Source organism: Salvia hispanica, chromosome 3, assembly GCF_029641045.1.
Source record: "Salvia hispanica isolate PSC_SH4W2 chromosome 3, Shi_PSC_v1, whole genome shotgun sequence".
NCBI lineage: Eukaryota > Viridiplantae > Streptophyta > Magnoliopsida > Lamiales > Lamiaceae > Salvia > Salvia hispanica.
In genome coordinates this window covers 38,863,334-39,364,229 of record NC_142694.1, presented here as the reverse complement: position 1 = coordinate 39,364,229, position 500,896 = coordinate 38,863,334, and the positions used below count along the sequence as shown (strand labels likewise).

Below are 500,896 nucleotides of genomic sequence, written 5' to 3'. Positions count from 1 at the left end.
CATCTACATAGATGATCAGACAAGTGATCTTTTCCCCTCTTTTCTTCAGAAACAAAGTATGATCAGAGTTGCTTTGTTTATACCCATACTTCTTCATTACTTCAGTAAATCTTCCAAACTATGCTCTAGGTGATTGCTTCAGCCCATACAACGTCTTCTTAAGTTTACATATTTTCCCTTCTCCAAAGTCTTCAGAAAAACCAGGTGGAGCCTCCATGTAGATCGGTTTTGGTAGTTCGCCGTGTAGGAAGGCATTGGTGACGTCAAACTGATGCAATGGCCACTCCTTGTTTGCTGCAATTGAGAACAAGACCCTGATTGTGCTCATCTTGGCCACTGGAGAGAACGTTTCAGCATAATCAACTCCATATGTCTGAGTATACCCTTTTGCTACCAACCTTGCTTTGTACCGTTCGATTGACCCATCTGGTCTTCTTTTGATGGTGAAGACCCACCTGCATCCTACTATTCGTGCCCCTTCTAGCTTTAGGCATACTTCCCATGTCCGGTTCTTCATTAGTGCATTAATCTCTACCAACATCGCCTTCCTCCAATGAGCTATCTTCATAGCTTCTTCAGCAGTTTGTGGTATCTCTTCTTCCTCATACAGAGCACTTGTGAATGCTCTAGCCATTTCTGTCAGATTGGCCTTGGCCAAATTTGCTACTGAATATCTTCTTTTAGTTCCTAACTTCACCGGACTGTATCTCTTGGGTGGAACCCCTCGAGTGATTCGTGAGGGAAGAATGTACCGACCAGTGTCACCATCAACCGCAATAATTTCATCTACACCAGAATCGTCAGAAGTAATAATTGTACTCTCAGGATCAGGTCTAGGGTTTACCTCAGATATCACTAGAGGAGAATTAGACTGAGACGTGGTTGACTGAGGAGGTTCTACAGTAGATATGACCGGCTCGGCGGTGGCACTAGCTTGTTCTGTTGGTTCCGCCTGCGAGTTACTTGGCTGAGGCACTGGCCAACTTTGGGGTCCACTAATACTCACATCCCTTAGACTACTCCCCCCTGTCCCCGAAGTTGGGTTTGATAAAAATATTCAAACTCTAGAAAATTACAGTTTATGGTAGTGATGATTTTCCTAGAAGATGGATCATAACACCGATATCCCTTTTGATTAATTCCATACCCAAGAAAGACACATTTGATGGCACATGCTGAAAATTTTGTTCTCTCGTGTTTTGGGACATGCACATAGACCGAACACCCAAAGACTTTAAGCGGAAGAGTGAGAGGTTCAGGAATTTTTGCCATTTTTGAAAGAACCTGAAGTGGTGTTTTCATGTCAAGAATTTTTTTAGGGAGACGGTTAACAAGATAAACTGAGGTAGCTACAGCTTCAGGCCAAAAAAATTTTGGGACATTTGAGTCAAAAAATAAGGCACGAGTTATTTCCAGAAGAATCCTATTTTTCCTTTCAGCTACCCCATTCTTTTCAGGTGTAAGGACATGTTGTTTGATGAACTAATCCATGTTCTTTAAAGAAATCACCCATGTCCTTATTGACAAATTCTCTACCATTATCTGACCTAAGGATTGAGATAGTTTTGTGAAATTGTGTTTGAATCATTTTAAAAAAGATGATAAATTTCTCAAAAACTTCAGATTTATTTTTTTAAAAATATACCCAAGTCATTCTAGTGCAGTCATCAACAAATATTAAAAAATATTTAAAACCATGATCACCGGTAATAGGCGCAGGGCCCCACACATCAGCATGAACTAGAGAAAAAATATCCTTAACACGTATATCACTGGATTTAAAAGATTGTCGATGATTTTTAGCCAAAAACACGACTCACAAGAAATGTCTTTAAATTGGGAAAATTTAGGAAAAAGCAATTTAAAATAACCAGCGGAAGGATGACCCATTCTTCGGTGTCACAACCAAGCTTCTCTATCGGCAGATCCGTGAGCAAGCATCGCAGCGCCACCTTGGTGAGCTTTCTCATCCACATAATAGAGGCCTTGACGCTCAGTGCCACGCCCAATTATCCTGCTCATCATGATATCCTGTAAAACACAGAAATTTGGGTGCATCAATAAAGTACAATTTAGCTCCTTGGTCACATGACTAATAGACATCAATTTGTGAGACAATTTGGGCACATAAAGACAGATTGAGAGTTTCAGATTTGGAGAAATTTTAATAGTTCCACTCCCATTTACAGACGTTAATTCCCCGTCAGCAGTCTGTATTTGGCTTTTAGTTGCTTCATTAAAATCAGAAAAATCACTCTTATCATAGGTCATTGTATCTGTAGCCCCACAATAAAAAATCCACCCACTTTCAGTATTCTTCTGCAAATTCTGGGCCATACATGCAATATGAATATTTTCCAAGGGTGCAAAGTAATTTGAACTTAAAAAGGATTTTTCTAAAAAACTGGGGTTGTTTTTCGGATTTTTCACATCAACAGGACTTAAATGTATATCAGTTTTGGCATGGGGTATAACACATAATTTCTCAGATTGGGGGGGGGGGGGGGGGCTGCAGGCAATATATGGGGTGACAAATGTGAATATTCAAAAGATTGGGTCTCTTTTAACAAATCAGAAGAGGGGTTAGGGTTCAAACCCCCTAACCCGTTACCTCCAATAGTTCCGCCGCCGCCTCCTCCTCGGAAATCAGCAAATGCAGCCTCCCCAACCACCGCTCCTCTCCCGTTCTCTCCTTGGCGTCCTCGAGCGTCGGCGGCCTCCTGGTTGCCCGCTCCGACCGCCGGGAATAGTCCGCCTCCACCATCGTGCATTCCAATTGTCAATTTTGCCTTGGCCTTTTGATTTTCATCCCACCACTCCGGGAATCCGACAAGAAGAAAGCACGATTCTTCGGTATGTTCGTGTTTTCCACAGTGAGAACACCAAAGTTTTGATTTGTCCTATTTAAAAGGGCGACGGCTGGTGTTCCGGTACGTTGTGGCGGTGGTCCACTCCGCTGCTGGTTTCGGGCTGCAAACCCGAGCCCTATGCTGCCCGATGATGATGTGGGTTCATTGGTTGCGCCGATGGGTTCGACGGTTGTTGCCGGCATGATTTTGAGCCGGGCGGCTTCCCTCTTTATCCAGCCATACGCGACCTCCGCTGAGGGCCACGTTGGTGCAGTATTGGGGTCACCGGAAGATGAAACAATGACCGGAATAGCACCGATGCACAAAGAGTTGCTTGTAGATGAAGACGGGGAGGAAGGGAGAGCACTTTGCATTAAATCATAATAATGAGATTACAATTAAGGAAATTACAATTCTTATAGTGACTCAAGTGTACGATCTAACAAACTTCACCTCCTCTAACTACATGTCATTCCTAATGTGCGCCGTGTGTGTGATTTCATCCCCTATGATCCTGCGGTTGCATGCACCCATGCACCGCTTTATTTATCTCGTCACCTTTCGCGCTTATTTCTCATATCAAATCTCCCTCCTCGAAATAAACCTTGCCCTCAAGGTTTAAAATGCGGAAACCGCTCCATCAACTCATGCAAAAACTCCCATAGCATCCTCCGGAAAAGAGTTTGCCCAATGGACCAACACCTGAGTGGCTGGACGATTTCCCCTCTTCACCAGCTTGCGGCCCAAAATCTTGACTGGTTCCAAGAATGTGGAGTTCCCCACAGAAGGAAGAGTCCCATGCAGCTTGTCAAGTGAGCCAATCTTCTTCTTAAGCTGCGATACATGAAAAACAGAGTGTATTTTGCACTCAGCCGGCAGCTGCAATTTGTACGCCACTGGGCCGAACTTATCGATCACCTTAAATGGCCCAAAGTAACGGGGACTAAGCTTTTGAAACTGACGATCACGGAGGGTGTTTTGGCGATAAGGTTGAAGCTTTAAATAGACCCAATCGCCCACCTTAAACTGCCTATCCGAGCGGTGTCGATCATGTTGTTGTTTCATGCGTTTCTGAGCACGCCCAAGATGATGCTTAAGCACCTCAAGCATAGCCTCACGAGCAACCAAGGTTTCATTCACATCGTGAACCGAAGAGTCACCCCGAAAATAAGGAATATGGACCGGTGGTGGATACCCATAGAGAGCCTCAAAGGGAGTAGTTTGAATGGCTGAATGAAACGATGTGTTATACCAAAATTCAGCTAGACTCAGCCATTTACTCCAGGTGGACGGCTGATCCCCACACATACATCTCAGATACGTCTCCAAACACCGATTGACCACCTCCGTTTGGCCGTCGGTTTGAGGATGATAAGCCGTAGACATATTCAGCTCCACACCTTGTAGTTTAAAAAAATCCGACCAAAATGCACTCAAAAAGACTCTGTCCCGATCACTTATAATAACCGAGGGCAAGCCGTGAAGCTTGAAAACATAGTCCAAGAAGGACTGAGCCACAGTCAGAGCTGTGAAAGGATGGGCGAGGCTCATAAAGTGAGCATACTTGGTGAGACGATCAACCACTACCAAGATCGCTGATTTAGCAGACCCTCGATAAAGTCCATGCTAATGTGAGACCAAACATCCTCGGGTAAGGGGAGGGGTTGTAGAAGCCCAGGGGAAGCGCTATGATCATATTTGAAGCGCTGACACACATCGCACTCCCTTATGTATTGGCGAATTTGTTTCTCCATATTAGGCCAATAGAATAGGGAAGAAAGACGTTTATAAGTAGCCAAAATACCCGAGTGGCCGCCCGTACTGGAGTCATGGAACAGACTTACTATTTTCAGCCTTAAACCTGCATCCTCACCAACCACTAATCTCCCTTTGCGGCGTAACTGATCAGCAATCCAGGAAAATTTGGAGTGCTTCGAAGGGTCCTGTTTAAGCTCCGAAATCAGAGAACGGAGAGTCGGATCAGAGGACCATGTGGCAACAACCAGCGGGTAAATATCAGTAGAAACAGAGGTGATAGCCATGCAGAAGATCTCCGAGGAATGCACCCGAGACAGAGCGTCAGCCACCAAATTCTCGGTGCCTTTCTTATAAGTAATTTCAAAGTCATATGCCATCAACTTCGAAAGCCAAGTTAACTGCCCGGGAGTAGAGAGTTTCTGATTCATCAAATGAGCCAGAGTCTTATGGTCCGTTCGAACCTCAAAAGGTTGATGGCTCACATAGTGACTCCAGTGAGTGACCGCGAACACCACAGCCAACAATTCTTTGTCGTAAACCGAGAGTAGTTTGTGCTTAGGGGAAAGGGACTTGCTGATGAACGCCAGGGGGTGCCCACCTTGCATTAACACTGCACCAATGCCATAACTAGAAGCATCGGTCTCAATAATGAACGGAAGGGAGAAATCCGGTAGAGCCAGCACCGGAGGTGTTAACATGGCCTTTTTAAGGCAGCAGAAGGCCTTTTCGGCCTCATCATCCCAAAGGAAGGCGTCCTTCCGTAACAGGTCAGTCAAAGGCTTACAAATCACCCCATAGTTACGGATGAACCGTCTATAGTACCCCATAAGGCCCAAGAACCCCCTCAATTTTGATACATCTGACGGAGAAGGCCATTCCTGCATAGCTCGCAGCTTTGCTGGATCCGTCGCCACACCTTCCACAGATATAATGTGACCCAAATATTCAATACGACTCTTAGCAAATTCACACTTAGAACGCTTAGCGAACAGAGAATGTTCTCGCAGCAACTCAAATACTTGTTTCAAATGAGAAAGATGAGATGCAAAGTCACGGCTATACACAAGTATATCGTCAAAGAAAACCAATACAAACTGCCGTAGGAAGGGTCTAAAAATATCATTCATAAGGCCTTGAAAAGTGGCCGGGGCGTTGGTGAGGCCAAAAGGCATCACGGCAAACTCATAATGGCCGTCATGAGTTTTAAAAGCCGTCTTGGGAATATCCTCCGGCTTCATTCTGATTTGATGATAACCCGCACGAAGGTCAATCTTAGAAAAAACAGAGGCACCGTGGAGCTCCTCAAGGAGTTCCTCAATTAAGGGAATCGGATACTTGTCCTTCACCGTGAGCTTATTAAGGCGCCTATAGTCGACACACATACGCCATGTGCCGTCCTTTTTCTTGACAAGCACGACAGGGGAAGAAAAGGGGCTTGAACTCGGCCTAATGAAACCCTGTTGCAGCAACTCCTTAACTTGTTTCTCAATGATATTCTTTTGCAAAGCTGTGTGACGGTAAGGGCGAGAGTTAACCGGGGCTGCTCCAGGAGTAAGAATGATCTGATGATTATGAGAACGGAGCGGTGGAAGACAAGTAGGCTCCTCAAACACCACGTTCTGGTCCTCCAAAAAAGAGTGAATGAAGGAAGGAACCTTCTGCTCCTCTTGAACAGAGCTCTCCAAAGCAAGCAGCTCTGACTGACCCTCCTCATTAAGCTGAATGCAGCAAAGTTGGATACCCTCTCCATGAGCTAGCAACTTATTCATTTCCTTATCCGAAACAGTGGAGACCCGGGGGAAATGTTGGCCACCCCTCAAAACATACCGTTTGCCATTCAACTTGAAATCCATGGTGAGGTGTTTGAAATCCCAATTAATCACCCCAAGAGTTTCCAACCATTGAACACCCAAAACCATATCACAATTGCCTAAGGGAAGGAGTAACACCTCAGTAGTAAGGGTAGTTCCCCTTAGAGACCACTTTAGATCCTTGCACATCGAAGCACATTCAAGCCGATTTCCATCGGCCACATCAACAAAAACCGACTTAATAGGAGTAAGACGAAGACCAAGCTTCTTAGCTAAATTCAAATCCAAGAAATTATGAGTACTTCCGGAATCAATAAGGATGTGAATAGTACGCTTACCAACACGTCCAGCGATACGCATCGTTTGAAAGCCACGAGAAGTCGATCCACTAATCGCATTAATAGAAATGAGGGGGCTATCCTCCTCCTCTGTTTCATCGCACCCCTCTGCCTCCTCCGCAGGTGGTTCCTCCTCACGGAAACCATCGTCCACCTCCATTACATACAGATACTTCCGAGCACATCTGTGGGTCCTATCGAACTTCTCATCACACCCAAAACAAATGTTCCTAGCCCTCCGATCAGCCACCTCCTCCGGAGTCAGCACCCGTTTACTCTTAAAAACAGGTGTAGTAGGGGTGGGCAGCAAGGAAGGTCTGCGAGAATCACTGCCCGATCCTTGAGAATTGAATCGCTTAGGGCCCGAAGGGAAGCCCTCCTTAACTGGAGCAGATAGATCCTGAAGGCGCGCTAATGCATACGCGTGAACAAGCGTCTGTGGCATGAAGAGGCGAACCGTCTTCTGGACGTAGGGTCGGAGGCCGTTGACAAAGTGACTGATAGCGTAGGCTTCGGAGATTGAAACACGACCCAGCAGCAATTCGAAGCGATCGTGGTACTCAGCGAATGAACCCGTTTGCTTCAGAGCAAGGAGCTCGGACATCGGATCGCCCAAAAGGTGATCGTCGAAACGTCCCTCTAAGGCTTGAAGAAACAGAGGCCATGGGGTAGCCGTGGGCACCTCTTGATACTTCCCCCAATTGTGAAACCATTGCAGAGCACGGCCCTCCAAGTTGATAATCGCCAGCCTGACCTTCGCATCCTCCGGCGTAAGATCCACCGCGAAGAAATGGTCACAACGTAAGATCCACCCAGTCAGATCCTCGCCGGAAAAGATCGGGAAACCCACTTTCGACTGCCTTGTTGCAAAATACTGTTGGGGCCTCGCCTGAAAACCACCTCCGCCCCCCTGATGCGCCACACCACCACCACCCGTGGCCATGAAACGGGCCATGATCTCATTCTGCTGAACCTGAAGAGCCAGGAACTCCTCCCTCAGCTCCCGCAGCGTCAGATCGCGCGCGGAGTCTGATAGATCGCGGGCTTTGTCAAGCTCCTCACGCCGACGATCGGCGTCGGAAAGCTTGGTAGTCAGATCTGTCAGAGCAGCAGTCAGCATCTCCTCGAGACGGCGGTTGTCGCCGGAGCGTGTTTCCACCATAGGATCGATGAAGCTGATACCACTTGGTGCAGTATTGGGGTCACCGGAAGATGAAACAATGACCGGAATAGCACCGATGCACAAAGAGTTGCTTGTAGATGAAGACGGGGAGGAAGGGAGAGCACTTTGCATTAAATCATAATAATGAGATTACAATTAAGGAAATTACAATTCTTATAGTGACTCAAGTGTACGATCTAACAAACTTCACCTCCTCTAACTACATTTCATTCCTAATGTGCGCCGTGTGTGTGATTTCATCCCCTATGATCCTGCGGTTGCATGCACCCATGCACCGCTTTATTTATCTCGTCACCTTTCGCGCTTATTTCTCGTATCACACGGTCGGTCTTTGAGGACCTCACGCTTAACCTGGTCGTATTTTGGGTTGAGGCCGGTCAGAAATTTGAACAATCGTCGTGTTTCACTGTAGCGCCGGAATTGTCCCACCCCTTTGTCACAACACGTGACCGGTTGCTCTTGGCATCGATCTACATCAATCCATGTACCATGTAAGTGACGCCAATTTGTCTCAAGGCTTTGTTCCCCTTGTTTGATGTTCCCTGCTTTCTCTTCCAGGTCAAAGAGGGTTTAGGGTTTAGGGTTTAGGGTAAGGATCAAACGTGCTCTCGAACGTCACGGCTAAGCTCTCCCACAGTGCTTGTGCAGTTTGATGGTGGGCAAAATCGATAACAATATCAGTTTCGATATTGTCCAATATCCACGAGAAGACGATTAAGTCTGTCTCTTCCCACTCCGTGTAATCCGCCGCCCCTGGTTTGGATGGTGGTGGATTGCCGTTGATGTGCCGGAGTACCCTCCTACTCCCAATCTGGATCTTCATTAGTCGTGCCCATAACGGATAATTAGTTCCGTTGAGCTTTACAGCAACAGTAACAGTCTTGCTTACTGAGAGTTTGGGTTTGGTTTCGGTTTCTTCTTCTGCCATGTTTTAATTCGACAGGGAAGGGTATTTGTTTGGGCTATGATGAGTTTTTTTCTGAGCCTTCATATGATGCCATGTTGAAAAGTTTAATTCTCATTCAACTTGTTTTGTTCTATGGTTTACACTTTACACGCTTCTAAATAGGCTTAGGAGTACAACAATTAAGGAAAAGATTTACCCTAATTGTGATTGCCTATTACACGGTAAGAATCAATCATAGTATCAATCTCATATCTCCTTATTTTATTTCCCTCTAATTTGATCTCCTTTTTATTTCTTTCCAACCTAACAGATTCAGATTCGAACTAAATAGAATAAAGCTAAGTGACCATATTATGTACAACCATAGATTGGTTCGATTAAGAAAAAAAACGGTTTATTTTTAAATTACCAGTTCAATAGAAACTATATTTACTTTTCTATCCCTAATTAAAACTGCCGCCTAATTTTGTTCTCCCCAAAAATTACGCCTGTTTTTCAATTTTTCCCTCCCATTTTGCTACTCCATTTCCTTGATTACTTCAAAAACTTTCCATATCTACCTATAATTTTAGGATTCAACTAAATTAAATATTGCGTGTCCTTTTATTTATTTTTATATGATATGTATGTTTAGTTATCAAATCATTAATTAAGCTTACCTTTTATTCTATCTATATAAGCATGGTTTTATTATCTGACGTATTTTAGTATTTATAATATACAGAGAATTTCTTTTTTTAAATCTATATGTTATGTATATTAGTTTAATACGCACATCCAATTAAATGTATTATTTTTCTTGTTTAATAAGTTTATATATATTATGTAATATATTTTTTATTTAAAAATTCAAATACTTTAAAGTTTAGTTAGATTCATAAGTTAAAATGCTTATGAATTTTAATTATTATGTAATATACTACTAGTATACTATTTATTTATGTTATTGTCTAATATTTTAATTTTTACATACACATGATATCTAATGTGATAAATATTAAATATAAACATAAAACATATAGTATATAATAAAAAAAAAGGAAAAAAAAAACATACTTATACATACAAGAATTTATAAACTGAAATGCTTACCCATTTTAATTATCATATCCTTTATTATATTTTTTATGTTTTTGTTTAATATTTTATTTTTTACATAAACATAATATTTAATGTGATAAAATATTAAATATAAATATAATACATATAGTATAATATAAAAGAAACTATGCTTATAGATAAAGAAGAACAAAAAAAGATTGATTAAATGACATGCAACATTATTTGCATTCAATATTATTTTTTTTGATCTACAAATGAAATCTTAAATGTATTGCAAAATTCAACTAATAATTTATTATCATCTTACATTGTTTGAATTTTAACTTAATATAGAATTCTAATGAAATTATTGTTTATTTAAATATATAGTATATATTTTAATTTACTTGAGTCTAGATCAAACATCGAATTATTCTCATTAAATAGTTTTGTCTGTAAAAGAGATCCTATTATTACATTAGTGTTTGATTAAATATTTTTTTTATTACTGCAAAATCAATGAATTAATTAGTGAATTAAGAGCAATACTAATGACGTTAGTCTTGATTGAGATCTAATGTTGCAAAATAGATAGATCAGTTAGTGATTTGATCAAATGTTTTGTTAATGTGCTTGGGATTTCATGTTGAAAAGTTCAACTAGTGAATTATTTTCATTCAACCTTTTGACCGAATAGAGATATTATAGCAAATTATTATTTGATTAAATATTTTTTGAATTTACTTGGGTTTTATCATCACAAAAAATAAATAAATCACGCATTGAATTATTCTTATTTAACTAGTTTGTTTGTAAAAGTAATTTTATAACATTAATGTTTGATCAAATAAATATTAATGTTGCTTGAGATTTTTAATTTTGTAAAAAAAATAGATTAAGTTGTAAATTATTCTCATCCAACTATTTAGTTTGTAAGAAAAAATACTTATGGCACCCGTCTCTATTTAGATTTAGTGTTGCAAAATATATAGATCAATTAGATGCAATATTTCAAAATTCACCTAAGATTTATTCTTATCCAATCTTTTTTACTTATGGCATTATTATTTAATTAAATAATTTATTTAATTTACTTGAAGTTCTAATTAATATATCAATAAAAAAATGGAAATAAATCAAATAATGAATTATTCTCATTTAACCATAATTTCTATAAAATAAATCCTCTGATATAAAATAGTTCTTATAAAATGGTTGAGACTTGAGATATATTGTTGCAGAGTAAGTAGATCAATAAGGGGCCGTTTGGTAGCTATGTTTCGCCTAGATAAGAGATTAATCTGGGTTTATTTGTGTGTTTGGTAGTTATGTTACCAAACATAGTAGCCCGTGTTTTATTTTCGGCCCGCACAAAGCCCACTGAAAATCTTATGTTTTAGTCATATTTGTAACTACCTAAAATCCTATGTTATTTATCATGGAAGCCTAGTTAAGTTAGCAAAATACAATTTTACCCATCAAAATTTCTAACCCATCAATTTTACTTAGTTGTTGTATTGAAGGACGTCATTTTCCTATTAAATCATATTAAGAATTTTGTTGATGTCAATTTGTTGTTCTAATTATATTACTTTGTTATTTTATTTACATTATATTATATTATAATATTCTCATTATATTACTTTATGTTCTCATTATATTACTTTACATTAAATCGTATTATATTCTCATTATATTACTTTATTTACATTATATTATATTATACTTATAATTACGTAATACTTGGAGGCAATTGCTTTTGTTTTGAACATAAATATACGATGTTGTTCAATCCACAAACGCTTTAAACTTCAAAAAAAGTGAACATATAAAATTTGGTACTTGATAAAATATTTTCATATAGAATTTGTCCAAAATAATAATTGATTATTCATAAAATTTGTCCAAAATTATTAATGCTCACAAAAATAGAATACCAAAATAAATATAAGTTTTTTGATATAAAGATGCTAATTTTTGTAAGGAGTTTAGCTTGAAAAGATGTTAATTTTAAACAAAACGATTTTATAGGAATAATTAGGGTAAAATGATGATAGTTTAGTAATTAACTTAAACTAATGAGGATAATTTTGACAATCATAATTTTAATCCTTACTTGTGACTTATTGTACCAAACACTATAATAAGATAACTCACAATTATCTTAATCTACCAAACACCCAATATATGTAAATTAACTAATCGAAACTATGATTACTATCATAATGGTATCATGTCTAGTCGAAACATGACATAGCTACCAAACGAGCCCTTAGTGAATTAATCCCATCCAATCATTTGGTTTGTTACATAAATAGTACTCATATTAGTCTTGATTCAGATCTTAAAGTGCAAAATAGATGGGTCTAGTAATTTGATTAAATGATTTTTTAATGTGCTCGAGATCTAATATTGTAAAATTCAATTAGTGATCTAATATCTTTTTCTTTTCTTATTTTTTTACAAATTTTATATTCTTGTTTAAACACTCAACATAATACTCATTTCGTCCCAAAAGAATATGCACTTTGGGTTCGACACGAGTTTTAATGCAAAACTGGTTTAGTAAGAAAGAGGTAGAGATAAAAAGTAAATAAAGTATTATTAGTGAGAATGATTCTCACCTCATTAGAGAGAAAATAATTTTCAAATTAGAAAGTACATATTTTTAGGGACAGACTAAAAAAGAAAAAATTCATATTCTTGTAGAATAGAGGAGAGAGTATAATTTTAATTAAATCAATAACTTAACATACTTTAATTATTACATCACATATTAATTTTAGAATAAGTTAGATTAAACTTTAGTATTTAAAGAAAATAAGTGTTTTAGAAAATAAAATTAAAATATTAACAAAAAAGTAAAAGTGTCAGATAAAATAAATTACAAAACAAAAAAGATATATACTTGATGATATTGTAATTGGATTTATGAGTATTTTATAAATTTATAAAGTGTTCCATAGTAAAAATAATTATATCATAAAAAATAAAATAAATCTATATAGTATAAAAATTAAGATAATATTAAAAATGCAAAGAAATAAATATGTTGCATATTGAATTTTTTTAAGCTCACAAATCTAGTTGAACTTTAAAATATATTTGAGTGTGTTTAAATTAAAAAAATGTTCCAAAATGAAAATAGTATTATATAAAGAAAATACGTATGCATAGTACAAAAATTAAGATACCACTAAAAATGAAAAGAAATAAACACGTTCCAAATTTCCTGGCTTATTGAATTGTTTAAAACTTGTCTATTGAAGACTTACTCCACTCTTTATTGGAACTATGAAGTGTAATTAATGCATAGCTTTTATTCAAATTTGAAAATTTAGAAGAGAGGGAATTCTTATTTCTAATTTAGTCAAACGAAAACAAAGAGAGGGTTAGTGTCACGCCCGCATTTTCTAAGGATATCACACACGGTTGATCGCGACTAGGGGAGGATTAAAGAAGCGGGAAAGAAAGGGGGAAACACACACTTTTGACCAAAATGTTTTAAATAATTGAAATAACTTAGAAAACAACATAGTATCATTTCAACAAAGTACAAACTTCTAAAGAAATAAAGACTAGAAAGTAAACAATTTTGAAAAGAGTTAGACTCTCAATGCTAAAAGAATTTTAAAGAAAAGACACATTACAGAAGCGTTCAAGACACGGAAAATGCCGAGTATGAAGACACGACATATCCAACGATACTAAACAAGTCATAAATAATCCATGAATTCTGCTCAACATCCTCCACGCCCGTCGTCGCTCAATCTGCACATTAAGAAAAAAACAAATATGCAGGGCTGAGTACTTGATGCACTCAGTGGACACATGCCAAATCAGTTTGTCAAGCCATAACGAGTGATCTTGGGGGTTTTAGAAAGAACCCAAGTCACTAAAATATATTTCACAAGTTTGGTTGCAACCGTTTTCCATCCACATTCACCATCACCATATCTGAACATACATGACAAGGAACGTGGCCACGAACCAAGTCACTAGACCGGCTAACTCCAAAGAGATAGCACACGATCTACTGGGTGTACACTAGTCCGAGCAGGGTTTGCGGCCCTACTGGGACCCGAATTCGATTAAACATACATGGCATAGCCACTTCAGATAGGTTCATTCATACACAAAACATGGCAAGACAAACAATTTTCACTTCCTTTCACATAAAAATAGTATTTTGGACATAGTCCTTATTTAAAACGAAAGCCCACCTCACAAGCTTAGCTCCTCCACAAACTTCCTGTCTCAACCTCAACAACGTGCACAATTTCACCATTTTCGAAAAAACATGATATGCAAAATTAGATTTTGCAAGATAAATTTAACTTAAATCAATGCATGCATCCTACTTTTGTTGTGTGTGTTCAAAACATCCTCTAACTTTTCGTCGAAATAATATAAAGTAATCATATTTTTTTCCGATTTAGCTAATCGCCAAGGAAACTGCCCAACACTATTTAATTAGACCCAAACTTAACCAATACTGAATCGGCCCAAATCAAATAATTAAGATAGCCCAACTAAAAGAAGTGGTCTAAATCATGATACTCACAAAAGAGAAGAAAAATAATTGTACTCCCAGTCACTACACCATACGTGTATATATATATTTTCCAACCCAAAATACACATATATCAATCCCCACTTTAAGAATTGAACTGAAAAGAAATTACCTTTACGGAATTGAGGAAAAACTGCACTGAGATTGTGAAACGGCGTTGATAAAAATGCAGTTGTGGGGAGAGATATATAATGTAGAGATTTGATTTTGTTTGTTGGAGAGATTTTAGGGAGTGGAGGTTTTGGTGAAGAGGAAAACGTGTAGAATAGAATTAGAAGAAGGATTTATTTTTGACTGGGTATTTGACTGTAGGAACTAAATAGGGATTTTGAATAAATGGCTATATTAAAAGTATCCCAATTGAATTAGGATAAATGGCATAGGAGAGAATATGAGAGAATAATAATAATAGACAAAAGTGATAAGGCCCAAAATATATAAGATTTTAGTATATTAATTAAATTGTGGTGTTTCATTATTTTAGTACTTGGGTGTTATTCCAAGTACATAGACAGACGCACAATTTTACACCGATGACTCTCACATCAAACTCATCGATTATTTTCACCACACAATTAATCAATGACCAAAACAAGCATCCACTATTTCCATTCCCAACTAATCAAAACAAAGACAGTATTTTAATCAAGGTCTATCACTCGCTCTTTCTCAAAATAAAACTCAACGTGAAAAGGTACCGAAAAGACGGGGTGTTACAGTTAGTAAAGTCTTTTAAATTTATCCACCGACTATAATTAATATTTTAATTTACTAATATAAGTGGTTGACCATATTGTGATTATTTAGCATCACTCAACCAAATAATAATATATTTGAATGCAACTTTATTCATTTTATTATAGCGATAAGATTAATTAATAATAATTACTCCACGATATGCGCAGTTGCGAAGAAGGTTGAAAGTTGAAACACTCATGTTTTCTCACGTGACACAATTGAAGTTGACTTTGGACTTTCAATAAAGGGAAATGCTACGTGGCCACATTATGGCCGGCCATAAATCTGGTTTAATAGAAAAAAACCGATCTAATAATAACTTCAGGTTTAATTCTAATTTCTATGACATTTACATCCTTGTACAATAAATTATCATTTTAATCCTTTTTTTTTCTGTAATTCCTTCTCCTGCCAACCTCTCTAAGAAAAGGCACTTTTTTTCACTTTCCTTCCCTTTCCCTGTCACGAAAATTGGCAACTTTAAGAAATCTCGGGCTGGTGCAACAATAGCGAGGGAGATTGTAGTTGTGACATGACATTTTTTCACTTTGATTTTTTGGGTCTTCTATGAAAATTATAAAACGATTTTGAAAAAAGTTCATGTGGAACTATCAATTGTTACATTTTATTTAGTTTCTGTAAAAATTTTGGATAGATTTATGGTAGGATAAGAAGAAGAGAGAAGAGATATGTATTGGTATGTGCATAATAAATGTCCAATTTCTGCTAGTGCCTGCAGCCTGGTGCTCAACTTCTTCGTTCATCTCCCGTGGATCCTAAGTTGCATCAAAGCACATGTATTTTTTTGTCAAACTTTTGAACATAGGAAATGAAGAAAAAAAAAAGCTCAACAATCCGCAAGCTTATACTCCCTCATTCCACGAAAAATATAGCACATTTGCTATTGTTGGTTGTCCATGAAATATAGGGCACATTCAAAAAATGAAAGTTTTCAACAATTTCTCTCTTACTTTTTTTTTCTTCTCTCATACTAATAATATGGATTCCCACATTCCACTAACACTACTTCTCTTTTATTTTTTTTCCCTTTTCTTTTACTTTAACAATTCTATATTAAAATCCATTTCATTCACAAAGCCGTTTCATTCACAAAGTGTCATATTTTCCGTTTAAATAATTCGATTAAAATCCCCAATTTGATATAAGCTCAAAGATCAGTTAAAGTCAATTACTCAGTTAAATCTAAATTTTTGTTACATTAATCTTATCATTCGGTTAATTGGTTTTATTGAATAAAACATCAAACTAGATATGCAATTGTATCAATTGGATATAAGATAAATTGAATAAAATTATCAAATTATCCACAGTTAATCAATTGGTTGTAAGATTTAGTTGAGTCATTAAATTAAAATCCCAAATTTAACCTAGGATCAAAGTTAATTCAAATTATTAATTGTGTCAAATTAATTTCTCAGTAGATTGAGTTATTGAATTGTGCATAACATAAATTACAAAGTCAAGTACTCGGTCGTTAAATCTAAAATTTGATTTGATTGGTTTAATTGAATGAATATCAAACTAGATATCCAATGGATACTTATCCAATGGAATCAATGGAATCAAGTAGTATAAATTATTCTTAATTAGTCAATTGAATATAATACTTAGTTAAATCAATCTATTATAGTTTTAAATCCCACTTTTAAACTAGGATCAAAGATAAATTAAACTCATCAATTGTATCACAATAATCCAATATTCTGTTGAGTTATAGAATTGAGTACAAGTTAAATTGGATACTTAGTTAAATCATTCTATTATACCCCCTCAGTCCCATTAACCGCCTTTCATTTTTTGTTTGTCCCAATTAAAATGACTACTTTCCAATTATGGAAATAACCTCCTCTCTTCTCATTAAAATATTCACTACCTTTTTTCCCTCTATTTTATTTCACTTAACAACACTTCATAAAATCTCGTGCCACTCAAGAATGTGGCTATCTTGAATGGGACGGAAGGAGTAATTTTAAATCCCACTTTTAAACTAGGATCAAAGATCAATTAAACTCATTAATTGTATCACAATAATCTAAAGTCTAAAACTTTGTTGCATTAGTCTCAACAATCATTGACTTGGTTTAATTGAATCATAGATCAAACTAGGTATCTAATTGCATCAGTTGTAACTTGTAGTACATAACATAAATAAATAGAATTAAATATCAAATTATCCTCAATTGTTCAATTAAACATTAGAGTTAGTCATTCGATTAAAATCCAAAATTTAAGTCTAAAATCAGTTAAATTGTTCAATTTTAATTATTTAAATTCCCCAAATATCTAGTTTTATTTCATAACAATCAAAGTTTTAAATTAATTCATAATATCTCAATTGAATCAAATATCAATTATAATATCAAACTTTTAATTCAAGACAGAGTTCATCAATTCAATCTTATGAGGTTGGTTACACGTCCAATTTTAGTCCCCGTGAATTTACGACTAATTCCTTCTTTTGGTAGGTGTGGATTTATAGTAATAAATCATTAAGTATTTAAAATTGTGAATTATAGCTATAAAAAAAATACTCCTAATTACAATTAGGAATCCAAAACTTAGAATATTATTTTTATTTTCTATTGTTTTAGTTTATCATTTTCATTGTTAATTTTACTTTCTATTGTTATTTGTTAAGTTTCATAATTATATATATTTTGAATTAATAAAAATTTCTGTAATTTTATAATTTAATTTCATTATTATTTATTAATAGTATCACAAAAATTTATTAAGAGGAGAAAATACGGTCAAAATTAAAATGATATTATAATTAGTCATGCTATTGTACACGAGAGCTTACTTTCATGGAATAAATTTCGCTAAAAATATTATAATACACTTTCGAGTATATAATCAAATGACATTATTCGATTGGGCTTTAAAAAAAAACTCAATTGATCATTGTCTGCTTTGATTCAAATTCCAATTAGAGGCTATTAAATACGAGTAGTTATTAATGTAACTTTATTTCAAATTTTGAAATATGCAAATTCCCTCTCGTCTGAAAACTTGAGGTGAGAATTAATAAGCAAAGATAAGGCAAAGGATATATAAGTAATATCAAGTCATCCACTAACTATAACTAATATTTTGTTTTTTAAATTAGACTGAAATTTACTAAATTATTCTCGTATGGCTGGCCATAATGTGGTCATTTAGCATCACTCTTCAATAAATGTATCCATATAATCTAGGAGGTAAAAGTTTGGCTCACAATTTTGAAATTTTGATTACTGTGGGGATTAAATTGATTCACAAATAGCAGTACAAGTAATAAATAATATGCGGGTGTATTTTACTAGGAGTTTGAGATTCCTTAATAATGTTTCATAAATCATAAGCCACCTCAATTATATTTATATATATATACTATTCTTTAATACTCATTTCATCTGTCATTAACGGTCTTATTTTAACAAATTCTTTAATACTCATTGATGTTTTAAATATTTCCTTCGTCCCACAAGAATATACAATTTTGATTGGGCACAGATTTTAATACACAATTGATAAAGTATGATAGAAGTAGAAGAAAAAATAATTAAAGTATTGTTAGTGGAAAACGAGTCACCTCTGAGAGAGAAAAGAGTTTCCAAATTTAAAAATTGCATATTTCTTGTGGGACGGACTAAAAAAAAAATAGTGCATGTTCTTGTGGGATGCAAGGAATATGAGCGTAATGAGTTAGATGAATGGTGGGATTCATATACTTAGAATGGAAAAAGGTAAATGAGACTTTGAATCACATCCTTAAATGGCGAAATGGGATATTATTTCAGGAACGGATGGAGTAATTACTATTATTCACATTATTAATTTTTTATCCGTTCTTTTACTCTTTCATTTCAAAGTGAATTACAAATCTATGACCAACAGATTGCAATATAGTTGACAACGCAGAGTTGTAGCACGAATTCAAATCCCACCGCTCGTTGAGATATTTTTTTATTTTAATTCATAAAGCAGGACTAGTAGAATAAACCCTAAAAAAGCAGCAGGGTTGGTGCACGTGTAGTAAAAAAAATCTACCGCGTCCGACTCCTTCATTTTAGTATAGATCGACATAGGAAATAACGTGCCAAAAATTTGTCGTTGTGTGTGTATTTAATCGTGATTTATGCATGTAGTATAACTCATTAGAAAAATCAATGTCACGTGTCCGTACAAAACTCATGCATTGAGGATGAGGCTTTGGCGGAAGTCGTGAGAAATTTAAATGCCACGTAATCAACGGTCGGTGGGAATAGTATATACGACTGCCACATAAACCAACTAAATGAAAATGGAACGAAATCACCTAATTGCACTTAAAAGCGAAACAAAAGAAAAGAGATAAAAAGTTTGTAGCATTATTTTCAAGAGAAACATAATAATAAAAAGGTAGGCCCGTATATTATTAAGCGTTTAAACTTTAAAGGGTTTTCACTATGACCTAATTCAAAATTCAAATTAGATGAAAACCCTTATTCTGTTGTATGAAAACCCTGATTTTCAGCGACTACGAAGCGAGAGGCCGAGAAAGAGTAGGTTACTTGAGTTAGAGATTTTCAGTGACTACGAAGCTTCACGGAGAAGAGGCAGCGGCGGAATGGTGTGTATATCACCGTTACAAACAACTCGGGCGGTGAGAAATCCGCGATTGGGGGAGGGGAATTGCAGTGGAAAGCACGATAAAGATAGATGCGTCAATGTACGGGTCATTGTGCGGTGCAGGTTAGAAATTAATTTAGTTCATTAATAGTTTAGTTGTAACGTTGTTTCTTTTGTAATTTGTGTTTTATTGATAGGCCTTTGAGTGAGGATGATGAGGCTAGATTCCATACACCTATGGTGATTTCTTGCAATGACAGCAGAAGTGAAGTTTGTTTGGTTCAGAGTATTGCAAATAAGCAAATTCAAAGGACTTTCCTATTTGACAAGGTATGGCCCTACATTTGCTTTGTTTTCTTTTTCTTTTATTTGCAAATATGCAAATTGAATGGACTTTCCTATTTGACAAGGTATGACTCTATGTTTGCTTTGTTTTCTTTTTTTTATTGAAAACCTAATTTGCTCAATTTACTACAAGAAAGACTAGAGAGAATTGAAGACATAAGAAAGACTAGAGAGAATTGAAGACATAAGAAAGACTAGAGAGAGTTGAAGACATATATATGAGAAATGCAACACACAGTGATTCTTGAGAAGGGAAACAGAAGAAGACCATTGGTGCCGGCTGGATTAGTTAGTCAGTTGATAGCTAGTTTACATCACGTGTATAGTGTAGGTAGTATATATAAGTCTCAGCTCATACTTTGTATTCATTCGATCCATTTTGTGTTAATAAATAAAATCTCTCTTTCTATTTGTTTCTGTAGTTTAGTATGGAGTATATATGTGTTGATGTTCAGTAGTTTCCAAATTTTCCATAGCTGCAGTTAAAATTTGCTCTAGTTTCCCTAGTTGTCTGTGATGAATACTATGATACTTGTATTAAAATTAGGTCTTTGGTTCATCATCCCAACAAAAGGATTTATACGATCAAGCAGTACGCCCCATAGTATTTGAAGTTCTGGAAGGCTACACTTCCACCATCTTTGCCTACGGGCAAACTGGAACTGGGAAAACCTACACTATGGAGGGTGGCTCAAGAAAAAAGGTTTGATATGGAGTCTTTAAACTTTAGTGTCCCTCTATGCTGCAATCTTTAACAAAATGGTTTGTTGATTAGACTCTTCTCATTGCAGAATGGTAATATCCCAAGTGATGCAGGGGTTATTCCAAGAGCCATTAGACAAATATTTGACATCTTAGAAGCTAAAAATGCTGAGTACAGCTTAAAGGTCACATTCTTAGAACTTTACAACGAGGAAATAACAGATCTTTTGGCGCCAGAAGAATGTTCGAAATTCATACAAGACAAGTCAAAGAAACCAATAGCCCTCTTGAAGGATGGAAAAGGGGGAATTTTTGTTAGGGGATTGGAAGAGGAGACTGTGACAACAGCTGATGAAATATATAAGATCTTGGAGAAAGGTTCTGCCAAGAGGAGAACATCACATACCATTCTCAACAAACAGAGCAGCCGTTCTCACTCTGTATTTTCTATCACTCTTCATATCAAGGAGTGTACTCCAGAAGGAGAGGAGATGATCAAATGTGGGAAGCTAAACATAGTTGACCTGGCTGGCTCAGAAAATATTTCACGTTCCGGTGCAAGGGAGGTTAGAAATCTGTGCTAAGGCTTTTTCTCTCTTGGCTTTTTCTGAATGAACTAACCAACCAACTTGATACAAAATTTAAGTTGGAAGCATAATGCAATTATTTTTCATTACAATATGATCAAAATGTTTTTGAATATAGTATATTTTATTTTCTTTACCAGGGAAGAGCAAGAGAAGCAGGTGAGATAAACAAAAGCTTGCTGACACTTGGTCGAGTCATAAATGCCTTGGTTGAACGTTCTGCTCATATACCCTACAGGTAGATAATTGTGTAAATATCATACTTAACATAAGATTCATCATCTAAAATGTCTCATGAAATATCAGAGATAGCAAGTTAACGAGGTTGCTGAAAGATGATTTGGGAGGTGAAACAAAGACCTGTATAATTGCTATGATATCACCTTCCACCCACTGTTTAGAAGAGACACTCAGTTCATTAGATTATGCTCATCTTGCCAAAAACATAAAGAAAAAACCAGAGGTTAGTAGTAGTCTTTACATAATAAACTATGTGCACTTAAGTGATTCCAAAGTCATCATCTAAACGAAATTAATTGTTAATAATTACAGGTCAATCAGAAGATGGTTAAGTCCGTCCTGATCAAGGATTTCTACTTTGAAATTGATCGACTAAAACAAGGTCGTTCGTTGCCCTCCAGCTATCTACTTTATTGAGTTCTATGACATTTTTCCTAACAAATATTTTTGTGTTGTTTAGAGGTGCATGTTACAAGAGAAAATAATGAAATCTATGTACCAAAAGATCGTTTTCTCCAGGATGAGGCTGAGAAAAAGGTTTAGTGTGGAGTATTATTAAACTTAGTAAATTTTTCTTGGAAGTTATAAGAGAAATATACCCTGAATTTTGCATACATTATGCCAAACATTTCAGGTGATGTTAGAGAATATCAAACATATGGAAATCGATAGAGGGAACAAGCACTTGGCCTCCGAGAGGAACTGGAAACTGCTGAATCAGATGTCTCTAATCTGTTCGCCGAAATTGGTCAGAATACTTACATCAAAACTCCCAAGTATATTGTCTCAGATCAAATATTGTTTATTTATAATGTCGTTTATGTTCCATAGAGGGCTCAACAGTTTGATATCTTACATAAGGCGGTAGCATCTGCCACCACGCAGCAAGAACATCACCTTAAAGCAATGGAAGAAGATATGCATCTGTTTGTATCTTCAAAGATAGAGGTATGGTGCATACATGCACAAGGACTTGTGGTTTATGAAATGGTTAGATACTGAATTTATTAACTCTCTCAACTTTTGTACTAATAGGCTGCTGAACAACTTCAAGATCATCTAGTGATATTGAAAACCAAGTATGGCTCGGGAATCAAGAGTTTAGGAGATTTAGCTGGAGAACTTGATGGTAACTCTCAATCGGTAATTGGTGACATGAATACCGAAGTTTCCAAGCATTCTTCAGATCTTGAAAAGGTTTGTGTTAATCAATTACCATGGTTTATTTAAAACTTGGTTTTCTGATTTTCATGTAGGAAGGACTAGAGATAGTTTTATACAGGAATATGTGAAGGTTTTCCATAGCTGCAGCTAAAATTCGCTCTAGCTTCCCTAGTTGTTGGTGTTGATACTATGATATTTGTATTATATTTAGGTCTTTGGTCCATCATCCCAGCAAAAGGATTTGTACGTTCAAACAGTGTGTCATGGATTTGTATTTGATGTTCTGGATGCCTACACTTCTACCATCTTTGCCTACGGGCAAACTAGACCTGGGGAGACCTACACTACTGAGGCTGGGTCTAGAAAAAAGGTTTGATATTGAGTCTTTGAACTTTAGTACGCTCCCATCTTTAGCAAAATGGTTTGTTGATTAAACTCTTCTCATTGCAGAATGGTGATATCCCAAGCAATGTTGGGGTTATTCCAAGAGCCATTAGACTAATTTTTGACATCTCAGAAGCTCAAAATGCTAAGTACAGCCTGAAGGTCACATTCTTAGAACTTTACAATGTGGAAATAACAGATGTTTTGGTGCCGGAAGAATTTTCGAAATTCATAGAAGACAAATCAAAGAAACCAATAGCTCTCTTGGGGGATGGGAAAGGGGGAATTTTTCTTAGGGGATTGGAAGATGAGATTGTGACAACAGCTGATGAAATATATAAGATCTTAGGGAAAGGTTCTGCCAAGAGGAGAACAACAGAGACCCTTCTGAACAAACAGAGCAGCCCTTCTCACTCTGTATTTTCTATCACTATTCATATCAAGGAGTGTACTCCAGAAGCAGAGGAGATTATCAAATGTGGGATGCTAAACTTAGTCAACTTGGTTGGCTCAGAAAGTATTTCACATTCCAGTGCAAGAGTGGTTAGAAATCTGTGCTAAGTCTTTTCTCTTGGCCTTTTCTGAATGCACTCACCAACCAACTTGATACTCCCTCCGTCCCAAGATAAGTGACCACAAACTTTTCGACACAAGATTTAAGGAAATGGGGTTATGTTAGTAAAGTGAAATGTGAATAAAGTAAGAGAGTTAATAAAGTAGAGAGAAAAAGTAAGAGAGAGGGTACCAAAAAAGGAAATGAGTCACTTATCTTGGGACGTCCCAAAAAGGAATATGAGTCATTTATCTTTGGACGGAGGGAGTACTAATTTAAGTTGGAAGCATAATGCAATCAATTTTCATTACAATATGATAAAAATGTTTTGAATATAGTATATTTTCTTTTCTTACTAGGGAAGAGCACGGGAAGCTGGTGTGATAAACAAAAGCTTGCTGACAATTGGTCGAGTCATAAATTCCTTTGTTGAACATTCTGCTCAAATACCCTACAGGTAGATAATTGTGTGAATATCATACTTAACATAAGATTCGTCATCTAAAATGTCTCTTGAAATATCAGAGATAGCAAGTTAACGAGGTTGCTGAAAGATTATTTGGGAGGGGAAACAAAGACCTGTATAATCGTAATACTCATCTTCTCTCATATTAGCAAGGCCAGTTACGAGAATGTCTCCAAGAAGTGGATACATAGTTTTTTATTTTAATTTTGTAGTGTTCTTATTCTATTGATGTTGTGAGTCTTCCTTTTGTAAGAATGTTATGTTGCATAGTTTGTTGATCACTCCGACGACAGTGTTTGAGAGCATTTGCATAGTCTTACATAGTCGATTTGATAGCTATTGTTTTAACTGTGGGAGATCCATGCAGGTGATCCAGTCTTAGTTCTTACTTAGATTTTATACAACACTATGTTCTTTTGGTCAAGTGTCTCAATTTTTTATACTTATTATGCTACTGGTGTATGCTGATCTTCTCTGCTATACTTGTTATTAGACATACGCAGTTCAAAGTCTCTATTTAAAATGGAATTTGTATAACATGAATTATTTTATGATTGAGATCATTATATCTTGCATTTTCCATTCGTCAGGCCTGAGCAGGTCGAGGAGCCCGATCCAGAAGCTATTCCTAAGGCTGTGGGTTCTTTACCCACTGAAGAGAGTGTAGTTGATGGTATGTGTACTCTGAACTCTTTTTGGCATTTGAACAATGTTTCTGGCCAATGTTGTCAACTCCCCACATAGCCTAGGATCGGGCCAATTCAATGTTGTCAATTACTTTTGCAGATTCAGTCCACTCCCTAGCCTAGCCCAATCCTCGATTAGGTTCTATGTTTTGCATGAACCGCAATTTTATGTGCAACACTGATTCTGGCCCAACCATCTTAAGCTTTAAAAATTGAAGCTGGCTTTGTAAATGATACTGCTATTATACCTTCTTGTTGTTTTACCTTAGAGGCTTATATTTATGGTCGTATTTTATGAGTCTAAGATATCTTCCCTGTCAGCACCTCAGGAGATAGATGAGTATGATGACCTTGTCGGTCCAATTGATATATTGAAGCCTTTGGAGAAGTCTGGATTTTGGGAAGAGGTGGTAAGTGTCCTATCTTTGTCATTTGCCTATTACAACTATTAAAAAATAATTTAATGTGGCCTTTTATTCATACTTTTTGTATTATATTTTCAGAAAGCTTCAAAATGGTGTGAGAGGAAAGAGGCTGTGCTGAACAGACCGAACTTGCATCCACGAAAAAGATTGCTCCCGGTGATTTTTAAGAACTTTGTCGAACATTAAAGAAGGTATGCTAAAGTTTCCTTGACCACAAGTCTACAACTTAGTCTAGGTTTTTCTTGATTTCATCTAGAACATATTCTTGGTGTTAATATCGTGACCAAGTAATTGGTGTTACCTGCACCACATTTTTGAATTTTGCAGGTTATCACAGATGTACACATTAGTGTAGAAAAAAAAAGGAAAACAAAGAAAAAAAAGAAAAAAAAAGGAAAAAAAGAAAAAAAAGGAAAAAAAATTAAAGGAAAAGAAAAAGAAAAAGAAGAATGAAAAAAAGGGCAACCAAAAAGAAAAAAAACATTATGGTTGCAGTTGAAGCTATATAGGCACTGGGCAACCTTGCTATGGATCCTAGCACCCATTTCCGGAGAACCCATTTTTCGGCCCGTTGTCGCTTCTTATTGCCTCTACTACTGGTTAGTCCAGTTCTTTGTTATATTATTTTTTAAATTACAATGCCCCATAAAAGTGATAATAGATGTGTTTTAAATTGTACAAATGTCATATTTAGATTTTGCGATTATTTCCTATTCTAATTGGAATTGGAATAGAGCCGACAGCCGACAGCCCTTAGAGTTAATAAGATAAAATCTCAGTCCAGTCACTCCCTGAGTTTGTAAATGCATATGTGAGTTTTGATCATTGCTTAACATGAGCTTGATATTTGGTGACGATGTGTAGGAGAAATTGTAGGAGAAGAAACCTACTTCAACGGAGGCCGTTACCAAACTCTTCAGGCAATGCACAAGTCCGGATGCTTGAGTCTAACTGACACTGTTGAAGGCATGATCTTCCTTTATTTCAGTTCTGAATTGTTGTTTAACCTCTGCAATAATATCATTTCCTTGTGCTTAGAAGTAGTATCTTGTTTGCTTTCTAGCCTTTTCTCCTAAACTATCCGATTTTTAACTTTTTATTGTCTTCTATCATTTTGCAGTGTGTTCTAGGTTGACTTTTATTATTTTGGACATTTTAAGTGATTGCAGTTTCACAAATTTTCATGTATTTGCCTCAATCATTGACATCAAGATGCACAAGCCTCCTTGTGCTGCATTGTTGATCACATGCTATCTAAATGAAGTGTTCTCGGGCACTGGAATTACCAGTCATAAGTTGCATAATATATGAATGCGTTTTCCTATAGTTTCCGCTACCTACTTGGAAGTATGTTTTGAAATTACCACAAAATCACCTAATTCGGCTTACCTATTGTTTGAACCAATTGATTATATGCATGTTTGCTCGAGGAACAAAAGAAGATGTAGTGTTTATAATGTTTCGTTATGAGAGAGTTCTTTCTGCAGGTTTAATCCTACTGATTATTAGTTTTCTTGCAGATATGAAGGTGGCAGTGAAAAACATAGTTCGTCTTGTAAGATCGTTGGCGTTGAGCTGTGTTACATTTTGTATTGATGAAACAGTAACCAAGCGACCATACTTGAGGTTCACAAGGAATATGTTCCCACATGCATGGAGGTTAGTTAGTAGCGTAATGTGTTCTCTCAATCATGCATGATTATTTTTGATTTTTTAATCAATTACTTCTTTCACACCTGATATTGATATTTCTATCAATAATATGTCTCTGAATCATCATATTGTTCTAATTGAGTAGCTCCGTTGTAAATAACTTTATATCTCACTTCTAGATTTTTCTTAGCTTTATGTACATTGTTGCAAAAAGCATGAACTAATTTTTATGTTAAGCCACTATTCAAATTGTTTAATTTATCGTTGTACTATGATGGGTCCTTAGCAACTTTGTGTTCTCTAAATTGATCTTGTATGGATTATCAGTCCTTTAATGATGGAACACCTGTTGTGAGGAATGCAGTTTTCTCAGCTTTGGCGGTTATTTCCAAGGTAATTATTTCAATACTTTCCATCTACATCTCATTATTTTTAAATTTCCAAGTTAGCTGTTTTGACATCTATGTTATGTAGATGGTTGGTATGACACCTTTTGGAGAAGTCTCCAGAAAAATCTGGATGATGTCAGACAAAAGAAGTGTCTGAAATGATTGGGGGTTGACAGGGGATCCTTCTGCTCTTCCAAACTCAGGTTTTTGGCTTCTGATTTTGTTATATACTTAATATCTGATACTTTTTTATAGGAATATGTTTTAACCTTTGTCATTATAGGCTTAGATCAGGAGTACTTTGGATGTGTATAAGAGAAAAGTTGACCTGGCTGTGAAATCTAATGCCCACCTTCTTCAGACACTGGCAGATGCTAGAGTTGAACTCACCAATCTCTTATCAGCTTTTGGAGAAAAAGACTTATGTCAGAATTGTAAGTGATGGACCTCATGGTGTTCGATAATGTCATTTTCTTATAGCTCTAGATTTTATAGTAATGCGGTAATCATCTCAAGCGAGTGGCACATGTGTAAAATTATTCTTGCTGAAGAGTATCTCAATTAGTAAAATTTACAATGTTTGGTTTGTGTACTTTTTTGCAGCCTGACAAGACGTCAGGAACGAAGAAGGAACAGCTATTCTGATGTTCAATCTCAAATACAGAAGATATCTGTGGAGATTGCTGGAACTAGTGTCCAGGTTGAGAATATCTCAGTTGATGAGTCCAATCTATCCATGAAAAAATTAGATGAGTTTAATGCTCAGCCTCAAGATCTTCAAAAGAAAAAGGTGACTTCTTTTTTACATGCCGAGTTTGTTAAATGCTATCGGACTGTCTCTCTAAAGTCTAAACAGTGAATTGTTCTTGGCTTGTCTTTCTTGGTTTTCTAGAGTGACGGGCTGAACAAGGTTACTGACTTGTGAGCACAGTTCACGATGTTTGTGCTGTCCTTGGCATGGACTTCTTTACTACTGTCACCGAAGTGCATCTCAGTAAGAAAGCATCTGCAATGACACCCTAGCTGGGCTGGCGAGACTGTTTTAGCACTAAATGAAATAAAGAAGCAAAGATTGCAAGAGGTTTTTACTTTTGGATAATTTTTGATTTATACTTTGGATGATTTCTTATAATGGTGTACGCTGATCTTCCCTGCTGTACTTGTTATTTAACATATGCAGCTCTCAGTCTCTATTTAAAATGCAACTTGTATGAAATGAATTTTCTTATAATCGAGATCATTATATCTTGCATTTTCTGCTTACCAGGTCTGAGCAGTACAAGGAGCTCGAGCCAGGAGCTGTTCCAAAGGCTGTGGGTTCTGTACCCACTGAGGGGAGTGTAGCTGATGGTATGTGTACTCTGAGCTCATTGTTTGGCATTTGAAAAATGTTTCTTGCCGGTGTTGTCAACTCCCCACATAGCCTAAGATTGAGGCAATTCAATGCTGTCTCTTACTTTTGCAAAATCTGTCCACCCCTTGGCCTAGCTCAATCCTCGATTAGGTTCTAGGTTTTGCATGAACCGCAATTTTATGTGCAACATTGATTCTGGCCCAACCATTGGCATCTGTGTGGCTTATGTAATTTTTTTGCATGTGATGATATACTACATTCTTTGTAGATGTTAGTAAGAGGCTCTTAAGTGCTGACTTCAAAAAGCAAGTTGATGGAATTGAGTCTCTAGTGCTTTGTTGTCTTTGTGTGCTATACCTTTCCATGTGTTCCTCTTGCCAGATAAGTAGTCCGTTAAAATCCTTGCAACTTGTCGCAATCTTAACTGCTGAACGAGATGGTGACACCCTCAAAGCTGCATCAAATACTTTGGCTGAACTTAGTCAACTTGGTTGGCTCAGAAAATATTTCACGTTCCAGTGCAAGAGAGGTTAGAAATCTGTGATAAGTCTTTTCTCTTGGCCTTTTCTAAATGAACTCACGAGAAGCATAATGCAATCATTTTTCAGTACAATATGATAAAAATGTTTTGAATATAGTATATTTTATTTTCATGCATGAGAAGCCGGTGAGATAAACAAAAGCTTGCTGACACTTTGTCGAGTCATAAATGCCTCGGTTAAACATTCTGCTCATATACCCTACAGGTAGATAATTGTGTGAATATCATACTTAACATCAGATTCGTCATCTAAAATGTCTCGTGAAATATCAGAGATAGCAAGTTAATGAGGTTGCTGAAAGATTATTTGGGAGGGGAAACAAAGACCTGTATAATTGCTACGATATCACCTTCCACCCACGGTTTAGAAGAGACACTCAGTTCATTAGATTATGCTCATCGTGCCAAAAACATAAAGGAAAAACCAGAGGTTAGTAGTAGACTTTACATAATAAACTATGTGCACTTAAGTGATTCCAAAGTCATCATCTAAACGAACTTACTTGTTAATAATTACAGGTCAATCAGAAGATGGTTAAGTCCCTCCTGATCAAGGATTTCTACTTTGAAATTGGTCGACTAAAACAAGGTCGTTAGTTGTCCTGCAACTATCTACTTTATTGAGTGCTATGACTTTTTTCCTAACAAATATTTTTGTGTTGTTTAGAGGTACATATTATAAGAGAAAAGAATGAAATATTATATTTGTATTATATTTAGGTCTTTGGTCCATCATCCCAGCAAAAGGATTTGTACGATCAAGCAGTGTGTCCCATTGTATTTGATGTTCTGGATGCCTATACTTCTACCATCTTTGCCTACGGGCAAACTAGACCTGGGCAGGCCTATACTACGGAGGATGGGTCAAGAAAAAAGGTTTGATATTGAGTCTTTGAACTTTAGTACCCCCTATGCTTCCATCTTTAGTAAAATGGTATGCTGATTAAACTCTTCTCATTGCAGAATGGTGATATCCCAAGTGATGTTGGGGTTATTCCAAGAGCCATTAGACTAATTTTTGACATCTCAGAAGCTCAAAATGCTAAGCACAGCCTGAAGGTCACATTCTTAGAACTTTACAATGTGGAAATAACAGATGTTTTGGTGCCGGGTGAATGTTCGAAATTCATAAAAGACAAATCAAAGAATCCAGTAGCTCTCTTGGAGGATGGCAAAGGCGGAACTTTTGTTAGGGGATTTGAAGACGAGATTGTGTCAACAGCTGATGAAATATATAAGATCTTAGAGAAAGGTTTTACCAAGACGAGAACAGCAGAGACCCTTCTGAACAAACAGAGCAGCCGTTCTCACTCTGTATTATGTATCGCTATTCATATCAATGAGTGTGATCCAGAAGGAGAGGAGATGATCAAATGTGGGAAGCTAAAGTTAGTCGACCTGGCTGGATCAGAGAATATTTCACGTTCCGGTGCTAGAGAGGTTAGAAATCTGTGCTTAGACTTTTCTCTTGGCCTTTTCTGAATGGACTCACCAACCAACTTGATTCAAAATTTAAGTTGGAAGCCCAATTCAATTATTTTTCATTACAATACGATAAAAATGTTTTGAATATAGTATATTTCATTTTCTTTAGCATGGAAGAGCAAGGGAAGCCGGTGAGATAAACAAAAGTTTGCTGACTCTTGGTCGAGTCATTAATTCCTTAGTTTAATATTCTGATCATATACCCTACAGGTAGATAATTGTGTGAATATCATACTTTACATAAGTTTGTCATCTATGTATCATGAAATATCAGAGATAGCAAGTTAACGAGGTTGCTGAAAGATTCTTTGGCAGGGGAAACAAAGACATGTATAATTGCTACGATATCACCTTCCTCCCTCTGTTTAGAAGGGACACTCAGTACATTAGATTATGTTCATCTTGCCAAACACATTAAGAAAAAACCAGAGGTTAGTAGTAGTCTGTACATATTTAACTATGTGCACTTAAGTGATTCCAAAGTCATCATCTAAACAAACTTAATTGTTAATAATTACAGGTCAATCAGAAGATGGTTAAGTCCTTTCTGATCAAGGATTTCTACTTTCAAATTGATCGACTTGGTCGTTAGTTGCCCTCCAGCTATCTATTTATGAATTTGAGTTCTGTGACATTTTTCCTAACAAATATTTTTCTGTTGTTTAGATGTGCATATTACAAGAGTGAAGAATGAAATCTAGAGGTTTCTGATCTCTTTTAAGATTTCTTTATTGATATTGTGGGTTAGCCTTCATACAACTTTTTTAGAACTTTTGTCAGCTTTTGGGTTTGGGTAAGTGGTAACATACCATCAATGTTGACTTGTTTTGGCATCTGTGTGGCTTATGTAATTTTTTTGTATGTTATGATATGTTGCATTCTTTATAGATGCTAGTAAGTGACTTTGTTTATTTCTCAAACAGAATGATGTCATGCAATACTTTCGAGAGGATCTGCATCAGAGGCTCTTAAGTGCTTACTTTCAAAAAGCAAGTTGATGGCATTGAGATGTTTCAAAAGGTTCTTCCAACATAAATTCTAGGTTTGATTGTGTAACTTAAAATTTTCTTTTAACCTTTTGTTTGTTTATGATATACAGGCTCTTCCATCCATGGGAAGAGAGGTGATTGAAGTCTTAGATATAGTATTAAAGGTAAATTGGAATTTAGTAATTTGTCTGTTTTTTTTTGTCAGCATGCTCGAGTGCTTGTCTGTCTGAATTTATCATATGATACTTTTGAAAAAGAAATGAGTGGTAGCATATTTGATGAGTGTTCTCAAGACACTTGTTACTAGAACATTTGTTTATTCAGTTTGTTTGTGGAATAGCTAAAATTACAAATTGTTAATGATTCTCTGATGATGTTATAGTCAGTGAATATATATGTATTGAGAATTCTTATCTATCATATTTAGACTATCTCGGATCTTTTGACTCTTGATCTTCTGTAACTTCGATAAGCTTTGGATCTGTTGAGAAATGAGGGCTACACTATGACAAAAGCAGATGCAACAACTTTCTTCCTTACTTGGTTGAGAAGGTAATTGATGTGTTAATTGTCTATGTCATATGCTTTTCTTTGTTGTTAAGAGTTTTCTGTCTGTACGTCTATTGCAAATGATTCTAGTTGTTTTGAATTGGATTGGAATGTAATATCTCAACCAGTATCCAATGTCTTATCATCTTTCACAGACTGGAATGAAGCATTGGGAATCATAGAATATGGTTCTCCTGAACAGGTATATAATTAAATACCTATGCGTGATGTGTCAAAAATGTACTAGTTATTAAGACTGATTGGGGATAGGGTAAATATGAGGAACATTTTTCAATGGAATGCTTTTTCAAAAGATTAAGTATGTCCTTGAAATATCTGCTCAGATTTGTTCATCGATGCTTTTGAAAAAAGTTGTCCAAATAACCAAATAGTGTGATAATTTTTTTGAAAAAAGTGGTCCGAAGAACCAAATAGTGTGATAAATTTTAATATTAGATATGATGAATCAATAGTCTTTGAATCACATTTAATCTATTGGGGACATCTTAACTAGCTAACTATGTAAAAAAAATTGGATTTTAGTCTGAAAAGTTTGTACAATACAGAGGAATCGTATATACTGCCCTTTTTTAAAATCTAACAAGACTGCATTACTGAGTGGTTAATGCTGTTTAGTAATGTCTAAAAATGTTTAAAGAGTTGCTTCTGTTAAGACCTTTGCATAACCTTCATAATTTATATATTCACATGATCTCATACAATGATTTATTTTTCAAAATTGTATTAACACTTTTCTTATTGCTTGAATTAGAACTTTGTTTATCTATTTTTCTATTTTTTCTTCATAATGTTGTCTACTGACAATATCTATGATTCTATTTTGTTTATCCAATGTCATTTCTACATTTATTTGGGCAATTATAGCTTTTTTGAGAAACTCACTTTTTTTTTCCAACAGGCTGTTGAGGGATGAAAATTGTGTGCCATGAATTGGCACAAGCAATTGTTGACTCCGAGAGTAGCACAATGGATGACATAGTGAAAGAGGCTGATAAACTAGTTTCATGCCAGGCTAATAAGACAATTATTATGCTATTTTTGACATACCACTTCGGCATTGTTTCTACGAGATCCTCACAATTGTTATCATTTCTAGCAGGTTGCGAAGACTTTTGACTTCAGCCTCACTTGTGCCTCTTCATGATCTTGTAAATTTTCTTTGATGAGTCATGTCATGATATTGATTATTTTGGTGTTAATTGTGGTCTGACGTTGTTATTACTTTTGTTGCAAACTTTTCAGAATACGAGGCTTGCTTATACTCTTAAAGAGAGTACTCTTGATAGTCTCATCACAGATAAGTTACTATGGATTTTGGGTGATAGGGTTCCTTAGATGGCTTGCTCATATCTTGCATTTTCTATTCGTCAGGTTCGAGTAGGACAAAGAACACAAACCAGCTGTTTATGAGGCTATGGTATGTGTACTCTGAAGTAATGTCATTGTCAGATATTTAAAAAATGTTTTTGGCCAATGTTGTCAAGTCTCAATGTTGGCATTAGTGTATTTTGTTTATTGTGTGTGTAGTGTGTTTATAGTTCGTGCAGTATGTGTAGTGTGTTTATAGTTCGTGCATTGTGTATATTTGTGTATAGTGTGTGTCTATGTGTTTGTGTATGTGTATGTGTGTGTGTGTGTGTGTGTGTGTAAGTCTTTTGCAAATGATTCTCGTTGTTTTGAATTGTATTGAATTTTTTTTTTAAATATGTAATATATCAACCAGTATCCAATGTCTTATTAAATACCTATGCATGATGTGCCAAAATGTAGTTAATGGGGATAGGGTAAAGATGAGGAGTATTTTTCAATGGAATGATTTTTCAAAAGAAATAGGAATGTCTTTGAAATAGCGGCTCAGATTTGTTCATGGATGCTTTTGAAAAGAGTTGTCCAAAGAACCAAATTGTGTGAGAATTTTTTGAAAAAAGTGGTCCAAAGAACCAAATAGTGTGATAATTTTTTAATATTAGATATGGTGAATAAATAGTCTTTGAATCACATTTAATCTATTGGGTACGTCTTAACTAGCTAACTGTGTACATTACAAAGGAAGCATATGCACTGCCCTCTTTTTAAAATCTAACAAGACTGAGTGGTCAATGCTGTTTAGTAATATCTAAAAATGTTTATAGAATTGCTTCTGTTAAGACCTTTGCATAACCTTCATAATTTGTATATTCACATGATCTCACAAAATGAATTGTTTTTCAAAATTGTATTAGCACTTTTCTTATTGCTTGAATCAGAACTTTGTTTATCTATTTTTCTAATTTTTCGTCTAAATGTTGTCTACTGACAATACCTCCGATTCTGTTTTGTTTGTCCAATGTCATTTCTACATTTATTTGGGCAATTATAGCTTTCTTTTGAGAGACTTATTGTTTTTTTTTCCAGGCAGTTAGAGGAATGAAAGTTGTGTGCCATGAATTGGCACAAGCAATTGTTGACCCCGAGGGCAGCACAATGGATGACATAGTAGTAGATGCTGATAGACTAGTTTCATGCCGGGCTAATAAGACAATTATTATGCTATTTTTGACATACCACTTCGGCATTGTTTCCATGAGATCCTCACAATTGTTGTCTTTTCTAGCAGGCTGCAAAGAATTTTGACTCCAGCCTCACTCGTGCTTCTTCATGATCTTGCAAATATGTCCTGAACCCTAAACCATAAACCCTATATACTCTAATGCAAGTAAGTTTTTATTGCTTTTGTTGAGTCATGTCATGATATTGATGATTATTTGGGTGTTAATGAGGTCTGAAGATGTTATTACTTTTGTTGCAGACTTTTTAGGTCAGAACAAGAGGCTTGTTTGTGCACTTAAAGAGAATACTCTTGATAGTCTCATCACAGATAAGCTAAGCTACTATGGCTTTTGGATTATAGGGTTCCTTAGATGGCTTACTTATATCTTGCATTTTCTATTCGTCAGGTTCGAGCAGGACAAAGACCACAAACCAGCTGTTTATGAGGCTATGGTATGTGTACTCTGAAGTCATGTCATTGTCTGATATTTAAAAAATGTTTCTGGCCAATGTTGTCAAGTCTCAATGTTGGCATTTTTAGACATTTTTATAGAGTGTGTATTTTGTTTATCGTGTGTGTATTTTGTTTATAGTTCGTGCAGTATGTGTTGTGTGTTTATAGTTCGTGCATTGTGTATATTTGTGTATAGTGTGTGTGTGTGTATGTGTATGTGTGTGTATGTAAGTCTATTGCAAATGATTCTGGTTGTTTTGACTTGAATTGAATATTTTTTAAATATGTACTATCTTAACCAGTATCCAATGTTTGATTAAATACCTATGCATGATGTGCCAAAATGTAGTTATTAAGTCTGATTGGGGATAGGGTAAAGATGAGGAGTATTTTTCAATGAAATGCTTTTTCAAAAGATTAGGTATGTCCTTGAGATAGCTGCCCAGATTTGTTCCTCGATGCTTTTGAAAAGAGTTGTCCAAAGAACCAAATTGTGATAATTTTTTTGAAAAAAGTGGTCCAAAGAACCAAATAGTGTGATAATTTTTTATTATTAGATATGGTGAATAAATAGTCTTTGAATCACATTTAATCTATTGGTTACACATTAACTAGCTAATTGTGTAAATAACTTTTGGATTTTAGTTTGAAAGTTTGTACATTACAAAGGAAGCATATGCACTGCCCTCTTTTTAAAATCTAACAAGACTGAGTGGTCAATGCTGTTTAGTAATATCTAAAAATGTTTATAGAATTGCTTCTGTTAAGACCTTTGCATAACCTTCATAATTTGTATATTCACATGATCTCACAAAATGAATTGTTTTTCAAAATTGTATTAGCACTTTTCTTATTGCTTGAATCAGAACTTTGTTTATCTATTTTTCTAATTTTTCGTCTTAATGTTGTCTACTGACAATACCTCCGATTCTGTTTTGTTTGTCCAATGTCATTTCTACATTTATTTGGGCAATTATAGCTTTCTTTTGAGAGACTTATTGTTTTTTTTTCCAGACGGTTAGAGGAATGAAAGTTGTGTGCCATGAATTGGCACAAGCAATTGTTGACCCCGAGGGCAGCACAATGGATGACATAGTAGTAGATGCTGATAGACTAGTTTCATGCCGGGCTAATAAGACAATTATTATGCTATTTTTGACATACCACTTCAGCATTGTTTCCATGAGATCCTCACAATTGTTATCATTTCTAGCAGGTTGCGAAGAATTTTGACTTCAGCCTCTTCATGATCTTGTAAATATGTCCTGAACCCTATATACTCCAATGCAAGTAAGTTGTTATTGCTTTTGTTGAGTCATGTTGATATTGATGATTGTTGGGGTGTTAAATCAGGTTTGAAGTTGTTATCACTTTTGTTGCAGACTTTTCGAAACAACTTTTGTTGCTGCCATTTCAGAACAAGAGGCTTGCTTATGCACTTAAAGAGAGTACTCTTGATAGTCTCATCACAGATAAGTTACTGTGGCTTTTTGGATGATAGGGTTCCATATATGACTTGCTAATATCTTGCATTTTCTATTCGTCAGGTTTGAGGAGGCAGAAGCTGTTTATGAGGCTATGGTATGTGTACTCTGAATTCTGTCATTGTGTGATATTTAAAAAATGATATTTAAAATATGTTTCCGGCCAATGTTGTCAAGTCTCAATGTTGGCATTTTTAGACATTTTTATAGTGTGTATTTTGTTTAGGGTTCGTTCGCTTTTCCATATAGCATTTGTCATGTAAAAATACTTGATAAGAATTAGGGGAGTTTTGTATCAGACGTGGCCCACTAACATGTTGCAAAAATGGCGTTCGGTTATGGTCAAATCATTCTGTTTTGGGCCTCCACTATGGTCGGAAATGAAGCACAAGCTCTCACTCATATGATAAATTCCCAATTCTACCCTTCAGTCTCTAAATGACGGGATGAGCAACAAAGGGGTGGGATGAGCGAAAAAAGGGGTGGTTCATTTTGGCGCTTCCGAACGTGTACACCTGTTCATTTGAGGACCGGTTGAACCTCCGGCTGGAACGAGTACACCGGCGGATTCTCGTCGACACGCCGAAACCAAATGGACTATGTACGCACAATAGCATACCAAATAATCAGAAAAAAAAGATGGAGGAGATCATTAATCGAACAATATTGTTCCGAACCTTACTGTTGATTGATGGAATGGAGGTCGCCGGTCGTGAACGTTGTGTGCTGGGCGCCATCTGTCACCGAAATTAGGGCTGGAGTTGCCTCGTTTCAAAATGAGACGATTTGAGGTGATTCTAAATTCACAGGGACAAATTAGTCTTTCTCTTCAACAACTCATCCGATTCTGGCCTCATTAGAATTTTATATCACCAAATTTGGAAGAAAAGTAACAGCTCATTTATGAAGCAAACAGTGCGGGCCAATGGGTTTTGCTTGGGCTTTCAAGTATTCATGCATGGAAACCGAACGGTGGTTATTGGGTAGTTTTGAGGGCTTATATGGCCATTACAGGGAAAGCGAACGGACCCTTATAGTGTGTGTAATATTGTGCGTTTGCGTTGTGCGTTGTGCGTTGTGCGTTGTGCGTCAAGTCTCAATGTTGGCATTTTTAGACATTTTTATAGTGTGTATTTTGTTTATAGTGTGTGTAATATTGTGCGTTTGCGTTGTGCGTTGTGCGTTGTGCGTTGTGTGTTGTTCGTTGTGCGTGTACTTTATGTAAAGTCTTTGTGTACATTGTGTTTATTTTGTGTATAGTGAGTGTATTTAGCTCGTTTGTTTTGATATGTGTTTATTTTGTGATGTTTGTATATGTGGGTGTAATGTTTGTATTTTTTGTATAGTGTGTGTAGAGTATGTGCATAGGTTGTATTTTGTGTTGCGTATAATGTGTTTATGGTGTGAGCTATGTTTGTATTTTTTTTTACATTCATATTTTGTATATAGTGGGGTGTAAAGTAGTGTGTGCAATGTGTGATTTCTGCATAGTGTGTGCAATACGGAATTTGTGTATATTGTGTATATTGCGTATATACTTTTTGTATAGTGAATGTGTTTTGTTTATTTGTTTCGTCTATAGTGTATACAGTTCGTTTGTTTTGTGACTAGTATGTGCAGTGTATGTTTATATTTTGTGTATGTATTATGCGAAGTGAGTGTATGTGCAGTGCTTGTATTTTGTGCATAATGTGTATTTTCTGTACGTGTATATTTTGTTTATAGTGAGTGTCGAGTAGTATGTGAAATTTTGTGCCCAGATTCGGTAATTTGTGTATAGTGTGCGTATTTTGTGTATATCGTGCGTAATGTATGTATTGTATATTATGTGCAATATTGTGTGTGTATAGTATGTATTCCATGTGTAAAGTGTGTGTTTATATTGTGTATTATGTACCATATTTGAAGTGTGTATATTTTGTGTTGAGTGTATATGTGGGTATAATGCTTGTATTCCAGTGCGTGTATTTTGTGCGTAATGTGTTTATAATGTGTGCTATGTGTGTATTTTAAAGTACTATGTATATTTTCATTATAGATTATGCTTTGTATAGTGTGTATATTTTGTTTACAGTATGTGCATCATTATAGGTTATGCTTTGTATAGTGTGTATATTTTGTTTACAGTATGTGCAATGTATGTATTCCGTGAGTATAGTGGGTATTTTTTGTATGCTTTGCGTATTTTGGGTATAGTGTCGGTATTTTGTGTATAGATAGTGCATAATGTATGTGTTGTATATTATGTGCAATAATGTGTGTGTATTGTGTATTGTATATTATGTGCAATAGTGTGTGTAATGCGTGTTTTGTGCATAGTGTGTGTAATGCGTGTTTTATGCATAGTGTGTGTAATACGTAATTTGTGCATATTGTGTATATTGCGTGTATACTTTTTGTAGAGTGAATGTGTTTTGTTTGTTTGTTTCGTGGATAGTGTATATAGTTCGTTTGTTTTGTGATTAGTATGTGCACTGTGTGTTTATATTTTGTGTATGTATTATGTGATGTGAGTGTATGTGTACGGCTTGTATTTTGTGCATAATGTGTGCTATATGTATTTTCCGTACGTGTATATTTTGTTTTTAGTGAGTGTAGAGTAGTATGTGAAATGTGTGTATTTCGTGAGTATAGTGGGTAAATTTTGTATACTTTTTGTATTTTGGGCTTAGTGTCGGTATTTTGTGTAAAGTGTGCGTAGTGTATATATTTCCTAATGTATCTGTTGTATATGATGTGCAATATTGTGGGTGTATAGTGTGTGTTTATATTGTGTACTATGTACCATTTGAAGTGTGTTTGTTTTGTGTTGTGTGTAAATGTGGGTGTAATGCTTGTATTTGTGTACAACGTGTATTTTGTGCATAAAGTGTTTATAATGTGTGCTATGTGTGTATTTTAAACTACTATGTACATTTTCAAATGTTATGCTTTGTATAACGTGCATATTATTTTTACAGTGAGTGTAGGGTAGTATGTGCAATGTGTGATTGTGTTAGTATATTGGGTATTTTTTCTATGATTTGCGTATTTTGGGCATGGTGTCGATATTTTGTATATATAGTGCGTAATGTATGTGTATTGTTTATGTGATGGGAGTGTATGTGTAGTGTTGGTGTTTTATGCATAATTGTTGCACAATGTGCATACTGTGTTCATAGTGTGTGTGCTATATGTGTATTTTCTGTACGTGTATATTTTGTTTATAGTAGTATGTGCAATGTGTATTCAGTGAGTATAGTGGGTATCTTTGGGCATAGTGTGCATATTTTGTGTAAAGTGTGCGTAATGTATGTGTTGTATATTATGTACGTGTAAAGTGTGTGTTTATATTTTGTATTATGTACAATATTTGAAGTGTGTATGTTTTGTGTTGTGTGTATATTCGTGCATGTAGTGCTCATATTGTGTATTTTGTGTGTATTTTGGGTTGTACTGAATGTATTTTAAATTTAGTATATTTTGATTTACAATGTGTGTATAGTGTGCGTATTTTGTGTATAGTGTGTGTAGAGTGGTATTTGTAGGGTGTGTATATGCGGATGCAATGCTTGTATTTTGTGCATAATGTGTTTATGGTGTGGCCTATGTGTGTATTTTTTGTATGTGTACATTATTTTTATACGGTGTGCCATGTGTTTATTTTGTGTATAGTGTATTTAGTCGTTTGTTTTGATGTGTATTTTGTGTTGTTTGTATGTGTGGGTGTAATGCTTGTATTTTTTGTATAGAGGGTGTAGAGTAGGTGTTGTGTATAATGTGTTTATGGTGTGAGTTGTATGTATGTTTTTTACATTTGTATTTTTTGTGTATAGTGGGGTGTAAAGTAGTATGTGCAATGTGTGTTTTCTGCATAGTGTGTGTAATGCGTAAGTTGGGCATATTGTGTATATTTCATGTATATATTTTTTATAGTGAATGTGTTTAGTTTGTTTCTTTTGTGTATAGTGTATATAGTGCGTTTGTTTTGTGATAAGTATGTGCAATGTGTGTTTATATTTTGTGTATGTATTATGTAATGTGAGTGTATGTGCAGTGCTTGTGTTTTGTGCATAATGTGTTTATAGTGTGTGCTATTTGCGTTTTTTTCGTAAGTGTATATTTTGTTTATAATGATTGTAGGGTAGTATGTAAAATGTGTGTATTCCGTGAGTATAGTGGGTAAATTTTGTATACTTTTTGTATTTTGGGCCAAGTGTCGGTATTTTGTATTTTGTGTAAAGTGTGCGTATTTTGTGTATATAGTTCGTAATGTATGTGTTGTATATGATGTGCAATATTGTGTGTGTATTGTGCGTATACTATGTGTAAAGTGTGCGTATTTTGTGTATATAGTTCGTAATGTATGTGTTGTATATGATGTGGCGTATGTGTGTATGTTTTGTATGTGTACATTGTGTTTATACGGTGTGCCATGTGTGTATTTTGTGTATAGTGTATTTAGCCCTTTGGTTTTGATATGCGTGTATTTTGTGTTGTTTGTATTTGTGGGTTTAATGCTTGTATTTTTTGTATAGTGTGTGTAGAGTAGTATGTGCACAGTGTGTATTTTGTGTTGCGTATAATGTGTTTATTGTGTGAGTTGTGTATTTTTTGTACTTGTATATTTTGTGTATAGTGGGGTGTATAGTAGTATTTGCAATGTGTGTTTTGTGCATAGTGTGTGTAATGCGTAATTTGTGCATATTGTGTATATTGCGTGTATACTTTTTGTAGAGTAAATGTGTTTTGTTTGTTTGTTTCGTGGATAGTGTATATAGTTCGTTTGTTTTGTGATTAGTATGTGCACTGTGTGTTTATATTTTGTGTATGTATTATGTGATGTGAGTGTATGTGTACGGCTTGTATTTTGTGCATAATGTGTGCTATATGTATTTTCCGTACGTGTATATTTTGTTTTTAGTGAGTGTAGAGTAGTATGTGAAATGTGTATATTTCGTGAGTATAGTGGGTAAATTTTGTATACTTTTTGTATTTTGGGCTTAGTGTCGGTATTTTGTGTAAAGTGTGCGTAGTGTATATATTTCCTAATGTATCTGTTGTATATAATGTGCAATATTGTGGGTGTATCGTGTGTATACTATGTGTAAAGTGTGTGTTTATATTGTGTACTATGTACCATTTGAAGTGTGTTTGTTTTGTGTTGTGTGTAAATGTGGGTGTAATGCTTGTATTTGGGCATAATGTGCATATTTTGTGTAAAGTGTGCGGAATATATGTGTTGTATATTATGTACGTGTAAAGTGTGTGTTTATATTTTGTATTATGTACAATATTTGAAGTGTGTATGTTTTGTGTTGTTGTATATTCGTGCATGTAGTGCTCATATTGTATATTTTGTGTGTATTTTGGGTATAATGTGTTTGAAGTACTATCTATATTTAGGTTATGTTCTGTATAAAGTGTGTATTTTGGGTTGTACTGAATGTATTTTAAATTTAGTGTATTTTGATTTACAATGTTGTGTATAAAGTGTGTATTTTGGGTTGTACTGTGTGTAGTGACTGTATTTTGATTTACAATGTGTGCATAGTGTGCGTATTTTGTGTATAGTGTATTTAGCCCGTTTGTTTTGATATGTGTATTCGTGTGTGCCCTCTTCGTGGCAACCGCCGTGAGACGTGGTGTTGGCCGCCACACACTAAGCGAAAAACGACGTCTTCTGGCAGTCCGCTGCGGCCCGCCCTTGGCCCTGTTTTTTGGCGCCACTCGTTAATTTTTTTTTAAAGAACTGAAAAATAAAACCGAAGGAAATTAAAGAAAAGTACACAATTGGGTTGCCTCCTAACAAGCGCCTTTGTTTATAGTTGTAGGTTGAACAACTATAGTTGTCACTGTCATTGATGGTGATCTCGCCCCGACCTACGTCATTCAAAGTTTTGGAAGTGGCTAGAACTGCCTGAGATTAGAGGGACATTATTATATACCTTTATATCAAGAACAATAAAGTCGGCAGTAAAAACGAAATCATCTACCTTCACCAAGAAATCGTCAATCATGCCCACTGTTTTGATGGTCCTTAAACTTACATCAGTGTTTTGAGAGGCCTAATGTTGAGTTTCTTGTAGTATTTCAGCAGCATGAGATTAATGTTATCCCCTAGATCACAAAGGGCTTTGTCAACCTTCCCTTCTCCAATCCTACACCCAATGATGAACTACCTCGGGTCTCCTTGCTTCACTGCCCTCTCTCTTTGGATGATCTCGCTGCAATGAAGTGGTAACTTAAGGTCGGCCTATGTTGGTTTCTTCTTGTTCATCACTGCCTCCCTAAGTAACTTCGCATGCTTGGGTATTTCTTGCAACGATTCAACAAGAGGGATGTTAGTATGGATCTTACAAAACATGTTAAGGAAATGCTTGAATTGTTCTTCAAGCTTGAATTTTTTCTTCGGCTGTAAGGGAGTACAATCCCGTTGTGCCGCACAAGCTCTTGTTACGTGGATGATTCTGCCTGGTCAGTAGCGGCCCGCCGCGGAGTCTGCGGCGGTCCGTCGGCAGTCGGGCAGACTGCATTATGTGGCCCAGTGGCGGTCCGCTGCGGATAGAGATAACCAAGGTTTTCGGTTTAGGTTCAGGTTCCAAAATTCTGAAATTGTGTCGGAACCGTCTGTTCTGGGCAGGCGGTTCCACACGACGAAAAACTGCCGGAAAACCGTGAAATCGAGCCAAAATCGCTGGAAACCGGCGGTTCAAAACCGTGAAACACCGTTTGAAAATCAGCAGTTCGAAAATGGAATCGGAACCGCCTGTTTCCGATCCGAAATCGAAACCAAAATAGTGAAATAGGCTCATGGTTCAATTCCGGTTCCACATTTTCTAAAATCGGAACCGGCAGTTCTGAAATGGAGCGTACGGCAGTTCGCTAGGTGTTGGGCAGACTCCAAATTTTTGTTTTGCCCCCCACTTCTTTTTTATATCATCTACTTGTGCTGCTGCCTTTGCCTTTTCCTCGTCAAATTTCTTTTGGACCTGCTCCATTTGAGTATTGATATTTGTGATGGCAGTTGAAATTGTACTTATCCCTTGCTCGAGATTGTTTAATCTCGCCTTAACAACTCCAATCTTGGTGTCATTGATCTTCCTATCTTGTGCGATCATCTCCAATATTTTCATAATAACTTGGTCATACTTCTATTTGGGGGGCTCAACTACTCCTCCTTTGCTAACATTAAATTCTGCAGAGGTTGCAAGAAATTATTATTAGAATACGAAAGGTTAGGATGAAGATGGTTCCCATTATAATTATTGAAATTACTGCCTCCTGGTTAGAGCGATAATTGTTATAAGATTTGTGGGACCTCCTATTTGCATGTAGTTGACATCTTCCACTTTGGGGGTTGGAATATCGGGCTTGGCAACTACAATGATGGAGGTTGGTGGAACCGGATCCTCTTTCCTCTACGTGTCCATTTAGTTCACCCTCACCTTGAGTTCGGCCAACTCCTTTGCTAAGGAGTTCTCTTCGGCCACTTCTATAGAGTTGTGTCTTTCTTTCTACCATCCCCATTGTTGGTGGCGAACTCCTCAATCACCGCCATGGCATCCGTCCTGTCTTCCTCAAAAAGCCTTCATTCGCCCATGAATTCAACATCACCGCTAGACGTTGGTCTAGACTTTCTGACTTGTCTGTGGCGGTCGCCACACTTTCTCCGATGGTCGCCGAACGTGACTTCGTTCCATGCATAGAATTTCCGAGGCGGACCGCTGCAGAATGATGGTCGCCGAGCGCCGGCGGTCGCTGCCTGAAACTCCAGATTTTCAGATTTCGCGTTTTGACTCCCTTTTCCGACTCAAATATGCAAATTTCTCACAAAACACGTTAAAATACAAAAATAGATAAAATATGCAAATAACGGACATGTAACGTGACTTTGACATAAAAAACGATCAAATAATGACATTAAAATAGTGCAAAATCCGAGCGTATCAATGGCACTGCCAGGTGATGCCTGAAGGATGAAGATGGAGGAGCCTATCTCTAACGGTACTTTGATGTTGGATAAAGAGAGAACCCTCTCTCTATACATATGTCACAGTTAACAATATTCTATATACACTACTCTCTCTATTTTTCAATATGTGGTATTTATAGATCTTGTAATTTTTTATATTCTTTTTTGAATGCCTTATATCAATGGGATTATTTCTAAATCAATCCAACAATATATGCTAAAATTATATTTATTCTGTCGACCAATAAGTGTCCAATTTTGTCATTTTCGTCTATTCCACTAATTTTATTTCATTTACATTTTACTATAAAACTAATTGAACTCGCTTTCTCACCTTCCAACTACCTTTTCCCCTCATTTTCTACTACATTTCTTAAAATTTGTGTCACACCTCATTCGAAAATAGTTTTCAAAATTAGAAAATGTATATTTTTGTGGGATGGACTAAAAAAAAGAGTGTATATTCTTGTGGGACGAAGGGAGTAATTAATATAAATTGCAGTCAATTATTTTATGATAAGAGCAATGTGTAAAATATCACTAACTTTGATATTAAATGCATGTTTGACAATCTGCCAAACATTAGGCATGAAGTAAATTTTATAGATTGTTGGCGTTGGTTTATCGTTTGGTGTAATTGCATATCATATTATCAGTGCATATTAGAATTCATTAATTTCACAATTAAATAGTAACGTTTTGCCATTCCTCACGTGCTATACTAAGTACTATTAGCATTTTTTCGGATAATTGTAACGATCATAAGGGCATTTATCATCACATGGAACAGATCAAGCAACTCATCATACGGAGCAGATCAAGTCACACATAAGCCTCCAAACCTAACAAGAGGGGTGGCTTAGTAACACATAGCAAAGCATAACAGATTAGTACTAGCAACTCATCATAGGGAGCAAATTAAGTCACACATAAGCCTCCTAACCTAACAAGAGGGGTGGCTTACTAACACATAGCAAAGCATCACATGGAACAGATCAATAACATTTCTGAATTAGCATCAGCTCAATATCAAAAGCACAAATCAATAGCAGCAACATAAATAGCATCATCTCAATTAGCAACACATGAGCAACAACAATCATAGGGCAAATGCAAAAAGCCTCCAACCCAACAATCATCCACACCAACACCCACAGCCTCTCACCCAACCTAGAACCACAACCTCCAACTCAAGCAAAAAATCACAGCCTCCAACCCATGAAACAACCGCAGCCTCCACACCCAACAAACAAGCATAGACTCCAACCCAACAAACAAGCATAGCCTCCAACCCAGCCTTCAACCCAACAAACAAGCATAGCCTCAAACCCAATGTGGAATAGGTGGTGCCTCAGCCTTAAAAGTACATACCAAACATAAATAACTAGATATGATATAGAGCCACAATGTGGAATAGGTGGTGCCTCAGCCTTCAGTGATTCGGCTTTGTGCTAGTAACTAATACGAGCAAGCAAAATGGGTAGTAAGAAAGATACCGTAGTATCCGACTCCTTGCACCGAGTGGTGCGCACAAAAGAATCAGGAGGAGAAGCAATAGGGCAATGAAAGATGTACTCATGGCAAGCACAGTGATTTGGAGCCATCTGAGTTTGCTAAGAACTATGGTAACTCCAGCTGTGAAAGCCATAGACATCATGATCAGAGCAACACCAAGCAACGGTACCGCAATGTAGAGGGCAGAGAAAACTAAGGTAATATCACCTAACTGGGCCCATATGAGAGTTGTGACAGCAAGGATTGAAGTATACATGGCTATAGTGTCGCAGAAAACAAAAACGTGGAATACCGTGTCTTTCCACATCGCTGCCATGCCCAATTCATTGCTAGTTTCAGAGCTAATGTAGCCACCGGGCATGGTGAAACCAGCTGCAAAAGTTACTGTGGCGACCAGAGTTGCCATAACCAGGAAAGTGTTTACTCTTTCCTTAAAGACATTCAAGTTGACATTCACCTTTCTATCTGAATCTGAATTTTGAGGAACAGATGCAGCATGTAGAGCAGCCAAAGTCAAATGCTGAAACCCACACAGAGATATCAATATATTAGGATTGTATTCTTTGCAAAAAGATGGGGAAATATATGTATTCCTTTGTTTTCCATCAATGAAAACACATTGTGAGATAGTTAACTAACTGTACATACATACCTTTGCAAAAGATAGTTTATGTTTCCTTTTTTCATAAAAAACATCAAGAGCTGTCATTTCCTTGTTGTTAACCGCCTTAGTTTCGACCCTCTGGTCCCAGGTTAAGGCACTGACTATCTTAGCATGATCATTCCTGGTGGCAATATGCAGGGGCGTGTCTCCGGATTTATCCTTCATGTTTACGAGGGAGTCGAGATTTGGATTGTTGAGAACATAATGGAACACATTATATCTTCCACTCCGAGCAGCAATATGTAAAATATTACAACCAGACATGTCAAGCAGCTCCTCAGCTTGGGTGGGATACTGAAGCAAAGCGTGAATGATGTCAACATGGCCTTCAAGTGCTGCCAAATGAATAGGCAGTTCACCTCTTTTGTCTCTTCTAGTTGCATTGCTCTTACATTTTTGTAGCAGGTAATGTGTTGCTTCTAGGTTACCCAAATATGCAGCAAAATGAAGCGGTTTTCTTCCATTACTGTCGCTCATTAGGATTAATTTTGGCCCCGCCTTGATTATGGCTTCTAAAACAACTGATGCATGAAAAAAAAAACACAATGAGTGTTACCATTTTCCAGTGAATAAAGGCCAAAACTGATCTGAACATATGCCAATTATTGCATACCTATTTCCTCCCTCTCAATTGCTTCTTGAAAGGGTGATTTATTCTCGAAAAGCAGATTTAGGCGGCTCTCATCCGTGCACTAAGCAAGAATAGAAGAGACGCATTCCACAAGACCAGCTTTAGCCGCCAAATAAATGGCAGATTCTCCATGCTTGTTTAGGTGATATGATAGCTCAGGCTCTTGCTGGATCAAAAAACTAGCAATTGATTTTTGATCTTGATGCAAGGCTGTGTTTCCCATACCATCCTCTGCTATCAGTAGATTACGCTTCTCTGTGTCGTTACGAGAGACATCTCCCACAAGGGCTCTTACAATAGCTTCATCTCCACCTTTTGCTGCGAGATGCAACAGTCTCTCCGTTGAAATTCTTGGCAAAGATGAGAGATGGTTTCACATTGGCTATGAATTTCACTATATCTAGGTTTCTATGTTTGGCTGCAACATGAAGAAATGTGTTTTGAATAGGGGCTCAACCAAGATAAAATATCACATTCAGGATCTGTATTGAAAATTGTTTTGAACTGGTGGAGATCACCACTTATGGTTGCTACATATAACTCAGATTCCTTGTCCATCTTTGCAGTCCTAAGCTCATCTTCTTTACAGCATCGATTAACCAAAGATTTTATCTTTCTTCGATTAAATAAGGATTTTATCTTTCTCCGGTTCTGGGTCATCATCTTCAAATCATCAGACATCACGCTTTGGGGTACATTGAGAGCCTATTCCAAGAAATGCAAAAAATCCCAAGTCAAAATTATGAAATATAGGGATGTGATAAAAAAATATCTCAACTTCTGTGTATCAAAAATATCAATATAATGGCATAAGTATATCAACACATCCTAATAACTATCTCAACTATGTGTATTAAAAATATCACAACATAATGACATGAGTATATCAACCCATGTGTAAATTATAATAAAAACTAATTTTTATATCCAAGCTAAGCCAACTAGAATTATAAATTACAGTGTTTGCTATTTTCACAATTATCACATCTATCTCTTTTCGGTGAAATACAAGAAAATGTAGCAACCAATTTTAATTAAATCATCATTCATATAATCACTCTTCTCTGCATTATTCTCTCTCTTACTTGACTATTTCTCTATTTCAACAATTTATTTGTAAAACGAATGCTCAAAAGTATCTGGGACTGCTAAAGCGGGACGGAGGGAGTATCACCCTAAGGAGAATAGAAGTTAACATTCCTAACATAGTTTAATAATTTATTTCGCCAGAATTAAGTTTTTTTAAACTGTGAAACGGACCAGAATTTGTTCTTTTTTCGTGATTTATTTGACAATTTATATTATACGGAGTATCATTTTTTTATGGTAAATGGAGTGACAAATTTTACAATTAAATTTACTAATAGTACAACATATTCAGAAAGTAATATTATCAACATTTACATAAATATACTTCATTCAATTATATATATATTTCAAAATAATCAAAGATAGCAAAGTACATTGCCTAAAAATAAATAAATATTCCAAAATAATCAAAGATAGCAAAGTAAATTACATAAAAATGAGTAATATTGGAGAAGATACAATAGAAAACTTTAGAAATGATACAATAGAAAACTTTAGAAATAAAAGGGAATAATTTGAAACAGAAATACCTGTTCAATTTTGCGATGGAGGGAGTATGAGCTTACTCCTGGTTCGTGTGAGTTCATGCTTGAATCCGACCTATGCCATTCATGTTCAACCTCTGCTTTGATTTTATCTGAAGATTCCTCCTCGTCGACCAGATTCTCGTTCTGCTTCGACAAGCTTTTCATCTTTTGCTCTTCTTTTTCGTTTCGCATGAAAGAAGAAGATGAAACTCGATCGATGAAGCAGAATATATTTAAAGTGCAAGGACTGGACTGAGAAATATAAGAGTAAACAGAATTTTAAGTAATAAAATAGGCAACCGATGAAGAGATAAGAATAGTCATGACTACGGAACTAACCATAAAAGAAAAGATGATTGAATTTCATCGTGACATAATTTTCGGGTTTATAAAGAAGCATGAGTGTATCTTTGAAAATTAATGTTTATTTGAAATAAACATTAATTTAAAGGCCATGCAGCGTATAAGAGAAAAAAGGAGTGTTGCCAAAACTGTTTATAATAATACTGAAAGTGGATGGACTGAAAAGCTTGTGCTTGCTTCAAATATATAAGAACCAAAATTTCCAAGAAACTCTCGTTAAAACTTTAGAATTGATCATGGCGTTTGATCCTTTTATTTTCCTAAATTTGCAAAGATATCATTTGAAGTCATTTTTCCCTTTTTTTTTACCCCTCAGTCTTAAAAGGGCATAAATATTTTTCTTTTCCTTCTTTTTATTGTCGTCACTTTTTGTATTTAGAAAATCTCTTATGTTGTCATTGTAGAACGTTCATGAAAAATAGTGATGCAGAAACGTACGAGAATGACAGATAAAGAACTCATTTCAAAACTCAAAAGTTTCCCTCAAATTATTACTCTTGCATTCCTAATTATTATTTTTTATTCTATCTTTTATTTTACCAATTTCTTATTATAATTGCATGTTTATATTTTTTGGTATTAAATTTATACTCCCTCCGTCCCACAAAAGATGTCACACTTTCCTTTTTAGTTTATCCCACAAAAGATGTCATATTTTCATTTTTGAAAAAAGTTCTTTCTTACATGAATATAAAATAATATTTTCTCTCTCCATTTAACACACAAAATAAAACCTCCTAAAATCTCGTGCCGTCCCACAAGTGTGACATCTTTTGTGGGACGGAGGGAGTAATAAAATATGAATTGAATGATCTGCAAAAATGTAAAAACAAGATAAAATACTACCTCCATCCCCGATTAGGAGTCACAATTTGACCGGGTACGGATTTTAAGAAATGTAAAGAAAAGTTGGTTGAAAAAATTAGTGGAATGTGAGATTCATTTTTTCATATTGGTTTTATAATAAAATGTGACTGAATTGAGTTAGTGGAATGTGAGACCTACTTACTATTTATGGTAAAAATAAAATATGACTCTTAATTGGGGACGAACCGAAATGGAAAAGTGTGACTCTTAATTGGGGACGGATGAAGTATATAATAGCGGACGTACCCAAAAAGAAGTATTTGCATGGAACATTTAACTTTGACTGGAGAAGTGTGTATGATTTGGAATGTTGAGTCACTATTATTATTATACGAGTCAAAGTGTAGCCATTGCACTGTTTTGAACACCTTTTTTTTTATTGGGAAGAATAACTCATTTTGACCCATTGTCGGATATAAAGATGAAATGAACTCACATTGTCGAATAAAAAAAAGACAAGAAAAAGAAAAGGGAAGGAGCTATTTGAACTTTTGCATTCATTTAGAATTTAGAAATTACAAATCAAATCTAGTTTCACTATTATAAGTTAGAGTGCAGGACGAATCATTTCTGAATAATTGTAATCAATTATAGGGCCCGATCGGCGGCCCATTTAAGGCCGAGCAAGGGCCAATGATCTAATTCGTTGTAAATATTTTCTAGCCCAATTAATTCTAAAAGCCCACATATACACATCCAAGTTTAGCCTATTAGTCAGTTATTTGGCCATTCAGCTTTCTTGTCTTTTAAGGTGCATATGTGTTTAATACATATTACATGAATTTTAAATAAAATTTGTAAAATATGAGAAAGAAAGACGAATAAGAGTCTCCACAATAGAAAAGACTATGACCAAGCTCAAGCCACAAAAACTTGTCCAGAGTCACCAAAATACTTGTCCACCCTAATAGTGGACAATTCCAAGCCACAAATCCAATTATTTTTTAATTCTTGGTATATTTTAATTTAATTAGAATAAAAATTATCGGACTATAATAATTAGAAAAAAACGCATAATTTAATAAAAAATTATTAAAACCAAATCTTCGTTGTATTATAGAAAGGGGAATAGAGATAATTGAAAAGAGTGGAGATTGGAATGAGGCGAAAAAATTGAGAGGAATTGGTATATTTATAGGAAATAAATAAGAAAAAATAAAAACTTGGGCAGAGTTGCGGCTCTCGGCCGCCACAATAAGACGCCGCGGCCTGCGCCCAATATCCCTATCCGCGCCGACTAGGTGGCGCGCCCACATGTCCTCTAACCCCGCCGCAGCCCAGCCAAGCCCCTAATCGGGAGCCACGGCTCCCTATTATGGACATTCTAATAATTGAAATAGTGATATTTCAAAATCTAATAGTAGAAGGTAAGGTAATGAAACTCACTTTATCAATAGTGTAACGTGCAGTGAAATAAGTTTCTAAAAATAGCAGTTTCATTAATTTTGTATTCCTCATTTTCCACCAAGCATAAAATTACCGAGGACAAAGCATGAGGTGATAAGTATTACTACCATTTAGTATATGAGTGGCAATGGAATATGATGCGATATTATTTACTCCAAAAAATGGGGAAATTCTACAGTGTTGATCATCATCACAGCTAAAAATCTCTTCGGCGCTGCTCATCTGACTCAACCAAGCAAAGTAATCGAACATAGTAATTCTGCAACCAAAAACCAAAACATTACTATTTAATTACACGTATTGTACCTGTATATTTTGGTAACCAAAATAAAAAATAAAAAATACAAGTATTTACCTAAATGCGTGACACTTTTTCCTTTCATAAGGATCCAACGAGAAGGCTAGGCCTGCCTTGAGGAATTTCTTCACAAACACAATCATTAAACGTTAGATTACGAATGCATACCACTGATGCAGATTGGAGTTTGACGATCACCTTGAATATCTCATTCGCTGCAGCAGCATTGTCTCCTCTGTCGTAAGGGACGGGGCAGTGTGGCTTGAGCCTAAAGCATTGCTGAGCATCTAACAGAGCATTAATGCTTTTATGTGTGCGTGCTTCCCACATGCTTCGCGTCGATACCCATGTGGCGTTAGATGGATCAAGATGAGAAGCCTACGCATCACATATAGTATTACCTACGAAACATGGCTGCCAACTCATGAGGTAAAAGACAGGTTTACCATTCTATAATGAAAGATTGCTCGGTAGTAATTCTTATTGCCCGCATCAAGCAACCCTCCGAAGTCTATTACACTTAAGCGCTTTGTCAATTTCTCCTGACTCTGCAAGATATGTGATGAGAGATCAAAGTGTTGTTGAGTTGTGACACAATGAAAAAGTAGTTTCAGACCATTTTTTTATATTCTTCAGAATGAGTGTACTCGATTATGCCATCAACAGTCCAATTCGGATAATGTGCAAGCTGTTCAGTCACTGGAAACAAAACCTCCACAGCTGCACGATCATGCACCAAAGCAGCTTCCTCAATCGGTCTATGTATATCCTGAAAGTCGTCATTAACTATGCAAATAAGTGTCCTGCTGATAACATCAGGATGAAGCAACAAGATCCAAAGAAGGTAGTAATAAACCAAGGGAAACATAGAAATTAACTTTGTCAGACGAATTTGGATCTCCTTTAGCTTTAATCAAATACTCAAGAAATTTTGTGTCTCCTTCTTTTGCAGCATATTGCATAGGACTTAATCCAGCGACATAAAAATTTGGGTCTGCTTTACCCTGCAAAGAGATTTCCATTTGATTAAATCCACTAAACATGATGGAATCATTTATCACAAAAAAAAAACATACTTCAATCCCTAACAGAATTAGACAAGATAGGCATTTCCATTCACCAAACATACCTCAAGCAGCAATTTCAGGCATTCAAATGAAAGAGACTTGACTGCACATACAAGAGGGGTGTCCACAACTGCACAAGAAAAATTTGGCTGCAAAATGGAAAGCAGCAAAGAGATTGATCTCACAAGATTATATATTCATAAGTTAATACAGTAGCCAAAAGATCATATCAGTGTCTTTGGCTAATAATGATTTAAGAATATTTCTCAAACCCCAAGTGAAAGTTATTACAAGAAACAAAACAAACAATGACTTAAACAAGATTATCAACCTATAATACTATTAAAAAATTAAGTTCTCATGCATGGGTCATAAGAATACGATACAATAATGAGAATGGTGGTTAAGTTATTTTCGTCTAAATAAAAGCATATTGGTCATATAAATTTGAAACAATTTCAATCTAAAAAAAACGATAATGTTAGGAAAGAGGATGTTGTCACAATTATTAATAACATTTTTAATTAACATCTAAGCATTGTACATAAATTATTTATTTTGTCCTACTAAAAATTTTTTAATAAAAAATTGAATTATAAAATACTACTGTATATTTTTTTATTAAAAAACATTGACTATATAGAATTTCTTAATAGTATATTATGTTACATTTATATGTAGCCGGAGAAATTAAATGAAATTAAATATAAATAATAGATGAACAAATTAAAGAATATAATTTTTTAAAATAGAGGAAAGCTTTATTAAATATCATAAAATGTATCTAAACATTTATTGAGAATAAATGAAAATAAATTACAAGGGATTGAAATGCGTCCATGGAAGGATTTGAATATTAGTAGTACATCTCATCTTCGGGTGGGTTCTAATGCTATAGAAACCACCTGCGTTATTCATCTACTCGTTCAATTTCACAATATGTATGTTATATTCTTATGTATAGTATAAATAATAAAATTGGAGGGGGGATCATGCCCTCCTAACCTAACGTGGCTTCGCCCGATAATTAACCATTTAACTTTATTTATACAGACAACAAGAAGAATACTCCAATGAGGTGGGACTCATTCTTTACTTTTTAGTACATCCCACAAAAATATGCATTTTTCAATTTTATAAACATTTTTTCTCTCCAATGAGGTGAGACTCATTCTCCATTAACAATACTTTAATTACTTTTTCTCTCTACCTCTCTCTTACTTTACCAATTTTGCATTAAAACTTGTGTCGAACCCAAAGTGCATATTCTTTGGGATGACGAGAGTAATAGCTAAGGATACTTTTTTATTATATTATAGACCCTAAATTTTTTTTTTCCAAAATATATCACCCTATTATTGATTAGCCAAATAAAGATAAGAAAGCAAATAAGAACGTCACTGAATTAAGTTTAGGACACTTTAAAAAAGCGCTCAACAAATAAAATTTGGAGACACTAAAAAACATCCCTAAGTGCAAATTAGAGATACTATTAGAAAGTGTATCTAAATGCAACTAAGATAGTACATTATTAGAGCATCCACAATAGATGCCCGATCTCACGCCCGAAGACGACCGAGAGTTCGGTCGCGCCCCATCTCTGGCCTGATCCATCGGGCGTGAGATCGGGCGCCCATTGCAGGCCGATGCCTGAGCCCGAGCCCGATCATTTTCCATTTTTTTTTATTTTAAATTATTTAAATCCTAATTAAACCACTATAAACACTCCATTTTTCTTCACTTTTCACACACCAAATCTTTCACTTTCTCTTCTCTATTCTCTCAATATTCACACTTTCAACAATGGATCCGAGTCAATTCCCAAACCCCCCGTAATGTCGACGACGATATGCCCATGTTTGGCGGCGGTGGCGGCGGCGGCGGCGGCGGTGGCGGTGACGCCCGATGGCCCGTCCACGAAGACTACCGGGTTGAGACGCCTGGATCTGTAGGATCCACTTTCGTCTCGGACTCTGAGTTCGATCCGTTCTTCGGCACTGATGAGCATCGGGTCGAGGAAATGGAGCCTAGTTGTGGGCAACCTCCTGCCCCTACGCCGCCGCCACCAAGGAGGAGGAAGAAGATGGCGCGGAAAGAAAAGGCGCCATTGGTCCCAGTCCCACGAGCTTAACAAAGAGTACGCAACAGGGCGTACTGACTACGAGTTGGAGGAGTACCTGAAGGTGGCTCAGTGTGGGTCGATATATCGGAGGATTCAATATCCTCCAACAAATCACGGGGATGGGTGGCATTGGTAAGACCACTCTTGCCATGAATCTATTTCAGAATGCACTTGTTAAGGAGCGCTTTAATAAGCGTGTTTGGACTACAATCTCTCAAACTTATAATATTAGTGAAACACTTAGATAAGTTCTTTTTCGAGCAAGTGGAGTTGATTCAAGTAGTGATCTGAGTGAGAATGAGTTGGGACAAAAATTATACCAGTTTCTGTTCGGTAGGAGATATCTCGTAATAATGGATGATATGTGGAGCATAAAGGCGTGGGAGAAGATAAAAAATTTCTTTCCTGATAACCAAAATGGGAGTCGAATAATCGTAACAACTAGGCTGTCTGACTTGAGTTCTCAATTGAACGAGTCTTGTATAGTTGGCATGAAATTTTTAGATGAGGCTAGTAGTTGGGAACTACTCCCTCCGTCCCAAGGAAGATGACCCCTTCCTTGGGCGGCACGAGATTTTATGCAATTAATTTGTGTGTTAAGATGAGAGAGTAAAGTAAGAGAGAGAGAATAAAGTAGAGATAAAAGGTGTTTCCATTTTAAGTAATGAGTCATCTTGGTTGGGACAAACCAAAAAGGTCAGTGAGTCATCTTCAATGGGACGGAGGGAGTATTTTGTAAGACTGTGTTCGGGAAAGAAAGTTGTCCAATTGAGTTGGAGAAGATTGGAAAGAATATTGTAGCAAATTATAAAGGACTTTCTTTGTCAATTGCTACAATAGGAGGTCTTTTGGCACAATCTGAATGCACAAAAGAATGTTGGGAGCGTAGAGCAAAATTTGAATTCAATTGTTATTAACACTAATGATGGATTTTGCTTGAAAATATTGAGGATGAGCTATATCTATCTGCCAAACTACTTAAAGCTTATGGGTGTTTTCGATGAAGATTACAGTATCCGTGTGTCAATGCTCGAGCAGCTATGGGTTTCTGAAGGATTTTTAAAACCACGGAGTGGAAAATGTTTGGAAACACTTGCACGAGAGTATCTTAATGAATTGGTTGATCGAAATCTCGTTTTAGTTGATGAGTTGGGGTCTATAGGAAATGTTAAATATTGTAAAATTCATGATTTGTTGAGAGATTTGTGTATAAAAGAAGCTGAAAAGGAAAGATTTTACCATGTCGTAAGAGATGATCCTCCGGCCAGTATTAGAGAACGTCGAGTCGTTCTTAAAACTGCAGGGTTGTTAAGATCTTTGTCACATACTCGTTCCATAATATGTCAGTATGCCAAAATTACAAGTGAGGATGAGAAAGTTAAAGTTATGTTGTCTCGCGATCTTAGATTGTTGAGGACATTCAGGGCATGTGATTTTGTGTGGTATTTCCTAGAAAATATGTTTGAATTGGTGAACTCACGGTACCTTGCTATCAATGTTCTTGATGAGTCCAAATTCTCTAGTTCAATTGATCTCCTTTTGGAATCTGCAGACATTGATTACATATTCATCTTCTCACATTGATTATATATTCATCTTCTCCAGTCGATCGTCAAGTACCAAATGAAATTTGGAAACTGCATCAACTTCGGCATCTTGAATTTATAGGGCGCGAATTGAATCTCCCGAATCCTCCTAGTGACGATAGTGACATTGTCATTATGGAGAATCTGTAGACACTCAAAGGACTTAGGCTTTGCTTTTGAATGAGGAGGTGGCTAAAAGAATTCCCAATATGAAGAAATTGCGTTTAACATACTGTTCGTATCAAATGGAGGGAGAAAATTTTCCTAATTTGGGGTTCAAAGCCCATATCTAGCATTCTGTCTGCCTCATCCAACACCAAATATGAAATTTGATGGAGATAAACTCCAAAAGATCATTCAATCGACCACAATATCAACACCTCTGTCGTCTAAGTCTTTAATATGAGGCCCTTTTGGTGCACCCGTCATATACACACTGTTATTAGATAAAGAAATGGCAGCTGACTCAGCATGAAGCAGATAAACTCGGGAAATGATATCAAATGTTTGGCTGAAAATTTCAAACGACCTAACGAATAAAATAAGTTAATAAAATTTTAGTAATTGAAATGTCATACATAAATGAGTACATGGTTACACTAAAGGATCCTAAATTTTATTGTGTACATGTGTGGGCATATCAATTAAATACCAGCCCACTTCATAAATTTTGGAGTCACTGTGAAGAGGCCCGACTCATCTTTTCTTTCTTGCACATGGCAGCCCAATATAATATATCCCAACTCCATACGTGGATTCCTCAAATTCTTGCCAAATCACTTCACCGCCTTAAAATCTCCAACAAAATGCCATCTTTCATGCATATGTATATACTCTCGTTCCCACACACACAAAAAAAAGAACAATCCAATTACTTGATTCAATTTCAAAAGACGATTTGAGAGAGTTAAGAGTTAGAAAGGTAGTTTTTCAACAACAGCAGGTAACTACAACTCTTAGCCCTTTTCTATATTTCTTTTCTTGCCCAACTTTATGAAAAACACAAACCTCACATAATTATATATTGAACCTCCAGTGGTAAAGTAACTATTGAAAGAATAGGGCCAAATAATGTTTTGAGTGAGCACTTTGGGCTGAAGGAGTAAAATATTTGGGGTGGGCTGGAACTAAATAAAGACTGATTGGATTAATTAATTACTTGCTGTAGTTATCAATTAGTTCTCGAAAGATTAAATAATTTGCTAATTGATTCTTTTTCCAAATTTAAGTATTGAAATAGATAGCGCGCTTAATTAAATTCCTAAGATGTAATTAATTGCGACTTTCGCCATGAGTGTAATGGGGTCGAGGGTGTAGGATTTTGGGGACGCGCGACATCATGCGATGCATAAATTGAAAGAAAAAGTAAGTACTTAGCACAGTTATAATTTAATACTCTAAAAGAATTTTATAACGTCCCTAAGAAAGAACGAAGAACAAAACGAAAACACATGTAAGGATGCATGCATTCTAAGTAGACGTTTTCTATGAGTCTGATTAAGTATATTTTATTGTTTTCAAAAGGTTATATTGAAGAGCAAGTTATAGTCATAGTATGGAAATCCGAGTTTAGGATTTTAAACGCACGAGGTGAATTTTTCTATCCTATGTACTAATGTGGATAAAATGTCAAATATTTTGAGATGATACTTAGTTATGCAAATAATGTTGTCTTGCAATAAATAATTTGTTTTATGTGTATGAAGCCTATCTATTTGGTTGGAACTAAAGAATCGAATTTGGGTCCGAGTAAGGATGGTGTTCCTACTCGGATTAGTGTACACAGATGACCGTGGAAGGTGGCCACCTTTCACGGCACAAAGATGATGTAGTGAAGGCCGTTGGGAGGTGGCCACCTCCCCGGCTGGAGAAAGATGTAGGTGACTGTGGGAGAGCACCATGTCCACGGCACTTGGTGTTCAGATATGGCAGAAATACGGGAAAAACTTAAACTGATCAGTCGAACTTTAGCTCAAAGAGAATTTAGTAAGCTCAGACCTTTTAAAAGAAAACTCTTGTGTATTACTATGATGGCATGACAATATTTTAAATATATATGTGTATATTTCGGCAATTTGTTCACCGAGTATCTTTGTACTCAACCCTGCATATATTTCTAAATGTGCATGTTGAGCAGTGATGGTGGTGAATGCTGAGGTAGAGTTTATGATTTTCTTCTTATTTTAAGTAGAGGCCTCCAGAGGTGTATGTTTCCATACATGTGACCGTGTTCATTCTGCTGCATACTAAGGTTCTAGATAACATAGACTGTTCTCCTATACTATAATAATTATTTATTGAAAATCAAGATTTCCATTCAAGTTCTAGTGATTAAGAGTTAGTTTGAAATTGTTTCCCACTTCATTTCTAGAATATTCAGTCATTGGTTATCCTCTTTTCGTTCCCCTCTTCTTATTTTCCACCCCTAGTCACAGTTTCCCGGCTTTGCTATCCATGGCAAAGTATGGTCGTGACATTTAAAAAGAAAATAATTAAAGTATTGTTGGTAGTGTAATCTATGATGAAAAAGTTTTCAGAAATAGAAATTGACTAATTTTAAGAGACCTACCAAAATAACAAAAGTAGACTATTTTTTGTGACTTATGAAATATATTAGTTGTAACATCCCGGATTTTAGAACCCTAAATTTTGAGCCCTAGAATTAATTTTGATGACGGGGCATCGAGAATGCTTTTATTTCGTGAGTTGATATGGTCAATTTGAGTTAGGGTTTGTGTTGAAAGTTTGAAAAGTCAAACCTATTTGATTTAATGATGTGGCATGTGATTTATGTATTTGTGAGATTATGTGGTAAATTAATTGTTTAAGGGTGAGTAAGAATATTAGAGAAATTTCCATAAATACTTGTCACCCTAATTCTTGTGATTTTCGAACCCTAGACCCCTTGGAGAAAGAATTTCTATTTTTCCGGAATTTATTTAATCCTTGGGATAATTATCCAAATTAAATTCCAAGAGCCAATTATTTCCTTGTTTAGAGATGGAAAAATCGAGCCCCTTATTTTTCTAGTGATTTTCGAAAATCACTATTTTTGGGAAGGAATGAATTGTTTTATTTTATTTGATTCCTTACTTGATTTCCTTCCATACCTAGAATTTAATTATTCTACCAAATCTTTCCATACTTCAAGAGATCTTGCCTTATTTTATTTTAGTCAATATTCAAAAATCCATGCCTTATTTAAAAGGCTAGAAATCGCCCCTTACCTTGCTCATGGAGAATTTTCCTTATTTTTATTTTGCTCCATAATATTTTATTCTACTTGGAAAATATACCAAAACAAAACCATGGCTAATTACCTAGCCTAATTTTCGAAAATTAGGAGATATTGCCATCTTCTATTTTTGTTAATTCTTCTTCCCTACTTCACAATATTATTTCATTTAATTATTTAATTGGGAGAATGAGATCTTACCAAATATTCTATTCTAATTACCTAAAGATCTTGTTGAGCACTATAAATAAGAGAAACACCCCAACCCTAGACCCCAAATTTTCGGCCCCCTCACCCCCATACACTCTCTCAATTTTTCTTCTACATTACTCCATTAATCCTTCATCCTTTGAGAAGAAATTGAAGTTTAATCCAAGAACTTTGAAGAATCAAGGCTAATACTTGTTTTCTACCGATTGTTTTTCGCTAAAGAGGTATTTTGTTTAAGAGTTATGTTGTTCTTCTTCTACCTCTTCTTTTTCTTCTTCCAACCGATTAATCGGTCTTCTTGAAACCTCATGCATCTTAGTTGAGTGAAAGAGGGATAAAAAGGGATGTGAGAACATGTGTATGTGTGTGTGCCGTGTGTGTGTGTGTGGCGTGTGTGTGTGTGTTGTGGTGTTGTGTAGTGTGTGTTTGATGGTTAGATAATCTTGTGTGATAAACATGATCTTGATTATTTAGTAATGCTTAGATAAATCGTTGGGAAGAGGGAAGAGTAATAAGACATGCATGAGTAAGACTAGTATTGAACCTAATTTGTGATATGTGCCTATGTGATTAAAAGGTGAAACTTTGGTTGCGAAGCCGGATAACGGAAAAGCGAAACTACTTGAAAACTAAGCAATCGAGGTGGGCTTTACTCTTAAAACTCTCTTTTATTTTGTCAAAACGATATTCGGTGTTATAAGGGTGGTTTAACTGTTATGCCATACCTATGTTTGTTTTTATGTGATATCTGATCTGCTTATACGAATTCGGGTCTGAGTATGGGCCGCAAACCCTACCAGGCTGTGTACACGATGGGATCGAGAGCCGTCCTTGCTAGTCGGCCGGTCTCGTGGGCGAAAAGTGTGGCCACACTTTCGTCGCACCATGGAATGATTGTTAATGTGATGAGAAAATGGGAGGTTATTTTGACTGGCCAGTCTATGAAAATATATTTTGTGATACTCGTGATATTCTTTTATAACTGCTTAAAAACTCGAGTTCACTTGGTAAGGGTGGCATAACTTATAAAATGTTTTGGCAACGAGCTCACTGAGTATTTCAAAATACTCAGCCCTGCATGTGTTTTCCTTATGTGCAGGTTGAATGATGACGAGTGGTGGCGGGTGTTGAGCAGCTTAATTAATTAATGAGGATATGTTGAACTCTAAGTGTAGTTGTGTCACCATACATAGCTATGCTTTTCTCTTGGTCGTTTTCCGCTGAATTTTTGATACACTTTAGAATTTCTCTTTGGAATATTTGCATCTTGCCTTCGGTTTGAAGCCTTAGTCTTTTCTTGTGATTTTGTCTTGGATACTATGTCGTACTCTTAAGGTTTTGATTCTCATTTATGATATCTATCTTCTTTTGAACTTTTAGGTTAAGTTGTTGCATTAAATACTCTGATATCTCTTTCATTTCTTTTGGTCAATACTCTTTAAATGGAACCCTAGCCTATGTTTACTTCTTTGGAGTCGATTTTGGGTAGCAGCTGCCGCATTTATTGTACCCTAGGAGGGCGGGCTGTTACATTAGTGGTGGAATTTTAAAGACTTACAAGATTCCACTTGAACTTTCGATCCATTGATTGGAGGGAAAACATCTTACGAAATAAATTGTGTTTCATCATCATCCGGTCAACCCTCACGGTCCGCGAACGGGAGTGCAAGGAGAGGATGCTTCGTTCAATATTTCTTAGCACATTCCACGCCGGGGAGCACGCCTTTAATGGATGAAGTTCAAAAAAATGTTAGGTGAATCCCAGATGATAATATTAGAATTAAATTAATATTATAAAATGTTAGGTGAAGCATTATCATTTTCTAGCATTATCATGTGCAGACATAATTAAAGTAACTTTAACCTATAAATATAATGCTAGCCACACTTTGTTCGCATATCAATAGTTGGACTAGTAATTAAAGGCACTTTAACCTATATTAGTGTGTATCCGACAAATATAGCATCTTTTTTTTTATTTTAAGAACGCTCCACACGCGTTCTTCGTCCAATACATTGGTTGTCTTTCTAAACATTAGCTTAGTTTCATTCACTTGTTAATCATGGCTGCTTATGGAGCTCTGGTTTCTCTTATGCATATCATAGATACCCTCGAGAAACATCCTTCTCCTCCCATTTCTATCAACGAAATACAAGTTCAATCCCTCACTCAAAACATTACTTTCTTGCAGGATTTTCTTGATTGCTATATTTCCCCTTTTGCTGATAGCCACGAAGCTGATCCATTGGAGCGTCGCATTGCTGATGCAGTTTACGCAGCTGAGGATGTTATCGAATCCCATATCGTGGATCAAATTCACAGTGGATCCACAATCGTTGCAGATCATAACTTCTATCACAATCTACAGAAACTGATTGAAGAAATGGATCTGATCAACAAAGAGGTGAAGTGCATTGCAGTTGAAGCTCGGACCAAGCAGAAGCCCGTTGCTGCCTTGTCGGCGTCTTCTCCCACTGAGAAAGAAAGCGTGATCGTGGGCTCTGACGAAGTGTTTCTTGAAGTTTTGGATAAGCTCACCAATGATCAACTCTACCGCCAAATCATCCCCATCCGGGGATGGGTGGCATTGGTAAGACCACTCTGGCCATGAATCTATTTGAGAATGCACTTGTTAAGGAGCGTTTTGATATTCGTGCTTGGACTACAATTTCTCAAACATATAATGTTAGAGAAACACTTAGAGAAGTTCTTTTTCGATCTAGTGGAGAATCAAGTAGTGATCTGAGTGAGAATGAGCTGGGACAAAAATTATACCAATTTTTGTTCGGTAGAAGGTATCTCATAATTATGGATGATATGTGGAGCATAGAGGCGTGGGAGAAGATAAAAAATTTCTGTCCTGATAACCAAAATGGGAGTCGAATAATCGTAACAACTAGGCTGTCAGACTTGAGTTCTCAGTTGAACGAGTCTTGTATAATTGGCATGAAATTTCTTGATGAGGCCAGTAGTTGGGATTTATTTTGTAAGATAGTGTTCAAGAAAGAAAGTTGTCCAATTGAGTTGGAGAATATTGGAAAGAATATTGTAGCAAATTGTAAAGGACTTCCTTTATCAATTACTACAATAGGAGGTCTTTTGGCAAAATCTGAGTGCACAAAAGAATGTTGGGAGCGTATAGAGCAAAATTTAAATTCAATTGTTATTAACACTAACGATGGATTTTGCTTGAAAATATTGAGGATGAGTTATATCTATCTGCCGAACTATTTAAAGCCATGCTTTTTGTATATGGGTGTTTTCAAGGAAGATTACCGTATTCGTGTGTCAATGCTTGAAAAGTTATGGATTTCTGAAGGATTTTTAAAACCAAGGAGTGGAAAATGTTTGGAAACACTTGCACAAGAGTATTTTAAGGAATTTGTTGATAGAAATCTTGTTTTAGTTGATGAATTGGGGTCTATAGGAAACATTAAGTATTGTAAAATTCATGATTTGTTGAGAGATTTGTGTTTGAAAGAAGCTGAAAAGGAAAGATTTTACCATGTCATAAGAGATGATCCTCCGGCCAGTATTAGCGTGCGTCGAGTCGTTCTTAAAACTGCAAGGTTGTTAGGATCTTTGTCACATACTCGTTCCATAATATATGATTACGACAAAGCATTACCTGAGGATGGCAAAGTTCTACCGTCTCAAGAACTTGGATTGTTGAGGACATTCAAAGCACGTCTTTCTGATAGTTATTTCCTAGAAAATGTGTTTGAATTGGTGAACTCACGGTACCTTGTTACCCATGTTCACCATGAGTCCAAATTCTCTAGTTCTATTGATCTACTTTGGAATCTACAGACATTGATTATTTATTCATATTATTGGAAAGATCGTCATGTACCAAATGAAATTTGGAAACTGCATCAACTTCGGCATCTTGAATTTGTGGTGAACGAATTGATTCTCCCGAATCCTCCTAGTGACGATAGTGACATTGTCATTATGGAGAATCTGCAAACACTCAAAGGAGTTAAGGATTTGTTATTGAATGAGGAGGTGGTTAAAAGAATTCCCAATGTGAAGAAATTGCATTTAACATACACTTGGTATCAAAAGGAGGGAGAAAACTGTCTAAGCTATCTTCAATGCTTCAGTAAATTGGAAAGCTTATGCTGCCGCACCTTTCGTCGATGTGGTGACTTTTTGCTGAGGATTAATTTCCCCAACTCTATCAGAAAGTTGGTTGTTTGTATCCTTAGCAGCACGGTGTTTGGCATGAAGTTGGAAGACATCTTCCCTAAAATCGGTTCATTACCTCTTCTTGAGAAACTTGTATTAAAATATGGTTTCTTCAAAACAGGCAAGTGGGAAACAATTGAAGGCCAGTTCAAGAAGCTCAAGTTTCTTAACTTGGTGGGTTGTAGAGGTCTAGAAAATTGGATTGTGTCAGACAGCTCCCACTTTCCACTTCTCGAGAAGCTTATTCTCTATAATTTATCCGAACTCGAGGAAATCTCATCTGAAGTTGGAGAAATAGCAACGCTGAAATCGATTTCATTGTATATATGCAGTGAAGCAGCTGTGGCATCAGCGAAAAAGATAGTAGAAGAACGTGAGGATCTATATGGAGAGAAATTAGACCTTCATGTGGAGTAGAATGCAATTTGGTAAACATTGGAGTGCAAGGCCGAGCTAGCTCAGAATGTATTAGAGTTGTAATTTTTAAGAACAAGCATTGTGTTTCTTACTTATGCTCTACTGTAAGAGCATGCATTGTGCTTCCATGTAATTTGTTTTCAATCTTTTTTCATTTGATAAATATTGGATTTGCATATGAGGTCTTATTTCTGTCAGTGTTGTTGCTTGCTCTCACTGTGGTCTTGTCTAAAAGGGGGAGGATACACAGCATCAGGCCGAAACAGAGGCACTACTCGTGCATGGTGAGCATGCTGTCTCGAGCAGGGCGTCTTCGTGAGGCGGAAGAGTTCTTAGTGAGCATGCCGTGCCAACCTGAGGCGAACGCGTGGTCTGAGAGGCTCTCAAAGGTTGCGGAGTATGTCCTGATGTCGAATAGCTATGCCTCGAGGTGGGCGATGGGTCGATGCGATGAACCGGAAAGGGATCAAGAAGAGTGGGGGTTGCAGTTGGATGGAGCTGAGAAATTGAGTGCATCTGTTTTATTCACAGGATAAATGGAAAGAAATGAAAGATGTTGAATACTGAAAGAGAAAAATATTTTTGAATATCCCTTTTGTGACTCCCTCCATCCCCATTAATTGACACCAATTTCCTTTTTCATTCGTCCCCAACTAATTGGCACCCTTACTTTTTTCCTATTTTTGGTAACGACTCCACATTCCACTCACATGTGATTATAAAATTGATATATAAAAGTAGAACTCACATTACATCAACTTTTTCCATACACTTTCCACTATATTTTTTAAAACATGTGCCAAGTCAACCGGTGCCAATTAGTGCGGGGCGGAGGGGGTACATATATTTAGAGAAGTATTGAGCTAATAATATTTGTGAATCACGAAGTTGTACACAGATATTAGTGTGAATTTCAACCTCGTTTTTTAATTAAAAAAAAAAAAAAGGATTTAGGAGCAAGGTTGGCTGCTGATAGATTTGTATCTGAAAATTCCTTATAGTTGAGACTATAATATACTGTAGTTTTAGATGTTATTCTAGAATAAGTCATACAGTGCACTTTATTGGGGCGGACCTGAGGCACGGCTGAGGGAATGGCGGTGGACCGGTGGTGAGTGAGACGGTGCACGTCGAAAGCCACGTACGGTCCACATGGTAGGCAAACTGTTGTTGATTTTGATTCTCTACTTTTTTCCCTTTGTCTATATGAATACAAGTCTGGCCTATTTGTGGTTTGATTGTTGAGAGTGTTTGTCGTGTGTAATTAAAAGCCGAGGCATCAAGTAAGAAATAGAGAGTTATACTTCAAATTCAATCCAGTTTTCTGGAGTGGGATTATGTGGCCTTAATGCCGAACCAAGTAAGCGTCGTGTTCTCGAGTCAGACCTGCAACGATTTTTGCCCAAGTAACACAGTGCATCCCGACCGGGCTTCGTACTTCTTTAAGGATAACACAATGCACTTGGATACAAAACATAATATACTTGTCCTGTCTATCAGGAGGGAGAGTCATTACGTCCACTTAATCCGACATCACGTCCTGAAGAGCCAGAGCCCCACAGGCGCCTCCCTCTTTCCATCCCACCACCACGTGATGCCATTTCAGCAGGGACATTTTGATTAGCTCCTTCCAGAATTTTGACAAGATCGGAAGCATGTCTTGCATCCTCATCACCGAAACAAGTGTAAGCCTCTCCAGTGGCACCACTTCTTCCAATTCTGTGCACATGATCCTCAACTCCATTCGGAAAGTCATAGTTTACTACCACCCTGTAACAAACATCTGTGATTGCAAATTTTAATAATGTTGTGTCCAGTAGAATCACACAATCTTATGTATTGGAGTGTAGAATTTAATAAATCGAATTTTCTTCCGGAACTAACAAAATCGAATGCAGATAAGTAAACAAAGCCCATCCCGTCTGCCTCATCCAACACCAAATATGAAATTTGATGGAGATAAACTCCAAAAGATCATTCAGTCGACCACAATATCAACACCTCTGTCGTCTAAGTCTTTAATCTGAGGCCCTTTTGGTGCACCTCCATATACACACTGTTATGAAATAAACAAATGGCAGCTGATTCAGCATGAAGCAGATAAATGAGGAAAAATCACAACATTCACATATACAATCAATGAAGAAAACCCAAAAGGAAAACAGAATCTCAGGCCAACAGAAAAGTCCTCTGTCAATGTGAAAAGGAAATGACTTCTAAAAAGATATCCAACAAGAAATGAAACAATAAAAATGGTGGAAAAGGAAGAGGATGAAGGTGTTATGATTTAGATAAATGCTTGGAACCTATGGACTTTCTATAAAACAATGAAGACAACCCAAGGCAACTTTCACCAAAGCAAAAATCTGATGGCTCCACAAAACTAACAATACAAGAACTAGAATTGCATACATTAACATTCAATCTAAGCCCGGCAATAGATTAAAATGCAACCACAAGGGATTTTGGATAAATCTTCAAAAGTTGAAGAGGAATGCTCACAATGGAGTCTTTAGTGTTTACAAAATGTTCAAAGCTGAGAATGAAGAAACCATAAAAGGAGTATTTATACTAAAACAAAGGAAAGAGAAAATAGTCTTCAAAAGCTTTTAAAAAATGACATTTTCGGACAAAATGCCCGGCCGGGAATTTTGGGCCTTGCCCGGGCGTTTCCTCTGTCGCCGGGCGTTTTTCTTGCCCGGCCGGGCAATTTTCGCCCGGCCACGGTTAGTTCCTCGGCAGCTCTGCGCGACTTTCGTCAAACGGCCATATCTCTCTCATCCGAACTCCGTTTGGGGGGTGTGAGGTACCCACGCGAAGGTATTTCGACGATGAAGACGATGGTGGTCTTGGATCAGCATTTGGACACCGTCTTAGTAGGCAGATTGGCGTTTGAACAGACCCCCAGTTCCGATTTGGTGCGGGGTCGAGCCGAATTTGGTGTATTGCTCTCGAGACACTCGGGTCTTCCTTCTGGGCCTCCTCTTTGAGTCTTAAGCTTGTTATGAACAGACCTAAGGACTCTAGCATCTTCCTACTCATCTTCCTCGTCCTCTTTTGGTGTACGTCCTTGAGCGGGCTCGATGCATGATGCGTGTTGGTTGGGTTCGCATCATCCCCATCTTCTTGGGAAGGATTTGACCTCAAATCCGGCTCATCTCTTGCAAACTCAAAAGGGCTCAAGTCGGACACATTGAATGTGGGGTGCACCTTGAATTCGCCCGGCAACTCGATGATATAGGCATTGTTGTTGATCCTCTCCTTGACTCGGAATGGGCCACCTCCGCGTGCCGCAAGCTTGGACTTCACCTTGTCCGAGAAACGGATCGCCCGAAAGTTAACCCACACCATGTCCCCCGGGTTGAAGACCACTTCTTTCCGCCCCTTGTTGGCCATCCTCGCATTGTGCTCATTCCTTTTGCTAATGTTCTCTTGGACCTTGACATGGAGGTCCTTCACAAATTGCGCCTTTTGGGCACCATCTACATCACAAACAAAAGAAGAAGGCAAAGCCGACACCGCTAGGTCCATCATGGTTAGCGGGTTAAATCCATAAACAATTTCAAATGGAGAATGACCGGTAGTAGAGTGCATGGTCCGGTTGTAAGCAAACTCGGCAATGGGTAGGCAAGGTTCCCATGTCTTCCTATTCTCACTAACCAAAGCCCTAAGTAAAGCCCCTAGGGTGCGATTCACCACCTCGGTTTTCCCATCGGTTTGAGGGTGCGCCGTGGTAGAGAATAAAAGTTTGGTTCCTAGTTTAGTCCAAAGAGTCTTCCAAAAGTAGCTTAGGAACTTGACATCCCTATCACTCACTATAGTTTGGGGAACCCCATGGATCCTCACCACCTCCCTAAAGAAGAGACCGGCTATGTGTTTAGCATCATTGTTCTTCCTACATGGAATAAAATGAGCCATCTTGAAAAACCTATCCACTACCACAAAGATACTATCATTCCGGGCTTGAGAAGGAGGTAGACCGAGCACAAAGTCCATAGAAAAATCTATCCAAGGGTGGGAAGGGGTAGGGAGTGGGGTATAGAGGCCATAATTGTTGCTCTTAGACTTAGCTTGTCTACACTCAATGCACCCTCCCACAAAACGCCGCACATCTCTCTTCATTTTTGGCCAATAAAAATGCTCAATTAAGATATCATAGGTCTTAGCTACCCCAAAATGGCCCATTAATCCCCCAAGGTGGGACTCCCTCACAAGCACTTCCCTCCAAGATCCTTTGGGAATGCACAATCTATTCCCCTTAAACAAGTAACCCTCATGCTTATAAAATTGCTCAAATGATCCCTTTTCACACACAACAAAGATAGATGCAAAATCATTATCATGCTCATAAAGCTCCTTAAGATGATCAAAAGCAAAGAATTTGGAAACACAAATAGTAAGCATGCTATTTCTCAACACAAGGGCGTCACTATCATAAATACCACTTTCAAGAAGAAGTAAGGATGGCTTACGAGATAAGGCATCGGCGACCACATTTTCCTTCCCCTTTTTGTACCGGATGACATATGGGAAAGTCTCCAAGAAGGCACTCCACTTGGCGTGTCTCTTGTCTAACTTGTGTTGACCACCCAAGAATTTGATGGACTCGTGGTCCGTGTGGATGACAAACTCCCTATGCATCAAAAAGTGTTGCCAATTTTCCAAACACCTCACAATAGCATAAAGCTCTTTATCATAAGTGGGATAGTTCAAATGAGTTTGATTGAGTTTTTCCGAAAAATATGCAATAGGTTTCCCTTCTTGCATCAACACTCCCCCAATCCCTACTCCACTAGCATCACATTCAAGCTCAAAAGTTTTATCAAAATTGGGTAATGCAAGTAAAGGTGCATGTGTGAGGTCGTGCTTTAAAGTATTAAAAGCATGCTCTTGTTCCTCTCCCCATTTAAAAACAACATTCTTTTTTTACAAGATAGTTCAAAGGGGCGGCTTTGGTTGAGAAGTCCCTCACGAACCTTCTATAGAAACTAGCAAGGCCGTGAAAAGAGCGTATCTCACTAAAATTCCTAGGTTTGGGCCACTCTTTTACGACCCTAACTTTTTCGTCATCCACCTTGACACCATCCCTCCCCATAACAAATCCAAGAAAAATAACTTCATCAACACAAAACACACACTTAGGCAATTTAGCATACAACTTGTGTTCTCTCTAAAGCAAAAGTGTTTGCCTAAGATGCCTAGCATGCTCTTCAACATTTGGGCTATATATCAAGATATCATCAAAATAAACCACAACAAATTTTCCTATCAAAGGTCTAAGCACATGGTTCATCAACCTCATAAAAGTAGAAGGAGCATTAGTTAGACCAAAGGGCATAACTAACCACTCATACAACCCAAATTTAGTTTTGAAAGCCGTTTTCCATTCATCACATTCCTTCATCCTAATTTGATGATATCCACTAGCAAGATCAATTTTTGAGAAACAAGTAGCACCACACAAATCCTCAAGCATGTCATCAAGCCTAGGTATGGGATGCCTATACTTAATGGTGATTTTATTGATGGCCCTACAATCAACACACATTCTCCAAGAGCCATCCTTTTTAGGCACAAGTATAACCGGCACGGCACATGGAGAGAGAGATTCACGGACCAAACCTTTGGCAAGGAGCTCCTCGACTTGCCTTTGCAATTCCTTGGTCTCGTTCGGATTGGCTTTGTAGGCAGCTCGATTTGGTAAAGAAGAACCCGGCAAGAAATCCATTTGATGCTCAATTCCCCGAATTGGAGGAAGCTCGTTGGGGAGCTCACTTGGAAACACATCCTCGAACTCCTGCAAAATAACTTTAACAATATCCGAGACAAGCTCAAGGTTAGTGTTAGTCAAGCAAATCCGCCTTGGAATGGCGAGTAGTAATGGAGAGTGGCTTTGAAGTGCCCACCCAAGTTCGGATTTAGTGGCTAGGAGACACTCTTTTCTCTCACGGGGTTTTTGGGTGTCACTCTTGTTGGATTTGGATTTACTCTCACCACCCCCACACTCACTTGGCTTTTTTCTTTCACTCTCATGCCTTTTTTCTTTCTCTCGCTCTCTACTCAAGTGTTTATGGGCTTCTATGATGTCAATAGGGGACAAGGGCTTTAAACGGATCCTCTTCCCATGGGACACATAAGAGTATTCATTTGTGTACCCGTCCTTTGACACCTTTTTGTCATATTCCCAAGGCCTACTAAGAAGTAAGTGGCAAGCGGACATGGGAATAACATCACAAAGTACCTTCTCCTCAAATTCCCCAATCTTCAATGGTACTTGGACTTGGGCCGATACCTTGAGATCCCCACTTTCACCCAACCATTGGAGTCGGTATGGGTTTGGGTGCCTCGTCACCGGCAATTGCAACTTTGCAACCAACCTTTCGCTCACCACGTTGGTGCAACTTCCTCCGTTAATAATCACAAGACAAGTTTTGAATTGAACTTTACACTTCATATGGAAGATATTGGAACGTTGCTCTACACTTTCATCTTGCTTTGGTTGGGCACTTAACGTGCGGAGGACCACAAGATTGGTCACCCTTTCGGTCAACTCGTCTTCACTAGAGAACCCAATATTTGTGTTTGGGCAAGACTCACCCCCTTCTTCCTCATCCGCCTCATCTTCATCCTCACTATAGATTTGGCCGTCCGCCCCAATTACCATAACTCGTTGATTGATGCATTCCCTAGCATAGTGGCCAAATCCCTTACATTTGAAGCATTGAGTTCTTCTTTCACCGGTCTGTGGGGTCCCTTTGGTCGGTGGAGGGGCCGTTAGTGCTTTCATTGGAGTTTTTGGCAAAGTGCTAGGAGTGGTGGGTGCCTCTCCCTTCCTTTGAGGTCGCCTTCCCCTTGCTCACGGATTTCTCCTTGCCTTGCCGCTCAAACGTCTCGGCGAACCCGAGAACCTCATCCATGGTCAAACCTCTCATGGCTTCAACTTGGACCTTGTGCTTCAGGTGCACATTAAGCCCGTGGATGAAGCGGTCTTGGGTAACCTCTTCGCTCTCCTCGATCCCAACTCTCCCCTTGAGTGCTATCAACTCATAATAGTACTCCATGACACTCTTACTCCCTTGCTTCAAGTCTTGTAGCTCTCCCCTCAACTTATGATAGTAGGATCGAGGCACGAATGTACTCCTCATTAGATCGTTCAACTCGACCCATGTTCTCATCTCCCCTCGTCCTGCGGCCCTTCTTTGCCTCATAAGGTCCGACAACCAAGTGTTGGCATGTCCTCGAAACGCGGTAATAGCTAACTTAACCTTATCCACCTCCGAGTAGTTGTGAAGGGAGAAAATCTTGTCTACTTGAGACTCCCATTCTAGGTAGGTATCGGGCTCAAACTTTCCATGGAACTCAGGAATAGTGTGCTTGAAGTTCTTTGAAGGGTCATCATATCTTGGCCCCTCTCCTTCGTACTCTTCACGATGGTTTCTTCTAGGCACTCCATTGAATCTATGGTTACCACGGCCTCCTCCTCTTCCATTTTGGTTCCGGAAAGGCCTCCGTCTCCAATATTCTTCGTCGGTATATTCGTGATGACTCGGATAATGAGAATACCCGGCTTCACTCTCTCCTGTAAGACTTCGGTAACTTCCATTCCCCGCCCCGGCTCGGTGTGTAAGTGGTAATGAGGTGGAGTGGTGTTCCACCCTATCCCGCAATATAGCCACATCCTCATGTAGGACGGTGAATTCCCCTTGCACGGCGTTGATGTCGCCTTGCATCTCATTCACTCTCCGATCAACTCCATCCACCTTATCCAAGAGCATTGTGAGTAGCTCCTTTATAGATCCCTCGGATGACGACGCAAGGACCGGCACATCATCTCCTATAGGCGAGTTTTGCCTAGAGGCTCCATTTCTAGTGGTCGGTGGCATGTTGAGTACCTACAAAACAAATTTTGCAAAGACTAGGGACAAGTCCCTTTTGTTAGTAACACAAAAAACGCACACACCCGAGAATGGAGGTTCTAGTGAGGAGCTCACTTCCCACAATGTAAATCCCCTTTTTCCCAAAACTCACGCCCAATGTCACTCGGAAGGCTTAGAAATTTTGGGGGCTAGGATACTCTCCCTCACTTGCTCTCAAGATGTTAATCCACAAGGGTCGCACAATTTAACAAACAAGATATGCAACTAGCCAACTAATTACTAGTTCTAGAAGCCACAAGATATAGTGAAAGCAAGGTGCTAAGCCAATAAGACAATTCAACAAACACTTTGTGTGCTCGATTTCAACCCACAATAATAGACCAAGCAATTGATGTAATATTGGCCTAAGACTTTGTAACAAACAAATTGATACACCCAATGACTAAAGCCCAAAGGTAGAACTTGAGATATCTCTTCTCTTTTTTTTCTTTTTTTTTCTTTTTTTTTTCTTTTTTTTTTCTAACAATTACAAGAACAAGAACCAATGGCTCTTGATACCAAATAATGTGAATCTTAGGGATTCAAGACACGTATGTTTGCCCCGGACTTGCTCTTGTAAATATTTCAACAACCCAACAAACCCAACAAGAAATGAAACAATAAAAATGATGGAAAAGGAAGAGGATGAAGGTGTTATGATTTAGATAAATGCTTGGAACCTATGGACCTTCTACAAAACAATGAAGACAACCCAAGGCAACTTTCACCAAAGCAAAAATCTAATGGCTCCACAAAACTAGCAACACAAGAACTAGAATTGCATACCTTAACATTCAATCTAAGCCCGGCAATAGATTAAAATGCAACCACAAGGGATTTTGGATAAATCTTCAAAAGTTGAAGAGGAATGCTCACAATGGAGTCTTTAGTGTTTACAAAATGTTCAAAGCTGAGAATGAAGAAACCCTAAAAGGAGTATTTATACTAAAACAAAGGAAAGAGAAAATAGTCTTCAAAAGCTTTAAAAAATGACATTTTCGGACAAAATACCCGGCCGGGCATTTTGGGCCTTTCCCGGGCGTTTCGTCTGTCGCCGGGCGTTTTTCTTGCCCGGACGGGCGATTTTCGCCCGGTCACGGTTAGTTCCTCGGCAGCTCTGCGCGACTTTCGTCAAACGGCCATATCTCTCTCATCTGAACTCCGTTTGGGGTGTGTGAGTTACCCACGCGAAGGTATTTCGACGATGAAGACGATGGTGGTCTTGGATCAGCATTTGGACACCGTCTTAGTAGGCAGATTGGCGTTTGAACAGACCCCCAGTTCCGATTTGGTGCGGGGTCGAGCCGAATTTGGTGTATTGCTCTCGAGACACTCGGGTCTTCCTTCTGGGCCTCCTCTTTGAGTCTTAAGCTTGTTATGAACAGACCTAAGGACTCTAGCATCTTCCTACTCATCTTCCTCGTCCTCTTTTGGTGTACGTCCTTGAGCGGGCTCGATGCATGATGCGTGTCGGTTGGGTTCGCATCATACAATCAATGAAGAAAATCCAAAAGGAAAACAGAATCTCAGGCCAACAGAAAAGTCCTCTGTCAATGTGAAAAGGAAATGACTTCTATAAAGATATGCAGAAATAGAATACAAGAAATAGTGTACTACCGTGCAAGATATCCTAGATGATTTCCCAAACTTGACTGCTTCATCTTGTATCTGCGTTGCCAACTCTCTTGTTGGCGATAGCACCAAGATAGTTGGACCCATTTTAGGATTATTGCGCTTTTCTTTCAGATGAATAAATCCAGGGATTAAGTAACCCAAAGTCTTCCCCGATCCTGTCTTGGCAATGGCTACTATATCACGACCTTGACCTGGATTGGAGTTGGAGCAGAGAAACCAGCTTGCTTGTTAACTCTTTAACAGAATCCAAATTCATCTTTGAACTCGTGACTTCAAAGTCATCACAGTTTCGCACTACAACGTTAGTTAATTGAAGTTAATTTTAAATTTTGAAAATAATACTAGTATAAGAGAAAATATTGATTATGGCATCATAAAGACCGCAACAACACGCTTAAGACAAATAAATACGTAGTACACTACTGTGGATGGCCAAGGCTAACCACGCACCACCACTGGGTTCTTGCATGCATATATAGTGACAGGCGCAGAAAATTATTTTGATAGGGTAATAAAAATTCTATGCTCGTAGTTTCAAGATAATAACTTTCTTATAGTATTTCATTATGATGTAGGGGCTCTTACACTACGACACATAAAATATCAAAATAATCAACCACATTTATACTAAAAAAAGTAGTTTTGCAATTACTTAAGCCCCTCATTTGATGTGTGTGTGTGTGTTCCTGATACAGAGGGGCCTTCGGGTGGGTCTGAGCAGAGTCGCATCTGCGTGGAGGATGAAGATGAAGACGAGGTGCAGGTTCCGGAGGTGGATTGTGAAACGGTGGAACGAGGTAGGGCCGCGTCAAGGGAGGAAGACAAGCGCCGGAGGTCAAGGAGAACGGCAGGACCGCCTATCAGATTTGGAGATTACGTCTCCAAATAAGGCGTGGAGTAGTCTAGGATCTTTTATTACTTTTCTTATTATTTTAGTTATTGTTTTTGGCATTTATTATTATTTTATTGAACAATTGAGTCGAGCAAATTATAAGCTCCGTTCCGGGTTTTCTTTGTTGGTTCTTTCCCGGGCCGTAAGTCGAATCAACCCTAGGGTCCTTAGATTATAAATAGGCGCTAAATTCAATAAAGAAGTATCAAGAATTCGCCTACTTTCTTTCTGTCATTTATCGCTTTCTGCAAACCCTAGTTGTCGACGGGATTCCGCCTCCCGGACTTCTACTATCAACTTCCGGCATCACGTTAGGAGGATTACACCTAACAATTTGGTGCTTTCACTGAACTCATAGACGTCGTTACTACTGATGTCGGACGTTCGGAGGGCTTGGTGATCAGGTCGATGATTTCGCCGAGCATGGTGGGCGCATCATCAGGATCGAACGCTCAGGGACCGAATTCGGTGTCAACGATGTTCGAACATATTTTGGCCTCTATGGCACGGTTTGAGACGAGGATGGATGATTTTGATCGCCGGCTGGTGCCACCGCGTGCGGAATCAACGCAAAGCTTAGGTTTACCGTCTCACTGGTTTACCGATTCTCTCCCCCGTTCGATGCCTGGTGCCCTCGCTACTCAGTCGGTTCTCACAAGTATTCCGACCACTAATGGATTTCGCTCGTGGGACCAGCTCGGATTGGTTCCTGATTTGAGCAGGGGGGTGACTGCAATAGGGTCTATTACGACGCCTATGCCTATATCGGGCCAATTTGGAGGGAGAGGCAGTAGTTCGCAGCCGGGTCTGGGCCCGCTTACCCCGTGGGACCCTCCGGGAGGCCACCAGGGACCGAATTCAGCGACAAATAGACAACAGACGTCTTGGGATAACCCGTTGTGGAATAATAATGGAGGACATCGGGCGTGAGAGGAACCGCGCGATGTGAAGATGAAACCACCGCGTTTCAACGGCACGGATGCAGTCAATTGGATCGCCCGTATTCAATATTATTTTGATCACCTGAGGATGCCCGAGGCGTATCGGCTGCATTATGTAGTTATGTTGTTTGAACACCAAGCAGCGGAGTGGGTGTTCAACTACCGTGCCAGTAACCCGGTGGTGCTTTGGACTGATTTTTTGGAGGACGTACGACGTCGTTTTGATCCTCAGTGTTTTGAGGATTATCTAGGATTAATCGCAAAGTTGGTACAGACAGGGACCCTGGCCGATTACAACGCTACCTTTGAGTCTATGAGGAACCGGATTCCTAATGTCCCAGAATCTACATTCCTGCCTATTTATATCGCCGGGCTTCAGCAACCAGTTCGGAAACAAGTCAAGCATCAACACCCTAGATCGGTGGCGGCAGCGATGGCCCTCGCAATCGAATTTGACAGCAGCGCGGAGTCACCCCCTGTTCAGGCAGGTTCTCAGCGGCGAAATTGGCCTCCCCGAGAGCAGCGAAACCCGACTCCGGCGTCGTCTCAGCCACAGCATCCTGCCCAACCCTCAACCAGACCAGTTTACGCACGTGGCCCGGAGTATGCAAAGTTGCCTTCAGGCTGACGGTGGCTGAACGGGCAGATCGAACGAGACGAGGTTTGTGTGTTTATTGCTAGGAGAAGTGGGTACCGAATCATGCTTGCAAACGACCTTTTTTGGCATATATGGGTGGGGATATGGAGGAGGATGTTGACGAACCTATTACTCCAGAGGAGCAGCCAGACGCGGAGGTGATCACGGCTGACCTTTCTCACATCTACGCATTGGAGGGGAGACAACGGCCAGAGGCGATGGAGTTATAGGGTACGATTGGGGCCGAGCCGGTGGTCATTCTGGTAGACACGGGGAGCTCTCATGATTTTTTGCATCCCAACGTGGCGCAGCGGCTGTCGCTTCCACTGACCGCGATTAGGCCTTTTCGGGTGTATGTTGGGAACGGTGCCTCTTTGGTGTGTTCGCACGCTAGTTTACAGACGCGGGTGGTGATCCAATCGCATGTGTTTTTGATAGATCTTCATATACTGCCGGTTCATGGACCGGAGGTGATACTCGGGTTGGCATGGCTAAGATCGATGAGACGCGTCACCAGTGACTTTGTGGAAGGGACACTGGAGTTTGTCCGTAATGGGATTCCTATTTGCTTGAAGGTTTCGTCTCCCATTGCTCAGCAAGTGACCCTCAAAACCGTCGCGGCCTTGTTATCCTTAAGAGGTGAGGTGGACATGTTCGAATTGGTGGCAATCCCCAAAGTGGCGGAGATGGGGTCAGATTCGGAGTCGCCGCAGTTTCCGCAGGACCTCGATCCCATGGTGCTGGCTGTTTTGGGATCTCATGAGGGGGTTTTTCGCACTCCAGTTGGTATGCCGCCGCCCCGCCCGTTCGATCATCGCATTCATTTGCTGCCGAATTCGAAACCGGTTAATGTGCGGCCATACCGTTACCCCTACTTTCAAAGAATGAGATCGAGTGGCAGGTGAAGGAGATGTTGGCAGCGGGCGTTATCTGACCAAGTCAGAGCCCGTTCTCGTCGCCGGTATTACTCATTAGGAAGAAGGATGGTACGTTCAGGTTCTGCATCGACTACAGGGCCTTGAATACGGCCATGGTACCCGATCATTTCCCTATTCCCACCTCGGACGAGTTATTTGATGAACTAGGATCAGCGCGTTTTTTCACAAAGCTTGACTTGCGCTCCGGGTACCATCAGATTCGAATGCACACGGATGACGTCTTCAAGACTGCCTTTAGGACGCACGACGGGCATTTTGAGTTCATGGTGATGCCTTTTGGCCTTACAAATGCTCCCTCCACGTTCCAAGCAGCCATGAACGCGATTTTCAGACCCTTATTGCGCGTTTTTGTTATCGTCTTTTTTGACGACATCCTGATCTACAGTCCGACCCTCCAGTCCCACGTGCGACACTTGCATGAGGTCCTTACAATTTTGAAGGCTAATCAGTTCTTTGTGAAGATGTCCAAATGTGTTTTCTGCAGCACAACGGTTGAATATTTGGGGCATTTGATTTCCGAGGGCCAATTGAAGGCTGATCCAGAAAAGATCGCCGCAATGGTCAAGTGGCCTGTTCCGACGTCTGTTAAACAGTTGCGAGGTTTCTTGGGCCTCACGGGCTATTATCGGCGGTTCATTGCTAATTATGCGACTATCGCCGGCCCTTTAACTGAACTACTCAAGAAGGAGGCGTTTGCTTGGTCTCCCACGGCAGAAGATAGTTTTGGGGCGCTAAAGGCGGCAATGACTTCAGCCCCTGTGCTGTGTTTGCCCGATTTTTCCAAGGTCTTCTGCATTGAGACAGATGCGTCAGACTTTGGTGTGGGGGCAGTACTTCTTCAGGATGGCCACCCGTTAGCTTACTTCAGCAAGAAATTGGGCCCACGCCGAAAGGTGTCTTCTACATATCATAAGGAATTGTACGCGATCGTGGAAGCAGTGCAAAAGTGGCGCCAATACTTGTTGGGTCGCGAATTTGTGATCTGGAGCGATCAAAAGAGCTTGAAGGAACTTCTCCAACAGATTATTCAAACTCCGGACCAACAATTCTACGCAAGAAAATTAATGGGGTACAAGTTTCGTATCGAGTACAAAACAGGGGCGTCCAACCGCGTGGCGGATGCGTTATCGCGTCGAGATATGGAACCTGATGCAAAGGCGGCAGACGGGGAACAGGCTGACACCGACCTATTGGAGCTGGTGGCGCACCCGGTGCCTGATATCCTTGAAATCCTATTAAAGGAGGCCGATGTGTTGGACGATCTACTGGAGATTCGAACGTCGATCAAGGAGGGCAAGGCAGGGGCGCGCCTCTCGTTTGTTGGGGGTTTAATTTATCGGGGGCGCAGGATTTATGTCGGCGAGAAGTCAGCGGCAAAGTTGCCTCTGTTATATGAACACCATTCCACCCCACAGGCTGGTCACCCGGGTGTTGAGAGGACTTTCCGCTGGATTGCGGCGCAATTCTATTGGAAACACTTGCGAAGAGAGGTTCAGCGGTATGTAGAGGCGTGTGTCGATTGTCAGACGACGAAGTATTCGACCCAAAAGCCTGCGGGGTTGCTGCAGCCGCTGCCTATTCCTTCTCAAGTTTGGGAAGACGTGTCGATGGACTTTGTGATGTGCCTACCTCAATCTCGGGGTTTTACTACTATTATGGTGGTGGTTGATAGGTTGAGCAAATATGCGCATTTCGCGCCATTGCCCCCACATTTCAACGCCTTGCGGGTGGGGAATCTCTTCATTGAGACCGTGGTTAAGCATCATGGGCTTCCAAAGACTTTGGTCTCGGACAGAGACTCGGTATTTTTAAATGATGTGTGGGAGGAGATGCTTCGCTTGAGCGGCACGAAATTGCATTTCACGACAGCTTATCACCCTCAATCGGATGGACAGACGGAGGTGCGGAATCGGGGGCTGGAACAGTATTTGCGCTCGTTCGTTGCAGATAAACCAAACAAGTGGGTGAATTTCTTACCGTGGGCGGAGTTGGCCTTGAACTGTTTTTATCACGAAGGTCTGGGGACTTCGCCGTTCAAGGCTCTGTATGGTCGCGATCCCCCGCCATTGGTGGCAGCTGAGCCTTCAAGGACGACTCCTGGGGACGTCGCCGCTTTGATTCGCCAACGTGGTGAGTTAATTGTGACTTTGCGTGGGAACTTGGAGAGGGCCCAACAGCGTATGCGGGTTGCCGCTAACAAACATCGTCGCCACGTGGAGTTCATGGTGGGCGATAGAGTGCTTTTAAAGTTGCAGCAGTATCGGCAGTATTCGGTTGCAAAGCCTCTGTCGTCAAAGTTGGCGCGTAGGTTCTTTGGGCCGTATGAGGTGCTGGAGCGTATTGGGCAGGTGGCTTATCGCCTTCAGTTACCGGAGGGTAGCCGCGTTCATAATGTGTTTCACGTGAGTTTGCTACGCCCGTTCGTGCAGGGGGCTTCGCCTGAGACGTTTGCTCTGCCGCCTCTGTTTGCTCGTGGCCGCCCGGTTTCGAGACCCTTGAGGTGGGTGAGCAGCAGGACGGTATGGCGCGATGGGGAGCGGTTGGAGGAGGCCTTGCTGCAGTGGGAGGATGATGGAGGCGTGAACCCGACGTGGGAGCCGCTGCCAGTGGTTAGGCGTCGCTTTTCGGACTTAATCCTTGAGGACAAGGATGCTCTTATCCGGGGGGGAGTTGATACAGAGGGGCCTTCGGGTGGGTCTGAGCAGAGTCGCATCTGCGTGGAGGATGAAGATGAAGACGAGGTGCAGGTTCCGGAGGTGGATTGTGAAACGGTGGAGCGAGGTAGGGCCGCGTCAAGGGAGGAAGACAAGCGCCGGAGGTCAAGGAGAACGGCAGGACCGCCTATCAGATTTGGAGATTACGTCTCCAAATAAGGCGTGGAGTAGTCTAGGATCTTTTATTACTTTTCTTATTATTTTAGTTATTGTTTTTGGCATTTATTATTATTTTATTGAACAATTGAGTCGAGCAAATTATAAGCTCCGTTCCGGGTTTTCTTTGTTGGTTCTTTCCCGGGCCGTAAGTCGAATCAACCCTAGGGTCCTTAGATTATAAATAGGCGCTAAATTCAATAAAGAAGTATCAAGAATTCGCCTACTTTCTTTCTGTCATTTATCGCTTTCTGCAAACCCTAGTTGTCGACGGGATTCCGCCTCCCGGGACTTCTACTATCAACTTCCGGCATCACGTTAGGAGGATTACACCTAACAGTTCCCGCCGGAGGATAGGTGTACTACAAAATAAAGCTGAAGACAAGTAGACAACCATCACTTTAATTCTATATCTATATTTCCACAACAATAACTAAAAGAATAACAACAATAGTGACTTACTTTTTCCTCTCGTGACATAAACAGCATGTATTCCTATCTTTTTCCTTTCGTGACATACACAGCATTACAATTTACAGTGACACATCCATAATTTTGAGTTTAGAATTTGTAGTGGTAGCTAAGTTTAGTTAAACTAAACCCCCAACAAAATAAGGCTTAAAGAAGAAACAAAGGCTGAGCCTGCTGTAAGGGACACTTTATTTAAGAAATTCATAAACTTTTAATAATATATAATATGGTTTGTGATCAAGATAAAACTAATTTTAAACACAAAATGCAGAACTAAATAAAAATAGTTCATTATAAGTCACCATTAAATTCATTTTTACAAATTCTAATCTTAAATAACCTAGTACTTTTTTAGAATGTTTAGTTCATTTTAAAATTCAAATTTACTATAATAAACTAAAATAATTTTACAACGCACTATGTGTTCTTTAATAATGACCTATTTTTATTTGGTTATACGTTGTATGTTTAAAATGTGTTCTGCCTTTAATTCAAATTCTATACTCCATAATATTGCTCAAAAAAAGAGGAAGTAAAGTTGTATCCCTCGTTCTATCTTGGATATCCCATTGTTGCATTAGATTGTGCGCGCCAACCACTTATGCAATCATGCAGTTTCCGATAGATTCAACCACAACTAACTTAGCATATCTGTAACAGCCCGCCCTCCTAGGGTACAATAAATGCGGCGGCTGCTACCCAAAACCAACTCTAAAGAAGTAAACATAGGCTAGGGTTTCATTTAAAGAGTGTTGACCAAAAGAATTGAAAGAGATATCAGAGTATTAAATGCAACAACTTAACCTAGAAGATTAAAGGAAGAAAGATATCATAAGTGGCGATCAAAATCTCTTAAGAGCACGGCTCAATATCCAAGACGAAGTCACAAGAAAAGACTAAGGCCTCAAACCGAAGGCAAGATGCAATTATTCCGAAAAGAAATTTTAACGTGTATCAAAAATTCAACGGAAAACGACCAAGAGAAAGTATAGCTATGTATGAAGACACAACTACGCTTGAAGTTCAACATATCCTTTTTAATTCATTAATCTGCTCAACACCCGCCACCACTCGTCGTCATTCAACCTGCACATAAGGAAAACACATGCAGGGCTGAGTATTTTGAAATACTCAGTGAGCTCGTTGCCAAAACATTTTATAAGTTATGCCACCCTTACCAAGTGAACTCGAGTTTTAAGTAGTTACAAAAGAATATCACGAGTATCACAAAATATATTTTCATAGACTGGCCAGTCAAAATAACCTCCCATTTTCTCATCAATTAACAATCATTCCATGGTGCGACGAAAGTGTGGCCACACTTTTCGCCCACGAGACCGGCCGACTAGCAAGGACGGCTCTCGATCCCATCGTGTACACAGCCTGGTAGGGCTTGCGGCCCATACTCAGACCCGAATTCGTATAAGCATATCCAACAATCACATTAAAACAAACATAGGCATGGCATAACAGTTAAACCACCCTTATAACACCAAACAACATTTTGACAAAATAAAAGAGAGTTTTAAGAGTAAAGCCCACCTTGATTGCTTAGTTTTCAAGTAGATTTGCTTTTCCTTTATCCGGCTTCGCAACCAAAGTTTCACCTTTTAATCACATAGGCACATATCACAAATTAGGTTCAACACCACTCTTACTCATGCATGTCTCATTACTTTTTCCCTCTTCCCAACGATTTATCTTATCATTACTAATTAATCAAGATCATGTTTATCACACCATATTATTTAACTATCAAGCACACACTACACCACACAACAACACACACACACGCGGTACACACACACACACGCCATACACACACTCGGCACACACACACACACGTTCCCACATCCCCTTTTATCCCTCTTTCACTCAACCAAGATGCATGAGGGTTCAAGAAGACCGATTAATCGGTTCGAAGAAGAAAAGAAGAGGTAGAAGAAGAACAAACATAACTCTTAATCGAAAATACCTTTTTAGCGAAAAACAATCGGTAGAAAACAAGTATTAGCCTTGATTCTTCAAAGTTCTTGGATTAAACTTCAATTTCTTCTCAAAGGGTGAAGGATTAATGGAGTAATGTAGAAGAAATATTGAGAGAGTGTATGGGGGTGAGGGGGCCGAAAATATGGGGGCTAGGGTTGGGGTTTTTGGTTCTTATTTATAGAGTCCAATGAGATCTTTAGGTAATAAGAATAGAATATTTGGTGAGATCTTTTGCCTTATAAATAAATAGAATAAAATAATATGGTGAAGTAGGGAAGAAGAATTAACAAAAATAGAAGATGGCAATATCTCCTATTTTTTCGAAAATTAGGCTAGGTAATTAGCCATGGTTTTGTTTTTGGTATATTTTCCAAGTAGAATAAAATATCATGGAGTAGAATAAAAATAAAAATTCTCCCTCTTGCATTGAAAATAGGCGTGTACTATGCCTCATAAATAAGGTATGGATTTTTGACTAATAACTAAAATAAGGTATGGTAAGGTTCTCTTGAAATATGGAAAGATTTGGTAGAATAATTAAATTCTAGGTATGGAAGGAAATCAATTAAGGAACCAAATAAAATAAAACAATTCCTTCCTTCCCAAATATAGTGATTTTCGAAAATCACTAGAAGAATAAGGGGCTCGATTTTTCCAAGGATTAAATAAATTCCGGAGAAATAGAAATTCTTCCCCCAAGGGGTCTAGGGTTCGAAAATTATAAGAATTAGGGTGACAAGTATTTATGGAAATTTTCTCTAATATTCTCACTCACCCATAAACAATTAAATTGCCACATAGCCTCATATCTTAATATATCACATGCCACATCATTAAATTAAATAGTTTGACTTTTCAAACTTTCACACAAACCCTAACTCAAATCGATCATATCAACTCGCGAAATAAAAGCATTCTCGATGCCACGTCATCAAAAATAAATTCTAGGGCTCAAAATTTAGGGTTCTAAAATCTGGAATGTTACAATATCATTTTTCACTCACCGAGAATTGGTTTTGAAAACAAGTTATGATTATCTAATAACAACGTCAGAAAATCCCCAACCATTTTATTTACACAGAATTAAATATAAAGTATACAACCATCAAACTTTTTAAGAAACTAACTACGAGCTCAAAACCACCAAATTAATTATGACCCGTTAGCTTAAAACCAATTTTTCCAACATAAAATACATATTGATTGTTGTAATATCCATTCGGTCAATAAATGAAATTCTCTTGAAACATTTTTCCCTCATTTTATTCCTAGAAGAAGCCATATTTTCAAGAGAGCAAAGTAACAAATTTTTTTTATTATGAAAATAATACAGAGAAAATATATTTGCATAAGATGTCAAAACATAAAGGCCAAAGCCTTGGAACACGAGACTGTTTTAGAATTGGATATGTATGCATATAATTTTATATTTATGTACAAAAATAAATATGATAGGTGTGATTAATGTGATGGAGCATTGTAAAGGAAAATTTGTAGTACAAAATAAAGCTGAAGACAACCAGCACTCTAATTATATTCTTTTTCTTTATATCCACAACAACAATTAAAAGAAAAGAAAGGAATAATGGTGACTTTCTTGTTCCTTTCGTGATGGTGACTGTATTATTGTGGCGTATCTAGGATTTTAAGTTTAGAATTTATCGCGTCACTATACGATGAAAAGAGCTTGAAGATTGAGAGGAATCGTAATAGCCAAGTTCTTCTTCCCCTCACTGATCAATGTATCTCCTGGTGTTTATTGTGCAACTCTTTATATCAAATATAGGAGTAGGAATGTGATCAAATGAAAACTCTAAATATTGTACAAACTCAAAACTATGATCTGGACCATTGAAAAATGTCAAAAATAGATCACAAAAAAGCATCAACAGGAAAATGTCAACAGAATTTCAACAGTAGTCAATGATTGATGTTGTGTTGATATTGTGTTGACATTAAAATCTTAAAATTTTACACTGTGTTGATATTGTATTGAAACTGTGTTGAAACTGTGTTGAGGAGTTTTGAGTTTGTATAATATATAAGTTTGCATTTTATCACCACCCTATGCTATAATATTTATTTTTTCTCTCATATTTATTCACCTTAAACTAATATTCCGTTTGTTTACGAATTCAAAACATAATTGGTAAAATAAGAGAGAAAAAAATGCAGAGAAAGTAGTATTAATGAATAATGAGTTCATACTATTAGTGCTAACATATTTTCTAAGTTATAAATTATACTCCATCCATCCATGAAAAATAGTGTTATTTGTGCATGACAAGAATTTTTATAATAAATTGATAAAGTAAGAAAGAAAAAGAAAAAATGAGTAAAGTATGAGAGACAAATAAAAAGTGAGTAAAATATGAAAGAGAAATAGATGATAGGTACAAGCTGTAAATAAGTAGAAATAAGTGTAATGGTAATGATTTAAGAGGAATTTTCTATATTTGAAATGGGACTATTTTTTAGTACATTTCAAAATGAAAAAAAATGAGACAATTTTCATATACATATAGAGACTAAAAATGAAAAAAATAGTAATATCCGGTACATATTTTCAACGAATGAAGGGAGTGCTATATATATTACAACTATTTTCCCTTTCACTATCAAAATTATTGGGTGTGGACGGAGGGAGTATATAATTATATCTAAAAAATTAGAGCATAGTACCGTCGACTACAACATCAATTTTATATTGTCCATTTTGTGTCTAGCTTGTCTGCACGGATTTATTTTTGAAACTATATACCATTTCCAACTTCTCTTTGTAATCCGATGTGGGCTAGGTTTGCACATTCTGCAGTTTCTACATGTATAATTCGCTTTGTTGTGTTATGCAGTTATGTGAGAAGCCAGCCAGCACTTTAATTATATTCTGCATCTTTATTCCAAAACAATGATAAAAAAAAAAAAAAAAAAAAAGGAATATATAACAGTGTGTCAATTCTAGTCCATAAATTAGAGATTTGTAGTAACACTGAAAAGAGCACAAGTCATTCCTCCTCTATCTCCCACTTAGCACAATGTCATCGAGAGATAGATTATACCGGGAAGTTAACAGAAACAATTGGGAGGAAGTGATCAGAGCATACAAAGAAAGCGAAGAATTGCATACCTTCAGAATGGGCAACTCCTGCGACACCGCGCTGCACATAGCCATCTCTAACGGCGAGGCGTCCATCGCGAAAGCGCTCGTCGATATCGTCTACCAAACAAAAGGAGCCCTCTGGGCGTACAACAAACGCGGCGACATGCCTCTTCACCTTGCTGCCCATCTCGGCAACGCTGACTTGTGCCATTGCATCGTCGCCGCCCTCCACGGCCGGAAGGAGTCGTTTTATGCCCTGCACTCGCTTTGTGTAGGTGATGAAGGGTACCGTTATTGCAGGGGAAGAGACGGAGACACTATTCTGCATGCCTGCCTCGAAGGGGGGTATTTTCGTCTCTTTCCATCTCATTTTTCCATTTCTTCAAAATTACTACTCCATTCGTCTCAACTAAGTTGAGTCGTATTCCTTTTTTGACTAAAAACAAAACATCCAATCACTATTACATTATTCTATTACCTACTTTACCGTCTCTTTATCTTTCATACTTTATTCATCTCTCCTATTTTTCGACATAACTTTTTAATCTTCGTGTCCAAAAGTTATGTCTCAACTTAGTTGGGACGGAGGGATTACTATCATTAGCCCTTATTAAAAATATGGAACATTTAATAAGGTACTCCATTCGTCCCGCTTAAGATGACACGTTTTTCTTTTTAGTTTGTCCCAACTAAGATGACACATTTCCTTTTTTAGAAATTTTCTCTCTCCGATTAATACACTCAACCACTTTTTCTCACTCATATTAAAATATTCATATTTCTTTATCTCTCTACTTTAATATTTACACTCACCTTTTCTCTCTCCAATTAAACATTTTAACCAATAATTTCTAAAACCCCGTGCCGGCTAAGCAATGTGTCATCTTAGCCGGGACAGAGGGAGTACTAACTTTTATGTTAATCTAATCATCTTAGAGCACTCATCCCATTGTCGTGCGGGATAGCCCTATTGCGGCTTCAGCCATGGGACGGCTCCGGCAGGCACCAATGGGACGGAAGTTATAACGTACATCCAATCACGTGCCGGCACGTGGCACGAAACATTCAATATTGTAAACACTAAAATGCAATATATATGTGTAGGAGTTACAAATAGATTTCGGCATATTGCATTTTAGTTATAGACAGATTGCATTTTTTTTTGTTGAGTTCTATATTAAAGATATAGAGTGTTTAATTTGTATTTTATATATAGACAGATTATAGTTTATTTTGCATAGACAATTTATGTTAAAATGCAAAACTTAACAATATAAAATGCAATTTGCAGAAATCCATCTACAATTTCACAAATGTATATTGCATTTTTGTATTTACAACATTACATGTTTTGTGCCACGTGGCAGCACGGGATTGGATGTACGTTGTGACTCTAATTATGGATGCACCCTAATGCTCCCCTATAATTCACTGCAATTTATTTTTTAACTATTTAATAAATACCAATAATTAAAATAAATTAAATTGGAGGGTTGTTAGAAAAGCTGTGAAAAGGTGTTAGAAGAGAGAAGGTTGTGGGAGGACTCTTCCTACTGTGAATGCTTTTATGTTTCTCTTATTTTGTACCTGTGGAATTCATTTCTTTGAATCTTTTTGGTTGCAGATTTGGCTTATGATATTATGACAGTCTACAATAAGCTAGTTGCAGCTCGCAACAAGGACGGTGTGTCGCCGCTACATATTCTGGCGAACAAGCCATCTGCCTTTGAAAGTGGAAGCAAAATTAGAGGCATTGATAAACTCATCTATCATTGTGAGTCTTTAAATAATTTTTATTTATCAGGAAAGTAATATTGTTGGAGACTATAATTCTTATTTAAGGAAATACGATTCCTCTTAGACTATCTATATTCATTAATCAAATTCAATAAGTAGTTACATTAAAACTTTCTAGAGAGGTTAATAGACATACTAATAAAAATTAGTAATAAATACTATAATAATTTATTATAATTATAATTAAGTATGATTCATAATTCTAAAATTAGTTTAATATTCTCCTAATGAATATCAAATAATAATAATAATAATTTGTAATCACGTCAAACTTTTCTTGATAAGTTATTAATTAAAAACATTATAGCAATAAAAAAGTATAATAATAAAACTATTACTATTATAATCAAGAAATTGAATTACTTTCACAGACAAAATCATGACAAACAAACGTGGCCATGGGCGCACAGTAAAATTTAGCACTGAAATCGTGAACCGAAAACTTTGTGGCTACCTTCATCGTACCGATTTTGAAGCATTTTTATTGCAACATTGGACAAAGAATGAGTTTGTTTTGATTTTATTTTTGTTTTGTTAATATAAGAACCTCTATTAACGGTAGCATGGTTTTTGAAAATTCCTTGTCAAAGGCATATTTGTTGATAAGGTGCCTCATTCGATGATGCCCAATCAAGCTGCGGCGGATCTTCAATACAAGGAAGATGCAAATTATCCAGAGAATTATCATACCTGCCTCGTAACCTTCAATCAACTGTGGAATATATTGCGAAGGCTATGTAAGTATATACTCTCCCCTTTTCTAAAAATAGAAACTTGGAAAATGGCTCGGGTTTAAATGCAATATTAGTAAAGTAAAATGGAGATGGAGTGAATGTGTACGTTATTTGTAGTGTTTTGTGGTATTGTGGGTCCATGCGTGAAATATTTTTGTGATACCGAACAGTTAATTTGAAATTATAAGGTTTAAACCTAAAGCTTTTTTTGTATTTTTTCGCAGTGAACAGTCACAGCAGCCAGAAACACGACGAAGAAAATATAGGCAATGACAAGAAAGCGAAGCTCGAAACTCCAAAAAACGGTTTTGTTGACAAACTAAGTGAGCATTCAGAACTAAATAGTAGTAGTATTACTTGTAGCCTTTATTTCGAAAAGTTGTATCCTGCTCAAAGAGGTTTCATTTCAATAAAATGGAAAAAATACATCAATTTTGATCAAACTTTGATTTGTAAAAAATTGTCCTACCTGTAACTGTGTAAGGGTTGAGTTTGCTACCTCCTCCTTTGTTTTCAGTGATTGTCTTGTGTGGAAGCAGGACTGCAAATGCAGAGCGACGCCAATATGAATGGGATAAAAAAGGTCAAATACTAACTTCTTTTTTCGTTAATAAATATCAATAATGGTTTCTCAATTACCCTCATAGTTGTGATGATTCAAACCCCCAATTTATTGATCGGAAGGAAAATGTCTTACCACCTAAGTTGTGTATCATTATCATTATCATGCATGCCAAACTAATTTGTGCATAAAACTTTACTTATTTTGCAAATAAATACGTACCCATCTTACACTAATTAAATCACGTTTAATATAGACACTAATAATATAGTAATACTGCCTCAATTAATGTCGACATGTACGTGTGTAGCATATTTTATATTTTTATATTGAACCTTAAATTTGTACAACTAAACTAAGTTAATTTCATTTGTTCTATCCGTAGAGGAATTAACCTAACGCGTGGCCAATGGACATGAAATCCTTCCCAAGACCTACGTCGTTTTTATTAACTTTGTCAAGTTAATATCCAAACCAATGCTGGCAATCCTTGGAATAGGTACGTTGTATTCACTCTATGAAATCAAAATCAAATAGTACAAATTTGATATTTTAAAAATATTTAAGGGGCTGTTCGGTACCATGGAACTGAGCCTACGGAATTTCCAATTCCAATGTTTGGTAGTACAAAGTATCCATTTGGATTTGAAATTGAATTAAAATTCAAAAAAATTCTAATTAATTCCATAATTTGAACTTCATATCCAAGGAATATGATCAAAACAAGAATGCATTTAAATCCAGAAATGCAGCCCAAGTCTTGGCCCTAGGATTAAATGATCTAATGGTCAATAATTAACCAAAAGCACGGAAGGTCATAATTAAGTAGTTTTAGGTCATATTATAATATTTGGGTTTAATGTCATTTTAAGATCATTTTAGGTCATGCTTTGTTAGCATGACCTAAAATTAAACAAAGTATGACCTAAAAATGTCCTACGTATGATTTGGTTCTGCATTTCTGTATTTAAATCTAGTTTTCATAAATCAAAACCCTCCAATCAAAAGTAGATAATTAGAATTCCAAATAGTTAAAGTACAAACAACACACACATACTACACATGCACTTCATATCAATTTTTTACATCATTATTACCGAACAAAATATTTAAAGTTGAATTACGGTTCCATAAAATTTTAATTCCAATTCTGTATACGAAGCGGAGCCTAAATGGATTTGGATTAGATCAAACTCCAACGAAACCTAACTAAGTTTTGAGTTGTGTGATTCCAATCTTATCAGGCTCAAAACGAGTGGCCGAGATTAAAGAGAAGAAGACAAGACATTTTTGGTCAATCCAAATTTTGGGGAAACTTGTAAATGGCGTCTCAAATCTAAGTCAATACGACGGAATGCGCCCCGCCAATAAAAAACCCGCCATTGGTTATAGTGAAGAGAATCTATATGACGACGACGACGACGCCAACGACATCTGCGAAATTGCTGCCACCTCTGATGCAGAGGTGGCGACGCCCATCCTCGACGCGGCCAAGAACGGGATAGTCGAGATGGTGGAGGGGATTTTGGCGCGGGTTCCGGTGGCGATCCACGACAAGAATGTTGAAGGTAAGAATGTGGTTTTGATTGCAGTGCAGTATCGGCAGCCACACGTGTACAAGTTCTTGGTTGATTGGGACAAAATGAGAGATACGATCCTTTTGGAAACTGATAAGAAGGGCAATAGCGCATTGCACCTTGCTGCTATGGCTGGTGAGTATAAGCCATGGCTCGTTCCTGCTCATGCAATGGGAGCTCAAGTGGTATCAGGTATATACCATACTAGCTTTAAGGTTAAATGAACAAAAAAAACCATGAAATTTGGTAAAATTGTGGTCTATCTCGTAACTTTAAAAACGGTCAATTATATCATAACTTTGACTTTCTTTTCAATTGTCTCATATTCTATGATTTGGGGAAAATTATGCACTCTCTCCGTCCCAAGATAAACAAGTTGTATTTCTTTTTGAGATGTCTCGTAAGTGAGTCATTTCTATTTTAGCAAAAAATCATCTCTTACTTTATTCTCCGCCTATTTTATTACCTCTTCACTCCTCTATTTTTCTCTCTCAAGCTTTACTCTCTCCACTTTAACTATTTAAATATTAATTCCTTAAATCTCATGCCCAAAAGAAGTGTTTCGCTTATCTTGGGACAAAGGGACTATCTATGATTTTGGCAAACGAAAAATATTATGCGAACTAAACATTTGGTTATTTAAATGACGTCGTTTATTACATTTAGTCAATTATGTCTTTAATTTTTACACATACACGCATTACACGTAGCATGATGAAATTTTTTGTTATGAGACAATTGAGAAAAATATCAAAGTTATGACATAATTGGCCATTTTTTATAGTTACAGATAAATCGGAATTTGACCAAACTTCATATATTTTTTTCGAATTTACCCTAGTTTAAAATGCTCTCTTTACACTAATGTGATGTGAGATAATTGTTATATTCATTTGTTTCATTTACCAACACTCTTCCTCAAACCTTAGAAGGATTGAATTTTTTTTTTATGATTGGATTGACCCAGTCTTCCATCATAAACCAAATTCTTTTAGCCTAGATATATTGATGGTCCTTTCTTTTTTCTTTCTTTTTTTATAGTCTAACCGGTTAGACTTATATGGTGATTTCAGTTTTATCTAAATAGTTTCTTCCATTTGTTTGTTGAATCTCAATTGGGTGCAGTTTGTGAAGAAGTCGATGCCAGATCGCCCCGCTCGGAACGGGTCGAAAACCCCGAGGGAAATATTCTACCAGACCCACGACGGCCTCGCCAAGGAGGCCGGCAAGTGGCTCACCAGCACCTCCCAGTCCTGCTCCGTGGTGGCGAGCCTCATCGCCACGGTGGCCTTCTCCACCTCCGCCACAGTCCCGGGCGGAGGTGGCACCCCAAACTGGGAAAACGAGATGGCCTTCAGCATCTTCTCCATCTCCTCCCTCCTCGCCCTCTGCTTCTCGGTGACCTCCTTGATCATGTTCCTCGCCATCCTGACTTCTAAATTCCAGCAGAAAGACTTCGGCACGAACCTGCCGAGGAAACTGCTGGTCGGGCTGACGTCGCTCTTCGCCTCCATAGGTTCGATGCTGCTGTCTTTCTGCGCCTGCAATTTCTTGATCCTCAAGAATAAAGTGCATTACCCTGCTTTCCCGTTTTATCTCGTGGCCTGCTTGCCGGTGATATTGTTCGCCGTTAATCACTTCCCGTGGTACTTTGATCTCCTTTGGATTACAGCTAGGTCTGTACCCCAGCGAAGTCCAAAGTGATAGTATATACTACCTATGAACTATTCCATACTTTCTTTTCTATATACTCCTAGTTTGTAATAAATGTCATCGACTGACTTGTGATCTTATATTTGTTGGAATTGATGTAATACGTGGAATAATTAATTTACTCCCTTCATCCCAAGAAAGATGATCCCTTACCTAGAACTGCCCAAAGTATACCAAACCGGCGGTTAAAACCAAAACCGTGAGAATTTACTCGAATCGAAACTGTCGAGTTTTGAACCATGGTTCGATTCAGGTTCAAAACAATTCGAACCGAAACTGTGCCGGAACCGCCGGTTCTGGGCGGTTTCAAACCGGATACGCGAAAAACTGCTGAAAAACCGTGAAACTAAGCCGGAACCGCAAAAGGCCGACAGGTCGGAACCGTGAAAAATCGTAAAAAACCATCGAAAAACCGCCGGTTCAAAACCGAAACCAAAACCGCCGGCTCGGAACCGAACCAAAACCGCCGATTTTGGAACCGGAACTGTAACCGCGAAACACCCTCGCGGTTCAGGTCCGGTTCGGCAATTTCCAAAATCGGAACTGGCGGTTCCGGAACCGTGGGCACCTGTACCCTTACCCCTTTCTTGGACGGTACAGGATTTGATGTAACTTTAATTTTTGTGTTAAGTAGAGCGAATAATATAAAAGAGAGTGAATTTTGGAGAGTAAATTGGACTCATAGATGCAAATTTATAAATTAACACATGATATTTTATAAATATACCTAATAATGAATAGAATGGTGAGAAAATACACGAATGCATGAGAAGGAAAGATATAGTTACTATTATAAAATGTAAAATATGTCCTTATTCAATCAATCCAACAACAAGAGTCGACTTTGTGAATGTAAAGGAAGAGATAACGATTTCAAACTTTAGGAAGAAGATAAAAATCTAGATATATTTTATTGCATGAAAAAATTATTTAGAGTATAATCTTATTATGTTACTCCCTTGGTCTTGTAAAAGACATCTCCCAACAAATCAATATACCATTAATCAATCAACATATTTATAGTATATTCTGATTCTACAATTAATTATTGCATCTATCCCAAGGAAGATAACTAGGCCTGCTTAACCGGTTCTCCGGTTCTCGGGTACCCGGTACCGGAACCGGAACCGGAACCGGTCGGGTAATTGAGGAACTGGGAACCGGAAAAACCGGTTCCGGTTCCGGTTCTTATGCTTTTGAAAATTCCGGTTCCGGTTCTACCCGGAACCGACCGATTCTTACACGGAACCGAATAATATATCAATTTTAGATATTATAAAATTTAAATATAAATTAAAATAATAAACTAAGCATATTTCATTTGTTTTATTATTCATAAAATATTTTTGATTATCCTATTAGCAAAAGTGATTACTGCCTTTCAAAAAGAAAGTATTACTTTTTGTGATCAATCTTCAATTTTTCGCACCTTTTATTAGATCAAAATTATTTGTTGATTCGCTCCTATTATGATAACTCAAAAATAATTGAAATTTTTAAAAAATAACTCATAATTAATTAAGATTTTTTTATTATAAAAAATCAAGTTTAAAGTGAATGATTAAATGTATTAATATATCGATTTTTTTCTAAAATCAAAATAGAGTAATTAAGATTTTGGTCTTTTGAATATTATTGCCTTAATAGAATATTGGTTTCGTATTTTGTCGTGTATAGATTGTAATTTTTAGTGTTAGATTTTTTTAGTAATTTATTAAATTATTGTTTTAAGTATTTAATATTGGTTGATGCATATTGTTATCTTGTTGATTTGCATTTTTTGTATTTTTTGTGTTTATTTGGACTTTTAGGTATTAATTATTTTAGGTATTTATTGAATTATAGTTTTTAGGTATTGGAATATTGGATTATGAATATTGTTATTTTGATGATTTGTATTTATTTGAATTTTTCGGTATTAATTGTTATATTTCTATATGTTGAATTATTTAAAAAAAATTAAAATTGAAACTACAAATCGGTTCCGGTTCCGAACCGGAACCGACCGGTTCTTATCCGGCCGGTTCGAAACCGAAACCGGCCGGATCCGATTCCGGTTCCGGTTCCCAAATTTATGATAATTTGTAACCGGGTACCTGGTCAACCGGACCGGGTAGAACCGGAACCAGCCGAATAAGCAGGCCTAAAGATAACTTTGGACGACACAAGATTTTATGTAATTTTATTTTGTGTGTTAAGTAGAAAGAATAAAGTAAGAGAAAAGAATTAAAATTGAGATTAATTGATTTCTATTTTTAATAATAGATCATTTTGATTGAGATAAATTAAAAATGAAAATGAGTCATTTTCGATGTGAGAAAGGGTGTAATAATTAACATTACAACTTTTCCATTCATTGAAGTTGTACATTGTACAATTAAAGTATTATGATGAATGAAGTTGCGATTGGTATGTACAACACAAAAAAATTTAATTAAATACATAAAAAATCCTTGTTTGAATCACTTCTTGCCATCAAAGAGCTCCTCAATCGAATTCTCAACGTCCTCTCCTTGATACTTGACGTACTTTTCTGTCTGTCTCCCCGCCGTAAACACCTGGTTGTACCTCCCTAGAAACGATCGGTACGCCGGCACCACCATGTTCGATATCGAAACCCTAAGCTCCGACTGTAATTGCTCGTCGCAGACGACCCAGGTCGTCTGCGTCCGGCTTATCTCATCAAACATAGCATTAAAATTTTTGAATCTCTCCTTGAGCACCGGCTTCGACACCTTCCCATGGGACGTGAGGCCGTCCGGGTGGAGGTAGCTCAGCAGTTTCCCCCATGTCTCCCTCTGATACACCTTGTGGTACTGCCTCAGATCGGACGACTTCTTTCGGCTATACACGTCTCCGATTAGGCTACCTATCTCGTTCGAACCTCGTACCTTCTGCAAGACGTATCTCCCGTTGTTCATCAAGAAGATCGCGCCGAGGGCGTGGTCCTTGTAGAGCTTTGACTTTGCCTCCATGTTTTCGTCGAGGAGCTCCATGATCTTGATCATGTGCGCCGCGAACGGGGAGGAGTTTGAGCCAGAGCCAGAGCCAGACTCCTCCCTGTGGTGGTGCTCCTTGAAAATGTGCTCTAGGGTTTCCTTATACTCGCAGGCGAGTTTGATGTAATTCATTGTGTATCGTGTAAGAGGGTGGATGGCACCGCCTGGGACGGGCGTCTTGCCGGCGTCCGTCCGGATGGAGGTCTCCAGCTCTGAGAACATGGAGGTGATGGCCTCCCCGAGGCGGCATCTGATGATGCTGCTTTCGGTGTTGAGGTCATTGCGCCAGTCCTGTGGGACGTCCTCCCCGCCCAGGGCGGGGATGACGTCCCGTAGGGCCTCGTACATGTCGAGGAACTTGAAGAGCTTCTCTGAGGAGCTCTTTGTGAGCGCGACAGCCCCTGCAAAGTTTAGGACTGCCGCGCTCACACACTGTGTCAGTGCAAGGTGGAGGTGTCCTGACATGGCAGGGCGTTCTGGGAAGACTGCCCTTGTCAGGCTCCCCTCGCTCGCCAAGAGCGAGGGGCAGTGCTTGAATATCCTGATCCACGAGATGATTTCTGTCTCTAGAGTCTCCCATTGCATCTTGTGCACGTCGTCGATGCTATGCTTCTCGAACCCTAGCTTGTGGAGGGCCGCATCGAGGGCGACCCGCCGCGCGACGAAATAGGCCTCGCGGCACTCCGTGTCATACTCGGTCACCGTCATCAGCTTCGACAGCCTTATCAAGTTGGAGAGAACCTCGTCTTCGTATCCCGGGAAGTTATTATCTTCCTTGGAAGGAGGTGGCGCCTGCTGCTCAGGCGCCACCTCCTCCTCTGACGGGGGCACGACAGCGACTTCCCCTGCCGTGCCCTCGCCTCCATTTTGTGGAGGATTGGAGTCAGGGAACCTGTGCTCATCCAGAAGGTCCTTGAACTCCTCCTCCACGTAGGACATCGCCTGCTCGATCACGGCGCTGATGCGGTTGATCGAGCGGGCGATGTTGGGCTGCGCGGAGTACGCCAAGAGGGCCGTGGAGAGGGAGGAGAGGCGCGTGATGGCGTCGAGGAACGACGCCGACTCCTCCTCCGGCACAGAGCCCCATTTGACGCTCTCGTCGGAGGAGTCGTAATCGGCGACTCTGGCCTCCACCATGAGCGAAAACTGCTTCACAAAATTGGGTACATCTTGCGGTAGAGATGATTCGCCACCGCCGTCTTCTGGTTTCGGAGCAGACAACGTGGCGAGATATCCATCGACTTCTTGAGAGAGCTTGTCGATGTTGAGAGCGGAAGGAGGCGGCGGTGGATCTTCTTCTCCTTCTTTAGCTTCTGATTCAACCGCCGCCGCCGCCCCTTCGCCGCCCTCCTTGTTCTCTTCATCGGCTGTTTTCGCCGGCTTTTCTTCGTCTGTGGATTTTGATTCTGCGCCGTTGATTTCAGCTTTGCCTTCTTCGCTGTCGTTTTCAGGCTTAGGATTGTCGGAATCCATGGCGGTTTGTCGGTGAATTGGAAAGGCTTGTCAGATTTGCCAAGTTTCAATGGATCGGTATGAAAGAGTGATCCTTCAAGCAGTAATTTTCGATTATTTTTTTAATTTTTGCGTGGGTATTTGGGAAGTTTCGGAAAACAGAAATGGTGGTTATGGCAGTTAGATTTGGCAGAGCTAAAGGAGGAGGAAATGTGGACAGAGAAAATGGTGGAAATATTGCTTTGGAGAGGGAGAGGGAGATGGTAATGCTATTTTAGGGAGTATTATAAAATATAATCACACTCCACATACCAATTTTACCATTATTATCACCACCATCTTTGCATGAAATATATTTGGGAAATTGTTTTTATTTATATAAATTTATCATTGGTTGAAAATTTTGAAATTTGAAAATGTAGTTATCAATTACTTACGATTTAAGATGATGGCAAATTGGCGATTTTAATATATACTATTTGTCTTCAATTCACATCTAAATGAGTTAAATTCAGTTAAAAAAATTAATGAAAACAAAAGGTCTCACCGGGATTCGAACCCAGGTCGCTGGATTCAAAGTCCAGAGTGCTAACCACTACACCATGAAACCAATTCATGATCATGATAACAGTATTTATTGATTGTATCGATAGATCTTTGTGTCCAAACTCCAAGTTTTGGCGTGCATTTCCTGCATTTTGGCCTTCCCGAGAGGGTGTGCGCAAAGGGGCATGCGACGCTGTGGAGAACGAGCCGCTGAAAAGTGTCGCAGTTGCAGCTCTTGCGCTATATTGTTTTTATTATGTATCGATAGTACATAAAGAAGGCGATAGCTTGTTGGGAGAAGAAATGTCTTTCTTGCTTATTATAAATATTGTTTTTGAAGTGAGCATCTAGTTGTTGATGCACTAAAATGTTATGCAGAAGTTTGAGAGTATATATCAAAGTAAAAGCTTACTACACACATTCATGATCTATAGAGAATCAACTCAAGAAAAATCATTTTTGTCAATTTAATTTGGAAAACACTTCATTAATTAATAAGTTTGAGGGTTGAAGATCTGTAGAGCATAGTTTTCGGGACAAAAGATAAAACAAGGGTTAATTTTATTATAGATAGTGTACTAGAAATGAAAGGAAGTAAAATGCTACTATAAATCAACATTGTTTTGAGTATCACCAACACATAACGTTTTTTTATGTAGATATAACATTTGAAAACTAAGAATTTCGACCATAATTCATGAGTGACTAAATTTGACTACTTAATTAAAAATTTCTATCTTCAAAATTGAATTTTTACATTATAGTGAAAGAGAGAATTGGAATTGGAATTGGAATTGGAATAAACTTAGAAAATATAAATCAATGTTGGGAGTAGAACTTCTTCATAAATAAAAATCCCGACTTTGAATGCAATGAAACTCAATGCGCCGTAAATAAATTAATCCTCAAATTCGAAAGGAAAATTGGTCTCTAAAACCATGAACTTTGCCTAAAATTTGGTATTTTCCATGAACTTTGAAATTGGTATATAATATCACGAACTTTGCATTTTGTTTGGTATTTCCCGAACTCACTCAAATAAGATATTTTCATCAAAATCTTATTTAACATAGGCAACCGTGATATGTTTTATAATATTTGAAACCACTTTTTAAGTTCATAACATGTAGCATAAAAAGTCACGTTGAAAACCACGTTGATTTAATTGTGTCAAGTATGATAAAAGCCTCGTAAGTTAGTCAAATATAGTAATAAACATGTCGTGGGAAATACCAAACAAAATGCAAAGTTTGTGATATTATATACCAATTTCAAAGTTCATGAGAAATACCAAATTTTAGGCAAAGTTCATGGTTTTAGAGACCAATTTCCCAATTCCAAAATGAAAATTTATTATTTTTGTAACTAGCGATTGGACTTGGGACCCACTGGCCAACTCAGCAGGCTCCAAGACAGTTCGGCGTTCCTGTATAGTGGCTCAAAAAGGAAGAAAAGAAAAAGGCAAAGAAAGTAGAAACAGGAAATATCAATTCCCATTTCCCCAAACACGCCCTTTTTCCATTCTCGCCGGGATTCTGCTCAGTTTAGTGTTGAAAACTGTTTATGGTGAGAATTAGTGGGAATTTGAGAGACAAGGCAGGACACTGAGGTCACAAAATGTATGTGGTTCCTCCCCCAAAAGAGTCCGGATCCGAAACCGGGTCGGGCGAGGTCCGGATATACCAGGCTTGGAAAGGAAGCAATGTGAGTTTTGATTATTTTCTTTTGATTAATTATATGTGTGTTGTGTTGTGGGATTGTTTGTTTCTGCTGATTTGGGCTTTCTGATTGATTCTTCTTTGTAAATTAGGGATGAGGGCATGTTTATTTGAGTTTAGTTTTTGCAGGGTTTTATTTGGGGGTTTTAGGGTAATGTTTGTGTTTTTCTTGCTGTATTGGTATTGAGGGAATTAGCAATCATGGAGAGTTTGATTTTAGGTGTTAAGTGTGCTAGCTCATCAAAGATTGGAGATGCTGCTGTGTATTAACTAAGTGCAGCGCGTTTAAGATGTAAAAGGACTTGGCTTTATGGATCAGTAATCACGGGTTTGGGTGTTTGATTTAGGTGTTTATTGTGGTAGCTCATTCATGATTCGGCTTGCTGCCTTGTGTTATCTAAGTGCGGCGTGTTTAAGATGTAAAAAGACTTGGCTTTATGGATCAGTAGTTGCGGTTTTGGATGTTTGATTTAGGTGTTTATTGTGCTAGCTCATTGGTGATTTCGGCTTGCTGCCTTGTATTTTCTAAGTTCAGCGCGTTTAAGATGCAAAAAGACTTGGTTTTATAGATAATTAGTTGTGGTTTTGGATGTTTGATTTAGGTGTTTATTGGGCGCTTATTGATGATTTGACATGCTGCCTTGTATTATCTAAGTGCAGCTAGTTTGAGATGTAAAAAGACTTGGCTATATTTGCAATGAGGGAATTAGCAATTGGGGAGAGTTTGATTTTAGGTTTTAACTGTGCTAGCTCATCAAAGATTCGACATGCTTCCTTGTATTATCTATGTTCACCGCATAAATATGTTATGGTAGTTCTTTTAATTTTCGAGCTTTTATTCTTGATGTTATGGTAGTTTTTTTTTTCGGGTTTTAGGTACCCTTGAGAGCCTTATTTAGGATTTGAGCGTTTATTAGTTTTTGTCAGTGTAAGGCCACTTATTAGTAAATTGAGAATTAGATGCCATTTAGTCCCGTAATTGCTGATAAGCTTTGTTTTCTATATTTGCATGATGTTAGGTGTGTTGTGAAGCTCAATAAACACACGGACTTATGCAATTGATTAACACTATGATTCATGACTCAGTGTTGCGTTGTTTCTTTTAGATTCTGCAGTGATGATCTGTTGTTGCTGAATGTTTCATCATTTGCTTTTCTATCGCAGAAATTCTTCCTTCAAGGAAGGTTTGTTTTTGGGCCGGATGTAAGATCACTGGCTCTCACTATATTCCTGATCGTAGCTCCCGTCTCTATTTTTTGTGTATTTGTTGCTCACAAGCTTATGGATGACTCCTTCGATAACTGGGGAGGATATGTTATGACAATCGCCATTGTTTTGACATCATGTGTACGTCCCCTCTCTCTCTCTCGCACACCCCCTCATCGTAGACATGTTTGTCAACAGTGGTAAATGACATTGTTATATAGTATTACTCGACTTTTCTCAAGTTCGTTTAAAGCCAACATCGTTTGAGAATCTCGAATCACTGCAGTAGTCACCTTTATTAGTTATTCTTCTTGTTTGGACTTTGATTTTAACCACGTTTTTCGCTCATTTACATGATGGTTTATTTCGTCGGTCGAGCTTTTCATGCCAAAGTGTTCAAATTTCAGGATTTGATGCTTCTCCTGCTGACCTCCGGAAGAGATCCAGGTATAATTCCCAGAAATGCCCATCCGCCCGAGCCTGAGGGTTGTGACGATAATAACACTGGAGGCTCTCAAACTCCACAGCTACGTTTGCCTCGTATTAAAGAAGTAGAAGTGAATGGCACCACAGTGAAGATTAAGTACTGTGACACCTGCATGTTATACAGACCTCCCCGTTGCTCCCACTGTTCGATATGCAATAACTGTGTCGAACGATTCGATCACCACTGCCCTTGGGTTGGACAGTGCATAGGACTGGTAAGTTAATTGCTTTGGTACATACTGCATACTTTAAGGGTTATTGGTCGATAATATCACGAATTATGCCCGAATTCCGGTTTTCCCCACAAACTTAAAATTTGGTCCTAGAAGTCATGAACTTTGATTGTGTTTTGGGATTTCCCTTGACGAAATCAAATAATATGTGGCTTGCCGGATAATCTAGGTGGACTAATTGGACCGGTATAACGATGTCGCTTTAAATAGATGTAACCGATGCCATTTCACGAATCACGCAAACATTGCTATTAAACCTTTGACCAAATATAATTAGGCTTCATATCTAAAAATTTTCTTGTTCCTAGATGAAATTAAGGGTTGAGTGTTCAGTATCCAAGTTTGTTAGTCATCTTCACCGAATTTCTTCCTCTTCTTAGATTATATTAGATTCGATTCAATAAATGTCACATATGAATCGGTAAAGGCCATGCATGATTCGATTTTTGCTGGAATCATCAATCTTGAGAAATTCCAAACATGATGAAAGTTCGTGATTTTTACGTTCCCCGGAATTTGACCACAGTTCGTGATATTAGTGACCGATAGCCTTTTTCTTTATAGTGGACACTAACGTTGACCTACGCTATAAGGTTCTTGCAAGTAATTCTTGTCTTTACGTTAAGCTTTGCCTGAAATTGCTATGTGTTTATGAATTTGGTTCGACTTCGAGAACTCCTGCACGTATATATTCTGAAGTTTACACTCTTTTTCTGCAGAGAAACTACCGGTTTTTCTTCATGTTTGTCTTCACTACCACACTACTATGTGGATACGTTTTCGGCTTCTGCTGGTTTTACATCAAAAGGATCATGATTAAAGACGATATATCTATCTGGCGAGCAATGATCAAAACCCCCGCCTCCATAGCTCTTATCATCTACACGTTTATCGCAGTTTGGTTCGTTGGCGGCCTTATGACGTTCCATCTCTACCTGATCTGCACAAATCAGGTGTGAAAATTCGTATTTTAATATTTTTTTGTGCAGGCATAAATATGCATCTTCGTTTGCAGACTACGTACGAGAACTTCAGATATAGATACGACCGTCGTGCCAATCCCTACAACAAAGGGTTGGTGCTGAACTTCATTGAGACACTCTGTGGCTCGATACCTCCATCAAGGAACGATTTTAGAGCCAAGGTGCCGAGGGAAGCTGCTCTACCCGCTCGGTCCGTGGCTGGTGGTTTTGACAGTCCTAACACGGGGAAAGGTGTGGACGACATCGAGATGGGGAGGAAGGGCGTGTGGGGGGATATTGGGTCGGTTTTAGATCAACACGAAGGCGAACTCAGTGGCAACGATGGGTTAAGCAGAAAAAGTGGCGGATTAGGCGAAATGCATCCGGAGACGAGGAGTGGAGTGGACGAGGGTGGTGGAGGCCGGGGTGGAATGCACTCGAGCTGGGGGAGAAGGGGTGGGAACTGGGAGAGGTCTCCCGAGATCCTTGCTTTGGCTTCTAGAATGGCGGAGACGAACCCGGGTGTTGGGAGCGGGAGCATCGCTGCGACGACGCAGCCGACTTAGGCAAGATTATGACATTGTTGGGACAAACCATTTTCTGATGGTGGTTGTGTGAGAATGGCTGTTGTTTAAGGTGGAGTGGTGTTTGTTTGTAGTGTATTCAAGTTTGTTTGCAATCTCTCTTTCAACTTCATTTGTAGTATTAACCATCCTATCATGTACAGAGTTCTATTCCAACTTATTTGAGTCGAATTTCTTACTTCGTTTGATGTAGTTAACTCATTGTTTTTTGCTACAAAAATCATACACTCTCTTTCTTATGTTATTTGCTTTAATCATTTTAGTCTATCTTCAGTTATCTATTTTATTCGTTACTCCACAATTTATTAGTGATTCATTTAAAGTATGTTCCTTTTGTTAGTTAGACATGTGACTATCTATATGTTAGGACGGTGTGTAATATATCTTATCAAAAATAATGAATGAGACTTTTCTACAAAAGTTGGTAAAGTAATTACATTTTGATATTAATAACAAAGTTGGCTTGAAAGTTCTTAATGGTAAAAAAATGCTTCACCTATATATATCATACCTATATACCTATAATAGAGTGGGGAATTTATTCCTAACTTCACGTTAATATGGGGCCTTAGTCACAAAAGGGAAATGCCATATTAAGACACATGCAAGTGAGGATGTGAGGATGAATCCACAATGTAATGTTATTGTAGTGGTTTTCTAATTTTATTTTATTTTTTTTATAATTTCGTGACATTTTCGGAGATCAAAACCTGATATTATACGTATTAGTATCATGGAGCCTCCATCAAGAGCTTTAGATATCGAACTCTAAAAGTTTGAGTTACTTATCTATAGAATTATTCAGTGATTTAACGTTATGTTGCATTTAAAATAAAAAATTTATGTAATTTTCAACAATAAAATTAAAAACCAAAATTTGGATATAATTAATGTATTTAAGCGTATCTAACCCATATATATTTTATTGATAAGAAGATACGACTAATTTTTTTTAGCATGTATAATTAAGCATTAAGATAATTCATTTCGAAGATTCTCAATTCTTATTGAAGCTAAGTCAAGAATTGATTAATTGTATTCCCATGCAAAAATCTTCGGCTTAATTAAATTCCCATCAACAGTTTCAACTTTCAACATATGGAAGAAAACTTTAATAAATGGGAGAACAAAGAAATGATTAAATAAGAGAAGTTTGACCATCTTTTAGGAGGGCAAACTAGTCAATAAAGCAATCATTGTATTTTCTCTTTTTTTAGCAGGACTACTCCATAGTCCCTTAGTTAGATAATCAGTCTCGTTTTTCTATTTTAATCCAATCAGCATTGACCGATAGAAATACGATCTTTATCACAGGCACTGAGTTCAATATCTCCCACGATATTTATCGACAATCAGTAAAAAGTCTGAATCTTCTTGGGCAAAATCGCAGAAAAATACAACGGTATAACACTACAATATTTAACGATATCTATTTTGACGATCAATATTTCCGTTTTTTTCATTTTGGTCCAATCAGCATGAGCTCTAGAGTGGGAGTACAGCCCTATCCACAAGCACCAAGTATGGTATTTCTCGAGGCTGTTTATAAGCAACCAACAAAAATTTCGTATTTTCTAGATGAAGATCACTAGAAAATACTCCCTCCGTCCCATAAAAGTTGAGTCGTATTCTTTTTCAGTCCGTCCCAACAAAGTTGAGTCATTTCTTTTTTAACTAAAGATAAAACATCTAATCACTCTTATTTTATTCCATCATTTACTTTACTCTCTCTTATCTTTCCTACTTTTTTCATCTCTCCTATTTATTTAATATAAATTCTTAATCTCCGTGCCCAAAAGTTTTGTCTCAACTTTTATGGGACGGAGGGAGTACAACGATATGAAATCAGTCACACTTTGTTACTACCATCTTCGCATGCACCGAGTCCAAGTGTAGGAAGACAGTCGCAAATTTGCAAATCTCCATCTATCCTATGTTCGTGTTTAGTTAAACTCGAAAATGAATCGCCTTACCAATTAAATTCGCCAATTCTCCATCTATCCTATGTTCGTGTTTATTCACGGCTAAAATTACCAAAAAGGACATGGAAGAAGAGACGTCTGTCAGTCTCCATTGCTAATTTTATTTACTTATTATAATAAGACTGTTTGTAACAGAAGCAGAAGAGCTGAATTTGCTTCCCACTTCTCCATCTCTCTCTCTAAATTATACACACTTTTCCCCCTTTCCTCTTCGCATAATATATTGCTGTTTGATCGATTGATTGATGTTGTTGTTGAAAAATTCCGGTTAGTCTCGTCGGATTTCATAGTTGTAGAGAGTGAAATTACTGCAGCTGGCTCTGACGGAGATGAAATCGCCTCTGGGGAAGCTGAGAAGATTGGGGCTGAGCAAGGGCGAGCCGGAGGAGGATTGGGATCACCATATCTCGGTGCATATAGATGGCTTAGCTCAAGCAGCAAAGGTGCAATCTAATTATTGCCCCCTTTGGTTTTTCCGCTTTTGATTGAGCTTTGAATTTGGCTCTGGTTGTAGTGAATCGAGTAGATTACCCCTCAATTCAGTCGTTACACCTCGTCGGAATTCAGATCCTAGGTCAATTTTGTGCATAGTTATGGTGCATTGCTTTTGATGCCAATGCTGACGACTTACTCCACTAATTTCTGTGGTTTGCTGATAAAATCTTACTTATTAGCTCTGATATATGTGTGAATAGTTGGCGTGGTGTTTGAAAAAGACGAGTGGAACTGAATTCATGTGTTTAGGATTTTTTTTGTTTTGCTTGATTTTAGAAAACTCGACTTAAGATTCAGCTTAGTTGCTATGAGTGAAGCGGCAAGCTTGTGAAGAAATTGTTGATAGTTCTTGGTGCTACTGCTTTTTGAGTTTTTATCATAATTGGAGTAGCTTCTCACCGTGTATGGGGAATTATGTACGTGTTTCGAGCTAAGTAGGCTGTATTTGCTGTGTTTTGTTCGCAGGATATGAAGGATATGAGAGCATGCTATGATGGCTTACTTTCTGCTGCAGCTGCTTCGGCAAATAGTGCTTATGGTACAATTTTTTTAATATGTTTATTTTGTAGCTCACATCCTTCTCTTTTGGATGGAAAGGATGGATTTTGCTTTGAATTGTGTTGTTATCTTGCTTGATAGTTGTCCTTTTTCTTTTGAAGTTTCAAAAACTTATGGATATAGTATCTAATCATTCGGACTGTTATCATTCAATTTAGAACATACTGTATATACTTACAGTATGTTAGTAGAACAAACATCTATGAATAATTTGTCCTTTTTAAAGCTTGTCTTACATGTGACAATGAACATATTATCCTACAGAGTTCTCAGAGTCGTTGATAGAGATGGGAAATTGTCTATTGGACAAAACTGCAATGCATGATGATGGAGAAAGAGGTGAGTGCCAGTGGCTTCAACTTATAGGCATTTCTTTGTTATTTATTGAATGAAATGTGAGTTATGATGTTTTTCACTTGGCTTTCTTTATATGGCTCGAAAAGATGAATGGATACATTAAACAAGAATATACTATGATATTTAATGATGTTATGCACAAGAACTGAGAGATAGATTAAGTCCAAGATATGCTGCTTGGTGCAAAAACCAATTGGATGTATAAGTGGCTTACTTCTGTAGCTTGTACATTTGTAGTCTTAAATTTTCTAGAGTTAATTTTGCAATTTTACTGATCATAATTGTAAACCAATTGAGTTTATTAGTTATGTTTGAATTCAATTGATTCAAGTACATCTTGAGCTTCCAATGGCTTATCATTTCTCATAAATTGTGACATTTTTTATTAACAAGAGTATAAGAAAATTATGAAATGTTGCTTTGCTTTTGATCTTGTGTTCTCTCAGTTTCTTTAACTCTAAATTTTGTTTCTTTCTGTAATTTTTTTATCAAAGCATTTTCCTTTTGCTTTTGGTGTGAATATAATTGGATGCTGCAAAATGTTGGGAAAACAAAGTAACTTTCTACAAGATTTTCTGTGATTGTGCAGGAGATGCAATATCATTGCTGGGAAGAGTGCAGCTTGAACTTCAGAAACTTGTTGATAGATATGTTAGTATTTGTTGTTATCAATCTCTTCCAATACTTATAAACCAAAGAATGTTAAGTTAACTCATCAATTCCTGTATTTCAGCGGTCTCATATTATCATGACAATTACACATCCATCAGAATCTCTCCTGAGTGAGCTACAGAAAGTGGAGGTCCAAGCACTATCCTACTTATTTTTATACCTATATTTGTGAATATTTTTATCCTATTATTCCAGGTAATTAACTATTCTTCATTGCTGCAGGAGATGAAATTGCAGTGTGACGAGAAAAGGTTTTTGCTCATTCCCTGCAGCTTTTTGCCAGATATTCTTCACCATTTTATGTTCTTATGCTTGCACGTATGAATCACAGAGAGATCTTCGAGTACATGTTGGGACAATTTAGAGAAAAAAGAAAATCACGACATGCGAAGGGGGAAACTTTTACATCAGAGCAATTGAAGGCGGTTTGTGATGAATATGATGAGGTTTCAAGGCTGTGCATTTTTCGTGTAGAATCATTGAAGCAAGGGCAGTCCCGGAGTCTTTTAACACAGGCAGCTCGCCACCATGCAGCACAGGTTTTTGTATTTTTATTGTTTTTTATTTTTATTAAGTCTTCAATTGTTACCCCCCAGAATTTTCATGTATGTTTGTTTTCGGCTTTTTTTGAAACCAGTTAAACTTTTTCCGGAAAGGACTCAAATCTCTTGAAGCTGTAGAGCCTCATGTTAGAAATATTGCAGAAAAGCAGCACATTGACTATGAGTTAAGTGAATTGAATGATGTGGACAGTTTTCAGACTAATGATGATGGAGAATTAAGTTTTGACTATAGCCTAAACAGGAAAGAGCCTGAAAATACTACCACGTCCAGGAATTCAATGGAGGTGAGCTTTTCAATGATCAAATTGTTAAACGTGTGTTTTTGTGTCTGAATTATCCTGTTACACTGAATTTGCAGCTAGATCAGATTGGTGTATCAAGTTCCCAAACATCACAAATAAAAAATCTTGAGATGCAGATAAGCTTTGGCAGAAACCAAGGGGATGTATACTTTAGCGAAAAACGTAGAGCAGGTACTCATTCTGCCCCATTATATGCTGAGAAGTTTGACCCTGCTGAAAGAATTAGAGAAATGAGGAATTCTGCACAGAAATATAGTAGACATGTTCTTCCCACTCCTGATAATGCAAAGAGTTCGACGAATAGCTCTACATCCCTGTCTGGCACCATAAGCTCTGGTGGGAGCTCAAAAAATCTGTGGCATTCGTCTCCACTGGACATTGAGAAGCAGAAGAAAATCGTAGAGAACCATATATCTGCACACAAGCTTCCAAAATCTCAGGTGCTAGCTGATGATAACAGCAACAAGAAGCATTTTCTCCCTCTACCCCCTTCTGTCCCGCAGTTGGACACACGGAGTGGATCTGATAGCCAAAAGATAAAAAGGCAAGCCTTTTCTGGCCCGATAGTCAGCAAATCATCTAACAAGCAGCCACTCGTACCCACCAGTGGACCTATCAGCTCTACTGAAGTTTCTGGATTACATGGTTCTGTTTCTGGTCTTCCACCACCCCCGTTGACTCTGCCTCAGAATGCTCCACCTCTGCCCGCATCTTCTCCCAAAATAAGTGAGCTTCACGAGCTCCCTCGACCCCCTGAACCTTTCGGCTCCAAGGCCATGCATTCTGCTGGGGCTATCGGACACTCAGCTCCATTAGTCAGTAGAAATCGAGAAACTTCTCCTACAAATAGGAACAGATACGTGTCATCAAAAGAAGGGTCTCCACTTCCTCTCCCGCAACTAACTGTCTCCAGAAGTTTCTCTATACCCTCTAGTAGTGAGAGAGCAACAGCATTTCATCCAGGCAAGACAGAAAATGTTCCTTCTCCCCCGTTAACGCCCCTATCCTTATCAACCATGAAGTCGCCAAACTCTGGTCGGATCAGAGGTATAAAAGTGAATGATTTTTTTAACAGTTATGTCTTCTACTATTATATACTATGACTACATCATCCGTATGCAGAACTCTCGAGTTTCACTTGTCAATCACGCATTTGAAATTACGTTATGAGATGAATACCCATCTGAATCCAAATCTAAAATTTTTGTCGATGCAGGTGGCAGCTGAAGTAACCTGCACCGGTCCACCAGCAGTTGCAGTTTTCTGGAGTTAACGTCTTACGGTATTTTACCCGCGTCTTTGCTGGGTGAAAGTTTGTATATATAATGTTGTGTTTACGTTGTTCTTACATTCGATTCGATCAATAACGTTTACTCCATCTGCGGCTTGAGTTTACTTTTGATTTTATTGATTGTCATACAGTTTATAATGGCATTATTATTTAGAGGGTATTTGGCTAACATAACTTATTTTAGGAGCTTACTCTGTCCGTCGGTGAATACCCGTCCTATTTTGACTTGGATTATGAGTTTAAAAAATGTAAAGGAAAGTGATAAAATAGAGTGTAAATCATATTATTAATAAGTCCTCTTTTGACTTGGATTCTTGAGTTTAAAAAATGTAAAGGAAAGTGATGAAATAGAGTGTAAATCATATTATTAATATAGGCTTTGAATCTATATATAGCATTTAATATGCGATAAATTAATAAAACATGAAAGAAATTGCAACACTTCTTCTTTTATTTATATTACTCCTTGATCATAAATTGGAGTAGTTTTCTTTCTCTAATATTGAAATTATTATATAAATTTATTATTTATTAAATCACAAAAATATAGGTATAAGTTGGTTATTCTATGGCCAATAAATTGACTTAATTGAAGTTGGCGTGCAAAAGCAGTACATAAATTCAAATTCCAATGTCCCACTTTTTTTTTACTTTTTATTTATTATTTTCATATGTTAATATTTGAAAATTAAAACCTTTGGCGTCACACGTTTTGAAGAAACGTTTACTAGAAAGGTACATAGAAAAGCGTCTTACTTGAAGAAGCGTTTTACTTGAAAGTAAATACTATAGAAAATGAAATTTTACTAGTAGCAGATCTTTCACTTTTACTGCGGCGGAGTGAACCCCAGCCCAAAATCAATCTCGGCCGCCGCCGCCGCCGCCCCCTCGGCCTCTGCATCTCAGGTTCTCTTCTTTTTATCTCTATGCTGCCATATATACACAGAATCGCATTTTCTGTAAATTTCTACTGTCGATGATGTTTGCATTTACTCCCTCAGAGTGATGCTTGAATTAAATCCGCTAATTAAAAAATTAATTTATCGGCTAATATTATTAATATATGTAGAATCCTAACATATTGATATCGCTTTTGTATGGTTTTAGTGGTGAAAATGAAGATCGGTTTACTTTTGCGGCAATTGTGTTTGCCGGAGTGAATTTGGAGCTTTTTGGCGTCCGCCTAGCAATGACGAAGTCTGCAACGTTTTAGCCATGTTTAGTTCAGTGATGGCTGCCGCATGGGCTTTACTGGCTCACTTAGATGATAGCAAGTTAGCCGACGATGCTGATGATTGCTTTGCCCTTAACGCTTATAGCTGTCACGCTTGGACTTTCCATAGCTGCTAGGATGAGTTTTGGATGGGTACCGATCGCTGTGCTTGGCATGGGGATGTTTTTCGCACTCTTGTTGTGCTTGCTATCGTGTATCACGCTAGATGGAGTCGCATGCCATCGATTATGCTCGGTCGTACCGGTTAGGTACATCAACATTGGCACTCTGTTATATCTGTGTAGTTCAGTTTGATTTTGTTATGTAAAACCACTAATTAGGATGTTATGCAGTGGAGTAGTTAATTTGATATTGTTATGTAAAAAAACTACTAATTAGGATGTTATATAATAGTTTAAAACTGTCTTGATTGCTTGCCATTGAAATCCATTTTGCATATGCTTTATGCAATTTATGTTAACTTAATGTAGAGGATTGTGTGCTTATATGCTAATTTATCTGTTTCAGCTATGATAACTCTATCTCTAGCTTAAAATATTGCTTTGTTTCCTGTTTAATTAAGTCCTCATTTGAGAAAACACTCTGGACAAAGTTTTCAACCTTCTTAAGTATTTGCACCATAGTTCTAGTTCTTGTTCATCCAAAGTTTAATCTCTTTCGGTGTTTAGTTTCCAATATAAAATAATATCAAGATATAATTTAGGATTGAGTTGTGAGATTGTTTTAGTCATAGGCGGTTAGCTATAACTAATTATCTCATGATTATCCATCTATTGAATTGTGGGATTGAATCTCATGAACCAAACACAACATATATAATCCGGATACAATCTTGCAAACCGAACACCCTCTTAATGTTAATATTTGTTCAAAACAATTATGCAGAGTGCGTTATATTGCTAACTATTTAAGTTGCTATCTCTGCTAACTCATCAATACAGTGTATTAAAAATGTCAACACGGTTACATCAACATGTCAACACATAATATCAACACATTATATTGAAGTTCAACAAAATTATGTGTTCACATTTTAATGTTATCGTGTTGAATTTTTAATACATTGTGTTGAAGAGTTAGCAAGTTAGCAACTTACGAAAGTTAACAAATGATCACACCCCTAGTGATTAATATTTTATGGCAAAATAACATTTTTGAATGCCAAAAGCCGGACCTATATAGGTTTAGCTATAAAAGTGCCATTTGATTACTCATTGCTACTATGTTTTTTTATAAACAATTGGTAGTATTGTTAGTTGGTTGTTAAACTAACAAAAAAAAAGGCTAGATTGTTTGAAAAATACTGTATTTAAATGTGTAATACCAGTACATTTTTTTGAACATTAATTATAGGAGTATAATTAATAAATAAATTAAAAATTAGACAGCAATGCAAAGTAACAAGTGTTGTGGGACCCCACATTGATACAGAGGAATAAAGTCATGCAGAGTTTGATTTCCAGAAATACAAGGTAGAGTGCAATGTCTGTCAAGAAAATGAGATGGTGTTCAGCTCCTGAAAGTAGTAAAGATTTGAACAAATCGAATATTAGTAGTACAAGATTGGAGAGAGAGAAAAATCAAGTGGTGTTTCTTCTACCCTAGCTAACCCAAAATCAAAATCAAAACCTCTCATCTCAAGCTCAAAGGTTTTTACTCTCTCTCCATGCTTTTCAAGCTCTGTTTGTTTCATTACCATTTTTCCTGTGACGATTTTTGTGAGTAGTAATCTGTTGTTTCTAGCGTGTTGCATTTCTGTTTTATCTCTCACAAATTTAGGAAATTTTTAAGCTTTCTGCCATTTGATATATGCAATTTCCTTCTCATTTTGTAACATTTTTTCTAACGGGGGCTTTTCTTCAACAATAGTTATAATAATTAATTGGGATTTGAGCAATTTTAGTTTCTAAATTGATTGTTTGTGTTATAATTTCATTTTGATGGTTTTGTGATTCCTCTTTTTTTTTTGCTGTGGCCTTTTGAGGTTTGGCTGAAAAGGGAACACTAGGTTTAGTTTTAGGTTTTAAAATGAATTTGAGACAAATCTGTGTTGTTTGTATTTATTATTTCAGAATGATGTAATTTGAGCTGAATCGGCTAGTTAAGAAATTAATTTATTGGCTAATTTTACTATTTAAGATGCTTGTGGTGAAAATATAGTATGTCATAGAGATGTTGATATAGTTTAGTGTTTAATTTGGGCAGTTGATCAGATTGAACGACGATGATGACATTGAACACTTCCTTCTTTGTGGCACTTGTGCTTGCTCAATCAACTCTTAAAGCCGCTTTAAACCCGCCTAGCAACGGCGAATTTGACACAGTGTCCCGGCTCTTTATCTGGTGCGACGTTTTATCCGCGGTTAGCTCACTCCTTGTTGCCGCATGTGTTGTGTGGGCTAAGTTAGGTGGTGGTCAGTTAGCCCACGATGCCCGCGAGTTTTCGGCAGCTTTCCTCGTGGTCGCTATGTTCATGATGTACATATCTTACATTCTAGCACTTCACATTAGGAGCCCCGAGGCTCTCCCGATCTTTGACGTTGGGATGTTTATGTTTTTCACCGGCGTGTTTGGTCTAATCATGCTCGTTGTGCTGTTTCGGACTAGATGGAGTCGGCTTGCATCCTTTGTACTTGGTCGTGCTTAGTTAGCTATGGATTCATTAATGAAGTGTAACTATTACACATTGTGAAACTTTGACACTATTTAGGATGGTATGAATTTAATCAGACATTTGTGATGTAAACACCAAGATATGTTATTGTCTCCTTACTAGACATGATTTTCTGAGATTGTTATGTAGTAAGTAGTTTCTAATTTATTACCTTATGTTCTTGATTTGCTTTAAAGAATGTACTCATTCATCAACCTAGTTTTTTTTTTGGTTTTTTTTTTTTTTTTGGTTTGACCACAGGTGTACCGAACCCACCTTCGGCGAAATCCGACTAATCCTGCTCGACCGGGTTTGCGGATTAAGGCCGAAAGTCTCCCAGCGGGCGGTGGAGTTTGAACTCGTGACCTCAAGGTCACCACAGCTCCGCACTGCCAACTGCGTAACAACCCGTTGGTAACCTAGTCATTGGTTTTATAAGAATTGCCTTTAGATTATTCAATTATAGTAAATAGTTAAAGCGCATGATGAATCAAATTTCATTTAAGGCCGCCCAATTATCTAATAGTTGGGAGGCCCGATTAATTGTAAAAAGCCCACTTATTGAAATCCAATTGTAGCTTATTAATCAATTTTTGTGAAACTATTCTCGATCTTATTTTGTTAAAAACTTATAAATATGTCAACATTTTATAAGGTGTTTCAAGCAAACAAACTCAATTAACATAAAGAAAAATTGACTCTCTCCCTGATTTTTGTTTTGATAAATAATAATTGTGTAATTTATATGTAGGACCAGTAGCTAGTAAATTATCTGTCTTGATTGCTTGCCATTGAAATTCATTTTGCGTATGGAATATGCATTTAGGATTGTGTGCTTAGAGCATCTCCGACCATTCCATTAAACTCAAACTCATTTTAGTGTAAATCTCACACTAAATATTGATTTTACTTCAACCATTTACATTAAACTCAAACTTAAAAGAATATTCTCTATATTATGCTTTTTTTACTCACAAAATTTGAAAAACTTTTAGGTATTGGTTTAGTGTAAACCTAAAGATAGGTATTTTTTTAAAAAAAACTAAAAATAGAATTGGTTTTTGAGTACTATTAGAGCTAAATACCTATCCCATTTTAGGTTTTAGTGTACCATTAGAGATGGTCTCATATACAAAATTATCTGTTTCAGCTATGATAACTCTATCTCTAGGTTAATATTGCTTTGTTTCCTGTTTAATTAAGTCCTCATCTGAGAAAACACTCTGGACAATCAATTCTCATAAATTGTGACATTTTTTTTTATCAACAACACATATAGTATCTTTTATTTATGATTTTTGCCATCTACTGTATTTGCTAAGTTAATAGTATAATACAGTAAACCGAAATATTCTTTGGCAATAGTATTATAATTGATCCAAGTAAGTTTATGATTTTAAAGATAGTTTTCTTTCTCTAATATTTATATTATTATATAGATTATAAATATATGGTTGATGGGATTGATCAATTGCTAACTAATTAGCAATTCCAAACTAAGACTAAATCTTAGTCATTAAATTAGAAGATCTAGTGGTTGAAATAATTTCACATAAATTATATTTTTAATTTAAAAAATTAATAAATAAAATTAAAGGGTAATAATGTCAATTCCCTCTCATTAAAATCATCTTAAAACTTTAAATTTGCGTAACTCTCTCGATTTAAATTATTTTTTCGCAAAAAATATATCAAATTAAAGATAATTTTATAAGAATTCCAACGAGATCTCAATTGCATATGTTCCGACGACTTTCGGATGATGAAATTTGATATTTTTTATTTTAGTTTTCGTAAATATTGATAACCAGATTTTTATTGATATTCTTATGTCATATTGTTTATATTTGTAATACACTATGTTGATATAAAAAACATTCACGAAAATTATCATATGATAACATAATGATGATATTACCCTTTTGTTGATATTTTGTCTACTATTTATTGAGAATCGTACGATTTAATCTCATCCACTCATTTTACAATCAAAGAATGAAGATTTAGTCTTGATTTTGGATTATGGTGTTACAAGTATTAGAATATGACTCATATACTCGAAGCTTATATAAGTATAAGTGATTAATATTTTATGGCGAAATAACATTTTTGAATAATAAAATACTCAAATGAAGCCAGAAGCCGGACCTATATAGGTTTAGCTATAAAAAGTGCCATTTGATTACTCATCAGTGACTATTTTTTGAAACAATTGGTAGTATTGTTAGTTGGGTGTTAAACTAACCAATAAAAGGCTAGATTGTTTGAAAAATACTGTATTTAAATGTGTAATACCAGTACATTTTTTTGAACATTAATTATAGGAGTAGAATTAATTAATTAAAAAATAGACAGCAATGTAAAGTAACAAGTCTTGTGGGGCCCACATATATTCATAGAGAGGAATAAAGTCTCATGCAGAGTTTGATTACCAGAAATACAAGGTAGAGTAGAATGTGTGTCAAGAAAATGAGATGGTGGTCACCTCCTGAAAGTAGTAAAGATTTCCAAGATGGAAGAACAAATCGAATCTGAATATGAGTACAAGATTGGAGAGAGAGAAAAAACAATCAAGTGGTGCTTCTTCTACCCTAGCTAAGGACAAAATCAAAATCAAAACCAAGCCGCCCTCTCATCTCAAGCTCAAAGGTTTTTGTGAGAAATCTCTCTCCATACTTCTGCATTTTAACACTGCCATTTGATATATACGTACGTATGCTATTTCCTTCTCGTTTTCTTACAATTTTTCCTATGATGTTTGGCTTGATAGTAATCTGTTGTTTCTAGCGTGTTGCATTTCGTTTATCTCTCACAAATTTAGGAAATTTTAAGCTTTCTGCCTTTTGATGTACGGAGTATGCAATTTCCTTCTCATTTTCTAAACATTTTTTTTCTAACTCAGGCCTTTCTTCAACGATAATTATAATAATTAATTGGGATTTGAGCAATTTTAGTTTCTAAATTGATTGTTTGTGTTAAATTTCATTTTGATGGTTTTGTGATTCCTCTTTTCTTTTTTGCTGTAGCCTTTTGAGGTTTGGCTGAAAAGGGAACACTAGGACTAGGTTTAGTTTTAGGTGTTAAAATGAATTTTAATGACATTTTTTTAACTCTTTCACTCCACATTCATATTTTCTGTAATTTTCTACAAATCTTTGTTATTTGTATTTATTATTTCTGAATGGGTTAAGAAATTAATTTATCAGCTATTATTATTATTTAAGATGCAATAGTATATTCATATGTTTTAGTGTTTAACTTGAAGTGTTGATCAGATGATGAGTACATTGAACTGTTTCCTGTTTGTGGCACTTACGCTTGCTCAAGCAACTTTTAGAGCTGCTTTGAACCCGCCTAGCAACGACGAACTTGTCATAGCGTCCCAGCTCTTTATCTGGTGCGACGTTCTATCCATGGTTAGCTGGCTCCTTGCTGCCGCATGTGTTATACGGGCTAAGTTAGGTGGTCCTGAGTTAGCCGACGATGTTTCACACTTGTTATTTACATTAGGTTTCCCGGGGAGATCATCATCTTTGTGGTTGGGATTGGGATGCTTTTCACCGGCATCGTGAGTCCGGTCGTGTGTGAATTGCTGTTTCGCCCTCGATGGACTCGGCTGCCATCCTTTCTGCTTGGTCGTGCTTACTTAGTTATAACTTATATGTACATTAATGAAGTGTAACTATATATTACACATTGTGACACTCTAATTATATCTACTTACTATTTAGGATGGTATGTGAATTGTGATGTAAAACCAAGATATGTTATTGTCACTATTTAGGATGCTATGTGATGTAAAACCAAGATATGTTATTGTCTTCTTGCTAGACATGATTCATATCTATTACTATATTCTATGAGATTGTTACTAATTTATTAACTTTTGTTCTTGATTTGCTTTAGAGAAGTGTACTCATTCATCAACCTAGTTATTGGTTTTATAAGAATTGCCTTAGTTAAAATGCATGATGAATCAAATTTCATTTAAGACCGACCAAGGCCCAATTATCTAATTAGTTGGGAGGCCCAATTAATTGCAAAAACCCCACATATTCAAATCCAATTGTAGCTTATCTATTATTGTTACCAACGGCTCACTTTGTCTCACTTTAGCAGTCTCATTGACTTTTCTGCCTTCTTTTTGTAAAAATAATAAAAAATAGTTAAAGAGCAGAAATGGTAAATTAAGAGAGAGAATAATATAGAGAAGAGTTTTATCTATATTATTGTCTCTCTTACTTTACCATTTCTCCACCTTAACTAATTTTTTATAATCTTTACAAAAAGATGGCAGAAAAGTCAATGAAACTGCTAAAGCAGGACGGATGGAGTAATAAATATGACAGCCTTTATAAGGTGTTTCAAGCAAACAAACACAATTAACATTAAGAAAAACTGATTTTCTTACTTATTTTGTTTTGCTGCCAGTCTTTCTTTCTTGAAAAAGAGAGTGGAAAAAAAGAATAAGATTTCAAATGAAATGAAAAGTATCTTTCAATAACATAGATTCTCTTCGTTCTATAAATTATTTCACTTCGGTGAGATTCATTTTTCACTAATTATATTTTTTTTATTTATCAATTTTTAAGTAAAGAAAATAAAATATATTATCAATTAGTAAAACATTTGCTTTCTTTTTCTTACTTCCATTTTCTTTAAGAGAAAATCTTTGTGGTAAAAACAAGTAGGGGTCCAGTTATTTTCACGGTAGAGCAAGGGAGACACAAAACACAATTATTACAATCTTTTTGTATCCATTACTATAAATATTTTATGGATATAAAAAGTACTTGTATTCCAAATTTAGTTAGTTCATCAAAATTAATTTCATAGCTATTTTCACCATATTTTCTTTGCTTTTTGTAGTTTATTTATTATATAATAGTATTAAAATATGTATCATCTATAAATAAGATTATTTTTTATATGCAATAAAGAGTATTTTATTCTGTTATATTTTAATATATCTTTCATTTGATAATATATATCACTCACATTTAATTATGAAATCTGCATAACACTATATACGATTCCAAATACAACGTTTATTATGATTATTCAATCACTCCATTAATAAATGTTAATACTAGTACTATTTTGTTTCTATAAACTTGATTGACTATAATAAATGTTAGTGTACTATTTTGTTTCTATAAACTTGATTGACTATAATATAAATCGAGTGCTAATGTCTTAATAAAATGTGTATATTTTTTTAAAGTAAGTCTTAAATAACTTTTTAAATAAAACATCACAATTAATTATAAACACACCTTTTTATGCAAATTTGCAGAAATAGAAAACGTTGCAACTGTTAATAGCTGGTGCTCTGCCGCGCTGTTTGCCCTCCGCCAAAATCATCTCATTTCTTCCGCGCCGCCGCCGCCGCCGCTCCCCTCGCCCTATACACCTCATCTCAGGTGCGTTTCCGATTAAAACTATGCAATTTCAGCTCAAACTGTTAAATCATGAAATGATAGTACAATGTTTGTTGTTTGCACCAATTTTTACGCAGCGCGTTTGTGTTAACCTGATTGATTCAATGCGATCGTACGATTTTTCTCCTTTTTAGGCGTTTTCGCGTTTTTCCGCTCGCTTTTCTCCGATAGCTCAGCTCATTCCGCTTTCGGAGAGATCTGTGTTGAATTCATTAGTCGAAATTTCTTCATTCAATTTGGCATGGCGGCGACATTGAATTTATGTAGCGATTTCTTCTGCAAGAGCAAAAATGCTTCGGGATTTCAGCCTATGGAGCTTCTTCGTAGGCAGCAATGTCTTCATTTCACGGCTCCTCCGTTGTCAGTGTCACCTTCGCTGCCTTCTGTTTCGGGTCACTGTATGTCTCTGAGATTGAGATGTGAGGGTGGTAGGGCTGATGTGCTTGAAAGGAGTGATACTCAGAGCCGCGGCTCTGATCAAGCTCCGAGCGAGAATGAGCTTACTTGCGTGATGAAGTTTGGCGGTTCGTCGGTCGCCTCAGCCGAGAGGATGAGAGAAGTGGCTGGCCTCATTCTCAGCTTTCCGGACGAGAGACCTGTCGTTGTTCTTTCTGCTATGGGGAAAACGACGAACAAGCTCTTATCGGTATTCGTTGAGCTGTGGTTTTTTCGGTATCTCCTTTTGTTAACTTGTTTTCTGATCATGAGGCTTGTGTTGCAGGCTGGAGAGAAGTCTGTCACTTGTGGTGTTTCGAATGTGTCTGATCTCGAAGAATTGGCCTTCATCAAAGAGTTGCATCTGAGGTTTTTTTGGCTTTATGTTTGCAAGTTTTCCATTTTTTATAGGAAATGGTTTTCTGAAAGAGTTCTGCTTCGTTGTATTCAGGACTGCGGATGAGCTAGGAGTGGAGAGCACAATTATATCTAGTGAGTGACACTTCTTCTTGAATCTTTGTTTTATAAAGCCACACCAATTGGTTTTATCGTATGAGCTGATAAAAAGCTGCTTGCTGGAAGGGGTATATTATATGTAGGACCAGTGGCTAGTAAATTTTCTGTCTTGATTTGCCATTATAATCCAATTTGCATATGGAATAGGAATACGCATTTTATGTTAGCTTAATGTAGTAGATCGCATGCTTATATGCATAATTAACTGTTTCAACTATGATAACTCTTATCTCTAGGTGAATATTGTGTTGGTTGTTGTTTAGTTAAGTCCTCATCTAGTCGTCTGAGAAATCACTCTGGACAGTTTTCATCTTTTTAAGTATTTGCGCCATAGTTCATGTTATTGACAGTTTAATCTCTTTATTGTTGATTTTTACTCAACAATTCTGCAGAACACCTTTTTGAGTTGGAACAGCTTTTGAATGGGATTGCTATGATGAAAGAGATGACACCAAGAACAAAAGACTACTTGGTTTCTTTTGGGGAATGCATGTCCACAAGGCTTTTTGCTGCCTATTTGAATAAAATAGGCGTAAAAGCTCGACAAGTATGCTTTCTTCATATCATTTAATAATTAATCATTATAGGAGTGTAATTGTCTGTACATATTTTATACAGAGAATAATATATTATGATTAAAGTCTCTGCCAGCACACCCTGTATAACTGCAATATTTACATCTTTTTTTTTGCAGTATGATGCCTTTGACATTGGTTTTATAACCACTGATGATTTCACGAATGCGGATATTTTGGAAGCAACTTATCCAGCTGTGGCAAAGAGATTGCGTGGGGATTGGATTAATGATTCTGCTATTCCTATTGTTACTGGCTTCCTTGGGAAGGTGGATCCCCGATGATCCTATATATATTTCATTTATTCATATGGTTACCGCGTACATTTATCAGTGAATTATGAGGGTATTTGGCCTTATTGTAGGGTTGGAGAAGTTGTGCAGTGACCACGCTAGGGAGAGGTGGTAGCGACTTAACTGCCACAACAATTGGGAAAGCTTTGGGTTTAAGAGAAATCCAGGTGTTTAACCATCATCAATTCTCATTTGTATTCTTTTTATGCTGCTTAAATTACTAAAGCCCTCTCACTTACATGGAAAGCGATTCACATTTTCAAACTCTTTTAATCTAATTCTTGGAGTTGTAACCATGGTATTAGATGTTGTAATCTCCCATGTCCGCTCTATTGTATGAACTACATTTATATGATGTTGTGAGGTTGACAATAATCAACTGTTCTATCCGTTTTAGGTGTGGAAAGATGTTGATGGCGTTCTCACATGTGATCCTAATATATATTCCCGCGCTGCACCTGTGCCCTATCTAACTTTCGATGAAGCTGCTGAACTTGCTTATTTTGGTGCCCAGGTATCGCTAACACTTCCAGAAATTATTTCTACTCGGGTCTCCTTTTATCATTCGTATGCTGTTCTACTAAGCCAAGTTTTTTTTTTGGTTTAAAGGTCCTCCATCCACAGTCCATGAGGCCTGCTAGGGAAGGTGGTATTCCTGTGCGAGTGAAGAACTCTTACAATCCAAAAGCTCCCGGAACCCTTATCACTAGATCAAGGGACATGAGTGAGGCTAGTTGCTTAATTGCGTTGAGAAACAGTTTTTTTCTAAAGAAGTAATGTTGTTCACATATTTTTCTCATGTATGTGCAGGCTGTACTTACTAGCATTGTCTTGAAAAGGAATGTTACAATGTTGGATATCGTGAGCACAAGAATGCTTGGCCAAGTTGGTTTTCTAGCTAAGGTAAGCAATGCCTAAGTTTATGTCAACATAGTTACAATCACCATTAGTTTTATCATTTCCTGTCGCACTTCACTTAATATTTACTTTGCGTAGGTTTTCGCAATTTTTGAGGATCTAGGCATATCCGTTGATGTTGTTGCCACTAGTGAAGTGAGCATTTCCTTGACGTTGGACCCTTCCAAGCTTTGGAGTAGAGAACTTATTCAGCAGGCAAGCGTATGATATCAGAACTTCATTTACCTAAATATTTCTTTTTTGGGCTAATTAGAATCAGTTTCCTATTTGTAGCTTACGAGTGTATGTTTTCCTAACTTGAAATTTTAATATTTGTCGAAAAAAGTTCTCAGCCTGCTTCTCATTTCTGACCAGGAATTAGACCATGTGGTGGGAGAACTAAAAAAAATTGCTGTTGTAAATCTTCTCCAGCACAGATCCATCATCTCTCTCATTGGAAATGTTCAGAGATCCTCACTGATAATCGAAAAGGTGCGCGCCTTATTCAAACCTCACTAACTTTGCTCATCCTCGAATATATGGAATGGTTTCTCTAAGCATAACTGACACCATGATAAACAAAGAATTGCTGCAACGTCCAAGATTCCCATGACGACTTCCATTTATCTCGTTCTTCTCTAGTTGTCTCACGCTATTATCTACCTTAAAGTGATTCATGTGTATTTCTACCTTAAACAACTGTAATTTGTACTCGTTGATTTCATTGTCAGAAAGCTTCCAGATTACTACATTGTAAACTTGATTCATGCTAATGATTTCTTAATGTGGGCAGGCGTTCCATGTCCTTCGGGGTAATGGAGTAAACGTTCAGATGATCTCTCAAGGTGCTTCGAAGGTGAATATATCGCTGATTGTAAACGACAGTGAAGCAGAACAATGTGTAAGGTCTCTTCACACAGCCTTCTTCGAGACTGATCTCTCTGGAGTTGTTTTCGAAAGTAAATCTCAAAATGGTTCGGCTTGAAGTCTCTGCAGCATCCATAGTCTTCTGAAAACGGCTAAATCGCCTTCCTAGTTAGAATTGTTATCAGATTGATAAGATTTTAATGTTAGATCATATGATTTGTTCGAATATTGCACTAGAGAGACTGCCTCTTTGTGCAAACGGTAAGCAATTTTGTACGACGGATATAATGCAAAAGTATAGTGTGTTTTTTCCAGATATCCTTTGGTTGATTGTTCTTGACTTCATAATTAATAATACTAGAGTAGGGATGTAATTGTACGTGAATAGAGCTATTCGAGATTCGACTTGAAAGAAGCTCGCTCAGAGCTCGATTTGATAGTAGATGAGCCAACCTTGAGAGTTAAAACATGAACCTACGATCGAGTTTGAAAATAGATTGATCAAGATTACATTTTGAATACATTTCAAAACTTTCACTAGTTATTTAACGAGTCTGAGCTTACTAACTCATAATAAACAAATATCAAATGCTCGCCTCAAGCTCGAATATAACAGTATGAGGCAGTTTGGTAAGGTAGATAACTCATCTATCTTGGAATTTTTTGACCTTAAATGTGTTTTTATCGTGTTTTGTCTTACCTATCAATTATACACGTCCAAGAGCTCAAGTTCAAACAACTAGACCATACCCCGAATTAAATTCAATTTTAATGGGTTTCATTTCTTTAACTTAAGTTTTTATGAAAAATAGGTGTGCGAATTAGTACTAAATTGGGATTATTTTATTTGTAGAATTTATTTTATAAAGCGTGCGAATTATATTAAGTTGGAGTATATTGTATTAGAACGAATGAAGAATCTTAATTTTGTACTAATAAGGACTGGGTCCCGACCTGCAGCCCGTCGCATTGGAGGGAGCAAAATCGCGGCCTGAGCCGCGTCTGATGACGCAGTAGCATCCCGAGGTCGCGCCCAAGTCCGGCCCGGCGTAGCGTTGGAGGAGCATGGGCCATGCCCCCAACAAGTACTGCCCGGCGTTGGAGGCCTTCCGATCGGATCGCAAGCCCCAACCTTTTTTTCTCTGAATTTTTTGTCTATTTATATCCCATTTTTTTTCGACTGAACAATGAATATTTCGTGTTTTAATTGTTTAACATATTTTATTTTACGAATAAAATATGTTGTAGTTGTGAATAGTGCAATTTAATAGCTGTGGCATACATGGGGTATGAATGGGACCTGCAGGGTTAGAGGACTGTGACCTGGGACTGAAATTTAGGGAAATAATGACGTGGGAGGACTTGGAGTCTAAATCCGGACCGGGGTCATAGATGCCCTAACCTTTGTTTATTAGAAATGCACGTACATCAAATTGTCTTCCCTTTTGTAAAAATATGAAAAAGGTACCTGTGCAAGGTTCAGGAAACGACCAAAGTAAATTTAAGATGCTCCATATAGTACTCCCTCCGTCCTCAAAGAATATGTACTTTGAATTCGACACAAGTTTTAATGCAAAATTAATAAACTAAGGGAGGGATAGACAGAAAAAAATAATTAAGTATTATTAGTGAAGAATGGGTCTCGCCTCATTAAAGATAAAAATTAAGTATCGTTAGTGAAGAATGGGTCTCACCTAAATTAAATATTGTTATTGAAGAATGGGTCTCACCTCATTAGAAATAAAAAGAGTTTTTAAATTTAGAAAGTGCATATTCTTGTCGAATTGACTAAAAAGGAAAGAGTGCATGTTCTTGTGAGACAGGGAGAGTATAATTTACTCTTTTTAAAATTATTATTTTTGTGTGCTTATTATCGTCACTCATATTTAATGTATAATTTAATATTGTCACTTATCTTTGGTAACACATAAAATAATTTATTTTGCAAAAAAATCTATAATAAAAATATTCAGTACTTTAATTAATATTACTGAACATATGCGGCAGATAAGAAAACAAATTTGTAAAATAGCACGGACACCAAAAATATGAGTACTACATCATTTTCTTGGTCCTGTCCTTTATAGTTTTCTTTACCTTCGTTCTTTAAATTCCTATCTTTTTCTAGTTAGTTTGTCCCCACTGCTTATACTGTGAACAGGTTAATCATTTTTAGTTAAATTTTGATTAATCTGAATAACAATATTTTATGAACCACCAAAAGATATCTTAGAGACTTCAGACTTGTACACTAACAAATGAGATCAATTGAAGCAAGGTATATTACACTTCAACAAAATGCTGATATAAATGTACTTTGCTCAATCACACTATATGTAATGCATTTCTCCTTAGGTGGACTCGTTAGATTTTACCCACAGATAAAAGCGAAGGCACAAACATACACAACCAACAAAAAAATGGGCTGGTTTGACTGTGATTCATAATCTCAATAGAAACCAATCAACTAGCCATGCACGCATACCAGTAATTAATCAGCTCTAGGAATATTAGTAAAGCCGCTTCCTACACTCGTCCGCACCGCAGTAGCACGCCATTTGGCGTACCGTCCCATCAGGGTCGAGCACGCTGTCAAGCTCGTAACCGTAATCATAAGTGAGTTCCTAAAAGAACAAGACAAATTGCACAAGTATCAGACATGTGCTCAACACCAATATCAAAGAAAAATATGCTAAGTGTGTTACGAGGAAATTTTCTTTTCAGCATGAAGATTATGAAATTCTAGTAGATATTTTAGTGCGTTAAGTGGAGAGAGAAAAATAGCAAAGATGGAAATGACTTTATAACGATGGAACTTTCAAAAAGGAAACACAACTCGATTAACGTTGCGCATAGTAAAGAAACATGCTTGACATAAAGATGAACTAAATCAAGTTTCCTAATTATACTATACAATTGAACTATTGTAGAGGGAAATGCGGAACTTATATGTCATTCCACACTTTCATATGCAATCGGTGTGAGATTAGTATCGGATTGTATTATAAACGGCTACATGAAGATGAAGTCATGAACAGAGAGGGTAAGATGGGGTAGAGAACAAACCTTCAAAGGTGGAATGTTGTCGGCAGCAATGAGCATCACCCTTGCAAGTTTGATATCATGGTGATTGCTCAGAACGCATTGGACAAACAAATTCGGCTGACAGCTGTGATTGATGAACCTGGCGAGATTGCCGGTATTTGCGGCATCAATGCAAAACGGCACACTTTCTGATGACTCTTCAATAATCTTTTTTAAGTGAGATGGCAAACTCACATCCCTTAGCCGACTCTGAAAAGTAAAAAGAAGAGTTTAGCTTTGACAAGAAACAGAGAAGAACAGAAAGGTCATGGAGAAGCTACAGAGTACTCTATCCGTCCCATTCAAGATGTTCCCTCTTGATTAAACAGAAGAAACTAAACAATACTCAATTAAAGAATGCATTGTGCACCTCTCGTCCGTTCAGACCCTTCATCGTTTGCAAGCAATCGATGTCAAAAACATAGCTGTTATCCGCAGCTGGGTCCAAATCAGCAGTTTTCCTGACCAGGCCTATGTACTCGCAAATCGGGGCACCAGAAGGAATGCTGTCCCAAGACCTGACACCCCAGCCCTTCTTTGGGGTACGGAATACCTGTAAATATAAACTCTAATAAGCAAACACACAAGAATATTGTCTTCGTCTATAAAGATAATGAGGATCAAAGACTCCTAATAGGCCAAACACACCTCCAGGCGGAATCTAAGCCCAGATTGGCTGGTCTTGTTTACACATTCAGGTCCACAACCACAATTTGGACCACATTCAAAAACAACATCTGCTGGTTCAACTAGTCTGGCAAGTGAAACAATAAGGTTCATCAAATAATTGATGCAAGAAGCACTATGAAAATCAGGAACAAAACAACTAGATGTTCTTGAAGTGGCTAATTTTTCTGATTATCAAGCATCATATTTCTGAGTAGGGTTTGTGCGGTATTGAAACTACTAAATTCCAATATCAGTCAGAATATCTATAGAGTACTTTTCTAGAGGGTTTTTACCTTCCACCGTTCTTGTGCACATATGGGAACTCACCGCCATTGAGTTTTGCACATGCACAAGTTCTTGGATCCGTGCAAGTTCCACGACAGCCACATCCTCTTGGAGCAATTGTAGGGATAGGTACATTCTTACTATATTTCAAGTTCTTGATGTAGACAAAATCTAGATTTGGATAACAAATAAATCAATAAACAAAAGTTCATAAATAATTAATAGGGAATTTTAGACAACAGATTATTGTAACTGCAAGGAAGGTTTTTAAAGGTGCTTAAGCCTAAAGGCATAAATCAAATAAACATATAAAAACTATAGCTGGTATTATAAAACATAGTAATTACCACATATAAGTAAAACATATCAAAACTATAACTAGGTATAAGTCTTTACAAGTCAAGTTGCTGGAGAGGCAAAGCTAGGGTCCTATAGAGTGGGGGGGAGCTAAAAATCAAAATAAGAAACATTTTAATGGTAGTTGCACGTTCACTAAGCACCAAATGTGATAATTATCAATGCCTCAGAAATAAAGTATTGAATGGTCATTCAGTATATATCTAGACCAGATCACATAACCGAACTAACCTTCTGTTCGAATGCAAGAATTATCAACCAAATTAGTGACAGGGATGCGGATTTTCTCAAGGCCTTGAGAAATATCTTCACATATCAACCTTTAAATAGAAGAGAATGAATTACATTTTACAATACAAACGATTAAATAATAGGGATGCGAGGTATTAAAAGTTCCCATATTAAGCAGTTATACCCTCTTATTTCTGATAAAGATTGAGGAATACGACCGCGAGTGAAATAAACCTGAGAACAAATGCAAAAAGTAAAGATATAAGCACTATGAGGGTGAAATTATATCACTGTCACTTATGCTTAAAACTAGGAAATAGTTTAGATGAATAATGCATAACGCAGAAGTCCTTAGGAATGTATATCTTTTGTGGCAGACACTAATGCTAAAAGAACCAACATGGAACTATTAACGCTGAAATCCTGAGGAATGTATATCTTCTGTGGCAGACACTAGCATTTGAAAACAAGTGCTAAAAGAACCACCTAGGAGCTATGTAGTGCAAAAATATCACAACAGGGCATAACTAATTTGGATATCTTTTAACTCACAAAGGAGACAGTTTGCAAGATAATTTAAATGGTTTGAGTTAGAAGTATAAAAACTTGCTATTATAAGGTTGATGATTTTTCCATGACAAAGATTCAGAAAAGATTTTTACCAATCATTAGATAAAATATCAACTTAAGCAAATAGATCTGGTTTAAGGTACAGTTTAAAAAACAAGCAACCAATCATACAGTGATAGTAAATATAAAAAGATGGTTCTAGTAGAAAAGTTTCCTCTCATTTCCCATATAACAGAAAACCTAGATTTTCTCTATATTCTTAATGTACACGGTAACATTACTTTAGGTAATGCTTTTACTGTATATGGTTATATAGAATAATACTCCCTCCGTTCCATAGTAATAGGGGCGTTTTTCCATTCCGTCCGTTCCATAGTAATAGAGTCATTTACCTTTTTAGTAAAAGTCAACACATTTTTCCACACCTACTTTACTCTCTCTTACTTTTTTCTATTTTCATCTCTCTACCTTTTTCATTTTCCACTTTATTCTCTCTTTACTTAACTCACCTAACCCAATTTTTCTTAATCTCCGTGCCGAAAAGTTTTGCCTCCATTACTATGGAACGGAGGGAGTACTTCTATATGAACATGCTTTTATGCATCATCAATGTTATTAAATATCAGCTATGGCGGCGCCGTGGCGCCATTGCATGGCGGGTTTCAAGAAAAACGCCATACTGATATGCTGCCATGGAACTTTTTAATGGCGACTGCCATTTGCCGCCACGAATGAGGCTGCCATGGCGGTGCCATGGCGCGATATGGCGTCATTTTTGGTTGGGCTGCCCCAAATCCTCAGCCCAATTAGCAAATAAGATGGCCCAAATTTATTTTACCCTCAAACCCGGCCCAAACCCGACCCAATTAGTAAAAAATTAGGGTTTTTGTTCTTAGAATCAGATTCCCTCCCAAAAAACACTAGCTGCGCCTTCTCTCCCAAAGAACCTAACACTTATACTAGGTGAAGGTGAAGGCAATGATATGGTTTTTGATGGAGACTCATTTGATTGGGATACCGTGTACGAGTCGTCAGACATTGGTGAGCCTAACACTTATACTAGGTCTAGGTCTAAGAAAAGAAACTTCTACCTCATCAAGTTCTAGGAAAGCCTCAAGAACCACATCCATATATCTAGAAAAGAAAAGAAACTTCTACCTCATTATGATGATGACTTTATATTTTAATGGTTGAACTAAGACTTATTATTATATGCATAATATATAATTGCTTATGACTTTATGCTTTATTAGCTGTTTTAGTAGTTGATATTTACATTTTTTATTATTTTTTAATTTTTTGAATTTATCTGTACATATATTACTAATATTTTATTAATTAATTTATCGACTGCCATATCCCGCTATAGCGCTACGCCATATCCCTGTGGCGGTTTTTTGGCTTACCGCCGTAAGCCGCCATACGCCATCCATAACATTGTTCATCATCAAAACATACTTATTTCCAAGATAACCACATACAGGTTCCTAGTTCCCAAACTTGCAAAAGTATTTATATGATATACTCCATTCGTCCGTCATTAGGAGTCCCGGTCACTTGTGCACACTCGTTTTGTAAAAATGATAATAATAGTTAATGTGGAGAAATGGTAAAGTAAGAGAGAGAATAACTTAGTTAAGACTCTTGTCAATATTATTCTCTCTCTTACTTTACCATTTCTCCACTTTAACAATTTATTATCATTTTTACAAAACGAGTGCGCAAAAGTGACTTAGACTCCTAATGGCGGACGGAGGGAGTAGTACTATTTGTCTTTCTATCTCTGTTCTGTCGGTAGTATAATAAAGTATACCTCCTTTGTCGTCAACGGTGGTTGCCCATCATCTCGTTTTAGACGAAATTTGTAAACCGTGAAGCCAGAGACCCCTTTCTCAGCCCAAAATTCAGTAACCTGCAAAGTAAATGGAATTAGGACTGCATGTATAAACTACAGGAGTGAAATACTTTCCTGACAAAAAATGGTTACCCTATACAAGCCATCATAAGTATAAACTTTCCCAACATAGCTGTCTTGACGTTTATGTCCACGGGTTACCCTGACAGGTGATCGCTGCTCTATACAATTCTGTGGAGAAACAAAAATTCAGAAATTAGTTATAGTAAAAGACAAAGAAGTCTCAGTTCAACAAAACTTCCATGCCTGAAGTGCCAAATTGCCCCTTTTCATTTCTTGGTCTGCAATTTGCCGTTTGTCTCCAAGCAAATTGTTTCCTCCTTGACCAGTGTAGACAATTTCCTCACAATTGTCAAAATCATCCTCATATTGGCCAGACAAAACAATAGATACAGCAAGTGGGAGCTTGTATCCATTCAGTCCCTGCAAATCCAAAGCAAGAAAGAAATTAGTCATGTCCCAGCTGTTGATCAAATGTAAGTGATCATTTATTTCATTTCATTTTATTTCTTGGGAGGGGTTTCATTTAGCATCATCCTGTAGCATGCTGATGACTGATGAGTAATGATGCAACATGCATGAAGAAAACAGATAGATCACCAAGACAACAGTTCAAAATCGAAAAGCAGTCTTGTTTTGGGGATGTGCAAGTGTGTAACAGATAGCAAACCAAGACAAAAGTTCAAATTCAAAATCATGATGTTGAAACTTCGACATACAAAACAACTAAAGCAGAGGAAATCAAACTAATTCTAAATAGGAAAAACATGAAACTAGCATAAAGTGAACAAAAGTAGGAAACTGTAAGCATATCTAATAAAACTAAAAAAGAAGCTGAGGTAACCTATATCAATTTAGAAAACTAACAACTACGTTAATCAGAACAACATACCACAATGGAAATAAATATAATACTCCCTCCGTTCTATAGTAATGGAGGCGTTTCTTTTTGGCACGGAGATTAAGAAAAATTGTGTTAGGTGAGTTAAGTAGGGAGAATAAAATGGAAAATGAAAAGGTAGAGGGATGAAGAGAGAAAAAAGTAAGACAGAATACAATAGGTGTGGAAAAATGTGTTGACTTTTACTAAAAAAGGAAGTGACTCTATTACTATGGAACGTACCAAAATGGCAAAATGACTCTATTACTATGGAACGTAGGGAGTATAAGAAGGAAATCACTTGTGAAACTTGTTCCTGGCACATAATCAATGGTCTGAACCAAAAAAAAATCATAGACCTAAAAGATCTGTTATTTGACTGATTTTTCAAGGTTACCCAACAAAAGTAAGCACATGGAGCATCTTTGGCATGGGTTTGGCTCAGAATTACCATTTTTTTTCCATTTTTTCGGGAAGTCTCAGCAGTACCCCCAATGAAATCAATTCCAGCCAACCAATGTTGGTGACAACCCACCACAACCATCTCAGCTCGTGAAAAAAATTGGTGACCAACTTCAATTCCTGTCATTGCACGACACATGAAAATTACCATCCAATCTACCAAATATATGTAACTTTTCCAGGTTTAACTGATTAGTGATTCAATCTTAGTTAGTAAACACTTTCAACTGCACAATATAATACTGAGCCCCTAGTGTACATCACTTTATCTAACAGTTATCACAGCAGAATATTTAAGAAAGCAGTATGATGAGCTAAATAATAGAGGTTAAGTTCCTAGAAGGTAGACATGTTCTCCATATAAAATTTTATGTCATAATAGTATAGGCACATATCAGTATAGAGTTCATCTTTCGTATGTTCTCAATATCAGAAGACTCTAATGATTGAAAATGCCTCTTGAGGATCTTAAAAGACCAATAAACGGTAGGACCAAAGTATGCAGGTGAGGTCAATTTTCTGCCAAAAATTAAATCCTAACGCTTTCAAGTCTTCATACTAAGTCCCTCTAATGTGGTTTGCCAATGTTGTGTATTTTTAGGCTATTACACCGACTCAGGTTACCAAAGCATGTACTCAAGTAAAATTTAGAGGTTTCTCTTGTCATTCAGAAATTGTAAAGGGATGGGATACAATTCAAAAGGGCATATCAAAAGATGTTACAATATAATGTGGATAATTGTTACGATGGCCATGACACCTTGAAGAGAAAATTTGTTAATGCCGTTAGAACTAGGTTGGCCTTACAATACAACAAGGAGGAAAAAAAGGCAAAACCCACTTCTTAATCATATGTAGTACTTTAAATATTCATTTTTGTACTCGTTAGATCTTAACAACAATTTCCTGAAAGCATTTATATGTCAATGCTAATGTATTATCAATATAAAACACAATTGAAGTTGTATTATGGGTGCAACTTCTATGATATTTCTAGGACAGCTTGTAGATACCAAGAAGTTATTGCACCAAGAAGGTCCACAATTCTCAATGCCACCAACCTGGAATGGAGCCAATAACCTTCTTAGGGAATAGAATTGCATTAGTATTCCTCATCTGCCATTCATCAAAGAAACAAGTGAAGACAATTTTCAATAGAAGTGACAAGATGAAGAAAATGGAAGCACTGCAATAAAGTCGAATGTTGACACGATGTATAATGCTATATGTCAGTGCAACAGAGGATAAATTGCCAAACAGTGAGATATATTCAATAAACATAGCATTTGACACTTCAAAATTGAACAAAAAGGTAAGAATAAGTCGTCAAACTACTAAAATGAAACCAGCATATTAGCTACCTAGAGAAAAGCAAAAAAAACATGGCTGACTACTTGCTCGAGTAAACTTGAAGCTGGAACCGGAAAAATTAGGGCATACCTCAGCAGTAGCCTTGAGATCTGGGCGCTTCTGAGCCTTTTTATCTCGATCTTCAGCTGTATTACCATTCTACACATGTTCCCAACCGCAAATCAGTAACATCAAACCGAATGAAAACGATTGCAACGAAAAAATAACAACACAATGCCAAAAATCACATCTCCATCAAATACGGATGGACTGCTCAGCATAATAGCGTGTGAAAATACGACATTAGGTGGAAACAGTAAACACATTGCGAACCTTGGATTTAGATTTTGAAACCTTTTTAGCCTTAAGATCAGCTTCACGCGTCGCGAACCTACTCTCTTCCGCCTACAAAATCCACACACGCAAACACTAAGCACGCCGAAAATGCTTCCATAATAAAACAACATGCACACCCTGAGCTACCTGGATGAAATTGAGATAGTATCTGTTGAATTTCCGAAGCGTTTCCCTGACTTTAGCGTAAGCGCTCTTCTCCACGGCGACAACGGCGGATTCGTCGCGGTTTCCGCCAACGGCGGCCGCTGCAGTGGACTCCTCCGCATTATCCGGCTTGATCTTCTTCTCCGCTCGTCCTGCTCTGGCGGAGGCAGCGGCAGTGCGTTTCTTCACAGCGGGAGGTGGAGAGTCTCTAGCTTCGCGAGTCTCCGCTCTCGCTCTAGTACTCCTGAGAGAATATCCGCTCTTACTGTGGCTGACTTCTTTGATTGTGAGATCTCCAGCCGGTTGTTTGTCAGTGGGCAGTAGCACCACCATTGCTGCTGCAGCTGCTGTGTTCTAGTGAGAGAAAGCAGGAAAAGATGGAGAGAGAAGTGGAGGGAATGTGAGCGTGGGATGGATGATTTATTTTTGGGGCAAAAATTTGAATTCTTTTGGAAGTCACAATTTCTCTCGGGTTGAGTAAATGATCTAGAAAAATGTGTAAATAAAGCAAGTAGTCTATTCACCTCCCAATTAACGGATAATTTGGAAATGTGATTGGACATCGTAATGACTAATGAATACTCTCTAAAATGTGTAAATAAAGCAAGTAGTCTATTCACCTCCCAATTAACGGATAATTTGGAAATGTGATTGGACATCGTAATGACTAATGAATACTCTCTGTCCCCGTCTAAGAGTAGCACTTTCCTATTTTAGTCCGTTTTCGATTAAAAATAGCACTATATTTTTATTATAAGTAGGTTTCATATTTCATTAACTCATTTCACTCATATTTTATTATAAAACTAATATAAAAAATATGATAAGTAGGTCTCATATTCCATTAAGTCACTTCACTCACATTTTATTACTCCACAAAACTAATGTAAAAAAAGTTGGTCGCACATTCCACTAACTTTTTCAACTAACTTTTCTTTACCTTTTCTAAAATTCGTGCCCAGTCAAAGTGCTACTCCTAATCAGAAAATGAGAGAGTATTTTAAAAATATATGTTTTCATGGAGAGTATTTAAAAAAAATACGAATTCAAAATGATATAGTAACATTTTTAAGTAGGACGTGTAGTAATGAATATTTTAAAAAATATTTGTTCATTAATAGTAGGAATTTCGTTTTTTCGTGTATTTTAAAAAAATATGAATTCAGAATGAAATAGTAGTAACACTTTATAGTAGGTGGGAAGAATTATGAGACTGTTTATTATTCATTGTAAGTTATATGAAATAACATTCTATTCTAGATAAAGTTAAATTTAAAAGTTTACATGTACTTATATGCTCGTGGCCCCACCATGTGCATAGCTCGGATCGGCCGGCGTATACATAACGCGAATCTAAATTTGACTTTAAATAAAATGTAAAAGTTCACAAGCACTTATATGCTTATGGCCCCACCATGTGCATAGCACGAATTGGCGTATACATAACGCGAATCTAAATTTGAGTTTAAGTAAAATTTAAAAGTTAAACAAGCACTTATACGCTCATGGCCCCACCATGTGCATAGCTCGAATCGGCGTATACATGACGCGAATCCAAATATGACTTATATATTTGTTTTCATGTAGAGTGTTTTAAAAAAAATACGAATTCAAAATGATATGGTAACATTTTTAAGTAGGACATCAGTAGTAATGAATATTTTAAAAAATATTTGTTCAATAATAGTAGGAATTTCGTTTTTTTGTGTATTTTAGAAAAATATGAATTCAGAATGAAATAGTAGTAACACTTTATAGTAGGTGGGAAGAATTATGAGACTGTTTATTATTCATTGTAAGTTATATGAAATAACATTCTATTCTAGATAAAGTTAAATTTAAAAGTTTACATGTACTTATATGCTCGTGGCCCCACCATGTGCATAGCTCGGATCGGCCGGCGTATACATAACGCGAATCTAAATTTGACTTTAAATAAAATGTAAAAGTTCACAAGCACTTATATGCTTATGGCCCCACCATGTGCATAGCACGAATTGGCGTATACATAACGCGAATCTAAATTTGAGTTTAAGTAAAATTTAAAAGTTAAACGAGCACTTATACGCTCATGGCCCCACCATGTGCATAGCTCGAATCGGCGTATACATGACGCGAATCCAAATATGACTTATATATTTGTTTTCATGTAGAGTGTTTTAAAAAAAATACGAATTCAAAATGATATGGTAACATTTTTAAGTAGGACATCAGTAGTAATAAATATTTTAAAAAATATTTGTTCAATAATAGTAGGAATTTCGTTTTTTTGTGTATTTTAGAAAAATATGAATTCAGAATGAAATAGCAGTAACACTTTATAGTAGGTGGGATGAATTATTAGAATATGAGACTGTTTATTATTTATTGTAAGTTAAATGAAATAACATTCTATTCTAGATAAAGTTAAATTTAAAAGTTCACATGTACTTATATGCTCGTGGCCCCACCATGTGCATAGCTCGGATCGGCCGGCGTATACATAACGCGAATCTAAATTTGACTTTAAATAAAATGTAAAAGTTCACAAGCACTTATATGCTTATGGCCCCACCATGTGCATAGCACGAATTGGCGTATACATAACGCGAATCTAAATTTGAGTTTAAGTAAAATTTAAAAGTTAAACGAGCACTTATACGCTCATGGCCCCACCATGTGCATAGCTCGAATTGGCGTATATATAACGCGAATCCAAATTTAACTTCTATATATGTTTTCATGTAGAGTATTTTAAAAAAATACGAATTCAAAATGATATAGTAACATTTTTAAGTAGGACATCAGTAGTAACGAATATTTAAAAAAAATATTTGTTCAATAATAGTAGGAATTTCGTTTTTTCGTGTATTTAAAAAAAATATGAATTCAGAATGAAATAGTAGTAACACTTTATAGTAGGTGGGAAGAATTATTAGAATGTGAGACTGTTTATTATTCATTGTAAGTTAGATGAAATAACATTCTATTCTAGATAAAGTTAAATTTAAAAATTTACATGTACTTATATGCTCGTGGCCCCACCATGTGCATAGCTCGGATCGGCCGGCGTATACATAACGCGAATCTAAATTTGACTTTAAATAAAATGTAAAAGTTCACAAGCACTTATACGCTTATGGCTCCACCATGTGCATAGCACGAATTGGCGTATACATAACGCGAATCTAAATTTGAGTTTAAGTAAAATTTAAAAGTTAAACGAGCACTTATACGCTCATGGCCCCACCATGTGCATAGCTCGAATCGGCGTATACATAACGCGAATCCAAAATTGACTTCTATATCTATATCGATATCTATACTAATATAAAAGGCGAGTTTTGGGCATAATTTTGAATATTTATCTATCTATACATATATAAAAGGCGAGTTTTGGGTCATTTTTGAAAATTTATGAATTCTGAGTATAGATTTGAATATATATAAATATAGGGTGTAAAAATGAAAATATTGATGTGAATTTAGTTTTCTAATAATGATAATAATTTATTTATTGTTTAAGCATGATTTAAACATAATAAGTCAATACCGTTACGACTCTATTTAAACAAAGGAGTTACTACCGTTACAAACATAAATTGATATGTTATTATTATAGTAGTACTTATAATTATCAAATTTGGTTGCTACTAACATTTTATGTTATAGATTCCAAAAGACTTTTATTGTTCAGGGTGGAAAATACTTGCGATTTTGACCAAATAATATACCATTACCACTACTAAAATTAATTTAGACATTAACTACAACTAAAACACAAATTAATGAGCCAACTATTTTATAAGTGACATAATTGCATGAGCCTTTACATGTTCAGTGTCCATTTGAATTCACTAAAAAATTAAATTTCTAATCATAAATGGATGAAATTGAAAGGTTTTAGAATAGCCCCCAAATTCATTTGTTTGGACTATATATACGATTTGATAGTTTATTATTCACCCACTTGATGCTTTATTTTCTGCAAAAGTTTTGAGTGGTTTTAGGTATTCTTCTAAATTTTTCAACGATATTATTTTTGCTTTTAATTTTAATATATATTTATACATTGCTATTGTGGCAAAAGTTCGTGTTCTCATCAAACAATTTTCTAATTTAGCATCAAATTTAAATATGTGTATTTATACTATTGTTATTTTTTGTTGAAAGTTCTTATATAGATGGAGGCAATCTGACCGGAGAAGATGACACCGGCAAGGGCGATGAAGTGCTGGAGATTATGACTGGAAAAGGTGAGGCTATTGGAGATAGAGACAAGCGGATAAAAAACGTTGGGATGGATACTGAAATTTCAGAAGAAAAGATGGAGACGAATTTATTCTTAATTAGTAAATTTTTTTTATTAATTCTAATTAGTTGGTCATATTATTTACAATTTTTTTTTATTGAATTTACTGAGCAATATATATTTTTATTTGGTTTCATGTATATTTATATAATGAATTTTCATTACATATTTTTATGCTTTTAGATTTCGTACGATGATATTGTTTATAATTTCATAAAATTATTTTACTGTGTAAAATAAGTTGAGGAAAAATAGAATGAATCGTGCAACGCACGTAGGTGATACTAGTATACTAATATAAAAGGCGTGTTTTGGACATAATTTTGAATATTTTTGTATTTTGGATATTAGTGCAATTACTTAAAATTTATAACAATATAATAATGATATGACTATCTAAACGGTTGGCTAATTGTGAGATGGTACTAATTAATAAGAGCCAATTAATTGTGAAACGGTTGACTATCTAAATTTATAAATTTTGAATATTAGTACTAAATACTAATTAATTATGAGAATGAATACTCCTGCATCATAACTAATTAATTGTGAGATGGTAACGGTTGCTTATTCATTTGAAATAATACTGAGATTGAACATTACAATTTTAATCTCATAATTCTCGATTATTTTAAATATATACATTTAGAGTCAATTAATTAAGAGTCAATTAAATGAGCGTTTTTTTCTTCTATGTATACATGGACATCAATCTGTTCATAGATGGTAGTATCAATTACTACAAATCAATTCCCTTTAGTTTCCGTTTGGTACACGGAATTGAAGGTGTAGAATTGGATTTGAAGCCTTCCATTCTAAATCCAGTGTTTGGTATCATAAAAATTCTTGGATTTGGAATTGAATTACAATTCCAAATCCTCCAATTCCCTAATTTGATTCCAAAACAAAAGTAGTGGAATTCCAAATATTTATTAAATTACACACACAATGCACACACACTACACACGTACACACAATGGCAGCATACATTCACACACACACAACAGCAGCAACACACATTCACACACACTACATATATTCAAAAAATTTTAATTCAATTTCATATCAAATATTTCATTTTGCCAAACAACAGATTTGGAATTGAATTCAATTTCTTCAAATTCTATTCCATAAAATTCTAATTTCAATTTCAATTTCAATTTCAATTCTAATTCTATGTACCAAGCATACCCTTACAGGTTATTCATTCCGTGAATGCTGTTCTTTCCATAATCTTTTATAATGGAACTACATCAATTTGCATTCTAATGAAATTAATTAATGGATGAATTCTTTCACATTTATCGGCATTCGGCAAGTCTGCTTTTGTCAAAATTATTTTTGTATTATTTGAAAATGTGAGGTACCACATGAAAATACATTATATACCATTCATGTTTATGTATTAACATATTTATAGAAAAGAAATCAAGAAATCAAGAATCAAACTCATATATATCGAACTTGAACATCCTAATTAACTTCCACTACGCCACTTCACATTAAGGCAAAACTATATTTGCTTTATAAAAATCGTACTCCCTCCATCATATTTTAAACGACATTAAAATTAATGCACAATTAATAAAGTAAGAGAGATAAAAAGAAAAAATAGGATATTTTTATAGAACATCCCAAAATAAAAAATGTCCTTATTTTTATGGGACGGAGGAAGTATAAAATAGAAAATAATAACATTGAGAAATTTATAAAAATGGCAGATAAATTTTTTTTCGCTCATTTATTATATTAATTTATATGCATGGGTCATATTCTAATGCCGATAGCACCTAATCCAAAATCAAGATCAAATCTTCACCCTTAGATTTTAAAATGAGTGGATGGGATTAAATCTTACGAATCTCAATAAATAGTAACAAAATATCAACAGAAGGGTAATATCGTCATTATGTTATCATATGATAATTTTTGTGAATGTTTTTTTATATCGACATAGTGTATTACAAATATCAACAATATGACATAAGAATATCAAAACTAGTACAAGAAAATATCAACACATATTTATTGATATTTTTACATGGTTTTATTGAGATTTTTACATGATTTTATTGAGATTTTTTGATGTATTTGTTGATAAAAATCTGGTTATCAACATTTACGAAAACTAAAATAAAAAAGATCAAATTTCATCATCCGAACATCGTCGGAACATATGCAATTGAGATCTCGTTGGAATCCTTATAAAATTATCTTTAGTTTGATATATTTTTTGCGAAAAAATAATTTAAATCGAGAGAGTTACATAAATTTAAAGTTTTAAAATGATTTTAATGAGAGGGAATTGACATTAATACCCTCTAATTTTATTTATTAATTAAAAATATAATGCATGTGGCATTATTTCAACCACTAGATCTCCTAATCTAATGGCCAAGATTTAGTCTTAGTTTGGGATTGCTAATTAGTTAGCAATTGATCACTCACCTATCACCTATAATCTATCTATATCTATTATAATCTATGAGGCGCGTTATATTGCTAACTATTTAAGTTGCTAACTCATCAATACAGTGTATTAAAAATGTCAACACGGTGACATCAAAATGTCAACACATAATATCAACACATTATATTGAAGTTCAACAAAATTATGTGTTGACATTTCAATGTCATCTTGTTGATATTTTTAATACACTGCATTGATGAGTTAGCAAGTTATCAACTTAAGAAATTTAGCAATTGATCACACCCCTATAATCTATAATCTATCTATAACTATATAAAAGGCGAGTTTTGGGATTTTGAATAACTATTTGTGCACGAGATGTAAATATAATAAAAAAAACTATTAAATTAGTTTTGGCAAATAATTTAACTATGAAAATAAATTTTCATTAAACAAATTTAGTCGTGGAAATTTTTAATGTAGCATAATTAGCACCATTTAATTCTAATTAACTATATACATCAATTCTTAGATTACGTTGACATCAATACTGCATATTAGAGATGAAAATAATTAGGTTGTGGAAAATGAAAAGATCATGGAAGAAGAATATGTAAAGATTATGAAGTATAATCTTATTACCTTTTTTTAACTATAAATACTAACTTTGAATTGGAATTGTACGTCCGTACCAAGTTGATCACCTAATTTTTTTAGAATAAACACTCTCAAGAAAATATTCCACTTGTCCGAAAAATACTTTATATTTTATAATTGTTCAATCTTTGATTTATTTTCTCTCTATTCATATTGCAGATCAATGACCGACTAATTAAGGTGGAGTCGAAAATCTTCATAATCGGCTGTCAAATATCTTCGTCTTCCATCCTACAAAAATTAGAGAAATTGAAAGGAAACAAGAAATAGAGATATCGACATATCATTGTTCAAAAAATTGAAGAAGAGAAGAAACTTAGGAGAAATAACATGAAATTGGAAAGGACGAAGAAAAATGCAGATTTTGTGAATATGGGAGAAGATAAACGGCTTGCACGTATGTCATGTAACCTAAAGCTTCTTATTTTTTCAATTGTTTAAGTTGTATTTTATATTTTATCATATTTATCCGGCTACCTCAATATATGATGATCTACTTAATTTATTTCATTCCAGTTTCTTTACATTAATTTTCAAATATCTACATAAAAAGGTTGGATATATATTCCAAGGAGTGGAAATTCAAATAGACTTCTTAACTACTCAGGAAAAATGGATTGTTAATTTTTTATTCTTAATTTTCTAACTGTTCACTTATAAAATAATTATTTAAATATTATTAAAAAACAACTTAAACAATTGATAATGAAAAATTTATATTGAAATGTGAATCTAAAATTATTATTTAAATATTAGGCTCCTATTCTAATGCTAATAGCACCCTAATCCAAAATCAAGACTAAATCTTCACCATTGAATTTTAAAATGAGTGGATGAGATTAAAGCTCACAAAATCTCAATAAATAGTAGACAAAATATAAACAAAAGGGTAATATCGTCATTATGTTATCATATGATAATTTTCGTGAGTGTTTTTTTATATCAACATTGTGTATTACAAATATCAACAATGTGACATTAGAATATCAACATAAGGACGAGAAAATATCAACACATTTTTATTGAGATTGGACATGCATAATATTGAGATTTTGTTTACAATATATTGAGATTTTTTGTTGTATTTGTTGAAAATAGCTGCTTATCAACATGTATGAAAATTGAAATATAATTATCAAATTTCATCACCCGAACATCGTCGGAACATATGCAATTGAGATCTCGTTGGAATCCTTATTAAATTATCTTTAATTTGATATATTTTTTGTGAAAAAATAATTTAAATTGAGAGAGTTACGTAAATTTAAAGATTTGAGATTATTTTGAGGAGAGAGAAAGTAGTTAGTTATAATTACTACATATAGGATTTGACATTAATACCCTTTTAATTTAATTAATAATTATTTAAATTTAAAATATATTACACTTGGCATTATATTAACCACAAGATCTTCTAATCTAATGGCTGAAAATTGGTCTCAATTTGGGATTGATAATTAGTTAGCAATTGATTACATCCCTAAATATTATATATTTTTAATTCGGGGCGTGATCAATTGCTAACTTTCTTGAGTTGCTAACTTGCTAACTCATCAATGCCGTGTATTAAAAATGTCAACACGATAACATTAAAATGTAACATATAATTTTGTTGAACTTCAATATACAATGTGTTGATATATTAAAATGTCAACACATAATTTTGTTGAACTTCAATATAGTGTGTTGATATTATGAGTTGACATTTTGATATCACCGTGTTGACATTTTTAATACAATATATTAATAAATTAGCAAAGTTAGCAATTTAAATAGTTAGCAATATAACAAATCCCTTTTTAATCCTCCCAAGTTATTTAACCCCACGAACTTTGTTTTTTTTTTTATTTGTCATTGAGGACATATATTACAGGCACGGTCTTCGTTCTTTCACTTTCCACCACTAATATATATTATAATTTCTTTTAATATATCGCATATAAAACTTAAAACATACAATATTATGATTTTATTATTTAATAGTATTATATTATATGGTGAGTGATCAATTGCTAACTCATCATTTAATTACTAACTACAACTAATTTAAGATCATAGGATTTTAGAAAACGTGTGGTTTACAATTTGCCACGTGTAATTTTTGTTTTTTTTAATTAAATCGAAAAAGATAAAAAAAAAACTCCAGATTAGGATTTTGAATAAAAATGTCAATATAGTGTTTTGAAAATATCAACACAATGCTTTGAGAATGTAAACACAATGCTTTAAGAATGTTAACTCATGGCTTATATTGACATTCTACATGTATTATATTGACATATTTTTTATATAGTATGTTGACATTTTCTGCTATACGAAAAAGTTAAAAATTTTCAATTTTTTTTTTCAAATTTTGACGTCGGAACATATGCATGTAGGATATCGTTGGAATCCTTATAAAATTATCTTTAATTTGATGTATGTTATATGAATTTAAAGTTTTGGGATTTCTTTTAAAAGTTAGTTATAACTAATTTTGTAGTTAATTAGCATTAATACCTCTATTGATATTTGTTGGAATTAATCATATGGTCTTATTGACGTTTTTTGTTGATCTTATTGACATTTCGTGGTTGATGATCTAGGCCTTTAATTTGAATATCTAATGGCTATTATTGAGTTGTAGTTAGCAATTAAGCATTGCCACAAATCAGTCCGAATTGAATTTAACAGCCATACCAAATCCATCTTCAATACACATACCAACCGATCGAATGCAAAAAAACCTCAAAGATTAATTGACGAACGAATTCAAACATACCCTAAATCAAACTTACACTGCAAACAATTTGGTGACCAGGAAAGTGTTATATTGCTAACTCAATGCTTAATTGCTAACTACAACTCAATAATAACCATTAGATATTCAAATTAAAGGCCTAGATCATTAACTACAAAATGTCAATACGATAAAAAAAAACGTCAATAAGGCTATAAGATTAATTCCAATAAACATCAATAGGGGTATTAATGTCAAGTTAGTTATAACTAACTTTTAAAAGAAATCCCAAAACTTTAAATTCATATAACATATATCAAATTAAAGATAATTTTATAAGGATTCCAACGATATACTACATGCATATGTTCCGACGTCAAAACTTGAAAAAAAAATCTAGAATTTTCGTATTTTTCGTACACAGGCTAATGTCAATACAGCTAAGATAATATGTTAATATAAAGCATATACAATGTCAATCCTAAATTTGTGTTGACATTCTCAAAGCATTGTGTTGATATTTTCGAAACACTATATTGACATTTTCATCCAAAACCCTAATTTGGCGTTTTTAAAAAAAAAAAAATCGATTTAATTAATAAAAACGAAAATTACATGTGGCAAATTGCAGACCACATGTTTTTTAAAATCACGTGACCTTAAATTAATTGTAGTTAGCAATTAAATGATGAGTTAGCAATTGATCACTCCCCTTGGTGACCATAATGCACAAATCGGATCTTAATTCAAATAAACAACCAGAAAAATCAACCACTGCAACAGATCGACCCCCAAAAAACTCCACAAATTGCATTGTATAGAGTAATCGAAGATTCGAATTCAAACATACCCGAGCAAAGCTTCGCCGACGGAATCCGAATTGAACCGAGGGGAGGAAAGAATCCGAACTGAACGAAGCTAAGCCGACGGACTCCGAATTAAAATGCGATGAGGGGAGAATCCGATTTGCTTCACGCTAAGCCGACAAGGTATTTATTAGAAATGGGCCACTCACCCCTTAAAAGGCCTCATAAGGGGGAGGGTTATCCATCCTTATATAGAGAAGCTAGGATCATCACCAAGCCGATGTGGGACAATGATTTGGAGAATTTAACACGCCCCCTCACGTGTGGGCCGGAATGACACATCGGACTTCCATCACGTGGGTAGGCAAAAGAAGAAATAAAGAGATAAACCATCATCGACTTGGGCCCTGCTCTGATACCATATTAGAAATGGGCCACTCACCCCTTAAAAGGCCTCATAAGGGGGAGGGTTATCCATCCTTATATAGAGAAGCTAGGATCATCACAAAGCCGATGTGGGACAATGATTTGGAGAATTTAACATTCGACGATGAAAATTGAGTTGCCCATGCCACAAAAAAAATGGTATGGTTGACGAAATTGAGGGCAAAATGGTACAATGGTCCCCTTTCCAGTCGAATCAGGAAACGCCCAAAACCTTATACCTCCTCACCACCTTGATAGACTTGACACGGATCTGCCGTTAGTAGTAGACGTAGGGCTGAAACCCGGCCGCTGAATTCCGGGTTGGTGGATTCGTGTTCGCCCAACCAAACGCCGGAAATGGCGTGAAGGAAAACGCGTTTCACGGTGTTTCGAGGCTACCTGACGCACCCTAAGAATATTCATCGTTATATTTGTCAAAAGTCTTATGTAGCGAAGATAATATATAGCGCCACTTACGAAAAATATGTGGAATACATAGAGAGTCTTTTCATGTGTTTCGATGAGAACAGTGAAAAAATTGACAATCACTTCTTAATATTAGAACTTTGTTCATCAAAAGACAAATTCACTAAAACTTTTAACACAGATTCAAAACAACCATCAATATTATTATTGCTATTATAAAATGACAATCACACATGTCAAATGTGATTAGCTATAAAGTTAATGCGGAATAACTGATACAATTAGGATTTTATAATTCATGAATCTTATACATGCATTTAGTTAGTTTACACAATGCATTGAAACACACACACAAATCATAACATGAATCTCCATCAATTTAAATTTAATTTCGAATTTAACTTTTATTCAATGCCATTAATATTATTCTTCCCATATATACATCACAAGTTCATGCATTGTTATTAAATTAAAAATCTTAAACAACTAAACTAAAAACCAAAAATACATTCAAAATCTTAAGTACTAATTAACTTACCCAGTCAAAAAACGAACAATGCACAGTCTAGACGCAGCAACCTCTCCCGGGGACATCCGCAACTGTGCCCGTGTGGCCCGGAGCCGCGCGACTCGGGTCCGGTCCCTTTTTCCGAATTACTATCAAAGAGGGTTAATAAATGAATAAAGAGCAATAATATTTTATGTTCATAAATATAATAATTTCATAAATAAATAAAGAGCAGTAGCTGAAAACGGAATAGCAAGCAGATTTTTCACTCCTCAAAATCGAGCTGTAATAAATCAGTAGAAATCCGCCGATTGAGTCGCCGGAATATTCTCTCAGAGCTCAAATTCCCCTTCACATTTTCCTTCCAACGCAAATTGCTTCGTGAACTCGAATTGAGATTTGATTGATTGATTGATCAATTGAAACAAGGTAGCGATTTCTGAGCTGGAAATTTAGAAATGGAGAGTTTGGGATCGGAGACGTCGTTGGCGGGGATGGAGGCCAGCATGAAGGAGGATCTCTCCATGGAGATTGATCCGCCCTTCAAGCAGAGCCTCGCCACCGCGGAGGACTGGCGGAAGGCACTCAACAAGGTGGTCCCCGCCGTCGTCGTCCTCCGCACCACCGCCTGCCGCGCATTCGACACCGAGTCCGCCGGCGCGTCGTACGCCACCGGCTTCGTCGTCGACAAGTCCCGCGGAATCATTCTCACGAACCGCCACGTTGTCAAGCCAGGTCTGTTTTAGCTATTGATTTATGCTAGAACTTCCAATCACTTGATGCTTGTTTTAATTAGTGAGTTTATGTATTGTTATAGGTCCTGTTGTGGCGGAAGCTATGTTTGTGAACCGCGAAGAGATTCCTGTGTTTCCGATATATCGAGACCCTGTAAGTTCATGGCTTTGCACTGGATTAATTTCTACTTGATCATGTTTTTTCGTTGTAGAATGATGCCTTGGTGTTTTCGTTGTAGAATGATGCCTTGGTGTTGGTGTATTGCTTCTTGCGGATTTTAGCTTAATTTACTACACTCGATTTTTTTTTTTTTTTTAATTTTGTTATCCTAGGATTGTTTTGTTTGAGCTTTTCTTGGTTATTTGACAAGTCTTATCTTTGTTTAATGATGTTTCACATATAGAATATTCTTGCCTTTCCTACAGAGCCTAGTCATATTTCCGAATGGTCCATTTTGCATGCGTAGTACTTCACTAATGTGCGAATTGACTCTCTGTTCCCCCAGGTTCATGATTTTGGCTTCTTCCGTTATGACCCTTCTGCTATACAATTCCTTAGCTATGATGAGATCCCTCTTGCTCCTGAGGCTGCATGCGTGGGGCTTGAAATTCGAGTGGTCGGAAACGATAGTGGTGAAAAGGTATATACTACTTCATGGTTTGGTACTTACCAGTGACATTTCTAGAGAGGAGGATAGGGAATGTTGTACTACCAGATACTGACAAGTGACAACTGGATTTTTATCTGCCTCTTCTAGTTTTTAATACTTAATGCTGGTCATGATGGGTCCAACTCCACGTTACTTGTCTGAAACTGCCATTTTGCTATGATTTTAGACATAAGTGATTTCTACATGTGTAATTTTTTTTAACTCAGCACCGGCTTCAATTTGCTGTTTTCCCGATAGTCTTATTGTGACTCTTCTGGAAAGGCATTGATTTTGGATTAGGAATATCTTTCATAGTTTTTGTGAATTTGCAGGTCTCTATTTTGGCAGGAACTCTTGCTCGCTTGGATAGAGATGCTCCACACTATAAAAAGTACGCCCATAATTTGATAATATTTGTCAGCAGATTTTTTTATTTAATTTTCTTATGTGATACAAAACAAATGACTTTTAGGTCATCACTTGTCACAAAGTACTGTATTTGATGTTTCGGAATACTCATGGAAGTAAACTTTTTTGTCCAAGTATCTATGAATTGTGGTAGTAATTGTTTTTTTACATGGACATATATGTTGTAACTAGTAACCTTACTGATTAAATGCATACCCATCTTATATGATATTGATGGTGAAATTACCATGTATGCAGGGATGGCTACAACGACTTCAATACATTCTACATGCAAGTAAGCTTACATATGATATGTTTTTCAGTGTAGAATGCTGGATACTGTGTGGTTACTTGGAGTTTCTTTAATTAACTGCTACAGGTTATTGTCTATAGATACCTTCAGCATGTGATCTTAGATATTTATTGTTACTCTCGTGATGTATTAATCTCTTGATATTGGAAATTATGCCTAAGTGGTTTCTCTTGCTCGGCACATTCTGTAGGTTATAGCACCCAAATTACTTAGAAAATAGGATTAGCAGTTAAACTCTGAAATTGTATCTTGAATAAGACCATGATATAAATTGTATGGGACAGCCCAGTTATAGAGGCTTGTTCCCACTTAGTTTCAAATTGCTATATTATCTAGTATCTACTCATGTGATTTAAGGATGCATATCACTTGTTTGATTGACACCCTTTTTCTCTCAATATGTGGAACTCGATGACTAAGAAACTAAAATTTTGTAGTGTTTCATTGTACATTCTTCTCAAACCTGATACACCTAAAATGGGAAAGTTGCACAGTCGCCGTGTTGGTCAGTATGGTTAGAAAGGAAAGGAACAAGAACTTTTGAAAACTTGGAGTTCTATGGGAGATGATTGTTGATGGGGATTAAACCACAAATGTTTTGAATCATTTAGGTTTTCTTATTGCTAATATGTGGAGTACTGCTCTTTAGCTAGTCAATTCTGTTCCTTCTTAGCGACTCCTCAACCCTTTGTGAAATTTCAATCCTTATAAAAGTTTCTATGTTCATACATGTAAACTCTGAAATTTCTTCATGATTCTTGGTCATCATGTTTTTGTGGTTATTATCCTAATTCCCAATTGAGCCTTCTCTCTTTTACCCATCTCACACAGGCAGCTTCTGGGACGAAAGGTGGTTCAAGTGGCTCTCCCGTAATTGACTGGCAAGGTAGAGCAGTTGCCTTGAATGCTGGGAGCAAGACATCCAGTGCTTCAGCATTTTTCTTACCTTTGGAAAGAGTAAGATACTTGTTCGAACTTAGAACATTTGTTTTAAATCTTTCTTGATGTGTTTGACGTTGACCTCATTTTCGTAGTTAGTTATGCTCATATCCGTACTTTATATGCCTTTTCACTGTGTCATATGAATATTAATGATTAAGTACTTGTTTAGATGATAAATCAATCAAATGACTGATAGTAATTTTGTAAGAAACTAGATACATGTTTTGATGTTTTCTCATTCATTCGTTTAGCTCCATAGGCAGAAAGCTTTCCATTGAAATGCTTTCAGCTCACCATTTGTTTCTTAGCTACCTTTTGTTGATAGAAGTGGTTTTACTTGGTTAATTTGAAAAACTCTACTTCCAGGGTATCTTATTTCCTTATTGTTCTAGTTAAATGTTGACACCATCTTAATTGGTAAACTAGAGATGCAGCTTTACTGAGCGAATATATCGCTGGATATAAAATATTAGTATTTCTTTATAAATGGTGTTCTCTTATTCTAATGATTTTACCATGACTGTTATTAATCTTGTATGAAGGCATACATTTTTCAACGTGGACAAACTTGAGCCTGTCCTCTTATATATCCCATGTTTAATATTTTCCGGTGACTATTATAAATTGTAATCTTACTTGATAAGACTAGATTTCTCTGTAAATATATGTATTGCACTTTAAATTTTGTTAACTAATGGCTAAAATGATCTGGCCACCAGGTTGTGAGAGCCTTAGGATTCTTTCAGAGTGGAAGAGAATCCATTGGCAACACATGGGAGGCTGTCACAATTCCCCGTGGTACGCTTCAGGTTTGTTGGATATGATGAAAGGATTTAATCCTGGTCTTCCATTTTCCTTCCTTGTTTGTTGATCTTGTACCATCCTCTCAAAATTCAGCTACTCTTTCATTTTCCTTCCTGTAATTTTTGGTTACTACCATAACAGAAAATATTCAGTCATAAATTTCAACGTTTTATGTGCCGAAGAAGGAATTCAAAAGTTCAAATTCCTGCTAGGAAACACAATTGGTTGAGCCTTTTCAGCAGTACTTCAGAGTGCTTTGCTATCGAAGTTTAGATACCCAGGAGCATATTTTTCTCCATATCTATGTATATTTAGGATGATTCACTGGGAATAAGGGAAGGTTTCTTGGATACATTATGCCATTGTGTGGTGCTCCATTTGGTTGGAAGTAATAGATAAGTTTTTGACACTATGAGTATGGATGAACCTTGTAACAGATTTCTAGGACAAAACGAAGCCTGGCTTTGTTTCATAGATTCAAAATTCTAAAGAGCAAAACTTGTTTGCTTCAGCTTTTCTTTGGGATTGGAGACAGCAGTTGTTTGACTTGTCTTTTGACGCTCTCTGTTTTTTGGAGGGAAGGGGGGATGTGTTTCATGTTTTGTCCATGTATTTATGCTAAAAGTTTTTATTTTTGTAAAGAAAAACTCCATTATATTTTTCTGGAACATATTTTTTCTGAAGTCTTTACACATTCTTTTGATTTTTCCATGATAAAGGCTACATTTATTCACAAAGGATTCGATGAGACACGTAGACTTGGCCTCGGAAGTGAAACAGAACAGGTTTCTCTGCCTTCCTTCTTCTTTTCTCATGTGCTCTAGATTCCATTTCGGGAAACCAGGTTTATGCCTATTATTGGTTTACCATTTCTCTGAATGACTATTCCACACCTTTTATTATATTTTTTTATATATACCAGTTAGTGCGGCTTGCTTCTCCACCTGGGGAAACTGGAATGCTTGTGGTCGACTCGGTGGTGAGTGAACTTTTCTCATTGTTTCATCTTCTTTGTGGGGTTTTCAATTAATTTTGACAGTGTCAGCAGAAATTAGTGTTGTATCTTATGTTGGTGTCAAAAGAATTCAGCCACACTATGGTGCTTGTTACAGGTGCCAGGTGGTCCAGCCCATAAGCATTTGGAGCCAGGTGATGTGCTGATTCGATTGAATGGGGAGGTATTTTGTTATTATTGAATGTGCTTGTATACCTTGCTTCTTTCTACATGCCTGCTTGTGATTTATTTGATCATAAGTAGGGACTTGTAGTGATGAAGGAGAGATTTGGTCTAACAACTAGTCTTTTTTCTCTATTTCTCGGGTTAAACATAACTTAAGCATACATTAGTATATCATCAATGAATTAATTTTAGAACCTTGATACAGGTGAGTACCCAGTTTCTGAAAATAGAGACATTGCTTGATGATAATGTCAACAATAAAATTGAACTCCAGATTGAAAGGGGTGGCAAACCATTGACTGTAGACTTGAAGGTAAGAATATAAAATCTACTTTTAAAGTTAGCCGACATAACTACTCTTTTTCTCTTTCCCTTTAGCCATCTCCTTAGTTTATTTTGGTTTTGGTTCAGTGATTTGTATGCAGAATCAACCCAGTGTATTCTCTAAACAAGATTTTGCAAACAATAATTTTGTTAATATTCTTTTTGGTAGAATACTGTCTTGAATTTCTAAATTCGGCTACAGTGTAATAGATCTCCATATATTCTAGTATGTTTGCAAGTACCCTACTTTTGACGACATATTCTTGTTTCTTGTATGTGTTATGTATCACTCTGAATCTCTGTTTTAAGATTGATGATATTTTAGTTCTAGTGCTCCTGTAAATGCAGAGTTGGAACTTCATCTTGATTTTGCTTGAGACAAAACAAATAAAAAAGTTTTACAAGACCAATGTTGGCATACTGTTGCATTTTTTTCGCATTTCCTTGAATTTCAGGTTCAGGATTTGCACTCAGTCACACCTGACTACTTTCTTGAAGTGAGTGGTGCAATCATACACCCTCTATCTTATCAACAGGTTGGCCACTACCTTTATACTCTTATTACTTGGGTTCTCATGGTTGCTTTTTCTTGCTTTGATGAAATATTTATGCTATTAGAAATGGGCCACTCACCCCTTAAAAGGCCTTATAAGGGGGAGGGTTATCCATACTTATATAGAGGAGCTAGGATCATCACCAAGTTGATGTGGGACAAGATTTAAGAGTTTTAACATATGCTATGAAGGCCTTTCATTTTGCTGATACTGCTTAAATCCCCCATTTAAAGAAGTTTATTCATTCATGAAGTAATTTAGAATTTTCAGTCTGTCCGACTAATTAGTTTTGGTTTTTCGATGTTATAACAGAGCAAAGGAAACTTCTTGATGGAACAGAAATGTTCCTTAGGAATATTATGTCATAAGAAAACATACTCAATGCAACTCATGCATGCAATATGGAGATAGTTCCTTCATGCTCTATTGACTCTCACTTTGTATGTAGGTGGCACTTTTTTAGTTCCTCAAATAGATTCAGAATATCTATTCTGCGTATCTTTGACTGAATTAAATTTGAAATGATTTAATATTTATTAAAGAGAGTACTCGATTAATAGCTCTGAACCTGAGGATGGATTTGATATTCAATAGTTTCTTAAGAATTAAATTTGAAATGATTTAATATTTATTAAAGAGAGTACTCGATTAATTGCTCTGAACCTGAGGATGGATTTGATATTCAATAGTTTATTATAGCATAGATACTCAATGTTTTTTTCTTTACACTATCACACTTTTGTAGTTGGGCTTTTTAATGGCCTCCTAATTGATATCTTGTTTATCTTCTCTTGTGTGCAGGCCAGGAACTTCCGTTTCCAGTGTGGTCTTGTGTATGTTGCTGAACAAGGGTATGTAATTCTATTTTGCATGTTATGCATACTGGTTGCCATGCTAATATCTAAGATTGTTATAGCTTAAAGCGATGTTGCAGCCGAACCAGATAAGTTAACATGCCATTGGATTTATTGGTTGGCTCGGTGTAGAAACCCACCACACCATGTAATATCAAACAACATGTTTCTAGAATCTTTTATGGAATAGACATCTTCAATATCTTTGAGGTGTGACATACTCAAAATCACACACTTATCCCTTTAGTGGCTTGTTAATCAATTACATTATCCGTATTTGCAAAACATAATTATAAATCACTACCTTTCATGTTATATAAAAAATGCTAAAAGAAGTCAAAATTAACAATCGGTTCATGGAATAATTCAGAATGATAGTTTAACTGGTTCTTTGACCTGTTGAGATTTGGTCATCACCAATTAACTTCGTAGTTGGTACTAGATACAACTGGACTGACCTCCAAGTGGTTAATGGGTTAACCAGTTTGGTTCGCCAATCTGGTCTAGGTTTATAACATAGACTGGAAACTGCATATTGTCCGATAAACTGTAGCCTTTTTCTATTATTAAGTAGCACATTTTCATTGTAGGTACATGCTATTCAGAGCTGGAGTTCCACGCCATGCTATTATTAAGAAGTTTGCTGGTGAAGACATAGCAAAACTTGATGACTTCATTTTTGTGCTATCTAAGTTGTCAAGGGGCACAAGAGTACCATTGGAGTATATCAGTCATACTGATCGTCATCGAAGAAAGGTACTCCTGGTGCCTCTGAACTCTTAAGTACATTGTTGGATGTAGTTTATCATGTCTCTTAGATAAACGCAGTCCATGATTATGACCAAATAAAATGCTTCAGTTGTGATTGTTAGGTATGGCCATGATTGATTACATACTTTTGCTTGTTCCACTTCACTGTTTGCATATTTTGTTGTGTAATCAAGTTCAAGGAAATCAAAGTACTAGATATATGTAGTCTCTCAGCATGAGAATTCAGGTGGTATTTCGCACTGGGATATAGTATCAAGTTTCTCATTTCCATCATGCCTGCTCTTTGTTTTCCTTGTAGACCATCATATGGCGGAATAAGGACTTAATACTGTTGCGAAGTATAATTGAATAGGATTCTCTTGGTTAGTTAACCCTGAATTGGGCACATGGAACCACATTTTCTATAGATATTTTTAGGACCTTAACTTTCATGTTCTCTTTGTCATTGCTATAATCTCATGTTGCTGTGAGGTTTATTGGTACTTATGCATAGTGATCTACTTATATTTTCCCTACCAATTTTGGGCTTGTACTGGTACCTTTTGCTTCACAAAGATATCCCAAATGAGCTGATTCTTTTCTTGCACATGGATTTATTCATCCTTCAAAGTTGCATCTTTTTAAGTCTGTATACACGTGAAATTTTTCTGAGATGCATGATATTGGTTGCAGTCTGTCCTGGTCACAGTTGATCGCCAAGAATGGTATGCCCCTCCTCATATATACACTCGCAACGACAGTACTGGGTTGTGGACCGTTAAGCCAATGTTACCATTAGACACTTCACTGGTTTCACGGGTTAATTTCACCGAACAAGCTATAGCAAACAATAGGGTTTCATCTTGCTCTGCTGAGGTTACTCCGGTGGAACATGCACATCAATGCGTTGGACAAGCACCATTGAATGGTGTGGTTAGTATGGAATCTAGTTGTGAACAAATTGATGATGGACCACATTCTGTGGATGAATCTGATGCTGGAACCAAAAAAAGGAGGGTGCAGGATGATTCTACAGATGGCGTTTTATCACCTGAATGCGCTTTGCATGAATCTCGTGAAGTAAGATTGGAGGAGACTGGACCAGAAACTGAGACAGTTCAGAGAGATTTTCAAGTTGCGGGAGCTGCAGCAGCAACCAATGCTTCAGTGGCTGAGCGAGTGATTGAGCCCACCCTAGTGATGATGGAGGTAATATGATTACATGAATAACTTCTCTATTTCTTGACATTACTTTGGCCTTCCTATTGTCATGACAAATTTGGAGTAGAAACAATATCTGTCGATAAGCTATAAGGAGTGGGGCTGTTTGGCTGATGAAACTGGAGGGACTGCATGACTAGGAGGAGTTATAAGCTGTGGAATAAGTTGGTATACACATAGGAGATTCAGAGATAGTGGGATCGGAAGCTGAGGCCAGGGGTGTTCATTAATTTTGGTATTCACATAGGAGATACGCTTCATTATATCGCTAGTTAGGGAAATATGCAGTTACCTTGTAGATGTGAGGAAGAAGCAAAACTTTACTCAACTATATACAATGTACTATTATTTTTGTTGCCATTTGATGCTTGGGTTTCAATCCCGGTTTTGAGTCACTTGAATGAACTTCTGCATCTATCATGCCAGGTTCACGTGCCATCATCTTGTATGCTTGATGGTGTGCACTCGCAGCATTTCTTCGGAACTGGTCTTATCATATTTCATTCTAAAACCATGGGATTGATTGTCGTTGACAAAAACACTGCTGCAGTGTCCGTATCTGATGTCATGCTGTCTTTTGCTGCTTATCCAATTGAAATTCCTGGCGAGGTAATATTCTATCAATTCTTGATGTACTGTGTTGACAAGTGATGTTTAGCACCATATTTATTGTTCTCAGGTTGTTTTTCTCCATCCCGTGCACAATTTTGCACTTGTTGCATATGACCCTTCTGCTCTTGGTCCTGGTGCTTCAGTAGTTCGAGCTGCTGAACTTCTTCCTGGCAAGTTCCATGAATTTTTGCTACCAGATATGTGTTCCTCTCTTAGTTGTATATTTGCAGTTTGCACTGTTTTATCCAATAATCCACCTACCATTGGGTTTATTGAATACACTATAAAGTTCTATCCATAAGTCTAATATTATACTACTATTATCCAAGTCCTGTGAATTATATGGTAAACTGCATGCACAAAATGATTTATGTACTCAATTGCAGCTCCAATTAGCCTCTTCTACTTTTTTTATTGCCAACTCTTCTCTTCTCATTCGGTTATTCCCTCCCACCTGAACAATATCTGGTTGTGCATGTTCCACAGAACCTGCACTACGTCGTGGAGATTCTGTGTGTCTTGTGGGGTTAAGTAGGAGCCTGCAGGCAACTTCTCGGAAATCTTTTGTCACCAATCCTTCTGCTGCTCTGAATATTGGCTCAGCTGACTGTCCAAGATATAGGGCAACCAACATGGAAGTAATTGAGCTCGATACAGGTGGGTGGGAATCAGTATCTCATCTATGCTCATTATTGTTATATACTTAATATAATGTCTGTGGTTTGGCTTTACCGATGTGTATAATGCCATTGGGTCAAATAAACAGTTCTGATTCTTCTTTCCTTTTGTTTAGATTTTGGAAGTACATTTTCTGGTGTTCTCACAGACGATATTGGAAGGGTTCAAGCTATTTGGGGAAGCTTTTCAACACAGGTTTAGCCTTTCTTTCTGCTGTTTGAGTTCATCTGTGCTGCTTGTTGAAAGCTTGATCTAACCGCTGCATGTACTCTACACTTCCAGCTCAAATATCTTTGTAATTCATCTGAAGACCATCAAATTGTTCGAGGCATTCCGATTTATACCATATGCCAGACACTCGACAAAATAATATCCGGTGCCAAGGAGCATGCTCGTCTCATAAATGGAGTAAAGAGGCCCATGCCACTTATTAAATTACTGGAGGTTGAGCTTTATCCCACTTTGCTCTCCAAAGCCCGTAGTTTTGGCCTGAGTGACTCTTGGATACAGGTAATAGGCCCTTTATGCATTTATTGTTTTTATAATCTTGCTAGAACTTTAATTCCATCTACTTAAACCTCAAAAACTTTAAAGGACAAAATACACAATAAATCGTGTTTCACATTTTCTTCATGTTTTGTCTATAATTGTTTTCAAATTTTATTTAGAGAGGTATTGCATGAGTTTGTCTTTACCTTTTGGCACCTTGCTGAAGTATCCGGCTTGAGAACTATTAATAAGGATCAGACATTTACTTCTAGTGATATTAAGGTGCTTAAAAGATACTACTAAAGATTTTGTTATTTCTGTCACTTATAATAAATTAGGCAAAGAAATGGGTAGATAATCTGTTATAACTGCTAATAATGAAACAAAATATATATTGTCCTTAACGTTTTCTAATTAGGAAGGTGTTTTAGTTTGTTTCTGCATACAAAATATTCAACCGTAGGACATTTATTCTGAATGTAATCAAATTTTTAAAAAGAAATGTGCAATTTATACATGAACTGTAAAGTGTTTAAGAATTTATAAGGGTTCGATCTCCTTTAGACAGTGCTAGATGCGTTTAAGGTTTCTATATCTAAGTTTGGCTCTCTGTTTGCAGGCACTGGTGAAGAAAGACCCCATTAGACATCAAGTTTTGAGGGTTAAAGGTTGCTTAGCAGGATCGAAAGCTGAAAATCTACTAGAACAAGGTGACATGGTTTTGGCAATCAATAAAGAACCAGTTACATGTTTCCGAGACATTGAAGATGCTTGCCAAGAACTAGACCGGTGTAGTGACAGTGATGGGAAGCTCAAAATAACAATATTTCGTCAGGTTCTTGTAAAGAATGTCTTTTATGTTATTATTTTTCTTCTTTTAGTAAACCATCATTGCATTATCAGCTAAATTATTATCTCTGGATGCTTTCTTCAGTATAAGCGGAATATAATATTAAAATGTTTTTCAGGGTCGTGAAATTGATTTACTGGTGGGGACAGACGTGAGGGATGGAAATGGAACCACACGGGTCATAAATTGGTGTGGTTGTATAGTCCAGGAACCCCATTCGGCTGTACGAGCCCTTGGATATCTGCCTGAAGAAGGCCATGGCGTGTATGTGGCAAGGTAAGACACGACATTCATATCTATTGATTTTCTTAAATTTTTTTATTGAAGAAGCGCTCTCCATGACATCCTGATGCATGACGCCCGATCCAAACCCTTCCCGAACTGGTCAAATTTGGAGATTTAAAAAGCATGCGAATGCGGCCTCATTCTGTCAAATCAACCCTAGCCCCAATGCCTAAGCCAAAATTTACAACAAAAAATGTGTTTACCTAATTGAAAACGCAAGAGGCTGCATGAAATCGATATTTGATCTTACTTGATACCATAGTCCAGGTTTTAATGGTGCAATTTATTTTTAGGTGGTGTCATGGAAGTCCTGTTCATCGATATGGTTTATATGCTCTTCAGTGGATTGTAGAAATAAACGGGAAGCCAACTCCTGATTTAGATGCATTTGTTGCCGTGACAAAGGTACGCCTCCTGCTCTTTTAAAGAGAAAATAATGGGTTGCACTGAAATCATATGCCTAAAACCGATCAACTAAACATTGTGATGACGATAAAACACAACTTAGTTGGTAAGAATCAATAAGTTGGGGTTTGAGTCGCTTCAGGTGCATGTGTGTGTGATTTTAGATCCTGAATTATTTGAAAGACGTATATGTTATAGGAAATCGAGCATGGGGAGTTTGTTCGAGTAAGAACAGTTCACTTGAATGGAAGGCCAAGGGTACTTACACTGAAGCAGGATTTGCACTACTGGCCCACATGGGAGCTGAGTTTCGACCCCGAAACTGCGATGTGGCGTCGAACGACGATCAAAACGGTCTGACTGCAGCAAGGGAGTGTGATTCTGAGGTTGAAGGCCCGCCAATTTGTTTAGACAAAGGTCCATGAAATTTGAGATTAGACTGAAAAATTTGTTGTACATTATGATCACAAGAATATTTTTGATGGTTATAGATACATATATACATGAAGAGATGATAAGAGTGCATGGATAATAAATAAGTGCCTTTTCTAATTCAAAATTTTTTCTACCCTTTTATGTTTTAAATACATGGACGATTTTTTTTCTTCCCAGTGATGTTTCATTGTATATACATTGTAGAGTTATAGTATATAAATGTTCTCGAAAAAGTGTATGCTTCCAAAATAAAACAAAAAGAGCTTATAAATTTTTTATTATATAAATACATGGAATTGCGCAAATGCAAAATTTTCAATAATTTTCTATTCATAACTGCAATTTTTCTAAGAACAAAAATAATGTCCCTAATATTTATAATGATTGGATTTAATTTATATAGACCAATTTTAATATTAATTAAATTATTTTATACTAGCGAAAAAGAGATGATATGGAAAATATATTGAAAAAATCATATTATGATTTTAAGCTTAACCTCGGGAATATATTTAAGGAGGGTATAGATCCATGCGTGTATTTTTCAATGTATAATAACTTCATTTACAATTTTCATCAAAAAAATATCAGTACTCAATGAAAAGAGCCTTTGTCGATCTGATTAATACATGTGACGGCCACCGTAGGCAAGTTTTTCATCAGTTTTTTCTTTGTTATTTTTACACAGCCTATAATCTCTACAAAACAAACAAATGTTACATCCTCCATTGACATAAATCTTGTGTTGGTGTGATTCACCAAAACAATAAATATGGAAACTAGATACACTTTGAGAGAGAGAGAGAGATTAGTGAAAGTCAATCAGCTCCTATATCAGTTGAGTTCCATATACACAGCTCTAGGTCTAGGTTGCCATTTGCGTCTACAAAACCAAAAGGGACCAAAAGAAAATCCACCGGGGGCGATCCTTCGACCCTACCCGGAAAATTGTTCGTGTACGACTTCAGTCTGAGACAGCTATTTCCTCTTTCAGATACAATATCATACAGATACTGGTCCTTTGATGAGCTCGGGCTCATGCAAGTAATCATGACTGTATGCCCAATACTTTCCGTTCCTTTGTTCAGGAGAAAAAGAATGCCATCTTTCTCGGCTTGTAGCACGAGAAATGCTTCATTCTTGTTTAAGGTGACAGGTAAAGGGCAGTTATACTGGAATCGTCTTCCTGAGTCCCAGTGCTTACTGCTAAAATGCTCTGACAGTTGTAGAGACGAGCCAACATAATGGCACTTCTGGAGGGGGCACGCACAGGGTGAACCGATGCAGACTTCTTCGTGCTCTCTTCTCTTGTTGTAAACCACGATTTCTGCACAACCATACTGAGAATTTCGGCAGGGTGCTCTCACTGGATCGGAAATTTCAATATCCACACAGATGGTGTTGCCTTCATCACCATTTATAGGCATATTGTCCTGAAATAACATAGTATAACAAAAATATTCTAAGGCCAGTGTAACGAGATCATAGTGTCAAGCAGAATTTTAAGGTTAAAAACCAGTTATCAGATCATGGAACTCGGTATGAATTGTTGGCAAAAACAAACAAATAAAATCAATGAAAAACTACCATTAATATCCAATAGTGTGAAATAAGAAAGAAATATATGAAAACAAAACAATCATGGATGGCAAGGGAAAAAAAAATCATGTTTTCAAGGTCATTATCTGTTTTTCTCTGTTTTCTACACAATTACCAAAATGGAATCATCATTTACCTCTGCAGTGAACATGCCCCCATTAATTTGATCTTCTCCACACTGTACGTAAAAATCCATAGCTTAAATTGGGAAAGTTATATGCATATTGCATAAATCAAGGTTACTGCACTTAAAGATATCTGGCATGGAAAAGAATATATGAACACAAGCAGATAAACAATGACCAAAAAGATAAGTTTGGTAAATATCACTGTTCTGTAACCATGAACTAAATGAATTAGTTGCAAATTTACCCATTAACATAAATGGGTAAATTTGAAACACTCGAATAATCACATGAAGAATCGATATAGTAATGACCATCAAGATGAAAATGATCTCCAGAATAAATACCTGATAATCAACCTGTTCAAGTAAAGAATAATTTTCAACATCTGGTGGCACTCCTAGATGATTGCTGTCTGATTGGGTCCTATAACCCAGCATTCCCATCCCAAGGCCTCTTTCCTTGCAAACCACCTACAAGAAAACATTTAAACCAGATTCACCATTATTACAATAAATGCATGTAGGTTACATGAAGCATACCTCTCCACATCCGTAACCGCCAAGTTCTTTCTCTTGCTTCTCTCTCTCACTAATTTCTTCTTCACCCCAAGAAGATAGGCATGGAAATATAGCGGGGGACAGTTCAGATGGTTCTCCAACAGCCACACTCTCATAATAAAAGAGCTGAGGAAGGGCAAAATGGATGGAAATGAGAAATAATGTTTTGAAAAATGAAAGGATTTATTGAGTCTCACTTGGAGAAACAGAAGACAGCCACCAACTGCACGCTGCTTCCCTTGACGATAGCGAGCTACTTCTCTAACTAGCCGATCAAGTAAAAACTTCCCCCAGTTATATTGGTGGATAGTGTCCATGTCTGTCAAAAAATGGAGAAACGATGGACTAACATCCAGCCTCGCCGTGGGGCAGAGTAGAGTGCCCAACACATAAAGGAGAAAAGACCTCTTAAAATCCTCCCCAGCTTCTGGGACAGCCAACCTTTCTTCCAGGAGCCTGACAGAAATCCCACGATTTGTAGCATTGTACTTCTTGCGCAATTCAGCAATCAATTCATCAGGTCCGGAGTTAACCACATCCTTCCCACTCGACGCAAATCCCATCACCAATTCAACATCTTGAGGAGTTAAAGGTATACGCTCGCCACAGATTTCCAAGCTGCGCCGGACAGTATTAAACTTCTCCAATAACCAAAGACACAGGCTGCGTCGCAGAGTTCGGCATCTGAGGTTGAGGATACTACCAAATCCCATGCTCTTTACAGCAGCTTTTTGGTCAAGTGTGAGCCGTTGCAACACATTTAATAATCGACCAGGAGAGCATCTAGTAACAAGTTTGGTCTGCACCATGAGGGTCACCATTTAGTTTATAATTATATGAGAATACAATGACACATAAACATCTAATTTATAAATTCTAGAAAACTATAAGCCAATACTTGTCTTCTTGGTTTGGGAATACGTGCTGGGGTAGTGCTCAAGTATTTATCCCATACTTCACGGGCACGATTAGTGTATTTTGACTTCTCTTCAGGACTCATCAATTTCCAGGCATCTGATGCAGCTTTTGTGGCCTAAAAAAGATTGCCCATAAGCACATTTCTTTTCTTTTTTTTTTGTTATCCCCACACAAGTCTCAATTGACACCCAAGCTTTGTATCAGCACTATAACAACATAGACATACCACTTTCAAGCCCGAGGATTCTGGGTGGGATGCAGTGTACTCCTTTATAAATTCACGGCTAAGCAAAAAATGGTTGGAATCAGCTGTATGGATTTCAAAATGGGAAACAAAAGTTTGCAGGAAACCGTTAAGTGAATGCAGTACCTGAATTGCACCCAAGAACATGCTGGACGAGATGTTCCATCTTGGTTCTTCTTCGTTTTTGGCCGACTGATTTCCGACTCACTATGCTCTTGTTCATTTCTCATTAGCGCCATCATATCTTCTTCACATGGAACCATAATTTAAAATAGCACCTTCACCATCATTTAACTCCAATCAGTCCCTAAGAAATAAAGAGAGAACATAAAAACATAGCATCAACCACATGAAATTCTGAATTAACCGCACACATTTTAACGTCATTACTCATCACACAAATAAGTTTCCTCCATATCAACAAAGAATCCTCTACACATCTAAATTAAGCTAGCAACTATAATTCAGATATCCACCCGGTTTAGGTCCACGCGCATGATATCATACAGCATAAGAAACTACTTGACCATCAGTCCAACTTTTATCCTACTCAAGAATCAGAGGAGCAGAGAAGCTTAAACATCAATTCACCCGTGATACTACCATCCAATCGATTAACTGAGCAATGTTTTAGTCAAATGATGCAATCATCAACACTAATTTAACCAAAACTCAACCTCCCTTTGCTAAAGGGCTAATTCCTATGCGGCAAATTGCACAATTAATGGCCAAAGCACTAAGACTCCGCCTAGAATAGATTGCACAAAATCAATTAAAATAACGCAATACAATCAATAAAATAAGTCCAGCATTTTCTCTCAGAAGTGCAGCCATCCATCAATAGACCTAAAATTTGTGAAATGCAACGCATGCAATCTGCAAAGAAATCCCCAATCGGGTGTTGAGGCATAAGGAATCAGCTTGTACCGAGGTCCAAGGCCTCATCGGCGGCATCGGAAGCTCCAGAAGCTCCTTCGGCACGGCGGTTTCTCGTCTTTATAGTAAGTCTTCTTTTTTCCTTTGCTGCACTTCTCTTCGCTTCTCTTCTGTTTTATTCCGCCATCAACGCATCGATTCTTTTTCTTCTTATTTTGTGGGCTTTTGAGAAAAATAGGACCTTATATTTCTCTTTGGGCCATCTATATTTACTTTTTCTTATCATTTGCATTGAGGTCACGGATTCAAATCCCGCCACTTGCTAAGAAACTTCTGGCCTTAATTCGCAACCAAACATAGTCAAACAAAATTAGTCGGATTTCGTCAAAGACGGATTCGGTACACCTATGATTAAAACAAAAAATAAATAAAAATGCAATAGGATAATTTAGTAGATTCTCTGATTCCGTTTTATTAGGCTTTAGAGTGTCATGTTGTTTTTTGGGTTAACCGAGAAGCCTATCCGTTTTTGGAAGAATCTATAGAATCGAGTTCGGTTCTAGTTATCAATCTAGAGTGATTCATGGTTGATTAACCGATCATTTAAATTCGATTATAACTGGACCGAATGAATATCCACCCTTAGCCAATGAGCATTTAGGAATTAAGATTTTTTGGAAGAATTGATATAATCGAGTCCAGTTATAGTTATCAATCAAGGGTGATTCAGGGTCAGTTAACCGATCATTTCAATTCGATTATACTCTAACCAATGGGCTACACAAGCACTTCGGTGATAAATCTAAAAGCTTAATATTTATAAGCGATTCTTTGATTATAACCGATCGGGTCTGGGCTCAGACTATTCATGAGTTTTAAAGAATGGGCCAATTGGAACCCGATAGAATAACTCTTTATGTGACCCAAGTCTCAAATTTACGGATTGGATATAAAATGTCTTACTAAGTTAGTACTCCCTCTGGTCTCAAGGAAGATGACCCTTGGGCAGCACGAATTTTTATGCAGTTTTATTTTGTGTGTTAAGTGGAGAGTGTGTTAAGTAGAAAGAGTAAAGTAAGAGAGAATAAAATAGAGATAAAAATATTTCCATTTATAGAAATGGGTCATCTTGAATGAGACAAACCAAAATAGAAAATAAGTCTAACAAACCAAAATAGAAAATAAGTCATCTTTAATGTTAATGAGACGGAGGGATTACAATTCATGGTTAAATAGTACAACTATAATAAGTTTTTTTTCCCAAAGAAATCTGGATATAACATAGTAGTATGTAAAACATCATCCCTTTTACCAATCTATTTTTATGTGCCGCACTAAATTAAATATAACATAAGTGTTATCAAGTACAGTACATAACTAGATCATATAAAAAAAACCTACATTTGAAAGTGTAAATAAACAATTCTAGCATCATCTGGAAAAGAACAATAAGTTGATCTGTATATCCCAATATGAGGAGGCCTTTCAATTTATGAGTTTTTTCAGATGGAGGTAACAGAATCCGCATCGCTGCTATCACTATCGCTGCTGCTGCTACTCCTGCTTCCGCTTCCACTGCTGCTACTCTCACTCCCGCTGCTGCTGCTCGAGCTCGAAGTCTGGCCTTCTCTTGCTTGTGCATTTTCAGCATTTGGTCCCTTACCAGCTTCGTTGTCGCTAACATCAATGTCAATATCACCAATCTCCTCATCTGTGTCAGTTTGATGTGGTATGTTGATGTCGAAGTCAAGCTCTTTTACTTCGACAGTCCCTCCATGAGGTGGTGGATTGCCATCATCATCATCATTCATTATATCCAGATCATCTTCTTCCTCTCGGTCGTCAATCTGCAACTCCGGTGACGGGTTTGATGAGTTTGGCTGCGCAGCAGGGATTTCAGCAGTCTTCTCCACTCTAGGCTTTGCATCTGATTCGAAGATAAAAGGAGTTCACAATTGTGTTACGTATCCCAACATAACCAAGAATAACAACTACCTAAATGGTATCAACTCAATCAAATATGAAGCTAAACTCTATTCTTCTGACAATACTAACAAATCGAACAGCCTAAGATACGTATCACTATCAGTAGTTTTGCATTTTTTCACAGATAAAAACAAGGTGTTTCACCATTTTTCGCTGTGATGTGACACCAAACTTTAGCCATAAGTACGTACGGCTTAGCGGAATATCCCATGGTTAAGAGGGATGAGAGCCAAATTCACATGTAGTGCAGATGCAGTTAATGTTTCTGTATTAACATACATACCCGAGGTTTTGTAGTCTCCAATCTCAATTCGTTCAACTTCAACCTGCAAAAGTAAATGGGAAAAGGGAAAAGCTAGTTACTCGTTCCAATGGTAAGATACAAGATACCACCGAATTCAAGAGACTTGCTATAAGATCCAAGATATCACACAAATTCAAGATACTTGATGCTATATATCATGTATAAATCATCTGAATATGGACAAAAAGGCTACGAAAATGAGCAGTTCGACCTAAAAAGGCTATGGAAATGTGCAGTTCGTGTTTAGTAATAGACCCCTGATCCCCAACAAAATATAAAAATAACTAAAAATGAGCTATCATGTGTGCAACAATCAGACAATTTCTTAAGAGAGAAGGCATTTAAAAAATAAAGCATAATTAAGAATTTTGATTCTCTAAAAAGATCAAGAAGAAGGGATCAACACAGTTGAATAGAAAGAACCTACAGGCAGAGCAGGATATGGGTCCTTGTCCAAAGGCTGATGCTTAATCCCTTTCGCAATCGGTGGCGAACTTGGATCTGCCATTCCAACTGATGGAACCCCTGGTCCTGGCCCTGCAGATTCACCCATCATCCGATTATGCCTCAATCGCTTGACAGCACGGTGCAATCGCTCCAACCGAAAAGACTCGCCATCAAAGAAAAGAACAGCATCGTTGTCCTTGCAATCCTCACTAGTGCCCTCAAAGGTTACCTTAGGCTTCCCAGGTTGTATATTCTGGAACTCCACGGCAACCTTATTATCTTTGCTCTTGTGCAGGGTGCCTCGCTGATTCTTATCAATTGATGCTGGCTTGAACTCATCTGACAAAGAAATGAATACGATACAATATTAATACAGGGATGAAAATACATCCATTTACAATAACCAAGATTTGAGTACATTGAACAATGAAGAAAGTAAAAGAAGAACAGTAGTAGGAGTACATACAGCGAAAAGTGCAGAATTTCGAGGGATTGTGATTGCTGAAGGAGGAGCCTAGGGTCAGGTTGTACCATCGATCAGCTTGGGGTGCAGTGCTCGGTTCACTCGAATTGTTCATCCCTGCCATTTTATATTATATTTTGCAACGCTCTGACCAATTATGAGTTATCCAGATGCAACAATTCTGGAGTCGTCGGAATTGAACGACAAAGAACTAACAGGATGAGGGTTATTCTTGTCGTTGCCGATGGAAATCTTCGACTCTTTAGAATATCACCTTCACGGATTCACTGTACTAACTTTCTGTTACATGATAAAAGGGGTCGAAGTTACTAATCCAAAAGCATAACATGATTCAGAACTAGAACAATCAATTCAAAGGACAAATTTTCAACAGTGTTAACTAAAATTCAGAAACCTATAAACACAAACATCTTCTGATGCTACCGTACAGCAACAGTAATTTTTTATACAACCATTTCTCAATTAATTCCACTTCGTTATTCATACTGAAACATCTACACACCATCTAAAACAATCAACACATTTTTCTCTACAGCAGTTGGACCGAAAGAAGCAAAAATTCCATAAAAAGGATTAAAAATTACTTTTGCCAAAAAAAAATCTCCTTCTGATGCTACCAGAAACATCTAATCAATTTGGTACTCCAGTAGAAAATCGGTTAAATTTTTCATGGAAAACTTAGCAGGATTCACAACAAGACAGATGATAATACCAATTCACTTTATACATAATACATAGTATGAATTAACCTCAAATCGCATATCGTTTATGTAACACTTTGAGGCAAATCAATTTCTCTTAAATACAGCTAACAATCGCAAAGAGATCGTCAAATGCGAGTATGCATTTTAGAAATTAAACCGAATCTGGTGATGAGGATGAAAGAATCTGCACATACCGAGGGTTAGCAGACTGCGGTGGCGGTGGTGGTGGTGGTGGTGGAGGGTGGCGGCTCCGGTGGACAGGGCGGCGGTTCTAGATGATTAGTGTGGATCACAAAAATATTAAAAATAAACAAATAAACAAAAAATTTAGTTGCGTTCTAATTATAGTGGGCTTTTTATGGAGTATAATTATATGGGCTTTTATGTATATTAATATGGGCTTTTATGCATGAATAGGTTCATATTTTTATATACGATTCTCAATTAATTAGATATTAGGAGATTGTTATTCTCAATTAATTAGATATTAGGAGATTGTTCTGATTGCAAGGTTGCGTTTCATAATTAAATATTATGTTTTATTTATAAGATTAAATCTCACCAACTTAATTTTATATGAATTATCAAATGATAATTGGTCAAACTTAATTTTATATGAATTATCATTTCAAATGATAATTGGTCATGACAACCGAACGCCACTTAAAAATATTATCTTTGTTCTTTTAAATAGGATGGGATGCTAGAGAACAACAATAGTAACTTAGAGATGATTATCGTTAAAACTCACGTTCGAAACCGTAATGTAGGGATAATTGCCGCTAAAATTCACGTCGAAAAAGCGTACTCTCTTGCCTTCACCATATATGTTACATATACATTGCTTTGCTGACTGAGGACTTAACACATCATTCACAATTTCCATTGATTTTATCTTTCAAAGAGACCCTTCACATACACCATACCCTTCTCACTCAGCTGAAGCTCCTTTCTCATCTGCTCCACTTGCTGATCGTCGCCTTGGACGATGATCTCCGACAGGTTCCCGTCGTCGCCCACCAATACTTTTACCTGAATCTGCTCCTTCCTAGATGCTTTCGTCCAGTAATAAACTCCCCTGTTTCAACACCACGCGTTAGCTTCCCTCGTGCGACCATCCAGTTAAGAGTAGAAAACAGGAATATCATTACGGACTTACGCCAATGGACTCAATATGGTTAGCCAGAACCAGTTGTTTCCGATGTCTGGATAAGTTATTGTGAGAACAAGTGCTACACTTGCAAGACTTATACAGGTGCAGAAAGTGAGCAATGCTGCTTGACCTCGGCTTGGCACCATCACCCCTTCGAATCTGAAAGAGATAAAAACATGTGTGCGTGTGTGAGAGAGAGAGCGAGCGATATATCATCATAATCGTGCTACTGATCAACTTATATGTTACAAAGGTCATAAACAATTACATGAGCGTGTAGAGAGGGGAGGGATATGTAATTGCTGTAATCCCGTTCGATGTTAATGTCATGTAACCGAGCTCAGCAAAACTAACTGATACCCAATAATATAGACATACATTTTCAACTATTTCCCCAATTTGGAAGCATTTTTTACTCTATTGTGATCACTGCATTGCAGCCTACTCATATTATAGACATACGTTTTCATCTATTTCCCCAATATGGAACAACACGAGCTATCCAATCTGCCTGAACTACGAAATGAAAGTACTCAACAGCACAAAGCAGTGGTATTGATTGCTTACACTATTGTCTCTCCTCTATCTGACACTACAAAATTGTTGCGAGTAAAGAACGATAGTATTTCTCCTGCAACCTGACTAGGTGCCTTCTTTCCTTCCCCTTCTCCTACGAGTGTCTTCTTAACAACCTAATTCAGACATTTAAATGTAAAGGTTCAATTTCAATGAAAAAAGAGAGCAACGAAACAACACTAGTATGTATCCTCATACTTACCCGATGCTAGTTTAAAAGCAGCAGTAACTGGAGCTAGAAGTACAGTACCTTGGATTTTACTGAACGTTTGATGAGGGACCAAAGACCGGGAACGGAGATGACAAAGAGACCCAGAGAAGTATAATAACTAGCCAGTGAGTAGCCAGTACTTTCTGCAAGCAGAAAGAGAGACTGTGTATGCTGAGGTAGATGCTCCACAAAATCTGAAGACGACAACAAAGCATCGCCCACAGAGGTAGATAGTTGAACTGCAAGGCTCCTCTGCTTTTTTGGCACTCGGACACTTCCAGGCCATGAGTGAATGTGCTGTTGGTCTTGGGTTGAAATTGTGCAACGATGAGAGAGAGGAGATATTAGTAGCTTTGTTGCCATTTTTCTGATGACTTCAAGAACAATAAAAACTAATCAGTTTTTGAGAACTTGTATGTTTAATCTACCTCTCATTTACATTCCACAAGTTCTCAAGTTTAATTTACTACAATGACCATCATGTATCAAAGCCATAACACACTTTTGACTTCAAACTGAACGAAAACCAGTTTATTTGAATCACTGAAGTTGATAGAAATAAAAAATCTCAATCATCTTAACAGAACCAAATGATCAAGGAGCAAAAAAAGTATGGGGAATTAGCTATTAGTTAAACACACTTCTATGATCATGTTACTCATCAAAAATTAAGAAACAGAGATGTTAGCTTGTTCATACAAGGTTGCCAAAAGCACAAAGAAAGATTTAATCAACCTTAGCAATTGTATATTTAGAGCATTATCATGAAAAAACTAAGAAACGTAATCCAATATGGCAATTCACATCCATATAAATGATTGAAAGGACAACTAAAACACATAAAAATGAAATCAAAGCTTGAATGAAAAGAGTAAACAAGAAGACTAAAGTCACTTCTAATTGGGCTTCAGTTGGTGCATAGGTAGTAAAAATTTGTTTCCTTCATTTCATATACATCAGATAAGAGGACCTGTGCTTAGCAGCTAACAACTCTATAGACATCACAGCTAAAAGCACGAAGAACCTGAGTAAAGACATGAATTTTCTTTTGGATAAGAGTATCTAATAATGTGTAGAAATTGTAAATGTACTCTCTTTAAAGGGCCGTTTATAGAAACACAGTGGGATAAACAAGAAATACCACAAATTAACTGAATTATCAAAAAAGATGCAGCATAAGCACATAGAAGCTCCATGACTACATTTAGGGAAGATGCCCACATCAAAAGCTACAAATCCAATCAATAAAGAGAATTATAAAAAATCTTAATGTGCTGACTACGTGATGAATACACATCCTGCAAGAGTGATTATGGTTCGAAGCTAGAAATATTTGGATTAGGGTTTTGGTTTTGGTTCAATCCAAAGATTCATTATCAAAGAAGATTTGCAAACTTCCATATTGTTGTTTCCAGAGCTAAATTATTGTAAGGATTTCAATTTCATCAGCATAATCCGAGGCCATCCTATTTTCACAGATATTCACACAAACACAAACACACACACACACACAATGCATATTTCCTGAGGTAATTGGCGCCTAATTCAGCTCACAAAACACTAGCACTACTGCAGCGGCTCCACGATAACGAAAATGAAATAGAAGAGGAGAGATGAAAGAACTCACGGCTGTAGAATTGATGGAGGGAAGGGAAGCGGAGGCAGGTGGAGATGATGAGCCCCTCGCCGAAGAAGAAGGCAGCGGTGGATAAGGGGAAAGGAGCTGCTGAAGATGAGATTAGTGGCGGTTGAATGGGTTTCAACAGAATAAAAATCGCGTTTCGCCGTACCGATTTCATTCCGTTAATTAAATTGAAATCGTTCCTGAACCTAAACGCCTACAACATCGAACAAAATTAAATTGTGATATTTTAAAAATCAAAATTTAAAAATATACTACTACATGGTTAGTAATTTTTTTTTAAAAAAAGTGTTCAATACATTGAGATTGTTTGCAAATTTCACCAACGATAATTTTTGGGGTTGGTTTTGATTTTATTCTTTGAAAAAAAAAGCACATATAAATTTGAAAAACTCAGAATTGAGTCAATGCACTTTGAGATGAGATAAACAATCACAACAAACGGAGTTTTTAATTTTTATATTTCTCGATCACAAAAAATAACAACTTATCTATATATAGAATTATAATCAAATTATATCGAGTCGAATATAAGATATTTTTATTTATATACTAGTTGAAATAAATTATTTAATTAGCTTACTTATGCTAGTGAAGTATATTTGTGTGGATAATGAATTCAATTAGAAGTTTATAGTTGTGAAGTCTTATTTTTTGAAATGATCTAGTATTACTGAATATTATATAAATGTTTATTAAATATTTAGTTGAATATTGTTTTCCTTCTCCAACAGTTGAAATACCAACCAAATTTTGGATTGAAAGCACAGTAATCTCTCAAATTTGCTGCTCAACGAAGAAAATGGCTGCCCAAATGTTATGCACCAGCTACTCATCATTGTCGATCCATGGCGATAACAAATCTCCTCTGCCATCACCGCACAAGCTTGAAGAAAATGTTGTTCGGTGTCCTTCACGGCGCGCCGCCGGGAAATTATCGGTGCAGTGCTCGGGAAATCAGCCCCAGATTTTGAGGACTTGCAAGCACTGCAAAATCCAGTTCGATCCTCTGCAAAACCATCCCCGCGCTTGTCGTTTTCATTCCGCTCATTTCGGAGGTATGCTCTCTCTCAATTGAATTGGATGCGTCTACTAGTATTTGATTTCACTTTGATTGCTCGATTGATTCATCTGATTTTCAGCTGCTTTATGCTTCTACATGAGTCTACTGGTTCGTTTTTTGTTTTTATTTTTCTGATTTAGGAATTGTCTGTTTTTCCTGATAATTTTGCTTGAATTTAAGTATGTAAAGCTGCACGATTATTGCTCTTTGCAGAGGATTGCTTTTGATTTCACTTTGACTGCTCAATTCATATGATTCCGGCTGCTTTATGCTTTTATATTAGTCAATTGTATGTTTTCCTGTTGATTTGGATTGAATTGAAGTCATGTAAGGTCGCAATGTTCTTTACAGAGGATATAAATTCGAATTCATTTTTCAAGGAAAAGTAGAGTATTTCAATTTATGTTTCAAATTTGACTGTTTGAGTGTGCCTAAGGAAGAAGAGCACTGAAGGGGGTGAATGTCTTTTTGCCACAATCAGAACAAGATCGTGTAAATCTCAACAAAAGCTAAGCTATATTTATCTTAAGATTAATGCATTCTCATTGCTAAATGATTAGCACCATAGCAATAAAAAATTTTAGCTTCTGAAAATCTGAATCTCAGTTGTGTCCCCTTATCCTCACTTGCTTATGCCGCTGATCCTATCACTCAAAGTGAACGTTTCATTATATTCTTGGAGGTGTTGATGGCAGTGTGTTTCCTACTGTTATAGTTTATGAAGCACTGTTAATACCTGACATAGGAGCAATCAATTTTTTTTCCTTAGGAGAAACCAAGAGAAAGTTTGAGAGTGTATACACGGGTGGCACCATGCATACGCCTGATTCGGGAAAGGTTTACCAATATTGGCACTGCTGTGGTTCTGAAGATCCCTTTGACCCCGGATGCACTGCGGCACCTCACTCTTCGTATGATGACTGAATATGCAACGGTCTGGATGCTAAATCTTGAGATATACTGTGATTACTCTTGTCCTGTATCTGCATTTACTTTGATATGTTCTTGTTACCTATACTCTCGAAAAGTAAAGCATTTTCTTATATCAATAGAAACAAGAACCATAGCCTTTTCATGTGGTTTCTTTTGCTACTGTTTGTGATCACTCTGCAGAAAGCTCTTAGCCAATTTTGTTTAGTAGTCAAGCTCTCAATAGGAAGTTGAGACCATACATTTGACATGAAAAAATGGGCTTTGTCGAATGGCAAGATACCTTATCATTCACATATGTATAGTTTCTCATCATTCGAATGGATACAAGCTCTAGCCTGAGAGCACAGTGTGCTCAGCAACCGGCAACACCATGCTTTTATGTGTGGCTTCCGTTTTTCTCTTGTTTCTTAAGTTCTTTTTATTTTCTATTTTCTGGCGAGTTGATTAGTCATTGTTCACTAAAAAGTGGGATTTTTAGCTAGCAAATACTATCGATCACTGTAGTTTCTTGGTAATTACTGAACATGTGTTCATATCAACGAGCACGAACAACTGAGTTGCAGGAGCAAAAAATTTGGGGAGTTTACCGAGCAACATGGTGCTTGGTAACTTAACGAGCACTGATGTGCTTGGTGATTGTCATATATACCGAATGTCTTGTGAAATAATCGAACTCTAGGAGCATGTTTTAGCTTTAGGCGATTTATCAGTCTTAGAAATAATTGCTTGGGAAATATCCTATTCCATCAACCAACAAGCAGAAGAAAGAAATAAGATAGGATCAATATCGAAGATGTGGTAATTTATTAGGAAGCAAGATCTTAGCCGATGGGCTAATAAACTGGTCTACAGTCTGACCACCATTTATTAGACTAGATTCGAGAGAGAGTGTGTGTGTTCAGTCGAAGAAGCGGGGGCAGTTGCAGGGGCTCATCCGGCACATGGTGGGGAGAGAGCACATCATCCTCTGCATCTCCACCTGCTGCGGCATCTCCATCATCATCTCCTTCACAGCCCCGCACCTGCACTCTGAGCTCACCCGCCTCAGCTCCGAGCAACACTTCTCCAAATGCTCCTCCTCCCCACCGCGGCGGCGGTCGTACGCGTCAGCATAGGGCCCACGCCTCATCTTGCTCTCCGCCCACCTCATGCAGCTCGACATTGGCATATGCTGCTCCACCTCGCTCTCGCACTCGTCCCCCCTGTATCTGAAGGCCGAGGCGGTGGCGACGGTGGCGATGAGGAGGATCAGAACTGCTAGCTTGGCCATTGTTGGGTTGTGGATATATATGTGTAAGGAGATATATATTTGTTGTGTGTGGTGGTGGTGGAGGAAGTGGGAGTGGAGGGGAAGGTATTTATAGAGGATTTGAGGATTTTGCATGACCGGAACGTGGTGGCGATGAGGTGTTGGGGCGGCGGAGGGGAGCTTCCACGTACAGGTATTTTATGCACATGCTGCCGTTAGCCACCGCCAATTGAAAGCTACAGCTTCTTTAAAATTTGGCGCACATGGAATTTTTGAAATAATTATATGACAAAAATTAGTTTGGTTGTTATTTCAACATTGTGATGGAGTACTTGTTTTTTTAATGTGAACTTTATGGTTTGATCATTTTTTTAAAAAACTGAATCAGAACGTTTCTTTAATTATTTTATTTTAATTAAATCAGGTGCCCCGCTGTATAACTGTTTTAAAATACGGAGTACAATATTTTTTTACTTGAATCAGTTAACATTTAGTTGATTAGGCTTCTTCAAAATCTGATTCTTAGTTAAGGATAAGATGGTAGGTAAATGGTAGATTAGCTTGGATAGACTTGTCTACACCCTATCTAGCGGCGTATCTTGGATTTTTGATTTGGGGTGCATGTCTTGGCATCACTTCGCCAGACTAGACCCTCAAGTAATGGAGAGATAAACTCGGGTAGTGGTTGAGATAAGCCCTTAAAACTTAAGTAGCGGTTGGGATGAATTTCCGAGTAGTGATCGAGATAGGCCTCTAAGTTTGCATCTTTTGCTATTATTCATATACTTGTCAAAATATTCAAAAATGAGATAAGAAGCAACAGAGAAGAAGCCAGACATATGATAGTAATATACATGTAATATATGTATGATTGAGAGATTAATTGAGCCAAGAGAAACAAGAAATCTATATTTTGAGGTAATTCATGAAACAGGGAATGAATGCAAATAACAAAAAAAGAACTGCTCTATGGCTCTGCAGATCCCTTTGATCCCGGATCCACTTCGGCACTTCACTCTTTGTACGACGACAGAATATGCAACGGTAAGGAAGCTAAATCTTGAGATATTCTGTGATTATCCTAATCCTGTACCTGCAATTGCATTGAGATGTCCATGTGGTTTCTTTTCTACTGTTTGTGACCACTCTGAATAGGAAGTTAAGACAATACATTTGACATGAAAAAAAGGCTTTGTCGAATGGCAAGACACCCCATCATTCATATATGTATAGTTTCTCATCATTCCAACGGATACATGCTCCAGCCTAAAAGCCCCAGCAACACCGTGCATTTATGTATGGCTTTTGTTTCTCTCTTGTTTCTTAAGTTCTTTTTATGTCCTATTTTCTGGTGAGTTTGATTGATTGTTGTTGTTCACTGCAAAACAAATGGGATCTAGCGAGCACCGTTGTTTCTTGGTGATTACCGAGCAATATGGCGCTTGGTAACTTAAACGAGCACACACGTGCTCGGTGATTGTCATATGTACCGAACGTCTTGTGAATTAATCGAACTCTAGGAGCTTTTTTTAGTTTAAGTGATTTAATATAACAAGCAGAAGAAAGAAATAAGATGAGTGATCATACATAGAAGATGTGGTATTTTATTCGGAAGCAAGATGTTAGCCGATGGGCTAATAAACCTGAACCCTATGATACAGTCTGACCACAGTTTATTCGACTAGATTCGAGAGAGAGTGTGTGTTCAGTCGAAGAAGCGGGGGCAGTTGCAGGGGCTCATCCGGCACATGGTGGGGAGAGAGCACATCATCCTCTGCATCTCCACCTGCTGCGGCATCTCCATCATCATCTCCTTCACTGCCCTGCACCGGCACTCTGAGCTCACCCGCCTCAGCTCCGAGCAGCACTGCTCCAAATGCTCCTCCTCCTCCCCGCCGCGGTGGCGGTAGGGCCCGCTCCTCATCTTGCTCTCCGCCCACTTCATGCAGCTCATCATCGGCATCTGCTGCTCCACCTCGCTTTCGCACTCGTCGCCCCTGTAGCTGTAGGCCGAGGCGGTGGCGACGGCAATGAGGAGGATCAGAACTGCTAGCTTGGCCATTGATATATATATTTGTTGTGTGGTGGTGGAGGAAATGGGAGTGGAGGGGAAGGTATTTATAGAGGGTGTGAGGGATTTGCATGGCCGGAACGTGGTGGCGATGAGGTGTTGAGGCGGCGGAGGGGAGCTTCCACGTACAGGTAGTTCATGCATATGATGCTGATAGCCACCGTCGATTGAAAGCTACAGTTTCTTCATAATTTGGCGCATGTGGAATTTTGTAATAATTGTATGAGTACTAAAATATATCGAAAGTGTTCTGTATTTTGATGGTTCATGTGCCCGCTCGATTGGACGTCATTTTTACCCTTTATCTTTTTTTAATACTACAAAACGTTTCTTTAATTATTTTGTATTAAGTTATATTAAATCAGGCCTCTCGCTACTTAGCTATATAAATTACAATAATTTTTCTTAAATTAGAAACACGTTTTCTTTCATTTTTAAATTTCAGAAATATTGATTTTGATTATGTATTTTTAAATATTGATTTTAATTATGTATTCTTAAGAATTGTATTTTATTTATTAAAAAAATACTTTTAATTAAACTGTACTCCATTGTCAATAAGACTATGTTAACACAGCATGGCCTTCTTGGGCCGATAAAATAATATAGGCCTACGATAAATTATCTGGAAATCAAACAAGTGTACTGCGTAGCATCCAAGCGAAAGATTACTAACAGTAACAAATAATAATTCCTATAGAAGAAGTCGATCATACAGTAGATTTGTTAATGGAATACTACAATTGTTCAAGTCTAAAAAAAGGTAAGAAGCTACAATGACAAGTAAGAAGGATATTTATAGAAACAAAGAATTAGTATTAGTGTGAACTTAACGTTTCTCCCTCAATTAGCCAAAAAATGTCACTTTGCATCAGGTTAAAATTAATTCGTTTAATATATAAAGTTTCTCTTTCTTCTCCATCTACTAAAACTCCTAAAAGCTCCATTTCTTCTCCCCCGACACCACCTCGCTCTGCCGAGGTCTGGCACTGACCAAGCCCCCTGCTGGAGCGATGACTTGGCCTATGCTGGCTGGCTCCGTCGCTGCTTCCACCTTATGATTTGCATATACATTCTGGATATGGATTTTGGTAAAAGGATTCCTCCAGCCGCAGTCGCACTCTGCCCTTGATTCCAGGAGGGCCGCTTCCTCTCCTCCGAGGTCCACCGAACCTGCAAATGCCAAAAAAAGACCTTTCAATCACCAACCCTCAAGGAAAGTGGGCGTGATGCGCGATCAAACACCTTTGTCTATGCAATCGCATCACAGGGAGAGACAGAGACGACTCTTCAAGCTGCCCAGCCTCCATTAGATCAAACAATTGAACTAGGCTTTTCCTGCACATTACCTTTGTTAAATGAAGCTAAATTCCAGACTTTATGCAATTGCAAAACTTTTTTCACTCATTGATACAACTGCCCGAACCATGAAGTAGTAATTAACAAACTGAGGATTAGCAGCCGCCAATACCTGTCCGGAGTGATTGTTTTGCGATGTCCTAAGAATCGGCGATGACCTTCAACAGCTCTTGCCATGTTACCCGAGTGGGAAGGGACGAAAATGTCACTTTCTATGGAGATTATGTAATCTAGGGCTGCAGTTTGTGATGCATGATTGGAAAAATCTTTCAGTTCTTTTGGGGTTGCGAGCATTTCCTGTACAAGTGGAAAAACTTAGCTAGCAGCCAGAAATAGCTTAATTTGCTTTGTTCTAGTTTTGAGTGACGAATCAATCCAAAGTACGAAAACTAACTTTGGAAACAATGTTAGGAAATAGGGAAGTGAGCTCCGAAAGGTGCGAGTCACCACCATATATTTCTCCAGCAGCAATATATATTAAGGTAGATGGTGGATAGCCAAGAGCTTTAAGAAATATCCCGACCTCCTTCGGAGTTAAAGGGCAGAGACCAGCATCTCTCTGTTCTGTGGGGTTAATGTTCTTCACTTTCCAGTGACTTGTTTTCTCTCTAGTGAAGGCAATTTAGCAAATGAAATCGTCATGTAAGCAGAGGAAGAAAGAACATATACTGAAATAGATACAGATAATTCCTACATTTATATGCCTGTAAGTATGCATGATGAATTCAAAAGGTTTTCACCTCATTGTTCGGAGCTCCTCTGATTCTGCAACAGTAAGACCATAAGTACATCCAGTAAAAGACAGCATATCTTTCTCATATCTCAAATGAAGGGCAATGTATCTTTGAGCACGTGATCGCAGCCGCTCCACGAGCTTCTGTTGTGTCACCGTCATTTATGCTCAGACCCTAATATAAAGTAAAGTCCCATACAAGACCTCTTAAATGCAACAGCAGAAACACGAAATCTCATAAGTGACATACATGTTTTTCAGCTTTTTGTCTAATATATTTATTGGTATGTAGCAGGGAAAAATTAATTTTGACAGTTTTGATCTGATTACTTTCAGTAGAAGCGAGTTGATATTTCCACTTAAAGGATGAATAACCTTGTAATGATAATTGCATCCTCTATGTCCATATACAAAAGGAGTACGAATTGAGAAAACCAAGATTATGATTTTTACCTTTCCTAGACTTTCAATAGATGGAGAAAAACGAAGAGCGTGATACAAAGCACGGCATCTCAATCTCTGAATGTCAAGGGGCAGATCATTGTTTGCAAGTCTAGAATCTGATTTTGCAACATGAATTATCTGTAAATAAGAAGCAATAGGTCAATCAATGTTTTCTGGCTATAAGTTCTACAGAGCATACGTTGGAGCTAATTCAGCATGCAAATTCTTTTTCATTTTTTCTTAACACTGTTGTTTTATTGTTTGAGCTTTTGACTTCTGTTCCTGGTCTGTGTTTAAAGTCTACAACTCAATATAATTGCTTCATAGTTTCACTGTTTGGAGTTCCATATTTTCCCAGCTTGTGCCTTATTGCAGAACCATTCGAATACAAATCAACAAATATTGGCCACACCATCATATAATCAAGCATTTCAGTTTTTCTATTAAACAAAGTAACTTGCCTGATATTCCTTCCATAATGTAGTCATTTCTTCATAGTAGCCCAACCCACCCCATGAGGTGAAGTGTTTCCTAGCACGAGGTAGAGATTCTAATTCTTTAGGAAGCCTTTTCACAATCCTCACATCCTTTTCCAAGGATTTGATGAAATGGGTTTCGTCGAATATATTGGAGAATGTACTGTACATCAACAACATGAATTAAGCCAAATGTCTACTATGCCCATGAGTATAGCTCTCATAAGTAGAGATATCAGGAAAAGAACCATTTGTGACATGATGTAAATTAATTTACCTGCTATCCTGCCAGAATGAACTCTTGTCAAGTTGAGGAATCACTAGTGTAGCATTCATAATGCGTGCCACAGCCACCATATCAGCTATCTACAAGCATGACATTATTGACAAACGAATCTCTAAAAAGTCAGATTATCTATAACAGCAACATAGAAGTCGCTCAGAAGTCAGAATTCAAAATTTAAAAATGAACAATTTGACCTACTGCTAGCAGCAACCAGCACAGAAAGTGAAAGCATGTATGCCTACCAAACAAACGAGAGAATAAATAAAATCCTCACCCCAGTGCGCATTTGATTTAGTCCTCCATTACTTTTTACAGTTATATAGTGATCTGAGACTGGAGTAGCTGCACATGCAAAATAGGGAACAAATTTTGTAAGAAACAAGAAGGGGGAGCAAAACCAAGGGACGTAGATGAAGGGAAACAGAAGCAACCTCACGTCTAAGTAAAGCAGTAGCCAGTATGAATAATGATCATTAGCCCACACAGATAATTACCTCCATATCTACTTGTTCGCTTGACACACTGCCGCAAACCAAGACCAGAAGGAGTTTTCCAAAGTTGATCATCTAATAACTGCAGAATATGACCAAATATGTGGATCATCATGTGGGTAAATAAGACCTCATCATGTAATATCTGAACTTTCAATGAGTTCAAATTTCAGTAATGGGCTTATGTATGCCATGTTGTAGAATCAGATCAAAAAGCAGCTAATAGCATCGCATTTTAGATCACTTACTCGTCCACCTTCTACCACATTAACTACACATGGATTTCTACCAAACTGTTAACTCATCGTCATTAAACAAAAAACATAGTAGACTAAACCACTTCAAACATGCCCATTGCCCACAACAACACTTTTTTATTAGTAATACTATTGAGTTTAGAATACGATGTAGTTTGCGTAGCCTGTCCCATACACTATTACCATGCCGAAACCAAAGATCACCTGAAATGTTTACTATAGTAATTCTTACTTCTGTAGCAGCTAAATGACAATATATACTTTCCATTTGAATGGATTATCTAGCTATCACATTTGAATATTTTGCTCATGATCTCTACTTCTAGTAAAGCTTTCAAATCCACCTTCATCCTTCATACAGAAGCTGCCTAAATCTTCTTAATGGAAACAAACATTTGCTTTCACATAAACCCTCAAAATCCAAAATCCAATTTACTAAGGCTTCAGCTACAAAACTCATGACCTAGAGACTACATCAAACACCTCACTTACAACAACATTTGCTAAATCCGCATAATCGGGAACAAATCCATGGCAAAAACCAATTAAAAATCTACTGAAATAAACCTCAATAGCATCGAAAAGCATCCCAAACCTTGTTGATTTTGGGCTTCTCAACTCTCAGAAGCGGCACCTTGTTTTCCTCTTGCAACACGTAGCTGCTGTAGAGCAGGAAAGTGAAGATTGAGAGTGAAAAAATGAGGATCACGTAGAAAGTGATTGAGAAAAAGGAGGATTTTCTGTGTCTGGATAAGGGAAGGCGATGACGCCCTCGCCGATTAACCATTCTTTGCACTCATCGGTAGATCTCTGCTTCAATTGCTACTGAAACTGATTCGATCATTACTCGGTTTCCAGATTTCGGTGTTTTTGTCTTTAAATGTCGATAGTGGTTCATGTGAACCCAAAACAGAGAAACATTTTTCATTTTTCACATAATTTTGTTTTTAAAAAATATCAATTTTATCTACGTATGTCGTCGAGTCGGGGTCACTTAGAGTCTCCACTATAGGAGAGCCGCGGCTCCTATAGTGCACTGGATGGGCAGCCGTGGCGGGGGAGGGCGCCCACGAGAGCGCCACGATTGTGGCCCGGCCGCGGCTCACGGAGCCGCGGCGCTCTCCTATTGCAGCGGCCACGGGCCGCGGCTCCCTTTTTTCGATTTTTTTTTTAATTCTATAAATATACCCATTTTTTCCCAATTTTTTACATCATTCCAATCCCCACTCTTTTCATTTTATCACCAATTCTACTTTTGAAAAATGAGTTCCGACGACGAGTTCCAACAATTGGTGGATAGGGAGTTCGATGAACTCGTTCAAGAGGTGCAACGGGAAGCAGAAGAGGAGGAGGAGGAGGAGGCGGCGGCTGAGGGGGCGGCGTTCGTTCGCCCGTTCTATCATCGGCGGACCATCTGGCGTGACCATGTCGGGGCACACCAGCGGTTGATGGAAGACTACTTTGGCGATAACCCTCGTTACCCAGCAGAGATTTTCCGTCGCCGCTTCAGAATGTCGCAACAGCTATTCATCCGTATAGCGACTACATTGGCGCAGCGGTACAAGTGCTTCACACTGCGCAGTGATGCTAGCGGCCGACCCGGGTTGTCGACATATCAGAAGTGTACCGCTGCAATTAGGCAGCTTGCCTATGCCGGACCAGCTGATATGTTCGACGAATACCTACAGTTGGGTGAAACAACTGCCCTAACGACGCTGATGCAGTTTGTAATAGTATCCAGGCCATTTTTCGGTCCGGGGTATCTACGGAAGCCAAATGCCGATGAGTGCCAAAGATTGATAGATATGCACGGGAGAGTGCATAATTTTCCGGGGATGTTGGGCAGCATCGATTGCATGCACTTGGAGTGGAGGAACTGCCCGGTTGCTTGGAAGGGGCAGTTCACATCTGGATTCAAAGGAAGACACCCAACAATGATACTGGAAGCTGTTGCTGACTACCGATTGCGAATCTGGCATGCATATTTTGGTGTCACAGGGTCGAACAACGACATCAACGTACTGCATTCGTCTCATCTCTTCAATGATGAGTGTCAGGGTGAGGGTCCGACGGTCAGATTCATGGCCAACGGGAAGTAGTACAACAGGACATACTACTTAGCCGATGGGATATACCCTCGTTGGCCCGTGTTTGTCAAGACGATCCGGCAGCCGGTTGGGCCGAAACAATCCTATTTCGCGGCCAAACAAGAGAGTGCTAGGAAGGATGTTGAGCGTGCTTTTGGTGTCCTCCAAGCGCGATGGGCCATTCTACGGTGCCCGGTTCGACAATGGCACGAAAATGATGTCGCCTCCATTATGTATGCATGTATCATATTGCACAATATGATAATAGATGACGAAGGATATTCTGCAGAGAACTGGACACCGGAAGAGGGTGCAAGTACGAGTCACAGTATTGCAACCGCCCCACTGCAGATGGGTGTACCGCCTAGTAATGCATACTTGATCCAACGGTTCGCCGATATGCGGAGGGTAACATCACATACGACACTGCAGGCTGATATGGTCGAAGAGGTTTGGAATCGTAGGGGAGGACGGGGTAGAGCGTGATATGGTCGAAAATTTTCGTTGTATAATCTTACCCCTTTGTATAATACAACGAAGATTTTGTTTTAATTTTAGTTCTTATGCATTTTTTCAATTATTATAGTCCAATAACTTTTATTGTAGTAGAATTAAAATATAAACAAAATAAAAAAAATTAAATTATTTGGTGGCTTGGCCATGTCCACTGTAGTGGGAAACATGGGCGTTGGTGGCCCGGCCAACTATAGTCGACACTCTTGTGTTGATTTCATAATAATTTCGCTTACTTTTGTTTTCTTTTGTTATTTTTGCTTTTTAAATTTTTTGCATTAAAAAAACCATTTTTGTAAATTAATATTAGTAAAAATTCAATTATTATATTAATATAAGAAAAATACTACTACTATTATCTTCGAGTTAAATTGAATTAAATTTTCAATGCATTTTCAAATTTTCAGTAATGTTTAATTTTAGAATTTTATTTATGTGTGGGGGCGGCAGGTGTGATTACGGGACGTTGCAGGAGGCGGCTGCCGTGGCACCGAACAATTCCGGAACTTATCCAAGATGATCAATGAATCCATTACTTTTGGCATCCACGTGTATACCAATTGGTACATAAGTAATCCAACCAAACTAGTATTTTTTTTATTGATAAATAAATTTAAATTTAGAGATTGCGCCAAGAGGACTTGAATCTGATACCTTTGGCTTCAGGCATTACCTCTCTACCATTTGGCTAACTCACGCAAACGCAACCAAGTATTTTGCCCGTATATCATCAATCACGATTCTAGATCTCTGCTTTTTTTGCCCGTATATCATCAATCACGATTCTAGATCTCTGCTTTTTTTGCCCGTATCATTAGATGATGACAAGAAACATGGTTTAACGAGGGTCAACCAAGGAGCATAAACTAAGATTAGAGTTGGTCTTTAGCCCAACTAAGCTCCACTTAGGCTATGCTTAACCAATTTTTTTTTCTAATCAAGTTTAGTTAATCCATAACTAAAATCATGGTAATTCCTCTAATTACATTGTCACTCGATCTTCCTCTCTTCACAATGTATAAGCATAAGTTGCATCATAGGAGAGGTAGATTTCACGGCAACAACGCAGGGATCCATTCATTCCCTTGGATGAAATTCCCCACCGAAAACGAGCCCGCATGCTCGGCCGGAATCTGGCTGCTCCAGCTCACTCGCTTCGCCGTATCCGACCCGGGTCCCCGGTTTTCGAATTCACCATAATACAAGGTCTTGAGCGCGAAGTCGCCGCTCCAAGGCATATATCCATCCGGCATGATGAGAGCCTCGAGCGTGCAATGGAGGAAAACAGTCCTCGAGTACTCTTTCCACGGCCTACCAAGGTAGTTCTTGTGCGCCTTGGGCTTGCTGTAGTACAGCGCCATGTACGCGTCCGTGCCATTGATCACGCAGTCTTGGAAGACGAAACCCGTTGATTGGGCGGGGTCTATCCTTCCTTGGGCCGTCACGGCATTGTTCTCGCCCTTCTCTGGGTTCAACTGGCGAGGGGCGACAAGGATGAGGCAGTCTTGGAAGAACGAAGCCGAGTTTCCAAATATGAAGTCGACATTGCCCTGGATGCGGCACGACTTGTAGTACTGACGCAGGCTGTGCGCGTAGAGGGTGTCTTGATTGCCGAGGAATTCGCAGTTTTCCACCACGGAGAGGTCGCTGCCGGATCGGAAAGCTACTGCTTGATGAGCTTCCGGGCCTGCTGTGTTCTGGATGGTGAGACCAGTCGCCATAAATCCGTCACCAACAACAGCTGTATGAACCCGAAAAACGTGTTAGAAGACAAACAACTCAAACCCACTTCTAAACTTCCACAGTTAATGTCATCTTCAATTCTTCATACATCTAAAACTAGATAACTACAGATCAATAATGATTCCCCATTTATCGCCATGGCAACTCGAACTCACAACACTCATAGGATCCGCAAAGTCCCCTCGAACCAAAGATACTAAAAAATCTACGAAATACGCAATAAAGATCAGTCTTTTCATCCCCATACCCATTTCATATCCTTCATCTACCTCCAAACTTCAAATCCAATGCCAAATTTCACTAGTTAATGTCATCTTTAAACAGCTAAAACCAGATAACTATAGTTAGCCTTTAACCTTTCCCCAACTAATATCTATGGGAATGCCTCTAATATTGAAACTTCCCTTAAAGCAAAGATTCTGTATACTCCCTCAGTCTAAACTCTCAAGTTAATCTATTCGTATTCTTTTTTGGAGACATTCGAAAGCTAAAAAATCATTTTTTTGGCAAAAAAACAATTCTTTGAATCTCAATTACTTAATTCTTTCTATTATTGTCCTTTTCACTTTATTAAACATCACTTTCTTAAATTTCCACATAATCTAGAAATAGCTAAAACCAGATAACTACAAAGCTACTCATACCACTCAGTCTCAGGTTAATCCATTCGTATATTCTTTTTGTAATATTCCAAGCTAAGCAAATCATTTCCCATTTGCCAAAAATCAACCCTTTCAATACTATATGCCAATAAAGATCAATCTTTTCTTCCCCTATGCAATAAAGATCAATCTTTTCCTCCCCATTTCGTATCCAATTCAAATCCCTCCGACAATAAACAAACAAATGACGTGACGCAGCAATGAATAAACAAAAACAAGCTCACCAACTGTAGCTGAGTTGTATGTAGAAATGCCTTGCTTCCCAACATTCAACGACCCGGAAATGACGGTTTTGCCCATCCCATCCCCCATGAAAACCACGTTCCTCTTCTCCAGCGGCACCCGCACCGTCTCCTCATACACCCCCGCCTTGATCCATATCACGAACCGGGCCCCCGGCCCGGCATTATCCGGCGCGGCATCCACCGCCTTCTGCACGCTCTCATACTCACACCCCTCCTTACACACCGCCACATCCGCCTTCAAATCCCGCGGCACGCCTCCGGCCGGGCCGGGCCCACCCGGAGCCGGCGCGGGCTCCCAGAACCCGTCCCGCTCCGTCCTCGCCGGGCCCCAGAGCCCGGTTTTATCGCCGAAGACGTCGTAATTCAGCACCATGGAGAGGGCGTCGCTGCCGGAGGGGATCACGGAGGAGTGGAAAAACGCCATCGTTTTGTCGACGAGGGAGGTGTCGTTGGCGTATTTGAGCGTCGACCAGCAGTCGTATTGGTAGACGAGCGCGGCGCTGAGCCAGGCGCGGGCGTCCTTGTTCCTCCCGCGCGGCAGGGCGTCGGTGGATGCGAGACTGGTGCGGTGATCGGCGTAGCGGAGGAGGTCGAGGCAGGTTTTGGAAGCGGCGGTGCGGTTGGTGCTGGAGGCGGAGGAATCGAGGATCTGCTGGACCATTTCCCGGGCGGAATTGAGATTCTGAGAGGAGAGTTTGAGGGCGGATTGGATTCCGTCGATGACGGTGGCGGCGGGGGGTAATTGGGGGAAGTGGGATTGGCATTTTTGGGGATCGAGTGAGGCCTTGCAGAGGTCAGTGACGGCAATGTTGGTGGCGGAGAGGTGGGGGTGGCGGCGGGCGGAGAGGGAGGGGAGGAGGAGGAGGGAGAGGAGGGCGAAGGAGAGGAGGGCGGCCATGGGGATGAGGATTAGGATTAGGATTAGGGATTTGAGATTGGGGAATTGGGTAGGCTTTTGATTTGGGGGGTGTTTTATAGGGCGTCTGAGCTGCATAATAATGGAGATGGATTTGATGATTAGTGGATGATTGGTTGCGATTAGGGATTTGATTGGTGGGGGATGGAAATGGAGTCACGGGAGTGGAGTGGACGGTGGGATAGAGGGGCACTACACGCATGGGATTGGGAGGTATGGATGAAGAAGAGAGAGAGAGAGAGAGAGTGGAAAGTGGGATTTATTAGGCGTGTGTCTTGTGAGTGATGGAATTTAGTGGGTGGATCTGTAGAACTTTGTCGCTTTCGCAGATCTGCTGTTTACTTCACTGTTCATCGGGAGAGAAGAGAGGGTGCCGCGACGCCGGAGAGTCCGGCCAGGACGAGCGTCGCCGGTGCGGCGCGGAGGAAGCCAATTTTTCATTTTTAAAGATTTTTTTTTAAAATCTATAAATACGGTGTATTATGGAATTATTTTGTGTATTAATAGTTGTGTTAATTTATTTATGTGAATAATTTTGTGCATTTATGAGAATAATTATGTTCATTATTATTTAATTTGTAAAAATTGGTTTCTTAATTAATAATTATTCCATGCATAAATATATTTTACATTATTAATAAGATAATGATTGGGAATAAAATTGATTTCTTATTATTATATTTTATTTTTGAAATAAATAAGTAGTGTAAATTAATGTGAGATGCGTGGGAGGGGCCTGGAGGCACCCAAATTTGGGAGTTGTGGCCTTACACATAAACGAGGAGAATGATGACGTGACGAGAAACGTGGATTCTGGATGACCTTAGATCATCGTTAATAGTAATGTTCGTTCAAGCTTCGTATTCCTACATCAATGATGGCTTGTGAGTTGTTTTTCACCGCAAGTGTTGCGCGACTCGGATTCAATCTATGACGTTAGTAAAAAAATGAAAACTTGGTGTTATGATATTTGTAAAAATTGTGATTCTCATTGTGTGCGAATAATACATTTTAAAATTTAATTTAGTTTAATATTTTAAATTCAACCTTCCAACTATCTTTATACTAAGTAAAAAGTTAATTATTTTTTTTATCACTTTTAATATTCTTATACTCAATTACATACTATTACTATATAATTTTTAAAATTTATAATTTTTTTATTTAACTCACCTACCTAACAATATGTAAAGCTATAATTAAACCGCATTATCCTAGTGAAACTTAACTACCAATCGAATCCAAAAGATAATAAAATACTATTATTACAGTAAGATCCGCCTCTCCGTTGCCAACTGCACTACGTCTCTGCGGGCAATAAAATACTACTCCTATGAAAATTAATACGGAGTACTATTAATTTGCTGTTGTTACACATGCTTGGTATCAATATTGCCCTAAATTTGCGGTAATTACACATGCTTGGTATCAATATTTCCTTTAATTTGCTGTAATTAAACATGTTATCTGAACCACATAATTTTAACATTTCCTAGTTGTTCCTCTATGTCTAAATAAACCAAATGGAATACTACCGAGTACCAACCCACTCATGTAATAAAATATCAATATTTACAATTGTCAAATTTTAAATAGTCTTAAATTGTTAATTTCAAATTTCAGTGTACATGGCTATTAGATTCTCAAAGGAAATGAGTCATGTGGATTAATTAATTATAATTGGATTGATTCATGAGTCAAATAATTATAGAGCCCAAGTGACCTTTTAATTGTACGACTCTTCATCTAATTAATAATGGTTATTTAATCTTCCTTGTGTAGAATGAATAAAGGGGTGAAAGTTGAGGGAAGAGAAGATACACGAGATCTTTGTTCTATGTAGCAATTGCAGTGGGATAGTTCCTACATCATATCGGATTGCACGTGAACCTCGATAGTAGTGGATTCAATTTGCAGGATTCAATCAATTGAAGAAAATAACACAACAAGTAAGATTTAATTCTGTTATGTTTTACATGCTCAATGTGTAATATGTATTATGAATCTAGATATGTTATTCTTGTATACAATTTTCGCTGTGATCATTAGATGAATACAAGAATTCCTTACGGATCCTCCTTGTCAGTAGTCATGGGGCTCGTAATCTTGTCGCATGTTCAATTCTTGCATATAGAAGGTTTGATGGCCCAAGGCCAATGAATTGATCGTAATATTTTAAGTATTGATGATAACAAAATTGAAAAGTTTCACCAATATTTAAAATTAACTATATAATCTATTACAATCTTTAGCGATTTTATCAATTTTATCCCATATTTTGAAATTCATTAACTTTTTATCTATAGCCTTTAATAATTGCATTAATTTTGTTTTTCCAACTTATCAAAATATATGTTTTCAATTTTTATTGTCGCTCTAACAGTAATTCACGGCGTGTTGGTAAATGGCCTAGTATATTATTTTTCCTTAAAAAATAAGTTGTATACAAGAATATAATTATTTTATTTTTTAAAAAATTATCTAAAAATGTTTGATTAAATTGATACATGTCGAAAAGATTGGGGTATAACTGATAAACTAAAAGACTATAAATAAAATTGATAAAATCAAAGTTTGAGATAAAAATTAGTTATACTAAAATAAATAAAAGTCGGTATGGATTCAATCATTAACCAATTTTAGTATTTTTTTACGTGCAAGATCACGCAATATTTTTATCTAGATAGCTTCAATAAAAAAAATGAAAGATAATTTCAACATGCATGGTTTAATATCAATTCATTTTTCCATTCTTCATTCATTTTGAGTCAATTCCTTTTACTAATCTTCGCTAATAATATTAGAATAAATGGTTAAGGTGAACTTTTAACCAAAGCAAATGCCACTAAAACCCACTAAGCATTGGATAATTAAAGCAAAATCTAGAACAAACTTGTGTAAAAAGCAAGATGAATATTGGTAGAAATAAGAAGTCTCAACGCAAAGAAAGGTATAAGTGATCAACCTATTTAATTATATCGAAGTAGACTAGTCCCTCTTCTCACCTCTTCCACTTCAAGCATCCATTTTCCTCAGTCTGTAAGCCAAAGAAATCTCCCAATTTTGAAAAAAAAATTATCATCCAACTCCATTTCAATTATGTTGCTGGGATTGCAAATGCAGGAAAGCAACTCTTGATTATTTATTTGATTTTTGGTTGGTTGAAAATGATCCAACACTTGGAAATCATCTATATAATGTCTTCGTTCTTGAAATGTTGCTTCACAAATCACAACGTGAAGAAGAAAACCCCACGGTTAAAGGTGAGAGTGATGAAGCATAATTAATCTTGATTTTCATTCTTTTTCATTGTACTTATAGCATTTTGATTTTTTGAGTTGGATTCATTGGTGTTTGAGTTGAAGTGATTGTGTTTAGTTTTGTTGGTGTAGAAATCAGAAGAGATTATGGAGAGGCAGCATGCAAGCAATGAGAATGAAGAGATTCTTGAAACTGAGGTGAATGTGGTTTCATGTTTTTGCTGAGTTGAATAGTTGGAAACTTAAGTTTTCATTTTTTTTATAAATTTATTTGAGGTGATTTGGTTCACTTGGAGTATAAAATGGAGTCTCCATCCGCCCAAACTTTGGCCATGCGCAGCTGTGTCCATTCATTGTCTAGTCGGAGTTTGTCACGTGGCATTATTTCATTCTTTTAATGATCCAAATAACCCAATTATTTATTCTTGATTTTCATCTATAAATACATCAGTTTTCAAATATTATTTTTTTAAATGTAAAATTATGTTTTTTATTAATTGTTTTAATGAATTTTAGTACTATTTTTTAAATTCTTAAATATTTAACTGGAATCTATAATTGAAAGAATTAAAAAAATGAGAAAGTGGGGGAATGATAAATTTCTTAGTACACAAGGCTTGTGTGGATAGTGCTTAAGCACGTGAATAGTTTCAATTACTTAATATATTCAACAGTCGTTTTGATCTAAGTGAAAAAAGATTAGCAGAAAGCGAATCCTCCTTTTATTATTAGTTTTATAATAAAACGTGACTGAAATAAGTTAATAAATAATTCGCGCACCTACCAAAAATAGCAAAAGTAGATTCAAACTTTTAATTTAAGTTGAGACGAACCAAAACATCAGAGCGATTGATCATTTTTCTCGAATTTTTACAGCAGAAGCTGAATCATGAATCAGACAATCACTCCTACAAGCCTACTTCCAACATCATAATCAACCATGATTTTTCTGGAGGACTTCACCAATGGCACCCCAATTGTTGTGTTGCCTTCGTCACATCACAAGAAACCGGGCAATCCGCCAAACTAACCGGCCGGTTCGCTGTCGTCTCGAACCGGAAAGAATGCTGGCAAGGCTTGGAGCAAGACATCACCAACCGAGTCTCTGTAGGCTATACCTACACCATCTGTGCTTGGGTCGCGGTGTCGAGCCTGCAGGGCGTCACGGACGTGCTGGCCACGTTGAAGCTCGAGAGCGGAGACGACGAAGTTAGCTACAAGTTCATTGCAAAGTAATTGTGTTTGTTACCTTTCTTAGCTTTGGTTTATTGTTTCGTGGTTCGGTTTTTGATTTTTAGATTTTTTTTTATGCAGAGTTGCCGCTTCCTCGGAGCGATGGGAGAAGGTGGAAGGCACGTTTTCGCTGCCTACCGTGCCTCGTCGCGTTATATTTTATCTTGAAGGGCCTTCGCCCGGCATTGATCTGTTTATAAGATCGGTAGTCGTCTCGGGTGACTCCTCCACTAAGTGTGGTGTAAGTTGATTACCTATTTTATGTTTTTCTTTGCTATATGTTTATTGAGTGTTTCGAAATCGGACCTGGCTGGGTAGTTGGACCGGTTCGACAAGTTGTCTGACCAGACTCAGACATAAAAATAGCCCAATAATCAATCAATTAACCAATAAATAAATGTGAGGTGCTTTATTACTACAGTACATGCACATATTCTGAATTTAACTATTCTTATATATAAAACGTCCAAAAAAAATTTAATACAAGTTATTAATTCGCTTTTTTTTTCCTACTTTGTGTCAATTTCATTAGTTAATATTTTTAACTCTTGATAAATGGGGGTGTGCATAAAAATAATTTACAAAATCAATTACTAAATTCAGAAACATGCGTTCAACTGCAAATAATTTTATCAAAATTCAAAAGTAATAAAGCACGAGCTCAAAATTGATAAAATAATTTATGTCTGCAACTATAATTGTAAAATCAGTAGGCAATCTGATTAATATATAGAGTAATTAATTAATTTTAATATTTTCCTTTTATTATATGTTACTATCATATACTCAATTTAAATGTTTTTCACACACTAGCACCATTTTATATGTGATTTTTTTGCCTGTTTTACATGTCGTAGGATGAAAGAACAGATGGTGATGAGAACATCATACAGAATTCGACATTCGATAACGGCCTCAACAGCTGGTCCGGGCGAGGTTGCAAGATCGCATTGCATGATTCGATGGCTGACGGGAAAGTTCTTCCGAAGACCGGAAAGTCCTTTGCATCAACCGAAAATCGTACGGACTCTTGGAACGGCATCCAGCAGGAGATAACAGGGAGAATTCAACGGAAGCTCGCCTACGAGGTCACTGCTTATGTTAGATTGACCGGCAACACTAGTGTCGCCAACGCAGATGTCCGGGCCACGCTTTGGGTCCAGGCCGCGGATCAACGAGAACAATACATAGGAATTGCACAGTAAGAAGACTAAAGTCTATTTTCGATCCCTAAACATTGGTCTAAAATAACCTTTTTTGTCCTATTTATTATGTTTGGTATCTTTTGATCCCAAACGATATGAATTGATCCAAAAATAGTCCAGACTTAATCATATTATATTGTGGTTATTTAATTTAGTGTGCAAGCAACAGATAAAGATTGGGCGCAGTTGCATGGGAAATTTTTGATCAATGCGTCTCCGGCTAGAGTAGTTATCTTCGTCGAAGGACCACCTCCGGCTGCAGACATCCTCCTCGATAGTCTGGTCGTAAAGCATGCTCCCAAAGTCCCGCCCGCGTCTCCACCGGTCATTGAGGTAGTCTTATATTCTTGGCTATTGAGATATTCACATGTGAACTGTCTTAAATAAAAAAATTTAAAGTGAAAAGGGAAAAACTCAAATACTATCAAGTCAGTCATTTTTATTAGTACTAATTGGTTTTTGGATGGAATCTCACTGAGGTTTGTTTGGTCTCTCGTAAATCGCAGAATCCTGGTTTTAATGTCAACATAATTGCCAATGGCAATCTAAGCGATGGTACGAACGGGTGGTTCCCCCTCGGGAACTGCAACCTAGGCGTTGCAAGTGGCTCGCCTCGTGTTTTGCCCCCGATGGCCAGGGACAGCCTCGGGGCCCACGAGGCTCTAAGTGGGCGCTACATTCTTGTGACGAACAGGACACAGACATGGATGGGGCCGGCCCAGATGATAACGGATAAGGTGAAATTGTATCTGACATATCAAGTGTCTGCATGGGTTCGGGTGGGCAAGCAGGCGACTCGGCCACAGATCATCAACGTCGCCTTTAGCGTGGATGGTCAATGGGTGAACGGTGGCCAAGTCGAGGCGCCTGATGGCGAGACGTGGCACGAAATGGGTGGATCGTTTCGAGTTGAGAAGCAACCTACAAAGGTGATGGTTTATATTCAGGGCCCTGAGGCCGGTGTGGATTTGATGGTGGCCGGATTGCAGATTTTTCCGGTCGACAGACACCATCGATTCAAAACGCTCAAAAATCACACAGATAAGGTCGGTATACTCATAAAACAATTGTGAAGTAAAAATAGATAAAATTAATTACCTATTGAATCACTCCTATCAAAAATTAAAATTGTGATCGAACATCACTAGGATTCAATTCTAATAACCATAAGTTTTGTTTGCTTAAAACCTACCCCCCCAAAAAATAGTTATTCAATCTCATTTTTTTTCATGACCCTATAAAAAGCAACATTCAGCTTACAAAAATAGTTCTACTATGATTATGTTATTTCCAACATATACTCTTTAAATTTTAAATATTCTCAATTTTTTATGTTTAATTATGATATTTTCCGTAACAATGTTCACTCTATTATCATAAACTTAGCTATCAAATATTTCATAACATAAATTCTTGAAATAGATTTATTTTCTCCATCTACACTTTGTTGATGCATTTACACATGATTTGTCTCAAATCGAAAATGTGAAGTAACGTAACTATCGGTGCAGATACGCAAACGTGATGTTACCTTAAAGTTGACATCGTCTGGTTCGACTCCGGTGGCCGGGGCCTTAGTGAAAGTCCGGCAAACACAGAACAGCTTCCCGTTCGGATCCTGCATCGGCCGGTACGAAATCGACAACGAGGACATCGTCAATTTCTTCACAAAGAACTTCAACTGGGCCGTGTTCGAAAACGAGCTAAAATGGTACTGGACCGAGCCGCAAAAGGGGAACTTCAACTACAAAGACGCAGACACCTTACTCAACCTATGCACCAGCCACAACATGCAGCTCCGCGGCCACTGCATCTTCTGGGAGTCCGAGGGTGCCGTCCAGTCCTGGATCCGGGCCCTCAGCCAGACGGACATGAAGTCCGCGGTTGAAAGCCGGATCCAGGACCTTCTGACTAGGTACAAGGGCAAGTTCAAGCACTACGACGTGAACAACGAGATGCTCCACAACTCATTCTACCAGGATCACCTGGGGAAGGACATCCGGGCCGAGATGTTCAAAACTGCAAACAGTCTCGACCCGTCCGCCCTCCTCTTCGTGAACGACTACAGTGTCGAGGACGGGACGGATGCACGTTCCAGTCCTGAAAAGTACATCCGCCACATCCTGGCCCTGCAGGGCCAGGGTGCCCCTGTAGGGGGCATAGGCGTACAGGGGCACATAACTAGCCCTGTGGGGCCAGTTGTGTGCTCTGCCATGGACAAACTGGGGACGCTGGGCCTCCCCATTTGGTTCACGGAGATCGACGTCACGTCGGACAACGAGCACGTCAGGGCGGACGATCTCGAGGTCATGATGCGCGAGGCCTTCGCGCACCCTGCGGTCGAGGGGGTGATGCTGTGGGGGTTCTGGGAGCTGTTTATGAGCCGGGACGGCGCGCACTTGGTGAACGCGGAAGGGGATCTCAACGAGGCCGGGAGGCGGTACCTCGCGCTTCGGAACGAGTGGACGACGCGGGCTCATGGCTACGTGAGTGATCAAGGGGAGTTTGTGTATAGAGGGTTTCATGGGGAGTATGAGGTTGAAGTGGTGGATGTGCAATCCAAACAGAAAGTGAACAAGAAGTTTGTGGTTGATCAAGGTGAAGAACCGGTTGTGATAGCAATTAATGTGTAGTCCTCAATTATTACAACATTGGCAACTGTATTGGATTTGTGTGTGAAGTTGTCAATGATATATTGGTGGGTATGATATTTGATACAACTGATGCCTAAGTCTAATATATGAATTACTATATGATAAAACATTTAGCGTCATACCACGCTGTATTTCATTGTCAATTTTGATCATACTACGAAACACCATGCAACAATTGAGGTTTAGGATTAATTTGTGTTAATTAAGAATTAAGGCTGAGGCTTGTAAAGTGTAAACATTGGAGTTTATACCTTTCTCGACCTTTTAGCTCATACTCGTGTAGTATATGTTCTTATTAGTTTGATATTTAATGTGAATTATTGAATCACATGATATTAAATTTATTTTTTGAAAAGGATGACATATTAAGGTAGCTTGCTATCTAGGCCTTTTAAGCGTTGCTAGCGTGTTACACTATTACACAGATCTGGCACATCCAACCAATTTTAACCCAATCTAATTCAAAGATGGTCAAAAAATCAAAATTCAATTTTCTTCTTCTACAAAAAATCAAAATCAAAATTTAAAAAGAAGACTTGAGGCTCGGCCTTTGTTTTAAGTCGGAAAAGTTCGAGGAAAAATAGGCGTCAGCCCATGATTAACGTCAGAGGCAAAAAAAATAAGTTGTGAACGCTTTTATAATAGGAGTAGTAATTAATAATTTTATTGAATAGTATAGTAGTTAATAAGAAAAAAGAAACAAAGTTAACATTTGATTTTGGGGAGGAAATATAGCGAGAGAAATTACCCCTCTAATTAAAATAAATAAATAAATAATAAATATTCCCACTCTAATTAGTTTTGCCACTTTGTCTTTGTGTTGGGGCCAAAAAAAGAGGGAAAATGCAAAGTCTGTGTGTTCTCGACTATAGTTCTTATGTAGGGATCGTCCCGTTTTGTTGTTAGAAGGAAAACGAAGAGATTAAAGATGAGCCGGCAACCATCGGTGGTTCTGGTTACTGCAAGCTATGATCACACAATTCGTTTCTGGGAAGCCAAAAGCGGGCGCTGCTATCGAACAATCCAGTACCCTGAATCAGTACGCCTAAAAAAGTTCCAAACTTTCATATTATTGTTTAGTGTTTATCACCCATTTTGCAAGTATTTGAACATGTGAATGAATGTGCGATCGTGTAAATTTTGATGTGTGGTAAGGGGTTTGAGAGTTAAGAGTCAGATTGTTGGAGGTGAAAATGTTGATGATTCTTGAATTGGGGAATTTTGATGTGAGTTGCTTTAGAATAGAATGCATTTTGATGGACTATTTAAAGAGTTTGTCATCCACATTAGACCATTGGATCCAATGGTACATTAAAACCTAAAATGGGATAGGTAGTTAGCTCCATCGGTACTCCAAAACCAATCCCATTTTTGGTTTTTGGGAAAAAATATCTATATTTAAGTTTACACCAAACCAAAACCCAAAATTGAAAATGACATAATATAGAGAATATTCTTTTAAGTTTGAGTTTAGTGGAAATGGTTGGAGTGAAATCATATATGAAGTGACATTTACACTAAAATGAGTTTGAGTTTAATATAAATGGTTGGAGATGCTCTTAGGCGGTATATATGTGCCCCATTTAGTGAGGATAGGTTTGAGATTTTTCCTAAAATGTTTGGTGATGTGCAAACTCAGGATTTGAGTGAAAAGACTTAGCTCGTTGGAGGTGAGAATTCGATAGATTCTTGAATTAGGGAGGTTTGGGTTTTTCCTAAAATGTTTGATGATGTGCAAAATCAGGATTTGAGTGAAAAGACTTAGCTCGTTGGAGGGGAGAATTCAAAATATTCTTGAATAAGGAGGAAATGTATTGCTGCCAAATTTTAATTTTAGTTCTGTCAAATCCACCTTTCAGCAGTATATACCTTTAAAATTTTATACAGCATGTGATGATTTGATCTGAGTTCCTGTAGAAGGTGATATGCATTGCTGCCAAAGATCAGGGAAGGAAATATTGGAAGGACTATTTTAGTGTTGTCTAATCCGCCTTCGAGCTGTATATAAATGTCATTTTAAGCAAAGACACGTTTTGAGATTTATCTAGCTTGTGATGATTTGTGATTTTGTTCCCTCTTGGTAGCAAGTGAACAGGCTCGAGATTACCCCTGATAAACGCTACCTCGCTGCAGCTGGGAATCCTCATATTCGGCTGTTTGATGTCAATGCGCACAGCCCTAAGCCAGTATGTTTCTTGCCTTTCTTCATACAAAGTTACAAGTTAGTCATTAACCGCAACGTCTCTCCTTTGAAGAGAGTTTAAACTCTTACTTAGGTATCTTCAGCTTAAGCAGCTAAGTCGTATGTTTGAATGTCAGGTGATGAGCTATGATTCGCACACAAATAATGTAATGGCTGTTGGATTTCAATGCGATGGAAATTGGATGTATTCGGGTTCTGAAGATGGCACTGTTAAGATCTGGGATTTAAGGTAGTATATAGTACTCTTATAGTGAGACTTCCAACATTGTTTGTATCCGAGGATACATTTGACGTTAATACGATGCACTTTTTTCCGAATGGTGCAGAGCACCAGGTTGCCAGAGAGAATATGAAAGCCGTGCAGCAGTTAACACGGTGGTTTTGCACCCAAATCAGGTATACTTTTCCCTTTGATGCAGTTGTTCCGAAAATTTTAGTATTCGAGGTATTATAATCCGTGTATTATCGCATTTGCTTTTGTGTGCATTTTTCGACTCAAAACTCACTCTTTCCATCCATCCTCCCATGTTAATTTGATGTTTTGTGGCTCCGAATTCCTTAAGATGGATTTACCTTTTTTCTATTTGTTTAACACAGACTGAATTGATATCCGGGGACCAGAATGGTAATATCCGCGTATGGGATTTAACAGCAAATTCTTGCAGTTGTGAGTTGGTATGTAGCTTGCTTGTTCACTATTCTTTGGTAGAGTTTGACGATAATTGAACAAGATTCGCACGATTGCATAATTTAGGTACCAGAAGTCGATACAGCAGTATGATCCTTAACTGTGATGTGGGATGGAAGCTTGGTGGTTGCAGCAAATAACCGTGGGACATGCTACGTGTGGCGCTTAATGAAAGGAACACAGGTGAGGCGTACACGAATTTATGCGCTCGTCTAGTTTAGTATATTCACGGATCCTCTTGCTGTGCAGACTATGACCAACTTTGAGCCGCTTCACAAACTTCAAGCTCACGATCTATACATACTCAAGTGTCTACTTTCACCAGAGCTGTGCGAGCCTAATCTGTCAGGATGCAACTTCCTATCGCCAACATTTTACGTTGTCTTCATTTTAGATTATCATTTGAAAATGGTCGGTTTTAGGTATCTGGCTACTGCATCTTCGGATAATACTGTCAAAATATGGAACGTGGATGACTTTACGTTGGAAAAAACACTAGTAGGTATGTGATTTTACCCGTATAACCGGGTTTTGATCGTACTTGCTTTTGTGTATCACGTAGTGAAGTGCAGTCTCCCGGTTTACTTTCAGGTCATCAGCGCTGGGTTTGGGACTGTGTTTTCTCCGTCGACGGTGCTTTCCTAATCACAGGTATTGTTGTTTAACAATGTCATTTGATTGAGAAACGTCAACAATATACTCGCCAATTTATTTTTTTTTGTCATGGGATAACTGCGAACAAATTCAACCTTCATGGTTTTTCAGGCTGATTTTTAAAGTTACGGGACATATAAGAATTTGAACAAACATCATGATTTGCATTTGTAAACATATACGAAACTACATTTGTTAAACGCTTGGAAAACCCGATATTGCAGCTTCATCCGATTCAACTGCAAGATTGTGGTCCATGTCCACCGGTGAGGAGATCAAAGTCTACAAGGGGCATCAGAAGGCAACTGTATGCTGTGCTCTTCACGACGGGACTGAGCCTTCGTGATGAACGTGGAACTACCCTCGTCAAACTATGCACTTCCATTTGACATCAAACTATGCAGCTGCAACGTGCAGCCTCGTGTACAAAACGGCCACATCTGCACTTCCGTTGCTTGGCTGCATGCTGATAGAGTCACTTACAACGATCGTCTTTTGAGTTTACGTTTCTTGTAGTGTTTTTCGTCACAGTTTGAATTTTTTTTGTGATTATTATAGTTAGTGACGGCCAAATATTTCACGTTGGGCATCGAAGAAAATATTTCACAATATTCTCAACCAGTGACAGATGGAGGTTGGATCGGGTGACACCATTAGCCCATGGGTGTTGTCGTAGACTTCATTAACCGGTTTGACAATCCATATCAGTTCCACCTTCTGCCCATGACACTTTCGTCTCTGCTCCAATCCTTCTCGTTTTAGGGGCACAAATGGTGCAATTGTTTCAGTGTTATCGACTGATTAGCCCCTCGTTGTTGTCGAGCTATTCATCCTTTTCGACGCCCCCTACGTCTGCGTGCCTCTTTTCGTTCGATTCGGTGGCCGTCGCCACCACGCATCACATGCCAACTAGTGCAAACAAACAAAATTTTTATAGCTGACCAAAGTGAATGGAATAGTGGCTGTAAAGGCAATATCTATTATGCTTCTCTTGGTGTACAATCTTCAATTCCTCTCTTTTTTATATATCATTTTTATCACCATTAAATGAAAAGGTCAAAATTACAAAAGCAACTTTTGATAAAAAAAATTTAATCTTCACAACGAAAATGATAAAAGATGTTCTACATATATGTACCGCAATTGAGTACGGATTGTGTCCCATTTTATTTAATTTATCCGATGTATTAATTTATAATTTGACAATGGCAGTCACTAGAGCATTAATATATTTATTCATATAGTAATAAATATATTTGTATGCAAATTTTGTGAGTGGCATAACAACTGAGCAATTGACGGCCTATTAAGAATTCATCATTGACATATTCTACAAAAAGTTATAATGGGGAATATTGTCCATGGTTATTTATAAGCTAAATTCATTAAAATTTAATAGATTTGGAATTTTTTGTGGCATATTCAACGCATCAAGAAATCAATTTTTTCACTCTGATTTTTCTAGTTAAGAAGATTCAATTTTTTATAAAAAAAATGAGAAATCCAATAGAGATGATATGATTAGAATAAGCAGTAAAGATGTGATTTTGAATAGAAATGTGGGGTAAAAAGTAAAAATAAAGCAAAAGATAGATGTGGAAGTCCACTAATTACTTATCTATATTTTTTGTCAACTTAAACGGTAATTGATTGGTCCAAAATTGTACCCACTTGTTAGGAGGTCCCGTTTGGTATGAAATAGTGCCATCTTTTTTTTTGACAATACGAGCGAGCAAGAATATGAAACGGTTGCAAAAGCCACCCGTAAATGACATACAACAAGCACAGACAAGGTCTAGATACTAAAGATTAACTTATCCCGAATAAACATAACAACATAACAAGCCTATTCATAACCGAGAGCGATTACTCCCAAATAGCAAAAGGGCGCACAGACCATTTCCGGAGGAAAAAATGAGATAACGCTAAAGAAAGAAGAAAGAGAGTAGCAAAAAATATATTCTCGGCCTCAAGTCTAGCCTCTGATACCACTTATAAATTCATCTGTTGTACTCCCTCCGTCCCATTCATCCATATTTTAATTAGTTTACGAATATAGCTCTATTATTCCATATACCTCCTATGTTAATTGATGTGTATTCATTTTGAAGACATCCTAAATTAAATTAATCATTTTTATTTTTGGCAAAATTAATTCTTTTTAAGTCATATATTATATTCTATCTCTACTTATCGACTTATCCTTTTTCATATTTTATTTTCTTTTTATTTAATTTATTATTTCCATTTTCTTAAATCGCATACTAAAATGGAACGCGTGGATTAACATGATAGCGGGAAGTGTATGCCTCTTATGGCCAAAATAACTTTTCTAGTCAAACTCACTCTTTATTATCATCACATCCCCCGATTTTTCCAAAGGGCATCCACTATCTTTTTTTTTTGCAAATCTTTAACAAATCTTTTCCAAATACTTTATCCCCAATAAAGTTTGCCAAAAAAAAAAAGGACAGTACTTCTTTATCAAATGGCAATAAGACCAACTTGTGTTTGTATATATATACGTTATGAATGACTTGTGAAAACATACACATTCCACAGAAGCAAAATTTCAAAGTCTCTAATACATATTTATACAAATGGAAGGATTAATTCATGAGAGTAAGAAGATGAAGGTTAAGAGGGGATGGGTTGCAATCAAAGTTGGTTTAGAAGAGGAAGAGTTTCAAAGATTCACAATTCCAATATCATACTTAAGCCATCCTTTCTTCAAGAGATTTCTTGAGAAAGCTCATGAGGCTTATGGGTACAACGACGTCGGCCCTCTAAAGCTCCCTTGCTCGGTCGAAGACTTCCACCATCTCCGGTGGCAGATCGAGAAGGAGTCAAACGGCTATCGCCACCACTTCCATCAACACCACCACCTTTACCACCGCGCAGGATCCCTATCATTCAATTCTTGCTAACGGATCCGGGAAACGGAACTCGTGTAGTCTGAACTTCAGCACTGGGGAAACATGTTTTCTTTTCGTAGCTATCTGAATCATGATATGATACAAAAGAAAGAAAAGGGTTGGAGGCGGAGGCGGAGGCTGAGGCTGAGGCTGAGGCGGAGCTGATGTGGGGTCGGAGGATGAGTTTTCTGGCAGTACTATTTGACTGAAGTACGACCCCACCTAGGTCCGTCCCTGCTTGCTAGCAAGGCCTGCATGCTTAGCTTGCGTTATGCTTTTCTACTATTCCTCCTTTTAATCTTTTCAAGGAAGTATGTATATTTGATGTATGTAGAGAGTATGTTTGATGCGGCAATTGTAAAGTACTACTATGTATAATAACATTATAATATATACATTATGTTAACAATGCTTTAATGTTTGAAAAAGTCTTTGAGGCTCTTTCACCAGTGGCTCATACTCTATTAAAACCCACACTCCGTATGGGCTCGGACACTGTGCCTGCGGTCAGACCGCAGTCCGATATGTTCGAATTTGAATAGATTATTTTTTCAAGGTTGGATAATAATATTATAAGAAACGTCTAAAAAAGATATTTAGTCATTCGTCTTTTCTTGGAGACAAAGGCTGATGCGCGCACGCAGGCATATATAATGCGTGCAAATTCATTATTTTCTAGATTTTACAATTTTTAATTAAATGAATTCTCATCCTAAAGGAACCGGAAATTTGATTTTGAAGAAAAATAAATCTGATATGAGGTGAAAAAAAAAAATCGAACCGAATTTAATTATTTCGATTCGGTTCCAATCAATTATTTTTATTTCGCACAATTTTTTTCATAGAAAAATTGGTCAGAGATAATCAAAAACTCAAATTTTGAAGAAAAAGAAATCTGAATGGTTTCAAAAATTGAAAATTCTAAATCAAATTTTATATTTCGATTTAGATCTGATTGATTATTCATCAAGATTACTATAGAAAGTGAATGGATTAAGACACGAATCATCACTTGCTCCATCCTACGTAGCTCTATTTCAGACCATCAACTGCAACTTCTTTAAATTCCACCACCACCGAGAAATCACAAACTGGAATCGAGATTCTCGGAATTGACATGAGCCCAATCGGTTCTACACTCTTCAGGAACAATGGGGATTTCAAGAACTCATGCTTGCATGAAAAAGATCGCATTTTTATCGAATTTGGTGGGCAAGAAAGCCTCTGGGTCGAGATTGTTCTGTGTTGAAAGCGGCAGGCGCGATGATTTCGATGAGGTGTTGAGCAGAGGGAAGAGGTTCGCAGCTGTTTGGGGCAATGGGGATTTCGGGAGGCTGGGATTGGGCAATTTGGAGTCGAAGTGGAGACCTAAGCCAATTTCAACATCTGCTTTTGGGGATCAGGGTTTGAAGGAGGTCAATTGTGGTGGGGCCCACACACTTTTCCTCACTGGTGATGTTGCAAACTCTCGAATTTAGCATCTGATTTTGGTTTTTGAGTTTATGGGGATTGTCTGTGTGTGGCGTTTCTCTGATTTGGGACTAGTCTTTGAATGATTGGTTTGGGTTTAGTTAATGATTTGGATGAAATGGAGGGATGTGTTCTAGTTAGAAAATGCAGTAACCTTTTTTCTTGTGGAGAAAGTGGAAATGAAAGGATGTGTTTTCCGATAATTACACTATTCATACAAAATATTTCACCATTGATACATGAGGTTTGATTCGTGTGTCATTTTAGTACACTTTGTCATCTGTTTTTAGACGTTGTCGACTCTTTGCCTACGTGAGGTGCGGAAGGTTTCTAACTGTTTCATGTTTTGTACCTCACGTAGGTAAAGAGTTGAAACACAGATGACGGTATGTAGTACTATTAAAATGAAACAGGAATGAAACTTCTTGTATCAGTTTTGCAATCTTCAAACTTTCTGTACCAATATGAAATAACGGTGAAACATTTTGTATGAATAAGTGTAAACTGTACCGACTGTTTTCTTTCTGAGTAAATGTGCCATGCCTTGGAACTCGTTTGTCCTTGATCATTACGACTAAGCCTATCCGAAAATGGTGACTTTCAAATAGTGGTTTTGCATTCTGACTTGGGGAAGTTTTGAAGGAGAGACAAAGCTTACCTTTTCATTGATTCTTATGTGTTGGTTAATTTTTTTGGAAGTCACTTCCGGTTCTGCACTCAAACATCGTGTGTATTCAGAGAGGGAATCGTAATCGTAGGAATGGTTGCTCATTCATACTATCAAAAAACTTATGTGGTCTTTGTAGATGTAGAATAAATGCTAAGATGTTCAGAGGATATCGAAATTTTTTTGCATATATTGATGCTCATGTACAAAGTATCTTGGTTCTGCAGAAAATGGAGATGTTTATGCTACTGGACTCAATGACTTTGGACAGCTAGGCATATCAGAGACACAAGATTATTCGACTGTATGTTTTCTCAAATTTGATGGAGATGTTTATGCCACTTGTTCCGTCCATTATGAATTTTGATTTTGTCCTTATTTAAAAACTACAAGAATAATTATGATTGAGTGTGTGCATATTGCCTTATTCGAGATTACTGCATCGTATTTTATGATAATTTGATATCGTTGCCCACAATACAGGAGCCTCGCCGGGTTTCCAGTATTCCTAAGAGAATTGTTAAAATCTCAGCTGGCTACCACCACTCAGCTGCCATTACAGGTTTAGTATTTATCTTTTTCTTTGTTAACAAGAATAATTTTTTGTCTGTAATCTCCCGAAGATTTCGACTTTCTTATCTTGCACTGAGAGTTTGGACACCCATCTTGTTTTGTTTATTTATGAGCAAGCATAAAGAGATTAGCTCTCTCCATTTTCTTGAACGATTTTGTGCATGAATAATGGAAGAATCCCAATTCATATAATGATGTATTAAAGTATTGATAAGTAGATCTTAATTTATTGTTTGGTGGGATAGTTTGTTAAATCTTAATGTGGTTCAGAACCTTCAACTTCCACATTATATATGCCGTCTCTCGTTTTGCAGAGGATGGTGAACTCTATTTATGGGGAAAGAATGCAAATGGGCAACTTGGCCTTGGAAAAAGTAAGTGAATTGGCTCGATTACAGTAATGAACTTATTACTCCCTCCATCCGGACTTAAGTGATGCATTTCTTTCTGGCACGGGCTTAAAGAAGCGGTGTTTAAGGAGTTCTAGTGCTGAAATTATAATATTACTGTTCTGTAACAATCCCTCCGTCACCAAAATGAGGCATATAATGGCAAACATCCCGGAATGGAAAAATGAGATGTTTGATGGCAGACAGTGGGAGTATTTATAACTGTCAAACCGATACTTTTTTAAAATTGACACTTACTCTTTGCATGAATCTGCAGAGGCACAAAAGATTATTCCTATTCCCTGTAAGGTTGAATGCTTGGAGGGAGTCGCAATTAGAGCGATATCTTTGGGGTTCGAACACTCAATTGCTATCACAGGTTGGTGTGTTCTTTCTCCAATCGATAATCTTACCCCAAGTTTGCGATCTATTATCCTATATTGTTTCATTGACTGGTTGCTTTCCTCGATCCTTTATATCCAGAAAACGGTGAAGCTCTGAGTTGGGGAGATGGAGAGTCTGGACGCCTTGGTCATGGACATGAATCGAGCATTTTGGGGTTTCAGAAAACCAGCAGGTTTTTTTAATCAACAGAATGGATATAATCATCCAATGCTAATAACAGATTTTGATAGCATATAACCGTTCGCTTGGACCCTTTATTGATCATTTGTTGGTGGTGTTGAATGCAGGGAGTATACCCCACGTCTGATTAAAAGTCTAGAGGGAATCCAGGTACATTACTTGTGCCGTCTTAAACTTATCACTTCATCTTTTATCAGAATGTTGAGAATTTCGGTTTTTTAATATTAGGTCAAAAGTGTTTCAGCTGGAATGCTTCACTCTGCTTGTATTTCTGGTACGATCTTTAGGCATCGATCAACGATGTGTTTTTCAGTTGGATGTGATAGCAATAGCTTCCTAACTTAACCCTTTCTTTGGATGTTACAGAAGATGGCTCTGTTTATGTTTTCGGTGAAAAAGAATTAGGAAAATGGGTATGATTTGAATTCTTCATATTAGAACTTTGCTTCCAAAATCCAAATTTACTCCCTTTGTCCCAAGTTAATCGATTCGTATTCCTTTTCGGGAAATCTCAAGCTAAATGAGTCATTTCAGTTTTGGCAAAAAGTAACCCTATAATCTCTCTTGCTTAGTTCTCTCTCCACTTAACTCACTACGCAACACTTACCTTAATCCCGTGCCGGAAAGAAATATTTCGATTAACTTGGGATGGAGGGAGTATTATACTTGGTCATTTTCCATCTCATACCATGGTCTATCTTCCACAATATCAGGGTTTTGGAAAAGCAAAGAATGTGACAACACCATCTACGATTGATGCAATGCCATATTCGGATGAAGTTGCTTGTGGTGCTTATCATACCTGCGTAATTACAAGTAATCTTTTATCTGATTATATTTTCATATTAACGATTCTTTCTGCCGTCAGCTAATTTCTTTTTACGATTCTTTTATTACAAAGATGGCGGGGAACTGTACTCATGGGGAACCAACGAGAATGGATGTCTAGGCATCGGGTATATCTCTTCACAAAAGTGGTTTTGCAAGAGTTACTACTTGTTTCGTATCATTCTTTCTGCAGACTCATAGTGCTTCATTTAATCGACATACATTTCAGTTGCACAAATGTCAGTTATTCGCCTGAAAGAGTCCAAGGTTCGTTGTCGACACAACCAGTTATCAAGGTTTGCAAAGATAATTTTATACACAGTCGCTACATACGCATTTGATTCTTGTAAATACTGTTGCATATGTATAAAGTTTACATTTTTTTTTTGTAAACAGGTGTCCTGTGGCTGGAAACACACAGCAGCAGTTTCTGGTAAGAGATTTCTGACCAGTACCGTGTTTTTTCATCGTATGTCTTTTCATATACGCATGGATTTTAATCTTCGTTTACGTAAAGACGTTATCACGACTATTGAAAGATTGAGAACCTTTTATGCAAAAGTGGAAATTTATTCGATTCATTGTTGAAATTTGCTTCCACTTCCTTGTTACCCCTGGCCCGCTATGGGTTCACAAATTCTCGAATATGTGGTCTGCTGAACAAAGTTAGATTTGGTCGTGTGGTTGCATGTTTACGGTATCCATTTGTCAAACTTGTTGCTGAAAAACAGATGGCCATGTCTACACGTGGGGATGGGGTGGTTCGAACGGAACTTTTCAAGACGATGGCCATTCACCGGGAGGGCAGTTGGTTAGTTTAAATTCCTTTCTCGTGTTGATTTTTTTTCGGTTTTTAGTCAATTGCTGTAACCTACTTTTCCAGGGTCAAGGTGATGACATGGACTACGTCGAACCAAGGCTGCTTGACATCCATAAGAGCATCAAAGCTTTAGGTGTATCTTGCGGATTCAATCACACTGCTGGCTTGTTTGAATCAACAAATTAAGTCGTTTCACAGAACAGGGCGTCCCGTGCTTATCTTCGCGAGATCTTGAAGGGATATTTTGTCGTTGTTTACCATTCGAAGGTTCATTGAAACCTCCAAATCATGATAAAGCAGAATATACAGGTTCAGGTCAGTCTGCTGAAGTTTTCCATGGGTTTAGTGAAAATCTGATTATTTGACATCAAATATCATTTACTTGTCTATATATACTTAGAAAATAAAGAGAGATGAAAAGTAAATGTGAAAGATTTGTGATTGTAGCAATCTGATTCTGTTTATGGGGTTTATTATAAAAGCATAAAGCATGTTGTAACTTTATTGTATATCAAGAGTTGTACCACATTTTTTTGGAACCTTGTTGCTTATGTTGGTTGCTTAAAGATGTGTAAACAAAAACAATGCGTGCGTGCCCTCCGTGTAGTGCTTCCCTACGGCACATTGCTGAAACACTGAGCGGTTTTAGGCTATCATCGACAACTAAGAAATTTCGTTCATTACCGAGCCGAGTTCTGATTTGGTTGTGAATGACTTATTTTTTTCACCATTTACGCCAAACTCATACTTACGTCTCATTGCTTAGATTTGATTGATCTTTATTTTTCCGTCATGCACAACTAACTTATATTTGCAGCTACATTGTGGATTCATTGAGTTATTAATAAGAAGAAATTAAATGTGATCAAATGAAGACGGTTAATAAGACGATGAAGTGTAATTCAGTTGATAAAACACATCACCTTCGTCTAATAGATCGAGAGTTCAAGTTAATATAGGCCAAATAGAGGACCATGATTGTTGAAAAGTAAAGAAAAAAACAGTGACGGTCTATAAGGTACAAAGCGTCACTCTCATACTGCTCCACATCGGTGATACAACTCTCGATCTTCTTCTACATGGATGCACGCTCGTTTTGACATTTCAACCGTGCATGGACGTCTCGTCGCCAGTGATTCAATCAAACTGTCTTGCTCATCTGCAACGACTCATTTCTTTTGAGCACAATCATTTTGCAATATTTGAAAATAAAAACACAATGACAACCCAAAATGGAATAGAAGACGCTTCACAAACAAAATATACTACCACATTGAATTTATCAATTGTACGATTAATAAATTATTTAAAGTGAAATGAAATTATAAATAAAACTTGACGTGATAAAAATCCAATCTTGCGCTCTTTTAAAGCTCAACAAAACTCTGGTAATCGTGGAACCAAAAACAGCCACATTACCACTTCTCCTCTCCATTCCTCCGTCGTCGTACTACAATGGCGCACGCGATTTCTTCTCTTGCATCGTCTATGCTTTTCAATCGTAAGCTCTCTCTCTCTGCTGTAGTATATTCACTCAATTTGAGCTCACATTTCTCATCAATAATTTGTGTAAACGGCGATGAATTTCAGGAGAGCAGCTTCACTGCCGAAACCCTTTCCAGCAGAATTCGCGTAGCTATCGAGCTAATTCCGGGCTCTTTTCGAGGAGCTCCGTCCCAAGGCATGGACTCCGAGTTCTCGGTTCGATCTCAGGCGGCGGATACGGCGCCGTCTCTGAAAAGCAATCTCCGCCGTCCAATTACGCATGGCCGGAAAAGAACAAGGTATTTCCCAAATACTGTGCTTTTCAAGTTAATAGAGTTTTCTTTGGTTTTTTCGGCAGTTGTAAAAGCATTTCAGCTTGTTTGTTGGCATATTACTGGTTTTGATGTATAATTGATTGAAGATTTTGACTCGGCTATTAAGTGAATAACGGAGAATAGCAAATGTATAACCTTTACAATATATTTGAGTTGGTTCTAAAAATTCATCACGGGTCAAAGAAATCAACACAGATAATCACGGGCATAAACGAAATAAACACATGAATTGTTTACCTAATTCAATACGAGATGTATCTACGTGGGCGATGCCAAAGCTGAATTTCCCTATACACGTTTCGGGTGCAATTTACATTAAGAGAGAGGTATATAGGCAGAAAAAGAACTCTGATCATATCCACAAATCACAATAGAACTGTGTTGGGCCTAAATATAAACTGTACGGACGCCCAAAATGTCGTGGTGGTGGTGGACTAGTTAACTTTCTTTCAGGTTCCATTCTCAGCTAAAGTCCATGCTAGGAGTATAATTTAAGAATAAACCTAATTTGAATTTTCATGAAGGGAATATTGAATAATGTATTCTGCTTTTACAAGTAATATATGTGTTCCTGTTAATCTGGTACTCTTTTCAGTCTGCTATGATTGATTTTTTCTTTCTTGATATGTGAATTCCATTGAAATGCTTCTTAATGATATTCTCTCCACACGTATATTTTCTCCATAAGCACAATGGCTTATGCTTTTAAGCAATACAGATGATAGTGACACTAACACGGTTATTGATTACAGAGGCCAAGGGTGTGTATACTGGGTGGTGGTTTTGGAGGGCTGTACACTGCATTGAGATTGGAATCGCTTGAGTGGCCTGATGGAAAGAAACCACAGGTAACTTGGCAGTTTAAAAGAATAAATCAAGTATCTTTTTAGAAAACAACAACACACTCTCTGGTTTTGAATAGGAAATTTAGATGTCAATCTCTACCAACTTGGTCGTGTACCTAGATCTTCTTGGTCTTTTGTATTTTCAATTTGTTACATGTTGTCTATAAAATAAGTGTTTTTTGATAATGCAACAGGTAGTCCTTGTTGATCAATCTGAACGCTTTGTGTTCAAGCCCTTACTTTATGAACTCCTCTCTGGAGGTATATTTTGATATGATGCACCAGACGAATTTTGGTACTCAAGCTAGACAAGCATAGTTCTTTATGATGACGTTGTTACACTGATTTTTCGAAGTGCAGAAGTAGATGAATGGGAAATAGCCCCTTACTTCTCGGACTTGCTGTCAAGCACCACAGTGCAGTTTTTCAAAGATAGGGTGCAGGCTTTACATCCTTCTGATCATTTGGGAATGGATGTGGCTGCATTGTCTCAATCTGCCGGAACTGTTCATCTTGAAAGTGGCCTTCTTATTGAATATGACTGGTAAACTTCCATGACATTCATATAAATCTTAATTTTCTTAGATAACATAAATACGGTCCAACGAAAATGCAATGAAAATTTTTAGCCTGAATCCATCAAAATTTGCATCAGACTCTAGTGAAACTGAGTAGCTGTGAAGCACTCAAAATACTTATTCGATGTTTTTCTTGTATAAAGATGCACGTTTTTTCTTGTTTTCAACTTATTATTCCGTAACTGTCCAAAGAGACAGAATGCTTTACCAGATTTCATTGTTAATATAAAGTATGTAGAATATGGCTGGTATTCCTGAAGTTCGATTACTCGATATCTTGAAATAAAATATTCCTTTCCATTATTGGCTTCTTCTGATATCATTCATACTGATCTGCCAGCCAGGTTGGTACTGGCGCTTGGATCTGATGCCAAACTCGATGTTGTGCCAGGTGCAATGGAATATGCATTACCATTTTCCACACTTGAGGATGCTCGTGTTAGGATTCGACTGCCCCCTACCAAATTTTATCTTGAATAAAATTCTGTGTATAGGCTAACCGCCACTTCTGTTTTTTATAATTTTCTTCTGCAGAGGGTTAATGAGAAGCTAACAGCACTGGAACGGAAGTATTTTGGCAAAGATTCTCCAATTTGTGTTGCTGTTGTAGGATGTGGTTACTCTGGTGTTGAATTGGCTGCCACAGTATCTGAAAGACTGCGAGACAGGGGAGTTGTACAAGCTATCAATGTTGACAAAATGATCTTGCCTAATGCTCCACCCAGTAACAGAGAATCAGCATTAAAAGTAAGCATAGTTGATCATATCTTCTACGATCACTTTCGTCATCCTAGATATTTCGTATAGTTAAATTAGTATACAGTTGCGTGATCTTATGTTCGAGCACTTGCCATGCGTATTATTATATCGTTATGCTGATTGGTGAGAATAGGTCAGTTGCTGATTCTGATATTACTCGACTTGTTAGTGAACAAAAAATGAGAATGACAAGCTCTTCATAGTAAGTCATCCTACTCCTAGTTAATTGAAACATAAAACCTTTCTTGTAGGTTCTCCTATCAAGAAAAGTCGAGCTTTTGTTGGGTTATTTTGTCCGTTGTATGAGGAGAGCTTCCGAGATCAGGAGCTCACCTGAACTCGAAAATGTTCAAGCTGCTCATGATACAACAGAACATGATCATGAAAGATTTATACTGGAGTTGCAGCCTACCGAAAGGGGCATAGAAAGCCAAATTATCGAAGCAGATCTAGTTTTGTGGACTGTCGGGTCTAAACCTCTACTTCCAGAAGTAACAACCAGTGATAGACCCATTGGTCTTCCTCTTAATGGTAGGGGACAAGCTGAAACAGATGAAACTCTTCTCGTTAAGGGCCACCCACGCACATTTGCCATTGGCGACTCATCTGCTGTAAAGGACAAACAGGGAAAATTGCTTCCAGGCACTGCTCAGGTACTCGATGATTCTTTTATTTTCGGCTCGGGAATTTTTTACTTCCTCTGATTGGACTTTCTGCTGCCATATTTCGATTAGGTAGCGTTTCAGCAGGCGGATTTTGCAGGCTGGAATCTCTGGGCTGCGATAAATGACCGACCACTACTGCCATTTAGGTTTGTCATAAATGAGTTAAACGAGACACGTTCATTGATGTTGCATAAAACGGTAGCACGAAACTGTATCACAAGCACCATGCCAGAAGAATACCTGTTTGGTGCTAGAGATGGTTTAGTGTAATCAAGTTTTTGCAAACGGCTAATCAATATTCCAACAATGGGTCATTCGTCGTTGCATAGCTCTTCTAGAAGGTGTTTCCTTTTGAGGATTAGTCTAATTAGATGAAAAGAGTATAGGTTAATCCATTGGTTACTAAAATAGATGGAACATGGGGAAATCTCAAGGCCCTCCATTCAAACTAATTTTATTTGATTCATATCTCATTGTAAGGGTAGAACCTAATCTGATCTCTGAGCTACCTTATGGTTTTCTCTGCCAACAGAAACTGTAGAAATGCGTATAACAGCAGCCTAACATCGATTTTCTTGCCACAGGTTCCAGAATTTGGGTGAGATGATGACTCTTGGGAGATACGATGCTGCCATTACACCAAGTTTCATCGAGGGCCTTACGTTGGAGGGTCCAGTTGGACACACTGGTATGGAGAACCTTGCTTTTATCGGATCAATGAATCATCTGCAACTCTTCCATATCCTTCTCACTCTGAGTTCTATATCGCTGCAGCTAGGAAAATCGCTTATCTACTAAGGTTACCGACAGACGAGCACCGGGTTAAAGTAGGTATAAGTTGGCTGGCAAAATCTGCTATAGAGTCTACTGCATTGCTGCAAGATACCTTCGCCAAAATGCTTTCTGGGTCATAGAAGGCAGACTTGTCTCTCTCGAAGGTATATAAGGTTTAATGTAATCATTGTTCTTTTAAAAGTGTTTTGACTTTTGAAGCATAGTAGCTAAATTGTAAGTTCATGTATACATGTAAAATTATGAATTTGAAAAGTGTGTATTTCATGAATTTCTAATGAAATATTTTTGTTTTATGTAAATATAATAGGGTATAGAACATTATTTCCTTCTACTTTTGGTGAAAAAACAATGGAATTGAGCCAAATTTTAGTTCGTCTTATATTTTAAAAGTTAGATGAAAATTCATGAAGTTTGAAATCGTTCCAATTATTTTATGGCGAATTTTTTTGTAAGTATCTGATATGTAAGTATCCAACGAGTTTTGAGTATTTTTGTATCATTTTTTATATTATTTGAGTCATTTTATTACTCGACCAAAATTAAAGAATTTAATCAAAAAGACAACATTACTGATTGGATCTTTTATTTTTCTTTATTTTGGTGATTTAATTGTGTGAAAGATTATCTATTAATGACCCACAACACTAAGTAAGCCCCACAAGCTCCACAACTTTTGTCAGAATTTGAAATGAAATTATCATATTTTATTATTGAGCTTTTTCCCTTGAGATATATAGAGCTTTTATACAAATGGTGCCATGCAAAATGGAAGGCAAAATCACAAGTTGAATACTTGCCTTGTACTATCATTCTATCATATTATAATTTTTATAACATAATTAAATTATTCATGGCAATTATAAACGATCAATCGATGGTGAACTAAAAATACAAGAAGAAAATTTTGCAGCCTCATTCACACCTTTGTAAGCTACAGATTAATGCTCTCCACTCCATAGCAGCAGCCTCAACATCTCATAGCCGGTGCAGAAGCTCGGGATTACCCTCTCACCATCGGTTGAGCACTTAAAAATGTGATCTCAGGGCTCTCACCGAGCTTGGAACACGCAACTGCTTTCTCAGACGACCGCAGTTGCTGTTTCAGAGTCGATCAAGAAATCATCCAACGTCGCGAGAGTTTTCAGCTGGCGGCCGAGGGAAGCTATCGTCTTTTGACACTCAGCGAATCGACCAGCAGCTTCTGCTAACTCCTTATCCTGCATCAAGGTTGAACCCGCAGATAGGTAAACTAGGCAGAGATTCAATATCGATGCACGAGTTAAACGAAGAACTCCCTCCATTCATTAATTGCCTCATTTTGGGATCAGCAGATAAGTTAGCGGAACGTAAGACCTACTTACTATATATAGTAAAAGTGAAACGAGACAACTAATGGTGGACAGAGGGAGTAGTAACTAAGAAAGTAACGTCTACCAACGGACCTGATTAGCTCTGAACTCCTCGATGATTGCTGATCTCTGTGACAGAGAGCTGGACTTTGTTCCTGATAGCTCAGCTTCTAGTGTCTCACACTTAGCAACAGCTTCCCTTGAATGAATCTTTTCTTTCACAACTTCTTTTTCTAGCATACTAATGCTCGAACGCAAGGTTTTCAGATCGTGCTCCATCGCTTTGAGTTTTGTCTCTGATTCTGCTTGCTTTAAATTGGCATCTTCGAGTTGCAACTCAAGTTTGCTCTTCAGTTCTTCCACTTCACTCAACTTATCCTGAACCTTGATCAGTTTCCCTTCTGCTTCATCTAAGAGTTTCGTTGAGTTCTCGAGCTTCACATTAGAATACTCAACTTGTTTGCGTGCGTCTTTCTTAGCTTCATCAGCCAGAACAAGCTGTTTTTTCAGGTCCTCTAATGTTACCTCTGTTTGCTTCAGCTGACTCTCCGATGCCACGAGCTTAATTTGGCTTTCGTAAAGAGCAATCTCCAAATTCACTTTCTCTGATGTTATCTTCTTCAAGCTATCCTCGAGTTCAGCTGCGCGTTTCGTCATTTCATCTAGCTCAATCCTCAACAGACTTTCTTCACCATCGATCCCTGAACCAGGTCCTCTCCCATTACGCGTTTCAGGCAGCGCTGCAAGCCTCTCCATCTCGAGAAAATCGTCCATTAGATCAATCTCAACTGAAGGGACGATGAGACTTCTTCCAAGCGCTCTTTCGTGCTTAGATTGTTCTTTATCAATCGACTCAAATCCACTCATTCTGCAGCTGTCATTTTCCATAAACAGCACTCTCTCTCCGTTATCCGATTGACTGTCTGTGAAAGATTCAACATATACCGATGATGTGGTAACCGATTGGTGATCACTGGCGAGCGTTGCTTTCTTAACCAGTGCCTTCAGTCTCCGACATTCTGCTTCGAGCTTAGCCACCTTTTTTTTGCTGTCAAGATGCTGTTTGCTAGCATTCTCAGCAGTGTAAACACTCATATCACTCTCGGTGATCCTTAGCTCCAGTTCTTCCTCTTTCGAAAGAAGCTTCATCTTCAGCATCGAGTTCTCTTTCTCTGCGGCTTCAAGTTTAGAGCGAACATCAGCAAGCACACTCGCATCTGATTTTGCATCTCGAAGCTGGTCACGGAGCTCGGATAGCTGGCTCTCGAGCTCAGACTTCTTCGATTCCCATTCACTACTCCTATTGGCAAGGGCTCCATAAATTTTCTCTTCTTGATCTTCTCTTGCTTGCCTAAGCTGTCTCAAACACTCCTTAAGGGCTCCATCGAGATGATCAACACGTTCCTCGAGGGCTGAATTCTTCTGAGTTAGGGAATCATTCTGTTTTTTTAGGACCAAGACTTCGTTCTCAGCTGTCTCCCATCCTAGCATATGAGGGCAAGTAAAGATTCGTTTTAGAAGTAGTAAACGAAGACTCAAAACTAAAACGAAACCAGTCTTCTAAAATCATACACAAACATACACTATTCTTTTAAAGACTTACACAAAGGAATACCTGAGACAGCTTCCTCTGCTACTTTCGCATGTTGCTTAACCAAGTCTTCCTTAGCACCGATATTGAGAAGAGCTGCAGATAGTTTCTCCGAGAGAGTCTTCACGCTATCATTAAGTTCATCGTCCGGTGCAGCTTTAGATGTGACTTCAGGGGACTGAATGTTATGATTTGACAGAATCTGCACAAATGGAACAACCATATTAAACCTCATGAACTTCTAATTGCCATTCAGTCTTTCTTCTCGTCTCCCGATTGATTAAAGCACGTTGGCTGATCTCTCTCGTTAATTTAATTCGAAAGCCATAATTCAACCCAGATTTTACCTTTTCTTGATAATCGTTTTTTCCTTTGTTAAGAGAGAATATTGGAGGAAAGTGGCAGATAAATGACCAATCTTTATGATTAAAACAAGTGGAGACTGCAATAGATAACATTAACCCCGTGCATTCGCTAATTCGATCATGTCTTAAACACTAATGACGGGAGGCGGGACAGCAAGCGCCTACAGCCTAGCACGCACAGGCAGGTTGGGTGGGACCCACATTTGGTTACACATGTGCAAGTTCAGAAAAGAGTGGGGGTAGACGAGGGCCTAGGAGGCGTTAAGCGGGGTCTTTCTAGAACACCGGTTCACATTTTGTTCTCGACTCATCAGCACATGATGTCTAAATGCAACTAGTGAAAATGATGTCTCTACTAAATTATTAGGCTGAGGTTATGCATATCAATGAATATGTATACGGCTCACTGATATTGAAGCACGAAAATTGATGGCGACCGAGGGAGAGAGAATCGTCACACCCCTCCTATAATTGGAGGTAGACACTTGTAAAAGGAGCTGGAAAATAGTGCTTTTCAGAGTGGAAAGTGGTAGGCTGTCAGTTGTGGACCAACTGTACTGGATATCCACACAATGTGGTCCATCTTAGTTGATGATAAACCAGCATGTGAATGGAGTTTCACCATTCTTGCAAAATCCGAACAGGGATAAAGCTTCTGACGTGCCAGATTTTTCCGAGGCTGATTATATCTTAAACACACAAGATTTCAAACACCAGGCCTTAATTAATCTTGTTGCAACTTTCTGGAACTTAAGATTATCGAACCCAAGCCTTTCCCGAATATCACTTACTCACTTGTTCTTGATCCATCAGAGACTTGAGTGATTCAAGGAAAGAAACCGACATGGATGCTAACGACCAAACTTTTCCGAATAATAACTGATGGTGAGAAATGAAAGCATACCGGTTTGCAGTTCCGGCTACAAAAGGTCATGTAAAGACCATAAAACAGTTTAAATCCAAACCCGAGACGACCTTTGTAGAGATCGATACACTCAAGTATGAATTCAGCAAAGTTCATCTTACGGGGAGTTTTCTTATACGTTTCGACCTTATCTATTTTCTTTAAACTCATAAACAACCAGAACAGTAGCACAAAAAAGATCAATTTCCAAACAACATAACAACAAAATTGTTAGTTTCATACCCTTATAAATCTCAATCATATTGAAATTCAAAGTTCAAACACACGGATAAGTAAGAATGAGGCAATCAGTAAACAGCTATACATTAACATACAAACCTGATCATCAGAGAATCTTTCGGAGTGCGATGACACTGACCCCAAGCTCTCCGTTTCCCCACTGGGACTTTTCTCCGAAGACTTTCGCCGCCACAGCCAACTCCTCCTGTCCATCTAAATGCACTCCCCACCTCTCACACTGACCTCATTTACATCTGAATACAGCCACCTTAAACCACAATCCTAAACACAAGCCCTCCAACAGCATCCCACCTCTCCCTAATCAAAACTACAGAAACATAACATCAGCAAAGCCAGGCTCATAACTCAAAATGCACATATAAATCAAGAAATCAATCAGAAGCAACAGAGAGATTATTAAACTCAAAGCAAATTGCAACAGAAATAGGATTTAAAATTCTGGTAAAGAGTCAATCTTTACTTACAATACAATCAATCCTTAACCAACCAACCTCATTTGAAGCTGAAAGAAACACAACAAGAATAAGGGATAGAGCCATCTTGGAATATAAAAACCATACATATCCAAAAACGTCAATCACAAAACTTTCAGACAACAACTCTGATGGGCACCTTTCATTTCCCCCCACCACCACCAACTGAAGATGATATCAAAAAATCTAATTAAAACTCGAAATTTGGGTATTTCCCTTTAAATATCCATGAAAAAGACTGCAAAAAATTATAGGCATGACCCACATAAAATTATCTACTTTATCCTCCAAATACTAGACGACCACGACCCACAAACAGAAATACAGCAAATATGCAACTTCACTAATAAAAAAAGCACCTTTCTTGATTTTCTAGAAATAACATCACATACTAAAAACCTCCCTACTAAAAAAAGCACCTTTCTTGAATTTCTTTACACAGCCAATTCTAATAGCAAAGAAAATAGAATGTAGAGAGAGAGAGACCTCAAAAAGAACATGAAATACACTGACAAAAAAGGGAGTTCAAATAATTGCTGAGCAGCAAACAGAATAGTTTGCAATTTTCTGGTTAGGGATTATAATATTGATGGAGCTAATTTATTATTTTTATTTGAGGGAATAATGTAGATTTACTTGAATTGAAAATGCCTTTTTGCAATGGTGTTTTGGAGTGTTGTGGAGGTGGGGAGAAGCAGACAAAGACATGGTTGAATTATGGAACAAAAATTGTTTTCTTTTTCAAACCAAGATTACGATATTTGCGCGCCTGCTAAGGATGATTGAAATGATGGCCACGTATATCAGTATGAATTAAACACCTTGAATCATACAATAATGCGTTTACATTTTTTCTCATATGAAGTTAGATGAGTTAGTTGATTTAATAATAATAATAATAATAATAATAATAATTATTATTATTATTATTATTATTATTAACTGATATACAAGTGGTAAAAGCTTTTTTTATAAATAGTCACCGATTTCTTTTCCAAAAATAAAAAATGGCATGTTGCAATTATTGTTAGTTGAAGATTCTGCAAAAGAATGTGCCGTAGACCAATTTTTTGTATTAATGATTTGGGTTTTCTAAAGTCAAACAAACAAATCTAAATTGCATGTATCACGTCCAAAAATTCGGACTACTTTGGATTTAAATTCTGAATCTAAGAAAATTAATATGTTGTGTGCATTATGTATGCATGTTCATTCGTACGTTGTAATAATTGAGTTTTATGCTATCACTTATTTCAATTTTATTATATTCATTTTTCATAATGAAGTTAATTTGGAATTACGCATTATTAATTCTATAAACAACGTATTCATGTAGTACTCCTAATTAAATTTATTTTAATGAAATGCATCCATTCCATTTTCCCATTTCCGGCCCATTATCAAGGGAGGTTTGGAGTGAGATCATTAATTAAAATTGGTTTCAATTGGGCTATTTTCCATATTCAATCTATACTCATCAGAAATTCTTTACAATTATTCATAGCGGGCGAAAATGTAAATTGAGATGATTAACGGCGGACGGAGAGAGTATTACTTTATCATTTTCAAAAAAATTCCTTACAATCCAATTTTTTAGAAAATAACCTCATTATGATATATTTGAAATTCCTCGTGGGCCTGGGCTGAGCCGAGCCTCAAGCTCTTCCTCGAGGTGGGATTCGAAAAATATTGCCATTAGCCACACACCCTCATCTCCTTCATACAGCCACCATCGATGACACCACCCGAGCACCATCTTCTGAGGCCTAGCTAGCTCTGAGTGAAAACCGCGGCTTGAACCATAGAGGAAGCTAGGATATACTTTGACACAAGCCAATTTTTTTTTTATTTTTTATTTATAGTTATCTCTATATTTATAGTACTAGTAGTTACCATAGTGGAAGGATCTGTCCAGTCCCAAGATGACTAAGTAGAGAAGTGATATCTACAAATAACTACTACTACTATTTTGTAGAGGTTAGGTTAGTGGTGTAAATTTCAGATCATTCTACCCAGTTTATGTCAAAGTCCTTGAATTTGTGTAGCCACTCATGTGCATCTTGCGAAACGAAGGCTTTCGTAGGTATCTTCTCCTGTCCATTTACATCGTTGCACACCAAAGACTCGACTTTCCTCTCTCTTGGGTGCCTCACCTTGAGTGACAGGAGACGGGACACTTCGTGCAGCCCTCCCCATTTCTCCAGAGCACGAGCTATGTCGTAGCGCCCTGCACCAGACCATGGCTGTTTTCAAGAATCCACTCGATGCAAATGTAAAGAAAAAGTTGTCTTTGGACGATATATAGCATGACATTCAATCGAGAAAAGGAGATGGATGTCGAGTACCTGCACGTTCGAAGGATTTTCTGCTGGGCATGTAAGATGGATCCATACCCCAATTCCTTTGGAATCGTTTAATCTGAAAGAGCAAAGTTGATAGATCATGGTGATGGATTGTTTTTTAACAGAATGAGATGCAAGAAACTAACCTCATCTTGCAAGTTTTCAAGATTATCCCAATAACCCTTAGGCTTGCGTTGTTTGTATGCAAGGGACAGATCCATCAATGATGCGATTCGCCTAAATCCACCCATGCGTGTAATGGCCTTCTCAATATCCACTCGCCCATGCTTCCTTAGCTGCTTTCTCATAGGCATGAATCCTTCCTGTCCATGCTCAGAAATGAAGTTTAAGAGCTCGGATTTTAGAACCTCGATGTTTCTCTGCAGGCCAGGGACCTTTGGCCTTTGTCTGTTTGAGCTTGAGACACTATCATAGTCTTTGGCCTCTGGACTGCTCTTGAAGGAGCTAGCTTTCTCTCCCTCGTCACAGCTGTCATTACTAACGGCCTCCTGATTATTTTCATTTTCTCTCTTTTCCATGTAATCTCGAATAGCACATAAGTTTGAAGGAAGATCCTCGTAAATGACCTGCAAATGCAAAACCAGATGATTTTGTCTCAATGACATGAAAATAGCTGTCATAATATCAGAGAATTGTTGTTTACGAGATCTAAGCAGAAGTGCTTAACTTAGAATGTAGAACCAACTGTATAACTACACAAGTATAAGCAAAGACAACTAGACATTCAACAATGAAATGGACCAATGGAAGTGATTACTAACCTCTTCCATGATAGCTTCGGAAAGAAAGGAGTTCTTATGCATTTTCGACTCCACTGAATACTTCAACAGCGTGTGATGGCTGCCTAGTTTCTCTAGGATCCATTTCCCTCGAAATGAATCAAAGTCTCCTTCGACCTGCTCAAATCTGATCTCTTGTTCAAAATGCTCACATAAATCAAGGATGACACGAGCATGGAGAACCATATACAACAGACCCTTGCATCCTTCCTGCAACATTAGTCATTGGTTCAAGTAATAGAAAATTTAAATACTCCGTATCATTTTAATTCTGCATAGTTGATAATTTTTTTCTTGTTCATTCAAGGATCATTGTACCAGACAAAAAAATTTGTACCTGACAAATGCGGACTTTATTGCTTTCTCGAGATAAGATCTTGCTTATAGCTAAATTAGGAACAAACCTGCAGTAGTTTCAGGAAAAAATATACTCCTATTTAAAAAACAATTAAGGAAACAGATAACATCTGATATAGTGACAGAGTTCCATCGACATCTTGGTAAAGGTTCTACGCATTAGACCCCAAACAGTAAATATAGAAATTTAGAGGCATGCATGAAAACAGCTTTCACATCAAATTTCCACATGTTAAACCTATCAAAAAAATTATAGACCTTGGAGATCAACCTTGCTGACAAACAGATGTAATAAGATGTCAGGAAATCTCAGTAAGCGGCACACTCAGCGCCTAAATAACTTACTCGGGAAGTCTTTCATAAGCTGTGAGAATATTCCAGACTTCACGAACAGGAGCTTTTACTGTTATGCTGGCAACAACACATCTGTGAACACCCCCATTTTCCTTCACCACAAAATAAACCAACCAAATATGAAACAACTTCCCCAGGAAGGGAAAGATATAGAGTAGAGTCGAGCAGTTACCAATAATCCATCAAATCTACGGAGATGAACTTCATCTACCAAGCATGGCCTGTCAAGCGGACAAGATTTGCCAAATATTCCCCAATTACTGGTCAACTCTCCAGTCGAAGGAGACAGAGAACCAAAAGCAGCTTTGACAAAGTTTTCCTTGACATCTTCATCTTTGTTGTTCAATGCAGTTGCAACTTCAGTCTCCTCACCTCCAAGGTGAAGTGCTTGTGAAGGTAGCTTGTCCAAAGAGACTACACTCTGGTTTCCTTCGAAGCTGCTTTCAGATCGGCATGCTAAAGCTAGGAGATTTACAGGAAGATCTGATCTGATAATCCTCTCCAGAAATATTGCTGGGAAGTTGAACCTAGGTATAACATTCACTTCATAACCCAAGGTGGCTGTTTGCGACCTACGAATGTGAAGGATCAAAGCACGGAAAACCATGGACAAAAATTTAATAAAGGTCAACTTCACTTCAGTACAACTTCTTATCAGAGAAACCAAAAGAACAAATTAAGTAGAACTATCTTGGTGATAACAAAAAAGAAAAGAACTGTATCATACCCTTTCTGAGACTTCACTGACCATTTGCCTTCGAATTTCTTGAAATCTCCATCAACCATAGAGAAGTGCAGCTCACGGTTATTCTCCTGAATCACATCAAAGGTAAGATGGAAAAAACTGAAAAATGAAAAAAAAAACATCCAAGTGTAGTAACATACATTAACTAAAATAGTTGTGGAATACGAATGTCGATTGGGAATTACAATATAAATATATTACACCTTGTTCACCACTGCTCTCAATTAATAGCCTATTTATTCAAAAACATAACCTTCTTTGAAATAATCAATAGCCTAATCTCTTTTCACCCAAGACTGATTTGTTTCACATGACATCTCTTCTCCAATTACCATATCTTCTTCCTCACAAAGTTACAACAAGCTAGTAAACTCAAGAACAACGAAAAGTCGAAAAGCAGATGTTCGAGTTAAAAGTGAGTACAGAGATGACAAGTTCTCGAAGATCCAACACGACCCGAGCTTCTATATGCCAATACAGAGCCCTCTGCAACCCTCTCTGCTCCAACCATATCCTCCCCGGATATGGACAAGGAATCCTCCCACTGAAAGATGCATCAAAATTCAAAAAGAAAACATCAATCCCTAATCAAGCATAAGCTAAAAAACAATGCACAAATCAACAAATTAGCTTCTGAATTCGACATAATCAATCTAATTCAACTACACCAAAACCGAAAATTCCCCCAATTTCTAACCTACCTAGGGATTCTCACTTCTCAAAAACTGGGAGATGGAAGAATTCTACCTTTTAACGAGATTGGGGATGAAATCAGCGAGCCTTTCGTAGTCAGTGAGAGCAGACCAAACCGATTCAACATCAGCATTAACTGGAATCTCACCTCTGATTCTGCGTTCCCTCCACGACAGCACTTCCACTTCACACTTAACCTTCCGCTCTCCTAGAACCACCTCGGTTTCTCGATCTACCTCAGCTCCTTCTCCTTCTTCCTCTTCCTCTTCCTCCTCCTTGATTTTCTTCGCGGTTGCGAGATTGCTAGGGCTCCCATTGGAAGATTGAGAGGCGGTCCTACAGTCCCATTTTGGCGTCTCTGCACTTGCAAATGAAGAGAAAGCGGCTACGCTGACGCAGTTATGCTTGCTGTGGCGATGCAATGTGGCGAAGTTTGGATTGTAGATTTTGTTGGAGGAGAAGCTTAAACAGTGTGAGGAAGTGGTGATCATGGAGATGTATCTCTCTCTCACTCTCTCTCTCACTCACTCTTTCTCTCTCTGCGTGTGCTTTAAACAGTTCAACTGTCATTATAGTTAGTTTAGATTTTTTTTTTCATTTGGTGATTTTTTTTGTTGAGTAGTGAATCTTGACCACCAATATTTTGGTGTGGCAGAGATAAATGAACGGCTGAGAGTGAATGGTTGGATTTGCGATAAAATGAAGATCATTGTTTTCTTGGAATTTTTTTTTTTTTTTTTTGTTTCATGGCCGAGTCATTTGGGGGAATGGGGAACGGGTAATCGGTCGAAGTCGATCGAGCTTGGGCTTGATGCGTTGGGTTTGGTGTTGAAGGTTTGTGGTGGGGTGTGTAGTGAATCGGGGCGAGTCAAGGTTATGGGAGTAGTCAGGGTGGGGTGTGGTTGTCTGCCGATGGTCATGAGTAAAATAAGAGAGATTTCTGAAAAAGAGATTAATTTTGCCGATCTTTTGAAATTTGTGATTAAATTTGTTGACTTTTCAAAATATGAGATCGATGCATGCGAATTTTTTATAATAAGGGATTTTTGGTTTTTTCTTTTTTCTTATTATTTCCTTCATAATATCTATAAATGGACCAAACTACCCCCATAATATTTTACTCCGTAATTCCGATACCTTCTTTTCTGAAATCATTCCTCTCGTATTGATTTTGACCGAGTGAAATGGAAAGTTGAGCTCTGAAAGAGGGCATGTCGAGTTCGATCGTAACCATAAATCAATGCACCGCACTCCGGTAGCTTCCAGTAGCCGTCGCTGAAAGATGAAACATAAATCATGGATCAACTAAGCCGTCCCGAGGACTTTCTTAAAGAGGAACCTCATGTAAATACTATGGAATAAAGTTTAATCTTGATGCTATTCTAATCTAAAAATGAAAAGTTCGACACAATTGGGATTTTTTTTGAAAATTGGATTCAGTTACTAATTCATGATCTAGCATGTACAAAATGAAAACTTCTCGATTCCACAAGAATATTTATGAAAGCCTTTCATTTGCTTTTCTTCGATGGTGGCCACGTATGTGGTTTAGGTGCATAGAACACTAAACGTGTTTATAAGGAAGTCATACATATTAAATAACAAACATAGTTTAAAATAATGAAAAACAATTGGTATAAATGTATAAATTACACATAATTAATCATAGATAAAATTTAATTATAAATTAAAACATCCTATTATAAAGACATAAGCAAAACACATATAACTAACCTAAAATAAAAAAAACGTTCATAATTAATTAAAAATCAATCATATAGGAAATCGCAAACTAGTCTCTACGATAAATCATACGAGTTGAGATATTATCACGTCGACATAGCAATCACCGACCCTAGCGTTCCCAAATTCAAACAGCACATATTAAGCTCAAATACGAACCCGATCTGCTACACCCGTATTCGTCATGTGTTGGCAATGTGCGCCATTTTGATTGGGTATAGAAAAACGACAAGAAAGCATACAGTTATGGGTAGGTCCGCCGTGTTTTTCGCGTAGGAAAGTCCCGCCACGTACTTTCTCTCTCTTCAATTCTCAAAGCGACAGCTCCCTCCCTTCCTCATCAATCTTCCCTCCTTACTTTATTCATTCTTTAATATCGCCCAAGATCTCCCTCCCACCGCCGTAAATCTTGGTTTCTCCTCCCCTTCCTTCGATCTCGATCTCTCTTTTCCGTCCAATTCCTTCTACGCAGGTAAATTCTCTCTCCCTCGATATGCGAAATTTTTGTATTTCATCGTTTTCTTCGATGATCCGCGGGTAACTATTGGAAATCATTGTTTCTGCTCGATTTAGAGATGTGCTCCGTGCAATTTGGTGGAATTTACTATGTTTGTTCATAATTAGCTGTCTCATCCATTGAATTAGATTGAGCGCGAGAATCTGGTCTTCGATTTTAGGGTTTGAATGAGTAGATTTACCGTGTTTATGCATGTGATTATCTGAATATTGATTAAATACTAGTACAGCATTTTTGGTAATTGCTAGGTTTCTGGAAATAAAGGTTGCCTCGTTTTGTGCTGATTTTGGTCATACTTTTTGGGGATGTTGATTTAATTTTGATGTGTTATTTGGTTTTGGTAGTTTCTGTAGGTAAGGATTTGTAGAATTTATTTTTCTACAGAAACTGTGGAGCTCCTCCCTTTGGAATTTTGAAGAATTATGAAGTGTCATTCACAATGAATGAACTGAGTATTCCTCTTCTTCGGTTCCTTGCTAGTTCGAGTCTGGATTCTGGATATATCTTTGGATGGCTGATTACAGGGTCTTTTGGACTTTTAGCTATTGTTTATGCCTTCCTGAAATGGCAGAGATCGATGTCTCTTAATTGGCTTAAAGCTGCTTCCCGGGCTAAAAAGCAAGCGTGGAAGAAGCTAAAAGTTCCCCTATCGCATCATACATGGGTGGAAGATGTTTCTTCTGGTGGCCTGCCATCCACATGCTGTGTGTGCTTAACTTCTCTAGTCTCTCAGAATAAAGGAGCAAAACCTATATCAAGGTCGCCAATACATAGATGTCGTGTTTGTGGTGTGGCAGCTCATTTTCATTGTTCTCAGTTTGCAGCAAAAGATTGTAAATGTGTTGCACAAGCTGGTTATGGTAAAGTTCAGCACCACTGGTCAGAGAGATGGTTTAATCTTGACGACAATCCCGAGATGTCAGCCTTTTGTTTTTACTGTGATGAACCTTGTGGCATCCCTTTTATTGATGCATCTCCAGCTTGGTATTGCTTGTGGTGTCAACGGATTATACATGTTAAGTGCCAAGTGAAAATGTCCGAGGAATGTGGCGATGTTTGTGATCTAGGTGCTCACAGAAGAATCATTCTTTCTCCCCTATGTGTCAAAGGTGTTGAAACTGAGACATTGAGTTCCATTACTGAAGAAATTATTGCTTCTACAGTCCGTGGACAAGCCCGAAAAAAGAGGCATCGGAACAGGCATGGAAATCGTGGTAAGCAACCAGAAAATCCAACTGCCCAAGGAGCAGTTCTTACTGTCCTTAAGGGTCTTGTTGGAATCCAGACTATCCAGACTTCTAGCAGTGAAGATGATAATGATCATTCTTTGAATGTTAGCAAGGGTCTTAATAAGAAAAGCACAACGAAAGCATCAGCCAATAAGAAGAAATCAGTTGATGCTTGTGACCGATTAAAAAACTATACTATTCTGGATTTACCTTCAGATGCAAGGCCTCTTCTGGTCTTCATTAATGCCAAAAGTGGAGCACGAAACGGGCCTCTCCTGCACAGAAGGTTGAACATGCTATTAAACCCTATACAGGTAAAAGTTTCATATCGCCATGACTTATAATTCTCCCATTCTCCTTTTTTAATATTATTTTGTTTTAGTTATTAAGAATGGTAAGTTTGGCATTGTGTACACTGAAGTATTTCTATAAGAGTACCAAATTAGATCACATGATAAAATATTGTGAAAGAAAACTCGTGAGTAAGAAGGAAATCAACAAAAGTTTTAGTGAACGTGAAATTTAGATGGGTTATGTTAGTCTAGTGAACCTCACTCTAACTAAACTATACCATGTGATTAGTACATCATCTTTGTATCTGCTACCTTCTCAGCAAGAATGTGTATGCCCAAGTCCATGAGTATACCGCCTCTCTTGAAACTTTAGATTTTAGTAAGTGTATTTCAGTAATGTTTCAGAAAAGTTATCAAAGAGGACAAATTTTAAAGACCAAATTATCTTTTTAGGTGTTAGTGTATTTAGCTCAACAAAAATGAAGATTAAAATATAATTATTATAATGTAATTTGTGGAGTATTCAGTTATGAATCTGAAAATTATAATATATTGACTTTATAAGAACTGTTACTAATTTATTAGTTAAAGTTTTCATTTAGGATGTGGAGTTTAGAATTATAGACTTAATGTGAAAGGTTAAATTGTGCCTCTCACTATTTCAAAGTGCACTTTAATGTGTAGTTGGTTTCCTGGCTTATGATTGGTTGTTCTTTTCCAGGTAGTTGAACTCGGTTCCTCTCAAGGTCCAGAGGCTGGCTTAGAGCTGTTCAGAAATTTGCAATACTTCAGGGTTTTGGTTTGTGGTGGTGATGGAACAGTTGCTTGGGTCCTTGATGCAATAGAGAAGTACAATTATGAGTCACCTCCACCAGTTGCAGTTCTGCCTTTAGGAACTGGAAATGATTTGTCAAGGGTCCTGCACTGGGGTGGGGGGTTTTCTGTTGTCGAAGGACAAGGTACCTTAAGCACTTTCTTGACCGACGTTGAAAATGCGGCAGTGACAATGCTTGATCGCTGGAAAGTCAACATAACAGAAGAAAAGTCACCAAGTACCGTAAAATCAAAGTTCATGATGAACTACTTAGGTAATGTGCAATCATTTTCTTTTTAGTACTACTACTTCTTTTGGTTTGAGGTAGAAGAGCCTTCACCAATTCTGTTATGGCAGATGCAAAGAGTAAATTGCTTTGACTTGTTTCTTTGCTGGGTCCAGATTCTTTTTAAGTTATCAAATGTTCTGTTTTATCTTGGGTTTTTGTTCTATCATTTAATTTGACTAATTTTGTGGTTCTTAATCTACAGGTATTGGATGTGATGCAAAGGTTGCATATGAGTTTCATACAGATAGGGAAGAAAATCCAGCAAAGTTTTACAGCCAGGTATGAAGTTTGTAACCTCTTGCCTACTTATATTTTGTTATAATATGCACTGGCAACTTTATACAGACCTTGAATTAAGTTTCTCAAAGATGGCTAACGTACATTTGGAACAGTTTTTAAATAAACTTAGGTATGCCAAAGAAGGTGCTAGGGATATGATGGGCAGAGCTTGTGCAGACTTGCCATGGCAAGTCTGGCTTGAAGTTGATGAGAAAGATATTGAGATACCAAAAGTAAAGCCATCTCCTTTTTATCAAATTCCTATTCTCGTGTGTTTGATATAATTTCTTATATTCATTTCTGCACTATCTCAAGAAATTTCTTATATTGATTTTTGTCCCCTCAGGATGCTGAGGGTTTAATTGTGCTGAACATTGGTAGCTATATGGGTGGAGTTGACCTTTGGCAAAATGATTATGAATACGATGACAATTTCAATCACCAGTACATGCATGACAAAACGCTTGAAGTTGTCTGTGTTACTGGATCATGGCACCTGGGAAAACTTCAGGTTTGAATGTTTACTTAATCGCACATGTCTATTAACCTTAGTCTGAGTTTTATAGTTGATTGATTGTCGAGTAGTCATCACTTATCTCTGAAGTTATGTCATTTGTGATTATATCGGCATTGTACGTTAATGCATTAAATATGGTCTGAAGTACTTGCTGAATGTGTGATATATATTTTGCATATAAGATCAACTAACGCTTAATCTGTACTTGCAGGTTGGACTTTCACAGGCAACTAGGCTAGCACAAGGGAAACTTGTAAGGTTACATGTGTCCAGTCCTTTTCCTGTACAAATCGACGGGGAACCTTTTATTCAGCAACCTGGATGCTTAGAAATAACACATCATGGACAGGTATTTAATCCGCTTTATCGGGAACTATTTGATGATCCTTTATCCGATTCTTGTGTGCAAAATGCGGAAGTTATGAGTTCCTGCATCTACTCATCAGCTCCATATGCATATTGATACAATATATAGACGTGGATTGAGAAATATGATGTTCATATACTCTTAGCATGCTATGATATACTTATACACAATATATTTGGATTTGAGTACGACAAAGTAGCTTCATTAGAACGCCACATGTAGATGGTTGGAATTTCGTCCTCACTTTTTCTTAATTCCTCTGTGTACAAAGGAATAAACATATATATACTCACAAACTTTGTTTTTTTGAGTGTTCTTCTCGGTGACTCATTTATCTAATATTTACCAAGTGCCATAAGAGCTAAAGTAACCTTTCGACTGTTTGCTTTCAATGGTCAATGTTTCGACATTTGCCATCGGTTGCTCTCATCTCTTGCCATTTGAAGTATACAGAGGTCAACTGTGTAGCCTCGCAACTTTTATTATAATCCAAACTGTTATCATTTATAGAATGTTAAATATCTTGTCGAATAATGTTGCTAAGAGTGGATATTTGCACCTTGCAAACTTCACCAAAATTTGAGTCATGCTTTATGGTCTGTACGAGTCCCACATATCTAGCACGAACACTGTTATTTTCTTTGAACTGAAAAGACTCAAAACTCCTTTGTCGTTAGGTGTTTATGCTTCGAAGAGCATCTGGGGTGGATGGACCTAGAGGTCATGCAGCTGCCATAATGACGGAGGTGTTGGTGGATGCAGAATGTAAGGGAGTTATAAGCGCCTCGCAGAAGAAGTTACTTCTGCAAGAGATCGCCCTCCAGCTTTCTTGATCATTTTCTCACTGATCGATCCTTCACAATTTTGCCATCACGACAGTCAGACAGGTATAGCTGAAGAACATGGTTCTCGATTTCTTCTAATTCTTTGACAAAGTATAGTTCGAACTACAAGGAGCGTGTAATATAGAAGTTTTGTTCGAGGTTAACCCTTTCTTCTAGGAGATGTTTTGTTTTTTATCCCCTTAGGATTTGTCGAAGCAATGCTTGTTTTCTTCGACTTGAAATGTATTTCAGATGTACTAGAGTATTATGATAGTCAATAGTATACAAAGCGATTTCAAACTTACAATATTAATAATCCATTTGTACTTTTCGAAACAAAAATCGATCTCGATTATGGGTTTACATTCTTGCATATTTGTTTGAGTTGAATCCCTAAAATGCTAAATATGTCAATTTAAATTATGGAATTGAAGAATCAAAAGAATAGGAGGTCTACACGATTCATAAAGATCTCTGTGTACACCATTTTATACTTAATCATGATATACCAAAAATTCAGGCTTTTAGTTCCTAAGTGTTGATGTTGAGAGTTTGAATTGGGCAATCCCATATTTGTTCTTTGAGATGCGCGTATTAAAAATTGAACAATCCCATATTTGTTCTTTGAGAGACGCGTTTTTAATGCGCGCCTCTCTAATAAAGTTTGAAAAAAAAATCTTCTAATCACTTACTCCTTCCGTTCCATCATAAGCTAGACAGCTTTTAAGCACTCGTTTTGGGAATAAATATGTGCTTTGCATGGAGAAATTTTTGTTCGAAGTATTAATACTCCCTCCGTTCCCTCATAGTTGAGGCGGAACTTTTTGGCACGGAGTTTAAGAAATGAATGTTGAGTGTGTTAATAAATAGATAAAAAAGTAAGAAAGAGAAAAAGGTAGAGAATAAAGTAAAAAGTTAATAAAGTAGAGATAATAAGGTAAGAGAGAGTAAAGTAAGAGAGAGGAAAAAATTACTATACATGGAAATGACTCAACTATGAGGGAACTTCCCAAAATGAAAAAATGACTCAACTACGAAGGAACGGAGGGAGAGGGAGTATAACTTAACTGCTCGATCTCATATTGATTAATATACTCTCCTAAATACTTACAGTAACAACGGGCCTACAATTTGGGCTTCACATTTATTTTTAAAGCCCAAATCTATAGGCCCAATAACATTACACGTGGCTATATTTTACTATATCTACCCACCGTTAGGCTTTAATTGAACTCAATTTTCCCGCGAATTCACAACCAAATTCAGCAAACGCTTCCTCCGCCACCGCACCGCCGTTCCTCGCCGGAATTCGAGTCCCTCAGCTGCATTTCAGTTTTGGAACTGTGTAAAATCAGAAAACTGTAGATTTTAGCTGTATAAACCTTTGAAAAAATCTGCAGATTATGCTTTGATGATTCTGATTTCTGGGTAATAGAGGCGTAGGGTTTGAACTTTTGATTCAAATTGGAAAGTCAAAGCTGTGTTGAATGCCTCGTAGTCTGTAACAAGCGATTAACTTTTATGTAAAAATATTCAGAGGGATTTAAAGTCGAGAGCTTAAAATGAAACCAGCAAATCCATTAATGGCAAAGAAAATAGAGCGATCGTGATGACTACAGTGTGAAGAAATAGAAATACCGCCTTATGTTTCTGTGGGCGTAAGCGGTAATTTTCTCTCACATTTGCAGAGCATTTCTCCTATATTTGAAGAGCAATCTCTCTCTAAAAAGTTGCAGAGCAATCTCGTCTACTCAATTCAGGTGAGCGTCGATTTTTACTGATTTTCTTTTCTTAGTTTAAACGGCGTCGCTTCCTTGTAATTTCTCTTTCACCGATTTAGGTAGAATTTGCGAGTTTCAGTTTCATTCTCCATTTCTTCCCTGATTGCTGAATTTGTGATTTTTTAAGAATAAATTGTTGGTTTTTGCTTAATTCCATTGTCATTCGGTTTCTTCCAGATTTCAGTCATCACATTTTAGATGGTTGTTAGGGGTTTTCTTCCCCCTAACGGAATCGGTCAGCAGCGTGCTTGACCGAAACGATTGCCGGCGCCCTTGGATGGGTCGGCGGCGAGGAACAGATGCTGTGCGCGGGGTTTTCCCCGTCGGGCAGCACTGTATCGAGAATTTGAGAATTTACTTGTCTCACAAGATTGAGGGCACAAAACGTGTGTTTATTAAATTTGTGAATGAATGATCAAATAACACACACCCTATTTATAGACTAAGGATCCTAGGGTTGGTTCGACTTCTAATCCTAATTCATCTCGGGAAAGAACCAACAAAGAAAACCCGAAACGGAGCTTATAATTACGCTCGACTCAACGCAAAAACAAATAAAACAAATAACGAAAATAAATAACAAAAATAAGTAAATAACCAAAAAGAACGAGTCCTACGTCGAAACTACTTCGGGGTGTAGTCCCCGAACCTGACCGGCTGCCGGAGTTGCCTCTTGGCCTTTGACTTCGCGATGGACGGTTGGGGGTCCGGTCTAACTTCTACCTCTTCCGTCCGTCCTGCCTCCGGTTGTTGATCTACTGCCACCGGCTGGTCCTGTGGCAGTGGGAGCGTATCAACTCCCCCCTCCATAGCAACCTCCTTGTCCTCAAGGAGTACGTTAGGAAACCGGCGACGCACCACCTCCAACGGCTCCCATGACGGCGAATCAGAGCCGTCCGACCACCTCACTAGCACATGTTCCTTGGGCTCCCTGTCATGCCACAACGTCCTGCGATCCAACACTCGAACCGGATACACCAGCGGCCTGTCGCCGCAAAAGTCAGATGGTAAACCAGCACCCTTCTCGACACCTCCTTCGACAAAAGGCCGCAACAAACTAACATGAAAAACATTATGGATGCGGCTTCCCTCCGGCAAACGTAACCTGTAAGCCACTTGCCCAATCCTCTCCAATACCTCGAACGGCCCATAGAAGCGACGTGCCAACTTCGCAGATAAAGGACGCGCCACCGAATGCTGGCGGTAGGGTTGCAATTTCAACAAAACACGATCCCCGACCGAAAACTCCACATGACGCCGGTGCTTGTTGGCTGAATCACGCATCCTCTGTTGAGCGCGTTCCAAATTACCCCGCAGCTCGACCAATAGCTCCCCCCGCTGACGAATTAAATCCGCTACTGACGGAGGCGTCGCCATCGATGGTGGTGCAAAAATCAAGCTCGGCGGCTCGCGCCCATACAAAGCCTTAAAAGGTGACATGCCCAACCCCTCGTGATGGAAACAATTGAGAGCGAGTTCAGCCCACGGCAAGAAATTCGCCCATTTAGCCGGTCGCTCTGCTGTAAAAGCTCGCAAATACTGCTCCAGGCCCCTATTACGGACCTCGGTTTGCCCATCAGATTGCGGGTGATATGCCGTCGAAAAATTCAACTTAGTACCGCTCAAGCGCATTAACTCCTCCCAAGTCTCGTTTAGAAAGACAGAGTCGCGATCCGACACCAATGTTTTAGGAAACCCGTGATGTCGGACGACTGTGTTGACGAACAACTGCGCTACTCTCAACGCATCGAACCGTGTTGGTAAGGCGGCGAAATGAGCATACTTGGACAATCGGTCGACCACCACCATAATTGACGTGTAACCGCGAGACTGCGGCAGGCCAGTAATAAAATCCATCGATACGTCCTCCCAAACTTGCGTTGGAATAGGCAGCGGTTGTAACAAACCTGCAGGCTTCTGGGTCGAATACTTAGACGTTTGGCAGACCACACACGCCTCAACAAATCGCCGCACTTCTTTCCTCATGTTCGGCCAATAAAAACTTCCCGCTACCCGCCTCAAAGTACGCTCAAACCCCGGATGACCTGCCGAAGGAGAGGCGTGATATTCGGTGAGAATAGGCGTCCTAGCTTCGGAACGGGAGCTAACAAATATCCGCCACTTATAAAACACTAGGCCATCAACGAACGACAAGTGAGGAGGGCTTTTCCCAGCCTTAATAGCTGCGGTGATCTCCCTCATTTCAGGGGACGATTTCGTCTCTCTTCGTAGCAACTCCAGCAAACGGGGAATAGGATGCGTTGCTAATGCAAGGAGCGCACAGTCGCGGGCAGCCGCTGCCTCGTCCGCCTCTGTTGCGAACCGGCCACCGTCCGGCGCAGGTTGAGAATCCTCCTCACGGCGGGACAGCGCATCGGCTACCTTGTTTAAACTCCCTTTCTTATACTCAATTGCAAACTTATAGCCCATGAGTTTACGAACATACAGCTGTTGGTCTGGTGTCTGGACCACCTGCAAAAGCAACTCCTTCAAACTCTTCTGATCACTTCTGATAATAAATTCCCTACCCAAGAGGTACTGCCGCCACTTCTGAACCGCCTCTACAATCGCGTACAACTCCTTATGATACGTAGAAGCGACCCTCCTTCGCTGCCCCAACTTCCTACTAAAAAACGCAATGGGATGATTATCCTGTAATAGCACCGCACCGATGCCTGTATCCGACGCATCAGTCTCAATGCAGAAAGGTTTGTCGAAATCCGGTAAACGCAGGACCGGTGCTGCTGTCATTGCCACCTTGAGCTTCTCAAAACTCACCCCTGCCCCATCAGACCAGGTGAACGCATCCGTTTTTAGCAAATCCGTGAGAGGGGCGGCAATAAGGCCATAATTCACTATAAAGCGGCGATAATACCATGTCAAGCCCAAAAATCCACGCAACTGCTTTACACTCTTCGGGACCGGCCAAGCAGTCATAGCCGCAATCTTCGACGGATCCGCCTTTAACAGTCCGTCAGTCACAATGTGACCCAAATACTCTACCGAAGTGCTACAAAAAGAACACTTGGACATTTTCACCAAAAATTTGTGCTCCCTCAGCACCACAAGGACCGAAGCCAAGTGTTGGCCGTGCAATTCCTGCGGCGGACTGTACACAAGTATGTCATAAAAAAAACTATTACGAACTTGCGGAGCATTGGTTGGAAAATTGCATTCATTGCAGCTTGGAACGTGGATGGGGCATTCGTCAGTCCAAACGGCATTACCAAAAATTCAAAGTGGCCATCATACGTCCGGAACGCCGTTTTGTGAATGTCGCCTTCCTGCATTCGTATTTGATGGTAGCCTGAACGAAGATCCAATTTGGTAAAAACTCGCGCCTTCCCAGCTCATCAAATAGTTCATCAGCCGTCGGAATAGGGAAGTGATCCGGCACCGTTGCCGCATTTAACGCGCGATAATCGATGCAAAAACGGAACGATCCATCCTTCTTGCGAATGAGCAGGACAGGCGATGAGAACTGGCTACTGCTTCTCTGAATAATTCCTTGATCAAGCATTTCTCGTACCTGGCGTTCAATCTCATTCTTTTGAAAATATGGGTATCTGTAAGGTCTGACATTCACTGGCCGGGCACCCGGTAAAAGGTGGATACGATGATCAAAGGCCCGTGGCGGGGGCATGCCCTCAGGCAGGCCAAATACGTCCTCAAATTGTCGCAAGACCGCCACCACCCCAGTGGGAAGGTCTGTCGGGAAATCCTCCTTGCCAGCCGGCGCTGAACCCGATTCCCCCGGCGCTAGCATGAAGATCTCATAACACTCCACGTCACCCTGGGAGGGTAACCACGAAGCAAGGGAGTGGAGGGATGCGCGGCGTGGCGGGGGCAGAATGCCCTGTAACATGATCGGCTTATCCCCTTGCTTAAACTCCAATGTCTTCCCTACAAAATCCGCCGTCACCTTGCCCAAGGACTCCAACCAATCCATCCCTAAAATAATGTCAGGGCCATGGACGGGCAAGATGTGGAGATCCACCAAGAACTCCGTTCCCTGTACCTCCACTTTCGTCTGCTTCGCCATGTGCGTGCAAAGCAGAGCGGCTCCATTCCCGACAAACACCTTAAAGGGCCGGATAGGAGATAGCGGAATATGCAACTGCTCTGCGACTGCTGGGTGCAAAAAATCTCTATCACTACCTGTGTCAATCAAAATACTCACATCACGGTCCTGGATAGAGCCCACGATCCTCAAGGGTCGCGATTTGTGGTCTCCCTGCATCGAATTAATGTGCACCGTGTCTGCCCCCGGGGACCCCTCCGCGCAGCTATCAATAGGTCCAGACTCCAACTCCTCCACCTCGTCAGCGTAACACAACAGCCTCTGTTTGCACTCATGGCCGATCACCCACTTCTCAGGGCAGTGATAACAAAGTCCCAAGCGTCTCCGTTCGGCCTTCTCTGCCTGGGATACCAGAATTAGGGGAAACTTCTGGGTGGTAGGGGCGCGACTTGATTGGCCCTGGTTCGTTTGCTGGACCGTTGTGGGCGTCGAGCTCGCTCTGGCGTCCCGATTCTGCCATTGGCGTCTCTGCGCCGGGACCGGTTGCGTCGCAGGGCTTCGGTCTGCCTGTTCATCCCCAAATTCGACCGCTAACGACATTGCTTCTGCGAGAGATTGGGGCCTATGCAACCGTAAACGTTCCTGGACATCTGTTTTCAGACCTGCAATAAAAAGAGTAAATAGATCGGACTCGGACACGCCCCGCACGCGGTTGAGGTACTTCTCAAAAGTATCATGGTAATCCAACACCGACCCTGTCTGTGTCAGCTTCGCTATTAACCCATAATAATCTTTAAAGCTCTGGCGATCGAAACGGTGACGGACATCCTCCAAAAAATCCTGCCAAGTAACAAAGTCATTGTTCGCACAGTAATTAAACACCCAATCCGCGGCTGGCGGGTCAAAGAGCATGACCGTGTAGTGCATGCGCTGCGCGTCTGGCATCGAAATATGATTGAAGTAGTACTGCGCGCGTGAAATCCAGTTTACTGCATTAGAACCGTCGAAACGTGGCGGTGTCATCTTCACAAGATGGGGTTGATCAAACCCCGAACGCTGGGGAGGGTCCCAGCACGTGATCGCACGCTGTAACGGCTGACCGTACTGGCGGCGGTTCGCACGCTCCAACGGCTGCTCGCCTCGTCGCCCGTCACGACCGAACCCGCCGCGCTGTCTCCGTCCCTCCGGCGGCACATCCCGAACGCCTCTAGGGTTTTCGCCGTATCTCCCCCGGCTCAAATCACCCCAATCAGCGTCATCCTCCTCCTCGTACCCCGTCGGCCGGTCAGCGTTGCGCCGTGTCGACAACTGCAGCGATTCGAGACGGCGTTCCGTCTCGTCTTTCCAAGAATCGAATTGTTCAATCAAACGATCTAACTTGCTTCCCAAAGGATCATCAAACGGACCCTCATCCCTGCGAGGCGATTCGGTTTCCTCCTCCGTCGGAAATCTGTGCGGCGGCAGAGAATCCCGTCGGCCTCTCCCTAGCCCCCGGCGGGCACCAGTCGCTACATTATCAGGGCGAGGCGCCCAAGGTCCTTTACCGTTGTTGTAAAAATGGCTCATGAGTTCACGAAGTGAAAGCACCAGTTGTTAGGGGTTTTCTTCCCCCTAACGGAATCGGTCAGCAGCGTGCTTGACCGAAACGATTGCCAGCGCCCTTGGATGGGTCGGCGGCGAGGAGCAGATGCTGTGCGCGGGGTTTTCCCCGTCGGGCAGCACTGTATCGAGAATTTGAGAATTTACTTGTCTCACAAGATTGAGGGCACAAAACGTGTGTTTATTAAATTTGTGAATGAATGATCAAATAACACACACCCTATTTATAGACTAAGGACCCTAGGGTTGGTTCGACTCCTAATCCTAATTCATCTCGGGAAAGAACCAACAAAGAAAACTCGAAACGAAGCTTATAATTACGCTCGACTCAACGCAAAAACAAATAAAACAAATAACGAAAATAAATAACAAAAATAAGTAAATAACCAAAAAGAACGAGTCCTACGTCGAAACTACTTCGGGGTGTAGTCCCCGAACCTGACCGGCTGCCGGAGTTGCCTCTTGGCCTTTGACTTCGCGATGGACGGTTGGGGGTCCGGTCTAACTTCTACCTCTTCCGTCCGTCCTGCCTCCGGTTGCTGATCTACTGCCACCGGCTGGTCCTGTGGCAGTGGGAGCGTATCAATGGTTTTCTTCACTTTTATATAATTGTTGGAGAATTGAGCGATTTCTTGGAGACGTATTGAATTAATGATTGGGGAATTGTTGAATTAATTGTTGTGTTGGTGTAATTGCTGGAGAATTGAAGGATTTCTTCCAGCTTTTGAGCTTTCAGTTCAATGTGTGACTTTGGGGAGAATTTGTAATTTGTAATTGCTGGAGAATTTTGATTGCTGCTTTGTTCTCTTTACTTGCTTTTGCTTCCTTTTCGAATATTGCAAAGATTCACGTCGTTTTTTGGGGTGATCGTGGCCTGAAATTTTGTCGCTTAGGGCTGGAAAATGAGAATGATGATAAGAATAAAGTGTTAGGGTTATTGGGTGAGAAGAAAATGAAAAGGTCAAGATAAATCCATTTTGCCAAGTAGGATTTAAAAAAGCCACGTATGTCAGTCGGGTATGGAGATTGACCCATGTTGTTTGTTACATTTCATGTTGACAGTAGCGATAATTGTATTGTTTCTGGTGCCAGATTTTGTGATGGATGACGAGGCGGTGAAGAGGTGTGTGGCGATATACTGGGCCATGATAGGCTGCGTCTGCAGCTTCCTCTGCCCGCTCTACCTAGGGCAGGACGACTGGGCAGCCACTGGTGATATCAGCTGGTCATGATGCTTGTCAGCTGCACTGCTGCAGCTGGGGCTTATCTTGAGGGATATGCACGCAGGCCCCGTGGCAGGACCATTCCTGCTCCTATAGTGCTGGCAGGGGCGTTCGTCATCAGCGTCTCAGGGAGGGCCAGCTCTGGTATGATTGTGGCCGGTTACCCCTCGCCCAACACTGTGGGGCTGGTGCTGCTGTCTGTAGCTGCTTACGTGCTGCTGGAGATGGCGAAGCCTGGCCTTCGAATCTACAGGATCTTCTCCTTCTATTGGGCTTATCTCCCCGTTATCACGGGTATTCTTCACGACGGTTGGGATTATCCCTACCTTACCCATCCCGCGATGCTCGCTCTGCCCGCGATCTTTCAAATCGTAGCCTTCAAGATGATGGTTGCTATGCTTGAAGCATTAGCTAAGTAATGTAGTTGTAGATCTTGACTCTTGAATCTTGTTAAGGAATTACAAAGTATATGATGCTAGCCAGGTCTAGAGACCCTTTGTTTTGCTTAGCATTTGAGGATTTTGGTAATATTTACGTATCTCGACTTTTATGCAACTATGAACGTAGAAAAAATATTGATTTCGGTAATATGTATGTATCTCGACTTTTATGCAACTATGAACCTACAAAAAATATTGATAAAGTCTCGATTGGTTTATATTTTGCTATAAGTAAAACTCAATTTTAGAAGAATACAACTAATCATATAATGCAAACACTTTTATCTCTCCAATCTTTTTGTTTTGTAGTTGTATCTTGCATTCTATTTTCTTGTACAACAATGAATAAAAATAGACTACAACTCATTAAGCAAAAATATTATAGACGTTTGTTTATATACAAACATACCGTTATAGTAGTAACTAACTATATGACGGAGTATCAATAATGGAGGTGTTCGATTTGCAAAATTGTATCTTGAATTAAATATGTAGTGGGTTTGGTTCATAAGATTAACTCCACACTCATTCTTAAAGAATAGAGAATTATATATAGACAATTTCTAATTGTTTGATATCATATTTAAGCTTAACTCAAAGCCCAATATAAGACAAGGGCCCTAACCAATCTTACCAAAATTATAACATTAACTATGTTTATGTATCCCACCAATTTGTCAAGTTAAGCCATGTTATTTAATATAAAATACAATTTTAGACAATTTCTTTTCTATCAAACAATAACGAAAAAAAGTCATATCTTTGCATATCTTGACATGAAGCCCGTATTTCTTATCTGATTTTACATATCTTCTTATATCCCATCTTTTTTATCAAACGAGTCCTTAAGTATAAGTAGTCATAGCTAATCCTCTCCAACTAAATAATCTCCAACTAAATAATCCCAAGACTCAATCCTAAAAAAATACTATATACTACACAATAAACCCTTCAAAATAAATACTCCTATCATCTATTTACGCATTATAAAAGTTTATAACCTATTATTTAACTTTACAAATTAAAATTAATTTTTCTTTTTTATCACACTTTTTGGAAAAAGTATTTATTTCAATATTAAATTGGTAAAAGAATACTAAGAATAAAATAAAATAAACAGCGAAACTCATCTTCTCTAGGCACAGCCGACCACCACCGTGCCGCCTCTGACCGAGCCGCCGTCAGGCCCCACACGAATTCCCTGGCTAGTTGAAATTGAGAATCTGCATTATCAGGTGCAAATTTCACGTCTTTAAGTTGAATTCGTTGCGTTATGTGTTCTAGCTTCTTTTAAGCGAAGTCCGTGATTTCTATACCTAATTTCCGAAGGAAATTTTGAATCTTTTTCTTCGACAGGGTTGCTGCGATTAGTCTTTCTCTTAATTATCTCTTAATTTATTCTGGCCATGGAGTTGGACCGCAATTACGAAATAGCTCGAGTAGCGGAGTTCGTCTGTAGTGGTGGCTTCACTAAAGTAGCTCTGCAGGTAGCAATACACGTTGACTGTGTGTGCGTTTTTCTCAAATTGTTCTGTTTGATGAGTTTTTTCATGTGTTGTTTTGAATTGTTGTGTTTGGTTCTATATTCTCTCTCACTGAATTATACATTATTGTTGTTTTATGTTTGATTGGATGATAAAAGTTCCCGGACGAGCTACTCAAGGATTCTATGAAGGTGGTTAAAGCTCTGCGCCAGGAGCTCGATTCATCAGTGAAGTTGTATGTGATGGCTGATACAACTTACGGAAGCTGCTGTGTCGATGAAGTTGGGGCCGCGCATGTTGGTGCTGAATGCGTCATTCATTATGGCCACACATGCCTCAGCTCGTTAGTAATGTTTTGATGCCAAGGGAGCATTAGTCATTTGGTAGTTACGTGATATTTATATGGTTGGATCTGTGTATGGAAATAACGAGTGTTAGCCCGTGAAATGGTTTTGCATTTCAAATTTCAACTAATGACTTTTACTTGCTATTTCCATGGTAATTTGGGCTAAGAAGTTTCTTACATTAGACGTTGTGATCTTTAAGCTATATTTGGACCAATCCTTCTATGATTGATTGAGGTTGCAAGTGGCTTGCTTTATCCTTAGGCTTCTGATATACAAACTTGTCTGGGGAATATTGTGTTAGTATTAGGTTTTCTTTAAGTTAGTTAGTTTGTAATTTGTGATCTCCATATTCTTCTTCTCAGGACATCAACTATGCCTGTGTTATTCATTTTTGATAAAGCTTATGTAATTTGTGATCGCCGTGTTCTTCTTCTCAGGACATCAACTATTCCTGCGTTATTCATTTTTGATAAAGCTTCGATCAGTCCATCAGATTGTGCAAGGAGTTTGCTTGTTCATGGCCTGAAAAGTGGCAAGCCCATTTTGGTACGTTAGTGATGCCTCACCATTTGGTTTGCTGCATGACTGCATCTACACTGTGTTAGAGGGCTAAAACGTGGAATTATAAATAGAAGGTGTTAAGTGACTCCTATCCCATCCCTAGACACACTAAGATTCTCTGTTCATTTTTTTTACCATTTCAATAATATTAAAGACAGCATAGATGTCTGGTGATTAAACTCTGTCTTACTATAAGTTTATCACATCATATAAAAGTGTTATGGGAGTTTCAATTTTCCGGTATCTTATTTGATCTGTTCTGACTACACAGCATATAGCTGCTAGCTTGGTCATAGTCTTGCTGATAGCTAGTTTATATGTGCCCAATGTGCCCAATGAGTCAGAAGTTCACGAAGGCATAATGTATAATTTTTACTAATCTCCGTTGCATGGACATTGTTTTTTGATCTGTTGCTTATGCTAACTAGGTTCTAAGTGGACTGGAATATGCACATGCAATACCAGAAATCAAAAAAATGGTGGCTTCTGATGTTTCAAGCATATCCGGATCCACATTAGAACTCCTTTACGCTGATGTATGCTGTTCGGTCATTACCCCATCTGAGACCTGTACATCTGCAAACCAAATTGGAGCTGGTAGCCAAGTTGTACAAGAATGCCCTGCTGATGAATCTGGCCAAACTTATAATATAGGAGGTTTGAGCTGGAAAATTCCTCAAGGACAGAAAATGGAGGATTATTTGGTTTTCTGGATTGGATCGGACAGTCCAGCATTTGCAAATGTTGTATTGACTTTCAATAACTGCGAAATCGGTAATAATTCTTTTTAGCTTGTTCACCTTCTCGATAAGGAAAGGAACATGAACTCTACACCATGCAACATTACTGTGTTTTTCCTGTCAAATTAGTCAGGAAAATTGTATTCATAGTGTGTGGAGTAATGTAGTTTTCGTTTAGGAGACCTCATTTAGTAGATGATTCCAGGAACATCTTTTTATCCTTGCTCGTGTTGATAATTGGACCATTATGGTCTTGCCCATGCCTTTATCTGCTTTCCATCCTATATCATGTTGTGGTATTTTTCCCGAACTGATGTTTTGCTTTGTTTTTAGTCAGATATGATGCAACAGAAGGCGGCTTAGTGACTGATGTATCTCAATCAAAAAAAATCCTTAGGCGTAGGTATTATCTGGTCGAGAAAGCGAAGGACGCCAACATGATTGGGATATTGGTTGGAACACTTGGAGCAGGTATTGTGTGCAAACATTCATGAGCTTTCCTTGTCATAAAGTAACTGTTTTTCCTTGACACTTAACTCAGGTTTGAGTTACTCTTGTATAAGTGTCCATGATGTCTTTTAGATGCCACAGTCAGTGTTTAATATCATCCTGTCAGGATTACACACTACACGTTTATGATGTCTTGCTTCTTGTTTAACTTCCTATCTCTTGATCTAGTGCATGATTCATCCCAAAAGGCTAATGCATTCCCCTGCAACTGTTATTTCAGCTGGTTATCTACATATGATTCATAAAATGCGGGATTTGATAACACAAGCTGGAAAAAAGTCTTATACTTTTGTAATGGGCAGACCAAATCCTGCGAAATTGGCTAATTTTCCTGAGGTAAACCTCATTTGTGCATGCTGACATTATTGCTTATTTCCGTACCTTGCAGTGGTAATGCTGATATGCCATTTTCACCTTGCAGTGTGACGTCTTCATTAATATCTCTTGTGCACAAACAGCTCTGTTGGATAGTAAGGAGTTCTTAGCTCCTATAATTACTCCCTTCGAAGCCATACTTGCTTTTGACAGGTATCAATCCCTGCAACTTACTGATTTTGATTGCTTCATTAATTTTAGTTAAAATGTTTGTTATGTAATATTCATTGGTTATCGTTCATCATTCTTACCTCTCCGTGTAAGCTAATCTATGTATGGAGCCTTAGTAGTTCATAATTTCTAATGATGGAGTACTCTCTTAGGTATTATGTCCGGATTAAGTCCAGATAAAGAAACAAGGCATATTGGAAATAATTTGGATAATTGGTTTCCATCTCGAAGTATTGCATTCTCGTTTCTAATTTTTATAAATTGTTGTAATTTCCTGTGACGTTTCGTGAAAGAACTTCATGCTAGTTAAAAATCAGAAAAAATAAAGTGATTCTATGAATGCAATGTTTGTATCTAAGAATGCACCAATAAGTTTGCTATCCTATTCATTCTATGGGTGATCATACATTTTATTTCAATTTCCAGGGGAAGTCAATGGACCGGAGCATATGTAATGGAATTCAGAGATTTGATTGCTTCAACTCCTGTAGAAAGGGAACAATCTAAAGAAGCACGATTTTCTTTCATTCAGGGTGGTTATGTTGAAGATTTGGATCAGCAAGGTGCTTATTCTTTGACTTATTTTTAACTTACTTGTCTCTGAGGAGGTTAAGGTCATAATAATCGAGCCAACCAAAATTTTCTCGCCAAATAAATAGAGCGTGTGAGTAGACTTTTCATTTTGTTTGGCGATAATTCTACTCCATATACAAACAGCCCAGTGTTAATTGAAAGATGCTTTTGACACAATCATATACGTGAAAACTCAGAGATAACTTTAGGGGTTTAAAGAAGGGTTGAGCTGGCTTAAGAGTAACGTAATTATGCTTGAGAGATGCTTGATTCTAGCTTGAGCTTAAGCTTAAGCTGACTGAGTTTGATTTGAGCTATAAAGTGAGAACTTAAGTTGAGTACTAAACTCAATTATCTATGTCAAGCCTGTAATTGAAACTTGAATTAGAAAACTTAAAAGCTTCCTGAGTTTAGTTTCGTTGTATCGAGTCCCCAGCCATTTAACTCCCCAGTCTGATGATGGATTTCACTTTCTAAAATGTTTTCAATGTTCAGAGAATCTTTCTAGTAGTTGCTGACATAAATGCTACCTAATGTCTCGAGCAGATGATGACGAGGTAGAGAAGGATGAAATCCTTTCACTGGTGAATGTCACAGAGAAAGCTTTGCAAGTGCGAGATGAAGAATCCCGGTCCGTCATGAAGAATACGGCCAAGTCAGGTGCTGAATATTTTGCCAGCAGATCATATCACGGTCTAGATATAAACAGCACAGATTCGCTCCCGGGGAAATTTTTGGCTGGGAGAAGTGGCAAGGCTTCGGGATACAAGGACGAGAAGGCAGAGATATCTCAACCGTAATATGTATTTCAAGCGAAAAATGCAATGCTCGTCTTTGTTTACTGTTGGACAGGTGAAGCTCATCTGCTCGATAGATATTTGTGTTGCTCGATAGGTAAGCTCCCCATATCGCTAGGATGGCCTAATTTTCCCTTCGGGTCAGCCTAGAAGTCGGGCCACCCCCCTATCTGCAGTTTTGTTGAAGAAGTTGTATACTGATGTCCTTTTTAGATTTTTTTTTTGAACTTTTTTTTGTGAAATTTCAATTTTAGCTAAGCCTTACATTAGATTTGGTAGCTAGGGGTGGAAATACGGATATCGGGTATTGGATTTACCCATACCCGACCCGATATCCGCCGAATTTGGATACCCAATATCCAATTTTATGGGATTGGGTATTGAAATATAAGATAAATCGGGTATTGGATAACCCGAATGGGTATCGGGTATTACCCGAATATCCAATTTATTATTTAAACCATATTTTAAATCAGGTTTAGCTATTTTGCATTAAATATAATCTTATACTTTAAAATAAAAGTGATCCATTTTTTTTAGTTTTATACTATAAAATAAATGAAACATTAAAGATATTAGTCAATTTAGATATTTCTCTATTTCAATTAATATACTCCCTCCATCCCACTTAAGATGATACATTTTTTTTTAGTTTGTCTTAATTAAGATGACACATTTTATTTTTTGGAAACCCTCTCTCTCCAATTAATACACCCAATCATTTTTTCTCACTCATATTAAACTATTCATCTTTCTTTCTCTCTCTATTTTAATACTTACATCCACCTTTTCTCTCTCCAATTAAATACTTTAACAATAACTCCTAAAATCTTGTGCCGACCAAGAAATGTGTCATCTTAGCTGGGACGGAGGGAGTATAAAATTTAATTTTTTAATTAATTATTAACACATGTAAAGAGTCGGGTATTTGGATACCCGATACGTCGGATATGAATACCCGGGGCGGGTATTGGAGTACCCGAAAATATATCGGGGCGGGTTTTGAATAGCCATTTGATAATTTTCGAGTTTGGATATCCGGTTTTTTCGGGTCGGGTATCCACGGATACCTGTATTCCCACCCCTATTGGTAGCCTTCCATCCTCCATTTCAGCTCAACATGATCAAATCAACCAAGAAAAGGCAATATTTCAAGTTTTTATATTTATTGGTAAATGAACATATTGTTTAACCATTTCAAACAGTAGTAGTAGTAAATTATATCTACACAACATCTGTGAGCTATTCTATTTCATCTAAGAAACAAAACAGGAGTAATCTAAAGCAAACTCATCAAACAGAAAGTGAACAGAACCTAAAACTTGAGTCCTGAATGGATGGCGACGACACCTCCCACAAGGTTTTCATACTCGACCTTTTGAAAACCAGCTTCTTTGATCATTGTCGCAAATCTCTCCTGCAGTTGCAGACAATGAGAATTTTCCAGCAATTATCAAACAGGAAAGTATTAACGATCATTAATACAACAATGGAAAAGTTAAAAACAATGGATGTTACAATGCCTGAAGAAACTCGGCGGGTTTTATGAATCTGTAAAAGCACTTTACCTGTTTGGGGAAGCGGCGGATACTCTCTACCAGATACTGATAAGATTCACGATCACCTGCAACAAGCTCTCCCACTTTCGGGATTACTGCAAATGAGTAATAATCATACCTGAAAGACAAACATTGATCAGTAACTATCAGAGGATATATATCCAGGGCAAAAATCTTTCCTAAACAGTACAACAGTGAATTATACAATTAACATCCATTTATTTAAAATATGTGAGAAAGAATCATCGAGTTCAGTTGCCTTGACCAATATCCTCACCATAAGACTAGTGATTACCAACGAAATGCCACCTATGATTCAAGATACAATCTCACTGAAACATCTACCATTTATCGTCATAAGAGACGAAGAGTTTGACTACACATAAAGATTACATTGATGTTTAAGTGTAATTACATGGTAATGAGTAATGACTATGGCAATGCAACATAGTATTTAGTAAACAGTATGAACCAAATAAAGGTAACATAGCATTTAGCAAACAGTATGAACCAAATAAAGGTTGTATCATAAGGTACATCACTAACACTTACAAATCTTTCAAAATTGGAAGTTCCACATGGCTGAGTTCGAGACAAAGAAATCTCCCCCCTGGTTTAAGCACTCTTGGAAGTACAATAAGCACAAGTTAGAATGTCCAAACTAGCTTCAATCATGTAGAAAAATAAAAAAGGAAACTCTAGTTTATGATATCCAAAGTATTACTACATGTAAAAATGTCAAAACGCATAGATTTCTCAAATTGCAATCAGAATATAAATGACATCCTTAAAGAATCATATACTACTAAACAAATAGTCAATAATAAGAAATGTAGTGACGGGAGAATGCAGTATAATGTTGTAAACATAAACAAATAAAAGAAAGTAAGGCCGATATAGAATCGGAAGGTCACCTGTAAGCTTCTGCAAGAGCTTTTTCTATATGTGTTACATTCCTTATTCCAAATGCAATTGTGTAACCATCCATTGTAGCATCACCAAATGTTAATTTTTCCGCATCTCCTTCAACCCAAACGAGAGATTTATTGTCTCCCAACCCTGACAGTGATACAGGAAAACACTCTATTAAGAGCATGAATCAGAATTGATATTTTGAGAAACAATGTGTGGGATATCGGAATATGAGATTTCATTTTGCATAAGTGGAGTACAGAAAATAAAGTATTGCCATACCTCTGTCTTCGGCCCTCTTTCTGCCAACACGTAACATATTGGGGTTAATATCACAAACAAAAATTTGAGTTTCTCCAAGGAGCTTATCATCATGACTATCTCTTACAGCCCTATGTGCAACGCTATGGATACTGTCGAAGATTCTGAAAGCAACATCCCCTGTGAAATTAGAGAGTCACGTTACCTAAGCAGATTAGAAGAGAGCAAACAGGCCTAACTATCAAAAGAATAATACCCATGAAATTGTGTTCCCCTGCACTAAAATGAAAACAGAAAAGAGATAGCGAGAAAACATATCAATTTATAAGGTTAAGAGTTAAATAGCTTTTGAGTTTTGACATTGACTAAATGGCTCCAAGGTATGCATTGGTATTCTTCCTTTTTAGTGTAAATACATGACCTATATCGATAGGCCATGTAGAAGAAAACATTTTATTAGTAAAACACTACCATCTAGGGAGAAATCATTGATTCCTGATTGTCATAGTCCTTTTTACGGTACCTCAAATAGACAACGAAAAATATTACAATGAACTCTTTGACAGTAGAATGTGCAAGCTTTGGCAGCAAAATCTGTCAATCAGATAATGTTGGGAACTAGAAACGATAGAGGAAAGAAATGAAAAATAATGGTCTAACAATAACAGAGATGCATCGATTTTTTTTCAACTTCACACTTATGGCATACACATACGTTTCGGATGGAATTTCATAAACTGAACTCACACTCATCAAACTCAATTCCATAGTTATAGATCACCTGTGCCACCAGCCACATCAAGATGCTTCATTCCCGGGAACGGATTCAGCTTCGAAACCAACCTACACAAATTCGAAAACCGATAAACAACCACATTTAAAGTAAGAAACACACATGAAAATCACCTCATGATCCAATCCAGCTCAGGAAATGGAAAATCAAGTAAGCAAATAAATGAAAAACCAACCTTTCCTTCCACAATCTATGCAGCCCACCACTCATTAAATCATTCATCACATCATAACTCGAAGCTACACTTGTAAACACATTGCCAACCATCTGGCTCTTCTCATCCTCCCTAACTTCCTTAAATCCTAAAGAAAAAGGGGAAACACATAATCAAAGAATGTATTTTTAACGAAATTCTAAAACAATAAGAGTTGAATTGCACATAATCACACGTTTTATCATATTATAATCATATAACAATAAGTCAAAATGACAAATTTCGCAAAAGAAAGGGTAAAATTTATAGGGATATGAAGGCTTGCCGAAGCTAGTAGCATGAGAGTGCAAATAAGAGCACAAACGCGAATCGTTCCGCCTCAGGGCCCGGTTAATCGATCTCATCGCCATAGCTGCAGTAGTTAACGGTGATTGCTCAACTGAATTCCAAAATGTTAAATCTGAGCTCAAGCAAGCCAAATTCCAATCCGAAAACTTTTTCTAATTTTCTTTTATTTTAAGGAATTTATTCATCTATAAAATAATCATAATAGACAACTTTTGCCATATTCCTCAATCCAAAAAAATTGTACTCTTCTTTTGTGTTTTTCTTTAATTTTATCTCAATTAAAAATCTCTAATCTTTTACGTATAATACTATCAATTATATTTCATTTTTACAATTTTCAAATTTATTCTAATCTTTTTAAAATTGTAGTATAAGTTCGTTTATTGAAACCTTAATCCATACAGAAGATGATCTATTTTCTTTTCTTTTTTCAAAAATAAGTTGGGTACGAAAATACTAAGTAATTAATTTTATATTTCCGAAACAATTATCTAATCAATAAATTTGATTAGTAGAAATTGAAAGGAATTTGATATAATTTGTAGGGCAAAATTGTTAGAAAATTATGAATTTTTTATGAATTCTTATTCTAGGCTGTCTATTTAATAATTGCCCGTAAAATTTATGAATTTTAATATTTTTTTTCAATTTTTCCGAAATACGTGTGAGGCTAAATAATTCATAATTTTTCAAGCAATTTATCGTAACTATACGTTGAAAAACCTAATACACTATAATCGATACAAATAACAAAGATCGAGCATAAAACTGTGTTATAATGAGTCAACTACTATTGTCTCGATGCCGATCTAACCTTTTTAAATTTTTAAAAACTATTTATCCATTCTTTACAAATTCGACGGGCACAATTAATGTTTTGATAAAAGAGAAATCCTCACATCACATAGAAGGAATAGTAGTACAAAAACATACAATAGTAGATAGAAATGGGCATGTTACAAAAATATGCCCATATTATAACTGGCCACTTCTTATGAAATTACTCCAAGAAGTCCATATTTTCATTTTGTGATTACGTTTTTTTCCATGTTAAAAATATGGAAAAAAATAAAACAATTTATGGAGAACAAAATTGCCTAAGGGTCTAACCACGATGTAAGTGTAAATAATATGCTCGTTCCAATCTTTAAAGAATTCACACCCTTCACAATATATGATGACCTAAAAAACTTACTTCTTTTGATAATCACAGCAAGTTTTTCTCTCACACACACCTCTCTCTCTGGTAAATGATTCATCTCTTTTAAGAGGATTGCTTCACAGAGCAAGCAACGGCGAGTGCCCAATGCCTTAGCTTTGTTTTCACATGCTGAGGATCATCACCTGCGTCATATGAAATTAATTTTAATTGTTCATTTGATATTGCAATTCTAATTAAAGTTGATTTTGCTAGTCAATTCAAAATGATGCTTCCGAAAACATGAACTATTCGTTTTCTTGATTTTCCACGAAAACGAGTCTCATTTTTTTCAACACAAATGTGAATTGAAAAATTTAATGGAAGGTGGTATCATTTTTATATTAATATTATACTAATAAATAATACTAGTAGTTAAAATGAAATGATGCTTTTATTGGTGGAGGCCTAAAATGTCAAAATGGATTTTTATTAGTGGATGGATGAAGAAATTTTAAGGTTAATTGCAAGTAAAATCATAAAATTTGGTCAAATTCTAGTTTATAAAATTTAAATAATAAATTACAAAGTTTCAAAAATTCTTAATTGTTCTTCATGATTTTTTCCGTGGCAAATGTCACGTTAAATTGTTGTGTAGTAAAATTTCAATGATGTTGATGAATAGTGACATAAATATGTATTAATATAACAACACGGAGTATATGACTTCGTTAATAAACAAATTTGGAAAATGGACAATTGAGAATTTGTGAAATGTCATTATTTATGATTCAAATTTTAAAAGTTGTGGATTAGTTAGTGATTTTATAGACAATTAACCCTTAAGACAAATGTACGTACCCGGGTTGCATATCTTCCACGACTCAGAATCGCTACCGCACGAGGAGGATCGGGTCCCGAGCCCTTCGGACCCAGGGCTAGACGCCGAGGCGTTGCTGCCGGGGCTAGAGATGGGGCTGATCACGAACTGCCGGTTCACCGCGAAATAAAGGTCGAGCGCGGGCAGCGTCTGTGCAAGAAGCTGCCCGTTCTCCTCATCGAACCCGAACCCCAGCTCGATGCACCCCTTCAGCTCGTGCAGGTCCTCGTCGGTCAGATCCTCCGTCCTCCGCCGCTCCTGCTGCCGCCGCCGCTCCCACGCGATGTTGCGCGGGAGCTCGCACATCGACAGCTGCTTCGACAGGCGCCGTTTGTTCTGCCAGAACGGCGGCGCGTGCTCCAGCCGCTGCAGCTCCTCGCTCTCGTCGGACGAGGGAGGAGACGACGACTCCGGCGAGGGATGGGTTATCTCCGGTGTCTCTCTCATGCTCAATTAATTAATTCAATAATTAATTAAAATGTAGTGTTAGTCGTGAAGAAACAGCGGTGGTGAGGTGGCAACCACGGCGGTGGAAGGTGGGGGGACCGCCTTAGACCGCCGTGGAGGGGGTGGTTGCCCGGTAAATAAGGGTTTTTTTTTTTTTTTTTTTTTTATTTTTGTTTTTTGTTTTTAGGGAATATAATTATATGTATATGAAGGTTTGGGAAATGGCACCACCAACTAGAGCAAATATGGGTTTGGTGAGGTTATATGGGAAGTGTGGGAAGGGAAAAGCGGTTATTTCGCGGCTTCTTACCCTCCATTTTTAACTGTTTTTTGTTCTTGGTTTTTATATGTATGTCACAAAGTGAAGAGGTAATGATATACAATGACAATTAATTATAGGGCCTCCTTTCAATTCCACATTCACGTTTCTAGCCCCTTTCAATTCCACATTCACGTGTGAATGTGGAATTGGCTCGACCTCACGAAGAGGAATTCATTAGAACATGTACGAGTAGTAAGCACCTTTTACACGAGGATGTGTGCTACAGCGACATGTCCTATAGAATTTTCCCGAATGTTATAACGAGAATAGAGCAAGAAATGAAGAGGCCTCAACATTGCTCCATTAAGCTTATCCTCCAGATTTAGGAACCAAATGGCTTGTTCCTTCGAACAAGCCACTTGACCCAACTTCGTTGTTGGAATAAACAGACCTAAAACGCTGTCCAGAGCCCAATTGAACAGTATGCTCTAACATCCAATCACCTTATGCCTCAACTCGCAAGCGCTCGACCCATATCGCGAAATTATCTTAACCTTAATTACCAATTTTGATAAATCCTACTACTAAACACTAAGATCACTAATCAAATTTATTAAATTTATAAGATCGCTAATCAGTGAGAGTCAATTTATTTATGCTAATTGATTTTGTTTGCTTGAAACACCTTATGAAATGTTTACAATTTTATAAGACGATAATAGTAATACTATGACCTAGCTTCACAAAAGTTTGAGTCAGAGGCTAAAATTGGATTTTAATATGTGGGCCCTTGCCCGGCCTTAAATGCGCCGCCAATCAGGCCTTATAATTGATAAATGGGCCACACTAGGCCCAGACTTCTCGGCGTAGCATTTGCACGTTCTCTATCTTCTTAATTTTAATTGCATTAACTAAGAAATGATTCATCCTCAGTTTTTACTTTGAAGTGAATCTGGATTTGATTTGTAAATTTCTAAAAGGATTCAAAATTTCAAATTGCTACACATTATTGTGAATGAAAATTATGGCTAGGGGCAATTTATAGAGTAACTCATTAAGATAGTAAAAACTAGTACTCTCTCCGTTCCCTCATAGTTGAGGCGGAACTTTTCGGCACGAAGTTTAAGAAATGAATGTTGAGTGTGTTAAATAAATAGATAAAAAAGTAAGAAAGAGAAAAATGTAGAGAGAATAAAGTAAAAAGTGAATAAAATAGAGATAATAAAATAAGAGGGAGTAAAGTAAGAAAGAAGAAAAAGTTACTATATATGGAAATGACTCAACTATGAGGGAATTTCCCGAAATAGAAAAATGACTCAACTATGAAGGAACGGAGGGAGTAGTAGTAGTACTTGTAAGAAATCAAATAATCAATAGTTTGCAAGAAATCGCTGCCACCGAATAAAAGTTATCGTTCTTATTAATAAAATTTTTATATTTTGTTTTATAAATTATTATTATTCTAATAAACAAATTTTTTTCTTATAAGTTACTCCTAATTTTCAAATGAAAGTATACTCCATAAAAGTAATTTTTTTTATAAACAAAGGGTATTAATTTATTAATAAATAAAAGTTATGTTATTTTTGATAAAAATTTATTCGCTTATTCAAAAAAATTATTTTAATAAATAAAATTATTGTTATATCGGAGTATTGAATAACAATTTCCATTATTCTAATTAATACTTCACCAATCTCTAAAAATAGGAAGTAGGACTGTAGGAGTATTCAATTTTGTCTGTCCTTTAAATTATGCAATTCTTATTTAACGAACTTTTGAACAACATATCATTACTATATACTACATCATTTTATTTAAAACATATTCCATAAAAATATTAACAATTTAATATTTTATGAACTCATCATCCACTGATCCTACGTAAATAAAAACAATTAACAAGGTGGATAACACTATTTTCTTATTTTTTTTTTCTTTCTCTTACTTTATTAATTGGTTATTAAAACTCATATTGTTGTTATTTTAATTGTTATTTTAATGGAGGGATGGAGTAATAATAATTATCATGTCTTGACCAACTAAGTTTACTGAGAATGCATTGGCATGCATGTGAATGCTGAGCCAATTGGAATCATGAGAAAAGCGTTCGAACGCATGCAATTGAATTGGAACATTACAATTTTGAATGGATGAAAATATTGTATGAGTGAAAATCGTGTCAAAAACAATTTTACAGTGGGGTTGGCCGTTGGGGAGACACAAAATTGAATGTGTTCGTATCCATTTCTGCCATTCAGGCGTGCTATTGATTTTGACAACATAGTACTGATTTTTATTATTAAAAAAAGACTAAAAGTCTACTTGAAATTTTGTTAGAAAGTTCGGTAATCGGTACCATCTGTCCCTTACATTTTGTTACTATATTTAGATAAAGTGAGTGGAGTAATCATATGACAAATTTTTAGAAAACTGAGGGAGTACTTGTATACTTAGCCATCCAGTTTTTCTGTCCAATCTCGCCACTCCTTGCACTTTCAATTCAAGGGGAATTCTGCTTCATCAAGGTTTCACCATCTTCTCATTTTTTCCATTTCAGTCAATTTCATTTTTCTCTTGTACACCAATTATCATTCTTTCTTCGTTTTTTATATGCATTACTTAGAAGGATCCTAACAAGTTGGCAACATTTTCAGAATCATATTTTATCTTGAGTATATGAATTTGCGGAGTGTAGCGTAATGGGTGCCTATTGTACCTGAGACATTCTTTGACAATAAGTATTTCAATTTTTAGTAAATACTCCCTCCGTTCCACAAAGATTGTCTCACTTACCGGACATGAGTTTTAAGAAATATAATGAAAAGAGAGTTGAAAAAGTTAGTGAATGTGAGTTCTACTTTTATATATTAGTTTTATAATAATAAAATGTAAGTAGAAATGAGTTAGTAGAATATGAGGTCCACTACCAAAAATAATAAAAAGTGAAATTTGACAAATTTTATGGGACGAACGGAAATGAAAAAATAGGAGAGGGAGTAATGCTCTATTCAAGTTGCTAAGTATTTTATGTTTGTAAATATTCTTCCCAATGTCTTCTCCATAATCAGGAACATCCAGTAGAGCTCTTATTTCCTAATTGGGGTAACAATTCCATGGCAAAAGAACTAGTAGGAGAGATGGAAAGCTTTGAGAGTGGTGAAGATTCTTTAACTGTAAAAGAAAAGCACATGGATCCTGGATTGTATCTTGCAGCCATAAATGGCGATCTTTATCCCTTCAGAAGAATTCTCAATGGGATTTCAACAAGAGATCCCAAAGATGATATTTTGTCTAGCTTGAACCCTGTTGGAAACACATTTCTTCATGTAGCAGCCAAACATGGAAACCGAGATATAGTGAAATCCATAGCCAGCACAAAACCATCACTTGTCTTGGCAAAGAATTTCAATGGAGAGACTGTGTTGCATCTCGCAGCAAAAGGTGGAGATGAACTAATGGTAAAAGCCCTTGTGGGAATTCTCTCTCATAATGAGACAGAGAAGCATGATCTGCTAATGGCAGAGAATGAGATGGGAAACACAGCCTTGGATCAAGCATTGATCAGTGGTAGGGAATCAATTACTAGTTATTTGATCCAGCAAGATTCTGAGCTATCATATCACCTAAACAAGCATGGAGAATCTGCCCTTTATTTGGCAGCGAAAGCCGGTCTTGTAGAATGCGCCTCTTCTATTCTCGCACAAATCACGGATGAGAGCCGTCTAAACCTGCTTTTCAAGAATAAATCTCCCATTCAAGCAGCAATTGAGAGGAAAGGAATAGGTATTCAATAATGATTTGATTCCCTATTTGCTTGGTAGTTAGTTAGATTGGTTGCTTATACTTTCTGTTTTATTAGTTGTTTTAGAAACCATGATCAAAGAGAAGCCGGGATTAATCACAATGAGAAACAATGAAGGAAGAAATCCTCTTCATTTTGCTGCATCTTTAGGCCACCTAGTAGCAACAAAGTACCTGCTTAAACAACATGCTTTCAATGCAACTAGAAGAGACAAAAGAGGTGGACTACCTATTCATTTGGCCGCACTTGAAGGCCATGTTGACATCGTCCGCTTTTTGCTTGAAAATTTCCCTGAAGCAGAGGCACTGCTCGATATGTCTGGTTGTAATATTCTACATATTGCTGCTCAGAGTGGAAGATACAATGTGTTCCATTTCATTCTCAAGAATCCGAAATTCAAATCGCTCATAAACATGAAAGATAAATTCGGAAACACACCCCTGCATACCGCCTGCAACAATTATCATCCTAACATAGTCAGTACCTTAACCAGGGACCGGAGGGTCGACATTTCAGCAGTTAACAATGAAGGAATGACAGCTCTTGATGTTGCTTATGCAAATAATTCAGATAATATTCCACTTAGGCAGGTATGTATGTTGAGTTAGTTACCATGTGTTCTCTTTGTTGCAAAATGGTTGTAATATATTGTCTCTTTGTGTGGTTTCAGCGTTTGACTTGGGCTGCACTAAAAGCTGCATCTGTTCCTCAACATTTCTCCAAGAGAGAAGATTCATCTGCTAGAGCGGCGAATGCCCATAATGGAAGAGTAAACGCTCTCTTGGTTGTAGCAACTCTGGTCGCCACAGTAACTTTTGCAGCTGGTTTCACCATGCCTGGTGGCTACATTAGCTCTGAAACTGATACTACTAATTTGGGCATGGCGACGATGTGGAGACACACGGTATTCCAAGTTTTTGTTATATGCGACACTATAGCCATGTATACTACTTCATTCGTTGTTGTCACAGCTCTCATCTGGGCTAAGTTAGGTGATAACACTTTAGTCCTCATTGCCCTCGACCTTGCAGCACCTTTGCTCGGGTTTGCTCTGATCATGATGTCCATAGCTTTCACAGCTGGAGTTATCACAGTTGTTACCAAACTTAGGTGGCTCCAAATTGCTTTGTTTGCCATGGGCGTCGTGGGTATATCTTTCATCGCCTTATTGCTTATGCTTCTGCTTCCTTTGTGTGCATCACTCACTTCAAGGTGTCGGATACTACGATATCTTTCTTACTACCCATTTCGCTTGCTCGTACTCCTTAGCTACTTACAGAGAAATCACTGAAATCTGTTTGATTTAAAAAAGACACATAACAAGCACGGCACCCTTTATAATTCGGATACCCCGGAAAAAAGCGAGTTGGGCCCAAGCACCGCCTATTCTATATTGTGACACTGTATCGTATCTAGTTATTTAAAATTTTAAGCTTTGCATATGTTGGTGTTGCTGATTTTTATTCTTGTGGTGTTTTGTAGGATTGTTTGGTGAAAGGATTCCACTTTGATTGAGATAATTGTTCTTAGATAGCTGTTTTGGAAATTAAAGAGTTTGAATTATGTGCTTGTTTTAAGATTATATTCAGATTGTTTCGGATTACAAAGTCATGTGCCCTACTTCTATATAAATAGGCACACGAGACAGACTAGGCCCTGCAAAAACCCCGTTTGACTAGCAGCAAACATTTCAGATTCAAGACATACTAACAAGTATTAAGCATCTTTTACACGAGGAGGTGTGCTACAGCTACATGTTCTATAGAATTTTCCCGAATATTAGAATGAGAATAGAGCAGGAAACGAAGAGGCCTCACATATGTCAATGGAGCTAAAACTACAACGAACGAAACGCTGTAGTTTAAAAAATGGTTCTACACAAAAAGTTTCATACTTCTAACTTCATATTCTCTCTTTCAACACAAAATGCAGCATTTTGTTGCCGAGGATTAGGCTAGATAGATAAAAATAGTACAGACTAGTCCATTCTTTACTAAGACGGATTTGAATTTTGCAATGTCCTAAAACCCTTGGAGAAATTCTAGTACTGAAGTTCATTCCAATCATGAAAAGCAAATGGCTTCGTACAGGACTAACCGAATCAACGGGAGAGGAACATCGTCCGGCCACAAAATTACCATCCATTCTTCATAGCTCAGTCTTGTTATTCAAATTCTGCATATGAAATTTTTGGTATACAAAAACAGTATCTATTTCTGTTCCAAACAAAAGATTAGTACAATCTATTCATCAGAAACAGATCAGTATTGTGGAAGAATCATCTCCCAGTATCGATTAAGATCTCAAAGCAGAACATCTCTCAACTCCAAATCAGTAAAAGTATTTTGATGATTGAATTTGAATTCCCAAGATGCCCAATTCAATTAATATCAAGAACAGAGTGTAAAGAGAAACTCTATAGTGTAATCTCCGTAAATTTATTAAATAATTCTAGTAATCGTTTCTATCAGCTAAATAAGAAGAAAAATTATTTAAGATACAAGAATTTTTCACCTCCACCTCCCAAACTCCTTATCTCAATGCTAAAAATTCAAAGCAGAGAGAAAGCTTCATGTACTACTCCCGTCGTCCCACAAAAGATGTCATACTTGTGGGATATTACAAGAGTTTAAGAAGTTTTGTTTTATGTGTTAAATAGAGAAAGAAAATATATTTTTTATATTAATGTGAGATCAATAGTGCATGTTCTCGTGGGACAAGAAATTAGATTCACAAAACTTGACTAATAGGCTAAAATTGGATTTGAATATGTGGGCTTTTTAGAATTAATTGGGCTAGGAAATAGCTCCCAACTAATTAGAGAGTTGGCCCTTGCTCGGCCTTAAATGGGCTGCCATCGGGCCCTATAATTAATTAAGTTGGCAGTAGCTAGGCCCAGACTTATCGGGATAGCTTTTGTACGTATTCAATTTTCCAAATAGTAAAAAGAATATTGGTTAGGGGCAATTATAGAGTAACTCACTAAGAGCAATTTCAAGTAGAGAAGGTAAATAAAAAGTATTATATATCATGTTTATACTTTCTCAAACAATACAATATACTTTTTTAAAAAACAACCAACTCCAAAGATAAAAGGTATAATGAAGAAGTAAATGATTACTCCCTCCGTCCCATTGAAGATGACCCACTTTCCTTTTTGTTTTGTCCCAACCCTAAACTCATTACTAAAAATGAAAACACCTTTCTCTCTACTTTATTCCCTCTCTCTTACTTTACTCTTTATACTCCACACACAAAATAAAATTGCATAATTTCCCGTGCCGTCCAAGGAAGAGGTCATCTTTCTTGGGACGGAGGGAGTATTTTCTAAAATATTAGTAGGTAGACTGCATTCTACTAGAATGCAACGGTACTATTTTAAATACTACTCATACACTGCATCAAAATGAACTAGAATATAACAACTGTACTATTTTAACTAGAATGGGTATTTTGGATTACATGACAACAACAAGATGAGTTAATGGACAATTCATTCTCTGTTCAAATGTTTCCTTTTCCAAATATTTTAGATTATATGAATAATGATTCGGATGATGAATTTGATGCCATTATAACGGCCGCACAAGAGGAAGAGATGAGTCATCGGTGGACGAGGGACCATCGCGGCTCCATTCCGGGATTAATAGTGGCAGGCAAGAAGGTCATGAAAGACTATCGCGATTACTGCTGTGAGCATCCCGTGTATCCTGCAAACTTATTCCGTAGAAGATTCCGCATGTGTCGTCCTCTTTTTAGCCGAATTGTTGACGATTTGGTAGCTCACAATGCGTATTTTCGCTAAAGATGTGATGCTACCGGTCTTCCCGATTTGTCCTCTCTTCAGAAGGTCACGGCAGCCACCAAGAAGCTTGCCTATGACCAACCGACGGATTCTGTAGATGAATATGTTAGAATCGGAGATAGTACTACATTGCTTCGTTTGAGAGGCGCCCTTTATCAAGATTGCACGAAGAAAGCGTGTGAACGCATGAGAGCCATCCATTATAGTAGAGTCACATGGTAATAAGTAGAAAGCGTGTGTACGCATCAGAGCCGGTCTTTTTTATTGATTTGTAACATTACTTCTTTTTGGTAAAACAAGGAAAATGTGCAATTCAAATGCTAGCTTCGTCTTGGATACCAGATACTTTGATAAGGACCTTAAATGGCTTCGATTTTCCTATTGCTCACTTATTTTGTATCTACCTCTTCAATAATTACTCTCTTCAATTTTTTGGACAAATATACCCTTGACAATACAAGAGATGGTTTCAACTTTTATGAGAGTGTATTTCATTATATCTTCGCTTCCATGTGTGTTTCTAATACACAAAATAGGGACAATAATAAGGAAATTATCTTTAGTTAAAGTGCAGAGATAAATTTTGTTATGCTTTTAGTAAGATTGTAACACTAGTCATTAATTGTGTAACATGCTTTTCCATCTCCTAAAAAGTTTTCTATCAAGTAACATTATGCAGAAGATATCAAGAGTAGAAAAATTGAAACTAAGATTCAAACTCTATCCAAAATAGAGTCTAAAAGAACATAAAGTTTCCAGCACCATTATCTCAATCAAAGAAAGTGAAATCCTCATTCCAAACAATCCTACAAAATTACCACACAAGAATAGAAATTAGGATCAAAGAATCAAGGCGATGACAAATTGCGGTTAGTATTTGATGAATTATTTTTTAATATAGGTCTCGATTTGACGTCCCATTGTCTCTTGATCGAATTTTTGCAGCTATGATGGCCCCGTTTTAGGAGTGAAACTGGTTGTTGAGGGTGGTGAGGAGACAGACAACTTCAGACAGTCATCTTTGGTTTCGGTCGAAGTGAGGATGAGAACACAACGAAAGCGTCAAATGTTACTGAATAACTAATGCTTGAGGGGAAGGAGGCGAGAAACCCTAGTTAAGATACTAGGGTTAATTTGTAGAAGAATGAGACAAGAATTCATATATATAGAATTCCAGACCGGTTCGATTTACAACTCGGGAAAGAACCGATAAAGAAAACCCAAGAAGATAAGTAGATAACATCAAATCAAATCTATTACAGATGACTAGGGCCCGGGGTCAACAAGGATGGACTTGTCGAGACCCGAGGAAGTCTCGGGCTCACTATCGTCGAGCCCGTGTCACAATACTTAAAATTCTTTGTCCACATATCAATAGCAATAATTAGATTAAAGTACAATCATAAATAACTAGATACGATACAATGCCACAATGTGGAGTAGGTGATGCTTGAGACTTCAGTGATGCATGTGAGGCCGTTTTCTACTAACGTATGCGAGAAAGCAGACTGGGAGGTAAAAAATAACTCGTAGTATCTGAATCCTTGAAGAGAGTAGTATGCACACGGGAAGGAGCAAGAACAATGGAAGCAGGAACACAAGCAATGCGGCGCTGAAAGATACACCAATAGCAAGCAAAGCAATTTGGAGCCATCTGAGTTTGGTAACAACTACGGTAACTCCAGCAGTGAAAGCCACGGACATCATTGTTGGACATTATTTATCATCATATATTCAAGAATACATAATTGAATATAAATAAAGCAAGATCTTCGAACATCATGTATTTCACGTATTAACCATAAACATAATGGATCAAAAACTTACCTTTATGATCCATAGCGGAAGCGATTGGGGAAGACGGAGAGAACTTCCTCGAACTTTCTTTGGCATAGTAGCGCAGCTCCAACTCCAAGGATTTGTTTCTCTCTCTTTCCCTCGTTTATGTGTTCTCTTTATGTGTGTGATTTGATGAGATCACCACACTTGTATTTATAGGCAGAGAGAGGACAAACCCTAAGTATCAAACCCTAAAAGCCCTTTCCATCAAAGAGGCCCAAAATAATTAGTAAATGCGTTTCTTATTGACCAAGAATATAATCTTCCGTCTATTAATATTACTAATGAATCACAATCAATTCTAATCAAATCTTAATAATATATACGCATGATTCTTTACTTGATGGCCAAGGGAATGGATATTCATTCCATAAAAAGATTATATAATCAATCTTTTCCATTCATTGGCAATCAATTGACATATATATATATATATATACATGAATATATATTCTTTTTGGAGCAATATAACATGATTATTTGATTAATTGATATGTGACAATAATTAATTGATAGTCAATTAATTAGGGTAAAATGTGTCTTATACCAAATATATGTATTATACTAAAAATCCAATTCTATTTAGGATTCTATCACATGTCACATATGTGAGACATAAAACTTACATTCTCCCACTTGGCGAACATGTGGGACACAAAGTTTTCGATTCTCCCACTTGTCACACTTGACAGAGCCACAGTAAAATAGACATAATAAACATAAGGCGCGCATAATATTGGACTTTATAAATACTTTCATCATTGGTGAATTAACATAAGTATTATATTAGAGAGACTACTAATGCGGGTCATGACGGGCGTATATCATTCAATCGACATAGTTCCTTCCATGTACCACATCACCAATAACCCCACTAATATAATCTATAAGTGACACAATGTCCATAATTGTCTTATTTCAAGACTTCCTGCATTAATACTAAAAACGTACATATGCATATGAAATAATAAGTATATGCAGGAAAAGTAGAAACAACTTTATTGAATTCAAAATATCTATAACTTAAGTGTCTCAACCAACATGGAAACATAAAGATTAGACGTTTCCATACCCAAGCCCATTCTGTTAACTTATTCCATAAATGTCTTAGGCGGTAACGTCTTAGTCAATGGATCATCAACCATAAGCTGTGTGCTTATATATTATATAGATATTCTTTGTTCCTGAACTTCATCATTCATGACAAGAAACTTTAATTCCATGTGTTTAGCTCCTTTGAATACTTGTCATTCTTAGAGAAAGATACGATTGCACTATCATTACAATACAATTTCAACGGCTTGGATATTGAGGAGACAATACCAATGCCTGAAATAAAATTTTGCAATTATTAATGCTTCAAAGCAAACCATAAATTTAGCTTTAATGGAAATCCAATAATTTCTAGTTGATCATAAAATCTTTTGTTCCCTTTAATTATCTCATTATTTTCTTTGCAGTTCTCCAATGTTCAACACCAGGGTTACTTTGGTAACGGCCTAGCATTCTAACTGCAAAGTTGATGTCTGGTTTAGTACAGACTTGAGCATACATCAAACTTCCAACAATAGATGCATAAGGAATATTTTCCATCTTACGTTCCAATTCAGTTTTTGGACATTAATTTAAACTGAATTTGTCACCTTTATGAATTGGAACAACACTTGAAGAACACGCACTCATGCCGTATCTCTCTAAAAGATTCGGTCTACGTGATTGATCACAAGATATTTCTATCCTATGACATAGGATGTCTCACACATATCTTTTATGTTGAATTTTTTTTTAGAGAGATAATTTTAGTGTCATGTAGTAATCCAATGTCACTATTAGCAAGCAATATATCATCCACATATAAAACCAAAAATATGAACTTGCTCCCACTAACCTTGAGGTATATACACCGATCAACAGTGTTTTCTTTAAAACCAAAAGCAGTAATAGTGTCATGGAATACCATGACACTATTGATGTCTTAAGTTTGCAGACTAAAATTTTTCATTCCATTTCTTAATGAAGTCTTCAGGTGGTTTCATGTTGACTTCTTCTTACAAATCGCCATTTAGAAAAGCAGTTTTTCACATCCATTTGATGTAGTTCCAAGTCGAAATGGGCTACAAATGCCAAAATGATTCTAAGTGAGTCCTTTTTTGATACTTGAGAGAAAGTCTCTTTATAATCAATGCTATCTTTTATGAGTATAACCTTTGGTAACAAGTCTGGCTTTAAATCATTCGATTAAACCATTTATGTCGAATTTGGTCTTGAAGACCCATTTACACCCAATTAACTTTTGTCTATCAGGTAATTCAACAAGGTCTCAGACTTTATTATAATCCATAGATTTTAACTCTTCTATCATGCATCAATCTATTTATTAGAATTATTACACTTAATGGCTAGTGAATATGAAACTGGACTGTTATGTGTCTCTATGCCACATTCATATTCTTAAAGATATACCATACGGACATCAGAAATGGCCAGCCTTCGTTCTCGTTGAGAACGCCTTAATGGCACTTCTGTAGATGCTTCTTCCACACCTATGTTCAATGACTTCGGCATCATCATTAAGTGGTTGGTCATTCAAATGTTCAATATTGTTAGATTGTTCAACAATATTTAGCACACTTAACTCTTAAGGAAAAGAGAGAAGAGGGAAATTTACCCTTATCTCACATATGACCGCATCATGAGTTTTAAAACTCCCACCGATCTCATCATTCTTAAAGAATCTTGCATTTCCAGTTTCAACAATTTTCATGCTATGATTAGGATGGTAAAAACTATACCCTTTGGACTTTACTGGGTAACCCATAATGTAACCACTAACAATCTAGTCCAATTTCTTTTCTTGCGAAGAGTATACTCTAGTTTCTGTTGGACAACCCCAAACATGAAGGTGCTGCAAACTGGGTTTTCTACCTGTCCAAAGTTCATAATAGAGTCTTTGGTACAACCTTACTAGAAACCCGGTTTAATACATAAATAGCGGTTCTAAGAGCATAAATTCACAACGTTATGGGTAAGCTAGAATTATCATACTTCTAACCATTTCCATGAGAGTTCGGTTTCGTCTCTCAGCAACATCATTCTGCTGAGACATACTTGGCATAGTGTATTAAGTACAAATGCCATGCTTTTCTAAGTACTTGGCAAAAAGGTCCATGTAATTGACTTACTTTAGTGGTACGACCATAAAATTCACCACCTCTATCAAATCGAATAATTTTCACCTTTCTATTTAATTGCCTTTCAACCTCAGTCATAAAATGTTCGATTGTGCCTGAGATTTTTCCATAATGTGAAAAAATCGTCAATAAAGGTGATAAAATATTTTTATCCACCAAAAGTCGAGACATCAAAAGGTCCGCAAATATCTGTATGTATAATTTTAAGGAGCTCATTACTTCTTGTGGCATTTTTAGTATTGTGTTTGGTTTGTTTACATTTAATACAATCCACACAAACGGTAATGCTTGTAAAGTCTAATTCGAATGAATATTATCCTTTATAAGCCTCTTAATTCTTTCAGTAGCAATATGATCCAGTTCCTTTATGCCATAAGAATGATAAATTCGAATGAATATTATCCTTTAGACGCTCCTTCGGTTGCAGTGTGAGCATGAGATGCACCCATTCCATACTTCTTCATCTTATGCTCCTCCTAGACCAATACGTTTCCCAATTCTTTAAGAGTCCACTAATCTTTTATAGTGAATCAATTTGGAATGGTCCATATTGAGGAGGTAAGGAAATTAGGATCAATTGGACTAGGAAATCCTCATTCACCTATAATCCTAATTTCAGCTTAGAAGAGATGTTATTTATGTCCATCGCATGCTCGTACATAGTCCGAGAACCATCATATTGCATGCTCATGAGATCCTTCATAAGTTTTCCTGCAATAGACTTATATGCAATTGTGAAGCGATCCTCAACATTATGCAAATATTCTTTTGCAATATCAGTCGTTGAGAGACTTTATCTACAACGAATATTCTAATGAACTGTAAACTTAGTCCTGTTAGATTTTTCCCAAGCATTATGGGCAATCAACCAACTACTTTGATCAAAGATAATTGGATTATCATTCAACAGTGTTAGGTTCCAAGTCCATTATTCCAAGAGTGAACTTAAGTTTCTCTTTCCATTCAAAGAAGTTAGTTCCATTAAGTTGGGGAACGTTTGAGGTAGACATACTAGTAGCAAAAAATATATGTTTTTACATTATAGGAGCAATTAAGAAATGAATGCTCACATATAAAAGCTTTGAATAATAACACGAACATTAATTTGAAAACCCATATCATGAGGCAATTGTGAAAACTCCTTTGGGTAGTCTTCATACAATAATAAAAATCATGTTTTTAATATCTCAATAATTGAGTAATAATAAATTGGCGTTACCTTTGGGTAATCGACACCAATTTAAATTATTAACTTCATTAGTGTTTATTATGTCGCAAAGACTATTTCCTTTGGGAATCTAGACCTTACAACAAACAAACTATTTAGATGATGAATAGCCACAACAAGCATGATGATTAATTGCATACATAGATTTTTCATATTAACTTGATTATAAACTCTTCTCATTTTACCTCACTTTGGTGATTGCAAAATAAACATAATATAATCAGGAATGTATAGCGATTAATTGCTTAAGCAGATTTTCACTTAATTTGATTATAAACTATTATTTTACCTCACTTTGGTGATCGTAAAATAAACATAATATAATCAACAACATATAGAGATTAATTGCTTAAACAAATTTTAATATGAGTTTGATTATAGACTCTCCTTATTTTGCCCCACTTTGTTGATTGCAAAATAAACAATAATATAATAAAAAATACATATTAAAACGAGAATTGAATTATGTAATCATTCATTCCACTATCTAGGTATATTCATAATCATGAAACATTTAATTGAAATCTCAATTCACCAATTCATAAAACTCAATTTACGTTCATTATATATATATAATCAATATACCCAAATCAATTCCATACACATAAATAGAATAATTTAGAAACAATATATTTCAAGTATAATCATAAAAAATAAGCAACCTTTAAATGATAAAGCAATTAACCATTACAATTCACAATCTTATTATGCAAACGAATTAAATAAACTGGATTACCAATTCTTTCGTCCACTGTTTCGGTGGATTCAGAAACAATTTTTTCATAAATAGAGTCAGTCAATACATAATCGTTCATTTAGTCATACGAATTCGTTAAATCCACTAATACGTGATACACGAATTGAATTCAAATGAATTCACGACACATGCTTCAAGGTAATTAATTTTCAAATTCCTTGAAATTTTCAAATTAAGGAACACACCCATACAGGTATTTGTACTTATTTCAATTTATTAAAGTCACGTAATACACGTAATCACAAAAATTGATTCACAATATACCGACAATATTAACAAAATAACAACCGATTCATTCATAGTGATTTATCAAAATAAATTCAAAAAGTATGGTTTTTCAATCATACGAAAATACATGAGTTCTCAACCATGCTCTGATACCACATATTGGACATTATTTATCATCATATATTCAAGAATACATAATTGAATATAAATAAAGCAAGATCTTCGAACATCATGTATATTTCACGTATTAACCATAAACATAATGGATCGAAAACTTACCTTTATGATCCATAGCGGAAGCGATTGGGGAAGACGGAGAGAACTTCCTCGGACTTTCTTTGGCGTAGTAGCGCAGCTCCAACTCCAAGGATTTGTTTCTCTCTCTTTCCCTCGTTTATGTGTTCTCTTTATGTGTGTGATTTGATGAGATCACCACACTTGTATTTATAGGCAGAGAGAGGACAAACCCTAAGTATCAAACCCTAAAAGCCCTTTCCATCAAAGAGGCCCAAAATAATTAGTAAATGCGTTTCTTATTGACCAAGAATATAATCTTCCGTCTATTAATATTACTAATGAATCACAATCAATTCTAATCAAATCTTAATAATATATACGCATGATTCTTTACTTGATGGCCAAGGGAATGAATATTCATTCCATAAAAAGATTATATAATCAATCTTTTCCATTCATTGGCAATCAATTGACATATATATATATATATATACATGAATATATATTCTCTTTGGAGCAATATAACATGATTATTTGATTAATTGACATGTGACAATAATTAATCGATAGTCAATTAATTAGGGTAAAATGTGTCTTATACCAAATATATGTATTATACTAAAAATCCAATTCTATTTAGGATTCTATCACATGTCACATATGTGAGACATAAAACTTAAAATCATGACCAGAGCAACCCCAAGAAAAGGCGCCGCGAGTTCAAGGGCATTAATGACTAAGTTGATATCACCTATCTGAGCCCACATGAGAGCCGTGACCGCAAATATTGAAGTATGTATGGCTATAGTGTCGCAGAGAACAAAAAGGTGGAACACTGTTTCTTTCAACATCGCTGCCATGCCCAAATCATTACTAGTTTCGGAGTTAATGTAGCCACCAGGCATGGTGAAACCAGCTGCAAAAGTTACTGTGGCGACCAAAGTTGCCACGAGCAAGAGAGTGGTTGCTCTTTTCCTGTAGACTTTCTCATCGGCATACACCATTCTGCCTGAACCTAAATGTTCGGGAACAGATGCAGATTTTAAGGCTGCCCAAATCAAACTCTGAAACCATACAAAGAGATGGAGTATAGTAAAGAAGGGAAGAGAAGGAAAAATATTACTCCCTCCGTTTCATTATTGTAATGTTTCTTTTGGGCAAGATTAGGAAATTAGTATTTGTGAGTTACGTAGTTGAAAAGAGAGGAAAGAATGAAGTAAAAAAGATTATTGAATAACTTGTGAAATGTAACTCAACTAAAGTGGGACGAAGTGAAAAGGAGAGATACAGAATTTTCCATTGTAACCAGGAAAAATGAACATGTAATTAAAAATAGAGTAAATGTCAAAATTAGTCTTGAACATATGGTCATTTTACGTTTTTGGTTCTAAACATTATCTTTTGGATTTTTTGGTCCTGAACATATGGAAATTTGATCATTTTGGTCCTCCGTCAACATTTCCGTTAAAAACTAATGGTCAACGGATTTAATCCCGATTTTTGACCAAATTAAACTTTTAATTCTGATATTTTACTCCCTAATTAATTACCTAATTATTTTTATAAACATATTATTTAATTTAATCACCCTCCTCACATTCACGCAATTCCACTTTTAATTCCAATCCACACACACTCTCTAAAAATGGCGCCGTAAGGCCGAGAAGGCCCGCGGAGAAGAAGCTTCCCAAGGACGCCGCCGCCGGCGACAAGAAGAAGAAGAGGAACAAGAAGAAGAAGAGGAACAAGAAGAGCATGGAGACCTACAAGATCTACATCTTCAAGGTGTTGAAGCAGGTGCACCCCGACATCGGGATCTCAGCAAGGCGATGGGTATCATGAACAGCTTCATCAACGACATCTTCGAGAAGCTGGCGCAGGAGTCGTCGCGGCTGGCGCGCTACAACAAGAAGCCGACGATTACTTCACGGGAGATCCAGACCGCGGTGAGGCTGGTGCTGCCTGGGGAGCTGGCCAAGCACGCTGTTTCTGAAGGGACGAAGGCGGTTACCAAATTCAGCAGCGCTTGATTGCTGAATTTTGGGTGAAATTAGGGTTTATGTCAATTAGGTTTCTTTGGACTTTGGGAAATTAGGGCTTTTGTGTGGAATTATGTGTTTATGCTATGAATGGATGTTGAATTTCTAAAATTGGTTCTGGTATTGCGATAATTGAAGTTGAATTGTGAACTGACTATTACAAATTTTTTGCAATAGATTTCTGTAAATCAACGTTTTCTTTTCTTATTCCATTTGTTAAAGTCACTTTTTTGGCAGAATACTATGATTCTGGTTAATTTGAGGCAAACATGGGTGAAAGAAAAGAATTTGAGTTGCGCCTTCAACTGAAAATAAAAGTTGAATCTCTGTTGGAATTGTGTGTTTTTGCTATGAATGGATGTTAAATTTTTGAAAAAAAAACATATTATTTAATTTTTATTTTAAAAAAATATTTATAAAAATAATTAGGGAGTAAAAAATCAAAATTAAAAGTTTAATTTGGTCAAAATCGAGATTAAACCCGTTGACCGTTAGTTTTTAATGGAAATGTTGACGGATGACCAAAATTATCAAATTTCCATATGTTCAGGAAAAAAAAAATCCAAAAGGTAATATTTAGGACAAAAAACGTAAAATGGTTCAAGACCAAATTTGACCTTTACTCTTAAAAATATAGTACTATGTATATATTCTACCGTTTACCAAAAAAAAAAACACATTGTAAAATAGGTAAGTAACTGGACATGCCCTGGCAAGTGTGGGATTACGCAAGTCACATTGATAAGCAACATCAAGAGCTGTCATTCCCTTGTTGTTAACTGCCTTAGCGTCGAACCTCTTGTCCCAAGTTAAGGCACTGACTATCATAGGATGAATTTTCATGCAGGCCAAATGCAGGGCCGTGTTTCCGAATATATCTTTCATGGGGCCGAGCTTTGGATGCTTGAGAACAAAACGGACCACATTATGTCTTCCTTTCCAAGCAGCAATATGTAGAATATTGCGACCAGACATGTTGAGCAGTTCATAGCGAATGATGTTGACATGGCCTTTACGTGCTGCCAGGTGAATAGGTAATTCACCCCTTTTGTCTCTACGAGTTGCATTTAAACCATCCATTGCTAGAAGGTAACGTGCTGCTTCCATGTGACCCAAAGATGCGGCAAAATGAAGAGGATTTCTTCCTTTGCTGTCTATTATGCGTCTTAATATTGGATTCGAGTAGATTATGGCTTTTAAAACATCTGAGGGAAAAAAACAACAAGTATAAGCAACCAATCTACCATTGTACAGTTACCAAGCAAATAAGGAATCAGATCATTATTGAATACCTGTGTTCTTCCTCTTTGCTTCTTGAATGGGAGATTTATTCTCGAAAATCTGATTTAGCCCACTCTCGTCCGAGCACTGTGCAAGAATAGAAGAGACACAACCTACAAAACCAGCTTTAACTGCCAAATAAACGGCAGATTCTATACGTTTGTTCATGTAATACAAAGGCACAAAATCTTGCTCTATCAAGAGTTTAGCCATCGATTCAATTTTAGAAATAATTCAAGATTATTTGGAAATAAGATTTGAATATATATTTTGTGGATTTTGTATATTATATGAGATTTAATTTATGAATTAAATCATCGATTAAGTAGATTTTTTCCTTATTTATGAATTTGTAGGGATTTTATTCCTAGATAAATCCTAGTTAAATTTGGAAAATAATAATCTAATTTTATTTATATCCTAAGGATTTATATGGATTTATCCCTGGACAAGTCCTAATTGGATTTAGATAATGATAATATTATTTTATTCTTATCCTATGAGTTTATATGAATTTATTCACAGATAAATTCTAGATGGATTTGAATATTGATAATATAATATTTTATTCTTATCTTATAGATTTATATGGATTTATTCCTAGATAAATCTTGGATAGATTTGAATAATCATAATATAATATTATCTTATTCTATGGATTTATATGGATTTATTCCAAGATAAATACTAGATGAATTAGGATAAACATTTATATTAATTTATTTTTATCCTATGGATTTGAATAGATTTTATTCTATTAAGACAAATCGATTAAAATAAGCATTAATCCAAGTTATCCTTATTTTTTGGATTTATATCCTAGATAGATTAGGATAAAGATATATATAAGAAAATCCTTATTTAATTGGATTTAGATGAATTTATTTATCTAAAAAATCCTAAGTAATATTTGATATATTCTAGATGTCTATTCTAAATAGAATTAAGATTTGTATAAATCCTTGTTGACATGATTTTATTTTTATCTTATGGATTATGATGGAATTGTTTCTATCTAGTGATATCCTAGTACGATTTAAATAATGATAATCCTAGATCAACGTTATCTTGAATGGTAGGATTTGATTTTTATCGAAATAAAATCTAGAATAATCCTAAATGGATTTAGATAGTTAACACTATCTTTGATAAATCCTAAATGAATTTGGATAACCATTATCGACGATAAAACTTAATTATTTAATTGATTCTCCCTTGACTAGATTAAATAATTTTCGATAATTATTCGGTGTGTTTAAATGTCATGCATTAAATGGATTTATCTGTTTATTTGGTGTTTATCTAATTTAAGTGGATTATCTGCTTTCTGCTTATGTGATAATTATGCAAAAACCATATAAAAATATCTAAGTGATGATTACAACAAGTGTGTTGTATATGGTCTCCATCGGTTGGTTTGCAAATTTATGAAGCTAGTTTCTAATATTATCGCCACTCATGCTGTGGGGACAATAATCCTAAGAAATAACAAGTTCATTAGGGCAGACTTCTCAAATATACAAGTTTCTAATATTATCGCCACTCATGCTGTGGGGACAATAATCCTAAGAAATTACAAGTTTCAGAAGTTCAAACAAAATTTATGAGATAGCTTGGTTTTGTTATAAGCACATGAGCATTGTTATGAGAGTGTGTTGTAGAAACAAGATTCTGTAATGCTAAATCTGAAGGTCGTGCTTAGGAAACATTTGGCGGTCATGCCGTGCTGTGGTCTCTGGACTATTCGTCGGTGTTGTGACCAGTAAAATTGTCAGAATTTTAATGCGTATTAACCTTCTCTGGAGGGTACAAAATTTTAATTTTGCTGTTGCAAGATACATAATTGTTTTGTGGTTATTTGTGATTATGTATTGAGCATAAGTATGTGATAATAAGTTTATTTGCCGAATCTTCATAATGTCATTCAATATTTTGTCTGCGATACTTAAAGAAACTCGAATGCCAAAATTATGTAGATAGGAAACGAAAATGGATAAGATTCTCAAGGAAAAAGGTATATAAAAAGGTAAATTGTTTTTTAAAATAAACACAAGATTTATTTCAATACATAAAAGGTATAATACCTTCTCAAATAACTTTACATATGGAGAATGATTTTTCATGAAAAAAAGGTAAATATGATAGTTATGAGATTTTATCTATTTATTAATGGAAAGGTAAGATGCCTCTTCAAAATGTGAAAATGTATAATACATTTTTAAATACTTTTTCACTTGAAGAATATTTTTTTCATGAAAAAAATAAATATGATTACTAATTAAAAGACTTTAATTTTTCTCTTATAAATGCTCTAAGTTGACCAAGATTGCATTAGGAAAGTTTGTCAACGCGACTGCGATAAGCGTGTGACCGAAATTATTGAATTGGTCTTTTTGGGCGAAGCCATGAATATGTGCAAATCGAATAATCGATTGCTACATTCTTTTGAACAAATGTGGATGCAGATAGAATACATTAAATAGCCATCTCACTTATTTAGTCTTTCTAACCAACTATATTACTTAATTAGTTTTTGGACAAATAAAAACTATTATTGTATTCGAACAAAAAAAAAAAGAATTTAATGGTAAATGATAAGAGTTTTAATATAAAAATAATTATATAAAATAGCCGTCTCACTTATTTAGTCTTTCTAACCAATTATTACTTAATTAGTTTTTGGACAAATAAAAACTATTATTGTCTTCGAACAAAAAAATAAAATTCAATGGTAAATGATAAGAGTTTTAATATAAAAATAATTATATAAACATTAAGTGCTTGAAATATTATCAGTAAAAAATGACTATCTTATTTGAGTAAAACTTACTATAATTATCCAGGGATTAATTGAAGTGGACAATCCAAAATAAAAAACAAGACTATTTTATGGACTGAGAAAGTATTACTCCCTCCGTCCACGAATAGGAGTCCCGGTTCACTTTTACCATAAAATGGTAATAGGGTCTTTCCACTAACTCATTCCACTCACATTTCATTTAAAACTAATATATACAAGTGTGACTCATATTCCACTAACTTTTTTCCACCCACCTTTCTTAACTTTTCTTAAAACTCATGCCTGCCCATGAATGAGACTCCTAATGGCGGATGTAGGGATTACAATTTAAGAGAGATAGAGTTTCATGCTAGCTAGGTATGGATTTTATATATTCGCTTTCATGTTTTGATAAATCCGTTTCCAATACACAAAATAGTGATAATAAGACAATGTTCATCAATAACCACCCAATTAGTCACTTTTTCTATATCCTCCTCGTCCTCAAAAAATAAACAAACTTGTAAATCGGATGAGTTTCAATTTGCAATGGGTAAAGTAATAGAGAGATAGAAAAAAGTACGAAGAGAGAGAGAGAGAAAAGATAGTGGAAATAGTGTAGTGGATTATGAGGTCTACGTTATTAGTGACATGTAATTAGTTAAAAACTTTCCAATAAACCCTAAACCCAACCACATCATCTATTATAAATTTATTTTTATATAATTTTTTGATAATAATATAATTACTTGAAATATTTTATTATTGTACAATAAAATTTATAAGTAACATAATAATGACAGAATAAAATTCTATAAAAATAAATAATTCTCATTATTCCCTATAGTGAACAGTGAAGGATACTAAAAAAAGGGGTAATTACATGTTTCATACAAAATGTTTTACGTTTGTTTCAATCCAGTACAAAAAGTACTCCCTCTGTCCCACAAAAGATATCACACTTTCCTTTTTTTGTCCCACAAAAGATGTCACATTTCCCTTTTTGGAAAAAGTTTTCTCTCACATAAATATAAAAATTATATTTTCTCTCTCCATTTAACACACAAAACAAAACATCCTAAAATCTCGTGCCGTTCCACAAGTGTGACATCTTTTGTGGGACGGAGGGAGTATTAAGTTTGCATATTTCATAAAAAAAAGTTTACTTAGTGTTTTAAGTTAATACATTCCGTTAAATATTTTAAACACCGTTAGTTAGTTTCTAATTTGTCCAACTTATCAGCATAATAATAGAATAATTAGAGATTTAATACAATTAATCACTCTAAAAAATAACAGTCAATATCAATTCTTCCAGCAATTTCATAGTTTAAAAAAACTATGTCTCTCATTATACTCTATTTTTTTTTATTGTATTCTTTATAGAATATGGTATAAAATAAATCCATATTTCATCTTTACAAAATGACTAATTTGAGCTTCTAATAATCAATAAGTCAGTATTTAACTTTTACAAAAACAGAGTCAATATTTTTTTAGTTGTATTCTCCATTGTTACATGAATGCACAAAGAATTGATTAAATCCACAAAACAACTCCTTCTCCAAATAAATAGGAGAATTCGAAACTCATGGGGGAAACAAGACTAGGGTTCGAAATTTATGGGGTATTCCACAAGGAAAAGATTTGGCTTGGATTTAATTCATGGAAATAATACAATAAGGTATGAATTAAATCCACAAAAATAATATCTCTCTCATGAGCACTAGGGAATTCAAAAATTCCATGGAAATAAACAAAGTGGTCGAAAATTCCCTTGGAGAAAATTAGGCGAAGTTAATTTGGATTTAATTTGGATAAATATAAAAGCAAAATATTAAATCCAAGAAAGAATAGTATTTCTCCCATAAATAGAGGGGATCGAATATAACCATCTAAATGGCTAGAATAATTATGCGTGATCCTACATATTTAACAACACACCTAGGAAATTAAATTGACTTTAATTTCCCACAGTTAAAATACACAGAAGCCACAATAAATCAAATAAGCACACATTTTCCAATAAATGGAAAATAAATACGCATTATATAAATTTTCACGTAATCAAGAAAATTAGGTCACGAAAAAGCGGGTCGCTACATCATAACTCTTATTGTTGGCTCACTTATTTTATCTCTCTACCCTACTTTATTAATTCCCTCTTCAACTTTTTGGACAAAAACACCCTTAACAAAAGTTAATATTATAAGAGATGGTTTCATGCTAGGTATGGATTTTATATATCTTTGCTTACATGTTTCGCTGTCACATGAAGAAATCTGTTTCCAATACACAAAATTGAGGCAATAATGTGCAGAAAAATTTAGGTATGTGTCTATTTAAAGAGGCATTTAGTAAGGTTATGACACTACTCATTAATGTTAAGTTGATTCTTGCATGAATAAGTTGGTAAACCATTATCACGCTTTGGTTAGTCGCCTACAATTCTTCAGATAAGAAAGAAGAATCACATACATGTATGTGTGTGGTTGAGTTAATATTTTAATATATGAAAATAAACATAACAATGAATGAAAACATTGAATACGCTAAAATCATTTTAGAAACTCTTTTATCTTCAAATACAGCAGTCTTGCTCCAAGATAATACAGTACAAACTAACTACACTTAAATTGCGACAAAAAATTTCACATGTGATACTACAAGATATTCACATGGCCTCTGCTACTTAAGGATCATGGCTCCACTACATTCGCCCATTGTCAATAGTCTTGGTAGTGGACGATACGATTTTTAATACCATAAAATTGGTAAAATACGACAAAGAAATTAAAAATAATTAAAATAAGAAAGACACAAAATTGAATTTGTTCGTACCTTGGTAGATATATTTCTGCCATTCCCATTTAATATTGATTTTGACAACACACTAATTCATTTTTATATCTATAAGAAGACTAAAATTCTAATTAGCATTTCTTGGAAATTTGGGTCCTGCATATATTTGAAGCCGGCACAGTTTTTCAGTCCATCTCTCGAGTCCTTGCACTTTCAATTAAAGGGAAATTCTGCTTCATCAAGGTTTCATCATCTTCTTCTCCTTTTTCCATTTCAGTAATTTCTTAAACAAATTAGCAATACCCCCTTTTTCTCTTATACGCATTACGCCCTTTAGAATTTGTGTTTATTCGAATAAAAAGAAGAAAGATGAATAGTGGATAATAAAGAGTTGGCAACATTTTATTCGTTTTCTATATGCATTACATAACCAGTTGGTTATTAGAAATCCTTGTCGTTAATGATTACGGACATGAAACAGATCTACATTTATAATTAATATTGCACATTGTACAGTTTAACACAACCATTTAGAATTACTTACAAGTTGCTTTATCTGATTCAAGTGTTTGATCAGATTCTACAGTAAAATTCACCACTATCGGTATCCATGCATATTCTGATCCGATACAAGCACAATTCCCGGTACAATAGTTCTACAGTAAAAATCTCTGTAGAACTTTACGTATTTTTTGTGTCAAGAGAATTAGGTTTTCTATGTCTATAATTCTCTGTAATAGAGAATATATATAGTCTAATTGCCACATGGTCCCTAGGCCAATGGACTTATTTTCTCTTGTACGATTTAATTAATGTATAGTCTAACTATAATTTATTAAGTCATTATCCTAATCTAGTCCATTATATTTCAATGGCAACATTTTGTTTCATCACTATGGTGTTAATAAATAATGCATTTTCTATTATGTAGGAACTTTTTAAGGATACGATCTTGTCTCTTAAGAAACCTGGAATGGAAAATTCTATCATGATGGAATAGAATCATATTTTTTTTTAGTACTACCTCCGTCCACCAAAATTTGTCCCATTTTTTCATTTTTGTCTGTTTCCCAAAATTTGTCCCATTTCACTTTTACCATTTTTGGTAGTGGATCTCATATTCCACTAAGTCATTCCTACTCACATTTTATTATAAAACTAATATATAAAAGTAGGACTCACAGTCCACTGACTTTTTCAACTCACTTTCTATTTCATTTCTTAAAACCTGTGTTAGTCAAAGTGGGACAAATTTTGGTAGACGGAGGTAGTATATAAATTTGCAGACATTCTTTGACCAGAAGTGTTTTGATTTTTTTGTAAATAATCCTAATATCCTCTCTTTTATGGCAATCGAACCAGAACGCATGTCGAACGAGAACGATATTATGCTCCAAGATCTGATCGAAGCAGGGTGTAAACCTCACGAATTGCGATATAGGTCGAAATCAAGCACGACCTCATCCGACCCGGGAGTAAGCACATACATTTGTTATTGCTCATTTATGTCTATGATAGAATAGGGTCACGTATTTATTTACGATGATAGGAGGATGTTCACGTGAACTAATGGGCCCATGTGTAATTGGTCCATGAATTGTTAATAGTTGAAATGCTCAAATTTCAATTGCTCCTAGTCAATATTTCATTTGCTCCATTTCAGAATTTTTTTTTTGACTATGTAACTACTTACAACGCTAGAGGGTGATGTGGCCTTGTGGTCCGGAATTCGGATAACTGAATCGAACAATATAAAAACATTAAATTTGATTTGATTTTTTTAGATTTTCGGTTCGAATCAATTTTTAATCTAAACTCTGGATTTTCGTGTTGGTCCGTATTGTTTTTCTAAACCTGAATTATATATATATATATATATATATATATATATATATATATATATATATATATATAAGAGCATCCACAATAGGCGGCTAGCGCCCGCCCTAGTCGCCGGCGAGCGCTAGCCGCCTATTGCGTTAGGCGAGCGTGACGGGCGAGCAGATGGAGGATGAGAGGTTGGGCGCGGCGTTAATCGGCTAGCCGATCGCTCGCCGCCTATTGTGCAGCGAGCGATCGGCGAGCCGCATTTTGATTTTTTTTATATTATTTTGAAGTCTATATATATGGCTCGTCACACTTCATTTCATTCACACCACTTGTTTTGATGAGTTTCTTCTTCTCCTCTCTATATTCTCTCTAGTTAAAAAATGAATCGTGACAGCTATTCCCCCAATACGGGTGATGAGGATCCAATGCAGCGACTCGACGATGAGGTGTGGGAGCATACGTCTGCGGAGATACACCGCTTGGTGGAACAGCCGGTTGTCCTGTTAGAAAATAATGGGATAAAATTCCCAAGCCGTGTACAGGCGGTACTCTAACTATTACAATCGAAGTAAGATAACAACAATAAGAGAAATGAAAATTACAACGGAAATAAAATAAAACAAACCAACAATAAGTCGAGTCGAGGGAAGCCTTCTTTCCGCAAGACAAATTACGCCCCGGCTAGTGCTCACGGAATGGCGTATTGCCCCCAAAGATAAAACGACTTCCTCCTAGCGTGTAGAAGCACCTCAAACCCGCTAGGCACTGGCGAACTTGATGGAGTTCCGAGAATCGAGCTAGACAATGCTCCTAGAATGCACACTACGATGTAGAGAGCAAGAGAGTGTAGAGAGAATGCTTGTTGTGGTGTATTTTCCACTCTCAAAACCACACCTATTTATAGGATAGGAGTGAACATATGAGAGATCTCGACATTAAGACACTTCATAAACATTTGGAGGTTACAAGAAATGAAAGGCCAAAGGCCTCTCTCTTTTCCCCCACATTTCACACGTTTTTTAACAATCTCCCACATTGGTTAGAGCACTGCCAGCTCAAACCAACACAAGACGTGTATGCATGCATGCAGATTCTTTGCTCAATTCTCGAGAAACAATATTGCATTTGGAATAGTAGCTTGGGGCTTTGAACTTTCCATAGTCAACACTATCGGGCATACTGGCGGCCTGGTGGACGTGATGCCTTGAACCATTCCTCCTTGGTGTATACCGAGACAATAATATTGACACAATACTATTTACAAACTCATCAGTTCTCACGTCTGTGTCCTTTACAAGCTATGGAACACCACTTTGGATTCATAAGTGATTCACATGTTGGAGCGGCCCACACTTGTTCACTTACATAGGTGATTCTTTTCCAGGTATCCTGCAATACCCACCTCCTTGAGGTTTCTAAGAATCATTAAAAGTCAAAACTTAGCCTCTTACCACATGCAGGTTACAACACTCAATGCTTTCTAAAGAATGGGCGAAGATAAAAAATCTTCCGAGTGTTACAACTAGAGTCATATAGCTTTGTTTTCCCATTGAACCAAGCCCGTGGGATCTCCAATCATATGGTTGGGTTACCACTACAATCATCTTTTAAAATGTGGTTTTCAGTCTCATTCCTTTTAGCAATTTATGCATTTGATCACGATTTAAACTTTTCGTTAACGGATCTGTTAAGTTATCCACTGACCTTACATAGTCAACTGCGATAACACCACTTGTAATCAACTGCCTCACGGTATTATGTCGCCGACGAATATGTCGAGACTTACCATTGTATAAGCCACTATGTGCTCTTCCTATAGCCGCTTGGCTATCACAGTGTATCACTACTGCTGGTACTGGCTTCTTCCAACATGGAATACCTTCTAGGAAGTTTCTAAGCCACTTAGCTTCCTCCCCTGCTTTGTCTAAAGCGATAAACTCAGATTCCATGGTGGATCGAGCTATACACGTATGTTTCGTTGACTTCCACGAAACAGCTCCACCCCCCACAGTGAACACATACCCACTCGTCGAGAACGAGTCTTTTGAATCAGAGATCCAATTTGCATCACAATACCCTTCGAGTACTTGGGGATATCTTGTGTATTGCAGCTCAAAGTTAAGAGTATACTTCATGTATCTCAAAACCCTACACAGAGCTTTCCAATGTTCTTTTCTTGGGTTGCTCGTAAATCGGCTCAGTTTATTCACCCTACACGCAAGATCTGGTCGGGTGCAGTTTGTGATAAACATCAAACTCCCTATGATCTTTGCATATTTTTCTTGAGCTACAGGCTCACCCGTGTGCTTACTCAAATGCACGTTGGGTTCCAATGGAGTCTTAGCTGGCTCACAGTCAAAGGAGTGAAACTTTTTAAGCACTTTCTCAATGTAATGAGATTGTGTCAGTGCAATTCCCTCATGATTCCTTTTAATCTTGATTTCGAGAATCACATCAGCTAGACCCATGTCTTTCATGTCGAAATTTCTATTCAACATATTTTTGCTCTCGTTGATAATGGCACTATTACTGCCCATAATCAACATATCATCCACATAAAGACACACAATAACGAACCCATTATTTGTGTTCTTAATGTATACACACTTATCACACTAATTGATAGTGAACCCATTTAACAACATCACATTGTCAAACTTAAAGTGCCATTGCAAAGGCACTTGTTTTAATCCATATAGAGACCTCACTAGCTTGCGTACCTTCCTTTCTTGGCCAGGTACTACAAACCCTACAGGTTGCTCCATATAAATTTCTTCCTCTAATTCACCATTCAGAAATGCAGTTTTCACATCCATTTGGTGAATTTCAAGATTGTGCAAAGCAGCAATTGCAAGAAATACCCGAATGGAAGTGATTCTCGTAACGGGTGAATACGTGTCGAAGAAGTCATATCCTTCTTGCTTCTTAAAGCATTTTACAACTAGGCGAGCTTTGTACTTTTCAATAGTACCATCAGTTTTATATTTCCTTCTCAGGATCCACTTGCACCATAAGGTCTTACAACCTTCTGGCAAGTCTACTAACACCCATGTGTTATTTCTCATAATTGATTCAATTTCACTATTGATTGCTTCTTGCCAGAATGGCACATCTGGGCCAGACAGCCATTTCGCCAACGACTTTGGTTCATCATCCAAACATAAAGGTTATGAAGTCGGGACCAAATGTCTTAGCAATTTTAACTCTTTTACCACGTCTTGGTTCTACATCCTTAGGACTTAACCTCGTCCTTTTTGGAGGATTAGAACTAGTGGATTCATCCATTATTCTCAAAGAATATAGCATTCCTTGACTCTATCGTTGATCCTTCAGCCACGCCAAGCACAACTGACGTATGGACTAGGAAACGATAAGCACTACTATTAAGTGCATGACCAATAAAGATGCAATCGACTGTTTTAGGACCTATTGCAACTTGTTTCGGAGGTGGCACTTCTACCTTCGCTAAGCACCCCCACACTTTGAGGTATGAATACGAAGATTTCTTGCCTTTCCACAACTCATAGGGAGTCACATCCCTATTTTTTAGTGGAATCTTATTCAGGATATAATTTTCCGTTAACACAGCCTCCCCCCACATATTGGGTAAACCTGAATTAATCAACAGAACATTCATCATCCCTTTAAGTGTTCGATTTTTGCGTTCAGCAACACCATTTGTCCAAGGAGAATATGGAGCCGTGGTTTGGTGAATTATACCACTTGCATGGCATAACTCTGCAAATGGCGCTACATACTCGCCACCTCTATCACTTCGTACACACTTAATTCGACAATTAAGTTGATTTTCGGCTTCATTTTTGGAGTCTTTAAACGCTTCAATTGCCTCATCTTTACTTCTTAATAAGTAAAGGTAGCAATACCTTGTGTAATCATCTATAAATGTGATGAAATACTTTTTACCACCTCTTGTTTGCACAAATTTCAAATCACATACGTCTGTATGGATTAACTCATGAGGTTTTGTGCTTCGCTCTACCGAATGGAACGACAGCTTAGCCATTTTGGCTTCAACACACACTTCACATCTTTCTTGTGAGTTAAACTTATCAACTTTTAGTAAATTTAGATTTACTAATCTTTTTATAGCATTTAGATTTACATGTCTCAATCTATTATGCCATAAATCAGAGCTCTCAAGCAAATAAGAGGATGTGTCATCTTCGTTATTGCATATTCCTTTTCCACGGCGTCCTTCACCTATGAATTTTCCATTCTTGGTCAATATAACCTTTTCGCACTCAAATTCTAGTGAAAATCCATGATTTACTAGAAGTGAGCTGACACCAAATTATTTCAGATGTCTGGGACATGCAGCATATCCTTCAGGGTAAGAACCTTTCAAGATCCTAATTTTAGGAACACATTACCCAAACCAACCACATCAGAAGAAGCTTGGTTTCTCATGCGTACTTTTTTACCTCCAACAGATTTGTAAGTAGAAAAAACGCTTCTCTTGGAGTACACATGACATGTGGCACCCGTATCAATAAACCATTCATTTGGATTATTATCATGGTCCACGTCGGAGACCATTGCGACCACCTCGTGATCTTTGTTGTTTATAACAACACGTTCAAATAATTTGCACAATATTGTCTCCGACAATAAGTACACAATTATATTGAACCATATGTGCATTGGTATATTGAACACCACATGCATCCCAATTATTACTACCAGTCTAAATTGGTCTTGCTTGTCAAATGATAGACGATAAACACAATTCTCAAGAGAATAGCTCTCAAGGAATTAACCACTTCATTGCGCATCGACATTGCGACTGTTCGTTTCTTCATTCCAGCTTTGGAGCTCATGATTCCTCCAACTTCGATTGGTATAATCCTGTCTTAGAAGAGTACACTAATTTGTCTTGCGATTGTTAGAAAATAATGGGATAAAATTTCCAAGGCGGAACTCTAACTATTACAATCGAAGTAAGATAACAACAATAAGAGGAATGAAAATTACAACGGAAATAAAATAAAACAAACCAACAATAAGTCGAGTCGAGGGAAGCCCTCTTTCCACAAGACAAATTACGCCCCGGCTAGTGCTCACGGAATGACGTATTGCCCCCAAAGATAAAACGACTTCCTCCTAGCGTGTAGAAGCACCTCAAACCCACTAGGCACCGGCGAACTTGATGGAGTTCCGAGAATCGAGCTAGACAATGCTCCTATAATGCACACTATGATGTAGAGAGCAAGAGAGTGTAGAGAGAATGCTTGTTGTGGTGTATTTTCCACTCTCAAAACCACACCTATTTATAGGATATGAGTGAACATATGAGAGGTCTCGACATTAAGACACTTCATAAACATTTGGAGGTTACAAGAAATGAAAGGCCAAAGGCCTCTCTCTTTTCTCCCACATTTCACACATTTTTTAACATGTCCCTCGGCCGATCCAGCATCGACGTACAATCCCTGGGACCACGTCGCTGCCCACCAACGGTTGTTTGCTGACTATTTTGCTGACGAGCCGCGGTGGGGGAAGTCCTTTACAAGGAGGCGTTTTAGAATGCACCGACCACTCTTTATGCATATCGTGTCGGCGTTAGAGGCCTTGTACATGTACTTCTGGATGAGATGCAATGCGAGCGGCCGGCCCGGATATTGGCCGATACAGAAGTGCACCGCTGCAATTAGGCAATTGGCTTATGGAGGCACGACCGATATGTTCGACGAGTACCTTCATATCGGCGAAACAACTGCCCGCGAATGTCTGAAGTATTTTTGTCGGGGCGTCATCCACATATTTGGGCCTACGTATCTTCGAAAACCTACCCCTGCTGACTTCCAAGGTCTGATGAATTTGCACGGGAGAGTGGAATGTTGGGCAGCATAGATTGCATACATTGGGAGTGGAAGAACTACCCAACCGTTTGGAAAGGGATGTACACGACCGGGTTCAAAGGCAAGAATCTCACTGTGATCCTCGAAGTCGTTGCTGACTATCGGCTGTGGATTTGGCATGCGTACTTTGTGGTTGTCGGGTCGAACAATGACATCAACGTCCTACAGTCGTCGCCCCTCTTCAATGAGCAGTGCCTTGGCGTAGGTCCGGCCATCAATTTAGTAGCCAACGATAGCCAACATGATATGGGCTACTATTTGGCTGATGGGATATACCCCAGGTGGCCCGTATTTGTGAAGATGTTGAGCGCGCATTTGGTGTGCTCCAGGCGCGATGGGCTCCGGTGAAGGGCGAATGTGGTGTGACGATTGCATCGCTGATGTCATGTACGCATATATCATCATGCATAACATGATAGTCGAGAATGAAGGTGCAGAACTCACTGATTGGGCCAATGAAGATGCTGTCGGACCAAGCCACAATGTGGCCACCGCCTCTGTGCACATGGGTATACCCCACGACGGCGCCGAAAGAGTGCAAGAATTTGCTACTATACGCCAGCAAGAAGCCCATATTCAACTCCAGCGCGATATAATCGAAGAGTTATGGCACGTAGGATTGCACATTGATATCGTTTATATTTTCTTTGAATGGTTGTGTAATCGTTGTAATTTTTTCAAATATTGTAATACAATGAAGGTTTTCGAATTAGTACTATAAACTATGTTTTCTTTTCTCCAATTATTTCCGTATTTGTTATTTTAATTGCTTGGTTAGGCTATTTCTAGACAGTTGTTTGGCCAGGCTGTTGTTTAGTCCATGCTGATGTGGCAGGAGGACTGTTGGTTGGGCTATTGCTGGGCTAAATATATTGTGGATTCTCTTACCATAGGAGTGCATTAGAAGGACAACTATAATTAGGGTGATAAACATAATAACTCTTACTCCCTCCGTCCACCAATAAGTGTCTCATTTTGCCATTTTCGTCCGTCCATCAATAAGTGTCCCATTTGGTTTTTTTACTACTTTTGGTAATAGACCCCACATTCCACTAACTTTATTTCACTCACATTTCAATATAAAAGAAATATATAAAAATAGGACTCACCTTCCACTAACATTTTCTACTCACTTTCTACTACATTTCTTAAAACATGTGCCCGGTCAAAATTGGCCTTGTATTGGTGGACGGAGGGAGTATAAACTATCATTTATGAATGAAATATATCATTTTCGCTAAAATATCATTGTATACTGATTTATATCATCTTGAAACTATCATTTTATACAAACAAAATATCATTTTATTAATTATAAGCATCATTTTATGCATGCAGAAAGAATATCATTTTATTGAGTACAAACATCATTTAAAAAATACCATTTTATTGAGTAAAAACATCATTTTATACATGCCGAAAGGAATATCATTTAATTGATTACAAGTATCATTTTTATATAGTTATTATGGATATCACCCTAAATATGGGCTATCGTGTGATAACAGCCCTAAAACCATATACATAGGGGTGGCAAATCGTGCGTGTCGGGTCGTTATCGTGTCGACACGATAACGACACGAACACGATAACAACAAACACGAACACGACCCGTTAAGAAAACCTCAAACACGAACACGAACACGACCCGCTACTCAGACACGAACACGACACGAACCCATTAACGACACGAATCGTTTCGGGTCAACACGACACGAACACGACATGAACCCATTAATGACACAAAAATAAGTATTGAAAAATGAAAATAATAAGAATAATAATATTAAAATATTATGTGTTAATAAGAATAATAATATTAAAATATTATGTGTTAACGGATAACACGAACACGACACGAACACGCATTGTTAACGGATAACACGGACACGACACGAAATTTTCGTGTCCTTAATGGGTCGACCCGATAAGGACACGAACACGATAAGCTCTGACCCAAACCCATTAATTTCGTGCCGGTTCGTGTCGTGTCAAAAATTGTCAGCCCTACATATACATATTTCATAATTTTGATTTTGGATTTTCAAATTTTTAGATTCGGGTCGGTGGCCCAATATGCGACGATTTGAAGCAGACAGGGACGAGGAGACCAAAATCCTGGATTAGTATAAGCTATGATGAAGATGAAGATGATGATGAAGAAGAAGAGCTTGTGTCTGCAGAGATGTACAAGGAACCTGACTTATATCTAGCAGCCATAAATGGCGATCTTGATCACTTCAAAAGAATTTTCCATCAAATTTCAACGGGAGATTCTGAAGTTATATTGTCTAGGCTGAGCCTTACTGGAAACACATTTCTTCATGTAGCAGCCAAACATGGAAACCAAGCTATAGTGAAATTCATTGCCAGTACGCAGCCATCTCTTGTCTTAGCCAAGAACTTCAATGGAGAGACTGCGTTGCATCTCGCAGCAAAGGGTGGAGATGAAGCAATGGTAGAAGCCCTTGTGGGAATTCTCTCTCATAATGAGACAGAGAAGCGTGATCTGCTGATGGCACAGAATGAGATGGGAAACACAGCCTTGCATCAAGCATTACTTTGTGGTAGGGAATCAATTGCTAGATTTTTGATCCAGCAAGATTCTGAGCCATCATATGATCACCTAAACAAGCATGGAGAATCTGCCATTTATTTGGCAGCTAAAGCTGGTCTTGTAGGATGCGTCTCTTCTATTCTCGTACAGTGTACGGATGAGAGCAGTCTTAATAAGCTTTTCAAGAATAAATCTCCCATTCAAGCAGCAATTGAGAGAAAGGACATAGGTACGTATTTAATACTAATGATTTTATTCCCTGTTTGCTTGGTAACTGGAAAAATGGTTAGATTGGTTTACTTTCTGTTTTTTTCTCCTGCATCAGTTGTTTTAGAAGCCATAATCAACGCTAAGCCAGAATTAATCCAAATGAGAGACACCAAAGGAAGAAATCCTCTTCATTTTGCTGCATCTTTAGGTCATCTAGAAGCAACACATTACCTGCTACAAAAATATGCTTTCAATGCAACTAGAAGAGCCAAAAGAGGTCAACTACCTATTCATTTGGCAGCACACGAAGGCCATGTTGCCATCATTCGCGTTTTGCTTCGAGATTTCTCCGAAGTAGAGGAGCTGCTCAACAATTCTGGTCGTAATATTCTACATATTGCTGCTCTCAGAGGAAGATATAATGTGGTCAGTTTTGTTCTCAAGAATCCAAATCTCGACTCCCTCATAAACATGAAAGATAAATACGGAAACACGCCCCTGCATATCTCCAGCATGAATGGTCATCCTAAGATAGTCAGTACCTTAACCTGGGACCAGAGGGTCGACATTATGGCGGTTAACAACGAGGGTCTGACAGCTCTTGATGTTGCTTATGAAAAAAGGATACATAATCCTTCTTTTACAAAGGTATGTATTTACAGCTACTTAAGTACTACTATCTTGAAATTTGTTTTCCCATTTATTGATCAGATCTATGTTTGGGTTTCAGCGTTTGACTTGGGCTGCTCTGAAATCTGCATCTGTTCCTCAAAATTTGGAATTAGATAGAACTGTGGATGTCAACTATGATTTCTATAAGGAAAGAGTAAACACTCTCTTGGTTGTGGCAACTCTGGTCGCCACAGTAGCTTTTGCAGCTGGTTTCACCATGCCTGGTGGCTACATTAGCTCTGAAACTGGCACTGATTTGGGCATGGCAACATTTTGGAGTGACACGGTGTTCCACGTGTTTGTTTTATGCGACACTATAGCCATGTATACTTCAATCCTTGTTGTCACAGCTCTCATCTGGGCTCAGTTAGGAGATACCACCTTAGTCATCTATGCCCTTGAACTCGCGGCACCTTTGCTGGGTGTTGCTATGATCATGATGTCCGTGGCTTTCACAGCCGGAGTTACCATAGTTGTTACCAAACTCAGGTGGCTCCAAATCACTCTGCTTGCCATGAGTACATCTTTCATCGCCCTATTGCTTCTGCTCCTGCTTCCTCTGTGCGCACCAATCAGTTCAAGGAGTCGGATACTACGTTATCTTTCTTACTACCCATTTTGGTTGCTCGTACTCGTTTGTAGCACAAAGCGAAATAACTGAAGTCTTAAGCACACATTGTGGCACTGTATCGTATCTAGTTTTTTATGTCGGTATGTACTTTTAATTATTCCGGAGATTGTGGCACTATATCGTATCTGGTTATTTGTGTTGGTATGTACTTTAATCTACTAATAAAGAGGTAAAGCACTTCTTGTATTGGAAAATACATTACTGTCTTCCTATTATCTATATGTCGTATTTGTATGTGCTATTAGAATATTAAGCATTGCACGTGTGATGTGTTGCTGATTTTGTTCTTGTGGTATTTTTTAGGATTGTTTTGTATGAGGATTTCACTTTGTTTGATGGAAACTTTATGTTCTTCGAAGATGTTTCGGGATGAGTTTGACTAGTTTTAATTTTGTTTTGAAATTGATTGCATTTTATTCCACTTAGAAAATGATTGATCCCTTCTTCTCTAAGTGGACTTGATAGGTAACTTGGATAGGAAAGGGAAAAACATGTTAGACAACTAATGAGTAGTGTCATAATCCTACTTAATGACTCTTCAAAGAAAGCTAAATTCCTCTAGAAATGTGGATGAATTGTGGCATCGATCATTGAACACCAACATCATGCATGCACGTTGTAACAGATTCCAACATTTAAGTTTAATTTTCGTTGTTAAATTAATGTAATTTAGACATATTTATTTGAATTTTGCAAATAATGCGTGAAATTAAAAATATTATATATGAAATTGGATAATAATTAAAAAGATGAAATAAAATCAGTAATTAAATTGTGTTGTGATTTGAGGTTTGAAATGTGATATATATTGTTGGAGTTTGAGATTGATAATGTGACAAAATGAGATGTTGGAGTAGTGTTACTGTTTGAAACTTGATTTAGCATGAGTTGTTGATGGGCCCGAACAGCATTGGGCCATTATCCTTCCAATGAAGAGTCTCCACTTTAGGAAGCATGTGACTAGTCCATTTGAACGGGCAGCATGGCCCAACTCCGCTGCTTGGTATCCAAAGCCCAATCGAATGATGTGGCAAGATGTATTTTTGGATAGTCCTAGTGTTAGTCTATTGACTAGGGCGTGCTATTGTGGATGCTCTAAATGGCTTTTTGATTTTCTTTAATGTAGTCTACTTTAATAGATACCCTCTCAATTTTTTAGAAAAAATAAATTTTTTACATGTTTAATAGGAGTAGTTTCTTATTAAGATCCAAAATAGTTTCACAAAAATTGACTAATATGCTAAAATATGATTTTGATGTGTGTGCCTTTTGGAAATAATTTGGCTAGAAAGCCCATCTAATTAGATACTTTCTTTTAGATGCTTTCTTCTTCATATTTGAGTGATGTGACATGATTTTAAGAGGTACTCTAACTATCTCATAAATAAAAAAAAATATGCACTTTTGATTGACTATGAATTTTAGTTCACAGTTGATAAAATAAAAGAGATATAAAAAGAAAAAATAATTAAGTTCGTTGGACATATTTGCCTCGTATCTCGGGCCATTCATTCATGCTTCATCAAGGTTTCATCTTCTTCTCCCTCACTCATTTTTATCATTTCAGTAATTTTATAAACAAATTTAGCATCAACCCTTTTGTCTCTTGTACGCATCACAACCTTTGAATTTTTTTATATTTCGAATAAAAAAGAAGAAAAATAAATAGTGGCAACATTTTATTTCATCACTATGGTTATAATAGAGAACTATACTGCATTCTCTATTATGTAGGAAGTTTTCATTTACAAAACGATGAAATACAATCATATTTTCTCTCAAGGAAACAATCATATTTTCTCTCAAGGAATGTTCGATAGTGTTGTTTATTTTTATCTTGGTTGACCAATTTCTGACTCGAATTTAGTTGCTTTTTCTTTTACCAAAAGTTTGGCCTATGAACATGTATCTCTGTTTGTCTATACGGTTTCAAAATCACATTTATTTCACAACTATTCATCCTGCCCCATGTGACGAATTTAATTCATACTCCATCTGTCCCATTAGAAATGAAGTATTTTCTTTTTTGGTTTGTCCCATTAAAAATGAAAAATACTCTCTACTTTTTTTTCTCTCTTACTTTCCTCTCTCTTCGTTAACTTACAAAACAACACTACACAAAATCTCGTGCCGAAAAGCAAATGTTGCATATTTGATGGGACGGAGGGAGCATTATATTTATATCTCACTCAATGACGAATTTAAGGGGTGTATAAATATGGAGTATTTGTTTTCATAAGAAATCGTACATAAAATTATACAGGAGCAAGATTATAGACAATAGACCACAGCAGTTCATATTTGGTACATCCACATAAAATGACAGGATTAATAACAGAACAAGATAAGATCAAACCCAAACACCATAGAATAAGAAAACATTAAACACAAACAAGAACTCATAACAATGAAATCTAAGCTGTGTTGACACAACATGACAACAACGAAAATTATAAGTAGGTTAATATCAACTAGAACGAGGTTATAGAGTTACATAGAGTCAAAAAGCACACACCTTTGAGACAAACACGACCAGCTAACGACAAAACACAAATGTAGACTAACATTGTGAACTAGAATGAGATCACATTCTCAATTCCAAAACTCTTTAGCGAGAGAAGGGCTGGAGTAAAAATCATGGCACAAGTAAGGTGATTCCCTACACAGATATCCTCGATCGTACGGTGTTGTTCTGCAGCCATACCAAGTGACCCAATCGTACCGAGTTGTTCATTAATCATACCGAGTTGTTGAAAAGTATCTGTCTTGCTGGAGTAGTACATGAGACGCATCTTTCTCTTGATACGTTACTTCGGCACCATCAACATCAAAACGTTACCATCATTGAAAACTTTGATAGGATAAACCGACTCCAATCCACAGCGAAAACTAACATCAAAATTAAAACCATTACTACTCAACCTGTACTCTATGGTCCACGACTCCTCGACTCCGTATTCCTTCATCGACCAGATGACAATTTCATTGCCCCACACGTAAGAAACACACAGACAGTCGCTCAAAACAGTCAACTCCATGACTAGATGCCCGTCTACAGCGAAGACAGGAGGAGCAGAGAAGATGCTAAAACATTCTGTTTCAACGTCAAAACCACATATCGACAAATGTCGAGTGGAATCATACACGGTCCAATGGAGGTTTTCGTTACACACAATCCGTCCATCAAAATTGAATACGAAACCAGAGGCAGCGCCGGCTTCAAGGGCTCTCCATGTTCCCGTTCCGAGGGTGTATACATGATTAGCAGAGCCGTCGCGATTGTTACAGACGACCTTATAATGCCCGCTAATTTTACTCACACCAAATCCAAAAGTCAGCATAAAAATAGAGGAAGTGGATTGTTTGAGGCAGCAGAGCATGATGTATTCACGAGTGAGAGGATTCCATATAAAAAGAGGGGTGTCAGGATGCTCATACTTTGAGTATAGAAGAAACAATCCATTAGCTGCGATACCTACCATTGATGATTTTCCAAGGGGGATATCGAAATTAGCGAGGCGATTGTAGTGAAGTTCATGGAAATTTTGATTTTGATTTTGAAATTGGGGATCCACTGATTGAAGAAGAAATGGTAGCCGCGGCAGAGCTGCGTCTGTTTTGTGAATTAGGACTTAGGGTGTCTCTGGTGGCGCTCCTCCCACTAGGACCTCCACTAGTCCTTCCCACAAAAACTGTCTGCTACGTCAGCACTAGCCCTTCCCATTTCACTGCCACATCACTAGCCCTTCCCACTGCACTAGCCCCTCCCACTAGGACTTCCACTAGTCCTTCCCACAATTATTCAATTTACGGACTAAAATTTTACGGAATCATTAATACGTCGAAACGAAATACGGGAAAATTTGAAAACTTCATTAAAAAATTACATTAAAAAAATTACATAATTTAAAGAAAAACACAGTTTAAAAATAAAATTACATAATACCCTCGGCTCTCACTCCTCCTCCTCGTCCTCGTCCCCATCGCACGTGCCGCTGCCGCCTCCGACGTCCCCGCCCCCGATCTCGACGCCATAATCATCAATGGGTGGCAGCCTTAAATCGCGCCGACATTGGTCAACCACCACCTTGCGCAGCCTTTTCAACACTGGATCCTGCGTGTTATACCACTTCATAGTGCTCTGCATCAGGGTCTTCGTTTGCTGCGCGCGGGCGAGGACGCCGTCCTCTGGGCCTCCTGGGGCCTCCGAGTCGACCTCGTAGGACCCGCTGCCGCTGCCGCTTCCCCTCGTCATCCGCTGCGCAGCCTGTTGCCCCATCAGGCGCCGACGACGGCGAGAGTCTGTTCATGGTAGCGGGGCCTCTTCCTCGGCTTCGGGGAGCTCGTGCGAACCAGCACTGCTGCTGTACTCACCGGAAGAGTTGATCTTCGTCCGCTTCCAGCCCGATTCGACACCAATCGCAAACTTTTGCGAATCCTTGACCACGAGAAAGGCCTCCCACTGGTCAAACTCTTTGATGTTCAAATCTCGGTTGGGGTACTGGGCCAAGGTTTGTCTCTTCACATCATCCTCAGACATGCCGCTGGTTACCATGCGCATGTTGTTTTGGTAGAGGGCAGCAAAACAACTGAGCTGGCCTCAACCGAAGCCACTGTTTCCGGCATTGCTCGGGTATGCGAGGCTTCGCCCCAGGCGGTTTGACATTGCGGTAGGCGGCACTAATGCGATGCCACATTCGGTCAACATACTGGTTCGCCCCGACATAGGGATCCTCTACAACACCGATCCATGCCTTCGCAAGCGCGGCATTTTCCCACACGGACCAGATCGTCCTCCTCTCAGTCTCATCCCCGCCCTCCTCTTCCTCTGCCCCCGTGTGCGAGGAAGAGCTCGGGACTTTGCCCTTGCCCTTGCCCTACCCCCGCCTCTGGCCTTACCTTGCCTTTGCTCCTGCCCCTTGCAGCTGGCTCCGCCTCATCGGGAGTCTCACGGATCGGCGATAGCCCCAGATCCTCAAAAGAGAAAGTCTCGATGCCGGCGTACTGAGTCTCCGGAACAGTACTAGGGGAATCATCGGCCAACAAATCTATATATGGCTGATACACAGATTCCCTAGGCGTCCTCGGGCTCCGCCTCTCCATCGACCCACCCACTGACATCATCCCTCCCACCCCCGCCATATTTTGCGGCATACCGCCCATCCCTGCTGCCCCTGGCATCGTCCCACCCATCCCCGACATATTTGTCGGCATACCCGCTGCCCCTGGCATCATCTGACCCATCTGACTCATCCAAGTGTACATAGTGTAGAACATTTGGGGAGTCATCGGCGGCATACCGCCCATCCCCGCCATCCCCGCCATCTAGGGATTCATCCTCGCCGTCCCCGCGGCAAAATTTCTCTCCGATCCGATGGGAATCGAGGGTGTGTTTCCTCCGCTCGTGATGGGGGAGTTTCTATTGTACTCCATTGTAGTAGAAATGAAATTTGTAGATTTAGAGAGAGAAACTTGTCAATACAAGTGGTTTGAATGAAATGAAGTTGGGGGAGCCCTATTTATAGAGTTTTTTTTTTTTTTTTAAAAAAAATTAAAAATGTCGGACGTCCGACCTTCGCCATAGTGGCGGACGTCCGGTCGGACGTCGACGCGAGGGGCGAGCCCATCGCAGGGGCACTCGGGACGGGCGTGGGCGGACGTCCCGCTCACTACGGCGGACGTCCGGTCGCCCGTCGCCGACGGGCGAATGGGAAGGGCGACGGTGGAGACACCCTTAGGGCTTCTTCTCTTCACTCTTTATTCAATTCATATTTTAAAATTTGGAGCCCCATATTTTAAAATCAATGTTTTTAAAAATTGGGCCAATGAGTGAACCGACAAAGTTACCGGTTTAAGGTTTAATTGGTCTAACCGGGTGAACCACTGGTCGAACGATTTTACTGTGACAAATTATATAATATATAATATATAAAAATGAATGATAAAATAAACTCTATATATAACAAAATACATTAAATATATAAGTATAAAAAATATTGAACATTAGTAAATAATAAAATTTATTTAATTTTTTATCAATAAATATAATTAAATATAGAAATTACAAGTTATTGTGGATAAAAATTTAATATTTTAGATATAAAAATAGATAATTCATATTAATTCAAAAAAAAATTTATGGCAAAATAGGTATCAATTAAAACGACATCATTTTATGTTATTACTCCTTCCGTCCCGCTTAAGATGACACGTTTCCTTTTTAGTTTGTCCCAACTAAGATGACACATTTCCTTTTTTGGTAACTTTCTCTCTCCAATTAATACACTCAACCACTTTTCTCACTCCTATTAAAATATTCATCTTTCTTTACCCCTCTACTTTATACTTACACTCACCTTCTCTCTCTCCAATTAAACACTTTAACCAATAACTCCTAAAACCACGTGCCGGCTAAGCAATGTGTCATCTTAGCCGGGACGGAGGGAGAACTATTTAATTCAAAACGTTAAAAAAAATTAAACTCCACGTCATCATCTATCGTGGATCTCTGTTGTCGAGGAAACACAGCAAGGACTATGATACCATGAAACGGCGACGTTTTTTATTCAATTACTCATTTTTTCAATTAAGCTTATTCATGATGCGGTAATCTCATGAATTAATTTTACTAGTATAGCTAACATTCTCTATTCCAAAACTCGCGAGGGAGAGAAAACTTGAGGTATGAAGGACTGAATCAGCATTGCCGAACATTTTGATCCCCAAAATAGTTCTCGTGTTGCTAGAATAGTAAAAGAGGGAGAACTCACCCCAAAATCAGATTGGTCGAACTAATTCATAAAACTCACCCCTATAATGCTCATTTTTGCTAATCACATATTCTTTTGTTCCATGATTTCTCGTCTCCATTTTCCTTCATCGACCAGATAGCAATCTCATCTTCGGATGAGTTATCACACGCGCGGAGGCCCTCCCCCAAAGCAAACACGTCTATCAGGACAAAATAATAGCTAAATTTCTTTTCAGCATCATAATACGAACTCGCTAAATTTCTTTTCATCATCAAACTAATAGGAGAAAAATAAATACTCCGTATATAAATTAAATTAACACAAAAAAGTTTAATAAATTCTAAAGTCTTTGAAATAAAGATCGAAACAATTTAAAAATAAAAATATAAAAACCTCTTAAATCAAAGTGTATTAGTATAAAGGCTTATGAAACAAAAAACTGTAAAAGGACATAAGTACATGAATTGATACAAGGACACAGTGAAACAAAAATTTGTAGAATGACCAATGAAACAAAATTTATTAGTCCAAGGACTTCTAGATGTGTTTTGTCATTTATTGATAACATCCCATGATATATATACTAGCCCGACATGATCAAAACACAACATTAAAGTCAAATCCTCATAGAGATCAAGATTGGGAAGTCCATAATCTCGTAAAATTATTTTCACTAGTATGTAGATTACTTTCATTAAATTTATTTCTTGTTGATTTACTTTCCTAATTTTGAATTCGTACAGTAGTACATTAAACAATTCATCTTTATGAAGATAAATAGATTGGATTCCACAAATTGTATTGACATTAAATTGTACGGTTATTAAGAGAGTAGACTATGAATAAGAATTAGAAACATAATACTCCTACATCAATAGAATAGGCCTCAAGGTTCAAGAAGTAGAAGATGTAATTAATAACGTAAGTGAGATAGATAAAGTAAGTGGATCATCATGACAAACACCCTCCTACTAATTCTAAATGAAACATTTCATATTCAGCACATGACTTTATGTAATTTTGTTTTGTGAATTTAGTGTAAAGATAATAAAAGTAAGAGAAACAAGCAGATATATTAGTTTCCTTTTCAGGAAATGTTTCAATTAAAACGAGACATTCAAAAAAGCAAAATACGTCTCTTCGAATGGGACGGAAGAAGTAAAATACTACAAATAATGAGTTATATACTAGCTAGGCTCGCCATATAGTGCGTTCGATGCCGACACCATAAGGCCAAACCCGAAAAACCTTGTATGCGAACATGACCAGATGACAACATTATGATTTAGAATGACTTCACATTCTCGAATCCAAAACTCTTTAGTGATAAAAGGCTAGGAGTGAAAATCATTGCAAAAGTAGGGTAACACCATGCATCTGGATAATTAAACATACCTACTTGTTGAGTAGTTTTTGTCTTGTTGGAATAGTAGATGAGCCAATGTTGCCACATCTTCAGCAGCATCAAAATGTCGCCATCTTTAAAAACTTTGATAGGATAAACCCAAGCTCTATCCATATCAAAACCAATTGTACTTAACTTGTACTCTATAGTCCAAGATTTCTCAACTTGGTACTCTTTCATCAGCCACATGACAATTTCATAGCCCCATGTGTAACAAAAACACAGACAGTCCTTCAAAACAGTGAACTTGGCAATTCTATATGTAGGAAGAGCGGGAGGAGGAGAGAAGATGCTAAAACATTCAGTTTCAATATGAAAACCACAAATCCGAAAGTAGGGTTTAACCGGACTAGATAGCGTCCAATGGAGGTTGCTATTACATTCAACTTGTTCATTATAAGAATATCTAAAACCAGAAGCAGCGCCGGTTTCAACGTGCCTCCACGTTCCTGTTCCAAGGGTGTATACTTGAAAAGTGTGGAATGTATAGGCCCGACCAATACAAACCACCTTATATTGTCCACTTGTTTTGCTTACACAGAAATTAAAAGTAAACCAATATTTAAGTGAGGTGTGTGCCTCAGGACCCTCAGGACGGGAGAGCACGATATATTTGCGAGTGAGCGGATTGCATATGTAAACCGGAGTTTCATGATCATGTGGGCTTGGGTATAGAAGAAGCAATCCATTAGCAGCGGTACATTCCATTGGTTTGCTTCCGTGAGGGATATCGAAACCTGTGAGCGGAATGTAGTGAAGATCGTGGCTCTCCAAATCGGCTTCGTCTTTGTCTTCAAGTTCGAAAATCGTGCACCGAGTTGGGTTCGTCTTCTCTGTGCACGTGTTCAAGCAAACTAGGGCGGGTGCGGGTGGGATTTTTAGTTCGAAATCGTCGGAATCGAGCAGATCGAGCCATGATTTGCAAACGCATTTACTTATTGCAATGCTTCGGAGAGGGAGTCGGGAGAAGATGTCGGTTGTTAACTCTGATTGCAGAATTTGGACGAAATCACGCCCCATTGATAGAGAACTCTAACACACGTAGAAGAAGCGGCAGAGCAGTGTTTATTATGTGAACAAGAATTAGGGCTTTAATAAAAGAGGTCTATTTGGCTTTTATAAAATTGCAAAAATATAAAAGATAAGCTAAAAAAAAATCTAAAATTGATAATGCCGAACCTAAAAATTAAACTAAAAATACGCAAAACATAAAAGTGATTTTGTAGCTAGATATATTTCCTCCGTAGGGAAATAACTACTAATTTACAGTACTAACAAATAACTTTCAATTTTGTGTATTAAAATTATTAACATAATTTTATCAGTACAATATGTAAATTTAAATATCAACACAAGAAGATTGATAAATTTATGTCTTTGTGTTGATATTTTTAACATACTACTTTCGTCCTTAGATAAGCAAGTCGTATTCCTTTTAGGGATATTCCACTATAAGTGAGTCATTTTCCTTTTTAGCAAAAAAGTTCTCTCTCACTTTATTCTCGACGTACTTTATTCTCTTTTCAGTACTCTACATTTCTCTCTCATACTTTACTCTCTCAACTTTAGCTCTTTAAATATCAATATTTTAAATCTCGTGCCCAAAAGAAATGTTTCGCTTATCTTGGAGCTGAGGGTGTATAAAATTGAAATTAGTTATTACTATCACATTCCTTCCTTTCATACCATTGCTTTTTAAATCATTCCTTTTAGTAGATCTTCCATTTAGTGTACTTGGCCTGCTTTCATTTAGCAGATTGAGCCAATGGTTTGCAAAATTATTTTCACAAGCATACATGTAGAATATCTCAGGATTACTTCTCATATTTGAAGATTTATTTCTTGTTTTTAAGTTGATTTACTTTCCTAATTTTGAATTCGTATAGTAGTCCATTAAATAATTCCTCTTTATGAAGATAAATAGATTGAATTCCATAAAATGTATTGACATTAATTGCACGGGTATTTTGAGATACTCCTACATCAATAGAATAGGCCTCAAGGTTCAAGAAGTAGAAGAGATAATTAATAATGTAAGAGATAGATAAAGTAAGTGGATCATGGTGACATAAACCCTCCATCTAACTCTAAGTGAAACATTTCCTATTCGGCACGTGATTGTATGTAATTTTGTTTCGTGAGTTTAGTGTTAATATAATAAAGTAAGAAAAAAAAAAGTAGAGATAATAATGTTTCCTTCTTAGGAAATGTGTATGAGACATTCAAAAAAGCAAAATGTATCACTTCGAGTGGAACGGAAGAAATAAAATATAAATAAGTTATAGACTAGCGAGGCTCACCATATAGTGTGTCTGGGGCCGACACGATAAGGCCAAACCCGAAAAACCACACAGTAGAAAAACCTTGTACGCGAACACGAACAGATGACAATATTATAATTTAAAATGAGAACACATTCTCAAATCCAAAACTCTTTAGTGATAAAAGGCTAGGAGTGAAAATCATTGCAAAGATAAGGTAATACCACACATCTGCATCATTAAACATACCTACTTGTCGAGTAATTTTTGTCTTGTTGGAATAATAGAAGAGCCACCGATGTTGCCAACTTTTCATCAGCATCAAAATGTCGCCATCTTTAAAAACTTTGATAGGATAAACCCAAGCTCTATCCCTACCAAAATTAATTGTAGTACTCAACTTGTACTCTATAGTCCAAGATTCCTCAACTTAGTATTCTTTCATCAGCCACATGACAATTTCATAGCCCCGTATGTAACAAAAACACAGACAACCCTTAAAAACATTGAACTTCACAACTTCATCTATACAAAGATTGGGAGGAGGAGAGAAGATGCTAAAACATTCAGTGTCAATATCAAAACCACAAATCTGAAAGTGGTGTTTACCCGAACCATACAGTGTCGTCCAATGGAGGTTGTTATTACATTCAACCTGCAGATTAGAAGAATATCTGAAGCTGGAAGCAGCGCCGGTTTCAACGTGCCTCCATATTCCTGTTCCAAGGGTGTATACTTGAAAAGATTGGACTGTACAGGTCCTACCAATACAGACCACCTTATACTGTCCACTTATTTTGCTCACGCAAAAATCAAAACTAAACCAATATTTAAGTATGGTGTCTCCGTAAGGACGGGGGAGCACGATGTATTTGCGAGTGAGTGGATTGCATATGTAAACCCGAGCTTTATAATCACTTGGGCTTGGGTATAGAAGAAGCAATCCATTAGCAGCCGTACATCCTATTGGTCTGCTTCTGTGAGGGGTATCGAAATTTGTGAGCGGAACGTAGTGAAGATCGTGGCTCTCCAAATCGGCTTCGTCTTTGTCTCCAAGTTCGAAAATTGTGCACCGAGTTGGGTTCGCCTTCACCGTCTTCATGCAAACAAGGACGGGTGGGGGTTTTACTTTTAGTTTGAAATCACCGGAATCAAGCAGATCGAGCCATGATTTGCAAACGCATTTGCTGATTGCAACGCTTCGGAGAGGGAGCCGTGAGAGGATGTCGGTCGTTAATTCTGATGGAAGAATTTGGAAGAAATCACGCCCCATTAATAGAGAAGCGGCAGAGCAGCGTTTTGTCTGTGAATAAGAATTAGGGCTTTAATAAAAGAGACTATTTCCAAAAATATAAAAGAGAAGCTAAATTAAAAATCTAAAATTGATTACACGAAACCTAAAAATTAAACTGAAAAAACGCAAAACATAAAATTTATATGAAATTTATTAAATATTTTAAAATTACATTTTATTGAATTTTGAAAAAAATACATAATTAAAATCCTAAAATTACATTTTATTAGAAAAATAATTTGGCTCTATTCCACTATTCCACTATTCCACCTCCTCCAGTGGCAATGGCGAAGCGTGTGAATGCTGAGCTGGGGAACGCTATTAAAAAATTGGAACATTGTTTCTTCTTGCAACACAAGGAAAAAGTGTCAATCTAAATTAGTTGAATGAATCTCAATTTCCAAAGATACAATCATGTTTTCTTTTATGGTTACTTCAGTAGTCACGACTATTCTTATCATCTCTTGATCGATTGCCTATTTTGTTTCTTGAAATTCTGTTTATTCTTATATTTTTCAGTTTAAATTCAAGGGACATATATTGTGCTTCACCGAGTTTCATCTTCTTCTTTCATGCCAAACGAACGAGAAGTAGAAAGCTTATCGAAGCAGAACAAGAATCTGGTCGAATAGGCATAAACGGCATATAGGTCGGAATCAAGCATGAAGTCACCCAAACCAGGAGTAAGCTCATACTCCCACCATTGCAGAGTAGATCAAGTATTTATGTTTCAATTATTCCCCTTATTTCTAAAGTTTCCTATTTATCTTCTCTATGTTTATTTTCTGTATTCCCAATATTTTCTATTGTATCTTCTCCAATATAAATCATTTTAATGCAACATACTTTGCTATCTTTGTTTATTTTGAAATATTATTTAATTTTAGACAATGTACTGAAGTGTTTGTAAATTTTGATAATATTACTTTCTAAATATGTTGTACTACTAGTAAATTTAATTGTAAAATTTATCACTCCATTTACCATAAAAAAATGATATTCTATATAATATAAATTGTCAAATAAATCACGAAAGAAGATCAAATTCTGGTCCGTTTCACACTTTTAGAAAACTTAATTCTAGCGAAACAAATTTTTAAACAAATTTAGGAAGAGTAATACATGTTTATATGAATGATGCTATGTATTTCACCGAAAAAAGATAGATGTGATACTTGTGAAAATAGCAAACTCCATGATTTATAATTCTAGTTGGCTTAGCTTGGATATACAACTGTTTGGGAAATCGCAGCATAAGCAAATTAAATAAATTCACAAAAGAATCTATTTAAGAGATTATGTGGATCGATTCAATTTCATGCTTGAACATGTAGAGACATATTATTACGCAATTAATCACATAATTTATAATTAAATTATGATGTTGAATACTTACAATTGTGATTCTCCAATTAATCGAAGTGGCTCGCTACTTCTCCACGTGTAGATCTTGAAGCTTGAATATGATTGCAAGACCAAAGATCTTCTAACATATGACCTTTAACTCTATAGATCTAAATTCCTTGTGGGAGGAATTTCTTAGAAATTATAAGGATCGTGAAGGAAAAGACAAGAATGCCAAGAACACATAAAATGGAATTTTTGAATTCCCTATAGAGAGAGGGGGCCGAAAATTCCCAATGTGGAGGTAAAACACTTCTTCAATTAATTAGAATATTAAGCATTTGTATGTGTGTTGGTGTTGCTGATTTTGATTCTTGTGGTGTTTTGTAGGATTATTTGGTACGTAGATTTCAATTTCGATTGATTGAGATAATGGTGCTGGAAACATGATGTTCTTAGAATCTGTTTTGGAAAAGATCGAATCTTATTTATCATTTTTTAAAAATTGATTTGAATTTATTCCACTTATAATATGACTATTGAACCCTTCTTCATAAAGTTGACCTGATAGGTAACTTCTATAGGAAAGTGAAAAACATGATAGACAACTAATGAGTAATGTCATAATCCTACTCAATGGAGTAACTCTTCATAGAAAATTGTCTCTTCGTATACATTTCTAAATTCATCTATGTATGTGTATGAATTGTGGCATCGGTGGATCGCCAACATCATCGTGCATGTATTATATCGCAAAACATCATCAGAGGGTGTATTTAATTGGATGCGAACTCTAAATAACCTTATGTTTTTCCACATTGTTGTGAAACTTATTTTGTCACTCCAACTACTTTATTAATTACCCTCTCATATTTTGGACGACTACACTCTTAACAAAAGTTATTACTCCCTCGGTCCCACTTTAGGAGTCCCGGTTTACTACTTTTGAGTGTCCCACTTTAGGAGTCCCGGTTGAGATATTCCATTATTGTGGTAATAGGCCCCACATTCCACTCACCTTTTCCCACTCACATTTTATAATAAAACCAATATATAAAAGTAGGACCCACATTCCACTATCTTTCTTCACCAACTTTCCTTTATATTTCTTAATACCCGTGCCGAACTCAACCGGGACTCCTAAAGTGAGACGGAGGGAGTATTACAAGAGAGGATTTTATTTTATTTATCAAGCCAAAAATCAGTGAGAGAGTCTGATAAGGGAAGGACCCTTATCAAGTGAAGAAGCTAAAGAAAGTCGCAGAGAACTTTGCTATGTCGATAGGATTCTAAGATAAAAGATAAATAATTATGATTTCATTGATTGAATAATGAGAATAACAATAGCCCTATTTATAATAGGGATACTAAGTTAATGAGCAAGACAAAAGATATGAAAAAGATATGCAATCCCTAAATATCTAACTAAATAATGCAACCAAATAATAATACGAGATATGAAAAAGATATGGAATAATAAACGTACCAGAGTCAATTTCTTTATGTTAATTTATTCTGATTACAAGTTTATTAGTTTTCTATAACTGTTAGACAAAATAAGATCGAGAATAGAAACTGACTAATAGGCTAAAATTGGATGTTTATATGTGGGCTTTTAGAATTAAATAGTGTAACACCCGTGCTATGCACGGATCATTAATTTGTATATTTATCTAAATTTTAAAAAATTAAGCAATACCTACATGCTATAAAGAAATTAATACAAATAAATATGTATGCAATAATTTAATCTAATACTACAAAATAATAGTAATAAATTTAAGAAATTCATATGGAATATAATACACAAATATTGTGTATAAGTAATAAACCTAAAATTAAATTAAATTAAATTTTTGTATATTAATTACAGAAATAAGAATTTAAATTTCATAAATTCATATATTCATAAATTATAGTTTAATTCATTTATCACTCTACTTAATAATGTACACATACTTATCAGTGCACAAAGGTTATCAGAATGATAATTCTAATCACTGGTTAGGCAATGTCCTAATCCATTCGTGTAATAAAAATTTGAGATTTTATTCTCTTTCTTATGTTACATATTTATAATTCTATTTTTCATTATATAATTTATTCTTAATTGATTTCTCATTAGTCACCTATATAAATAGGTCATTCTATATTTATTTTGCATTAACTAATTTTCTTAATTTTTCTATATTGCTCCAACATTATTTTGATATACTATTTCGTATGTTAAAGTTAGATATCCATATAATATGTACTCTATTTTTAGTACAAGTCACATAGAAATACATTGAATAAGATAATCAGTAAATAATATAATTCTATTTATTTATGTATTTTATGTGCTTTTAATATATAGTACGGAGTAATATTTAAAAGTAATATTACCTTTTATTACATATAATTCCCTATTTTTTTTCAAAATATTATAAATGGAAACCCAAATCCATATGCTAAAACTCAAAACCTGAATCTATATAGAAAATTATGGAAACCCAAAACTCTAAGACCTAAAACCTTCTACAATAATTTCTTAGCATTAAATAATTAATTAGCCAAATACATTTATATTACAAATATAAATTGAATTATATAAATTGAGCTAATTTATATTGAAACCCATTAATTGAATTAAGTTAACTAACAAATTGACCTATTTCTATTTAGTAGAGTCATCGAGGTTAAATAAATGATATACAACTTCCTCTTCTTCACGCTTAATAGCACCTCCATCTTCTGCCTCACGGTTAATCTTCTGCAATGTTCAAACCAAACATGAAATAGTCTAAATTAGATTATGTCAGGATTCACAAGTAATAGATGGTTATATTAGATTTTCAAACATATAAAGTATTGATAAGAAACGGAAACACAATAAGATATGAGCACCATTTCGACATCATGGACCATGAATCCTATTTGTGTTGTTATCGCATGTACTACTAACCTTGCAAGACGGTGCCATTTAATGCTCATTTTTCAATATCGTCGACATGGAGTGCATGCTTATTTGCATTAAGCCTTGCACATTAAAAGGACAACAAAACAAAATTTAGATAATAGAAAAGATAACACCCTCAAAAAATACGGAGACTGCTGCCACACAAAACTTCCTCCTTTCATTGCTCTCTCTTTTATTCCAGTGTCATATCAATTGTATTCGTAGCATAATCCCTAAGCTCTAAAAGAAGACATAAAAGTGAATAAACCTAATTAGAAACATAAACAATTAAGAAAAGAACAAAAGAGAGAAAACTTGAAAGAAAATTATCATAAAAATGGAGGTTGAAAATGAGGACTCGATATTTAAATATATATATGAAGCAAAACAGTGAAATAATTGGGCATTATTAGCATTTACTAATATTAAATTTAATTGCGCAACGGCATCACATTGATTTAATCATTAATATGCAAATTATATTTGCAAAAAAGACGTGCACGATAGATTCAATTAAGTTTGGAAATTTGTAACGTTCAAGGGCGCTAAAATTGGTGTATAACAATATTTTTTGTGTGTCACCATTTTTCATCAATCATGTAAGTATATTTAATTGATAAATCTTGCTACCCACGTGTTTAATCTATATGATTTTTCAGTTATTCAATTACAAAAATCTATAGTACTCTTTTTTATAAATTAATTAGGATAATATTTCAAAAGTTTTCATTTACTCCACTTACAATAAGATTAAAAAATATTGTAATTTCCTAAGTTTAAAACTATTTTATTCCATATTATACATTACAAATTGGAATAAAGTTTAATATAATTTCAAAGGCTGATAGTCATGTGTGTATTTAATACATTATACTAATGAAAATTAATTTTTTATTTGAATGTTCTAAATGCGTGAGTGCGGAAATTAATACTACTGCATAATACATGGAGTATTCATAAACGGATGATTGGGAAAATTAATGCACATAGTGGATTACAGGACATATGAAACTGCCGTATGTGATTTTAAAGTTGTATCTAAAATTAAATTTTGATTAATTGCAATGACACCCAAAATTAATAAATATTTAAAATTGTGCCCAAAACTCGGCTTTTATATTAGTATAGGTATAGATTGGGCTACAAAATATTTACAACGAATTAGATAATAGGCCCTTGCTCGGCCTTAAATGGGCCGCCGATCGGGCCCTATAGATTACAATTATTCAGAAATGATTCGTCCTGCACTCTAACTTATAATAGTGAAACTAGATTTGATTTGTAATTTCTAAATTCTAAATGAATGCAAAAGTTCAAATAGCTCCTTCCCTTTTCTTTTTCTTGTCTTTTTTTTATTGGACAATGTGAGTTCATTTCATCTTTATATCCGACAATGGGTCAAAATGAGTTATTCTTCTCAATAAAAAAAAAAGGTATTCAAAACAGTGCAAGGGCTACACTCTGACTCATATAATAATAATAGTGACTCAACATTCCAAATCATACACACTTCTCCGGTCAAAGTTAAATGTTCCATGCATATATTTCTTTTTGGTTACGTCCGCTATTAAATATTTTATTTTGTTTTTACATTTTTACAGATCATTCAATTTATATTTTATTATAAATTTAATATCGAAAATTATTAACATGCAATTTTAATAAGAAATTGGTAAAATAAAAGATAGAATAAAAAAAAATTAGGAATGCAAGAGTAATAATTTGAGGGAAACTTTTGAGTTTTGAAATGAGTTCTTTATCTACCATTTCAGTCATTTTCATACGTTTCTGCATCACTATTTTTCATGAGCGTTCTACAATGACAACATAAGAGATTTTATAAATACAAAAAGCGACGACAATAAAAGAAGGAAAAGAAAAATATTATGCCCTTTTAAGACTGAGGGGTAAAAAAAAAGGGGGAAATGACTTCAAATGATATCTTTTGCAATTTACGTAGACATGATGCAGGTTTTTCAAATTTAGGAAAATAAAAGGTTCAAACGCCATGACCAATTCTAAAGTTTTAACGAGAGTTTCTTGGAAATTTTGGTTCTTATATATTTGAAGCAAGCACAAGCTTTTCAGTCCATCCACTTTCAGTATTATTATAAACAAATTTAGCAACACTCCTTTTTTCTCTTATAAGCTGCATGGCCTTTAAATTAATGTTTATTTCAAATAAACATTAATTTTCAAAGATACAATCATGCTTCTTTATAAACCCGAAAATTATGTCACGATGAAATTCAATCATCTTTTCTTTTATGGTTAGTTCAGGAGTCATGACTATTCTTATCTCTTGATCATTCTTATCTCTTGATCGGTTGTCTATTTTGTTACTTGAAATTCTGTTTACTCTTATATTTCTCAGTCCAGTCCTTGCACTTTAAATATATTCTGCTTCATCGATCGAGTTTCATCTTCTTCTTTCATGCGAAACGAAAAAGAAGTGCAAAAGATGAAAAGCTTGTCGAAGCAGAACGAGAATCTGGTCGACGAGGAGGAATCTTCAGATAAAATCGAAGCAGAGGTTGAACATGAATGACATAGGTCGGATTCAAGCATGAACTCACCCGAACCAGGAGTAAGCTCATACTCCCTCCATCGCAAAATTGAACAGGTATTTCTGTTTCAAATTATTCCCTTTTATTTCTAAAGTTTCCAATATTACTCATTTTTATGTAATTTACTTTGCTATCTTTGATTATTTTGGAATATTTATTTATTTTTAGGCAATGTACTTTGCTATCTTTTATTATTTTGAAATATATATATAATTGAATGAAGTATATTTTTGTAAATGTTGATAATATTACTTTCTGAATATGTTGTACTATTAGTAAATTTAATTGTAAAATTTGTCACTCCATTTACCATAAAAGTGATACTCCGTATAATATAAATTGTCAAATAAATCATGAAAAAAGAACAAATTTTGGTCCGTTTCACAGTTTTAGAAAACTTAATTCTGGCGAAACAAATTATTAAACTAGGTTAGGAATGTTAACTCCTATTCCCCTTAGGCCATCTCCAACCATTTACGCAAAACTCAAACTCATTTTTGAGTATATGTCACACCAAAAAGTAGTTTTACTACAACCATTTACACCATCTTTAAATTTACACCATTTTTGAGTATTTCTTTAACAAAATTTTGGAGTAAACACCATATTTGGTGTTATTCCATTAAAAAACCCAAAAATGGGTTTGAGTTTGGTGTATGGTTGGATAAATTATCTACACCAAAAATGAGTTTTGGTGTACAGTTGGAGATGGTCTTAGGGTGACACTCCCTTCGTCCCGCTTTAGCAGTCCCAGTTACTTTTGAGCACTCGTTTTGTAAATAAATAGTTGAAGTAGAGAAATGGTAAAGTAAGAGATAGAATAATGCAGAGAAGAGTGTTTATATGAATGATGATTTAATTAAAATTGGTTGCTACATTTTCTTGTATTTCACCGAAAAGAGATAGATGTGATAATTGTGAAAATAGCAAACACTGTAATTTATAATTCTAGTTGGCTTAGCTTGGATATAAAAATTAGTTTTTATTATAATCTACACATGGGTTGATATACTCATGTCATTATGTTGTGATATTTTTAATACACATAGTTGAGATAGTTATTAGGATGTGTTGATATACTTATGCCATTATATTGATATTTTTGATACACAGAAGTTGAGATATTTTTTTATCACATCCCTATATTTCATAATTTTGACTTGGGATTTTTTGCATTTCTTGGAATAGGCTCTCAATGTACCCCAAAGCGTGATGTCTGATGATTTGAAGATGATGACCCAGAACCGGAGAAAGATAAAATCCTTATTTAATCGAAGAAAGATAAAATCTTTGGTTAATCGATGCTGTAAAGAAGATGAGCTTATGACTGCAAAGATGGACAAGGAATCTGAGTTATATGTAGCAACCATAAGTGGTGATCTCCACCAGTTCAAAACAATTTTCAATACAGATCCTGAATGTGATATTTTATCTTGGTTGAGCCCCTATTCAAAACACATTTCTTCATGTTGCAGCCAAACATAGAAACCTAGATATAGTGAAATTCATAGCCAATGTGAAACCATCTCTCATCTTTGCCAAGAATTTCAACGGAGAGACTGTTGCATCTCGCAGCAAAAGGTGGAGATGAAGCTATTGTAAGAGCCCTTGTGGGAGATGTCTCTCGTAACGACACAGAGAAGCGTAATCTACTGATAGCAGAGGATGGTATGGGAAACACAGCCTTGCATCAAGATCAAAAATCAATTGCTAGTTTTTTGATCCAGCAAGAGCCTGAGCTATCATATCACCTAAACAAGCATGGAGAATCTGCCATTTATTTGGCGGCTAAAGCTGGTCTTGTGGAATGCGTCTCTTCTATTCTTGCTTAGTGCACGGATGAGAGCCGCCTAAATCTGCTTTTCGAGAATAAATCACCCTTTCAAGAAGCAATTGAGAGGGAGGAAATAGGTATGCAATAATTGGCATATGTTCAGATCAGTTTTGGCCTTTATTCACTGGAAAATGGTAACACTCATTGTGTTTTTTTTTTCATGCATCAGTTGTTTTAGAAGCCATAATCAAGGCGGGGCCAAAATTAATCCTAATGAGCGACAGTAATGGAAGAAAACCGCTTCATTTTGCTGCATATTTGGGTAACCTAGAAGCAACACATTACCTGCTACAAAAATGTAAGAGCAATGCAACTAGAAGAGACAAAAGAGGTGAACTGCCTATTCATTTGGCAGCACTTGAAGGCCATGTTGACGTCATTCTCGCTTTGCTTCAGTATCCCACCCAAGCTGAGGAGCTGCTTGACATGTCTGGTTGTAATATTTTACATATTGCTGCTCGGAGTGGAAGATATAATGTGTTCCATTATGTTCTCAACAATCCAAATCTCGACTCCCTCGTAAACATGAAGGATAAATCCGGAGACACGCCCCTGCATATTGCCACCAGGAATGATCATGCTAAGATAGTCAGTGCCTTAACCTGGGACCAGAGGGTCGAAACTAAGGCGGTTAACAACAAGGAAATGACAGCTCTTGATGTTTTTTATGAAAAAAGGAAACATAAACTATCTTTTGCAAAGGTATGTATGTACAGTTAGTTAACTATCTTACAATGTGTTTTCATTGATGGAAAACAAAGGAATACATATATTTCCCCATCTTTTTGCAAAGAATACAATCCTAATATATTGATATCTCTGTGTGGGTTTCAGCATTTGACTTTGGCTGCTCTACATGCTGCATCTGTTCCTCAAAATTCAGATTCAGATAGAAAGGTGAATGTCAACTTGAATGTCTTTAAGGAAAGAGTAAACACTTTCCTGGTTATGGCAACTCTGGTCGCCACAGTAACTTTTGCAGCTGGCTACATTAGCTCTGAAACTAGCAATGAATTGGGCATGGCAGCGATGTGGAAAGACACGGTATTCCACGTTTTTGTTTTCTGCGACACTATAGCCATGTATACTTCAATCCTTGCTGTCACAACTCTCATCTGGGCCCAGTTAGGTGATATTACCTTAGTTTTCTCTGCCCTCTACATTGCGGTACCGTTGCTTGGTGTTGCTCTGATCATGATGTCTATGGCTTTCACAGCTGGAGTTACCATAGTTCTTAGCAAACTCAGATGGCTCCAAATCACTGTGCTTGCCATGAGTACATCTTTCATTGCCCTATTGCTTCTCCTCCTGATTCTTTTGTGCGCACCACTCGGTGCAAGGAGTCGGATACTACGGTATCTTTCTTACTACCCATTTTGCTTGCTCGTATTAGTTACTAGCACAAAGCCGAATCACTGAAGGCTGAGGCACCACCTATTCCACATTGTGGCTCTGTATCATAGTATCTAGTTATTTATGTTTGGTATGCACTTTTAATTATTCCAGATTGTGGCACTATGTCGTATCTAGTTAATTGTGTTGGTATGTACTTTAATCTACTAATAGGGAGGTAATGACACTTCTTGTATTAGAAAATACATTACTGTCTTACTATTATCTAGCTGTATGTCGTATTTATATGTGTTATTAGAATATTAAGCATTGCACGTGTGATGTATTGCTGGTTTTTATTCTTGTGGTCTTTTGTAGGATTGTTTGGTATGAGGATTTCACTTTGTTTGATTTGAAATAATGGTGTTGGAAACTTTATGTTCTTAGAAGCTGTTTTTGGATGAGTTTGATTTGACTAGTTTTCAATTTTTTTTAAAAAAAATTATCGGCTTTTATTCCACTTACAAAATGACTATTGATCCCTTGTTCATAAGGTTGACCTGATAGGTATCTTCTATAGGAAACTGAAAAAGATGTTAGATAACTAATGAGTAGTATCATAATCCTACTTAATAACTCTTTATAGAAAATTGTCTCTTCGTATACATTTCTAAATTCCTCTAGATATGTGTATTAATTGTGGCATCGATCGTGGATTGCCAACATCATCATGCATGTATTATATCGGCAAACATGATTATAGAAAATTAGAAGGAAACGACATAATTGATTGCGCATACGAAGAAGTTAATTGGTTCTAACCTGATTTCGCAACCAAACCCCTATGTCAAGGTGTGCCGTCTCAATTTTGAGGGTTGACATGTTTCTATGTGCGAAGTACAATCGCATAACTTCCTTCGAAAAAAATTCATTGAAGAACTTTGGTCACGTACCAACAGATTCCAACATTTAAGTTTAATGTAATTTTCGTTGTTGAATTAATGCCATTTTGGAGTTTTTGAATTACATACAAATAATGAAATTAAAAATATTATATAGTATGAATTTGGATAGTAATTTTAAAAGGATGAAATAAAATAATTAGGTTGTGTTATGATTTGAGGTTTGAAATACTATATATTAATTGTTAGAGTTGTGACTTGCACGAAATATTTCAGGATAACGTGACAAGATGAGGTGTTAGAGCAATCCTATAATATATTTTGAGGCTTGAGTTATAACATGTTTGGTAGGCATTATTAAATTAGTATAAGATAATTAATTAAAATAAGCTTTAAGATAAGGATCTTATCTCATTCTTTTGGGCTATTAGAGCATCCACAATGGATGCCCGATCCTACGCCCGATCGGGCGAGATCGCGCTCGGGCATGATCGGGCATCCATTGCAGGCGTCGATCGCGACCGATCTCTCGCCCGATCCATCGGGCTTGAAATCGGTCGCTCATTGCAGGGGCGCGCCCGAGCCCGTGCCCGATGTTTTTCGTTTTTTTTAAAAATTTTAAATTATTTAAACCACTATAAATACTCCATTTTCTTCACTTTTCAAACACCAAACCTTTCACTTTCTCTTCTATATTCTCTCAATATCCACACTTTCAACAATGGATCTGAGTCAATACCCAAACCCCCATACTGTCGACGATATGCCCATGTTTGGAGAAGGTGGCGGTGGCCCGGCCACGAAGACTACCGGGTTGAGACACCCAGATCTGTAGGATCCACTTTCGTCTTCGACTCTGAGTTCGATCCGTTTTTCGGCACCAAGGAGTATCGGGTTGAGGAGATGGAGCCTAGTTGTGGGCAACCTCCTGCCCCTGCGCGGCCGCCGCCGAAGAAAGGGAAGAAGAAGATGGCGCGGAAAGAAAAGGCGCCATCGGTCCCAGTCCCACTCTCACCCAACGAGCCGAACGTGGAGTACGCAACAGGGCGTACTGACTACGAGTTGGATGAGTACCTGAAGGTGGCTCAGTGTTGGGTCGATGTATCGGAGGATTCGATATCCTCCAACAACCAGACTTCGGCCAGGATGTGGGATCGCATTGAGGAACGCTACAACGAGGTGAAACCGAGGTGGGGGTTCAAGCGGACCAAGGTTCAGCTGCGCAAGTGTTGGAATCGGATCAAGCTCCACGTCAACAACTTCTGCTATATCTACAACAGGAACAGGGACGGGAGCATGGAGGATGTCCTCAACAAGTCGTTGTCCGAGTACCAACGGTAGTTCGGGCAGTTCAAGCTGTACAATGTTTGGCTGATCTTGAAGGACAAGGCGAAGTTCAACGAAGGGATACCGGCTGGATCCTCGGTGAAGGTGCTGGCAGCGGAAGTGCATGCAAATAAATCAATCACATAATAATCAGATCTATTTAGCAGATTATTTAGACAAAACCTATTCGCGTAATTATCACATGTATCATGCTCATAACTTGAATTTAATCATGTTTTAAGAATATTGAAACCTAAAACATGTTTTTCTACGGAGCAGAAAAATACCTTATTAATTCTCCAAAGAATTGAAGATGGCTAGCTTCTTCTCCACGTGATGCTTTGAGTACTAAACCACAAATCTTCTCTCTGGTTCCCGAACTGTATCCCAATATCAGTGTGGGCTGATCTTACTAGAATACTAGGACTTAAATAAAGAAGACAGAAGAAATCCCTTTTGGAATAGGAGGGAATTTCGAAATTCTCCTCAGCTTAGGAGTGGAATTTTCGAAAAACAACAATAATGAGAATTTTGTTATTTCTGTCTCCTTTATTCTCCTATTTATATTAAGTTCCTTTTGGGCCCAGACAGGGATCTATGGAAGGCTTTGGATATGGGCTCATCCAATTTACTTTTTACTAATTAAATTGAACCCACAATTTAATATAAGTTATAATTGGAATATTACGAGCAGCCACTACAGAAGTAATATTGAACTCTCCCCATCCAAATCCGAAATTACAAGTAATCCGGGTTTCCGTTTAACTTTCATTTCCCGTGCTTAAGATTAAAATGTCCATTAATTAATTAATGTCTGCTATTGACTTAATTAATTAACTTCTTATTAATTCCAAGAGTGGACTTAGCATGAAACGCTTATTTATTATTCATAGAGTAATCACACTCCAACTAGCTAGGTTCCGAATAATAAAACCTCGTTTCGCGCTCCTCTTGAGGACATTATCAAGCGAGACTCAGCTCGCGCACGATTCAATATAATAGCAATCCTAGCACCGCTAGATATCGATCACCACTACCCAATATATCAGGATAATTGGGTTACGAAAAAACCCGCACCATTTGATAAGTCAAAGCAGTGCATGATCAATACCGTATGCTCAATGCTAACCTACATTGATTAAGAAATAAATATTTATCAAGACCTCGCCTTTCAGTAGATAGCCTAAGGCAAGTCTTGTTGTTAGATCCGTTCAGTGCTATACCACACCAATGTCACCTTATTTCAGTAAGGCTTAGAAATATGCGGACTGACATTGCAACCTTTCTCGATGGATAGTCAAATTCCATCTAGGTTGTGAAATTCATCTTTTTCTTTGTTTAGAACTGACCGTATTACCTTAAAGTGGACGACGCCCACAACCGGTCTACTAAAACAAAGACTTAGACTTTGTTAAGTTAACTTATACATTTAAACATGCACTAACATCCATTAAATGTAAAACATAACAACATTATGACAAAAATAATCTGTTTTATTTATTGGAAAATAAAATAAGAGTTTTACAGTATTCAATCACTCGAAACGTGATTTCTAGTATACAAACTCTAACACTCGGCTGCGAAGCGGACGAAGACCACCGCCACTGGCGGTTACACGAGCAGCGGCCCATCTCCTGTGGATCTGAACGCTGAGTCGGAAGAGAGTTCTGGCACGCCTACGTTTACTTTTAGACGTCCCATTGGTACCAAGGCTGCCAAAGCCCAGGCCAAAGGGAAGGCGAAGGCGAGCGCGTCTGGATCGGTGGCCCCCCGCAGGCTGCGCCTCCTCCATCTGCTCAGCTCATGGACAGGGCGATCGAGGAGCTCGGAGGTTATCACGAGGTGGTTGAGTATAGGTTTATACTTGACGCCCAAAACAGCCTTCGTCAAGAAACCGATCCGAAAGCCCGACAGAGGACTAAGAATATGATCAAGAATTTGGTCCAGATGTTGAATTTAGATGACTAGTTTGGTTTTTTCTTCTTTTTTTTAGTATTTTAATTTTAATGTAGTTTTTTTTAGCTAAGTATGATGTAGTTTCACTTTTCAATTAAGTAATGTTTTTTATTTTTTTTTATTTTTGCATTTGTGGTGTTTAAAATAATATATTTTGGTGTTTTAGTTTAATTAAAAAATAATGATTTAAAATTGAAATGAAAAGTGGATAAGAGATAGGGCATGCACTAGGGCTCCACCATTACAGAAAGATAGAGCATGCTGACGTGGCAACCACTAGGGCTCTCACTAGGGCTTCCACTAGGGCATCCATCGTGGATGCTCTTAAATAATTTACTCATTTGAACTAATTTGCTCTGGGTCTCAGCGGGCTAAGATGGACTTTAATGGCCTAACATAGACCTTATTTTATCTACCAAACAGCCAAATAATCCATATAAGTATATAAATCATATATCTTGATCTTATCTAAGCTATCAAACAAGCACAAAATTAAGGAAAGATAGATAAAATAAGTAAAACCAACAATGACATATGACATGAAATTAAAATAATGAACATGTTATATGCAAACCTGAGGAACCGTTTAATGTGACAGGACAGGATGGGAAATTATTATTCCCTCATTCCCTTTTTTTTTCTTGTCTTTTTTTATCCGACAACGGGTCATTTCAAAATTAAGGAAAGATAGATAAAATAAGTAAAACCAACAATGACATATGACATGAAATTAAAATAATGAACATGTTATATGCAAACCTGAGGAACCGTTTAATGTGACAGGACAGGATGGGAAATTATTATTCCCTCCTTCCCTTTTTTTTTCTTGTCTTTTTTTATCCGACAACGGGTCATTTCAAAATTAAGAAAAGATAGATAAAATAAGTAAAACCAACAATGACATATGACATGAAATTAAAATAATGAACATGTTATATGCAAACCTGAGGAACCGTTTAATGTGACAGGACAGGATGGGAAATAATTATTCCCTCCTTCCCTTTTTTTTTCTTGTCTTTTTTTATCCGCAACGGGTCATTTCAAAATTAAGGAAAGATAGATAAAATAAGTAAAACCAACAATGACATATGACATGAAATTAAAATAATGAACATGTTATATGCAAACCTGAGGAACCGTTTAATGTGACAGGACAGGATGGGAAATTATTATTCCCTCCTTCCCTTTTTTTTCTTGTCTTTTTTTATCCGACAACGGGTCAAAATGAGTTCATTCTGTATTTAAAACGATGCAATGGGAACACTTTGATTTACATCAATAATCACTGAACGTTCCAAATCTATCATACTCTATCCAAACAAATTCAAATATTCCATATAGTATTTCACAATTAAAAATATATTTTTTTATTTCTATTGTTTTAATTAGGTGAACATTATATTTTACAGATTCATTCAACGCACATTTTATTATAAATTTAACACCAAAAAATATACTAGTAGATGATACAATTTTAATAAAAAATTGGTAAAATAAAAAATAAAAAGAAAAAACATTAGTAGTCACATTTATTTCTCTACATTATTCTCTCTTCAAATTCATTATTTCTTCACTCTAACTATTTTTTGTCATTTTTATTAAAAGAGTGCAGAAAAGTAAATATGACTCCTAATATAGGAAAGAGGTAGTACAAATTAATTGTAAATAATTAGGAATGCAAGATTAATAATTTGAGGGAAAGTTTTAATTTTTGAAATACGAGTATTTTTCGTGAACATTCAAAAGTGACGAAATAAGACTATTTTTCGTGAACACTAAAAAATAACAAAATAATTAAGACTGTTTTTCGTTGATAAAGAGTATATATATATATATATATATATATATATATATATAAAAGAGAAGAGAGAGAGATTTTATTAATACAAAAAGTAACGACAATAAGAGGGAAGAAGAAAGACATTTACACCCTTTTAAGGTTGAGGGGTAAAAACGGAAAAAATTATTTTGGACACCATGACCAATTCTAAAGTTTTAACAAGAGTTTCTTTGATATTTTGGCCTTAGATATTTGAACTTTGAAGCCATCACAGTTTTTCAGTCCATCCACTTCCAATTCTAGGGTAATTCTGCTTCATCAGGTTTCATCTTCTCCCTCTCTCTTTTTTATTTTATCATTTCAGTATTATTATAAACAAATTTAGCAACACTCCTTTTTTCTTTTATTGGCCTTTAAATTAATATTTATTTCAAATAAACATTAATTTTCAAAGATACACTCATGTATCTTAAATAAACCCGAAAATTATGTCATGATGAAATACAATCATACTATTTTCTTTTATGGATAGTTTAATAGTCATATCTATTCTTATCTCTTGATCGGTTGCCTATTTTTTTATTTGAAATTCTATTTACTCTTATATTATTTCTCAGTGTAGTCCTTGCACTTTAAATTCAAGGGAAATATATTATGCTTCATCGAGTTTCATCTTCTTCTTTCATGCTAAACGAACAAGAAGTAGAAAGGATGAAAAGCTTGTCGAAGCAGAACGAGAATCTGGTCGAAGAGGAGGAATCTTCAGATAAAATCGAAGCAGAGGTTGAACATGAATGGCATAGGTCGGAATCAAGCATGAACTTACCCGAACCAGGAGTAAGCACATAGCACATTTTTTCTTGTTGATTTATGTCTTTGATAGAATAGGGTCACATAGTATTTCTTTACGATCAGGGGCAGATGCAGAAAAAAACTCGTGTAGGGGGCTACGTTTACCAAATATTAATTGAATTTTTAAGTGATTTAGATTATTAATAAAGGCTTCGGCATAACAACTAACATAAAATTTAGATAAATTTAAAAATTTTATCAAAGAAATATTTTTAAAAAATTAGAAAAATTTAGATAAATTCAAAATTTTATCGAAGAAAATATTTTTAAAAATGAGTTTATTAGGGCCTTAAGCCCCTAGGAGTCTGATCACGTGAACTAAAACCATCCATAACCCACACCCCATTACCCATAATGTCCTCCACCGCATGCAACAACTCTTACACACTACAAATAATAAAAGTACTCCATTAAATTAAAAAAAAATGTTGATATATATTTATGGAATTTAAAATTTGATTATCAAACCCACCCTAATGATCTCATCGGTCCGGCCTGGACATTCTCAACGTAGACCAAGCTAGGTGTTGGATCGCTCCTTAGGTTATCCATTAGTTATCTTAGGCAAATTTCTGAAAAAAAATACCTCCTCCGTCCCACTTTAGGAGTCCCGGTTTACCATTTTTGGATGTCCCAGTTGGAATATTCCATAATTGGTAATAGGCCCCACATTCCACTCACCTTTTTCCACTCACATTTTATTAAAAAACTAATATATAAAAGTAGGACGCACATCCCACTATCTTTTTTCACCAACTTTCCTTTAGATTTATTAAAATCCGTGTCGAACTCAACCGGGACTCCTAAAGTGGGACGGAGGGCGTAATAAAATTTGGTCAAATTTTAATCCGTCCAAGCATATTGAAAATCAGCCAAAAAGTCAAATATTTGGATTTGTTCTCAATATTTAATGATGAAACTTTTTGGTGAAATTGTACCTGATATGCTAGCCGAAAAAATTGACACGTTGTCACTGCTGATTAATGAATTAAACAATGTTGTCTATTTATAAAGAAAACAATATTGTATGGTTGCAAAATATGAACATTATTACATGTAGGTGACCAGAAATTTTTACCCAGGGATGATTGAGAACGAATTCATTTCACAACATTTTCAAGTTGAACTTTAAATTTTCGGAACTAGGATTGACCAAACTTTATGATTCTTTTATAACAATTTTCCCTTTGCATAAAACTGATTTTTATTTAAAAAAATGAGTTATAATTATAATATAAGACAAATTGCAAAATAAATCACGAAAGATGTTCAAATTATGGTCCGTTCCTCACTTTTAGCAAAACTTAATTATAAATCAAAAATCATGATTATAATCATGAAGTTTGTAATTTTTTACACAATGATCTCATCCGTCTCCTTTCTGGCGAAATACATGATGTTGTTGGAACCAATTTTAAACATGTTACAGTATTATGACTATGTTAGGAATGTTAAGTCATATTCTTCTTAGGGTGTTACATGTTCATATGAATGGTTATTTGTTTAAAATTGGTAGTCACATCTTCGTGCATTTCACCGAAAAAGAGATAGATGTGATGATTGTAAAAATAACAAACTTCGTGATTTATAATTCGGTTTTTAAGTAGTGTGAGACGAACCAAAAGTTGACCTCTTTCGTGAGACGGACCAAAAGTTGACCATCTTTCGCCATTTATTTAACAATTAGCCCTATAATACTTTATTTAAATATTTATATCCATGCATATTTTTCATAATTTTAATTTTGGATTTTCAAACTTTAGATCCATGAAGAAGAGTATGTGCATGCAAATATGTGCAAGGATCTTGACTTGTATCTAGCAGCCAAAAATGGAGATCTTGCTGACATCAAAAGAATTATTCGTCGAATTTCAACGGGAGATTCCGGAGACGATATTTTGTCAAGGTTAAGCCTTATTGGAAACACATTTCTTCATGTAGCAGCCAAACATGGAAACCAAGATATAGTGAAATTCATAGCTAGTACGAAACCATCTCTTGTCTCAGCCAAGAATATCTGTGGAGAGACGGTGTTGCATCTTGCAGCAAAGGGTGGACATGAAGCAATGGTAGAAGCCCTTGTTGGAATCATCTCTCATAATGAGACAGAGAAGAGTGCTTTGCTTATGGCAGAGAATGAGATGGGAAACACAGCCTTGGATCAAGCATTAATCAGTGGTTGGGAATTTGGGAATCAGTTGCAAGTTTTTTTATCCAACAAGATTCTGAGCTGTCATATCACCTAAACAAGCACGGAGAATCTGCGGTTTATTTGGCAGCGAAAGCCGGTCTTGTAGAATGCGTCTCTTCTATTCTCGCACAATGCACGGACGAGAGGCGTCTAAACCTGCTTTTCAAGAATAAATCTTCCATCCAAGCAGCAATTGAGAGAAAGGACATAGGTATGTATTCAACTATTCATTAATAATGATTCCATACCATCTTTGCTTGGTAAATGTAAAATAAAATGGATAGATTGGTTATTTATAGTTCTTATTTTTTGTGTGCATCAGTTGTTTTAGAAGCAATAATCAACGCTAAGCCGGGATTAATCCAAATGAGAGACAATGAAGGAAGAAATCCTCTTCATTTTGCTGCATCTTTGGGTCACCTAAAAGCAGCAAATTACTTGCTACAAAACTATCCTTTCAATGCAACTAGAAGAGACAAAAAAGGTAAACTACCTATTCATTTGGCAGCATTGGAAGGCCACGTTGATATCATTTGTGCGTTGCTTCAAGATATCCCCGAAGCAGATGATCTGCTTGACAAGTCTGGTCGTAACATTCTACATATCGCTGCTCGGAGTGGAAGATATAAAGTGTTCAATTTTGCTCTCAAGAATCCAAATATAAACTCCCCCGTAAACATGAAGGATAAATTTGGAGACACGCCCCTGCATATCGCTTGTAGGAATGACCATCCTAAGATACTCAATTGCTTAACATGGGACCAGAAGATTGACTTTATGGCGGTTAACAACAAGGGAATGACTGCTCTTAATGTTGCTTATGAGAAAAAGGCATGCAATCCTTCATTTAGGCAGGTATGTTACAAGGGTTGGGTCGATACCGAAAATTTGTATCGTTATCGTATCGTAAATGTGTGTCTCTTTACGCTTCTATTTGTCTCGATTGCACAGTTGTTCTATTCTGTCACAACAACATTCTTAATATATTAAGAGTAAAGGTTAATTTGGTCCTAAACATAAGACCAAAATACGAATTTGGTCCAAAATGAAATCTTTGTCGAAGTGGTCCTTTTTTTACGGTTCCGTAAAAAAAAAACTAACGGTCACACCACTGTGCAATTAGCGTTGATGGTTAGTTTTTTGACGGAACCGTAAAAAAAGGACTATTTCGGTGACATTTTCATTTGTTATGGACCTGTTTATCAAAAAGTGAATGTTTTGAACCAAAATTGACCTTTACTCTGATATGTTTGTGTGGTTACAGCGTTTGGTTTGGGCTGCCCTAAAAGCTGTATCTGTTCCTCAACCTATCTCCTACTGAAAAGGTTCAACTAGAATGGTGAGTGGCCACATGGAAGTCTATAAGGAAAGAGTAAACACTCTCTTGGTCGTGGCAACTCTGGTCGCAACAGTAACTTTTGCAGCTGGTTTCACCATGCCCGGTGGCTACATTAGCTCTGAAACTGGCACTGATTTGGGCATGGCAACGATGTGGAGAGACACGGTGTTCCAAATTTTTGTTCTATGCGACACTATAGGCATGTATAGTTCAATCCTTGCAGTCACTGCTCTGATTTGGGCTCAGTTAGGTGATACTACCTTTGTAGTCATTGCCCTTCAAGTAGCGGCACCTTTGCTCGGGGTGGCTCTGATCATGATGTCCATGGCTTTCACAGCTGGAGTTACCATAGTTCTTAACAAACTCAGGTGGCTCCAAATCACTATGCTAGCCATGAGTACATCTTTCATCGTCTTGCTACTTGTGCTCCTGCTTCCTTTGTGTGCACCACTCAGTTCGAGGAGTCTGGTGCTGCGTAAACTTTATTACTACTACCCATTTTGCTTACCGTGTACTCTTAGTAGCACAGAGCCAAATCAATCGAGTCTCAAGCACAACCTATTTCGCGTCGTGGTATTGTATCGTATCTAGTTATTTATGTTGGTAATGTCTTACTAATGTAGAATTACAATTTTAAGCATTGCATGCATGTGTGTTGGTGTTGGGAGATTTTTATTCTTGTGTGGTGATTTTGTAGGGTTGTTTGGCAAGAGGATTTCACTTTGTTTGATTGAGATAATGATTGTCGAAATTTTATGTTCTTAGAACTTGTTTTGGAAAGAGTTTGAATCTTAGTTTTCACTGTTTTTGAATTGATGACAATTTTATGTGAAATGGTTAAATTCTCTTCAATTTTAAATTTTCTAGTAGGTGCTGACATTGTTGTAACATAAGTTTTTGTTGTGTCGTAGGTTTGCTTCATCTTAGTTTTGATTTTGTTGATTTTTCAACTCTAGGTCTTAGAGACACATCTTCACTTTTAACTGTATTGTGTTGCATGTAAGAGCATAGCTGCATAGGATGTAGTAATAAATTAAACAAAATATACAGCTCAGAATTTAGGCATCGCCTTTGGCAAGTCAGTGCATGTAACAAAGTTGACTTGCACAAACATACAAACATTTTGATCAAACATGAGGAAACAGAAGAGAGTTTTCCAGCTACTTATAAATCTATCAACTACCAATACAAGTTCAAGATTGAGCTGCAATTTCAGCAGCATTCCCCTGCTCTTCTGCTTGAGAATTTTCGACCGTCTCTTTTGATTGCTTCGTAGGAATCTTGGCTTTGTTCGATCCATTCACCTTTCGCGCATAAGTTTGATCCTTACCCTTAGGGGTGACGGGAGAGGCCTTTTTCTGAAGAGGAGAAGCTCTGCCTTCTCTGTAGACGCCTACACTGTGACGAGATGCTCGTCCACTGGATACCTTGTCCTCAGGAGTCGGTTTGACTGCATCACCACAGCTCTTTCTCCTGCTTAGATTTGGTGATTTGGCACGGGTGACAGGCAGCTGCGTATAAACATATTTAGTCCAAAATGACACGAACTTGCAAGAAGCAAAAACGATTTACCTTGGCATAATTACATGAATCAGTCATTTTATGTAGAACAAGCAAAGCTCTGTAGGAAAATGAATACCTTTTTTAGCTCGACTTTCGGTGGAGGACCTTCACGATAGAAGCTAGGAACAGGATTTGCTTTGTACATCATGTTCCTCCTAAGCTGCTTAATTGCTGCTTGTTCTTCTTCCTACATATACCGATGTAGGTTATAACAGGAATTTTCTAATAATCCCGAATAAGAGGGACGAGAAAAGGAATACAATACAGAGGGAAGCCATACCTTGGTTCTAGCTTCATAGTCAAGTTTCTCTTTCTCCAAGGCTTTGTGCTTCTCTTCTAACTTAGTGTAAAACTAAGAAACAAAGATGGAGAGAAATGATAAGAAACGTAAGGAACTAGAAACAATACGATATTCGACTTCATTCAGCATGATAAGTACCTCCTTACGCCTCTCTAAACGGTTTACACAATTGAATCTTGGAGCAACCGGAACTGTGACTCTCGTCCTTACAGAAGTTGCAGTACTACAAATGCTAAGGAACTAACATAAAAGCAAAGAGGCCGAGAGCACAGCAGCTGTACTGCTAAATTTCAAATAATGAAAAGAAAATGCGTGCAAAACCAATCAAGCAAAAAGAAAAATGCAGCCATAGGATACGAGGAAGCCAAAGACCAATTATCTTCTTCATCATTATAATTTTTGCAATGAGGCTGCATCAGCTTCCTTGAAGACAAATGAGCAATTGGCTGGAACAGGAACAGACATCATCAGCAAGAAAGTTGAATCTCCGCGATCAATATTATACTTACATAGCATATATAGAACACCAACAAGGAAAAATACAATAACTATGTGGAACAATGAACATACATCCAATAATCGATACTTGCTAGAGACTCTAAGCCATAACGAAACAACTAGCATGTCAATCACGATGCAAACAATCAGAAACCACTATACTACAATGTATAACGAAGTCCAAAGACATAACTGGGAATATACATACGAAACTAATGTGATACTTAAAGAGGAAACACTCACCTTTGCTGATCCTGGAGAAAGTGAATCACGAGACTTGGGCAAAACATCTGCACCCGAATCATTGCTTTCAGAACCATTAGCAGATGCAGGTTTTGCTGGCGATTTCTCAGGAGACTTGTGAACATCAGCCTTAATAATCTTCTCCTCGGGTTGGTGATTGGTGCTTTTCACCCCTAGCACGTCTTGTTTCTCATCGAAACCATCCGGAACTCTAGCTTTCGTGTCATTATCCTTCACCTCATAATCATTCTTTCCAGATTTCTCGGGCACTGCTTTCGGAGCAACACGGACGGTGGCATTCGATCTTTCATTGTTCGTCTTCTTATCAATACGAAGACCTACAACACCTCTCCCCATTTGCCTGCACCAACATAAAGCTAAGGCTGTCAACCAAATCCCTAATTTTCAACAAAAACTTTTCTATCCATCACAACTGAATATGATAGCTAACAGCCAGAAAACAACTCCAAGAAAAAGCTAATTGGTTGTGAAATTGCTCAACAATGCTGCAAAATCAAATTCATTTTTAGGCATATATCCAAAAGAGAAAAGGAACGGGAAGAACTCTTCACACAACATATGTTAATTGCATAAATCAAATTGCAGAAAGCTAAAACCCCCAAATCTCTTCAATTCAGTGAAAGATAAAACAGAAACACTAAAAAACAGCTAAAATCAACAGATTACTAGCAAAAAACAAGCGGATCGAGCCAAATATCACAATCCAAATGAATCTCAAACAAACAGAGCTCAATTTGTTGAAAAACAAGAGAGATTTCTCACAAATGTGATTCAATTTCCTCCTCCTTTCTGCTCCCGATCTGGGCGACAAGATCTTCGAATGAATTGGATAAAAAAAAACTTCCTTCACCGCTGCCACAATCCAGGACGAGCAAACGTGGGCGCAACTCGCAGCGCTCTCTCAACCAATGGAGGTTTTGAGCCCTCTCTCTCGAATCTCGAAGCCGCTAATGTCGGGCCGTTGCTGCTGATTTATTTGTCTATTTTTCTTTTTTTATTTATTCATGGGAATTTTTTCTTTCTTTTTTTAAGACAAATGTATTTAAATTCAATATTTTCAATAAATGTGTTGATAGTGTTTGAAATTTGAAAAAGGAAATCAATGTTTTTCTCCAAAAACAATTTATGACGTGATAAGGTGTTTAATCTTCGATTGAGAAGTCAAAGTTTGAAGGATGTATTATGTATCAAACAATGTAAATAAATCGAAGTTTTGTGATAATGATTGAATAAATGTTGTGCGTAAATATATTTTAATTTAAATTATTCAATACCTTAAAAAACAAAAAAATAAGCAATAAGTTATAACCTTTATATCCCTCTAACTTTTGTTAAATATTTTACAACAAGCTAACCTTTTGTTAGTTTAACATCCAACTAACATAACACGTGTTTAAAGAATAATAAAATTTCATTTTTTTATAGCTAATACAAGGTTGAATAAATTTGATTTACTTTCTTGTAATAACGCCGTCAAGTAACGTGGATGAGGCTTAAGGCATTTAGTTTTCAATGAAATTTCAAATATAAAAGATAAGTCAAAAAGTGAGAAATTGGAATTTGAATTTATGTGCTGCACTCCAACTTTTCATACTTTATGGGCCCGGCTTCAATTAAGTCATACTACTACTATTATTACTGGAAAATAATATTTGGCCATAACATAATCAGTTATAGACTTATAGTAATGTCAGTTATAACTTATTACAGAGTTATTTTTGTAATTTAATAAATAAATTTATATAATAAAATCAAATAATTAGAGAAAGAAAACCATATTTAATATATTAAATTGATAAATAATTTATGATCAATTGTAATATATTGGATTACTATTATTTACTCCAAATAGAGTAGATAACGGGAAAAAAAAAAGATGAAGTGTAGCAATTTCGTTCACGTTTTATGCTAATAATATAAATCAGATAGTCATACACATTATGCTAATATACGTATACATTAAAAATTTCACTCCCCACTTGGATTATATTATCATTATATTAATAAAAGTCCAAACTTGATGTATCACATATCATTAATTTTCTTTTGGATTATACTAATATGCAAGTTACATGGATTAAATAATCATTAGCATCGGAATCATGTTTGTTAGAGCTAAAAAGTTGGTTGATGAAGTTTGTTGAAATGGTGTTTTTTTGGATTTATATTAATAAAATCCAAATTCCATTTTCACATATTCATTCATAAGCATGTTTAATTGTTTATAGCTCTCGGATCAAACTACAGATCAAAATAATAAAAATATTAAAAATTACATAGTAGATTAATTTATATTGATTGACGCACCATAATCTCTATAGGAATTAGTGTCAGTCACAGTATTGTGAATAATTGTGATCATTTCATTGTTTTTCCTCGCATTTTAATTATATTTTAATCAAAAGCATGATTCATGTTTCATACTCCTCTGACGTCAATTATATTTATATTTTAAATTTCTCAAGTGTTACTTTCATATGGAGTAATATGATTAAACAAAGTTATTGAACGTACAACTTAGAAACTAATTTAAGAAAATTGTAAAAAGTAATGAATATGGCATTAAAGTCTATTAAAATCCATGACGATAATGTGGAATAAAAAAATTAAAGGAAAAGAAGTGGGTCAATAGTTATGCCAACATTTAAGTTCATTTTTATAACATAAATAAATATTCACAATTCCTCTTAGGTCACCCCACCGACAACATAGTTATTAAAATGACTTCTTTTGCGTGCGTGCGCGCGTTGTGTCGGTGAGCGAACAGGCAGTGGATCTTGTCCTAGGCGAGGGCCCAAGGCTGATAATTTGGTTGGGTACGCGTTGATAATATAAGGGGTGCAATTTTTTTGGATACGAGATTTAAAAAATTAATATTTAAAGAGTTAAAATAGAAAGAGTAAAGTATGGGATCACAGAAAAAGTAGAGAAGTAAAGAGTGTATAAAGTACGTGGATAATAAAATAAGACATGAGTTTTTGCTAAAAAGGGAATTACTCACTTACAGTGAGACATTCTAAAAAGAAATATGACTAACTTATCTTGGGACAAAATGAGTACTGGTTAATCGAATCTTACCATAAGTTGTGCTAGAATTTGCTAATCGAGAATTCAATTTGTTGTACCTAAATTTTGCCCGAATTATTTAGTATTGTATTCGTTAATTGGATATTTGCACACTCATCCGATTTGGTTAGTCGAGTCACCGAAAATCAAACAGGATTATGCACACCCATCCAATTATTAATCAAGTCACCAGATACCCGCATCTAAATTTCAAACGAATTTGCTAATTGAAATAAAACCATATCATATGTATCTATGTAACCATCCGACTCGGTTAATCAATCGAGGTATATCTTTTTACGGCACATTTTCGACGCAGGATAACTCACATGTGAATATTTTGACATGATGTAATTGTAATACAGGTAATCAAGTAAACTTCGAGTCATCACAATTCTCAAAGAGATACAGAAAAAGGCAAAGAATCAAATGTAGGAAAACTCTTACTTGGGATAGAAGGTCAAGTAATATCACCAGTTTTCATCCCTTCTGAAAAGTAATCACTTTTTCAGAGTTTGGTCATATCTTTGAGGAAAAGAAATTCTTTCTACATTGCATCTTCACCAATCCAAATCCCAACAAAGCAACACAAGTAACCCTAATGCAAAGCAATGGTTTTTCATTCATATCAAGAAACTCATGTGTGTGCATATATACATGTAAACTCAATGCATGAGGCTGTCACAAACACATACACACACACACACAGTTGCTGTCATATAGTTCAAAATAGACCCTACCACATTGAGAAAAAACTAGTTGCAGAGGAAATGGCAATGAGGCCGAGAGGTGGCGGTGGCGCTAGTTCTAGACGGACAACAAGATCAGGCGTTGCAAGACCAGTCTACGATGATTTTACGCCAGAGTCTGAATGGCAGCAAGACGATGAATCTCACATTCTCAGGATTTATCTTCCTGGTGCGTAAGCGGACTGAGTTGTCAAATTCTAGTTTTGCATACACCGGTAAAATATGCGTGTTAATTCCTGAAATGTTGATTCGATCTAATTTTGCAACCGAAGAAATATTCATGCATGATTAATAGATGTGGCATAATCAGACGAGAATTAAAACGACATTTCACTTACATACCAAAATTACGGCATTTTGGCTGAAATCTTCGTTCGTTGCAAAATCAGATCAAATCAATAGTTCAATAATCATTTCGCATATTTTAACATTGCTATGCAAAACACCAACGGCTAGAATCGGAAAAAAGCTCGAGAATTTCACCTTTTCTTTTGCAGGTTTCATGAAGGAGCAGGTCAAGGTTACCTTGGAAGGCCGGAACACCATCCGGGTTCGTGGAGAACGCCTTGTAGGTGGCAACAGATGGAGTCGCTTTCAGGAGGACTTTCAAGTTCCAGAAAACGGTGAAATGAATTCAGCTCGTGCCAAGTTCCATGGAGGGATACTTAGCATTTCAGTCCCAAGAGAGAAAGTTGGGAAAGAAGATGCTACGGGAAGTGGAGGTGTTGATGGCACCCGAAAGCAACCCACCCCTCAAAAGGGTCGAGCAGAAAGTACTCCAGAAGTTAGAGACATGAAAGGTGGTATCGAACAACAAGATTTATCAGGTCATCCGGAGACGAAACGTTTTCTGGATGGCAATCAAAAGCAACCTATCCCGGAAAAGGGCCTAGACAAAGCTTCTCCAGCTGATGGTACGAGCCAATCTGCAGAAGAGAAAAGTTTAGAGCCTCTGAAGGCATCAACTGAACCTAACAACAAGGCATCAGTCGGCCCAAAAAACCCGCCTGATAAGGACAGTGATCGGAGAGGAAGGAGCTTTACCCCAATGAGAAGTACTCCAAATGTAACTTCCAAGATTAATGTAAATAAAGAAAGCAATGTAACTAAAGAAAAGCACGTTGCATCAGAGAAACCAGACGACGAAGCAAGAGAGAAGGAAGGTAAGGAGACTACCAAGATGAAGAAATTGGAGAAAGACGTAGCTGCGGGAATCCCTGAAAAGCACGCAGACAACAAGGAATCATATAGAGCTTCAGAAAAGCAGAAACACAAGGAGATGAAAGGGCTCACGGAGCTCAATGAAGAAAGGCAATTGCTGGTGAATATGGGGACGGCTATGCTCGTTATCGTGGCACTCACTGCTTATGTCACCTACAGCTTCGTATCTGCAAAAGATAAAAAATAGTTTCTTTATGATTCAATTTGTATGCTACACAAGAATATGAGGAACTTGACAGATAAAATAGACATAGAATATGAAAAGTGGTAAAAGAAATAAAATTCATTTTCCTCATTCGGGACATACCTTAATGTGATTAGATGTATGCTCTTTAGTCTTTACACAACCATATCAGAAAGAAATCACTAACTTCATTAACTTACCGTATTAATGAGGATGGCGGATGGAAATTCCAATATGCAAGAACAACCGGAGAGACTGAAAATTGAATACACAAATTACTGTGATAAGAAAGAATAAACCTGACAAGTATATACATGGCTCAATCTCTAAGCAAACTCTACCATTAATGCAGCCAAACAAGAAATATAAACCACAATAACCATCAAAAATCAACAAAGAGGTCTTTTTTGCATTTAATCGTCATTGAAAAACCATTAATATCGATAATTAGAAGGTAAAGACGAAAAACTGCCATGACCCAAGCATCAGTGCCGTGGAACCCGCAAAGTATGTAGACAACAATAAGAATTGTCTTTCTACAATGGAACTTTCTTTGAACTTCGGAATAAAGATAATAAAAGAAATTGCAGCAGATTAATATTGAGGCAAATTGGATATATTTTCTGATGAACATAACTTCAAATATAAGAATCTTGCCTTATATGGAAGCAGAAGACAATAAGTGAAGGTATGATGCAAGTCAAAATTAACATCCTTCACAACTACTAAGACTAGAAACCTAAAACTACAAGACATCTTACAGCTCCAAGTAAATTAAATTATGGTTTCGACTTTGGAGGTTGCTTCTTAATACTTTCAGTTTCAAAATCCAGAAACTTCTCTGAAGGCATCCTCTTTCTTTTTAAGCGCATTCCTCCTGTGTCTTCTGCAAAATAATTGCAATCACTTGAATTGAAGTCAGGAAGAATAATATCGTAACTGCTTAGATATATGTTACACGACATAAATGAACAGGCATCAAAGTACATTAAGCAATTTGAAAGGATAAAAAAAAGCTTACCATCAAGGGGACTGGATTCGTGATTTGTTAGATGGCCATTTTGTCCTGCCTCCTCGGAAAGAGGAGATTCAGTCTCACTGATTTCCCCTTCCTTTGAAGTATTTACAACAAGCCCGTCTTCCATCTGAACATCGGGGCATGGATCAGGGGGTAAGAAGCGTATTTCTCCCTGGGACATGTCTGAGTCACTGAAGGCAGAATCTCCCTCGGTGTTCAAAATATCAATATCTTCATCTTCGTTGATACCTAAATCTTTTACCTGGAAACACATTAACATCTCAGTTAGGAAGAAACAAAAGAAACCCACAATGGAAAAACCCAAAGCACTACTCACCTTTTCTGTTTCAGGCACCAAATCAAACTCATCTTCTCGCTCCACATACTCCTCATTTTCTTCAAGCTCTTTAAAATCAGGAGCAAAGGCACTCCAGTTCTCCGTATAATCCTTTGCCCAGATATAAACCAAGCCAGTCAAGGAGACGGAAACAACCACAGGTTTAATGGGATGCCATGCCAGATCTATTAATGCTTCTTTTGGGCCCTCGAGAATTTTTACAAGATGCCCGGCCCTGTCCCATATATATATCTTATGCTCTCCTTTGCTAGCAGAACCTCCAACCACCCATTCCCCGTCACCGCTAAAGCATGGTGCTTTCCAGTGCACTCTGGTGATCGAATCCTGAAACTCTTGGAAAAGAGCCAGAGACCTCGATCCTGCAGCTTTTAACTTTTTATCTTCATCTTGCTCAGCAGATTCATGGTTAGCTTTACCCAGCGCTTCAAGCCCACCTTTGAGTGGCAAAAGGTTTTCGTAGATTCTGATGATTCTATCATTTGAGTTTGTCAGAAGATATCGTCCACTTCTGTTAAACACGATATTCTTTATGACAGCGCTCCCCGGTACAGAAACTATACCAAGTATTTCAAGGCTTGTACTACCAATTATCAGTATCTCTCCTTTGGAATTTCCTACATATATCAAATCGCCGTACTTGTTGAAGCACGCAGCAGTAGGTGTATATGCAGCAGATCCATCTGAAAACTTATTTCGTATTGGAGGGGTAGCACCATCCCCTGTATCAGACAATGACACAGGAAGCCCAGTTACGGTTTTTGTGAGCAAGTCGACGATCATGGGCGCTGATGACAGAGGACAAGCTAGGCAAAGTGACGGAGTGGATGAACCAGGATGCAGACGAGCTTGCAAAGGAGCTTGTTGTAGGGAAATTTGAGCGATTCTCTCTCCTTTGACCACGTCCCAAAGAGTCAATGTCTTATCTGCAGCTGACACCAGTATGCGGTGGCCATACTTGGACCAACAAACACTTGTTATTGCGGCAGCACATTCCTTATCTTTTAATTCTTTAGCAATGCCTCTGGTTTCAAAATCCCATATGACACAACTTCCATCAGAGCACCCAGCTGGCAAAAATGTTCAAAACAAATAGCAGAGTTAGAGAGGTGCTAGCTTGCAATCGAGCACATCGGATAACAAATAGATAAGAGAGATCTAATGTGGTTCAAGACCACCAAGGACAAAAAGAACAAGAAAAACCAGAATGGCCAGTTTTAATCAATTAGGCAAAAGAGTTAGAAGTTTGGGTCGCAACTCGCAAGAACTCATTTTTTTTATTATGTGCGAATAACACTACTCTTACGACACATCACATGGAGGAACATTGGGCACATGTCATCGGAGAACCTAGAAAAGGCCGTTGCATTCGGAAACAGATATCACAGAAGAGATCAAAACATGACAGTAGGAAACATCAATACTGGAACAGTCAGTGTCGAAACCATACAAATCATACGCATACGCTACAATCAAGCCACAGAGCTCGACTTCCCACGAACAGAACAGTGGGGAACAATTCCTTTAGTGTTTCAAGACAAAATAGCACTATAGGGACTCGTTCGGTCCTCACTATTGTTCATGACTATAGGCCATGTTCGGTCGCCCTTTTTCTAAAAAACATGGCCCGTGCCAATGTATCTCGGCCCGATTATCCATCTCACCTCCACCCCTATCACGCTATGACTAATTTGAACCAAGATAAAGTCTATTTTGACTTATCCAATATTTGTATCCCGGTATTATCTTGTCTAACTAACCGAACACCACCAAATAAACACCCAAACCAAGTAAAGCAATGAACTTTTCAGCCACCATACTCAGCTACATTGTCAATAGCAAACACAACAGCAACAACAACAACAACAAAACTGAATTGAAATTGAGATATACAAAATCAAAGCAAAATCATACCAGCAAGAAGGTTTCCACGTCGATTAAAGGCGATGCATTTCATAACTCCACGCTCCAAATACTCCTCTATCACTTCGGGAAAGTCCCCCTGCAGCGGGTCTGCATGCGCCCAGAAACGACGACGTTTGTAAAAACAGCAAAAACGCAAGAAAAGGGGTTCATTAGATTAAAGAGAGATGTGTGTTTACCTATAATTGGAGCGTTCATGGCGCACCGAAAGATTCAAAATTTGCTCCTGGGTTTAACCAATTTACGAATTTCTGAGGCGTAAACACTACTTCAACACGAATCCATTGCGGGAAACAATCAGTGGGGTCTGAATTGAAGAGAGTGAGCGGTAAAAGGGGTAGAGTGTGGAAATCGGATTTTGGGTAAAAATAAAATTTGGAGTTATTTTATATACACAAAATCTACCAATTAAAGTTGATCTTATAGCTATCATGGTGTAAAAATAAAAGAATGTACCAGACATTTTTTTAAAGTTCTTGAATTTTTTATATGTAATAAAAAAAAATTAAAAATCAAAATTTGTTAGATTATAGTTACGGTATACTATATCATTAGTTTTGATTTATGTCGTGTCTAAATTAAAACATTACCACCAATCTTGATAAAGTACCTAATCAAATAAAAAATTCTTTTTTCTAGAGATTTATATTTTTTAAATTTTCATGTGTAATTTTGGGGTAAGTTTCCATATTTTAGAATTATGATAGTGTTAAAATTAACGTCTATTAATTTCCATATGTAGTTCTTCCATAAATCTATTTGTCAAAAAATCATTAATCAGACATATTTCTAAACTAGTGATTAAAATTCTCCAATTTAAGATTCGTTCATGATTTACTTGACATATTTTATTTTTGTTAATTAATTATTTTTATGGGCTTTGGGCGAATCTCACAAAAAGAATTACAATATGATTCTTTCATTCTTTCTTGATGTAAATTTGGACAGTATCGATGTAAATTTAATAAATACTTCTATAAATTAATGAATTGTTTTAAGTTTTTAACAATATAACAATAAATAAACAAATCCTTATGCATTCCCGGGTAAGGGCGTTACTTGCACGCGCCGCCAGCAAATCCGCCGCTCTTTCTTCAACTTTGTATTTACGGAACTCCCGAGTTGTAGCTGTCACCGACTACACCGCCTTTGCCAATGGATATAGATGGGATTGCGAATACCACTCTGTAATTCTTTAAATTTTGCTTTTCTATAATTGCTCTGATGGTGTTTGATACAATGTCAGTTAGTTAACTGCAGCTGTGAATTTTGAAGTCCCAGTTTACTTTTATAACTTATGATTGGGATAAAAATGTAATCTTGAACGTGGAGAAGTGCGTGGAAGTACTTGAGGATACTGCATTTTAGATAGTATGATGCAAATAGAATAGAAGTTCTTGATTTCTTGGTTGCTTTTATGATGAGAAACAGAGTGATCATCTGTTTCTCAGCTATAGAATTGCTTGCATTTACTTCATAGTTGTTTGATGTATGGAACCGATTATTTATACCATACACATTCTACTACAGCCGTCATCACCAGAGGCGGATATGTATGTGTGGAAATGGAAGCTCAGCGCGTTGTTACTAAATGATAAAGATCAAGAGATCATTTATCGTGATAAGAGAGATGAGTGTCACTTGGAACTAATATCCGGCCTTGCCAAACACATGGGGCTTTACTGGTAGGACATAGTACTTCATCACATTATTTTGTCGCTTTATTGTTGTTTCTAAAGGTCGAAAATGCTGTGAATATCATTGTCAGTCAACGATATGGGGAAGCGATTGTGGCCAGCAAGGTCCCTCTTCCCAACTATAGGCCTGATCTGGATGATATGCGGCCTCAGAGGGAGGTAAGAAAGTTCTCCAAGTTAAATCATGGGCTTTTGTTCGGTTCATATAATTGGCTCGTGTTACCTGCACTTTTATTGCTGTGAATTGCAATCTCCACCATTGCCTGACCCTCAAAATCATTTATGGTCTTTGTTGTTTGGACCTTCAGAATTACTCAAAACTTGTTTGTATAGCTACTTTCTGTCAGTTTCCAAAATATGCAGTGTAATACTTCATCTCTCGAAACCTTGTTTCTCATATACTTTTATATATCAGTGACAAAGATATGAGCTGGAACTTGTTTTATTCGTCAGTTGTTAGCAGATATGCATTGTATTCCTGACTAGATTCTTATTCAAAAAGTCTGATTAGTTCATCTTACCTGAATCTTGTGTTTACCTGGTCAGGTTGTCATCCCATTGAGCGTGCAAAGCAGGGTTGAGAGTTTGCTTCAGGAACATCTTGATAGAACAAGCTTAAACTCCAAAAAGGGCGGTCAGATTTCAAACGAAATGGAGTCCAGCAATCCAGTTGAAAATGCTGATACTGCTGAACATGCAGACCCATTTCTTGATGCTTCTGTCATGGAGAAGGTTTTGCAAAGACGGAGCTTGCGATTGCGTAATATGCAAAGAACTTGGCAGGTATGCATTTCATTTGAATGTTGATGAATTGTATGGTTGTGAACCAACTTATTCATTTTTTGGTGCAACATCACTCGAATTAACTAGGTTCACGAATTGCATTACTAACATGACCTTATTTCTGGCTAACACTTCAAAGACTTGCCCATAAAATATGTTTGACATCCTATAAGCTCCAGTTTTATTTTATAAGAAATAAGTGCTTGTAACAATTGAGCCAATCACCCTTTATGTCAAACTTATAGTAATGTTTTTTGCATCTCAAGTTCAGTTAATTATTTTCTCAACACAGGAATCATCTGAAGGAAGACGAATGCTGGATTTTAGGAAATCCCTCCCTGCATTTAGGGAGAAGGAAAGGCTCCTTCAAGAAATTGTGACGAATCAGGTTAAGTTCTTGATTCTTTGTGAATTTTATTAGTATCTGAAGAATTGTGATTAATGGGATTTTATTGTGGCTAGAAAGGGATTGATGGATTTTTGAAATCAAGAATAAGGGATTGACGGAATGTTGAAGATCGAGAATCGCAACTTGAACTTCAAGAATTATGATATTCATTGGTCAAGTTGTTTTAACTTTCTTAATTTATAATTACATGTGTCCGTTCCTAATTTTTCTTGTAAACAATAGGTTGTGGTGATTTCTGGAGAGACTGGTTGTGGTAAGACCACTCAACTCCCTCAATATATTTTGGAGGCAAATATAGAGTCTGGCAGGGGAGCGTTTTGTAACATAATCTGCACACAGCCCCGAAGAATATCAGCAATGACTGTTGCAGAAAGAGTTTCTGCTGAGCGGGGAGAACCTCTTGGTGAATCAGTAGGCTTGCTATCTGTTTCTTCTTAATTTAATTCTAGTTTCAGTTTAAGTGGTGTATCTACCTTCTGAGTTAAGTCACTGCTGAATGGATAATTTCCAGTTGTCACAGCTTCTTTTCTTTTAGTTTCTTTGTTTAAACTATATTTATAATTTTCATGATAGATTGGATATAAAGTGCGATTAGAGGGAACGAAAGGCAAGAATACACATTTGCTTTTCTGTACCACTGGAATTTTGCTCCGAAGGCTCTTGAGCGATAGAAACCTAGATGGTGTAACTCATATTTTTGTTGATGAAATTCATGAGCGAGGCATGAATGAAGGTGCGCCCTTATATGTACACAGATTTGGTCATCTGTTTTTATTACAGCTTATAAGTATTATATTCCTGACATGCTGCTCCATTTTCCAGATTTCTTGTTGATTGTCTTGAAGGATCTTCTTCCACGTCAACGGGATTTGAGATTAATCTTGATGAGTGCCACTCTGAATGCTGATCTATTTTCTAATTATTTCGGTGGAGCACCTATGATTCATATTCCGGTAAGTTCAAATAGGAGTTGCCTAAAACTTATGAGGTTGCGGTGTTAGATAATGCAATAGAGTCTTGTTTGGTACTTGGCCATGTCTTTGGATAGGAAATCAGCTTTGGGTTTAGTATTGTACTTAATCTGCAACGGTCGTGACGGATGTCTGTGTTTATACATTAATTACCCTTTGAAGAGCAAGTCTTATATGGGTGCAGGGCTTCACTTATCCCGTGAGAGTCTGTTTTCTGGAAGATATACTGGAAATGACGGGATATGAGATAACTTTATCCAACCAATTAGATGATCATGCCCAAGAGAAGCTTCGGAAGACACAAAGACAACTTGCACCACAGAAAAGAATAAATCAAATTACCACTCTTGCTGAGGTAGGATTCCTTTTTTTGAACTTTGCACCACGTAACAAATTCTGATTATCATACTGTATTCGTTATGCCTGCTCTATCACATAGGATTGCTCATGCTATGTGTTTTGTGGACAGGATGCTATGAGTAAAGCAAATTTTGAAAACTATAGCTCTAGAGTACAAGAGTCGTTATGGTACTGGATACCGGACTTTGTTGGGTTCAACCTCTTAAAGGCTGTACTGTGCCACATAACTCGCAAGGAACGCCTTGGGTCTGTGTTGGTATTTATGACCGGGTGGGAGGATATTAGTTGTTTGAAGAATCAATTAAAAGCTCACCCTCTCTTAGGTGATCCGAATAGGGTCCTGCTGCTTACATGCCATGGCTCAATGGAAACTTCTGAACAGGTAAATGGTTTTTGGATTATATTAACCCTCTTTCTTTTACTTATTCTTTCATTGCTTGAGTCTTATATGTTCATTAGCCTTCTGGAGTGAATACGGACAAAAGAGAATATAAAGTTCTAAAGATAATCTGTTCATTCCGATATTTAAAATCCTTGAGTTGATTTGTTCTGGAAGCAACATTTATTTTGATATGCTAAACTTGCTTTGCCCTGAGGGTATTTCTCTGTTTCTATTAAACATCCATGTTTTTATAATGTGCTTTATTACCATCTCCAACCTTTTTATCTTACAGAAACTCATATTTGAGAGGCCACCTCCCAACGTACGCAAAATAGTGCTTGCTACGAATATAGCTGAGGCAAGTATTACAATCAATGACATAGTTTTTGTCGTCGACTGTGGAAAAGCAAAGGAAACAACTTATGATGCTCTAAATAACACACCGTGTCTACTACCTTCATGGATATCCCAAGCTTCTGCTCGGCAAGTGAGTTAAAACATCCTTGTTTACTTCCAATATTGTTCATCGTTATTTTTTACTCCTTATTTAGCCAATAATGTTGCTCATGTCCATGTTTGGCTTGCAGAGAAGGGGTAGGGCTGGGCGTGTACAGCCAGGTGAGTGCTACCACCTGTATCCACGATGTTTGTATGATGCTTTTGCTGAATATCAACTCCCTGAACTTTTAAGAACTCCATTGAACTCTCTCTGCTTGCAAATTAAAAGCTTACAAGTTGAAAGTATTGGGGATTTTATCTCTGCTTCTCTTCAGCCACCTGAACCACTGGCTGTAAGGAAAACTACCTCTTCATTCTTGTAGATGTATAATGCTGAAAGTTGCAAGATATTGAGGCCTATATCTGACGAAATGTGTTTCAAGAATTGTATCAGAGAATAAGTAATATGTTAGGTTATAATGTTCTTGATTTTAAAACATTTGGTAAGAGAAAATTGAAGTGTGTATTTGTTAGTATATGTTTAAGTTATTGTGATGGATACAACATGATTTTCACCTGCCTTTTTACGGCCACCAAGGCACTGAAAGTCATGCTTCTCGATTCTCTCTAAACATTTCAGGTTCAAAATGCTGTTGATTATTTGAAGATGATTGGTGCTTTAGATGAAAATGAGAAGCTTACTCATCTTGGTATGTGAATGTTATGCTACTCATCTTGAAATGTAGCCTTTCCACTTTTTATTATCTGAATTTTATCTTGTGCAATCAGGAAAGTTCTTGTCTGTGCTTCCGGTGGATCCCAATCTGGGGAAAATGCTAATCATGGGTGCTATCTATTGCTGCATTGATCCTATACTGACAATTGTCGCTGGTCTCAGTGCCCGGGATCCTTTTCTTTTGCCTCGAGATAAAAATGATGTAAGTTAGCACATTCACGTGTTGTTAATGAATGTCGAATTGAAGGAAAGATTATTTTCACATTCAGTTGAAGCATCAGTGAATACTATAGTCATCATTATCCATTCTTACTGAACATCTCTATATCGAGAGGTTTACATGCTAATTCACATCTCTATCTGTGATTGCAGTCTGGATCGGCCAAGCTGAGATTCTCAGCAGAGGACTATAGTGATCATATAGCACTTGTTCGTGCATATGATGGATGGAAAAATGCTAAAAGAAAAGGATCAGCACGCAAGTATTGTGGGAGAAACTTCCTCTCCCGCCAAACTCTGCAAGCTATCCATTCTCTTCGTAAACAATTCACTAACATCTTGAAAGATGCTGGGTTGCTTGATACAGATGCACCAACTAATAACAGACTAAGTCACAATCATTCGTTGGTTTGTGGTGTAATATGTTCTGGCTTATTTCCTGGCATCGTGTCTGTAGTGGTGAGTTCTACACTTCTTCTACTTGTAATTCTTTTCGGTCTCAAGCGAATAAACTCAACACGGATGACACGTTGTCTTTTTCTTTATTGACAGCCTCAGAACGGTACAATGTCTTTCAAAACAATGGTTGATGGGCCGGTCTTTCTCAATGCGGTATGTTGTGAAGCTTATTCAGCTATCCACTAGATCCATTATCCTTTCTCGAACACGATGGACTGCATCAAACAGTCGATCACTCATCACTAGTAAATTGGAAAATCGAACTGTTCAAACTCCCCGGCCCATATTCTCACAAGATTTTCCATCCCTTGAAGTATGTGTAGAATTAGATTTACTGATCTGTTTATGACAATCTTGTTTAATTCATTTGTTCCAGAATTCTGTGAATGCACGAGATGATACGATACAATACCCATGGTTGGTATTTGGTGAGAAGGTCAAAGTCCATAACGTTTTCATACGCGATTCAACTGGAGTATCTGATTCTATTCTTCTCCTGTTCGGTGGTAAACTGGAGTGCGGTGCTACGGTAATTTGCTTTATCAGAAAATGTTATACGGAAATCTCAAATCTTCGATGTATGTTTGTGTTGAATCTTCTGTTTTTTCAGGGAGGACATCTGCAAATGTTGGAAGGATACATCGAATTCTTCATGTGCCCGAGCTTAGCAGAGTGCTATCTGAAACTCAAGGAGGAGGCAGATAAACTATTAGTACAGAAGGTAATATTCTCATCTCATCTGTGTTTCTTTCCATCATCGAAAATTTTTGTTCACTTTTATTCTCTGTCAAATCTTAACATACAAGTGACATAAACTATTGTCGTGTGTTATCAAGTTTGTGTCGCTAACGAATCCGTGTCATGTGCGGGTTTGAATGTAGTATGTTGGGTTCGTGCTCGGGTTGAGGGTTTGGCCTTAACGGGTCACATCGATATCAGGTCGACCCGGTAACAACCAACCCGCACGATTTGCCAGCCTTAATTCCTCTATGCCCATCCCGAGAATTAATCTATTGGCCTTTATTGTCGTTTCTAACAAGACACACTCTCGTCTCGTGCGCTTTTAGTTGCCTAACTCTCGCATCCGATTCTTGAAAAATGCAGCTCGAACATCCCAGCATGGACATCCACAAGGAAGGCAAGTACCTAATGCTTGCCATCCAGGAGCTATTGTCGGGCGACCAGTGTGAAGGGAGGTTCGTCTTTGGTCGTTACAGCAAGAAACCCACCGAATCCCACCACAAAGAGAGGTACACGGGCTTGCTTCAGACACTGATGATGGGAGACGGCCCATTATCTCCCAAGTACAAAACCAAGCATATCAAAACAAAAGAATACCGGGCGCTGGCCGAGTTCAAGGCCAATGCAGTTAGTAGGGAAACCGAAGAAAAACAAGCACTATCGGAGAAAGATGGTGACGTATTGGCATGGTTAACCCGAACATCCGAGAATAGTCATGTCAAAGATTTCAATTCTCCGCTTGATGTCACGGACATAAAAGCGCATTCCACGTTAAGGAAGTAAGTTCATCTCGATCTCGGAGGTAGCGTACTGCGTATATGATAGTCCCGGCTTCTCGTTGTAAATAACGTTCTCGTAAAGCTCGGGCCGTGAGCAGCCGTTAGATATGTATATGCAGATCTTGGCAATTAGATCTTTTGGAAAGGTTAGATGCTGAGTTTTGAAAAATAGTAGTAACATATTGGAATGGATAGAATTGAAAAAATAGGTAGAAATGAGGGATAAAGTAGTCTAATATTAGTTGGAGAGGAAACTTCGTACCAATCAAACTGCGTTCCTAGTCTGATAAAGTAGCGTTTGGGAGTGTAGTTTAATTTAGTTTTTATTGCATAGTAATGATTAATTGAGTTAATATATTTTCTGATACTTTTTTCTTTTGAGGATATTTAATTTTGGACCATAATTAAATTAATTTACACCCCTTTACAACCTAAAAGTCGAGCTTAAAAAAGTTATACACCCTCATCATATAATTTGGAACAATCAACCACTATTAATAATCAATGATTAACTTAAAATAGAAAAAAAAAATCATAATATGATTATAACTTCTAACTTCTAAGAGAAATTGCAGTAGAAATAGAATGACTAAACCTATGAATGGGAAATGAATAATTATGCACAATTAATGTAGTGGAAATAGTATTTTTAATAAATGATCCCTAGAAATTAAAATTAAATTTATCATCTATTCAATCATATCAAGCGCCCATTTAATTGAAATAAATCATATTCCTAGAGAATATAATTCTTCAAAGAAATTGATAATGAGACATGAATGAAACACTACCAAGTAAATTAAATAGATATGGAGCCAACTTCTATTGAGTAATGTAACTGAGTAAATAAATTAACTCAGATTCTTATTCAATTTGCATGATTAAGTTTGTAACTAAAATTATGATCAATACCAAGTCGATGTAAAATAAGAGACGTTAATTTCAACGTAATGTAATACGATACTACAACAACCAATTATAGTCCAATTAAGATAACTCTAGCGGTCAATCTACTGTTGACAAGTGTTCGCCAATATGGACAAGTGATCGTTAAAGCTCGGAAATTGATCGGTACTCTCTTACTAAAGCCCGATTTTTCCTGAGCACGACAAGTATGGCTCGCCACCGCCATCCGACGCAGCCGTTTCAGTATCATATATGTCCAAAACAAATAAAAAGAGTGGTGTAGTTAATTAATCAAGAATCAAGAAATAAAAATAAATAAGCCATTGCATATATTTCTTACTTGTATTGTAATAGTGTTTTTTTACACGTATTGTAAACTGTAATATACAATTTACAGCCTATGTGCAGACTATATAAAGATTGGAAAAAATGGATTAAGCAGCATAAACAAACATGATAAATTACAATAACAGATAACAAAAAATATGAACAAGAAAATAAATTGATCACATATAAATATCTAACTAGTGGCAGTTCTCTGTGGAAGATCAAAAATGGGATTCATCTCTGTTTCTGAATCTCCTTGCAAATATCCAAATTTCTCCGCTGCTCTGGCGATCTGAATATCGTTTGGCTTACAATGCTGTACGAACGCTTTCACGACGAAACGAGGAACCAGTCCTGATACCACGATGCCAAGCAAGCACACCCAGAATAGCTTCGTCTTCGCGATCATGAAGAAGGCCCTGCATAAATATTCGTATACGGATCAGTTCTACCTCCTTTCAAGAGATTTAATGCATTCATGCGACCGCGTAACTTATGGTAAGGTACTATTTATGGTATGGAGTTGATCTCTTTCTACTTCACATTTTCGATATGGGACATCTCACATGTGAATATCTTAACACGTCACCTTCCATGGCACATTCAGCTCGAGCATGAGGTCTGCTCCGACACCATGTATTGGCTCGCTAGCTATTCAACGTGGTCTCTTTTAAGTAAAAAAGACCACTTTGAATACCTAGTGAGCCAATACATGGTATTAGAGCACACCCCGTGCTCGATCTAAATGCACCTCGAAGGTAATGTGGCACCGGAGGAGGCGTGTTAGAGATATTCACATGTGAGTTGTCCCATGTTTGAAAAAAAATTCATACATTGAAGAAAGTTCCTATTTTGGCATGTGGCCAAGAATCACATGCGAGACAATTCATATGTAAATATCTCAACAAAAACTCCGTACATTGTAAAAAGTTCCTATTTTGGCTAGCGGCCAAGAATCCGATATCGAAAAGCTAAATCAGTTCGCCATACTCTTGAATGGAATACACCAAGAATTTTGTATTAGTTTGACTTTTTTCGTATGTGTGAACTTTCCATAACTGGATTCTAGGTCGCGGGCAAAAAATTGAAACTTTCAGCAAAGTTCGAGATTTTCGAAAAATTAAACAAAAGTCCAGATCATTATTGGAGAAAGGCTATAAGTTCGAGTCATAAACCATACTTAGCCCAATAGCTTAGATGCATGAATAATACGTAGGCTATAAAGTTCGAGTCATATTTTGCCATTTTGGGTCGTCTATGAAAATTATCCACCTTCTATTTTTGGTAAGTTCCAACCACTTTTTCTCTCGATCTATCTCCTATTTACCAATTTTCATTAAAACGTATCGTCCACCACCAAGACTATCGACTATTGATAGTGGACGGAGGGAGTAGTATTTAAACAAGCCAATGTGGAATATGTTGTGGTCATGAATACAACAAGTAGGTAGAGAAGCTTTACCAGTAACCATGCAGGAAAGGCAAGGCATCGATGACCATGACGCAGATGAAAGTCGCGAGTATAGACCCCCAGATGGCAATGTGAGTGATCGTGTACCATCTGATCACGTCCATGGCCAGATGTACATTAACCAGAATCACGACTGCGAGTATCCAAAGGTCTCCCAAGGCGGAAATACCAACGGTGCTATTCCAATAAGCAAAGAGAGGTATGAAGAAAACAGCTATGCTTTGCCACAATGTGTCTAATATTGTGAACCAGAATAAGTTCCCGTTGTAGCTCTCTCCCCTCTGTCCAGCACCATAGAGTTGAGGATACTTGAGGAGAGTACTTCTACCTAAGTCCTTGTCGAGAATTCCCACGACTATTGTTGGCAACGACGTGTATATTACTGAATACAGCACAGAGCTCCAATCGGTGATTGCAGTTGTCAGGGTGAATCCAGTGAAGAGAACATACCTGGAGAGAAACTCGAACTATCAGCGAAATGCCTAAATTCGTGGCTCGTGTTAAGGTTCAAAAAGTGTAGCTTTTTTCACTTACCAGAACAAAACAAAAACAAGAACGACATTCCTATAGAAATTGTACAGTATCATGTAGCTGATCCTTTGATAATTCCAGTGTCCGTGTATTAACAATAGCGGGACCAGAAATCTGAACTGTCCCATCGAGAAATCGGATGCCATGACGGCTTGCCTTCCCTCTTGGCCGCTGATTCCAATGCCCACATCAGCCTTTTGAATCATGGAAACGTCATTCGCTCCTGTTATAGTCAAAAGCTTAGTTTCATTTGATCGATAACCAGATTATGTCATTTGTTTCTTTCTTGACACGGGTATAAAGATGCTTACCATCACCAATGGCGAGGGTCATGTCATCTGTTCTATTCTTTATGAGGGCTACTATACCGGCTTTCTGCAGAGGAGCCACACGGCAACACAATACTGCAGTACATTTGCTAGATAACTCGAAAAGCTGCAAAAAGATCAAATATAGAAATTAAATAACCTTTATATATGATTATATAATATGTGAATGGACGCTTCTCATCTCCATGTGAAAGTTACCTTTTCCTCGAGTTCAGTCTCTAAAATGTACACAAGGCTCGTTCCATCGATAATTAAGGCAAGTTGACTCGTTCCAGCTCCATGGCCTGCGTCATTGGAATTGGAGACATTCGAGAGCTTCTTATAGAGTTGCAAAGCATCATCCAAGCTCTTCCTACACGAGTCCTTAGATTTGTTGTTTATCACTATCTGTGTCATCTTACTCGTGAGTAGCTTAGACGAGTAGCCAATTGAGATGGCTGTTTCTTGCTTGTCACCAGTTAGAACCCAGACCTTGATACCGGCCGTTCTTAAAGACTCAATTGCTTCTGGCACGCCCTGCTGCAGTTTATCCTCGATCCCAGATGCACCTAATAGTCTAAGATTGTTCTCCACGTTGTTGGCAACTTTACGAAGTAAATTTGCTCTGCCCATCAAGGCCGTGCTTGCTGAATCATAAGACGACTGCCATTCCTCGAATTCAGATGTGCTCATTTCCCGCATCCCAATGACAAGTGTTCGCAATCCCTTTGATGAGTAAGCATGAAGATGACTCTCAGTCGCTTTTACCATGTTCAAGTTCAAGGACTTATCTATCACTTGGAACATTGTTGTGTCAGCTCCTTTTACGAAAACCTTCACTGTCTGATCCGGGCATCCTATGATAACCGACATCCTCTTCCGATCACTATCAAACTCGTGCAAACCCAAGACGTTGAACCTGTGCTGCCAATAAGGATATCATACGAAGGTAAATACCAACAGGACCGATTTTTCAATTGACAGAAATGAAAAGGAAAAACGAAAAACATCACAGATTAAAGTTGCCATTTAGTTAACAGTAACTCGAGACCCTGAAAATATATAAACCAAAAGCTTTCGATCTATATACCAAATTGAGGTTCTTTTAATTTTATTAGCAGATACATGCTAACAAACCTCAGCCTTTATTTTGTTTGATATTTGATAATATAAAAGGTTTCCAATATACGAAAAATATCCGCTTGAAAGATGGTATCATGGACCATAATCAAAAGAAGTGAGTTCAGAAAGCCACTTTATGTTACCTTTGCCTTTCGCCTTGGATGTCAATTGCTATGTGGCCAGAAGAGCGTTCAACGAGCATAAATCCGTACGAGGCAGCAGCGTAGACCAATGCTTGTTCATCAGGAGACTCCCCCTGATATTCTATCAATTTCACAGCAGGATCGGATGTCTCAACAGTGAGAGGCACAATGGTGTTGCAAGCAGCCAATGCCACGAGGAAATCACAAAGATGTCTGCCTTCGTCTGTATGTTTCATTTTTGACAAGTGGAGAAGGTCTTGATCAACTTTCACCGTCATCTTTGGCCTCAAAACTATTCCGTCAACTGGCACCAAATAAGAAAGAAAATCAAAATGGTGAGCATGAAAACAATTTGACATGCTATTGATGCAACAGAAATCTCAGTTTACCTTGAACAGAGTATCCGGTTTCCCCATCTTCAGTACTGATGGCCTTCCCGTTGTCATAATCTACTCCTCCAATGCTTGCACATTGAAATTCCATCTTGTTCTCAGTCAGAGTGCCGGTTTTGTCAGAGAAAACATATTTTATCTGCCCCAAATCCTCATTTATGTTCAATGCCCTGCACTGGAATCTCGAATTGGTGGATTTGTCGAACATCCTGTCATCTCGGATCATAAAAAAAGCCTGGCCAATACGAACAAGCTCCACGGATATGTACAACGATATGGGAATCATAATTTGGAAAACAATCACAGACATGAGGAACACAAAGAATATCTCCATTCCCCAGCCATAATATTCGTATTTCTTAACTTCAGGCTCCGAGTAGTCGTATTTCCTGTAAAACTGCATCAGATACAACTCCTCCCGGTGGCGTCTCAACCAAACACCGTGACAAATGGAGACCACGGTACATAACGTCACAAGAAAAAGCGACAGGATGATGATCTCCTTGTTCATGTGCTTCTCAAGACGGCTTCTCTTGGACGGAGCTCCTGCGTTGTTAAGCATCGCCTTCGTCTCCTTCCCAGCATAAACCACAACACCAATCACCCAATCCGTGTTCTTCAGCTCACAGCCACGTAAGATTATATTAGACGGCCCAAGAGAAATACGCTTTCCATCAATTTCCATATTTGCCTGAAAACCATATATATTCCTATTCGGCTTCTCACACTTGATCAGTAGCCCACCTATCTCCCCCCACAATGAGGCTTTCGCCTGAGTCTCCTGCTTCGCATAACGCGTCTTCAAATTCGACTCCCCATCCAAATTCGTCGTCTGCACATACGACACGCCAGTAGCATCACTAGTCGAGAGCAACACCATGTCACAAGGGAGAGTCTGATTCCCAGAGATCTTAACAACCTCCCCAACACAAATGTCCTTCCATTTCTTATCCCCAAACTCTCCATTCACCAACACTGACGCCACCCGGTTATTCTCAATCCTATCCGACCTATGGCGCCTGAAGTCCTCATACGCGTCCTTAACAGCCGTCACAAACAGCACCATCGCCAAAGGCAAAATGGAAGCTCCCCGGCCGAAAACAGCCAGCTGGGGAAGCTGGTTGAGAATGGCAATCACAAGAAAGTATATGTAAGCTATCCTATGAAACTGCTCAAACAAATTCCTTGGCAAGAAGGTGAGGAAACTGTATTTCGAAGTCCTAATCGAATTCCCAGCAAACTTAAACCTCTTCTCATTAGTCCTCACAGGATCATTCACATACACTAACCTAGCATCCTCATCCTTGATCTCCTTATAAGATGAACCAAACCCCCCAGAGCTAGCCCCCCTAGAGCCATACCTAACCGGGTTCGAACCCGAGCTACCATACCTAACAACAGGATCCACAACCACATCATTCACCTCCCTAAAGCTCACCTCCTTAATTGAATAACTGCTAGAGGACTTTGACTGAATCGATTGAGAAGAAGGGTTCCTCACAAAATCACCACTCATTTCAATCTGGGATTCTGAATAAGGCTTGGAAGAAACAGGAATTGAAGCATCAATAGAAGCATTCACAGGAGTGTAAGGGAGCTCTTCTTTACCCGGTGTTCTTGGAGAAGGAATCAGCAAAGGCCGCTGCTGGTGTGAGCCCTTCATCATCTCAGATTCTCAGCATCCTTCAAAGTGTAAAATTCCCGAATTCAAGGAAACCAGAATTCACAGCTCAAGCAAGGAATCAGCTTCACAATCTAGTAAAGAATGGATTTTTATTAAACAATAGAGAAATTGGGGGCGAGAAGATATGTAAATGATGAAGATAAAGCTAAAAGCTTAAAGCTATAGCATTGATTGAAAATGGGGGCAGTGAGCCCTTCAAAGTGCAAAATTCCCAAATTCAAGGAAACCGGAATTCACAGCTCAAGCAAGAAATCAGCTTCAAAATCTAGTAAAGATCGGATTTTTATGAAACAATGGAGAAATTGGGGGCGAGGAGATATGTAAATGATTAAGATAAAGCTAAAATGCTTAAAGCTATAGCATTGATAGAAAATGGGGGCAGTGAAATACACTTGTTACGACAAAGAAAGCAGCAGTTGCAATATTAGATTTTTCAACAGGACGGTGTGATTGAAAACCAAAGCATTTATATGTGTGGGAAAAGTTTAAAAGTCAAACACAATATTATTTAAAAGAAAAAGAAAAAGGAAGACTGCAAGAAGATGGGAATGGGGAAAAGAATGAAGTGAAAGAAGCAGAGTCGAAATGGGTGGAGAGGTGGCAGTTGTTGAATTTTGTAAATGGAAAATTAAAATGGAAAATTTTGAGTTTAATTAGTTTGGGAATTGACGGCTAAAAAATTCGTTGTTGGAAGAATCTTCAGCTGTTGTTTTTTGAATGGAATTATTTGCTCTGCTTGGCTTGGACTGCTTCTAGAAGCTGCAGATATATTAGAGTATTTTGTTTATTATTATTATTATTTGAGTTGATTGCTTATAAAGTCAAGACATTTGGTTAAATTCTGATTTGCTCCTTACCTTTTAAAATTTGAATAATAAATGACAGTTTCAAAATAATTCAACTGTATCATGATAATTTTTTTGAGACATTCGATACTACACTGGTGCACCGTGCATAAAATTTTGGCATTATCAATAAATAATGGAATATATGTTTATTAATATGACAACGTAGATGACTAAACGATATAATTTTGACCTTAAGAAACTAGAATAATATCACAAATTTTATCAAATTGAACAATTGAAAAAAATTGATATTTCATATTTTTCATTCAAATTTTGAAAGTTGCGGAACAAATCAAAATTTAATCATGCTAATTTTATAGGGCGTTAACCCTATATTTTATATTTTGATAAACATAAGAATACAGCTGTAGCAATTAAATTACTAGGAATGGGTTCAAATTTTAAAAAGTTGCATAACATTTATACTTTAAAGAAGGCCCATATTATTCATGACAACAGACAAAGGCATGTTATAGCCCTTAACATTATTTGGAAATTTATTAATTTATTATTCTGAAATGAATGAATAGAAGAGAAGTATTTTCTCTAATTTTATAAAGGGGTAAAATCACAATTTTACAATGTAAAAAGTGAACAACGCCATTTGACATTCTCCAAAACTGGAACAGATTTTTAATCAAAATTTTAAAGCATAATATGGAAATTTACAATACAAAGGACAATCCAAACATCAATTCATGGCACCTGATTATATACACATTATAAAAACACTGGCAAAATGTATAAAAGCTGAAAATTTTGAGCCAAGGATTTCTTCAACTTGTTATGGTGGTTTCAGCTACAAATTCACCATCTGCATATTTTGCAGTTCAAATATCAGCATTTTTATATAGATCATCATCAGCTTTGATTCTGCAGCAATCAGTATTACTATCATATTCTAAGTAAGAAGGGGAACTATAGTATCACCTTCAAGCATGTCCGTCTCCAGTTTCAAAATCTCGCTTTCATCGCCAGATTCTTTGACAATAACTTTGGGGAATTCCAGAGGTTTTTCGGGCCAATTCTCGAAGAAGTTATTCACCACCATGAACCTGAAAACCTGCAGCAGATGTTTCTTATCTTTCTTGATCTCAGAGCTTAGTAGTTTCTTCAACAGAGATGGCTCCTTTTTATTCTCCTTGTGCGTGGGGTTGGTCATGCTCGTGCTCCCAGTTTGGTTTTGCAAATCTGTGGAATGACCGTTTTCATATCTTTGTCTCTTGGAGAAGCGGCCACCATTCTGGAATCTTCCCTTCTTATCAAACTTGTTTTGAAATCTGTCTCTCTTCCCAAATGGCTTATTATTTTGTCTGTTACCATCAGCCTGTTGCTCGGGATCTGATAGGTAACAAGATGGTATTTCTGCCACTTCACAGCCTAATTCAGCTTGTTTTGCCAATATTTCCTTCAGTTGCTGCAACAAGTTTCATCATACATAATCAGGGACATTTCATATTGGTGAAAAAATAATAGAAAGAAAACCGCATGCCCCCATATGGTATTTACCTGCCGTCTTATCTTTGCGGCTTCATCTTCGACCTCAGGCTGTTCTGGATTCTTTTTCAACTTCTGCAGCAAATAAATCTATCAGTATCACAACACAGAGAAAGTAGAATGCTACTAAGTTATTGCTCATTCACCAACCTTCTCCGCGTTGGCTTGTGATGGGTAGTTTTTCTTGCGCTCTTCACGCCAATGTTTAATTTCTTGTTCTGTATAATTTAACATGAGAGGCCTTGGGGCAAAGAAGATGAAATCAGAAATCCAAAAGCATTCCCAAGAATAAAGAAAACAAAAGAAGAAATATTAAGTAAGTGATACTGAGAACAAAAGGCACTCCCACTGCCACAGTAATGTGCATTACTTAATGCACTTTCCCATTTGAGAGTGGTCTTCCAATACGATTATATGTATATTTTCCCCACAATCTTCCAATTTTAGTAATTAAAAGAAATGGAACAGTGACCTAGTACTTTCATAGTATAAATTATGAAATCAGAGTCAGGCTCACCTCTTTTTTCCCACTTGAGTTTGCTCAGATGAGTTGAAGTTCTTCCCTACAAAATTTTTGTTACCTAAACACAGAGAAATATCTTAGGCAATGGGGTCCCGCCACAAACAAATTCAAGAAACATTCCTTGAACATATGAATAGCTAAAAAACGACTAAAGATCAAAGGTATGGGTGGTAAATGGTAATAAAGCATGTATGTAGTTTAATAATTAAACAATATAAAGCAAACATGTTTCATCACTAATCACTCTATCAAATAAAGAAACTATAAGGTCTATGCAGACGATGACAATCACAGTTTAAATCTGTGGCATGCTTTCAGAGGTGGTCTTAAACAGTTTTCGTTATCTTTCAAATAATATAGGCTCAATGCTAGTTATGACTTATGAGTTCGAGGGGCAAGTTAGTTTGTTGATGGGTATGACCAGAGCAGTAAGTTAATATCACAGAGCATTACACATGCAGTTCTCGTTGCATTTTGTGACTATATATAAACAGTCTGGACAGTAAGTCCAAAAACCAATATATACAGTCATTTTTTTCATTTTGTATATAATTTCCATATATACTCACAGTTTACTGCCAGCTAGTAGATCAATGAAACATAGTAGTTTCTTTACTGGCTAATGATTCCATGCCACAATACATTAAAAAGGAAATATAAACTAAGTAATATATGCATAAACAGATTGAGAGTGCCCACCTTTTCCTCGATTTTCATTATTGAAGTTGAAGTTCCCCTGTGCATTTTGGCGAGGACGAAATTGCTTATTGCCAAATCTGAAAAACATCTGAAACCAGTGAGGCAGCATATCCTCTCATCCACGACTTCAACAATTAATAAATCGTAAAAAGAAAGAAAAAAACCACACCCTCTTTGTGATTCGTTATGTTTGTGGTTCCCAGTGATGTTCTTTTCATGAGGTTTTCTCCAGTTATTCTTTCTGTCATTTGCATCATTAACTACTCCAGTATCACTCTGCAGTAATGCAACTTAAGATCAGCACTCCACAAAAAAAACATAAGTGTCTTCATATACAAACATAGAACATCTGTTTTAATGCTGAAATTTCAGGCATTAAATGCCTAGGACATTATTAGTCAAAATGCAAAAATCAGCTCATATTCATTCAACTTTGTTTTACAAACCTTAAGGTAGGAAATACTAAAACATAATTGCAGAGTCAAGATGTAACTAGTATAGCTAGACGACTGTTCCATCAGCATGAAAAGGTGTAACAATTACTAATTTCAAGTCAGGAAATTTCTCTTTATACCACAAGAGCAGAGCAGAGCCTGAAAATATTGCTATATGGAAATTATAAGACAGTCATGAGAACAGGCTCTACATTTGTTTTGTAACCATCTTTTCATTGTACTTTTGCATTTTCAACAATGAAACTTTTCAAAAATTCTATACTATTCCAATATAACCATCAATGTAATAGAAAAACAACCCCCCCCCCCCCCACACTTTGTCCATGTTCCCTTCCCTTTCAGTATTAACCAAGACATCTACTATATATGTATGATTACGACATCATGCAGATCGTTTGTTTATAATTTTCACTGGGAAAGAAATAGACAAAAAAAAGCAATACGGAGCATGGTTGACATATTACCAAGAGAGAAAACAACAGTCTTTCTATGGTATGGCCACAAGCAGCATCATAACAATACTCCATTAAAGAAAAAAGGAAACAACATAAGCAACCTGCGGATTTGCAGCACCAGGAGCAAAGATATCCCAATTCCGTTGTGCGTGATGAGCACCGATATCTTTGGTTGGGGCATTATTATGGTTCATACCGGGTAAACTATTCCCACCAACGGGCTGATTGTTACTTCCTGCTGCCGCTTGAGCGTTCATGAAAAGACCCAAATTTTGAGGGGCACCATTCATCAATTGCATTTGCAAAAGCTGCGTGACATTCTGCACTAAATTCGGCACATTCATCGGCCAATTGGGCATGAACTGAGCAGGGTTGACGGCATTCTGAGCGAACGGCTGAGGCAAATTGTTCGCATTTAGGTTGTGGAAAGCGCCCTGTGGGAAGGGGATAAATTGGTTTTGACCGAAAAAGGGATTTGGGTTATTAAACGGTGGCATTGGCGGCTGAGCATTATTGAGCATTCCCGGCCGAAATTGAGGGTTAATTTGCCCTAGATTACCTTGGTTCATCATAACCTGATCAAATATTACCAGAAATCATGAAACTTTAACCTTAATTTGCACAAACATAAACCAAGAGAGAGAGATACCTGATGTTGAGCTGGAGCATTAGCTCCATTGAGCTGAATTTGATTGTTAGGGTTGTGGAGGTGAGGATTGAAGTGGGGATTCATGCCCGCTTGTTTCTGTCGAGTTGATTGAACATTAGGGTTTTAGGGGTTTTTCTGATTTTGGGAGTTTTATGTTTCCGAAATTCGTTTTCTGACCCCTCAACTTTTTCTTATTTCTGATTTCACCCTTCTATTTCTCTCTCTCTTTCACTTCTCCCTTCAACACTTATCATAGGCCATTGCTGAAGTAGCAGAAATTTGCCAAAATTGATCGAGGGAATGGAGGATTTTGAGAAGAAGGTGTCCATATCAGAACCAGTGGCCATCGCTGAACCAGAAAATATGGAGATTCAAGCTAGAAAAGGACTCGAACAATTCGAGATTTAGCAGCTCTGCTCCCTCGCTTATCCGACTCAAACGGTATTCTCTCTCCCACCACCTCAAATTGAGCTCGTATTGTTTCCAATTTCTGATTCCTGGATTGTGATTGAGTACAGAATTTTGTCCTATGTGGATAAAAGTGAATACATTTCGATTTCGCCTCAATTTATTTCTTTTGCACGCAGGGATTTTGAAGATTATAGAGTTTCGGGAGGTGAATTGGCTTACCAGCAGCTTTGCAGAGATCACTCTCGAGTTCCATGATTGATCGAAGCAGGTCAGTCTCACTGAATCATGGCACTATTGAAAGTGATCATGTTTCTTATGTTTCTTAATTTCAAGTGTGGAAAACAATTTTGATGTTAAAACAATTTTGATGTTACTGAACAAATTTTACAAGTTCATGAATGACCATGGTGTATTAGCTGGATTAGGAGTGTTTCTTCTCGAGTTTAATGATTGTTCGAAGCAGGGTCGGTCTCACTGAATGAATCATGGCACTATCGAAGGTGATCGTGATTCTTAGGTTAATAGATGGGAATGATAATTTCAACTAAGTGTGGAAGACAAGCTTGATGTTGCTGAACAAATTTTAGATTAGCTGGATTAGGAGTGTTTACTCTCGAGTTCAATGATTGTTCAAAGAAGGTCGGTCTCAGTGAATCATGGCACTGTTGAAAGGGATCATGTTTCTTAAGTTAATACCTGAGAATAATGATTTCGAGAGTGTCGAAGACAATCTTGATGTCGCTGAGCAAATTTTAACTAGTTCGTGACCATGGTGTATTAAGTAGGTGTTTTGGGTGCATTTGTTATCTCCGTTTATTGAATGGCCTGCTGCTTTTGCTTATGTGGAATGCGTTTGTGATGATGGTGCTTGAAATGGAATCGGTATTTGCAAGCCCGGCTTATCGCAGAGAGGATCTGGCTAGCTTGCTGAGATCAGTTCAAGTACAAGAAAAGTAGAAATTGAATTTAGTATGAAATCCTCTTTTCGGTTAGCTTCTATGGTTTTCTTGGAAAATTTCTGATTTACCATTATTTATAGTTTAGCGTTATCAAGCTTACTGATATCGAAAATGAGACTGCTCCATTCTGTTGTATCCTTGCGCTCATATCTACATTTCCTTTGGCATTTAAACTCAAACATAGAAGCCATAATCTACACAAACTATTTCATCTTTTTTTGTTGCATATTTGTGTTTTGTGACACTCTGATGGTGAACATATGCATGTATTGTGTGCATTAGTGAATATTCTAGATCTAAATAAAGGTGAATATTCGGAGGAGTGAAACAGCTTTGCAGAGAGATCACTCTCGAGTTCAATGATTGATCGAAGCAGGTCAGTCTCACTGAATCATGGCGCTATTGAAAGTGATCATATTTCTTATGTTCTTACCTAGGAAATAATTTCAAGTGTGGAAAACAATTTTGATGTTGCTGAACAAATTTTACAAGTTCATGAATGACCATGGTGTATTAGCTGGATTAGGAGTGTTTCTTCTCGAGTTTAATGATTGTTCGAAGCAGGTCGAAAGTGATCGTGATTCTTAGGTTAATACATGGGAGTGATAATTTCAACTAAGTGTGGAAGACAAGCTTGATGTTGCTGAACAAATTTTAGCTAGTTTATGACCATAGTGTATTAGCTGGATTAGGAGTGTTTACTCACAAGTTTAATGATTGTTCAAACAATGTCGGTCTCACTGAATCATGGCACTGTTGAAAGGGATCACGTTTCTTAAGTTAATACCTGGGAATAATAATTTCGAGAGTGTGGAAGACAATCTTGATGTCGCTGAACAAATTTGAACTAGTTCGTGACCATGGTGTATTAAGTAGGTGTTTTGGGTGCATTTGTTATCTCGGTTTATTGAATGGCCTGCTGCTTTTGCTTATGTGTAATGCATTTGTGATGATGGTGCTTGAAATGGAATCGATATTTGCAAGCCCGGCTTGTTGCAGAGAGGATCTGGCTAGCTTGCTGAGATCAGTTCAAGTACAAGAAATAGAGAAATTGAATTTAGTATGTCATCCTCTTTTCGGTTAGCTTCTATGGTTTTCTTGGAATATTTCTGATTTACCATTATTTATAGTTTAGCGTTATCAAGCTTACTGATATCGAAAATGAGACTACTCCCTTCTGTTGTATCCATGCGCTCATTTCTACGTTTCCTGTGGCATTTAAAGTCGAACACAGAAGCCATAATCTACCCACAAACTATTTCATCTTTTTTTTGTTGCATATTTGTGTTTTGTGACACTCTGATGATGAACATATGCATGTATTGTGTGCATTAGTGAATATTCTAGATCTAAAATATGGTGAATATTCGGAGGAGTGAAGGGACTGAGTAGCATGCCATCGTCTTTGGTAAGAAGTAACTTGGAAGTTCGGTAATTGTGGGAACCGAAAGGGTCCTAAGAGTAGCATGAACAACAGTCGGAACCGAACGGGTCCTAAGAGTTTTTTATGTGGTTTTTGTTTCCTTGGTCCATGTTTATGTAGTTCGGTCATACATCTTGCGTATTTCCTTGCTCAAAGGTCTATTGTGTTCGAGTATCCATTGATGGTTTTTTGTGTAGGCCATTTCTGATACATGCTCTGTTTCATTGAATATCATGTGCTCCTTTTTCTCCCTGACTGCAACAATTCAAGTGCTGAAGAAGGCCGGACGGCCCTCAGAACGCTTGGTAAGCCATGAAAACTGCAGATATGCGGGGCACAAATGCATGCACATCCAGCAAATAACTGAGGAATCTGGAACCGAGGAGGCTGAGGCCGATTCTGAATACGATAATGCCCTCAAGGAAGCTGTTAAAGGCATGCAAGACGCGGTCATTTCTATAAACGAATACTTGGAAGAAGTCAGGAAAGATTGCAGCACTGGAAAAGGAATACACTCTTTCTTTTGGTGGTGCAAGTGCAAGGGTGATCCAATCCATAAACGAATACTAAGGATTAATGACATATTGCTATTTAAACCATATTAATTTATTTTACTGTTTTTTTTTTGAAGTATGACAAATGACACATTGTTGCTATTGTTGGCAGTTACAAATACCCTAAATCGAAGATTTGTAGTTATGTCTCACGGTTTGTAATTCACACATGATTGCTAGTTTTTGTAGATTTGCAGCCGGAAATTTGTAGCTGATTTTAGGACTTGTAACCCCCATTTTATAAACTGATATCCATAGCTAAATTATCACATATTTATAATTATTTTTTATGGATGAACCGTTTTTAACCTTCATGTTCTATATTGATTATGACATATAAATATTCAAATTTATCTCATAACTTATAAATATTTCAAAATAAAGCAAAACGTCCCTTATAGTTATAAATTAAACAAATTTTTTTAGACATAAAAATAGTACTTCCTCTTATTTTTAATCCACTTTGTATTGGACACGAAATGTAAAGAAAGATGAGTCGAAAAAGTTCGTGCAATGAGTTATTAAAATATGATACATACTTAATGTTTATAGTCAAAAGTATAAGTAGACAATATATGGGTATCGATGAAAATAACACAAGTGGACAAAAAATGAGAACGGAAGGAGTACTAGTAAGATTTTATTCATAACAATTGTTTTTATAATAAGAAAAAACTTTTATTTAGCAACAAAATTAATTTTCATTCACAATTTGTAGTCGCATTATTCATTTCAACAATAACTTTATTTATAAAATTAATTATTTTTTACTCACAAAATTGTAATTATCGGAAAAAAGCTTTTTTAATATAATTAATGCGTATTACTTCCCACATTAAACCAGCAATAAAAGAGTGCCATAAACAAAGAAATAGGAGTCGATCGTGCGTATATTAATGGGAGGAGTTACAGGAATTTTTGCGTTAATTATTCCTTAAATCAAAATAAATCACGCATTTAAAATCAAAATAAACCACGCATTTAAATCAAAACAAATTGCACATATAAATATGTCCATGGATGAGGCATCCATACACACATTTAACTTACAACAAGTAGAATTTCAACAATACAACACATGATGATGAAGTCGTCTGAAGCAAAGGCTCTACTCCTGTCTGTCGCAATCGTCTTCGTGTTGATCGCCTCGTGCGATGCTGTGTACAAAAAGACGACGGTGGGAATAGTGAACCAGGCCACGGGAAACCCTATCACGGTCCACTGCTACTCTGGCGACGACGATCTGGGATTCAAGAAGCTCGCGTTTGGCGAGTCCTTCGCATGGTCGTTTCGCTACAGCGTGCTCGGGAACACCCGGTACATCTGCACCATCAACACGGACTTTGGCTCTGGCAGCTACGTGGCGTACAAGGAGGGCTTCATCGTCGATACATGCGGGCTCAACTGCGTTTGGATCGTGAAGCAGGACGGGCCGTGTCTGCAGCAGACGCGGGGCCCTCTGTTGTGCCAGAAATGGCAGAGATGAGCACTTGTTAATTTATAGATTTGGAATTTGATGAATAAGGTAGCTAGGGTTTCATTGCTTTTTATGTTTGATGAATGAAGAGAATAGTTTGGTTGGCATCAAATCTGAATTATACTTGGGTTTTTAAGTGTGATTTATTCTATATACTCCCTCCGTCCGTTATCGGCGGCGGGTCATCCACATCGAAAAACAATACACCATTCACGTGCTTATCTCTGCTATTTGCATCGTCTCTGTACGTGCATAAACACTTAGTTAATTTTAAGCATGTACCTTCTTCGTAATTATTTTTTAAAATTATATATTAAGATTTATCAATAAAATGAAACTAATGGTTCCATTAAAACAACTAAAAGTTACATAATTATAAAAATGAAAATAATAAAAAAAATTACATTATTTAAATGAAAAATACAAAATCAATTAAGAAAATACAATTAAGTGTGGATAATCAAATCTTATATTAGAATTTGGTAAAAACGTAAAAATACTTAATAAAATTTGATTTTCAAAATTACAAACAAAATTTAAAAAGCCATGTGGTGAGCCATGGCAACCCTCAACCATCAACTACTTGGCCATCCCCAATAATTAACTGGATGACAAAGATACATGATCTAAATTTGATTAAGTGAATACAAAATGCTAAAATTAATTTATCCCAATTAGCAACATATATCACATATTCTCATTATTCAGTGTTTTAATACCAGATCATATAAACAATTACACCTTTCAAATATATTGAATCTTGAATCTTGAATCAATAGTTTCGTCAATTCACTTACCAGTCTCCTTTCTCCTTTCTAAAAAATTGCCCATAACTCATAATTGCTACCACACTCAAACCAAACCATATCCCAACTTTACTAGGTAGAGAAGTCCAACTCAATTTTCCTCATTTCATCAAAGGCAAATAGTTTTAAACACATGAACATATAAATATCCACATTATGCATGCACACATCCAACCATCCCCAACAAACAAAATTAACCTCAACAAAAATGAATTCACTGCAAGCAAAGGCTCTCCTCCTCTCCCTCTCAGTCGTCTTCGTGTTCTTCTCCTCATGCGATGCATACTCAAAGACGTATGTGTCGGTAGTGAATGAGATTGCAGGAGAGACCATCACGGTCCACTGCTACTCTGGAGACGACGATTTGGGATACCATCAGCTCGCGACCGGGCAGGATCTGTCGTGGTCGTTCCACTACAGCGTCCTTGGGAACACAAAGTTCATCTGCACCATCACCACACCACAACACTACGGTAGCTATGTGGCATATACGGAAGGTATGATGGTCGATCGCTGCGGGCTCAACTGCGTTTGGAAGGTGCAGGAGAGCGGCCCGTGTCTGCAGCAGACACGGGACGCTCCGTGGTGCCAGGCATGGCAGAAATGAGCACGTTTAGGGTTTAGGGTTTCATAAAATAAATTTGATGAAATAAGGTATTTCATTGTTTTTTATGTTTGATGTTAGTGTTGTGGTGATGGTTATAGATTGAAGAGAATTGTTTGTTTGGCATCAATTCAATATAAACTTGGGTTTTTAAGTATGATTTGTTCTATATACTCCCATTGTATATTATATTTCTATATCATTTCACGTGTTTATCGGCACTATCAACAGCTCTTAAACACCTACACTAATCACATTTTTTTTTATTATATAGGATTATTAAGATTAATAAATAAAATAAAAATAAATAATTTTATTACTACAATTAATAATTCCGTAATAAAAGTAAATAGTTTTAAATTTAAATTATACACAATTATAAATAGTACATAATTAAAAAAATTAACCTGATTTTAGAATTAAAATAAAATACTTAAATCCGATTTCCAAAATTTAAAATAAAAATCTGAAATGTCATGTATTTACTCTCACGATTACTAGTAACATCAAAGTGTCACATAAGATTGCAAATGCAATTACTTGAAAAGCTCTCATTATATTCTCAAAAGTCTAGATATTAATGAGGATAGATTTTAAAATGGAAAAGAAGAGAAAATTAAATTAGCTTTACCTATGTCAACCCTTCTCTTTGAATGAGATACATATAACGTACAGTCGTACACAAATTTGCGTATATTTAGCAACCTAAATGCCAATACTCAATTGTTGACGTTGGAACATATTCTGAAAATTATTTTGGAAAAGATTAAAATATACCCCAAATAAAGTAATTTCGAAAATTGAAGAATAAAAACGTATATAGGGAAATTTATGTTCAAATTTAGAATGGTGCGGGATAAGTACCCCCTTGTGTACTTCTTTTTCTTTTCTTCTTTAATACTCCTATAATACACATTAATCTTTATACTTTTGTATAGAATTTTGTTTTTTATAATTACAATTCCATGTTACTTGAATCGTTTTAAAGTGGAAAAATATTTAAAAAGGTGAAATAAAAGAGAAAATAAGTAAGAAAATTAGTCAAAAGGAAACCGAATTTTTCAATCATATAAAAAGTCATAATGACTAATAAAATAAATAAAAGAACCTTTTTTCATATATATTACATACAATACATATAACAGGAAAAATTTACATTTTCTTGAGGATCACTAATTTCCTCTTGCTTTTTTTTCTTGGGATGGGTATGAATCATCTCAATTCAAACAATAATATACAGAAAAATCACCACCTCTGCCCTTAGACAAAGGCTTGTCTCTAGATTTCAAACTCAAACTCTTCTAACCACCTTCTTTCATATTGATTGGTGAAGACACCTCAACAACTAGATTAGTATGCACAATGAAGCAGGAGGTCTTCTCGGATCATACCTCCAAATCCAAAGGCGTTGGCCTTGGAGCCTCGTGCGTTGCACCTTGGATCTTCGAAGCCACCTCAGCCATGACGAGCTTCGTTAGAAGCAGGCCGGCTACGAGAGCTGCACCCATCAGCATTGTGAAAACGGCACTCCAGCTACTGGTTGATATGTATCCTGTCAGCAATGGCCCGACAGCAGCCCCGATTGACCCTGTTCCGTCGATTATAGCAGTGACCGTGGCCAGAGCACGTGAGTTTCCCTTCAACGAGCTGTGTGTTCCCAGATCAGCGGACACAGCAGTTGTTATGAGAGCGTATGGCCCGTTAACAAACATCCCGGTGATCAGCATGAGCACGATGTTCAGAGTCATGGACACGTGCCCGTAGTTTCTGTAGAAGAAGAGGGCCGGTATGGCACAGTACATGAAGCTTGCTGCTGTAATGGCTCTTGCATCTAAACGGTCCGAGATGTGGCCTGCCAGGATCCCTCCAACCACACCTCCAACGTCGAACAATGTAGACAGGTTTCCAGACTCCTCATTTGATAAGTATCTGCCCTCAATGGCTGCATCATTCAGAATAAAGGCATTAGGCTCAAGTGACACTGGAATTAACAGCACAAACGACGAAAGATTAACGAGTTCATGTACCTGTATGACTAATATAAAAGGGGAGCCAGTAGAGGAATGTGTAGGCCACCAATTTGGAAAAGAAAAGGCAAAGGGAGAAGGAAGCAACACCAGGTATTCTCCATGCTTCAAGAAATCCCACAGCATTTCTATGATCCGAGCTTGCACTCAACAACGGTACTCCCAATTCATCCCCTTCTTTCTTAGGAGATGACACTTCGTCATCATCAATACTAGCTCCAACAGAATCAGGGCTAACTGGTAAGAAAAAGAACAGCACCAGGCCAACAAACACAATACCAAAACCCGGAACGACCATGGACCAACCCCAGCCATACTTCAACAACACCGAAGCAACTACACTACCTGTAATGTTACCAAGAGAAGTATGAGCATTCCAGACACCCATTATAAGCCCTCTTTTCTTCTTCCCAAACCAATTTCCAACAACTGCAACCACAGATGGCCATCCAGTCGATTGGAACAATCCAGCAAGCATTTGGACAATCAAATAGTAATAGAACAAGTGAATACTAGCCCAGTATCCAACTCCATAAAGGGCAGTAAACAAACCGGTTCCAACCATTCCTATGGTCAGAAATATCCTAAGATCCATCCTATCTCCCACATGCCCAGAAAAGAACATCCCAATAGCATACACAAATAGAAAAGCAACATCAAGCTCCCCAAGCAATGCAGTACCATCCGAGCCATTAAAGGGTGCCCATCCAGCTCCAAGAGCCGAATTTCCAGCTCCTTGTAGCGGCTCCCTTCTCCAAAAGAAGATGGATTTCAAGGCTACATCAGGAGATTGTGGATCAAGTGCACTTTTCACCACACTGGTGGTTTTCCTTGTAGCGTGGTAGGACAAGTATGCGAAGAATGTTATTATCAGGACAATGGCTTGATGAGCCTTATACGAGATGGCCGATCCTTTAACATACTCAACGAACCGTATCCCCAGGGGCTTCGTGTATCTTGTCTCCGGAACAGGCTCTCCAGTCGAACCCATTAAGTCTTATAAAATATACAAAGAGATGGCAACCTGAATTAAGATTACAAGAACAATAATGAGATGATAGAACCATTCAAAATAGATACATTTCCTAATGAATCTCAGTCAACTTAGCTTTGTAAACACCATTCAATCATCAAAAACCAATACATATAAAATTCAAACTCCACAATCAGTACAGATAAGCAAACGAATGTCAAACAGAGCAATCAATCAAAGCATGTGAAATTCTTTCCGTGCATCAAGTTTGTATTAAAATGTCCTAGGTTTGACAATTAAGTGGATTCTCAGCTCAAAAAATTGAATTTTATATAAAATTCACATTATTTCAGGAAAATGATCGGCTTACCGAATACGTCATCTATTCCACTCCATACTACAATGATACACGAATTTAACTCTAAAAGAATACAAATAACATGAATAAATCCAAATTAGTGAACACGTTTCTCCAAAAATAGCAAATATTTAAACCGATAAGAAGAAAAGCTCACAATCCAACGAAAACAGTAAAAATTTTGCCAAATTCAATTTTCTGTAATTGAGCATCAGCCTGATAATTAATTGAATCATTCAAATTAGCAATAGCACAGAAACATCATAAATTTTATCGAGATTCAGATATTTATCTTCGTACAGCTCTACGATCAAAAATCAACAGAGATAGAGAAGCAGGAAATGCTATCCAGTGCCCTGAATAACACGGAATCAGAAAGAAAAAAAAAAGAAAAAAAATTGGATAAGAAAATCGATGAGACTGCTTTACCCGAGATTGTCCGCGCCAATGCTGTGGCGAATTGTTTACGCCTCTCTCTCTATATATCTCGTTAATGGTGAAGTTTGTTTTTTCGACGAACAAAAGGAGCTCACGCTTCTCTGAGAAGAAACTGCAACGACGAGTGGTTTATTTATGTGAAGCTGATGATTCTGGACTACCGAAACTACCCCTGGACCACTGCTGCTGTGAAATCTGGCTGTTACTAGTAAGCTGTGTAAAAGACTATTTTGCCACTGGATGTGTTCAGTTTCATTCTAGTTGGAATCATAAAGTAACTTTAATTTAATTCTCCATTAATATATTCTCATTTTTACTCAAGCTTTTTTTGGATTCTGATTCACAACCTTAATAATCAGTTACTAAGTTAAAGGAATTTGAATTCCTTCATAATGATTTTATGGCATTTCTTTTATCAAGTTACAATATGATAGTCCAAAAATCATATATTGATGAAATTACAATTTGTTGAATGAGATCATCTATTCATTAAAAAAAATAGACATTTCGAAAATTTCTTATATTTATGTAGTTTGTTTTCATGTTTATTTTGAACTTCTGAAAAAAATTTGGAATCTTAACTGTAATATTTCATGTTCATAAAAAAAGTAATCTTGATAGGAGATGATACAAATTTTGATAAAGAAAAATAAACGGGTAAAGTGAGAGAGTTAAATAGAAAAAAAAATCTTATTAAAAATTATTAGTGAAAAATGAAACTCACCTTATTAAAAGAAAATTTTATCATAAATAAATAGAGATTAATTTTTGATAAACAAACTAAAATGAATAACATGATTATTTTCATGGACATGTGTAGTATATACCTTAAAGTTTTTTTTATTTCCATCTATGCATTTTCATTTTTAAGCTTTAATTCTCTATTTGATTCTTTTTTCCTCCAAACTTCCTCTTTTTTATTTTTTTCTTTATTCAGTTTTTTTTTTTTTTTTTTTATTCGTACTTTTTCAGTAAATGAGAATAAGACATTATCATTATCCACTCGTACTATCGTAATGGAGAGTGATTAATTCAATTATGTAAACCTCTTTTTCACGTTATTCTTTTCGTCGTTTTCTTCTTATTCCCCAGGTTTTAATATCTCAACAAATTCTATGATCATAAGTCAACGTTAATTTATGACTTATGTAAATCACAAATAAAGTGTCTGTCTCAGTTCAAACTTCCAAGTTAATCTTCCAATTGTAGTATGCTAGTACAATACTATACTTTTTGTGGCATATCATTCAATTAATCCAAATTTTAAGTGACATTGGTTCGATTTAAATCTTAAACTATACATTAAAATTACGTAGCAACCGTTATTCACGTTAATTGGATTTAATTAGGCCGGAAATTGCTATGCGTTGGATTGCATAATACTATATTCATAAGTTGTGTTTCCAACACATAACTACTACTAATATAAAATATTGAACATATATCTAAATCCAAATTTAATCATTCTTCGTGAGTGTTCACAATTAACAATACCTTGTATTTAATACAATAAACATACAAATAGTCAGACCCATAAATTATTAATACTTCGTATAAATTAAAAGTCTTGGAGGAAAAAATCAATAAAATCAAAGATTTTAAAATTACAAGTCAAACCAATATAAGTCATAATTCATGGCTCCCTTTAAATATAAGTACATTGTAATATTCCATTTTTCAGAAAGAAGTCATGAGTCATGATCGATTGATGCAGTTAGAACATATATATAACTAATATACTCCTTGTGTTTCTTAGTTTAGTGCATTTTATTTTTATTGTTTTGGTAAACTCTCAATAAAATTTTGATATGTTCTTCCACAAATATTGACTAATTACACTAAAATGGCGTGAAAAGCAATAGAAAGAAATAACCAACCAACAGTGCACCAATGTAGTCAATGACGGATTCAAGTAGAATCGAAACCGACCTTGCACCATTGGCCATTTGAGCTTAAAACTAATTAAATTTGTTATTTGGCGGCTGCAATTATAGTTGACATCACAAATTGATATTGTATTTAATACATATGCGTAAGACGTAATCGTTGTATATTTTCTTAAGTTGTAACACTGCTAATTCATCAATGCAGTATATTAAAATACGATGACATTAAAATGTCAGCAAAAACTTAGTTGATATTCTAATACATTGTGTTGATATTAATATTTAAAATGTAATACATAATATTAAAATGTCAATATAAAATTTATGTTAACATTTTTAATACATTGCATTGATGAATTAACAATTTAATAATTTAAAAGAAAATAGTAATATAATGCACCCCTACATGTATATACGTAATACGTTGTGTTCATTGTATTTTTAATTACTAATATTTTTTCCTAAACTGTTTCTGCACTGCCACTAATTACTTGCCAATTTTTTGCTGTAAGAACTTTTTATCAAAATGTTATGCACGTATGTATATGCTTGATAAATAAAGAAACATTTTGATTGACAGCTGCGTTTATGTGTAAATTTATTAAAGTCTAAAAAATTTCAGACCACAAGTTATCAATCAACATAAGCCAATCGATGACATAGCAAAAATATTTAAATTATTAATTAATATTGTCTTAGCGGTTCGGTTATTACTTTAATAAGATGTTGACATTGTTTCCACTTTCCACACTAAATAAGTTATGGATGGGAATTGGGAACTTCACATTTTTTTCCAATCTCAATCTATATTATTGGGAGCATAGTTATTTTAAAACTACTATGTACTCTTCTCTAGATTTCATTCATTGGATTATGAATCTATGATCGATTTTATTTTTAAACGTACTTGCTTCATTCTTCTGGAACATTCACAGTTTTTTTGAACCATTTAGGTCCATGTATTTTATAATTGCTATGTGAGAAAGAGAAAAGTTAATTAAAATAGTGTTAATAGATAATGGAATGTGCATTATTAATAGTGTAATGTATGGTTAATTTTTTTTAGAAACTAACTAATTTTGATTGAAAACCCAAATCACCAAAATAACAAAATATGGCTATTTTTATGGACAAACGGACTATATGTTTGGCTAGAATGATTAATTAATGCATTATAAATACTACTTACTACATCTTTTCATTATTTCTGTTATTTTTTATTAGGAATATTAATGCATTTACTCTGCACTAATTTTTGACATGAACATTTTTCTATATACAAATATTTAAACTTGAAATACTATAAATTACTCGTTGCATTTCCTAGTAAGTGACATCAATTTTCTTTTCTGACATTTTATTTTATTTACTTATAGAAGTATGGCAAGCACAATATATTTTACTAATTCCAAAATTGCACCTAGGGATAAAAGTGTCAATCTAATTTGGATGTGAGAGAGGCGATAATGTGGAGGGTGTGGGCAGTCTGGTCATTTTGTATAGCAATAAATATATAGTGAGGGGATATTCGCATAATAGGGAAGCATTATTCCTTGCGTGACAGTTTATGTATTATTCTCTCCGCCCCCATTTTCGCCGGCGTGGGACCCACCCAAATCCTACGTGAAACCTCAGACGCTCATGACGTCCAAGGTCGACATTTTTGTTGCGTTCCCATTGGACCCTATTCATAAAAAAATTGATTATAACATAATTGATAAAATAAAAACAAGAAGACGTAAAAATTGAGTCGAAAAAATAATCATAAATTTTTCATAAATAAAAAGGAGATTAGTATAGAAAGAAGATTAAAATAAAAGTAAGATTATTTTTTTATGAATACAAAGTATTATACTAATAGGAAAGAAAATAGTATGGAAATAATGGTTGTGAATAATGCAGATAAGCACATAAATAATGTAAGTATTTCAAATTTAAGTGATTTTTTTCACGCTATTATTTATGCTTTTATTCAAAATAAAATAAGGTACTATTTATTAGTAATAGATATAGTTCTTGATAAAATGCAGTGTTTAATGATAGAAAATTAAACAAATAAAATATTTATTAGTATTATATATAGTTCTTAAATTGAATTATTTAATGAAGGAAGGAAGTGGAGTAATACTATTAAAAATAAGGATGACATTGATTGTCCGTGAAAAGGGTTGTTTTATCGTTTTATTTTACATGTCTCCCTTCTCTTTTTCACTTTTTATAAGACATATCACAATTTGTAATTTGACATCTTGTTAGTGGTCAGGATTTATAGCTAGTCTCCACCATTAAAATTAGGTTCAAATACCAAAAAGTTATGTTAATTATTGCGATATTTACCTCTCTAGTGGTATGCGCTCTTTTAATTTTTAGTTGTTTATGTGAATAATGCTGTTTGGCAACTAAGATCAGATTAATGATATCTTGTTGCGACCTTGTTTCTCTTATTTCTTTAGTTGATCCGCCGACTATTGTTAAAATTCAATTTTGCATCCTAAATTGAGACTATTTTAATGGCTATTCTTGATACTAGTAATTTTTTTATTAAAAGTTAATACCATGTTCTTTTTAAGTTTCTTTTATAGTTTTATGTGAGAAAAATGAGCATTGGTCTATGAATAATGCAATCCTAATAGTCTATTCAGATAAATCAAGGCCAAGAATAATAGAAAATCATTTTCTATTGACACGCACCACAAAAATCAAACGCTCTTTTACATACGTGGCTACACAAATTTTGCACACCTTTATTTTTGTTTCGAGAAATATTATTACAAATCAAATTAATATTATATAATATGATTGGATAAGATGTTGTGGACTCATTCACGTGACGTAATATGAGTATATAGGGAAATACTATTTTTTTTCTTCTATTTTATTCTTTTATTAATTACTATTATTATTTTTTTCTCATATCTAATTCATTCCATTTTTGGCTCTAGGTATTCGTTTGTATAAAAAATAATCTCGCAATATGTATCTTCGGTTATTGAGAATGAGTTTGTTTGAAAGACCCTTGTTATTTTCATGACTCGACATGACCAGTATCATTGGCGAATACACGTTGGCTCAATCAAGGGCTTAAAGCCCTTACCCAGTTAAAAAACTTATTTTATAGTCTTATAACTTCGTCGAATTTGGTTATTTTGGATGAATATATCATTCTGCAAAAGTTTCTATTAGTATTAAACTGGAAATTTGAAATTCAAAATTTAGAATATATTGCAATACCAAATCAAATTTCTGGACTGAATATTTAGTCGGGCTCTTTTTCTTAACATGGATCTACTACTAGAAACTAATGACAACCACATAAATAAAAAAATAAATCGTGAGGACAAGATAACATATAATGGCAGTATAGAGAAAGTGAAGCGAAGTTTCGTAATTTTGTAAGTTTCAATCTTGAAAGTCATTTTCAGAGAGATGGTGTCGTTGAACATGTGCCATTGAGTTTGGGCTTCTGCAAAGTAGTAGTACTCCATTATCATATTTTCAATAAAACAATAATATACATAATATATATTTTTGCCAAAATATATTCTTAATTAGTTTCTTTATATTTATTTTATTAGGTTCTCTATTTCATGCCTTCACCACCAATTCAGCAAGGCTACGACCACGACCACGACCACCACACAACTGTTTGGTCATATCTCATCCGAATACACCTGAATCGTTTCATGTCAGGATCCTACGTTATTGTGCCAACTCAATACAAATAGGATTTTGTCACTAGCGGCTTCGTGTCATGTGTGGGTTGTATTCCAACTCTCACCAAATCATTTATGACATTGCAAATTACGCTAAACTTCATTATTTTTTCGATCGATACTTAATTTTTCAGGATAGACTAAAAAATTGACCATACTTCATGGAGTAATTCTTCCCAAAAAATAAGTGCTCAAAAGTATAAGAATTATTTTCAAAATAAGTGCTCAAAAGAAGAAGAATTATTTTCAAAAGAAGAAGAATTATTTTCAAAATAAGTGCTCAAAAGAATTATTTTCAAAAGAAGAATTATTCTTCCCAAAAAATAAGTGCTCAAAAGAAGAAGTATTATTTTCAAAAGATAGAAAATAAAGAAATTGGCCCAAGCCCATAATATTTGAATTATTGGGCCGCAACAGGAATCCAAATCAATAAATATTTAATGAAATAAATAAAAATAGTATAGCAGTTGAATAAAAAAAAACAACTGCCATTAGGAAACCGTTACATCCTGGCAGTTGATGATAAAAACTAAAAAGGCATCAAAATTCATAGCAAAACTGCAAGAAATCAAAAATCAAAAGCATGGAGAATACCAGTGCAGAAAAAACGCGGACGAAATTCTTAATGCTGCAGAAGAAACTGCAGGAAATCGAATCCGACCTCCCGATCGACCCCACCGCAGCAGACCACGTCACCTCCGACGACATCAAAGAGCGCTTCGCCTTCCTCGAAAAAATCCGCGCCGCGGAGGGCGGCCCCGACCAGTCCCCGCGCACCACCGACCAATTCCGCGACATCGACGAGCGGATCGCCCGCCTCAAGGCCGCCTTCTTCAACGACGAAGACGATGGCGAAGATGACGATGATGCGCCGTCAATATGCTCTGATTGCACTATGCAGACGCTCCCGGTCGAGGAAATCTTCGGCCGGAAGAAGGAGGAGGAGAAAGAGGCGGTGGCGCCGGCGAGAAAGTGGAGGGGGATTGGGAAGTATTGTGGGGCGTTTGGGGGTGGGGTGGTGGTGGGGGCTGTCTGGATGGTGTTTCAATTGTTTTGTGTTGGTTGTGTGATTCGAGATGATTATCATGGTTTGTTTATTCATCCGACTTAGGTTTACGTAAACTAGCAAGGTTTTTAGTTATGTTTAATTATTTGTTTGATTTTAAAGCGTTGTGTTGTATACTTGTATGCAATCATGTACTATATACGTGTATTCTATATTGATTTGCATGGCGCCAAACTAAAACAGAAAAATTACTACACAACGACAACATACCAACAAAACAGAAAAACAAAAGACAAAAGACGAAACAAGGTTAGTCAACCATATAGCCAAAGAAATATTGGTAATCAGCTATGCACAATTTTATGTCGATAAACCCCTCGATAAGTTGCGTGTTTTTGTGGTGTGCTCGCAACATAACGAATTTGGTCTGGATGTATGTTATATAAATAATTTTACATTTTCTTAGTAGAACTTTCCAAGTAAGTACAAGGAAGTTTTTTTGTAAAGTTTGCAAGGTTATGGTTTAGATTTATCTTACATAATTTCGATATTTTGTTAGTAGAACTTTTTCAAGAAATATTTGGATACTTTTGTAAAGTTTGCAAGGTAGCTAAATAATGGTCGTCCGATAAATATTTATTCTGAAAGATCTAAATCCTTAAAGAGATACTATATTAAGTGACAATCCCAAGCACTTCCCCAACTATATATAGTTCCTCTAAAGTGGATTTGTAGTCTCCATGTATTAAAATAAACCATCACAATTACTACTCAAACTATTAATTATCTTAATTAAAATAATTAAGAAGAAATAGAAAAAACTCGCGTGAATTGATTTGAGAGATATGGTTTAGCAAACCAATAAATAATTAAATATATAATACTTATCTTAATTAAAATAATTAAGAAGAAAGAGAAAAAACTCTCGTGAATGCGGTTTAGCAAACTAATAAATATATAACGTGTGAGATCGTATATATCTATCACAACTACAAACCCAAAGACTCATCATATATAACATGGAATTAATTACCATTAATTATACTACCAAATCTCACTTTGGGTGTAACATGGAATTAATTACTATTAATTCATCATATGATGACAATTCCCTAACCAAGATTATCCTCACTCAAAAGTTCTTGAAACAAATTTAGTATTTCAAAAAAAAAAAAAATGCACCAACAAACGGTATCCCGTTAACATTGCATGCACTGAAGTTACATCCCGGTAACACAGGCAACAACAACCTAGGTCTGCATGTGTAAAAAAGTTAACATTGCATGCTCTGAGGTCGTTGCCCGGTGATATAGGCAGCAACAACCTAGGTCTAAATGAGAAAAAAGTGAAAGATGTTAAAGAAATTGGAGTACTATATATCGTGAAATCTTTCAGGATAAGTTTATCCAATTGACAAAAGGATATCTTCTTTACTTGATTCAATAACAAGATTACAATAAAAGAAAAAGTCATAATTATCTCAAGAACAAGAAATTAAATATACTAGATAATAGTGAGCTCGCTCAACTATATATCACTCTCTACTAACTTTAATTTAACCGGTTACATTTGATTTTGATGTATGTTAATTCTACAAATTGAATGTTCTAGCTTTAACTTTTGCATGTTTGTGAACAACTCGTCCTTTTTCTTTTATATTCGAGTCTAAGAGCATCCTTAACTCCGTCCCGGATTTGGGCCGCAAGTCCCCTCCACGTCATCATTCCCTCAAATTAGGGGTTCCAGGCCACAACTCCATTAACCCCGCAGGCCACAACTCGGGCCACAACTCAGGCCACAACTATTCATTTGCATTATTCACAACTACAACATATTTTAATCGTAAAATAGAATACGTTGAACAATACCGAGAAAATTCATTGTTCAGTCGAAAAATAAAAAATTACAAATCCTAGAAAAAAAAAATACAAATCCTAAAAAAAATTATTAAGACCTAGAAAATAAAATTTTCAATTCCTAGAAAAAATATTGAAATAATTTAGAGGATAGAAATGGAGAAATTGGTGGAAGAATGTTGAAGAAATAGGTATAAATAGGCAAAAAAAAAAATCAAAAAAAGGAAAAAAAATAAAATTTGGGGGTTTGCGGCCCGTCCCGTAGGCCGTAGCAGATAACCCTAGGCCGGGCCGGACCCCGGGAGCGGCCCAGGGACGCAACTGCGGCCCCGGGACCGGCCCAGGCCGTGACTCACCATGCTCCAAAGCTGTTACCGAGCCGGGACTCGCGAGTTGCGGCCCGGCTCATCCGCGTTAAGGATGGGTCACCATGCTCCAAGCCTTAGAAGAAGTTAATTATAAACGTTTTTGAATTGCTACTTGATGGCATCAACTTCGGATCTCTAAGATTGTCAGCCAAATCCCAACATATATTTTGTATATGTATAATATACTGTATAATTTTTTTTACCTTAATCATCTTTATAAAAATATATGCTTTGTCAAGAAAAAAATTTAATAATAGAAAACTTTAATTTATTCACCTTTTTAATAAATTGTACTAGTATAGATTACAAGTGTGATCATATAGCCACTTTTATTGAATAAGACAAGCACCATAGTTTAATTTGAAGTGAGCCCATGTGATATGGAATCATATTTGTGGGCATCCATTTCTTCCTTCAAGATTTACTTTTGAAATGTTTGACAAAATAGGTAGATCTCCCAATTTCAAAATTATGAGCTTCATGTCTTTTAAGAAATTAGATTGAACAATGGTTTTGCATTTTTTGGTATAAAATTTGTAACTAGGAGTATATTATTATTGCCATGTAACACCATTTTGAGCCATCCATCATAGAAAATACATGAGAGGCAACGAAGAATGACCTATAGTTTAAAATCATCAAAAATTACAAACACCTTATTTTTTAAAAATATATTTAATTTCTAATTCTAAAAAAAGCCCCCCACGCTTTCGTTGGCCGATGGACGTGAGAGTGCCTTGCAACCACGCATGGCACCCTTCGGCTTGCGGCTTGCTCGTCCCATGAGCCATCGCAGTAAATGCTCTTAAAGTCTCAATTTGCTACTTTAGTCCGTTCCAACCTAAAATTCAAACGTAATTTTTATTTTTCACTCCTATGTTTTACTCCCAAACTCCATTTACATATTTAAGTAAATACATTTGTATAGTTAGGAAAAAACATTAATTTCAAGATGCTTAGAGCATCCGCAATGGTTAATAGGCCAGCCATAGGCCAGCCATTCTCTCCTCTGCCACGTCAGCAACACTAAAAAAACCACCTGCCACGTCAGATTTAGGCCAGCCATAGGCCAGCCGCAATAAAAACAATTCAAAATATACTACATTTACGGAATTAAAATTGCGATATACGGAATTAAATTTACGACACATATACGGGAAAAATAATCCATTCCATTAAAAAAAAAAGTACAAAGATTTAAAAAAAAAAGTACATGATTTTTTTTAAAAAAAAAAGGGCTTCAACACCCGAGCCCCGCCACTCTCTACTCCTCATCGCCGTCGCCGTCGCCCTCCTCGTGGCCGCCGCCGCTGCCGCCACCCGTGGTATCTGAGCCCACGTCGGAACCCCCCAGCCTCCTCGTCGCGATCTCTAAATCAGCACGCATGCTCTCGAGCATCTCGAAAAGAATCCTCTTCTCCGTGGGGTCAGTGGCGTTCTTCCACTCTCGGAAGACCTGTAACATCTGAGCCCGCGTTTGGTTACGCGAATGGAGAGTGTACTCGAGTGGGGCGGCTGGGAGGGCGGAGGACTGGACCTCGCGGGGCGATAGGGGGGATCCGCCCCTCGCAGCCCGCTGCGCCCGCTTCTGTCCAACCGGGCGGGGGCGACCAGTAAATGAAGGAGGGGATGGAAACTCCTCAGCATCCGGGGGGAGGTCGTGGGATCCGCCGCTGCTGCCGCTGTAGTCGCCGCTATAGTTAAGTCGCTGCTTCTTCGGCCACCCAGCGTCGCACCCCGCCCGGAACTTCTCCGAGCCCTTCAGCAACAAGAAGCACTCCCAGAAGGTGAACTCCTTATACTTCCCCTCCAAGGGGAACTGACTCGCGGCTATCCTCCGGGCGTCGTCCTCAGTCTGCCCACTTTTGAGCTGACGGAGGGCGTTGGCGTACAAATTCGCAAAACGGCCCACTGCGGCCCTGATGCGCTCCCACCCCTTCCGGACCTCCTCGTTGCTAAAGTCCTTCGCGTGCGGGCAGTGGTTCTTATAGGCAGCCCTGATCTTCGCCCACATGTTGACGACCCGCTGGTTGTTCGCAACCAGTGGATCGTCGCACACCTCCAACCACCCCTTGGCCACCGCGGCGTACTCATCCTCCGTCCACTTCCTCCGGCCGGTGGCAGTGGGCTGCGATGACTCGCCGACCGCCTTGCCCTTCCCCTTCCCCCTCGTCTTCTTCCTCGGCGCGGCCGGCGTCGCTCGAACGGGAGTATCATCGTCCCCGAGATCGATCCCCATATCATGCAATGACAGAAGGTCATCGCCAGAGAACTGCGTCTCCACCGGGGTCGACGTGTGAGACGAAGCCCTCAAAAAATCAAGCGAGGGCCGATATACCGCGTCTCCTCCCGGTGACCCCTGCACCCCCCCCGGCATCCCGGGATACATGCCGTGCAGCATCCCCCCGGCATCCCCCCCTGCCACATCATCCCCATCATCTGCTGCAACATCATCTGCTGCTGCATCTGGGGCATACCCCCCCACCCGGGCGCTGACTGCCCGCCGCTCCCCTGCCCGCCGCCCGGCATCCCCCACGGCATACCCCCCGGCATACCCCCCTGGTTCCCCCCCATCGCCCCCCCCCCCGGCGCACCAGCCATCATCCCCATCATCTGATTCCAAGGGATGTTAAATCCCGGGCCCATCTGCCCCCATCCAGATCCCACGGGTACTGTGGGAGTCTGAGAGCCGCCCGTCGCCGGACTGGACTCGTTGTTGTGATCCATCACTCGATGATGCTCTTGAACAGAAAGTTAGAGAGAGAGAAAACTCGTTAAAACAAGTGGTGCAAATGAAAATGAAACGAAAATCGCGTTTATATATGATTAAAAAAAAAAAAAAAAAAAAAACGAAAATCGGCGCTGGCCGATCGGACCTCTGCAATGGCGGCTAGCCGATCGGCCAGCGGATCGGCTAGCGACGAGCGATCGGCCAGCCCACGCCGATGCGTTCGCCGATTTCGCGCTGGCCGATTGCAATGGTTCGGCTAGCCGATCGGCTAGCGCGACGAATCGGCTAGCCGGTCGCTAGCCGACCATTGCGGATGCTCTTATATATTTATTCCTTTGCTGTCATCGTCATCCTCATTCCCCTTTTTGACTTGAATTCCACCAACCAAAATTCTCCTTTCTCCATCTTCAAATCTCCCTCTCTCACTCTCACTCAAACATCTCACTTTCAACAAATTGTTTCATCAATTCCTTCAACGATGAATCGATTCAGCAGATTCGAGCTTCTCGAGCACCATCTCTGCCCTTCCTACTTCCTCCAACAAACCTCAATTTCACCGTACTTCCCCATTCTCGAAGAAGAGCTCGACCTCCTCACCTTCCCACTCCACGAATTCTACGCCGTCGCCGATCTGATCCAGATCCACCGCCGCCGCCGCGCCTCGCCGTACCTGGAGGCGCTCAGCGACCGCGTCTCCGCGCTGGAGCTCGGGCTGGCGGAGAGGGAGAGGGAGAGCAGGAAGTACACGTGGACGGCTGAGATCAAGGCTCCCGGCGACGAGCGCAAGTACAAGTGGACGGCGGAGACGGGGAAGGGGATCGCGAGGAGCTACGAGGTGACGGCGGAGGTCAAGAGGAAGGGCGCGATTGAGCAGACCTACACGTTTAAGGTGTCTAGTGGAGACAGTCAACTGGGGGAGAAGAAGAAGAAGAAGAGCGAGAAAGTGAAGGAGAAGGGGAAGAAGTCAGTTGTTTCCCGGATTGTTGAGGTTGAGGAGCCTTCTTATCATGGCGGCATTGTTCTGAGGCAGGTTGGTTGGTTAATTTGCTTACTTTTTTTCTGAATTTGTTGATTTGGTTGATTACATCAAGGTTTTCTGAGCCGATTGATTCGTTTTGTGGTGATGAATTTGGTTGGCAACTTTGCTTGTTTTTGATGAATTTGTTGATTTGTTGCATCAAGGTTTTCTTATTGGATTGATTCGTTTTGTGGTGATGAATTTGGTTGGTTATTGCTAGCTGTTGTGTTGGTAGCAGACTGCAGGAGTTTCTTTTGATTGGTTTCAGATCTGTTTGGTTCTGAGCAAAAGTTGATATTTTTTGCTTGCTTATGATGCATTGCCAGTGTATAAATGTACAGAGTGTTGGTTATGAAATCTCAAGCATTTTTGTGCTTGTATATGTATATATATCATGTAGATTTGCTCATACTTAGGCAAGGTAAAACATGGATTAGCTGATAAGCCACTCAGGATAGAGAGACAGTGATTAAACTGGTGCAGGCCGTCGTCATATGATGCATTACCAGTGTCTAAATGTTACCGAGTGTTGATTGTGGAATCTCAATCATTTTTGTGCTTATATATGTATATATCATGTAGATTAGCTCATACCTAGGCAACGTAAAACACCATTCGGGATAGGTAGACAATGATTAAACGCTAGGGTGTTGATATGATTTCAGATCTTTAAGTACTCCTCGAGGACCTGCTTTCTGATTCCAAAACTTCAGAATGAAGACTGTAAATATTGACTTCTAAATTATAAAGGGGCCTTTACTTTTAGGTGATAGCTTGAATTTACAATAACCATTACAAGGTGTTTACTTTGAGTGATAGAAAAAATTGACAATACATATGATTGAGTATTTGGGCATTTATGTTTTTTCGATGTATTCTAACTGTGTCACGTCTCACCATGACAGGCTTTTGCCAAGAGAGTGGATAAGAGAAGGGGGAAGAGGAAGGAGTTGTCTCCCCAAGATGCAGCAACTCTTATTCAGAAGAGTTTCAGGGCATATATTATCCAGAGGTCGCAGTCTCTACGTGCACTTCGTGAGCTGGCCATTGCCAAGACAAAGTTGAAGGAGATTAGGTCTTTATTTAACAATTTCACTTACCGCCGTCATCTTGCCCGCAACGCAGAAGAACTTCAGAGGTTCTCTGAAAAGATCATTGTTTTGCTTCTCACAGTTGACGCTATTGAGGTATCTGAAAGTGAATAGTTCGCTCTTTCTTTCCTCTTCTCACAATTTTGCACTGTAATACTTTGATTCAATAGTGAATAATAGCTGCCTTCTAGAAGCTTCTGTTTGTATGCCCATTGCGATAGAAAATAGAATTGAAATGCAAAAAATAAACACTGAAATGGTTTAAGGACTGCATTGTATTACACTTGGATTTAATTCTATGTTTACAAGTAAAGTAATTTAATTTTGTCTATCTTTAAATGATCTAGATTGATTTTGTCATTTCTAGGCTTGATTCTTCTTTGATTCTTGCATCAATCTTGGCTTCATTCCGACACATTGTTCATATATGTTTATATCTTCCTCTCAAGTAGGGTGGTGATCTGATGGTTCGAGCTGCGAAAAAGTCCATGGTGGACGAGCTGGAAGCAATGCTGGATGTTGTCGACCCTCAACCTTCTGGAAAATCTTTATCCATGAAGAGAAGAACGTTTGATATGCCTGATGGGGTGATCAACAAGGAGCTTGCTGCAGGTGTTGCGCAGGTTGTTCAAATGCTGGATGAAGAGGCTGCTAGCTCTGAAGCTTTTGAAGCATGCTTGTAAGTCATAAGTTAATAACTCCTCTTTATTGCATTGAGAGGTCGTTTTCGACTAAATGTATGTTTAGGTTTATCCATGCACTTTTGGTAAAATGAGACTAGCTTGAAGATCTTAGTTCTCTTTGAAATAAGGCATTATCTTGTCTGACAGTGTTTATTGTTGTTGTATGGTTTGAATTTTGACCTTGTTATTGTGCCTGAATTTGAGAAATTTCAGTTCCTTGATACATTCCAAAAGTATTAGGGTGCGTTTGCTTCGTATGTTTTGGTAGGTTATCGATTATTGTCTGGGCTTGTCACACCGTTAGGTTACCATGTTTCAAAACCGTCGGGCCAGTATAGAAATGCAATAAGCTCGGCCGATTAGGCTTGCATAGATTAGGCTAGAAATAAGACATTTATTTGAGATTGTCCAAATAAAGAAAAATATGGGACATATAATAAAGATGTGGTGGAATATTACATTTATTTAAAAGATAAAAATGATTGATCCAACATCATATCAAATTTCCAATTCAGTCTAATCTGATAGATGTCTGGTCCAACCCGATCGAACCCGATCCATAAATATACCCACACCCTACAAGCCACCAATAAATGGCACCCCTGATTGCGGCAGCCACTGTTGACCACCGATAAAGTTGGTCACAGTGAACTTCTCCGCTTCGTGCACATCCTGTATGACTCTAATCCCGGGCCAACTCACCCTCATCTTCGTCCCTGACCCGGGCCCATAGTTCTCATACTCCCCATAATACACTGTATTACCCCTGTTATCCCAATCCATCCACCCCGCCGGATCCAACATCCCATCGAGATAGCTCCTCATATACACCACGCGCGCGTAGTCCCTCCACGGCCGCCCCAGGTACGCCTTGAACTTCCCCACCGCCTGCTTCTGGCCGGGGTCGGCCTCGAACCTGCAGTTCAAGATGGAGAACCCGGTCGCCTGGTTGACCTGCGTCCGACTCTGTGCGGTGATCAGCACTTTCTGGCCGTGCAACGGAGCCCGGTCGTAGATCACACTCTTCTGGAAGACGGCGGCAGCGTTGCCGAAGATAAAGTCGATGGTGCCGTAGATTTGGCATTCCTCGAAGAGCTGGCGGTTGGCGTCCGCCCAGAGGGTGTCCTGGTACCCTTCGATGGAGCAGCGGTAGAAGGCGGATCGGTCGGAGGCCTAGTGCACCGCCACGGCCTGGCCGGCGGTTGGGCCGGCCGTGTTGCGGAATGTGATGTTGCGGGCCACGAATCCGTCACCTGTGCAAGGAGAATGATTTTGATTGTTTGTACTTGTCACTAGAAATCACTACAAAAGATAACAACTTACCGACGAAAATTTCGGTCAGTAATTCCTATATACCGACGAAAAATTTATGTCGGTAATTTTTTTAACGACGGGACTATGGACATTCCGTCAATAACACTGTTTACCATCGGTATTTATCGAGTATTGCCCACCGCTGTCGGTAAACCACCCTTTTTTGTAGTGAATGTGAAGTGAAGAGATCAACGATAATGTATAGTGAGTTACTATCAGATGCAAGGGTATGTTGGAAAGATATTTACACGTAAATTGTCTCGTATTCAAAATGTGAAACACAAAAAGATTAATTTAACACATACTATCAGATGCTAGGGGCGTGTTAATGGAAAAAACGGGACTCCTATTCGCTGACGGACTAAAATGAAAAAATGGGATATTCACGGTCAGAGGGAACTATGAAGTTTGGTACTTGAATGCAATAATTAGTACTCCCTCTGTCCGCGATTGGGAGTTCCGGTCATTTTTGCACACCTATTTTATAAAAATGATAAAAAATAGTTAAAGTGGAGAAATGGTAAAATAAAAAAGAGAATAATGTTGAGAAGACCCTTGTCAACGTTATTATCTCTCTTACTTTACCATTTGTCCACTTTAACTATTTTTTATTATTTTTATAAAACAGGTGCGCAAAAGTGACCGGGACTCCTAATCGCGGACGGAGGGAGTAATAAATTTTGAAGATGAGACATTTTATGACAGATCAGAGGGAATACTTGCTAAATGTTGCGGACTTCCTAGTACTTAATCCTGACTTCGAGCTCTTATCTCCGGTGATGATCGTCTTTCCGATGCCATCTCCGACCAGCTCCACGTCCTTCATCTCCCGAAGAATCTCAACATACTCATGATACGTCCCTTGCTTCACATGGATCACAAATCTCCCCTTTGTTTTTCTCTTCCAATAGCCATCAAGGGCTTCCTTGATGGTCCGAAAAGTGCCAGACCCGTCCTGCGCCACCACAACCGCGTCGCCACTTGTAGCCTGCTCTGGCACAACGTCCCTGTTGGGGAGCCAGCTATGGAGATGCTTCTGGCTCCCTGGCCCCACCACCTCGGCGTTGACCGCAAGAGCCTTGATGATCAGCTCCGAGGCGTGGTTGTGCATGAAGAATGGGTGCGCGACGCTCTGCTCGGCCATGCTGGTTCTGCAGTCAGTGCGGATGCAGAAAATTATTATGGTAGGGGCTATATATTCTAAATTTTGTGTGAGAAAATTTTATTGTTTTAATAGGGGCTTTTGCACATTAATTCACACAAAATACTTACAAAACCATAATGTTTTACAACTATAAAAATATTTTTAATAAATAATTTGGGGGGGGGGGGGCTTAAGCCCCTCCTTGAGCATATGTGTGTCCGCCATTGCCTGCAGTTGTCAAGATTCGTCAGCGCAGCGCTCAGCCAGATCTGGATGTCGAAGGGCGTGGAGCCTGGGCTCGGGTGGAGGCTTTGGCTCAGATGCTAGATGCTGAGGCCATAGAACTCCGAGCAGTCGGAGAGGGCAGCGCGTTCGCGCAGATCCGAGGATTTAGCGAGGTTTATGTGGACGAGTGTGTCGTTGGCTTCGTTCAATGCGGAGGCGACGACCGCGTGGAGAGAGTTGGTGTGGTTTTGGTTGGGGGTGGGAGATGGGGATGGTGAAGGAGGTAACCCTAACCCTAGAATTGGGGAAGAGGAAAATGTGAAGGAGATCATCATTTCTGCCCATAGTAACAAAAGGAGTGACATGATTTGTTAGTTTGGGATTGTATTTTCACTTTTTTTTTGGGTGTTTTTGTGTTTGAGTTGATTTTTTTTATTTATAGGAGTGGATATTGATTTTGAATTTTCATGCAAGGAGGTGCATTTTTGTGAGATCATTTCTCATGCTTTGTGAATATAGACAAAATCTTGGTCGGAAGATTTGGGTTTTCAAGTTTATAGGTTTTTAATAAATGCAGTTTGTCCATATAGTGATGTTATATTTGTCTATTTAACTGGCAATACTCTTTTGTTAATTATCATATCCATTTTTTCACAAGTTTCAATTGAAGCCGATTGATAGTGTAGCAATTATATTGTGTTGGAATAAAGAGTATGTGTTGTTGAAGGAGATAATCAAAGACTAATTTGAGTCTAGTAAGAAATCAATCTAAATCAATTAAAGATAATCCAGATGCATGAAAAATAAATATTTTTTTTTCTTTCATGCATGTAGAATTGAAGTCCAGAGTTGGATGTATTATAGTTGACCACCCAAATATAATACAATATGGTCTTTAAGATTTAGAAGACTTCATAAAATAAACTTAGCGAACCATTCTTAGTACTACAAAATAGTCTATTGTCACACTATTTCCGTAATTAATTTTCCAATAATCGTGCTATTAACATAATCAAAAATATACTATTTCAACTTAATATTGAATGTACATTACTATAACTTAACGTTGAATTTACATCATCACATAATTAAGTTTTGTTATTGGGAAATTGGTCTCTAAAACCATGAACTTTGCCTAAAATTTGGTATTTCCCATGAACTTTGAAATTGGTGTATAATATCACAAGCTTTGCATTTTGTTTGGTATTTCCTACGGCATGTTTATTACTATATTTGACTAACTCACGAGGCTTTTATCATACTTGACACAATTAAATCAACGTGGTTTTCAACGTGACTTTTTATACTACATGTTATGAACTTAAAAAGTGGTTTCAAATATTATAAAACATATCACGGTTGCCTATGTTAAATAAGATTTTGATGAAAAATCTTATTTGAGTGAGTTCAGGAAATACCAAACAAAATGCCAAGTTCGTGATATTATATACCAATTTCAAAGTTCATGAGAAATACCAAATTTTAGGCAAAGTTCATGATTTTAGAGACCAATTTCCCTTTGTTATTCATACATTCATACCCTTTATACTAGCATAGGTCCATCTCTTATCCTGTTGTTTAAATAGGGACACACTTCTCATGCATATGCATAAGTAGGCCAATTAATCATATACCAAAAATTAACTTTAATTGCCATACATGTAACTAGAATCCATTAACTAAACAATTCACACCCTTACAACAATTCAATCATATAAACCATGCTTCCACAAATTCTTTTCAATGTTTATTAGTTTTTTCATTTTTGAATCAAGATATATTTCTACACAAAAGAGCAATAGACATAACCAAGCAACCTCCAACTTACACAGCTAATATGATGATGTGTTTGGGCATATTCTCAGTCTCCAAGTAAGGGCAATGGTGTATCTGCAGTTGTTTGAGGTTCTGCATTCCACCTTCTTCGACGTCGATACGTCTCAATGAACCCATGCTTTGGAGGGACAAGGCCTTGAGGCAAGGGAACCCATCGTGCAACACTCTCATCCTCTCACCCATGTAACAAGCTATGACACACGATAACGTGAGGTACTGTAGCTTTGGTAGCTTTCCTAGTTCTTGCATCGGATCATCGTTTAAGTTACACAACGTGAGGTTGGAAAGATTCCGAGGGAACATGCTCGCAGCCGGACATTTGAGCATCCCACCATCCAGTTTAAGCACAGTGAGACTCTCCAGATTCGGAATAACTTCTTCCATTGAAAACGACATAGTGATTTCTATGTGTAGTTCCACAAGATTCGTCATCTCTTCCAGCGAAGATCTCGCCTTGCTAAAGCACTCGCTTCGTTCCATTCCAGTTATACATACGCCTAGTTCACGAAGATGACAGCTCATTCTTGAGCTGCATTCAAGCCAATCCTCCAGCCTAATTTGTTTCAAACTCTCAATACTTTTCCAGTTATCAATTCTCATGGTTCTGCCATAGACACTATGTACGTGGAAATGGCGCAGTCTTTCCATTTTCAGCGCGACACGAGGGAACAACACAAGCCCCTTCTCCACATCCAGAACCTCAAGTTTTTTAAGCCGATCGAACCAACTTGGGAGCTGCAGAACAAAAAAGCCAACGACACTCTCATCACTACGTATCCTAAAGTATTTCAATCCAAGCAAGAAGCGAAACGAGTCTGGCAATCTTCGAAACAAAGAGCCATCGAGGTCCAGTATCTTAAGGAGTTGTAAGCTCTTCCAGTACCTAGATGCATAAACATCCTCACTTTTGACACTGACGAGGAAAAGAGTGCGAAGATGCTTGTTCCGATTCAACGAGAAAGTCTCAATATTTTTACCATAGACAACACAATGGCGAGGCTTATATGAGGACTCGGATAATGAAACCCCCTCCTCATCCCCGTTCACAATCTTCAAACCCATTTCCACCTCCGCTTTGCTCAAGCATAGATTGCGAAGAAGATCATGGAGATGACAATATTTCACTTGTTCATCATTGATGAAACCATCAATCTGAATCATGCTCCGGTTGATCAACTCGTTTAAGTAACCTTTTCCTATCTCATCTGCTGTTCCTCTTCCATCCTCATGGATCAAGCCTTCAGCAACCCATATATTTACCAGCCTTTTCGAAGGAATGGTAGAATCCTCCTTGAAAAAGGCTAGGCACAAGAAGCATGACTTCAGTTGAGGAGACAGATTCTGATAACTCAATTCCAAGATTTTGTGGACATTGTTCTCAGGGATGTCCAAATAAGTGTTTATTTGGTTAAGAACTTCTTGCCATCGGCTCTTGGTTTGGGTTTCGAATAGTATGCCTCCGACCACACTAATTGCTAGAGGCAGGCCGTCGCATTTTTCCAAGATTCGTCTCCCTATACTCTCTAATTCTTGTGGACATGTGCCGTTGGTGAATGCCTTCTTCAAGAACAATTCCCAGCTCTTGTCGGAGTCTAGAAGCTTCATCTTATGCAGACAATGATCATGCTTTGTAATTATCTTGTTGCGAGTTGTAAGCATTAACCTACTTGTTTTATCTGTAAGCAAAAAACTGGTTAAATTATGTTTTGAAAATGTTATTAAATAGTTAAAGTGTTAGAAAAAGGACATAATTTAAAACAACATAAAAAAACGAATTCTTCGAATTATTGGTCGCTAGGGGTGCGTTATATTAAGTTGCTAAACTCTGCTAACTCGTTATCGCTGTGTATTAAAAATGTTAACACGGCGACATTAAAATGTCAACAAAATTATGTGCTGATATTTTAATGTCATCGTGTTAACATTTTTTTACACGGCGTTGATGAGGTAACAGAGTTAGCAATTTAAGATAGTTAGCAATTGATCACACCTCTTGGTCGCTAACATATCGAATTAAAGCTTAATTGTAAATATCACAAACTTTGATTGTATTTGAAATTTTTCACAATTGATGATTCCAGCGACAGCGAATCATAGTTCGTGATATTAACAACCAATTACGCTAACAAAAATTAAAGAGTTTGACATACCTTGTTGATTGGGGAAACCACTCTTCAAATACTCCCAATGTTCCTTCTCCCACACATCATCGAGAACTATGAAATAATTCTTTCCCAGCAGCTCTTCATGAAGAATCTCCTGCAGCTTCCGCTGCAGGTACATTTTGTCCTTGATCGATTCTTCCATTATCTTAATTTCCTTAAGCAGATCTTCTCTCTCTTGCTTCGATCTCGGCAGCAGGAAGATCAGCTGCTTGATCGTCTCCAGCGGCGCGAATTCACTCGAAACCACTACCCAGCCGCGGCAGTCGAATCCTCCGGAGACGACGCTGGGGTGGTTGTATATTTCCCGCGCAAGCGTCGACTTCCCGATCCCGCCCATTCCCTCTATCACCGCAATCGAGAGCCCCTTCTTCCCCAGGTTGAGAACTGATTCCTGTAAAATCTTCTTCACATCCTCCTCCATGCCCACCAGGTGTTCGTCCTTCTCCCAGTGCGCCAACTGCCGCCGCAGCTCCACTCGCGACATCTGGGATGCGTCGGCTGCCTCTTCGACGATCTTGATCCCGTACTGTTGGCAAATGAAAGAAAAATATAAATATAACAAACAGGTAGTGATAAAATGCAAATTCATATATTGTATTGATGTGGACCGTTAAAAAATATCAACAGATGACAAAATAGTAGCAACTGAAAATGTCAACACAATATTAGCACAACATCAACCGTTGACACTGTGTTGACATTTTCTGTAGCAGTTTGGAGTTTGTACGATATTTAGAGTTTGCATTAGATTACATTCCTATAATAATAACATTATCCCACGTAGGTGTCAAAATAAAACTATAAGCAATTGGTTTTAGGTATGATACACGTCGAATCGAACATTGAGATTAATTTCAAAAAGTTTTGCATTTGAATTGGATCCTTTCGGTTTTTCATATATTTAGGAAGTTGTTCTAGTTGATTGGCATTAACCCTTGATTCTTGGCCCTGAAAAATGAATTACTATAACTTTTGGTTCGAGCTCCATCATGGACTATTTACAACCCGACACAAAACGAAGGGTTAAAGTGTAACAAACAAACAATGCCGAGGCAAGAACACCTCATTTCTAGACAAATCGAAACTGGTGGATGTAAAAACCCCAATGGATTTCTATCATGGTATCACAGTGGATTGCTACTATTCCAAATTCAACTGACTCATCAATATATTTGAATTGAAACTGAAAAAATGCACCCAACAATATATTTGGACTTTAGACCAAATGAAATACTACTTCCTATCACCAATTAGATTTAGGATGGTACGAGTTCTATCACGTACCCTCTCGCGGCTCTTGTCGATGGAGTCAAGCCTGGCCCGGATGGACTTGATCTCTGAGCTGATCCGATGGAGGTGGAACATGCGCTTGGGGAAGGCAGTGAGGCGGCGGACGCCTCTGTTGTTGTTGAGGTTGAGAAGGAAGATTTCGATGGTGTCTTGGGCGTCGTGAGCGACTTCTCGTATCTTCTTTATCCATTCTCGGACGCCGTCGTCTTGGGATTGCCTGCGGTTGGCATGTCTGAGAAAGGTCTGCATCCATTCCAGCTCTTCTTTCAGCGACTGGACCTTCTTCTCCACGCCTCGCAGGGAGTTCACCTTCTCGACCAGCAGATCGCCGAGCAGCTTCACCGCGGCCAAGATTGCCGCCTCCGCTGCCATGATTGATTTTCACGGGAGATGAGATTTTAGTTTGATGGATTTGTGATGATAATGTTTGTGCATTGACTTGAGACTTTGGACTACAAAAAGTCCAGAAATAAGGACGTGGCATCGGAATATATAATTGTGAACATAATTTTTAAATTAGAGAAGTTGACCTGCCAAACGCTGACTTCAGTTACTGTCCTGATTACAAAATTGGATGTCTGGTGACTACTATAATTTATATACTCACTCCTATCTTGATTATAAGTTCTATTTTTTTATTGGCACAAATCTTAAAAATTGTTTGATTTTATAATCGAATGTGGTAAAAAAGTTAGTGAAATAGAAATGGCAAAATGAGACTAATGAGGATCGGACAAAATAAGCAAAATAAGACTTCTAACGAGAAATGAAGGAAATAGTATTTCACGATCATTCATCTCATAATCTCATTCCACAAATGACACTTCTTATAGAAAACTCCACCTTCAAGTAGGGGTGAACAAATTACTCGAACATCGAATATCTGATAAATCAAATTCAAATTTCAAATTCGTTTCTTTATGGATTTCGGCTCAGGTTGGTTTAGATTTTTGGTAATTTCAAATTTTGGTTCATTTTGGTTCAAATGTATATAAATAAAAACACTAAAAAACTGAATTTATTTTTAATACTTCTCATATCCCCAAAATATATGTCCCATATCTATTTGACCTATGCAAGTCTTTTGAAATTGTTTGACTTAATGAAAGTAGATGAAAATATTAGTGGAATGTGAACCATATTTTTATTTTATAATAAAGATGAGTAGCATAAGTTGGTAGAATGTGAATTCACTTACTAAATATAAGAGTAAAATTAAAATGAAATATTTATTGAGGATCATCCAAATAAAAAAAATATGAGACATGTAATAGAATTGAATGGAATACTATTACATTTATTTAAAAAATAAAAAAGACTGATCCAACCGTATATCAAATTTCAAATGGATGTCTGGTCCAACCCGACCGAAACCCGATCCACACCATTCAAGCCACCGGAAAACGGCACCCCCGATTGCGGCAGCCACTGCTGACCACCGATAAAGTTCGTGACGGTGAACTTCTGCGCTTCGTGCACATCCCGTATGACTCTAACCCCGGGCCAAGTCACCCTCATCTTCGTCCCCGACCCGGGCCCGTAGTTCCCATACTCCCCATAATACACCGTATCACCCTTGTGATCCCAATCCATCCACCCGGCCGGGTCCACCATCCCATCCAGATAGCTCCTCATATACACCACGCGCGCGTAGTCCCTCCACGGCCGCCCCAGGTACGCCTTGAACTTCCCCACCGCCTGCTTCTGGCCGGGGTCGGCCTCGAACCGGCAGTTCACGATGGAGAAACCGGTCGCCTGGTTGGCCTGCTCCCGCCCCTGTGCCGTGATCACCACTTTCTGGCCGTGCAGCGGCGCCCGGGCGTAGATCGCGCTCTTCTGGAAGACGGCGGCCGCGTTGCCGAAGATGAAGTCGATGGTGCCGTAGATCTGGCATTCTTCGAAGAGCTGGCGGTTGGCGGCCGCCCACAGGGTGTCCTGGTACCCTTCGATGGAGCAACGGTAGAAGGCGGACCGGTCGGAGGCCGAGAGCACCGCCACCGCCTGGCCCGCGGTTGGGCCGGCCGTGTTGCGGAATGTGATATCGCGGGCCACGAATCCGTCTCCCGTTACCTCTGCAAGGAATAATTTACGTCGGTAAAATTTTTAACGACAGAGTGTGGACATTCTGTCAGGAACACTGTTTATCGTCGGTATTTACCGAGAGAATATGAAGTGAAAAGAGATCAACGTGAATGTATAGTGAGTCACTATTTACATGGTATCAGATGAAGGGTATGTTGGGAAGATATTTACATGTGAATTGTCTCACGTTCAAAATGTGAAGCACCAAAAAGTTTAATTTAAAACATATATCAGATGCTAGGGGCGTGTTGGGAACTCATTACCTATTAAGTGTGTTTCAATAAATGAGATCGTACTGAACTCCCGTAAAATCTAACAAAATCCGGATAGTGAGAAAGTCCAAAGGAAGTAAAGTTCCCATCTTTTGACCAACATAGAAAATAAAAAATTATGTATAGTCAACTTAAAAATCTCTTAGTCTAGGACAAATAGTCACAAATGTTACATAGTAACCATCAAAATAAGTCATTTGCAATACAACAAACATTTTTCCACCCCATCAAATGTCTCATTTGGTTTCGGCACGAATTTTTAAAAGTATGAAATTTGGTAGTTGAATGGAGCAATTAATAATGTCAAAAAATGACACATTTTATAACGGATCGGAGGGAATACTTACTAAATGTTGCGGACTGCATAGTACTGAATCCCGACTTCGCGCTTTTATCTCCGGTGATGATCGTCTTTCCGATGCCATCTCCGACCAGCTCCACGTCCTTCATCTGCCGACGAATCTCAACATACTCATGATACGTCCCTTGCTTCACATGGATCACAAATCTCCCCTTTGTTTTTCTCCTCCAATAACCATCAAGGGCTTCCTTGATGGTCCGAAAAGTGCCGGACCCGTCCTGCGCCACCACGACCGCGTCACCACCTCTAGCCTGCTCCGGCACAACGTCTCCATCGGGGAGCCTGATATGGAGATGCTCCCGGATCACCGGCCCCACCACCTCGGCATTGATCGCAAGAGCCTTGATGATCAGCTCCGAGGCGTGGTTGTGCATGAAGAATGGGTGTGCGACGCTCTGCTCGGCCATGCTGGTCCTGTAGTCAGGTGTGGACGCAGAAAATTACCATGGTAAGGGCTATATATTCTAAACTTTGTGTGAGAAAACTTTATTGTTTTAATAGGGGCTTTTGTGTCAATTCACACAAAATACTAACAAATAAAAAAATATTGTTTTAATAAATAGTTTGGGAGGGGCTTAAGCCCCTCCTTGAGCATATATATGTGTGTCCGCCATTGCCTGCAATTGTCAAGATTCGTCAGCGCAGCGCTCAGCCAGATCTGGATGTCGAAGGGCGTGGAGCCCGGGCTCGGGTGGAGGCTTTGGCTCAGATGCTCGATGCTGAGGCCATAGAACTCCGAGCAGTCGGAGAGGGCAGCGCGTTCGCGCAGATCCGAGGATTTAGCGAGGTTTATGTGGACGAGTGTGTCGGTGGCTTCGTTCAATGCGGAGGCGACGACCGCGTGGAGAGAGTTGGTGTGGTTTTGGTTGGGGGTGGAAGATGGGGATGGTGAAGGAGCTAACCCTAACCCTAGAATTGGGGAAGTAGAAAATGAGAGGGAGATGATAATTTCTGCCCATAGTAACAAAATGAGTGACATGATTTGTTAGTTTGGGATTGTATTTTAACTTTTTTTTTTGGTATTTTTGTGATTGAGTTGATTTTTTTATTTATAGGAGTGGATATTGTTTTTGAGTTTTCATGCAAGGAGGTGCATTTTTGTGAGATTATTTCTCATGCTTTGTGAGCATACACAAAATCTTGGTCGGAAGATTTGGGTTTTCAAGTTTATAGATTTTTAATAAATGCAGTTTCTCCATATAGTGAAGTTGTACTTTGTCTATTTAAATGTTGATACTCTTTTGTTAATTTTCATATCCATTTTTTTCACAAGTTTCAATTGAAGCCTATTGATAGTGTAGCAAATACTGTGTTGGACTAATGAGAATATGTGTTGTTGAAGGAGATAATCAAGACTACCATTAGAGTCTAGTAAGAAATCAATCTAAATCAATTAAGAATAATCTAGTGAAAATTAATTAAATTATTATTTTTTCTTTCATGTGGAATTGAAGTCTATATAAAGAGTTGGATGTATTATAGTTACCACCCAAATATAATAGGAGTCCTACAATATGGTCTTTAAGATTCAAATTATCTATACAAAATAGTCTATTGTCATGTTTTAGAAGACTTTATATATATTTGGCGAACCATTGCTTAGGACTACAAAATGTATATTGTAATGTTTTAACTTTTATTATAGATTCAAGTCCATAAACCCTATTTTATCCATAAGTTTAAAAGCCTCTCTTGGCCCAAGTGAAATAAGTCAGACCCATTTTCTTAGATATCAAGTTTATATAGTACTACTACTGTAGTATTTTTTTTTGCAAATCAATTTTATTAAACCTTTCTTTAAATATATACTCATCACAACATATTTCAGAAGTATATTCCAACGTAAAATTAAATATATGGCAAATTTCATAAGGAGGTGCTTTCACCTCAATTAGTGTAATTAAAAATAATTAAATCCAAACTAAGATATCTAATTAATAAGAATTAATTAAATTATTTTCCCGGTGGGCTTAGCATTCAAATTTCAGATCAGATTTTTGCATAATCCAAATTGATCCGAAATATCCCAATATATTAAAAATAAACTGTTTTTGTAATTAGATATATATGAATTAAAAGAAAAATCTAAAATATCCAAAAAAATAATCTAAAAATCATAAATGAAAAAGTAAGAAATATTTAAATAGAACAATCGATCATATTTAAATATTGATTATATAAATATAATGAAAAATCCGAATTTTGAGAAAAGATACTCCATAGTTTAGATTTGGTTTGGTTTGATTACGCATATCTAGCTCACCCATACTCATTCTCCTTGTTGATATTTCTTAGACCCACCTTAATTTGTAGATATTTATCAAATATAATGGTTAAATGATCCCACATATGGTCCAAGATGTTAATCGATCTAGTTCAATTGCTAATTATGTAGCTTATTTGTTAGATTACACTTTCTTCTTTGAGATATTTGTCATATCCGCCTTAATTTATTGGTAGATAATTGTCAAATATAATGGTTAAGAAATGATCCCACATATGGCCTAAGATGGTGATAAATCTAGTTCAATTGATAACACTATGTAGCCTACCTATTAGATCAGAGATATTAATTTTACTTACTCATATACATTCGCCTTCGATATATTTGTCAGATCCACATTAATTTTATTCAACAAATTAATTTAAGGGGATAATAAAGCATCCCATAAATGGTCAAGTGTCACTCCATTTCATAATTATTGTAGCCTACTTATTGGATGAGTGTCATGAACAACTAATTAAATACTTAATTGTTTTCTTTATAACTTTCATGTAACACTTGAGGAGCATGAGTCCCCACATATATTAAAATACATGCATATTTCCAATTCGACGCCTAACAAAAATATCTATAATCTCTTTAAACGACTTCTTTATTAGATATATAGAGATATGAAACTAAAAATATTGGGTTACCCTTCACATCGTCCTTAATAGGGTCATATTCATACTAATAAGCAACAAACAATTTCCCACGTTCTTGCAGGCCCCATATTATGTACTACAAACTTTAAAATATCCTAGAGATTTTTCATTTTTTCAATACTATAGTAGTATAGTTAACGACAATATTCATAAAATTACTTCTATATATCGATTGCATAATTAATAAGTTCGAAGATGGTGAAACGGATTTAGAGCTTTCGAAGAGTTTCGAAGGGTTTGAGTTGCGATTCCAAACATCCAACAATAAAATTCATTAGGGAGGACAACTCGGACATGCGTAATGCAAATTGTATGAATCACGTCAAAACTCGTGGGAATCACACTATTTCCGTAATTAATTTTCCAATAATCGTATGTTGAATACAAACTCATCTCACATCGGGAGTCTGTCCAACCCCAATCAGTTTGATGCCTTTTGGGAGTGACCCAAAAACAAATTCGTGTGGGATTGACCCAAAATGTATAATATCAAATGTCTTTGCAGTCGACAATCCGAAAAAAAATAGTACTATTTCAACTTAATATTGAATAACATTACTATAACAACATTGAATTTACATCATCACAAAATTAAATTTTGTTATTCATACATTCATACCTTAGTACTAGCATATGTCCATCTCTTATCCTCCAAAACTTGCTCATTGTCGATGAAATAGTGACACACTTCGCATGCAAATGCACAAGTAGGCCAATTAATCATACACAAAAATTCAACTTTAATATCCATTCATTTTAACTAGAATCCATTAACTAAACAATTCACACACTTACAAGTTACAACAATTGTACTACTATACTATACTATTCTATTCCAACTTCACTCTAAAATAGGCATGCACTAGACAACAATTAAATCTAAAATAGGCATGCGTTATCTGGTCAACACTTAGCACTGTTGACCTTGACAAGATAACGATCCGACCCGCATGATTTACCACCCCTAATGCAGAGTAGCGTAGCTATTGATAAGAGACAGAGCATTGCTAGTCATATGCGCCACATTCACAATCTTCCCCCTCACCGCTGTCTTCACGCTGCCGGCCATCGCCTTCCCGGCGAACCCTTCCATGCACGTGTCCTCGTCCGTCAGCGCCGCGCTGACCCACGTCTGTGCGTCGCTGATCACGGCCTCGAAATTCGAGGGCGTGATCCGCTCCATCTCCGCCATCGACCTCTTGATCTGGTCGACCGAGTCGGCCAGCTCCTCCACGCAGTCGCGCATGGCGCCCGCCTCTCGGGGCGTCATGCCGGCAGCGCGGGAGAGCTTGGCCATGTCGGCGGAGGCGGAGGCGGCGGTGTCAAGGCTGGCGGAGAGGGCGGCGTTGGCGAGGAGTTTGGGGTTTTGCTGGATGGCGGCGGCGTGGGCGGAGAGGGAGGTGTAGCAGAGGGAGGGGTAGGACGTGGCAGAGCACGATGTTCGGATGAACTCCGTACTCTGCTTTGAGCCGCCGGCGACGCCTCTGCTTTCGGAGGTGGAAAAGATGAGCGCCGCCGTGAGTGTTGCGAGTGCTGAGATGGCTCTCCACGTCATCATTTTTGGATAAGTGTGTGTGTTTTTGTGTGTGTGTAGTGGTGTTGGTTTTTTTGGTTGTGGGAATAAAGGTGGAGAAAAGGGTCTATTTATAGAGAGACTTAGAACTTAGAAGTATCATGTCCTTTACCTCTATTTGAAGTCGGCTCAATAATTTGATGTAGAATTCTTGACATAATCTAGAAAAAATTTCCACATATTTCTACCATATATTTTGGGGCAAATTACATAGGATGGTTGAATTCTGGTCTGTCTAATACTTTTCAAAAGTTGGAAAATAAAATACGAACAAATTTTTCGTAATCATCTCATCCTTTTCTTTTTGAAAAAATATACGTTGATGTGGCAGCTGGTTTAAAGCACATGGGCAAAATGTCGTTTCGGACTTAAATAGACGATGTCGGTTTGCTCAACGGCGTTTGATCTATGTATTATAAATCGGCTGTCACATCAGTGCGTAGTTCGCTAGGAAAGGGGAGGTTGTGATGATTATGAAAATTTCATTTTTCGTGTGATTTATGTTTTAGATTTTAAAAAATGTGGGACATGCCAGAATTGATCATATTTAGTTGACAATTTTTCCAATAATTTTCAATTAAGGAAAGATTTGAAAATTTTGAAATATAATCTAGGAAAAAAATCTTAATTATTTGAGGAATAATTTAAATATTTTTTCCACCTTATCCCCCAAAAAATAAAGATATTTGCATTATTTTATTGTAAAAAGCACCAAGTAATATTTATCAAAATTCATGTAATTTCATTAATATGACACACCATAGTTGAAATAAGTTATGCTATAGTAAGGATAAGCCATGTCATCGTTGAAATAAGCCATGTCAATGCTAAAATTTAATCAAATAAAAATCAGAATAAATCAATAATTTGATAATTACAAGTTGATTTTAAAATTGATATGCAAAATTAAAATTTAGTGCAAGTTAAAGAATTTACAGACATATTCGTCTTTAACTAAATACTATTATTTTTGTAGACGGGCATGGAGAACGTGGCAAATTTATTGTTTGCTTCTATAACTTATTAAGGGTGATGTGAAGGTATGCCCATTTTATTTATATCTCTCATGAGGAAAATTTAATAAAAATGAAAATTTAAAGAGACTAGATATTCTTGTTAGGCAACTCAATTATTTAATTAGTTTTTATATCTAACAAGTAGGCTACAATAATTTTGCAAATGGACTAGATTGATCACCATCTTGGACCATATGTGGGATCCATTGGTAATCTTTATTTTGATAAATGATAAAATAATAATTGCTAGTATTTATACAATTTATATATAATAAATAAAAACAAATACAGCAGTCAAATAAGAAATGGTTCATGCATGTAATCAAGGGACGCTCTCAAAAGGGAAATTGCTAAGACGCCGATCCAACAGAGCCATATATTTTATGCTGGGTCTAAGAAGACATTTCACAATTTTCTCAACAACGTTTTTTGAAATCTATTTTTATCATGGTTTGTTGATATCAATGTCAAAACAAATACAAATAACACTAATATAAAAATTACTTAGTCATAAAATTAAAAATTCACCTTAATTCTCATACTTTACTAATTAAGTAAAAATATTTTAAATTGTACTTTTACCATAAAATTACTAAAATAAGGTGGAAAATTTTAAATTATGGGGGCCATGGCCCACCCACACCATGTCACCCATGTCTCTCAAGCAAGTGTTCAAACATCCTTTATGGAACCTAACTGTTAGTCTAGTTAAATGCATATATACACTCATTTGACAAAAACATTAGTATGATACTATGAATATATGCTATAATAAAGCTTTGTTATTTGTAAGGTCCACATACATGTGATCCTATTTTGATTTGATCCCATACACAAGTGGCTTTCTATCACACAAATTGGCAACCATCGACATATTGCAATTCAATTTGCTATTTATCAACTAGTATGTCAATAATTATCAGTATACCATATGTGGGTTCCCTCATCAACAAATTTATATAAATATCTACACTCATTTGATTTCTATATATTATTAATTAATAAGATTATTTGAGGTTCAAATGTATAGAGTGTACGATGACTATTTGAGGTTCAAATCCAACAAATTTATATAAAAAATCTACTCTCATTTAATTTTTATAGTACTATATAATTAATTAATGATTATTTGCGGTTCAAATCCTATAGAATGTACGATGATTATATGAGGTTCAAATCTTATGAGTGTACGATGATTATTTGAGGTTCAAATCCTATAGAGTGTACGATGACTATTTGAGGTTCAAATCCAACAAATTTATATAAATATCTACTCTCATTTAATTTTTTTGTAGTATATAGGAGTAGCAATTAATTAATGATTATTTGAGGTTCAAATCCTATAGAATGTAGGATGATTATATGAGGTTCAAATCCTATAAAGTGTACGATGATTATTTTGAGGTTCAAATCCTATAGAGTGTCCTTTTTTTGTGGATCTTACTAAAATAAAATAAACTAAGTCATTTGTACATCAACTTTAATTTGCTGAATGCGAAAATGCTCAAAGCTAGGAAGTGGGAACCGACTAGTAGAATCCATCAAGTAATGTGGTAATCCAAATAACAACCAGCCCAACAAGGGCGGATTCAGAAATTCAATTCAGAAGGAGTAAAAATATTTATATAAATTCTTTTTAAGAATTTGAGGTGGAACATTTATAAAGAAAAATGAAAAATTGAAAAAAGGAAAGAATAAAATGATAAAAAAAAAAGTGTTGAGGAGGAGCATTTGCCCCTTGACCCCCTCAAATAGATCCGCCCCTGAGCATAACAATAATGTTAGGACCGTACGTGTGCCTATCTTTTTCAACAGAATTATTGATCTCACGACGCACAAGAAACGAATCTATATTATATAACTTGGATAACTTTTTAATTAATGAACATCTTTACAAACTCAAGAGCAATTTCATGGATCTATATTGGAATAAAATGAGTATTAGTAATTGATGAAGTTGCTTGCCGACCTCCCTCAATTAGCCGAAGTGGGTGTGTGTGCATGCACATAACAAATTCATGTTATTTTACGTCGAAAACGATGTGAAGCAACTTGAATATTGATGAGATATTATTTGGACGGATACCCAATTTTTGGGATAATCATTGTCATATTGTAAATATTTTATTATTTTGATATATCACATGATACTAGTACAGGCGAGCATTAGGGCGCATCCTTAATTAGAGTCACAGCGTACTTCCATTTTCGTGCTGCCACGTGATACGAAACATGCAATATTGTAACACTAAAATGCAATATACATTTGTGAAACTGTAGATGGATTTCCGCAGATTGCATTTTAGTTATAGGTAGATTGCATTTTATATTTTTGAGTTTTGCATTATAAACATAATTGTCTACAATGCAAAATAAACTATATATAAATGCAATTCGTCTATATATATAATGCAAATTAAACCGTCTATGTTTTGAATGCAAAACTCAACAATAAAAAATGCAATCTTCCTATAACTAAAATGCAATATGCGAAAATCCATCTACAACTTCCACAAGTGTATATTACATGCATGTTTGTGTTTACAATATTGCATGTTAAGTGTCACGTAACAGCACTGAGTTAGAAATACATTGTAATTTTAAAATTAATTATTTTTTAAGCACATCCCTACGAGTACCCAATAATATATACGTATACGTTTCAAAATTGAATATTCAAAGCAGATTGTGTGGTTGCTTTCATGATTCATCACATTATTCGCTCAAAATGACGTCGTTTAGGAGTTACGAAACAAAACAAAAACAAAACTTAAATATTAGCAACGTTTAGGACTCTCCAATCCAAATTAAGCCAAAAAATGAACAATTGTCCCAAAGCCTAAAAATATCTGTTAGTAAATTAGCAGTCATTATAACACGTCGTTTTACATATTAAATGTAAGAACGACGCTTATCAAGTACTACTATATAGTTACATAAACCCATTCAATATTTAATGGAGTATTAAAATTGAATGAATGAAACTTAATATATTATAAAAAATATTAAAATTGAGCGAATGATAAAATATAATTTAAATGGGGTATAACTTAAATAATAAATTACTAGAATTAATTGTTATTATGTCTTGGATCTATACTTTTTGCCGCTAGCCAAACGTCTATGTTGTTGTATTGGGCCTTAATTGTTATATTAGGCCTAGTCCGTCTTGTGTGTCTATTTATATAGAAGTATGCCACCTAACTCAGTAATCTTTAACCTCTGTCATAATACAATTTGTTTTCCGTTTCTTGCCAATAGACGTAGACAACACAATCTTGGTGAACCACGTAAATCTGTGTCTATTTACATTTCAGTTTGTTTCGATTACTCAGTTGCTCAACTCTAATTAATCACTTTATACACAAATCTAAGAGCAGCTTTATTTCACAATTTTCTGCAAACATGAATTTTTTAATGGAGAAGCATGAGAGCAACATCATATTTATGTATGTACAAGTACATGTACATGTATATCTGGAAAAGCAAGAAAAAGCCAAGGCTAAAACACCCCTCTAGACTTTTAAAATTTTACTCTACCACCAGATGTTTAGTATACCAAATTATTGTGTTTAATTGGTCAATGTTTAGAGTTGTCATCTTCTCCAAGTTTTTCTTGTTTTGGATCACCTGACAATGAAGAGAATATTATAAGTTTAACAATTAGAAAAATAAATTAATGAAAAGGAATGTCCAATGTCTCATGATGATTTACTAGGAATGAAAATTGAAAGTTGGCCAAACCAACATAAAGGAACCAAGTTATCATGTACTCCCCGTCCACTGTAACTGAGTCGTTTTCCTGTTTTGGGCATCCCGAGATAAGGGAGTCATTCATCTAAGTCATCTTTCGGTAAAATTCAACACTTTTAATCTCTTACATATTATTCTGTCCCCTAGTTTATTATCTCTTTCACTTATCTGCTTCATTTATTCACCCCCCACTTACTCACTAAACACAAATTTCCTAAATCTCGTGCTGAAACGAATCGTCTCACCAGATTTCAAACAAAGCCAGTGATTTCTAACATTTCTTAGGCTATCAAAAAGGCCAGTGAAGTAACATATTTTTCAGTGAAAAACTACAGAAAATTGGATACCTCAATGCAGCAAAAACGGGGAGAACTCTTTCAAATATTTCATCTTCTGTTCCCGTACCATCAATCTGCAAGTTGTTAAAAGTTTTTAAATTCGATAGATTCTAGAGGGTTATCGAATGGAACGTTTTTTCCCAACGACAGAAATTACAGTAATTAGCTGTGACCAGTATAGCAAGCGATACCTTGTGAAGTTTCCCTTTCTCGGAGTAATGCTTGATCACGGGAAGGTTGAGTTCTGAAAACACGGTTAACCTTTCCTTGACTGTATCAATATTATCATCAATTCGCCCCTGCACGTTAAAATTCATTTGTTGACAGTATGGGAAAGAAGAGAATAAGTAAATGACAGGAGAAACTAGATACGCAGAAAGCACCTCATTGCGGTTTAGCACTCGTTTCACCATTTCTTCTTTAGTACAATCGAAAAAAAGGACAATGTCTGGTTCAACCCCAACCTACAAACATAGCAATCATATGGATGCAGAGTGTGAAAGGAGAATATCACAAATTGTTGACAGGAGTTGAAAAGAAAAACAAAGTTCAAGACTGACTACTTACAACTCGCTCATACGCTATTCGATTCTCTTCACTTCTTGGAAAGCCATCAACAAGAATTCTACTGTTTTCACTTGCTTCGATGGCGTTTTTTATCAGTTTAACGGTCACTTCTGAGGAAACAATTTTCCCTTCCTTGATTGTATCAAGAATCATGGAACTGCAAATGCAGTATAGAAGTTGCATCGAGTAAGATATCCATGTTATAAACAACGTGCATATTAAGGTTCTTACCCATTTTCACTATCAGAATAGATTTCTTTCCTCAACAGATCCCCAACGCTCAAGTGGGTAAACCCGAAGGTATTAACAATCCTTGTACATTGAGTGCCTTTCCCACTCCCCGGACCACCTGTAATATAAATATATCAGATTCATCCGTCCGGGTGTTGAAGTGGATTGTGAACAGCCAAAACTGTGCTATTTAACGAAGTATCGTAATATAAAATTGACAACTAGATATCAACAAATGAGAAAGAGAGAGAGAGAGATATGCGCTATATTCATGTTCGGGTAGCTCAATATATGAAATTTAAGCATTAAGACAACTAGAAACAATCATGGTCCATGATCACGGAAAACACTTAGGGATGCTTGGTGCATGTAGATTTTCTAGAAATTATCCTTAATGATAAGGAACGGAATAAGATGTAATGATGTGTATGTCCGTGAAAATATACACGTGTTTGACTTCATTTGAGCAAATGAAATTTGTAACAACCTAACCAAACATGACTTTATAGAATGAACACAATATCATCCTTCAATTTCACAAACATAACAAGGCTAACTAAAGGAACAAAACTTCACATTATCACAGCAAGATCATCAATTTGGTTATCAAACATACGTTCAGTAATGATAAAACAGATAAGCAGCTTATTATACTGTTATTACCTAAGACAAATGTTACAAATGGTTTCCTTCTTGCAACAGAGACTCCGTCTTCTGCCTAAGTCAATTAAAGAAAAGGCTCAACAAATAAATCATCAAAAGACCATCCATGAGGGAAAATGAAGTAAACAGTTTAAGATTTTGGTACTAAAAAATCATAAAAAACTTGTATGATCGATAAAAAACAGAGAAAATTTCAAATACCAAAATTAGATAAATGACCATCGAGCTGCAACTATGTTATGATAAGTGCTACTAAGGCAATCTGCCTCGCAGATGTTGTACGTAAGCAATATTCAACATGTCCAAAAAGTGAGAGAATGAAACTTTTGTATGGTACTAAATGCTCAAGCCAAAAAGATAGTGAAGCTAGGCATAACAGAAGCAAAACAGAATACAAGCAGCTACAAAAATGCAGCAAAATAAACAAATCAACGAAGCAATCATTCTATCCAAAACTAGTACAGAAACAAGAAGACAAAAACAGAGGAGCAGCACAACACACATGAGGTCGGTATCCGTCAATCCTCATCCCTAAACTATAGCTAAGGCACCCTAAATAAAGAGAGTGTAAACTAAAAAACATAATGAAATGTCTGAAGATAACCAATTACGCATATCTCCCAGAATTTAAAGCTAATGACCATATAACCAGAGGAAGGAGCAAAATAAGAAGAAATCAACCTAAGCTGAGAAAATTGAATGCAGAGAAACTAATGGTGTTCATGAATTAAGCTCATCACATAACTAAATGTTCGAGAAATTAAAATCCTACCGAATTTTCAATCCTTGTTAAATGACGACATTGTCTATCAAAGTATTCGCATTAGCATAATGAAGGAGAGAGCTCAAATTTCAAGATTCAATTTTTTTCACAAAACCTTTTAAAAAAATGGAAGAAAATGAAGCAAATCAACGCAGTACCGGATTCAGAACCTGAGTAGAAAAAACTTGGGAAGCATTGAATCCATACGCCACCTGCACCTGAGGATTGAAGAGCGAGCGTTACTGAATCGCGCCAAAATTTCACAGAGAAGTTGAACAAATCGAGAATGCTGTATTACCTGATTTAGGCGGCGCGATTTAGACGAAGAAAGCAGCGGCGAAAGAGACACGACGCGCCTCCACATTTGTGATTCTTTGCGAAGACCAGAGAGAGAGAGGTAAACAGGTTGTGTTTTTATAGGAGACACTTTCGTCGAACAGGTCGTGGGCCATGTGTAAGCTGTTTGCAGCGACCGTTTCTGCAACGCTTGCCTTCAATTAATGTTTGTCTGAAATCTTGCGCATCAACCAACCGACCATTTTTCATGAACCCATAGCTGAACCAGTTATCGAAACAGATGAATTATAATAATAGATCTTATTATGTCATTATGATTTATTCCTTTAATTTTGTATTGTATTAAATATAAATTGTACTCATATTACTAATAAATTAAATTATGCATTTCCAACTTTTATTCAAAAGCTAATTACTAAGAGCATCCACAGCAGTGCTCGTTGGGACGGACAGCTGTGTCCGCCGCTGCACTCCCGTTGCTGGCATGGCGCTGCTCGATGCATCGAGCACGTCCGTGCCGCTAAGTAGGTTACGTGCGCGCGTTTCTATTCGCCAACGGATTATCTGTTGAATTTTCCTTTTTTAAAAAAAAATTGGATTCCCAAAAATTATAGCCGTTTATTACCCTTTTTTTGAATTTTTTTTTATTTTTTTAATCCCAAAATCATCTATAAATACACACGTTCATCATCCATTTTTCACATCAAATTATCTCTCACTCATATTTTTTCATACAACTCATCTACATTTTTTTATGAATTTAATCATGTAATTTTAAATTTTTAGGATTTTAATTATGTAATTTTTATTTTTTTTGTAATTTGTAATAGTATGCCGAGTATTTTTAATGCATTTTAATATTGTGGAAATATTTTTATTTAAATTGAATAATAGAATGATGGGACCCTTAAACATGTCATTGCGGAAAAGCAAGAATGTGGGTATTAGAGCATCCGCAGCGGTAAGAGCATCGCCGTCCGTCCGTGCCGCTGAGCAGCCTTACGTGGCGGCACACGACTGGCCAACGGCAATTTCGTTTTTTTTTTGTAATTTTTTTAAAAAATTTGAATTTAATTTAAAAAATCATTTTTAAATAATAAAAAAAATATTTTCCCACTTCTCCATAAATTATATCCGTTTTTTACACACTTTTAATTTATTTTTCAATTTTTTCCCCCAAAATTTACATTTTAATTATATATTTTTATTTTTTAGGATTTTAATTATTTAATTTTAATTTTTTAGGATTTAATTATGTAATTTTTATATTTTAATATATTTTTATATTGTAGAAATGTTTTTAGTAATTGAAGTATTTAAATTGAATAATAGAATAGTGGGACCTAGACCTGCCAACGGTTCATGAACCGGCGGTTTCGGTTCGGAACCGCCGGTTCCGGTTTTGGGAAATATGAAACCGAAACCGAACCGTGAGGCTGTTTCAAGGTTTCGGTTTCGGTTCGAAAACCGGCGGTTTCAGTTTCGGTTCCGAACCGCCGGTTTTCAGACGGTTTAGGTTTGGTTTTGCGGTTTCACGGTTTTTTTCCTTAAATTTTTTTTGTCATATAGTTTGAAATTATAAAATAAATTGGAACAGAGAAATGGATAGTTTAAATTGAGAGATTGAAGAGAGAAATTCTTGTTAACACTAAAATGAGGCGAGTGTAAGTGAGGATAGAGAGGAGAATTTATAGATAAATATAGAGAGAAATGAGATCCAATTTGAATTTAAAATAAACATTTAAGAATAAATAAATAAATAAATAAATAAAAGAAATGGTGTTTTGTGCAATCAATTTTAAATAGCGCAGCCATCGCCAACCGCCAACCAATCAATTTTGAAGACTCAACCAATCAATTTTGAAGACTACAAATTCATTAACCAATGTTAATTTGAGTATTATGCTTTATTTAAAGTAATCAATTCTTCTAAGTTTTATTAAAAAATGTTCGATAAATATTTATTAATAATGACATACTCCATAGACTCCATACGTAAAAAACTATGTTAATTAATAAAATCGGAAATAGTATTATAAAGTTATTACCATAACCATACTCCATAGACTCCATCTTGTAATTTAGTTATTTTTATTTTGTTATCTTTTCTGTTATGTTTTCCAAATTACAATCCAATTTTACCAAATAGTATTATAAAGTTATTTTTGCTATAAAATTTTGTCCCACATTATTGTTTCTACGGATATTACCAAATCTAAAAATGAAATTTATTTATATAAATATAAAACTCATAAACCGGATCATTCAACAATTTTTTATTTAATGGTGTATAGTTTTAATATAAGGATTAACTATGTTTAAATTTATCATTGCATTGGCGGTTCGGAACCGAGAAACCGACGGTTCGGAACCGTCCGGAACCGGCGGTTCGGTCGCGGTTTCGGTTCGAAAAATTTGGAACCTGAATCGAACCACGGTTCTAAAATTCACGGTTTCGGTTCGGGATATTTTTCGCGGTTTCGGTTCAGAACCGTAACCGCCGGTTACGGTTTCGGTTTTAACCGCCGGTTGGTAAACCTTGGGCAGTTCTAGTTGGACCCTTGAGCTTGTCCTTGCGGAAGAGCACGGATGTGGGTGTTGTGCTCTTGCCTAAAGACAAGGAGTAAAAGTGCGTCCGGACCCACCTCCGTGCTCTTATTTAAGAGGACGGATGAGGATGCTCTTATGCTCTTATCTAAGGGCAGAAAGTAATAAAAGTGGGTCCGAACCCACACTCTGCTCTTTGGCAAGAGCAAGAGCACGGATGTGGATGCTCTAAAACTCATTGTCCAATATACAAAATTCATATCATTAACGAAGCTTGAGCTATTATTAATCTTCCATTGTGGCCTTTATTCAAACACATTTGTGTTTAAACAAATTCTAGTAGAATTTAAATTGGTGTGTTTCCCCAATTGAACACTCCCTTCAGCTGAGCGATCAGTCCCACTCCGTTCCCCGCTATGCTGCGCCTCCTAAGCCGCAAGCCTGCGGCGTATTTTAGCCACGGCCGCCGCTTCCAACATTCAGCTACCGCCCCGCTACTGAAGGAAACCGGCCTCTATGGATTCGACCACTTGAAAACCGCCAAAGGCTTCCAACGCATGGTCGACGACGCCGTTGAGCGGTAACTACACCAACTCTGATATCCTCATTCCTCATTCCTTCAAAACTATGCAAAATTACATTATGTTGCTCATCGTTGATTGATAGGTCTAATGAACTTGTTAATTATATCTCTGGAATGCCTCCAGCTCCTGAAATCATCAAAGCAATGGATGAAATATCTGATGCGGTATGTTTGATTTTGATCTCGGATTAGCTAATTAGTATTAGCTTCATAATATAGGTGAATTGCTAACATTGGTTTGGGTGTTTGTTTGTTTGTTTCTGAAGGTTTGCACAGTGATAGACTCTGCAGAATTGTGTAGGCATACTCATCCAGATAGGTGAGCTCTATTTGTTTGACTCTGTGTTGTGTGTTGTTTTACTGAAGTGGTCTAAAATGTATGTTTGATGCTTGTTGTAGAGAATTTGTTCGGGAGGCAAACGAGGCATCTCTGCGTTTAAATGAATATCTACATGTGAGGTGACTAACCCAGTGGTTTGTACTCATAATCGAATAACTGGTAGCTTGGCAACGTGAATGAGAATCTCTGCATCAAAACCATAGCTTGGAAACAAATTACTGCGATTTTCTAATGAGCACCAATGTCTGTAAATATGAGAATACAAAATAGTAGAGTAAATTACTTGTGAAGATTATGTATATCATAAACTTTTTATGAAAGAACAGTGGTATTCACATTTTCTGTAGTTAAGATTTTGTTACAATATGTTGTTTATGTGTGATATGCCAATGGCTGGATAAAAATTTGACCTTGACAGTGTCCGGAGAAAAAATATTTCAGTATTAAATAATAATCCTGATATAAAACATATTTTCTGCTGGCATTTTTATTAGATTTTGTCATGGGATGTTTTTGAATAGTTAGCATTTATGTGAATATAGTAAAATGAAGCTACTGTTTGCAGTATCTTAACTCGAATCCTAGTTTATACAATGCAATTGTAAGAGCTGAACAAAATCATCACTTGCTTACTGAAGAGGCTCTAAGGGCTGCCCGTCATCTACGCACTGACTTAGAGAAGGGTGGAATTCACCTCAGCCCTGGTAAATAGCCTTTGCAAGAAGCCAGTTAATCATTCCATCTTGTCCATTTCTTTTACATATTACAATATATTCTGATCTTCTTGCAGAAAAATTGGATCGAGTTAATCAGCTTAATATCGACATACTCCAACTTTGCAGAGAGTAAGTGCACAATTCTCCTAAAAAGGAACATTATGGTTTTTTTATTTCTTATTATTTCTGACAAACTTCCATGGTCATTCTCTGTATTTATTTTTTGAATTTGTTTAGACCCTGAAAGCTCCAGTGTTGCATTGAGTAACGACATGGTATTCCCGGATATATTAATCATAACTATTTGGTTCTTTACTATGGCTAATGGTCATCTGCTTTTGGACAAGGGTCTATTGGTTGGATGGAATGCATAGTCAATTAGTCATGTGCTCGCCTCCAATGTAAATGACCTATTTTATTGGTGAACTAGTATCATATTGACTGGGTAAAAAACCTTGTGCAGGTCGAATGCCCATAATACTGAATTTTGTTTTTAATTGAAAGTACTAATTTGGGCATACAACAACTGACACCAAGTCTATTATACATTGGAGTTTTTGTATTTTTGTTTTAATGTTAGTAGCCACATAAACAGTTGTTACCACAATTTGATTCAGTGAATATGGGTGCTTCTCTCCTGGAAGCACTTCGATGGTTTAACAATTGCATTCTAGCCTAATACATTTCTTTTCCTCATCATGCCACACTCCATACATGTTTTTAGCCTCGCGTCTTTCCTTCAAATCAGCTATAGTGACCTCTATGATTATCCTCTGATTTGTTATACATTGTCATTTGATAAGGTTCAATGAAAATATCATCACTGACCCAGGTCGTGTTGATATATTTCCTGTTTCACGTATCCCGAAGCAATTACACCATCTTACTAAGGCCATATATCGCCCTTCTTCGTTTTCTCCAACGACAACAGTAGGAACAGGCTCTAATATTAAAGAGAAAGGACTGCGTCTGACGACAGAACCTAACAGTCTGTGTTCGATTTTGCAGCTGGTATCTGACAATGAGGTAACGTACCTTCTACTTGGGTTTTATTCATTTCAGTTAAATAGATATAGTCCCCTTGCTCCTGACCTGTTGATGAAGTTTTCTATGCCAAATAAGAGGTTATTTGTATTACCATTCAATGTATATAATATCTCCAATGTACAATTTGTAGGTAATATAATGCATAAAGTCAGGCGGTTACAGTTATTTTTGTAATAATTCATAAACAGACATTCCTTGTTTTTGGCAACTTGAACTCTTTCTTCTTGTTGAATCATCTAGGTTGAGTTGATAGAAAGCACCTAAACAAACTGTTGCTTCTTTTGCCACACTTCATCTTTCTGGACTTACTAAATCATGTCAATCTTTTTCTTAATCGTATCCAGGTTAGGAAACTCGCATACATTGCTGGAAATTCTGCACCACGTGCAAACCTTGTAGTCCTCGATAAGCTTCTTTCAGCACGTCACGAGCTTTCTGAGGTCAGCATGAAATGATGGTCTTCAATGAAGATATAAACTAATTTTTAAAGTTTGAAGTTGTGATGATGTCTGGAGAAAAAAGGGTCAACATAATATGTCATTCTAGGTCCTTTTCCCTTGAAGAACAAAGAGTTCTTTAAAAATTTTGGATTGCAAGAAAAATAGAAATAGCTTGATGGATGCATGGATCTTCTATTTTTCTCGAGTGATTGGTGCACTTAATGCTTTTGGATGGAGACAGGATGATTTCAAACAATAAATTTAATATCATATGATGTTATTTTCTACAATTACTTAAAAAAATCTGGATTTCTTTTTCTACCTCCATCATTCTTTAGTGTATGTTGTTTTCTTGCTTTGGTATTTTCACATTTATCTTTCTAGCAGAAAACCAGAGATCAATACCATTTTTTATAATCATTTTGCACGGAATTATACACAGGTCTTGGGTTATAAAACTTATTCTGAATTTGCTCTGAAAGGGAATATGGCTTCATCACCTGAAGTTGTTGTATCTTTTCTGCATGAAATGAGTAAAATGGTCAGGCCCAAGGCTGAGGAGGTACGTGACTATAGTGGCCTAGCTTATGCAATCTGGTACCTTTACTTTCCCCTTTTCCATTACCATTAGTAGGTTTGTCATTGCAGGAGTTTAAGAAGATTTTGGATTTTAAGAGGGGAAGAATAGGACAATCTGTTGAAGACTTGGAGCCATGGGATGAGGCATATTTCACTAGAATGATGAAGTCCAATGCGCACAATCTGGATTACTCAGTTAATTTGCACCTTAATTACCTTATAATTCTTACTCAGCCACAAATTCTGCATATGTTCCAGCTTGCATCTGCAAGAATGTTTGCCTGAATTTATAAAACGCTTTAAACACTTATAAGAAAAAGAAAATAAGATTTTCTCTGGTTAACATTTCTTGCATCCAGTTTAAATGCAACAATTTCAGGATGAATTGTGTAATAAATTTAGATATTCACAATATGAAAGTGGATCATGTTTTTGGAACCTGGCTGGAATTTTTCAGGATTATGGGAATCTTGCTCAAACTCATTCTTCATGGAATAACAAAAGATAGTAAAACAGGAAGAAACTTTCTTAATAAAGTAGTATATTATTTGACTCCTTGCCTTAGCTATTAGTATAAAATATTATCTGACTCATTTTGATTAAAATTTTGTTGTTTCATTTTCAGACTGTTGCATCTTTTTTTTCTTTGCCACAATGTATTGAGGGGTTAAAATTTCTGTCTGAGTCACTATTTGGTGTGAAATTCCGCAAGATTCCTCTTTGCCCTGGTGAATCATGGCATCCAGATGTTCTGAAACTATCTATACATCATCCTGATGAGGTGAATAAGTGGATCTATGCTTTAAGTGATGTATTTATAGTTAGAACATAACATAATTCAGTTCTTTATAATTTGATTATATTCTTTGTTGCAGGGGGACTTAGGGTGTTTGTACCTTGATTTGAAATCAAGAAAGGGAAAGCATCCTATTTGTGCACATTTTGCTATCAAAGGGGGTAGAAAAATCTCTGATACAGACTACCAGATACCAGTATGCATATATAAAACTTATCCTACTTGTTTGATGATTTTCTTCAAGATTTGTGATACAATTGCGATTTGAAATGCATTACAGCACTGAACTCTGCATGTAAATTTTTGTACTTTATACAAGTTCCTGCTATGCCATTTGAACTGATGAAATTCGCGTTCAACTAGTTTTTAATTAGAATTCTTACTATCATTGCAGCCCTTTCCTGTGCGTGATACTTAACTATTATTATATCCTTCCACATAATCCCTCAGATTTACGACATGTCAAGTGCAATATATATTTGCAATTGTTGTGTGGTAGACATATACGCTGGTTGATTATTGGAACAGTTGTATATCTCAATCAGTGAGTTTCTTATATCATAGAACTATTGCAGGTAGTAGCCCTAGTTTGCAATTTCTCAGGTTCAAATTTCCAGTCTGTGAGGCTTCACCATTCTGATGTAGAAACTCTATTTCATGAGTTTGGACATGCGCTTCACTCGTTGCTTTCAAGGACAGTAAGTATGGTAGAATTATATGGCATCCTCCTGATTGGAATGATCATAATCTCTCAAGGTGGTTTTTCTCCCAGGATTACCAACATTTTTCAGGGACCAGGGTGGCGCTTGATTTTGCTGAAACGCCTTCAAATCTCCTCGAGTGAGTAGATTTTTAGCTATTTCTAGACGATTTAATCCCTAAATAATAAGCATAAAACTTTGGATTTTTTGTCTAGTTTTTCTATACTAAGCATGACATCATGTTCATAGATGGAGCGAGTAAAGTTTACGATTCCTTGTCAGTGATCTTCTAGGTTGATTTACTTTTACATATATGCAATGTGGTGCTCAATTGGATGGTGAAGTTGCACTTGCTATTCATTACTGTGAGACATCAATAAAATCTTACTTATCCGAATGATACTATTATATTCAGTACTCATTTGTACGCACGAGTGCTGAAGGTGTATGTCCTGTTCTGAGCGCTATTAATCTTCCTTCAATCGTCTTGGGCGATTACAGGTACTATGCATGGGACTATCGGTTCTTGAGGACATTTTCCAAGCATTATTCAACTGGTGATCCAATACCAGAAAACATGGTAAAATCACTGCTTGGAGCTAAAAACATGTTTGCTGCGACTGAGTTGCAACGCCAGGTTGGTAGTCCCAGGGCTAGATAATCGACTAGGGATTGTACATGATAGCTTGTAAAGATGAAATTTTGACATTTTACTCGTCATTTCAAGGTCTTCTATGCATTGGTTGATCAAGAACTTCATACTCAGCTGCCATCCTCACCTAAAGACTCAATATCTATAGTAGCTGATTTAAAAAGAGAGCATATGTGTTGGGGGTATGTGGAAGGGACATGTTGGCATACCCGATTCAGTCATCTTGTTAGCTATGGTGCAGGTATGTCACTGTTGTTTTCTTACATCGGACTTGCCAGTGAATATCCATGAGCTATATAAACTGAAAAATAAGAGCGAGGCATGATTATCAGACAAAATTACAGAGTCGTGGTCAAATTCTGGTCAATTCCATAAGGTTTGCAAACTGATACTAAATCACAAAATTTCAACCTTTTGAATTGTCATGTTGTGTTTGTACAAACGTCTTTTGGTGATGCATCAATCAACGCCGGTTCAATAAAACAAGTATTTAGTCTTTTATCCTCCTCTCGTCTTTTATTAGTATTATAATGAAACAACGTCGTTTTGTACACAAATGAGACAATTGCGAGAAATTGCAACTTCATAATTTAATAGAGTAAAGGTCAATTTTGGTCCTAACAGATGAACAAAATATGAATTTGGTCCTAATATCATGATAATTTAGGATTAGTTATAATAGGCTGGATTAAGTGACTTCACAGCTAAATGAGATTTCGTTTTTCTTGTCATTGCACCAGGCTACTACAGCTACTTGTTCGCGAAATGCTTCGCTGCCACCATCTGGCAAAAAGTATTGCACGAAGACCCGCTGTCGCCAGATGCAGGGTCTGCCCTTCGTTTCAAATTGTTGCGGCATGGTGGAGCAAAAGACCCGGCCATCATATTGAACGATCTTGTTGGAGAGAGTAGTGCGATAAGGAATCAGAATGGAGGACTCATCCCGGACATTACTAGCCTGGCTGAGGAGCTCACACTATTCAACTAGAGCTTGTTTTCCTCCCAAAACGAGATGAAAGTAAATTAGGGGCCAATTTTGGAGGGAGGCAAACAATTTTGAGGCATTCTTCTCTCTTATCCTTCATCATTCTTCTGTTTAAATTGTTAATCTGTTGGTCTCTTGAAATTTATGCATAAGTTCAATTCTATGCATATAATTAAATGTGTTTTAGTGGTAGGAATTTAATTGAATGCATATGTATTATTTGTTGGGATCATTGTCTAATAACCTTGAGCAATGGTTACCAGTCTATACCATATGCCAAATTTTGTTTTGTTTCATTAATATATGTACTTATGCACAGAGGGATATGAGACCAGTTTGGAAATTTTATTTCCAAATCAAAGCCCCAATTCCATGGCACTGAACATGCTAAATTTGATACAGATATGCTTGATACTTTTAAGCAAAAACCGCACCAAACATGCGAAATTTGATACAAATATGCTTGATCCTTTCAAGCAAAAACAGTGGGAATACATACATATTCATGCTATACTAATCAATATACTATCACTGTCATAATCCGACTCTGACTGTGATCCGCAGCCCAACTCTTGGCCTCATTAACTAAGTGAGATGGATGCTCTGGAATCTTCAAATCTTCAACGTCACCTTCCAACATCTCCAACACTTTATTCATTGATGGTCGATTGTCAGGATTCATTTGTATGCACCACAAGCCAACTATTGCCATCTTCTTAACGACATTCTTTCCATTCTCATTCACATCATCAACATTGTTGTCCTCTTCAACAATTCCAAGCTCCTCACCTTTATTAATGCAATCATATATCCAATCCGGGAAATACTTGTTTGGATCATCCTTGTTGTTTACACCTGTCATCTCCATTAACAACATCCCAAAACTATACACATCGGCCTTGTGAGACACTTGGCCAATGCTTCTGCAATTGAGTTCCGGAGCAACATAGCCTACGGTGCCTCTAACAGCCGTCATCGTCACCACCTCCTTGTCTATGGAGCATAACTTTGCTAGCTCGAAATCGGTGACCTTGGGGACAAACTTTATGCTAGCCCGAAATCGGTGACCTTGGGGACAAACTTGTAATCAAGAAGCATATTGTGGGGCTTGATATCAAAATGCAAGATCTTGATATCACAACCACTATGCAAATACTCAATCCCTCGGGCCGCTCCAACTGCAATCTTGAATTTCATACCCCAATCCAGCGAAGATGCTTTTTTTTTTGTTTGAAGATGTACTTGTCAAGAGAGCCATTTGGCATGAAATCGAGTACAAGAGCACGCTTAGATCTCTCTGCACAATATCCTACAATTGAACAACATTGACATGATGGATCCTCCCAATTGTTCCGATTTCATTGATGACATCTTTGTTATTTATTTTGGCCTTTAATAGCTTGACTGCTACATAATGGCCACTCCGAAGCTTTCCTTTGTAAACAGAGCCGAAGCCACCTTCACCTAGTTTGTCTCGAAAATTTCTAGTCATCTTCTTTATGTCTGAATAGGAGTACCTGATGGGGGACAAATGGTTGTCACTTTGTAGGAAGCTCTCTATTTCCTCGTACGCGGACAAATGCCTTCTTCGGAATTTGTAGATCAGGAACCCCATCGCGCAAAGAAACCCCACGATGAATCTTAGTTCCAAGTAAACAATTGCCGAATTAGAAGCATTAAATTGGTATCTAATATCTACAATCGTTTGGATCATCTCGCCAACGGATTGAGCACCGGGAAGCCAATCTGCATTTCCACACACATGATAGTAAAACAGAGTGAAAACATATTCCTCTAACTAAAAATAATAGACTCAAACAAAAGGTGTATAAGAAGTCTTTAACGGGCTCTGTTTCAGTCCAAAAAATCACGGCAAGTGTGATGGTGATAATGATTTTTGCCGCAATGCCTACCCCAATAAATACAATAGCTGGAAAATTTCTGGACAAAGATAATTACTGCCTACATACAAATCTCTTATGCTAATTAGATATTGATACTATAGGGGGTGTGATCAATTGCTAACTTTCTTAAGTTGCTAACTTATCAATGCAGTGTATTAAAAATGTCAATACGATGACATTAAAATGTTAATACATAATTTTGTTGAACTTTAATATAATGTGTTGATATTATGTGTTGACATTTTGATGTCACCGTGTTGATATTTTTAATACACTGTATTGATGAGTTAGCAGAGTTAGCAACCTAAATAGTTAGCAATAGAATGCAACCCCCTAGATATTAGTTGTCAATAAATAAATAGCGCAGCACAAGTTTCAAAACTCACCAAGTATGAACATTAAAATCATGAGAAAGCCTCCAGTTGGACCTAATCAGGACTATAATCAAATTTGTTGAGAGGTATATAAATATATACATAGAGTGAGAGAGAGAGAGTAGTGATCAAATGACCGTTAAAATGGGAACTGAGAATCACATCAGTTTGCTAGTTAAGTACATCACAAAACATATAGTTGCTGACTTTCAATATCACATAACCCTGTTGATATTAACGAACTTATATCTTTTGTGATGTCAATTGATATTAATGAATTATCGAACTGATATGGTTCTCGATTCTCATTTAATGGCGGTCATAGGGGAATATGACTACTCTATATATGTATATATCACCAATTGTTTCTATTCTTCTTAATTTATAAACATGGAACAACAGATCATCTTACCTTTAGGTGATAGGAAGGAGTCCTTGATGTAGTCTGCAATTTCAAGAACACATAAAGATATCAACAATAGAAATGGAATCCTAAACTTGTAAGCAAATGATCTAATCTTACCCCATTTACGTTGAAGCGATGAACGGCGGCAATTAACTAGCTGATACGGATCGACACCTCCTTGGCCATAGCTACATATTAATCCTTGCCAATTTAGATTAAATCCATATAGCAGATACTGATGGATTTCAGACAGTGACACATTGTACCAATATGCAAAGCGCCAAGATATTGCCGGTACAGTGTCTATTGTGCACATATGGCCTATATCTTTGACACGCAGCTTCCCGACGTTTATATATGTATATTTGCTATATTGCTCGCAACCAGTGAGATGCGTGAAGAGGGAAGAGTTAGGCAACGGATACTCGCAGCTCACCAAACTAATTAAATGATAGCCAAAGCTGAGCCCGTCGCCAAAACTACGGATAACACTATTATAATCGGACACGGAATGTGTAGGAAAAGAGCAACTGCTGTTGTCTGTGGAAATATCAGAGAGTCTCATGCTAAAGTTTTGGTAATGGATTGCTTTGACATAGTACTTGTGGGAGTCGATGTGCATTAAGGTGACGTTGTTTTCGCATACTAACTCGTAGCCGGGATCGCGACAGTTGCTGAGGCGGAAAGGGAAGCTGATGGGAATGAGGCCACAGGAAGAAGGGGGGCATTTTGCATAACAATTTTGAATGAATTGAAGTGAAAGAATGAAGAGAGATGAACAAGTGAGAAAGAAGACTTTTTTGTTGACCATCTTAATATTTTTTCCAAATGCAAGGCTATGGATCTATGACCCAAACTAGATCACAGTATATAGTGCATATAATGCAGAATGCTCATCCACAACCACCCAATATTTAATACAGAAGCAAACAAATGGGATGAATTGAATTTGGCACACATTCTTATTTTACATTAGATGAAAGACTTAAAGTCTTCGCTTCTATATCAGTCTAAAGTTTTTGCTTATATTTCTTTTTTAATTTGGTTGCCAACCATGACTGAACTTTAAAAACCACTAGAGCACACAAATAAAAAATTTAAATGGATGACCTTTATTTATTTATTACTAGTATTATTCCAATTGTGGTGTGAGAAATTTAGTAATGAAAAAATTGAGGCAACTTCCCGGACGTAGACAAGAAATTATACTGGAAGGAGCCAAAAAATATAATCCTTATGTGTGGTGTTTGGTTTTATAGATAAAATATTATCAAGACATAATTTAGAATTGTGAGATTATTTTAGTCATAGGGGTTAGCTATGACTAATTATTCTATGATTATCCATCTAGTAAGATTGAATTGATGTACTCAATCTTATGAACCAAACCTTCTATAAATTTAATCCGGGATACAATCTTGCAATCCGAACGCCTAATTTTAAGTATATTTGCCTAACTGCGGCAAAATTTTTTAGTAATAAGAGATAATGGATGATGTAATAAAGTGAATGCTTTGTTATTTATAAAAAGCCATGAGTAACTTTGTAAAAAAAATTATGCTCTAATTAAGACATTTCTTTTCGACACGAATATTAAGAAAAATTGTGTTAGTGAGTTAAGTAAATGGAGAATAAAATAGACAAAAAAGGTAGAGAAATGAAGAGAGAATAAAATAAGAGAAGTAAATTTGGTATGGAAAAATGCGTTACTTTTACTAAAAAAAGGAAAATAACTCTATTATGGAACTTATCAAAATGACAAAATGACTCTATTACTATGGAACAACTATTATAGAACGTATCAAAATGACAAAATGACTATTACTATTGAACGAAGGGAGTACTCCCTCCGTCCCACTTAAGGTGACACGTTTTCCTTTTTAGTTTGTCCCAACTAAGATGACACATTTCCTTTTTTGATAACTTTCTCTCTCCAATTAATACACTCAACCACTTTTTCTCACTCCTATTAAAATATTCATCTATCTTTATCTCTCTACTTTAATACCTACACCTACCTTTTCTCTCTCAAATTAAACACTTTAACCAATAACTCCTAAAATTCCGTGCCGGCTAAGCAATGTGTTATCTTAGCCGGACGGAGGAAGTAGTAATTTTGAAGGAAAGATTCGATTTGATCGGAAACACTGGAGCAGCCGGAGCTGGTGCGAAGAGCAAGTCGCCGGAGCTCCTCCCTGTCTCGAACAGAGCCGATCAATTTCTCCCATAAATCATATACCCTTGACATTTTGACTCAATCTTTACTCAAATTTATCAAACGCGTGATAGATTAAAATTGTCCATATCACTGCAATTCGAAGGTTGAGAGTTTCAGACTTTGACCGTTTGCATTATTATTTGATGTTTTTCATGGAAGGAGCACAAGTCAAAGATCGGTTTTTTCTTTATATTGGGACGAAATGGCCACTGCAATTCCGGCTGTATCCGCTGCTCATCCTTCCCCTTTCTCGCCGGCGAAATTCCTGTTGTCTTCTCTTCGCCTCGCCTCAATCTAGTGAAATTCAAGGTATGATGACGTCGAATCATTTCAAATTGAGTGTCTCGAAATTTCTGTTGTCTTCTATTCGTCTCGCCTCATCAACTGTTTTACTAGCTGAAGATTGTTGAATGGGTATTAATTTGCTTTAATTTTCAATTAGGGTTAACGAAAGAGGAAAAATTCCAGCTGAAGTCTTAGAAACAAATTAGGTTGAATCTGCTGATTACTGCAAGATTCAATTTAGGGAAAATGTCTGCAATCTATGATAACTGGGAGAGGCTGGTGGCTGCTGTTATAAAGAAGCAGCAGATATGGGAACTCTGCCATCAATCTTCCAGCACCCTCTCCGGGGCTTCGTATCTGTCTTCTTCCTTTGGCGATCTGAGCTTCGAAATTTCAATATTACTACATAATTGCCTCCGAAGCTGTTTCTGTTCTCACAGTTCTGCCCTGCTTTTGATGTCGAAAATTCAGCCTTGGCTTCTGTGAAGTTGCTTGGGACCGGAACCTTTGGAAGTGTGTATGTGGCTATGATGGATGGCGAGCCAAGGTTTGTGGTGAAGAGGCTCGAGTCAGAGGGTATTTCTGAACTGGAATTCAAGCGGAGCATGGAGATTCTTGGAAAAGTTAGGCATGAAAATGTGGTTGCGTTAAGAGCTTATTATTCTTCGGCGGATGAAAAGCTTATGCTGTATGATTATTACAGTAATGGAAGTGTGCATTCGCTATTACATGGTACATTAAACTCCATAGGTTCAGCTCAGATTTCCTTGTTCCTTATTCAATTGAACTTAAATTTGTGTTGTATTTGCGATATAGTTCTGATGCTGCATTGAGTGAGTTTATTCTAAGATAATTAGTGATTAGACTAAATAAATATGGATTCCCTCTAGATATTTGGATTGATGAATGAACCAAACCTCATCCTATTTCTGTGACTGGATAACTAATTTGGCAGTGTTGTCCTATTTAACCATACTGATATTGCATTGTAGTTTGTATTCTATTTAGTTTATTAGTTGTTTGTTATTAGTGGAGTCTTAGATATGGGGCTATCTTTTAGAGTTTTATTCAAGTTGGAGTCTTACGTAGAGTCTTATAAATGGGGCTTACTGATCCTTACATTTGAAGTGTACAAAGTAGTATAAGCGATTGCTGTGTGTAGCGCTCTCCCTCTTCGGAAGAGGTGTATTGTTAGTTATTCATTTTCTAGTTCAGTTTTATCAAGTTAACTCAGCTTGTTCTCTGTTCCTTGTGTATTTTTTTTTCCTGTGCCTCCTACTTTTTTATGTTGAAGTTTTATCTAGTTAGTTCTATTTGTTCTATGTTCCTTGTGTCTCGTATTTATCATGCCAAATGTGCGGTATGCTCCTCATGCCGACATCTTATCAAGTGCATTTGGTGATTTCGCTTTTCACTTCATATCATTTAGATGTTGATATAATGGAGCACTGACCAGAGCAATGTTCTTTTATATCTTATCATATTTCACAGGCCAGACGAAAAATGTAGACTGGGAAACTAGAGTAAAAATTGCCGTCGGTGCAGCTAGGGGCATTGCTGAAATACACAATGAATTTGGTGGGATGCTTGTCCATGGAAACATTAAGGCATCAAATATTTTTCTGAATCAACAACTATATGGTTGTGTATCATATTTCCTGTTTTCAAACATGGCGAAAACTAGACTGATATCCACTTCATCAGATGTGTATAGCTTTGGAATTCTACTACTTCAACTTCTAACTAGAAAGACTCCTGCGGCTGTTAACCTAGTCAAGCTGGTTAATTCAGTTAAAACTAAAGAGAGGGCTGCTAACGTTTTTGATCCTGATCTATTGAAGCATCCTTCCATTAGAGAACAGATGATTAAAATGCTGCAAATAGGAATTAGATGTGTGGCTAATTCAGCAAAAAAGAGACCTAAAATATCTGAAGTGGTGGAGATGTTGGCGGATATTGACATATCGAGCCGAGTGAGCCGGTCTTTGGACTCAATGAGTCAAGAAGGAAAACTTGTATTTCTTGAGGATGTTAATGTTGGTCCCGTGTTTGAGATCGAGTATTTATTGGAGGCTTCTGCAGAGGTGGTTGGGAAAGGATCATTCGGTACTAGTTACAAGACAATACTCGACAATGGAAGCATAGTTGTGGTGAAGAGATTTAAAGGTGTGAATCCAACATTCAAGGATTTTCAGAAGCATGTGGAGTTATTTGGAAGAATGAATCACATGAATATCGGTAGATTAAAGGCTTATTACTATGGAAGAGAAAATGCTTTTGTTGTATGATTATTACAGTCAAGGCTGCATATCTTCGCTACGTGGTACGTTGAATCTTGTTTTGTCCAAAAGTAAAATGTTATGTGGTAGTTATCTGCAGATTACAAGCAATGTTCAAGAATTGTTTTTGAATGTGTTTATGTTGATTTTGTAGGGATAAGAGGTGATGGTGTGATACCTTTAGACTGGGTGACCAGAGTCAAGATTGCTCTAGATGCAGCAAGAGGCATCGCTCATGTCCACGGACAAGATGAGATGCTCGTGCTCGGAAATATAAAATCCTCCAATATTTTCATCAACGACCAAAATCATACCACTGTGGCCTTTGATGCTGGATTGGCAAATCTGATAAGTCCCGAGAGGCTGCCACATGTACTAGATTTAGTCTACTGTGCCCCAGAAGTAGCAAGCTCGGGGGAAGTGTCACAGGCTTCTGATGTCTATAGCTTTGGAGTTGTGCTGCTTGAACTTTTTTACGGAGTCTCATCTCAAGTTTTTTCATTGCTGCCTGAGCTGGTTCGATCTGTTAATCATACCCATGACTGGCCTGCGGAACTGGTGGATGGCGCTTTTCTGAGGTACAGAGACAAGCAGGCGCTGGCACAAGCATTGCAGATGGCAGCGGGTTGTGTTGGCACAGTCGTGGAACATAGGCCTACGATATTTGAAGTTGTGAAGGTGTTGGAGGAAATTAATGGAGTCGATTGTTCATCTGTTCAATCAAGATTGGAATCCTTATTGGAGAATCTATTGCCCATGCTATCACCGTAATCTTTATCCGTTACGATTCTTGTATTGGTGAATCTGTTGCTCATGGTACAGAGTTGCCGGACATCAGGAACTCTGGATAGAAGAACGGTCATCGAGACTTTGGAAGAGAGCTGTAGGAGTTGATAAGAGAGTTTGATTCAAAGAAGAAAAGGTAGAATTCTATTAAGAGTAATGGTCTGTATATGTTTACAGTTATATTTTCAAGTATGTACAGTAGTACTTCCTCCATTCACAATAAGAGTCTTATTTGGTTTGAGCAGAATTATAAGAAATGGAAAGAGAAGTGAGTTGAATAAGTTAGTGGAATGTGTTTCTCAATTATATATATATATATATATATATATATATATAGGGTCCTGTTAGGTTGAGATTTTTGGGCCTAATTGAGAATTGAGATGCAATCTCAACCATTCATTCACAATCTTTGTGCGATGTCAACAATGTCTGGTTTATGTCAACAGGGGGGTATTTTTGTCATTTCTGTTCAAAAATGTTCCAGTTGTATTCAAAACACGCCGCTAAACTCTCGAACATTTCTCTGAGTTCTCTCCCAAATTTCTTCTACAATTCTGCATCTTCTCTCCCCTTCGTCGCAATTCATCTCCTAATCTTAGACTTCGTTCAGTTTTCTACATCAATTAATTTCCAAAAATGAGGATCGAAGAAGTAGTTGAAGCTGAAGCACCGATTGTAGCCAGAAAAAGGCATTCCAAATCGGCGGTCGTTGAAGCGAATTCTTCAGGTTAGAAATTGATTCAAATTTTAAGTATATTGCTTCGATTTTAGTGTATTAAAACAGATCTGGATTTGTTTTCTTCTGAATTCGATTTCTGCTGATTTTTTTGTTGTTGATTAGCGATGGTAGAATCGGAAGAGAGGGAAATCAACAAGGCTGCTGGAAAAAACGAAAGGGAACATGCATCTGCTTCCAGTTAAGGATTTGTTTAAATTTTTAATATTATTGACATTTCATATAATAGCTACTGACATAGTTATGATAATAGACTTGTGTTTTCTATAAACAGCATATACTTGTCATTGAGATGATATTGTATACTGTTGACATAGTGTATGCTTGTTTGGATTGCTGTTGACATTATAAACTTTAACAATTGATATAAAAGTAATAAGATAGTTATGTTTGCTTTAAACATGATATACTTGTTATTGACATAGTGTATACTTATTAGAATCGCTGTTGACATAGTCAAATTGACATAATAGTAACCAGATAATTGTGTTTGCTATATATGAGATATACTTGTTATTGACATTGATTTATTATGTACTTTATCTATTGACATAATTTTAAAAATATACACGCACTTGTTGTCGATAGGGTATACTTGTTATTGACATAGATTTATTGTGTACTTTATCTATTGACATAATCGTAGTAACATACATGCATTTGTTGTCAACAGGGTATACTTTTTATTGACATGATATCGTGTATAATTGATATTGATTTATTCTGTTTGATTTTAAAACAGAGAAAAGAAAAATATCAAAGCAAACTAGGAGTGTTATTGAGATTAGAAGTGTAGATCAAATAAAAAATTTGAAAAAATAAAAGAAAAGTATAGAGGAAATACGAATAAACAGCGAAGATGAAGAGATGCACAATTAGAATAAAGAACAGACTCACATAAAGAGGAATGACCTCCTTGTTAACAGAGTTCACCTTAAGGATAAGGCCACTGTTCGAGGCCTTCGCCCCGATGTCGTTTATGGAAAATTTCTCAGTATTATTCCTCACTTTTGATATTTTCTATGATATTATGTTCTTTTTTCTTGATTTTGTATTTTCATGTCACAGTTTTTAAGAGGCCATTTTGCACTGATTTTCTCAAGTTCTGCTTTGAACGCTTTGAGGTTACTCTGTGGTCTTCTGCAAGAGAGTAATTCTGATCTTCATTTATTTCTTTCTTTTCCATTCATGTTTAGTTATTTATGAAAAATGTTTTATGATTTTGAATGCATGATTGCTCAGGCATAACATAGAAGGTGTTTTAACCAATATTACTGATCGGAGTGCAAACAGAAACAAGTTGCTATTCATTTGGGTAAGTAATGCAATCACATACCAATTTGCATCACAAAAAATGATTATAACAATTTATTAAGTTTCCTCAATTACATGAACATGACCAAATGTATCTCTTCCGTGGGCTATTAGGCTAAATGTGGCGCAGGATGCTGCAAAAGGACTAGCATATCTTCATGAGGGCATGAAAATTCAAGTATAACTACTTTCTCTCTGTCGAAATTCGCCTCAACGTACCTCAGCAGCGTAACTTTATATAAAGAGATGGCTTTTCGTGTAGATTATATTCAGAGATTTCAAGTCTTCAAACATTATTTTGGATGAGCAGTGAAATGCTAAGCTCTCGGATTTTGGGTTGGCCAAATAAGGCCCTACTGATGGATTAAGTCATGTCTCTACTGCTAAGGGAGAGATCACCCAGACATTGGAGGAAGCGGATGAAATCAGGTGTTACTGTACAAGACAGAGGAGCGTCTTTCCTTCACCCCCTCGCAGTTGAGGCCTTACCGCGAGTGGGTCAACAAGAGGTGGGTTCTCCCTTTGGACCCCTCCTGCTCGTCGTATAAAGCTGATGTAAGCATCCTTTAAATGATACTTCTGTGAATTCGAATTGGTGATATGTGGCCTTGATGATTAATTGTTTGAACTTGTATAAGTTGTGAATATAAGTACTATTGTAGTCTATTTGTTGTATGCTCGGATGTCCCATTTTGCTTTGTTGACAACTATTGCTCAAGTTAGATATATATATATATATATATATATATATATATATATATATGATTTCATATTAGAAGTAAATAAGTATCTTAAACCAATGTTTTCTTAGTAACTGAATCAACCAGTTATTTGATATTTCTCAAATGTGAAATTTGAAATTGACTTATCTCTAGATGTTCTTGCCTTGTAACACAGCAGTTGTCACCTGAAGTGGAAGCAGTGATTGGACATGTCTTTAACTTAGGAGACCATGTTGAAGCCATGATTGATGGAGATGGTTTTTATGGTGCTTTGAAGTGGAAGCAGTGACTGAACATGTCTTTAACTCAGGAGACCATGTTGAAGCAATGATTGATGCAGATGGTTTTTATGGTGCTTGATTCCCTGCAATTGTTCTTATAAAAACAGAGGCTTATAACTACTATATGATTGAGTACAAAAATTTGATGATGGATTATAATTGTTGTTGACATGGCTTGTACGTGTAGTTGAAGAACAAACATCAATGATTTGAAAGTGTAGTTGACACGACTTATAATTGTTGTTGACCTGGCTTGTACGTGTAGTTGACATGACTTATAATTGTTGTTGGTATGGCTTGTACGTGTAGTTGACATGGTTTGAAAGTTTAGTTGACATGACTTATAATTATTGTTGACATGGCTTGTACGTGTAGTTGACATGGTTTGAAAGTGTGGTTGACATGACTTATAATTGTTGTTGACATGGCTTGTACGTGTAATTGACATGGTTTGACAGTTTAGTTGACATGAATTATAATTGTTGTTGACATGGCTTGTACGTGTAGTTGACATATTATGTACCGTAGTTGACACGATATGTACCGTAGTTGACATGACTTGTATTTGCAATTGACAATGATACAAGACTCTGAAAACTGGATAAATGCAAATAGGCACAGATTGAATGAATTACAAAACAAGTACAAGGAATGGTTTACCCGTAGAAGCAAGAAGTAAACAACTGCCTTATTCTGATTTGAACAAAAAATGGTTTGAATATTTGATCTTAACATGTTTTTTAGATGGATATGTAAAACAATTATCACATCTGATTTTTAAACCATGAAGTCTATAATAATATATCAACTGTCAATCAGTTCAAAAACTTGAATTGATATGTCAACAACTTGAATTGAGATGTCAACAGCTTGAATTGAATGTCAACAGCTCAAAAACAATCCTTGTAACTAAAAAAATATACAACTATTTTTTCTTATTTTTTTAATTTGACACAAGTTCTGACATCATTATCATACAATACATTTTAATAGTTGGCATAATTACATCTGTTTAATTGACATTATATGTGTGTAGTTGATATGAATTGTATATGTAGTTGACATTATATGTGTGCAGTTGACATGAATTGTATATGTAGTTGACATAGATTATATATGTAGTTAACCATTTTTTGTCATTTGAAAAGCCCTCAACCAATAATTCAAGATGAAAAGCATAGCCAGAAGTAAAATTTCCATAAGCAAAATGATTAATTACGTGCCTAAAGTGCAAAATTAAATAAGATCCATCAAATGTCAACAAGTCGTATTAAAATGTCAACAACTGAAAAATAACACTTGTTATTCACATATCAATAGCCAGAATATCAAATGTCAACAACTCGTATTAAAATGTGAACAACTAAAAAATAACACTTATAATTCACATATCAATAGCCAGAATATCAAATGTCAACAACGCAGTATTAAAATGTCAACAATTAAAAAATAACACTAATAATTCACATATCAATAGCCAGAATATCAAATGTCAACAACTTGTATTAAAATGTCAACAACTAAAAAGTAACACTTATAATTCATATATCAATAGCCAGAATATCAAATGTCAACAACTTATAGCAAAACAACAGTGTGTCAACAAGGATTTCCAAAATCCATAATCAAAATCTCAAAAACTATGTCTCAAAATATGCAGCACCAACACACCAGTACCAACATCTCAAACATAATTCTCAACCTCATCTCCTTACTCTCCGGAGCTCTAATTCCACAGATCTCCCTCTCACCTTCAGATCTCTCACCGAGAAGCTGGAGCGTCATCATTTTTCCTCAAACTGGAGCGTCAACTATATGTTCTTGCAGAGCTCTTCTAATTTACTTGATCTCAGCTTCTCGCTTTCACTCACCAACTGCAAAAATCGAACAACGTCAACAACAAATCTGCAAAAATTGAAACCAGTAAAGCAAGAGCTTCATCTACCTCTACTAATTTCGCGAGGAGCTGCGCCTTTTCCTTCTTATCATCGAAAGCCTCAACCGATTATTTATACTCTTTGTCCTATATGAAGAAAGAGATAAATCAATCTGGAAATCAGAGATAGAATAAGAAAAATCATCAAATCATCAAATCAAAACTTCTTCTGACAGTCGATCCCCAATATCTTCACATCTCACGTCACGATTTCAACCTTTTTGCAGATCGCGACAACTTCCTTCCTCATCAGAGTCACGGAATCGAGCTCCTAATCAGCCACAGATCGCCGACATAGCTCCGATTCCTTCTCTCATGATTTTCTTCGTGAATTCACGAACCTCATCAATTTTATCCCTATCCAAACACAAAAGACAACAAACTGTGCCAAAATTTCATTATTGCATTTTTACTCCAGCTGCGATCGATTATATCGGAGGAATTCGACAGTTCGTCTTTGCCCTTCCAAGCATAAGAATAACAAAACTGAGCAAAATTTTGTTCAGGATCACGTTTGTAACAACCAAAAACGTACTCTGTATAGAAGAAACAACACGCACAAATCTCACCGGAAAAAAATCATGTGTGAACGGCTTCAGCGAAAAGCTGATAAATGACAATTGATTCCAACCAAATATTCAATTAACTCCAACAAGTTATTATCTAAAAAATAAAACAACAGTATCTGAAGATTTTAAAACAAAAGCAACAGTGAAACATAATTCACCCGAGAAGAGCGACACTATATGAATGTGAGAGAGACGAAACAAGCTGAAACATATAATGTCAACTATCATATCTTAAGTGACAACATAGAGGGTTTCTAAAATCCAGAATCAAAATTTCAACACTACATCTCAAAATATGCAGCACCAACACACTAACACCAACATCTCAGATATCCTACCATGGACACTCAACCATATCCATAACCCCTTCCTCCACCAACAAACACCACAGCTGGGGGGGTGCATTTTGGATACAATTATTTTGTATGTAAACAGAATGTCAACAAAGAGTACAGCTACATAAAATATTTAACATGTAACATACATCATGTCAACAGAATTGCATTTGTCTTCAGCCAGAGGATGCATTTTGGATACAACTATTTTGTATGTAATCAGAATGTCAACAAAGAGTATAGTTACATAGAATATTTAACAACTAACATACATCAAGTCAACAAATTTGCATTCATGTCAACAGAGTATAATTCACCAACATAACACAAAAAAATCATGTTAATGAAAATCAAACAAAATTACCTCCACCATTCGTCGACGTCGACTCTGAATATGATGAAGAATCCATCAGATAACACTTACGTATTGATTATGAACTGAAATCGAAGCTAAAGATGAAAAAGCAAAAAAAAAAAAAACTGATTAGGAACAGATTTGACTGGGCATCGACAAATAAAACATAAAAACAGAATCAAAGTGGTAAAATCGACCGAAAAACTTCAAAATCAACACCGAAATCCGTCGAACTGGTCGTCTATTTTTGGAAAATTGATATGCTAAGGAATCGTCGAATCAGAGATAGTTGAAATCGTTGAAATCGTCTGAATTCTAATTTTTCAATCAATTGAATCATAAATCCTTGGAATAGATTCATCAGAGAACTCAAACAAATCGCAAATCTCACAGAAATCGCCGATGAAAGCTGAAGAGTCCTAAATTAAAACATGAAATGACTATTATACCCTTTCATAATAAATTAAGCTAAAAATATTTATTGTGTGGCAAAATCTGGACCACTCATTTAATAAAAATGAGTGGCTGATATTGCATCTCATTTCTCAATTAGCCTAAATAATCTTAATTGATCACAATCCTATATATATATATATAGGGGTGCATTATAATGATAACCCCAATTTGTGTGATAACCCTATAACTAAATCTCCACCACATATTTTTAAAATATGTGGTCTAGATTTAATCTAACAAAACTATCATTTTATCAAATAAAACTATCATTTTCGGATATATTAAGGGCAAAATTGTCATTTCGTTTTAAAATTTGGTAGGAAAGAAGGAAACTTGACTCAAACGTTCCATTCGATTTCTCACACACTCAAACCCTACATCAATTTCTCTCACAATCAAACCCTTTGAATCGCGTTTCAAAGCCTTCGAATCGAAGGAAAAATCATCCGATTCTGGAAAATGTCGAAGGAAAACGATCAAGCATCATCGAAGAAAGGTTGGATGAAGTTTATTACTTATTTCACTTTTAATTTTGCTCGATTTATCATTTTGCTGGAGATTTTCTCGATTTTTTTAGATTCTGTAGTTTTTTAGTGTAGATATTTCTTATATTTATACAATATCATTCATGCATAACAATATTGAGAACAATCTATATATTTAGATTTACATTTTGCTGTGTGTGCTGCTGGTGTGTGTTTTTCTGTGTTTGTGTGTGTGTTTTGCTGTGTGTGTGTTGCTATGTGTTTGGATGATCTGTTTAAATGTAGAAATTGTGCTTTTGCTTGATAAAATGATACTTTGGGTGCATAAAATGATAGTTTCTGAAAATGATAAAATGATATTTTGTGAATAGTGTTTTCTTCTACTTAAGTGACAAGTTATGCCCTCTCTGCTTTTTTGAACTTATTGAAAGTTAGAAAATGATAGTTTCAGAAGATAAAATGATAATTGCCCTTGATAAAATGATAGTTTCAGAAGATAAAATGATAGTTTCATGGGATAAAATGATAGTTTCAGATTATAAAATGATTAGTTGATAAAATGATAATTGCCCTTGATAAAATGATAGTTTGAGAAGATAAAATGATAGTTTCATGGGATAAAATGATAGTTTCAGATTATAAAATGATAGTTTCATGGGATAATATGATACTTTATGTTTGTGTGTGTGTGTGTCCTGAGGCTACTGCTGCTGTGTTTGTGTGTGTTGTTGTGTGTGTCTCTGTGTTTTTGTGTGTGTGTGTTGCTATGTGTTTAGATGATCTGTTTAAATGTAGAAATTGTGCTTTTGCTTGATAAAATGATACTTTGGGTGCATAAAATGATAGTTTCTGAAAATGATAAAATGATAATTTGTGAATACTTTGACTTTATATAATTACATAAAATGTTTAAAACACTGAAATCTTTTGTTTATTAGGTAAGAACATTCGTGATGTTGAATTCTTCTTTCTAGATTTTTCTGCTTCCTGAATATTTTGGTGCTTATTGCTTCCGCAGCCTTCGAAGAGTCCTGCGGCTCAAACGAGAAAGAAGTCCGCCACAAAGCGGAAGAAAACAGAAGCTGTTGTCGCTGACAGTGAACAACCAGCGCCTGCTGTTAATGGCGCCCAGGAAGATGCCGCCCAACAGGCATGAAGTGCGTAGATGGTGAAGCCAAGCGCGAGCATGATAGGATCTCTAACTGAAACTCAGCGCTTGTTTTAATTACCATACTTCAGCATAGATTCTGTTGGTAGACATTTACTTATGTAGGCTTTAAACATTATTTTGCCATTGTTTGTGGTTCAATTTGAACTAGATTAGACTTTTCATTTGTAGGTCTGTGCAATGTGAAGAGAACTCTTCTGTATTGTTCAATTGAAATTATTTTGGAAGCCCTCTTCAAAGATAGTTTGTCATAGAAGTTTCCTTGTAGATGTAAACCGTTGTAGAAACTTTGTTCCAAGGTTGCTCATTTTATCAGCCAAAAAGTATCATGTTATCAGCCAAAAGTATCATTTTATTAGTAAGAAGTATCATTTTACCAACTACTATGACTATCATTTTATCAGCTATGACTATCATTTTATCACCTATGACTATCATTTTATCAGCTATGACACGCCTGAAAAGTATCATTTTATCAGCCAAAAGTATCATTTTATCAGATATAACTATCATTTTATCAGCCAAAAGTATCATTTTATCAGCTATGACTATCATTTTATCAGCCAAAAGTATCATTTTATTACCTAGGACTATCATTTTATCAGCTATGACACGTCTGAAAAGTATCATTTTATCAGCTATGACTATCATTTTATCAGCCCAAAGTATCATTTTATCATAGTATCATTTTATCCGACAAAACTATCATGTTATGCAGTAAACCTAATATTTATAAGCCAAAAGTATCATTTTAACACATAATCGACAATACATAATATAATCAAATAAGAATTTCAGTACATCAGAAACATAAACCAATCGACAACTAATATTAATCTAAAATCAAATTCAATACATGAATATGAACACAATCAATAATGATTGTTACATTCGTTATTTGCTACAGATTCCATCGAAGCAAATTTTCACAGCAATTGAAGAGGTAATCAATGAAAATAAGAACGCAAAATTCAAAACATCTTCCCGATCACAATTATGCGAGAAATATGGAAACAAAATCTGGAGACTACGGAATAATGAACAAATCGAAGAAAATCTGGAGATGTTGAAATAAAATAGGCGAGAAATATGGAAGATGAAGATGAGAGAATCGATCTGTTAATTGTGAAGATGAAGCTGAAGATGAAGGTGAGAGAATTGAGTTCAAACAGAATGAAAGCGTGAATCACGCGTTTAGAGTAAAATTCAGAAATTAAATGAGGAAATTACATTTTTACCCCTCTGCGCCTTTTTTATGAAGTAAATCTAAGTTTGAATCTCAACCACAAGATTATCAAATATGTGTGGTCCAGATTTGGTTATAGAGTTATTATGTGATTTGGGGGTTATGATATGATCACATCTCTCTCTCTCTCTATATATATATATATAGGGATGTATTCATATCCTTCTTTGGTTTTATGTTCTATTCTCCTTTTTAATCTTGGCCATTCAATTTAAAGATCTTATGGCCCTAAATAATGTCACATATTATTAATTTAAATGCTTAAAATAATCGTGTAGGGTGTTTTAGGAAATCACATTAGAGTTAGTTATAGAAACTTGCTTGATTTTCTCTCCACAGTATATTGCGTCGGTTTTTTTCATGGAATTAGCAGAATCTTTCTTCTCTCTCCAAAAAAATATTTCTGTATCAATACATCACAGAGGCGTTAATCCGGAGGAAGTCGTGAATCTGAGTTCGTTCATCTTATTAGAAGAATAGAAAAACTTGCAGCCTTTGTGATTTTTCTTCTTATTCTCCAACAATGGAAGAAGGTAATTTAAGGACTTCATATTTTGATTATGAATCTGAGTTCGTTCATCTTCTTGATATTTTACGATTTTTGTGTTTATTCTGATGTCATTTTTGTTAATTATATAATCTCATGGGTTTTTTTATTAGTTGTCGTGTTTGACTGTATTGGACGAGTTTAATCTAATCCACTACGGTTTAGCAGTCATTGGTTTTGAGGGTGTATTATTTTGTTTAGTCGACCAGGTTCAGTTTTTTGAATAGGGTTTTGTTATTATCTCGGCCGCTGTGTGGTTTTATTCGACGTATGTAATGTACAAATATTAAAGTATAATGCATTCTTTCTTATATTTAATGTATGGTTCATATCATTTAATGAAACTAAATTCTAATACGCTTGTTGTTTTGATTTTATGTTCAGTGTTTGTTATACCTGAATGTTCTCCACAATTGAAGTCTGTGATTGGTTAGAAGTTCCAATCCCTAGATTTTGCGTTTGCGTTTTATGATGTGTATGCCCGCGCTGTTGGGTTTGATACGCGCAAACAAGGTATGAGGAAGGCGGCGGATGGTGTTACTACTTGGTATTATGTGGTATGCAATAGGGAGGGCTGCAAGAGGTCGAACGAGGAAGACGATGTTAATGCACGCTCTGGTTTTACTCTTAAACGCAGGCGGCTTTCCAAGCGGTGTGGTTGTAAAGCTTGTATATCCTTCAAGTACTTTTCCGAAGCAGGAATACCGGGATATATTATTCACGAGTTCAACGAGGTTCACAACCATTGTATGGTGGAGTCGGAGCATCAGCAGTTTATGACACTTAACCGGAAGTTGGATGACGTACATCACAAATTCATTCTTGACTGTTCCAAGGCTAATATAGGCCCCACCCTTACCTTTAAGGTGTTGAAGGAAATCCTCGGTGGGTTTGAACTTGTCGGTTGCAATCTTGGGGATATCAGGAACACATCTCGCGACATCAAAGCATTCGCACACGGTTGTGACGTGCAGATGGTGTTGGACGACATGGCGAAGAAGAAGGAGTTGTCGGATGCCTTCACATATCACTACGAAGTTAATGCTGCTAACCAGTTGGTTGCCCTTTTTTGGTGTGATGGTTTGATGAAGAGGAACTACCATATGTTTGGTGACATAGTGGCGTTTGACTCCACTTACAACACAAACAGGTATACATTATATTCTGATTTTGTTGTACTTTACTGAATGCATTATAAAGCAATACATTTGCATTAAACCTTTATCGTTATGCATTATTCAGAATTAATTATGCTAATGCTGCATACCTGTGTGCATCGCAGGTATTGCATGATCTTTACACCTTTCACGGGGAAGGACAATCATGGTAAACCCGTAACATTTGCTGCTGGATTGGTCTGCAACGAGAAAATAGGGGCCTTTGCCTGGTTGTTCAAACATTTCGTTGAATGCATGGGTGTAGCCCCCAAAATGATTGTGACCGATCAAGACTTGGGCATGAGATCAGCTATTCAAGAGGTTCTTGTAGGAACTCGACACCGATGGTGCATGTGGCATATAATGCACAAGTTGGCTTCCAAGGTTCCAGGCCGGTTGCTTAGGGACGAAGATTTCAAGAAGGAATTCAATGCATGCGTTTGGTCGGACTTGCTTGAATCCGACGAATTTGAAGAGGAGTGGAATGGAGTGATTGAGCGTTATGAGCTGGAAGACGTTGATTGGTTGAACACATTGTACGAGTATAGAAAGATGTGGATACCGGCCTACTTTAGAGATTTCTCACTCGGTTCGATGATTAGGACTACGTCCATATCAGAATCTGAAAACAGTTTCTACAAAAATTTTATGAAGCCCCGAGCGAACCTTGCCGAATTATACTTGTATTTCAACAATGCACTGGACTTTCAGCGGAATGCTAGAACAAAACTGGACTACAACGATGCTACTTCCGTGCCTATATTGGCTACTAAGTTGGGTTTCGAGAAATATGCTGCGACGATTTACACAGACAGTATGTTCAGGAAGATACAAGAAGAAATTGTTGATGGGAATGACAGATGCCGTGTGCTTGGTTTTTCATCAACAAATACGATTGACACCTACAAGCTTGGGGATAGCCGACGGAATTCGTATTCCGTGACACACGACAAGACTGACCAATCATACTCGTGCGACTGCAAATTGTTCGGTAGGCACGGCTATTTGTGTTGCCACATTTTTTTTCTATTCAGGAACAATGAAGTGTCAAAAATTTCAGAGATGTACTGCAACAGCCGATGGATGAAGACTCCCTTAGCCAAGGCCGTACATGGACTTGATGTCACCGTAGATACAAGGTCCACCGTTGAGGATAGGCAGACTGTTACAAATCAAGGAATATCGCTGTTCTACGGTTTTATTCGACGTTTTGAGATTAACATTGAAGTGCTTCGTGGTTTCGTAAGTGGTTTGGAAGAACTTGGTAATTCTCTTCAAGCTGGAACTCCTCCAACCTCGACGTTTGAAAAGAGGCGCATGATTGAAGAATTTTACGGAATGCCAAGGCCTGAAGTTGTAGAGGTCCATCCTCCGGATGTTGTAAAGACGAAGGGTCATGCAAGCAGCTCCGCGAGCCGACTGGTTTCAAAGAGAGAAAAGGCTTTAAAGGAGGCAACTAGGCCTCTTAGACGTTGTAAGGCGTGCGATGAGTTGAGCCATCACGACTCTAGAAACTGTCCAATGCTTAAAGAGATGGAGAAGGAGAAAGCGCTTAGTAAAGGCAAGAAGAAAGCTTGATGTGTTTTGTAACTAATAAAATACTTTTTCATCTCGGTTTTGTTCTTATTATTTGTAGCGCTGTGGTCAATTTTTGCGTAATAACTCTGTGGAGTTGCGATGTTTACTGTCCTTTATCGACTTACAACCTTGCATTAATAAGTATATTATATGCATCACTCCCTCTATTCATTCCATTAGTTGATTTTCTTGGTTTTGTGCATAAGCGCAGTTATAGGCTTGCATTATTAAAGATGTTCTATGCATCACTCCGTCGTTTTGTTCCAGTAGTCGAGTTCGTTGATAATGTGCATTATCGATAAATATCCGTGCATTAAATATGTATGTTCTATGCATCACTCGCTTTAGTTAATCCTTTACCCCATTACTTTGTTTGTGTGCATTATCGGTTTATATCCTTGCATTAAATCAATATATTTTATGCATCAATCCGTTTATTTAATCCATTAATCCATTACTTTGTACATGTGCGTTATCGTTTTTTAGACTTGCATTAAACACGCCATATTGCGCAGCACTCTCGTTTATTTATTCCATTACTTCATTAATCTGTTAATATGCATTATCGTTTTATAGCATTACATTAATAGCGCTATGTTGTGCATTACTCTCGGTTATTTCATCCATTGCGGATTAAGCAACTATTAGTCCTAAGTTTGTTAATGGATAAGTTAATCATATATCACTGCACTACATCACACACTAGTACCAAAATATGCATCAGTTATCAAAACAAGTGTATGGTTCAAAGCATGCGTCATTTGACGAAATCAAAATAAGTTATCCCAAACTAACTGTCTTAAACGTAACTTCAACATCGATCCTAATCAGTACTCTTGCAATCAATCCAGCCCAAACTTGTCATCCCACTTATCGAAATTGAACTTTGGCGGCTTCTCTTTCCAGAACTTGGCGGCATAAGAGACGTTTGTGTCACGCTCGGAATTGTGCGTAGAAGACAGCAGTGCGTTTGCTACCTTCATTCGGTAGATTTCCAGATTTTTTGTCCCGTTGCCGGTGAAACCGCACTGCCAATCTTTGTCCTTTCCGCCGAAATAAGTCTCCATGTGCCGCATGATGTACACCCCCGTCTCCACAGAGGGCTGGTTTCTCCTCCAAGTCAAAGCCACCACATGTGTCTTACATTTTCGGACCTCGGCTGCCTTCTGATTAGCCTTCAACTTCACCAGCGCTTCTGCGAAAAAATGTTTCTACAACAAATTCCCACAAAAAGAGGCGTTAGATACATAAATAATGCACAGTTATCCGAATGTAATGCAACTTAATGGAATACCCTCAAACACGCACCAGAAGGGAGGGTGTGTTCCCATATTTTGCCTTGAACGATTTGTGGGAGTCAGCCAATGTGTGGTCGATGATGTTCATGTTGCCATCCGGCAGATCAAAACAGACCACATACTGATGTGTAGAACCCCAAACCGGGAAGAAAAACTGTACACATGAAATTAGGTTAAAGTATGTACATCAGATGGGTTAAGCGTAATAGAATTTACCATGTCAAAGTTCTCCCATTTGAAGATTCCCGTTCCAAGTACATCATCGAACAACCGAGTCCAGAATGTCTCCCTCAACTGGTCCTCTGACCATTCAGCCGGGGTATCAATCACGGTGTGTCTCTACAGTGTAATGTGGTAAACAAGTTAATTATTTATAATTGCAATACTGAATAGCAACTAGGGGACAAGGTATTTCACTAACGCATGGTTTTGTCGAGAAGAAGACCCTAGCAACTGTTTCCGGAGCTTTGAGCTTCTCCATGTTATTCAAGTGGGCGCTCCAAGTGTCTACAATGGCTGGGCTCACGCGCTTGAACGGAGCCAGCGACGCGAATTCAAGCTGCATTGTCTTGATACAGTCGTCTACGTAGACAACCGTCTCCCTGCACAATAATAAAGTGTGCATAAGTTACCCATTTCACAGCAAATAGTCGAGCAAAACTATAAAAACTTACTTATTCACTTCCGCTGTGCTCAGTACCCAATAGTATAGCGACTTGTCTGGATAGTTTGGCTTCGCCGTTAGTGTAACCGCCCGGTTGTTGAATGGAGAACGGGCAGCCAGACTGGCTGTCTTGAAACGGGATGATGCCAGCTTCCCAGGATCCTGCAATAATAGGTGATACGGTTATTACAATTCAGCCGCAACCCCACATATTAAACACAACATACCTCATGTCCAGTCTGTTCAAAATCACCATCTGGAATGTCCAAGCCCGACAAAGCAACACCCTTTCCCTTTCCAGCAACAACCTTTGCAGCAACACCCTTCCCCTTTCCGGCACCCACCTTTACAGCACCCGCCTTTCCAGCCAGAACTTCAGGTTCGCTTGGTTTTTCCCCCACACCAATCTGAATACCCTTTTCAGTAGCTCGGCCAATTTTCTACATGGACAAAAGAAAGGTTCCATATAATGCATAAAAAGTACTGTATAATGCACGCAACCTGTCAAATAATGACCAACATAACAACTAGTTGTAATTCATAATATTTATTAAAGGAATTACTTTTGTATGGGCAGCCTGTTTTCCCTTCACCTCCTTATCAGATGGAATCTCACTGCGTTCCAGGTTTTGTGTTCCCTTCACCTTCTTTGTTTTGACTTTATCTCCGCTGCCTCCTTCACTTTCACCTCGAACCACAGCCGGCTGTACACAATGGACGCACAGTTAAGTATTTTGTAACGTGAGGAATGAGTACACACTAAATGAAGTAATGTCACTACCCCATGGCTGATTTCCGCACCACCTGCGGCTGTCCCAGATGCCGTTCCAGATCCACCAACCGAATTAGGCTTGTCTCTTGACAAAAGTAAATAATGCGTGAATTGTGATTTAATAAAGCAAAAACCTCTGTATACAATGCGTTCTAAACTTTACGAAAAAATAGCAACACCATCATGCTCACCTCCAACACCATCAGCTCCCATCTCCTCGGCATTAGTTTTTTCCGCTTCCTGGGAACAACCCTCTGCCCGTGGTTCTTTCTGAGTAGCAAAAGGGTCCGGACACTCAAATCCATCCAAGACGAACGATGGCCTATCAAATCCACTGCTTATTGTTTTCTTTTTGTCGTATGCCTGCATCATCTTCTCCATTTCAGCAATCCACTCGGGACTGTACTCTTCCTCGTCCTCCCTCGCTTGTGTTAATGTTGTCACGATTTCCTCATCTTCCACAGGTTTTTCATCTTCCATCCCTAACAACTTCAACCCAATCTGACTCCCCAATCGGAAGCACCCATCGTCAAGCAGTTCAATAGGTATCTGCTTAAAATCGTCGACCCACCTCGAAATGGCGTGTCCCATCAAAGAACTCGAAGCGACAAAACGATCTATGAGTCTCTTCGCCTTGTTCCTACTAGGGGTTCCACTAACTCCCCTTTCCATAGCGTCCACCCTCCTTGCTTCCTCGTCGGTAAGATACTGATGTTTGTCAATGCGGCCCTCTAACCTCCCAGTTCCGAACTGATCTAGCTCCGCATCTTCCCTTTGCTTGAGGGTCTCCGCTGTCCAACCCTTTATAGTGGGCCAGACACGCTCGACTCGCCTCCGTATGTGAACCACACGGTCCACGTACGCACACTGACACAAACACAATGCACAGTTAAGGCTATTATAATGCAACAGATTGGTTCATTAATGCAGCAAAAAGTAATGCATGTACTCTAACATATAATGCACTGCCACAATTACCTACCAAAAGAAAGTGGATTGGTCCGGTGAAGTATGCACTTTCACCCCTGGCCCAGCCCGGATATGTGACTTCCAGAACGGATAAGACGTATCCGCACCAATTCATGTCACTGATAGCCTCCACATCGTCGATAAAGTGTAGTATCTTTGGCTTGCAATTGCCGTCTGACGGAGTCTCCATCAAGGCATTCTCGAGTAAGAACATGAATAGACGCTTGAAGACCGGACCACCATCAGTTTCGTCCTTAATCATATTTGCAACATCTGTCGCGTTCAGCTTGTACCGAGACTTTTTACACCGCGCAGCAACCATATCGTTGAACTCGAAGTTTGATTGATATTCTTCTTTGCGTGCAATCTGAATCCTCCCTCTCGGGAAGCCCAATGTAAGGTGGACATCCTCCTCATCTAGTGTTAGGCGGTCGCCACCAGATAATGGAATCTCGCACCGAGCCAGATTTAATGACTTCAAAACCCGGTAAGCTAGGTAACCTGGGTACTCCCTGATGTTGAAATCTAGGACGGCGCCAAATCCCAGTTCGATCACGGCTTCCTTCTGCCGGGGAGTCAGATTTTGTATACATGATATGAACTCGGTTGGGTTCTGTCGACAATACAGGTGGTCGGCTTTCTTCCCCCTGGGTTTCTTTTTCTCTAAGTCTTCATTGCGTGAACTTGTTGCAGCCTCTTCCTCGGCTAACCTTTGCCGAAGTTTCTGAGCTAATGCTAGGGGAATAACATCGTCTACCGCTTGATCAAACTCAGTCCGACGGTGCTTGGAGCCTGTCCAGAACAGGTAAAACCATGGTTTAGAACAAATAACCTATGCGTTACAGTAAGTAATGCACGCCTTCTATTAACGAATGCACATAACTGAAGATGCAATGTACAAACCCAAACATACCAATCAAACACTTGGTAAAGGGATCCATCCAAGAACTTCATGCCAAACTCCCACAGAACAAAAATGCCAAATAACCTATGTGTTACAGTAAGTAATGCATGCCATCTATTAAACAATGCACAGATCTGAAGATGTAATGCACAAACACAAACATACCAATATATCCCTTGCTAAAGGGATGCATCCAACAAATTCATGCCAAACTCCCACAGAACAAAAATGCCAACTAATCAATGCGTTTAAGTAAGTAATGCACGCTATCTATTTACTAATGGACAGAACTTAAGTACGTAATGCACGCCATCTTTTTATCAATGCACAGAACTGAAGATATAATGCACAAACCCAAACATACCAATATATCACTTGCTAAAGGGATGCATCCAACGAATTCTTGCTAAACGCACACAGAACAAAAATGCCATATAATCTATGCGTTCAGGTAAGTAATGCACGCCATCTATTTAGCAATGGACAGAACTCAAGATGTAATGCACAAACACAAACATACCAACACATGACTTGCTAAAGTGATGCATCCAACATATTCATGCCAAACTCCCACAGAACAAAAATGAACAATAATCCACAAAAATGATGGAATGATGCATAACCTTCATTCTGTTCTGGCTGGCTTTTGTAAGGGCGTCGTCTTTTAGTCATTCTATATCTGCGCGACGAGAAGGAAAAAATCGGTGAGTTTTCAAACATAACTCAGTGCGGTTTCACCCAAAAAAATGACGACACGTGAACATATTGGCCGTAAAACAAGCATAAAGTAAATAGAATGCTCACAATACCAACGTCTCCAACAAAAAAAACAACATCTTTTGTGCATTACACCTATTGCAAAGTAAACCTATGCAAAACCCAGATCCAAAGCAGAGAAGTAATTGTTATATCAAGGATGAACAAAACCCTATCTCTACCAACCGCAATTCCAACTTTCCCAACAAAATCGAGCCAAAGAATTTTGTGCATTATTTTGATTATAAACTAAAAATCGATGTTTGAGAGTGTTTGTGACTTCAATCGATGTTTAGGAGTGTTTGTGCGTACCAAACAAAAAAACAGAACCATACCTCGACTTTTGCAGGAGATGATTCGACTATCGACGGAGAGCGCGTAGTGATTTCACGGCGAGAATCGTCCAATGACGTAGATTCCGCGGCGGGAATGGTCCACCAACGGAGAGTTTGCGGCGGGCAGCGTTGGTAGAACTTGATTTCGACGGACACAGCGGCGGCTAGGGTTTTGTGGAATTAGGGGAGAATATTTGTGAAGAGAGTCTTGATGGGATGGAGTGAGAGAGAGGGGAGTTGAGAGGTCGATGAAAATGCCGCGTAAAATTCGGACCTGCCATTTCGAAACTGATTATGTAGTATGTTATTTTACTCCTTTACCCTTTTAATGCACGAAAATGCACAAATAATGCAATACGGGATCAGATTGGCACTTTTAATCTAGTCCATCCATTCCATCAATCTAATGGTTGATATTAAGAAGAGGAAAGCCACTTAGGGTGTAATAGGACCTTAATGCTCCCCTATATATATATATATATATATATATATAGTTTGATAATAAAATATGAGGGAAATAAGTTGGTGGAAAGTGGGCCTACTTACCATTTATGGTAAAAGTGAAGGACTCTAATTGTGGGACGGACGAAAATGAAATAGGACTATTATTGTGGGACGGACGAAAATGACAAAATATGACTTTTATTGTGGGATGAGGGAGTATCTGTTACAATAGACTTCAATTGCCCTCACAACCGATATGAGACATTGAGTTTGTAACAATAGACTTCCCTTAAGGGCCAACGCCCTTGTTGGTCACTGGTTCTTTGCCATACTATTATTCTGAGTTCTTGTTGGTCATGTTGATTTTTTGCTAGGCCACCACTCCAAGTTCTTGTTAGTCATGGTGGATTTTTTGCCTGGTCACCACTCAGAGTTGGCTCAATCGTACTTGTTGTGATTATACAAAAAACTGCATATAAATTTGAGTAGGGAACTTGAATGGATGCTCCATTTTTAAATCCAAGTTCTCAATTCCATGACACTAAACACACTCCACAGTAAAAGGAAAAGGAAATTGGGACACCAAATTTGATACAAGCAAGAGGTTGAGGGAGGACTAAAGATGCCCAACCGATTCAAGCAAAAACAACGGAGAGTACAAATTCAAGCTACACTAATCTCAATGATACTCCCACTCTCGTAATCTGACTGTGATACATAACCAGATGAATATGCAGCCCGACTCTTGTCCTCGTTCACTAAGTGAGACGAATGCTCTGGAATCTTCAAATCATTAACATCACCTTCCAACATCTCCAACACTTTGTTCTTTGATGGACAATTTTTTGGATTCATTTATATGCACCACAACCCAACTATTGTCATCTTCTCACGTACACTTTCCAATCACATTTTCATCATCAACATTGTTGTCCTCTTCTTCAACAATTCCTATCCCCTCGCTTTTGTTAATGCATTCATATATCCAATGTGGGAAATACTTGGTTGAGTCATCTTTGTTTCGCTTCAACACTGTTTACGCCCGCCATCTCCAACAACAACATCCCGAAACTATACACATCGGCCTTGTGAGACACTGGGCCAATACTTATGTAGTTGAGTTCCGGAGCAACATAGCCTATGGTGCCTCTAGCAGCCGTCATCGTCACCGCGTCCTTGTCTATGGAGCATAACTTTGCCAGCCCGAAATCGGTGATCTTGGGGACAAACATGTCATCAAGAAGTATATTCTGCGGCTTTATATCAAAATGCAAGATCTTGATATCATAACCACTATGCAAATACTCAATCCCTCGAGCTGCTCCAATTGCAATCTTGAATTTCATATCCCAATCCAGTGAAGATGTATTTTTCGATTTGAAGATGTACTTGTCAAGAGAACCATTTGGCATAAAATCGAGTATAAGAGCACGCTTGGATCTCTCCGCACAATATCCTACAAGTTGGACAACATTGACATGATGGATCCTCCCAATTGTTCCGATTTCATTGATGAAATCTTTGTCATTGATGACATCTTTGTCATTTTTGTCAGCATTTCCCAATAGCTTGACGGCTACATAATGGCCACTTCGAAGCTTTCCTTTGTAAACAGAGCCGAAACCACCTTCACCTAGTTTTTCTCGGAAATTTCTAGTCATGTTCTTTATATCTGAATAGGTGTACGGTTGTCACTTTGTAGGAAGCTCTCTATTTCCTCGTACGCAGACAAATGCCTTCTTTGGAATTTGTAGATCAGGAACCACATCCCGCTGAGAAACCCCATGATGAATCTTACTCCCAAACTAACAACAGTCACATCAGAAAGTGAATATGGTGCCTGCAGACGTACCTTTCTTGGGAGCTCATCGATGGATTGAGCTCCGGGGAGCCAAACTGCATTTCCATACACATGGATAGCAAAATAAGTTTCCAAACAGAGTGAAAATATGTTTCAATAACACAAAATAATCCAGACAGAAGGTGTGTAAGAAGTCTTTACAAGGTGTTGTTTGAGTCCAAAAATAGGCCCCAATTGCGATGATGATAATGAATTTTAGAGGAATGATTACCCCACCAAAAAAAACAGCTGGAAAATTTTCAATACAATCCCTAATGCAAAGCAAATCAGTAGTACATGTTAGTAGTAAAAAATTTAATAGTGCAGCACAAAATCAAGAGCTTACCAAGTATGAGCATTAAAATCAGGAGACAGCCTCCAATTGGACATAATGAGAAATAAAAGAAAAGTTGTTGAGAAGTATAAATGCTTACTCCTAACTAGAGACTTTTATGTCTTCTTTACAGTGCCAAGATTACAATATTATACTGTCTAACGAACTAAACGTCATCTTACTTAATAGACATGGAACAGACCGATTATCTTACCTTTAGGTGATCGGAAGGAATCCAAGATGTACACTGCAAATCCAGGAGCACAAAAAAGTATCAACAATGGAAATGAAATCCTGAACTTGTAAAGCAGTGATCTTACCCCATTTATAATACAGTTGCGAATGGCCACAATCAACAAGGCCATCTGAAAGTTGATAACAATTCCATATTCCTCCTTTGCAGTATTTACACATAAAACTGAACCAAGACAGATCAAATCCATATAGAAGAGACCGATGGATTTCTGAGAGAGATACATTATTGTAATTTTGAGAACACCAAGATACATTATTCTAATTTTGATAACACCTAGATGTTATCAGTATAGAAACTATTATGCACAAGTCAATATCGTTGAGATTCAAGTACCCAGCTTTTATGTATGTGTGTTTGGTAGATTGCTCACAATCAGTAAGTTGGGTAAAGAGGGAAGACTTATGCAAGGGATGCTCACACCTCACCAAATAAATAAGCTGAATAAAATCACCTATGTGATATCCATTAGGGAAATAGCTATTCTCATCTAGAGGAGCATAGGAAGGAAGAACAAATGTTGTTGTTTGTGGAAATATCAGAGAGCCTGATGTTATGGTTTTGGTAATCGATTTCTATGACATAATATTTCCGGGAGTTGCGATAAACGAAGGTGACATTGTTTTCGCATACTAAGCATTACATCATGTTTATAGACAGAGCGAGTAAAGATAGATACCTTGTCTGTGATCTTCTAGGTTGATTTACTTTTACATACATGCAATATGGTGCTCAAATGGATAGTGAAGTTGCACTTGCTATTCATTAATGTGTGAGATATCTATAAAATCTTACTTATCCGAACGATACTACTCTTATATTCATTAGTCATTTTCATGCAAGAGTGTTGAAGGAGTATGTCCTGTTCTGAGCTCTATTAATCTTGCTTCAATCTGTTGGAATCTATGCCCGGTCAATGGACTTGACCAATTATAATTTCAACAAGACATTAATTTTGTAAAATTAAATGATATAGCGTCGATCTACGTTCGGAGTAGATGGCCGTGGTATATTTATTTTTTCAAATCCGATTTCCGGTGAGTGAGAAATAATGGATTAAAGTTGTGCAAAATTGCAAACTTAATGAGCTATGAGAGAAGCTTAGGGAATAAGTAAGAGAGTTAATTATCCACATTGGAAGTTACAACCTTATTAAACTAGTATTTAATAAGAAGGATTATTACATGTAATAATTATAGTGGACTAAGATGAGCTGTAGAGCCCACACGCGTGCGCCGCCGCGAGCCTCGAGCTCGTGCCCTTGTCCTTGGATCTTGACAATTGGTCTTTGGGCCTGGTCGTGGCTTGGTGGTGGGCTCGACCCAAGTCTAGTGGGTCTAGTTCTTTTTAGACCACCACCATTTCCACGCCAACGAGCCAAGCGGGATGACACCTATACGCGTCTAGATTCATCCTCTCTCAGCTCCAGCTCTCGTAATGCCTTGTAACGGTCGGCGGTTACGGTATTGCATTGATGACAACCATCATGGCTGTTGACCCCTGCAGGCGGACTAAGCCTATAAATAGGCTAGTCATTCTAGCATTCTAGACACCAACACTAGAAATCATTCATAACATAAGCTCTCTCCCTCTCTGCATTGTCTTTCTGTCGAAGCTCTGCCCTCTCCTCCATCTAGTTCGCCGGAGCTCTGCTGATAGCGGTGCTGCTTCATCAGAGACGTAGCCGTTTTATCTTTGGGGACGAAACCCAATCCTACCGGGGCGTATCTCGTCTTGCGGAAAGAGGACTCCTCGACTCGGCTAAACAACTGTTCACGGTTTATTTGTTTCGATTTCAATATTGTAATTTCGTTTCAGTTTTCCATTTACATTCCTTCTTTGGGTTGTATTACGCCCGGCTAGTGTTTATTTCTTGTAATCCAGAAATACCAACACAATCCTCTTGGACGATTACAGGTACTATGCATGGGACTATCGATTCTTGAGGACATTTTCCAAGCATTATTCAACCGGTGATCCAATACCAGAAAACATGATAAAATCACTACTCGGAGCTAAAAACATGTTTGCTGCGACCGAGCTGCAGCGCCAGGTTGGTAGTCCCAGGGATTGTACATGATAGCTTGTAAAGATGAACTTTTGACATTTTATTAGTCTTTTCAAGGTCTTCTATGCATTGGTTGATCAAGAACTTCATACTCAGCTGCCATCCTCACCTAAAGACTCAATATCTATAGTAGCTGATTTAAAAAGAGAGCATATGAGTTGGGGGTACGTGGAAGGGACATGTTGGCATACCCGATTCAGTCATCTTGTTAGCTATGGTGCAGGTATGTCACTTATGTCACTGTTGTTTTCTTACATTGGACATACTTACCAGTAAATATCCATGTAGTTATAATAAGCTGGATTAACAGACTTCATAGCTAAATGAGATTTTGTTTTTCTTGTTATTGCACCAGGCTACAACAGCTACTTGTTTGCGAAATGCTTCGCTGCCACCATCTGGCAAAAAGTATTACATGAAGACCCATTGTCGCCAGATGCAGGGTCTGCCCTTCGTTTTAAATTGTTGCAGCGTGGTGGAGCAAAAGACCCGGCCATCATATTGAACGATCTTGTTGGAGAGAGTAGTGCGATAAGGAATCAGAATGGACTCATCCCGGACATTACTAGCCTGGCTGAGGAGCTCACACTATTCAACTAGAGCTTGTTTTCCTCGCAAACCGAGATAAAAGTAAATTAGGGGCCAATTTCGGAGAGAGGCAAACAATTTTGAGGCATGCTTCTCTCTTACCCTTCATCTTTCTTTTGTTTAAATTATTAATCTGTTGGTCACTAGAAATTTATGCATAAGTTCAATTCTATGCATATAATTAAATGTTTTTTAGTGGTAGGAAATTAATTGAATGCATATGTATTAAACATTTGTTGGGATCATGGTCTAATAATGTTGAGCAGTGGTTACCAGTCTATACCATATGCCAAATTTGGGTTTTTCATTAATATATGTACTTATATATAGAGGGATGTGAGATCAGTTTGGAGACAATGAATTTGGTACGGAACAGACTAAATTTGATACAGATATGCTTGATACAAATTTGATGTGCTAAACGGCACCAAACATGCGAAATTTGATACAAATATGCTTGATCCTTTCAAGCAAAAACAGTGGAGAATACATACATATATATTTATGCTATAGTAATCATGATAGTATCACTGTCATAATCCGACTCCGACTGTGATACAGAGCCAGTTGAGTCCGCAGCCCCGCTCCTGGCCTCATTCACTAAGTGAGATGGATGATCCGGAATCTTCAAATCTTCACTATCACTTTCTAACATCTCCAACACTTTATTCATTGATGGACGATTATCTGGATTCATTTGTATGCACCACAAGCCAACTATTGTCATCTTCTTAACGACATTCTTTCCATTCTCATTCACATCATCAACATTGTTGTCCTCTTCAACAATTCCAAGCTCCTCACCTTTATTAATGCAATCATATATCCAATCTGGGAAATACTTGTTTGGATCATCCTTGTTGTTTACACCCGCCATCTCCATCAACAACATCCCAAAACTATACACATCGGCTTTGTGAGACACTAGGCCGATGCTTCTGTAGTTGAGTTCCGGAGCAACATAGCCAACGGTGCCTCTAGCAGCCGTCATCGTCACCGTGTCATCCTCTACCGAGCATAACTTTGCTAGCCCGAAATCGGTGACCTTGGGGACAAACTTGTCATCAAGAAGTATATTGTGAGGCTTGATATCAAAATGCAAGATCTTGATATCACAACCATTATGCAAATACTCAATCCCTCGAGCCGCTCCAACTGCAATCTTGAATTTCATACCCCAATCCAGTGAAGAAGCTTTTTTTAGTTTGAAGATGTACTTGTCAAGAGAGCCATTTGGCATGAAATCGAGTATAAGAGCACGCTTGGATCTCTCCGCACAATATCCTACAAGTTGGACAACATTGACATGATGGATCCTCCCAATTGTTCCGATTTCATTGATGAAATCTTTGTCATTGATGACATCTTTGTTATTTATTTTGGCCTTTAATAGCTTGACTGCTACGTAATGGCCACTCCGAAGCTTTCCTTTGTAAACAGAGCCGAAGCCACCTTCACCTAGTTTGTCTCGAAAATTTCTAGTGATCTTCTTTATGTCTGAATAGGAGTACCTGATAGGGGACAAATGGTTGTCACTCTGTAGGAAGCTCTCTATTTCCTCGTACGATGATAAATGCCTTCTTCGGAATTTATAGATCAGGTATCCCATTCCGCCGAGAAAGCCCACGACGAATCTTACTCCCAAGCTAATAACTGTCACATTCCAAAGACTAAAGTAATATCCAACATTTACTAAACTTGGGAGCTCACTCCTGGGTAGATAATCGGGGAGCCAATCTGCATTTCCACACACATGATAGCAAAACAGAGTGAAAACATATTTCAATAACAGAAAAAATCGAGGCAAAAGGTCTCTAAGAAGAAGTCTTTACCTGTCGTCGTTTGAGTCAAAAAAGTGGCAACAAATCCCATGATGATAATGATTTTTGCTGGAATGGTTATCCCCCCAAATACAATAGCTGGAAATTTTCCATACAAAGTTAATAACTGCCCTCATACAATTGATATTAGTAGTCAATAATTAAATAGTGCAGCACAAATTTAAGAGCTCACCAAGTATGACCATTAAAATCATGAGATAGCCTCCATATGGACCTAATGAGGAGAACAACCAAAGTTGTTGAGAAATTTATGTATATAGTATGTAATATAGACAGGTCGTGTTAGGCTGCTAAGTTTCTTAACTGATAACATGGATCTGTGTACCCTTACTATGGATTAGCATTCAAATACATATTCTCTTACCTTGAGATGATCGGAAGGATTCTCTGATGTTAACTGCAATTTGAAGAACACAAAAGATGTCAACAATAGAAATGGAATCCTAGAGTTGTAAACCAGAGATATGTTCTTACCCCATTTATAATAAAGATCTGAATAGTGGCAAAACTTTTGTTGTCCCGGATCCATAGCTTCTAGGTTGTAGCGGCACATTAAACCTAACCAAGACACATGATATCCATATTGCAGAGATTGATGGATTTCTGAGAGTGACACATTGTACCAATTTGCAAATATCCAGTTTGTTGCTAATACAGAATCTAATGTGCACATAGAGTCCATATCTTTGGCACGCATGAACATGACGTTTAAATATGTATATTTGCTATATTGCTCACAACCAGTAAGTTGGGTAAAGAGGGAAGAATTATGCAACGGATGCTGGCACCTTACCAACTTAATGTGTGTCTTGCTAAATGTGTATCTGCTTTTAAAAAAAAGGTCATCATCATAATCGGACACCGAATGTGAAGGAAAAGAGCAGCTGCTGTTGTCTGTTGAAATATCAGAGAGCCTCATGGTGAAGTTTTGGTAATGGATTTCTTTGACATAGTATTTCCGGGAGTTGATGTACATTAAGGTGATGTTGTTTTCACATACTAACTCTTGGCCGGGATCGCCACAGTTGCTGAGGTGGAAAGGGAAGCTGATGGGAACGAGGCCACAGGAAGAAGGGGGACATTTTGCGTAGCAAGTTTGAACGAAGTGAAGTGAGAGTATGAAGAGAGATGAACAAGTGAGCAAGAAGAGGTTTTGAGTGATTATCATTCTTGGCTTCATATTTTTTCCAAATGCAAGACTACAATATATAGTAGAAAGTGGATAATGCTCATCCACAACCATTCAATATTTAACACACAACACAAGCAAACAAATGGGATAGACTTATAAGTCTTCTCTTCTGCATCAGCCATAGTTCTTGCTTCTTTTACATTATAACTTTAAAAATCGACTAGACCACAAAATTCCAAATATTTAAGTGGATGGCCTTTATTTATTTATTAGCATATTTTCAATTCAGGTGTTAGAAATTGAGTAATGAAGAGTAGAGGCGATTTCGAGGATGTAGCCAGGAAATTATACCAGAAGAGGCTAAAATATAAGTAGTATATATGATAATATTAAGAATTTAATAAGGGAATATTTATTGAATAACTTGAGATATACTCCCTCAGTCCGCCATTAGGAGTCCCATTCATGAACGGCACGAGTTTTAAGAAATATTAAGAAAAGTGAGTGGAAAAAAGTTAGTGAAATAGAGGTCCCACTTGTAAATATTAGTTTTAAAAGAAATGTGAGTGGAATGAGTTAGTGCAAGGTGGGACCTATTACTATTTATGGTAAAAGTGAACCGGGACTCTTATTCGCGGACAGACTAAAATGGAAAAACGGGACTCCTATTCGGACGGAGGGAGTAATTGGAAATTAGTACTCCCTCTAGTGGAGAGCGCATGAGTAATATGTTGTTTAAATATTCCAAAATCATACTTTTCGGAGACAGATATATATATATATATATATATATATATATATATATATATATATATATATATATATATACATAGAATTGTGATCAATGTCGAACCAATTTTAAAGACCGAACTAGAGACCAAATCTGGGCCATTAGATCTAGTTTTTTGATGAGATGTGCTGCTGTGAAAATTTTTTCGGCTTCATTACAAGCCCATTTTACTTCATTATATAGGTTTATTACTTCATTCTGTACTTCAAATGCTTCTACACATACTTCATTCCAACAATTTATTACATTATTCCATGTGTTTATTAAACCCTATTAGCGCCATGGCATTGGTGATAGATATTGTAGAGAGAAAGAACGACACGCGACGGCGAAACCACATTTACGTACTGGAATGAAGTAAAAACCTACTGGAATGAAGTAAAAACCTACTAGAATGAAGTAATATATTCTGGAACGAAGTTAAATCTTCGTAACATGTTAGTATGACTTATTTACCTTGGAATATGCTGGCCTTTAAACAACAATTTTTCTTGAACAACAATATCCAACATGTTAGACAACAATCTATAGATTGCTGTCTAACGTGTTGGATATTGCTGTGTAGCGTTTATAATATTGCTGTATAAGCGTTGTCACGTTGTCATTTTAAGGGTGGTTGTCATTTTAACACAAACCTATATATATATATATATATATATATATATATATATAGGGGTGTGTTAGGGTCCTTATAACATCTTAGTGTAAAACACAGCACTAATTACAGCCCTTGGATCATTAGATTGGATGGTTGTGATTAGTTACATTATCATACTAAAAATCTACATTATTAGCCGAGGTACATTATTAGACTAGAAATGTACATTGTAAGACTAAAACTGTACATTATTAAACTAAAATGTTACATTATTATCCGAGCTACATTATTAGTCTAAAATTCTACATCATTAGATGACACGTGGCATTAATCTAACCGTTAGATCATAAGATCCAATGGACTGCAAGTGTTTTGAGTTTTACTTATACTTAGCGTTCTGACCTGAATACATCCCTATATATATATATATATATAGAGGATTGTGTTAAAATGACAACATCTCTTAAAGTAACACCATACCACCATTCCTAGCCAATCATTTGTACATGTGGACGAAAATAAGCTGCCATGTGGCAATCATAAAAATTGCTCAAGGATAAATTTTCACGGACTGCAATATCCAATATACTAGACTGCAATTTTTCCCGACTGCAATATCCAATAGGCTAGACTGCAATCTATTGCAGTCTAGCATTTATACTATTGCAGTCTAGCATATATAATATTGCAGTCTAGCGTGGTGTCACAGTGTCATTTTAAGAGTGTTGTCATTTTAACGCACCCCTCTATATATATATATATATATATATATATATATAGAGTTGTGATCAATGTCGAACCATTCTTAAGGGCCGAACTAGAGACTAAATTAGGGCCTTCCATTTTCTTAATCTTGTGGCTAGGATTAATTTACAATTTATTTTTAATTTTATTCAATTAAAACATGCTCAGGGGTATTTTAGGAAATTACAAATTACTATCCAAATATGCAAAACTTGCTGATTACGTTCTCCTTCACATCGTCGACGAATCAATTCTCGTTCTCCTTCAATTCTCGTTCAATCACAATTCGTCATTCTCCTTCAATTCTCTTTCAATTCTCGTTCAATTCACGATCTGCGGTCCACGATCTTCAATTCGTCGATCGCGTTCAATTCTTCAATCAAGTTCTTCTACAATCTTCTTCAATCTGCCTTCGACGAACGATCGCGTTCTACTTTAAATTACGAACTGCCTTTGATTCACCATCGTGTTTTGCTCCAATTTGGCAATATTCTGACTCTCATGGAGAATATCGACCGATTCGGATCTACATCAACAAATTCTGAGGTTGAAGACGGATTAGGATCTACTTCAACTGGATCTACTTCAACTGGATCGATTATGGATGATCTTACTAATCTAGGAGGATCTCTTTTTGACACGGATTCTGATTCAGATTTAGAGCCAGAATTAGATAATACCACAGTTGAAGGTTCGTAACTTTTTTCAATCGAGCAATGTGTTATTTTCGATGTTTTTCATGTCTGTAGTGTAGACATATTAATAATGAAGTAAATGGTCGGAAATATGAGCTAAAAACTGAACTTCTGTTCTTGTTGAATATTAAATGCTTATATTATTGTAGTGTATATGCGATTTGTACTCATAATGAAGTAAAGTTTTGTTATCCTGAAGTAATAACAAGTAAAACTGAACTTCTGTTCTTATTGAATATTAAATTCTGATATTATTGTAGTGTATATGCGATTTGTACTCTTCATGAAGTAAAATTAAGTTATCCTGAAGTAATATCCATTAAAACTGAACTTCTATTCTTATTGAATATTAAATTCTGATATTATTGTAGTGTATATGCGATTTGTACTCATAATGAAGTAAAGTTTTGTTATCCTGAAGTAATAACAAGTAAAACTGAACTTCTGTTCTTATTGAATATTAAATTCTGATATTATTGTAGTGTATATGCGATTTGTACTCTTCATGAAGTAAAATTAAGTTATCCTGAAGTAATATCCATTAAAACTGAACTTCTATTCTTATTGAATATTAAATTCCTATATTAATAATGAAGTAAATCACTGTTAAAATGAATTAATAAAATATTATAATGAAGTAACATCTTTAACTGATGTGTTGTTTGCACATTAAAGTATGCCATTAATTCGACTAAATTGTTGTTATAATGAAGTAATAAAACAGCTAAATTAACTAAACTGTTGTTATAATGAACTAAATTTGTAGGCATAAATTGTTTGTTTTAGTTTTCCACTGACAGTAGTTTGCATGTTTTATATCAGTGTCATACCTACCTGACTGTCCATCCCAACTAAAGCCCTATGTAGGACAGATTTTTCCTAAACTTGATGATGCTACCGAGTTCTATAATAAGTATGCACGGTATGTTGGGTTTGACACTCGTAAACATGGATCAAAGAAGGAGGGGGATCTTGTCACATGGTTATATGTTGTGTGTAGTAGAGAAGGTGAGAAGAAAAATAAAATGCAAGGGCAGTCAAAACGAAGACGATCTTCTAGGAAGTGTTTTTGCAAGTCTAAAATTGGGATTAAGTTTTCTAAGGGAATTGGTTATGTTGTCAAACAGTTTGAAGAAAAACATAATCATGATATGGTTGAGGGACGCCATAGGCGATTCATGAGGCTGAATCGCAACATTGATCTAATGCATCAGAAATTTATATTAGATTGTGCAAGTGCAAACATAGGTCCTACGTTGACTTTTAAGTTGCTGAATGAGGTTCTTGGTGGGCTGGATTATGTTGGGTGTACGGTTGTAGAAGTTCGAAACTATAGGCGCGACTTGAGAGCATTTACTCGTGGGGCAGATGCACAGATGATACTTAATGAAATGAGCCGAAAGAAGGAGAATTGTCCGGCATTCACTTATGATTTTGAGGTGAACTCCAAAGATAGGCTCACTCGTCTTTTCTGGTGTGATCCCATTGCTAAGAAGAATTTCCATCTCTACGGTGATATAGTATCGTTTGACACAACCTATTCAACTAATAGGTATGAAGTATGTTGTTTATAGTAAAATGATTATTGATGTGATCAACTTGCATATGCATGAAACATTTACTTTAGGTACTAGTAACTGTCAATAATGAATTAATAGTCTACTGGAATGAAGTGAATGCATAATTATTTAGAATTCTTAGTTGAATGTAGTAAAACTCCGATAAGATGAAGTATTTACCAAACAAAATGAACTAACTTATAATGCTGTTTATAGTAAAATGATTATTGATGTGATCAACTTGCATATGCATGAAATATTGACTTTAGGTACTAGTAACTGTCAATAATGAATAATAGTCTACTGGAATGAAGTGAGTGCATAATTATTTAGAATTCTTAGTTGAATGTAGTAAAACTAGGACAAGATGAAGCATTTAATTAACAGAATGAACTAACTTATAATTCATGTACTGCATAACATTTACTGAATCTTTTTGATGAATTGATTTAATGTAGGTACTGCATGATATTTGCACCGTTCACAGGAAAAGACAACCATGGAAGACCTGTAACATTTGGTGCAGGCTTATTATCTAAGGAAAATGCCGATTCTTTCTCATGGTTGTTTGAACGTTTTGTCAAATGCATGGGTTCTGCACCAAAATTGATTATTACTGATCAGGATTTGGGAATGAAGGTTGCTGTGGAAAGAGTCCTTGTTGATACAAGACATCGAAGGTGCATGTGGCACATCATGTTTAAAGTTGTGGAAAAGTTACCAAAGAGTCAACTTGGTAATGAAGATTTGAAAAAGGAGTTAAATAGTTGTGTTTGGTCTGAGTTGATAGAGCCTGAAAAATTTGAAGAATCCTGGAATAATGTAATGGAAAAATATGGGCTTAAGGACAATGAGTGGTTTACCTCTATGTTTGACTCACGAAAATATTGGGTACGTATCCTCCTTCGGAAACACATTTTCTGTCTGCTGAAGTATATTAGCCAATAAATGAAGTATTTTTATTACTTGATGAACTACAGGTTCCTGCATATTTTAGGGATTTTCCAATGAGTTCACCGATAAAGACCACATCTATATCTGAATCTCAGAATATATTCTTCAAGAGGTACTCCAAGTCTCGATCTAATCTTGTTGAATTTCTTATGTATTACAACAATGCATTGGATGGTCAAAGGAGCAACAATAATAGGCTTGAATACTTGGATTTTAACACAATTCCAACTTTGAAAACAAATTCGGCTCTTGAGAAGCATGCATCAACAATTTATAGTGACAGTGGTTTCAAACTAATTCAGAGTGAGATTGAGGAAGCAGTCGATAATGTCACCATGGTGACAGTGTCAACTGTTGGTGAGAATGAGATTTATGTGTTGAATGATAGGTTCTCAAAGAACTGGACAGTTTCATACTCAATTTCTTGTGGTTCATATGCATGTGGTTGTAAGATGTTTGAGAGGCTTGGGCTCGTTTGCAGTCACATATTTTGGATCTTGAGAAACAAAAAATTGAAGTTAGTCCCTGATGAGTTGCATGGAGGACGCTGGTTGAAGTCTAAATTTGTCAAGCCTGTGCATTTTGGTTTTGATGATAATATTGAGTCATTTATTGCTGTGGATGAGACGAAGCAGGAATACAGTGATATGCATGCAAATTTTTATGATATTGCACGGCTTATAGAGGGAGATGGTGATAAAATTCGTGCATTTAGACATATTATGGCTGAAGGGAAAAAAGAAGTACTTGGTGAGGGAAATGTATTGTCTATAAGTGCAAAGAGACAGATGATTGAGAATTTTTATGGCTCAGAAGTCCCTACTGAAATAGAAGTTTATCCACCTGATGTTGTCAGCACCAAGGGTTCTGGTCGACGTCTTTCACGACTTGAGAAAGAAATAAGAGAGTTGTCGAAGCCTGGAAGGAAATGTGGCAAATGTGGCGAGATTGGTCAGCATGATTCAAGGAATTGTGACAAGATACAAGAGTTGAAGAAGAAGAAAAAGAGGAAACAACAATGTTGATGCTTGTTGTTCTTTTCTCTAACAGTAGTTCTGTTTTGTCGTTTATTACTTCAGTGGTATATGTTTTGTTCTTCATTTTTTAAGTTCAGTACTTCAGACCCGTAGTTTCTTATTTCATTTAAAATTTGAATTTGAATTAGTTTAAACTTTTTATGAAAACAGATCATTAGCTTATTGATTGATATGAGTTTATTATATCATTAAATAGAATATTTAGTTCATTTATATGAGTAAATAACACAGCTGTTAGTAGTATTATATAAAAAACAGTTCATACAGTATGACAGTTACTTCATCATACTTAAATATTACCTCAAACAGAGTTAATAAAATGCAAGGTAAAAAATAGTTCATTCAGTACGACATTTACTTCATTATATAGAAATATTACTTCAAACAGAGTTAATAAAATGTAAGGTAAAACTTGTTCATTCATTACGACAATTACTTCATAATATTGAAATATTACTTCAAATAGAGTTAATAAAAGGCAAGGTAACACTGAACTTTGATCACAACAGTTAAATTTAAACCATAAACCCATACAACGCAGTAAATAGATACTTCATAATAAAAGCCTGATACTTCATTATTATAGATTTTCACTTCATTATTATAATTTATTACTTCATTGTACAAATTAACTACCCAATGAACTATATCTATTATCCAATGCAGCATTTAAATCTAATATAGAACAACATTAATAAGCAAAGTACTTTATTTTGAATTGCTCAAAACAGATCTATGTATATATCAAAACTTAATCTGCTAAAATCTTCATTTTTTCTTTAAATATGCTGCAATCATTTTCTCAACATCTATTACATGGCTATTGCTTTCCTCCTTATAGTATGTTTCGGTAACTTGTTTGTTCTTGAAGCTTGTATGGCTGTTATTTGCTAACATCAATGCAGAGCAATACTTGGCCCTCAAGCTTTGGAGAACACCTGAACTTGATTTTTTTAAACCACAGTTCCAACAACCTTCGCGCTCACCCTTGTATGTTTCCATGTGGCGCATTAGAAATACTCCACAGTCTTCAACATTTTCAGAAGTTCTCCATGGCATTTTGAATCTCTGTATTTTAGCATTGGATATTGTCTTGCACTGTTTGTGAAGACCAATGTTGGTGAGGAATTGACAAAAATATGATCTCTGCATGTATAATAAAATATATGTTATTTTTAGTTGTGTATCATATGTAAGTGTAATAAAATTAAATCATATGTGAAGAATACAAACCAGCGTCTCTGGAATGTCACTATAATTGGTTGTGAGATCATTGTCGTCGCCATTTTCAGAGTTATCTAGTACAGCAATTCCATTTCTTTTGAAGCAAAAGCAAATACCATAATAAATAATAATGCTCATTCGCACATATGGGGAAAAAGACCTATGTAATGAAGTAAAAGATTACTTGAATGAAGTTAAAAACTGGGAGAATGAAGTATTGTTAAATATCTGAAGAATATGAAACAACACAGCAGCTGAATACAAAACAATAAATAGATAGTTCATATTTAGAGTCTATTACTTCACTTTTAAGTTTTATTACTTCATTTTGGCAATTAACTACTTCATAGGTTTATACAGTATAGCTTTAACTTCATTTTTTCAAATTACTACTTTATAAAAAATTAAGATACTTCAGAATGATGCTTGTACCGTGTCCACATGTTCCCATTTGAAATACGGTATTTCCTTCACCTCTCTGTCCAAGTTGCTGCAGAAGTTTGCAATGATTTTGCTGACATCCATGTTTTGAGGCTTTGTAACAATCGTATACAACTGTATAATAACATAGTTAGGATTTTCACAACAATTAATATTATTTAATTTAAATAATTTTTACTTACACAAGGATAAGTGGTGAAAAATAGTCGTCTTGATGAGTACAGTGATCGGAATTCTTCCATATTGTTGAGGTAGGAAGCCCATGCATTTATAACGCCAACCACAATTAATTTCCTAGGTATCAAGGAACACATTTCCATCTTTGTAACTTTTACAACGTCATCGTCATAAACAAGTTCAAGTCTGTATATTTTTTAATATATGTTAGAATTTCACATACTAGTAAAAATAATGCGATACAATGTTAGAAAGCAATTTAGAAATCATACTCTTCTGTTTTATGTGTTGTAAGAATCCAGTAATATGATTCTTTTTCATCTTTACTGAGCTTGTTTGTAATCTTAACTGCTCGTTCATTGAATGGAGATCTCAACGCATGAGACACAGTTTTCTCATTTCTAGTACGTACATCTATATGTTCCTTCAAAGTTTTGATCTATTGTTTGCAATAAATAAATCAATTATTATAGCTTCATCATATAAAGAACAAACTTCAAATTATCTATGACTTTGCACAAGCTTACCTTGTTGGCGTTGTAAACAATGAGCTCAGTGTCTGACACTGGCTTACCAACCAAACAACTTTTCATGAAATCATCATCCATGTCTATATCCTTATAAGCATTCAACACTGACTGAATTTCCGCATCCACATTAATATTCTACATAATGAACTAAATTGTAAATATAATGAAGTACAAAGTATGCACTGCTGTTTGAGTATGACAATCATAAACATATATCAATAAAAGCAAAGGATCATTTCAATGCTTTTATGTTGTGTGTAGTAGGGGAATAAATATTTTTAATTATGTAAATTAGATTTGTACCTTGGTTCCATCATCTTTATGAAATCTCGCATTGGATCTATGCTCATCAACACACGGTGTATTCAAATTCTGGTAGTGGTTCAGAAAATGATCTATTTCAGGGACAAGATACTTCATTATTTAAGATGTATACTTCTCAAATTGTTATTTTACCTTCTCCGTTAGATTAACTCTTAAGTTTTCCATATGTCCAGCATCAACACTGAACGTTGATTGCTATGTAACATCTACCATTTGTATACTAAGATCCTGGAAGTAGAATTGCATAACAAAATACTTCATTAAATAAGATAGTTAATTAATAATGAACTGGATCTTCTACATAATGAACCAAATTATAAATATAATGAAGTAAAAAGTATTCGGTGCTTGTTAGGTTTGACATTTGTTGTGTGTAGTTGGGTGATAAAGATTTTTAATCATGTAATTTAGATTTATATAAAAAACAGTTCATACAGTATGACAGTTACTTCATCATACTGAAATATTACTTCAAACAGAGTTATTAAAATGCAAGGTAAAAAATAGTTCATTCAGTACGACAGTTACTTCATTATATTGAAATATTACTTCAAACAGAGTTAATAAAAGGTAAGGTAGTAAATAGTTCATTCAGTACGACATTTACTTCACAATACTGAAATATTACTTCAAATAGAGAAAATAAAAGGCAAGGTAACACTGAACTTTGATGGCTGTGTAATATCTGCCATTTGTATACTAAGATTATGGAAGTAGAATAACATAACAAAATACTTCATTAATTAAGATAGTTAATTCATAATGAACTGGATTACTATGCAATCTTCTATATGCAATCTTCATTAAATAACATAACATCTTCTACGTAATGTATATGCAATCTATATGCAAATCTCACATTTGATCCATGTTGAACAACACATAATGTATTCAAATCCTGGTATTGATTTAGAAAATTATTTATTTCAAAGACAAACTATTTCATTATTTGAGATGTATGCTTCTGAAAATTCAGATTTTACCTTCTCCATTATATTAGCTTTTAAGTTATCCATAAGGCATGCATCAACACTGAAGTTTGATGGCGATGTAAGATCTGGCATTTGTACATTAAGATCCTGCCAGTAGTATTATATAAAAAATAGTTCATTCAGTATGACATTTACTTCATTATATCGAAATATTACTTCAAACAGAGTTAATAAAGGACAAGGTAAAAAATAGTTCATTCAGTACGATAATTACTTCATTATACAGAAATATTACTTCAAACAGACTTAATAAAAAGCAAGGTAAAATTTTACCTTATTCACATCATCTACGGGCATGAATTGTACAGCGTCGAAGATATAGTTCCCAGTATATATGTCCCTTGACGGTGTATTATCAACCTGTCAATTATAAACAACAATACAAACAAAACCCAATGAACAATTGTTCTCCATTGCCTAAATAGAACATGTTAGTTACAAAAACCATTTCATATTTTACATCAAAATAAGTTTAGTTCATCCCCAAATACAAAACAAAATAAGTCAGTTAGTTACATCCCATTGTTTATATGAATTACAACACAACAAAACAAAGTTCCCATACTACAACATCCAAGTTTTCAACCAAGAAGCCATTCATCCACTTACGTTCCTTCCTCCAACCTCAAATCCTAAATCAAACGAAGGACCTTCAGTTTCCCATCTTTTTTCTTAGCTCTGCCACCTTCATTACTTTCTCAACTGCAGCGATAAATTCTGGATCATCAACGTCGTCATCTTGCATTGCTTGAGACATTGCTTGAGACATGTTTTGGATTTCAATGCCGTCTTCTTCTTGTCCCATCTGTTGCACGCCCATCATTTTCAATGAGCAATTGGCTGCAACTTTAGAGCAGGCATCTTTCTTGACATCTTCTGCATCTTCTTCTATATTCTTCATAAGTTCACTTAGTGCATCAGCTGCAATTCCCATAACTTTGAAAAAGTGCTTTCTACGTTTTGCAGCAGCAGAGATATCACTTCCTTTTATGCAAGATAAGCTGGCAATGTCATGCTTTCCACCCAATTCAAACAGATTGCTTCTTTGAGGATTGAAAATACCCTCCTTAATGCCTCTTCCAAATGGCCCAGGCTCAAGCTCCATTTTCTGTCTTTTGTTTAGCAGTTTGCTTGTCCAGCCCTTGATTGTTGGGAATGTTCTTGTGACGAGCCGTGATTGAAGAACAATCCTATCAACATAACATGGCTACAAAATGAAACTTAGCATTAGTTCATCACTTCTAAATAATACTTCATATTTAAAACAGATTAATTCAAGGCAATATATTTTAATTACTTACCACCAGAAATGAAACTGGCCCAGTGAATGGTTTGCTCTTGTCTTTAGCCCAAACCCTTGTGGGCATGAAGGAGAGAATCAATCACATAACCGCACCAATTATAATCTTTGACATTATCAATGTCATCGATTACCTCTTCAATCTGTGTTGTCAAGTATCCGTCTCCAGAGGGGTTAATCAAGATTGTGTCGAATAAAATCAAGAAAATCTTCCTGAACATTTCCCCACCTTCAACATCACTTAACATTTTTTCCATAAACATATCAGGATCCATATTTTTTCTAGCTCGGTTACAAGATTCAGCAATCTCTTTGATGAATTTGTCCAACTTTTGATGTCCATTCCTTTCAAATTTCAAATGACCATTTGGTAAACCAAGCGTGGCATGGACATCATCATCGCCGATATGTAGTATTCCTCGTCTGAACTTTACTCCGCATGTATCTATATCAAAATTATCTAGTATCTCATATGCAAGCTTTGCTGGAATAAAGGTCAAATTGAAATGAAGAAGACTCCCGAAACCCATATCTTCTACTGCCTTTTGTTGTTCCTCATTCAGAGATTTTATTGCTTCAACAAACTTTGTCGGACCTCTTTTAAGACACAGAACTCTGTCAGAAACTCCTGTGCCCTTCTTTGAAGCAACTTTATCAACATTTTTTGACGCTTTCTTTACTATCTTTCTGTTTACATCTTCCCCAGTAGGTGAAGTATGTTCTTGCTCAGTTCCTCTTATCCTCTTCATACCTAACATATGTTTATAATTAATAATGATAATGATATAAAATGTTTAAAAGTTAACATCATATTTGACACTAAATTGCATTACTGAATGAAGTAATAGCATGACTAAATGAAGTAATAAACTAATGTAATGAAGCAATCGCATGACTTAATGAAGTAAGTTAACATTATATTTCAATAAAATGTGATATTTACTTCGTTACTGACTGTCATTTGGTTCATTATTTATTAAATATAGTTCATTACTACCGCTTAAGGTTTAACACTAAAATTTATTGTATCATTAAGCTAATTCAATAACATGTCAAAAATACTTCATAACATACTTAAGTTAGTTCATATTTATTGAATATAGTTCATTACTACCCAATAATGATGTCAAAAGAGATGCCAATAATGCACATTTTTAAATGCTCTTTCTGCACTACAATATAATCAATGTCGAGTAAAGAAATTCCAGATACAAGGAAGTGAAACACACATAAGGGTAGTACCTCTGTTTTGAGCTTCTTCTACAGGCTGCTTGTCATGTCTTTTCTTTGTTCTCAATTCATCATTAACTTCATTAAAACATGTCAGTTTATCTATGTTAGTCACCTATATTATTATTTTTTATTGAATAATTAAAACTTGTTTACATATGCTGCAAACCTGATGCTTGATTTGTTTTATCTAGATTTTGAGTAGCAGGCTGCTTTGAAGAGCTATTACCACCAGAAAATTTCTTCATCCTCAACATTTCTGTAAAAAAAAAAGAGCACTATAGTACTTCAATATGGTATTACACAATTCTATTATAGGAATTTAAATAAAACATCAAATGAGATATTAAATATGAAACAAAAATCCAACATTAATTTGATATACCTCTGTTTTTATCTCCTTCGCGATCTGCTGGATACTTGTCATGTTTTTTCTTTGTATGCAATTCATCATTGACTTCAGATTCTTCATTAGCATGTTGTTTTGAAGTATTATCACCAACAGCTACATTTTTCATTTTCAACATTTTTGGAAAAAAAAAGAGAGGACTATTTTAGTCAATGGATAAAATGACATGTTGTATTAAATCAAAATATAATGTGAGTTTATGAACTAAACCTTGTAGTTTTTCTGTTGGTGTAATACTCTTTTCTAGAGCTTTCATTTTCTTGTCATCTGCATATGGCACAGTTTGTATGAATGAAGTAATAAAGTGTATGAATGAAGTAAAATGGAACATAAATGAAGTAATAAAGTGTATGAATGAAGTAATTGCCTAAGTAGTTTGAGAGGATTTGCAAAGAAATACTCGCATTCTTCTTCTTTTGTAAGGAACTTTCACCTATACACAATATTACAGAATAAATATACATATCATCAACAATTACAGATAGTTCTCAATGAACACTATGTTACTTCATTAAATACACAATTAACTTCATTATATAGCTTAAATTTCACTTTTTACTTTCTGACACAGAATTATTTCTAAGCCTTTTACATGATAACTTCATTTAGTAGATAGATTACTTCATTATATCAATTTATTACTTCACCTTACCAATTTACTACTTCAACTAATAGAACATATAGGTCATTTAAATGTGCAAACAACAAAGTAGCTGAGTTTAATCCTAATACCCTAAACCCATTCAACACAGTAAATAGATAATTCATATTTAATGTCTATCACTTCATTACAAGCAAGTTTTACCTCCTATATAATGAATACATAATCAATGTTAACATATCTTCCCAATTACAGATAGTTCACAAAGAATACTATATTATTCATTAAATACACAATTAACTTCATTATATAACTTAGATTCAAGCAATTCACTCCAAACCCCCAACTGGTTCATGATCAAGAACAATGATAAGCAACAAAATCAAATAACAACAAGCTCAATCTCAGTTACAACCAATTCTTATTTCAAAAACATCAAACAATGCAGCAGTTAATTTTTATTCTAAAATCTTAAACTCATTCAAAGAAGATTTACCTAAAACAGTTAAGTTTAATCCTACATTCTCTGATGAAACTTCATGTTCGAATACTAATGAACAGATCCTCTATCAACAAGCATCCAACAGATCATATGTTACCTCATTGTTATAATTTATTTTTCATTTTACCGATTTAATTCTAGGTTTTACCTTCTGGATCTGTAATTTTTTTCGCAGCAACTTCATCCGGCTTCCGACTTGACTTTTTGATTCTCTGATTTTGTCGGCTTGCGTCTATATTTCAATGCTATTTTGACGAAAATAAGAATCTAGGTTAGGAATTAGATGAATTAAATTAAGTGTAAGAAGTTTTCAAAGCTTCAAAGTGTATTACCTTCATCGGAAATGTGGCGTCCAGAAGTTTTGGTAGAAGTTTTCCGAGTATCGACCATTTTGCAACTTAATCTACCGATTAAATGTTGAACTTATTGCCGGTAGCAGTTTTCGGTGAAGTTTTCCGAGTATATTGCCGGCGATGATCGATGATCGATGGAAGATGAAGATGAACTATCTTCTGAGAGAAGTTTTGAGAGGAGAGAAAAAATCGCGGCGAAAAACGCGTGAGAGGAAATGTAGTAAATTTTTGAAATTTTACCCTAATTATGAAATTACAAAAATGCCCCCGAGTTGTAGTAAATTGAGTATATAATGAAGTGCGAAAATTAACCTTTGATTATCTAATCTATTCCATCAAATTCAAGATTATGTGGTCAAGATTCGGTCTCTAGTTCGGTCTTTAAGAGTGGAGTTGTGGTTAATAGGACTCTATATTATATATATATATATATATATATATATATATATATATATATATATAGGGATGTACTAGGATGACAACCCTCTTTATTGTAACACCATACCACCATTTTAGGCCATTGGACCTGAAAATCGTGTGCTTGTCATGCTTCTACGTGTAAAAACACGGAGGGGTAAAATAGGAAATTTCTAATTTTACGTTACCAGATTGCAGTGCTGTTCATTGAATATTGCAGTCTTACCACAACAATATTGCAGTTTACCACGACTGCAATATCTAATGCAGTAGACTGCAATATCTAATACAGTAGACTGCAAATCCGTATTTTTTCACGAAACTTAATCCTAGCCGTCCATAGATGAGATCTAACGGACTATATTGGTGGTATGGTGTTATCCTATCTATGGTGGCACCATAGTGCACCCCTATATATATATATATATATATATGGTAGCATTAAACTACTTTTACCCCTTTAGATACTATTTCCTTCTTAATCACATCCATTAGACTCCTTTTACCCCTTTTAGGTACAAAACACATCAAGCTTTCCTCTTGCCTTTACTAAACTCTTTCTCCTTCGCCATCTCTTTAAGCATTGGACAGTTTCTATAGTCGTGATGTCCCAACTCATCGCACGCCTTACAACGTCTAAGAGGCCTACTAGCCTCCTTTACAGCCTTCTCTCTCTTTGAAATCAGTTGGCTCGCGGAGCTGCTAGCATGACCCTTGGTCTTTACAACATCCGGAGGATGGACCTCTACTACTTCAGGCCTTGGCATTCCATAAAACTCTTCAATCATGCGCCTCTTTTCAAAGGCCGACGTTGGAGGAGTTCCAGCTTGAAGAGAATTAACAAGTTCTTCCAAACCACCTACGAATGCACGAAGCACGTCAATGTCCGTCTCAAACCGTCGAATAAAACCGTAGAAAAGCGATATGCCTTGATTTGAAACAGTATAACGAACACTATACATATATAAAAGCATATCAGAATTTATTTTCATTATATGATATCAACCATACATTACATATAAGAAAGAATGCATTATACACTGTCATTCGTACATTATATAAATCCAAAATTACAACACAGCAGAGACGAGAATAAAAAAAAAACACTAAACCCTAATACATGAGACTTGTCGCCTAAGCAAAATACTAAACCACATCCACCAATTACTGCTAAAGCCTACTGGACTAACTTCTTCCATTGTTGAACAACACGAATCCGATAATATGGCACGATACGGGGCTGCTCCAATCCAGAAAAGACTATTATTCGTACATCATAACACAACAGCCGAGAAAACAAAATAAACACTAAACCCTAAACCACATCCACCAATTACCGGTAAAGCCTACTGGATAGTTTCAAGTTACATAAACCTTCTTCCATTGTTAACGTCAATTATGGAACTAGTACCAATTAACAGATACAGAAAATCAAAAAGGGTTGCGTTAATATGTGTGATATGGAAATTAATGAAACGTTGATACAATAATCAAATACTTTTCGACAAATTTACCGTCTTCCATAGTTGAATCATAAGCTTCGTCCATTGTTGAAGAACCACCTTCTTCCATTGTAGTAAAGATAATCTTCCCGGAACTCTCCAAAAAATAATTCTACAAGTTTCGCACGATCGCACTATTTGTTAAGACTAGAATTTTCGAGAATGAAGAACGATGAAAGATTAATCGCTGCAAGATGAAAGAGAATGGAGAATGGAGAACGATGAAAGAGAAGAGACAATTCTGTACTATGAATGAAAAAAATCGCTGCAAGATATTGTGAGGGAGAGAATCATGGACTTACCATAACCGACGTCAATGCATATCCCCTAAACGCCCTTCTATAATTTTTTAATGAATAAAAATGATTAAATCAGGAACTAATTTCAGCCTTTAGATCTTAATAATGGATGAGGGAGATTAAAAAGGAAAAAGCACAAAAGATGGGAAAAGTATATGAATACATCCCTATATATATATATATATATATAGGGATTTGATCATATCATAACCCATAATTATGGTGATAACCTAATAACCCTCATTTTATGGACGAAAAATATCATTTTATGGAACACAATATCATTTTATGGAATAAAAGTATCATTTTATGCATGCTGAAAAAATATCATTTTATCGTGTATAAATATCATTTTTAATAAAAATGATACTTTTGACCCATAAAATGATAGGGTTATTAGGTATGATATGATCGCACCCCTATATATATATATATATATATATATATATATATATATGAGTGATCAATGTTTAACTAATTTTAAGTGTATAACTAGAGAATAAATCTCAGCCACACATCTTAATATTCTAAATTAATCTTATAGCTTATCTATTTTTACATATTTTAATTAAAAAGTAATTAAAAAGGGAATTTCTAGAAACCATAATCTATGGGAGATTCACGCTTCATCCAGATTCACACAAAATTATCGACGCTCTCCTCCGCTCCGCCACCGATAAACCTCCATGCTATCGCCTCAGCTTCTCGTGCTCCTCTTCCATGTTCTACAACTTCATCTCCATATACGCATCACCAGCGTCTTGCGCAACAAGAGATCCTCTTCTTCCTCGACGGAGTCCATCGCTTCAATATGGCGCAACAAAACTTATGCAGATTTGCTACAATCTCCATCGCTCACGCTCTTGTTCATTGTTCAACAATCACATCTTGCAAAATCTTCATCTCAAGAGCTGATTTCCTCATCTTAATTTTCGATTTCACGAACTGCTATATCACTTTTCATCGCAAAGAGCTGATTTCTCCATCGTCAGTTGTTAATTGTTGTTAATTTCACGATCTGCTATATCAATTTTCATAGCAGAGCTGATTTCTCCATCGCTAATAGTCGATTTCATGATATGCTAATTTAGTATTTCATCGCAAGAGTTGATTTTTCTATCTCATGAATTGTGAGACGATCAAAGATAGTGCACTGTAAGACAAAATTGGCTCACTTTACCTTCATTACAATTCACTCGTATAAATGCATATGAAGCATTTGTTGATGTTAGTATATAATGAAATATGTTTTGAGTGCTTAAACATGTAATCACAATATACTACACTATAAAGACAATACACTTCACTCTAAAGACAGTATACTTCACTATAAAACCCATACAAAATCGTACACATAATATACTTCACTATAAAGTCAATACAGTTCACTAAAATACGATATACTACTTCACTATAAACATGCATCACAAACACTTCACTCTAAGCACATTTTACTTCACTGAAACGATAAAATAGTGCACTATATGCATGGATCACAAACACTTCACTCTAGCCATTGAATACTTCACTCTAACCGTTGAATACTTCACTCTAGCCATTTTAGTGAAGTATATTAAACATATAGTGATATATACTGTGCATATAGTGAAGTGTGTTTTGAATGCCTTAGAGTGTACTGATTTTTCATTTTAGTGAAGTATATTGAGTATATAATGATGTATATTGTGCACATAGTGAAGTATATTCTGCATGCGTTGTAGTGTACTATTTTTTTCATTTCAATGTAGTACATTGAGCATATAGTGATGTATATTGTGCATAGTGTACTGTTTTTCCAATTTAGTTAAGTATATTTGAGCATATAGTGAAGTATGTTATGCATGCCTTATAATATACTGTTTTTCCATTTTAGTGAAGTTTGTTCTGCATTCCTTATACTATGAACCAAATATTAATGTAAAATATGAACAAACTATTTAATGTAAATGAACTAAATGAATTCTACAGTGAACAAAAAAGACACATGTTATTAATTATATTACTTTGTACAACTGTTCATGAAATTTGTTGAAGTTCGCAATCATTTTTTTCCACATCTATGTCCATATGTCTACTACAATCTTCAATCATAGAAGCCAAAGTTTCATTCATGATCTGCTTCTGTTGTTCTATGTCTTTCTCTCCGTCTTTCATTAAGTATACCTTCAATTTTCGAAAATGTTAATAACATTATTCATTATAAAGGCAAAACAATTAATTGTAAACAATATATACATCACTATTAGCATAAAACATTTCACTATAAACATAATATACTTGATTCAAATGCCAAAATGGTAAACTCACAATATACTTCACTATAAACACAATATACTTTACTCTAACACTAGAATACTTCACTCTAAGCATGTTTTAATTTACTGAAATGGAAAAATAAAGCACTTTAAGCATGGATGACAAACACTTCACTTTAACCATGAAATACTTCACTTTAAGCATATTTTACTTCACTGAAATGATAAAATAGTACTCTATAAAGCCTGGATCACAAACACTTTACTCTAAGCATGAAATACTTCACTGTAAGCACGTTTCATTTCACTGAAATGAAAAAATAGTGCACTATAACCATGTATCACAAACACTTCACTCTAACCATTAAATACTTCACTCTAACCACGTTTTACTTCACTGAAATAAAAAAACTAAGCAATATAATCATGGATCGAAAACACTTCACTCTAAGCATGAAATACTCCACTCTAAGCACGTTTTACTTCACTGAAATGAAAAAATAGTGCACTATTAGCATGTATCACAAACACACTTAATTTCAGCCCTTGATTTCAGCCCTATGCTGAATTTCATCCTTTGATTTCTTAATCTTGTGGTTGAAATTTGTTCTCTAGTTATACACTTAAGGGGAACTTGCCCTATATCACTACTCTATATATATATATATATATATATATATATATATATGATTGTGATCAATTGAGATTTTTTATGCTAATTGAGAAATGAGATGCAATATCAGCCACTCATTTTTATTAAATGAGTGGTCCAGATTTTTCCACATGGAAAATATCTTTAGATTAATTAATTATAAAAGGGCAGAATGGTAATATCATAGTAAATTTTATTCAATAAATATTTTTTTTTAATTTTTAATTTTAATTTTTTATTAATTTTTTTTAAAAAAATTTAAATTATTTTTTATTTTTAATTTTTTTTTTATTTTTTTTATTTTTCAACTACATATACAATTCATGTCAACTACACACATATAATGTCAACTATGTGTACAATCCATGTCAACCACACACACAATTCATGTCAACTACACACATATAATGTCAACTATGTATTCAATCCATGTCAACTACATATACAATTCATGTTAACTACATAATATAATGTCAACTACATGTACAATTCATGTCAAATAGTATTTATTGAATAAAGTTGTTGACATTTGATGTGTAGTTGACATGAATTGTACATATAGTTGAAAAAAAAATTATAAAAAAATAATAAAAAAAATGAAAAAAAAATCAAAAAAAAATTTAAAAAAATTTAAAAAATTAAAAAAAAATTAAAAAAATAAAAAATTTAAAAAAAAATTTAAAAAAAATTAAAAAAATTAAAAAATTTAATAAATTACAATTATGCCCCTCTGTTGACATAAACTACATGTTGTTGACATTTCACAAATATTCTGGATGAGTGGCCCATATTGCATCTCATTTCTCAATTTAGCTAAATAATCTCAACCTAACAAGACATATATATAGGGGTGTATTCAAATTAATGTGTAAAAATCTGTTAAAAAGGAAAACTAATCTCATCCATTGATTAGGTGTGATCTGATGGTTGATATGGAAGCCACGTGGGATTTAAAAATTAATAAAATAATCAAAAAGGGTAAAAATGGTAAAGCACAATTATACATGATTTCGATACATGATGTAGTTATATTTGTACATTATGTTCTATTAGTACATGATGTTAATGTATGAAAATTGTATTTTAATGTACAGGTCTCAAGCTTTAATGTACAACATACCCATGATAATAAACCAGGGTATGAATTCGTGAATGGAAGCTATACTATATAGCATCTACAAAATTAACAAATGCATACCCCGACGGAAAGTGATGTACGAAATACCAGTGATAATGCATGATATACCCATGATAATGTACGATATACCAATGATAATGTACCGATGTATGAATTCGCGGTATACCAATGATAATGTACCATATACCCATGATAATGTACCGGGGTATGAATTCGCGGATGGAAGCTATACTATATAGCATCTACAAATTCACAAATCCATACCCCGTCGGAGAGTGATGTACGAAATACCAGTGATAATGAATGATATACCCATGATAATGTACGATATACCAATGATAATGTACCGGGGTATGAATTCGCGAATGGAAGCTATACTATATAGCATCTACAAATTCACAAATCCATACCCCGTCGGAGAGTGATGTACGAAATACCAGTGATAATGCACGATATAACCATGATAATGTACGATATACCCATGATAATGTACCGAGGTATGAATTCGCGGATGGAAGCTATACTATATAGCATCCACAAATTCACAAATCCATACCCCGTCGGCGAGTGATGTACGAAATACCAGTGATAATGCACGATATAACCATGATAATGTACGATATACCCATGATAATTTACCGATGTATGAATTCGCGGATGGAAGCTATACTATATAGCATCCACAAATTCACAAATTCATACCCCGTCGGCGAGTGATGTACGAAATACCAGTGATAATGCACGATATAACCATGATAATGTAAGATATACCCATGATAATGTAGCATCGTATTACACATCGGGCCCAAAGTTAACATCATTCACCAAGGGTTTAGTAGTCCATGGGGCTAGGGTGTAGTACCATCATATTAACATAACGTTCACTAACCGGTGGAAGTTAGATCCAGTCCCCTAGGGTTAACTCATCCATAGGGCTAGGGTATAGTATCCACAAGATTACCCTAGTGAACGTTCTGTTACTGAGTCGGTACTACACCCTAGCCTCATGGATTACTAAACCCTTGGGGAATGGATATAACTTTCGTCACTTAGTAAAAAAATTATAATCTACATTACGTAGAAGGGGCATATACATTAAAACACATTAATGTACATTATTAACATATTAATGTACAAATTAAGTTAATGTACTAATCCATATAAATGATGTAACAGTAATATACCCAAATTGCCCTTTAATGTACGAAACTGGTATAATAATGTACGGCGATGCTTTTAATCAAAGCCATTAGATTAATAGATCCAAGGGCTTATATTAGTCCTATGTTTTATACTAGGGGGTGATAAGGAGGGTAATGCACCCCTATATATATATATGGGTGCGTTAAAATGACAACACTCTTAAAATGACACTGTGACAACACGCTAGACTGCAATATTATATATTCTAGACTGCAATAGTATAAACGTTAGACTGCAATCTATAGATTGCAGTCTAGCGTATTGGATATTGCAGCCTGAAAAAATTGCAGTCTAGCGTATTGGATATTGCAGTCCTTGAAAATTTACCCTTGAGCTTGCCACATGACAGCTTATTATTCGTCCACATGTACAAATGATTGGCTATGAATGATGGTATGGTGTTACTTTAAGAGGTGTTGTCATTTTAACACAACCCAGGGGTGCGCTATGGTCCATAAGTGAAATCCTGTCAAAAATCAAAACGAATCTCAGCCCTTTGATCCTTAGATTGGATGGTTGTGATCATAATATACGAGCTACATTATTACAGTATAAGCGTTACATTATTAGCCGGACTACATTATTAGACTACACATTCTACATTATTAGACTAAAGCGCGTTACATTATTAGCCGAGCTACATTATTAGACTACACAATCTACATTATTAGATGGCACGTGTCATTAATCTAGCGGTTACATCACAAGATCCAATGACTGAGATTTGCTTTGATTTTTGACAGAATTTCAGTTATGGACCCGATCACATCCCTATATATATATGATAATTTTAAGAATTTAATGAGAGAATATTTTGTGAGAGATATAATTGAAAATAAATATAAATATATAGAAGGGAGAGTGGGGGTGAGGGGTAGGGGTGTGCATTCGGGTTTCGGTTCGGTTTTTCGCCCAAACCGAACCGAACCCGAAAAACCGAATTTAGGTTAAAATTGAAACCGAACCGAACCGAAAAATCGAAAATCCAAAAACCGAAAAATCGAAAATCGAAAAACGAACTTAAAAAACCGAACTAAACCGAAAAAACCGAAATTTCAAAACAAAACCGATAAACCGAAAAAAATAGTATATTTTAATATATCTAATTTATTTTATTTTATATATACTAATAGAATATAAATATATATAATATAAAATTAATATAATATATATAATATTTATTATATATATTATATTATAAAAATATAATATTTATTATATAAAAATATATTAGAAGAATATATGTGTTATATATGATATAATATACTAAATTAATAGGATAAAAATATATGATAATATATTTAAAATATAATTCGGTTTTTTGGTTTTTCGGTTTTTCATTTCGCCCAAACCAAACCGAACCGAAAAACCGAAATTTTTGTATTTTTAAAACCGAACCGAACCGAAAAACCGAAAAAACCGAACCGAATTTCAAAATTTCGGTTTGGTTCGGTTCGGATATTCGGTTTTCGGTTATTTTGCTCACCCCTAGTGAGGGGTGTTTGCCCCACCTAGCCCTCCGTCCCTGGGCGACTTTAACAAAACACACAATTGGTGAGACGTTCCCTCCGAACATATGTTGGGTGGACCAGAAAATATTGGAAATTTAGCTACAATTTTGGGACGAGAAAAGGACAACATATTGTGACGAATATTTTATACTCCCTCTCTGTTTCATTAGACATGAAACGTTTTCCTCTTCGGATTGTGAAATGTTTCTAAAAATGGAAACAATACTCTCTCTCTGCATTTTACTCTTTCTTACTTTACTCTCTCTCTACATTAACTCACAAAACAACACTACATAGATTCCCATGCCGAAAACCAAATGTTTTATATTTAATGGGATGAAGTGAGTATTAAATTTATAAATATATAATATGGCACTTGTGTTTAGGCTTGGGCCAAAATCCACAGGCCACAATTTATGCCAGACATATAACTATGGTTGTATTCTTTTTCCCTAACTAATAGCGAGTGATTTCCTAATTAAGATTGACTATAAATAGGATTATAATTATACAAGTGTACTATTACTTTTGATCAAGATTTGTGATTGTGACAAAGAAGGAAAAACAATAATTCAACGGTGACAAATTTGATACAAATATGCTTGATCATTTCAAGCAAAAACAGCCCAGAATACATATTCATGCTATACTAATCTTAATGCTACTACCATTGTCATAACTAAATAGTGATGAAGAAACACTTGAATCGGCAGCTTGATTATTGTCCTCAATCACTAACTGAGCTGGATAATCTGGAATTTTCAGGTCTTCAACACCGCCTTCCAACATCTCCACAACTTCATTGATGGACGACTACGTGGATTCATTTGTATGCACCATAAGTCAACTATTGCCATCTTCTTAAGGGCATTTTTTCCATTCTCATTCACATCGTCAACATTGTTGTGCGCTTCTTCAACAATTCCAATCTCCTTGCCTTGGTTAATGCAGTCATATATCCAACATGGGAAATACTTACTTGCATCATCATTGTTTCCCTTCAAATCTCTGTTTACGCCCGCCATATTCATCAACAACATACCAAAACTATACACATCGGCCTTGTGAGAAACTAGGCCGATGCTTCTGGTGATGAGTTCTGGAGCAATATAGCCTATGGTGCCTCTAGCAACTGTCATCGTCACCGTGTCCTTGTCTACCGAGCATAACTTTGCCAGCCCGAAATCGGAGATCTTGGGGACAAACTTGTCATCAAGAAGTATATTGTGAGGCTTGATATCAAAATGCAAGATCTTGATATCACAACCGCTATGCAAATACTCAATCCCTCGAGCAGCTCCAATTGCAATCTTGAATTTCATATCCCAATCCAATGAAGATGTTTTGTCTATTTTGAAGATGTACTTGTCAAGAGAACCATTTGGCATGAAATCAAGTACGAGGGCACGCTTGGATCTCTCCACACAATATCCTACAAGCTGGACAACATTGACATGATGGATCCTCCCAATTGTTCCGATTTCATTGATGAAATCTTTGTCATTGATGAAATCTCTGTCATTTTTTTTAGCTTTTCCCAATAGCTTGACGGCTACATAATAGCCACTTCGGAGCTTTCCTTTGTAAACAGAGCCGAAACCACCTTCACCTAGTTTTTCTCGGAAATTTCTAGTCATATTCTTTATGTCCGAATAGGAGTACCTGATAGGGGACAGATGGTTGTCACTCTGTAGGAAGCTCTCTATTTCCTCGTACGCGGACAAACGCCTTCTCTGGAATTTGTAGATCAGGAACCCCATCGCGCAGAGAAACCCCATGATGATCCTTAGTTCCGAGTAAACAATTGCCGAATTAGAAGCATTAAAGTGGTATCTAATATCTACAATTGATGGGATCTTCTCGCCAAAGGTTTGAACACCGGGGAGCCAATCTGCATTTCCACACAAATGATAGTAAAACAGAGTGAAAACATATTTCTATGACAGAAAATAATCGAGAAGTCTTTACCTGGCTCTGTTTCAGTCCGAAAAATCACAATAAGTGTGATGGTGATAATGATTTTTGCTGCAATGCCTACCCCAATAAATACAATAGCTGGAAAATTTCTATACAAAGTTAATTACTGCCTACATACAATTGATATTAGTAGTCAATAATTAAATAGTGCAGCACAAGTTCAGAAGCTCACCAAATATGAACATTAAAATCATGATAAAGCCTCCAGTTGGACCTAATCAGGAACACAATCAAAGTTGTTGAGAGGTATATAAATATGTATGTATATATAGAGAGAGAGTTGTGATCAAATGACGTTAAAATCAGAACCGAACTGATAACGCTAGTCATTAATATTAGTTGACATCATAAAACATATCAGTTGCTAGACTTTCAATATCATAAAACTCTATTGATATTCATGAATTAACGAACTGATATTCATGAATCATCAAAGTGATATATTTCTCTATATATGTATACATCACCACTTGTTTTCTGTTCTTAATTTATAAACATGGAACAACATATTATCTTACCTTCAGGTGATAGAAAGGAGTTCTTGATGTAGTCTGCAAATTCAAGAAATCAACAAGATATCAACAATAGAAATGGAATCCTAAACTTGTAAACAAATGATCTATCCTTACCCAATTTACGTTGTAGGTCTGAACGATCGCAATTAACTAGCACATCCGGATCGACACCTTCTTTTCCGTAGAGACACATTAATTTTTTCCAATTTAAATCAAATCCATATAGCAAAGACTGATGGATTTCTGAGAGGGACACATTACTCAAAAATTCCGAATCTTGATATCGGCAAGATGTTGCCAGTACAGTATCTAATGTGCACATAGAGTCCATATCTTTGGCACGCATGGTTTCGACGTTTATATATGTATATTTGCTATATTGACACTCCGTAAGTTGGGTAAAGAGGGAAGAATTACGCAACGGATGTTCGCAGCTCACCAAACTAATGAGCTTAATGGCATAACCGGATGCACTTTTAAAAGGACGGTTATCATAATAATCGGACGAAGAATGTATAGGTAAAGAGCAGATGTTGTTATCTGTGGAAATATCAGAGACCCTCATGGTGAAGTTTTGGTAATGGATTGCTTTGACAAAGAATTTCCGGGAGTTGACGTACATTAAGGTGACGTTGTTTTCGCATACTAACTCTTGGCCAGGATCGCCACAGTTGCTGAGGCGGAAAGGGGAGCGAATGGGAATCAGGCCACAGGAAGAAGGGGGACATTTTGCACAACAATTTTGAAAGAATTGAAGTGAAAGAATGAAGAGAGATGAGTAAGAGAGGAAGAGGAGGTTTTGAGTGTTCATCATTCTTGGCTTGATATTTTTTCCAAATGCAAGGCTCTGGATCTATGGATAACAATAATGCATAATGCTCATTGATTGTATTGTAACCAACGCAACCACCCAACATTTAATACAGAAGCTGGCAAACAAATGGGATAGAAATCACAACCTGTAAATTAAATTTGACACAGACATTCTTATTTGGCTAGTTGCTGACATTGACTTATATCCAAGCAAACACAACAGAGAATACATATTCAAGCTATACTAATCTCAATGATACTACCATTGTCATAATCCAACTGTGATACAAAACTAGCTGAATCTGCAGCCCGACTCTTGTCCTCGTTTACTAAGTGAGATGGATGCTCCGGAATCTTCAAATCTTCGACATCACCTTCCAACATCTCCAACACTTCGTTCATTGATGGACGATTTTCTGAATTCATTTGTATGCACCACAACCCAATGATTGTCATCTTTTTAAGAACACTCTTTCCAATCTCATTCTTATCGTCAACATTGTTGTTCTCTTCTTCAACAATTCCAATCCCCACGCCTTTATTAATGCAATCATATATCCAATCTGGGAAATACTTGGTTGAATCATATTTGTTTCCCTTCAACACTCTGTTTACGCCTGCCATCTCCATCAACAGCATCCCGAAACTATACACATCGTCCTTGTGAGACACTAGGCCAATGCTTCTGCAGTTGAGTTCCGGAGCAACATAGCCTATGGTGCCTCTAGCAGCCGTCATCGTCACTGTGTCCTTGTCTACTGAGTATAACTTTGCTAGTTCGAAATCGGTGATCTTCGGGACAAACTGGTCGTCTAGAAGTATATTGTGAGGCTTGATATCAAAATGCAAGATCTTGATATCACAACCACTATGCAAATACTTAATCCCTCGAGCGACACCAATTGCGATCTTGTATTTGATACCCCAATCCAATGAAGATGCTTTATCTTGGTTGAATATGTACTTGTCAAGAGAGCCATTTGGCATGAAATCGAGAATGAGTGCGCGCTTGGATCTATCTGCACAACATCCAACAAGTTGGACAACGTTGACATGATGGATCCTCCCAATTGTTCCGATTTCATTGATGAAATCTTGACCATTTACCGTAGCTTTTCCCAATAGCTTGACTGCTACATAATGGCCACTCCGAAGCTTTCCTTTATAAACCGAACCGAAACCACCTTCACCTAGTTTTTCTCAACAATTGTTTGTCATCTTCTTTATGTCTGAATAGGAGTACCTTGCTGGAGAGAGACGGTTGTCGCTTTGTAGGAAGTCCGCTATATCCTCGTATACTGACAAACGCCTTCTTCGGAATTTGTAGATAAGGAACCACATTGCGCAGAGAAACCCCACGATGAATCTTACTTCCAAGCCAAGAACTACCATGTTAGAAAGACTAAAGTCTTTGTCAACAAGTACCCTCGCTGGGATATCAACAAGGGTTCGAGGACCGGGGAGATCACCAATGGATAGAGCATAGGGGAGCCAATCTGCATTTGCACACATATGACAGCAAAATATATTCCAATTACAGAAAAAAATCGAGACAAAAGGTGTGTAAGAAGTCTTTACCGGTTGTTGTTTCAGTAAAAAAAAAAAGGTGACAAGTCCAATGGTGATAATGATTTTTGCTGGAATGGTTATCCCCCCAAATACAATAGCTACAAATTTTCTATACAAAGTTAATCACTGCCCACATACAATTGATATTAGTAGTCAATAATTAAATAGTGCAGCACAAATTTAATTAAGAACTCACCAATTATGAGCAATAAAATCATGAGATAGCCTCCAATTGGACCTAATGAGGAATGCAATCAAAGTTGTTGAGAAGTGTATATATAGGATGATGGTCTTTTTAGAACTATTCTTAAAGTGAGTCTGTAGAACAAATCATATCCATTAGATCTATGATTCACAAACATACTATTGTATGTGAAAGAAACCGATATTGTGCGTGACATCTGACTGATATTATACATGTAAATATTGATATAACATTATGATTGTATAATGATATTGTGTGTGGAGTACTAATATTGATATAGTATGATAGGTAGTTGATATTTCATTGCCTTTGGAAAATATAAGAACATATGCAATTAGGATGTTATTAGATTCCACACAAATTACTTTTAACTGCAAAAATAAATTAAATTGACAGAAGTATGTAAAATTCAGATTATCTTACCTTTACTAGATAGGAAGGTTTCCTTGATGCCGTCTGCAATTTCAAGAACACAAAAGTATCAACATTAGAAATAAAATCCTAAACTTGTAAACAAATGATTTATTCTGACCCCATTTATGTTGAAGCTCTGAATGGTCGCAACTGACTAGCTGATCCGGACCAATGCCTTCTTGGCCGTAGCGACACATCAATTCGTACCAATTTAGATTAAATCCATATACCAGGTACTGATGGATTTCCGGGAGCGACACATTATTCATATATTCAGGAGCTGGATAAGTCCAATTAGATGTTGCCAGTAAAGACTTTAACGTGCACATAGATTCCATATCTTGAACACGCATATTTCCAACGTGTATATATGTATATTTGCTATATTGCTCACAATCAGTAAGTTGGGTAAAGAGGGAAGAATTATGCAACGGATGCTTGCAGCTCACCAAGCTAATGAGCTTATAGACAAAGCTGTTCTCACAGTTAAAAGGACAGTTAGAACTATAATCGAACGAAGGACGTATAGGGAAAGAGCAAATGTTGCTGTCTGGGGAAATATCAGAGAGCCTCATGGTGAAGTTGTGGTAGTGGATTGCTTTGACATACTATTTCCGGGATTCGATGTACATTAAGGTGACGTTGTTTTCACATACTAACTCATAGCCGGGATCGCCACAGTTGCTGAGGCGGAAAGGGGATCTAATATCGCGAATGAGGCCACAGGAAGAAGGGGGGCATTTTGCATAACAAGTTTGAAAGAATTGAAATGAGAGAATCAAGAGAGAGAGGAAGAGGAGGCTTTGGTTGATCATCATTCTTGGCTTCAGATTTTTTCTAAGGCAAGGAGAGTATCACTATTGTTATATGCAAGGCTCTAGATCTATGACATAGTCTAGAAAATGTAAAGTAATATTTTAGAAAGTCAATAACAATATGCAACCACCCAATATATAATACAGAAGTATGCTCAAGGGATAGTGGTAAACTCAATTTGGGACATATTTTTATTTTTCTTTATTTTTGTTACAATCACAAATCTCAATGACCGATTTTTAATACATAAGAAAGACAGTCTTTTTTATAGTATAATTTGGATGCCAACAAGGAAACAAGACTCAACTTCAAACAAACAAGTTAGGTAGTTTATAGTTTCATTATTTTTTAGGAAATATTTTACTTTAAAGGGGTTGACTAAAGAGGGTGCAATTAATGCTTATGTTATTTGGTCAGCCAAACTATCTTGGTTGCAAACTTTGACATTAAAGGCTCGTTTGATTGTCTTGTAAGTCACTAACACCAAGTCCTTGAAAATGGGCTTTCATGAACTTTTTGTTATTGTTATGGGAAATAAAAATGTTTTTGATTAAAAAATGAGGCCCATGCTACCTTGTTACTGTTCCTTCTGCTTTCCTATGTAGAAGTTGTGAAAAAACAGAGTTGTTCCCCTTATATTTTTTTATAGGAAAATTGGTCTCTAAAATCATGAACTTTGTCTAAAATTTGGTATTTCCCATGAACTTTGAAATTGGTATATAATATCACAAACTTTGCATTTTGTTTGGTATTTCCCACGACATGTCTATTACTATATTTGACTAACTTACGAAGCTTTTTCATCATACTTCACACAATTAAATCAACGTGATTTTCAACGTAACTTTTTATCCTACATGTTATGAAGTTAAAAAGTGGTTCAAAATATTATAAAACATATCACGGTTGCCTACGTTAAATAAGATTTTGATGAAAATATCTTATTTGAGTGAGTTTGGGAAATACCAAACAAAATGCAAAGTTCGTGATATTATATACCAATTTCAAAGTTTATGGGAAATACCAAATTTTAGGTAAAGTTCATGATTTTAGAGACCAATTTCCCTTTTTTATATTCATATGCTTTACCCTCAAAAATGTTTTTTTAACAGCAAATCCAAAATGTAAGAAGAGAGGACCCGTGAGTAATGGAGTCAATGATCGGCACCGGTAAAGATTGGAACTTGAAGCACACGCTTGAGGAGGGTTGTACCTTGGTGTGATGGTCGATTGTAACGCAAGAGAGCGGAAAGATTGGATTTTTCGACGTGGAATTCAAAGGAAATGTCTGCAATCTATGATAACTGGGAGAGGCTGGTGGCTGCTGCTGTGAAGAAGCAGCAGATATGGGAGCTCTGTCATCGATCTTCCAGCACCCTCTCCGATGCTTCGTATCTGTCTTCTTCCTTTGGCGATCCGAGCTTTGAAATTTCAAGATCACACAAGCTGGTTCAGGTCTCACAGTTTTGCCCTGCTTTTGATGTCCAAGATTCAGCAGCCTTGGCTTCTGTGAAGTTGCTTGGGGCCGGAGCCTTTGGGAGTGCGTACGTGGCTATGATCGATGATCAGCCAAGATTTGTGGTGAAGAGGCTCGGGTCGGAGGGTATCTCTGAACTGGATTTCAGGCGGAGCATGGAGATTCTTCGAGATGTTAGGCACGAAAATGTGGTCCCGTTAAGAGCTTATTATTCTTCGGTGGATGAAAGGCTTATGCTTTATGATTATTACAGTAACAGAAGTGTGCATTCGTTGTTACATGGTTTGTTCAACTCCATATGTTCATCTCAAATTTCCTTGCTCCTTATTGAAGAATAACTCTATTGGACTTAAATTTTTTGTTGTATTTGCTTCTTTGTTTTGATGCTGCATTGAGTGAGTTTATTGTGCTTACATGTTTAGTTTGCTGTGTGTAGCGCTCTCCTCTTCGGATGTGGTGTATTGTTAGTATTCGTTTTCTAGTTCAGTTTTATCAAGTTAGCTTGATTTGTTCTATGTTCCTTGTGTCTCGTATCTTATATATCGTATCATGTTTCACAGGCCTAACGGCAAATGTAGACTGGGAAACCAGAGTAAAAATTGTCGTTGGTGCAGCGAGGGGCATTGCTGAAATACATAAAGAATTTGGTGGGATGCTTGTCCATGGAAACATTAAGGCATCAAATATTTTTCTCAATCAACAACTATACGGCTGTGTATCAGATTTCGTCTTGTCAAACGTGACGAAAACTAGACTCAAACCAACTGCATCAGATGTGTATAGCTTTGGAATTCTGCTATTTGAGCTTCTAACTAGAAAGGATCCTGCAGCTGTTAACCTAGTCAAGCTGGTTAATTCAGTTAAAACTAACGAGAGGGCTGCTAACGTTTTCGATCCCAACCTCTTGAGGCATCCTTCCATTAGTGAACAGATGATTAACATGCTGCAAATAGGAATTAAATGTGTGGCTAATTCAGCAAAAAAGAGACCTAAAATATCTGATGTAGTGGAGATGTTGGCGGATATTGACATATCGAATCGACTTAGCTGCTCTTTGGACTCAACGAGCCGGGAAGGAAAACTTGTATTTTTTGAGGTTAATGTAGATTCCGTATGTGGGGTCGAGTATTTACTAGAGGCTTCTGCTGAGGTGGTTGGGAAAGGATCATTCGGGAGTAGTTACAAGATAACACTCGACGATGGAAGTATAGATGTGATGAAGAAATGTAAAGATCTGAATCCAACATCCAAGGATTTTCAGAAGCATGTGGAGTTATTTGGTAGAATGAATCACACGAATATCGGTAGATTAAAGGCTTTTTACTATGCAAGATATGAAAAGCTTTTGTTGTATGATTATTACACTCAAGGCTGCATATCTTCACTACATGGTAAGTTGAATCTAGTTTTGACAAAAATTAAAATGTAATGTTGTATTTGGATGTGTTTATGCTGATTTTGTAGGGATAAGAGGTGATGACTGGGTAACCAGAGTCAAGATTGCTCTTGGAGCAAGAGGTATCGCTCACGTCCACGGACAAGATCAGGATCTTGTGCTCGGAAATATAAAATCCACCAATATTTTACTCAATGACCAAAATCATGCCATTGTGGCCTTTGATGCTGGATTGGCAAATCTGATAAGTCCCGAGAGGCTGCCACGTGAACTAGATTCGGTCTACTGTGCCCCGGAAGTAAAAAAACGCCGGGAGAGTGTCACAGGCTTCTGATGTCTACAGTTTTGGAGTTGTGCTGCTTGAACTTTTTTACGGAGAACCATCTCAAGATTTTGCATCACTACCTGAGCTGGTTCGATCTGTTAGTCATACTCATGAATTGCCTGCGGAGCTGGTGGATGTCACTTGTCTGAGGTACGGAGACGAGCAGGCGCTGACACAAGTGTTGCAGATGGCAGCGGGTTGTGTTGGCACAGTCGTGGAATGCAGGCTTACGATATTTGAAGTAGTGAAGGTGTTGGAGGAAATTGAATGTTCACCTGTTCAATCAGGATTAGAATCCTTATTGGAGAATCTATTGCCCATGCTATCACCATAATCCATGGGGTATTTCCTTTGATTTTCTTTTATCCGCTTCACGATTCTTTTTTCGGTGAATCTGTTGCTAATGGTACAGAGTTACCGGACATGAGGAACTCCGGATAGAAGAACGGCCATCGAGACTCGAAAAGAGAGCTGAAGGAGTTGATAACAGAGTTTGATTCAAAGAAGAGAATTAAGAATTCTAAAAGGTCTGTAAATGTTTACAGTTGTATTTATAAGTATCTGTTGGAGACTAACAAACATGAGGACTCATTCAAAAGATTAGAATGCTACAAGAGAGTGTCCATTTAGTCCCTAAACCTCACACCAATTGGTCTCACAACTGATGTAGGACATTGAGTCCGTAACAATCAACCACCCTAAGGCCAATGTCCTCGTTAGTCACAGTTGGTTCTTTGTCTTGCCACCACTCCGAGTTTGCCCCAAACACCAAACACACACTAAAAATGAAAAGGAAATTGGTACACAACAAATTTGATACAAGCAAGAGATGACTAATGATGTCCATCCATTACAAGCGAAAACATCACAACATCGGATAATACAGATTCAAGCTATACTAATCTCAATGACACTACCATTGTCATAATCCAACTGTGATACAGAACCAGCTGAATCTGCAAGCCAACTTTGGACCTCGTTCACTAAGTGGGAGGGATGCTCTGGAATCTTCAAACGTTCAACATCACCTTCCAACATCTCCAACACTTTATTCATTGATGGACGATTATCTGGATTCATTTGTATGCACCACAACCCAACTATTGTCATCTTCTCAAGTACACTCTTTCCAATCACATTTTCACCATCAACATTGTTGTTCTCTGCTTCTCCAGTTACAATCCCCTCGCCTTTATTAATACAATCATATATCCAATCTGGGAAATACTTGGTTGACTCATCTTTATTTTCCCTCAACTCTCCTGTTTACGCCCGCCATCTCCATCAACAACATCCCAAAACTATACACATCGGCCTTGTTAGACACTAGGCCAATGCTTCTGTTGATGAGTTCCAGAGCAACATAGCCTATAGTGCCTCTAGCAGCAGTCATCGTCACAGTGTCCTTATCTACGGAGCATAACATTGCTAGCCCGAAATCGGAGACCTTGGGCACAAACTTGTCATCAAGAAGTATATTGTGAGGCTTGATATCAAAATGCAATATCTTGATATCACAACCACAATGCAAATACTGAATCTCTCGAGCCACTCCAACTGCAATCTTTAATTCAATATCCCAATCCAATGAAGATGGTTTTCTCGAAAGTTTCTAGTCATCTTCTTTATGTCTGCGTAGGAGTACCTGATAGAGGACAGATGGTTGTCACTTTGTAGGAAGCTCTCTATTTCCTCATACGCGGACAAATGCCTTCTTCGGAATTTGTAGATTAGGAAACCCATTGCGCAGAGAAACCCCACAATGAATCTTACTTCCAAGCCAAGAACAACACTATTAAAAAGTGTAATGAGTTTGCCAACATGTACAAGGGTTTGAGGACCGGGGAGCTCACCAACAGACATAGGATCGGGGAGCCACCCTGCATTTCCACACATATTGCGAAACAGAGTGAAAACATATTCCAATAACAGAAACCAATCGAGACAAAAGGTGTGTAAGAAGTCTTTACTGGTTGTTGTTTCAGTAAAGAAAAAGGTGACAACTCCTATGGTGATAATGATTTTTGCTGGAATGGTTATCCCCCCAAATACAATAGCTGCAAATTTTCTGTACAAATTTAATCACTGTCTTCGTACACATCTCTAATGAATATCAATTTATTCTAGATATTGATATTAGTAGCCAATAATCAAATAGTGCAGCAAAAAGTTAAGAACTCACCAATTATGAGCAATAAAATCATGAGATAGATCCAATTGGACCTAATGAGAAATACAACAAAGTTGTTGAGAAGTGTGTATATAGGATGATGGTCTTTTTAGAACTATTCTTAAAGTGAGTCTGTAGAACAAATCATATCCTTTAGATCTATGATTCACAAACATACTATTGTAGTATTTGAAAGAAACCGATATTGCGCGTGACATCAACTGATATTATACATGTAACATATTGATATAACCTTATGATTGTATAATGATATTGTGTGAGAAATAGTAATATTGTTATAGTATGATAGGTAGTTGATATTTCATTGCTTTTTGAAAATATAAGAACATGATACAAAATATTATAAAATTTCTTGACCTGAATATATGCAATTTCTTGACCCTATATATGAATATGTATCACCACTTGTTCATATTCTTCTTAATTTATAAACTTTGAGCAACAGATTATATAAATATATATCACCACTTGTTCATATTCTTTTTAATTTATAAACTTTGAACAACAGATTATCTTACCTTTAATTGATAGGAAGGTTTCCTTGACGTCGTCTGAAATTTCAAGAACACAAATAAACATATAAACATTAGAAATAAAATCCTAAACTTGTAAAACAAATAATCTGTTCTTACCCCATTTACGTTGAAGCTCTGAACGGTCGCAACTGACTAGCTTATCCGGACCGACACCTTCTTGGCCGTAGCGACACATCAATTCGAACCAATTTAGATTAAATCCATATAGCAGGTACTGATGGATTTCTGGGAGTGACACATTACTCTTATAATCCGAAGCTAGATAAGTCCAATTACATGTTGCCAGTACAGACTTTAACGTGCACATAGAGTCCATATCTTCAACACGCATATTTCCAACGTTTATATATGTTTATTTGCTATATTGCTCACAATCAGTAAGTTGGGTAAAGAGGGAAGAATTATGCAACGGATGCTTGCAGCCCACCAAACTAATGAGCCTATAGACAAAGCTGTTCTCGCAGTTAAAAAAAGGACAGTTATCATCATAATCGGATGAAGAATGTATTAGGAAATAGCAAATGTTGAGCCTCATGGTGAAGTTTTCATAATGGATTGCTTTGACATAGTATTTGCGGGAGTCTATGTACATTAAAGTGACGTTGTTTTCGCATACTAACTCATAGCCGGGATCGCCACAGTTACTGAGGCGGAAAGGGGAGCGAATGGGAATGAGGCCACAGGAAGAAGGGGGACATTTTGCACAACAATTTTGAAAAAATTGAAGTGAAAGAATGGAAAGAGATGAGTAAGTGAGGAAGAGGAGGTTTTGAGTGTTCATCATTCTTGACTTGATATTTTTTCCAAATGCAAGGCTCTGGATTTATGGATAACAATAATGCATAATGCTCATTCATTGTATTGTACCCAATGAAACCACCCAACATTTAATACAGAAGCTGGCAAACAAATGGGATAGAAATCACATCTGTAAATTGAATTTGGCTAGTTGCTGACATTGACTTATAAGTCTTCTCTTCTAGTACATCAGATAAATTTTTTGCTTCCATTTCTTTTTTAATTTGGTAAATATATAGGATCAATTTTGATTAGTTAACTGCTTTACTAGCTGAATTTTTTTGTGGTGGGAATTAATTTGTTTTATTATCCATATAGGGATAGCAAAAGAAGAAAATTCCAGCTAGAGTAGAACAAACAAATTAGGAGTTGAATTATTTGTTGATTACTGCAAGATTCAGTAAGGGAAAATGTCTGCAATCTATGATAACTGGGAGAGGCTGGTGGCTGCTGCTATAAAGAAACAGGAGATATGGGAACTCTGCCATCGATCTTCCAGCACCCTCTCCGATGCTTCGTATCTGTCTTCTTCCTTTGGTGATCTGAGCTTTGAAATTTCAAGATCACATAAGCTGGTTCTGGTCTCACAGTTTTTCCCTGCTTTTGATGTCGAAGATGCAGCCTTGGCTTCTGTGAAGTTGCTTGGGGCCGGAACCTTTGGAAGTGCGTACGTGGCTATGATCGATGATCAGCCAAGATTTGTTGTGAAGAGGCTCGAGTCGGGGCGTATCTCTGAACTGGATTTCAGGCGGATCATGGAGATTCTCAGAGATGTTAGGCACGAAAATGTGGTCCCGTTAAGAGCTTATTATTCTTCCGTGGATGAAAGGCTTATGCTGTATGATTATTACAGTAACGGAAGTGTGCATTTGTTGTTACATGGTTTGTTCAACTCAAATTTCATTGTTCCTTTGATTTTTTGCTGTATTTTCTTTTTAGTTTTGATACTACAATGAGTGAGTTTATTGTGATGAATCAAACCTCATCCTTTTTCTGTGACTGGACAAATTAATTTGGTAGTGTATCCTATTTAATCATACTGAGATTGATATGCAGCTTGTATTCTATTTAGTTTATAAATTGTTTGTTAGCTTTATTCAACTTGGAGTCTTTCTTAGAGTCTTATAAATGTGCTTATTGTTCCTTACTTTTAAATGTGCTTGCATTGTTAGTTAATCATTTTCTAGTTCAGTTTTTATCTAGTAGGCTCGATTTGTTCTCTGTGCCTTGTTTTTCTTCCCGCGCCTCATACTTTTTTCGTAATTGAAGTTTTATCAAGTTAGTTCGATTTGTTCTATGTTCCTCGTGTCTCATATTTCTCATGCCGATATCTTCTCAAGTGCATTTGGTGATTTTGCTTTTCACTCCATATCACTTACAAATTTATCAATCATAATCTTATTGGATCTTATCACGTTTCACAGGCCAAACAGAAGATGTAGACTGGGAAACCAGAGTAAAAATTGCCATTGGTGCAGCGAGGGGCATTGCTGAAATACACAAAAATCATGGTTGGATGCTTCTCCATGGAAACATGGCATCAAATATTTTTCTCAATCAACAGTTGTACGGCTGTGTGTCAGATTTCGTCTTGCCAAACATGACGAAAACTAGAGGACTCACACCCACTGCATCAAATGTGGCATCAAATGTGTATAGCTGTGGAATTCTGCTACTCGAGCTTCTAACTAGAAAGGATCCTGCAGATGTTAACCTAGTCAAGCTGGTTAATTCAGTTAAAACTAACAAGAGGGCTGCTAACGTTTTCGATCCCGGTCTATTGAAGCATCCTTCCATTAGTGAACAGATGATTAAAATGCTGCAAATAGGAATTAGATGTGTGGCTAATACAGCAATAAGGAGACCTAAAATATCTGAAGTGGTGGAGATGTTGGCGGATATTGACAAATCGAGCCGAGTGAGCCGCTCTTTGGACTCAACGAGTCAAGAAGGAAAACTTGTATTTCTTGAGGATATTAATGTTGGTCCCGTGTTTGAGATAGAGTATTTACTGGAGGCTTCTGCTGAGGTGCTTGGGAAAGTATCATTCGGGAATAGTTACAAGGTAGCACTCGACAATGGAAGTATAGTTGTGGTGAAGAGATGTAAAGATGTGAATCCAACATTCAAGGATTTTCAGAAGCATGTGGGGTTATTTGGACGAATGAATCACATGAATATCGGTAGATTAAAGGCTTTTTACTATGCAATAGATGAAAAGCTTTTGTTGTATGATTATTACACTCAAGGCTGCATATCTTCACTACATGGTAAGTTGAATCTAGTTTTGACAAAAATTAAAATGTAATGTTGTATTTGAATGTGTTTATGTGATTTTGTAGGAATAAGAAGAGACGACTGGGTAACCAGAGCCAAGATTGCTCTTGGAGCAGCAAGAGGTATCGCTCACGTCCACGGACAAGATCAGGACCTTGTGCTCGGAAATATAAAATCCTCCAATATTTTACTCAATGACCAAAATCATGCCATTGTGGCCTTTGATGCTGGATTGGCAAATCTGATAAGTCCCGAGAGGCTGCCACGTGTACTAGATTCGGTCTACTGTGCCCCGGAAGTGAAAAAAGCGGGGAGAGTGTCACAGGCTTCTGATGTTTATAGCTTTGGAGTTGTGCTGATTGAATTTTTTTGCAGAGAATCATCTCAAGATTTAGCAACACTGCCTGAGCTGGTTCGATCTTTTAATCGTACTCATGAATGGCCTGAGGAACTGGTGGATGTCGCTTGTCTGAGGTACGGAGACGAGCAGGCGCTGACACAAGTGTTGCAGATGGCAGCGGGTTGTGTTGGCACAGTCGTGGAACGCAGGCCTACGATATTTGAAGTAGTGAAGTTGTTGGAGGAAATTGAATGCTCATCTGTTCAATCAGGATTGGAATCCTTATTGGAGAATCTATTGCCCATGCTATCATCATAATCCATGGGGTATTTCCTTTAATTTTCTTTTATCCGCTTCACGATTCTTTTTTCGGTGAATCTGTTGCTCATGGTACAGAGTTACCGGACATGAGGAACTCCGGATAGACGAACGGCCATTGAGACTCCAAAAGAGAGCTGAAGGAGTTGATTACAGAGTTTGATTCAAAGAAGAGAATTAAGAGTTCTAAAAGGTCTGTAAATGTTTACAGTTGTATTTATAAGTATCTGTTGGAGACTAAACAAACATGAGGACTCATTCAAAAGATTAGTATGCTACAAGAGAACGTCCATTTAGTCCCTAAACTTCACACCAATTGGTCTCACAACTAATGTAGGACATTGAGTCCGTAACAATCAACCACCCTAAGGCCAATGTCCTCGTTAGTCACAGTTGGTTCTTTGTCTTGCCACCACTCCGAGTTTGCCCCAAACTCAGTTGTGATGGAGGCTCCATTTCTAAATCCAAGTTCTCAATTCCATTACACCAAACACACACTAAAAATGAAAGGGAAATTGGGACAACATATTTGATACAAGCAAGAGATTGATGGAGGACAAAAGATGCCCATCCGTTTCAAGCATAAACATCACAACATCGGATAATACAGATTCAAGCTATACTAATCTTAATGACACTACAATTGTCATAATCTAACTGTGATTCAGAACCAGCTGAATCTGCAGCCCGACTCTTGTCCTCGTTCACAAAGTTAGATGGATGCTCCGGAATCTTCAAATCTTCTACATAACCTTCCAACATCTCCAACACTGTGTTCATTGATGGACGATTATCTGGATTCATTTGTATGCACCATAGACCATTTCATTTCTCTCCATTGAGTATGACTTTCATCCTGTGAATTAAACAAAGCAAGCAACAACACTGACAGAAATAAGAGCTCATATGCAAATCAAATATTTATCAAATGAAAAAAGATTGAAAACAAATGGCATGGACAAATTACATATAAACACAATGCATGATCTTACAGTAGAGCATAAGTAAGAAACACAATGCTTGCTCTTAAAAATTACAACTCTAATACATTCTGAGCTAACTCGGCCTTGGAATGTTACGCACAAGGTCTAACTGCTCTACATATAGATCCTCTCGTTCTTCTACTATCTTTTCCACTGACGCCACAGCTGCTTCACTGCAACCATACAATGAAATCGATTTCAGCGTTGCTATTTCTCCAACTTCACATGGGATTTCCTCGAGTTCGGATATGTAATCGGGACAAAGCTTCTCGAGAAGTGGAAAGTGGGAGCTGTCTGACACAATCCAATTTACTAGACCTTCACAACCCGACAGCCGTAGAAACTTGAGGTTCTGGAACTGGCCTTCAATTGTTTCCCACTTACCGGTTCTGAAGACACCAATTGTTAATTTGAGCTTCTCAAGAAGAGGTAACGAACCGATTTTAGGCAATATGTCTTCCAACTTTGTGCCAGAAAGGCTTCCAACAGCCAACTTCTTGATAGAGTTGGGGAAATTAATCCTCAGCAAAAAGTCACCACTTTGACGAAATGTGTAGAAGTGTAAGCTTCCCAATTTACTGAAGCATTGAAGATAGCTTAGACAGTTTTCTCCCTCCATTTGATCCGAAGTGTATCCTATACGTAATTTCTTCACATTGGGAATTCTTTTAACCACATCCTCATTCAATAACGAATCCACAACTCCTTTGAGTGTTTGCAGATTCTCCATAATGACAATGTCACTATCGTCACTAGGAGGATTCGGGAGAATCAATTTGCACAGCCCAAATTCAAGATGCCGAAGTTGATGCAGTTTCCAAATTTCATTTGGTACATAAAGATTGTTCCCAAAATATGAACAAATAATCAATGTCTGTAGATTCCAAAGAAGATCAATTGAACTAGAGAATCTGGACTCATCATGAATATTGATAGCAAGGTACCACGAGGTCACCAATTCCAACACGTTTTCTACGAAATAACAATCGAAGATCCTGAGACGGTAGAACTTCCACATCCTCACTATATGCTACTTCGTCGTAATCACATATTATGGAACGAGCATGTGACAAAGATCCTAACAACCTTCCTGATTTAAGAACGCTTCGACGTTCGCTAATACTAGCCGGAGGACCATCTCCTATGACATGGTAAAATCTTTCCTTTTCAGCTTCTTTTAAACACAAATCTCGCAACAAATCATGAATTTTACAAAACTTAATGTTTCCAGTAGACCCCAATTCATCTATTAAAACGAGATTTCGATCAACCAATTCCTTAAAATACTCTCGTGCAAGTGTTTCCAAACATTTTCCACTCGTTGGTTTTAAAAATCCTTCAGAAACCCATAACTTTTCAAGCATTGATACACGGATACAGTCATCTTCCCCAAAAACACCCATGTACAAAAAGCATGGCTTTAAATAGTTCGGCAGATAGATATAGCTCATCCTCAGTATTTTCAAGCAAAATCCATCGTTACTGTTAATAACAATTGAATTCAAATTTTGCTCTATACGCTCCCAACATTCTTTTGTGCGCTCAGACTTTGCCAAAAGACCTCCTATCGTAGCAATTGATAAGGGAAGTCCTTTACAATTTGCTACAATATTCTTTCCAATATTCTCCAACTCAATTGGACACCTTTCTTTCCAGAACACAGTCTTACAATATAAATCCCAACTACTAGGCTCATCTAGAAATTTCATGCCAACTACTAGTACCTTACAATGAAAATAAGGTACTATAGTTGTCATGCAACTTGGTTGATTACAAAAAGCTCCGCGTGGCCCCATAAAGGTACATAGTAGTAGTATAATATAAGTAGAGTATCTGTGCTGTATCCGATAATATAGAGGCCGCAGTGACATTCCTGCTAGAGAACGTGCAGAAGCTGCTGGTGGAGCAGATGAATCTGATCTCCGGGGCTGATAAAGAGCTCAAGCAGCTGCAGAGGAAATTGAAGTAGTGGAATGTAGGCCTACGATATTTGAAGTAGCGAAGGTGTTGGAGGAAATTGAATGCTCATCTGTTCAATCAGGATCGGAATCCTTATTGGAGAATCTGTTGCCCATGCTATCACCATAATCCATGGGTATTTCCTTTGATTTTCTTTTATCCACTTCACGATTCTTTTTTCGGTGAATCTGTTGCTCATGGTACAGAGTTACCGGACATGAGGAACTCCGGATAGAAGAACGGCCACCGAGACTCCAAAAGAGAGCTGAAGGAGTTGATAACAGAGTTTGATTCAAAGAAGAGAATTAAGAATTCTAAAAGGTGTGTAAATGTTTATAGTTTTATTTATATAAGTGTGTATCTGTTGGAGACTAAACAAACAGGACTCATTCAAAAGATTAGTATGCTACGATAGAGCGTCCATTTAGTCCCTAAACCTCACAGCAGTTGTTCTTACAATTGATGTGGGACACTGACTCCGTAACAATTAACCACCCTAAGGCCAACGTCCGCGTTGGTCACAGTTGGTTCTTTGTCTTGCCACCACTCCGAGTTGGCACCAAACTCGTTGTGATGGAGGCTACATTTCTAAATCCAAGTTCTCAATTCCATAACACCAAACACACACTAAAAATGAAAAGGAAATTGGTACACAACAAATTTGATACAAGCAAGAGATGACTAAAGATGTCCATCCGTTACAAGCGAAAACATCACAACATCGGATAATACAGATTCAAGCTATACTAATCTCAATGACACTACCATTGTCATAATCCAACTGTGATACAGAACCAGCTGAATCTGCAAGCCAACTTTGGACCTCGTTCACTAAGTGGGATGGATGCTCTGGAATCTTCAAACGTTCAACATCACCTTCCAACATCTCCAACACTTTATTCATTGATGGACGATTATCTGGATTCATTTGTATGCACCACAACCCAACTATTGTCATCTTCTCAAATACACTCTTTCCAATCACATTGTCATCATCAATGTTGTTGTTCTCTGCTTCTCCAGTTACAATCCCCTCGCCTTTATTAATACAATCATATATCCAATCTGGGAAATACTTTGTTGAATCATCTTTGTTTCCCCTCAACTCTTTGTTTACGCCCGCCATCTCCATCAACAACATCCCAAAACTATACACATCGGCCTTGTTAGACACTAGGCCAATGCTTCTATTGATGAGTTCCGGAGCAACATAGCCTATAGTGCCTCTAGCAGCAGTCATCGTCACAGCGTCCTTATCTAAGGAGCATAACTTTGCTAGCCCGAAATCGGAGACCTTGGGCACAAACTTGTCATCAAGAAGTATATTGTGAGGCTTGATATCAAAATGCAATATCTTGATATCACAACCACAATGCAAATACTGAATCCCTCGAGCCACTCCAACCGCAATCTTGAATTTCATATCCCAATCCAATGAAGATGCTTTTTCTGGGTTGAGTATATACTTATCAAGAGAACCATTTGACATGAAATCGAGAATGAGGACGCGCTTAGATCTTTGCACAATATCCAACAAGTTGGACAACGTTGACATGATGGATCCTCCCAATTGTTCCGATTTCATTGATGAAATCTTTGTCATTTATTTTGGCTTTTCCTAAGAGCTTGACTGCTACGTAATGGCCACTTCGAAGCTTTCCTTTGTAAACTGAGCCGAAACCACCTTCACCTAGTTTTTCTCGGAAATTTCTAGTCATCCTCTTTATGTCTGAATAGGAGTACCTGATAGGGGATAGATGGTTCTCACTTTGTAGGAAGCTCTCTATTTCCTCGTACGCGGACAAATGCCTTCTCCGGAATTTGTAGGTCAGGAACCACATCCCGCCGAGAAACCCCATGATGAATCTTACTTCCAAGCTAACAACAGTCACATCAGAAAGAGAATATGGTTTCTCAAGATGTACCTGTCTTGGGAGCTCAGCGATGGATTGAGCTCCGGGGAGCCAAACTGCATTTCCACACACATGAATAGCAAAATAAGTTTCGAAACAGAGTAATAATATGCTCCAAATAACACAAATTAATCCACACAGAAGGTGTGTAAGAAGTCTTTACAAGGTGTTGTTTGAGTCCAAAAATAGGCCCCAAGTGCGATGATGATCATGAGTTTTAGAGGAATGGTTACCCCACCAAAAACAACAGCTGGAAATTTTCAATACAAGGTGTTGTTTGAGTCCAAATCTCTAATGCAAATCAGTTACATTAGTAATCTCACCAAGTATGAGCATTAAAATCAGGAGACAGCCTCCAGTTGGACCTAATGAGAAATACAAGAAAAGTTGTTGAGAAGTATAAATGCTTATCTCACCACTTGTTTCTGTTCTTCTTAAGATTGTTTGGTCGCCATGTTTACTCCTATCTAGAGATTATGTCTATTCTTTTATGTCTTCTTTACAGTGCCAAGATTACACTATATCCCATGATTATCCAATTTACACTATAAATTATATTGTCTAACGAACTGAATGTCATCTTACTTTATTGACATGGAACATACCGATTATCTTACCTTTAGGTGATCGGAAGGAGTCCAAGATGTACACTGCAAATCCAGGAGCACAAAAAAAGTACCAATAATAGAAATGAAAGCCGGAACTTGTAAAGCAATGATCTTACCCCATTTATAATCTAGTTGCGACAGCGGATGGCCGCAATCAACTTGGCCATCTGAAAATGGAGAACAATCCAATATTTCTCCTTTGCAGTAGCTACACATAAAACTGGACCAAGACAGATCAAATCCATATAGCAGAGACTGATATATTTCTGAGAGCGATAAATTAGTCAAATTTTGAGAACACCTAGATATTTGGTCGAACGATACATTATTCAAATTTTGAGAACAACTAGATGTTATCAGTATAGAAACTATTGTGCACATGTAGTCAATATCGCTGGGATTCAAGTGCCCAACCTTTATGTATGTGTATTTGGTAGATTGCTCACAATCAGTAAGTTGGGTAAAGAGGGAAGAGTTATGCAAGGGGTGCTCACACCTCACCAAATAAATAGGCTGATTAAAACTACCTATGTAATATCCATGAGGGAAATAGCTATTCTCATCTAGAGTATAGGAAGGAAGAGAACAGATGTTGTTTGTGGAAATATCAGAGAGCCTGATGTTTTGGTGTTGGTAATCGATTTCTTTGACATAATATTTCCGGGAGTTGCGATAAACGAAGGTGATGTTGTTTTCACATACTAACTCGTAACCAGGACCGCGACAGGTGTTGAGGCGGAAAGGGTAGCTAATATTACGAAAGAGGCCACATGAAGAAGGAGGACATTTTGCATAGCAAGTTTGAAAGGAGTGAGCTGATAGAATCAAGAGGGATGAGTACACGAGGAAGAGGAGGTTTTGAGTGATCATTTTTCTTGGATTCATATTTTTCCAACACAAACTTGTCATTTTATAAGGCAACATCTATGACCAAGTCTTCTCTTCTTTCTTTGTCACAATCACAAATCTTAGTCAAAATGTACCCCAAGGGAGGGCAAAATGTCTTCTCTTCAAGAATTATGGCCATGAAATTATTTAATAGCAGCCAACCCACTATATTAAAAATTAAGTGGGACTTTTCAAAATAAATTAAGAGATTAATTTGTAGTATATTTAAATATTTTGTGTATGTTACTTTTCATTTACCTCAATAAAATGTGTATTTGTCTATTTTCTTGGACAATAAAATAGTAATTTGTATACTGTCATTTCTTTTTCGCACTCATTTTGTAAAAATGATAGTAATAAATAGTTAAAGTGGAGATTATCATTTTCATAAAACGAGTGCAACAAAGAAACGACTCAACTACCTTGGGACGGAGGGAGTACTATTTAATACTTCCTCTGTCCCACTCTTAGGGAGTGTTCGGTTTGCAAGATTGTATCCCAGATTAAATATGAAGTGGGCTTGGTTCATGAGATTTAATCCTAGATGGATAATCATGGGATAATTAGTCATAGCTAACCCCCTATGACTAAAATAATCTCACAACTCAATCCTAGATTGTATCTTAGTATTATTTTATCAAGGAAACTGAACACCACCTAAGTGAAACATTTCTAATTCAACACGGAATTTTATGTAGTGTTATTTTGTGAGTAAAGTAGAGAATATAAAGTAATAGGGGGGAAAAGTACAGAGAGCAATGTTTCTATATATAAAATTGTATCATTTAAAGTGAGACATCTAAAAAAGGAAAATGATAATCTGATAATATAATTGGGTTTCCGTTATTGTTGATATGATATGCTAAATATTCATTCAAATCCTACTCAAGTAAGTCTGTAGATGATGCTAGATCAAAACCCCAAAGTCGACAAAACAAATTAGAAGAAGAAAAAAGTTACCACTTGGACTTGACAAAACAAATTATAAGAAGAAAAAAGTTACCACTTGGACTTGACAATACAAATTAGAAGAAGAAAAATGTTACCACTTTTCATATTCTATGACTTGGTCATAGATCAATACTGTAAGATGTTAGGTTTGTGGTGGAAAAATATGAAGAAAGAATGATGATCACTCAGAACCTCCTCTTCCTCACATGTTCATCTTTCTTTATTCTCTTTCGAACTTGTTATGCAAACTGCACCCCTTCTTCATGTGGCCTCATTCACAATATTAGCTTCCCTTTCAGCCTCACCAACTGTGGCGATCGTGGTTATGTATGAGTGTGCGAAAACAGCGTCGCGTCCATTTATATCCACTCCTGGAAATACTATGTCAAAGCAATCGATTACCAATGCCAGACTGTGCTTGGAAACAAGTTGTACTAGACTGAGTTTCTTTCTTTGAATCTCGATTAAGTTCACCCTAGGTCTATTGGTAAGTCTACATACTATTTGTTGTAAAAATAATATTGTATAATAAGAATATACACACTAATTCGGGATTAATTATTGATATGAATAATTAATAGTAATGGAATAGGCTAAATAAATTAAAAATTCTAGTGAAACCCTACACACAAGAAATTAAAATTGAAAGAAAACAATAAAATCAAAGAATTAAGAGTTGGGACTGAAAATAAGACACAAAAGATGGAACACATCAAATTCCAAGTAGTATTTTTTTTTGTAGGAATTAAGCTCAATTTTTAGATCTCCCGGCTTACAGAAAAGAGACCTTCACCACTTCGATGTTCCTAAAGAGACTTAGGATTCCATATCATAACACATATCAGAATTAGATCCCACAATACACAACACGAGAGAGGGAGAGAGAGATGCATATGTTTTCAAATGTCATTTGCTTGAATAAAGTGAACTGTTTGAGAGAGTGGGATGAGTGAACTAAGTGTTTTTTCAGACTGTATTTATAGGGGCATTTGAGATTTTTTTTTTTGCAATTAATGCTCAAAATCAGACAAATTTTATTTAATTTTTCTTACTGTTTTACTTGTGACTCAAAACCGTTTAGATGATAAAAGACATCCTCTTTCATAAGCAAAGTCAAATGATTCTCTTTGCATAGAGAGGCAGCGTTCTAACTTTTTATCCCATATTTCGAATTTTAATGAATGTTAAGAGTGAAATTAATTATAACATGGCTTTATATTAAGCTTCTTTTATAAGGTGAAACTCTTTAATGCAGTTTACAACAGTCATTGCCGTATGTCGGTTGTTGTACTGTAGTTGTCACAACGATCTTTGTCGTTAGTTTATCGCTAAAAACAAACTTTTTATCTTATTTTATATTCTTTATTTGGTAAATAATAATATTGATTTAAATTAAACTAAGCTTGTATATTGGCAACTACATTTGTCGTCTATTGGTCGTTGCACAATAATTATCATACGAGTACTTTGTCGTCGGTTGACATTTGTCGGATATTCAATAAACACGAGTACTTTTGAAATTAAATACGAAATTTATTATTTGGTGATAGAATAATTCTGTAATTTATAACGATCTTTGTCGTTTGTTGGCCGTTGAACAACAGTCTGTGATAATGATCTTTGTTGTTTGTGATAATTGAATTTATTATTTGTCGTTAAAGTCACAATACTTGTTATCGTTAGTTGGCATCGAACAATTTTGGTAACAACAATCTTTGTCGATAGTGTAACTTTGATATAAAATTAAAATTCGTGTCATAACCCAAGTCATAATGAATTTCACTCTCACCATTCACTAAAATTCAAAATATGGGATAAAAAATAAGATCTCTGCCTCTCTATACAAAGAGAATCATTTGACTATGGGATCCTGTATCATAGTTCCTACATTCACAACTTTATGAAATAAACATAATAACTATGCTAATAATGAGGGATCCCATATCATTGTTACGTTCCTACATACACAATTGTATGAAAATAAACATAATAACTATGCTAAGAATGGGAGATCGATCCCATTTCATAGTTCCTACATACACAAATTTATGAAAATAAACATAATGCGTATGCTAAAATGAGGTATATGGAAGAGGGCATGATTGATCTCGAATGCACTGATCCTCCTCATCCCATTCCATTTCCAGAATCTGCAAAAATAAGATCCCAAAATAAGCAACATGAGCTCAGAGATGTATACGATTCCAAACACTTTTCATTATATTTCTCCTTTAAGTAATTATATATTAAAATCCTTTTAAAATTATTCTATTTTATTGAAATGAAGATAATATTTTTCATGCATTTTAAAAAATAAAAAACAAAAATAAATTGTTACCATGGCATAGCAGAATCCTGTTGAAGAGCAACAACACATTGCTTCTCCGCGGACCGCTCTCCTCATCGTTTAACCACGCCGGAAACTCCACCATTTCCTCATTAAATGGAGAGCTCACAATATCCTCCTGAAGGCGTCTCCACGCTTTTTGAGGCGCTTGAGGTGGCGAATCTCTCTCTCATGATTGTTTGCTTGAGAAGGCTGAGTACGTAAGCCCTTGATATATAGGGCTCCTCCACGTCATCATTCTCCTCTTTTTTTGAGAATGATCTCTTCATTTGATCTCTCTTGATTACGGATAGCTACATTGACACGAACCAGAAATTGAAATAAGCAGGTGAAATTTTTTTATGAAATAATAATAGTACTATTATTTTATAAAAATATTTGATTATATATAGTTTCCCTCATAACTAAAATAATTAAGAATGAGGGAATGAAACTGTAACAGCCCGCCCACCTAGGGTACAATAAATGCGGTGGCTGCTACCCAAAACCGACTCTAGAGAAGTAAACATAGGCTAGGGTTTCATTTAAAGAGTACTGTCCAAAAGAATTGGAAGAAATATCAGAGTATTTAATGCAACAACTTAACCTAGAAGTTTAAAGGAAGAAAGATATCATAAATGACGATCAAAATATCTTAAGAGTACGACATAATATCCAAGACAAAGTCACAAGAAAAAGGCTAAGGCCTCAAACCGAAGGCAAGATGCAAATATTCCAAAAGAAATTCTAAAGTGTATCAAAATTTAGCGGAAAACGACCAAGAGAAAGTATAGCTATGTATGAAGACACAACTACGCTTGAAGTTCAACATATCCATATTAATTAATTAATCTGCTCAACACCTGCCACCGCTCGTCATCATTCAACCTGCACATAAGGAAAACACATGCAGGGCTGAGTATTCTGAAATACTCAGTGAGCTCGTTGCCAAAACATTTTATAAGTTATGCCACCCTTACCAAGTGAACTCGAGTTTTAAGCAGTTATAAGAGATGTATCACGAGTATCACAAAATATATTTTCCATAGACTGGCCAGTCAAAATAACTCCCCATTTTCCTCATCAAAATAACACTCACAATCATTCCATGGTGCGACGAAAGTGTGGCCACACTTTTCGCCCACGAGACCGGCCGACTAGCAAGGACGGCTCCCGATCCCCTTGTGTACACAGCCTGGTAGGGCTTGCGGCCCATACTCAGACCCGAATTCGTATAAACATATCCATAGCCCTAGCCCAATGGAGCGAACTCACAAACTGCATCAGGCGCACAATATCACAATAAAACAGACATAGGCATGGCATAACAGTTAAACCACCCTTATAACACCAATCAATATTTTTGACAAAAGTAAAAGAGAGTTTTAAGAGTAACGTCCACCTCGACTGCTTAGTTTTCAAGTAGTTTCGCTTTTCCGTTATCCGGCTTCGCAACCAAAGTTTCACCTTTTAATCACATAGGCACATATCACAAATTAGGTTCAATACTACTCTTACTCATGCATGCCTCAAGACTTTTCCCTTTTCCCACCAATTTATCTTATCGTTACTAATCAAGATCATGTTTATCACACGCAAATATTTAACCATCAAACACACTCTACACGACACAACACACACACACCACACCACACGCCACACACACACACGCCACACACACACATGAACATATTCCCACATCCCTTTTATCCCACTTTTACTCAACCAAGATGCATGAGGGTTCGAGAAGACCGATTAATCGGTTAGAAGAAGAAGAAAAAGGAGAAGAAGAAGAATAATAAGAACTCATAAACGAAATACCTTTTTAGAGAAAAACGATCGGTAGAAACAAAGTAGAGACTTGGTTCTTCAATACCCTCGGATTAAACTTCAATTTCTTCTCAAAGATGAAGGATTAATGGAGTAAAGTAGAAGAAAAATTGAGAGAGTGAGGGTGGGGGATTTTCGAAAATGTGGGGGCTAGGGTTAGGGGTTTTGGTTCTTATTTATAGAGTCCAACAAGATCTTTAGGTAATTAGAATAGAATATTTGGTAAGATCTCATTCTCCACAATTAAATAAATAAATATTGTGAAGTAGGAAAGAAGAATTAACAAAAATAGATCCTAGGGCAAATCTCCTAGTTTTCAAAAATTATGCTTCTAGGATTGCCAAGATTTTGTTCTGGTATATTTTACGGAGTAGAATAAAATATCACGGAGCAAAATAAAAATAAGAATTCTCCCAATTTGGAGTGAAAAGTGGCGTCTCCTATGCCTTTAAAATAAGGCATGGATTTTTAAATATTGACTAGAATAAGGTAAGGCAAGATCTCTTGAGGTATGGAAAGATTTGGTAGAATAATTAAATTCTAGGTATGGAAGGAAATCAAATAAGGGATCAATTAAATAAGCAAAAATAATATTTCCTTCCCTACATGGGTGATTTTCGGAAATCACCTAGGAAAATAAGGGGCTCGATTTTCCTCTTTTAAAATAAGAAAATAATTGGGTCTTGGATTTTAATTTGGGTAAATATCCCAAGGATTAAATTAAATCCGGAAGAAATAAAATTTCCCTTCAAAGGGGGTCTAGGGTTCGAAAATTACAAGAATTGGGTGGCAAGTATTTATGGAAATTTTCTCTAATATTCTCACTCACCCTTAAACAAATAATTTGCCAAATAATCTCATAATTCAAGAAATCACATGCCACGTCACATAGTCATCAAATTTGACTTTTCAAACTTCCCGGTCAAAGAAACTCATGCAATAAATTCACTCATCGAATAATTCACATCTTCCACGTCATCAATAATTAATTCTAGGGCTCTAAAATTTGGGTTCGGAAATTCGGGATGTTACAGAAACTAACAAAAGGAGGCTTCTCATTTAGAGGCATAGGGAAGAGGACACCATCGATCTTGAAGCATTGGTCCTCGTCATGCCATTCCATGAGTGGAATCTGCAAAATAAGATCCCAAAAATTAAAATACACATGAGTGTGTGTGTGTGCGTGTGTGTTTTTATAAAATATTTTGTAGTCACAACTACATATATAGAGATAATTGAACTGATATATAAGTTTCACGAGTTAATATATTATCGGATGATTTTGAGATACAATCCTCACCTTCTCCATCTTTGGAGACTCATTACGCTCGCAAAGCTGGACTAGCCACATGCCTTGTAATCGTTGTGTGATCATAAGGTTGGTTCGATTGTCGATGTTCGGGTAGACTTCTCCCTCAGTGGCTCTCGTGAGATTTCTAGCCCTTTTTACAACATATTCCTCCTATAATAAAAAAATATACAAGTACCAAAATTCTGAGAGAAAATATATAGTACAACTTTGTTTATGTATACAAATTTATTAAAAATAATATTATATAAATAACTTCGAAATTCTAGTGAAACCCTAAAATTAAAATGTGTGTGTGTGTGTGTGAGAGAGAGAGAGAGAGGCGCATACATCTTCACTGGAATTGGATCCTGATGCCATTTCCTTGAAGAAGGTGTAATACCCGCACCAGTATTTTGTTTTCGATATAGTAATGTGGAACTAGAAATGTAACGTTCTCTCATTTCGTGAAAATAAATGGAACTCGAGCCGTTATTGAAACTTAACCTTTTAGTTAAAAAAAAAAAAAAAAAAACTAAAGAAGTAGGTGAGCGAATTAAAAACAGACTAAAGATACTTTTCGGAAAAATAAAGTGTTTCGAATGGCATTTCATGTTCAATAAAATGAACAACTAATAAAATAGGTTACATGGATCAAAGTCCTCAAAGAAAGAAAACAAGGAAAGGAAAATATAAAATTTTGGGTGCACTTCGGGCCTTTTCTCTAGGCCCAAATTAGGGCCCGTTTCGAGCAGCCCGTCGGCCCAGACAACGAACCCAGGCCCGCTCGAGGTACAGCTAGGTAGTAGCCAAGATTTCTCTCTCACCTGCAAGATAAAAGCAAGTTTTAATGGCTAAGGAACAAGAGTAATTAAGGGACTACTATTAGAAGGGGAGAAACAACCTTTCCTTTTGCTATGGAGGACCAAAGACTCACCAAGAGGGGAAAGTCAATCCTGCAAATCCTCCACACTATGCAGCACCTGTTTCTACCAGCCACAATCAAACAATGAAATTCATTAGCCAAGTACCAAGTACCCAAACTAGGCACCAAACTACATTAAGATAAAGTGGCTGCAAAAGATCAAAGAAAAGGGAGATTTGCTGCAGGAAAATAACAAGAAAATACAACAGCTTCAATTAAGGCTTCACGAGTACACACTCTTGCCTATAAAATCCCCTCCACACCACCTTTGATCACTCTCCTACACACTTCAAATTTTTCCAGCAACATAGCAAGTTGAGAGGAAGAAAGCTAAGGTTTTAAGAGCTGAATTCTCAAAGCAGCCGCAGCTTCAAGAGGTATTCCACCTCCACCCCTTCTCCCAGTCAAATTTACATATCATCATATAGAGGCACCACGACTTAAGAATCTCAATCAAAATAACACAAGCACACCCTCTGCTTTTTTTTTTCGAACATCATGCTGTTAGAGTTTAGTATACTGGAAAAGCATCTTTCGTATGCTTGTATATGTAATAACTCTTCTATCCATTTTTACCATTTAATGAGAGAATATTTTGTTACAATGTTTTTTGCTTATGGGTTACTTATGTATTTATGAGATGTTGAAATATGTTTTCTATTTAAATACATAGTTTAAGCAAAATGAGTCTAAGTCTTGTGCACAGTAGACGAGTTGTGAGCGGCGTTCACAGTAGGTAACTTGTCGGTTCTTGCAGTAAGAAAAATGTTTCACAACCTAGATAGACTTTGACTACCTATCGTGAAAGGTTGCGACGTCAGTCCGAAAATTTTCTTACCTAAGGAAATGAACGACGTCGGTGTGGTATAGCACTGAAAGGATCAAACAGTGAGATAAGTCTTTCTTGGCTATTTACTGAAAGACGAGGTCTCGGTGATTGTCATTTCTTAATCATTGTTGACATAACATTGAGCATACGATATTAATTGAAAACGACTTTGACTTATCAAATGGTTAAGGTATTTCGTTGCCCAAGAATCCTGATAGATTGGGTAGTGATCATTAATGTCTAAGTGGTGCTAGTATTGTTATTGCAATGAATCGTGTGCTGGGAGAGGCCAGTCTGATAATATCCTCAAGAGGTGTTTAGAAAAAGGTTTTATTATTCAGAAAACTGGCCAGTTGGAATTTATTCCATGAATAATAAATAATGTTTCTAAACTAGACCACTCTTGGAAAAAGAAATTAATTAATAAAAGTCAGATAGCAGACTTGATATTAATTAATGGATATTTATATCTTTAACACGGGAAATGATTTAATTAAAGAGGAAGTCCCGGAATTGGACGGGCAGTCAATATTATATCTATAGTGGATGATAATAATATTTAAGTTTGGGCTTGAATTAAATTAGTTTTAATTTAATTAGTGAAAGCCTGAATTGTGGCCCAATCCAATCCATCATAGATCCCTGGTCTGGCCCAAAATAATTAACTTAATATAAAAGGGAGAAGAAGATAAGACAGAATTAATTCTAGCGATATTTTTAGTTCTCTGCAATCTGTGAGAGAAATATCGATTTCTAGGGTTCTTCTTCCTTAGAGATTTCTGTCTCCAATTCTTCTCCGGCTTTTGAGGATTTGACAAGCTTTGCCCACACAAAGGTCAATTCCAAGTTAAAGGGAACAGATCAGAAGATCCGTGGTAGAGATCGATTGAAGAAGGAGTTCGAATTCAATTGCTTGAATTCATACGGTAAATCGTTCTATTTAATTGCATATATATTCAGTATGATCTTGATTATATGTTTATGAACATGTTTCTAGTTTACAATCAGATAAAAGCATGTTTAGATGTAAATCTTTCAATCAAACTAAATAGATTTCTGCTGCAAAACCAACAATTGGTATCAGAGCCTGTTTTTAGGCTCTGATTGTTTGATTTACTACGTGCTTTGATTGTATGAATAGCATGTTTATAGTTTTCGATGCATGTTTTAGTGTTCAATTTTTTTTTATTTGTTGAATCTAGAACTTTCGAAAACAGTTCTTGATATATGCGTGTTTATTTGTTGCATTCAATTTTAATCGCAACAATTTTTGATATATGCATCAAAACGTGCCTATCAAGTTAAAGGGGTTGCTGGCCGTTCAAGGCTGAGAGCAGCCCCATGTCACGACTCGATTAAGTGGGAGCTGTCGGTTGGAAGCCGAGGACAGCTCCGGATCACTCGCGATTAGTCGACGAGAAGGTGCCGTAGAGCGTTGCTGGCTGAACTTCAGGCCGAGAGCAACGTCGGAAATTTCGGTAATCTGAAACTGACCGGCGATCAGTTTCGAGGCAACTGCTAGACGTGTTTTACACGACCGAGAGCGGTGCTACATCGGCGAGAATGACTCCCAGAAAATCTGCTACTTCGTGGTGGATTGGAGACATCAAGTTTTCTCTGCTGAATCGCCGGAGTAGAAAGCTAGGGTTACTGCTGGCTGTTCCGGTCTGTGGGAGTAACGAGCTGCTCTTCCTCGACGTTATGTCGTGCAAAGAAATGTGCTGCTGGCCACGACGTCGTGACCGAGAGCAGCGCCGATTTTCTTTGAAATCGTTGAAACTGATTTAGTTTCGTGCTGCGTGAATTGTGGAAAGAGTCTTCTACAAATTTTGAATCTGATTACGTGGCTTGTGATGGTTTTGAATATGTGACTCCTTATTATATCATTATTTGATTAATATGTTTTCATGCATATTGTTACGAAACCGTGTCTCATGTGAACTAATGCATGCTTTGTTAATTTAGTATGCGTGCACTATGTTTTGGGACTGATCCTATTTTTTAGGAACCAACTACGTGATCTATGAGATATGTCTGTGCATAATATACTTGAGAACTCCATGTCTTGTAGCAGTAGGAAATTAGTTTTGGTATTTTTAGTTAGCATTGATTATATATTGTAATCGATCAAATGCTATGTAACTAAAATCAAAATTAATTTTTACATGAAATATCATTAAATTAATTTATTATGATTTAATATAGGTTTGAACTTTAATCTATATCTTAGGGATTTTGATAGATGGTATTTATCTATCTAGATATATCCTAGATAGATTAGATTTAGTTGTTCAAATAAATCCTATTAAATCTAGGATTCCATTTTTATGGAATAAATAAATTGGAATTTAATGTAGATTATTTCTATAATATATACTTATCATGATATAGTTAGGTTTGAATTATAATCCTTATCTATAAGATATTGATAAGTTTTATTTATCTAGAATATATCTTAAGATGATTTGGATAAGTATTTTTCAACTATATCCTATTATATCTAGATTTCCTAAACCTAATGGAAAAAGATAAGTATTATAATTAATATTATTATTATTATTATTATTATTATTATTATTATTATTATTATTATTATTATTATTATTTAATAATAATCGATTAATATTAATTAAATAAAATATTTGATTAATTATTTATAATTAATTAATTATTAATTATTCAAATTATTTAATTATCTTAGTTTAATTTCATGGATTTAATAGAACTATCTATTAATTTGAAATTAATATAAGTGAACTTTCTGCCTAATTCACTTAAGTGATAATTAAAAGAAAAACCATATCTTAAAATAACTAAGCGATAATTACGATCTCTGTCGTATATGGTCTCCAAAGAATTGGTCTATGTATGAAGCAGTTTCCAATATTAACGCGACTCACCTTAGTGGGAGCCTTAATCCTAAGAAACAGCAAGTTCATTGGTTAGACTTCTTAAAATTAAGTTCAATTTTATCTAGACGTGATTTCCAATATTATCGCGACCCACCATAGTGGGAGCTTTAATCCTAAGAAATTGCAAAGTTCAGAAGATTGAATTGACTCGTGAGCTAACTGCAGAATTTTGTTTGTGGCGTGCGACCTTCCTTAGAAGGAGTATCAATACGGAAATGAAATTCTTGGTGTGAATATTCAATGGTACAAGCTTAGGCAACGTTTGGCGGCCATGCCACCTTAGTGGTCTCTGGACTATTCGTCGATGTTGTGACCAGAATTTTGTTAAATATGAATTTTTTACCTGACCTCCCTAGAGGCGTACTTAATTCTATTTGACTGTTGTGAGAATCTAAACGGTTTTAATGGTTTTTACACTTTAGAATCTTACATAGTTTGTAACAATAAGCTATTCTTTTTCTCAGCTAAATCCAAACAAGATGTCGTTCAATCCTCTTTCCGCTATTCTTAAAGAACACAAACTCGAAGGTCATAACTATATTGCATGGAAACAAAACTTGGATATCGTTCTCACTGCCGAAGAGTACAAATATGTGCTCACTACTGAATGTCCACCCGTACCTGCTGCAAATGCTTCTGCAGCAGTGAAAGAAACATACAGGAAGTGGTGTAAAGCCAATGAGATGGCGAAGTGCTACATGTTGGCTTCTATGTCAACAGTACTTCAACATCAGCACCAAGGCATGAACACTGCTACTGAGATTATGAACAATCTTAATAACCTTTTTGGTACTCAGAATCGAGCGGCTAAGTCTTTAGCCTTTCAGAGCATCATGACTAAGGTTATGAAGGAGGGCACACCTGTGAGGGACCATGTCCTCGAGATGATGAGCCACCTCAATCAAATTGAGGTTTTGGGAGGGACCATTGACCCCGAGTCCCAAGTAACTATAATCCTTCAGAGTTTGCCAGCTAGCTATCAGCAGTTCAAGCTCAATTTCGAGATGAGCAAGAGGGCTTACACCCTAGCTGAACTGTTGACTGAGTTACAGTCAGCGGAGGATCTTATGGTCCAGACAAAGGCTGCTATGATGAGTTCTAGGCCGTCTTCCTCAGGCTCTAAGCCAGGTAAGGGGAAGAAGAAAGCCCAGAATGTTGTAGCACCTAAGATAGCTAAGGGCAAAAAGAAACGGGTGAACACGAACAAGAAGCAAAGCGGCAAGTGCTTCAAATGCGGCGAAAAGGGGCATTGGAAGCCGGATTGTCCTAAAAAGGGCAATGGCTCAGGTATGCACCAAGCTTTCGTTGTAGAATCATGTTTAGCAGTTGTATCTACTCCACAATGGGTGGTTGATACTGGAGCTACTGATCATGTTTGTTTTGATCCTGATATTATGCAGGTAACAAGGCAGTTGAATGAAGCAGAGATCGAAATCCAGCTGGGCAATGCTACGAGAGTGGCAGTTGTTGCAGTGGGAGACGTTTATTTACGTTTTTCTAGTGATAGAATTTTAGTGTTAAACAATGTTTTGTTGATACCTTCGTTTAGAAGAAATTTAATTTCAGTTTCTAAACTTGTTTCTGATGGATATTCGATTTCATTTGATGATTCATGTATTATCAAGAAATGTGGTTCTTATATCTGTCGTGGTATCATGGAAAACAATCTCTACACTATAATGTCTACACAGTATATGCAACATAAAACTGAATCTAACTCAACATCGAAAATTTCTCGAAAAAGAAAAGCTCCTACTGTTTCAATGAACGACACGTACTTATGGCACCTTAGACTTGGTCATGCTAACCCTACTAGGATTCAAGCGTTGATAGACCAAGGTCTACTTAAGGATCTAGAAATAGAACCTTATACAACTTGTGAATCATGTTTGGAAGGCAAGATGACTAAGAGACCATTTAAGGTCAAGGGTAATAGGGCCAAGGAAGTACTTGAGCTCGTTCATTCTGATGTGTGTGGACCAATGACTACTCAAGCTAGAGGCGGCTTTCAGTATTTCATCACCTTCATTGATGACTACTCGAAAGTTGGATATGTCTATTTGATGCGTCACAAGTCAGAATCTTTTGAAAAGTTCAAAGAATTCAGGGCACTTGTGGAGACGCGACATGGTAAGACAATCAAGTCTCTACGGTCTGACCATGGAGGCGAGTACCTCAGTAGTGAGTTCTTGGACTACTTATCAGAGGCGGGAACTGAATCCCAATTGACTGCGCCTGGAACACCCCAGCAGAATGACGAAGCTGAACGAAGGAATAGAACCCTCTTAGAAATGGTTCGATCGATGATGAGTTATGCTAAGTTACCTATTTCGTTCTAGGGACACGCGTTGCTCACAGCAAGCTATACCTTGAACAACTTACCATCCAAATCAGTACCTACAACACCACATGAGTTGTGGACTGGACGAAAATCTAGTCTAAGACATCTCAGAGTGTGGGGTTGTCCAGCACACGTGTTGGAGAAAGATCCAACGAAGTTGGAGTCTCGTACTGAGGTATGTTTGTTTGTAGGGTATCCCAGTGGAACGAAAGGCTATGAATTCTATAGTCTACGAGATAAGAAGGTATTTGTTAGCACAAATGCTAAGTTCTTAGAAGAAGACTATGTGATGAATCATAAGCCCAGCAGTGAAGTAGCTCTTGAGGAACTAAGAGATACTTCAGTTTCCACAAGCAAAGATCCAATAACACAAGTACAATCTATACCTGAGATATCAACTTCTGTACCACAAATTGTAGAGCCTCGTCGTAGTGGGAGGGTTCCTCGTGAACCAGAAAGGTACATTGGTTTGGGTGAGTCATCTGACTTAGACCCGGACGGCAATGTATTAGACCCATGGAACTTCAAAGAGGCAATGGCAGATTCAGATAGTCATTCCTGGAAAGAAGGAATGGATTCTGAACTACAATCAATGATAGACAAAGACGTTCATGATTTGTTAGTCCTACCTGAAGGTTGTACTGCCATTGGGAGCAAATGGATTTACAAACATAAACGAGGACCTGACGGACGAGTTAAAGTCTTCAAAGCAAGACTAGTAGCTAAGGGTTATACCCAGAGAGAAGGTATCGATTACGATGAGACCTTTTCGCCAGTAGCTATGCTCAAGTCAATCCGAATTCTTTTGTCTATCGCAGCCTACATGGATTGGGAAGTATGGCAGATGGACGTCAAGACAGCTTTCCTAAATGGAAGTCTTGAGGAGACCATCTACATGGAACAACCCGAGGGATATGTAGTCAAGGGCAAATAACACATGGTGTGGAAGCTTAAGAAGGCCATTTATGGCCTCAAGCAAGCATCTCGATCATGGAACATGTGTTTCGACCAAACTGTGAAGTCTTTTAGCTTTGAGCAGTGCCCAGATGAGAGCTGCGTGTACAAGAAAGTTGAAGGTAAGAATGTAGTGTTTATGGTACTCTACGTAGATGACATACTGTTGATTGGAAACAGTAAGAAAATGTTGTCAGACGTGAGAGATTGGCTATCAAGTCAATTTGAGATGAAAGATATGGGAGAAGCTGGACACATCCTAGGCATTAAAGTTCTAAGGAACCGCCAGAAAAGGATGTTGTGCCTATCTCAAGAATCTTACATTGATATGATAGTTAAGCGTTTTAGCATGCAAGATTCCAAGAAAGGTTTTCTATCTTTTAGCCATGGAATCACTCTGTCTCAGGATATGTGTCCCAAAACACCTATTGAGATAGAAGCTATGAGATGGATCCCTTATGCATCAGCAGTTGGGAGTCTCATGTATGCTATGTTATGCACAAGGCCCGATATTTGCTTTGTCGTTGGCATGGTAGCAAGGTATCAGTCTAACCCTGGTCAAGGACACTGGATTGCGGTAAAGAAAATACTCAAGTATCTGAGAAGAACTAAGGAGTATTCTCTAGTTTACCAGGCATCCGAGATGTATCCTTTAGGTTACACTGATTCGGACTTTCAATCTGATCGGGATTCGAGGAAATCAACCTCTGGATATGTGTTTACTTTAGGAGGTGGAGCCGTAATTTGGAAGAGTGTGAAGCAGAAATGCATCGCGGACTCTACCATGGAAGCTGAATATGTAGCAGCATCAGAAGCCGCAAAGGAAGCAGTATGGTTCAGAAACTTTCTTATGGATTTGAATGTGATTCCGAGTATGCCCAAGAGCATCACTGTTTATTGTGACAACTCTGGTGCTGTGGCAAACTCAAGGGAACCACGTGCCCACAAGGCAAGCAAACACATAGAGAGGAAATATCACATCATTCGTGATATAGTGCGGAGAGGAGACATTGAAGTGGTCAAGATCGCATCAGAAAACAACATGGCAGATCCATTCACAAAGGCACTTCCAGCCAGGACGTTTGAACGTCATGTGAAAGGATTAGGTGTTCGATTGACCTAGACCCGCTTTCAATATAAGTGGGAGGATTTTGCAGTTTTGGTATACTCGAAAGCTGTTTTTGAGTATAAGTGGGAGATTGTTAGAGTTTAGTATACTGGAAAAGCATCTTTCGTATGCTTGTATATGTAATAACTCTTCTATCCATTTTTACCATTTAATGAGAAAGAATATTTTGTTACAATGTGTTTTGCTTATGGGTTACTTATGTATGTATGAGATGTTGAAATATGTTTTCTATTTAAATATA

At 37.1% G+C, this 500,896-nt stretch overlaps 59 protein-coding genes, 3 long non-coding RNA genes, 2 other non-coding genes and 18 pseudogenes across 117 annotated transcripts; 40 read left to right on the top strand and 42 right to left on the bottom strand.

Moving 5' to 3' along the window:
* Positions 1–2,779: 2,779 nt before the first annotated feature.
* Positions 2,780–7,999, bottom strand: LOC148930746 (uncharacterized). The gene is made up of 2 exons (XM_089066598.1): positions 7,332–7,999; positions 2,780–3,167 (listed from the first exon to the last, which is right to left on the bottom strand). Exons 1-2 carry the CDS (start codon positions 7,916–7,918, stop codon positions 2,780–2,782), a joined length of 975 nt encoding a protein of 324 aa, XP_088922724.1. The 5' UTR covers positions 7,919–7,999.
* An 11,589-nt stretch (positions 8,000–19,588) lies between these two features.
* Positions 19,589–47,215, top strand: LOC125213632 (kinesin-like protein KIN-5D). 8 transcript variants are annotated; one of them, XM_089068958.1, is made up of 47 exons: positions 19,593–19,935; positions 20,010–20,142; positions 20,705–20,860; positions 20,949–21,425; positions 21,587–21,684; positions 21,753–21,909; positions 21,999–22,068; positions 22,147–22,223; positions 22,321–22,434; positions 22,518–22,634; positions 22,722–22,883; positions 23,062–23,220; positions 23,301–23,777; positions 24,147–24,244; positions 24,844–24,926; positions 25,261–25,349; positions 25,443–25,555; positions 25,692–25,963; positions 26,229–26,330; positions 26,885–27,023; positions 27,345–27,410; positions 27,492–27,609; positions 27,690–27,840; positions 28,010–28,196; positions 28,299–28,487; positions 28,674–28,756; positions 29,142–29,289; positions 29,425–29,506; positions 29,575–29,731; positions 29,821–29,890; positions 30,022–30,177; positions 30,265–30,741; positions 30,896–30,996; positions 31,090–31,217; positions 31,307–31,370; positions 31,453–31,579; positions 31,710–31,806; positions 31,886–31,939; positions 32,249–32,327; positions 32,480–32,526; positions 33,244–33,493; positions 33,588–33,762; positions 34,740–35,040; positions 35,134–35,327; positions 36,343–36,618; positions 36,711–36,909; positions 47,084–47,215. In XM_089068958.1, exons 1-17 carry the CDS (start codon positions 19,676–19,678, stop codon positions 25,548–25,550), a joined length of 2,835 nt encoding a protein of 944 aa, XP_088925084.1. In that variant the 5' UTR covers positions 19,593–19,675; the 3' UTR covers positions 25,551–25,555; positions 25,692–25,963; positions 26,229–26,330; positions 26,885–27,023; positions 27,345–27,410; positions 27,492–27,609; positions 27,690–27,840; positions 28,010–28,196; positions 28,299–28,487; positions 28,674–28,756; positions 29,142–29,289; positions 29,425–29,506; positions 29,575–29,731; positions 29,821–29,890; positions 30,022–30,177; positions 30,265–30,741; positions 30,896–30,996; positions 31,090–31,217; positions 31,307–31,370; positions 31,453–31,579; positions 31,710–31,806; positions 31,886–31,939; positions 32,249–32,327; positions 32,480–32,526; positions 33,244–33,493; positions 33,588–33,762; positions 34,740–35,040; positions 35,134–35,327; positions 36,343–36,618; positions 36,711–36,909; positions 47,084–47,215. The 8 variants fall into 8 exon arrangements, with proteins under 8 accessions (XP_047970236.1, XP_088925084.1, XP_088925087.1 ...); XM_089068961.1 differs by lacking the exon at positions 47,084–47,215 and having other exon boundaries at positions 27,768–27,840; positions 36,711–44,735; XM_089068957.1 differs by lacking the exon at positions 47,084–47,215 and having other exon boundaries at positions 31,102–31,217; positions 36,711–44,735.
* LOC148930745 (protein ACCELERATED CELL DEATH 6-like) lies at positions 45,545–47,422 on the bottom strand. Its single transcript, XM_089068963.1, has 2 exons — positions 46,934–47,422; positions 45,545–46,801 (listed from the first exon to the last, which is right to left on the bottom strand). Exons 1-2 carry the CDS (start codon positions 47,420–47,422, stop codon positions 46,199–46,201), a joined length of 1,092 nt encoding a protein of 363 aa, XP_088925089.1. The 3' UTR covers positions 45,545–46,198.
* A 4,476-nt stretch (positions 47,423–51,898) lies between these two features.
* On the bottom strand, positions 51,899–53,089 carry LOC125209952 (uncharacterized). The gene is made up of 6 exons (XM_089066597.1): positions 52,984–53,089; positions 52,744–52,913; positions 52,574–52,675; positions 52,326–52,505; positions 52,185–52,252; positions 51,899–52,088 (listed from the first exon to the last, which is right to left on the bottom strand). The coding sequence occupies exons 1-6, from the start codon at positions 53,087–53,089 to the stop codon at positions 51,899–51,901; spliced, it is 816 nt and encodes a 271-aa protein (XP_088922723.1).
* A 9,182-nt stretch (positions 53,090–62,271) lies between these two features.
* Positions 62,272–65,132, top strand: LOC125213631 (putative late blight resistance protein homolog R1A-10; annotated as a pseudogene).
* Positions 65,133–76,350: 11,218 nt separating this feature from the next.
* LOC148930744 (uncharacterized) lies at positions 76,351–77,550 on the top strand (annotated as a pseudogene).
* An 8,730-nt stretch (positions 77,551–86,280) lies between these two features.
* Positions 86,281–92,851, top strand: LOC125209948 (uncharacterized; annotated as a pseudogene). The gene is made up of 6 exons (XR_016136266.1): positions 86,281–86,690; positions 87,953–88,119; positions 88,733–88,879; positions 89,101–89,274; positions 90,683–91,207; positions 92,141–92,851. The product of XR_016136266.1 is annotated as an uncharacterized LOC125209948 (transcript).
* A 2,222-nt stretch (positions 92,852–95,073) lies between these two features.
* Positions 95,074–97,200, bottom strand: LOC125209947 (exocyst complex component EXO70C2 pseudogene; annotated as a pseudogene).
* Positions 97,201–97,717: 517 nt separating this feature from the next.
* On the bottom strand, positions 97,718–97,789 carry TRNAQ-UUG (transfer RNA glutamine (anticodon UUG)). Its single transcript has one exon. It is a non-coding gene; the product is annotated as a tRNA-Gln (tRNA).
* A 1,384-nt stretch (positions 97,790–99,173) lies between these two features.
* Positions 99,174–103,171, top strand: LOC125216664 (putative protein S-acyltransferase 7). The gene is made up of 5 exons (XM_048118422.2): positions 99,174–99,429; positions 100,608–100,790; positions 101,057–101,350; positions 102,088–102,321; positions 102,384–103,171. Exons 1-5 carry the CDS (start codon positions 99,343–99,345, stop codon positions 102,894–102,896), a joined length of 1,311 nt encoding a protein of 436 aa, XP_047974379.1. The 5' UTR covers positions 99,174–99,342; the 3' UTR covers positions 102,897–103,171.
* A 1,822-nt stretch (positions 103,172–104,993) lies between these two features.
* Positions 104,994–109,221, top strand: LOC125213303 (uncharacterized protein At2g33490-like). The gene is made up of 10 exons (XM_048113769.2): positions 104,994–105,339; positions 105,857–105,929; positions 106,214–106,288; positions 106,896–106,957; positions 107,040–107,108; positions 107,201–107,229; positions 107,310–107,517; positions 107,616–107,825; positions 107,900–108,890; positions 109,060–109,221. Exons 1-10 carry the CDS (start codon positions 105,226–105,228, stop codon positions 109,068–109,070), a joined length of 1,842 nt encoding a protein of 613 aa, XP_047969726.1. The 5' UTR covers positions 104,994–105,225; the 3' UTR covers positions 109,071–109,221.
* Positions 109,222–111,888: 2,667 nt separating this feature from the next.
* On the top strand, positions 111,889–113,158 carry LOC125213305 (uncharacterized). Its single transcript, XR_007174893.2, has 2 exons — positions 111,889–112,017; positions 112,574–113,158. It is a non-coding gene; the product is annotated as an uncharacterized LOC125213305 (long non-coding RNA).
* A 2,342-nt stretch (positions 113,159–115,500) lies between these two features.
* Positions 115,501–116,884, top strand: LOC148930743 (uncharacterized). Of its 3 annotated transcripts, none has more exons than XR_016136751.1 (2): positions 115,501–115,670; positions 116,297–116,884. It is a non-coding gene; the product is annotated as an uncharacterized LOC148930743 (long non-coding RNA). The 3 variants fall into 3 exon arrangements; XR_016136749.1 differs by having other exon boundaries at positions 115,501–115,730; XR_016136750.1 differs by having other exon boundaries at positions 115,501–115,730; positions 116,287–116,884.
* Positions 116,885–118,328: 1,444 nt separating this feature from the next.
* On the top strand, positions 118,329–122,361 carry LOC125213304 (aspartokinase 2, chloroplastic-like). Of its 2 annotated transcripts, none has more exons than XM_048113771.2 (13): positions 118,329–118,444; positions 118,597–119,108; positions 119,184–119,266; positions 119,349–119,389; positions 119,806–119,960; positions 120,108–120,257; positions 120,353–120,448; positions 120,679–120,795; positions 120,891–121,010; positions 121,092–121,184; positions 121,278–121,394; positions 121,554–121,670; positions 121,972–122,361. In XM_048113771.2, the coding sequence occupies exons 2-13, from the start codon at positions 118,704–118,706 to the stop codon at positions 122,161–122,163; spliced, it is 1,686 nt and encodes a 561-aa protein (XP_047969728.1). In that variant the 5' UTR covers positions 118,329–118,444; positions 118,597–118,703; the 3' UTR covers positions 122,164–122,361. The 2 variants fall into 2 exon arrangements, with proteins under 2 accessions (XP_047969728.1, XP_047969727.1); XM_048113770.2 differs by having other exon boundaries at positions 121,278–121,400.
* A 1,928-nt stretch (positions 122,362–124,289) lies between these two features.
* On the bottom strand, positions 124,290–132,802 carry SUVH4 (histone-lysine N-methyltransferase, H3 lysine-9 specific SUVH4-like protein). The gene is made up of 15 exons (XM_048111743.2): positions 132,332–132,802; positions 132,182–132,253; positions 131,939–132,007; positions 131,560–131,614; positions 130,488–130,618; positions 129,403–129,579; positions 129,229–129,327; positions 129,055–129,153; positions 126,856–126,905; positions 126,672–126,760; positions 126,092–126,254; positions 125,778–125,883; positions 125,500–125,682; positions 125,112–125,339; positions 124,290–124,669 (listed from the first exon to the last, which is right to left on the bottom strand). Exons 1-15 carry the CDS (start codon positions 132,680–132,682, stop codon positions 124,556–124,558), a joined length of 1,986 nt encoding a protein of 661 aa, XP_047967700.1. The 5' UTR covers positions 132,683–132,802; the 3' UTR covers positions 124,290–124,555.
* Positions 132,803–144,833: 12,031 nt separating this feature from the next.
* On the top strand, positions 144,834–157,256 carry LOC125214241 (protease Do-like 7). The gene is made up of 24 exons (XM_089068269.1): positions 144,834–145,327; positions 145,410–145,480; positions 145,833–145,967; positions 146,309–146,367; positions 146,643–146,679; positions 147,529–147,654; positions 148,359–148,448; positions 149,163–149,228; positions 149,366–149,422; positions 149,556–149,621; positions 149,829–149,936; positions 150,403–150,483; positions 151,303–151,352; positions 151,946–152,111; positions 152,799–153,314; positions 153,753–153,935; positions 154,006–154,108; positions 154,425–154,595; positions 154,732–154,811; positions 154,899–155,126; positions 155,725–155,940; positions 156,074–156,231; positions 156,534–156,645; positions 156,844–157,256. Exons 1-24 carry the CDS (start codon positions 145,051–145,053, stop codon positions 157,003–157,005), a joined length of 3,318 nt encoding a protein of 1,105 aa, XP_088924395.1. The 5' UTR covers positions 144,834–145,050; the 3' UTR covers positions 157,006–157,256.
* Positions 157,257–157,777: 521 nt separating this feature from the next.
* LOC125208983 (uncharacterized) lies at positions 157,778–161,612 on the bottom strand. 2 transcript variants are annotated; one of them, XM_048108540.2, is made up of 9 exons: positions 161,454–161,612; positions 160,653–160,833; positions 160,509–160,566; positions 160,263–160,397; positions 159,562–160,164; positions 159,347–159,490; positions 159,152–159,277; positions 158,816–158,857; positions 157,778–158,513 (listed from the first exon to the last, which is right to left on the bottom strand). In XM_048108540.2, exons 2-9 carry the CDS (start codon positions 160,787–160,789, stop codon positions 157,899–157,901), a joined length of 1,860 nt encoding a protein of 619 aa, XP_047964497.1. In that variant the 5' UTR covers positions 160,790–160,833; positions 161,454–161,612; the 3' UTR covers positions 157,778–157,898. The 2 variants fall into 2 exon arrangements, with proteins under 2 accessions (XP_047964497.1, XP_047964498.1); XM_048108541.2 differs by having other exon boundaries at positions 160,653–160,804.
* A 965-nt stretch (positions 161,613–162,577) lies between these two features.
* LOC125211061 (uncharacterized) lies at positions 162,578–165,611 on the bottom strand. Its single transcript, XM_048110741.2, has 5 exons — positions 165,522–165,611; positions 164,606–164,902; positions 164,120–164,478; positions 163,672–163,714; positions 162,578–163,329 (listed from the first exon to the last, which is right to left on the bottom strand). Exons 2-5 carry the CDS (start codon positions 164,724–164,726, stop codon positions 162,905–162,907), a joined length of 948 nt encoding a protein of 315 aa, XP_047966698.1. The 5' UTR covers positions 164,727–164,902; positions 165,522–165,611; the 3' UTR covers positions 162,578–162,904.
* Positions 165,612–166,115: 504 nt separating this feature from the next.
* CCB1 (cofactor assembly of complex C) lies at positions 166,116–169,050 on the bottom strand. Of its 2 annotated transcripts, none has more exons than XM_048110855.2 (5): positions 168,895–169,050; positions 167,307–167,641; positions 167,048–167,172; positions 166,487–166,639; positions 166,116–166,405 (listed from the first exon to the last, which is right to left on the bottom strand). In XM_048110855.2, exons 2-5 carry the CDS (start codon positions 167,628–167,630, stop codon positions 166,219–166,221), a joined length of 789 nt encoding a protein of 262 aa, XP_047966812.2. In that variant the 5' UTR covers positions 167,631–167,641; positions 168,895–169,050; the 3' UTR covers positions 166,116–166,218. The 2 variants fall into 2 exon arrangements, with proteins under 2 accessions (XP_047966812.2, XP_047966814.1); XM_048110857.2 differs by having other exon boundaries at positions 167,307–167,634; positions 168,895–169,017.
* Positions 169,051–169,532: 482 nt separating this feature from the next.
* On the top strand, positions 169,533–171,064 carry LOC125213196 (carboxypeptidase). The gene is made up of 2 exons (XM_048113593.2): positions 169,533–169,967; positions 170,742–171,064. Exons 1-2 carry the CDS (start codon positions 169,598–169,600, stop codon positions 170,894–170,896), a joined length of 525 nt encoding a protein of 174 aa, XP_047969550.2. The 5' UTR covers positions 169,533–169,597; the 3' UTR covers positions 170,897–171,064.
* Positions 171,065–171,688: 624 nt separating this feature from the next.
* LOC125209946 (2S sulfur-rich seed storage protein 2-like) lies at positions 171,689–172,250 on the bottom strand. Its single transcript, XM_048109520.2, has one exon. It carries the CDS (start codon positions 172,173–172,175, stop codon positions 171,804–171,806), a length of 372 nt encoding a protein of 123 aa, XP_047965477.1. The 5' UTR covers positions 172,176–172,250; the 3' UTR covers positions 171,689–171,803.
* Positions 172,251–173,738: 1,488 nt separating this feature from the next.
* LOC125213197 (2S sulfur-rich seed storage protein 2-like) lies at positions 173,739–174,241 on the bottom strand. Its single transcript, XM_048113594.2, has one exon. The coding sequence runs from the start codon at positions 174,214–174,216 to the stop codon at positions 173,860–173,862; it is 357 nt and encodes a 118-aa protein (XP_047969551.1). The 5' UTR covers positions 174,217–174,241; the 3' UTR covers positions 173,739–173,859.
* A 656-nt stretch (positions 174,242–174,897) lies between these two features.
* LOC125210059 (O-fucosyltransferase 38-like) lies at positions 174,898–179,171 on the bottom strand. The gene is made up of 11 exons (XM_048109630.2): positions 178,867–179,171; positions 178,018–178,096; positions 177,798–177,865; positions 177,515–177,603; positions 177,223–177,400; positions 176,771–176,899; positions 176,325–176,461; positions 175,979–176,192; positions 175,697–175,881; positions 175,471–175,563; positions 174,898–175,398 (listed from the first exon to the last, which is right to left on the bottom strand). Exons 1-11 carry the CDS (start codon positions 179,056–179,058, stop codon positions 175,281–175,283), a joined length of 1,482 nt encoding a protein of 493 aa, XP_047965587.2. The 5' UTR covers positions 179,059–179,171; the 3' UTR covers positions 174,898–175,280.
* A 2,537-nt stretch (positions 179,172–181,708) lies between these two features.
* Positions 181,709–184,831, bottom strand: LOC125209945 (putative pectinesterase/pectinesterase inhibitor 51). The gene is made up of 2 exons (XM_048109519.2): positions 183,501–184,831; positions 181,709–182,612 (listed from the first exon to the last, which is right to left on the bottom strand). Exons 1-2 carry the CDS (start codon positions 184,513–184,515, stop codon positions 181,924–181,926), a joined length of 1,704 nt encoding a protein of 567 aa, XP_047965476.2. The 5' UTR covers positions 184,516–184,831; the 3' UTR covers positions 181,709–181,923.
* A 2,625-nt stretch (positions 184,832–187,456) lies between these two features.
* RXF12 (glycosyl hydrolase family 10 protein / carbohydrate-binding domain-containing protein) lies at positions 187,457–192,908 on the top strand. Of its 3 annotated transcripts, none has more exons than XM_048108463.2 (8): positions 187,457–187,700; positions 187,830–187,895; positions 188,574–188,929; positions 189,012–189,171; positions 189,788–190,131; positions 190,291–190,468; positions 190,642–191,181; positions 191,647–192,908. In XM_048108463.2, exons 1-8 carry the CDS (start codon positions 187,605–187,607, stop codon positions 192,766–192,768), a joined length of 2,862 nt encoding a protein of 953 aa, XP_047964420.1. In that variant the 5' UTR covers positions 187,457–187,604; the 3' UTR covers positions 192,769–192,908. The 3 variants fall into 3 exon arrangements, with proteins under 3 accessions (XP_047964420.1, XP_047964422.1, XP_088925328.1); XM_048108465.2 differs by having other exon boundaries at positions 187,467–187,700; positions 188,577–188,929; XM_089069202.1 differs by having other exon boundaries at positions 187,667–187,700; positions 187,816–187,895; positions 188,577–188,929.
* Positions 192,909–193,036: 128 nt separating this feature from the next.
* On the top strand, positions 193,037–193,230 carry LOC125217283 (U2 spliceosomal RNA). Its single transcript, XR_007175697.1, has one exon. It is a non-coding gene; the product is annotated as a U2 spliceosomal RNA (small nuclear RNA).
* Positions 193,231–193,626: 396 nt separating this feature from the next.
* Positions 193,627–196,909, top strand: LOC125216931 (target of rapamycin complex subunit LST8-1-like). Its single transcript, XM_089067822.1, has 9 exons — positions 193,627–193,828; positions 194,874–194,975; positions 195,109–195,221; positions 195,319–195,388; positions 195,590–195,667; positions 195,747–195,863; positions 195,930–196,182; positions 196,272–196,331; positions 196,559–196,909. The coding sequence occupies exons 1-6, from the start codon at positions 193,718–193,720 to the stop codon at positions 195,771–195,773; spliced, it is 501 nt and encodes a 166-aa protein (XP_088923948.1). The 5' UTR covers positions 193,627–193,717; the 3' UTR covers positions 195,774–195,863; positions 195,930–196,182; positions 196,272–196,331; positions 196,559–196,909.
* LOC148930742 (target of rapamycin complex subunit LST8-like) lies at positions 195,747–196,909 on the top strand. The gene is made up of 5 exons (XM_089067821.1): positions 195,747–195,863; positions 195,930–196,024; positions 196,103–196,182; positions 196,272–196,331; positions 196,559–196,909. Exons 1-5 carry the CDS (start codon positions 195,786–195,788, stop codon positions 196,678–196,680), a joined length of 435 nt encoding a protein of 144 aa, XP_088923947.1. The 5' UTR covers positions 195,747–195,785; the 3' UTR covers positions 196,681–196,909.
* A 1,965-nt stretch (positions 196,910–198,874) lies between these two features.
* LOC148930741 (auxin-responsive protein SAUR32 pseudogene) lies at positions 198,875–199,666 on the top strand (annotated as a pseudogene).
* A 478-nt stretch (positions 199,667–200,144) lies between these two features.
* Positions 200,145–205,120, top strand: RUG1 (Regulator of chromosome condensation (RCC1) family protein). Its single transcript, XM_048108723.2, has 15 exons — positions 200,145–200,701; positions 201,614–201,690; positions 201,870–201,948; positions 202,274–202,333; positions 202,626–202,727; positions 202,832–202,925; positions 203,041–203,083; positions 203,162–203,207; positions 203,300–203,346; positions 203,647–203,749; positions 203,835–203,889; positions 203,991–204,057; positions 204,158–204,194; positions 204,493–204,572; positions 204,645–205,120. Exons 1-15 carry the CDS (start codon positions 200,401–200,403, stop codon positions 204,765–204,767), a joined length of 1,314 nt encoding a protein of 437 aa, XP_047964680.1. The 5' UTR covers positions 200,145–200,400; the 3' UTR covers positions 204,768–205,120.
* Positions 205,121–205,947: 827 nt separating this feature from the next.
* NDC1 (NAD(P)H dehydrogenase C1) lies at positions 205,948–210,336 on the top strand. The gene is made up of 11 exons (XM_048113786.2): positions 205,948–206,082; positions 206,172–206,365; positions 207,154–207,249; positions 207,441–207,507; positions 207,607–207,790; positions 208,169–208,262; positions 208,359–208,571; positions 208,835–209,236; positions 209,318–209,394; positions 209,833–209,936; positions 210,023–210,336. The coding sequence occupies exons 1-11, from the start codon at positions 206,037–206,039 to the stop codon at positions 210,160–210,162; spliced, it is 1,617 nt and encodes a 538-aa protein (XP_047969743.2). The 5' UTR covers positions 205,948–206,036; the 3' UTR covers positions 210,163–210,336.
* Positions 210,337–210,809: 473 nt separating this feature from the next.
* On the bottom strand, positions 210,810–215,599 carry LOC125213311 (filament-like protein (DUF869)). 4 transcript variants are annotated; one of them, XM_048113785.2, is made up of 5 exons: positions 215,473–215,599; positions 214,592–214,820; positions 213,008–213,185; positions 211,486–212,876; positions 210,810–211,260 (listed from the first exon to the last, which is right to left on the bottom strand). In XM_048113785.2, the coding sequence occupies exons 2-5, from the start codon at positions 214,703–214,705 to the stop codon at positions 211,123–211,125; spliced, it is 1,821 nt and encodes a 606-aa protein (XP_047969742.1). In that variant the 5' UTR covers positions 214,706–214,820; positions 215,473–215,599; the 3' UTR covers positions 210,810–211,122. The 4 variants fall into 4 exon arrangements, with proteins under 4 accessions (XP_047969742.1, XP_047969741.1, XP_047969740.1 ...); XM_048113784.2 differs by lacking the exon at positions 215,473–215,599 and adding an exon at positions 214,978–215,179; XM_048113783.2 differs by lacking the exon at positions 215,473–215,599 and adding an exon at positions 215,005–215,179.
* Positions 215,600–216,805: 1,206 nt separating this feature from the next.
* On the bottom strand, positions 216,806–220,834 carry LOC125215490 (polyketide cyclase/dehydrase/lipid transporter). Its single transcript, XM_048116914.2, has 10 exons — positions 220,332–220,834; positions 220,008–220,128; positions 219,567–219,652; positions 219,012–219,411; positions 218,831–218,931; positions 218,466–218,532; positions 218,111–218,338; positions 217,475–217,915; positions 217,332–217,404; positions 216,806–217,213 (listed from the first exon to the last, which is right to left on the bottom strand). Exons 1-10 carry the CDS (start codon positions 220,766–220,768, stop codon positions 216,990–216,992), a joined length of 2,178 nt encoding a protein of 725 aa, XP_047972871.2. The 5' UTR covers positions 220,769–220,834; the 3' UTR covers positions 216,806–216,989.
* A 1,418-nt stretch (positions 220,835–222,252) lies between these two features.
* DGK2 (diacylglycerol kinase 2) lies at positions 222,253–227,465 on the top strand. Its single transcript, XM_048117293.2, has 8 exons — positions 222,253–222,492; positions 222,882–224,080; positions 224,781–225,147; positions 225,365–225,441; positions 225,555–225,674; positions 225,788–225,952; positions 226,170–226,307; positions 227,003–227,465. The coding sequence occupies exons 2-8, from the start codon at positions 222,977–222,979 to the stop codon at positions 227,156–227,158; spliced, it is 2,127 nt and encodes a 708-aa protein (XP_047973250.1). The 5' UTR covers positions 222,253–222,492; positions 222,882–222,976; the 3' UTR covers positions 227,159–227,465.
* Positions 227,466–232,153: 4,688 nt separating this feature from the next.
* On the bottom strand, positions 232,154–233,974 carry LOC148930740 (uncharacterized). Its single transcript, XM_089066596.1, has 2 exons — positions 233,867–233,974; positions 232,154–233,791 (listed from the first exon to the last, which is right to left on the bottom strand). The coding sequence occupies exons 1-2, from the start codon at positions 233,972–233,974 to the stop codon at positions 232,154–232,156; spliced, it is 1,746 nt and encodes a 581-aa protein (XP_088922722.1).
* Positions 233,975–237,314: 3,340 nt separating this feature from the next.
* LOC125210619 (diphthamide synthesis DPH2 family protein) lies at positions 237,315–241,998 on the top strand. The gene is made up of 10 exons (XM_048110159.2): positions 237,315–237,448; positions 237,570–237,700; positions 237,856–238,040; positions 238,482–238,590; positions 239,034–239,379; positions 239,679–239,816; positions 240,076–240,191; positions 240,277–240,383; positions 240,828–240,964; positions 241,521–241,998. Exons 2-10 carry the CDS (start codon positions 237,620–237,622, stop codon positions 241,772–241,774), a joined length of 1,473 nt encoding a protein of 490 aa, XP_047966116.2. The 5' UTR covers positions 237,315–237,448; positions 237,570–237,619; the 3' UTR covers positions 241,775–241,998.
* Positions 241,999–242,918: 920 nt separating this feature from the next.
* On the bottom strand, positions 242,919–245,971 carry LOC148930739 (2-methoxy-6-polyprenyl-1,4-benzoquinol methylase, mitochondrial-like). 2 transcript variants are annotated; one of them, XM_089067346.1, is made up of 8 exons: positions 245,776–245,965; positions 245,472–245,598; positions 245,285–245,346; positions 244,525–244,683; positions 244,245–244,389; positions 243,883–243,954; positions 243,340–243,448; positions 242,919–243,188 (listed from the first exon to the last, which is right to left on the bottom strand). In XM_089067346.1, the coding sequence occupies exons 1-8, from the start codon at positions 245,858–245,860 to the stop codon at positions 243,087–243,089; spliced, it is 861 nt and encodes a 286-aa protein (XP_088923472.1). In that variant the 5' UTR covers positions 245,861–245,965; the 3' UTR covers positions 242,919–243,086. The 2 variants fall into 2 exon arrangements, with proteins under 2 accessions (XP_088923472.1, XP_088923473.1); XM_089067347.1 differs by lacking the exon at positions 243,883–243,954 and having other exon boundaries at positions 245,776–245,971.
* A 744-nt stretch (positions 245,972–246,715) lies between these two features.
* LOC148930738 (uncharacterized) lies at positions 246,716–248,480 on the bottom strand. Its single transcript, XM_089069454.1, has 2 exons — positions 247,798–248,480; positions 246,716–247,142 (listed from the first exon to the last, which is right to left on the bottom strand). Exons 1-2 carry the CDS (start codon positions 248,261–248,263, stop codon positions 247,063–247,065), a joined length of 546 nt encoding a protein of 181 aa, XP_088925580.1. The 5' UTR covers positions 248,264–248,480; the 3' UTR covers positions 246,716–247,062.
* Positions 248,481–250,964: 2,484 nt separating this feature from the next.
* On the top strand, positions 250,965–253,854 carry LOC148930737 (protein ACCELERATED CELL DEATH 6-like). The gene is made up of 4 exons (XM_089067906.1): positions 250,965–251,053; positions 251,597–252,311; positions 252,388–252,920; positions 253,001–253,854. Exons 2-4 carry the CDS (start codon positions 251,642–251,644, stop codon positions 253,619–253,621), a joined length of 1,824 nt encoding a protein of 607 aa, XP_088924032.1. The 5' UTR covers positions 250,965–251,053; positions 251,597–251,641; the 3' UTR covers positions 253,622–253,854.
* Positions 253,855–257,593: 3,739 nt separating this feature from the next.
* Positions 257,594–267,157, bottom strand: LOC148930735 (protein ACCELERATED CELL DEATH 6-like; the record flags this gene model as incomplete). Its single annotated transcript, XM_089066595.1, has 4 exons — positions 257,594–257,843; positions 264,303–264,679; positions 266,363–266,859; positions 266,947–267,157. Coding segments are annotated over 4 exons (1,335 nt in total), but the record flags the coding sequence as incomplete, so codon positions are not given.
* On the top strand, positions 264,930–265,645 carry LOC148930736 (histone H2B.3-like; annotated as a pseudogene).
* Positions 267,158–272,634: 5,477 nt separating the features above from the next.
* LOC125220258 (protein ACCELERATED CELL DEATH 6-like) lies at positions 272,635–284,493 on the top strand. The gene is made up of 5 exons (XM_089067469.1): positions 272,635–272,759; positions 273,879–273,991; positions 282,282–283,011; positions 283,108–283,640; positions 283,723–284,493. The coding sequence occupies exons 2-5, from the start codon at positions 273,884–273,886 to the stop codon at positions 284,323–284,325; spliced, it is 1,974 nt and encodes a 657-aa protein (XP_088923595.1). The 5' UTR covers positions 272,635–272,759; positions 273,879–273,883; the 3' UTR covers positions 284,326–284,493.
* A 2,609-nt stretch (positions 284,494–287,102) lies between these two features.
* Positions 287,103–287,777, bottom strand: LOC148930734 (F-box/kelch-repeat protein At3g23880-like). The gene has a single exon (XM_089066594.1). The coding sequence runs from the start codon at positions 287,775–287,777 to the stop codon at positions 287,103–287,105; it is 675 nt and encodes a 224-aa protein (XP_088922720.1).
* A 4,555-nt stretch (positions 287,778–292,332) lies between these two features.
* Positions 292,333–293,472, bottom strand: LOC148930733 (F-box protein At3g07870-like). The gene has a single exon (XM_089066593.1). The coding sequence runs from the start codon at positions 293,470–293,472 to the stop codon at positions 292,333–292,335; it is 1,140 nt and encodes a 379-aa protein (XP_088922719.1).
* Positions 293,473–302,422: 8,950 nt separating this feature from the next.
* LOC148930732 (protein ACCELERATED CELL DEATH 6-like) lies at positions 302,423–306,364 on the top strand. The gene is made up of 4 exons (XM_089067849.1): positions 302,423–302,912; positions 304,045–304,767; positions 304,860–305,392; positions 305,525–306,364. The coding sequence occupies exons 3-4, from the start codon at positions 304,904–304,906 to the stop codon at positions 306,107–306,109; spliced, it is 1,074 nt and encodes a 357-aa protein (XP_088923975.1). The 5' UTR covers positions 302,423–302,912; positions 304,045–304,767; positions 304,860–304,903; the 3' UTR covers positions 306,110–306,364.
* Positions 306,365–312,697: 6,333 nt separating this feature from the next.
* LOC125209944 (uncharacterized) lies at positions 312,698–316,350 on the top strand. The gene is made up of 5 exons (XM_089066592.1): positions 312,698–312,823; positions 314,602–315,042; positions 315,090–315,240; positions 315,352–315,884; positions 316,294–316,350. Exons 1-5 carry the CDS (start codon positions 312,698–312,700, stop codon positions 316,348–316,350), a joined length of 1,308 nt encoding a protein of 435 aa, XP_088922718.1.
* Positions 316,351–317,376: 1,026 nt separating this feature from the next.
* Positions 317,377–319,970, bottom strand: LOC125216960 (protein WVD2-like 2). Its single transcript, XM_048118751.2, has 7 exons — positions 319,757–319,970; positions 318,974–319,334; positions 318,590–318,678; positions 318,371–318,455; positions 318,212–318,283; positions 318,008–318,118; positions 317,377–317,879 (listed from the first exon to the last, which is right to left on the bottom strand). The coding sequence occupies exons 2-7, from the start codon at positions 319,328–319,330 to the stop codon at positions 317,562–317,564; spliced, it is 1,032 nt and encodes a 343-aa protein (XP_047974708.1). The 5' UTR covers positions 319,331–319,334; positions 319,757–319,970; the 3' UTR covers positions 317,377–317,561.
* Positions 319,971–322,659: 2,689 nt separating this feature from the next.
* LOC125214293 (protein RBL-like) lies at positions 322,660–327,886 on the bottom strand. Of its 8 annotated transcripts, none has more exons than XR_016137221.1 (9): positions 327,690–327,885; positions 327,502–327,600; positions 325,570–326,657; positions 325,236–325,494; positions 324,976–325,100; positions 324,415–324,469; positions 323,986–324,197; positions 323,152–323,735; positions 322,660–323,045 (listed from the first exon to the last, which is right to left on the bottom strand). XR_016137221.1 is itself a non-coding variant. In XM_089068825.1 (5 exons), exons 1-5 carry the CDS (start codon positions 327,706–327,708, stop codon positions 325,077–325,079), a joined length of 1,509 nt encoding a protein of 502 aa, XP_088924951.1. In that variant the 5' UTR covers positions 327,709–327,886; the 3' UTR covers positions 324,815–325,076. The 8 variants fall into 8 exon arrangements, 2 of the variants coding, with proteins under 2 accessions (XP_088924951.1, XP_088924950.1); XR_016137223.1 differs by having other exon boundaries at positions 322,660–323,006; positions 323,293–323,735; XR_016137222.1 differs by having other exon boundaries at positions 322,660–322,975; positions 323,293–323,735.
* On the top strand, positions 322,729–324,334 carry LOC148930731 (uncharacterized). Its single transcript, XM_089068826.1, has 2 exons — positions 322,729–322,978; positions 323,307–324,334. The coding sequence occupies exons 1-2, from the start codon at positions 322,729–322,731 to the stop codon at positions 324,215–324,217; spliced, it is 1,161 nt and encodes a 386-aa protein (XP_088924952.1). The 3' UTR covers positions 324,218–324,334.
* A 530-nt stretch (positions 327,887–328,416) lies between the features above and the next one.
* LOC125210882 (DExH-box ATP-dependent RNA helicase DExH3-like) lies at positions 328,417–335,851 on the top strand. Its single transcript, XM_048110501.2, has 19 exons — positions 328,417–328,697; positions 329,041–329,195; positions 329,279–329,366; positions 329,754–329,990; positions 330,283–330,378; positions 330,622–330,810; positions 330,973–331,132; positions 331,222–331,352; positions 331,555–331,725; positions 331,840–332,112; positions 332,405–332,599; positions 332,700–332,903; positions 333,191–333,260; positions 333,340–333,488; positions 333,659–333,964; positions 334,058–334,117; positions 334,341–334,493; positions 334,575–334,685; positions 335,069–335,851. Exons 1-19 carry the CDS (start codon positions 328,545–328,547, stop codon positions 335,486–335,488), a joined length of 3,321 nt encoding a protein of 1,106 aa, XP_047966458.1. The 5' UTR covers positions 328,417–328,544; the 3' UTR covers positions 335,489–335,851.
* Positions 335,852–336,696: 845 nt separating this feature from the next.
* LOC125213783 (phospholipid-transporting ATPase 1-like) lies at positions 336,697–342,947 on the bottom strand. The gene is made up of 7 exons (XM_048114518.2): positions 340,682–342,947; positions 340,293–340,596; positions 339,247–339,946; positions 339,031–339,154; positions 338,723–338,942; positions 338,180–338,638; positions 336,697–337,136 (listed from the first exon to the last, which is right to left on the bottom strand). Exons 1-7 carry the CDS (start codon positions 342,348–342,350, stop codon positions 336,911–336,913), a joined length of 3,702 nt encoding a protein of 1,233 aa, XP_047970475.1. The 5' UTR covers positions 342,351–342,947; the 3' UTR covers positions 336,697–336,910.
* An 872-nt stretch (positions 342,948–343,819) lies between these two features.
* On the bottom strand, positions 343,820–347,638 carry NUFIP (GATA zinc finger protein). Its single transcript, XM_048111161.2, has 9 exons — positions 347,495–347,638; positions 346,947–347,420; positions 346,105–346,211; positions 345,936–346,012; positions 345,231–345,294; positions 344,864–344,954; positions 344,726–344,788; positions 344,147–344,633; positions 343,820–344,030 (listed from the first exon to the last, which is right to left on the bottom strand). The coding sequence occupies exons 1-9, from the start codon at positions 347,576–347,578 to the stop codon at positions 343,993–343,995; spliced, it is 1,485 nt and encodes a 494-aa protein (XP_047967118.1). The 5' UTR covers positions 347,579–347,638; the 3' UTR covers positions 343,820–343,992.
* Positions 347,639–347,686: 48 nt separating this feature from the next.
* LOC125216992 (uncharacterized) lies at positions 347,687–351,124 on the top strand. Of its 2 annotated transcripts, XR_016137152.1 has the most exons (3): positions 347,707–347,935; positions 348,082–349,924; positions 350,485–351,124. It is a non-coding gene; the product is annotated as an uncharacterized LOC125216992 (long non-coding RNA). The 2 variants fall into 2 exon arrangements; XR_016137151.1 differs by having other exon boundaries at positions 347,687–347,935; positions 348,082–351,124.
* Positions 351,125–351,919: 795 nt separating this feature from the next.
* Positions 351,920–352,327, top strand: LOC125209943 (S-protein homolog 2-like). The gene has a single exon (XM_048109517.1). It carries the CDS (start codon positions 351,920–351,922, stop codon positions 352,325–352,327), a length of 408 nt encoding a protein of 135 aa, XP_047965474.1.
* Positions 352,328–353,332: 1,005 nt separating this feature from the next.
* On the top strand, positions 353,333–353,731 carry LOC125209942 (S-protein homolog 2-like). Its single transcript, XM_048109516.1, has one exon. The coding sequence runs from the start codon at positions 353,333–353,335 to the stop codon at positions 353,729–353,731; it is 399 nt and encodes a 132-aa protein (XP_047965473.1).
* A 1,092-nt stretch (positions 353,732–354,823) lies between these two features.
* LOC125215949 (putative glycerol-3-phosphate transporter 1) lies at positions 354,824–357,619 on the bottom strand. The gene is made up of 3 exons (XM_048117537.2): positions 357,516–357,619; positions 355,756–356,779; positions 354,824–355,670 (listed from the first exon to the last, which is right to left on the bottom strand). The coding sequence occupies exons 2-3, from the start codon at positions 356,744–356,746 to the stop codon at positions 355,114–355,116; spliced, it is 1,548 nt and encodes a 515-aa protein (XP_047973494.1). The 5' UTR covers positions 356,747–356,779; positions 357,516–357,619; the 3' UTR covers positions 354,824–355,113.
* Positions 357,620–369,443: 11,824 nt separating this feature from the next.
* LOC125216913 (uncharacterized) lies at positions 369,444–372,101 on the top strand. Its single transcript, XM_048118700.2, has 3 exons — positions 369,444–370,114; positions 371,008–371,289; positions 371,646–372,101. The coding sequence occupies exons 1-3, from the start codon at positions 369,563–369,565 to the stop codon at positions 371,874–371,876; spliced, it is 1,065 nt and encodes a 354-aa protein (XP_047974657.1). The 5' UTR covers positions 369,444–369,562; the 3' UTR covers positions 371,877–372,101.
* A 351-nt stretch (positions 372,102–372,452) lies between these two features.
* LOC125209941 (pectinesterase pseudogene) lies at positions 372,453–374,334 on the bottom strand (annotated as a pseudogene).
* Positions 374,335–376,188: 1,854 nt separating this feature from the next.
* Positions 376,189–380,293, bottom strand: LOC125209940 (disease resistance protein RPP13-like). The gene is made up of 3 exons (XM_089066890.1): positions 379,845–380,293; positions 378,546–379,086; positions 376,189–378,071 (listed from the first exon to the last, which is right to left on the bottom strand). The coding sequence occupies exons 1-3, from the start codon at positions 380,220–380,222 to the stop codon at positions 376,384–376,386; spliced, it is 2,607 nt and encodes an 868-aa protein (XP_088923016.1). The 5' UTR covers positions 380,223–380,293; the 3' UTR covers positions 376,189–376,383.
* Positions 380,294–381,191: 898 nt separating this feature from the next.
* LOC125209939 (pectinesterase pseudogene) lies at positions 381,192–383,544 on the bottom strand (annotated as a pseudogene).
* Positions 383,545–386,216: 2,672 nt separating this feature from the next.
* LOC125212277 (21 kDa protein) lies at positions 386,217–387,124 on the bottom strand. The gene has a single exon (XM_048112388.2). It carries the CDS (start codon positions 387,049–387,051, stop codon positions 386,458–386,460), a length of 594 nt encoding a protein of 197 aa, XP_047968345.1. The 5' UTR covers positions 387,052–387,124; the 3' UTR covers positions 386,217–386,457.
* A 4,319-nt stretch (positions 387,125–391,443) lies between these two features.
* LOC125212347 (UMP-CMP kinase-like) lies at positions 391,444–394,896 on the bottom strand. 2 transcript variants are annotated; one of them, XM_089067374.1, is made up of 9 exons: positions 394,696–394,896; positions 394,556–394,615; positions 393,635–393,689; positions 392,972–393,089; positions 392,741–392,897; positions 392,557–392,637; positions 392,365–392,472; positions 392,183–392,247; positions 391,444–391,712 (listed from the first exon to the last, which is right to left on the bottom strand). In XM_089067374.1, exons 1-9 carry the CDS (start codon positions 394,759–394,761, stop codon positions 391,709–391,711), a joined length of 714 nt encoding a protein of 237 aa, XP_088923500.1. In that variant the 5' UTR covers positions 394,762–394,896; the 3' UTR covers positions 391,444–391,708. The 2 variants fall into 2 exon arrangements, with proteins under 2 accessions (XP_088923500.1, XP_088923501.1); XM_089067375.1 differs by having other exon boundaries at positions 394,568–394,615.
* Positions 394,897–397,532: 2,636 nt separating this feature from the next.
* On the top strand, positions 397,533–404,376 carry LOC125214866 (Zincin-like metalloproteases family protein). Its single transcript, XM_048116063.2, has 17 exons — positions 397,533–397,821; positions 397,908–397,989; positions 398,091–398,143; positions 398,224–398,278; positions 398,730–398,868; positions 398,955–399,009; positions 399,684–399,906; positions 400,272–400,367; positions 400,810–400,929; positions 401,016–401,141; positions 401,572–401,727; positions 401,822–401,938; positions 402,318–402,440; positions 402,515–402,582; positions 402,945–403,080; positions 403,171–403,336; positions 403,836–404,376. The coding sequence occupies exons 1-17, from the start codon at positions 397,658–397,660 to the stop codon at positions 404,081–404,083; spliced, it is 2,127 nt and encodes a 708-aa protein (XP_047972020.1). The 5' UTR covers positions 397,533–397,657; the 3' UTR covers positions 404,084–404,376.
* A 119-nt stretch (positions 404,377–404,495) lies between these two features.
* On the bottom strand, positions 404,496–407,646 carry LOC125200064 (LEAF RUST 10 DISEASE-RESISTANCE LOCUS RECEPTOR-LIKE PROTEIN KINASE-like 2.4; annotated as a pseudogene). Its single transcript, XR_016136783.1, has 4 exons — positions 406,882–407,646; positions 406,771–406,803; positions 405,149–405,826; positions 404,496–405,110 (listed from the first exon to the last, which is right to left on the bottom strand). The product of XR_016136783.1 is annotated as an LEAF RUST 10 DISEASE-RESISTANCE LOCUS RECEPTOR-LIKE PROTEIN KINASE-like 2.4 (transcript).
* A 1,182-nt stretch (positions 407,647–408,828) lies between these two features.
* LOC125200067 (putative inactive receptor kinase At4g23740) lies at positions 408,829–415,632 on the top strand (annotated as a pseudogene). The gene is made up of 10 exons (XR_016137445.1): positions 408,829–409,291; positions 409,425–409,999; positions 411,701–412,468; positions 412,943–413,059; positions 413,174–413,248; positions 414,137–414,218; positions 414,311–414,383; positions 414,497–414,560; positions 414,645–414,937; positions 415,283–415,632. The product of XR_016137445.1 is annotated as a putative inactive receptor kinase At4g23740 (transcript).
* On the top strand, positions 412,969–425,217 carry LOC148930730 (protein FAR1-RELATED SEQUENCE 5-like). Its single transcript, XM_089066591.1, has 8 exons — positions 412,969–413,059; positions 413,174–413,248; positions 414,137–414,218; positions 414,311–414,383; positions 420,540–420,671; positions 422,917–423,632; positions 423,765–425,110; positions 425,171–425,217. Exons 1-8 carry the CDS (start codon positions 412,969–412,971, stop codon positions 425,215–425,217), a joined length of 2,562 nt encoding a protein of 853 aa, XP_088922717.1.
* Positions 425,218–426,059: 842 nt separating this feature from the next.
* Positions 426,060–429,861, bottom strand: LOC148930729 (uncharacterized). The gene is made up of 11 exons (XM_089066590.1): positions 429,834–429,861; positions 428,934–429,712; positions 428,115–428,818; positions 427,961–428,036; positions 427,743–427,883; positions 427,407–427,619; positions 427,190–427,341; positions 426,937–427,117; positions 426,732–426,854; positions 426,526–426,669; positions 426,060–426,428 (listed from the first exon to the last, which is right to left on the bottom strand). The coding sequence occupies exons 1-11, from the start codon at positions 429,859–429,861 to the stop codon at positions 426,060–426,062; spliced, it is 2,910 nt and encodes a 969-aa protein (XP_088922716.1).
* Positions 429,862–432,022: 2,161 nt separating this feature from the next.
* Positions 432,023–435,749, bottom strand: LOC125199386 (LEAF RUST 10 DISEASE-RESISTANCE LOCUS RECEPTOR-LIKE PROTEIN KINASE-like 2.1; annotated as a pseudogene).
* A 30-nt stretch (positions 435,750–435,779) lies between these two features.
* LOC148930728 (mitochondrial intermediate peptidase, mitochondrial pseudogene) lies at positions 435,780–436,454 on the top strand (annotated as a pseudogene).
* A 334-nt stretch (positions 436,455–436,788) lies between these two features.
* LOC125199388 (uncharacterized) lies at positions 436,789–439,478 on the bottom strand. The gene is made up of 5 exons (XM_048097415.2): positions 438,758–439,478; positions 438,648–438,680; positions 438,456–438,497; positions 438,275–438,361; positions 436,789–438,179 (listed from the first exon to the last, which is right to left on the bottom strand). The coding sequence occupies exons 1-5, from the start codon at positions 439,461–439,463 to the stop codon at positions 436,945–436,947; spliced, it is 2,103 nt and encodes a 700-aa protein (XP_047953372.2). The 5' UTR covers positions 439,464–439,478; the 3' UTR covers positions 436,789–436,944.
* A 2,570-nt stretch (positions 439,479–442,048) lies between these two features.
* LOC125199385 (protein FAR1-RELATED SEQUENCE 5-like) lies at positions 442,049–445,780 on the top strand. The gene is made up of 4 exons (XM_048097411.2): positions 442,049–442,238; positions 443,065–443,794; positions 444,260–444,692; positions 444,782–445,780. Exons 1-4 carry the CDS (start codon positions 442,049–442,051, stop codon positions 445,778–445,780), a joined length of 2,352 nt encoding a protein of 783 aa, XP_047953368.2.
* A 17,617-nt stretch (positions 445,781–463,397) lies between these two features.
* On the bottom strand, positions 463,398–466,198 carry LOC125187620 (LEAF RUST 10 DISEASE-RESISTANCE LOCUS RECEPTOR-LIKE PROTEIN KINASE-like 2.8; annotated as a pseudogene). The gene is made up of 5 exons (XR_016136301.1): positions 465,459–466,198; positions 465,348–465,380; positions 465,002–465,043; positions 464,821–464,907; positions 463,398–464,743 (listed from the first exon to the last, which is right to left on the bottom strand). The product of XR_016136301.1 is annotated as an LEAF RUST 10 DISEASE-RESISTANCE LOCUS RECEPTOR-LIKE PROTEIN KINASE-like 2.8 (transcript).
* Positions 466,199–466,241: 43 nt separating this feature from the next.
* On the bottom strand, positions 466,242–468,092 carry LOC125189918 (rust resistance kinase Lr10-like; annotated as a pseudogene). Its single transcript, XR_016136302.1, has 2 exons — positions 467,923–468,092; positions 466,242–467,824 (listed from the first exon to the last, which is right to left on the bottom strand). The product of XR_016136302.1 is annotated as a rust resistance kinase Lr10-like (transcript).
* Positions 468,093–468,289: 197 nt separating this feature from the next.
* LOC148930727 (uncharacterized) lies at positions 468,290–469,160 on the bottom strand (annotated as a pseudogene).
* Positions 469,161–470,273: 1,113 nt separating this feature from the next.
* On the top strand, positions 470,274–472,961 carry LOC148930726 (uncharacterized; annotated as a pseudogene). Its single transcript, XR_016137053.1, has 3 exons — positions 470,274–470,920; positions 471,199–472,029; positions 472,103–472,961. The product of XR_016137053.1 is annotated as an uncharacterized LOC148930726 (transcript).
* A 178-nt stretch (positions 472,962–473,139) lies between these two features.
* Positions 473,140–476,014, bottom strand: LOC148930725 (uncharacterized). 18 transcript variants are annotated; one of them, XR_016137059.1, is made up of 5 exons: positions 475,183–476,007; positions 475,069–475,101; positions 474,542–474,582; positions 474,330–474,427; positions 473,140–474,239 (listed from the first exon to the last, which is right to left on the bottom strand). XR_016137059.1 is itself a non-coding variant. In XM_089068261.1 (5 exons), exons 1-5 carry the CDS (start codon positions 475,415–475,417, stop codon positions 474,090–474,092), a joined length of 420 nt encoding a protein of 139 aa, XP_088924387.1. In that variant the 5' UTR covers positions 475,418–476,006; the 3' UTR covers positions 473,140–474,089. The 18 variants fall into 18 exon arrangements, 9 of the variants coding, with proteins under 9 accessions (XP_088924387.1, XP_088924383.1, XP_088924385.1 ...); XR_016137058.1 differs by having other exon boundaries at positions 474,330–474,416; positions 475,183–476,005; XM_089068261.1 differs by lacking the exon at positions 474,542–474,582 and having other exon boundaries at positions 473,140–474,127; positions 474,213–474,239; positions 474,330–474,416; positions 475,183–476,006.
* Positions 475,989–479,084, top strand: LOC148930724 (uncharacterized). 3 transcript variants are annotated; one of them, XM_089068252.1, is made up of 4 exons: positions 475,989–476,111; positions 476,203–476,766; positions 477,309–478,154; positions 478,227–479,084. In XM_089068252.1, exons 2-4 carry the CDS (start codon positions 476,295–476,297, stop codon positions 478,817–478,819), a joined length of 1,911 nt encoding a protein of 636 aa, XP_088924378.1. In that variant the 5' UTR covers positions 475,989–476,111; positions 476,203–476,294; the 3' UTR covers positions 478,820–479,084. The 3 variants fall into 3 exon arrangements, with proteins under 3 accessions (XP_088924378.1, XP_088924379.1, XP_088924377.1); XM_089068253.1 differs by lacking the exon at positions 475,989–476,111 and having other exon boundaries at positions 476,144–476,766; positions 478,227–478,827; positions 478,898–479,084; XM_089068251.1 differs by lacking the exon at positions 475,989–476,111 and having other exon boundaries at positions 476,144–476,766.
* Positions 479,085–479,875: 791 nt separating this feature from the next.
* On the bottom strand, positions 479,876–480,572 carry LOC148930723 (putative late blight resistance protein homolog R1A-3). Its single transcript, XM_089067333.1, has one exon. The coding sequence runs from the start codon at positions 480,530–480,532 to the stop codon at positions 479,876–479,878; it is 657 nt and encodes a 218-aa protein (XP_088923459.1). The 5' UTR covers positions 480,533–480,572.
* A 1,823-nt stretch (positions 480,573–482,395) lies between these two features.
* LOC148930722 (rust resistance kinase Lr10-like) lies at positions 482,396–484,030 on the bottom strand (annotated as a pseudogene). The gene is made up of 3 exons (XR_016136698.1): positions 483,998–484,030; positions 483,838–483,924; positions 482,396–483,730 (listed from the first exon to the last, which is right to left on the bottom strand). The product of XR_016136698.1 is annotated as a rust resistance kinase Lr10-like (transcript).
* Positions 484,031–484,034: 4 nt separating this feature from the next.
* On the bottom strand, positions 484,035–485,167 carry LOC148930721 (uncharacterized). The gene has a single exon (XM_089067733.1). The coding sequence runs from the start codon at positions 485,165–485,167 to the stop codon at positions 484,283–484,285; it is 885 nt and encodes a 294-aa protein (XP_088923859.1). The 3' UTR covers positions 484,035–484,282.
* Positions 485,168–497,235: 12,068 nt separating this feature from the next.
* Positions 497,236–497,651, top strand: LOC148930720 (uncharacterized). The gene is made up of 2 exons (XM_089067330.1): positions 497,236–497,518; positions 497,632–497,651. The coding sequence occupies exons 1-2, from the start codon at positions 497,236–497,238 to the stop codon at positions 497,649–497,651; spliced, it is 303 nt and encodes a 100-aa protein (XP_088923456.1).
* Positions 497,652–500,007: 2,356 nt separating this feature from the next.
* LOC148930719 (secreted RxLR effector protein 161 pseudogene) lies at positions 500,008–500,649 on the top strand (annotated as a pseudogene).
* Positions 500,650–500,896: the final 247 nt, after the last annotated feature.

Bases quoted from the DNA above. Each gene is read 5' to 3' on its own strand.
- LOC148930746 (XM_089066598.1), bottom strand. From the start codon at position 7,918: ATGGTGGAAACACGCTCCGGCGACAACCGCCGTCTCGAGGAGATGCTG. The intron at 3,168-7,331 runs GGGTTCATTCGC...CTCTTTGTGCAT, and splicing joins CTCCTTGCTCTGAAGCAAAC to CGGTGCTATTCCGGTCATTG.
- LOC125213632 (XM_089068958.1), top strand. From the start codon at position 19,676: ATGAAAACCCTTATTCTGTTGTATGAAAACCCTGATTTTCAGCGACTA. The intron at 20,143-20,704 runs GTATGGCCCTAC...TATTAAAATTAG, and splicing joins GGACTTTCCTATTTGACAAG to GTCTTTGGTTCATCATCCCA. The intron at 22,435-22,517 runs GTCAGAATACTT...TATGTTCCATAG, and splicing joins TAATCTGTTCGCCGAAATTG to AGGGCTCAACAGTTTGATAT.
- LOC148930745 (XM_089068963.1), bottom strand. From the start codon at position 47,422: ATGAGCGACAGTAATGGAAGAAAACCGCTTCATTTTGCTGCATATTTG. The intron at 46,802-46,933 runs GTATGTATGTAC...TGTGGGTTTCAG, and splicing joins ATAAACTATCTTTTGCAAAG to CATTTGACTTTGGCTGCTCT.
- LOC125209952 (XM_089066597.1), bottom strand. From the start codon at position 53,089: ATGCAATATGCTGCAAAAGAAGGAGACACAAAATTTCTTGAGTATTTG. The intron at 52,253-52,325 runs GTGATCGTCAAA...GTGTTTGTGAAG, and splicing joins CAGCGAATGAGATATTCAAG to AAATTCCTCAAGGCAGGCCT. The intron at 52,089-52,184 runs GTAAATACTTGT...TTTTGGTTGCAG, and splicing joins AAAAAGTGTCACGCATTTAG to AATTACTATGTTCGATTACT.
- LOC125216664 (XM_048118422.2), top strand. From the start codon at position 99,343: ATGTATGTGGTTCCTCCCCCAAAAGAGTCCGGATCCGAAACCGGGTCG. The intron at 100,791-101,056 runs GTACGTCCCCTC...TTCAAATTTCAG, and splicing joins CCATTGTTTTGACATCATGT to GATTTGATGCTTCTCCTGCT. The intron at 101,351-102,087 runs GTAAGTTAATTG...CTTTTTCTGCAG, and splicing joins TTGGACAGTGCATAGGACTG to AGAAACTACCGGTTTTTCTT.
- LOC125213303 (XM_048113769.2), top strand. From the start codon at position 105,226: ATGAAATCGCCTCTGGGGAAGCTGAGAAGATTGGGGCTGAGCAAGGGC. The intron at 105,930-106,213 runs GTACAATTTTTT...ATTATCCTACAG, and splicing joins TTCGGCAAATAGTGCTTATG to AGTTCTCAGAGTCGTTGATA. The intron at 107,230-107,309 runs GTTTTTGCTCAT...TATGAATCACAG, and splicing joins TTGCAGTGTGACGAGAAAAG to AGAGATCTTCGAGTACATGT.
- LOC125213304 (XM_048113770.2), top strand. From the start codon at position 118,704: ATGGCGGCGACATTGAATTTATGTAGCGATTTCTTCTGCAAGAGCAAA. The intron at 119,267-119,348 runs GTTTTTTTGGCT...CGTTGTATTCAG, and splicing joins ATCAAAGAGTTGCATCTGAG to GACTGCGGATGAGCTAGGAG. The intron at 119,390-119,805 runs GTGAGTGACACT...ACAATTCTGCAG, and splicing joins GGAGAGCACAATTATATCTA to AACACCTTTTTGAGTTGGAA.
- SUVH4 (XM_048111743.2), bottom strand. From the start codon at position 132,682: ATGGTGGTGCTACTGCCCACTGACAAACAACCGGCTGGAGATCTCACA. The intron at 129,580-130,487 runs GTAATTCTGAGC...TTGGATTTGCAG, and splicing joins GAAAAAATGGAAAAAAAATG to GGACTGAATGGATACAAGCT. The intron at 124,670-125,111 runs GTTTGTTCTCTA...TTGTTCTTTTAG, and splicing joins ACAACATTCCACCTTTGAAG to GAACTCACTTATGATTACGG.
- LOC125214241 (XM_089068269.1), top strand. From the start codon at position 145,051: ATGGAGAGTTTGGGATCGGAGACGTCGTTGGCGGGGATGGAGGCCAGC. The intron at 146,368-146,642 runs GTACGCCCATAA...CCATGTATGCAG, and splicing joins GATGCTCCACACTATAAAAA to GGATGGCTACAACGACTTCA. The intron at 149,229-149,365 runs GTTTCTCTGCCT...TATATATACCAG, and splicing joins TCGGAAGTGAAACAGAACAG to TTAGTGCGGCTTGCTTCTCC.
- LOC125208983 (XM_048108540.2), bottom strand. From the start codon at position 160,789: ATGGTTCCATGTGAAGAAGATATGATGGCGCTAATGAGAAATGAACAA. The intron at 160,398-160,508 runs GTATGTCTATGT...AATCTTTTTTAG, and splicing joins AATCCTCGGGCTTGAAAGTG to GCCACAAAAGCTGCATCAGA. The intron at 158,514-158,815 runs GTAAATGATGAT...ATGTTATTTCAG, and splicing joins GGGGCATGTTCACTGCAGAG to GACAATATGCCTATAAATGG.
- LOC125211061 (XM_048110741.2), bottom strand. From the start codon at position 164,726: ATGGCAGGGATGAACAATTCGAGTGAACCGAGCACTGCACCCCAAGCT. The intron at 164,479-164,605 runs GTATGTACTCCT...TTTCTTTGTCAG, and splicing joins GAAATTCTGCACTTTTCGCT to ATGAGTTCAAGCCAGCATCA. The intron at 163,715-164,119 runs GTAGGTTCTTTC...TTACTTTTGCAG, and splicing joins ACCCATATCCTGCTCTGCCT to GTTGAAGTTGAACGAATTGA.
- CCB1 (XM_048110855.2), bottom strand. From the start codon at position 167,630: ATGGCAACAAAGCTACTAATATCTCCTCTCTCTCATCGTTGCACAATT. The intron at 167,173-167,306 runs GTACTGTACTTC...TGTCTGAATTAG, and splicing joins AACGTTCAGTAAAATCCAAG to GTTGTTAAGAAGACACTCGT. The intron at 166,406-166,486 runs GTAAGTCCGTAA...GTGTTGAAACAG, and splicing joins ACCATATTGAGTCCATTGGC to GGGAGTTTATTACTGGACGA.
- LOC125213196 (XM_048113593.2), top strand. From the start codon at position 169,598: ATGTTTATTAAATATTTAGTTGAATATTGTTTTCCTTCTCCAACAGTT. The intron at 169,968-170,741 runs GTATGCTCTCTC...TTTTTTCCTTAG, and splicing joins TCATTCCGCTCATTTCGGAG to GAGAAACCAAGAGAAAGTTT.
- LOC125209946 (XM_048109520.2), bottom strand. From the start codon at position 172,175: ATGGCCAAGCTAGCAGTTCTGATCCTCCTCATCGCCACCGTCGCCACC.
- LOC125213197 (XM_048113594.2), bottom strand. From the start codon at position 174,216: ATGGCCAAGCTAGCAGTTCTGATCCTCCTCATTGCCGTCGCCACCGCC.
- LOC125210059 (XM_048109630.2), bottom strand. From the start codon at position 179,058: ATGGTTAATCGGCGAGGGCGTCATCGCCTTCCCTTATCCAGACACAGA. The intron at 178,097-178,866 runs GTTTGGGATGCT...CATATTCTGCAG, and splicing joins AGAAGCCCAAAATCAACAAG to TTATTAGATGATCAACTTTG. The intron at 176,900-177,222 runs GCAAGTTACTTT...TCTTATTTACAG, and splicing joins CATTATGGAAGGAATATCAG to ATAATTCATGTTGCAAAATC.
- LOC125209945 (XM_048109519.2), bottom strand. From the start codon at position 184,515: ATGCAGCTCAGACGCCCTATAAAACACCCCCCAAATCAAAAGCCTACC. The intron at 182,613-183,500 runs GTGAGCTTGTTT...GGGTTCATACAG, and splicing joins ATACAACTCAGCTACAGTTG to CTGTTGTTGGTGACGGATTT.
- RXF12 (XM_048108463.2), top strand. From the start codon at position 187,605: ATGATCCAACACTTGGAAATCATCTATATAATGTCTTCGTTCTTGAAA. The intron at 187,701-187,829 runs GTGAGAGTGATG...TTGTTGGTGTAG, and splicing joins AGAAAACCCCACGGTTAAAG to AAATCAGAAGAGATTATGGA. The intron at 187,896-188,573 runs GTGAATGTGGTT...GAATTTTTACAG, and splicing joins AAGAGATTCTTGAAACTGAG to CAGAAGCTGAATCATGAATC.
- LOC125216931 (XM_089067822.1), top strand. From the start codon at position 193,718: ATGAGCCGGCAACCATCGGTGGTTCTGGTTACTGCAAGCTATGATCAC. The intron at 193,829-194,873 runs GTACGCCTAAAA...CCCTCTTGGTAG, and splicing joins CAATCCAGTACCCTGAATCA to CAAGTGAACAGGCTCGAGAT. The intron at 195,389-195,589 runs GTATACTTTTCC...TGTTTAACACAG, and splicing joins TGGTTTTGCACCCAAATCAG to ACTGAATTGATATCCGGGGA.
- LOC148930742 (XM_089067821.1), top strand. From the start codon at position 195,786: ATGTGGGATGGAAGCTTGGTGGTTGCAGCAAATAACCGTGGGACATGC. The intron at 196,025-196,102 runs GTCAGGATGCAA...GGTCGGTTTTAG, and splicing joins GAGCTGTGCGAGCCTAATCT to GTATCTGGCTACTGCATCTT. The intron at 196,332-196,558 runs GTATTGTTGTTT...CCGATATTGCAG, and splicing joins CGGTGCTTTCCTAATCACAG to CTTCATCCGATTCAACTGCA.
- RUG1 (XM_048108723.2), top strand. From the start codon at position 200,401: ATGGGGATTTCAAGAACTCATGCTTGCATGAAAAAGATCGCATTTTTA. The intron at 201,691-201,869 runs GTATGTTTTCTC...CCCACAATACAG, and splicing joins AGACACAAGATTATTCGACT to GAGCCTCGCCGGGTTTCCAG. The intron at 204,573-204,644 runs GTTAGTTTAAAT...CTACTTTTCCAG, and splicing joins ATTCACCGGGAGGGCAGTTG to GGTCAAGGTGATGACATGGA.
- NDC1 (XM_048113786.2), top strand. From the start codon at position 206,037: ATGGCGCACGCGATTTCTTCTCTTGCATCGTCTATGCTTTTCAATC. The intron at 208,263-208,358 runs GTTAGGATTCGA...TTTCTTCTGCAG, and splicing joins CCACACTTGAGGATGCTCGT to AGGGTTAATGAGAAGCTAAC. The intron at 209,937-210,022 runs GTATGGAGAACC...ATATCGCTGCAG, and splicing joins GGGTCCAGTTGGACACACTG to CTAGGAAAATCGCTTATCTA.
- LOC125213311 (XM_048113785.2), bottom strand. From the start codon at position 214,705: ATGGACAGGAGGAGTTGGCTGTGGCGGCGAAAGTCTTCGGAGAAAAGT. The intron at 213,186-214,591 runs GTTTGTATGTTA...CCATTTGTGCAG, and splicing joins AAAGATTCTCTGATGATCAG to ATTCTGTCAAATCATAACAT. The intron at 212,877-213,007 runs GTATTCCTTTGT...CTCATATGCTAG, and splicing joins AGCAGAGGAAGCTGTCTCAG to GATGGGAGACAGCTGAGAAC.
- LOC125215490 (XM_048116914.2), bottom strand. From the start codon at position 220,768: ATGATCACCACTTCCTCACACTGTTTAAGCTTCTCCTCCAACAAAATC. The intron at 219,412-219,566 runs GTATGATACAGT...TCACATTCGTAG, and splicing joins TCAGTGAAGTCTCAGAAAGG to GTCGCAAACAGCCACCTTGG. The intron at 218,339-218,465 runs GTACAAATTTTT...CTAATGTTGCAG, and splicing joins ATAAAGTCCGCATTTGTCAG to GAAGGATGCAAGGGTCTGTT.
- DGK2 (XM_048117293.2), top strand. From the start codon at position 222,977: ATGAATGAACTGAGTATTCCTCTTCTTCGGTTCCTTGCTAGTTCGAGT. The intron at 224,081-224,780 runs GTAAAAGTTTCA...GTTCTTTTCCAG, and splicing joins TGCTATTAAACCCTATACAG to GTAGTTGAACTCGGTTCCTC. The intron at 225,148-225,364 runs GTAATGTGCAAT...CTTAATCTACAG, and splicing joins GTTCATGATGAACTACTTAG to GTATTGGATGTGATGCAAAG.
- LOC148930740 (XM_089066596.1), bottom strand. From the start codon at position 233,974: ATGACACCGCCACGTTTCGACGGTTCTAATGCAGTAAACTGGATTTCA. The intron at 233,792-233,866 runs GTCATGCTCTTT...GTTACTTGGCAG, and splicing joins CGCAGCGCATGCACTACACG to GATTTTTTGGAGGATGTCCG.
- LOC125210619 (XM_048110159.2), top strand. From the start codon at position 237,620: ATGGAGTTGGACCGCAATTACGAAATAGCTCGAGTAGCGGAGTTCGTC. The intron at 239,817-240,075 runs GTATTGTGTGCA...CTGTTATTTCAG, and splicing joins GGTTGGAACACTTGGAGCAG to CTGGTTATCTACATATGATT. The intron at 240,192-240,276 runs GTAAACCTCATT...TTCACCTTGCAG, and splicing joins AATTGGCTAATTTTCCTGAG to TGTGACGTCTTCATTAATAT.
- LOC148930739 (XM_089067346.1), bottom strand. From the start codon at position 245,860: ATGGCGATGAGATCGATTAACCGGGCCCTGAGGCGGAACGATTCGCGT. The intron at 245,599-245,775 runs GCAAGCCTTCAT...CTTTTTCTTTAG, and splicing joins CTCTCATGCTACTAGCTTCG to GATTTAAGGAAGTTAGGGAG. The intron at 243,449-243,882 runs GTAAGTGTTAGT...TTTGTCTTTCAG, and splicing joins CTTCCAATTTTGAAAGATTT to GTATGATTATTACTCATTTG.
- LOC148930738 (XM_089069454.1), bottom strand. From the start codon at position 248,263: ATGAGAGAGACACCGGAGATAACCCATCCCTCGCCGGAGTCGTCGTCT. The intron at 247,143-247,797 runs GTACGTACATTT...CATATGACGCAG, and splicing joins GTGGAAGATATGCAACCCGG to GTGATGATCCTCAGCATGTG.
- LOC148930737 (XM_089067906.1), top strand. From the start codon at position 251,642: ATGGCAAAAGAACTAGTAGGAGAGATGGAAAGCTTTGAGAGTGGTGAA. The intron at 252,312-252,387 runs GTATTCAATAAT...CTGTTTTATTAG, and splicing joins AATTGAGAGGAAAGGAATAG to TTGTTTTAGAAACCATGATC. The intron at 252,921-253,000 runs GTATGTATGTTG...GTGTGGTTTCAG, and splicing joins ATAATATTCCACTTAGGCAG to CGTTTGACTTGGGCTGCACT.
- LOC125220258 (XM_089067469.1), top strand. From the start codon at position 273,884: ATGTCGAACGAGAACGATATTATGCTCCAAGATCTGATCGAAGCAGGG. The intron at 273,992-282,281 runs GTAAGCACATAC...TCAAATTTTTAG, and splicing joins CGACCTCATCCGACCCGGGA to ATTCGGGTCGGTGGCCCAAT. The intron at 283,012-283,107 runs GTACGTATTTAA...CTCCTGCATCAG, and splicing joins AATTGAGAGAAAGGACATAG to TTGTTTTAGAAGCCATAATC.
- LOC148930734 (XM_089066594.1), bottom strand. From the start codon at position 287,777: ATGGTAGGTATCGCAGCTAATGGATTGTTTCTTCTATACTCAAAGTAT.
- LOC148930733 (XM_089066593.1), bottom strand. From the start codon at position 293,472: ATGGGGCGTGATTTCGTCCAAATTCTGCAATCAGAGTTAACAACCGAC.
- LOC148930732 (XM_089067849.1), top strand. From the start codon at position 304,904: ATGAGCGACAGTAATGGAAGAAAACCGCTTCATTTTGCTGCATATTTG. The intron at 305,393-305,524 runs GTATGTATGTAC...TGTGGGTTTCAG, and splicing joins ATAAACTATCTTTTGCAAAG to CATTTGACTTTGGCTGCTCT.
- LOC125209944 (XM_089066592.1), top strand. From the start codon at position 312,698: ATGAAAAGCTTGTCGAAGCAGAACGAGAATCTGGTCGAAGAGGAGGAA. The intron at 312,824-314,601 runs GTAAGCACATAG...TTCAAACTTTAG, and splicing joins TGAACTTACCCGAACCAGGA to ATCCATGAAGAAGAGTATGT. The intron at 315,885-316,293 runs GTATGTTACAAG...GTGTGGTTACAG, and splicing joins GCAATCCTTCATTTAGGCAG to CGTTTGGTTTGGGCTGCCCT.
- LOC125216960 (XM_048118751.2), bottom strand. From the start codon at position 319,330: ATGGGGAGAGGTGTTGTAGGTCTTCGTATTGATAAGAAGACGAACAAT. The intron at 318,456-318,589 runs GTATCCTATGGC...TAGCATTTGTAG, and splicing joins AATTGGTCTTTGGCTTCCTC to TACTGCAACTTCTGTAAGGA. The intron at 318,284-318,370 runs GTACTTATCATG...TTTGTTTCTTAG, and splicing joins GTTTAGAGAGGCGTAAGGAG to TTTTACACTAAGTTAGAAGA.
- LOC148930731 (XM_089068826.1), top strand. From the start codon at position 322,729: ATGCATGAGGCTGTCACAAACACATACACACACACACACAGTTGCTGT. The intron at 322,979-323,306 runs GTGCGTAAGCGG...TTTCTTTTGCAG, and splicing joins TCTCAGGATTTATCTTCCTG to GTTTCATGAAGGAGCAGGTC.
- LOC125214293 (XM_089068824.1), bottom strand. The intron at 326,658-327,501 runs GTATGATTTTGC...CATTTTTGCCAG, and splicing joins ACGTGGAAACCTTCTTGCTG to CTGGGTGCTCTGATGGAAGT. The intron at 325,101-325,235 runs GTAAGCTTTTTT...ATTATTTTGCAG, and splicing joins CGAATCCAGTCCCCTTGATG to AAGACACAGGAGGAATGCGC.
- LOC125210882 (XM_048110501.2), top strand. From the start codon at position 328,545: ATGCATTCCCGGGTAAGGGCGTTACTTGCACGCGCCGCCAGCAAATCC. The intron at 333,965-334,057 runs GTGAGTTCTACA...CTTTATTGACAG, and splicing joins CTGGCATCGTGTCTGTAGTG to CCTCAGAACGGTACAATGTC. The intron at 334,686-335,068 runs GTAATATTCTCA...TGAAAAATGCAG, and splicing joins ATAAACTATTAGTACAGAAG to CTCGAACATCCCAGCATGGA.
- LOC125213783 (XM_048114518.2), bottom strand. From the start codon at position 342,350: ATGATGAAGGGCTCACACCAGCAGCGGCCTTTGCTGATTCCTTCTCCA. The intron at 339,155-339,246 runs GTAACTTTCACA...ATCTTTTTGCAG, and splicing joins AGACTGAACTCGAGGAAAAG to CTTTTCGAGTTATCTAGCAA. The intron at 338,639-338,722 runs GTAAGTGAAAAA...GTTTCTCTCCAG, and splicing joins CTTGTTTTTGTTTTGTTCTG to GTATGTTCTCTTCACTGGAT.
- NUFIP (XM_048111161.2), bottom strand. From the start codon at position 347,578: ATGAATCCCCACTTCAATCCTCACCTCCACAACCCTAACAATCAAATT. The intron at 347,421-347,494 runs GTATCTCTCTCT...ATATTTGATCAG, and splicing joins ATGCTCCAGCTCAACATCAG to GTTATGATGAACCAAGGTAA. The intron at 344,031-344,146 runs GTGATACTATAG...CAAAATATGCAG, and splicing joins GGAGACGGACATGCTTGAAG to ATGGTGAATTTGTAGCTGAA.
- LOC125209943 (XM_048109517.1), top strand. From the start codon at position 351,920: ATGATGATGAAGTCGTCTGAAGCAAAGGCTCTACTCCTGTCTGTCGCA.
- LOC125209942 (XM_048109516.1), top strand. From the start codon at position 353,333: ATGAATTCACTGCAAGCAAAGGCTCTCCTCCTCTCCCTCTCAGTCGTC.
- LOC125215949 (XM_048117537.2), bottom strand. From the start codon at position 356,746: ATGGGTTCGACTGGAGAGCCTGTTCCGGAGACAAGATACACGAAGCCC. The intron at 355,671-355,755 runs GTACATGAACTC...TGAATGATGCAG, and splicing joins CTTTTATATTAGTCATACAG to CCATTGAGGGCAGATACTTA.
- LOC125216913 (XM_048118700.2), top strand. From the start codon at position 369,563: ATGAATCGATTCAGCAGATTCGAGCTTCTCGAGCACCATCTCTGCCCT. The intron at 370,115-371,007 runs GTTGGTTGGTTA...TCACCATGACAG, and splicing joins GCGGCATTGTTCTGAGGCAG to GCTTTTGCCAAGAGAGTGGA. The intron at 371,290-371,645 runs GTATCTGAAAGT...CCTCTCAAGTAG, and splicing joins TCACAGTTGACGCTATTGAG to GGTGGTGATCTGATGGTTCG.
- LOC125209940 (XM_089066890.1), bottom strand. From the start codon at position 380,222: ATGGCAGCGGAGGCGGCAATCTTGGCCGCGGTGAAGCTGCTCGGCGAT. The intron at 379,087-379,844 runs GTACGTGATAGA...ATTTGCCAACAG, and splicing joins TCGACAAGAGCCGCGAGAGG to TACGGGATCAAGATCGTCGA. The intron at 378,072-378,545 runs GTATGTCAAACT...TTTTGCTTACAG, and splicing joins TGGTTTCCCCAATCAACAAG to ATAAAACAAGTAGGTTAATG.
- LOC125212277 (XM_048112388.2), bottom strand. From the start codon at position 387,051: ATGATGACGTGGAGAGCCATCTCAGCACTCGCAACACTCACGGCGGCG.
- LOC125212347 (XM_089067374.1), bottom strand. From the start codon at position 394,761: ATGTGGAGGCGCGTCGTGTCTCTTTCGCCGCTGCTTTCTTCGTCTAAA. The intron at 393,090-393,634 runs GTAATAACAGTA...TTTATATTACAG, and splicing joins ATTTGTAACATTTGTCTTAG to GTGGTCCGGGGAGTGGGAAA. The intron at 392,638-392,740 runs GTAAGTAGTCAG...CTATGTTTGTAG, and splicing joins GAATAGCGTATGAGCGAGTT to GTTGGGGTTGAACCAGACAT.
- LOC125214866 (XM_048116063.2), top strand. From the start codon at position 397,658: ATGCTGCGCCTCCTAAGCCGCAAGCCTGCGGCGTATTTTAGCCACGGC. The intron at 402,583-402,944 runs GTGAGTAGATTT...GGGCGATTACAG, and splicing joins ACGCCTTCAAATCTCCTCGA to GTACTATGCATGGGACTATC. The intron at 403,337-403,835 runs GTATGTCACTGT...TCATTGCACCAG, and splicing joins TCTTGTTAGCTATGGTGCAG to GCTACTACAGCTACTTGTTC.
- LOC148930730 (XM_089066591.1), top strand. From the start codon at position 412,969: ATGAGGATCGAAGAAGTAGTTGAAGCTGAAGCACCGATTGTAGCCAGA. The intron at 413,060-413,173 runs GTTAGAAATTGA...GTTGTTGATTAG, and splicing joins CGTTGAAGCGAATTCTTCAG to CGATGGTAGAATCGGAAGAG. The intron at 423,633-423,764 runs GTATACATTATA...TGTGCATCGCAG, and splicing joins TCCACTTACAACACAAACAG to GTATTGCATGATCTTTACAC.
- LOC148930729 (XM_089066590.1), bottom strand. From the start codon at position 429,861: ATGGATCCCTTTACCAAGTGTTTGATTG. The intron at 429,713-429,833 runs GTATGTTTGGGT...TGTTCTGGACAG, and splicing joins CTTTACCAAGTGTTTGATTG to GCTCCAAGCACCGTCGGACT. The intron at 427,620-427,742 runs GTAATTCCTTTA...TTGTCCATGTAG, and splicing joins AACAGGCTGCCCATACAAAA to AAAATTGGCCGAGCTACTGA.
- LOC125199388 (XM_048097415.2), bottom strand. From the start codon at position 439,463: ATGAAGCCAAGAATGATAATCACTCAAAACCTCTTCTTGCTCACTTGT. The intron at 438,498-438,647 runs GTAAGAGAATAT...TCTCCTCATTAG, and splicing joins ATCCTTCCGATCATCTCAAG to GTCCATATGGAGGCTATCTC. The intron at 438,180-438,274 runs GTAAAGACTTCT...GTGGAAATGCAG, and splicing joins TTTGACTCAAACGACGACAG to ATTGGCTCCCCGATTATCTA.
- LOC125199385 (XM_048097411.2), top strand. From the start codon at position 442,049: ATGGAGAATATCGACCGATTCGGATCTACATCAACAAATTCTGAGGTT. The intron at 443,795-444,259 runs GTATGAAGTATG...GATTTAATGTAG, and splicing joins ACAACCTATTCAACTAATAG to GTACTGCATGATATTTGCAC. The intron at 444,693-444,781 runs GTACGTATCCTC...GATGAACTACAG, and splicing joins TTGACTCACGAAAATATTGG to GTTCCTGCATATTTTAGGGA.
- LOC148930725 (XM_089068254.1), bottom strand. From the start codon at position 475,417: ATGCGTGTTGAAGATATGGACTCTATGTGCACGTTAAAGTCTGTACTG. The intron at 475,102-475,182 runs GTAAGAACAGAT...TTGAAATTTCAG, and splicing joins AGAGCTTCAACGTAAATGGG to ACGACGTCAAGGAAACCTTC. The intron at 474,417-475,068 runs GTAAGATAATCT...GAAAATTTGCAG, and splicing joins AACCTTCCTATCAATTAAAG to CTATTGTATTTGGGGGGATA.
- LOC148930724 (XM_089068252.1), top strand. From the start codon at position 476,295: ATGTCTGCAATCTATGATAACTGGGAGAGGCTGGTGGCTGCTGCTATA. The intron at 476,767-477,308 runs GTTTGTTCAACT...CACGTTTCACAG, and splicing joins TGTGCATTTGTTGTTACATG to GCCAAACAGAAGATGTAGAC. The intron at 478,155-478,226 runs GTAAGTTGAATC...GTGATTTTGTAG, and splicing joins CTGCATATCTTCACTACATG to GAATAAGAAGAGACGACTGG.
- LOC148930723 (XM_089067333.1), bottom strand. From the start codon at position 480,532: ATGGAGAATCTGCAAACACTCAAAGGAGTTGTGGATTCGTTATTGAAT.
- LOC148930721 (XM_089067733.1), bottom strand. From the start codon at position 485,167: ATGAATCCAAGAAAAATGATCACTCAAAACCTCCTCTTCCTCGTGTAC.
- LOC148930720 (XM_089067330.1), top strand. From the start codon at position 497,236: ATGAGCAAGAGGGCTTACACCCTAGCTGAACTGTTGACTGAGTTACAG. The intron at 497,519-497,631 runs GTATGCACCAAG...GATATTATGCAG, and splicing joins TAAAAAGGGCAATGGCTCAG to GTAACAAGGCAGTTGAATGA.